The sequence below is a fragment of the Urocampus carinirostris genome, chromosome 3 (assembly GCF_059441175.1).
Source record: "Urocampus carinirostris isolate Australia breed hairy pipefish chromosome 3, RoL_Ucar_1.0, whole genome shotgun sequence".
Lineage (NCBI taxonomy): Eukaryota > Metazoa > Chordata > Actinopteri > Syngnathiformes > Syngnathidae > Urocampus > Urocampus carinirostris.
In genome coordinates, this window is record NC_142351.1 from 28,936,134 (window position 1) to 29,496,376 (window position 560,243).

General features: G+C 39.3%; 7 protein-coding genes, 2 long non-coding RNA genes and 1 pseudogene across 14 annotated transcripts; 6 read left to right on the forward strand and 4 right to left on the reverse strand.

Annotated features, from left to right (window-relative positions):
- Positions 1-95,543: 95,543 nt before the first annotated feature.
- Positions 95,544-165,376, reverse strand: LOC148369356 (uncharacterized). Its single transcript, XR_015850002.1, has 3 exons — positions 165,188-165,376; positions 108,914-109,023; positions 95,544-95,830 (listed from the first exon to the last, which is right to left on the reverse strand). It is a non-coding gene; the product is annotated as an uncharacterized LOC148369356 (long non-coding RNA).
- On the forward strand, positions 163,628-163,803 carry LOC148369357 (U2 spliceosomal RNA; annotated as a pseudogene).
- spry2 (sprouty RTK signaling antagonist 2) lies at positions 164,729-173,332 on the forward strand. The gene is made up of 3 exons (XM_088331328.1): positions 164,729-165,042; positions 168,714-169,659; positions 172,643-173,332. The coding sequence occupies exon 2, from the start codon at positions 168,762-168,764 to the stop codon at positions 169,635-169,637; it is 876 nt and encodes a 291-aa protein (XP_088187454.1). The 5' UTR covers positions 164,729-165,042; positions 168,714-168,761; the 3' UTR covers positions 169,638-169,659; positions 172,643-173,332.
- A 1,817-nt stretch (positions 173,333-175,149) lies between these two features.
- Positions 175,150-178,583, forward strand: LOC148369359 (uncharacterized). Its single transcript, XR_015850003.1, has 2 exons — positions 175,150-175,453; positions 175,547-178,583. It is a non-coding gene; the product is annotated as an uncharacterized LOC148369359 (long non-coding RNA).
- A 10,054-nt stretch (positions 178,584-188,637) lies between these two features.
- On the reverse strand, positions 188,638-200,457 carry ndfip2 (Nedd4 family interacting protein 2). 2 transcript variants are annotated; one of them, XM_088331330.1, is made up of 8 exons: positions 200,272-200,457; positions 198,160-198,361; positions 196,996-197,126; positions 196,812-196,899; positions 194,923-195,047; positions 191,723-191,789; positions 191,531-191,637; positions 188,638-190,195 (listed from the first exon to the last, which is right to left on the reverse strand). In XM_088331330.1, the coding sequence occupies exons 1-7, from the start codon at positions 200,296-200,298 to the stop codon at positions 191,534-191,536; spliced, it is 744 nt and encodes a 247-aa protein (XP_088187456.1). In that variant the 5' UTR covers positions 200,299-200,457; the 3' UTR covers positions 188,638-190,195; positions 191,531-191,533. The 2 variants fall into 2 exon arrangements, with proteins under 2 accessions (XP_088187456.1, XP_088187457.1); XM_088331331.1 differs by having other exon boundaries at positions 191,516-191,637.
- Positions 200,458-208,342: 7,885 nt separating this feature from the next.
- Positions 208,343-311,163, reverse strand: LOC148369361 (gamma-aminobutyric acid receptor subunit beta-3-like). Of its 4 annotated transcripts, XM_088331332.1 has the most exons (11): positions 310,689-311,163; positions 266,370-266,420; positions 263,081-263,172; positions 262,936-263,003; positions 238,801-239,021; positions 234,729-234,811; positions 234,234-234,371; positions 232,045-232,197; positions 219,033-219,280; positions 217,437-217,505; positions 208,343-213,068 (listed from the first exon to the last, which is right to left on the reverse strand). In XM_088331332.1, exons 1-11 carry the CDS (start codon positions 310,805-310,807, stop codon positions 212,700-212,702), a joined length of 1,611 nt encoding a protein of 536 aa, XP_088187458.1. In that variant the 5' UTR covers positions 310,808-311,163; the 3' UTR covers positions 208,343-212,699. The 4 variants fall into 4 exon arrangements, with proteins under 4 accessions (XP_088187458.1, XP_088187459.1, XP_088187460.1 ...); XM_088331333.1 differs by lacking the exon at positions 217,437-217,505; XM_088331334.1 differs by lacking the exons at positions 266,370-266,420; positions 310,689-311,163 and adding an exon at positions 263,268-263,831.
- On the forward strand, positions 263,569-273,815 carry LOC148369362 (uncharacterized). Of its 2 annotated transcripts, XM_088331337.1 has the most exons (4): positions 263,569-263,716; positions 271,989-272,064; positions 273,355-273,488; positions 273,589-273,815. In XM_088331337.1, the coding sequence occupies exons 1-4, from the start codon at positions 263,629-263,631 to the stop codon at positions 273,705-273,707; spliced, it is 417 nt and encodes a 138-aa protein (XP_088187463.1). In that variant the 5' UTR covers positions 263,569-263,628; the 3' UTR covers positions 273,708-273,815. The 2 variants fall into 2 exon arrangements, 1 of the variants encoding a protein (XP_088187463.1); XR_015850004.1 differs by lacking the exons at positions 263,569-263,716; positions 271,989-272,064 and adding an exon at positions 273,138-273,218.
- Positions 311,164-325,059: 13,896 nt separating the features above from the next.
- Positions 325,060-453,970, forward strand: LOC148369363 (gamma-aminobutyric acid receptor subunit gamma-3-like). Its single transcript, XM_088331336.1, has 10 exons — positions 325,060-325,130; positions 325,280-325,434; positions 378,538-378,605; positions 400,930-401,021; positions 401,925-402,056; positions 408,964-409,046; positions 417,624-417,761; positions 422,828-422,980; positions 445,475-445,671; positions 449,123-453,970. The coding sequence occupies exons 1-10, from the start codon at positions 325,075-325,077 to the stop codon at positions 449,405-449,407; spliced, it is 1,359 nt and encodes a 452-aa protein (XP_088187462.1). The 5' UTR covers positions 325,060-325,074; the 3' UTR covers positions 449,408-453,970.
- Positions 453,971-475,725: 21,755 nt separating this feature from the next.
- On the forward strand, positions 475,726-481,691 carry tuba8l2 (tubulin, alpha 8 like 2). The gene is made up of 6 exons (XM_088331338.1): positions 475,726-475,964; positions 477,921-477,976; positions 479,771-479,852; positions 479,941-480,163; positions 480,312-480,460; positions 480,531-481,691. The coding sequence occupies exons 3-6, from the start codon at positions 479,850-479,852 to the stop codon at positions 481,506-481,508; spliced, it is 1,353 nt and encodes a 450-aa protein (XP_088187464.1). The 5' UTR covers positions 475,726-475,964; positions 477,921-477,976; positions 479,771-479,849; the 3' UTR covers positions 481,509-481,691.
- Positions 481,692-517,067: 35,376 nt separating this feature from the next.
- cfap221 (cilia and flagella associated protein 221) lies at positions 517,068-548,367 on the reverse strand. Its single transcript, XM_088329935.1, has 26 exons — positions 548,180-548,367; positions 542,452-542,563; positions 540,936-541,090; positions 540,712-540,812; positions 540,372-540,458; positions 539,869-539,964; positions 539,699-539,799; positions 539,497-539,600; positions 537,652-537,811; positions 536,404-536,512; positions 536,078-536,201; positions 535,888-535,975; positions 532,514-532,601; positions 532,338-532,427; positions 531,180-531,275; positions 529,134-529,221; positions 528,918-529,009; positions 526,743-526,820; positions 525,291-525,398; positions 525,080-525,199; positions 524,877-524,962; positions 524,694-524,766; positions 524,503-524,600; positions 519,553-519,645; positions 519,375-519,460; positions 517,068-518,134 (listed from the first exon to the last, which is right to left on the reverse strand). The coding sequence occupies exons 3-25, from the start codon at positions 541,024-541,026 to the stop codon at positions 519,400-519,402; spliced, it is 2,232 nt and encodes a 743-aa protein (XP_088186061.1). The 5' UTR covers positions 541,027-541,090; positions 542,452-542,563; positions 548,180-548,367; the 3' UTR covers positions 517,068-518,134; positions 519,375-519,399.
- Between the last annotated feature and the right edge of the window lie 11,876 nt (positions 548,368-560,243).

A 560,243-nucleotide genomic window follows, 5' to 3' on the forward strand; every position in this document is an offset into this window, starting at 1 on the left:
TGTATTGAGTCTCACTGATTTTTGAAGCATACAGAAACACTACATTAATTACTAACACCTCCATTGACAAAACAAACCAAATTACTAACAAACATATTGACAAGCACACATAATAGTGGCGCAATGAGGTAGACGGCAGCAAGGAAAGTAGCTCTGACAAAAATCACTAAAGAGCAATGTAATACTTACTTGGAGAAAGACAGAAAAGGTATAAATTGTGACTCATATTAAAGATAAATTATTCAACAAAACATGGTCAAGAAGGGGAAACTTGTCGAGGAAAAGGGCGCTAAGGAGAAAAAGATCGAGGGAGCAGAAGGAATGGCGTCGATCGACGAGGGACGTGACTCGGCCATCCTCCACGAAATCCGTAAATTACGGCAAGAACACACTGAAGCAGCAAAGGAGAGCAAGATTACGATGACAAGACTGGAAAAGAGCATCGAAGAACTTCTGGAGCGCACTGTGTTGCTGGAGCGGAGGGTGGAAAGCATGGAGGAGCTACATGCTAACACGGAAGAGCGAACGTCAAAACTAGAGCAATTAACGGTCTCCTTGCTCCAACAAACCACCAAACTAGCAACAAAGTGTGAGGACTTGGAGTCGAGATCACGACGGAACAACATTAGGATACATGGGATTCCCGAGGGTGCCGAGAGAAAAGACACAATCGGCTTCATAACAAACTTTATTAAATCGAACATTCCGACAACCGAACATATGGATGTGCGCATTGAGAGGGCACACCGCTCACTGGGGAACAAGTTTCAAGGTAAAGCACTGCCACGGGCAATTATCGTACGTTTCACCGACTACATAGTGAAAGAATCCGTAATGAAAGAAGCATGGAAGCAGAAGACAACGTACGAAGGCAAGACCGTTTACTTCAACCAAGATTACACCACAGAAATCCAAAAAAAGAGGAAACAAGTAAGGGACGTGATCAAAAAGTTAAAGGAAAAGAACGTAAAGGCACAATCACCATATCCCGCCCAGCTGAAGATGTTTTTGGACTCAGGAATAAGAACATTCTCTACACTGATGGAGGCAGCAACATTGCTAAAAGAAATGGGGATCGAAGTGGAAGAGGACAACACGGAGACACTGCAAAAGATGTTGTCAAAGAACATTTGGACCACAGTGACCGGAATCGAGAGGAAGACAAGGGAACACCCCCATCATAGAAGGTGACTTACAAGCTCCTATGGAGCAAAACGAAGCCATATTCGGATTTGGGGAGAAAGAGTAAGGACCATATATGCCCTTTCTATTATAAATTCAATAAGTTAGAAGTAAGTAAAATACCAAGTAAAATTGTTATCTTTAAATTAAAACAATGTATGTATATATATTGGCATAGAGCTACTTTAAAATATTTAGTTAGTTATAACTATGGACGACGGTACAAAAGTTGTTCACGCACTGAGTGCATATTTCCAGGAGGGTAGCCACAACTCTCCAATTGGACTCTTGGAAGACATGGGTTTTTGTTTTTTGGGTGTGTTTTTTTTCTTTTTGGTGGGAAATTATGCATTGGGACATATTTAAAACTCCAAGTCCTTGTTTCTGTTCAACTTCTCTCAGCATTGTCTCGCGAGCCATGAGTTTGACACATGTGCTCTAGTTGGTTGTTGAATTACCACATTGCCTTCCACGTAATTGCACCTACGCTAAATTGATAATTGTCGGTCAGCACTATCAAAGAAGATGTGACTCGATGCACTCGTCTCCATCTGCCAAAGGATGTTTTCGCTCGGGAGAACACAAGGACATGGATTGCATCACAGATTCGGTAACAGCTGCCCTCCTGGATTAGCAAACAAAGTGGGAGGAAAAAAATAGATGCATGGCCGGTATCCAGCTTTTCCTTTCCAGTACCTGCTTTTTTGCTGCTTTGAACTTTACTCAGCAACTTTGAGGCTTTACCTCTTCAATGGCGCCAATCGCTGACCTTTAAATAAATCGCTTCATAAATGGGGTCATTTATTGGCCAATATAACTACTGCATTAGAGACGAGAACTCCGGTTCTTTTTAAACAACTGGGTCTTCTCGCTGGATTCCTGGAAAGAGTCTGATTTATTGGCTCTCAAATGGCTCTTTAGATCCTTGTTGTTGCTTGAATCAGTACATTACCGATACTAGTGTAACATAATGAAAAAAATTAATTAACGTTTTGTTTTTTTTTAATGTATTGAATAATAACTTTATATATTTTTTTACTATCGTCATGATTTGGTTCCTATTTTCCCCAAAATTTCGCAGGACGTGGCTTCGAGTTTGAGATGATATGATAATATAGATTGAATAATTTTAATGGTTATGTATGAGATCTCGATAATCTTAAACAGGTGGTGAATACGGCCAAACCGACGACTTGTCTGTTTGACCCGCTTCCGGGTTCGCTTATTAAAGGTCTTTTTGGGGTCCTTGAACATTCAGTTCTAAATATTATAAACATATCACTCTCCTCAGGTGTAGTTCAAACGGGTTTTAAGGCCGCTGTTATTAAACCTACACTGAAACGACCCAACCTTGATCAAGAAAGCTCATGTAATTATAGACCTGTGTCAAACCTACCGTTTCTTTCTAAAGTACTTGAAAAAAAGGTGGCACAGCAGCTGAATGATTTTATATCCGAGAACAATCTTTTTGAATCAATGCAATCAGGATTCAGGGGTAACCACTCTACTGAGACAGCTCTGATTAAGGTAACCAATGATCTTCTTCTGGCAATGAACTCCGGCGCTTCATCACTTTTGCTTCTGACAATGTGGACCATAATATCTTACTAGAACGGTTGGAAAAATGGATTGGTCTCTCAAGTACCGTCCTCTCATGGTTCAGGTCCTACCTCTCAGATAGAACGCACTGTGTTAAATATAGCGAAATGACATCTGAACCCTTTAGTGTTACCTGTGGTGTTTCGCAGGGTTCAGTGCTTGGCCCCCTTCTTTTCAGCATTTACATGGTTCCATTAGGTGATGGTATTCGCAAGTATAATATCAGTTTCCATTGCTACGCAGATGACACTCAACTATATCTTCTGTTGGAGGAATCTGCCACGCTAAATTGTGGAAATTTGGAGGCTTGTCTCACTGAGATAAGATTGGATGTCACTCAACTTCTTGCGCCTTAACTATATCACTTTCTGCATTATGTTTCGACTTATTACTGACGCTGAAGAATTCACGAATTTTGTGTTGATTTTCACCTAATACTAGCTGTTTTTTTTTCAGAGGCATACTTCTCTTTCACTCGACGACAAGCACCACAACAATGATGTAATCCCGAAGCAACGACATTTCGTTTGCCGAGATCGGCGTGCGGACGAAAACTCGAACCGCGAGACCAAAACAACAAGGGCGGATCTGCCTGACAAAAAGTTTAGAGTGCGATAAATCTTTGTTTGAAAAAAAAAGTAACCGGGTAATAATGACAATTTTGTGTCAAAAAGGTTGCGTCCCGGGGTTGCACGTTGATTTGAGACTATGCGTCCCCAGCGAAAATGATGCGTCTAGGACGCAGGGACGCGGGCAAATTAAAACACTGCAACCCATAAGTAGGTCCAGGACATATTTTCAGTGGGTCGCGGCATTTGCTTTGGAAAAATAATGCTAATAAGTAAAAAACAAAACAACTAAGAATCATGTGTGCTTGTTAACAGTATACAATTCCCAGCAAATTTGTGTTGACACCCGCCATTTTACACTGCAGAAAAGGCCCAATGAATTTGTTTACACATGTTAAGCTAGGACAATGCAGACACAGTAAAAAAAAGAGATGGATTCAATTATCTTAAAGAAAAAGGAGGACAAAAACCTCAGTATGTTGAGTCAGTTAAAAGTGGCTAAATATACTGAAGTAAAGAATTTTAGATTTTATTAAAATGGTGCTAATTGGGCATGGGAATATTGTTAATTCTTTATTTCAAAGGTGAATATTTTTTATTATCTCCAGTTTACTGAACAATACTTTCCTTAAACACTTTTTTTCTTGTTTTGTGTCACATTTTTTTTTATTTTGGTACAATGGTGGGTCCTGAAGTCGTACCAGTTGCGAAACATTGTTTTACACAACATATTCGTTAATTATTTTGAACATTTATTGCATTTTCAGATATTCTCAGTATTAGTGGGAGCCTTTCCAGATAAACATATGCATGAATCATTTGCATCAGAAAATATATGGCATTTTTTCTACTGGCTTCATGACTATGTGAGCTCCACCTACTTAAATTGTATTGCTTTTATGATATGTCTCTACAAATTTAAATTCAGAAACTAAACCAAATCCAGCTCATCTATATTTTTGTATCATATTAATTTCATCAAATCCACTCAGCCGTTGCATAATTCATTGAGCCCCTGTGACAAAATTCTCCTTCAGTCGGGAAACGAGCAGAGTGCAAATAACCTTGGAAACCCGGATAGGCCACAGTAGCTTAAACATGATGGCCAGATGTGCTCCGGTAAAGCATCATTCAAGTTTTGGAAATTCTGTTATTATTCAGTAATTGTGTGAAATCACATTGGGTGAACTGCGTCTCATTATGATAATTGTTTTAGTAGCCACCCATAAAAACTAAAATTAATTAAAAAAGGTATGAAACCACGGTCCAATCTTAACTGGACAATTCGGGAGATTCTCTGAAATAAACTTTATCTATTTTATGTTTGATTTATTCCATTATTTACATGCATAGTTTTTAAATTGGGAACGTGGCTCCTCTTTCAGCACCAATTCTGTTAATTATGCAGCCTCCATCCACATTATTGAGCTCTCTAATTAGCGCTTGTATTGGCTCTAAAGTGTCAGGCTTCGGATGTTCAGCACATTAGACAGTGCAGATAGTGTTCGTGATGACACATCCACTTAATGTCAATCTGTGTCATGTTGTAAACTCAATGCTCTTTAATTACTATTTCACGATATACGACCAAAGATAATGGACTTCCGTGACACCATGCAAGACATCATCGGATACAATTTACCAATTAATGCCTACAATTGGTCTTACACAGCTAACTCATGAATTGCATATGCAAAATTATTGTTTGGTTGATAGCTGTATTGTTTGATCCAAGTTCATATGTTAGTATCCAAACAAGATTTTCAGAGAGTTTTGAGGAGATACCCGCAAAATGTTCCCAACCTCCGTCAAATTTGAACATGTTTGCATTACACTGGTGTCATTCATATGTTTGCTAAAGAATAACCCTAAAGCTAGTTACTGTACTTTTAATCACAAAGTTGCATTTGTTACATTACATAATTTAGTACACAAAACATCGATGGAAGGAGCAAATTTATAATGACCATACTTCACATAACGCAGTAGACGCACACACAAGGATATAATATGGGCACCAACACTAGCAAAAAAGCAATACCCGGATTAATATTGCATTTGTGGAGCGAGAAATTAAATGGAATCGTTTATCTCTGTGCCAGCAGAATGATGTTGAGCCCAAAGGTCATCACCGGTTGAATGCTAGGGATTTTTAAATAACAGTAGGCCTGGTTTGTTAACAATAGATCAGTAGGATGTGTGTCTGTCTAAGGCTGTCAGCATCAAAGATAACTGCACAGCATCATTTTTACCTACGAAGCCGCCTTTGGAAGGGTAATCTGCCGGTTGCCATGAGCCCACAGGGTATTCCTCTCTAGGATCTAACTGAAAGCCCTTCACAGCTAAAGATTTCAGAATTATACAAATGCAATCAGTGGCATAATATTTATTAGTGATTAATCATTGTCTTTACCATACTAAAACAGTGATAAAAAAATTATATAGTAAAAACTGGCATCCTATGCAATCCCCTGTGCAAGTGTTGAATTTTCAAAACAGAAAAATAGAGAATTAATGTAACACCTTCATTGCTTTGAGGCACCACACACATTTTGATGTTAGGTAAATATTCTCCTTTCTTTTTTTGTATTATAGTATTTCCTTACTAAGCTATATGCAATGTTGTCTTGCCAAAACATTCTGCACAGGTTGTTGCCTGTGGGTTGCCTTATTGGTCCTTGTTGTTGCTAGTTGAAGGTTGCTCACTTTAATTATTTTCCGATCGCATTATCTCCTACGGCATCTGACTTTGGGTCCAAAACATTGAATGCCAAACTGCCCGTCCTCCAGCACTGTTGTCTGGATTGATACCTGCACCCTTTGATTTATTGGTCTGCTGTGTGACTTTAGTCAATGTGCTCATTTCCTATGCATCCCAGTAGCATGCCATGAAATATTTACAGTATATTATTTAAGAACATGTTTCTGAAAATACAAATAAAAAAAAATGTTCTGTATAAAAAAACAAAAACAAAAAAATTGCACTTTTGATCTTAAACATTGATTCTTTTTCCGACCACAAGAGTATGATGAATACATTCATTGGTCCATGTCAAGAAACCGAATTGCCTGAAGAAAACTAAAAGAACATGCAAACTACATACAGAAACAGAAACAAAACTAAAAGTACAGTAAACCCTCGTTCATCACAAGGGTTGTGTTCCAAAAATAACCTGTAAGCAAAATTTGTAAAGTACAGACCATATTTATTTTTATAATTTCTATACAATAAAATGCACTACTTTACATAAAATCCATAGAACAAAACATTTTTCAAGGCCCAAACAGTCAACAAACATATAGAATAACTGTATACTGGACCTGAAAACATGTATTTAACTTAAACTTTATTGCTGATCATGCTATATACACGATATACAGCACAGACTAAATTACTCCCGATTCCCAGCCTGCAAACATGCAATAAATCACACACAATGCAAATAATAAATAGCAGCAAGGTAAATAAAAGTGTGCATATACAAATATATGAAATTTAGAATATGAAATGTTCAAAGTATAGGCCGGAATATAAATAGAGAAATTTTGCATTGATTTGGCAAAAGCCAGGGGGGTACGGAGGGGGTAGGTTACGGAGAGTTTCTATAGCCCTTTGAGACTCTATGTGATTAAGGGCTATACAAATGAAAATTACTTGACTTGACTTGACTAGTCCTGACAGCCTGATGGGAAAAGCTGTCCTTGAGCCTGCGGGTGCTGGCTCCGAGACTGCGGTATTTTGCCTGATGCCAGCAGGTTGAAGGGGCTGTGAGATGCTTGGCTTGGGTGACCTGCAATACACTTGGTTTTGGGGTGAGGCGGGAGTTGTAGATGTCCAGGAGAGGTGTGGGGGGGCACTAAAGACCTTCCCTGCTGTTCTCATGAACAGTGTTGATCTTTTTTTTTTTTTTTTTTTTTTTAAATTAATACCTACAGTATTCGTTGAGGGACAGTTTTGCGAACCATAATGCAGAAAACATTTCATGATAAAAATAGGAAGGGATTATTGAAATACTAATAAACAGTAATAGAAATTACCCCTGCTGACCTGAAGTATAAACAGTATTCGAGTATGCTTCTGATTATATGTCATCTTTCTAAACAGAAGTTATGATAAGTTTATTACGTTTTATCAGATAATTATAATTAGTTTATTATACATATAGTGCCTAATTTAGAAGAATAGAAAAGAAAATGAGGAAAAACGGGTAAAGGATAACGTCATGCAACTAGTTTTCTTTACATGATTACAGATGGTCGGTATCCATGTCATGAATGAAGGGCTAATGCTAATTTTGTCATATTCATTTGTTGGCCTGTTTTCCTGTCGTGCTTGGTGTGCTCATAAAATGCAAATCCGGTTTTCACCCGGCAAACACGCAAGGTCCTTTCACTTTAAGAATGTGCTTCGCTACTAAATTGTTACATATTCAGTTATTATTCCCCATCCCATCCCATTAGCTGCACTGATTATCCTCTGTAGGGTCGTGGGGGTGCTGGAGCACATCCCAGCAATCATTGGGCAGTGGGCAGGGGACACCCTGAACTGGTTGCCAGCCAATTGCAGGGCACACAGGGACAGACAACTCGCTCGCTCATTCACACCTAGGGACAATTTGGACAGGCCAATCCACCTGAAATGCATGTCTTTGGAATGTGGGAGGAAACCGGAGTGCCCGGAGGAAACCCACGCAAGCACTGGGAGAACATACAAACTCCGCACAGGAAGTCCGGTAGATGGATTTGAACCCACACAGGAGATTCCCAAGAACTTAGAACTGTGCCTGCACACGCGCTATCCACTGCGCCGCCGTGCTGCTCAGTTATTATTTATTTCCATCATTTGATTAGTCAACAGAATGTTCATACCATCAGGTAGTTTGAACAATGAACATTTTCCATTTGCTAAAATTCAGTTTCTTGACAAACATTACCTAACCAGTCATAACTAAAAGTACCAGGCTTAGAATTTAAGGCAGATAGTAAGGAACTAATTGTTCCACCTTGAATTAACAGGCTATACTCCGATGACAAACATTTGGCACGTAAGGTTATGTTTTAATGTGAAATCCATGGTGGTTTTATTTTGTGAATATTTGAATATTGAAGCCTGTGTTTTTTGATGATAATTCCAATAGCAAATTCAGAGGCACTTCTAAAAAATGTGGAATACCTTCTGCTACTGGTCAGGAGGTTGTGCCATCTACCTCATTGGCTATACAGGACTCTTTTGAAAGTGTCTCGACCCTTGATGACAATTAACTATTATTTACAGTTACTACACACATATCTGTTTCTACTTTTCACCAGCATGATCCTTCAGGTAATATTTGCATTTATCTCTATGTTTGTGTAGAGTCTGTATGCTTTTACTTATATCTGTACATTCGAGGAAACTGTGCGGGTCAGATGTATCGACATTTCGTTCTGTATACACGTGTACTAGAATGACAATAAAGTAGATCTGAATCTGAATCTGAATCTGAATCTTAGGGTAAAAAGACTGCAATTTAACATAATTTTATTACACCATTTTTGATAATTTCGTAGGAGGCCTATGAGTCCAATGTTATGTGCTCTAACTAATGGGCTACTATGTTGAATAATAGGGGTGGACTATGGCATGTGGACCACATTCTGCCTGTCACCCTTTTACATATGGCTTGCCAAACAAAATGGTTAGATATAATGATAATATCTATGAAATGGTAAGATCAATGAAAAAGTGTTGATTTTCATGCCTGTAGCTAAACGCCCAGTCAGCCCCACTGCTGTGCATCTGTAAACCCACTCTGATAAGTGATCCTCACCTTTGACTGACGGGACTCAAACTGAGCTGGTTTGCAGAGGACCCACTGAGTTACTACCTGACTTTATTTTCTGTCAGAATAGTAGTGGGAGAAGTTGCCGCCACCAAAATTTTAAAAAGACATTAAGTAGTAATGAAACTATATCAAACAGTTGGCTGACATCTTCCATAAATAATAGCAGCCTATTTTTTCTCGAAGAATAACATTTTTTTTGCAAGTTCAGGAATGACAATTTAGAAACATGCGAGCACTTACCTCAACATCACACAAAACCTGTCCTGATCACCTCTATTGCATGAAAGCATGAGAGGAACTGGCAATGAGGTTAAGAGGTGGGAAAACTATTGATAAGCAGGAGATGTCATTTCTGGAGACTGAGACCGTTAGATGGAGAGCAGTGCTGACACATCTCATTGCAATTGTGCAGTCACTGAAGTTCTAAGGGGACACACAGAAACATTCTTCACACCATCAAAAAATAATTGTCTCAAAAAGGTTAAACTTATAGCCATGTTTGACCCAATTATGAAAAATAACCTTGACAGTGTTCGAAGAGGAACAGCAAGTCACATGAGCTATCTCCACATCATCACATGCAGAATGAGCTGATCAATTTGTTGAATAGCATATTGTTTTGATAATTCTGGACTGCACCCCAGATATAAACCGAACATAACAGATCTCATTGGTTAATAGAGTGGTATCACTGATGGAAAAAACCCATATCAATTCTATGGAATGTTTTTTGGAGGCAGATAAGTTCCCAGGCCAGCCCTTGGCCTCCATGATAATGACAAGAACTTAGGAGTTGTGAATGCTTTTTGAAGACTGCATGGGAGAGTCATATGACAATGGGGTAAACATAAGGGAGTTCAAGCTAGACTATTGGAAAAGAATCGCAGAACTCTGTCCCATATGGAGCAAATATATTGAATTTAGTTTTATGTGGTTCTGCCACGATGTCTTTTGATGCTATCAGGTATTTTGGTGGCCTGAAAAAGCTTTACACTTTATTTTCAGCCATACTGAAAAATCATGTGAGCATCACCTTAAATATGAGGCCAGAAACAAAGTGGGAGTACAAGATCAAGTGTCTTTCCCAGGAAGTAATTTAGTGTAGAACCTCCACTTATATTGTATCAGGCTATATTTTTCATTTTAATAGAAATACATTATTGTTAAGTAAAATGGGCAGATGAATTAATTTACTACACGAGCATATGGGCATCTAATATTGACTTTGTTTTTCATGTGATAGTGTTTCAATTTTGCACATGGTGTTTCTGTTTGCCTCAATGTGTCTCGTGCCAAGCGTCCCATTTGGGTTGTTTACAAACTGCAAGTCAAATCAAAATTACAGAAACACTCTGCAGGGTATAAAAAAGATGCTAAACAGGACAATCTGACAAGATTGTTTAGTAGACAGGCAGACAGAGCTCTATGTGCTTTAAACGTATTTTAAATATGGCCACAATTGCCAGCATTTCACAAACAAGTGCACCCCATATGCCATGTGTCGAGCTGGGCCAGAACAGTAAAAAGCTTTCCCCTCGTCATGAATTAAGGATGAAAATGCAAACATGGCCAGCTGGCCCAAAGTGATCATAGCACGCGGGTTGGCAAAACCTTGAGCAGCAGCCCTCACCCCACGACAAAAAGTGGCAGGACACAAGAGGGCTGTTCAAATTTCACTTACTGAATGTGGCAACCATGCCACCACTGCCATGCATGTGTAACTGTATAAAGGGGTGGACCAACAATGGCATGTGGACCACATTCCACCTGTCACCCTTTTACATATGGCTTGCCAAACAAAATAGTTAGATATAATGATAATATGTATGAAATGGTAAAATCAATGAAAAAGTGTTGATTTTATGCCACCTTTGTCCCCATCATTCAAATAACCGTCTGACTTAGTATCATGTTTTTATTTTATCATGATTTCTGTCAAATTAAAAACTTGATGAGGTAACCACTGCATTTAGAGTTCAAGGCATGTCAGCTTTAGTGTTTTCAAAATGAACAAACATGTTTACCTTATGTTCCACACTTATAAGGCACACCTAAAATATTGGGGGCACCCCCAAAAATAGTCCTTTGTCTTGTGCTTTTCATAGATAAGGAACACTGGAACATAAGGAATTACTACTACAGTTAAAGCTACTGTATAAGCGTTGCACAATTCATACACCTAAGATATATGTTAAAAAAAAAATGATTGTATGCAATAAGAATCAAACCCAGACTGCAGAGGTGGGTATGCTAAAACTTGACCACTGGTGATAGAGTTGACATGCAAAAAAAGCATTAGATCACTATCACACTATTTATACACACAGTGCCCAAAACAAATGTTGAAGAATTAAAAAAAGTTGTCCCAAAAGATAATAATAAACGCAGAAAAGCACTCTTTGGTTTGTCTGATTTCTCCATTCCCTAATGTTTGTTTCTTGAACCATAAATGTAATGTGATAATGAGATGAAATCGAATACCTTTTCAAACATTATCACTGTTGGTCTGGGGATAAAGTGACAGTGCGCTCACCGCTGCAACCAGGGCTGTATTCCTGTTGTACACAATGCTTTACGACAACTGTCACAATGTTATTCAATTGATCAATCATGGCACAAATACAGTAGTATATTGTAAAACCCGTGGGGCAATGCACACATATACAATAGAGACTGTTTGCATTTCAAACATTTTCCTCTGTATTATGCGGCATGTAAGCCGCACCGGGTTTTAACCCACTTTATTGGATTTATGGAAATTTGGGTTTTTTAGGTGCATGTAATTCTCCAGAGAATACTGTACTTTATTTTTATTTTGAGTGTTTTAAAACAAATCAGATTAAAGGATGTATTTATAGACATAAACGAAATATGCCATGTCTGCATTTTGGTCTATTCATAAAAGCTTATTGTCGTTGCTATTCTAAAATGACTTCTCTATTTTTAGTCATTTAATTTTTCAATTTTGCGACAAGTTGTTACTGTCATGATGAGATGAACCTGTGCCCGCTCATTTGCTGCCAACTGCCTCGAACTCTGATTGGCTGCCTGTCACTATTTAATCCAACGTCTATCTGTCTGTCAGCTAACCTCAGTTTACTCTAGGCAAGCCTTTTAGACCCTAACTCACTCCTGTTTTTGCTCCCGTCTGTTTCCCGGCTTTGAGGGTTATTTAATCCTGACCACGTTTACGCTCCTCTCCTGGCTTTAGACTTGTTTCCGATCCGGACCACGTTTTTTGCTCTCCTGTCTCCTGCTTCTGACCCTTTTTTTTTTTGTTCCCGACAGCGCCATCGCTCGCCATGGAAGTTCAACTTCCGCGTTCGGATCTACCTGCTCTCCGCGACCATTGATCACCGGATTGTGGGTGCAACCCTTTCCTTTCTTCCCAATAAAACTGATAGAAACGTAACATAAGTGGGTCCTGTCTCAGTTGTGGTCTTGACCGTTACTAACACTTTGTAACTGCCCTTACTACACAGTGTGTTACAGTGTGATTTTAGCTATTTATCTAATGCAGATCATGAATTACAGTGTTCTCCGATTGCTGAATACTCACATTGTCACATACATGCAGCAGATGGAGCAGGCAATTTTAAATTAACCCACAAAGTTCAACTACAGTTTTTGCGGTCCCATCACAAGTGCCTTCAACAAAAAGTATGGAATCACCAGTCTTGGTCAAACCCTAACTCAGACATTTTATCCTGTTAAAATAACTCATATCACAAACATGAAACAATCACAAGGTAATTCCAAAGTGCCGCATATTGGCATTCAGAAACACTAAAACAAATAAAGAAAAAACATTGCATTGGCCAGTAAATGTTACTTTTATTCGGCAAGTGCAGGGAAATAAATATGAAATCACTCAATTCTGAGGAAAAAAACTATGGAATCAGTGCAATTTGAGTAGAAAATAAGGAAACACCCAGTCAATTTCCTTTCCCTAATTGGGCACCTGTCTTAGATAAATCTGCAAAACTAAGTCTGAAAATCAGATTCTCCTTTGAATGTTTCCTACAGGGCTTCAACGAAACCTGGCAACCGTTTTCATCACAAAGACACCCGAAGTTTAATAAAGATGATCATTAGCTCTTAGTTGCACTGCCCCCTTTATTTTATTATACTGTTATTAATATATATTTTTTTATGTTTTTGTTTTTTTCTTGTATTCCTATTGTCATTATTAAATAATTGTTCATTATGTTTACTAATTCTTAAATTAATAGGAAACATTAATCATTTACATCTATCTCCCCTTTTCTTATTTTGTTTATTTATTAAAATCTGAAGTGATGTTTGGGTGGCAAATTGAATATGTACTTGTTGATTTTCAATGGACACACCTATGATTACGACCTGTTCAATGTAAGTATTCTGTCTCCCTAAATGTCTGTACCACCAATAAATGTAAAATGTAAATAAAATTATTTTTGAAAAAAAATATGTATTATACAATGATTTTTCATGTGTTATTGGCAGCTGATAACATTGCAAAGAGCCCCTAGTTTGGATAAACTGACTTGAGCTGTAATAGGTATTGACAGGTACTATTCAGGCATGTTAGTCATGAAAAGGTCAGTAACTTAATACCAATCGCTAGCGCCTGCCTCACAGTGGGAGAAGTAAGGTTTAGATTGTCTGCTGACACTTCCTTGAAGGAAAACATTTAAGCTGCAGGTGCTCGGCTGGAATTGATTCTCAATCATACCACTGGATGGAAATACCTTACATGTTTGTATGCATGAGCATGCAATCAATTCATTTCAGATGAAAGGAAATCCACAGGAAAGAATTTTGATCCCTAGTCCCTTCTGCACATTCGGTAATCCAACAAACAAACAGCCAATACGAATATCTACAGTGTACCCGGCATAATATGGGATGATTTGGCTATCTGGGTCATTACGATACAATCCCTATTAGGTATATGTAATCTTTATTTAACAGGGGGACACAGCCTGCCTGAAAATTGTTCTGCAATTTCTAGTTTAGCGTGCAGCTTGGAAGGACGAGCTCAGACTAACTGAGATCATAGACAACATCTTGCAGCAAACCTTTCCGTCGGGGTCGCCACGAGGCTGTGCATCATTCTCAAGCGAGGCTTGTTTACCCTTGTGCCCCCTGCTCTAATTCAGATTGCCCCTGTCAGGCTGGGGCCAACAAATGCAGGTCGAATCCCCGGCCTCAGAGATCCACTCTACCTTTGTAATCTCCGTCATCTCTACTTGGCAAGACATGCACGAATAACGGCAAAGGGAGCAACCACAGATAAACTCGGAAATATAATGTGGGCAAACACTATGATTATGCAAGCACACACAGACACATCTGTAAGTCTGCAGAGTGGCGCTCGATGGGGTAAAAACCTGCAGGGAGACTCAACTGAAGCATATCACAGTCTGTCTTGGATGGAGAACTCCTGCAGGAATCAATGCTAATATACAGCCGTTGAACTCTGCTGTGTTCCGCCACTCCAGGTGACGCCAGCGTGAAAGGCACCGTTATTAGCGTGTGTACGAGCTGTTAAGTGAAACCAATTAAAATGTTTGCTTCTGTGCATGTCTTGGGCAATTGGACTCTCCCTTGCAGGGAATTAAACTTTTGTTTGAATTTACACAGGATGTAAAACGTGTATTCAGTTTAAACACAAGCCTTGTGTAAAATTAAACATAGAGCCAAAAACAAATTATTTTTGATTAAATCATTCTTTTTATAGTCCACCCGCTGGCTTATGTCATTTAGGAGTTGGGGGATACTGGGAATTTAATTTTCAATCCAATTCAAGTAGATGCATAGTAGTATTGACCGATACTGATTTTTTTGCTTGGAAATGTCATGAACATTGATTAAATGACCCTCCCCTTTGAGTTAGTTTACATATTATTATTATTATTATTATTTATAATAAAAACAACGTAAACATTTTAGGCAGTAACAACTTTCATTTTTAATTCAAAAACTACAAAAACCTGGCATTGTCCTTTTCTATTGTTCATTTGCTTCTGTCAAATTTAGCTTTAGTCAATGGTGTGCGCCTGCACGGCGAGAGAGTGAATAGCGCATCTGCAGCACAGTTCTGGGGTCATGGGCTCAAGTCCAGATACCAGCCTTCCTGTGCTGAGTTTGCATGATCTCCCTGTGCTTGAGTGCGTTTTCTCCAGTTTCCTCCCACATTATAAAAACATGCATGTCAGGTTGATTGGACAGCCTGAATTCTCCCCAGGTGTGAATGAGCGAGTGGGTTGTTTGTCTCTGTTTGCCCTGCAACTGGCTGGCAACCGGGTAGTCCCCTGCCCGAATATAGAAATAAAATGAAATGATCTGCATTTATATAGCGCTTTTCAAGTCAATGACTTCCCAAAGCGCTTTACATTGTGCTTCACATTTCCCTATAGCGGCCGTGATCTGTGCAGCCATGTAAGGCGCTAACCTGCTTATTGGGGGTATTGGGGGTTCAGTGTCTTACCCAAGGACACTTCGGCATGTAACACGGACAAGCCGGGATTCGAACTGGGATCCCTTAATCCTAAAACGATCGCTCTACCTCCTGAGCTACTGCCGCCCCGGTAGACTGTTTTTGACTTTGTGAACTTTTTTTTAAACTATCCCAGAACAAAATCTGCTAAAAGGCGTAGATTTATCATGGATGGAGGTGACGTGTAACTACCAATATTGAGTAATGGTTTTGTCCCCAGAAATGCATCAAACTTTAGGACTTGCCTGCTCCATCGGTGGAAGAGTGTGTGGCTCTAAAATCAACCTCCATAGCCACATTAGGTGTCATAAATACTGACCTTAACAAATCATCCTCTGTTCGGAGCAAGCCTGGTCATTGGATAGGATAGACTGCTAGGAGTCATAAATGCATGCGAGGTTAAAGGTTAAAGATATCTAAATATTCAGAGACGGAATATTAATATGGATCATGCTCATGGCTGCTGCTAAACCTTATATTTTTACTTGAACGTGAAAAACTGGAAATAACTAGCGACACAGGCTCATTGGTCTTAGCCTGCATATCTTAGCCCATCTCATCCATATCTTCAAGTGCACGAAACATAAGCCAGCAGTGTCGCTGCAGGGTTTGCAGTAATAACGGGGTCCTCCACACTTCCAATTCCATCATGCCTTCCACCAACCTTTACACTGAGGCACTAATCAACAGTGGCACCCCACCAGCACTACCAAGTCCTGCTTTTTCTTTTGTTTATTTCCCTTAATAATGTCACAGTATCTGTTGCTTGCAGTGCAATAGGTTGTCACTTCATTCACAATACAGCTTACACATGTACGACCACTCTTTGGTTGTAAGTTGATAAGCCTCTTAGGTTCTTATGCCCCAACGGTGAAATTAGGTGCAAATGGAAATAATTTGACCTTATAGCATGAGGTTGGAAAAAATAAAAATTTAGCTGGCAACCTCTTTAGGATGTAATGCACTCCAAATTACCCAGGAATAAAACAGGCCTCAGCGAAAGTATTAACCGCTAAAGTGCACACAAAAGCACGCTGCACCAGTGCTCATGGACAGACATTGCCTTCAATTACAGGAAGTGACAAGAGTCTCCAGTTGTATAATAATAATTTGAACCCCAGAGTGTTCATTTGTCATCAAAGTATGTATTTCTTCCCTACATATGTTGACATGATTCATACCAGAGTTTTAATTTGTTGCTTATTTTGAGAAGCGTCAATAAGAAACTTTGACAGGTCACAGGACACGCCTCTGTTGACGGCTGACATAACCTGCATTCAAAGGGCAGGCGTGAAAACCACCTCTTTCCAAAACATCAAGGATAGGGGGTGCGCTGAGCCTGGACCAGCGTGGCCCCTAGGCAAGACATCCTGGAGCATACCAACCATGAGTCTAGGATTGCCCATGGTTCTCTCCCTCTCGATCGGCTGAAAGCATAAGACAAAGGAGTCTACATGGGAGAAATGTGCTAGTTTTCTTTCATGTGGTCAATGTGGTGCCACTTCCCCACATGATGCCTTCTCTGATCAAAGGTTAAACAAGAACAAGATGTTGCAAAAAAACATTTTGGTTCTGGGCATAAATAATTTCATTCTGACACGCAATAAAATAATTCCTGACCAGTAAAATGAGTTTATTATACTAAAATCTGGCTTTTTGGTCCGGACTTTCAATTACAATGTCTTTTGAGTAGAAGCACATGCATGTTTTTCTTGATACAATGTCCTGTGTTTTATTTCTATTTTTATTTTCTTAGCAGAATTTAGGCATATACTTGCATTTAAGATGGAATTAATACTGTAAAATGAAATACTGAAATCAGTGGTAAGCTTATTCATGCATATTTGGTTTTGTGTCACCATGTGGAGGGGATCTTATACAAGAACAACAATTCTTTGTGAACAAATCAGGCAAACAAAAGCACAGAGTAAAAGTGTGCCGAATTTTGGTCTTTTTATTTGTAAAATTAGTTTTGCAATACAGCATGCCTGGAGAAAAAAATGCCTGTCATATATTGCTGACCTAAATCTAAACCTAAACGTGATAAAGGTGGCTGAAGAAACAAGCAGTTTGGGAGCAGCATGGTATTTTGGTTTAGATGGAAATGTCAAGATGATGGAAAAATGAAACATCTGTGGAAATCACATTTAAGGCCAAAAGTGTGTACAGGGAACACAAATATGGAGAAGACATTTGAGTAGTTTGAAGCCCAGAGACAAAATGGATACAAAGTGTCCCGGCTAGATGTTTGTTTGCTAGCTCTCAAGATTGTCCAATCCAAGAAATAATGAAAGATTTACTGCGCCAGTTGGTGTACACACTCTGTTCTATGAATTATTATTTTTCCAAGTAGTTTTCGGGGATCAGTCTTTTGGGGAGTAAATACAGTATTTTTAACTAGACTTATACTTATATGAATTAACTATTAACTGTATCTAATTAGTGTTTTTTTTTGTGTTTTTTTTTTCAAAAACAAGCCAAAACACTGTATAAGACACTGAATGTGGAGATAAGTCTTAAAGATACTGCATTTTACTTTATTTGTGTGTATGGAATGTTTACATTCACCTATAAACTCTAACGAAAAAGTGAAAATAAATGTCTCAAACGCATCCAATTTTCTAATGTATTAAAAACATTCTATTGGTTGGGGTCCTCAAACTTGTTTGAAGCCAAGAGCTACATTGTTTCTGTTTAGTGTGAAGGACAAACAGTTCAATATGCACTTCCAAAAACAGCATGCACTACTATGTCCTGACTACGTTAGTACTATGTTGTTACCAGGTTGTAACTAGAGGTTAGAGGCTCAGTCAACCAGTCAAGTCAAGTTATGTTTATTTCTATAGGAGTCCCACAGGGCTTCACAGACCACAAATTATTGCAAACCACAGACTAAGGCTACGAGCGCAGGCAGATGGAGAAGGATCAAGCTATCTACATATAAAAGGCGCTTTGAGGAAATTGGTGGTGGGATGAAGAATCGATTCAAGGACAATAGTATCAAGCCAATCCAAGTACTTGCTTAGCATCTCGGCCCACCACTGAGTTGCAGGTTCATTTTCAGCTACAGGTCTCCTTGTGTGAAGTTTGTATGTTCGACTCGTGTCCTCAGGCACTCTTATTTCCTCCTACATTCCAAAACCATAGTTGAGATGGGCCCAGCACCCCAGCGACCCTAGTTATGGTCAGGGCGTTGTAAAAGGAAGTATGTGATTTTGGTGTGATGTTACAAGGACATCTAAATGTTTCACATGGCTAGACAGTGTATGAACGCTCATATTCATTATCAATGTTGTTATGATCATAAATGTTTAATAGTTGTTATTATAATCATTATGTTTATTTTAGAAAAATCTTAACGGACAATAAACTGTTTTCTGGTACAGTTGCCGACCACTGTTCTACAGCAGTTTGAGCTAAAAGTGGTGTTGTGAAAAGATCTATATAATTAAAATAAATGATTTAAACTCCTTTTCCTCTAATTGGCTGGTGACCAGACAAGGGTCTTGTCCCCCCCACTGCACAAAGTCAGCTGGGATGGATGATGAAGAAGTTGGTCAATGCATGAATCAATTAATAAATGTACTCCACATCAATCTGGCACCTAATTATTGAAATGAACATTGCAAAGCTATTCATTTGAACTATGTTTTGGGGTGACTTTTTTCTGTCTTAAAGATTCACTTCAAACTCAACTGGGAAAGAGAAGAAAGGAAGGAATGGAGAGTTTGGAAAATTTGACCAGACTGTACACTGTGGAATCACGAGACTGCCATCATTCAGGTAATTAAACAAACATTTAATTAATAAATTCAACTTTAAATTAACAAAAACTGACTAAAACAAGCATTCACTTCATAAAAATTGTCTTTTGAAAAAAGAAATACTTTTGCGGCTAAAATAGAATAAAAAATAAAATAATAATATAAAAGGTTTAGCCAAATATTTTGATTTAAATGTATTTATAATTGATTTTTACAGTTTTTACCTAAACTAAAAGGCTGTTTTATTAATTGAGTGTTATGTTTAGGGGCATTTTTATTAATTGATTGTTTGTTTTATGGCACTTTTGGGATTCTATAGAACACATCCAAGTCCAGTATAAAGGTTGATTTTGTCATGATTACTGATACGAGGCACCTGAGCCTGCCCCTTTGGAGCCAACTGCCTCGGACGTTGATTGGCTCCCTGTCACTTTTTAAACCCCCGTCTTCCTGTCACCAGTTGTCGGTCCGTCTGCGAACCACAGCTTATGGTAGGCAGCTTTTAGACCCTGACTCTCTCCTGTTTCCGTCCGTTTCCCGGCTCCGACCCCTTTTCTGATTTCGACCACGATTTTTGCTCCCCCGTCCTGGCTACTGATCTGTTTTTTCTGCTCTCAACATCGCAGCTGCTCGCCACAGAAATACCACTTCCGCATCTGAGCAACCTGCTCCCCGTTACGAGCAATCTACGGCACGTGTGTCCTATACTTTCCCTTCTTCCCAATAAAACTAAGAGAAACGCACGCAAGTGGGTCCTGCCTCCGTTCTGGTCTTGACAGATTTATCGATTTTCACTTCTTCCATGAAGCTCTTCACCATGTGTGAATTATTTTAGGTTAATCATGCTTGTAGTTTAGTGTACACTTTAATTTTCTAAACATTGAACTGGTTAAAGTAACAAAATGTTTTTTTTCAATCATTTTGTTGCAATTTCCAAGGTTATAATCACTCATGATATAATAACATAGCATTAACCGTTCAAGTTGTTTATTAAATGTGTTTTTTTCTCATTGTACTTGTTTAAATTTTAATTTCACGTCTTGAATTAGATATATTTCCCAAGGTGTTCCTATGTGAAAGATGTTCACACATTGAATTACTTATTCATGTTCTGTGTTAAATAACTGTATGGCCATGTATAATAAGTGAAAAAGAAGAAAGGGAAGGACCCTGGATGTAGGAAAAAGTAAGAACGTAAGAGGTACAATTGATTAGGAAATGTTGTACTCGTAATACTTAACCTTATTTATAATTATGAATATGATACATTCATATTAGCTACTGTTATAATTAAATAAAGAGGAAAGGAAAGAGAGGGTGCAGGAACATTTGCAAGAAGTGACCTGTTGGTTTTAAAATCTAGGCAGTGGTTGGCAGTCAGGGCCTGCAAGACCTTCTCTGCAGGCTTAAAAATGATCTGAAACATGTTATTTTAACTGTATTTTATCCATTAATAGTTAGTAAATAATTCCAAATTGTCTGTCAGCTTCCTTTCTTTGCTTTTCCCTGGTTGTGCTGCTTCCAGACGTGTTCTTTCATATGTAAGTATTTAACCAATCCTATTCCAGCCATTACTTGTTGCCAGGGAGTTTCGAAAACAGTTCTGCGTGCCCTGAGGCATCACATAAGTGTGGATAAGGGTGTTGGTTTAGCCAATTAGCTTTTAAGTTAGTGACACCTTGGCCTTCTAGCAGGCGTAAGTAAGTGTCACGAACTATGATTGGCTAAGAGGGGGTAATGGAATTTTTTTCACAAAAAGGGGGGAAAAAATCCAATAATCCTTTGGCCACTGTTTCGGTTGAACGGATATTTTCAGCCCTAACTTGACTAAAGACGAATGCCAGAAATATGACAAGACAGGCTCAACTTTCTGCATTGGCTTCGGTGGCGATAGATTATAACTTCTTGATGAATCTGAAACGCATGGAGAACAACAGAGTTATTGAAATCTTCTTGAATAAAGAAATGAGGATGGACTTTGTGCAGGTATAAAAATTTTTTTTAGTGAGTAAAATGTGGTTACTTTACTAAACTATTGATGCTTTTTATACCTGACGCAGTTGTACCTGCAGTAAATTCAGAACTCAAAGTGTTTATTGTCATATGCACAGTAAAGAACCACGTTTTCCTGCATAATGAAATTCTTAAATTGCTGTCTACAAAACTGCAAGCGAAAAAAATAAAAACTATAGTAAGAAACTATACTCATGTAAACATAAAATAATATTACAAGTATTCAAAAGATAAAATTTCAAGATTAATTCAAAATGAGTTAAGGCAATAAGATACAAATAAAGAAAAAACCCCTTAAAAAAAAACGGTCTGTGGAGGTTTTATATCCATACATTTATTGAGAGTTGGATTGCATCAGATGTTGCACTACTGAAGGCCTGGGTGTTAAATTCACCACTGTGTTTTTGAATACTATACATAAAGTTCGACATGACGGCAGCAGATAGAAAGCTTTGTTTTTACATGCCCGGGGTTACACCACCTCGTGTTCACGTAGATAGCCAGTCCCCCTCCTTTGCGCTTCCCACTGACTTTTGTCCCTCTGTCAGCCCGAACAGCGCAGAAGCCGTTTAGCGCGATGTTAGCGTCCGTGATGCTAGACGTAAGCCACGTTTCCGTAAAGCAAAGCAAGCTGCACTCCCTGTATGCTTTGATGTCTTTCACAAGCACAGCCAGTTCGTCGATCTTATTCGGTAGGGAGTTGACATTCCCCATGATTATGGACGGTACCGTGGGCTTATATCGCGACTTCGCCGCTAGCCGCTTAGCCTTTACCTTAGCACCGGCTCTGCAACCCCGGTAGGGTCGCCTCACCTCCGGCGCCGTCACGAATGGCAGCCACTCCAGCAGCTCCCGTGTTATTTTCGCTACTTTAGTGATTTATTTATTTATTTATTTATTTTTGCTTACTATATCAGTGCCTTGCAACACTTGGATTACTTTCTATCCTATGGATATGGGTTTCAACTCGCAAAAATACGTATATTCAAGAAACCTACTCCTCGACCTGAGGAATTCTCGAGCCGGCACAAGTTTGCCGACGACACTGCGATCGTAGGATGTATCAGAAACGGGCAGGAGGAGGAGTACAGGAAATTGATTCAGGACTTTGTCCGATGGAGCGACGCAAACCACCTGCACCTAAACACCACCAAGACCAGAGAGATGGTGGTGGACTTCAGGAGAACCAGAACTCACCCAGTTCCTGTAACCATCAAGGGAGAATGTGTAGAATTTGTCCAGACCTACAAATACCTGGGTGTGCAGCTGGACAACAAACTGGACTGGACTGCAAACACAGAAGCTCTATGTAGGAAAGGGCAAAGCCGACTTTACTTCTTTAGAAGGCTGGCCTCCTTCAACATCTGCAAAAAGCTCCTGAAAATATTCTATGAGACAGTAGTGGCAAGCGCCCTCTTCTATGCGGCAGCGTGTTGGGGAGGCAGCATCAAGAAGAAGGATGCCTCTCGTCTCAATAAACTGGCTAGGAAAGCGAGCTCTGTTGTGGGCAAAGAGCTGGACAGCCTAACAACAGTAGCTGAGAGACGAGCACTGAAAAAGCTGAGGTCAATCATGGACAATCCATCGCATCCACTACACAGCATTATCTCCAGACAGAAGAGCAGTTTCAGCGACAGACTGCTGTCACTGTCTTGTACTACGGACAGACTGAAGAGATCTTTTCTTCCTCATGCCATGAGGCTCTTTAACTACACCCGACAGAGTAAAGGCCCACATTAAACCACACCACCTACATTGGATATTACAGAATCTTACTGCAATATGTATTCTGTGTAGCACTATTTAGTTACTCTATATAACACGCTACAGTGGGCATTTGCACGTCACTGGGTATTTGTATATTGTATTCTTTTGGCTTTATTATTGTACTGTTCTCAGCTCAGGGATGCTGCTGGAAATGTGAATTTCCCTTCGGGGATGAATAAAGTATCTATCTATCTATCTATCTATCTATCTACTTTAAAATCAAACCACCAATAAGTTGGCTCTTTAATTAAGCAGATACATTATAGTTGCAATCAATGCTAATGTTTTTAAATGTTGCGATAAATAATATAATGGATCGACAATTCAAAGCAGACGATTTCCTCTTTTCTCCTCAAAGATATTGGGTAAAACAAGAGAAATAAAAAAGAGCCCACTTTATATACACCTCGACTTATTGGAACATAAAAGAAAGGTCCGTTAGTTGAGGTACCTCGATACAAACTTATTGTGTAGCATACAGTATGTGGTGTCGTTGTACAAGGTAAGGCAGTACGAGGTAAGAAGCGTCTGTATGACACTGGTAAATGGCAGCAAGAATAGGAAATACAAATAATAATGGAAATACATACCCCAAACAATGGTTGCATGCGCTTTAGCAATGTTGATTAATAAAGTTCTCAGCGTAGCTGTGCTATAACATACTAAATACATTTGCAAACGGATATACAGCTACCGGTATTTAATATAAAAAGATCAGTCAACGAGTATTGTAAATGTTTAGTTTTTAGAACACATCTATTTTTTCAGACTAATAATTGTCAGGACCAGAACGCAGACAGAACCCACTTGCGTTACTTTCTCTCAGTTTTATTGGAAAAAAAAAAAGGGTTTCCCCCACGATCCGGTGATTGCTGGACGCAGGAAGCAGGTCGCTCTAAACGCAGAAGTGAGTCTTCCGTGGCGAGCGATGGTGGTGTCAGGAACGGGAAAATGGGTCAGCAGCCGGGACAGGAGGGCAAAAGCACGGTCGGGGTCGTAAGCGAGTCGTAAGCCAGGAAAGGAGAGTAGACGTGGTCGGGGACAAAAAAAGGTCGAAATCCCAGACGGGAGAGTAGACGTGTTCAGGATAAAATGAAATGAAATGATCTGCATTTATAAAGCGCTTTTCAAGTCAATGACTTCCCAATGCGCTTTACAATGTGCTCCACATTTCCCAATAGCGGCCTTGCAGCCTAACCTGCTTATTGGGGGTATTAGAGGTTCAGTGTCTTACCCAAGGACACTTCGACATGTAACACGGACGAGCCGGGATTCGAACTGGGATCCCTTGATCCCAAGACGAGCGCTCTACCTCCCGAGCTACTGCCGCCCCATCAAAAATGGGTCGAAGCTGGCAGACAGACAGGAGCAAAAACAGGTTAGAGTCAGGGTCGAAAAAAGGTTTGCCTTGTGTAAACTGAGGTTCGCAGATGGACTGAACAACAGGGGACATATAAGAGTGGGTTTGAACAAGTATATATATATATATATATATATATATATATATATATATATATATATATATATATATATATATACAATATATATATATATATGGGGGGAAGAGAGACACCCTGTATATTTTAAGACAAAATTCAACAAACCTGCTGAACTCACTCTCCAGTCATAATATTATTCTTCAGCACATTTTATTTCACTGTGTGACGTTTAATGATTTGATAGAATATATGAAATAGAAATAATGCAAGAGTCTTTGTCCCATACAAATACCCCACTTATAGTGTTTCTCCCTCCCACAGTTAAGGCTCATTTATACCGTCATTTTTGTCATAATTGATGGTTTAAAGGTGCGAGCAAATTTATTTTGTAAAAATGTCACAAAATTCTTCAAATGACGATATTGACATAATTACCTTGGGCACAAACAGCACTGACTGAGAGACAAAAGGGAGTGCTTGCGCTCTGTGCATAGTTCACCCTATCCCTCACCCAATTGAATTTCTCATGGTAATATGCTGGAGTTTTAAGATATTTACAGTTTGTTCTGTGGGTTTTCAGTATAAAGTGTCTCAACATTGAAAATACATTGTTTAATGGCTTTCCATATAAAGGACACGTACAGCCAAAACTGGGTCTGTCGGTCTGACGCCTTGCCTGTAAACTGTAGTTATACTGTAAATGTGCCCTATATATACACTGCTTTGTACCACCAGTAATTGCAATGGTGTTTGGGCTTGGAGTCCACTTCATTAAGGTTCGCTCATGCTAGTATAACTTGACATGGAGAAAACATCCATGGTCTTTATTATGTCTCTGAGCCAGATGTAATCATGAAAAGTGACATATAGTACTAACCCCTGCTTTAGGGTTAAAAAAAAGATGGATCCAGTTCTTCACGTTTCTTTCCAATATAATGAAAAGTAGTTCACAGAGATGACTACCTTGATTATTTTTGTTTTCTCTAACAATTTAGATAGTGGCTCAAATGACAAATTCATATTTACAGTAGCTTACTTCACACATAAGTAAAACTTTAGTATAATTGACTTTCCTTGGCTTGCATCCACCTTAAATGTGTCATTGTTGTTTGTAGCATCAATAAGATAAATTCTATGAATCAATAATTATTACTGTTAACAACATAATGTATTATTTATTTTTTGAATAATAATGGAGAAGTTGGAAAATTGGCTTTGACAGCTCTTAAAAAGTGCTCGAATTTGGCCACAAAAAATGTATAAACATTGTAGCTCTAGATATGAGTTACAATGTTTAAAAACAAGTTGTGTTGTCGAACTCATAATTAAGAAATCAATATTTTAATATAATGTAAGAATTGCAGTACAGCAACTTCCAGCCTAATACAAACCATCACTTTTTTGAAAAAATTAAAATAAAAAGTGGTGCTCGGCAGTCAGATATCGTGACAGTGACAGCGTGTGATTGAAATAGAGCTCAGAGGAATCCTGACACATGTCGGCCTCGGGTCCAGTTGCAGATGACAGAATATGAGCCGACCAAAAAGAACTTGAGGGAGAAAGCAGCTGAACGGCACGCTAAGGCTGCTTCTCTTTACTTGTTGCTAATACTGTACATCGAAATGTTTTTTTTTTCCCGTAATGCTACATTCACTTTTCACTTTTACATGTTGCAGCTTTGCTTTGCTTTTAGAAGTCCACATGACTCCAAGCAACTGTTTCTGGATTAGCAATGTAAGCTGTCACGGTTGGCAGCTCAGCCAATGCGCTTTCCCCTCGCTAACCAGTTTATTATTGCTTTTCTTATTTGTGAACACTGCGCAGTAGCAGATATCATGCTTGTAGCTCTGAATTTGAATGCACATTTGCTCCTTTGATTTCATTGAAATCCTGTAATACTCCCATGATTACCCGTGGGAATAAATGAGGGAACGCTCCATAGATGACGGGTAAAAGAGTAAAAATAACTGTTTTCCTCCTATCCCAATCGCGTGATTCTGAGAACAGTACTTGCTAACTACTGTGTAGGTTCTAGCCAATAAAGCTTGCTTGGTAATTAATGTAGGGTTTGGTTATCTAGGAAGCCAAAACCTTCGGTTAGATTCCGGGTTGTTTGAGGAAAAGAAATAGATAGTGAAATGAATATTTTGTCAGGCAGGACGGAAGGAAAACTGAGATCACTTGCACTCGTTTCTTGGTTTTTATTGGAAGGAAGGAATGACAAGACGTGAATCATCGATCCGTTGTTTGACGGATTGTCGAGACTTGACAGGCGGGTGAAGGCTTGGCGGGAATGGTCGCGGACAGGCGTAGTCGTCGTGTTGTTGTTTGGGGCTGGAGAAGAAGGGCGTCGTTGTGTTCGGAAGAGAGATCAGGAGTCAGGCGGGCAGGGCAGGTCATAGGCAAATTCGGAAACGGGTCGGCAACGGAGATCAGGTAGAAAAACAGGAGGCAGGCAAAGAGTCGGAGGTACGGGCTTTCTGAGCAGATAGCAACAGATCACATAGTACAATCGGATAAAGTGTTACCGGAAGCTGGGGATTTAAATTTACAGGGTGCGCCAATCAGCTGTCATGGCTGTTGGCGCCAAATCCTGAACACAGGTGTTCCCGATCCGGGTGATTGTGACATATTTGTGTCTTGCTTCACCTGACGTCCTGTGTACCAAATGCTGCCTGGATAAAAGACCACTCACTATTGGCTGTACAAATTAGTGTTTCTGCACCCTGTGTTGGGTTCCTGACACTCCATGTAGCTGCATTATAATTATTGCATAAACGTTTTTTTTTTACCTCTAATTGATGCATTTGGTTTTACTCAACTGGTTGACTTGCCAACCCATAAAAATGGGAACACGCTGGACTTGATTCTGACTCGAGGAGTTTTAACCTCAAACATTATGGTGCTACCATGTACTACTGTTATCTCTGATCATTATTTAGTGACATTTGAGGTGCTAACTAAATGTAGAGTTAATAAAGCTGAGGGATTTAGCGGACGCAATATAAGCACTGGCACAGTTTCTGAGCTCTTTAAACTCCTTCCTGGAGCAGTTGCGTCCTTTCCTAAATACAATGGCTCGATTGACTCACTCATGAATGAGTTCAATACCACCCTGACTAGTGTGCTGGATTCAATAGCGCCCATAAAACTAAAATCACGTCCTAAAAGACGCACACCTTGGTTTACTGATGAAACTAGAACCCTTAAAAAAGAATGCAGGAAATGGGAGAGAAAATGGCGCGCTACCAAGCTTGAGGTTTTCCATCAAACCTGGAGTGACAGCTTGTTAAAGTATAAATCGGCCCTTGCCTCTGCAAAATCGGCCTACCTTTCGAAGGTGATTGCGTCTCAAAAGAACAACCCCAAAGCCCTTTTTGACACTGTAGCATCGCTTACAAGGCAACAGCCTATCGCAGACAGTTCGACACACTCTGCTCAGGAGTTAATGGTCTTCTTCACTAAGAAGATTCAATGCATACAGGAAGAAATTGCAAAAGATATTGTTAGTACCACACGTATTAAAGGACTGAAATTTACAGATGCACGACAGGGTGGCTGCCCTGGGAAAATGGCCGGTTTTAGTGAACTGTCACTTGATGATCTCAAACAAGTGGTGAATGCGGCCAAACCGACAACTTGCCAGTTCGACCTGCTCCCAGGTTCACTTATTAAAAGTCTTTTTAGCGTCCTTGGGCCTTCAGTTCTAAATATTATAAATACATCACTCTCCTCAGGTGTAGTTCCAGCAGCTTTTAAGTCCGCCGTTATTAAACCCACACTGAAACGACCCAACCTTGATCCAGAAATATTAAGTAATTACAGACCTGTGTCAAACCTACCTTTCCTCTCTAAAGTACTCGAAAGAGTAGTGGCACAGCAGCTGAGGTCTCTCAGGAGCTGTCCTGTCGTGGTTCAAATCCTACCTCTCAGATAGGACGCACTGTGTTAAATATGGTGAAACGACATCTGAGCCCTTTAATGTTACCTGCGGTGTTCCGCAGGGTTCAGTGCTCGGCCCCCTACTTTTCAACATTTACATGCTTCCATTAGGTGATATTGTTCGCAAGTACAATATCAGCTTCCATTGCTACGCAGACGACACTCAACTATATCTTCCGTTGGAGGAATCTTCCACACTAAACTGTGGAAATTTGGAGGCCTGTCTCACTGAGATAAAAGAGTGGATGTCACTCAATTTCTTGCGTCTTAACTCTGAAAAGACCGAAATGTTAGTCATTGGTCCTTCTAAATGCCGGGACTTATTCTCAAAAACTGCTGTGAACATTGACAAATGTCACATCACACAGAGTGACTCAGTTAAAAATTTAGGTGTCATATTTGACCCTGATCTATCCTTTGAGATGCATGTAAAGCAAATTACTAGAACTGCCTTCTTCCATCTTCGCAACATTGCTAAAATCCGTTCAATACTGTCTCAGTCTGATGCGGAAACAATAATTCATGCATTTGTTACCTCCCGTCTCGATTACTGCAATGCACTACTCTCCGGTCTCCCGAAGTCCAGAATCAAGTCTCTTCAGCTAGTACAAAATGCCGCAGCGAGGCTTTTAACCAGGACAAAAAAGTACGATCACATAACACCGATTTTGGCTAACCTGCATTGGCTCCCAGTTAGCCAAAGATGTGACTTCAAAGTTCTCTTAGTATTGTACAAAATCATACATGGACTTGCTCCCTCTTATCTTTCAGATCTGATCTGCCACTATGTCCCGGTCCGAAGCCTACGATCTGAGAGTGCTGGTCTTCTGATGATCCCGAGAGCAAAGAAGTCTTCTGCTGGTTCGAGAGCGTTCTCCATCCGGGCACCGGTGCTGTGGAATGCTCTTCCCCCTGAGATTCGATCTGCAACCTCAGTGGAAATGTTTAAATCTAAACTTAAAACCCACTTCTACTCCATTGCATACGAATAACCTACTCCTCTTGTCGGTTGAAAATAGTTTGTGTAATATAGTGTAACAATCTGTGAAGCCCTTTGAGACTCTTCGTGATTTAGGGCTATACAAATAAAAATGACTTGACTTGACTTGACTATTAAAAAGACAATAATATATCTTACTATGCTATCACTACAGGATTCTACCAATGTTCCATTCAATAAATATGTTAATAAAGGGATTTTAAAAATGCATATTGGAAAGAAAAGAATGAGTGCTAAGTATATTGCGATATTGACCTACCCCCTCCTTTAATGCAGATCTGCACTTGCTTGAGCGAAGCCGAACAGCAGCCCTGCAGGTCATCTTGATGAGCAAGCACTAGCGAGGTAGTCTGTCGCGCATCATAACACGGTCAAATATAATTAGCTATATAGCCCACAGAGCATTGTCTTTATCTGCATATTGCATACTAATAAGTAAGGTGTATCACACATATAGCATGCTAATAAGAAGGAGATCATATTTTTCACACGGAGCTGGAGGGAAAAACATTAAGTAGACATGTTGCAGGATCTTTTAAGGTTGAGAAATTGCCTGCATATTCAACAGAAATGAAGCTTTGGAGCTGAATATTTCTTTAAACACCAGCAGGTTGTTGGAAACATTTTAACAAAAATACAATTCAATTTCAATCTTTTTCTTGTACTTGTCTTTGATTTTATTTTTGAAGTCTTTTCACGAAGTAACTGTGAGGGTAAAAATGAAGAACCTGTGGTTTTCAAGCATTTAAAGACGCCACGGTCTCAATTAGAAGAACAGTCATAAATATTCAACTAAAAAGCTTGTTCAAATGTTATTTTGTAGGCAATATTCTACATGAATTGCCTTTCTTGTGAAAAAAATACAATTATTAACGCAAATTCTGAATGGTTTTATTTTGTGTGGCTTCTAGCGATTCAAAACCCTTAATCATGAACCTTTCGCCAATTGATGCCCCACTTTTAGCTGATAAATTCTAACCATGTATTATGCATCCCAGGGATACTTTTTTTTTTTTTTTTACTTTTTATTTCTCACACCAATTTTGACAGAGGTTTGATTCCTCCATCATACATCAACACAAAATATATACACTTGACACACTCATAAATAACAGAAGAAACAACAAAGAAGAAAAAAAATACTATTAATAGAAAGGAAGAGTAAATGTTCATACAATACATCCATACAAAAAGAAATATATATATATATATATATATATATATATATATATATATATATATATATATATATATACATACATATATATAAAATAATAAATCAAAATATACACCCAAAAAAAAAAAAAAAAAAAAAAAAAAAAAAAAAAAAACAACGGACATAATAAATAGGGGGAGGTGTTTAGACATCAAGTAAAATTTGTGTGATAGGCTTCCATCTTTTCTCAAATTGGTCAAGTTTCAGTTGAAGTCTTGCAGTGATTTTTTCCATAATGTACATTTGCTTTAATTTGTCTCTCCATTGTTTTATGTCAGGAGGTTGTGGTTTCAGCCAGGACACTGTGATCATTTTCTTTGCTACCAGAAGCATTACCCTTAGTATATATTTCTGTTGACCAGATAGTAATTCTTCTGGCAAAATTCCTATTACGTAAGCCTTTGGGTCCAACCGCAACTCCCAGCCCGTGATTAATTTTATTTCTCTCTGGATACTTCTCCAAAAATTTAATATTACAGGGCAATTCCAGAAAATATGCGTAAAGTCACCGACCCCCCCACAGTTACGCCAGCATAGATATGAGGTATTTTTATATTTTGAAGTGATAGAGGGTGTATAGAAGAATCGCATTTTTACTTTCCATTCAAACTCCCTCCATGTCGGGCTGTTGGTTATTTTGTGTCCCTCTTTCAATGTTTTTTCCCATTCGTTGTCTTTTATCGCTACATTAGTTTCTTGTTCCCATTTTTCCTTAACTGCCATGTCCTCATTACTGAGATCCATTCTCAGGGCTTTATATAGTTTTGATATAACCCCCTTTATTGATTGTCCTTTTGTATACGATATTAATAATTCCTCTACCTTAGTTGGCTCCTTACATATTTTCCCCCATTCCTCGTGTTTCTGGAGGTAATGCCTTAGTTGCAAATATTTGTAAAAATCATTTCTGGGTAGGTCAAACTCTTGTTGGAGTTGTTCGAATGATTTCATTGCCTGTGCTTCCAATACTTGGGTAATCAACATCAGTCCTTTTTGGGCCCATTTTTGAAACCCTACCTCCATACCCCCAGGTTTAAAGTCTGGATTTTTCGCTATTTTGGTAGCCCTATTCACAGATCTTGATATTTTTAATTTTTTTTGTATAGTTGACCAAGTTTTAATAGTTCCCTTAATCCATTCATTCTGGATTTTTAATTTCTTCCACCTCGTGACTGATATGTATGGTAACGATTCCACCAGCATATTTGGACAAGATCGTTGCTCCATGTCCACCCATATCGCATCTTTGTCTGTTGTAATCCACAAGATGAGTGCTTTAATTTGAGCTGCCCAATAGTAATATTTAATATTGGGTAGGTCTAGGCCCCCCTTTTCTTTAGGAGCTAACAGGGTTTTGTATTTTATTCTAGGTTTCTTGTTTTGCCAAAGGAATTTTGCTATTAACTTATTTAACATTTTAAATGTGGATGCCGGGATCAGAATTGGAAGGGATTGAAACAGAAATAATAGTCTTGGTAATATGTTCATTCTGATTGTTTCTATCCTGCCGATAAGACTTAAGGGCAAAATTTCCCATTTTTCCAAATCTTTCCTTATTTCTTTTATCAACATTCCATAATTTGCATCAAACAGCTGTGTGGAATGTGGTGTAATGGTCACCCCCAAATATTTAAACCCTTTATTTGTCCATTTAAAATCAAACCTTTCAATCACATCTGTTGGACATTTTCCTGATATCATCATTGCTATTGATTTGCTCTCGTTATTTGAATACCCAGCTACTTCTCCATATATTTTAAGGCTCTCCAACAGTGGTGGTATTGATAACGAAGGTTCCTTCAGCATTACCAACAGGTCGTCTGCAAACAATGATATTTTATGTTCTGTTCCTCCTTCATCCAATATCCCCCTTATTTGCTCATTTTGTCTAATTGATTCTGCGAGTGGTTCTATGCTTATTGCAAACAAGAGTGGGCTTAAGCAATCCCCTTGCCGGACTCCTCTTTTGATTTCAAAGAAATCTGAACAGTGACCATTTACTCTAAGACGAGATTTCGGATTTTTATAGATAATTTTCACCCATTCAACAAATATTGGAGGGAAGCCAAAAGCTATAAGTGATTGATGTAAGAAGCTCCATTTCACCCTATCGAAAGCTTTTTGTGCATCCAAGCTCAGTAACATCGAGGGTTGGGTCTTAGATTTTGTGCTCGTAATTATGTTTAGTATCCTCCTAATATTGTTTGCACCCTGCCTTCCCGGAATAAACCCTGTTTGATCATTTCTAATTAATTTCGCAATAAATTTCTGCATTCTTTTTGCCAGTATGCTTGTAAGAATTTTTAGATCATTACAAAGTAAACTAACTGGTCTATAGCTTTCACACAATATTGGGTCTTTTCCTTCTTTGTGCAGGACTGTTATGATGGCTTCCGACCATGATTTGGGGGGATCTCCTTTTGTTAGAGCATAGTTAAATACTTTCTGCAGTACTGGTGTTAATTCTTCCTTAAAGCTTTTGTAGAACACCCCCGGGAATCCATCCGTTCCTGGTGATTTATTTATTTTTAAGTTATTTATTGTATCTTGTATTTCCTGTTTTGTAATGGGGCGAATAATTTCTAATGTATCCCCCCCTGTTAGTGTTGGTAAATGTAGTTTTCCTAAAAAGTTTTGTGCCGTGTAGTTATCTAAGTCATTTTCTGAGTCCTTGTATAATTCTTTATAATAATCTGCAAATGCTTCTGCTATACCTTTGGGTTTTACTAAACATTGTTTAGAGATAGGATGTTTTATTTGTGATATAATTCTATCTGTTTGGGCCTTTTTAAGTTGGAAGGCTAGCAGTCGACTGGCTCTATTGCCCATTTCATAGTATCTCTGGTTCACAAAGCGCAGAGCCCCTTCTGCTTTATTTGTCAAAAGTTCATCTAATTTGCTTCTGGTTGTTTTTAATACCTGTAATCTGGATTCATTTGGTGTTTTTTTATGTTCTTCTTCTAGTTCCTTAATCTTATCCTCCAATTCCTTCTGATTCTTTAAGCGTATTCGTTTCAGCCGGGACGATATTTCTATTAATTTCCCCCTTATTACAGCTTTCCCTCCTTCCCATAATATTGTTGGAGGGATACTTTTTAAAAAGCTTTTAATCTGTTTTAGAACTACTGACATAGTGTTGATAATATTAATGTTCTTGCTTTGAAGAAAAAAAAATATATAGCAGGTTTAAATTAGAGTACAAATAAAAGTAATTGGATATTCAAGCCATAGCACATTAAATGGAATGTGGCTGTTACCAATACCAATGTAGCTGAATGTTACCCTAATTTGGTCACGAGGTCTTTTATTTAGCGAAATCCATCATATGTGATTTTACACTGCACCAAAATTAAATAATTTTCTTTGTTTTTCTTTTATTTAAAAATATACATATTATAAACTCGTATTTTTGTAGTTTAATGAGAAAAAAATCAGGCAAAAGTGACACTTTTATATGGTTGAGTGGTTTTATAATTTTATAATTTTATTGCTTCTTTTGGTTAAAAATACTTCTTAAAAGGAGAATACAATATCCACTGTCTGTTTCATCAGATGATTTAACTAATTTTGAAGAAACCCCTTAAATCAGATCTTACAATAAGAACATTCCACAAAATGTTGTGTCAGTGGGGTAAAAAATACCGTCCATGCCTGAAGTAAACTTTGGGAAACACAATGATTTATGTTTTTGTATCAGCGAGAATATATTGTACTAGGTTGTACTACCTTTTTAAATTGTCCAATGCATCCATTTGATAATTGAGAGAAAGGTTTCCAAAAGAAAGGCAGTACAAAGTGATGCTTTCTTTTGGATTGTTCTTCCTTTCAATCAAATTATGCTTAATAAAAATAAAGTAGACATTTCCCAGGCGTCATCAACTTCACTGTCAATGGTAGGGAGCACTTTTGCAAAGCGAAGAACACAATTCAAAATTAACTGGAGGAATGTCATTTGATGGTACAGAAACTCAGCAACATAAAGGTCATGATCTTTTAAATCAACATTGTGAAAAGGATTTATAGCAGGGATATTGCACCCTAGGTCTTTACTTTAGCAAAACACACAAATGTCGTAGCAAGCAGCCAGGAGAATTCTACTTGTCCTAAAACAGTAGGAATACCATTCAATTCACGTTTCTTCACTGTGACATTTCTGTAAAATCCAAGCAGAAGCAGCAATCTGCAAAAATTAGCTTCTGGTCATGCGCCAAAGCAGAAAGTGTGCACAAGGTTATGCACCGCTTATCCTCAGTAGGGTCGCGGGGGGTGCTGGAGCCCATCCCAGCAGTCATCGCGCAGTGGGCAGGGGACACCTTGAACAGGTTGCCAGCCAATCGCAGGGCACACAGGGACAGACAACTCGCTCGCTCATTCACACCTAGGGACAATTTGGACCGGCCAATTCACCTGAAATGCATGTTTTTAGAATGTGGGAGGAAACCGGAGTGCCCGGAGGAAACCCACGCAAGCACGGGGAGAACATACAAACTCCGCACAGGAAGTCTGGAGCTGGATTTGAACCCACGCAGGAGGTTCCCATGACATGAACTGTGCCGCACAAGCGCTAACCACTGCGCCGCCGTGCTGCCTATATTAATTTTGATTATCCAAAATTATTTTATGACTCTATCTTTATTTTTTATAATGTTTCCATAAGGGAATCTATTAACTTCATAGTTCATTTATAGTAATTTGGGATAGTTGCATAACAATACCTTTTTATATTTTTTTGATAAAGTAAAATAAATACAAATATTTTGTCATATACTATTTTACCTAAATTAAAATTGATATAATGGTTTATGTATTTTTGCCTAATGTTCAAATGAATGTTGCTATTCTATTTTCAATGAAACTTTTTGTAGCACTAGGAGGCACTAAATATTAAATACTGAATATATATTAATTCATGTCGTGTCCAGCATGGTCGCAGTGGCAACCGGCTGGCCCCGCCCCCTGGGCAACAGCTGAAGCAGATCGCCCAATTTGCGCGTTTGCCTCTTAAGGGGGGTTTTGGGTTTTGCGGGTGCTGGCTCATTGCATTTTCTGTTTTGCATTTTCTGTCAGCATCTCCCGCTCTGTTTTGCTCTGTCCTGTTTTGTTTGAGTCGGAAGAAACCTGTGTTTGCACGTTTTTAGTTAAAGCCTGTTTGTTCTGTCTTGTCCCTGAGTTTTAGACGACTTTTATTTTACTAAATAAAAGTTTTGATCGTCAACGCAATTGAGTTCTCCCTTCCTGTCTCCTGCCTCCGTTCTGGTCCGGTCTCCCTTGTGACAGAATGAGCCAGCCCAGAAATGAACTCAGCGGACGATCCCATCCGACTCCTGTGCCTGCCTGTCCTACCCCCCCTGCCGATGGCGCCTGCCTCTCCTCATTCCTACTTGTTCGGAGGAGGGAGCGGGGTTGCCCCAATCGAGAGCGTCGACCCATTCCGGGGTGCGAGGGGGGTTTTGGGTATTGCCCCGGGAAGATTTGACTCCTGCCTGTTCGACTCCCCTGCCTGCCTGTTCGACTCCCCTGCCTGCCTGTTCGACTCCCCTGCCTGCCTGTTCGACTCTCCTGCCTGCCTGTTCGACTCTCCTGCCTGCCTGTCCGACTCCCCTGCCTGCCTGTCCGACTCCGCTGCCTGCCAGTCCGACTCCGCTGCCTGCCAGTCCGACTCCGACTCCGCTGCCTGCCAGTCCGACTACGACTCCGCTGCCTGCCAGTCCGACTTCGACTCCGCTGCCTGCCAGTCCGACTCCGCTGCCTGCCAGTCCGACTCCGCTGCCTGCCAGTCCGACTCCGCTGCCTGCCTGTCCGACTCCGCTGCCTGCCTGTCTGACTCCCCTGCCTGCCTGTCCGACTCCCCTGCCTGCCTGTCCGACTACCCTGCCTGTCCTGATTCTGCCTGTCCTGATTCTGCCTGTTCTGATTGCCTGTTCTGATTCTGCCTGTCCTGATTCTGCCTGTCCTGATTCCGACTCTCCTGTTTTGCCTGTCCTGATTCCGACTCTCCTGTTTTGCCTGTCCTGATTCCGACTCTCCTGTTTTGCCTGTCCTGATTCCGACTCTCCTGTTTTGCCTGTCCTGATTCCAACTCTCCTGTTTTGCCGGTCCTGATTTCGACTCTCCTGTTTTGCTGATCCTGATTTCGACTCTCCTGTTTTGCCGGTTCTGATTCCGACTCTCCTGTTTGCCGGTTCTGATTCCGCCTGTCCTGTTTGCCGGTTCTGATTCTGCCTGTCCTGTTTGCCGGTTCTGATTCCGCCTGTCTTGTTTGCCTGTTCTGATTCCGCCTGTCCTGTTTGCCTGTTCTGATTCTGCTTGTCTGGTTTGCCTGTTCTGATTCTGTCCTGTCTTGCTTGTTCTGATTTCGCCTGTCGTGTCTGCCCACCGGACCCCCCCAGCCGAGCGCTGGATCCGGTCGTCCGACGCCGATGGCACCTGCCTCTCCCTGTTCCTGCGTGTTCGGAGGAGGGAGCGGGGTTGTCCCAATCGAGAGCGTCGAACCATTCCGGGGTGCGAGGTAATAATTTTTCTTTTTGGGACCTCAGGAGCTGTCCCTTAAAGGGGAGGACTCTGTCGTGTCCAGCATGGTCGCCGTGGCAACCGGCTGGCCCCCAGCAGATCGCCCAATTTGTGCATTTGCTTCTTATGGGGGGTTTTGGGTTTTGCGGGTTCTGGCTCATTGCATTTTCTGTTTTGCATTTTCTGTCTGCATTTTCCGTTCTGTTTTGCTCGGTCCTGTTTTGTTTGAGTCGGAAGAAACCTGTGTTTGCACATTTTTTTGTTAGAGCCTGTTTGTTCTGTCTTGTCCCTGAGTTTTGGACGACTTTTATTTTGGTAAATAAAAGTTTTGATCGTCAACGCAATTGAGTTCTCCCTTCCTGCCTCCTGCATCCGTTCTGGTCCGGTCTCCCTCGTGACAATTCATGCATTTTTATAAAATGATATTTGGGGATTCAAAGTTTGTTTTCTTCTTTTTTTTAAATAAACAGTACCAGTTATAGGGGTTTCTACTTGCCTTTTTTAAAATTGTCAATAATTATACAATTAAAAGCTATTGTCTGGGCAAAATGTTTTTTCAACGTCCCATGGTTTTGCTAAATTTTGCTCACACGTAATGGAATGGGCTGGGCACCTGTATGACCCGAGTGATATGATTGCTTTCTCGTTTCCCGTTTCATATGGAGGGACGGAGGCATGTCCAACTTGGGTGCCAAGATGCTTACCTTGTTTGGGTGTTTGGGCATTTGGGTTGTCCATGGTCCCAAAAAACGTTAGTGTGTTTTTTGCTACTTTTTCCCTGTTTTTATTTTTTTTGTTTTTTTATGTTTGTCTTGCTGTCGGTCACCCCACCCGAGGGATATGACCAAAGTAGATGGATAAATAAATAGTAAAAAAAATAAAAAACGGCCCGGTGAGGGATGGGTGCCGTCAGGCTGTACGTTCCCAAGACACACCACACAATGTGGTCCCCCGATATCCCAGGCAGTTGAGGGTTCTGTGAAACGACATTTCTGACAAACGCAGCCTAAATGACCGATGGACAATTTATTCATTACACACATTGGGAGAATAACAATAAACGCTCTCCATGATTGTCTAGTTACATTTATTTTGTCTTTTTTAAATTTTAACACTTCCCTTTTAATATTTTCTACTAATTGCAAGTCATTTTCAAGTAATAACTTACGACCTACACCTTACTGCAGATGACTAAAACTATTAAATAAAACACTACACAGTTGTTGGATTCAATTTGAAAAAAATATTGGACTAGGAAATATAAACTGATTGGATGTAATGTGCTGTTATTGCTTAACCTCAATATATAGGAGCATAAATGCACAGTAGCAATGTTATTTCTTCTTGTCGATAAAAACACATCATTGTATGCACTGTAAACATTTAATAAGCAAGAGAAATACAAAAACGATTGAGGGTAAATAATGAATGAGACAAACACATACAAAGTGCTAAAGTTACCTACTTGCACAAACTACCAATTATAGCGCCAGCATCTTGTGTTTTGTGGCTGTACCTTCCTGCTAACAAGAGTGCGATGTGTCTCTTTCACACACAAGCATCAGAGGGCCAACACAAAGAATCACCTTAAAAAGGGTTGAGTATTTATAAGGCTAGTTGGCTTTCAGATGAAAAAAAAGAAAAATAAAGGCTCCATGGTGCTCTCAGTCAGCAGCACTTTGGAGATTGCTATTGCAGATAACGCTTGATCAATGACTCAGTAAATGTATCGTTCATTGATTGAATGATTGATCGTTTGAGCTGCGGTTGTGGTAGAGTTGTGACGTATGAATGCTCCGATGTAGGAGATTTTTATTGTAAACTTTCCTGTATTTGAAAAAAAAAATACATTATCAATGATGTGTACGTAATATTTTATAAAAATAAACTTCTGCTTGTTCTGATGTTAAAGTCAACCACAAGTGAGACCTCAATCGATTGATTGTTTGACTGACTGACTGACTGCTTTGTTTGGTTGAATGATTGATTGGTTGATTGATTACTGACATTTTGCCATTTCTAATTCAGTTAAAAAAAAAGACTAACCAAGAACATGATCCAATCCTGAAGCAACGGATTTTGACAATTAGGAATACAAGGATGCTTAAGATAATTGAAATGACCAATGCACTAGCAAGAGCTGAAATATGTCACGTATTACTCTTGTGATTTTTTTTTAATCATCATCATTATATTCGTTTCATTTTTAGGGGGAGGAGGAAGAAGTCTTAATGCAGTTTACCTTCTCTGTCACCTTCTATATCAAATTTCTTCCATATCAAAATTTAGCAAATCTGTCTGAGACCATTTTTGTTCCTGTTCCCAACAATCTAATAAAAGAAAATAAATATTTTATTAAAGATGTTTAAGTCCACTGCACCCCAAGAAGATGTATAACCTTGGTTTTTAATTACAATTTTAATGAAAAGTCCAAACTTATTTTTATAATACTATATTTTGTGTTCCCCATAGGACAGTATTGTGAATTATATAGTATTTTGGAATTAATAGATTTTTATAAAAGTAGCAAATCCCCCTACTTTTATGCATCATTGCAAGCATCCAGTTTGCAGTTGGCAGTCCAATTAATAATTAATAACATCACTGGTGCTCAGGAAAGAGAGCAAATGACAAAATTATCTTCTGATATAGATTTTAATTTTCTTGTGTAGTATTTCTCATGTTTCATATTTAAAGACTGTTGGGGTCCACAAATAAAATACTTTCAAATTAAATGATTATTTCTTCTTTTTTTTTGTTGTATTAGCCTTTTTACAATAATTATTAATATTTTCTGACGATATTTTGCAGGATCAGATTCTGCTTATTAAATGAGTTACTCCTACATGTGAATATCAATATATTAGCTAACTTTATGAATAATCCACTTGTGTAATTACATTTCTATCTATATATTTAACCCCCTCCTTACCTGCATACCTCTCTAGTCATATTTATCAATATCCCTAAAATAGTCCTTCCCTTTTTCCCTCCTTACCTACTTACCTACCGACATACCTATCTACTTATCCTCCATCCCTACCTACCTACTACCCACCCTACCTGTCTATATCCCACCATACCTATTGCCCAACCTACCTACCTACCTACCCTCATCCCTACCTACTTACTACCTACCCGACCTATTTACGTCCCACCATATCTATGTCCCACCCTACTTACCTACCTACCTACATACCTACCTACACACCTAATTACACTGTCCTGAGAGAATTAGTCGAGAAAAATAGATCAATAAGTAAAAAAAAAAAAACATAAAATAGTAATTCAGCAAATACTCAATAAAGATATTGCATATATAAGTAGAAAATCTAATTTTTCAAATCAAGTGTGTATACAAACTGTTTTTCACCTTTAACTTTCTGAACAAGGGCAGTTCTGAACAAGTCTTCTTGCAAATTATTTATTGTAACATTAAATTGTATCTGCACGTCAGTGGCTGAAATCCAAAGCCATCACGCAAGTCAAACTAGTGAAGCAAGTATTGCAAAGTCTTGTTCAATAACCCTGGTAGATTGGATTTAACATGTTTAACACAATTGGTTGAAATGAACAAACTAACCAATACTTATGTGCAAAGTGTATCCAGTTCAACTGTGAATATGATCTCCTTGTAATGTTCCTTAGCAATTGCATGCCCAGAAACAACCATTTCTGGATCAGCAAAAGGCAAATACAAATATTAATGCTGCTTTTACATTTTGCAGACATCGTTTAGTAAAACAGACACTGCCACAAAGCAGCAATATCAGGGAAGGGAAAAATGTATTTTTTTAGAAAGAAATCAAAGGAACGATAGAGCAAAAATAGCTTTTCAATTCTGTAAATTTCGGCAGCAAGATTAAAGACAAACTGCTTAAGACTTGAGGACATGACAGTACTCAGTGGAATAATACAGAAACAAGTGGGTAAATGTTTATTTTAAAATCAACAGTTGGTCAGCTTTCCCCCTTAAAACATGAAATAAGCATTGTAGCATACTCACACGGATAAAATAAGCCAATTTTAAACGTGATGTGATAATCTTTTCAGTTTGTGCAAGGAAATGCAGCAAATCTGCAAAATGTGCGTCTGCTTTGGTTGCACAAAGTAATTTCTGCCATGCCCAATCGATTCTCATCAGTTTCTGACAACTAGTGATTTATTTGCATTGAGTGGAGGTTTTCGTCAATATGTTGGGCATGCATTTTTTAGGACAGAGGCCAGGAGCAGGGGTTAGGATTGTGAAATGGTATGAAAAATTCATAGCATGTGTGTGGAGCATACAATCTTTTTCAATTGGATTTGGGGTCCTCAGAACACAAGCACGTTATTTCTGGTCCAGTTTTTTTGCATTTTTTCAATAACGCCATCATTTTTTCCGGACTATGTCAGCACCAGGGGTCACCAACCTTTTTGAAGCTCAGAGCTACTTTTTGTTACTGATTGGTGAGAAGGGCTACCATTTTATATGCACTTTTCAATTAGAAACTTATAGTTATTTTTATGTGGCTATTACAGTATTGCTAGGTTGTACTCGCTGGAAGTTAAGTCGGCCACTAAAAGATGTCAGTTAGAATTCAAATTTACTAAAAAAATAGCAATGACCCACCACTGGTGAGTTATTTTCAAAACCTGTCGGCTATTCAGGTGTTCTGAAGGGACTAACTTGTTGGGAATCACGTTAGAGACCCCCGGTCTAGACAAACTGTATTGTAAAGTTTAGCCAAGTGTAATTGTTTATTCTTAAGAAGTTATTGATGTCACGGACGAGGAACGGAGACGGGACCCAATTGCGTTGGTTTCACTCAGTTTTATTTGGAAGGGGGAAAGGACTTGCACCCACGCTCCGGGGATCGTCTGTCACGGGTAGCAGATCGCTGGGAACGCGGAAGTGGCACTTCCGTGTCGAGCGCAGGCAATGTCGAAAGAGAAAAAACAGGTCGATGGTCGGGACGGAGGAGCAAAAACATAAATGGGTCCGGAAAAAAGGTCGGCAACAGGGATCAGACAGAACAGCCGGGGCAGGATAGAGTCAGGAGTCACAAAAGTTTGCCTGGCGTATAGCTTAGGTTCACAAACGATCCCAAGAGTGTTGTCAGGAAGGCGGGGATTTAAAAAAGAGGAAGCAGCCAATCAGCGTCCGCGGCTGTTGGTGCCAACGGAGCAGACTCAGGTGCCCCGCATCAGTAATCATGACAATTGAGTTAATTGAGAGAACAGCAATCCAATCACTGACAACATTGCAATATGCTGTATTATCTGAAAAAAATTTGCATTGTGAGAAGAGAGCCTGAAGTACACCCAAAAGAGTGTATCATCATTTATTTGGATTTTTCTCTTATCATGACTCTTCCTCATCACAGATTCAACACTGTCTCCTTCGCTCTGTGGTAGTTAGTTTTCTTCAATGTCCTATCCCAAGCACTCTTGTCTCAGCCTCTCTCTGTTCCAGTGTACCAAACCCTTGCCTGCCGTTTTGGATCACTCACCTTGTGAACTCTTGGAGTGTTGCCTTCGCTGTTTGCATTTACTGGATACAAATCCCTCGCCTGCATCTTTGACCATCATTTATGCCATATGCTACCTGACTACTTGTGTACTAAAGTCCGTCCCATAAAAAGTCTAGCATTTTCTGTAGTAATTAGTGTTCTTGCATTTTGCCTTTGAACCACCCCCAGTGAGTTCTTGACGGGATCCCTGCCTCTGGTCATTCGACTGAATTTTACAGCAACATCTTAGTCAAAGTTATCAATGTCATTTTGGTGTTCTTTCTGGTTAAAAACTGAAATAATACAGATTGTTACCAGTAATGTTTTTTTCTTACAACATTTTATTATGAAAAGAATCAATAGAAATTTGGTAATCATGATAACATTAAATAGTTTTCACTTGGTTAACATGTTGCCGATGGGGCCTTTAGAGTCCCCCTACTCTGTGTGTCAATACAGAGCTACTCCATGTTAGTTAGAATGCCCACTCAACCAGCACATTTCTTCCATTTTGAATCTTAGAGGCAACTGTAACTCAATGATTTATTATGTGGGTCTATTTTCCTGTTGACATATATTAATATTCAGTCTTGAGAAAAAAAAGAACTAACAATCAGTCAGCAGCTGCTCCTACTTCCCAATAGACATCAGGACACATGATTCCCCTACTTCCTTTCGTCTTTGTATGTAATAGGAATGTATGTAATTGTTTTTTTTTCTTCCCCTTTTTTCTGTCTTGTATCCAGTAATCTAATTTCAGTGAATTTGCTTTTCTCTGATTTGTTCTTTTGCTGGAAGAGAAATGTTACATTTACCTTCCAAGTTAGGCTTTCCCAAGTAACTGAGATTAGCTCATCAGTTGAGAATTGATTCTGTTTTTGTCATGTCCAGCATGGTCGCCGTGGATAAACGTAGGCAGCAGGGATACTGGTCACTAGCCGGGACGGGAGAGCAAGGGCGGTATCGAGTCCAGAAAAGAGGTCGCAACAGGTATCAGGCAGGAAACAGGGCAAAACAGGTCGGTGGTCAGGATGGCAGAGCAGGGCAGAAACGGGTCCAGAAACAGGTCGGCAACAGGTATCAGGCAGGAGAAAACAGGGCAGGAAAATGTTGTAAATATGAGCTTGCCTACCTGGGAGCATAGGTTCGCAAACGGTCTGAAGGCTTCCTCTTGGAAGCCGGGGGTTTAAAAAGAGTATTTGAAACAATCAGCGCTCAGGGCTGTTGGCGCCAATTGGGCAATCACAGGTGCCCTGAATCAGCAATCATAACATTAATTTAGATGGTAGAAGCAAAATTCACAAAAAATCAGATCACTGGATACAAGATATCATACTGGATAGAAGGCAGAAACCCTAACCCAAATCTCAGTTACATGGGAAAACTCACTGAAGTCATGTTACATGAATATTTGGGAATATTGCTAGGTAATAACAATAATGACGGTTTCCCAGGAAACTGGGATTGGCTCAGCAATAAAGTCTTTTAGGTAACCAGTGATAACAAAACATTTGAAGATGTTTCAGATAGAGCTCTGGTTGTCACACTACAGCTTGCAAACAAAATATGTAATAACAATAACAATAATAAAGCAATATTCCCTTGTTGATAGGAATCTCTTACGGAACAAATAGGACTGTCTGCTAACTGTACAAGACAAACAATCTGGGACTGCAAAGGAAATTAAACCGGATAGATGGTGCTGGTGGTAGTGGACAAGCGAAAAAAATGTGGGCAGCTGTAAAAGAGATAAGGGGAACATTGGCAGCACCCAGAAGATGATACTTCAGTAAAAAGGAATAGCGGGGACAAGAGTTCAAATGGGCTAAACGTTCAAGTAGGGACTTAATCACTCCCATCTCGCCACTGACTCTCTGGTTTTACAGGGAGGATAGTTCCAGAATGGACTACAGTATAGAACTATAAATTGGAGATCGAATCTATCAACTATCAGATCAATAAAGAAGGACGCAAGAGATAAGAGATCCAAATACATAAATATATTACTATTTATTTTCAACTATTTGTATCTTGGTAGTTGAGCGAGTAAACCATCCAAATGGCCTACTCTACCTATAAAGGTACATGCCAGCTGACTTGGGTTGGGCGTCGATTAATTCCCCTAACTGGTTACCAGAAAAAAATTGAAAATTTTCACACTTGAAAGTTTCAAGCTCAGGGGTCACCAACCTGTCTGAAGCTGAGAGAGCTTTTGTTATTTACTACGCACCACGTTGTTGACCAATTATCTAGTCAGTAGTAAAAGGGATATTCAGCAAACTACAAGGGTACAACCAGAATTTTTAAATACTGAACTGATACTGAATTATAAACTGTCATATTACCATACCTGTCAACCTGTACGTTTTTGCCGTACAAAGTACGTTTATTATGCATTTTAAGACCTGCACGACGTACAAGATAATCTCTACAGAAAAACGCAAATTTGTCAACTATGGGCACCATCCGGTAAACACCGACTATCACGAAATGGCAAATCAATCAAGTCAAACGAATTCGCAGAGGAAACCTCTATCTCGGTATCGTTTTTTTTTGTTGCAAACGAAGCGAGCGGTTTGATGCTACTGTCCGCATGCATCTTCTGCCTCTCATCATGCATCATTCCGAAAATAAAAAAATATGGTGTACGATTATTTTACGACAGTTTGTACGTGGAGGTTGACAGGTATGTATTCCAGTTTATGAATCATTTTTATTCCCCCATTTCTAAAATGTGTATCTTGGGAAACCATTCTGAATTCCATCCTTTTGGTTGGTAAACACATTTTCCATTGAAATACCTTTTAAGATGAATTCTACTTGACATTGGCTATTTAATGCATCGCTTTTGACTAAGACACGAAAACGATCGACTTATACAACTCAAAAGTAAAAAACAAAAAACAAATATTTGAATATTTCAAAGTGATTAGAAAAAACAACCTATCCATACAAACATCCTGAATGTATAAAGCAAAGTCTGACATAAGGAAAGACATAATGCAGGTACTAAGCAATTCTGGTGATATCTAGTAACAAGAAAAATGGCAGCAATAACTGGAAGCAAATACCTCCCACTCCAAAAAAAAATAACAAAAGGCAACTTGCAAGGCTTGCTCAGAACGCAGCAATACAAAACGAGAAGTGACAAGAGACAAGCGTATACGCAGACTATTATCTATAAAGGATGGTTCTTTGGTGGACTGATCAGCATGACAAACACCATGATAAGGAAAACAGACAAAAGGAAAGCTACCACAAAAAGAGTAGACAAAATGTCATAAAAAAGAGCCAAGGAAGCTGAAACTTAATTACTCGTACGACGAGGTAAGACACTACTCCTTCTATGGGAACATCTTGTGATTCTGTAATCCTCAAAAATGCTTACTAGGTTAATGCCAGTGAGAAACAATATTGCTTGGTTAATAGATCTTCGACACATAATTCTGTTAACCTACTCTAGTGCATATGTGTCAAACTCACGACCGGCGGGCTTGATCCGGCCTGGCGAATGACTATATCCGGCGCGTAGAATCATTTTATACACATTTACTATAATGGCCCGGCAGATAACTCTCAAACTACAGGTCCCAAAATGCAGCGCTCCATGTTTACTGACATTGCCGGTAAACCCATGTGCTAATTATGCAATATAATGTAAAACGGCACTCAGAGACAAAACTTCAGGTTCAGCTGAAAAAATCTGAAGATACCGACAGTTGGAGAGTTAAAGAAGAATATAAAGACAGAGGTTTTTCATGAAACAAAATCCCAAATTTTATTTAAAGTTCCCTTTTTTCATATATTGCAATTGTGTAGTTTTGACAGAAGACATTTTTATGGCGAGCAAATTATTTAAAGTTAATCATTGATTAATTTTGTGTATCATAGAATGATTTTTCTGTCTGTTTTTGAGGAAGGAAGCCAAAACGTTATCTTTCTTTCCCCTTTCTTTCTTTCATTTTGCTCTTTCTTTTGCTTGCTCTTTCTTTTGCTCTTTCTTTTTCTTTATTTTGCTCTTTCTTTCACTCTTTCTTTCTTTCTTTCGCTCTTTCCTTTTTTGTCTCTTTTGCTCTTTCTTTTTCTGTCTCTTTCGCCCTTTCTTTTTCTGATGCTCTTGCCCTTTTGCTTTCTTTTTCTGTCTCTTATCATTTGTCTGTCCCTCTTTCTCTTTCTTTTTTTCATTTTTTCTTTTCTTTTTTCACTCTACCTCTCCCTATTTTCATCTTATACATTTTTCTTTACTCTTTATTTTCTCTCTTTTTCTGTCTCCTTTTCTTCCTCTCTTCCTCTTTTCTTTGCTTATCTTACTAGTTTTCAGCTCTCGCTTTCCCCGTTTTATTGTATCTCTCTTCCTCTCTTGTTCTCCTTCTCTCACACTTGTTCTTTCTTTTCCTCTTCCTATCCCTTTATTTGTCTTTCCCATCCCTCTCCCTTTTCTTATTCTCTTTAATTTGTGATTTTTCATGTTGCTGTTCTTTCTGTTCCACACCTTTTAGGGCCATTAAGGTTTTTTAACCTAGATTTAAAAAACAAAATTGCTTAGGAGATTGCCGTGAGAGATGATCTGCATTTGTTATTGGAGCATTTGTCTCCCCTTGTTTTGTTTGCAAGTTCAAATTCCATTGATGTATTATCTCCTTTGTCGAGTCTACTAAACTTTACACCCATCAAACACATTTAGGACATTTCACTGTGTGAGCATCAATAAAAGTTGGTTCCAATCGAACTCAGTCAGGCAGTCACATAATGGTTAAGGTTGAAAATGTGAATTATATAACTAAAAATTAAAATAAAAATGTTATTTTATTCTAAATCTCAAAGCCAGAAGACGATCCTTCAGCCTCAATTTCAATCATTTCATGCCATTGCAATTTAGAGAAATTTTACTCTTAAGAGCAATCCAGAATGCGCAATGCATTAAGTGGCACCCCCAATATGGTGTGAGTTTTTTCAGGTTTATTAACGGAATATTGGGAATTATTTATGCCTGGGTATTCACGCAATGTATTCATGCATTGAATGAAAATATTCTCCCAGGACCGAGTTGCGAAGTGCATGTGTTTAGATATCAAACAGTGTTGGGATTTACATCAACACATTAACTTTTCTTGGATTTTTTTTCCACAAATTGGATGCCGGTTTCAGCAGCATCAGGGAATGCTCATCATATTTTCCAACACAGGATCAAAGCTCACTTAATTAGAAATAGTTTCACACAGAGTTGTATGCTTATCAAGTGCCAAGGCAGCAGTTATACTCGTTTATTGAATGCAGTAAATGCGAGGCCTCAAACATGCGGCCTGCAGGCTGTATTAGGCCCACCTAGGGTGTGAATCCGGCCCGCGAGACAACACTGAGAGAGAAGAGCAGGAGAAAAAAAATTGAGCTGCAGTTAGAAACATGACTTACTGTCGCTAAAGCATGGTGTTACTACAACTGTGGCTTATTCTTTCTTTCTTTCTTTTTATTTCTATGGTACTCATTCTCTTTCTTCATCTCTTAATGTCTTACTTTGTTTTTAATTTTTATCTTTTTCTTTCTCCTTTTTCTACATTTCCGTCTTTCTTAGTTCCTCGGTTTCTTTCTCTGACCCTTTCTCGGTTTCTTTCTCTGACGCTTTCTCCCTTTTATTTCTCCTTCTCTCCCTCTCTCATTCTCCTTCTCTTCCACTCTTTCTCTTTCGTTCCCCGTAAATCTTTTTTCATTCCTCTCTCTTGTTCTCAATCATTTTTAATCTATTAGCGCAGACCCATGAGAGTGGTTTACCTTCATCCGTCCCTCGGGGCGGCAGTAGCTCAGGAGGTAGAGAGATCGTTTTAGGATTAAGTTAAGTTATTAAGTTCGAATCCCGGCTTGTCCGTGTTACATGTCGAAGTGTTCTTGGGTAAGACACTGAACCCCCAATACCCCCAATAAGCAGGTTAGTGCCTTGCATGGCTGCACAGATCACGGCCGCTTTTGGGAAATGTGAAGCACAATGTAAAGCGCTTTGGGAAGTCATTGACTTGAAAAGCGCTATATAAATGCAGATCATTTCATTTCATTTCATGTTTGAAATTCCTGCAGTAAATGCATATAAATTTGTATAGATATATATATATATATATATATATATATATATATATATATATAAAATAAAATCTATCTGCACTGCCACAAAATAGCTCACAGCTTGAGACGAAAGACAGCTGAGCTGATAAGTGCCTCTCCTTGGGTTGGTGTCACACTCTCTTATCTCTTTACCTCTGTGTCTGCTTTGCTGCACCCTCGCCTCATCATTCACTTCCCAGGACCGACTATTTGCAGGCTCCACACAAACTATTGAATGATGCTATAAATCATCATTATTCTTTGGAAACGCGAAAAAGCAAGCGGGGGGTCAATGGCAATTGGGTATGACAAACTACGGTTACTAGGCAAACGTATGACCAGGGAACAGGCGATGAGTAATCGTGCTTCAGCAAAATTTCAATCCGCATTGATTAGCAGTGTGGCTGTAACCCACGCAAAGTGTTCCTTTTCAACAAAGGCATTCAAGTTTCTGTATTGGAATAATTCCTCTCTGGGCAATTTGGGACGGATGAATGTAGGACACCCTTGAAGCAGTCAGAACTAAAAAGAAAAAAAGAAAAAGAAAAAAAAGGCGGTGTCTAAAAAGCAATTAGCCGTGAAGTGAGTGTGTTGCACTTGTAAAATTGTGCAATGGCCACTTTCTATATGAGTCTCCCCAAGCAGCTTGGATCTTTGAGACAAATCTCTCTCTCTCTTTCTCTCTCTTTGTCTCTCTACCTCCAACAACCCCCCCCCCCTCTCTATCTCTGTCTTTCTCTCTCTAGGCATTTCAATCAACTCAGTTCTTCGAAAGCAAGCCAAGAAAACATAAATGGACGGTCGTCATTCAAGCATTATGATTAGAATAAGAAAATCCGTCACAATCCTGCATGCTGGTCCCATTTATTTTTAGGTTGTCTCTCTCTCTCTCTTTCGCTTTCTCGCTCTCTCTCAAAACATTTATATCAACTCAGTTGTTCGAAAGAAGCAAAGGAAACATAAATGTACATCTGCCATTCAGTCATTATTGTCAGACTTAGCAAATATGTCACAATCCTGTACTCTATATCCATTCCCCAGAACTGTGTAGAGACAGTATGGTTGAACCTAATCCGTAAATTCTACATTATATAAACTACACAAGTATACATAGCCTTAACTGAAAAATATACTGACAAACCCCGATAAATTCACTGGCCGTGTGATGGATTATCTACATTCAGACTAAAATAGTATATCTTGAAAGTATATTTAAAATAGATTTATCTTGGTAATGTCAGGACCAGAATGGAAACAGGACCCACCTGCGTGACGTTTACCACAAGTTTTATTGAAGGAAGAGGAAGGGCTGCGCCCACGATCTGGTGTTCGCTGGAGGTGAGAAGAAAATCGCTCTCGTACTCTGATTGGGATCCAAACACGGAAGTGGATCTTCCGTAGCGAGCGATGACGTTGTCAGAGACAGAAAACCGGGCGATTGCCGGGACAAGAGAGCAAAAATGTGGTTGGGATAAAAATGCATGTCGTAAGTTGGGACGGGAGAGCAGACGTGGTCAGGATCAAAACGGGTCGTAGCCGGAGACAAACGCAGAAAAACGGGACAGGCGGGAGTCAGGGGTCGAAAAAGGTTTGCGTTGAAAAACAGAGGTACGCAGGCGGACTGACACCATTGGATTGACAGGTGTGGGTTCAAATAGTGACAGGGAGCCAATCAGAACCCGCAGCGGGTGGCGCCAAATGAATTTGCACAGCAGAGTCACATCAGTAATCATGACAGGTAAAAGAAAAAAAGTGTCCTGCATATGTTGAATAGTATGGTGTTTTTAGCTCGAGGTTTACAATTAGGTAAATAAGAAGTCTATTGTAAAGTTGGCCGTTTTGGATGTACATTTCTCAGTCTAATGAAAATAACTTGTTTTTATATTCCTAAATATAAAAACAATCTTTCTCACATACACACACACACATAAAGTAACGTTTCAATAATGAGTGTAATTACATCTTTTGTGCGTTTATCAATCTTATATTCTTTTATTGTGAAGTCGTGCTCATGTGTGTTCCTTTTTCCTGTTTTCACTGACGTATAATAAACCACGCCTACTGTTTGGGAGGTTCTGTTTTGACCTACTGAGAGCCTCGTGAGTATGTACAGCTGCTATCACGATTTAATTTATAACTTAATATCTGTATTTTACCTATTTATTACAGCCACCTAAGAGTCTTCATGATGACTATCTTTAACATCTATCAAATACGTATCCGTACAACATAATTTTTATAAATGCATTAAGTACAATTTAGTTTAAACAAGTATTGAAATGGTATACTTAGGAGCAGGAGTCACCAACATTTTTGAGGCTACTATTTTGTTACTCATTAGGGCGAAGGGCTACCAGCTTGATTTACATTTCTAAAATAACAAGTATGTATGTTTTTTTTTCCAAATTGTACTTATCAGAGGTTATATTAGCATCAGTCAACTGCTCCTGCTGGCAAATGCTAGTCCACTTGTGACTCCAAGAGCCAAAAAGAAATCTGTCGGCTCTGGAGCGTTCTTCATCCGGGCCACAGTGTATTAGATTGCTCTGCCTCCGGAGATAGAATCTGTAATCTCAGTGGAAGTTTTTTAATCTATATTTAGTACACATTTTTATTTTATAACTTATGATTGATGCCAACCTCATATTTTTGTTTTGCTGTCCTTTCCGGCAGCCTGGTTTGTGGTGAAATGAGAGAGAAGGACGTATCAGCATGAATCAGCGAACCAGCACCTGGACCTGAAGAATATCATCATTTGCATCTACTGGCTGGCTGAGATGGGAATGTGTGTTTTTGCTGTCATGGATTGTTGGGACAATTTTACATTTTACCTATGTATTTTATTGATGATGACTAAGTTAGATGTGCAAATGCAACATGTATTGCTGCCAGGTCATCCTGGAAGGGGGATTACTACTTGTGTTTCCCCTTCTCAAATTTCCTTATTTTTCCCTTTTTTAAGTTTTGAGTTTTTCCTAGCCGACATGCTTGTTTCAGATTGGGGGGTGGTGTAATTGTGGCCTGTGCAGTGATTGGAGACATTTTGCGATTAAAGGCTATATAAATAAATGTGACTTGACATGTATATTTGCTGGACTATGCTTAATAAGGTTGTTATTTTTCTTTCTAAAGGCCCGGTCACACAGCCTTTCACGGGCGTATCGCAGATGAATCACGGCCAGATGTTTCTGCCCGTGAAGCAGACGCGGTGGAAAATGTGCAAAATTGGCTAAACCCGCTGTTTACCTGTGGTATGCCCGCGGAACAGACGCCGGCAAATGTATCGCGGGTAACCGCGGCTGCATCGCATTTGACCGTGCTTACACGCGGTACACACGCTAATGCACGTGATAACACCGCGATATAGGCGCAGAACAAACGTGCTATGACCGTGCTCCACCCGCGATAACCCGCTAAAATTTCGCGTCCTACCCGCGTGTAAACAAGTCTTGGCCGCAGCCGTAGCACGTCCTAGCACGTTCGTACCGCGTCTTTACCTCGTGTGTACCACGTGTGCCGCCCGCGGTTAGGGCCCGGTCACACAGCCTTCACGGGCGTATCGAGGCTGAACCACGGCCAGAAATTTCTGCTCGTGAAGCAGACGCGGTGGAAAATGTGCAAAATTGGCTAAACCCGCTGTTTACCCGTGGTATGCCCGCGAAACAGACGCCGGTGACTGTTCCGTGCCTTATCGCGGGCAACCGCGGCTGCATCGCGTTTGACCGTGCTTACACGCAGTACACACGCTATTGCACGTGATAACACCGCGATACAGGCGCAGAACAAACATGCTATGACCGTGCTCAACCGCAATTACCCGCTAAAATTTCGCGTCCTACCCTCGTGTAACCACGCCCTAGCCGCGGCCGTAGCACGTCCTAGCACGTTCGTACCGCGTCTTTACCTCGTGTGTACCACGTGTGCCGCCCGCGGTTACCCGTGGTCTAAAGTTTCGAGCAGCGCAAAACTTTTTCGCGCGGCTAACCGCGTGTGAATGTCTTACCGCGTGTAAAGCACGGCTGTATCTCGTCTGTATCACGATCTCAAAGCCTCCAACACAGTCTGCTTCACGGGCAGAAATTTATGGCCGTGATTCAGCCTCCATAACCCTTCCCAGACCCTTAATACAGGTACCCGTTTACTAAACGTGTCAATATCTAGTCATGATTGCATGGGTATTCCAATGATAATACTTTTATTATTTTATCAGCACATTATTACTGATATTCAGATTATTCATTTAGATGTAATGCACCTTATGCTTATCCACATACAGACGCTTCCCTACTTATGAACGGAGGATCGTTCGTCGATTTAATTTGTTGATTCAATGCTATATTTTGTATGGAATGTATGTTTGGAGTTTATATAATTATGTTTGAAGCTTATATTGTTTTGTACTGAAAAATAAATATTTAATGAAATAATGTGTTCTAAAAAGATGAACACAGTGAAGTTTAACTGGGCTTGAAGATTTTCTTCTCCTTTGTGATAAAAATGGCCAAAAAAAGCTATTTTCTCAACCACATCAAGCTTCCTTATTCCACTTTTATTTCAAATGAAACGGCTTGCCTCTTCTTTACATTTAACAACAACCATATTAAATGGATGCACGATATATTAAACAATAAAAATGTCAAAGTACTTAACGTGCTGGAGATACAGTACAGTGAGTTTACACAAGAACTGGGACTGTGACAGTAAGAGGAAGCCAATTTCTTCTTCGGGGTTGATGCTTAGTGAGCTCGCACAGCGCCACACACCAGTAGGGGCGGAAAGAAGCACTACAGTACCGTTCTTTACTCGGAAAAAGGTGCACAATGCAAAATCTAACTCAAAGCAATGTCTAAATATTTTTCAACATGCCAAAAAAAATGTTCATACATACTGTTGTTCTCAACTGGAATGTTCGAAAGAAGGGTAGCGTTTGTATTTGAACGATGCATTACTTTGATGTTTCAAAGTATGAATTAATTCAGTGGTTATACGTTTCCATCAACTATTCTAAATGGTGTTCTAATAAATCTTCCATAATCTTATCATTCCACCTTCAAAATCCAGTGAAATCCAGTCCGTTGTAAAGATATGACAAACTTACATCTCCTGGAAAATGCCATTGCCTTAACACAACTGCATTCCTCAGCGCTTGTTGATTTGTCGAAATATTCGGTTGGAATCCAGTAAGTTGAAGTCAACATGCGGCAGGACACCAATTTTCTTCCTCGACATGAATCAAACAATAGCAACACAATGCTTAAAGTTCTGTTGAATGTCGGCCGTGGGCACACAGGGAGATGTTTTATTTTGTTTTTGTTTTTTTTTTGGCCAACGCAATCTTCCGTTCTCCAAAGGTTTCACATTCCCCATGCTTGCCCTCACATTGTGAAAACTTGGTCTTTAAGTTGATTAAGGAAGACAAATTTCAGAAAATAGCTGAATGAATAGCTTTTACATGCATTTTTTTACCATAGTTATATTTGTATCCTTGCAATGAAAACGGGGATCCAAGTTAAGTCTGTTCCAAACTACAGCCTTAATGTCTTGACAGCTTCCCCAGCAAGGCTGGCTAACTAGCTCCCTTGTTGCTGCAACAGTTGGCGTAGCAATCTATAAAGCATGGACAGCTTTGGGACTTATCAGACAGATTCAGACCAATCAAAGAAGCTGGGATGACAGAACCTGTTGCAAAAATGATCACAAGGCTTGCAGACAGCCTAACGTATGCCACAAAACATGTACTGTGTACACACACACACACACACACACACACACACATATATACAGTTGTTTAGTCATGCAGTGGCCTCAAACATTACACGTATATGGTTAACAAAAAAAGACCCAAACATTTGCTAACTACACGTATAAAAGTGTTACCATAAAGAAAAATCTTAATTCAAATAAACTCATTACATTTCATATTTACAGACAATAATTGTCCAAAGCAAAAAAAAGGGGATTTCCTACAAGTAATTTAACTACATGAAAGTACTTTATAGGTTTCCCAAATACTATAAGGAGTAACTATGTCTCTTTTCAATCGTATCCATCGTACTCAAGTAAATGTACTGTTATTTCAGAAAAAAATATCGGTCAAGTGAAGTAAAAAGCAGTCATCTAAACAATTACTTCATTAGAAGTAAGTGCATGCTTTGCAGATCCTCCACTAAAGAAAAGAAAATGCAAGAGAGAAGCCCGGCTCGGCCCGACTTAATGATTGAAATTTTGAGCCAGGCCCAAGACCTTACCTCTATTGTGAAGGTTGTTACGTTGCACAGCGGTAGGCCGTCCCTCCAGCCTCGCCATCGCCTTCTCTCCTGACGCTGCCTCAGTCCCTTCCCAGACCCAACGACAATCCACGGAGCAGTCATTGCTGATGATCTTTACTTTGCTCTATTCTGAATTTATTGAGTCCGATTTAACCGATGATATTGTTTCCAATGTAACGAATGGCTAAAAGCTAGCAGTCGCTGTGCTTGGCAGTTTGTTTTGGTGGCCGCAAGCCTAGCTTTTCGACTGACAGCATACACCATCCTATCACAGTCAACCCACACAGACAATAACACCCACTGTCAGGTTCAAAACAAAGTTCAGATGAAATCAGAGACTTTTGACTTACAATAAAACTCGTTTATTAAAGAAAAGCAAGCACATTGAAACAAGGCAAAATTGCGTTCTTGGATTGCGATGAATTAATCCCACAGACTGAAGAGTGGGTCTCTTTCTTATACTGTTTCATAGATTTCGGATTGGAGGGAAGAATAAAACACGGGCACGTAAGCGCATTCTGAATGGTTTAGGCAGGAATCACATATTCAAATGCAGTGTATAATGTTGGTCGCTAGATGGAGAGCATAATAAATGATACATCACAGCAGTTTATTGTTCGCACATAGATAGGACTCATGGGAAAATTATCAGTGACCTCCAAGTTGTGGAGACAGTTTATTTGGCTTGGGAAAGTTATGCTCTCGTCCTTGGGTTGTATGGGTTAGCCGAAAGGAGTTCCGTGCACCTGTTTGATAACAGATAGGGAGCCTCCAGACCTGTAGAAACAAAGGTCATTTGGCCTGGGAAACCCACGCTCCTGACCCTGGAGGCACTCGCTCCGGAAAACAACTCGAAAACGCAACTTCACAATCATTGAAATGTATAAAAGTAAAAGTAATATAGTATAAAAGGCACACTTAAACCTGTAATTTCCCTTACAGCCACCCAACACACAAAGCCCTTCCTAACCTGCGCAGTGATAGCATTAGCTGTGTGCTTGCTGCTATAAACACTATGCACCATATCAATGACAGTTATGACAATACAATTAAATTTTTAAAAAACGTTGAACTAGCGATAACCGAAGCGCGAAATATCAAGTGATTACTTATAAGGCACCCTGGATTATAAGGTGCACTTTTAAATTTCTGTTCTATTTGGGGGTTTTTGGTGTGCCTTACAGTCAATACGGTAATACTACAAATTCTGACTAAATAAAATGAAATGAAATGAAAATGATTTTCATTTATATAGCGCTTTACAGTGTGCTTCACATTTCCCAAAAGCGGCCGTACAGCTATGTAAGGCGCTAACCTTGTAATGTGAATTTCCCTTTGGGGATGAATAAAGTATCTATCTATCTATCTATCTATCTATCTATCTATCTATCTATCTATCTATCTATCTATCTATCTATCTATCTATCTATCTATCTATCTATCTATCTATCTATCTATCTATCTATCTATCTATCTATCTATCTATCTATCTATCTATCTATCTATCTATCTATCTATCTATCTATCTATCTAACCTGCTTATTGAGGGCATTAGGGGTTCAGTGTCTTACCCAAGGACACTTCGACATGTAACACGGAGGAGCCGGGATTCGAACTGCGATCTCTTGATCCCAAGACGCTCTACCTCAGGAGGTAGCCACTGGTGCACCACATGCATTTGCATGCACTTTCTAGAAGAGCTGCAATTTCTTTCATTTCCATAGCAAGTAAAACCTTGGAGGGTTGGTGACAAATTACACATATGCAGTCTTAGCATATGTCTATCAACGCCCACCTCTAGACATACTGTCTTGCTGTTATCAATGTCTCTATCCCTTTATTTCTTTCCATTATCCTTTTCTTAGCTTCTCAAAGCAGGGTGCAAGAAGTCATTTGCTAATTGGTTTTTAGAGGAAACATTCGCTCGCCTCATTCTCCGCAATACCCCAGGGCTCTCTTCCTCTTAGATGATTCCCTCGTCTCTGGCTCCTGCCAACTCAGCCAAGCATTCACCCGAGCTTGTTATTCTTCTGCTTGCTGTAAATCTGCAAGGCTGCAGGGGCTTCAAAAAACACTTCCCCCAGATTTAGAATCCATTAAGTGTAGGGAGGGTCTTAGACCTGATATCATCAAGATTGTAAATTTGACAACTTTGTGCAACTTTTGCACCCAAAATATAAAAATGTGAAAAAAGCCATGTTCACATAGAGAACAGGGAGTGAATACATTGTCAAAGGGGGAAGGCTGAGTGCTTCATTAAATTAGAGCTACCACAACCACTCCTAATTAGTGATTACATTGGTTTATGCAAAGAATATCGACAGAAATAACAAAGGCAAGGTGGTTGGAACTTTTCAAAACACCATATGTTCCTTTTTTAGAAAAACTGTCTTGGAAAGGGTTAAAACAGGTTAACCCATAGATCTTATTCTATGGAAACACAGAAAGACTAACTGAAGTGATGGTGGACCCTGATCATTATACATTGAACTACTATTGTCCCCACATCCATGTTCAAATCCCTTTGGTCTGTTATCTTGAAAAAGAAAATTCAGTAATGCTTCAGTTATTGCAGTTAATGGGAGAAGAATCCCCCCCACGAACATGAAAATCTGCAAAGTAGAAATCTTTATTCATTTAATAATTATCTAAATATGTATGTAATACTCAATAATAAACACAATGTACAGGCTCAAATAAAACAACTGTACTTTGTAAATATTTTTTGTTTTACGTCCGTACTGTATAATTATTAGTTTTATTGAAAAACTTCATAAATTAAGTACCCAATCATTTTTATTTGATGTGATACTTTTGCCGCCATCATGTGGGCATGATGGAAAACTGCATTTAGTTTCCGGGTTTGTCCTACAGAAACCATATGCAAAGTATATTTTTATTAACAAATATTTTTGAAAATGTTCCAGCGAGCCAGTAACAAAATACCTGCGAGTTGCTCCTGAGCAGGTTTAGCAGGTGGAGAGTGCCAACTTTGTTGGCGATAAAAAGCATCTTTCTCTGTTTTATCAGAATGCAGAACACAATGCCCAACAGAAATCCACGAAGCAGTGAACCAGTGATAACCGAGGCACGAAGTAAAAGTTTCTGTACGACCATTCATTAGTTAAGAACAAATTCTACCATTTAAGTGACTTTTACCCACTGGGGTACAATACAACAACAAAAAATGATGCAATTTTGAGAGTAAAAGATAATGTGGCTATCATTATATTTCCTACGTGTTTAAATGTCAAATGATGAGTCACTCATATACGTTTTAAACCGGCCCTATGGACACAACATTAATTTTGTTCAGAGGCAGGGACTGTAAAGTGAAATTGCCATATGGCGAGGGATAGAAACCCATGGTAATTAGCTGATGCATTTCAGACCACCCCGTACCCCAGAAAATAATGTTTTTTGGGTGGGCACAACCCTCATATGGCCATCTAAGAGGACTCATTTCAAATTGAATAATTTACTTTACAGAAATACACTAAGTACAAGAGTTTAAAATAAAAATGTTAATCAAATTATACAGCACCCTTTTTGAAATATTGTGGCGATATAAAAATAGAGCAGATCTTTGGGATGTAAAAAGTAAAAAGCTTAAAAACGAGGCCAAAAATAGAAAATTCACAATGGACAGTTAAGGTCATCTCTTTCACTATTCATCTCTGGCATATATAAAGCAGTTATATTGCTGCTCACTGCAGCACTATCCAGCCTCAAACTGCTTTTTCAATAGAAACTAGAATATAGAATCAGACCTTCTTAGCTTTCACCACCTTCAGCAAAGTCTCGTCACTGGCAGTTTATCAAGCATACAGGCCATTGTCCCCTGACACTGTGCCAAATATTTCCCACAATGAAAACTGCTTACTTCACAGCAAATTGTTGTGTTTAGGGGGGAAAATATAAAGCCAGAGAAACATTTGCAAATTGGTGATCACGTGTGTAAAATAGATAATGTAATTTCGCAAATCTGAACGTCCGAACAGATGACAGTGCTGGGTTCAATAGTAATGAAACATCTAAATATCAAACACGGTAATATATTTTTTTTAAGTAAAGCACCGTTTTTGTTTTTGTTTTCCCTTTCAGGCATACAGTACATCATTTGCATTTGCACACTCTCTTTTTATTTAAAACTTCTTATAATCCCAAAATGTGTATCTATTAATTAATCACTTAAATATTGTTTTGCTTGTCTACATGTACAATTTCTCATGTTTTACAAATACAACAAAAATAACATATACATGTGTTGTAAAAAATATTTGGGTGAAGGTTTTTGTACTGATTCCTTTTGTTTTTAATACAAACAAAAATACGTAATTTGTCGGGAACAGGATCAGGACCCAATTGGTGACGTTCGCACACAAGCCTATTATTTTACGAGAAATGGGGAGTCATGCACGTTAGGCAGCGGTCTGGCGTGGAAAGACAGGAAGCCAGAGACAGACGAGATCGATTCCTATTGCCCGAGTTGATATCGGGCAGATGGGGTCGATACCGGACAGGACAAGATGGACGGGTTGGATAATGAATCAGGATATAAAAAATAAACAGGAGAAACTAGACGGGAATGAAAACTGGAGAAAATAATAAACAGGACAAAAATAGACAGAAACAAAACTGGAAACCGAAATTAAACAGGACAAAATAAACGGGAAAAATACCGGACAGGAAACACCAACAGGAACAAGACCGAGTCGAAACCCACGTCTTGTCTGACAAAGGAAGCGTGACAGCGCTTAGCTTAATATAGACAATAAGCCAATCTGTTAATGAGCCGTAGCTGGCGAAACAGGCAGGGACAATTGGGCGCCATGACAACCGTGACAATGATCAATCACTTTGTGGAAGGGATATTTATGGATGCATTTGTGCATGCATAAAATAACATTCTAAATTGTTTTAATCCAAAAAACTAATCAGGAAAGTGATAGATAGCGTAATTTCAGTTGTGCAATTTATTTAGTCCAATTTTTTACAACTCTCATAGGTACTATGCATAGATGGTTGTGTGCATTTATTGAGATTGAGCTAAAGGTTTAGATCTGTAGACATTCCCGATCAGTCCTTGAACAACAGCCTAGATGACCAATTTTAGTGTGTCTGGTTGATTCTCAGTGTCTCCCGTCAGTGGACTATGCTCATTCCATCACCACCAGGATTGTATCCAGGAGGCATCCGAACCCCATGATCAGGCAGCCTTAGTTAACTCCTCTCAACTGGGAATCCAACACAATCCTTAGGATGAATACAATTATCGAACAGACCCTTCCCTTGCCCGGACGCAGGTTACCGGGAACTTGTAAGAACAGTTTTCAGCAATATATGGAGATATCCTGGATGAAAACCTGCTCCAGAGCGCTCTTGACCTCAGGCTGGGGCGAAGGTTCATTTTTCAGCAGGACAACGACCCAAAGCACACAGCCAAGATCTCAAAAGATTGGCTTCAGAACCACTCCGTGAATGTCCTGGAGTGGCCCAGCCAGAGTCCAGACTTGAATCTGATCGAACATCTCTGGAGAGATCTGAAAATGGCTGTGCACAAATGTCTCCCATCCAACCTGATTGAGCTTGAGGCTTATTGCAAAAAAGAATGGGCAAAACTGCCTAAAGGTAGGTGTGCTAAACGTGTTGGATCATATTCAGAAAGACTTGAGGCTGTATTTGCTGCAAAAGGTGGATCAACAAAGTATTAAGCAAAGGCTGTGAATACTTATGTAAATGTGATTTCTTAGTTTTCTATTTTTAATAAATTCAAAAAAAGTAAAAAAAAAACTTTTTCACATTGTCATAATGGAGTATTTTGTGTAGCATTTTGAGATAAGAGATTAAATTAATACAATTTGGAATGAGGCTGTAACATAACAAAATGTGGAAAAAGTGAAGCGCTGTGAATACTTTCCGGATGCACTGTATATATATATATATATATATATATACACATACGCCTTAAATATTATATATATTTTATGATTTCATCATCCCAGACAAATACATTCACACATTAAATCAAAAGAAGGTATTTATGCAACAAAAATATTTTGCACTCTTAAATAAGTTAAATACTAGGTATTTTTGTTGTCTCAAAGTGTTCGACAAAGGCTCAAAAGAACTGACTCTAACCTGATACAAAACCAGGTATTGTAATCAAGGATGACCAAGAAGGGAAACACCATACATTTACTTACTTGTTGGTGAGCGCTGGCTTGTATGACTATTCGAGCAGGGTTCAGTACACAGGAAGTCAGGTAGCAAAGCAACAACTGTGGTCTAAGACGCAGTTGAGTGGTCCATCCAAACAGGTATAGCGAAAGTTCCTCACGCGGTACTTGCTATCTGCAAGGGCAAGCAAAGGTGAGGTACACTGGAAATATAGGATGCTGAGACAAGAGTGCTCGGTATGCAACCTGGGAAACAAAAAACTACCACAGACCCAAAAAGGCAGAGTGTTTAAATAGTGGGTAATCAAGACAATTGATCGTAGAAATGAGTTCGAAAATTGAACTCAGAAGTGACTGACCAAATCAGGTATGGTTGAGAAGGATGGGGAAAGAAAGAAAGAGAGAGAGAGAACCTAAAACGAAACGGGACCAGGGTGTAGGATTGTGACAATTCTGATCATAATTGCTGCTAGATGTAGTGCAGATGAGTCCCGAAACCATGCCAATGTTTGGCAGGGATCTGAAACACGTTTGTTCACCTCAAAGATGGTTAAGGATAATAAAATATTGATAACATTTAACCCAAGAGATACCGCTGTACACCCCTTTAGTTATTAGGACAAGGCTTTAAGCAAAACCAAACCACTGTAACATAAATGTTCAATATAAAACACATTAAATGTATGTCTAAATTTATGTGTGTAGTCTTGTAAACGGTTGTGTTTTAGTTGAAGTTTAAACAGCAGCAGTTTTTTTTTGTCAAACAAATGTCACATACTTTCACATTTAAGGACCTCACATAAATACTGCATGATGTGATGCAGTGCACATGCAGTAGTTCTGTCAAGGTACGGGTAGTAAAGATACAAGCTAACACTTGTATAATAGTATTAGCTTCAAAATTTGCACCAACAAAGCCCTATTTGCAAGCTTAAATATGTGTTCATTACACCAATTAAGTAGGACACGGATGCTCTATGCACTGACAAAACTAATCAGTCTTCAAACGTGTTGGCCCCAGTGTCAAACACAAACTGTGAGAAATAACAGTAATTTTGCAAGAAAAACAGCTGTTCATTTATGTTCTTGTATTATCTGAAGAGTCATTTAATTGTGTCAGTATGCAAGGATAACAAATGGATTTCCCAAGCCTATGGGGCCTGGAAATGGTGCTGATATGTAAGATTTATGTGTTCTAGTATAAATATTCATTTGAAAATCAATTTTGCGAGAAACACGCTTTTGTGTTAATCAGCTATAGTTGCTGCCACGGTGCAAAAAGTCATGAAGAAAAATATGACGAAACAATTGGGATTCAAATATTCTACAAGAAGTCAATAAAATGAAGTTTTCTTATGGTCCTTGGCACTTTTAAGATTATCCTAGGATTGCTTCAATATAGGCTGTTAAGAGAGAGGGGCGGCAGTGGCTCAGGATGTAGAGCGCTCGTCTTGGGATCAAGAGATCGCAGGTCGAATCCCGGCTCCTCCGTGTTACATGTTAAAGTGTCCTTGGGTAAGACACTGAACCCCTAATACCCCCAATAAGCAGGTTAGCGCCTTACATGGCTGCACGGCCGCTATTGGGAAATGTGAAGCACAATGTAAAGCGCTTTGGGAAGTCTTGACTTGAAAAGCGCTATATAAATGCAGATCATTTCATTTCATTTCAAAGAGCAGAAAGGCTGTGGCTAAATTAATTTTCAGTGCCTTGTGAAAGTATTGTAGCCCCCACCCACCCCACACTCCACACTTTCGCTAATCACTGTAAAAAAATATTCAAACTTTGTAAGTTACTGCACATAAACTCAAAACACAAAAAGGTGGGGAAAGCAAACAATTGTGCTGTGGAGTATGTCACATTTCATATTGATGAGGACTGATATGTTGGTTTTTGGTATCAGTGCCGATTCCAGCCTTTTCGTAGTACCAAGTTATGGCAGGTGCTGATGTGATGTAAGAGCCTAGTATGCTAGAAATTCATATCAAAAGGATACATGGTCCATCGTCACACCACTTCTCAAATAAACCACCTCTCAGATGCCCAGGCATCACCAGGGCATGAGATTCAAAACAACACCGCAGGGGGAACAAGCCGAACACCCTGTGTCGCAGTAAAGAACCTACCTGTCCCACAAAGCTCGACCCATCCATCCTCCTCCATCCCACAACAAGCCGCATCAGAGGTGTTATCATAAAAGGAAAAGATACGCTGGGCAAAAATGCACTGAAGACTAACCAGGGAGAGAGCACAACTCTGACCACCCAGGTCTCACCGAGAGAGACTCAGAGAATAGTGAATAAAAACTACTCCGTTCAAAGGCTCGTCACCTAACCCTACCTTACATGGTAAAGTTGCTCTAACTTAGATAACATTGTATGTGTAATGCTGATGAAAATGGGGGTAGGAGGGGTCTCAATTGGGTTATTTCAGCACCCAAGGTCTCCATATTATTGATTGTGTGTCGTGCATTAAAATTGCTCAGCATCCAAGAGGGCTAATGGAGGAGTATCAAACACGCAGCCCGGGAGCCATTTGCGACACTTGGAGAAGGGTTTTAGGCCCCCGCCTCAATAGGAAAATTAACGAGACAGTGTTTATTATTTCACCATTAGATTTGCTGTAGTATTCTGTCATGCAACAGAAAATGAGTGCTAAAAATCTCAAGTAAGAATGAAAACTACAGGGACTCAAAGTAACCAAGAAGCACCATTTTTATTCTATTTATTTTTTGCTTAGCCTGATTATGGCTTCATTTGCTACCGACTGATATATCTATGTTCAGATAAATTCTCATTTTTTTCCCCTAGGAAAAATATACATATATTCTATAAGAGTGGAATATTTTTATCCAAAAGTTTTTGTAGAAAACGTGATTGGGCCCAGCCTCACCCAGAACTTAGCTCTGGCGGCCCCTCGATAAATCGAGTTTGAGACCCTGTTGTGGCAAATACACTTGCATTTGCATTCGCACACATGTAGAAATTTAGGAGGACTTTGCTTGTGGGAAAAAGGTCGCGTAACCTTGAAGATACCGTTGCCAGACGGCGTGCAAGGAACAGTCACGTACTCATACGGCGTACACGGGACTGGTCACGTACTCATACGTGATACAGGACCGCCTTTTGGGGTGTATCCAGCGTAATCGTCACTACTGCTTAAAACCATTGTCATGTTCACCGTTCTCTGAGAGAACCTTCGTTGCAATAAAGGTCTCTTCCTCCAACGCTGGCTTCTGTTTATTTTCCCTTATCTTACTTATCTATCGAACCGACAAATTCTCCAATGTTGAATTCCTCAACAAATCAATGGCGCCCAACGTGATGATCTGGCAATTAAGATGGACAGAAAAGGGAAAAGACTTCTCAATGGAATGGTCTCGAACGGGCGACTGAGGTAAGGAAAGTTTTTTTTCTCTTCCTTATTTCAGTTTGCTCGTCCGGGATTCGTGGGAAGTACGGGAGCCACTGTTGGAGCTAAATTATGAGAAAACGTGCACGTGGACTTCCGTCTTAAAGTCTGGCCCCCAAGTTAGGACGGATGAGATATGTGAACTGAGTTGAGATTTTTTGTCCGAACGGGAATTATGAGCTCAGATAATCCTGTTTTTATGGGACTGGCTGCGTGAAAAACATAATAAGGCTAATTTTATCTGGATAAAAGATGGGCAGCGGCGTCAGGTTTTTTATATTTATGATTGTCTTGAGATCTGTGTAAAGCTGTGATAAGACGTCGTCATTGGCTAGTGACAGTTCAAAATAGACGATTTATATATTGTTAATACGGGAAATATTTATTTGTTTCCCTAGTGGATTTATGATTTGGGAGTCGGACATGTAACCTTGACTTAATAAGAAGTATGGTGCGTGGAAGACCGCCATTTTCTAAAATCTGATTTTGTTAGACCGACGCTAAAAAATGAGCAGTAATCGATGTTTTATTATTAAAATACTTTCGCATAGAACAGGCGATACAAAGAATGTGTGGGAATTGATGACATGTTTTGGTGTGGGAGATGTCTCATTCGGGAATGTTGGTGTGTGCCAGCTAGCGAGAACTGTGCGTGTGTGTTTCTGTCTGTGGATGTGTGTTCTCCCCCGCCCGGCTAGCTCAGTCGGTGGAGCATGAGATTCTTAATCTCAGGGTCGTGGGCTTCGCTGAGTGATTTTTATTTCAATGGCAGATAACATCGCTTGCTTAAATGTGATTTCTCTTTATTTAAATAATAACAGTCATTAAAAAAATGTTACCAATGAGCGAACGTTACTGCTTTTATATTTAATATTAAAAAGAGGTAATTATATAATAAAAATAAATACAAGTAAAAGTGTCCTAAACGTTTGTTAAAGACCCTTTTGAAATGTAATATTTATTTGACTGTTTATGCAAATTATATTCTGTATTTTTGTAAAAAAGGAAATAAAATATCTTATTTTGTACGCGGGTGATTTATAGTTAACTGTTTAAGGGCGAGGACGACGCTGTGCGGAGGAGAACCTTTGTGTTTTTGTCTTTTTTGTTTTTGTTTTGTTTGGCGTTGGGTGTGGAGTTATGGAGGCATGGATGAATGATGGAGTGACTGCTTCTTGGTTTTTGTGGGTTATTAGCGCAAACCGTTGGTTCTTTTTGTCTTTTTTGTTTTTTGTTTTTTACCCCCCCTTACCCCCACCACTCTGTCTTTCTCCGTGTGTAAGTTGAGCTCGACCGTGTGTATTGTTTTAAGGGCTAGGACGACGCTGCGCGGAGGAGAACCTTTGATGTTTTTGTCTTTTTTGTTTTTTCTTTTGTTTGGCGTTGGGTGTGGAGTTATGGATGCATGGATGAATGATGGAGTGACTGCTTCTTGGTTTTTGTGGGTTATTAGCGCAAACCGTTGGTTCTTTTTGTCTTTTTTGTTTTTTGTTTTTTACCCCCCCCCTTACCCCCACCACTCTGTCTTTCTCCGTGTGTAAGTTGAGCTCGACCGTGTGTATTGTTTTCCCTTTACTTTATGTAACGTTATGTTAAGTGGTGTCATAAAAATAAAAAAATGGAGGGATTACTTATTTCGTCAAGTCAAGTGCTCCGTTTGCGTGTGGCCTTTTGATTTGTGAGATCTTGTTCCGATAAACGTAATAGGTATAGTTTGGGTAAATTGAGGACAATTTGGCAAGCTTTTTCAAAATACAATGAAGAGCAGATTACTCAATCTTGAGGAAGACCATGAAAAATTTAAGAATTTAATTGCTAAGGTGATGTCTTCATTCATTCATTCAGTCATTTAACCTAGACTAAACATCCGAGTTTGTAAACATGACCGATTTAACAGGATTCAGAAGTCAGACGATCGTTGAAAAGGGCTGAGGATGGACAGAAAAACAAGCAAAGTCCTCCTAAATTTCTACATGTGTGCGAATGCAAATGCAAGTGTATTTGCCACAACATGAGTTGACTTAAACTAATTTTACATGGGATAGTTCAAAAATACATTGAAAATTGATGCTGTTGTTTTGTCTATTTCTTTGTCATCTGAATGCATTGAAAGTACTTTAAAAACACGGAAAACCCATGAGCTACGGGGGGGACTTCGCCCCACTTGTCCCCCCACCGGGGCACTGCCCTGGACCCAGTTGGGGGCCCGCGCCCCCAGACCCCCACCTAATTTTCAGGTAATTTCACTTTGGTCAAATCATATCCCTGTAACAGGCAGACCAGCACCGCATCTGGGCTACTTGAGCAACTACAAAACACTACAAACTGAACTGAGAGACTGAATGTGACAATTGACGGCTGTCATCTACTAGCTGGTTAAGAGACAGGAGTCCAAGGTCGAACAACCATTTGAAAAGACGTCCCAGGGGATCTCGTGTACATCAAGGTCGACGAAAGAGGAACCATCCGAGGCGTGAGGGACCGTACACCGTCGTGAGGGCAACGCTGGCCGCAGTCCAGGTCGAGGGCTCACGCTGCCACCCAGGGGTCATCATTAATTGATTTTTGGAAGAAAAATAATATTTAAGTGCGAAAAAATTAAAATTATTTTTTTTGCGGCAAGGCCAATTAATGGGTATTTATTGGATTTCTAGCCATTAATTGGTAATTTAATGGTATACTAGCCGTGTCAATGTGGTCGAACAAACTGGTCCTTTAATCTTTACTTTTAGTACAAAAAATATCTTCTGAGTTATTGGTGATCACATCAGCTACCGTCATGTTGGGGCTTGTTTTATAATTATAATTTGTCGATTCCTCCTAAATTAATATGCGAATTGTCGGAACACTAACTGATGTTAGATGAACAGTGAATGATAGAACATTCACGCCAACATTATCATGCGCAGTAAGACACCTTAGTAATAAGAGGTTTTGCTATTTATTACACATTCATTTATGAACAAAATGTGTACAACATAGAAATATCGGAGAGAGTGAAAATGTTAGAGATTTTCATTAGATGAAACGATGTGGGAAACAAATTCGCTGTCCCAGAAGCGGTTGTTAGAAAACAAAAAAAGTTGGGCTTCTAGGCAATTTGTTGACAAGGTTGAATTTCATTTCTCATAAAAAGCTGGGCCTTATAATGGGGGAAACACGGTAGCTTACGCGTATACATGCACTGTCCCGATTGTGCGTGTATGTGCCCTTGACCGCATACGAAATGCTCGCGCGGCGAGAAAATTTGCACGTTTGTTGACGCAATCGACTAACAAAAAACCCGAATAATTTCGCAATTAATGGGTCGCAAACTCGCAATAATTGCTAATTATTTAAATTTTGCAATAAATGGATTTATGAATTTAGGCAACCATTCCATTAATTTTTCGCAATTGATGGCATTAATTTTTCACCAATAATTTATTGCTGACCCCTGCTGCTACCGTCAACGAGACCAAGCAAGATCAACAGGACAGTAACGTTCAAATTAGGAAAACAAGATGTGGATAACAAAGCTGTGTGTGATAATAAATTGTCTGATATGATTGTTACTAGGAGCAGAGCTCGAGAAATCGCAGCGGCGAATGGAAATTGCGGTTCCGAAAGTGCAACCGGAGATCCGAAAAGCGACGCTGACGACCATGACGCATCCTAGAGACAGCGACCCGGTTAAGTGTGACACTACTGTATAACATGCCAAAACGGTTGGTGATTTGGAAAGTACAAGTACACTTTACCTCATGAAGGGCTCACTGGCCCTGAGGTAGATAAGCTCTAAAGTACCAAAATCAAAAACATTACAGGAAAAAACTCGCAGGAAAAAAGAAAAATGTGAGATGTGACGAAAATGTGTAAAATATAATTTTTAGAATATGGTTTCATAAAAAGCATGCACTCGAAATTTTTTAAAGGGACAGTGTGTATAAATTGACCGCAAGAAGTCTTTGCACTGTGGAGTGCAACCAAAATAAAAGTGCTTAACAGGATAATTAAGGGGGGTCACAGTACCCACATAAGCACTATTTTTCACTGCCTCTAGGTGATGCTCATGTTATGTTATGGAAAACTCCAGTAACTCCAGTTTACAATCGCGTAGTCACACCAGCAATCCCTGTTTTGGATATAAATTGCTAAAAATACTTTATAAAAAAGCTAATTAAACGATTTAGGTTCACTATCAAGACATTTCTAATAAAAACTCGCAGGATAAAACCTTAACCGACAACGAACGTTTTATCCAGAAGCTGTAGCAAAGAGACTCAAACGTTTAGATTGGGTAAGTGTAAAGAAATAAAGACATGACATGCGCATTTTGCTCCATTGCACAGCGCCCGTGCTAAAAGTAAATACGTAAGTATCTTCAGTTGTAGGAATTTTTGACATTTTCACAAGATAACTTGGCTTGCATCAGGATTTGGATCAATAATTTGAGATAAAATGACAGACAAAATGACCCTTAGCACTCATAAGTGACGGCAGGAGTCAGTCGAATTTTAAGTCACTTAACACTCAAAACGTTACACGGTAAAAATTAAAATCGCTGAAGGAGAGTACCGTGGAAATACTACGACAGTAATACGGTAATAGAGAAATGCCCCTAGAGGTATACTAAACAGTATCACGAAACTAACGATTCGATATAGTACTTTAAAACAAAGACATAGTACACTACATCAATTGAAAATAAATAACTACAGAACTAAAAACCAAATTAAGTGCAAGAAGGGCATTTGTGAGCTGGCTCTCTTCAATAAATTGAGGAAAAAGCCGTTTTGTCCAATGAAAAAGACGGACTTAACCAATTACCAACAACAATGACGTAATCTCGAAGCGACGAGATCCCGTTAGCTAAGATCGGCGTGCAGAAAAATAAAATCTCATGCAGCATCTTTGTTAAAGAGGAATTAAATGATAATGAAATTTACAGGAAAAGGTTGCGTCCCCAGCATAGATGATGCATCTGGGACACAGGATTGTAGGCGATGATGAAATAGGTTGGTAAATTCTCTATAGAGCGTGACGTCTCGTTTGGTTTCATGTTATAGTCGTCATAGTTCCATTCCACTCCTTGTAGTTATTAGTATCGATACGACGACACACACACACACACACACATACTGCTGTCGTCTTAATAAAACTGAATCGTCTCTGCGCGGCACAACACAGTAGCCACGATCACACTCTCAGTCCACTCTTGGCGCCCATTCTCAGTCATCCCTCTCCTCAAAGCGCCCTAAACCTTGCTTCCTTGATTGAGTAGAAGGACGTGTATAAATAGTGCAATTCGCGATAGAAGACAAGTTTGAATTACTGAAATTCCGAATATCATGGGATGAGTCAGGCGAAAGAGAAACGTGCAACCAGTCGGAGTGCCGACGGACTACCAGAAACCAAATATGTTAACGACAGTACAGACTAAAGTGACGGATAATAGGCTAAACCTTAATGTGACGATACAGGAAAGAAAGGTTCCGACGACCAAAGTCCAGAAAAACCTACACCCACGGCGACGGCACTAAAGAGTGAGGTTACAACGCCGACAGCCGAAAATGAGTGCACGGCCAGTACGTAAAATTCGGGAAATTGTGTAGAAGAGGAAAACCGTAACCCTAACTCGGTAGTTGTGTAGGCGCATGGTCTCAATGTGCACTGACTTAATTTGACTAAACAACTTAAATTTTTGTGGGCCATTTGTCTTGTCATATGTTTTATGTTTGTTCAATGTGTAAATGTTTGTATTCTGTCCTGTATTCTCTTTTTTCTTGTCTTATATGTTTGTTTGTACTAGCGTTTAAGCGGCCCACGTAACTGAAAAGGAAAAATAGAAAAATACGAAGGAAAATTGCCGCGGACAAGAGCGCGTGCGTTTTTAACAAAGAAGAAAAAGGATGCGAATTTAAGTGCACAATGCAACGACAGAAACGTTTTGTTATCAACAGTAAGACCGTTTAAAAAATGTTGTTTTTGGGTGGAACCGAGAGCACATCGCGTCAGGAATCGAAAATGTTCGTTTTTTGGGAAATCAGTGTTTGACGCTAAGGGTGTACAACATAACGCCTACGGGCCTAAGGGGTTCCAATAAATATTTTTCACGGTCCAAATTTTTTCTGTTTTTTCAATTGGAAAACGATAAATTCAGAAGTGGTAAGTTTGGAAAAGTTATGTTTGAGTTATTTCAGATTCATAGAGGTAATGCCAGAACCACACCATAGAAAGAGGGAATAGTGACGGAAAGTGAATAAAAATGTTTCGTTTTCAGTTAAAAATTGGAAAATAAATGGAATGTGAAGATGAGGAAAAATCCAATTGAGTGAATTAAATGGAGTAATTTGAAAATGAAAAGCATTGTTGTACGAGAATAGTGGAAAAGCGTGAGTAAATACTTTTTTTTCATTGAATATGGAGGAAATATTCATTGAATGGAATACAAATGAGTAAGATGAATCGTTGTAGATCAATGCACGTCGTTTTCAAATGAAGTAGGTGAAGCTAGGATAGTAGATTTAATTGGTTTGGAAAAATAAATAAATAAATTGAGGAATTGAAAGATTAAGTGAGTAATTATATGTCAATTTCCCATTAAACTAGTGGGCTAAAAAGCATGTGTTAGAGGGCGTAGGAGAAGGGAAAGTTATGTAGAAAATGGTTTGTTGGCAGAGCAAGTAAGGAAGTTACAAATACAGAAAGATAAGAGTTAGCAAAGGAAGAAGTAAAAAGGCGAAAAGAAAGTAGGCGTTGAGGAAAAGAGAAGAGAGGGATATACAAGTGGTAAAGGAAGAAGTGAAAAGGGGAAAAAGCAATTAAATGAAATATCTTTGTTGACAATTGGCCGGAGTAAAGAAAACATATGTATGTGGACGGGTATGGCTAAATAACATCGGACAACCGAGAGTAATTCCAGAGTAATTTATAGCTAGCAATGAAATTAAGTCTGGATTAGAATCGGTGTTTATCTGGATAACTCAGAATAAGAACGCAAAATGGATTAACTACATTTATTACAACCAACAACGTTTATTGATTACAACGTTTATTAAATACATTAACGAGGCCTTTAGTTCAGTAGGAGAGCAATTACATGAGACATCTAGTATCTCTTTTGATTGGTTCTCGTCTACATTCGGGTACTGGGGTAGTATGTTAGCGAAGGGGGAAATTTTCGTGCTAACTGTCGTAATAATTATGTGTTTGTTGTGTTTCTGCGCCATACCTATTCTTAAAAGAGTAATTCTTAAGACTTTTGGAGAACAAATGACAGTAGTGGCTAATACTAGGGTGGTAAGAAGCTAAATGAGCACAGTTAGTGATTAAATATCCAAGCCTATTCCTTAGTGAGGGAGAACAGATGACTCAACTGAATTCAGAACCTTGAATTTTATTTGGCAACGTTAATAGTCAGTCTAAATTACATTAAATAATGGAGCATCTGCTGAAAGAGACACATATGATGATCTGGTCTGAATACGATATCAATTGGCACTATTGTTAAACATGCAACACACTGTATAGCACTAGGAATAACAGCAACAAATATATTGGTTTCTAATTGTGATTCTTTTGTTGGTATGTCACACTGCCGGGGAACAAGCTGCTGCCTGGGATGGTCATCGTCGCTTCCGGGTTTTTGGCTGCATGGAAACTGAGCGTGATGCCTGCTGGGATAACACTCACTCCAACATCTGACTTCACGCCACCCGTTGACGAATACGACAGTGCATGGTCTTCAAATTATTCACAGGGGTCAGGCCAAAGGCCGATGTATATGCTGTATCACTATCCAGTCATGCACGCATCTTGAAATGTATCGACGACTGTTACCAAAATTTGTTATCACTTATCAGTTTAATTATTCATTTACCTTTATCACGTACCGATCAACCGTCGACGGTCCACGTGTATAATACAGTATGTACGGATAAAGATAAATGAAGGGGGGGTTAGTGCATAGGTCAGATGTTTGGAGTGTTAGGGGTTTTTTCTTTTTTATTTAATGAAACATGAATAATGAAAGTTAGAGTAATCACAGCAGGCTGACCGCCAGAATTTTATTTTATTTTTCGATTCGCGTAAACTCTGTCCTGTATTGATATCTACGATTGGTAATAATTTGCCACTACTCTGTTTTCCTTTTCAATTTTAATTTCCATTCAAAGGAAAAAAAAAAAAAAGGGGGGGATTATGTTGTGGCAAATACACTTGCATTTGCATTCGCACACATGTAGAAATTTAGGAGGACTTTGCTTGTGGGAAAAAGGTCGCGTAACCTTGAAGATACCGTTGCCAGACGGCGTGCAAGGAACAGTCACGTACTCATACGGCGTACACGGGACTGGTCACGTACTCATACGTGATACAGGACCGCCTTTTGGGGTGTATCCAGCGTAATCGTCACTACTGCTTAAAACCATTGTCATGTTCACCGTTCTCTGAGAGAACCTTCGTTGCAATAAAGGTCTCTTCCTCCAACGCTGGCTTCTGTTTATTTTCCCTTATCTTACTTATCTATCGAACCGACAAATTCTCCAATGTTGAATTCCTCAACAACCCCTCGTATAATGCATTACAATTAGGGGGCATACTAGCATCACCCTCCAAATGGTGTGTGTGTAGTGCCCTATGCGTGACTCACTAAAAAGTGAGCAAGTAAATTGGTGACTCAGAAAGAGGAGTGATACGTGGGGCCTCTCTCTGCCGGGCGGAGGGGATGGCAATAGAGGGTTTTAATCTATTCCAAGAGAAAAATTCAACATCTTTGGATGAAGATGTTTCCTTGGCAACATTGTACGCATCCACTGCTGTCTGTCTGCATTTTGTGCAAATCAAGTCAGCAAAGCGTAATGACGCTGAATATTCTTGTCGGATCAAATTGATGTGCTGGGTCTTAAAAGAAAAAAACATTGTAGGGTGTTTCTATCAGCCAGCTTGATTTATATTTTTTGTGTGTGTACTATTTATTCTAATAAGAAGATGTATAATAATAATAATAATAATAGTTGATGTTCTCATCATTATTCTAATTATTATTATTATTATTATTATTATTATTGATTGATTTTTATTGACAGACAGCTACAAATAGCACTTCTAATAATAAGGATTATTCAAATATTAATAATAATATTAATAATTAATATATAACATTAATATTAGTGTATATTATTATACAATTTTATACTAATATAGTTCATCATATGATATTATAATTCACAATATAATAGTATACAAACACGCACACACAGACATACATAAACACATTTTCTTTTTCTTTTTATGTTGGCTGCGGAACCGAAAGACCTTTCCACTTTTTCTTTTCAAAGACTGTCCGCCTACTGGATTATCGGACCTTCGTCCGGACCACATTTTCCACTTTTTTCGTTGTCACAGACAGAAATGAACATTCGCATTCCGCTCCAGTTCAAAGAAATCAGGCCTTTGGGATGGGTGGAATGGCTGTGCTCCCAAGAGAACAGATCCCTGAGACCACAAATCTGCAGCGGATTACAATAAAGCTTGATAACATGAAGTTTTGATTGTACCGTAAATTCCGGACTATAAGCCGCTACTTTTTTCCCAAATGTTCAGCCCTGCGGCTTATTCAGTGAAGCGGCCAATTTATGGAATTTTTCTTACGGCCACAAGCGGCGCTAGAGTATAAAAGGTAAGATTAAGAGCAGTAGAATATGGGCACCAAGAAAGACTGCAACCTCTAAATTTAAGCATACTTTGTCTGTAAAGTTAAAGTACGTTCCAATAATCAGGAAGACGCCCTTGATGGTGTTAGTTAGAGGAGGAAGTTGAGGACGATCTTCCGTGAATTTCACAATTAAGGGATGCTTTTTTTCGACCGGCACGTTTGATACATTGCGAGCGGGATCCTACTAGCGTGTTGGTACCTTTCAAAGGCACGGTTTGGGATGAAAGTTATATTATTATTATTAAAGCTTTGAAAACTCTCTCGGTGTACCGTCTTTCTTCGTAAATATGTGTAACCATGTATAATATGTATTTGCAACTATATATTTTTGTAATGTATTTATTTTAGAGATTTATTCTGTTATGTGTTCTACGGACGAATCAAAAAGAAGGAGCGGAGCACACGCGGGCTGACGGGAATTGGGGAAAAGCTGAGTTACCGGTAGATCTGACTGTTGTCGCAGCGGACAATAGTGGATATATATTTTTCCCATCATTAACTTTGGAAATATACATTTTGTTTCCTTGGATTACTTTCAACGGGACCCGGACTTTACAAGTCTGCATCATACGTTAATTACGGGTATCATTTCCCATTTATGATGCGAACCTTAACTCTAGAATTGTCTACCATTTATGCAGTTACAATCGTGGAGCTTACAGCTCGGTCTGGGTTAAACATGTGATTATTATATATATATATATATATATATATATATATATATATATATATATATATATATATATATATATATATATATATATATATATATATATATATATACACACACATACTTACACAAGCAGAAAGGCATGCCGGGCCTTCTATTTGGGCACTCTTGAATTCGATCTTAGATCAATATGATCTATTAGAATGTAAACCAATTCATTGACACCTTTCTGACACTTCGAGTGAGTATACTATTACCTTTTTCGAAGACGCAATTTTGTAAAATGCAATCTTACCTGGATGCTTAAGGGACTTTGGCTAGGTAGTCCATTATTTCCACTGCTGTAACAGCTAGAAATCATGCCCATGTGTATAAAAATGAGCCAATCCACCACAGCACTCTCTTATCAACCATACAAGTCCATGTAATGAAAAAGATTCATACTAAATACTTATTGCGCTCACATAAGGCATGAGATAATCACTGCTGCGACACATTTTCCTGCTTGATGTGCACGAATTTCCCACAGGCCACAAACTTCAAAGGAGTTTGATTCCAAAAAGCTGGGAGAATCTTATCTCAGAGTGTGCGGTTTGCACGTTTCTAACTTGTGTTGTGACAGGGCTGTCATATAAACTTTAGGATTTCAAACAACAATTCCAAACTTTTTTGTCTGAAAAGGATTCCAGTATGTCTCATTTTTTTTGACAGAGGAAGAGAGAAAAAAAATATTAAGAACACTGGAAGCGCACGAGTGTCATAAACATTATGGTGTCCAGTTTGGTCAAATTCCGGTGGACGTCTGCATGGGTCACAAAATGTGAATTATTTCTCAGCTCTTCCTTCCTCAGATGATTCATTCAGCAAAAGGTGCTGTCATTTTCCTCACTTATTGAACAGTCTATAGAGTCAAACTGCCAATAAATAAGATTATGTAAAACGTTTCAAGTATTTTCAATACCTTCTAATTTGGAGGGTTTGTGTGGAGTATGAGCTAAAACTAAACTCATAATAATAGACATTGATTTTAAAGTAGGATGCTGAACAGGAGTGTATGTGTAACACTTTGTTCCCACACAAACACCTCCCACCAGCTATTACGTTAAGTCTGTTGGTTGTGAAGTAAAACATGAGATTTGCTTCAGTTAACATGAAGAAATTAGCAGTAGCCTAGCTCAAAAAGCTCTCTTATACGACAGAGTAAAACCTATTTGTTCATTTAGGTCCTGCGATGTTTGGCTAAAATTCACGTGAGGTTTCTTACTTCCCATGTCATGTATTCAGCACATACTGGTCACAATTACTGAAAAACAGTAAGTAGTTACTTCAATTCACAAGTAGTTTGCAAATGAACAGTTTGCTTAGACCGTATCCATTTTTTCCCTGGCCTTCAAACCAAACAAAGCTCTCCTTCTTCATTGGTGGGTACTGTCCAATACATTTTTTTTCTCTAGGCATTGTGTAGTGCAAAATTAGTTTTGGAATAAAACAAGGAAAACTCTTTTAAAGTAAGGGGCCGGTCACACAGCCGTTTGCGGCTGAATCACGGCTAAAATTTTGTGGGGGTTTTTTTTTTGCCCGTGGTTGCCCGCGATGGAAAATGCGCAAAATTGGCCAACCCGCTGTTCATCGGTGGTATGCCCGCAAAACAGACGCCGGCGACTGTTCCGCTTCCTCATTGCGTCATTTCTGCGTCATTTTCTCGTGTAGACCACGGGTATAAAAGCTCCCGAGCCGGTGTTGTGCCCAAATCCGACTCCTACGCAACACCCCCACCCCCCACCCCCTCGCGTGAACGCGCATTCTGCTGCGATCGCTTTTGTTGTAAGCGTGCATTGACGTTGGTGACTTTTTCATCCGCGTTAACAAACGCATTTTGTAGAATACGATCGCACTTTATTGTTTAAATAAACGCGTTATATAGACTAGGATCTCCCAATTGTTATAATTAGCTCGCTTTATAGTTTTAATAAGCGTTTTATATAGAATACGATCGCTTTCGTTGGAAGCGCAGCAGAATGCGCGTTCACGCGAGGGGGGGAGGATTTACCTTTCGATTATGTTCACAACAAAAACAAAGACGGAATGGTTTAAGTTGTATTACATTTCCAACAAATGCCCCGTGAAGATCAAGATTTCAAGCTATGGCATCATTTTTATTTTATTATCTTGAAAAGAAATGTCAAAAAATAAAAATGGATTAAGACGAGGTCACTACGCTGACGGGGATCCATGTTCACCCCCTTGACGTCTCGAGCACAACTGACGTGTGCTCGGCAAATCGCGCTGTATATACGCGGAGAAAGGCGTTTGACTGTCACACGCGTAACACGCTAATTTCACGTAATAACACCGCGATACAGGCGCAGAACATGCTATTACCATGCTCCACCCACGATTACCCGCTGAAATTTCCCGTCCTACCCATGTGTAACCACGCCCTGGCCGCGGCCAGAGCACGTCGTTCCGCGTCATTACCTGGCCGTGGTTCAGCCTTGATACGCTCGTGAAAGGCTGTGTACCCGTGCTCCGAAGAATTGAGCGGCGCAAAACATTTTCGCGCTGCCACCCGCGCGCGAATTTCCGACCGCGTGTTAAGCACTGCTGTATCTCGTCTGCATTGCGATCTCAAAGCGTCCAATAGCGTCCGCCTCACAGGCAGAAATTTCTGGCCGTGATTCAGCCGCAAATGACTGTGTGACCGGCCCCTAAATGATGTGCTTACCTTAGCCCCCCTTGGTTGAGTTTGTTTGTTGTTCCTGTATCAGCTATGCCTCCTTCCCTATTCTCTGCTTGCCATTTGTGACTGGTGAAACACCCAAAATAAGCACATATAGGCTAATATGAGTATTTTATTTTATATTTCAAAATACCTAAACTTGTAAGGTAAATATAAACACGCTCACCGATTTTGCGGATGGACGGTTGTATGTGACCATATGTGTGATGCCTAATTAATCAGTAGTCGGGGAACGACACTGTTCACTGTCCGCATTTAATGTGTATAGAAGACCAAGAAGAGCATCCTGCAAACAGCACCAGCATGGCAGATGAGGGTAGACTTGGGAAGAAAATTACACTTTCCCCAGGTAGTCCAAACTTCCCTGAGGCCCAGTCATCGAGATTTGGTCAGAAGAAGCCAAAAAGATCATCCTGATTGAGGTAACTGTACCGTGGGATGATGGATGCAGCAAAGCTCATAAAGGAAAAACACCAAATATCAAGAACTGGTCCAACAGTGCAGGGACAAAGGATGGAAGACCTGGCTATTTGCAGTCGAGGTCAGGTGCTATCTGCAAGGGCAAGCAAAGGTGAGGTACACTGGAAATATAGGATGCTGAGACAAGAGTGCTCGGTATACAACATGGGAAACAACAAACTACCACAACAAACTATATATTTAAATTATTGGCAAAATGGATCAACCATCATACCAATAATATTTTTTTATAAATATTCATAGGTTGAGAAATTTGTATTTCTTTAACATAGGGGAACCCATACAGAGAAGTCACCACAATGTTTGTCTAGTATCTTACTGCCACACTGTTTATTTAGCTCTGGTTTTATTTGCATTCGACAATACAGTGCCATCTAGTGGACAAGTATTACTCAATGTATTTTTAAGCCATTGCAAAACCATGTATTGCAATCTTTCTCCAAATTATCCCATAGGCGCAGCGTTATCTATATCTGCACCATTTAATGCTGATTTGAGGTCACAGTAAATTACAGTTAAAGCTCTTGCTTACGATTTATTAGGATCTCTCATACATTGGTATATATATTTATTCATTATCTGCACCGCCAATCCCAGCCATCTTCATGCAGTGGACAGGGGACACCCTGAACCAATTGCCAACCAGTCGCAGGGCATACAGAGACAACCAACCCTTCACTCGCTCATTCGTGCCTAGGGACAATTCGGATCAGCCAATTCAACTGACATGCATGTTTTTGGGAATGTGGGAGGAAACTGGAGTGCCCGGAGGAAACCCACGCAAGCAAAGAGAGAACATGCTCCACACAGGAAAATTCGATCTCATGACCTCAGAACTGTGCCGCAGATGAACTAACCACTCAGCCGCCGTGATGCCCTACATCGATATATAATGTATACAACATAAATATTTTGTGTTTATACATGATAGAGTTCAGCACAGTAAAGTGAATGTACCTCACCAGCACCCCTAGCTGTCAATACTTAAGGAAGTGCCTATTCAGAACACGGTCTGTTTGAATGCTGCCCTGCTGTAAGTAATAAATCCTCAGCCGAAAAAGTAATTGTATGCCTCATCAATATATTGCAGTATCGTGCCTAACATTTGCCTCCAGCAAAAACACAGGATCAACCTGCCAAATTGCTTAATGCCTTTCTTGATCAATAAACAGATGCCTAAATTAAAAGTATTTCATCTTGGCCTGTTCAAGTTAAAACATGTTAAAACGTTGCCTGTCTGTGCTTCTGGACTTTCTACCTGACCTTCTGTCACATAGGTTGACAATTGATGCCTTAGCTAATTGTGTGTACATTTTTAAACCCCTGCTTGCTTGGACATCGTTTTGGGCAACAGCAAGCAAATGATTACCTAATGTCTATGGCGTTAGTCCATCACGGATTCTCTTGGATGCCAGGCCAGTTTGCCCTCTACATTGTTCATCTTCCACAATTGTAATATATTTAGAGAGGAAATAAGAGAGGAAACAGACGATAAGGGGGTGCAAAGCAAAAGAATGACCCAAAGAAAAGCTTGTCAAATTGTTTTTCATTTGCTGAGTGGAGATAAAACAGAGCTGACAAGAGTTTTCTGTCCACTGCGTGTTAGTGAGCCCTTCTCTTAACACAAGTGTCGAGGGAGTGAAAGTTTTGTGAGGGTAATTTATTCGAGTGCGCTCTAATTACCTCTCGTGGCAGCTGAAGCAAAGTTATTATTCTATGAGTTAAAACGTCTATGCAACCAATAGTTGGAATCATGGTCTCAGTTAGACGGATTCAACAGGGCCACGGACTTGTTCTTCAAACAGCATGACTTAGTGTGCCTATGATTCATCGTAGATCACCTTCATGACACCAAACGGGAGGGAAATCATTTCGACTTACATCCTCTGCCGCACCTTTGAAGCTCCACACTGTGTTAAACTCCATGGAGCGCATCCAAGCAGCATCATGACCTCAGATTGCCTCCAAAGTAAATAGAAGATGGGGTACAACTTGAGAAGTACAGCAACACTTGCTGAACAACTATATGAAGAAATATTCACTGATAGTAACACAAATGAGGGTTTATCATTCATCCCTACTATAATTCATGTGAGTAAAGGTGTGTGTTGATCAGGAAGACTCAAAAAGTATGTCCTTATTTCGTTTTTAACAAGCCACTTTTGAGAAATGTAGGTAAAGGGGTTAAATCCCATTGTTTGTATGAATGTCTCTATGTTTGTTTCTATGTTTGGATCGATGCATAGATGGATGGATGGACTGATGGACAAACATGTTTGGTCACACAGACTGACAGATGGAAGGTCAGATGGACACAATGGATGGATGGTTTGATGGACCCGGTGGCAAGGTCATTCCAACATGAACGGACGTGTCAATAGACTGCAAGATGGGTTAGATGAACAAATGAATGTACAGACAAATGGATAGACGGATATATTAATTTACAGATGAATTGACAGACCAAAGGTCAGATGGACAAATAAAAGGATGAATGACTAGATGGATTTCTTACAAACAGACTGATGGAACAGTAAAGCTGTTACTCTGTTGCTAAAACTATGTTTCTGAAGTTAAGTTATATAGATTCACACATGCAAGGGCGACACTACTGATGTTAATGTATAGCCCTGTTCTTGTGCCTGACACACAGCACTCGATAGGAGCAGTCGGGCTTTCAAGGGAATCAGCGACAGACTGACTAGAAGAAATGTAGAAATCAATAAACCGTTGTTGCCAAAAAACAATGCCCCAGCAAGACAAGGGAGGGTAAATGTAAATGTATTTAGCAAGAGGGACATTACCAATTTGGTGAAAGGATTTCTGTTCTGTTTTGTCACTGATCCCTACCTATCCATCCATATATACATACATTAATCTATCTGATATCCGAAAGGGTGATGTGCCTTTCACAACCCAGTGATTCTGTAACTGCTCCCATTAAGCTGGCACGCTATGCAAACACTGCTTACATTTGCACAGGAAAAAATGTGTGCAATAAACGATGAGGCCAGTCGACTAAAGTTCTCCACAACATGGTTCTAACCCCACCATTTGTCACACTCAGTTGCAGTTAACACTGTTGTGATCTGAGGCACTCCTGAACGCTCCTGTTGCTCTTGTATCAAACGGTAAAGTAAGGCAAGAGCAAATTCTAAAGGGATGGGAGCATAATGGAATAAGAGGAAAAAAACAAGAAGACTATGAATATGTGTGCGTATGTGTGTGTGTACGTACATATCTGACTTAATTTTTTAGGCACATGTGCACATGTGCTTGTCAATCATGCGTGTTTTGGGCAATGGCCGAGTGAACTGAGCAGTTGTGCAGCCCCGCTGATTCACCTTTTATCCTCCAGGTTTTCACCTGGTCACCCAGGCAGTGCCTAGATGCAACCTGACACCTGTCCGCTCGGATGGCTGGGAACAAGCCACACACATGTATAGATATGTACACTTGCACACACACGCACTCACATTCCTATCCATGAACAGTACACTACAGTTTTGTTTGGCCACTCACATCCACAGTGGAACACGTATTTGTAGCTGTGTGCACAAAGGGCACAGATAAGGATGTCGCTGTTCGACATGGTCTACACCCCAACAAAATGCGTAACCTCGAAAGTCTTGTGGAGATGTCTGTGTAGATTTCACAGTTTATTTAGCGCTGCTTTTTCGTGAGGCAACAAGATGCACTGATTCGCAGGCAGTTGCGTGCAACACCGCTCTTCACACGATCAAAACTCGCACCCCTCTTTTGACTGCCGACTTATTTCAAATACTTAGGGCTCATAAATATTCAAGCTTGTGTTGTTGCATTTGTGTGAAAATATAACAACCTTAGATTCTTTGGCCTCAAATAACCCCCAAATTGCACAAGGCTTTAATGTGAGAATTGTTGTTAGACCAGCAGCCGGTCGCACAGGGAGAAGGGCCAATAAAAAAGATAACACAAGGGTAACTACATAACAAAATATGGCACTATTAGGATGAGGGAGAACAATAGCAGTCGAGTCTCTTCTGGGTAATGAGTCATTGCTGCTAACTAAAAATAGATTGCTGGCATAAGACGACTTGGAATGTAGGCCATGTCAATAAATTACATTCACTGATGGTGGCTCAGACAGATCTGATCTTTTGTGATTGAAAGAATCCCGGGAATATTCTTCTCTATGTGTGAGCTTCCCCCCCTCACACTGTGCACATGATGAGGTCCCTTCAGGGATAAAAACTCCCTTTACATCTGCGAAAATGCGGTGAAGCGAGGCCATGGTTGCAATATACAGACACAACTATTACTCCTGTGCGATACCCGGGTACATCCTGAGCTGAACATAAGTTTGCGGTAATTGTGCTTCTTTTAAAGGTCACACATTTAGTTAGCTGTGCTCTAATGGAATGATTCAGAGCTTCTGCGGTGGCAGTTTCAAAAGCTGTGAGTATATTTGTTAATGTTCTATCTGGATGCCACTCGCCTGCATGCCGCCAGTGGCAAAGATGAGCTCTGACAGGGTGATGGCTTCCAAACTAGCCAGCCAGCAGTGCAGATGACGGTGGCCTCTGAGAGGAAAGCCCAAAGGACTATTCGGATAATAATTTGGTTAATGAGCAGATACGAATAAGCCATGAATGGATCTCGGGCTATTGCACCAGCAGAGCAAGAATGTCACATGTTCTGTCCGCTAAAATTGCTGCAACGTGTATTCCATCTGGCTTTATGTACTCCACATTCCTTCAATGGACCCACATGAGACCTACAGATATAAATGTAGCTGGAATGCCCTTTTTTTCAAGGCAACTGCAAAATTGTCACCTTTGGGACTAACGTGTTACAAAGAAACGCGTTCCAGAGACACAAATTTTTTCTTGGTTACGAGTACTGTAACATGTTATGAATAAAATGTAACTCAATTGTTGTTCCAACATTATGCTTTACTAAGCTACTTATTAAAAGCAGATAGTAAATTTCAACGTCAACTGATTGCTAACTGTTCCTCTTTGGATGAACATGCAACCCTAAATCCGCTGTTAAGGGTGGGCTTATTTATATTTAGCTACAGAGTACAACTGAATACAGTTACAATGGCGTACAAAGACACAGAATTTTCCTCAGTGATATAATCCCCTCACCATGTACAATCACATCAACCCATATTTTCAACTATAAACTAAAATACTAAAATCAGGGGGTCAGTTTAAATGTGGATATTTGGTTGTGATGAATGGTATGCAATGCGTGGGGTAGGGTTGTGGCATATAGAGGAACAACAAATCATCCGGAAATCAATGGAGAAAACTCGACTAAATAATTTACGGTAAAGTGTGCTGAATTTTGGTCTTCCTTTTTTTCAATTTTTTTTTGTAACACACACTGCATGAAGTAACATGTCTTGGACCATACCCAGAAATTCAAAAGGAAATCTTATGGTTTAAAGCCCAGAGACAAAATGGATATGGAGTGTCTCGGCTAGGTTTTCATTAGCAACCTCTAAAAAAAGAAATATATACGGCTTTCTTCTTCCAAAGGTTATCGATCCATCCATTATTTGCACCGCTTATGCTTAGCAGGGTCGCTGGGGTGCTGCAGCCCATCCCGGCTGTCTTCGGGCAGTGGGCAGGGGACAACCTGAAGTGGTTGCCAGCTAGTCGCGGGGCAGGCGAGACACAATTCACTCGCTTATTCACATCTAGGGACAATTTGGAGCGGCCAATTAACCTGCCATGCATGTTTTTGGAATGTGGCAGTGAACCGGAATGACCAAAGGAAACCCACACAGGCACGAGGAAAACTGGCAAACTCCCCACTGGAAGGCTCGAAGCTGGATTTGAACCCATGACCTCAGAACTGTGCCGCAGACTCACTAACCACGCAGCTGGCTTCCAAAGGTTACTTTAGATTAATGAGCGAGAAACGAAGTAATTGCTGTTTTCAGCAATACGGCCAACACTGACTATTGATGCCGGGCAAAAATCTTTAGTGTTGTCATCATAGATAATTTGTAGTATGGGGAATGCAGGAGAACTATGGAAAAATCCCTCGAGGTACAGTGCTGGATTATTTTTGATGAAACTTTGGTGACGAAAACACCACAGTCATAGCAGACCCCTCGTGCAATTCTCAAAGGCTCAAATCATTCCGGTACCAAAACTGGACCAGCCATCTGGAGTTGCAGACTTTCTACTCACCAAGCTGCGGAGTGAGCACCTGTGTGGAAGTAATTCTATTTTGGTCCCTCCATCTGCTATCCAATAAGTAACATTTCTGTTTTCACGTTTGAGGCCGTCTGAACATTTGAGACAAAAACTTCTGGCATTGCGCTCAGTCACTGCTCATCGAATGTCCTAACATGTGAAAGATTGCTGTGGCAGCTGCCAAGGCTAATCTGAGGCAATGTGGAGAGGCTTAGTACGTATGAACGCCAACATCGAAAAGTGTTTGGAATATGGTCTTGTGCTAATCTCCCCCTTCTGGGACCGTCATGGCTCAGTTCCTTGTTTGGAAGCATTGCCGGGGGTTTCTCTGCATCTCAATGAATATGCATGAATGTATTCTGCCCAAAGGTTTAGTATGGCTACGTTTCTAGCCAATCTTGAGCTCATAATTTTTCCAGAGAGGCTAATTGAAGTCCACCCTAATGCTAGAATTCCAAAGAATTGCACGCTGCTGTACTGGCCTCAGTGATGGCATGAGGGAAAAAATTGTGCAGTAGGTGAGCTGCCAGACAATGACAGTGAGCAGATTAGACAGGTTCAGCCTGCCTCCGCTCTCTTGACGACCAACCTGGATGGAGCCGGCAGCAACGGGAACAGTAATGGGCGAAATATGTGCCAGTGAGTATGTGCTGATCCTGAACTAAGTTTGTGCTTCTGCTGTACACACGTGGCACACGCACAAGAAAAATGAGATGTTCATTGCTATCCAAGCACTACCTATTTCCTCAAACTGTTTTTAGCAAGTTAAATTCTTATAGTAATTGGCTCATAAAGACAGTAAAAACTTAATTGCACAGACTAACTATAAAAAAAATTTCAAATGCCATTCAGGTTCTAGGCAAATTTATTTTACTTATTAAAGCAGTGCTTCTTAACAGGTCTGACTTCAGGACCCACCATTCCACGCCGCAACGCAGATTACACGCCGCAACGCAAATCAAGAAAATAAATTCCACTTTACAAAAGTATTGAGTAAAAACATTTTGCAGTTTTGAACAAAATATAGAATAGATATGGATGTAGAATTTACCTGTAGCCACATATTTTAAAAAGAGCAGTATCCTTTAAGAAATAATATTCAAAGGAACGGTGTATATTACTTATTGATCCTTGGTGGTAAATAAAAAAACTTGATTAATTGAAAAAAATCCTATATTGATGTAACTAATGACCAAAATACATACAATACATATAAGCATGCATTATCTGAAATAGTTGTAGGCGGAGAAATTTGCCTTTTTTTTGACACAACATGAACCCCGCCATAATTCTCAGCCATCTAGATGCAACAAGTACCCAATAAAATAGCTTGAGAAAGGCTCGACAAAAAAAAAATGAGGTAAAATTTGGTCACTTTAAGTGTCTGCAGTTTTTATTCCTTCTGGTGCTTTTTAATACTCATTTTCTGTTGCATGACACTGAGAATCTAGCGATAAAATAATACACCTTGTCCCTTTAATTCTTAAATAGCTGCATTTTTTATGAAATGGAATCATTTTTGTTATCTCTATTTGCATTTGGCCACGCTCAAAATGTTTGAACAAATTTCACCAGTCTTTTTGTGGCGTGAAATGGTATAGTTCTGTCCGTATTTTTTCTTTTTCAGTAATATTTTGCCTAGGCAAAGGTCCGCATCCCACTGATAACTGTCACGGTTGCCATGGCGCCCAGTTGGCCCCGCCAATGGACACCAGCTGAGACGCGTTGACTGATTGCTCCTTGGGAGTACTTAAACGCGGTCCTTTAGTTGTCTGAGCATCTGTGAGACTTCTTGAAGACTCCTGTTAAACTCTGTGTTAAATGCCTAGTTCTGTGAATCTGCCTGTGTTTGATCCCGTTTTATTTTTGCCCTGATCCGTTTGTTTTTGACAAATTTTCTTGTTCGGATATGAATGCATTCCTCCTCTCCCTAATAAATTGTGAGTATGTTACGCTATTGGATTCTAAATTCTGTTTCCTGCCCTGGTTCGCGACAGATAACAGGTACGCGATCCAACAATTTAGAAACATTGTATTGGAGAAGGCTAATCGTACGTCCGCGTTATCGTAATCTTCTCAGTTTTGGTAATGATATCGCCAGATTGGCAGGAAACGAACAGGAACTCCAAGATCTGGTCAATTGCCTGGAAGAAGCCAGTATGGGATGGAAATCAGCACGGAAAAAAAACCTAAAGTAACGAGCAACAATACCCAAACTACTAACATCACCATCAACCACAGATTACGGTACTTGAACCTGTCACCAAATTTAAATACCTTGAAGCTGCCATATGAGAAGAGGGGTCAGTACCAGAAATAACGGCCACACCATCAGAGGGCAATTGGACACTGCAAAGAACCGTTCTAACGTTGCACAGACGGTAACTTCAGTGGTATGACCAGTGAAAAAAAAATGTCAAAAAGGTCAATTAATCAAAATAACTGACTGGTATTCTATGCATTCTCTTTTGCAAGTGTCCAATATTATAATAAGAATAAACGTGTAAGGGGGTAGCAAAAGCATTGATTTTTTTTTTTTAAATGATGCTACCTAGGTTTCCAGATAAATTTCACAACCCCTGGAGTACTGGTCGCGTATTTGAGAATCTCTATTAATAGGGACACATTTTGTAGCAATCATAGTCATTGTCATCATTGCCAAAGTTCCTTCCCTCCCACAAGTAAAGCTAACACGTGGTAAAAATGGGAAAGATTCAGCATGCTTAAAAAGTCTCTGTGTCAAATATGAGTGGTGTGTCTGTTTTTGAATACACACATTCACAATACACTTTTGTACAGTATATGCATGACACGTGATAAGGTAAGAATTTATTTCTGCCTGAACGAGCAGTATCACAGTTGATATTACCTCGTAAATTTACCTGATGGCATTATTATCCCGACCAGTGGACTTGAAGCAGGTCCAGATAAATCATCAATAAGGACTGGAAGTGCATAGAACTCACAATTGCCATTTGATAGAAGACCACTGTCATTTTTGAGCAAAAATCAATTCAGTACACATAAATAATGTTGCAGTCTGTTGATGGACAAAATCCTAATTTTCTTTTACTCTCGTATACAGTCAAAACTAGTGTTGGGACTGACGTGATACAAAGGAACACACTATTTAATGTTTTTTTTACCCGGTAACGAGTACTGTATTGCGTTATTACCATTTTGTAACTTTACTGTCATGACTACATGTGCTTTAGGGGGTTATTCTGGTACTTGTTAAACATAGTTTGTTGAGTACTTGTTGAATCACCTTCGTTGTCCCATAAAGCCTTGATGCTTCGGCAATATTTGCATGTTTATATTTACCTACAAAGTACAACTGAATACAGTTATGTTGGTGCTGTTTAAGCAGAGATGCTGAATTTTTCCACATGGAGATATTCTCCCTAACGTATATACCTACATCAAGCTGAATTTACGCTTCTAAAATCAAATTCTGAAATTTGGGGGGTCAGCCTGTATGTGCACTGGTTGTATGTCACCAGAAGCAAAAGGTAGGCAATGCATGCGAAGGAAGGTGTGGCATTTACATGGACAACAAACCAATGGGAAATAATCAGAGCAAACGTGAGCACATAATTAATGATAAAAATGTGCTTAATTTTGATCTTTTTATAGTCTTATAGTTACAATACACCATTCCTGGAGAAAAAAAGAAAACGTCTTCAACAGTACCCAGAAATGGAGAAGGAGATCCTGTTTGCAGCCCAAACACAAAATGGATTAGGAGTGTCTGAAACAAGTGGCTGTTTGCAGGCTCTAAAGATTGCCCAAGCCACAAAATATTACGATATAATAGATGAATATGTGGCTATTGTAAAGCAGGTTTACAGTAATCCCTTGATGTATTGCAGTTTACCTATCGCGGTTTTGCTACCTCGCGAATTTTCCAACCAATTTGAACTTCTATACATGCTAATCTTGCTCTGGAGCCACATGTGGGTCCTTGGACATGCCCAGTAGCTCCGTGGTGCTTCTTCAAAAATATTTGATCATGGAAAATCAGATGGATCTGTCGGACAGAACCGGATGGTGAATGCAGTTTTTAAATAATGGCAGTAAGGTACCCATTAAAGTAAAGTGGAATATTTCCTTATTCCATTCAATTCTTCAATAGAACAGAAGGGTTATTTTTGAAATTAGAAATTGAAAGTACAGAAGTTATTTGAAGAAAAATGTATTTATATAGTATAGTATTTTAAATGTTTAAAAAAAACTTCAGCCTGTAATTTGGATTTTTTTAAGTAATAAATAAATAAATAAAGGTTTCTACTCTGCGGGTTTTGACTATCACGGGATGTTTTTTTAACAGAACTCCTGCGGAAAACGAGGTAGAGAAGTATAGGGTAATTTCTAACTAGGTAGTTACTTTCAGAGCAATGCATTACTTTTTGTGTTCGGTAATCTGGGGATAATTTATTCATAATTTACTTGAACTTTTCAAATAAAGTAACTTGTATGTGTAATTAAAACTGTGTTGGGCACATTACCTAAAAACGGGTAACGCTCCCAACACTGCACATGACCTTGTACACCATCCTCTATATGTACTGGAAAATATAACATTATAGAAAATTGAACAAGTATATCTGGATTAGAAAAAAAATAATGGGGACAGCTTCTATTTAACTAGACTCTTCTAGGAATCTTTATTTTCAGTGGAGGTCTAACAAAAAGGACAATGATAAATAACAAGACCACCACTTCAAATATTTTCACACCTACTTCTTACAAAATCCTCGCCGGCGTGAGGGGATGCAGCACCGCTGAGGTTGTTCAGCAGGCATGAGTAGGTGAGAGATTACAAGCTTGACATCACCACGTAAATGAACATTAATAACTCAGTTTGATTCCAAACGAAAGGAATAAACAAAATGTCCACATGTGCACCTGGCCCCATGAACAGATGGGCTCACTGCAGGCCAGTTGCCTCACAATCACAGCAACACAGAAAATCACATTCATCCTTTCGGGCCCAGGTGTCGGTCGAGGTAATGGCAGTGGCCAGAAAATGATGCACTGCAAAGCTGCCCAGCGGCCAGCTGCTTGCTTGACCTCTTCTTGGTTGTAATTCGGGCCAAAATTGAAATACTGTACAGTCAGACAATCAGGCTGTGCAGATTGATCCAAAACAAGAATGGAATTGATCATTTAATACAGAGGTCTCAAACTTGCAGCCCCCCAAAGGTTTGAGGTCCCTGCTTGTTATGAACGCTGAATGCAGCCCTTGTAAGTTTGACAGAGATACCTCTGTGCAAATTAGCTTGGCAGAGCTGAAAATTGGGAAACAATTCATTCAGAAAAACGGCCACAATAACAGTGCATCTGTGTAAAACAATTTCAAAAAAAATAAATAAATATATATATATATATATATATATATATATATATATATATATATATATATATATAGAGAGAGAGAGAGAGAGATATCTATATGTATGTATACACACACACTGGTACCTCTTCTTACAAGCTTAATTCGTTCCAGAATAGTGCTCGTAGCTCAACTAGCTGGTATATTGAGCACATTTTCCCAATGTGAAATATTTGAAAAACAATTAGTGCGCTCCCGCCCTCCCAAAAGCATACAAGTGAATTTTAAACATCTTAAAAAGCAATAAAACATATTTCTGAAGACTAAAATTACATTCAAATAGTAACTACACATAATAAAAACAGTATTGAGATAAATAAGAGCGACATAACGATTGTGTGTGCGTTCTGTGGAAGAAGGTGGGTGGCAATTGCAAGCAGGAGATTGCTTACCTTTTAACTTACAAGTTTTCCACGTATGTGATAGTTCATTTTTGTTTTTTGTTCTTTTTTTTTAATCATTTAACATTGTGCGCACAACATAACAATGTTTATGAGAGAGAAAATACAAATAAAAGACAGATTCTTGCCCATTCCGGCTCCATTCTGGACTGTCTCTGTCACTGGTACTAGACAACAACGTCATTGTAGATTGCTAATATTGTTGCGGAATTCTACAGAGTCTGTCTTGCTGTGTGTAAATAAGTTCTGCGTTGTGTTTGTAACATGCTTTATTGCCTAATAAGGAGGATTTGCAATCATTAATAAGGGGTGCAAAGTGGTGGACAGGTATGAGATGTTGTATTTATGTATGCACTTACTGTACATTTAAAATTTAAGTTACTCTAACTTTAAATGAACGTACACACTAAAAAGTCTTACAGCCCATTTTTTCTTAATTTTCATATAGTAACTTGCGTGCGCAAACTTGAAGAGTGGATGCTGTTAGTTAGCAGCCATGAACAGTGAGTTATCATGAGCAGTGAGAGGTCAAGAGCAGTGAGTTGTCACAAGCAGTGAGTGGTCTCTAGTGGGCGCCTCTGGAACTGCCCCTGGACTGGATTTTCTTACTTAAAATGAGAAAGATTTGTGTTTAGCAGCACTCATATTGAGATATTCTCATCTACGGAGGTGCTCATGTTAAGAGGTACCATTGTATTACCTTGAAAAATTTGAGTTCGATCTGGAGTGTGTTTTAAACATAGTTCTGTATTTGGAAGTAAATGTACATACAGTGCACACATCTACCCAGTACAGACTATAATTTTCAATACATTAGCCAATTCCATTATTCAACCCCCTTACATTTTGTCTTGAAACATATAACAAAGACATTTGAAGCCTTGTAATATTTTTATTGGAGATTTTCTTGTTGAAAACCCAATGCACTGAAACATCACCATGTCCCCTCGCTCCGACAGCCATCAAGTGAGTTTGAGATCCCTGCTTTATATGTACAAGTTCGGGTTTCTTGATTGATTTTCATAAAAATAAGTAAGTCGATGGAAGGTTATTGTATTTTTTGTATATACATTTTCACAGTAGTTATAGTTGAATCTATTTAATTCCATCCTATTCTATCCTATTCTGTCATGTCCAGCATGGTCGCCATGACAACCAACTGGTCCCACCCCTTGGCACCGGCTGTAACAGATTGTGTAAATTGCGTGTGTGCTTCTTAAGGGCGGATTTTGGGGACTGCCGGTTGCTGGATCATTGCATTAGTCTGTTCTGTTTTGCTCTGTTCTGTTTTGTTTGACTCAAGGAAGACCTGTCATGCCCGTTTGTCTGAGTTAGTAACTTTAAGCCTGTTTGTGAGTATTACCCAGTCAGAATTTCTGATTTCCTGTAAGTCTGTTTTTGTTTTGTTTTTGTCCCTGCGTGTTGGACAACTTTTATTTTCTAAGTAAAAGTAACTGATCGTTATGCAAATGAGTTCACCCTTCCTGCCTCCTGGTCCGGTCCTTGATAGAATGATCTCGCCGGTCCGGTCCTTGACACTATTCTATTCAGGCTTATCCAACTTCAGCAGTGATTGCGCATGTATTATCGGTTTCGACACAAATTACTTGAGTGATTGACATTTATATTTTAGTGTAGCAGATCAACAGGGGGTACTGTATGTATGTAAGTGGTGATTACTGCATCGCTACTTTCGATAACACTCCAGTTTTTTTTTTTTTCGTGAAGTAATGTGACATTTATAGTGGAATTCAACCCATGTTTTTTTACAATAGAAAGTTCTATGCCTGCCTGCTCACGTAAATTAGGCATTGTATTTCTTATTGCATTCAAAGTACATTATCAAAGTATTAACTATGTCAAGAATGTGTACACTCAAAGTTCAGTTGGGAAAAATCACAGTTGGGCAGGCCCCTGGTAAGGACTTTTTAGAAAACAGGTGTACTTTCATTGGTTGCTACCTAAGCCCTTGGCAACTTTGATTTAAAGTTAAGTGAAGAGCAAGTAGCAAAACAGCAATCACCTGGGATGGATAGAAACTGGTGAATATTTATTTATGTACATTCTATAAAAACAATATAATTCAAAACACTGTGTTTAGTAAAGAAAAGGAACATAAAGCATGATATTGTGGGAACCACCATAGTATTGTGTTAACCCAAAAGTACTTATAATTGGTTTGGGAGATGCTAACTCTAGTTACTAGAGAAATACTAGACTCTAGTATTTACTTGATACCAAATGTTGTTTACGACAATGTGTTCTATAACTGGCTGCTTGACAAATTGTGGCATTCTAGTTATTAAATATATAAGTTGAGTTTCAACATCAGAAATAGGCAGCAATTTGGACACAGCATAGTATTTGGTAAATGTAAAATCACATAGAGTTGGTATTGGTGATACGTATTTACTTAGTTTCGATTCACCTCAAATTCTTAAGCATTGGACTGCTCTCACATAAATATGTCTGCTTTTCCAATGTAAGGACAAGCACGACCAGACGCAAAGGACGGATTTTAATTGATTTTTGTTTTTGTTTGGGTTTTTTTTTTTTTGAGGAAAGGTAACAAATCAACAAAAAAATACTTTACAAATATGAGCAGAAGCATGCAAATGAGATATGGCCTAAAATATATCTTCAGGTAACAATTTTCGTCGTGAGCACAAATGTGCTTGAATTCACTGAGGACATGACAATACTTATGATGGATTCTGGTAGGGTAGATTTCCATTTTTTGCGACATGGACAACACTTTGCCTCCAGTTTCTTCAGAAAAAGGGTCAAGCAATGGCATATTTAACAGGTTCCATTTGCGGTGACATTTTTTGTCAGAGCAATTCTGCAGGACTCTTGCCCTAGCTGTGGTCACCTTTCAACACCTTTCTGCTGTTATAATGGATTTTATACAACAGAAAAAGAATTTTCCAATCTGAAAGTACCCGGTCGGTGTGCTGGGAAATGACCTTTCAAAAAGTGATACACATATTGTAAAAATGAAACACCTTTCTTTGAGTGTGTGTCTGCTTGGGTGTGCATTCACAAGTTTATCTAGATGCAACATTCCTAAACTTGCGTAGAAAAAAAGGTTCATTTTTAAAGACAGGACAAACGGAAAGAAACCAAGGTGAAACTCAGTTATTTTGGTATCTTACTTTTTAGATTCTAACCATGTATTGGTTTTGGACAACAAAAATAAGTTTGCATTAGCTAGTTTTACAACGAAACACTTGTTTTAAGCCAAGTCACAGTTTTCGTCATCCAGACAAAACATCAGGTCGAACATGTTCACGAAAAGACAAAGTTGTCAGATTGGTTTCAATAATAATAGCAGAAGAAATGTATAAATCTGCTTTGCTGTATTCAATTCTGCTCTGATATGTTTATGTCACGTGTTTCCGGATCATGTGACCATTTAAGATGGTGATTACAAAGGTGAGCACATGTTTAGTACTTCGCCCAAAAAAACGCAAATGGGGCTTGCATAACACAAAATGTGAGTGCCATATTTCTAGACCACAGTGCCAGGACAACCATACTGTGAAGAAGAGTGCTAGATTCCAACACAAACAAGTTAATTTTGTGTTGTTATCATTGGTGTTTGCCATGGTTATGTGTAACCGAGTGTTACATAAGTTATTAAATTATGGCAAAAGTGACGCACTGGTGCACGGTGTGTCAAGCACGGGGGTATGCTAACTTTCGGTTAGTTGCTTGATCACATGTGTTGTGGTGAGATCTCTGAGTGTTGAGTGAATTTATGTTGATTTTATTTGGTTTCTTATCCCTTTTCTTATCCCTTAAATTAATCTTTAGTTGTCATGCGCTCAATCTCTGTCCTTATTTTTGGTTAATTGACGTTTCATTAAACTTTGAGTCCGTGTGTTTCCAGGTAAAGCACCTTCATTGTTTCTACAATTTATTCACTGTGTACTGTACACGTCTTGTGGAATCGGCAACCTCACTTTTGCTTGAGTACCCTTTACAAGCGTGTGTTGCTGGGTGCATGCGGTGTGTTTGGGTCTCTAAATCTCATCTCATCTCATTTGCCGTACCGCTTATCCTCGCGGGGGGCTGGAGCCCATCCCAGCCATCTCCGGGCAGTGGGCAGGGGACACCCTGAACTGGTTGCCAGCCAATCGCAGGGCACACAGGGACAGGCAACTCACTCGCTCATTCACACCTAGGGACAATTTGGACCGGCCATTTCACCTGAAATGCATGATTTTGCAACGTGGGAGGAAACCGGAGTGCCCGGAGGAAACCCACGCAAGCACGGGGAGAACATACAAACTCCGCACAGGAAGTCTGGAGCTGGATTTGAACCCACGACAGGTTCCCATGACATGAACTGTGCCGCACAAGCGCTAACCACTGCGCCGCCGTGCTGCTGGGTCTCTAAATATGACTGCCTTTTAGTGTATTGTAAATGTTACGGCAAAAATTCCACTATATGATCACTATGTTGTGATGTTGTCGAATTGTTTCATTTATGTTATTTATTGCTGTATATGCAGTTGCTTGACCGCATGTGTTGTGATGAAACGGGCGACGAAGTAATCCAACGCTGCATGTTTTTCACACTGTGTTACCAGTGTTCCAGAAGTAAATAAAAAAGACAAACATCTGCATTACACCAGGCATTTGTCACCTATCCATAAAACCCAACAGCGTTGTGGTTCTGCAGTCGCCGTAGTTGGAGGCACAACCCATCGCAAATGGTCCAAATTGCATTCACATTCTATCGTTCCTCGAGGATTAAAGGAAATTTCAGCGACCTCACATTGGCGCTGAAGATACGGAAAGATAAGTGTATCTATTTTGATCAATAACTTCCACCGCTGTTCAATTCAAATCTATAAATTGAAGACTTGATTTGTCGGTGAAAAAGTCAAAATATCAAAAGTACTGTCCAACCTCCCATTTCGCTCTTGTTATGTATTACCACATAAGTATTTTTTGCAAAAACTTGCACTAATTGCTCACAAGGAGCATCATAAATGTATTTAGACCTCACGGGGGTGTTTTGCATTTAGAACGTATGCGTTGTAGAACAGAGCAGCTTGCCATTTTCCTCGATGCCGCCACCCCAAAAGAAAAGAAAAGAAGACGCACCGTATTTAAAGCTGCAGTGTTTAATATGTAGCAAAAAGGTAGCAGCTTGTAGTTTGGATTTTGGGGTATTATTTTGGGGGGGAATCTAAATCAGGCTTAAATAACTAATCTGCACATCCATTGTTAAGTTCGGTGTGTTTGCGTGATGCAGTTTAAGGGTTGAATGAAAATGCGCATTGAGGCGAGCTGGCGTCCTGGAATGATCTGCAAAGAAGCGTGCTGGATCGACGGAGACGGTTTCAGGTTGGGTTGTCGGCGCTGTGGCAAGCGTGACAACGCTGCAGGATCAGAATCCCTCACGCTGTCTGACTGGTGTGCTCTGTGTTAATTAGCTCCCTCTGCTCCTCGCTCGCTCCACTCTGAGCTTGAGCAGCAAGGTCTGTAAAGCTGCAAACAAATGTCAGACTCTTCTGGTGCCTCTCCTCCATCGCCCCTTCTTTCCTACTCATCCTCTTGTTTTTCCTCTCTGCATTTGATTCCTTCAAATGTCCCTGTCTGCCTTGACATGTCAGACCTCACTGCTGAGAGATGATTAAGACATCCATGCTATGTTTTGACGTGCTCACTCACAATTCCCATTCTGTTTGTGTGAGTTATGTTATACATTGGGGATTGAAGGTCAATTTGTAAAAGAAAATAATATAAAAACTCAAAAACAAAAACAAAAAATGATAAGTGAAATTGTCCAGGTTTCTCCTTTTTAAATTTTTTTTAAAAATTATTATCACCAGCAAAAAGAGCAAGGTTTAGGATCTTTTCACACGGCATCTAAGTTTTTTTTTTTTGTCTTTTTGTTTGTCAAGTCAAGTCATATTTATTTGTATAGTGGAGGCACTACAGGACTGCTTTGATTGCACTGATTGGGACATGTTTAAAGTCCTTAATCACAAGGTGTCTCAAACAGACCACAGATTATTGCAAACTACAGACTATTATTACACCATCCCCTGATCCAAACCCTACATGCAAGCAAGGAAAAACTCAAAAACCTCATCATGAGGAAAATGAAGAAACCTTGGGAAAGGACCGCACATGAGGTAATCCCCCATCCAGGATGACCATGCTGCGACGGTTGCTGCCATAACAAACAATACACAGTTATTGTCAATATGAAATATAGGTCATTCATAAGTTCTTGTTTTAAGCCTAGATTTAAACAGTTCCAATAAGGTTGCAGATTGAATCTCAGAGGGCAGAACATTCCACAGCACCAAGGCCTGAATGGAAAACGCTCTCAAACTTGCGGATCTTTTCTTTGCCCTTGGGATCCCTCGTAGACCAGCATTTTCACAGCGAAGGCTTCGGACCAGAACATAGGGGGAAATTAAATCTGAAAGATTTTCTGTTTGTGTGTGCGCTCATTCAAGAAAAGGGGAGAGGAGTTGAGATACTACCATATTTCAAAAGAACTCAAGTAGGTTACCTTAGATGTAAAAATACCACTAAAAAAGAGCTGACTCAGCACTTTAATTTTTTGACTTTACCAAAATGGACAGAAATCAATTTTAATAATTTGAGTTTTTTTATTCATTCTCAGAGCCTAAGTCTTGGTTCAAGCATTTATAAACTAAAATACTAGTCTCAAGTAAAGATTTGATGTTTAAATTTGGGGGAAAAAAATGTATATTTTTTTAAAACCAGGAGGTGTTTTTTAGGGGAGAAAAGTGCTAGCCAAATTCATAAAACAATAGTTTTCAAACCGCCATGTGCTCTTTATTACACATCATGTAATTCATGTAAAGACACTTAAGATTTCTTACTATTTGTTGGGATCAAATTAAGTGTTTTTGTAGTATGATCCTACAACACTTCAGCAAGACAATGACTCTGAACAGATAATAATAAGGCATTCATGGAGAGGAGCAGGCACAATGTTCAGAAATGGACATCTCAGTCCTGAGTAATATCGAAAATCTTGTGATTTATTTGGCCTGTCCATGCTTGGAAACCATTAAATCTGACTGAACATGAGATGTTTCATAAACAAGGAAGGTCAAAAATTCCATGAACAAAAACCCAGATCCTTATTAAAAATTGTAAGAAGTGTACAGGGACTTTATTTTCTTGATTCTTCTTGATGTGAATTTTCTGTCGAGGTGCCCAAATTTATGCACCTGCCTACTTTTGTTTGAGTAATTATTGGATACTTTCTGTAACTCTCTTGTACATCCATTTATTCCTCAAATATCACTGTGTTTGGCTGCTTTATGATATATTTAACTGAAATTGCTGATCCAAACAAGCAATGATTTATCAAGGATAATCTTAAATATGATTAGGGGAGCTATAACATTTTATTAGACTATGTGTCTGCATATCCACCATCTTGGCATGTTGCCGTACTTACAGGTTTTTTTTCATTATTGGAATCGGCAGCGCAGTGGTTAGCGCGTGTGCGGCACAGTTCTGAGGTCTTGAGATTGAACCTCCTGTGTGGCGTTTCCATGTTCTTCCCGTGCTTGCGTGGGTTTCCTCTGGGCACTCAGGTTTCCTCCCACATTCCAAAAACATGCAGGTTAGGTTCATTGGCTGGTCCAGATTATCCCTAGGTATGAATGAGCGAGCGAATTGTCTGTCCTTGTGTGCCCTGCGACTGGCTGGCAACCAGTTCAGGGTGTCCGCTGCCCGAAGATAGCTGGGATGAGCTCCAGTACCCCCGTGACGCTACTGAGGATAAGAGGTGCAGATAATGGATGGAATCGAGGAGCTACCGAAGAAGCTGAACATTATGCGCCAAGCCGAATTAAATTTAAATTATTGGAATTTGGCAGGCATCTTGTGTGAAAGAAGATAAACATTGAAAATATTGTAAAGTCAAATGATTTCCCTCATCTCCAGTTTAAAGCTTTAGAGTTTGACATGCTTTAATGCAAGAATGCCAAACGATAGTATTTCAAAATAAGGGTGTCGATCATATTTTATATTTACATGAAGTATAAAACCAAGGAACTCAAGGTGCCTGAGAACGTTTTACCCCTCTCAGAACCTCGTTGAAATCATTGAATCCGACAGTCATGGTTGTCACGCGTTTATAATCGGGTGAAACGATGTTCGCGTTATCCGCTAGCAAACGGAGAAGCCTTCACATTAATTCAGATTTAAATGAACCCGAGTTGCCATTTCATGTATTGACACTGCTGTGGTGGTGCACAGAAAGAAATAGATCTTGCACTGCCATGTTGATTAACTAATATAAAGGTTTAAGGACTCACAGTGTAAAGTGATTAGGATACAAAAAAATGTAACAGCACAAAATAATTAGTAATCAATATGCAGTCACATTCTAGTCAAAAACCCCAATCTTCGACTCAGTTTATGAGGGCGAACAAAGACAACTCTAACTGTAGATTAATATACGATCGCAGTTTTTTGCTGGATATGCGAACATCCAGAAATCCAGCGCAAATTTCGACGATCACTCTGGAGTGTTTACTTAGCCTCGGAGTGCTACGTCAACAGAACGCAGCGGCCGACAAAGCAGCGAGTAAAAGTGGCAAGCGGAAGCCCTGTGACCGGGGAAGGAAACGAGGTTGTCGGGCCGGGCTAACGGCTCGGATGAAGGCTAAACCCTTCAAAACGCCTCTACCATCCATTTTCCTATCCAACGTCCGCTCCCTGGACAACAAACTGGACCATTTACAAGTGGAATTTACATCGAACCGCGAATTGACGAACTGTTGTGCTTTAATTCTGACGGAGACATGGCTAAACTCATCTATCCCGAATGACGCTGTTAGCATTGTGGGGCTAACTGCTTTCCGCGCTGATAGAAGCGGCGAGCTCACCGGCAAAAGCAAGGGGGGCGGTCTATGCATTTATACCAACAACAACTGGTGTAAAAATGCGAAGATAATATCGAAACACTGCTCACGAGACATTGAACTTTTGACGGTGATCTGCAGACCCTTCTACCTACCGAGGGAGTTTAGCGCGACCATCATTACTGCCGTGTACGTGCCCCCCAGCGCTAATACGAAGGAGGCAATGGACGTTCTCTACCGAACTGTGAGTGAACTGCAGCATGCTTACTCCGAGTGCATTTTTATTGCGGCGGGGGACTTTAACCAGGCCAATATGAAAACAGTTCTCCCGCATTTCCATCAGCATGTAAACTTTGCTACAAGAGGTAGGAACACATTAGACCTGGCCTACACAAACATCAAAGGTGCATATAAAGCAGCCCCCCGCCCCCATCTTGGCTCATCAGATCACCTTTCTATTATGCTAATTCCAGCATACAAGCCCCTGCTGACCAGAGAAAAACCTACAGTGAAGCAGGTGAGGGTGTGGTCTGAGGGGGCAATGGAGGCACTACAGGACTGCTTTGATTGCACTGATTGGGACATGTTTAAATCGGCTGCCACTTACAACAACAAAATAAATATAGATAAGAACGCCATTTCTGTGTCAGCCTACATCAGTAAATGCGCAGAAGACGTCAGCAATAACAAAACTATATGCACCCGTGCCAATCAGAAGCCCTGGATGACTGCTGAAATACGAAAACAACTAAAAGTACGGAACCTTGCCTTTAGATCTGGTGACAAGGAGGCGCTGTTATCAGCGAGGGCTAACCTGAACCGGGCTATCAGACTAGCAAAGCGAACGCACAGTCAAAAAATCCAGGAACGTTTCCTCAGCACAACCAACACCAGGGATATGTGGAAAGGCATTCAGGCCATCACCAGTTACAAGCCAACCACCGCCCCAGTGCAGAACACTAGCATGGACTTTCTGAATGACCTCAACAAATTCTTTGGAAGGTTCGAGGCACAAAACGGCACCCCTGCAGCGAAAGCGGTTCCAAATCAGGACGAAAGAGCACTCCACCTGGACTCATCTGACGTGAGGAAGACCCTGAGAAGGGTCAACACAAGGAAGGCTCCAGGCCCGGACAACATTCCGGGGCGGGTACTTAGGGAGTGCGCCGATCAGCTGGCTTGTGTACTAACAGACATCTTCAACACCTCGCTAGACCAAGCCAAAGTACCATCATGCTTCAAATTTGCCAACATCATCCCAGTGCCAAAGAAACCCCAGATCTTATCACTCAATGATTACCGGCCCGTTGCACTGACTCCTATCATAATGAAGTGCTTTGAGAGACTGGTTAAAGAGCACATCACCTCCAGTCTCCCCTCCTCATTCGACCCCTTTCAGTTTGCCTACAGGACAAACCGCTCCACCAGGGATGCCATCTCCTCTGCGCTTCACCTGAGCCTGACACATCTAGAGGAGAAGAACACCCATGTGCGGATGCTGTTCCTGGACTTCAGTTCAGCATTCAACACCATCATCCCACAACATCTGGTAGACAAAATGAGACTCCTGGGTTTCAACACCCCCCTGCGGAACTGGCTGCTGGACTTCCTCTGTGACAGACCCCAATCAGTGCGGATAGGTCAGAACAGTTCAGATGTCATCTACCTCAGCACGGGCTCCCCCCAAGGCTGCGTCCTAAGCCCCTTGCTGTTCACCTTGATGACACACGACTGCGTCCCTAGGTCCGCCACAAACCACATCGTGAAGTATGCTGACGACACAACAGTGGTGGGCCTCATCAGGGATGACAACGACCTGGCCTACAGAGAGGAGGTGGAGCAGTTGGTGGGCTGGTGCAGGGACAACAGCCTGGTCCTGAATGTCGACAAAACTAAAGAGATCATTGTCGACTTTAGGAAAAACCAGCCCAACCATGCCCCACTTTGCATCAACAACAAGGCTGTGGAGGTTGTCAGCAGTATCAAGTTCCTAGGGGTGCACATTACAAACAAACTCACCTGGTCCGTAAACACTGCATCACTGGTTAAGAGGGCACAGCAGCGCCTGTACTTCCTGCGGAGGATGAGGAGAGCCCACCTGCCCCCACCCTCCCTCATTACATTCTACAGGGGCACCATAGAGAGTATCCTGACCAGCTGTATCTCTGTGTGGTGTGGAGGCTGCAGCGCTACCGACTGGGGTAGTGTGAGGAGGGTAACGAGGACAGCAGAGAAAATAATCGGGACTACACTTCCCTCCATTCAGGACATTGGCCAGAAGCACTGCCTATCCCATGCAAAAAACATTACCGGGGACCCCTCTCACCCCCATCATGGACTGTTCACTCTGCTAGCCTCTGGGAAGAGGTACTGCAGTGTGCGGTGCAGGACCACCAGGCTCCGCAATAGTCTAGTCCCCCTGGCCATTAGACTGTTAAATGGTCAATCTAACATATAGTTAACTTAAATCTAAACGGCTGCTAATCTGACTTTTGCACTACTGGCAGTTTTTTTTTTATAGCTTGCCACTCCTTGCACATTGCTCTCTGCACTATTGTAATTACAGCGTTATTGTTACAGTGTTAATGTTACTGTGTACCTGACTTGTTAACCTGACTGCCCATTTTGCACATCTGGTTAGCTACTCTTCTTGCACTATCGGCACTATGGTAAAATACTACACGTAGCCAAAATACAATACAACATTATTTATATCTGTACATTCAAGGAAACTGTGGGGGTCAGATGCATCGACATTTCGTTCTGTATACACGTGTACTAGAATGACAATAAAGTAGATCTGAATCTGAATCTGAATCTGAAGGTAATTAAAATAAGGATTACCTTGCAGGATTACAATTTTGGTATAAACTATGTTCATACATAATGCGACGATAGAAAGATTTTATCATAAATTAAATCACTGACACGAGACGAAGAAAGATTAAGGACACACACTATGTGCATGCATTAGAGTAATTTTGTACAGCCGGCAAACTCTTGTTAGACTATTTTGTAGGTAAAATCGCTTTTCTGTTTTTTTTCATTCAAGGTAGCATTAACTTTATTGAATTGGCGCAAGCCTGCATTTTTGTGACTGGGGCTGTTTTTGTGTGTGCGTATTAGCTCAGTTGCGTTCGAATGATGCACTAAGGAACATTTCGTAAATTTGATTGTCTTCTTTTGTTTTTTTTGCAGTTAATTGTTGTTCAAAATCCACTATACGATTTGATTGACCTTTTCATTTTATTCCACTGATCATCATTTTGACCCTTTGCGCGTAATGTCACGCTGCCTTCACCAGCAGAATGAGAGACATGACGGACAGCAAAAGGATCCTGGTGGTCAGCACTTGAATTAGAATTTGAGTTGAAACAGATTTCAATAACGACGACAGAAGAATATAAGCACCGTATTTTACTATGGTGATTTATTGCTTGAGGCGGGCAAGGATGTAAACCCGATTTGGAATTGTATCCATTTTGATGTAGACAGAAGACGTCAATGTTTATCTCCAAATCAACCGACACTGGCAGCCATGAAGTAGCGAACATTTGTCACAAGCTATGTTAGATGTATTTCAGAAAAATGCTAAGTAGGTACGAGCCACATCAAAGACACTGAATGTGATCGGCCAATATAACGGCAACAACAACAATATAATAAGTCAGCTCGTGCAAACTAGCTACGTTAGTGTCTCACCGGTTCTACTTCTTACTACGTGAATGAGCTGTTTTTATTGAAATTAACAAGTGATTTAAAACAGTAATTTTCCCAATATCACGTGTATCGAAAACTGTACTCTACCATGAAGCGTATTACGCCAAAACGAACTGTCGAATTATCAACGGATTAAACAGAAATCAAACGTTCAGAAGATGAAGTATTTTTAACAAGCTCAAAAGGGATTTCTATGCAAGGTTCAAATGCCCTGTGTTTCATTGTCATATCCCCCCCCAAAAAAATATTTGAGCAAGGGGGACATTCCATGCCAGGGGAGCATTTTTCCTTGGCATACCAGGTACAAAGACTTGTAAGTATCCAGATTTTTATATGCTTTTAGATCAGCACATGTGTATGGGGGTACTCCGTTTACAATATTGTGGTACAGATCGTGTCGACTGAAGTCAGGACGATATGGTTAGATGTGTAAGTATGTCAGGAGGAAGAAGGTGTGGGTCGGTCTTCAATTTCTCTAAAAAGCGCTTTTCATGCTTTCCAACAAAGTGAGCCACCTTATCCGACAGCTTCAATATTTGTTTAACTAGTCATGCCAATGATGATGAATAGTATAGCTTTTTTGTTGTTGTCTACTGTTTACTGGCCATACCCCCTGTTTAATATGGGTTATTACCGTCCGTCATGGTTTCGTCCCGTGATTAGGTCACGTGTGTGCAAAGGGTCAATAAAAGGTTTCAAAAAGTTGAAAATCTGAAAATCAACAGCTTTGATAAGCAATTGACAAAACAAAAGGAAAATAAGAGCAGAAAAGAAAAAGACAGCTTATCCTGGTCCTGTCCCCATGACAACCAAAACATTTTTCACATTGTTCTTGTCATGTCATCAGATTTTTAGCACAAGGCACTTTCAGTAACATAAATCACATCTTATCATCACACAAAATAAATCATATATAGAAAATCTGGAGTAGCATAAGAATGTTTAGCATAAAATGTCAATTTCATGTCTGCCTTGATATTTCCACCTCATTTTTTAACCATTGCTATTTGTATCATTTCTATGAGAAGAGCCAAAAGTCAATATGTATATGATGAATAAAGTCTAGCTGGTCAGTCAGTCAGAAATTCCATTTTGGTGTTGAGGACCTCAAACTCCGAGTTAGATTTGTCGTAGAAGCCCACTTTTAGCTTCTCCATAGCATTTCCGAGCGTGGTGGTCCGTTCATCGATTCTGTTGGCCAGGATGGCATCACGGCGTTGAAGTAAGACCTGACTTGCGCCAGTCTGGTCTTTGAGCAGTTGATCAGACATTTTTCTCAGCCAGTCCACAGACTCCACATAAAAATAACCGCACAAATCCCTCCAAAGAGAATGAAGAACAACAGGTACACGTCCTCAACATCATTTGAGGTCCAGTTGTGTTAAACACAATGATTTCCAATTATTCCAGGAATGTTGATTGAGATCAAGGTATTATTATGTTGTGAGAATGTTATTATTCATGATAGTTGTAATTAAGCATCAAATACACTCACATCAGACTAAGGAGGGCACCAGTCAATCTAAGATGAATGGACATCCTAGTAAATCTGAATATTGCCAAGTGCTTTGTCATCCCCACTTCAGACAAATAAATGTTTAACAGGGACAAAAGACATCCCAGAGTTTGTTGGAAATTTTGAAAAGTCAACATTTGGTGTGTTGAAAACAAGATTGGGGTTTCAGGTTTTTGATCAGGGGATGGTGTGATGATAGTCTGTAGTTTGTAATAGTCTGTGGTCTGTGCAGCCCTTTGAGACTTCTTGTGATAAAGGGCTATACAAAAAAACATGACTTGACTTAATTTTACTCTCCCCTGTGACCCTTGTGCGGCACAAAAAATTGAACTATTACAGAGCACACATATCATGTCTGCCATTTTAAAGAGATTGTTTTATTTTTTCTTGATAAACTATACTACTTGGTTTAAATTTGAGCATGCTTTTGTAAGATTAAAAGCAACAACCTTATCTTGCCTTCCTCTAATTCTTTTTCAATGTTACATTGTTCATTTATCTTCAACAGAATGTCATATTTTGGGGAAATTATGTTTATTTTTTTTACTTTCATTGGTATACTTGGGATTGTAATCCAAAAGTATGGTATCGAGATTACACTACTAACTACATTTTTCACCAGGTCACAAGTAACTGTATCAGATTACATTTTAAGCATTCCTCCCAACCCTGTGAATAAACAAATAGTTTAACCCTAGACACACATAATACCACCTACTCATTTGAATTTCCAGCTGAAAACGCATCAGCAGCATGAAAAACATATATGTGACAGCTGAGTAATTTTAAAATTAATCATTAATTGCATATCTGTTTTTATATTCACATTTTTTTGAATGTCTCTATCTTTAAATTTAATTTATTCTTTATTTATTGTTTATTTTATCTGAATTTAAATATATAATATCTGAATCAATATTTCATATACTTTTTTTCACTTGTATTAATATATTCATTCATTCATTATTTATTTTTAATTATGTCAGTTTTGGTCCTCCACATATATCATGCTGAATTAATAAAAGAGCCCAGATTAATGTTGACACCTGGTGGTATGACACAGTACTGTCAGTCTTGCTGCAAGGCAATGCAGTTTCGGGTGGCAATCTGTATGATTTTTTTCCATTTTTTCAATGTTTTTCCTCACATAAGTAGTCAATTGATAATGAATCCTTGCCTACTACCCCCTAATTCAACACACAAAAGCTTCACAAATACCAGTGTCACCAATTTCCCATTATTTTTGGAGAGCTTTTAACGTGAAAGGTTTTATAGAATTCAAAACAGTTGAAAAAATATGTACCTGTATATAGATTATAATTATAAATAATAACGTAATCATATCAGTTTAAAGGTTTGAATGCAAATTACACCATCAGGATTTCTGGCACCAAGCATAATTGTTAATCTCCGATCACACCTCGTTAAATATTATAGATAGCTATCAACAAAATACTTTAAAGGGACAGTGTGCATTATTTAACCGTTTGTTGTCACTGTATGGTAAGTGCCCCAGCTAGCCCCTAAAGACCACCTGAGTATAAAAAATATATCATGGATCTTTGATTTTTTGTGAAATTGGATTTACTGCCATGACGTTACGTTTTTGACTGAGCCTATTTTATCCTCCAATAAGTAAAACCTGGCAATAACGTTTTAATAACATCGTAACTACATAATAATAACATGTTATTTTCGAAATGAAACAAATTGGTAGCCCTTTTCAGTAACAAAAAAAAAGTAGCCCTCAGCTTTAAAATGGTTGGCGACCTCTTGTTAAGTGCAACCGAACACGAGTGCTAAAAAAGCACAAAGAATGCAAACTAGGGGAAACGCACTAATTTACATCTCTTTTTTTTCCTAGCCTTTTTTAGTTTTTTTTGTGGCAGCAAAATGGATAAATTATGGTAGCTCCCTTTAGATGAGGTATCTAAAAAATGCACATTTATATGATAGGTAATGTTTTTTTGCTTTTTATTCAAATCAATTGACTTTTTTAACCTCTAAGAGGTGCTTAATGATACACATTTGTCTCTATTTAGTTTTTTGTTTTTTAAAAGCACTTTTGAAACACCCATAAAGAAGATGTGTAGATAAAAATCAGTAATGACCTTGAAAAGGTGTTCAACCAGCTTGGCATAACGTATATACCGGGAAAAATACCGGAGAGGAAAAAAATCACATTCATGAATTATTCATTCATTTATTCATTAAATTCATTTCTCACAAGGGTCTCCGGGATGCTGAAGCCCATGCCAGCTGTGGGGACAACCCTGACTGGTTCCCAATTGCTTCACACATAACCATTAACATTAACTCATGGGACAATTTATGGAATTAAATTAAACACGTCTGCGAATTTAAGGTTGAACTTGTAAAGCTGGTTCTGGATTGTTCACGTAAAGCGGTAAGATATTAAGAAGGAACTGCTACGACAGAAAAGGGAACTATTATTGTAAAATGTCACTGTACACATCGTCTTAATTGTTCGAGTTTTCCCGATGTATCCTTTAGACTATTTAACTTTATATGGTTATAATGAATACATTTTATGACAGGGGTCTCCAATGTGGTGCCCGCAGGCACTAGATAGCCCCCTAAAGACAGCTGGTAGCCAGCAGCCTGATTCTGAAAAGCAGTCACTGTGATTTTCGAGTAAAATTATATATTTTTAGTGGTTAACTGAGTTTATTTAGCCCCACTTCCAAAAATGAACCTGGTAATAACATAGCAACAACATACTAATACCAAGTTCTAATACCATGCATATAAAGCTAGTAGCTCTTTTCGCTAATTATCAACAAAAGGTAGTTCTCAAAAAGGTTGGGGACCCCTGTGTTAGATTAAATCATCTGAAGATTAATCTAGTTGTAAACACTACACCTTATATATATTTATCCATAGATTTGAACATATACAGTAGCAGAGTTCAGTACACACAGTTTGGTTTGCTAAGGGGGGCGAACAACCGCCTGTTCCCTTACATGTTCCATATGTCTACCTGAAATCTTTAAAAATGCTTGAATTAACAACGTTGTGTTTGTAAAGAATAAAAAGGGTTTAAATTTTGGGTGAAGTGCTTGTAAAAATACTAGAAATTCAAACATTTAGCGGCGACGCCCACAATTCCCATTTTCGCAGCAATTTAACCCTGCTGCCCTCTGTCATGTTCGCCGAAAACAACGCGCGGTGTGATAGGGTGCGGCTCATATTTTGAATTACAGACGCTCCCTGACTTACGACCATTCAACTTACAAAAAAACGGTAGATACGAACATTTTTTTCAGGATGTTGAAAAATATCCGGACTTTGCTGTCAGTTAGTTTTTGTATGATGTGCACATTTTTCCGAGTACAGGACATTACTGTAATGCTTCTTTCCGCCGCTACCGGCGTGTGGCGCTTTGAGAGGTCACCCAGCATCCACCCCGAAGAAAAAAAATCAGCTTCCTCTTCCTAGTTTTTGTCTAAACATTCTATACTGTATCTCCAGCGCGCTAAGAACTTTGACGTTTTCATTGTTTAATATCTTGTGAATACATTCAATATGGTGATTGTAAAGTGTAAAGAAGAGGCCAGCTGCTTCCTTTGAAATTAAAATGGAATAACAAAAGTTTGATGCGGATGAGAAAATGGTTGGATCGCTTTTTTTCGGCACTCTCTAACACGGAGGAGGACCTCTTGAAGCTAGTATTCCGAAAGTAAGCTACACTTAACTTTATTTATCTTTATAGAGCATATTATTTTATGAAATGCTTATTTTTTTATTACAAAACAATACAGGTTACGTATACAAGCCTTGAAAATATTTACATAAACCTTAAACATACAAAAAAGAAGGACTGAATTTATGAACAAATTCAATTTACGAACGATTGTCCGGAACCTATCTCGTTCGTAATAGCGCAGCGTCTGTAGATTATTATGTGTGCCTTGGGCAAGAAAATACGGTACTTGTACTTTGTTATACTACACAATACAGCAACATCAAGTGGCCAAGTAATACACGCTGCCCCTTTACGTCCAAGTTAATACTGTATTTTAAAAAAACTTCTAAATGAATTGTTAAAACCGCTTTATTGATATAACAGACCTGTTAAAACAGTCTTAACTATGACAGCACTATTTTATCTCTGCTTTGAGTCCAGCACCCCCACAACAACTGTGGCAAGTGATAGACACAATCATACAAATTTGATACTAATTGCTTGCAATTGAAATAAGGGCTTAATCCCTAACTAACCATAAGGCTTTCATTATCTTCCTCAAGCTTCTTACGGGTTCACCTCGAAATCTTTTCAAGTTCCTATCTCATCTTTTAATAGAATTAGTCATTTACGGTCTGACATTTGAAGTTGGGGGTATCTGAGATCTCCTCACAAGAAAAAAAAAAGATGTCAACCAATAAACACGTGTTGACACTGGACACAGAATTTTCATGACAAATATTTCGAGAAAGCTTTCGATTACTCACAAGTCCCTTTGGTTCAGGTTGCCAAGCAACATTAGTGCAAAGAGCTCCTGCCTCCATTTTCTTGCACAGGGTCTGGGGTGATTTGTCTTGTGTTGTTTATGCACATTAGTCTGAAAGGAAAAGGGGGAGGAAACAACAAAATGGGTATGTGAGAATGGATTTCAGTCAAAGTAAAGCCAAAACCAGCATATGTGTACCAGCCCCATGATTCATTATATTTAATGTGTTTAGCTCTTCCCTTGTGTGCTTTTCTTTGTAATGATTCTAGAGGATAAATTGGTCATTGAATCTGACTCTCTTTCTCACATAGATGTACGCACACACACACATTATAATGATTATACATGTCTGTGTTTCCTGTAAATGTTGTTATCCAATACTGATGGAAGAGAGGAAAGGAAGCAATCAGCCTGTTTCTGTAAAGTATGGTGCTTGTGTTTAAGAAACGCCATTCTTTAGACAAGTAATGCTAAAGTGGCTCTAAAGCACTGTGTGTGTGCATGTTGGTTTTGTGTGTGCTGGAAAGGTTGGCTCAGACAGGCACCTTACATCATTCTCCAAATTCATCCGTCACCAGGGGACAGGCCACAAATGAACATGTACAGATGCCCATCCAAAGGTTAACAAGCACATGTTGGTGTGTGTGTTTACAGCTAAGTGGCGCTGGCATGTGATGTATATGTTGTAATTTGCGCCAGTGCCCGTCACCTTTCCTGCTCTCGGTAAAATATGATTGCTGTTTTTAAGCTCTTTTACCAGTCATGGGACTAACTTATTACAGAGGAACATGTTCAGGAACGCAATTACTTTTATTGATAAGAGATACAGTAGCACGTTATTAATAAGATCTTGTAACTCTGCTATCATTACACATGGTGCATTCCTCTGCTACTCATTAAATGCAGTCTGTGAATTACGGTATCCTCGTACATCATTCTATGAAGGGTGAGCATGTTTAACTACAAAGTACAAGTCAATACAGTAATGGCGGCACCGTCTCAAGCACAGAGTAGGAAGGCACTGAATGTCTCCCTTTTGGGAATATTCTCTCTACGGTATATACCGGCATATAAACCAAATGTACAACTATGAAATAATAAATTAGGGTTAAGGTTTTAGTTACCGCAATCACAGCACCCCGAGGCCGTTATGTTAATCTCTTGGGACTTCAATCACGTGACTCTAGATACAACACTGCCCTATTTCTTCCAGTATGTGGACTGCAAAACCAGGGGTTATAGGACTATTGACCTACTGTATGCAAACATTAAGGATGCATACAGTGCTATGCCACAACCTGCTCTCGGGAAAGGAGACCACAACCTCATTCTGCTTAAACCTCAATACAAACCAAAAGTGAGGAGGCTACCAACAACTACACGCTCATTCAGGAAATGGTCTACTGAGGCAGAGCAGGCTTTGAGAGACTGCTTTGGATGTACAAACTGGGATGTCCTGCTAGGGTTCAGCAGTGGGGACATTGAGGAGGTGGCAAACTGCACTACTGACTACATTAACTCAATGTTGTTCCTGTAAGAACTGTACGCTGCTATGTCAACAACAAGCCCTGGATCACGAGTGACATCAACTGCCTTCTGAACCAAAAGAAGAGGGCCATTAAGGATGGTGATCAGCAGGAGCTAAAACGAGTACAAAGGGAGCTCAGAGTCCAGCTCCGGGAAGCAAAGGAGCAGTACAGGAGGAAGTTGAAAAAGCTGCAGAACAACAGCATTAAAGAGGTGTGGGAAGGGATGAAGACCATCACCGGCTGCAGCACCAAGCGGCGTGTGGCCGTGGATGTAGATGTGGGGAGGGTTAACCAGTTAAACAACTTTTTTTACAGGTTTGACCACCCCAACTCGTCCTCACCCTAGAGTACTGCAGCTGTCCCTCTCCCTCTGGAAACGAGCATGGGCAGGACAAAGACTAGGTACCTTCCCATGGTGTCCTGCGAAGGGCTCTCTCCCGGGGGAGCCTTACGAATCCAACTCAATGCACTCAGACTCGCTCTCTCTTTCTTGGTCCTCTCTCCTTTTTTGTCTCTCCCTTTCTCTCTTCCCCATTTACATTCTTGTCTCTCATTTTTTCTATCCCTCTCTTTCCTACTCTCTCCCCACCTTTCTCACTCTCTTTTCCCAATTTTTGCGTTTTACTCTGTCTTTCTTTCTATCTGTCCCTCCCTTTCTCTTTCTTCTACTCTCCTCCCTCTGTTCTACAAAAGTCAATTCCATTGAAGTTGGGAAAAAGTTTAAAATGTCAGTAAAATTAGAATAGAATGACTTGCAAACCTTTTCTAACCCATATTTAAATGAATACACCACAAAGACAAGATTATCCATGTTCAAACTCATAAACTTTATTTCCATAAGCAAATAATGATAAACTTAGAATTTTATAATTGCAACAAGTGCCAAAGTAGTTGGGAAAGGGGCTTCTTCACCATTGTGTTACATCACCTTTCCTTTTAATAACACTCAATAAACGTTTAGGAAGTGAGGAGACTAGTTGTTGAATCGTTGATAGTGGAATCCTTTCCCATTCTTGCTTTATGTACAGCTTCAGCTGTTCAACAGTCCGGGGTCTCCTTTGTCTTATTCTGCGCTTTATAATGCGCCACACATTTTCAATGGGAGACAGGTCAGGACTGCAGGCAGGCCAGTCAAGCACCCGCACCCTCTTACTACGAAGCCACGCTGTCGTGAGACGTGCAGTGTGTGGCTTGGCATTATCCTGCTGGAAGAAGCAAGGGCGCCCATGGTAAAGATTCTGTTTGGATGGCAACATACTTTGTTCCAAAACCTGAATGTACTTTTCTGCATTAATGGTGCCTTCACAGATGTGCAGGTTACCCATTCCTTGGCCACTCATGCACCCCCATACCATCACAGATGCTGGCTTTTGCACTTTGCGTGCATAACAGTCTGGGTGGTTCTGTTCTTCTTTGGACCGGAGGACACGACGTCCACAATTTCCAAACACAATTTGGAAAACTGACTCATCAGACCACAGAACACTTTTCCACTTTGTATCAGTCCATTTTAGATGGGCTCGGGCCCAGAGAACCCTGCGGCGTTTCTGGATGTTGTTGATGAATGGCTTACGCTTTGCAACATAAAGTTTTAACCCACACTTACGGATATAGCGTCGAACTGTATTGACTGACAGTGGTTTTCCAAAGTGTTCCTGAGCCCATGTGGTGATGTCCTTTACACATTGATGTCGGTTCTTAATGCAGTACCGCTTGAGGGCTCGGAGGTCACGGGCATTCAATAATGGTTTACGGCCATGCCGTTTACGCACAGTGATTTCTCCAGATTCCCTGAACCTTTTCACAATATTATGGACTGTAGATGATGATATCCCTAAATTCCTTGCAATTGTACTTTGAGGAATGTTGTTTTTAAACTGTTCAACAATTTGCTCACGCAGTTGTTCACAAAGAGGTGAACCTCGCCCCATCCTTGCATGTGAATGACTTAGCTTGTTCGGGTCTCCCTTTTTTATACCCAGTAACAACTCTCACCTGTTGCTAATTCATCTGTTCACCTGCAAATAGTTGGTTGATTTCCATTCATCCACTTTCTGAGTAGTTATTGACACCTGTCCCAACTATTTTGGCACGTGTTGCTGTCATCAAATTACAGAGTTGATGATTTTCTCCCAAAACAATAAAGTTTATGAGTGAAGACAATAAATATGTTGTCTTTGCTGTGCATTCATTTAAATATGGGTTGAAAAGAATTTGCAATTTACTTGGATCAATTTTTATTTGCAATTAACACACTTTCCCAACTTCATTGGAATTGAGTTTTGTACTTAGGGCGGGCGACTTCGAGAGCAACCCTGGCCCCCAGTCCAAATGCTAGTGGTGCTTTCGAACCATTCGCTGCGACCACACCCCAATCACCTGTACTACCTGCCCACGGGGCTTCCATGAATCATGCACCGGCCTGTCCGAACGTACTAAGGACTTCAGAGGCTTCGTCTGCTTGGTTTACTTGGGTCACACCCCGTCAGGCCTGGCGGCACAGGACAGTTGCAGCCCCCTCTCCTTCGAAGAACTACGGAGCCCCCCACGAGCGAGTCTAGCGCTACTAAGGATTACCTTAGGCGCTTTGAGTGACTCAACAACAACAACACCAGCATGGAGGAGGACATGCCCCCACTAAAGATAACTGCAGTCCAGGTGTGTGGAGAGCTGAGGAGGCTGCGAACCAGCAAGGCAGCTGGTCCAGATGGAGTATCCCCCCGATTGCTGAAGGCCTGTGCCTTGGAGCTGGGAGACCCTCTACAGCTTGTTTTCAACCTGAGCCTGGAACAGGAGAGGGTCCCCCAGATGTAGAAAACATCCTGCATCATCCCAGTCCCAAAGAAATCAAGACATGAGGAACTCAACGGCTTCAGGCCGGTCCCCCTGACATTACATGTGATGAAAACCATGGAGCGGTTGCTGCTGCACCACCTGAAGCCACAGGTCCGCCACGACATCGGAGAAGGTGGAAGTGGAGCATGCTATAGTCTACATGCTACACCGATCCCTCTCTCACTTGGACAGGGGCAGGGGTGCTGTGAGGATTACATTTTTGGACTTCTCCAGTGCCTTCAACACCTTACAGCCTCTGCTACTTAGTAGTAAACTGACAGAGATAGGAGTAAGCTCACACCTTGTAGCATGGATTACGGACTACCTGACACTAGTATGATAAACAGGGGGCTGCACATCGAACACTGTGGTCAGCAGCACAGGATCGCCGCAGGGGACCGTGCTCTCTCCGTTCCTATTCACCCTTAATACGTTGGACTTTCAGTACAACTCTGAGTCCCGACACGTGCAGAAGTTTGCTGATGACACTGCTATCGTGGGATTTATCAGAATTGGGCAGAAGGAGTACAGGAAATTTATTCTGGACTTTGTCCGATGGAGCGGCGCTAACCACCTGCACCTGAACACCACCAAGACCAGGGAGATGGTGGTGGACTTCAGGACAACTACAACTCACCCGGTTCCTGTAACTATCAAAGGAGAATGTGTAGAATTTGTCCAGACCTACAAATACCTAGGTGTGCAGCTGGACAATAACCTGGACTGGACTGCCAACACAGAAGCTCTATGGAGGAAAGGTCAAAGCCGACTGTACTTCCTCAGAAGGCTGGCGTCCTTCAACATCTGCAAAACGATCCTACAAATGTTCTATGAGACGGTTGTGGCAAGCGCCCTCTTCTATGCGGCAGCGTGTTGTAGAGGCAGCGCCAAGAAGAAGGATGCCTCTCGTCTTAATAAATTAGTGAGGAAAGCGAGCTCTGTTGTGGGCACAGAGCTGGACAGCCTGACAACTGTAGCTGAGACGGGCACTGAAAAAGCTGCGGTCAATCATGGACAATTCATCACATCCACTACACAACATCATCTCCAAACGGATGAGTAGCTTCAGTGACAGACTGCTGTCACAGTCTTGTTCCACGGACAGACCCAGGAGATCATTTCTTCCTCATGCTCATGCTCTTTAATACCACCCGGGGGAGTAAAAGCCCACATTAAGCCGCACCCCCACATTGCAAATTACTCTATTTTTATTACAGTGTGTATTTTATGTAGCACTATTTGAATACTATTTATCAACACGTTACATTGAGTATTTATATATTATATTCCTTTTACTTATTATAGTTTTATTTTCAACACAAGGATACTGCTGGAAGTGTGAATTTTCCTACAGGGATGAATAAAGTATCTGTCTTTCTATCTATCTATCTACCACGCCGCGCAAGACACAAAACCTGTCTTTTGTAACAAAATCTAAATTAAACAAGACTGCATAAAATGAAGAACAATGACAGGTGGATAATTTAAAACATTAAAATAAAAGTCAATGAGAAAGAAGTTCAACCCGACCCCAACGTACCGACCCGGCCTAATATTTGGTTTGAATCGGGCTTGGGCTCACATTTGAGATCTTACCTCATAGCTAAAAGTGGTGAACAAAATGTGTTGTCATATTACTGCTGTCATGTTTGGTTTCCCCTATTTCTATTTCCCTTTCGCCTGCCCTTATCATATTTGGTCACTCACTTTACTGATTCCATTTTCCACCCCACACCTTGTGTCACTTGTTCTTGATTACTCTCAAATCACACTATTCACCAACTAAATACTCCCTATTCTGGGCTCGGTGCTAGTTCGCCATCTCCTTCGTCACGTTTCAACCTTGTTGTTACAAATCGTTTGTACACAGTGTATCAACCCCTCACCCGGAACTACAGATCACGAGCAATGCTGGCTGGGTGACAGAACCCTTATGTGCCGCTCGGACTTCGATTGCTGCTTAAGTGTTCTGGATATGGATACTGGTGCCCGGATAGTTAATGCCCGGTTTGCCAAACTCTGCCTGAACTTAAAACCACTGTTCTAATCTGTGATTCTGCATTGTGCCTTTACACAACACTTAGTGGCCCTGACAGAACGAAGATGGAAGCAGCAGAAACAACAATTTACACCACAACCTCCTGGCCAAGAGACTGTCGAGACAGAAACAATCACCGACTTCTCTGAGATGGTTTTAACACCAGAACACTGTTTGGTCGGCCTAGAGGGACCAACTTTAGGATATCAAGAAGGAACAAAGGGGAATTTCCATCCCCATGGCGGTTCCGGCAATCCCTATTCTGGTGGGGACACCAGAACACCCTCAAGTTGACTTGTCATCCAGGGGTCAAGATGCCTGCCGTTGTCATCGGGTAAAATTTTGGTGACCTTACCTGATGGGAAACGTTGCAGGATATGTTCAGGCATGTGAGTGTGTGCCAGGAATAAGAGCCATTCCAGGCCCCAAGTCGAGGAACTACCTCGAGAGGTTCCTAAGAGGGCACGGTCACACATTTCTGTTGACTTTGTTTCAGGTACATCCGTGTCATTTTTACTTGGGCTGACCTCTTCTCCAAAACAGTTCATCACATTCCTCTAGCAAAACCCAAAAGGAGGTCTTTTGCATTTATGGTTTCCCTGATGACATCGTTTCTGACAGGGGACCACAGTTCATCTGCAGGTGCTAACTCTGGGAGATCAAGGAGGAACCAGCGGTAATTTCCATTTCCAGGAACGTTGGTAAATTTGTTGTCAGGGTTTCACCCCTAATCCACTGGGCAGATTGAACGATTAAACCAAGAGCATGAGAAAGGTCTGAGAATGTTAGCAGCAAAGAACCCAGAATGAGATGGCGCACAACACACTCCCCTAGGCCTCTTCAGGTATTTCGACCTGCCATAATGTGTTTGGCCGCCTATTTTATCTTTTTCCGCAGTATTCTGACTAAGTTCTTGTAGCTTCTGCTTTTAGAACTGGTTCAGAGGTGCAGGATACAAATTCAGCTTGCGTCCATTTGCAAAAGGTCGGCCAATAAACAAAGATAGGCGGCAAAAAGGTACGACTGTCCACAAGGAACCTGCTGCTCAGAGTGGGGTCCCGCAAGCTTGTTGGACCGTTCCCTGCTTCCAAGGTAATCAATTCCCTGACAGTCCGCTGTTTGACATTTTAGGCCCGACCCAGACCAAGGGCTTAAGAGCTTACCTCTAACCAAAACCTAATACCTAGGTAGCTATTATGTAGGTATTTTGTTACATTTATTAAAATCTTTCTAAAACCACAAAACAGCTTTCGTATTAAACATATGAGAAGTAAAAATACATTAATCCTTCTAAGATGATAGGTTGAAACTAATCTAATACGATGCAATTTGTTATTCCACATGAGTGCCATTATTTTAAAAGTGGCCATGCATAGTAAAAACCCCGAAGCATCATCGCCACGTTTGTTTCAGTCCGTAAAATTCGAGCCCATAAAATCGGCTTCGCTATCTTCGCAGACATATAAGCATTTGGGTCAATTAGAAAAAGGTTACGGGCAAGCACAAGATTCCCTGATAGGGTAATTATTAGGGAGGAGCACAAATGTCAAAGCCCTTGTTAATCCTTTTTGGTGCCAGTGTGTCCAGTATCAATCCAAATGGCCTCCATTCCGAGTAAAAGGACATTGATGTCATTCTTCTATTAGGCTGCACTTAACCCTTCCTATTTCCATAATATATTAGAGAGGTCAATAATTTAAGTACAACAAGGTAGCCATTATTGGAAAGTACTGAGCAGCTCTTTTATCACGTTATCTCTAAACATCCACCAAACTATCCTCCAAACTTAGTATCGATCGAAGTAAATACATGGTAGTATCAATTGATACCGATCCGATACCGATACGTATTGCTTGGAAATGTCAAGATCATTGTATCATTGAACCCTCCCCTTTAAATTAGTTTATCATGACATAAAATACAGCACAAAGATTTTAGGCCCTAAAATGTGTGATGGTGATAATGTGTGATGACCCGACAAATGAAGATATCGGTGTAACCATTCTATACTGGGTCATTAATGAGAGTCAGGTAAGGTGGATGGGAGACAGGTGTGAGGATTATCCAATCCTATTTTCCATTGGCGCCCTCTGGCAAATGGTGGCATGCTGGATAGTCAAGTCAAGTCAAGTCATTTTTATTTGTATAGCCCTTAATCACAAAGAGTCTAAAAGGGCTTCACAGGTTATTACACGGACTATTTTTTTCAGACTATTATTACACCATCCCCTGATTTGGAACCAATATGAGGGGAAGGAAAAACTCAAAAAAACCTCAACATGAGGGAAATGAAGAAACCTTGAGAAGGGGCCGCACATGTGGTATCCCCCTTTCAGGATTACCAGACAGCAAAGGATGTTGCAATCACAGATAATACAGAGATATTGTCCAAGAAAAGTATAGGTTATTCATATGCTGTAGAGTAGAAGAGTGTTTTAAGCTTAGATTTAAACATTTCCACTGAGGTTGCAGAACGGATCTCAGCGGGAAGAGCATTCCACAACACCGGTGCCCGGATGGAGAACCCTCTCGAACCAGCGGAACACTTCTTGGCTCTTGGGATCACCAGAAGACTAGGGCTCTGAGAACGAAGGCTTCGGGCTGGAACATGGGGGAAATCAGATCTGAAATATATGAGGGAGCAAGTCCATGTACGATTTTGTATAATACTAAGAGAACCTTGAAATCACATCTTATGCTAACAGGGAGCCAATGCAGGTTAGCCAAAATTGGCGTGATGTGATCGGACTTTTTTGTCTTAGTTAAAAGCCTCGCTGCAGCATTTTGTATCAGCTGAAGACCGGGGAGTAGTGCATTACAGTAATCGAGATGGGAAGTAACAAACGCGTGAATTATAATCTCCGCATCTGACTGAGACAGTATAGGACGAATTTTAGCAATGTTGCGAAGATGGAAGAAAGCGGTTCTAGTAATTTTCTTCACAAGTGTTTGAAAGGACAGATCGTGGTCAAATATGACACCTAATTTTTTAACTGAGTCACTCTGTGTGATGTGACATTTTTCAATGTTCGCAGCAGTTTTTGAGAGTAAGTCACTGCATTTAGATGGACCAATAACTAACATTTCGGTCTTTTTAGAGTCAAGACGCAAGAAATTGAGTGACATCCACTCTTTTATCTCAGTGAGGCAGGCCTCCAAATTTCCACAATTTAGTGTGGCAGATTCCTCCAACGGAAGATATCGTTGACAAGAATTGTATTATTTTGTGAAACAAAGGATGAACTTCTTGAGAAAAAGAAACACGACACCTTGAGTGAAGTAAAGAGGTAGCATGTGTATGCTTTTTCGCCATTTTCCATCCATTCAGCTGTCATTAGTTTTATTTGGGATGGAAGAAATTATGAGTGGTTTGAAATACTGTCAATATCTTCAAGCTTTTTCCCCAGAAGGCAAACATGTTGGAAGATCTGATGGTTTTAGGGGAAAAATCGTTTGCACTCAAAATGAATAAATTAAAAATGCAAACTAGCAAAGTTTTGATCAGGTAATTTTCGATGAACACTGTCACATACCAGGTTGAAGGTTAAGCACATTTTCTAAATTTTAATTCTCCACTCTATTTAGTTCTACAGATTATAATGCTGGTCAATCTACGGTAAAAAGAAAGAAAATGCTTTGATTTTTATTGTATTCATTTTCTTACCCCCCTACAAACGTGACATTTGAATCAAGGTCTGTGAAGTTTTTATATTTGAAGTACATATTTTAAACTATGTGAGCATGTAAGAAGTCAACAAAAGCAGAGAATAATATCAAAGGTTCAAGTCAGCGCAAGCATCCTTTGATGTGTTAAACAATTTCTTTTGTGTTTTTAAAAACGCTCACATGTTGTAGGCATGTTTTGGAGCATGTACCTGACAGTGAAAAAAAATCAAGTCTTTATGTTGTGACCATTGGGTTGCTATGTGCATCCAAACTGTCTAAAGCCTTTGAAAATGCTCTGATGGCTTAGGATCAGTTAATAAGTTGTGAGAGGTGTCTGCATAACAAATAGAATTCCATGTGTTTTAATGGGCTTTCATCTGCTGGTTGTTTAACTTACAAAGCAGGTTTGTACTTAATATTTGATTGAAATGCACACATTTCTGAAGAGAGAAAATATGCAGATAAAAAGAATATTACAGTCTTTTGAGTCACAGAAAAATGATTGAAGTGGACTATCGCTTTTTTACTGGGATCTTTGTTGATATACATAAAAACAGCAAATAATTGAGGGCCATTACTTTGCATTGAACAAAACCTATTTGCGTTACAGCTCATTTATTTACTGGGAATTAGGTGTTCATTAGTACATTTTTCCGAATGGTATCCCGGTATAATTTTAGAAGGTCTGAAGTTACCCAATTAAAAATATTTAACACGGTTGGGGAGACAAGCTAATAGAGATGGGGTAAAGAGCAAACATAAGTCTCCTCCCATACCACTTCACTGCAAACTTGGAGTGCTTGTCATGTTACAAATGTTGGCAGCGGACTGCACGAAGCCAAATAAATTAACCCACCACTTAAAGACATTATAACCCAATCACTCTCATAAGACGAGTTTTTCTCAAATGTGCCAAAATGTGCCAAAAGGCGAATATGTGCGAAAAGGCGTAGATTTGGCATGGACAGAGGTGACGTGTCACTGTCAATATCTTATCCATTCATCCATCTAGTATCTGCACGGATTATCTTCAGTAGGGGCACTGGGAGCTGGAGCCCATCCAAGCTATCTATGGACAGGGGACATCCTGAACTGGTTGCCAGCCAGTCGCAGGGCACACAGAGACATACAAGTCACTCGCTCGTAAAATACTTAGGGAAAATTGGGACTGGTGACTTAACCTGACATACATGGGTTTTTTTTGGAATGTGGGAGGAAACTGCAGTGCCCGAGTAAAACTCATGCAGGCACGGGGAAAACATGCAAACTCCGCACGGAAAGCCTGGTAGCCGGATTTGTTCCCATAACCTCCGAACTGCGGCCACTCAGCCGCCTTGCTGCCCCACCAAGATTATGTGATCTATGAAAAAAATAAAGAAAAAGGATCAATGTTGGGGGCGCGAGTGCAAGAGGATTTCTTCCTTTAAGGGCATGTGACAGAATATAATTGAGAAGCACTGCAGTAAAATAACAATTGTTTAAAAAAAAATGAAAAACATAATTTTCTTTTCGAACGGCCCGGTACCGGTACGCAGCCCCGTGGTTGCCGACCACTGTGTTAAAGGATGTGTTGCCGCACGGCGAAATGTACAACCTTTTAACGAAATGTTCCTATTCATCCACCCACATTTTGTCTTTTTATCAAGTCATGTCTAATCTCATGGTAAAAAATGTGCGATACATTGTTGACAAAAAGACGATTCTAATTTCATTTCTAATGTCTCACAAAAATATGAATATTCATATTCATCTTTACCATTACTGTACTCATAAATTAATCAAGGGCAAAAAGAATGTGGAGATTATGAATAGGCTCAAATATTAAAATGAAAATATAATATTGCCTGAGGTTTGTTTAAATTATCCGTTCATCTGAGCTAGCTCATTGGTTTCAGAAAGTAAGATGATAGAGTGCAAAAAGAGAAAAAGAGAGAGAATATACGTGGATGGGATCATAAGCTGCAGCAGGAAGCTGAGTGAACCCAGAAGGCAGTGAGAAGTAAATTCATCAGGGAGATGCACACCAGGATGGAAGTTTAAATGAGCCTTAGTTAAACTTGAGGTCAGAAGCAGCTCAGTGTTGGCCCACTTCTAGCCCAATTGTGTTGGTGAACACATCATCCTGATTGAAAAAATGGTATCCAGTAATCCATTGTCTTGCAATAGTCAAAACCCACAAAGTATAAATATGTATTTATTTTTTGGATATCAGTCACATATAACATACACAACCGTATCAAAACAAAAACTATGGATCTACGAATAATAAGACAGAACACAGAATTGCAAATAAATGAATGAATAGTCTTTATCGTCAGTATACAGTAGTAGAACAAAATTGGAAGGCTTCTATTTTCAGTGTAAAAAAGCGATGTAGAGTGGTCATCAGCGATACTTAGGTTGAACCAGGTCTCCATGATGTTTAAAATACAAGAGTCATGAATCTAACGAGTTTTAGCATCAAGGGATCTGTTTCATGGGTAACGGATCTGCCGTTGATAAGATACACGCTTGGAAGAGTTTTTGCGGAGCGGTAGCAGTAGGCCGAATTTGCAGCACTGATATTGCTTTCACTTGCGACGCCACCTCTGTCTCTTCCCGGACTTGAAAACCAACCACGGAGCACCAGGTGGTGATCAGAATTTCTTTGCCCTCTTTATATTTTCCTCAGAGTTTGATTCACTTAATTAATTTTTAATGTAACAAGCCGCTAAAACACAAGCTGTAGCTGTGCTTCGCTGGTTTGTTATGATCTGGTTAACCCAGGCGTCGGCCACCCGCAGCTCAAGAAACGCATGCAGCTTTTTAGAGCAGCCAAGTGGCTCCCTGGTACTTTTCCAAAAAATATTGACGAAATTAAAAAGATTTGGAAGGTAATATATTTTCCTATTAATATGGTTTCTGTAGGAGAACAAACATGATACAAACACTTAACGTTTTCCTATTCTGTTTCCTGTATCGATCCCCGATCCAAGCTCTGTTCTCTGTCCCGGCTACCCGTATTCTGCCCGATTCTGTTTCCTGTCTTGATCCCCGATCCAAGCTCTGTTCTCCTGTCACGGCTACCCGTATCCTGCCTGATTCCATTTCCTGTATCAATCCCCGATCCCTGGCTTCCCGCTCGTCCCGGCTAACAGACTTGTTCCAATCCCCGACCACGCTCCATCTCCCGTCCCGGCTGCCCGATTTGTTCCGATCTCTGATCTCGCTTCGTTCACGAGGGTGTCCCGCTCATAATCTCCAGCGAGTACCAGATCGCGGTCTTTTTCCTCTTGCCCTGACTTCCCCGATTCTTAAGCATTGTGTGAAACGTTACGTATTTGGGTCCCCTGCTTGTAGTAATAAAGTAGCTTTTTTATTAAGTGATTTCTGATTTTTGTCAGTATATATTTTGAATTACACTTAGAGGTATTCATTGTGTTAAGTTGCTCAGGCCCCAAGATGGGTGCGTTGATTTGGTAACAAAAGAGAGAGAACAGGATGCTGCTGCGTTTTACCCGTGCACTGATATTACACAGAAATCAAACTTAGATTGCATTAATTTGATTGTTTTGAGCGTTTTGAGCAATTTTATTTTTATGCAGCATTTTATAGCACTCTTTGTTGTCCGGATAAGTTACACATTATGAATGCTTACTTTGGTTGTTTTATCTTTCGAATCCTCAAAATAAATATAGCATAAAAAATTGGATTCGAGTTTTGCATTTCATCAGGGCAATGAAACATACTGCGAGGCATGGCGGATGGGTGTTGATTGCGCAGGTCCAGGGTCCAAATCCCGCTGCCACATCCTCCCCGTGGGGAGTTTGCATGTTCTCCTTGTTTACTTTGGGCACTCCTGTTTCCCCCCCACATTCCAAAAACATGCATGTCAGGTTAACTGGCCGGTCAAGATTGTCCCAAAGTGGGAACGAATGTGTCAATGGTTGTATGTCTCTGATAAGATCTCTGGGGTGGGCTCCAGCACCTCCACGACTGTAGTGAGGATAAGCAGGATAGGAAATATATGGATGGATGGGTGAAACATACTGTAATTTGTTAATATTGTAATGAAGTTAAACTTGAGGTGGTACTCTACAACAGAGTAGTCACTTGGTGCATAATTTTCCACAGGATGCACAGTATCTAACTGAGTCATCAAGATAATAAGCCATTATAGCTAATATAGATACATACAGTATATAATAATATAATAATAATAATTTCCTTTGTATTGTCATTCTTTGTAACAATGTACACAGAACGAAATGTCGATACACCTGACCCGTTGTAGCGTATGATGTATTGCATGCATTGTAAGGCTCATATAAGGCTTTTATATTTCTGCGGCTCCAGACAATTTTTTTGGGGTGCTTTTTTGATCCAATATGGGTCTTTCAAAATTTTGGATTGCTGACCCCTTGTGCGCCCGCCTGCTCCAGCTGACACCATACACTAGCCTATTACAGTCGCGCCCACCTAACCTGTAGCAGCAAGATGGCGGACAATGTATGTCATATCCCTCTCAGTACGCCTCGTGTTATGGAAAGCAGAGATTTTTCAACCTATAAGTATTTTTAAAAAGCACATTTTTATGATAGTTCATATATTTTTTTAAATAATTGTTAAAAAAAAAGAGTATTTCTTTTCTATAATGAATGACATTTATTCTTGCACTAGGAGCCACTGAATAATACAGACTATCCCTTTGAGTGCAGCCCTGGCAGATTATGGTTTCATATATTAGTGATTTATTTATTTTCATATTGATTTTTTCACGTTTTATGTATTTAAGTCTTATTTCTTTGTATTTTTTGTGTGCTACAATAATTGAGAAGAGTGAAATGCTTTTATCCGAATGTCTTTGTGAAAAACCTCACCCAGACCCTTGATCCGGCAGCCCCCAAGCCAAATGAGTTTGAGACCCCTGGTGTACAAAGTCTCTTTTTGTTCCCCATGGCTGAATGTTGCATTTAAGCATAAAAGTTATGTTACTGTCTTCCCTTTGACTTGAAACCAATTTTATTACATTTGAATAATAACATTTTTCATTTCTTTTTTTTTTTACTCTAACTCACACCCAGACATTCTTTAATGTATGCTCTCGTCACCTACTGTGTGAGCTGGCCCTGATTACTGTCATATGGTATTGTGAAAATATGTCTGGTCCGAATTACAATAAACTTTGAAGACTTTCCCCATAAGAAAGGTAGAGCATGAGTGTAATGAAAATGATACCACTATTGGGAACAGTATCCTTAAAATTCTTTGCTCTAATGGAAATCTTGATGACTAATAGGACCAGCGGGAGCAACGTTGTCAGTTGTGGAATTCAGACGGGATTTTAGTGCCTTTTAAATATTTCAATTGCTGTAGGAGAAGTATAAGGGCAAAGTAACACACTCGCTTGTTGTGGATTTTATTCCTTTTTTTATTATGTAAATTTAGACAAGGGCAGGAGACTTTCCCAGGACAATTTGCAGAATAGATTGAAATCTATGGGTATGATTTGTAATCACGTGCCAGTAAATCTAAATGGCAAAGCCAAACACTGTGGATCCAATATTTACTGGTACTTGTATTTTTCTGTATAAAAGGGACTTATGTGGACACAGTACAAGAAAAAAGCCAACGTAAGACGTCGTGAGTTACCTTGGCATCGAAACGCTCGTGTGACAGGCTCGATCAGTGTTCGGCAACCACCGAGCCGCGGACGGGTACCGGGCTGTGGGTCATTCAATACCGGGCCACACATAAATAAATTAAAGTTGCCTTATTTTTTTGCTTGCACCGTATTCACTCGTGTTTGCATGCATTTTTTCTAATCTGCCATAATGGAGGGTTTTCTAGCATCAACTGGTGTTTAAGGTTACGCAACAGCATCTTCTAAGGCAGTAACTCAGGAGATGTGCTCTCATCTTGAGATTAAGAGGTTGCAGGTTTGTTTCCCAGCCTCTCTGTGTTATATGTCAAAATGTCCTTGGGCAAGACACCGAACCCCTAATGCTCCCAATAAGCAGGTAGTTGCCTTTCATGGATGACGCTGCTATCAGTGTGTTTTTTTACAATGAGGAGACACTAAATAATTGAGAAATGAGTCCATGTTTATGCTAACATTATTAATATAAAACATAACAGAAACGGGATGTTTGACAATACTTCATTAAAGTTACAACATAGTCACTATTATTCTACTGTTTCACCCACAAGTTTGCAATTTATACATCCAAATTAGAAACGCTCCACTTCTATTTCCGGAGCGTCAGCATTAATATGTTGCGGAAATTTCCTTTTATCATCAAGGAACTATAACATGCAAATGCAATTTGGTCCATTACCGCAAAACCCATCAATGATAAGAGCACAAAAAGAAACGTCTGTGTTGCAATCTGGCACTATTTTTCACAGTATGGTTGTTTGGCAGTAGTGTAGTCCTATCTTTCATGTTTTCCAGCCTCCATTTGTGTTTTCTTTCAGCACTCTCGTAAATATGTGCTTGTCTTTGTAATCGCGACCTTGAATGGTCACATGACCTGAAAACACATAACAACAATGTGAATAATTCGGAGCATAACTGAAAATGATGCATCTAAAAACAGTGTCAGTGATGCGGGGGCATGGCGCAGTTGGCTTAGAATTTAAGAACTGGAGATTAATTAGTTCCCTTTCAGGGCTGTTTAGCAGGTGGCTAAAAATCTGGTGCGTCTAATACAAGAACAAAATTAACTTCATTATTAAATGTATATGTGGCTTTTAAACAAGTGGATTCTGTATTCCCAAACTTATGGTTAGGGTTAGAGCAAGTCGGACTCTTGAGCCCTGCACATGGAGGTATCTACTGCTGCAAGAATATTAGGTGGAATGTTGTCAGTTTCAGATTTGTAATGTCGCTACAGTATGCCATGCAAATTTGAGCAAATGTATCAGGTAATCTTCCTGCACGGCTCATTAGAAAGACGTTAATTAATGTAATGTATTTTTGACATAAGTGTTCAAAGGAACAATGTTTAATTATTTAGTGTCTCCTCATTGTAAAAAAAATAAAATAATACTCATTGAAAACAATAGTAATTGAAATAATACCCCAAAACTTGAACCACCTTATAAACATGCAGGTCAAATATTTGCATTTGTTTTACATTACATTGTTTTACATTTATTTCTTTTTATGCCATCTTGCTACTACAGGGACCAAAAATCTTCAAAATGGCAAAGCTATGCATCAATCCCAAAGCTGTATTTTCTAACTACTATTAATCAACCAGAGAACATTAAGGAGACCCATTCTGTTGTTGTTGTTTTTTTACTTAAAAGTGCAATTGCACTTTATTTTTTACTCAAAGTCAAGTCAAGTCATTTTTATTTGTATAGCCCTTAATCACAAAGAGTCTCAAAGGGCTTCACAGGTTATTACACAGACTATTTTTTCAGACTATTACACCATCCCCTGATCTGGAAACAACATGAGGGCAAGGAAAAACTCAAAAACCTCAACATGAGGAAAATGAAGAAACCTTGAGAAGGGACCGCACATGTGGTATCCCCCTTTCAGGATTACCAGGCAAAGGATGTTGCAAAACAAATAATATAGAGATATTGTCCACAAAAAGTATAGGTTATAAATCAAATCAAGGAGATGCTGCCTATGTCAGGCACCAGAAACGAACCCAATTGCGTTCGTTTCTTAGGGGCCGGTCACACAGCCGTTTGCGGCTGAATCACGGCTAAAATTTTGCGTTTTTTTTTTGCCCGTGGTTGCCCGCGATGGAAAATGCGCAAAATTGGCCAACCCGCTGTTCATCGGTGGTATGCCCGCAAGCCAGACGCCGGCGACTGTTCCGCTTCCTCATCGCGTCATTTCCGCGTCATTTCCGCGTGTGGACCACTGGTATAAAAGCTGCCGAGCCGGGCTGTAGAAATCATAACCGCTCAAGACACAGTCCCGTGAAGATAAAGATTTCAAGCTATGGCACCGAAGAAGCCAATATGTTAGTATTGTAATAGTTTTTCATTTTTATTTTATTATCTTGTTATGAAATGAAAAGAAATGTCAAGAAATAAAAATGGATTAAGACAAGGTCACTACGGTGACGGGGATCCATTTCCACCCCTTGACGTCTCGAGCACAACTGACGTGTGCTCGGCAAATCGCGCTGTATATACGCGGAGAAAGGCGTTTGACAGTCACACGCGTAACACGCTAATTTCACGTAATAACACCGCGATACAGGCGCAGAACATGCTATTACCATGCTCCACCCACGATTACCCGCTGAAATTTCCCGTCCTACCCATGTGTAACCACGCCCTGGCCGCCCGCGGCCGTGTAACCTCGTGTGCCGCCCGCGGTTAACACGTGCTCAAAGTTTTGAGCAGTTTTGACCGCGAGTAAAGCACTGCTGTATCTCGTCTATATGGCGGTCTCAAAGCGTCCAACAGCGCCCAACAGCGTCTGCTTCACGGCCAGAAATTTCTGGCCGTGGTTCAGCCTCGATACGCCCGTGAAAGGCTGTGTACCCGCGCACTAAAGAATTGAGCAGCGCAAAACTTATTCGCGCTGCCACCCGTGCGCGAATTTCCGACCGCGTGTTAAGCACTGCTGTATCCTGTCTGTATGGCGATCTCAAAGCGTCCAATAGCGTCCGCCTCACAGGTAGAAATTTCTGTCCGTGATTCAGCCGCAAACGGCTGTGTGACCGGCCCCTTAGTTTTATTGTGAAGAAGACAAAGGCTGGCACCCACAATCCAGTGATCTTAGTTTTAGGTGCCTCGCATCAGTAATCATGACAGCCTAAGGCAATACTCAAAATACAAAATTAAGAAAATACTACGTGGTGTCCCTGCAGAAGTTTAATGAAGCTTTGGTTCCTTTCTATAATAGAGATAGAATATGTATGTAATGTCAGTGTCGTTATCATATTCAGGTAAATGTTTTCGTAAAGAAATAAAAGGCAGAAAGACCTTTGATTCAGTAAATCAATCATTTAAGTTATTGTTTGTGTGCTATTGTTGTCCAGTTTGCATGACTTTCCTTAGTCAAAATAACAAAAATACATTAACTTGTGTTTTACCAATGCACAGTTGATATACACTACAAAAGATTAAATCTTAGTAAAGTAAAAACGTATGAGGGAAAAAGAAAACTCAAAAATCGCTTAATAATCACATCTTTCATCCCTGAATCATTATTTGATTGTGAGCCTCCAAAAATACCCTCAGCCAGCCCCGAATCTAAAGCACACTTGGTCCACCCCATGTAAGAAAGTTTTCTTCTACGCTGTGCCCCTGAGCTACACCAGTTTGACACTACACCATACAGCAACATGTAGTGATCAATTAATACACACTGTCCCTTTGAACACACCTATATAGCTTATTGTAATAGCAGGACAGTATAGTATTTGAAGTTCCAGTAGGAGGGAAATTTTATGCAAAACTTTGTATTCGTGGGACAAAGCCTTGTAAAAAGAAATTGAGGTTTATGCTTATATTGTTGGGCCTCCTTAACCGATTTCACTTTAGCTTTATTACCTTATTTCAAAAGTGCCTGCAGCATGAAAGACACTGGAGGACTTCATGGCATATTAAACTCTTGGGACACAAAATGATATACATTTTTTTCTTGGAGGGTCTGTTTTGTCAAGCGTGGTTATAATGTGAATATTATGTTTTATAAGATATAAGAAAAACCATAACCTCGAATGTAAATGGCCCTCATATAAGAATAGAATGTTTTGATCATGATCAGTTTTATCATGTGCGATATTAGCATGACTTAAAAATGTGTCTTAAACATGATTTTCTTTTTTGCAAAAATCCACTTGAGTTTTTGTCAAAGAGGCTCTTGGTCTTCATTAGTCATTTATATTATCGTTTGGAAACAAAATAAAACTTTTTTTTCTTTGAGATATAAAATTTGGTACAATAATTGTTAATAGGTGTACATATTTTGTGTACAAATTATGTGGAAAACGTGTAAGATTAAGTCAAGTCAAGTCATGTTTATTTGTATAGCCCCTTAATCACAAAGAGTCTCAAAGGGCTGCATAGACTACAGACCATTATTACACCATCCCCTGATCTAAAACTAACATGAGGGCAAGGAAAAACTCAAAAACCTCAACATGAGGAAAATGAAGAAACCTTCAGAAGGACGTACATGAGGTAATCCCCCTTCCAGGATGACCAGGCTGCAAGGGATGTTGCAATAACAAACAATACACTGATGTTGTCAACATGAAATAAAGGTAATTCATAAGCTACCGTATTTTCCGCACTATAGGGCGCACCGGGTTATAGGGCGCACCCCCAAAAAATAGTTTTTGGTCCTATATCTTCCATAGATAAGGCGCACCGGATTATAAGGCGCTACAATGGAAACGTCGACAAAACAGTCAGATGATTCAGTCAAACTGATTACCCCCTTAAAATTCCCAAAGCTTGCAAAGAAGCAAATACGTGTCGTAGACACGTGCGGATCGGGGTAATGTATCTTTCGTGTCTTGGTGAAAAGCCTCGCTGCAGCATTTCGTACCAGCTGCAGGCTCTTGATTTTGGACTTCGGGAGACCAGCGAGTAGTACACTACAGTTATCGAGGCGGGAGGTAACAAACGCATGAGATTGTCCAAATTATTGTTTGAACAATGAATTCTGGATCAGTGCAATTGTTTTTTCTATATTACACTGTATAGCTTGGATCAACACATAAGTATTTTCAGTACCTGCTAACCCGTTTACTAAGGCCCCATAGAGTTGTCAAAGATAAAGTGAATTGATTTCCAAACCTCAAGTGCAGCTATACAAATAAATTTGAAAACAGATTGCCAAAACAATGCTTTTGTCCAGCACAATCTTATATATCGAAGAAAATGTGTCTGATTTAAATGGGAAATGACTACAACAGTTGCCCTGTACTTCAATCTGTTGACACTTTTCAACAGCTTTAATTAGCATGAGCAATGAGGTGCACTTGAGCCCAGAAAATCTGTTGAATAGAGAGAGTTTCCTAAAATATGTTCTGATCTCCTACTTCTGAGCTTAATTTCCCAACAATGGAGAAAAAAACTTGTTCGTAAAAGGCTGCATTTCTACGTAACCCCCCATCAGTTGTCTCCAGGCTGAAACACATCAACACAAGTTCTCCTCGCCCGTGTTGCTCATAAATAGGGTTATACTTTTATTAAGAAATGTTTTACATATTTGTGTGGGTTAATTTGAATTCCTACATAAAAAAAATTTAGTGAGATATTTCAACTTTTGGGTAGTGTTGTCAAAATGAAGCCCCAAGAAGCAGTGAAGCCCTGTAGGGAGATACTTCACACACACAGAGGCTTCAAGATGATTCATTTACTCAACCACGCCATAATGTGAACAGAACATGTTTAAGATTCTCATTGCATGCAATAAAATGGTGGGATGTAAATCATGCTCTGAATCCCCCAAAAATATGTGTTTGAAGAGAGTTTTAACATGAATCATGCTTAAGCAACAAGTGAGAGTTAAAAATAAAGGGCCTTTTCATTTTTATTTAAAAACAAAAATAAAAATTCCAACGTTTGTGTACTCAAGCGTTTTTTGATTTTTTTTCAAATAATTTAACCTGCATTTGAAAAAACTCATTTCACATGTTAATGATAAAGCAGGCTTGCGTAGATATTGGATAGCAAGTTCGATAGAATTTGAAGGCTATATTTCCTTGATATATTTGCTATATTTCCAGTGAATGGGGAAATCCATAGCCTTGCTTTGCCGCTTTTATTTCAAACTGCACTCAAACCTGGTGAATCATTTTCTGAATCAGTCACGTGGTATAACTGCTTTGCGGGGCTTCAGAAGTCATGGTCGTCATCAAGACTTGCATCGACTCGCTGTTCATGAACCACAAATCCGATTACTCAGTACTGGCTTAAACCCTAGAGCAGGGGTGGCGAACCAGTTTGACACAAAAGGCCGACATTTTTAACTGTGAGAGTCGAAGAGCCACACCATGCACTGAGCTGCCATGACAGACAGACACACACAAACACACAATTAAAAACATGTTATTTCCCATAACACACTCCTCTCCTTACAATACAACAAGTATTGTTCTTGTGTTGATTTCAAGAAAAGTGTCCACCCTCAATACACAAAAAAAAACCTAAACATGAAACAAGGCAAAGAGCCACAGTATATAGAAAATTTGATGAGGCAAAGAGCCGCATGCGACTCTAGAGCCGCGTGTTCGCCACCCCTGCCCTAGAGGGACATTACTACTTCCGGGTTCCCACGCTACCTACGGTTTCGGGTCCCTCACAGTAAACAAAGGACTCACGCTATGGATGACTTAATGGGTGCATGAGAAATTGATTTCCATCCACGATGAAAGATTCACAAGGCAATGGCGTAAGTTTCTTAAAGTGCTTATTTGATGTTAAACAACTGTATTTTCTATAAGTTTAGAGAAATGCAAAGTTCATGCACTTTATTTTTCCGGACGTATTGGCACATGTTCTCAACACACTGAATTGCATTGTTGCAGTTTTCACCATCCAAAGAAGGAAATTAAAGCTTTGATAGCATGTCCCCTGTTGTTCCTGTCCTTCTTTAACTTATATTGATGACGCCACACAAGGCTTTTTTCGGTATTTGTTTTCCCTGTTAATAGGTTGGCTGCTGTATGTCAAAACCAAGGAAAGATCGTCATCAGGTTTGTGCAAATGTTGGCAAGAGAGAATGGGGACAGATAAGCATGAAAAATGAAGCTTGACAGAGAGAAAGAGGGTGAGAGAAATAAAAGACAAGAGGACTAATGCAGCATAGAAAGCCAATTTCCTAAACCTTTGAACCCCCTCTTGTTTGGGAACAATTACGATAAATGGGTAGATTGTTATGACTACACATGCCTGAAAGTGGAGATAAATTTTGGGGAGCAAGCTAACTGTGTGCCCTGTTTGTCACACATAATGACAGACTCTCCATTAGTTAGCCACTGCCTGAAGAAGACAAATAATCAGAAGCAATGAAATAACTCACAGTACATTTTTTACACAGCGTACACCAGTTATCAGACCATCTCAGAATGGTTACGCACAGAGAAAAATGGCATAAACATCTTAAAAAATCCGAAAATAAATACCTTAGTAGATATAAACAATGTAGTATACAGACTTGTATCATTTGCGTCTGCATGCTTTTGTTACGGGGTCTTGCAGAGATTGTCTCTCAACGTTTTACTTACGTCTGCCCTATTCGGCCTAAATTAAACTGCACCTTCTATGATAAAATAGTCCACTCCACACTTCCTCTTTTGTTAAACACCCTGGAGTGTTCAACCCCCAGAATAACGAGAAGAGCCTTCGTTGTATTCCCAGTTGCCTTGGAGGAGCTGGCAAAACCCGGCAATCTCAGTGCTACCATTATCAAACAAAGCGTGTTTTCCTTTTTTTTTTTTTTTGCAAGAAAAATATGGAATAGGGGTAGGCACTTGCTGCCATTGGCCACAAACATATATGCACATTATATTGTTGTATTGTAAAGCTGTTTTAGTGCGAATATTTTGTTGATTCTTTTTGTTAAATAGTAGGTAATGTTTTTTTTCTTTTATGCTGTACCGGAATGCAAAGCCACAAACATACAAATAAAAACATAAAATCTGTTGCTGCAGTGTTGTCAGTTCTTCCAGCTGTTGGACTAAGATTTATGGCTAAAAGGCATTAAACCTAGGTTAGGGTAAGGGTTAGGGTTAGGGTTATAGATAAGGCTCTGGCTGGGTTAGGGTTAAGGTCAAATGTTAAATTAAAATGAATAAATAAATAAATAGATGAATGAATGAATGAATAAATAAATAGTAAAATAAAAAATATAGAAATAAAAAATTAACAAATAAAAAAATATATATTAAAAAAAATCATAAAAAAGGGTTAGGGTTAGGGTGAGAGTAAGGGTTATGGTTAAAGTTAGGGTTACGGTTAGGGTTAGGGTTAGGCATATGGTTAGGGTAAGGGTTGTGTTTAGGTTTAGGGTTAGGGATAGGGTTAGGTTAGGGAGCAATCTTACTTTCTCAAGGTCCCCCCAAAAAATTTTTGGGAGGTCCTTGGGAAACTAAGTCTCTGCACTGTCCATCCAGGAAGCTGGAGCGTTTCTCACCTGCGTTCGTTTAGTCCCTCTGGGAAAAGAGTGTTAAGTCTTTCTATCCAGTGTCTTTCTGCCCTGCGTCTTTCCCTTTGATTCCAATTGCTATTTGTTTGCAGGCCCCATATTTCTAAAGCCTGTAGTCCATGTTAAATGAAGTGGGCGACAAGATGTGTATTATTTTGTCTAATATTCCTAATGTTGTAAATGTGTTGTGCTAATCTACATCTGATAGAATTTCCTGTCTCTCCTATATATTTAATGTCACAGTGTTTACACTTTATGACATATATACAGTTTTCCGTAGTAGGTGTGATTGTTTGTTTAATTAGGTAGTTTGTGTTGGTGACGGTGTTCCTAACTGTGGTGGCTTGTTTGTAGAATGTGGGGCCCTGCGTTTGTGTTATGTTGATTTCTGGTAATTAAATTTTTACTAAGTAGTCTTTTAGGTTTTTGTTTCTTTTAAAGGCTGAGATGATTTTGTAATCTTGGATTATGTCTGTGTTCTGTAGTGTCTGGTTTATATTTTGTCTAATTTTTCTATTAGCATTTTGGCTAAATTCTGAGTAGGTACTTATTAGGGGGATAATTTTCTGTGTGTCCCGTTGCCCTGTGGTTAAAAATGTTTTACGGACTTGCCTGAGGAAAGATCTAGAGTATCCTCTCGGTCTCAGTGCCTTGAACAGGGTTTGAGTAGCCTTTACAAAGTCCGTATTTTGTGAGGAGATTCTGTGGAATCTGAGCAACTGTGATTTTATTAAGCCCCTATAGGTGTGTTTTGGATGTAGGCTGTTTTTGTGTAAGAGTGCATGTGTGTCTGTGTCTTTGAAGAAGGCCTTAGTGTCTAAAGTTTGTGTTTGGGTGAATGAGGGTCCTTTGTAAGTGGTTGTGTCTAGAAAATCTATCTGATGGTCATTTGTGGAATGTTTGACTTTAATTGTATTATGGTGTGTGTTGAGGATTTGTAGGAATCGGTGGAATTCCTTTATATTATGTGTCCATGTTCCCCAAATGTCATCCAAGTATCTAAAGTAATTGGTGGGTAGTTTGTCGCATTTTTCAAAAGCTGTCTCCTCCCAATGTGCCATGTAGATGTTAGCATAGGCAGGTGCAAATTTTTTGCCCATGGCTGTACCACTGATCTGTAAGTAGAATTCCTTGTTGAATTCAAAGTCGTTCCTAGTGAGGTTAATTTCTAGGAGTTGTATTAGTTCTGTGTCTGGGCGTTTGTCGTCCGGGTATTTTTCCATCCAGCGCTTTACTGCTGTTAACCCTGCGACCGTGTTTATGTTTGTGTAGAGGCTATCTATGTCTATGGTAAATAAGATTGTTTCCTGCGTTATTTTAATCTGTTTTATTTTGTTTACGAAATCATATGTATCTTTAATGTAGCTATTATGTTTTGTGGATAGTGGAGTGAGGAAGTGGTCTATGTATTCCGCGATCCTGTAGGATTCACTGCCGCAATCTGAGACAATTGGTCTTCCTGTCGGCACTTCATACGGAATAGTCCACGTTAGTGGTGATTTGTGTATTTTAGGTAGCAGGTAAAATCTACGGGGTCTGGCTTCCTCTTCCCCTATTAGGTAGCGTTTTTGTTTTTTAGTTATATATTCATTTTCTAGAAGTGTTTGTAGGATATCTTCTATTTTCTGGGCTGTTTCTGGGTATATTGGTTTTGTTAATTTCTTATAATGTGACGTATTGTTTAATTGCCTGTGTGCTTCATATATATATTGTGTTCTGTCTAGGATAACTATTGCACTACCCTTGTCCGCTGGTTTAATAACTATCTGTTTGTTGTTAGCTAATTGAAAGAGGGCTTCACATTCTCCTCTGCTAAGGTTATCTTTGTCTCTGTGAGACTGCGGGTTTAATGTGTTAATTAGGCTTTGGTTATCCTCAATCACTTGTGTTATTATGTTAGGGATTTGGTTGTTTCTTGGTTCCCAATCAGATTTTGGTATGAAATGTTTTTGTTCCGAATCTTCTGACCTGTCGAAGAAGGCCGCTAATTTAAGCTTTCGGTGGAAATCTTGGATTTCTCCTCTCAGAATTTCCTTTTGTTTCTTACGAATATTTACCGTGGGGACAAACGATAAGCCTTTTTCTAGTAGACTAATCTGATTTTGTGTAGGTGTGAAGTTCTGAGCTAGTAGAATGATGTTCTTATACCCCTCCCTATTTGGGTTTGTGGGGGTGTTTAGTTTAAATTGTGTAGCCAGTGTTTTAACATCTTGTCTGCTGTCTTACCTGTCCAGTGGATCCCGTCCTCGGTGGTGTGGAAGTCCCGTTCTGGGAGTTTTGGTAGGCATGGCATGTTCCTGGAGATGTGGTCATTGATTTCCTCCAGATTGAGTTTATGGGGGTCTTCTAGTTGCTGTGAGTAGTTGATCAGCGGTATCCAGATTTCAGCTGCTGGGAAGGTGGCCTTGGTGTTTTTCACCATCATCTGGAGTTGTTTCACCGCTGTCTTCTTTGGTTGTTGCTCACTGTTGTTTATTCCAACCGACAGAATGACCCTCTGTACCTTGTAATTTCGTGGAGTTTTTTCTAGAAGATGTGCCATGTGGTAAAACGTTGCTCCGGGGTAGCTGTCGATCTGGAAGTCCTCTCTGGAGTAAGACTCTATCCTCGAGAGATTGGAATCTCCCAAGATTATATTTGGTTTGACCGCTGTAAGTGTCCATTGTTGAATTTTCCGGGGTGTTCTGGGATGTCTGTTTGGGTGAAAGGGGCTGTGGCTGGGGTTGGGTGTAGGGTTTGGGCCTAGGGTTGTAGGGTTTGGGTTAGGGTTAGGGTTAGGGTTTGGGATAGGGTTAGGGTTAAGGTTAGGGTTAAGGTCAAATGTTAAATTACAATAAATAAATAAATAAGGGCAGCCCGGCGGCGCAGTGGTTAGCGTGTGTTCTTAGGTCATGGGTTCAAATCCAGCTACCAGCCTTCCTGTGCAGAGTTTGCATGTTCTCCCCGTGCATGCGTGGGTTTCCTCTGGGCACTCCGGTTTCATCCCACATTCAAAAAACATGCATGTCAGGTTGATTGGCCGGTCAAAATTGTCCCTAGGTGTGAATGAGCGAGCGAATTGTCTGTCCCTGTGTGCTCTGCGACTGGCTGGCAACCAGTTCAGTGTGTTCTCTGCCCACTGCCCGAAGATGGTTGGGATGGGCTCCAGCACCCCCGCGACCCTACTGAGGATGAGCGGTGCAGATGATGGATGGATGGATGGATAAATAAATAAATAAATAAATAAATAAATAATATAGAAATAGAAAAAAAAAACATTAAACAAGGGTGAGGGTTAGAGTAAGGGTTATGGCTAAGGGTTAGGGTTAGGGTTAGGGTTAGGGTTAGGCAGGGCTTAGGGGGGTTAGGGTTAGGGTTAGGGTTAGGGTTAGGGTTACGGTTAGGGGTTAGGGTTAGGGGTTTTTTAGGGTTAGGGTTAGTGTAGGGCAGTGATTTTCAAACACTGTCACGGCACACTAGTGTCTTCAGGTGCGCAGTGAGAAATTATCCAATGTCACTTTTTAAAATGTTAAATTTTATAGAACATTTATGAATTATTTTCTGAAAATATTTTGTCATTGTTAAGTGTCCGTGCTGTAAAAACTGGGGGTATTTTACAGTTTTTGTCACGAGGGAGACCAGACCAGAACGAAGGCAGGAAGGGAGAACTCAATTGAGTTGACGATCAAAACTTGTATTTAGTAAAATAAAAGTAGTCCAAAACTCAGGGACAAGACAGACCAAACAGGCTTTAACTAAAAACGTGCAAACACCCCTAAGTAGCACACACGCAAATTAGCTGATCTACTGCAGCCGTGCCCAGGGTGCGGGGCCAGCCGGTCGCCACGGCGACCATGCTGGACACGACAGAGCCCCCCCTTTAAGGGACAGCTCCTGAGGTCCCAAAAAGAAAAATTACTACCCCGCACCCCGGAATGGTTCGACGCTCTCGATTGGGGCAACCCCGCTCCCTCCTCCGAACACGCAGGGACGGGGAGAGGCAAGCGCCATCGGCGTCGGAAAGATCGGACTCGGCGCTCGGCAGGGGGGGTTCGGACAGGCGATCGGCAGCGGAGTCGGAATGGGTCGACGCTCTCGATTGGGGCAACCCCACTCCCGCCTCCGAACACGCAGGAATGGGGAGAGGCAGGCGCCATCGGCGTCGGACGACCGGACTCGGTGCTCGGCAGGGGGGGTCCGGCGGGCAAACTGGACAGGCGAAATCCGAACCGGCATAACAGGACAGGCGAGATTCAGAACCGGCAAAACAGGACAGAATCAGAACCGGCAAACAGGACAGGCGGAATCAGAACCGGCAAACAGGACAGGCGGAATCAGAACAGGCAATCAGGACAGGCGGAATCAGAACAGGACAGAATCAGAACCGGCAAACAGGACAGAATCAGAACCGGCAAACAGGACAGAATCAGAACAGGCGGAATCAGGAGAGTCGGAATCAGGACAGGCAAAACAGGAGAGTCAGAATCAGGACAGGCAAAACAGGAGAGTCGGAATCAGAACAGGCAGAATCAGAACAGGCAGCAGAGTCGGACTGGCAGGCAGGCGAGTCGGACAGGCAGGCAGGCGAGTCGGACAGGCAGGCAGGCGAGTCGGACAGGCAGGCAGGCGAGTCGGACAGGCAGGCAGGCGAGTCGGACAGGCAGGCAGGGGAGTCGAACAGGCAGGCAAGGGAGTCAAACAGGCAGGCAGGGGAGTCGAACAGGCAGGCAGGGGAGTCAAACAGGCAGGCAAGGGCATCGAACAGGCAGGCAGGGGTGCAGGCAGGGGAGTCGAACAGGCAGGCAGGGGAGTCAAACAGGCAGGCAAGGGCATCGAACAGGCAGGCAGGGGTGTCGAACAGGCCGGCAGAGGAGTCAAACAGGCAGGTGGGGGAGTCGAACAGGCAGGCAGGAGAGTCGAACAGGCAGGCGTCAAATCTTCCCGGGGCAATACCCAAAACACCCCTCGTACCCCGGAATGGGTTGACGCTCTCGATTGGGGCAACCCCGCTCCCTCCTCCGAACAAGCAGGAACGAGTAGAGGCAGGCGCCATCGGCATCGGATGGATCGGACTCGGGGCTCGGCAGGAGGGGTTGGACAGGCAGGCACGCGAGTCGGATGGGATCGTCCGCTGAGTTCATTTCTTGCCTGGCTCATTCTGTCACGAGGGAGACCGGACCAGAACGGAGGCAGGAGGCAGGAAGGGAGAACTCAATTGCGTTGACGATCAAAACTTTTATTTAGTAAAATTAAAGTCGTCCAAAACTCAGGGACAAGACAGAACAAACAGGCTTTAACTAAAAACGTGCATACACAGGTTTCTTCCGACTCAAACAAAACAGGACAGAGCAAAACAGAACGGGAGATGCAAACAGAAAATGCAAAACAGAAAATGCAATGAGCCAGCACCCGCAAAACCCACAACCCACCCTTAAGTAGCACACACGCAAATTAGCTGATCTACTGCAGCCGTGCCCAGGGGGCGGGGCCAGCCGGTCGCAGCAGCGACCATGCTGGACACGACATTTTTTTGTAATTAAACTTACTGTTCTATGTCATTTTATAACATTTTTCGTTAGTGGTGTGCCGCAAATTTTTTCCAATGTAAAAAACGTGCCGTGGCTCCAAAAAGGTTGAAAAACACTGGGTTATGAAGCTGACATTTTTCACCGACTTGTAATTTTTTTTGGGCATAGCCTGCCATGTTTTGTCCTCTCTGCTACATTAATGTGGGCCATTTTGAAAATGCACTTGTTAAAATATGAAGGCCGTGTTCTTTACTCACAGACCCAGAATATTCTGTTTTTACGGTGATAAAAACCTTAACAGTGTGAGGTCACCAATACACACTTTTTACCAACACATTTCTTAAGGACGGAGACGACAGAAGAAATTGTTGCCATGTTAACATCCTGCCTGGTGCTGTTGCCTGACTCCCGGACGCCTGTCTCTAATCAACCTAGGACTTATTGTATTTTGTGAATTTTATTCAGACAGTGGTTTTAGTTTCTAACTTTTTTCTTCCCTGCACTTTTTGTTCATTCTCGTTGTCCCCATTAAACAGGTGAAATCTATTGAAGCTAAGTCTTGATACTTTAAGAATTTTTTTTTACGCGGATAAAGCTTTATCATTGGTTTGACTATATATATATATATATATATATATATATATATATATATATATATATATATATATATATATATAGCTGAACATGTTAAAAAGTTTTATTTCACCATTTGTATTTGTACAAAACAGCTGAGCGGTCTGTTCGCTTTGCCGAGGTAAAACAAATACAATCCACCTGCATGCAGCCTATTCCCCCAAATTCACTACCCTTTTTTATCATTATTATATCCTGGCAGCAGAAGACGTGCACTAGCATTCAAGATTTCACCTCTACTCTGATAAAGGTTATCTTGGCAATTTAGTTCCAGTGATATCGCATTATGGAGAGAGTTATGAGGCGGAAATCAAATTTTGCTCATACAGACTTGGAGGAGAGGAGATGAAAGCTGTGTGGGACTGCAGAGTAATGATATGATGGGGGCTTGTTCAGGTTTGCATGCTCTTGCGTGTGTATGTGTGAATGTGTATTCGTGTGTGTGCCATTCTGCACAAGTACACTGTCAGAACCAACTTTCTTACCATAGTCCATTTTCAAAATTGCCCCTTACTCATTGCAAAGGAATAAGAATAATGTGGTGTTTTGACTTCAAACATGCAGTTCCACTTACCATATTTTCTGGACAATAAGACGCACCCAAAAAAAAACCACGTTGACCAGAAAATGTGTTCCTGTGCCTTCTAATCCGGTGTGCCTTATATACGGAAATAATTGGAAGTGCATACTGGTGTATCGTCGTAGTTGCGCAATTATTGATCAGTTGCTATTTATCGCTCACCGCTATTGCATGACATTGGTGGCGATGGGGAACAAACTCAGATAGCAGTGGTGGGAACTACAAACCCCAGCCACCAGGCCACTAGGGACATAGATGACGTAGGCAAAGGCAATAGGTCTTATCTAATTATCACACAATTTTTGCTCACAGTACCCGGTTCAAATTTTAGCGAAATGAGAAAACAAAAAGTCATAAAAAATGTGTATGAAATTTTGTTTTCCTTTTTCTTTGCTCAAACTAACAACAGAATCGTTTCCCACAATGCCTTTTCTCGATATTCAGTTCAGAATCTTACTTTGTTAATTGGTGATACGATAACACCATTTATTCCACTATTGATGGAATACAAACAGTACTTCAGGCGTCCCCTTTTCTGTACCACAGACCGATTTAATTCCTGACAATATTCTTGCCCATCCCAATAATAACATAAATAGGAAAACATTACAGGGAGTAATGAACACAGCCTGAAAGATCACTGGCTCCTCTCTGCCCAGTCTAGAGGATATTGCCGCTTGTGATATAGTATCAACATTTAAAAAAAAAAAATCCCACTCCGTTTGACCTGTTGTCGTCTAGTAGGCGCAACAGGTCCCTAAAAACACGGACAAGCAGACTCAAAGACAGCTTCATTTACCACCCACAAAACTGTGAAAATATATATTGCGCCTTATTTTATGTGTTTCTTTTTTGTTTCTGCTAATTAAACAATAAAAATATATACTATTGCACAAAACTGTGAAAATAAATCCCTTTTTTACTTATTTAGTTATTTTTTGTTGCTGCTAAATGCACTTCTTTTCATTGCATTGTACTATTATTTTTCATTACATCAGGCCAATTTCCAAGCACTACATTGTGTTTTTTTTCCTATGCATCCTGATGGTCTGTTAACTTTTCTTTTCTCTTTAAAGTGTTTATTACATGTTTACCCCGGAGTGCCATGTCTAATCTCATAGCATACAATGTTTTACTACGTTTATATCAAGGAAAATAAAGACAACTCAATTTAATTAAAGAACGGAGTACTGTGACTTAAAACCTATTGCTATTTCATATGTAATGTGTATTTCTTGAAGTCTACTGAAGGGTTTCCTAACTGGTGGGAGGGGACCCAGAAGTTTGTTGCGGACCCGAATTCAGTGGGTCGCGGGCCTTTGCTTTGGTAAAATAATCTTAAGAAGAAAAAAACTGAGCATCAATTACCCTCCTTAACAGTAGATGGCGATGATGCCCTGCTTTATCCCATCTTTCTGTTTAGTCATCCGGCACAGTGCCAATTGTGTTTGAGAGGTTTTATTTCCTTTATCTGCCCATAGTATTGGGTCTTAAGAGAGTTAGTAAGAAAGGAAAAGTGGAAAACGGTTGCAACAACGATCGAAGAGGGAAAAGTGTCTGGCATTGAAACACCCCCAGGAAGTACAGTGAATGGTTTAAAAATGTTATATTCCAAGCATTTTATTTGTGTGTTGATATTTATTTTCGACATTATTGGAAATCATCATTGTTTAGGTACATGCTTAATTAATATTGTGAATTTCTTTGAGGAGTTGGCAATTTTGAAGGAGCTTTAGGGTTTGATGTAGGCTCATTTTAGTGTATGCACGATCCTTTTAAGTCATATTAACATTGCAGGTTATTTTGTTTTTTTAAAAAAGGGTGAATAGATCCTTCTTTCTCTACTATAAACTGCGCAATCCTTTAATTTGAAACGTTTGAGAGCTGTACTTTTTTATATGGGTAGCGGCTTGTCGTATGGTTGCTATGGTGGACCCTAAAGTCAGACCAGTAAAGAACCATTGGTCAATTGGATATGAACCAGCACTCTCCCTGGTGGAATTCGAGTTCGATTGCCTCTGTATTAATGTTTTGCAATTATGATGAGCAATATTTTTCAACTGATCAATCACTGCGCAAATATGGTACTTACTTATTTTTAATGCGAACCTAACCCTTAATATGGTTTAAAATCTATGCGCCTTATGATCTGGTCACCTTGTAGTGCGGAAAATACGGTAGTCCTATACGATAAAATAAGAAACCTTTTTGGACCCTAACTGCCCAGAGTGAGTTTTCAGAATCTACAATGCAACATGTACTCAGTTTTACTCATCCCAAGAAGGTTTTTTAATCATCCCATATTGCTTGTGTTTTGACTGTGAATTTATGGCACACAAGTGTTTCTCATACAAATATTTACTGAAGTTAAAACTTAACTATGTTGTTTATTTTTCGTTTTTTTATGTGAGGGATTTACAATAGTCCTTGACTTGAGCCACAAAATGGAACAAGTTTTTTCAAGTGACAAGCCGATAGCCTCCTGCCGACAACAATTTATCATGCAGTTAATATGTCTTTTCAAACTAGGATTTCCCTATCTACATCCTTTTTTTAAGAAGAATATTATTTGGGAGCATAGGTGCCGAGAAGGGCGGTAGGGTGCTATGAAATTTCTCAGTTTGGCACCGGGGCCGGGTTTAGACCTTCTGTTCTCAGACGGACCAGATCAGTAAAAAAAATGTCAACTCAATTTTTTTAGCTTTGTTTTTCAGTATCACACTTTACAATTTAGCTTGCATTAATAAAATAATAATAAAGTTCAAATTATAGGAACTTTAGGCGAAAGAACATAGTTCAGCCTGATGTCAAGAAATCTCGTGACCAACGCTTACAAAAAAGGTAACTGGAACTTTTAGAATTTGCTGATAACACAAAAATGTGCAAACGGTGGCAAGCAGAAAACTGAAGTTGTGGTTTCTTGTTGACCTATACAACGCCCCAAAAAGGTATAAAGATCTTGCTTCAATATGTCATCGGGAGACTACTGCAAAGATTGTCCCATTGAAGACTTGCATTGCAGTGGTCTCCATAATATATTATGCCAATGATAATTTCCAGCTAATTTGCCCACGTTCTTCTCAGCTGAAATTCAACGAACACGCGAAGGATAAGATCAGAATCAATGATTTTTCCTCAATACTCGTAAATGTATGGCAGGCCAGATCCAAGGGGCTGTATCCAGCCCGTGGGCAGCATGTTTGACATTCCTGATTTACACGGAGGCCATGTATTAGAAGCAAGTTTTGACATGTACACAAATCTAGCAGACCAAATAATGGATGGATAACAAGTGGGGCATGACCCCTTTGAATGCAGTCTCTAAGTTTAATTCACAACACCAAAGTGGTCCCTCCAAAGTTAACCAACAAGACGATGCATAACTCTATTGCTCATCCTTCAATTGCATTTGCCAATGCGCCAACAAAGAGACAAATTGAAAGGCATAAGAGTCATATTAAATCATTTTCTGCAAATGCACTCATTTGAATATGAAGCACACGATAATTAATTAATTGTCATTTAGCGACAGGGGTCACCCCAATGAATAGCCACGTTCTCCCTACTCAGACAAAAGAGAAGCCTGGAAGAGGCTCACTCAGTACCCATATCACGACTGCAGCGCATTAGCAACTATTATGTGGCTCCCTTTTTTCCTCTCCGGTTCTGACCCAGCAGACCGAGCCACTGAGTGCTGCGTGGTTTTTGTGTGGTGCAAGGGAGGGCCTCCCACCAAAAGGGTGCATTTCATGTTCAAAGGTGTCATCTCCAACAACCCACCTCCAAAAAAATCGCACACTCCGTTTTGGTATATTTAGATCCAGAAACTTAAAACAGAATATATGCATATGAAAAGAAAATGCTAATGGGTTTTCCTCTACAGTATACCCCACTACAATTGATCTGAAATTAATGAGCATGAATGTGAGCAAGGTTTTGACTTTCATGCTTCTTTTCACCAGAATGAGCAGCTGAACTCGCACCTCAGGGGAGGTGCCTTCGACCATCCACCAGAGAGCAAAGAAGATGGAGGTCTGCCTTTTGTTAACTCCTTTGATGCTCAATCATATAATTGCCAGGATCAGGGGCTTTATCAGAGGGGGGCAGGGTTTGGTCAGTGCCCACCCACAGATACACTCCGCCCACTCAAATAAAAGTGGATGTATGAAAAATAAAACAAAAGAAGAAAAAAAGGAAAAAGAAATGAAAATGAAAGGTGAAAAAAAGCTGTAAAAAAATAAGTCAAAGGCGAGAAAAAATAGAAACAAAGAGAAGAAAAAAAAAGAAATGAAAAAGAACAGAAAAAAGGAAAGATTTTGGCGGGTCCCTTTGATCAGTGTATCGTCAACAACAATGTAATATGGACAACATTAATTTTTTTTATAATTTAAAAAAAATCTATTATTCTACTAAATTATAGTAGCATTTATTTTTCACTCTCCTGTGCACTTTTAACTCAACTTAGATCTTTTTTATACTAAGCAACTTTAAAGTCAAGCAACTGGAATCCGTGTGTGAAACAACAAAATGTCAATTTAGAATACGTATTGATTTTTCAGTGCAACAACAAATTAACAACAAAACACGAGAATAAACTAAACATTTTTGGGGTTTTTTAAGTACCGTATTTTCCGCACTATAAGGCGCACCTAAAAGCCTGTATTTTTTTCAAAAGCTGACCATGCGCCTTATAATACAGTGCGCCTTATTTATGGATCAATATTAAGTCGCAAAGTCTTGCAACTAATCCAAGCAGCCGCCGACTAGATTTTCCCCCGAACGCGAGTAGTATGTTGGGATTTATATACCAGCGTTTCATTGGCTAACCAATGTGTCAATCATCATTTGAATCGATCAGTATTGGCTAAAGTTATTCGGAGGTAAAGGGGGCGGATCCTTTTTATCATTTACAGGCTCGCATAGGCTAAGGGGCAAAACAAAGCCTGCAATTGGCCGAAAAAGATGTGTCAATCATCAGTTGAATCGATCACTATTGGCTAAAGTTATTCGGAGGTCAAGGGGGGCGGATCCTTTTTATCATTTACAGGCTTGTATAGGCTAAAGGGGCAAAACAAAGCCTGCAATTGGCCGGAAAAGATGAATGTGAATAGCAAGTGTGGTTGTCTACGGCATAGAGGAAACATGTTTTACCATTCTGTATTTGTAAATATTTTACTCTCCTGGATATAAGAGGACCATGGTTGCACATTATTATTGAACACAACGACTTCGGTGAGTATCTTGTTTCAGACTGAACTCGATGTTTCTGTGATAAGCGGTGCAGATGATGGATGGAATGGAGTGTTTATTTTTAAATTAAACTCAATTCCAAGTGTTTATTGTCATATGCACAGTAAAGTTGCGAGAGAAAAAGAAAATAGAAACTAAGGAATGGTTGGCATTTCTTGAATCCCAAGACTTTAACCTTCCAAATGATATTTGGAACGATGCATTTGAGTGACATCGTACGGACACCGCATCCGCACGTGTCTACGACACGTATTTGCTTCTTTGCAACCTTTCGGAATGTTAAGGGGGTAATAAGTTTGACTGAACTATCTGACTGTTTTGTCGACGTTCCCATTGTAGCGCCTTATAATCCGCTGCGCCTTATGTATGTCAAATATAGGACCAAAAACTATTTTTTGGGGGTGCGCCCTATGACCCGGTGGGCCTTATAGTGCAGAAAATACGGTAAATCGTAAAGGACAACCCTGAAATCACTGTTAAAAAAATAAAATATTGAAAATCTAAAAAATAAAGAATACAAAACATTTTTAACCTTTTTCTAGAAGTGAGTGCTATCTGTCTATTGTTTTAAATAATGAAACCTGAGGTAAACTGCTGATGCATGGTGTTGTTTAACGTGCATTAGTGCTTTTAAAAAAAGTTAGGGTAATAATAGTTGTGCGACCCCATGCATTTGTTATCCCCCCTGAAACTCACGCTTGAATAAAAATTGAAGGACATTATAAAGGTACTTTTCTTTGCTCTTTGTTAGGAATTTCAGATCTTTTTAGTGAACCAGCTATTTCGACTATGCTCACTAAAGGCTGACTAACGGCTATACTGGTTGTTTTTGTTGCTTTAATTTATATATTACCGATTACTATGTACTGTGGGGAAATCAATTTTAAAAAGACACAAGAAAATAAACAAAATAACAAAAACAAAATAATAAAGGAAAATTAGAGGAGAAAAAAGCAAGAAAAGGGTAAAAAGCAAGGAAAAGCAAACAAAAGAAGGAAAACAGAAAAAGAGAGAAAAAAGAAAGAAAGAGAAAAAGGCAAAAAGGAGTATTGGAGGTCCCTTAATCAGTATACTGTATTTCCAATAATAATGTAACATTGTGCACAAAATGAATCATTTAAAAGCATATATCTATCATTAATTCTACCTAATTATAATTGCATCATTTTTTCACACCACAATTAATTTTTAACTCATTCAAACTTTAATCTCAAGCAACTCAGAATATATTAAACACACCACACAAAAAATGTAAATTACAGAAATTCTCAGTGCGACAACAAACAAAATATGAAAAACAATCATAAACGTTCAATGTTTTAAATAAAACTAATTGTGAAAAAACATTATCCTTGAGATAATTACAAACATTGACAGATCTACAAAAAATCTATCTATATATATATATATATATATATATATATATATATATATATATATATATATACAAAACTTTTAGAAATATGCAATCAATATCAAGTCAACAACACAGAATTCCCAAAGAAAAATGAATTTTGATCAATCACAAAAGAAAAAAAGTGTCTCACATTGAATTTATGTTGTACTTTTGATTCATTCTTTTAACTAATAAAGAATTAGAAGACATAAGAGATGGCGAGTGAAGTAATTCAATATATGTTCGTGCAATAGTTTGGTACACTGCAGACTGAGTATAACTATAACAACTAATATTTAGATCATCTTACTTGTTAAACTCAGCACTTGTTCTTTTCCTTCTTTTCCTTTCCTTGTTCTTTCTTCAAATATTCTGGCCTCTCATCGCTTTGCCAAATAATATTTCAGTAAACGTGTTAGCGGAAATGTTTTTTGTTAATTGGATGGCAAGCAGTTGAGGATGTAGCTTGCCTAAAGACTGCTGGGAAAAGGGCCAGCACTTCCCACTTGAGAATGAGAAGATGCGGTTCTGAAATTGAAAAGAATAAAAAAAAGCTTTTGTTTTGTTTAGTTTTTTTTTTTTGTTCAGGGGTAATGAAGAATATTTCAAGTCAACAAACTTTACTAAAAATGCTAGGGGTGAAAAATTCTAATATCTTGAAAGAAATATAGCAAAACGATTACCATTAAATTGTTATATTACTGTCAACTCCAATCCCTAATATTGCAGTTGAATGAAGAAAATGGCCGAATAATTTGGACTTGTCTGCAGTCATTCAGACAGATCGGCTTCATTGTAAGTCATCCACTGACGATTTCATACAAAGATGACAACATATTATTTGTGCGGTTTGTGTCCTGACGGATCGTGACAGCTGCTTGGTGGATAATGGCTCTAAATGGTGACGCTAGATATGGGAAGCACGGCTATAGCTTTATTGCATGAACTTTTCATGTTTTCACGGGATTCTCTGGCTTCCCCAGAATTTACAAAATATGCCATCCATTACGTTGCCTGGTATTGTTGCGGCTCACTTAGGACCCTAATGGGGCAAAGTGTGACAGAAAATGGATGGATGGATGGATGGATAGATAAATGGATGGCTGGATGGATGGATAGATGATTTATCTGGTACATTTTTTCATGAACTATACACGCAGTTTTTAGGCCAGAACAATACGATGTCTGCTTGAATTTTCAATTTCATCAGGTTCTGTAGTTTGTAAGGAATTTGTAAATGACTATATTGTTAAATAAATAAACTTTAGAAAGCCAGAAATCCTTGTCTCCTCACGCTTTCGATGTTTTTCTATAGGCGGTGCGAGTCATAAGTTTAAAGTTTTAGTTGATATTCGATTAGTGTCAAAAAAGGGTATTGGTAGCATGGTGGATAATGGCTCAAATGTCTGACATAAGGGATAACTGTAGCGGGTACAGCTTTATTGCTTAATGTTTTCATGTTTTATTGGGATACTCTGGCTTCTCCACATTTGATAAAACATGCCATAATTTATGCTGTATGGCATTAGAGATACTTGGGATTGTTGCGGCTCACCTAGGACCATAATGGTGTGAGGTGCAAAAGAAAATGGATGGATAGATGGATGGAGGCAGCAAAACTTGGCACATTATTAAAATGATCTGTTCCCATTTTTTCATGAATTATCCATGCAGTTTTTAGGCCAGCACAATATAATGACTGCTTGAATTTTCAATGTTGTCAGGTAGTTTGGTAAGGATTTCTGTGGGTGGGATTTATTGTAGGCAGTTAGGTAGGTAGGAATGTAGGAAAGTAGGTAGCTCGGTAGGTAGGTCGGTCGGTAGGTAGGCAGGTCGGTAGACAGACAGACAGACAGACAGACAGACAGATACGTTTTTGCCTGCTTTTCTATGAGCCAGAGGAGGAACATGGTACAATTTATATGCTTAAAATAATTGTACCATTGAATAAAATTATTCGATTCGTGTCCAAAAATGTTATCATTCTGCATTAACATTTCATTTGGACATCAGATTTAACTGTGCCTAAAGAGATCATGACGCTATGAGGAGCTTATTTGCATTTGCACTTTTCTCGGTTCATTGTGACTGTTTTTAGACACAAACAAGGGGTTAGTTAAGCTGTAATGAATTGTGCTTCAGTTAATACCAATCACAAACTTGTGTTCTCCTGTTTGTTTAAATCATTTGTATTGACATAATGTATTAGACTTAACTGTGGGTGATCAATTACAATATTGGTGCAGGCAGTTAGGATAGAAAGGGGGAAAATAAATTGTGTAAAGCGGCAGATGGCATCTATATTTGATCATTAGATGCAATTAAGTAGCGGGTGCCAAATTGCAAAAGATAATTTATTGTGACCTCCTATTGTTCATCCAAGGATATGAATAATTCTCATTTCTTGCTGCTGTGCTGCTAGATCAGGGGTGGGTAAACTTTGGTTGGAAAATTTAGCCATGGGGCTGGGCCGGGAGGAAAAAAAAATAACTGATTGGATTTTTTGTATCTGCCGATTCAATACCGTAAGTTCAATACTTCTGCAATGCATGAGGAAAATTTCTGTCATGTGCATTTATGAATACATCCAAATACAGACATCTACATGTAATATTTCTTCTTATTTTATTTATGAATAGATCATGTAATAAAAATTGTATATAAAACATCAGAATTATGGCAATATTTACTGTAAATTACAGACTACAAGCTGCAACTTTTTTTGCTACATTTTAAACACTAAAGCCTTAGGTACCATCCATCCATTATCTGCACCGCTTATCCTCAGTAGGGTCGCGGGGGTGCTGGAGCCCATCCCAGCTATCTTTGGGCAGTGGACACTCTGAACTGGTTGCCAGCCAGTCCCAGGGCCAACAGGGACAGAAAATTTGCTCGCTCATTCACACCTAGGGACATTTGGACCGGCCAACTAACCTGACATGCATGTTTTTGGAAATGTGGGTGGAAACCGGAGTGCCCGGAGGAAACCCACGCAAGCACGGGGGGAACATGCAAACTACACACAGGAAGGTTGGTAGCTGGATTTGATCCCATAAACTCAGAACTGTGCTGCACACGTGCTAACCGCCGTGCTGCCCGCCTTAGGTACCGTGCGGCTTATTCTTCAATTTTCATGGCGGTACCGAAGGGGACGGTGAGCTCCTCTTTAACCAAGACGCATGCACTCTAAATATAAAACAGCGCATTGATGCATGTGTAGTGAGATATTTTCAATGCAACCATGATATTATTCATAAAATCTGAGTTATTTTAAAAGAGGAAGCAGTTACATTTATTTTACATACCAATTACAGTACATTTAGTTACATTTATAAGCTAGATAAAGCCCTTAGAGGATAGCCAATACACTGATGTGGCCCGGTCTTAGGTAATAAATGTTTGCTCTTTGTTGTAACTTAACTTGAGGTATGTCAGCTGGTCAAATAAGCTAAACCTTCATAGAAATTGGGATGTATTTCACAGAGAGCGGCCTTTTACAATCCAACTGACCTCTCTCTTAAACAGGTTAACAGCTAAGAAGGAGCAGAACGCTATATAATTTTAACTTGTCAATGACAGACGGTAGAAACGTGTCAATGAATCCACATGAGCGAAGCGTTCAAGATTGCTGCTTTTTTTTGTCTAGTAACCCAACAACAGAGTTTACCAGAAGTCAAAGCCCTCCTTGACACCAAAGTTCCTGTAAGCAACAACAATCCTATGTGTGGCAACCAAATCATTATGAAACATGTCCAAAACCTGAGCTCACATCAACTTGTATTTTGCTGAGTTTCCAGCAATGAATAATTATTTTTTTTCACATTCTGACAAGTTGACTAGTGTACTATAGGAAAGGTTGGACAGCCCACAAATGTCGTTTGTTTTTACAACTTTTACCTGAGATTTCCTTCTTTTTTTAAAGTATTTATTATTACAAAATTCTAAAATTTTGTGGATTTATCAGTTGGTTGCAGAATATAGAGCTGTGTTTAATCACATTGTTTAACTGGAAATAGAATGTTGCCAAAAAGATTGACTTGATATATTTGCAAATTATTAGAATGAACTGATCAAATAGCGCTTTTTCACTACATGTTTCAAGCCTGCCTCGCCTCGCCACGTACTTCTCCGAGTCTCCTTTTCCATTAAAGGTCGTACTCATGGTAGTGTGGCTTGACGTCATCTCCATGCACTGGGGACTCCCTCTTGTGGTTAAAAACCCGACCTACACTACATCAAAATTTTATTCACACAGATTTAGGATACTGAACATAAATTTGTGTACAGAAGATTCTTTGGCTGGGTCTACAGGCGCATCCCACTAAGGTAAGGTTGCAAAAGTGAACGTCCCTTCTTGAGTCTGTGGAGTTTAAGCCCTGGAACGATGACGATGATTTTGATTTTAAATGCATTTTTAAATCTTGGTTTTATTAGACTGATCTTGTGTTGCCCATTTCTCCGCTAATCAATTTAGTCTTGGTCACTGGTAGGAGACAACTCTTGGAGATGCTATATTGCACTGTTTTACAGCCATTGAGCCAGGCACACTAGTGTGTTGTGAGACTTTGTCTAGTGTACCTCGGAAAATGTCCATCTTTCATCTTTGCAAAAAAACGTGCCATTGTTTTGTTTTCCTCAAATGACCACCCAAAAAAGTGACAGCAGATTACTATTTTTGTTTACTAATAATAACATGCTCAAGGAGCAGTGCAACACTAATAATTTATATTGTTTGATGACATTTTTTTAAGATTACAATGCAAATAATAATAATAAAATAAATCAATCAACAATAACATTTTGCACATCATTTTACTGATTTCAAAAATGTTCTCTACTAAAAAATAAAAAACAAAAATAGAATGTTGTTAAAAAATAACGAAAAATGTTCCACTGGCAGATCATTTTGCTCATTTTAATTATTATGTTGATTATTTTTGTAGAAACTCGAGATAAAAAAACTATAACAGGGTAAAATTCCACTGTAAGAAAATGATCAAATCAAAAAGATCTTGCACATAATTTTGCTAATGTAGTTATTCTTTCTTTACTAAAAAATTCAGAATAAAGTAAAAAAAAAGTTTATTTACAGGCAGATTTTTTATTTATTCATGTTGGTTGTTGTTGTTATTTTTCTAGAAAAACAAGATCAAATTTTGTGAAACAGAAACAGGAATACAGTATAGTAAAATGCAAATTACAGTAAAATGTTGAACCAAAATGAAATGATGAAAAACGTCATTTCATTTTAGGTGACCGTCTAATTCAACCCAGCCCGAAAGAAGAACAGTCTTGAACCTTTGGATTTCTTCTTGGCTCTTGGGATCACTAGTAGACCAGCGTTTTCCGAGCAAAGGCTCCGAGCAGAGCCATAGAAAAAAATTATTTCATAAGGGTATGAGGGGGAAAGTCCATTCAAACTATCTTCCAATACCAACAAAACCTTAAACTCTCATTTCAAACTGATAGGGAGCCAGATCAGGTCAGCCAAAATTGGGCTAATGTAATCAAACATTCTCGCTTTAGTTAAAAGCCTCGCTACAGCGTTTTGTACCAGCAGCAGGCTTTTAATGCTAGACTTTGGGAGACCGTAGAGTGAGTGGTACATTACAGTAATCGAGACGGGAGGTAACAAAGTTTAGGGATCATAAAGTAATTAAGTCGAACATCATTGGTCAATGCATAGAAAAAAAAATAAGATGAGAAAGGTAAATTTACACTCACCAAGAGGTTCATCTCAGGAAGAGGCAAAGGTGCACGAGTCAGTGAAAGATGCCCTGTTAGATAATGTCCTCTGTTTCACAATAGAGATGCAGTTCATCTTCTAAAGCAGCAGGGGTCTTCGTCTTCATATCAATTTGAACTCTTTATTTTTTTCGTTGCCCGTGTAAGCAGGTGGCCTTCTCCAGGCAGGACTCAGCAAGAGTATGATTGCTTGTACAGCTCACTATTGGTGGGCAAAACTGGGAATTTCGGTATTGAATGGGTCCTAGTCAATACTTAGTAATATCGATTGATACTGATCTGATACTGATGTTTTTTGTAGAAATGTCATGATCATTGATTAGTTGTACCCTCCCTTGAGTTAATATATAATTACAGATTAAGATTTTAGGCAATAAAAAGGTTTCTTTCTTTCTTAAATGACTACATTTTCAATACAAAAGCCAAGAGAGTCAAACCGAAAAAGGAGCAATGTAACGCGAATGCAAATAGTGTCTAACAATTTAAACTAGAGAAATACCTTTTATTGCACAATATTTTGAAAATAAAGTCAGTAATGCAAATAAAATGCCAGTGGTCTCTCATTGACTCTGTTGCCATAGTGACAACGGATTCAAGGATTTTTATATATCATGTTTGCATTTTGGTTGCAGCCTGTTGCTCTCTGCAGGGTGAGCGTTATCCATGTTTTCATGTAAATTTGTGGTGTTGTCACAGTAGCGGGCCACTTTACCACACAAAATACATCTCAAACTGTCCTTTTTTGAAGTCAACACCGCACTGCACAACCTGTTTGCCCCTGTCCTCTTTAGGTTCTGGTAAGGGTCCCTCTTTTCTAGGTGAAAGAGAGAAGAGCTGCGCCACCTTAACATAGTAGCAGTGCTTTTAGGAAAATTCGTAGCGCAAATACACATCATGACGTTTGTGATCATTTCTATAATATTAGACTTAAAAGTTAATTTGTATTAATTTTCTATATACATATTCAGTTGGGTCGCTGGTGCCCACCCTGGCTGACTTCAGGCAGCGGGAACTCTGAACTGGATGCTAGCCAATCGAAGGCACACAGAGCCATACAATTCATTCCCTCATTCACACCTAGGGACAATTGGGACTAGATAATGCATGATTTTGGAGCGTGGCACTGGGAGAACATGCAAACTGGTAGCTGGATTTGAACCCATGACCTCAGAACTGTGACGCGCCAACTACTTAGCCGCTGTGCCGACATATGAGTCAGTCCAGAAACAGTGTGAATTGTCTCTCATTGCTCTGCTCTGTTGCCATAGTGGTTTGCAGGTTTTTGTTTTGCAACAGTGACATGTTTACAACTTTGGTTGCAAATTGTTGCTCTCTACAGGGTGACTATTTACCATGTTTATATGTAATTTTGTGGTGTTGCCAGAGTAGCAGACCACTTTACCACACAAATTACATCATATTTAGTTTCTGACAAGGGTGAGCACGTTGATTTAGCTCACTCTTCTGCCTAGCAGGTAAGATGCAGCAGGCCAGGTAGGGAGAGGCGCCAAAAGTGTGCCTGTCAGTCACACAAACTGGCATAAGCTAAATTGGCCGAGGGCACAGGGTGAGAGGGAAAAAAGGACTTTGATATGTACATACAGAAGGGGAGCTTTGATGAAAGGAGTACAGGGGTACAAGTATTAATCCTAGGACAATAGTATCGATACGATCCTAGTACATGCTGACTATCGATAATATTGATATTTGGATTCATCCTTCAACCCCTAAAGATCACTGGAAGATAATAAGGGAGGTCGTAGCTAGAGGCAGATAATAAAAGCTTGTGGAGATGATGTAACACTCTCTTCAAAGATACATGCGAGATCTGAACTACAGAGCAGTTTAACTCATTTATTGCTATAACATATATATACGTTTTCAGAAGCATTGTCCCTGAGTGCCAAAATGTAAATTTACTTTTTTTACCTTTTATTTAAAAAAAAAAACTATTATAAAGGCTTTGGTGCAGCTCATCAGTAAGAATCACGCCTCTGAGAATGGTTTCAGTATCAAAAATCAGCATTATATGGCAAGAGTGGCTCTGAACATATCTTTGTTCGCGCATCGAAGAAGCCCCAATTTATCTGTGTTGCTTCCTGTATCAAGCGAATAAGTGTGGGTAGGCTGCTCATATGCCGAGGAAGGAACGTGAAGCAGTTTCGGTAGAAAGGGGAAGATATAAGTACAAGCAACACTTCAAAGCTTTTTTACTTTCTTAAAAAGATGACAGAGTCCTTTTTTCATCGACAGGACGGAGAGGGATGATGTTTCGTCCACGTCCGCGACAGCCATGGTGACCAAAATAGTTTGATCACATCGCCGATAATACCGGGTGCTTGTTTCAAAGTTCATGCATCTATATAGTTCAGTGTTCTGACAATAAAATTTGACTCTCCAAGCAAAGTGCCTTTGTGTAAACAGAAATAATTGTTTAGATATTGGAAAGTATCAGAAATGCACAAAAACAAGCACTGAAGTGAAATTTCTGCTTGAAAAAGTCTTTTTACCAGCTGTTTTAATTTTTCTCTGACACAAGTATTTTCAAGACACTTAGCAAAGTTGATCTGATGTAATGAAAGATGAAGGTTAAAGCTTTCTTTTGATATGTTCGATAAAGCTACAAACTAATTTTCTGTAGGCCTTCAAAAATGAGTCAAAATGGCAAAAATTGTCTGGCACTGGCCATCTCTTCCTATTTTAAAAAAACTTCTGGCATTGAATGAGTTCATGAATCTAATATCTGCTGTGCAATCAGGTGCTTTGTCAGACAGCTATTACCATACCTGTCAACCTGTATGTTTTTGCCGTACAAAGTATGTTTTTTATGCATTTTAAGACCTGTACAACGTACAAGAAAATCTGTACGGAAAAACGCAAATTGGTCAATTATGGGTACCATCCGGTATACACTGACTATCAAGAAAAGGCAAATCAATCAAGTCAAATGATTTCGCAAGTCATTCTGATCTGAGAACAACAGGCAGGGTTGATTGAGTAAATTTGAAATACATGTGGTCTCAAAAAACATCGGATTTCATGTCGTCGGTGTGTAGTGTAGTGAAAGGAAGTCCGTCTCGTTTTAAAGAAACAAATTTTTCGGCTCAACTCATTAAAGAGAGCCGGCTCTCAAACGGCTCACTTGCTTTCATGCATTACATTACGAATTATTATGTTGTATAAAGAAGTTAAGAAAAAAAGGAAACATAAAAGGAGAAAATGAAAAAAGACAGGTTTGTGGTTATCCCTTTAATAAGTATGTTACCAACAATAATTTAATGCAGAAAACGAATTAATAAATTGCATAAGAAAATGTATTATTCTACTTAAATATATTTGCATGTATTTTTTCCTTCTACAGTGAACGTCCAAGCTACTTAATTTTTGAACATTTTATAATAAACCTCATTCATGTCGAGCAACTCAGTATCCCACAACAAAATGTTAATTAACAATATATACGATATAACGAAACACATGTACAATATAACATGTTAAACTACATAAATAAACACGTTTGGAAAAAAGTATGGAGATAATTTTCTATTTTGTAAGGGAACATACGACAGTTTGTAAGGGCATGGAGCCCTGGAGCTTGACAGGTATGTATTACAATGATTACTTGAGTTAACCTTGAAGTTTCATTAACTGTTTTAGGTCATATATTTTGGGGGGATATATTTTTGTTGAATAGCTTAAAAGTGTCACTTTTGAAACGAGTTTCATGTCCCCGCCAGACGTCACGTAAAATGGAATAAGCCAATAGACAAAACTTGTATCCTTGAGTCTGGGAAGGACATTGCTGGGATTTGGCAGGGGAGCCCCCAAAACAACAGAGCACAGCATCTGTTCTGGCAGATAACATTCAGCATTTACTGCTTTGGAAAGAAGCACCGCGGAGACATACCACAAATGTATACTTTGCAGCCTTATTGAGGGCTTCAAACCATACAGCAAATATCATCATTTCACAAGAGAGAAACATACAAAAAGGCACCAGTGGTCCCTAGTGGCCGAAACGGAAATGGCAGCTCAGCAAAATGCCCATACAAAAGATTGCAGTGTTTGTGAAAATGTCTTTGATGGGCAAGTTCGTTGATAGGTTTAACCTTAGGATGACACTAATCAAATTTCAAAGTGCTCAAACAAATAATAAGGTGTCTGGAGAAAAAACATTGATTGTTCTTCCCCAGTAAAAGTTAATGCACCTTAATATTTTTCAGTCATTCATATTAGTAAACAGTGATTTTAGTGTCACAAAAATGTAGCATATATTTTGTTAGGCGAAGGAAAGAAAAGCTACTGGAATATTTCTAGGTTTGATGAGTGGTAAAATTATTGAAGGAAACACCAAAAGCCTGGAAACTTAATTAACAATGGACAATACCGTATTCAACAAAAAACATTCTAAAAGAACACTGTCTAAGGTGTCGGATGAGAATCCTTAATTTGGTTGATATTAGTTTACTAACCGAGCAGCATGGCGGATGAGTGGTTAGCGCATCTGCAGCACAGTTCTGAGATCATGAGTTCAAATCCAGCTACCAGCCTTCCTTTTTGGAATTTGCATGTTCTCCCAGTGCCTGTGTAGATTTCTTTCAGGCGCTACGGTTTCCTCCCACATTCCAAAAACATGCATGTCAGGTTAATTGGCCGGTCTAAATTGTCCCTAGGTGTGAATGAGCGAGTGAGCTGTCTGTCTCTGTGTGCCCAGCGACTGTCTGGCAACCAGTTCAGGGTGTCCCCACTGCCCGAAGAAGGCTGGGATAGGGTCCAGCACCCCCGCGACGTACTGAAGATAAGCGGTTAATGGATGGATGATTAACTAACCCTGTATTTTTATATTTCAGTTTAATGACCGGTCATCGATTAATTTGTGTTGACAAATCTATTATTAGTTGCAAAATGTATTTTAGACACATCAATAGGATTTTAACATCAACCTTAATCTGTTTTAGTGTCAGAATTCAAAGTCACACAATAATGTGATTCAAATTCAATGACACTTCAATGACAATTCAGATGAATGACAAGATAGTTCATCATGTGAGCAAAAAACAACAGAACTTTGATGTTCTCCAATTCAGGGAATCCCAAATCAATGCGTATTGCTGGTTTATCAAAGTTCAGCAGTCAACAGTCAAGATCAAAAGAATAATCTAACTAATACCGCAACCTTGATGTGGAGCCTTATGATAAATTGGGCCCATTTCTGGGGAGCTCACCACTCGTATTTCCAACCGTCCAAGGAACAGAGGAAACCCGGCCAAAACTCGTCTACATTGGGTTTGTCATCCATCGTGAATCACACCGTCACTGAGTGGAGTCAATATGAAAAAAGGAGAAATTTAGTTAGCTATGTCTAACTTACAATTGCTATTGATAATTGCAGGTCCTGTTTGTCATCTATGCTGGCATGTCCTTACTGTCCGCAGCGAGAAATAACAAAAGACGTGCTATCGGTTCTTGCTGTGATGTCACTGATGTCTTTTTTTTATAAAACTTTATTTAAGCAGACAATAAGGAGTCGTTGTTCTCTAATTAGATTATCCATACATCCATTATCTGCACTGCTTATCCTCTCTAGGCGCGCGGGGGTGCCATCTTCAGGCAGTAGGCAGGGGACACCCTGAACTGTTGCCAGTCAGTCGCAGGATATACAACTCACTCGCTCATTCACACCTAGGGACATGCATGTTTTTGGAATGTGGGAGGAAACCAGAGTGCCCGGAGGAAACTCATGCAGGCACGGGCAGAACATGCAAACTCCACACGGGGAGCTGGCATCGTGGGGCTTCGTGCTAGCCACCCATCCACCGTGCTGTCGCTAATTAGAACAAAAAATTGAATTACCGTAAATTCCGGACTATAAGCCACTACTTTTTCCCCAAACTGTCAACCCTGCGGCTTATTCAGCAGCGCTCGAGTACCAAAGGTAAGATTTAGACCGGTGGAATATATGCGCCGAGGAAGACTGCAACTTCTTGGCTTGACTAACGGCGAGAAATCTTTCACTAAAACTGTCCGTATGTGAAAGGCAACTTTTTCGCAAGTCTGCCAGTGGATCCTGACAGCGTGGCGCAGCATCAAAAAATTCACCATCACCAACGGGTTCCGAAAAGCCGTGACAGTGCGAGTGAGGCTGCGGGAGCGTGGGACGACGTCTGTATGACACTGTTTCTTTCCAACACTGAGGAAGACAACTTTGATGGCTTCAGTTCTAAGGAGGAAGATGAGGACGGTTTACCGTGATTTTTACAAGTACGGTATGTTTTTTTTAACAGACCCGTTTACTGTGTTGCGAGCGTGTTGCTAGCGTATTGCTACCTGTCACGGGCACTGTTTGGGATGAAAGTTATATTCTTATTATTAAAGCTTTGAAAACTCTCTCGGTGTAACGTCTTTTTTTTGTAAATATGTGTAACCATGTATAATATGTATTTGCAACTGTATATTTTTGTAATGTATTAATTTGTATTTATTTTGGACACTTATTCTGATATGTTATGGACCGGCGAATTAAAAAGAAGGGGCATAACAACGCGGGCTGACAGGAAGTGGGGACCGTTAAAAGTTGAGTGTTTGTGGACACAGCGGACAATAGTGGATATATATTTTTCCCACTCTTACCTTTGGAAATATACACTTTTTTCTTGGGATTACTTTCAACGGGACCCGGAATCTACCGGTCTGCATCAAACCTTAAGTACCGGTATCATTTTACGTTCATTTAGCCGGTTGTAAATTTTGGACTGCATATTTTAATGAAGGATATTCAGTTTCAATCGCGAGACTTAAAGTCGGGTCTGGGTTAATTATGTGTTACATTTTTTTGATGTGGGCGCATGCGGCTTTTATACAGGTGCGGCTTGTGTAAGTACAAAATCGGTTATCTTCCTGAAATGTGGTGGGTGCAGCTTATAATCAGGTGCGCTCTATAGTCCGGAATTTAAGGTAAATAATGTAGTTATTTGATTTAATATTCACTACAATGTGTTTTCTATAAAATGTGGATATTTTATTTAAATTTGACTTATTTATTTCTAACTCAGGCAGCAGGGCAACGCAGTGGTCAGCACATGTGCAGCACAGTTCTGAGGTCAGGAGATCGAACCTTCCTGTGTGGAGTTTGCATGTTCTCCCTGTGCTTGTGTGGGTTTCCAGTTACCTCCCACATTCCAAAAATATGGCCGGTCCAAATTGTCCCTAGGTGTGAATGAGCGAGTAAGCTGTCTGTCTCTGTGTGCCCTGCGACTGGCTGGCAACCAGTTCAGTGTGTCCCCTGCCCACAGCTGGGATAGGCTCCAGCACCCCCGCGACCCTACGGAGGATAAGCGGTACAGATAATGGATGGATGGACATTTCTAACTCGCCTCTTAGTATTGGTTACAAAAAAAACTACTTTTCTTTTGAATCAAGTCAAACTTGCCAATAAATACAATGCATCTGAAAACAAAGCAAAGCAGACTATATTCCCAATGCAATATAATATATTGAAATTTAGCAAACACAATGCCATGTAGTACTATTGCGTCAAAGCTCAACGGTGTATCAAATATTGACCTTAAGAAATACACTTTATGGAACAATGCATTTGTATCTGAGTTCAAGCAGCATGCGTTTAGAAAACAAAATTCAGATGAGGACCAGGCCATAAAGAAACAAGATAACAAGGAAAAGTTGGCAATCGGGCTATGAAAAATAATATGAAATGAAATGAAATGATCTGCATTTATATAGCGCTTTTCAAGTCAATGACTTCCCAAAGCGTTTTACAACGTGCTCCACATTTCCCAATAGCGGCCTTGCAGCCATGTAAGGCGCTAACCTGCTTATTGGGGGTATTAGGGGTTCAGTGTCTTACCCAAGGACACTTCGACATGTAACACGGACGAGCCGGGATTCGAACTGGGATCCCTTGATCCCAAGACGAGCGCTCTACCTCCTGAGCTACTGCCGCCCCATAGGGAAATAGAGAGATGCTTACCTCTCACCGGTTCAATTTCAAATTAAATAAAGTCACCCTGCAAGAGAACTAAACCGAGAACAAAGAATTACTCTAGAACACTTTAAAATACAATAAGCAGGATTGATCAAACTCCATGAGGTAAATAATCAGATTACAAAAAGCTAGATATTCAAAACATTTTACGAATTCGGTAAAAAATATTTTGGGAGTATTATTTGATGACTTTTAAAAAAAAAAAAAATCTCCTGATAATTGGGTTTATCTACAGGAGCGCACTTTTTCATGCCAAGTTACAGTAACCAGGACTTGGTAGGTATTGATTTTCTCATGTATCTAATTAACTGCTGAAGACGTGGGTCAGAGAAATGCTACTTATGCTGAAAAAAAATATATTTTCAATATACATAATTAGATTTCATCAAATGGCTTGTACGAAATAAAATAATTTTTTTCCAGATAGAATTTTAAGTGGACAATGAACACTTCAAAAAGCTATTTAGATCTCTAAAGATTATTTCATACCCATCAATTTATACATTTTCGTCGTTTTTATACGTCTTCGATCAATTGGAATTGTGTACTGCATACCTGTCAACCTCCATGCCCTTACAAACTGTCGCGTTTTCCCTTAAAAAATACAAAATAATCTTACACCATATTTTTTTTTCAAACGTGTTTATTTATGTAGTTTAACATGTTATATTGTATGTGTGTTTCGTCATATCGTATATATTGTTAATTAACATTTTGTTGTGAGATACTGAGTTGCTCGACATGAATGAGGCTTATTATTAAGAAAAGTTCAAAAATTAAGTAGCTTGGACGTTCACTGTAGAAGGAAAAAATACGTGCAAATATAATTCAGTGGAATGATACATTTTCTTATTCAAATTATTAATTCATTTTCTGCATTAAATTATTGTTGGTAATATACTGATTAAAGGGATAACCACAAACCTGTCTTTTTTAATTTTCTCCTTTTATACTTCCTTTTTTTCTTAACTTCTTTATACAACATAATAATTCGTAATATAATGCATCAAAGCAAGTGAGACGTTTGAGAGCCGGCTCTCTTTAATGAGTTGAGCCGAAAAAGCCGGTTCTCTAAAAAGAGATGGACTTCTTTTCACTACGCAACTACCACATGAAATCCGATGTGTTTTAAGACCACGCTCGCTTAGTTTGCAACGGAAAAAAACGATACCGAGATAGAGGCTACCGCGGCGAACTCGTTTGACTTAATTGATTTGCCGTTTCGTGATAGTGGGTGTACACGGGATGGTACCCATGATTGACAGATTTGCGTTTTTCCGTACAGATTTTCTTGTATGTCGTACACATCATAAAATGCATAATAAATGTACTTTGTACGGCAAAAACGTACAGGTTGACAGGTATGGTACTGTATGCTGAATAGCTTCTCAAGGTTTCTTCATTTTCTTCATGGTGAGGTTTTTGAGTTTTTCCTTGCCCTCATGTAGGTTTTAGATCAGGGGATGGTGTAATAATAGTCTGTAATTTGCAATACTCTGTGGTCTGTGCAGCCCTTTGAGACTCTTTGTGATAAAGGGCTATCCAAATTAACATGACTTGACCTGACTATAACATTTATTTTGTTTACGGGAAACCCATTTTTTTGTTTATCAGATCCGATCCTTTCCATTTTGGTTCCAAAATCTTATCTGCTACATACAGCAAGAAAAACTACATTTCCTGGAAGGGGAAAAAGAAGATGCTAAAAAGGTTTGTGTTATCTATTTGGTAAATAAAATAAACTTGTTTAAACAAATTATCTTTGCTTTTATTCTACATAGTTTGTCTTGCTGTGAGTAGATAGGTGCTGTACTGTGTTTGTAAAGTTTATTATCGCTTAACAAGTGGAATTGCAATCATTAATACATTGGTAAAATGGCGGCGCCCTCTGTTGGCTGCGGCTGCATCGGCTCGCTACAACGGGTCAGGTGTATCGACATTTCGTTCTTACAAAGAATGACAATACAAAGGAAATTATTATTATTATTATTATTATTAATAAGGGGAGAAATTGGCAGAGGTTGACAGGTATGTTATTTAATTCCATAGTGTTCAACCACTTGACAAAATGAACTTAAACATACTCAATAGCCCAAACATAACAAAAATATTTTCTTTATTAAGTGTGAAACAAACTAAGAAAAATGTGGTATTTATTTGCTCGTCCACTTTGGCTTTCCCTCACACTCCGTCAATTTAAATCAACATCACAGTGCCTGAGGTCTGAGGCATACTTGCCAACGCTACCACTCTATGCAATAGATTAGTGCATTTCCCGCTGTAAATCAACCATTTTTTTACATTCGAACAACCACAAAATCTTGACTAGTAGGAAGACCAGTTCAACAAAAGTGGCAAGAAATTCAATTTAATTTGCTTTAAATCTTGCATATATGAGAAAGGGGGTGGGATTTTATTTGTCCTACTCCCATTCAGGTAGAATTTAGGTTTTCCGTACATGTGTAGACAAAGAATATAATTGTTTAAAAATGACTAAATAAATGAAACAACAGTAAAACGTTGAAATGGACGGTTAAGCAGCTGCACGTTACATCTTGGCCCTGACCAACTGACCAGTAGTCATGGCCTCTAAATGAGGCTGTGAGTCGCCAGCCAATCAGCGAGCACCGGATGCGAGATATCCGCTGAAACAACAGGGGCCTTGTCCGGCCCGCAACCCTTCCCGCCTCCTTCCAACTACAACCACCCGCTCACCTCCCCCACCACATTGACGCCATTTACCAGAGATGGGAATTCCGGCTCATTTTGGAGAAAAGGATTTTTTGGCTCAGCTCAGTGAAAAGAGACAGCTCCTTCGGCTCCTATACGGCTTTTAGGATTTTTGCGGTTTGAATGATACTGTATTACCAAGAATAATGACACATTAGGCACCAAAGGAATGCAGTTGTTTTTTGCAACTACATTGTGATGGCATTTATTGTTTCAATGCACAGTGAAAATGGACTTAATTTAAACTTTTAAGTTGTTTATAATAAACAAGCAACACAGAGATGATGCCACTCACATACAGTGGAACCTCGGTTCTCGACCATAATCCATTCCAGAGCCCTGTTCGAAAACCGATTCGGTCGATCACCGAAAATCGTTTTTCCCATTAAAAGTAATGTAAAATCGTTTTAATCCGTTCCAACACCCTAAATGTTTAACATGAACGTAAACATGAAGCTAACCCAGGCTAATCGTACGTTCGCGTTAGCATGAACATGAACGTGTAAACATAAAAAAAGGATTATGAATAGGATTTCTTACCTTTGTGGTGGACGGTGGGGAGAGAAAAATCCTCAAAAGTTTTTCAACCTCTTCCAAAACTTGCGGCAGTTGCTTGCTTATAGCGCTAACTTCCTTAGCCGCATCACTCGATTTCACAGCCTCCTTATTCTTTACTATCGTACTGATAGCTTAGCCTTTTGGTGACTTTGATGTGCTAGGTCCTTAGCTTGGCCCTTTTGTGTACTTTCTATGAAGTCACCATCTTTGATTTTTGCATTTCGGAGATGGAATATGAGCTTGCTCTGTCCACTCCACGCATCGGCCCGGTATTGCAGTACCTCCGGGAACGGTGCATTCGCAATGATCGCAGCATGGCTTTAGGACTAGGACCTTAGCTTGGCCTTTTGGCTGAGAGTAAGTGTCCCGGCTCCTAGGCTTTGTAGCGTATTATGAACTGACCGATAACGGATAATGGATAATGAATAACGAAGATAGATCAATAACCCTTAAAAACCCCAAAACCCCCCCCTGCTGATAGTAGATTTAGCCATGCTGTGTTCACTAGCAAGATCGGAATTTCTTACACCTCTTTCATATTTAGCTATTATGTCTTTCTTAAAGGCAATAGTTGGACGAACAACTTGTCTTTTTTCACCTGTCCTGCTTGCTCCGACCTTCTTCGGAGGCATAATTAGGGGTTGAAACACCCGTACGCCGCTCAGCATCGCACCCTAGCGTACCGGCGTTCGAACTCCGATTTTTTGACCGAACAGCGAGGCAAGAATTTCTCGAAATTTTTGGTCGAACACCGATTTGTCCAAACTGAGAGGCGTTCGAAAATCGAGGTTCCACTGTACTCACAAATACCCGTGGCGCCTCATAGAGAGAGAGAGAGAGAGAGAGAGAGAGAGAGAGAGAGAGAGAGAGAGAGAGAGAGAGAAAGAGAGAGAGAGAGAGAGGAAGTAACAAAAGAAAAAAGAGAGAGGCAGAAAGAGCAGAAAAGAGAAAGAAAAAGACAGAAAAAGAGAGAGAGAGAGAGAGAATGATATATACTGTAAAGGTAGAAAATAAGAAAAATAAATGAGAAAGAAAAAAGAGAGAATATAAAGAGAAAGAGATGGAGGAAAAGAAAGAAAGAAACAGGGAAAGCAAGAAAGTGAAAGAAAGAAAGAGAGAGCGAGAGAATTTCGAAGGGAGGCAACTTTCTATCGACGGGGAGCCGGCTCTCCTCGATCACTTCAAATTGCCGGTTCATAAAGCCGTTTCGTTCGCGAACAACCCAGCATTACCATTTACAGCCCCAATCCTCAACCTCATCTCCGGGTTGCGCGAGGGCAAAGGAAAATCACGCTGGAGAACAACACACAACTTATTGGATTGACTTAAAGAAACTTTTCGGAACTTGTTATTGACCTGTGTCTACTTCTTCTGCCCTCCCCTAAACAAAGTCAACTGTGTTTTGTTTTTCCACGCAATTTCTGAAAATTGTCTTTCCGGCTCGTACCCAATGCGCACCCGCCAAACATGGACTAAACACTGATTGGTTTCATGGACAAACTTCTTTACAACTTAAAGGAAGATTAAAGTGTACAGATACCGGTAAGTTCAAACATGCTTTTTTATTAAGATGATTTGAGGTGTGCGTTTCTTAACATAATGCGGATAGCCGAAGCCATTGCGTTGACTGATTTCGGCCGCGTCACTAGACCTGCGCTTGTGTTCGCTATTTGTATTTGCAACTCACACTTCCCCGTGTAACGCCGTCACCAAGGCGTTTTTGTTAAATAGATGGCGGCACGAAGACCCAAGACGCACGCTCTCCGTGAACTTGAAACAAGAGAAACGCTCAACATGTTCGAAGGTTGTACACGTATCTCTCGACTGTGCCATCTGTTTAGCCAGTCATGTCACTTGCAAGTTTGGAGGAGAATGGTGGCAGTTCGAAGCTCCGCCCACATCCTGTACCTCCGTCAGGGAACGAGTGGGCCTCTTTCCCAGGCTCCCTCATCAAAGACACACTCTTTTATTTGCCAGTTACAGTGGGACCTCGGTTCTCGACCATAATCCGTTCCAGAACCCTGTTCGAAAACCGATTTGTTCGATCACCGAAATCATTTTTCCCATGAAAAATAATGTTAATCGTTTTAATCCGTTCCAACACCCTGTTTAACATAAAGCAAACCCAGGCTAATCGTACGTTCGCGTTATCGTAATCTTCTGTACGAAAGATTACGCTAACATGAACGTGTAAAAATAAAAAAAGGATAAAGAAAAGAATTATGAATAGGATTTCTTATCTTTGTGGTGGTCAGCAGAAGGTGCAGGTGGACGGTGGGGAGAGGAAAATCAGCAAAAGTTTTTCAACCTCTTCCAAAACTTGCGGCCGTTGCTTGCTTATAGCACTCACTCCCTTAGCCACATCACTAGATTTCACAGCCTCCTTATTCTTTAGTATCGTACTGATCGTAGATTTAGCCATGCTGTATTCCCTAGCAAGATCAGACACTCGCACACCTCCTTCATATTTTGCTATAATTTCTTTCCTAAATGCAATAGTTGTTCGCACTACTTTTCTTTTTTCACCTGTAGCAACTTTGCTGCTTGCACGGACTTTCTTCAGAGGTATAATAAGGGGCTAAAACACCCGTACGCCGCATAGCATCGCACCCGAGCGTACGCACTCACGCATTACCCGCGTTCGAACTCTGATTTTTTGACCGAACAGCGGAGCAAGAATTTCTCGAAATTTTTGGTCGGACTCCGATTTGTTCGAACTGAGAGGCGTTCGAAAACCGAGGTTCCACTGTACTTAAAAACATGATTATTTGATAAGTTTCGGCAATAGTGGGAATTTTAGTATCGATCTTATCCAAGTCAATACATGGTAGTCTTAATCGATACATATCCAATAACCTTGCTTTCAACCCTCCCCCTTCTTGTTAGATGATATTTATGATAAACATCAATGAAGCATTTTAGGTAAATGGTCTGCATTTATATAGCGCTTTTAAAGTCAATAAAGACCTCCCAAAGCGCTTTACAATGTGCTTCACACTCACCCATCCACACACACACTCACACGCCAATAGTGGCCATGCAGGCATGCAAGGCACCGACCTGCTTATTGGGGGCATTAGGGATTCAGTGTCTTGCCCAAGGACACTTCGAAGGAAAAATGTTTCATTTTTGTAAAAGAACTTCAACCCAAACTTTAAATCTTTCCATTACAACTGTTTCAGTACAAATACCAAGAGAATCAAATACAAAAAGCGGCAATGTAGCAAAAATACAACAATGTCGACTTGTCAACTATACCTTCCATTGGACAATATTTTAAGATGAAGTCAGAAAGTGTAAATAATATAATCTAAACACTTAAAACAGTATAAAAAATAATTATACTACAACAACCTTTACAGAGCAAAAGTCAAGAGAGTCAATAAAACAAATCATGAAATTAGCAAAATAACACACCTTCTTGACTCTGTTCCCATAGTGACAACGGATTTACAGGTTTTGTTCAGGAACAGTAACAGGTTTCAATTTTTTGGTTGGTTTCTCTGTAGGGTGAACTTTTTTATGTGTTTATGTAGATTTGCCACAGTAGTGGACCACTTTACCCCACAAATGACAGCTGGCATTGTCATTTTCCGCATTTGAAAAAAACAACTCCAAAATGTGCTGCGCTTCTTGTTTGACTCCTATTAAGCTTCTGATATTGGTGTAGATTTGACCATCTCTTCTGCCTGGGAGGCAAGACATAGCAGCAGGTCAGGCAGGGAGAGATGCTAAAACAGGATTCCTTTGGATCCTTGAAAAGTCTTAAAAGGCTTGGATTTATTATTCTAAAGATAAGCCCTTAATTGGCATTAAAACGTCTTAAATCCGATTTTTGAAAGTCTTAGAATGGGAAGACATTGATTTAAGATTTGTATTTGCTTAAACTAAAAAGATTTACTAATCAATTGTTTTCACCGATTTACTTTTGTGGCAACATAGCGTGACCACAATAACAAATGGTCTGCATTTATGTAGCGATTTTCAAGTCAATGCAGACCTCCTAAAGCGCTCTACAATGTGCTTCACACTTTCTCTTTTAAATACACTAACTAACTAACCGATAGAAGCGTCAGCAACTACCTGCTTATCGGGCGCATTAGGGATTCAGTGTCTTGCCCAAGGACACTTTGACATATAACACGGAGGAGCCGGGAATCAAACCTCTTGATCCCAAAACGAGCACTTTACCTCCTGAGCTACTGCTGCTCCAATAACTGAACTATCAAAACGGGGATGTGGTTTCAGTCAGGCCTTTCGGAGCAGATGCATAGGTCTTAGGTCTACCCTCAATGCACATAGCATTTTTTATATTTTTTTGTTTCTTTCGATTATGTTTTCTTTTTTTGTCTATTTGGTCTTAAATTTAATTTCGAAAGAATTTCAAAATCTTAAAAAATATTTAATTTAACTTACCTTAAGCTGTAGGAACCCTGTAAAAGTGTAACTGACAGCCAGACAAAAAGGCACAAACTTGGAGAGTGTCCGAGAGCGTCGGGTAAGAGAGCGAAAAACTTAGCTATCTACATATAAAAGTTGCACTTTGAGGAAATTGGTGGAGGGGTGACGTATCGATCCTTGAACAATAGTATCAATACAGTCCAGGTACTTGGTTCGTGTCGATAAAATCAATATTCAGATTGATCCGTCTAATCCTTCCCTCCACAATGTCACTTTAATATGCTAGTTTTACGCTGTTGCTTAAAACATGATTGTTTGCGCGACTGCGTGTTACCCCCTCTGTAAGTAAAACATCTTGTGTCAGAGAGAAATATTATTTACAATGCTATCAAGTACTGCCATATTTTACTACGCTTATTTATAACAAATTACGAAATACACATTTTTCTATAAAAGCTACAAAAACAAGCAATGTTCATTTTTACCCGTCTAGATGGCTTATACAATAGATACACAGGCTAGTTCAATACATTTCCAGTTCACCTTGAGTGTCATTTAGGTCATTTAGTACCGGACTGACAGAAATAAGTAAAAGTTGCATCATTTTAAAAGAGAAAAATTGCTTTATTTTTAGATTTTATCATATATATAACCAGGGTTGGGTAGGGTTACTTTAACTTGATTACTTTCAATTATTTTTGAAATACTCCAATACCAAATATGCTAATACAAGACAAAAGAAACTAAATATGAATCATTAGCATGTTAGACTTGTATGAATGTTTATTCTGAACTGTCCATCCTTCTTGCAGGATTTCAAATGTGTCCCATGGTAGCTCAAGTGGTCCTTCATTCCCACCATGGATCGCAGAGATACAAGTTTCAGCGACGGGGGCGGACACAGCGGGCCATCATCGCCGGACGGTGGGAGGCCCCGACCGAGGCCTCATGACGGCATGCTCGCATTGGATCGGATGAGGATAACTGGGAACCGCAACGAGTACACAGATGGACCTACCAACACCCAAAGGACTACGACCTCACAGAACGGTGACCCGGTCACATCACAATTGTCCGGTGTTCGACGGGACGCCCAAGAAGAGAGGCCGTGTGATGCAAACTCAAACATGATGCCGTTTAGCTCAGAAGACTCTCAGACTAGCACGGGTCCAAGCACAGTGAGTGCCGGTTTAGGTCAAAGTGTCCTTGGCTTCACGAGAAGTGCAGACCTAATAATCGGTGGCCAGCCATCACTAACAAATGAAAAGACTGTTGAGGAAGAGCCGAAGTTGTCAGTGGCTGCGTCCTGCGGCGACGGCTGTAAAAGCGTCAGTGCACACCCAGAGTGTGAGCGCTGCGGTCGCTGTTGCTGCTCCGAATGCAGGCGCCCTCGGGAACTGCCTTCCTGCTGGATGTGCGGGAGGCGATGCGTGTGCTCCCTGCAACGTTCTGCTGAGTATTGCACGTGCGTGTGCTGCATCAAGGGCCTGTTCTACCATTGTTCCTCAGACGACGAAGACACGTGCGCTGACAAGCCCTTCTCTTGCACGCAGGCGCACTGCTGCGTGCGCTGGACTGCCATTTCCCTCATAGCGGTGGTCTTCCCGTGCCTTATATGCTACATTCCCGCCAGAGGATGCGTCGCTGCCTGCCAGAAATGCTACGACCAAGCCACGCGGCCTGGCTGTCGATGCAAGGATGCATCGAAGCACGGCGATCTGCAGAAGCCCACGTAAAACATTTGCGGAGTGTGCGCAGGTGTGGATGACTGACTAGTTTTACGCGCAAAAATCTATTAGGGCTAAAAACACTAAGTAGACTTACATGCAAGAAATCATACAAAACACTGCGATTCCGCTCCAGAGAATAAATGTGTCCTGTTATTTGCCAGCATTATTCATACAATACTCAATGGGAACATTGCTGGATGTTCCATGTTACTTTATTCAATACTTGGGTTCTCACAATATTTAAACTTTTTCACATACAAAAACGAGAAAAGTCCTCACGGTTTACATCCGCATTCAATAGTAGTGGAAATAATCTAAAAAACTCTACGCTTTCTGTATCAACAGTCATTGTCTGGTCACTGGACTTTTTTGTAATCCTCAAGGAACGATGACAAGCGAAAGCAATATGGTCCGTTACCGCGACAACCACCTATGATAACAACCTCGTCGTCTAAAACTATAGGGCACACATTTTACCCGCAGCCCCAGTTCACTTTCTTTCGTCGCAGTAGTAAATGGGTGCTTGTTTTTTTAATCACTATCCGACCCTTTGGTAGTCGCTATTTTGAAAGGTCACATGATTCTAAAAGATGTGCCGTAAACACTAAACAACTTGGCGTAGAGCTGAAAATGCCTTCAGGTGTTCAGCACTGACGTGCTTCAGCCGAAGGCGTCGACGCCAAATTCCTCACGCAGTTGGCCAGGTGTGTGCCAGGCTTTACGTTCCCATATATCTACTCACTTTGTCTTGTTCATTTCCATCATCTCCCTTCTAATTCATTGGTGAGGGCAAGGGAACGATTCCTTTAGGAATTAATAATGTACCTCCTGTATACCGCATTATCCTTCAGAGTTTGGGTAGCTGTGACGTAACATACAAACATCTGTTTCTCTCTTTATTGATTTTTTTCTATTTGGATTTTACTCAACAGCATCATTGAAACTTGTTGAAGCAGCGAAGTGTAAATTCTAACTTGCAAAAGAAATTAGTGTGCTGGTAGACGGAATACTCTGCTATTACTCTGTCGCAACCTCCTCTCACTCCTTTTCCCTGGAATGTAGCGCCCTCTTTAGGAATTTAAGTTCCACAACACAACATAAAACTATTTCCATGTGTCAAGTCATGTTTTTTTTTATAGTCCTTAAAAATGAGAAGTCTCAAAGGGCCGCACAGACCACATATTATTGTACACGACAGACTATTATTACAGCATTCTGATCTAAAACCTACATGAGGGCAAGGAAAAAGTCAAAACCTCAACATGAGGAAAACGAAAAAAAAACCCTCAGAAGAGACCGCACATGAGGTAAAACCTTTCCAGGATGGTGCGTAGTTTGAGGTTTTCTTATAACGTTGAAAATTAAATATTGTCTCTATTAGGTATGTGTTAACAATGTCCAACTGAGTGAAAAAAAACCCTTATGTTCTATCTACTTTTATTGGGCCTGTTTTGGGAGGAACAAACCTCCAAAAAGAGGAAAAATGAAGACTTAATTCGAGCATGTATTAGAAATGTACACAAATCATGTGTTACTCTGCTGCCATCTCCTGGCTCAAATTCATGATTGCGGCCTTAGGTTTTCAAATGCTGCACCCCACCATAGAAGATTCCAAAAGAATGATTCTCCTACAATTGCTTCTAACTGGTCAGTAATTCCCTAGGAGGCTTCTTTAGTGCCTATCATTACTCCGTTTTGCAGAGAAATTGGACTGATTTCATCTTCTCGTGAATGCGTATTTGCGAGAGAAAATTAGCAAAATGGGAGAGAAAGCTGAGTAAAGGGATTGAACTGTACACCAGAAATGTAAAATTACAGTTTGGGAAATCACGTTCTAGAGAAAGAAAATTACATTAAAATGTCACAGAGCAATCAGCCAACTCACAGGAGACCTTTTTTAATGACTTAGCCAGAGTTAGCGAATATAATTGGATTCTGTGCTACAAGCCCAAAGAATTGAACATGCTTAGCAACGCATACAAGGAGTCAAACTAGTTGAAATGTTATTGAGTGAACCCTAGCTATAACATGGTTCACTTTTCACGGCTACTACACTGGTTTGCATCTTATACTATGTTCTGCTTTCTGATAGGCTAGACCAGGGGTGGCGAACACGCGGCTCTAGAGCCGCATGCGGCTCTTGGCCAATAAGAATGCGGCTCTTTGCCTCCTCTTACTTTCTATATACTGTGGCTCTTTGGATTGTTTCATGTTTAGGTTTTGTTTGCGTGTATTGAGGGTGGACACTTTCTTTGTTTTCAACACAAGAACAATACTTGTTGTATTGTAAGGAGAGGAGTGTGTTATGGTAATTTTTTTTAATTGTGTGTGTTTGTGTGTGTCTGTCTGTCATGGCAGGTCAGTGCGTGGTGTAGCTCTTTGACTCTCACAGTTAAAAATGTCGGCTCTTTGTCTCAAACTTGTTCGCCACCCCTGGGCTAAACAGTTTTCTGCTTTTAGTTCTTGTTGATGGTTCAAATGATATTAAATACGTTAATCCCTTGTTTTTCGCAGAGGATGCAAAATGGTCCTGCGATAGTCAAAACCCACAAAGAAGAGACATGTATTTATGTTTTTATCAAATACTCCGTTACTATTTTATTGGCCCTTTGCACACACGACCATATCGACGTAACGTACAGTACCGACGTCATGGCGGATGGCAGTAAACCGTACTAAACAGTACTCCCCGTGGGTGAGGGCAGTAAACACTTAAAAAAGTGATCTACTGCCACCTAGTGTTATGGATATATGTTAGTTACTAAGCTGAAAGCAAATATAAACAAAGGCATGCTTTTTTGCCAATTTCTTGCTGCAAACTAAACGAGGTCATCAAGGCACACTGGTTAAAAAGTTTTACAGATTCCACATTTAAAATGACAGAAAAGGCCTTCAAATTTGATTTTTTTTTTGAATCCACCATTTGATAACAATCCCCGAGTTTGCATGTAAATGTGTTAACTGAGGATAGGATTATGAGACTGGTTAAAGTTGTGTTTTTGTTTTTACAGTCGAAGTTGGAGAAGATTGCCTCCAAGCATGGTTCTATGACGGCATGTCAAGTCATACTTGAAGGTGAAACCAGAACAAGCACTCCACTCTTCCTTAAGACCAACCGACCACGTTCGTGCCTTGCAAAACTTGTTTTCTTTCTCACATGTCGTTTCCAACGATGTTTGTTGTTAAACGAAGCAAATGGATAGAGGGGCAGGGCACAGCTAATTCTGCTGTAGTGCGGGTTCAGATCAGATTTAGGATCCAGAACTTTTTTCCTGACATTATTATGGAGGTTTGCACTCATCTCATGGATACTGTAGTTTGAATTGACCATAATTGACTTCATTCTGTAATAGAATTCTAACAACTAACTTTGTGTGCTTAAAGTGAGATGCTCTATTTTTGTAGATAGAACATTATCAACTGTGACAACTGTGTTTACTTTCACTATAGTATAGAGTTCAACTCCTGCCATTTTGTGTTTTTTGATTGCTGCAGAAGAATTATGTCTGTACATTTGCGTTTGGAGCTATATAACCATATTTTCTAATTTCATAGTGCGACTTTAAAAGGTATATATTTATATGAAGGTTTATTATTTTATAATACAAAGTATTTATTTGTGTCGGTGCCAGAGACTAGCCGAGTTTCGATGAAAATGCAAATATTAACGTTTTGAAATAAAAAAACTTTGATGTCTGAAAGGCTGTCTTTTTTTCTTATTGGTTTCATTCTAATGGCATTTTGACTGCTACTGAAAAAGTATGTTGCTTTGTTGTTTTCGGTATTGCGGTAAGTTGTTTGTTGGTGGCTTATTTAAGCAGATTACAAAAAACATCAGGGCAGCACGGCGGCGCAGTGGTTAGCGCATGTGCGGCACAGTTCATGTCTTGGGAACCTCCTGCGTGGGTTCAAATCCAGCTCCAGACTTCCTGTGCGGAGTTTGTATGTTCTCCCCGTGCTTGCGTGGGTTTCCTCCGGGCACTCCGGTTTCCTCCCACATTCCAAAAACATGCATGTCAGGTGAATTGGCCGGTCCAAATTGTCCCTAGTTGTGAATGAGCGAGTGAGTTGTCTGTCCCTGTGTGCCCTGCGATTGGCTGGCAACCAGTTTAGGATGTCCCCTGCCCACTGCCCGATGATTGCTGGGATGGGCTCCAGCAACCCCGCGACCCTACTGAGGATAAGCGGTGTAGCTAATGAGATGAGACAAAAAACATCAAACACTTCTTAACAAATGGAAACAACAAAATATTTGCACAAAAGACGCTGTACAATACCTGTACATCGAAATTATACATAAACATGTGCCCAAAGCGAGTAGCCTGAAGCTGGAGCTTTTATCTGCCTACGCTATTCCGTTTTTCTTGCAGGAAGAATATATTAAAATCAAAACAAGAAAACAGAAGGCAAAAGGGAAATTGAGGAAAAAGAAAAAAAACTTCTGTTGAGTGTTAGTTGGAAATTGAAGCTTACTAATAGAGATTTGAGTTTAACTATATTAAGTTTTAACATATTTGATTTAAAAACAGTTTGTATGTTTTCAGCCAGCGTTATGCACAATCCTGCATGTAAATCCTTCTGTATTTTCCCAAAGCTTTATACAATAACTTGAATTAGGCAAAATTATTAAACTGTACATTAAATAAAGGATTTTTTTACAGTCATATATATGTATATATATATATATATATATATATATATATCCATCCAGCCATTATCTGCACCGCTTATCCTCAGTAGGGTCGCGGGGGTGCTGGAGCCCATCCCAGCTGTCCTCGGGCTGAACTGGTTGCCAGCCAGTCGCAGGGCACACAGAAACGGACAACCTTCTCGCTCATTCACTCCTAGGGACAATTTGGACCGCCAAATTCACTTGACATGCATGTTTTTGGAATGTGGGAGGAAACCGGAGTGCCCGGAGGAAACCCATGCAAGCACAGGGAGAACATGCAAACTCCACACAGGAGGTTCGAGCTCATGACCTCAGAACTGTGCCGACACGCGTTAACCACTGCGCTGCCGTGCTGCATGCATATATATATATATATATATATATATATATATATATATATATATATATATCACTAAAGTCATTTGCTAATTTGAATTATACACAATTTGTATGGGGTATCCAGCTAATATCATGGCTAAGAATTACTCATAGAAACATTCTAACTTTTTTTATTTGAACATTGCCCATATTTATTTGTATTTCAATTTATTTTTGGGATTTCCCATATATGATTAATTTTGTTTTTGATACGTTTTTACGATTTTTTTAAGCAGGACGAAGCAACTCTGCCTCTAATCAACTATATGATGCCAACTACACCTGCTGGATTCCAGTTGTAGAAGTCACAAAGCGGGATGATTGTTGGCAATATTCAACACCAAAGACATAGGCTTGGGGTTAGCATTAGTGAGGATCAAATCATAATACTGTAAAACAGAATACATTGTTCCATGTGAAATAGTCACTAACATATTTGTCCTATGTAGATCCTGGGTAGATCCAACATGGCGGCGCATGGATACATGCTTGCGGCTCGTTGCTCTCCAGCTAATCTTCTATTTATTGCCGTTCTCTTGTCTTTTTTGCTTTCACTTTTGACACATGTGTGGCCAAAAATACTTACAGTAGGGACGAACTTATTCGGTTGGGTGGGCGTCTAAATTTCGACTTTTCGGGCACTTTTTATACCGCCTATGATATACCGAGCGAACTTCAAAGAGACCCAGCATCCTTGTGGACGGCTATTCCGCTTAATGACGAAGGGAACGGCGCCGTAAGGACAGAAAACAGAAGCGTGGTTGCCGTGCAGGTAGATGTGTGAAGCGTGCGAAGTCTAAGCAGCAAGATGGACGCGAGGAAGGACGCGAGGATGTAACTAATTCCACCATTCATCCCTCGCCAGACAACCCACACGAAAAGCCACAAGAGCGGCAGCTTTTGAAGATTTCGACAAAGACTACAAAGAGTTCAGCTAAGTCAAATGATTCAGCAAAGCTGAAATTTGGTCTGTTAAATATTAGACCGCTTGCTCCAAAAGCTTTACTTGTTGATAACATTATTCGTGATTATAAACTTAACTTTATGGGTCTTTGTGAAACTTGGTTGCGCCCGGATGAGTACTTAGCGCTAAATTATGCTTCTCCCCCAGACTACGAGAGTAGTCATTTAGCGCGCACGTTGAAAAGGGGTGGTGCTGTTGCGCTAATCTCTGAAAAATCGCTCAAATTTAATCCACGTACCTCTAATAATTACAAAATGTTTGAGGCTCTTGTGATGCGGTCCTCTCTATTGTCAATTTATGTAATAACCATCTATCGCGCACCTGGGCCATACACAACTTTCTTAGACGAATTTGCTGAACTTTTGTCTGAACTAGTAACCTATGCAGACAAAATTATAATTATGGGAGACTTTAACATTCATATGAACTCCCCACTCAATTCACTTACTATTGCGTTTAGGTCTCTAATTGATGCATTTGGCTATAATCAACTGGTTGATTTGCCAACCCATAAAAATGGGAACACGCTAGACTTGATTCTGACTCGAGGAGTTTTAACCTCAAACATTATGGTGTTACCGTGTACTACCGTTATCTCGGATCATTATTTAGTTACATTTGAGGTGCTAGCTAAGTGTAGTGTTAAAAAAGCTGAAGTATTTAGCGGACGCAATATAAGCACTGGCACAGTTTCTGAGCTCTTTGAACTCCTTCCTGGAGCAGTTGCGTCCTTTCCTACATACAATGGCTCGATTGACTCACTCATGAATGAGTTCAATACCACCCTGACTAGTGTGCTGGATTCAATAGCGCCCATAAAACTAAAATCACGTCCTAAAAGACGCACGCCTTGGTTTACTGATGAAACTAGAACCCTTAAACAAGAATGCAGGAAATTGGAAAGAAAATGGCGCGCTACCAAGCTTGAGGTTTTCCATCAAACCTGGTGTGACAGCTTGTTAAAGTATAAAGCGGCCCTTGCCTCTGCAAAATCGGCCTACCTTTCGAAGGTGATTGCGGCTCAAAAGAACAACCCCAAAGCCCTTTTTGACAATGTAGCATCGCTTACAAGGCAACAGACTATCGCAGATAGTTCGACACACTCTGCTCAGGACTTAATGGTCTTCTTTACTAAGAAGATTCAATGCATACAGGAAGAAATTGCTAAAGAAATTATTAATACCACACATATTAAAGGACTGAAATTTACAGATGCACGACAGGGTGGCTGCCTTGGGAAAATGGCCGGTTTTAGTGAACTGTCACTTGATGATCTCAAACAGGTGGTAAATGCGGCCAAACCGACAACTTGCCAGTTAGACCCGCTCCCAGGTTCACTTATTAAAAGTCTTTTTGGCGTCCTTGGACCTTCAGTTCTAAATATTATAAATACATCACTCTCCTCAGGTGTAGTTCCAGCAGCTTTTAAGTCCGCCGTTATTAAACCCACACTGAAACGACCCAACCTTGATCCAGAAATATTAAGTAATTACAGACCTGTGTCAAACCTACAATTCCTCTCTAAAGTACTCGAAAAAGTAGTGGCACAGCAGCTGAATGCTTTCATATCCGAGAATAACCTTTTTGAATCCATGCAATCAGGATTCAGGGCTAACCACTCTACTGAGACAGTTCTGATCAAGGTAACAAATGATCTCCTAATGTCAATGGATTCTGGCACTTCATCACCTTTGCTGCTGCTGGATCTTAGTGCTGCTTTTGACACAGTGCACCACAATATCCTACTAGAACGGTTGGAAAAATGGATTGGTCTCTCAGGAACCGTCCTCTCGTGGTTCAGATCCTACCTCTCAGATAGGACACACTGTGTTAAATATGGTGAAATGACATCTGAGCCCTTTAATGTTACCTGCGGTGTTCCGCAGGGTTCAGTGCTTGGCCCCCTTCTATTCAACATTTACATGCTTCCATTAGGTGACATTATTCGCAAGTACAATATCAGCTTCCACTGCTACGCAGACGACACTCAACTCTATCTTCCGTTGGAGGAATCTTCCACACTAAACTGTGGAAATTTGGAGGCCTGCCTCACTGAGATAAAAGAGTGGATGTCACTCAATTTCTTGCGTCTTAACTCTGAAAAGACCGAAATGTTAGTCATTGGTCCATCTAAATGCCGTGACTTATTCTCAAAAACTGCTGTGAACATTGACAAATGTCACATCACACAGAGTGACTCAGTTAAAAATTTAGGTGTCATATTTGACCCTGATCTAACCTTTGAGATGCATGTAAAGAAAATTACTAGAACCGCTTTCTTCCATCTTCGTAACATTGCCAAAATCCGTTCAATACTGTCTCAGTCTGATGCGGAAACTATAATTCATGCATTTGTTACCTCCCGTCTCGATTACTGTAATGCACTACTCTCCGGTCTCCCGAAGTCCAGAATCAAGTCTCTTCAGCTAGTACAAAATGCCGCAGCGAGGCTTTTAACTAGGACAAAAAAGTACGATCACATAACACCGATTTTGGCTAACCTGCATTGGCTCCTAGTTAGCCATAGATGTGATTTCAAGGTTCTCTTAGTATTGTACAAAATCATACACGGACTAGCTCCCTCTTATCTTTCAGATCTGATTTGCCCCTACGTCCCGGTCCGAAGCCTACGATCTGAGAGTGCCGGTCTTCTGGTGATCCCAAGAGCAAAGAAGTGTTCTGCTGGTTCGAGAGCGTTCTCCATCCGGGCACCGGTGCTGTGGAATGCTCTTCCCCCTGAGATCCGATCTGCAACCTCAGTGGAAATGTTTAAATCTAAACTTAAAACTCACTCCTACTCCATTGCATATGAATAATAACCTACTCTTCTTGTCGGCTGAAAAATAGTCAGTGTAACATAGTGTACTAATCTGTGAAGCACTTAGAGACTTATTGTGATTAAGGGCTATACAAATAAAAATGACTTGACTTGACTTGACTATGTGTCAGCCTTTCAAGATAGAAAGTGATTTTACCCTTTCTGTGATCCTTTGATTGATGTATCTTTTTTTAATGTGATCACCTAATATTAGTGGGGACAAAACCGCGATAGCTTGATATTGCTGGTAAAACATCACTTCCGACTGCCGACTCTCTGCCTTCCGGGCACGTTTTAAATGAAAAAAAGTCAAGCGTTATATCAACGTGATTTGGGTGCAATGTTTTTTAAGTGACAGCTTAATTTGTTTGGCTTCATGTTGTCTGCGGCCAACATTTTTAACATAGCAATCACACCAGTCTTTCCTTGTCTACCTCAATGGCCACAGTAAAGCGGTTTGTCAAACTTCCTTAATGTTCGTTTTTCCCTTATCTCCATGTCCCTCCACTTGTCTCCTCATCTAGGTAAATCTTTTTCATGGGGTCACTTGAGGGTCCGCTCCACTTGGTGTCAACGCTTAATACTTGATGCTGTGTGCTATATGTACTGCATCAAGGCTAAACATATGCAAAACACTCTGCCAATGAGAGCGCCACTACTCCCTAGTGTACTATTTGAGAACCACTGCATTAGAAAGAGAAAAGGAAGGTATTTTCCTTGTGTTTATCTACAGGCCTCTCTACAACCATGGCAGCTTCTTTGAATAAGAATTGGCTGATGTTAGGAAGGCGGACTACAATTAGTTAACAGACTCACTTTGAATGACAAACTTAACTGTTGTGTTTCACTTCTAGCAGACCATGGATCCATACTGGTTCCCTGTGTGGCTCTTTCAAGCTGCTGTTGGATGTTTCCCTCTTTCAGAATGTTTAAAGATGCCAAAACCTCATTTGATCAGGAAAGAACTGAGTTTGCAATCGCTCCGCAACTGCTTGAATGCAAAACTCAAATCTGCCCCATAAAACTAAACCAGCCAAACAACCAAGTAGGGGGGTATTGTACACAAGTGTAATAAAGAAAGCAAGGCCAACCATATTAGCACAGCTTGCTCGTCTGACAGGCACATTTTATGCACGTTCACGGCATCCTCAAATAGCGATTGATTCCAGAAGCACAGATCGGAAAATGGAAAATTGTCGCCCATGGTCGTTTACGTCTGCTGAACAACAGCTCTTTATAGAGTTTTATGGAGATGTAAAAGAAAAGTTGCATGGAAGCAGGTTATATTTAGCTTGGCTCAGCTACTATGGTAATTAGTTATCTACAGCTAGGCTGCTCCGACCGGGCCAACAATCAGGCTAAGATTATCCCCAGTGGTAAATCTGGCACTTTCACTGTAAACTGTGGGAAAAATGAAGTGACATTTCCATAGAATTTATTGATATGTTGCATTACCCTGCATGAAAAATTACAAATAGGTTATATTGTCAGTTCATTACCACTTTAGGCTCAATGCTGACAAGTCATTTTGAAATTATGTTTTTGCTACAGAGGCGTAATAAGGTACATTTAAGTGTCAGTCGTTGCCATAATGACCAATAGCAAACCAGCCAGGACATTAGGTATGAAAATGAAGATAGTTGAGCTTGTATTTGGACAGCGAGTTCAGAATTCATGGAATAAAAAGACAAGGAACTAGAATGGTTGTGCCCCAACCGCAGGTTAGAGAGCGTTCTCAATTCAGGCCCCGATGTTGTGGAATGCTCTGCCCTCAAGGATTCGATTTGCAACCTCAGTGGAACAGTTGAAATCTAGGCTTAAAACACACTTCTATTCTATATCTTTCGAATGACCCATATTTCACGTTGACAATATCCGTGTATTAATTGTTATTGCAACATCCGTTGCAGCCTGGTCATCCTGGAAGGGGGATTACCTCATGTACAGTCCCACCTCAAAGTTTTTTAACTCTCCTCACGTTGAGGTTTTTGAGTTTTTCCTTTCCCTTATGTAGGTTTTAGATCAGGGGATTGTGTAATAATAGTCTGTGGTCTGTGCAGCCTTTAGAGACTCCTTGTGATTAAGGGCTATACAAATAAACATGACTTGACTTAAACTCTGTTGACTGCATAATTTACCCTGTACTTCCTATCTTTCCAACACAGCTTGCTCTGTCATTCCCAATATCATGTCAAGTCAAGTCAAGTCATCTTTATTTGTATAGCCCTAAATCACGAAGAGTCTCAAAGGGCTTCACAGATTATTACACTATATTACACAGACTATTTTTCAGCCGACGAGAAGAGTAGGTTATTCATATGCTATGGAGTAGAAGTGAGTTTTAAGTTTAGATTTAAACATTTCCACTGAGGTTGCAGATCGGATCTCAGGGGGAAGAGCATTCCACAGCACCGGTGCCCGGATGGAGAACGCTCTCGAACCAGCAGAACACTTCTTTGCTCTTGGGATCACCAGAAGACCGACACTCTCAGATCGTAGGCTTCGGACCGGGACATAGGGGCAAATCAGATCTGAAAGATAAGAGGGAGCAAGTCCATGTATGATTTTGTACAATACTAAGAGAACCTTGAAGTCACATCTATGGCTAACTGGGAGCCAATCCCTGAATTTCCCTTACAATATGTTGTTATAATATTAGAGAAAATCCTCTAAACTGGCATAAAAAGGGAAGGAACTCCGAATGAAAGCTGAAAAACATCAACCCTAAACAAGAACCAATATTTCTTCCAAAACGTTCTAGGTGAATGAGGGCCACAATAAGAGGTCATCTGTTGAGGTGAAACAGCAGATGAAGAATCTTAAAGAGGGTAGAGAGCAGAAGACGGCTTGTGGTTGGGAATGTAAATCCGGAATCAGGCCGGGACCTTGCTGAGGTAAATGAATGGCTCATTGTTATCGCAAGCAGACAGCGAGGAAAAACAATGTGGGCCCTGTGTACACCAGCAGCCACATTACCATTCATTCTTATTTTCATTAAATACAACTTTGTGATGCAACTGTTTGAAAATGTACATCATAAAAACAAATATGCCTCGTATGAAATTATGTTCAAACGGTGTCATCCATTGTGAAATGGAGACGAACCTTCCCATTTCTAGATCTTTACGGCCTGTGGGGGCGCGTTTGTCTCACTATAGTTGGGAATTACAACGCCTGGTTTATTAAACGGCATGGAAGCGAACATTTGGTCCGGGCCTCTTCCAAGAAAACAGATAAATATAATCACACAATCTAATTAAATCGATCATAAAATGTGCTTACAAATGCTGAAGCATTCATTTAATAAGGACAATGAAAATAAAGGTTGCCCTATTTAAAGTAGTTGGTGTGAGATTTGTGATTGTTTCCTCTGTGTTGCGGCTCTTAAGTGGAGGCCTATGTATTTGCTCTTATCATGCAGTTAGCATAAACATAGAATACACGAATCAGTCAGCCTGTACTCTTTTTCGAGAAAGTACTCAAGTTTCACTCCTTTATATAATTTTTTTTTTTAGCTGGCCATTTAATGTAAAAAAATCTTAGGTAAAAATGTCATTTTACAAGTACAGATTTAGGGTTGAGAGCAATGTTCCCTCTAATTTTCCACGGGTCTGAGCGTTCACACAAAGTCGGTGAGCAACGCTTGAAACAACAGTGAGCAACCATAATCCCAAGTGTGGCAAGATCATTAATTATCAAACATGTCCAAAACTTGACATCAAGTTACATTTTGCTGAGTTTCCGGCAATGCAAAATTATTTTTCTCTTTTGAATGAATTGACTTGTGTACTATTGCAAAGGTTGCAGGGCCTACAAACGTCATTTGCATTTACAATTCTTTCACAAGATTTCCATTTCTTTTATTCCTGGTATCTTTTGTTGCATAATACTAACATTTTTGGGGGCTTATTTAGTCGGTTGCAAGATATAGAACTGTACTTAATCACATTTCTTAGTGGAAGTACAATGTTGGCAACAAGATTCACTTAATATAATTGGAAATTATTTGAATGCAACACAAACTTTTTCTTTTTTTTCCCGTGTTTTTATTTCTACCTTTTTAAAAATTCCTTTAATTTATTTTTTCCGAGCTGTTACTTTTTTCTTTTTGTTCTCTATTTACTTTTTTCCTATGTTTCTTTCTTTTCTTTTTTTCTGGCTTTTTTCTAAATGTTTCCTTCTTTTTTTCTCTTCCTTTTGTTTATTTTTTTCTCAGCTTTTCGCTACTTTTTGGTATTTTTTTCTTTTTTGTTCTATTTCCCCCTTCCTCTAAGTCATTTTGTGCAGGATTTTACATAATATTTGGCCATGTTCGGATTAAAGAAGCAAAAACAACCTGAAGAGCCGTTTAGGACCCGAAAGAGCCGGTTCCTTTTAGTGAGTCGAGCCGAAGAAGCCGGTTCTCGACAAACTCTACTAACTTTACTCAACTTCGTTCTACTTCGACTCGTCTTCAAAATACCGCATTTAGGACACAACGTCAGGGGAACCCGTGTATTTTTACCTTCATGCACTGTAACTTTGACTTAAGTTGCTTCTTAATTAGTAATTTTGAGCCCTCATTTTTGTGCGCTAACTAGATTTTCTTGTTCGCTGAGAATGTGCGAGCAGTGCGCAATTGCGCACGCGCGCACCTTAGAGGGAACACTGGTTGAGAGTGAATAGTATTCTTTCAGTGGCGTGGCATGGATTTTACAACTATGCCTTCAGCTCTAATCTGAATTAGTCATTCAAGAGCCAGCTCATAGAGCTGGTTTGTTTGTGAAGTGAAATTTATCCGTGGGGACTCTGGTGGGGAGTTGTGATTTTGGCCGCCTGGCCCCCACCACACGCCCGCTTCTCTAGGTCCGACTGCAGTGCCGTCAGGTTCGGGCTTGTGTCCGGGCTTGATGTCTTACCTCCATGCTGAAAGTGGCAGGCAAAACCTTTTGCCGCTTGCGAAAGGCTTTCTCGCTTCGAATTAGTCCGACCTTTTGCTATTAAATCAACACAACAGTATTAAAAAATGAACAAGTTTTAAATCCCTTCCTGAATACTGTGTTTTGTTGAATATTTATCATTCACAAAGGTTTTAGATCAACAACCCAAGGAAAATAAAAACTGTAGTTTTTTTTAATTTAATTCAATTTATTAAGGCACTCAAAAATATCGAGGCCTATCTATCAAATCACAAAGTACTCACAGTTTTGGAAAAGCTAGGTTCAATTTCTCAGGCCACACTCAAAATTTATTGCCACTACCTGTGTTGAATCGAGAAATTACTGAAATTGAATCTGTTAGACAAAGTAGATTGGGCTACAAAATCTCAAGAACACAACTGACATGCCACGATCCAAAGAAATTCCAGAAGAAATGAGAAAAAAAATGGTTAAAATTCATCAGTCCGGAAAAGGTCACAAAGCCATTTCCAAGGCTGCAGGGCTCGAGCAAACTACTGTCAGAGCCATTATCCACAAATTGAGAAAACTGGGAACAATGGCAAACTTTCCCAGGAGTGGTTGACCAACTAAGAAAATCTCCAAGAGTGCGAACAACAGCCTATCCAGCAGGTTACAAAAACACCTTGAAAAACATCCGAGGAACTGCAGGACTCGCTGGGCTCAGTTAAGGCCAGTGTTCATGAATCCACTATAAGGGAGACATTGGCCAAAAATGGCAACCATGGGAGAGTTCCCAAGTGAAAACCACTACTGTCACAAAAGAGTCGTCTCACCTTTGCCAAAAGCATCTTCATTATCCTCAAGACTTCTAGAGAAACATTATGTAGACTTATAGGCAAAAATTGAAATTACTAGGTGTGCAGATTGTTGCATCTGGCTGAAAAATGGAGCAGCATTTGTCAAAAAGAAGATGATGCGAAAGAGTTAATGCATTACAAAGGAATAAGTTCCCTGGAATGCAATTAAGGCTTCTCTGTAATAAGTACTGAAACGCTTTATAGAATGTTGTCACTCAACTGTCATTACAACATGATGCTGCTTATTAAAAGCAGATCATGAATCATAGCTTCCTCTGATCTCCAACTGTTCTTCCAAAAGTAATTGAAAGTAATCCAGTTAATGTAACCCTACCCAACCCTGCTCATACAGGAACAACAAAATTAATGGCACAGAGCACATGATCTACAATGTAAGTGTGCTGAACTTTGGTTGTTTTATTTTTGAAGTTATTTTCCAGTATACCATGCCTGGATGAAAAAGAACAGAAGGACAGTACCCAGAATGGAGTAGATTCAGATTCAGATTCAGATTCAGATTCAGATTTACTTTATTGTCATTCTAGTACACGTGTATACAGAACGAAATGTCAATACATCTGACCCGCACAGTTTCCTTGAATGTACAGATATAAATAAAATGTTGTATTGAGTTGTAGTATTGAGTGCTATTAATATACTAAATAATTATGGCTATGTATAGTATTTTACAGTAGCGCAAATAGTGCAAGAGGAGTAGCCAACCAGATGTGCAAGATGGGCAATCAGGTAAACAAGTCAGGTAAACAGAACAATAACACTGTAACAATAACACTGTAAGTACGATAGTGCAGAGAAACAGATGTGCAAGGAGTGGCTAGCTATACAGAACTGCCAGTAGTGCAAAAAGTCAAACAGAACCCACAGATGTACAGATTAGCAGCAGTTTAGATTTACTATGTGTTTGAGTGACCATTTAACAGTCTAATGGCCAGGGGGACAAGACTATTGTGGAACCTGGTGGTCCTGCACCGCATAAACAGAGGCTAGCAGAGTGAACAGTCCATGATGGGGGTGAGAGGGGTCCCTGATAATGTTCTTAGCTTGGGATAGGCAGCGTTTCTGGCCAATGTCCTGAATGGAGGGAAGAGAAGTCCCGATGATTTTCTCTGCTGTCCTCGTCACCCTCCTCACACTACCCCAGTCGGTAGCGCTGCAGCCTCCACACCACACAGAGATACAGCTGGTCAGGATACTCTCTATGGTGCCCCTGTAGAATGTGATGCGGGAGGGTGGGGGCAGGCGGGCTCTCCTCATCCTCCGCAGGAAGTACAGGCGCTGCTGTGCCCTCTTAACCAGTGATGCAGTGTTCACGGACCAGGTGAGTTTGTTTGTGATGTGCACCCCTAGGAACTTGATGCTGCTGACAACCTCCACAGCCTTGTTGTTGATGAAAAGTGGGGCATGGTTGGGCTGTTTTTTTCTGAAGTCGACAATGATCTCTTTAGTTTTGTCAACATTCAGGACCAGGCTGATGTCCCTGGATGGTTGAATAGTTTGAAGCCCATAGACAAAATGAATGTGGAGTATCTCTGGTAAGTGTCATTTGCACAAGCCAAATAATACGAAGGGTTCACTGCTTCCAAAGGTTGGTGTACAAATTGTCTTCAATTTCTTTTACGATGCGGCTACTTTAAGCCAGTTTTAGAAGGTTGGTTTCAATGTGAATACTGTTTATGTAGTCATTTGTAACTTTATAGTAATTCACTTCTTGAACACACTTTTTATTGGGTGTAAGTTATCTGGGGTGTAACGGAATTACGTTTTAAATGAAGTAACTAGTAACTGTAAATCAGTAACGCACAGAACACTCCCATCACGGTGTCTCTAAAGACATGAATGAATATGTCGATGATTTGTTGAACACTGACAGTTGAAACAAGACCGGCCGGCAGCTATTATTCTGTTCTGTAATTGGGAACACAAGTTAATTTAGGCTTCAGCCATCAAATGGAAAGCCTTTGAATTGCTCTGCATGTCAGTGTACGCAAGAAGATGCTTCCAATAGCAGTAAATAAATCACAATTTGCAATCCAATTAGGTGAAATTGGATCTTATTCTGGGCCGTACCTGATGGCACGGCACTGTGATTTAGATTGGAAAATACTCTCCTGAAGAATGAGTCTGGCGTGATAGCGTCCTCTTGTGGCTCAGAGAAACTACGACACATATCATTTTAGAGTTCGTTTTCCGATTAACATAGTTGGTCTTCCACTATAAATTTCGAATATTTCTAAAACAGAGTATTCAGGGTCAACCTCCACTGCAAAAACTCAAATTGTAAAAATTGTAATATGAGAATGAAATATCATAATTTACTTTTTGGAGAGATTGTTCTTTATGTAGGACTATTTTTACATTCTGGGGGGTTCTCATAGTCCCATTGTCCTTTTTCCATCTTGCAACATTGCAAAAATTCCCCCTATGCTGTTTCAGTCGGACACGGAGATTAGGATTCATGCATTCGTTACCTCCCATCTCGATTACTGTAATGCACTACTCTCCAGTCTCCCGAAGTCTAAAATCAAGAGCCTTCGGCTGGTACAAAATGCTGCAGCGAGGCTTTAAACTAAGACAAGAAAGTCTGATCACATTACCCCAATTTTAGCTAACAGGCATTGGCTCCCTGTTAGCTTAAGATGTGATTTTGAGGTTCTGTTGGTGTTATATAAAATCATGCTTGGACATGATCATTCATATCCTTCAGATTTAATTTCCCCCCATGTCCCGGTCCGGAGCCTTCGCTCTGAAAATGCTGGTCTACTAGTGATCCCAAGAGCCAAGAAGAGATCCGCAGGTTTGAGAGCGTTCTCCATTTGGGCCCCGTTGCTGTGGAATGCTCTTCCCCTTGAGATTCAATCTGCAACCTCACTCAAACTGTTTAAATCTAGGCTTAAAACACACTTCTATTCTATGGCATATGAATAATTTATATTTTATGTTGACAATATTTGTGTATTATTTGTTATAGCATTAATTGCAGCCTGGTCATCCTGGAAGGGGGATTACCTCAAGTGCATTCCTTTCTCAAATTTTCTCGATTTTCCTGATGTTGAGGTTTTGGAGTTTTTCCTTTCCCTCATGTAGGTTTAAGATTAGGGAATGGTGTAATAATAGTCTGTAGTTTGGAATAATATGTGGTCTGTGCAGCCCTTTGAGACTCTTTGTGATTAAGGGCTATACAAATAAACATGACTTGACTACAATATTTGCAGTTCCATCCTACAAGGTTGTTAAAAAAGATCAGGCTAAATAACATACAGTAAATAAACATTATTGTCAAAAAACATTAATAATAATAATAATAATTTCCTTTGTATTGTCATTCTTTGTAACAATGTACACAGAACAAAATGTCGATACACCTGACCCGTTGTAGCGAGTCGATGCAGCCGCAGCCAACAGAGGGCGCCGCCATTTTACCAATTAGGTATGACTCGGCCGAGGCGCGAACCAGCGACCTCCCAGTCTCAAAACACCAGAAGTAAGCTCAAAGAGAAAGTGATTAGGTTGTTTGTTCCTCTCCATGGATGTGTCCTGCGATTGGCTAGAAGTAATGTTTCAAGACCAGCTTCATATCAAATACACGAGGGAAAATATTTTCAATGACTCGGTCTTTCTTTGTGTCTCTCAATAGACGATTAGCGTGTTAAAGGTCGCTGAAAAGTCCATTATGTGATTTAATAATCTTTTTTGCATGAGGTCTACCACCCTTACTCAGAAAGCTAATTAAATAAACAAGGGCACCTGTAGAATGGTGGTTCTGTCCTACTCAGATTTAAATGGAAATAAATCTGCAAAGACAAAACACTGAAATCACTGAAGCAGTGTTGCCTTATTTTGGACACCCCGGAGGGCCAAACCATCAAGATTTAGTGCCATAGCAGTGAAAATGGAGTTAGCTGCCTGATGAAATGTGTACTCATAAATATTGTGGAACTCGAAAAAAAAGTTGCCAATGTCCTCTCATCCAAAAGTTCCACTGTCGCATTGGAAGTTGAGCTGTTTAAGTTGGCCTAAGAGATGACAAGGGGTTTATGAATAGAAAAATGTTTGAAATTTGATTCTCACAAAGAAGGCATTATTCCAGAGGTGAAGACATTGGCAAATACTCATTTTGGGTTGCACTACACAATACAGCAACATCTAATGGTCGAATATTAAACACTGTCCCTTCAATGTAACTGCAGCCCTCAAAAATTATGGATTGAGTTAATACTGATTGTTTCATTTTCATGGTAATTATTACTATGTTTGGATTACATTTATATTGTTTTAAAATATATTTGAGAACAGTGGAACGTTTCTATCACAGCTTTTTTTTTGGAAAAAATAATTTGGCCCAACCTCGACCAGACACTTGCTCAAGTCAACCGAGTTTGAGACCCCTGCTCTACAACATCCAACAATGGCAGAAACTTTGCAATTTTTTAACTTTATTAGCATTTTCCATACAACAATTATTCCAGTTACAATAAATGACAAGTTACATTTGCCAGAGTAAAATCAAGAATGACTGCCATTTTGTTCTAGTTCATGGCTTTTGTAAATAAATTGTGGCCTCTCGATATCCCTGCTAATCATTCAAAAACAAATCATGCAACAAATTCGAATATCATTGACAAATGTTGCTGGGGGGAAGACGATTAAGATTGGCAATACTAAAACAGTCACAGTTGAGATGACCAAAAAAAAAAGGAAAAAAAACGTGCTAGCTAAAAAGTGCAAAAGATAATGAACAAAAAACCCCAACAGTATCTCACATAATTAAAATTTCAAGTTGAAAAACATGGAAAGCGGTTGATGTTTTCCAACCGCTCCACCACCACATTGTTACGGAGACCTAAATTCTACTGTACACAAGTTCAAAGTGCAAATAAGAATTGGTACTAAGCTGTATACACATTTCATTTTTAGGTTGCTCTCGACTTTAAACCAGGCTCATCTCTCAATACACTGAAGATACCTTGCATTTCTGCCAGTCTCATGTTGCTTTCTATTCATTTGCGTTCTCCATTTTTTTTTAAATACAACGTTAGCAAATGTTGGTTATTTGTCATTTGGCTTATACCATTGTTGCATAACACTTCCGGTTAAAACAAAGGACGGACATTTTATTAAGTGATAAATCCCCAGAACAATATCTGTTAAATGAGGGGCCAGTCAAGCTTTTTGTCCATCACTATCCTTTTATATATAGTTATCATCGATTTTCAACAGTTATTGTTGTTAACTAAAAAACGGCATTGCATAGGACTTGCTTTCTTTCTGGCCATGCCAGCCTTGTCCTTCTAGAGCACAATATGGCTCAGAAGGTCTTTTTATCACCTCAATTCCTGTTCACCTGTAAAACACTCATGATCAAGGCTAATAGACAGATAGTGTACTGTATACAAATGGGGAGAGAGTAGCTCTTCTTCAGTATAATTGCCTGTCTGATTCTGACTGCATAGGTCAGGAATAAAATCCTGAAATTTATCCTGTTGACCATTAGGCTCAGACAAGCTTTAAAAGCTATTTGTTCATTTGAAATGAAAAAGGTTGGATCGTAATTCAACAGGCTGCTGCCTAAAATTGACTACCAATCAGCCCTCTGATGTTGAGCCATCCCAGGATACGTCCGTCACCTGGTCTGACATGCACATTTATAATTTCCTAGAATTCATCAATATGAAAATGATGATAGCATTAAGGATGGAGGCAGTACTATTTGACATGGATGTACCACATCCTGGATGGATAAGATATGATTAAAATAGTTTATTGGCTGGCCGGCAAAAGTTATTAGGTGTATGTGGGGAACATCTACATCTAATTGCTTGCATTCCATTAAACCGCTCTCCCTTAGAACTACTTTGCTGCCCTCCTCCCTCTTCACTGCAGCAATGTCCTGGCAGCTCATTTGAGGGTTGGACTGGGTGGGGGTTGCAGGGCATCTCAATAAAGCTGAATGGCACGGGGAAAGGGAGTTGTTACCCTGCAAAACGAGTGAAAACCGATTGGAAACGTCAAACCATACAGCATATTTTCAAGTGTCCGTAAATCCCAGACTACAGAGTGCACCTGACAAAAAGCCGCATGCTCAAAAATAGAAGCGAAACTCAATTTTGTCTTGGTGCGAACCGCATCAGACTTAGAGCCGCAGGCTTAAAAAGCAATGAAAATGAATTATATTACAATATTTATCATTAGTGTATAATGACCATCACCACATTTTCTTTAATAGATATTGATATGATTTTTTTCCCACTTTTTCTCAGCTCAACCTTTCGAACTAACCTCTGGACCACCAGTGATAAATACAGAGATCAATGGTCGTCAATCACCGGGCAGCGGAGTAGTACCAAATAAATGATGAAATCAAACTTTGAGAGCGCGTTACACCTTACCTGACATTGCTGATGACATTTGCACAGCAACTGACAACGCCAACATCTTTTGCTCAGTTATGCATGCTGTGAGGATCAAACGCAAATCTGCAGCACTGGTGGAATCCAGTCAGTAATGTGGGTGTCATGACAAAAGGCTTCATCACACTATTTTGACTCACAGTGCCACTATGAGCACCTTTGTTTTTGCTTAAATCTTTCCCATTAGGCTGAACTGTGTTGTAATTACCTTATAATTATGAACACATAGTCAGACACTAAACCAGTCAATAGCATAGAAAAGGTTCCCAACCAATCAATATTCATGACATATGAAAACATGTAAGATTTAAATCCAATTGACAAAAAAAGGTATGTCAAAATTTGTTCACAAGTCTGTGAAAGACTAGCAATTATCGTAAATGTTTGATTTCTGTTATAGCTGCCAAAGCTGGCCCAACATGCCATTAGGTTCAGGGGGCATTACTTTTTCACATAGGGCCGGATAGGTTCATTTTTTTTGTACAGTACTATAATTAATGGAATAAACATTTCAAAACTGCATTTTGCAATTTAATTTACATATATCAGGAACGGGGAAAATACTTTTTTCCCGACACTGTGTGTAATATATTACTAATATTAAGCCCCCCACCCCCCAAAAAACAAAACACAATCTAGCAACTTCCTCTCCAAGAAGGTGTCGAAAATGTTTGCAGACACCACTGCGGTAATTTATATTTAGAGCACATGCATTGTGGGAAAGAGAAGCTCGTTGTTTTTCTTGGTGCAGGCACGGAAACGAAAAGAGGATGAAACGCACAGAATTTAAAGCCATAGTGTTTAAGATGTAGCACAAAAGTAGCGGATTTTAAGGATGTAGCACAAAAGTAGCGGATTTTGTAGTTTGGAATTTACGGTATACTGACAAGATTTTCTGTTACTTGTTAATAGAGAAAGAAGAGACGTGTTCGATGTGCGGAGGCCATGTTCTCTGTCATGTTTCGGACCTTCAGATAGTTGACAAAACCCCTGAAGAACAACAAGAGACCTGCAGAAAACAAGCGGGAGGATATCCAGTTGTCAATTAACCTTGCATAAACAAAGTCAATGCATAATCACTGGCCAAAACTCACCAAGCAACAGAAAGATCCACCACAGCCAGTACTGACCGTTGAAGTATCCAGTGAAGTAGTCAGAAAACTGAAGAGAAAAAAAAGGGGGGGGATTATACAGTGGTACTTCTATCTTTATACGAGCAGCTTAGCATAAAAGAATTTCAATACACTAATTTCTTCTCAACATAAATCTTTCTCCCATTACAAAAGAAAATCTAGTTCAAGAGCAGTCCCAGGGTCATCCACTAGAGACCGCTGACGACCACTCACTGCCATCAGCTCAAAAGCACTTTCTTTTAGTGCCAAAAGGTAAAAATATGATTTTCTTTATTTATATGAAAGATTATAGAAAAGGGTATAGCGCTGCTCATTGATAAATGTCAAGCCTCTGGGAATTATTTCAGTATATCAGTAGATGGCAAGAGTGGTTTTGATCAGATCTTTGTGCACACTATGAAGAAGCCCAACTTCCTAGTGTTGCTTACTTTTTACAGCAAATGAGTGTATTAGGCGGCCCCATATGGAGAGTGGGCGTAGTAAATAAGTGTGGTGAGACTCACATAATATGGACAAGTAGTACTAGGCAGTTAACTCCTTAACTGAGCTTACTCTTTTCAAAAGAGATGACAACATTGTAAACGTCTGTAGAAACGTCTGTCGCCTGAGGTAACGCCATCGCCATTTTGACCGAAATTTTTTGATCTCCTTACCAGAAACATCAGGCGCTGAAAAGTTCTTCCAAAGTTCCTGCATTAGTTAAGTGTTGTTGCAATAAAATGTTATTTTGCAAAGTGCCTTTGTGTTTATGGAAAGCGTTTACATATTGGAGGTAACACGAATCCAAAAAGAAGCACCACGTGAAACTTCTGCTTGAAATGCATCCTTTCACAAAATGCTGTTTTTCTCAGAGTTTTTTTTTTTTTTTTTTTTAGAAATTAGTATTTTTAAGAAACTACACAATGTTCAACTGTTATTTACAAAACAATGGCAAATAATGGTTCAAGCTTTATTTTGATAGATCCTATATATTTATAACCTATGTACAAGGTTTGTACACCGTTTTCATGCCCGAATTCAAGCACTTTCAAGGGCAATTTTCCAGTTTCTCCAGAACCACAACAAGAGGTAATCCGGTGTGAATTAATCCATAGCCCCGTTCAAGGTGACCTAGCGCTGCCTGCATGAAAAAGAACCAGGAAACGTGACAAATCCTAAGCCAAATATTATACCAGCAGCTGAATGGGGCATATATAATGAGTTTCTGCTATGCCCCATTTCATTAGTGTTTGCTGTTGTCTCTTTTTGGTTCATGTTGTATCAAAAATTCCCGTTATCTTTACCACGGACAGCACTCAAGTACGCCAAACCACAGAGCTTTTGATCGATTCACGCCGGACTTCCCCCTGTAAATTGCATAATGTGATATCAATTCAGACACACTCAAAATAACATTTTACATTTTTAGTTAAATGGAGTTCTTCCCATTAAAATTTACCACTGGTAAACGCTATCGATACACATTTCACAGTGCCCTGTGCAACCTGCCTGCATCTTGGTCTGATGCACCTTTCCTTATGCACCTGAAGGGGGTGATGACACTCCACATGACAAACTACGGCAATCGCAGCTGCTGTGTCGGCCTCATTTTTAAGCCTGCTTTGTCAATACAGCGGTACCTCGACTTACGAATGTCTCTACATACAAAAGTTTCCGGTTACCTTAACAGGGAAATATTCCCTTTTCGGCATGCTTTTTGGGCTCCCTTCCCACTTTGTAAACGGTCAACTGAATGGTACTGCTTCGAAGAGCCATCATTCACAACAGATGTTATTTTGCAAAGTGCCTTTGTGTTTATGAAAAACACGCAGAAACGTGGACAAGGAGAGAAAAGAAAGAGACTTTCTGAAAATCGAAACAAAGCAAGAGATAATAGAAAGGAACGAAAACATATTGCCGTGCTGGAGGAGTTCAGAGATGACAAGGAATAGGATGTAGCAATCTTCCCATCAGCCCAAATTAAAACATTTTAGTAAAATTTCATGAAGTCGCTGAACGTGTGAAAAGAAATCACCCAGAAAAAGTGATGACAGGTCAGGCTATTGCTTATGATGCCTGTCTTGTGCATTTCCGACAGTTTGGCAAAACTGGCAAAAGCAGACATCATTGGATCAGTTTTTCAACAGATGCCAGGGAAAATCACTGCTGAAGATCAGTAATCAAGGAGGCCAGTTAAAACGTAAATGGATATTTTTCTTATTTCCTTTTTTCTTTTTTTTACATTATGCGCCTCGTGTTTTATGTTTATTGTGCTGTAATCCAATTTTAACTTGTATTTGTTTCATGCTCTGATGCTCTTGAGATTTATGAAATAATCTCATAATTTTGCGGGGCTAGGAACAGATAAGCACATTTATATTCACAAGGCGTCTCTACTTATAAATGTTTCAGGTTAGAGAGCTACTCCCAGAACAAATTAAAGTTGTAGGTAGAGGTACCACTGAATTTGTTTTTCTTTGATTAATGCGTGGTCTCTTGAGTCAAACTGCCAGGAAACATGGCAAGAACTTCAAATATTTTTAAGGACTTCACCCAAAATTCAAGCATTTTCCAGACTATGAAAACGCGACATCAAAATTCAAGCATTTTCCAAGATTTACAGCACCTGTACAAACTATGTCTATAGCTACAAAATTTTCTGTATACCTTCAAAAATAAGTCAAAATGGTAAAAATTGACTGGCACCGGCTCTCACAATTTAAAAAATAAAAAACGCCAGGCATTGAATGAGTTAATCATATTTTATAGCATCTCTTTTTGTGACCTTGGAAAAGGAAAACGGAAAGGTTTCTGAGGAAAAGGAAAATGATGACATTTAAAACACTGCAAGAAATAATAGAAAAACACAAGCAAGGTGTTTGTGTGAGTGACCAAGCCAAGTAGTACACTGATGTTTAATGTATAATTACTATTTGAATGTATTTTAGTGATCAGAAAGATTTTATAGATATTTAAAGTACACTTTGATCTTTTTTTTTGAGGTCCAGAAGGGCCAATAAGTTTTTAATTAGTATTTTTTTATTATTTCAAATCGGGAAGATTTGCTCATTACAGGAGCAGTTTGAGCTAAGAGCACAATCTTGGAAAAAATTAAGCTCGAATGAAGAGGTATCACTGTATTTCTAAAAACATTATCAAGTTGTGGCAACAACATCACCTACCCTGACAATTAGAATCCACTTAATGAGTGAGAGGCCAAAGCCGCAGATGGCGCCGTAGCGGCCTGCAATAGTGTTGGTCAGGCAGAAAGACAGGCAGAAGCCAATCCAGTTAAACAGGAAGGCCACTAAAGGAAGAGAAAAATTAAAAGAGCTGAGTTAAGCAAAAGAAAAACTTAAAATATAAAATTTCATTCCATAAATTTGAGTCGAGCGTAGACACTAAAAGCTCAACAGACACATAAATTCCCCATGTAAAACTAACACAAGATAATATAATTTTCAATCTTTGCAACAGGGAATTATTTTTGTCAATTTTATTGCACGCTTGGTTTCCATGGTGATAGTTTTCTACCTGTGTCATTGTTCGATTAATGTGGCATAAATTTGTGTTTCAGTAGCTGCTATTGAAGTGAACAGTCAGGTTTTGATTGACTCATATTTCTCCCTTTGTTCATCCAAATCCAAGGTCACTGATACAAAGTCAACAGCTTCATAAGACATTGGAAAATGGTGGGAATCGCATTCCAATGAAAATCTGAAAGACTGCATGGTTTGGGTAAATAATAATAATAATAATAATAATTTCCTTGTATTGTCATTCTGTGTAACAATGTACACAGAACGAAATGTCGATTGCACCTGACCCGGATTTGATTGTAATTTTATGTACTCAGAAACACTGTCATTTTGGTCCGGATCAAACTCAATACTCATCTAGTAAATTTGATCTAGCCATGTCTACTTATCTCATGAAATCAAATAAAAATAACAATAGAGTGAATCTGCCACAAAATAGCGAGTGTCTACTGCATTTTATCGAGACTCCCTAATAGGTTTTTGTTGAAGTTTCATTCTGTCATATAGGTATAATCGAAACACTAGATAAGTTGGGTGCAACAAAAATGCTCCAAAGTAGGTTTTTTATTTTAGTCAGATAGATATAATTATCAACTAAATATGATTTAAAAGACAATTGAGAAAAACAAAGAAAGAGCAGCTGGCAACCAAAAGTAGGCGCTTATCTTGGTCCAGTCTCCATGATCATCTAAAGCAGTGGTGGCCAACTTTTTGTTAACCTAAGAGCTACTTTTTTGTAACTGATTAGCACGTAGGGCAACCAGTGAAATGCATTTCGAAAATAGCAACTTATGATGTTACTATGTTGTTACAATGTTATTATCTTATTACCAGGTTATAATTATTAGGAGTAGGGTTCAAATTAAGTATTGACTGATGTGGGTTTTTCAGGGCCGATACCGATTTTAGTATTAAGAGGAGGCCTATGTTGAGCTACCCCGGCTTTTTTGTTTTCGGGTATCATGTATATATTTAAATGGTCCTTATATCTTGAATCCTAACAGTTTAAGCTTTTTAATGATATGTAGCGCTACATATTTCAGTGAGTGGTGACATTGTACAGACACGTATATAATACTCAACAGTCCCGACCACCCGCCGCCGGCCCTCAAAACGTTAAGGGGTTAAAATAAGCACAGTCAACCACTAAATATTGTTTTTTTAAGACACTAATCATGCCAAAGATTTCTCATGCCAGTTAGAAATGTTCCTAGAAAATCACTATGAACCATCTCAGATGAGCTATTTTCAGAACCAGTCGGCTGACAACCCAGGTGCTTTTAGGGGGTTACCTGGTGTCCACGGCCACCATTTTGGAGACCCCTGGTCTGTAGTAAAAACTTTTCACGATAAGATATTTAATTAAACTTGCAATACATTTCTAAATATCAAGTTAAATTTTAAAACATTTTAAAACGTGAATTGGATTATTTTCTTCTTTATCGTTACACCAGACAGATGGCAAATATATTTATTATTTCTACTTCAATGCATAAGTTATTAACACATTGCTCCTCCACTCTTGTACTTACTAAAAAAGGCCAGCATAAAGATCCCGTCATTCCCAACACGCAGTTGATCGGCATCACTGAAATCATCTCTGGGAAGAAATTCATCCTCCTGATAATTATAAATGCACATATAATTGTGAGTGATTCACAAAAAATGCAAATAAGCATTATTAGAAATACAACAAACAGCAAAAGGGATTCGCACCCTCGAAATGGCCTCCACAGTGGAAGCAGCCATAGCAGCAGCTTTGGCTTTTTCTGCTTCGTCATATGTTGGCAACGATGTGGCCACACTGTAAGGTGGTGGCACTGGGAAATCACTTTGAAAACTGGTCTCTGTCATCAAAAAAAATCAAAAAATAAAAACACACGGCCAGATTGTGCAGGCAGTGTCATGAAAGCCAGAAGTTAATAAACATGGATTTCAACTAGAGCTGCAAGTAACGACCGTTTTACTAGTGTACTAATTGAAACAAGTCTTATAATCAGATAAATCTTTTTTTTTTCTTCCTTAAAATTTAGCATAAAGTTAATTTTTTATATGGAAAATAAACACGATTTGGTGCAGTTAAATTATGTAATTTAGTGAATAAACTGCATATTTGAACCAAAAAATAAATCAAAATGCCCTGTCTAAAACCAATTGAGCACATTGCTCGGTCACTACAAACAAATCTATGAATAAACCTGTTCCTTTTTTTAGGGACAGACAAATATACGATAAATTAAAATAAAGTAAACATGTTTTTCATCCCTGTTAGGAACAGGAAAACAGTAAATAAAATCCATTCATTCATTTAAATAGAACAAACATTAAGAGTATTTGCAAAGCCTGTAAAAAAAATTGAATGATTCTGTATAGTTTGAAATCAAATGGTTTTAACAAAGTATGTTTGTTATTTGGACTGAATGCATCCAATATAAAATATGTTTGTCAGGCACAGCCTTGAAAGCTCATGCTCTCTTTTATAGCGACACATAAGCATATAACATGTACAATGTACATATTCAAAACGGTATTGGCTTTAATGTTACCTGAAGCTTACAGAGGCGAGCCAGACTCCATTTTGTTCAAATGTCTGCCGTGCTTTCTTAAAAAATTCATTTATCACCAAAGTACGGGCATGATACGCAAGGTCTGCTTTTTATATTGAATGTATGCAGGCTAAAATGCTCCCAAATAAATTTTAGTACGCGTAGTTGATGTTAACGCAAATAAATGAGTGACTCTCAGCAGAGACCATATTTATTAACAGATGCCTCATTTTGTTGGGAAATCTTGTCTGGTGACATTAGTCGACAATGACTTTCAAAGTATATCTATTATTGATTTTTGTCAACAACAAAACACAACTAGGTAAATACAAACCAGGCACAGCTGCTGTTGCACCCAGGTCAATAGAAGCATAAGGGGGCGGAGGTGCTTCTGCCCCTCTAGCCTCAGTTGGGGAAGTGGCCTGTAACGTAGTGCTTTGAGTCTGGTTTAGGTCTTGTGACGTTCCAGGTTGGGGAGTGGAACAGGACTGCTCCATGCTGTCTGAGGCCTCGGAGGAGTCATCTTCGTTATGCAGCTGAAACGAGAAGACGAGACCATGAGGACACCATTCATCCACAAGGGTATCCTTGAGCCTCCAGCTCTTACACAAGAGCGAAATCAAAGGGAGAAACCATTGCATTTATCACCTACCCAAAACAATCAATACTTGCACTGGTGTGGGATCTAACGAAGTAATTTGTTTCTATATTTAAATAAAATTTACATTAGAATACATTTATGAAGGGATACTTTAACTTCACTGGATTTGAGAGAAAGCATCAGTTCTTATTGCTGTAATCCCTCGCTGTATTGCGATTTATTTTTTGTGGTTTCGCTACTTCGCGGACTTTATCGAGCATCGTGTTTGTATGTAGTCTGTACAGCCCCTGAGACTTCAAGGTGGGGTATACAAACATGACCTGACCTAATACCGGTAAATTCAAATGACAAAAACTGGTTTGTTTGGATTATGTTATCTATTTGTCGTCAAGTTCTACAGAGGTGTCGGATTTAAGACTTATCAGCATATACAGTGGAACCTCGGTTCTCGACCAAAATCCGTTCCAGAACCCTGTTCAAAAAGCGATTTGTTCAAACACCGAAATCATTTTTCCCATTACAAATAATGTAAATCGTTTTAATCTGTTCCAACACCCTGAATGTTTACCTTTGTTTACCTTTAAGACACAAATAACGAACATAAATGTAACCCAGGCTAATCGTACGTTTGCGTTATGGTAATCTTCCGTATGAAAGATTACGCTAACATGAACGTGTGAAAATAAAAAAAAGGATAAAGAAAAGAATTATGAATAGGATTTTTTGCCTTTGTGGTGGTCAGCAGAAGGCGCAGGTGGACGGTGGAGTGGGATGGAGGAGGAAGGAAAATTATTGTTTGGAAGGAGAGTCCCCTTCCATAAAAACTTCGGGGAGCTCTTCTGTCTGAGGGGTGCTCACATGTTCAAATCTCTTCGCCTCGGATGACTTGGCTACAGGATATTCTTTTCTCTTAAAATATCTATCCAATGACACTTGCTTCTGCCTTCTTTTTAGCACTTTTCGGGAGTGGTTCATGACAGTGTCGTTAAAGTCATTGATGACTCTGGTGGCTGCAGCTTCATCGGGGTGGTGGAGTTCGACGAAATTCTGTAACTGGGCCCATTAGCTACACATTCGTTTAATCTCGGACGTCCCCTAGTGTAGTGCAGGTGCAATTGCACCTGAGAAAATTGAAAGGAGTAAATAAAATGTGATATGAAACATCCACCCCTAGACAATACCACTGCACTATAGTTAGCCATAGCTGTATCGCGGAATACTTAACGTGGTTTTGCGACTTCTCGTATTTTCATCACCGTACGCCGCTCAGCATCCCACCCTCGCGTACGCACTCACGCGTCGTACAGGCGTTCGAACTCCGATTTTTGTTCGAACTACGAAGCAAGAATTTTCGAATTTTTTGTTCGGACTCCGATTTGTTCAAACTGTGAGTCGTTCGAAAACCGAGGTTCCACTATAATTGGTTGGGGATCCTTAACCACACGGGTCGTATGGGCATCTTTCCTGTGGTGTGTCTTGGGCAAGTACAGCCCTCGACAGGCTATCATCAATCTGACTTTTGTTCTTTTCTGGCCGGGCCCCAGTGCAAATTATTTCCAAAAATGCAGCCCGCGACTCAAAAAGTTTGCTCACCGTTTTACACTAGCCTCTTTTAACAGAACCACTTCCACATTTAGCTTGGCGTAACGCGGAAGTATATGCCTGTTAAACTGTCGCAACTGGATTTTGGCAACCTTGCCATTTTAAAAGCGCCATAGGACAGTAGTTAGCGTAATGTTCAAAATATTATACATTTTGCAAAAACTAGAATTGAGCCACTGGCCACTTGGGTGGCTGTTTACATGATTAGGCCAAATGGGTTAACAGTAACAGTAAACTACTTACCACTTGATATCGACTTGTTGGGTCCATTCTGGTGAAATTCAACCGGCAATTAAGCCAGTCAAGAACGCCAGGATCTGTTGTTTTTTGGTGCCTTAATAAAAAATAGCTCGAAAAAAAACAAACCTTAAATTGTTAACTTGAAAAATGGCCGCAGCTCTAGAAAGGGTCGATCCGTTGTTGATTCGAGGGGGGGGGGGGGGGGAGAAACGCGTCATTGAGTCAAGTTGACATAATAGTAATGCATTTCCCTTAAATTGTTTCAAAGTAAAATGAGGTTTGATGCATTTTCTCGGGCAGTATTGAATACTCCACCAAGACAATAATGACTGAAGTGAATCTGTGTACAAAATAAATTTTATGTTGCTTGTGTGTCAAATAGTCAAATATATTTTTAAACAACCCTACCTTCATTTTACTACTATTGTGTTTTATGCTGCAATCTCAAAACTTAATTTCCAAAGCAATCTATTTCCTTCCGTTTACCAAAGAGTGGCTGATTGGACGAAATCAATGACGCAATTCACATCGAAATGTTTAACAACATTCAGCTTGCAGCTAATGATTTTTTGACAAAGTTCTTAAGGAGTTCACAAATGAACAGATCTTTAAAATATTGATTTAAAATGTACTGTAGCAACTCTGTAGATGTAAATGTGTGATGTTGAAATGTTGTGTACATTCCTACTGCTCGTGTTACCAGTGAATGCATCTATAAGGCTGTGTGGATGGCTGAGAGAAGATAGGTGCCGAGGGCTGTTGTGCAGGAGAAGGGGGAATGCGTTTTGAAAGTTGTAAAGTGCAGCCGATTGTAGCAATGTTTTTTTAATGCGTGGTGTTGCCTACAGTAGCCAGTTAACGGAATCAGTGATCTGCTACTAAAACTTCGCCTTTCTTTCTGACCTCCTCCGGATGCTACAGTACATTTTGCTTGACACGTCCATAAATTGTCAGACATCTATTTTGCCACTGATTTAAATCGGGTTTTACCCCGATTTTTTGCCATTATTTTAAGGAAACGTCCAACTGCGGAATATCCATCCATACATCAATTTTATGTGTTGCTTATCTTCAATAGGGTCGCAGGGGTGATGGAGCCCATACCAGCTATCTTCGGGCAGTTGGCATGGGACACCCTTAACCGGTTGCCAGCCAGTCGCAGGGCACCCAGAGACAGACAACTGACTAGCTCAATTCACACTTAAGCACAATTTGGACCAATTAACCTAACACACGTTTTTGGGGAATGTGGGAGTAAACCGGAGTGTCCAGAGGAAACCGACGTTGGCACAGGGAGAACATGCAAATACTGCAGGGGAGGCTGAGATTCATCTTCCCATAAACTGAAGATCTTACCAGTCTCTTTTGAAGAAACACAAGGCCATTCCTTATTTAATATATGTTAATTTTTATATATATATATATATATATATATATATATATATATATATATATATATATATATATATATATATATATATATATATATTTAAGAATATTCCGTCTAAGCTCTATATAATACTTTAAATTGGGATATTTGAGTGCCCACTGAAAAAATGAATTAAATTGTATGTGTCAATGTTCTCACTACACTAAAGATAAGTATTTTTAGATACATAACAAAATCAGACTAATAGAATTGGATATCAACACTTTTTGCGATATATTTTAATTACTTCACAACATTTCTCTTTTATTTTCTAACAGACTTTTTGTGACATCCCACTTTATCTCAAATGATTATTTTTGTCATACATAATAAAGCAGCAAAGTCTGATTAACCACGTAAAATATATCTCTAAAATTATAATTTTTTGGTGGTGGTCCAACCTCAAAACGTGTTCCAATGTACTCAGTACTGCATGATATACTCTTCACATAACTACAGTATACGCAGTATACTTTATAACACTACACTGTATTTACACCACCCATTCATCGTGGTTTATCAAGTTGAAAATACATTAAAAAAGACACAAAGGTTTCTTTTAAAAGTCATTTGGTGAATGTTGAAAAATGAAAGAGGGATGTTTCTTAATGGTAATAAATGTGGACCGTTTAAGAATCGAAATATACACTAAAAATGCGAAAATGACTACTCATGGATTTAATTTGGGACCGATTGGATCGACTAAGGTGCAGGGTTGGGTAGGGTTACTTTAACTTGATTACTTTCAATTACTTCTGGATTACTCCAATACCAAATATGCTAATAAAAGACAAAAGAAACCAAATATGAATAAAATTATGACTCACAACACGTGGTAAGCTTTCTCTCCTGGCTCTGATCTCTTTGGTCTCCGGCAAAAATAACATTAGATGCGACAGAAACAAAATGAAAATTAATCTAAACAGCTTGCCAACATCATTTTTGCCATTCCATGTATTCCGTTACTCCCCAAGCCTGCACAAAATTTAGTCATTTTATACCCAACCCTGCTATGGTGCATACATTGTATCACTGGAAATTATACTTTGAAAACGTAAAAAAAATTATGCCAGTACAAATAAATTACTAACGTTAAATGTAGCTACTCGTAAATAACAAAAGTGTGCTGGTGGAAAATAATCTGCTGGAAAACATAAAATAAATCCATATTTGTGGTGAAATCGTAGTCAAGGAAGTCGCCACTAGGTGTCATGAGTGTGTTTTTGTTGCAATATCGACGTGTGATATATGCACTTATAGAGGTTTTTTTTTATAAAGATACTTTTTTTTATCGCCTAAATCCCTTAACCACAATTTTGGTTTCAGATACTTTAAAACGAAAACCTCGGCATTTCTTCGTGTAAAGAATGATCCAACTGTTATTTATAACATAGCTCAAAAGTAATATATAGACGTAACGTAATATGTGTGATGGATTTTTTTTTTCATTTTCATTTCATTAAAAATAACTGTCACGTACCTGGACATTTCTGCTCTGTACTTTAGCAAAGTCTTGTATTACTTTTTTGTGTGTTTTTGTGACATTGTGTTTTAGTTCATGCCTTCTTGTGGTAAAAAAAAGTATTTTCATAAAAAATATGGCTCTGAATAAGCAAAAATACATGAGCTATCATAAAAAGTCATATTTTTTCCAATACTACATTTGAATTCATTTTACATAAAATGAGGCTCACGACTCACATGATGACTGTGTCCATTTAGCTGCCAATGGTTACCCCAAAAAAACCTCATGAAAGGCAAAAAAAAAAAAGGGAGAAAAAAACTGTGCAGTTTGGTCATTTTGCGTTTCTGTAGTTTGCATTCTCCCTTGTGCTTTATAACACTCGTTTTTGTTTGAACTACGCAATAGCACGAGATATTGTGGCCAGTGTTCCCCCTAAGCTGGGCGCGTGTGCAATTGCGCACTGCTCGCACAGTCTCAGCGCACAGAAAATCTGTCCAGCGCAATGTTCCCTCTAAACTGCGTGTGTGAGTTTTTAAAGTTTTTTGAGAACCGGCTTCTTCGGCTAGGCTCACTAAAAGGAATCGGCGCTTTTGGGTCCTAAAACGGCTCTTCAGGTTGTTTTTGCTTCTTTCATCTCTATATGACCAAATATTATGTAAAATTATGCACAAAATGACTTAAAAGAAGGGGGAATAGAACAACAAAGAACAAAATACCAAAATGAAAAAGTAGTGTAAAGCTGAGAAAAAAAAAAACAAAAGGAAGAGAAAAAAGAAGGAAACATTCAGAAAAAAGTCAGAAAAAAGAAAAGAAAGAAACAAAGGAAAAAAGTAAATAGAGAATAAAAAGAAAAAGTAACAGCTAAGAAAAAAAACACAATAAGATTTTTTTAAAAAGGGATTAAAACATTGAAGAAAAAAACCAGGGAAAAAGAAGAAAAAGTTCGTGTTGTATTCAAATAATTTCCAATTATACCAAGTCAATCGTGTTGCCAACATTGTACTTCCACTAAAAAAATGTGATTAAATACAGTTCTGTATCATGCAACTGACTAGATAAGCCCCCAAAAATGTTAGTAGTATCCGACAAAAGATACCAGGAAAAAAAAAAGAAATGAAAGTCTTGTGAAAGAATTGTTGTAAAAACAAATGACGTTTGTAGGCCGTACAACCTTTGCAATAATACATTGGTCAATTCATTCAAAGGTGAATTATTTTTTTTTTGCATTGCCGGAAACTCAGCAAAATGTAACTTGATGTAAAGTTTTGGACATGTTTGATAATGACTCAGTTGCCACACTTGGGATTGCTGTCGCTCACTGTTGTTTCAAGCGTTGCTCACCGACTTTGTGTGAACGCTCAGACCAGTGGAAAATTAGAGGGAACATTGATTGTGGCCAAATACTACACCATGGCCCTTTAGTGTTCACAATGGGTTATTTCAGGGTTATTATTATTATCATTATTATTATTACTATTATTATTACTTTTATTATCCATCCATTATCTGCACCGCTTATCCTCAGTAAGGACGCGGGGGTGCTGGAGCGCATCCCAACCTTCCTCAGGCAGTGGGCAGGGGACACCCTCAACTGGTTGCCAGCAAGTTGCAGGACACACAGAGACATACAACTAACACACTCATTCCCACCAAGGGACAATTTGGACCGGCCAATTAACCTGACATGCACGTTTTGGGGAATTTGGGTGGAAACCAGAGTGGCCGGAGGAACGCAAGCACGGGGAGAACATACAAACTCCACACAGGAGGATTGGTACTTTTATTATTATCATTGTTATAATGACTATTATTAATATCTTATTTCCAGTGAGGAATTTTGCTCTTAACCAACTTTTGTAAATGGATACTCCAGACAATGTGTCCTCCCTACCAATAAAAAGAAATATTCTGAATCTGCAAAACCCTTCAACTCCTTTTGCCTATTTTTGCTGGTGATTTGTATAAGTAATGTACGAGTGTGAGCTAAAATTATGTTATATGTTAAATAATAATATTATCTGCTTTAATAAATGAGGTGCTACAGCAACAGAGAAAATGAGTAAAAACAACTTCCAGTTGAAGGCTAACAATATTAATTTGTAATTTGAATACAATCCCTCTCTGAATTTTTAAACTCGGATTTGGCGTAAATATTATGGTTGTGATACATATCTAGGATTTCCAGCTAGGGTTTGGGCTTGAAATTAGGGTTTTAAAACCTTCCTATGGTTTGCAGGTAGGATTTCTGCAGGAATGATTATCAGAATATTAACATTCAGGATGAAACGTGCATGAAATATCTCATTGAACCTGTCAGTTTCCACCTCGGGGGTGGGCCTGATATTAGGGTTGTAAAGCCTTCTAAGGGTTTCCAATTAGGGTTTGGCTTAATATTAGTGTTTTAAAGCCTTTCCAAGGTTTACGGATAGGGTTTCCAGCCTGGGTTTGGAATTGATATTAGGGCTTTAAAGCCTTTTGATGGGCTCTAATTAGGGTTTCCAACTATGGTTTGGTCTTGGTATTGGGGTTTTAAGCATTTATAGGGTTTCCAAATAAGATTTTCAACTAGGGTTTGGCCTTGATATTGGGGTTTTAACACCTGTTTAGGGTTTACGGCTAGGATTTCCAACTAGGGGTTGATACTGAGGTTTTAAAGCCTTTTTGGGTTTTCCAGCTAGAGTTTATGCGTGATATAAGGATTTTAAAGCCTCTCTTTGGTTACAGCTATTGTTTGGGGTGGATGTTAGGGTTTAAAGCCTTTTTAATGTTTCCAGCTAGGGTTTTCAACTAGGGTTTGACATTGATATTAAGGTTTTGAAAACTTTCTAGGGTTTTCAGTCAGGGTTTTCAGCTAGAATTTGGCCTTTTTATTGGGGTTTTAACGCCATTTTGGGGTTTCCAGCTGACGGTTGGGCTCAATATTTGTGATTTAAAGCCTTTCTATGGTTTCCATGTAGGGTTTGGGGTTGATGTTAGGGTTTTTTCTAGGGTTTCCAGCTATGGTTTCCAGCCAAAGTCCATTTGTCCAACCATCCATCCTTCCATCCTTCCATCCATCCGTCCGTCCGTCCGTCCGTCCCTCCGTCCGTCCGTCCGTCCATCCGTCCATCCATCCATCCATCCATCCATCCATCCACCCAAAGCTGTTACAGTTACAACATAGTAACTGTAAGTGTAGCAGTTAGGGGTGCTGGACCCCATCTTAGGTCTCTTCGAGCAGTGGGCAGGAGACACCCTGAACTGGTTGGCAGGCAAGGCACATCGATAAGGAAAATTTAAGACTGTAAGCTAAATCCTCTTAAATATTTAATTATTATATCTGGTTTCACAAATGAGCTACTCCACCAACAGAGAACACCTGTAAATACAATTCCCAGTTGAATGCCAACAATGTTAATTTGTGATTGGAATAAAAATATTCGAGCGATCCCTTTGTCAAGCGACAGCTGCACTGACGCTTTGGTGCGTGATTTCTTCTTACTTGGCTGCTCTGATTTGTTTTAATCAATCTTTTGTTCTCTCTAAAGACCTAGACAGCTGCGTGCCATGCACGTGGAAAGATGCTGTCATGTTCACTTCAACATAACGCTAATCATCTATAGCATGTGGTTAGTTATCTGGCTACAAACATGTTCGTCGATCTTCCGGGTACTCTTTTTGTACAATCACAATAAGAAGTTATTTCCAGGTCAAACATGGCAGGCCGGATAAGAAATACACACCGCCCAGTTTAAATATTTAATGATGGCTTCTAAAAGAAAAACGAATCATCTGCCAGTGAAAATGATTGATTTCATGCCATGAAGTTCAAACTGAAATACAACATAAATTAGTGATAATAAAACTGAGGAGTTAACGAGTATTTTGAACATTGATGCTTTTGTATACCTCGTGAAAGCTCATCGAAACAGAAAAACAGAATGAAAAAGTGTACAGAAAAGTCAAGTTAATCCCTGTAGTATGTGAGACTGGCTGTTTGATGCTGAAACGTTGTTGTTGTTTTTTCCTCTTCACCATCCCGCTTCTCTCCCACGCTTCCACCATCACTTGCTGTGCTACTGATGAATTAAAAGAAAGTATGTCATTTGGCAGCCTGGCAGGGAGGAAGTAGGAAGACATCAGAAAGAATTCATTCTGTGAGTTTCCCCAACATGGACCCCATCTCCGCTGCTTTATGGGTTTTCGTCATGCGTTTATTTGGGTCAGTTATTGGTGCCAGCTCTCTTCACTGAGTGTTTTCAACCTGGCTAGACAAGCACAACGTTTGCTTTCATATTTCAAATATCTGAATGTTAGGTGTTTTGCGTTTAACAAGATGCTCGACACTTCTGCTGCAAGCAGGCTGCTGTTGCTATGCGACTCCACTCTAAGTGAGACATCACTAAACCCTAATGGTAAAACAGGTCTTTCAGCAGGCAGCAGAGTTTTTAGACTGGAATATGGGGCATAAGACCTTTAGCTTTTTTTTGCTTTTCACAATAAAAACTGCTTTCTTTTTATCTGTGGTATTAAAAAAAAAAAAGGGGGGGGGGTGATAAATAAATCCCTTATTCTGTTTTTATTATTTGACACCTGCAAAGAAGTTTGATTTTGTCCATTATTATTGCCCACAGTTGTTCATTTTTTGGGCTCAATGTTTGTTATTTCGACTTGTATGCGCTATTTACAACATTGTTACCATTACAATGTGCATTATGGTATATTTTGCCTAATTGGCCCAAACTGGAGGGACCCTATTCTGTGTGTCACCTTTTTTTGCTGTTCTGCCTTGTCAGGTTCTGCACGGTTGCCATGGCGCCCAGCTGGCACCCCCCCTTGACACCGGCTGACTCGCATTTTCTGATTACTTCTGTGGGTACTTAAACGCGCTCTTTTGAACTGTGGTTTGCCAGATCGTTGTTGAAAACTTGTTTATGCTTGGTTATATTTGTTGTGCTTGTTGGACTTTGTTGCACTTCGGTGTAACATTCTGAGAGATTCCTACGAGTTCTGTTTAATTCTGGAAATACCTAGTTTGTAGTTTTGCCTGTGTTTGACCCGTTTTGTTTTTTGGTCTGGTCCGTTTGTGTTTTGGACAACTTTTCTTTCTCAATTAAAGTGTGAGGACGTCTACGCAAATGAGTTCCTACTTCCTGCTTCGCGATCCGTTTCATGACATGCCCAGTTAATCAAATGAAGAATAAGCTGTTGGTTCATTTATTTATAAATCACCGTGGATACATATTTTATTTGTCAACTTTCTGAAGTTTCACACACTCTCACATTTACAATGTATATCCTTTATTTGATGGTTTAACAACCACCCTTTACAAAAGGAAGAGAAACATACAGAAATGTACAATATAAATCTAAGCCTAGATACATTTGTGGCAGCACAGAACATTTCACATTCCATTATGGGACCAAGGCCATACATCACCATTTTAATTTTTTTTTTTCATTTTTTTTAAGTCAGCTACAAAGCAGTGTCGAATAAGTAAGCACTCCAATGGAGCCAGGGGGAAAAATTCTGTCCTTTAGTTCAAGTATTTCTAAATGTATTGTTGCATGCACAGTACACAATAACTCAAATGTAAGGACATTGTATGCATTTTTTTAAACATCAGCCCATGAGTATGAGCCTTCATCCATTGTTTTCATACAATAATGTACAAATATTGTTATATTTTTTTATTCCCAGAACTTGAGGATTCCATAAAACAACCTCACATGTATGTGAAGCCTTGTCTACACAGTAGAAAAACAGGACCAGTTTGGGGACAGCATCGCCCCGTCTGGCCACCCTATCACATTTGCAGTGGTGGGCCGTAGGGGCCAGCAACACCTTCTCTGTTGGCCTAATAAAATCTGAATGGTGTAGTTTGAATTATATGTTGTCCTTCAGTACTTATAAATAATTCCAAATCATCTGTCACCTTCATTGCATTGCTTTTCCTTGGTTGCGCTGCATCCAGATGTGTGCTTTCGTATTTATTCATTTAACCAATCACACTTCAGCCATTAGTCGTTGCTAGGCTTAGAAATCTTCCTGGAGGCCTTCCCCAAAAAAATCCTGCAGGATGTGTCCTGTAATATCAATCTTTGAGAAAGCTTTCAGTTTTGCCAATGATATACCGAGTTGGCATCTGAACACCAACTAGCTGGTGTTGAGAAACATCGCTTTCACAAACTATTATTGGCTAGGGCGCGTTGATCCATCAAAGCAATTGTGCCAACAGCTGTTCAACTCGAAGAGAAGAGCTGTACAAGGAAATACAGCATATTGTGTTAATATAATAGCCAAAGGTCGGACAACGCAGAAGCAAGCAAGTGGAAGGTTTTGTCTGCCACTTTCAGCCTAGAAGTGAGATCCTAAATCTGAGCGCAGGCCGATCTGACTTTTGGGCCGGGTCGGTACATCGGACCGAGCTTCTCTCTCTCTCTCTCTCTCTCTCTCTCTCTCTCTCGCTGATTTTTTTGTCTTATTATCCACCCATTATTGATCATTGTTTCTGTCTTTTTTTAACTTAGATTGCCTCACAAAAGACACGCTTTCTGCGCTGCATCTGCCAACAGACCGAGAGAACTGGGCTCGCAACGCTGGCCGGGGTCAGTCGATTCAACCAAGATAAATTTCACTTCAAGAGCCGGCTCGTTTGTGAATCCCACTGTTTCAGATTGGATCTGAAGGCCCAAGTGTAAAATCCACGGCCCGCCACTGCATATTTGATTCAAAAATAATCTGCTGCCAGACCGCAACAATCCAAGAACAATACATTCAGTTATTTTAAGACTGTCACAAGTTGTACTCTTAAGTATCTCTTAGTATTCCTATTTAATACTTCTTCATGCACAAAGCTATGCGAGTGCTTGTTTGGGTGGGGTGCAGGTGGTTTACCGATGATCATGAAAAGGAATGTTTCAAATTGATCATTCATGAGCTGGAGTGGTAGATTATTCTAAGCCACAATCATGTATTACATGCAGCAATCAAGTAATATACGGCAATAGCTGCTCGCAACCTGTCCGCCCTCATTCATGTGCGACGTTACGAGGGCTTACATTCAGATGGAAAGAAACTATGACCATGGCTCAATATCCTCTACCTGAAGAACATTTGTTCTGTTACATTCAAAGCCAGCATTCGCTCATCATTTGAGAAATCCATTGAAATCCATTTGCATCAATTAATACGTCGGCATGGTCACGTTTTGGAGAAAAAAAGTGCCTTTTTTTTCTAAATTGTAATTGTAACGATGGCAACTATCAAACGCAATGCTTTATGATCATCCTTTTTTCATTAATGGTTGTGCACACATTATTTTATATATATTATATACAATTTTAAATATACATAGAATTTTTCCTGTGTCTCAGTTTCTAACCAGACAAGGTGGTAAATCAAATGAACATTTCAAGGACGGAACACGTAGTAACGTGACAGGAATGGCTGAGTATTCATATAAAAAAAAAAGAGAGTAACAGTCATGAAGATTAACTAAAAGCTTATGAATGACAAAATGTCATGTTTGATACTTTTGAGAGATTTCTTTATCCGATTAATACAAAACATACCTCACAAGTACCCATTTGATATATTAAGTTACTGTATTTTCCGGACTATAATGCACACCTTAAACCCCCAAATTGGCAAGACATTTGAACGTACGCTTAACGATCCGGTGCACCTTATACAGTAATCTTTTTTCCCTGTAGGGGTTGCGTTCAAAAACATCCTGCGAAGTAGAAACGTTTATTTATTCATTAAATTATTCATTACTCAAAAACAAACCACATTTATATTTGTTTTACTAACAGAAGTAATGTACTTTATAATTTTTTTTGTACTATCAAAACAATCTTGCTGTTTTATTGCACTGTATGGATTAAGGACTCCATCCACTCTACGTGATACTTTGCCGCTCTCATGTGGATGTTAAGGAAAACTGCATTTATTTTAAGGTTCTGTTCCACCCAAAAATATATATTTTTTCATTATCAAACATTTTTGAAAAATCGCCAAGGAGCACGAAAGACCCGCTGTGGATCACCAAAGTCCTGCACGACACTCCAGATTAAGTTTAGCGGGTTGAAAGATCCACATATGTTGGGAATTGAAAGCGTCTTCCTCTGTTTAGCCAATCAAAATGCAAAACACAATGCACAATGAAGATCCGCGAAGTAAACGGTTATACAGCAACGGAATACTGTACGTGGATACAATTGGAAATGTTTATCTGTATATTACCATATTTGTGCAATTATCAGTCGAACAATATAGCTGACCACATTTGCACAGCAATGGTGGCAACGGGGATTAAACCCTCTGTGGCGACTATGACAGGACCACTAGGCACATGAAGGCTAATGAAAAGGCATTAGGTCTTATCTCATAATCACATAATTTTTAGTCACAATACTAGATACGATTGTTAGATAATGGAAAAAACACCAATTGATTAATAATTGGTATTCCATTTTGTTTAACTCTTTATTAGCTTCGACTAAACATTGTAGGTTACAAACATTGAATATCTGCAGCCATGATTAAAATCGTTTATTGACAATGTGAACTATGAAAAGTATGCCAACATAACATGTACAATGTATTTATTCAATGTCCTCTAAAGTCAGATTCATCATCAGATAGACCAGAGTTGTTTCCCTCATCTTGTTTTTTTTTCCATTTCTCCATTCTCTAACATGGTATTGACTAAAATGAGTGTGATAATAAGATTAAAGCTAATGCCTTATCATGTATTCTCTGTATTCCAAGTAGTCTAGTAGATAGGATGCCACACTCTCCCTGCTGCGATCCAGAGTTTGATTAGAGTTGCATCCAATGCAATGCAATTAGGTTCAGCAAATATGGTATTTTTTTTGTTCAACCCTAGCCCTTATTGTTGCTTTCATTCTTTTTAGGCTGGTGCACCATTGTTTGGCATGCGTCTTGTAATCCGGTACGCCTTATAGTGCGGAAAATATGGTAAGTCATGTTTGCTTCAGGAGTCATTTAACAGTAAACTGGGAACAAAATGGCAGTGCTGTACATTCTTGTGCTCTTTTGTCGTTCCTCTCCCCGACCAAAAAGTATGCCAAGAATATCAAAAACCTGTAAGCCTGAGAGTCATGATAATCTTCCAGTGCATAGTGTACCAATAAAACTTCATGTTTAATGGATTTTTAGGAATTCTTTGCATTTTTTCTGATGAAGTATGTGGTAAAATAGTCTCTTGTTGTCATTAGCATACTGCTTTTTCCGTTTTCGGACCCATTTTTGGAAAGATTATGTCATGAACTGCTGGCATTTTGTTTCTTAAGTTCTACGGGAAATAGTAAAAGTTGCTGTAACGTTACATAGTACAGAGAATGAAAACAAATTTGAAAATGGAAAATATAAAAGGATATTAGATGAAAACTTGGTCTGAAACTCGATCAGTCTTTCAGTCTGTTGTCTGACGTCAATATATTAAATGCATGTATAAAAGCACAAACAAAAAGGAAGTGAACCAAAACAAACGGGGACAAAGAAAAAGGATAACAGATACAACCGTCCATTCAGACATAATAGAGCCAGTAGATAAGATTGAAAAACGAAAAAACAGAGGGGAAGATGATCCTTGACCAACGGTCAATGGCGTTGACGTCGGTCAGGTCGGGGATTTTGATTTTTAGCTGCGAGGACCGTCTCCTCAGCCGGCTACGTTTCATCTGAGCCGAGCGGTCCAGCGAGTGCCGGCTGGCGGAACGCGGACCAATACCGCCGCTCTGCTTGCGATACTGAATGTGCGAAGATGCCGTGCTGTCCAGCTGCAACATAGATTGAGAGTTCCTAATGTCTGCCACGCTGGTAGTGATCTCCCCTCCTGCCACCTCATTATGGATTTCCAAAGTGGTCAGCAGAATGTTCCCATGTCCCGGTTCAGCCTGAATGAGAGAAGTAATCAACATTAGTTGGGTCCAAGTGGTCAGAGTTTAAACACTTTACCTGAGGATCAAGTGTCGTGAATTTTGAGGTAAGATCTTAAGCCCAAGCCAGAGTCCGACCCAAACTTCAGCCCGAGTCAGGCCTGAAGTGTCAATCATTACATTCAGAGAAGAGTTTCCCATATATTATATAGGAAGTTCCTGGCAGGCTGCTAGGGTCTAATTATTCTCACCAGGGTCTCTTACACTTGTATTTTTGTATTAACCATAATGATATCTTTAAATGTATATAAATGCGAAGTTAAAATAAAATAAGGTTTAGATCTCTCATTAAAAAAAGATCACAAACACAATGGGGTGCTCGCTTACACATTTTTTTCTCCGGAAAAATCTGTTAGTGATTTGCATAGTGCATTCTGATAGGTTAATCAGTCCCTCCACTTCTTCAACAGTAAACGTTAGAGAATGGAGAAAGCAAAGTCTTCAACAAAATACTATACAAGCTCTTTTAGTTACGCATACATATTAAACCGAGAGGTTTAAATGGTGAAATTTCGGGTTTGCTTCAGGTTCTGCCCTGCAAAACAAGTCGGTCGGGTTTGGGCTGGATTGGGCTTGAATACCTGCGGGCCTTGGTCAGGCTGGATGTTTTTGTTCCGATCTTACCTCTACATGAAATGCGTTATGTCGTGACTGAAATGCAGTGATGGCTCATAATGATTTCAGAGCCTAGGCATTCTCATATAAAATCAATGAGTCAAGGAGGAAGAAGATCCAAGCAAGCATGCACAACAAAGACATACATTGCTGGCTGGTTTTCTGAGTAAAGTACCAATTTCATTGAAAACACAGCAGTTGCAACACACTGCATGCCCATGATGATAGGAACCGAATTTGTAGCAATGCACAATGGGTTTCATGCAAACGTATCAACTGAACAGGTCCAACATCTATTTGCTTGGTTCATTTTGCATGTAACATCTGCCTAGCAGGTTGTGATTCCTAGTCGGGTCTTGTTTTTGTTTGCGTGTTATGCTTTTACAACAGAGGTCACCAACCTATTTGAAGCTGAGAGCTTATTTTGGTTTAATGATTAAAGCAAGGGTCCTAAACTCAATTTTCTTAGGGGTTGCCTAAAATATGGTCTTCTTGAGGTGATTTTACAAAATAAAAGCTGTTAAAAGACATTCGCTTTTTCTTTTCCATATGAAAAGCTCGGATAAAAACATCATCAAACACGTGGCCCGCAGGCCAATTGCAGCACGATTGGCCTGCGGGCCACGTGTTGGAGACCCCTGTATAAGGGCGAAGGGCTATCAGTTTGATATTCCTCAAGTAATAGCTTTATCATGTTATTACTATGCTGTTACTAGGTTATTAAGTTATTAAAAAGAGCAAATTTAGGCTCAGTAAACTACATTGGAAAAAAACACATAGCAATCGTAAAAAGATGTATTCAGACGTACAGTTATGAATGAATCAGGTATGTTTATAAACTGATCCTGTTCCAGATTTATTTTACCAGTTTGAAGATTACTTTAGAGCATTTTCTGTAAATACTTTACACATTTTTACATTTTTAAATGCCCTTAAAAATAACAATGATCCATCACATTGGGTTACCCAAAAGTATTTCAGGGGCTAACTTGTGCCAGTGGAAACCACCTTGGTGAACCCCTGATCTACAATAAAAGAACAAACCAAAATAACAACAACAACAACTGGAATATTATAAGTCATTACTTTTTACTGGCTCCAGTTTGGAAACATTTAGTTTTAGGTCAAAAACTAAATATGAGATAAGATGCCCAGCCTTTGGTACCTGCCTGCCGAGCAAGTGTGAAATTAAACAACTGTGTACATCTCTTTTAATTTGGCAATTCGGACAATAATTTATTCAATATTTGCTTGGCGCTCACGATATTTCAACTTTTTGTCATTAAGTCCTCAATTTATACATCCGAATTGAACAGCAGATGAAGTTAGCAGAAAAGCTATAGTTCTCCTTCCGTATCATCTGCATCATTGGAGTTTCCTTTAATCCTCAAGGAATAGAGACTAGCCAGGGAAATGTTGTCTGTTACTGTGGCAACCGACAACGACAACAACACAAATAGATAACTTTACACGTCTTTGTTCCAATCTGGCTCTATTCTCCACAGTATGCTTGCCCTGGTGCTGTCATCAAGAAATATGGAACCAACATTTTATGTGACGGCGTCCGAATTATTAACTGCATTTGCATCTAATTTAATCCTCGAGTCAATATCTCTGCACGATTTACGAGGAACTAAGCATGTTAAATCAATGCAAATAAGTGAACTAAATTTCGTTGAGAAGTTGGAGAAGTGTACCACTTTTGTCCGGCAAAGGGTGCCTTGAGACCGTTTTTATTAAAAAAAAAAAATCAAGTCAAGTCATGTTTATTTGGACAGCCCTTAACAAAGTCTTAAATGGCTGTACAGACTACTGTAATACTATCCACGATCTGAAAATAGCTTAGATTTTTTTTTTTAAATCATGTTTTATTGAACATTACATCATTAAAAACTGACATGTAACAGTCAAACCCTACCAAGTTAATAATTTTCAAGGGAAGAGAAAGTGCCGCAGAAAATAAATTGAGTAAAACATAAATAATAATGATAACTCAAAACAAGTGGCAGATCCTTAAGCATATTCTATATAATTTGCATATTGGGAGTGATTATCATATTCAAAGATTTAACACAAAAATGTTGAGAACAAGTGAGTCAACATTATTGATACTTTTGTAGTGGATAAAACATTTTGCTACACATAAAATGAAACTTACTGCTTTTTCTTTGTTTTTTGTTTTGTATGACAAGACCCAATGTAATATGATTTTTGGATTAGGTAGAAGGAAAACAGTATCTTTCATATTTGCAGGTCTATAGCATTGATATACATTCAAATGCGTTTTTAAAAATTTGATTAATCAATTCATCGAAATAATATTAGACCAATTTATCTATTATTACAGTAATCGTCAATTGCAGCCCTAATATCCTGGCCCTAGAAATAGCGCCAGTGTGCAGAACAGAGGTCAGAAAAGTTCCTCAATCAGCAAGCCTGGAAAAAGTTCCAAAGAAAATTTATAACTTTGAGGTAGTGGAAAAAGAATCCATCTTAATGAAATAATGGTGTCTATGTCTTAAGATTTTTGAATCACGGGGTAGCAATAGTAGTAGTAGTAACGAGAGTAGTGTTGTGTTCATGGTAATGGGAAATATTTTAGTTTTAGTTCTTTATTTACAGACTATAGTGACAATATAGTTATGTGTTTGCTCGTTGGATTTTTGAATTGAGAATAGAGATTTATCTGCATGCTGAACTCTTTATATAAGTGTATGATAAAAAAACGCACTCTCCAGTACAGACGCTCCCCTACTTACGACCATTCGACGATAGACGGTAGATACAAATCTTTTTTTTTCGGGATGTCAAAAAATATCTGGACATTGCTGTAAGTTACATTTTGTTATTTGTGCAACTTTTTTCGAGTACATCACAGAACTGCAGTGCGTTTTTCCATGTGGCGCTGTGAGAGGTCACCAAGCATCCACCCCGAAGAAGAAATGGGCTTCCTCTTCCTAGTTCGTGTGTAAAAATTCTATACTGTATCTCCAGTGCGCTAATAAATTTGTTTAATATCTCGTGTAACCATTTAATATGGTTGGTGTAAAGTCTACAGAAGTGAAAAGTCTACAGAAGAGACAAGCCGTTTCTTTTGAAACGAAAGTGAAAAGAGAAAGTTTGATGAGGTTGAGAAAATATTTAGATCACTTTTTTTGGCCACTCTCTAACACGGAGGAGGACCTTTTGAAGCTTATCTTCCAAATGAAAGTTACACTTAACTTCATTTATATTTATAGAGCATATTATTTTTCGAAATTTTTATGATTTTTTTTTTAGTACAAAATAATACGGGTTACTTATACAAGCCTTAAACATAAAAAATGTTGCACTGAAGCAACTTACGAACAAATTCAACTTACGAACGATCATCAGTAAGTAGGGCAGCGACTGTAATTACCCAATTATGAATCTGCAAAATAGCAGGGGAATACTGCATCTCATTGACAAAGCTGTTGGCTAACATTTTGAATGCCTTATTCGTAAAAATGTATTCCATTTGAGATATTTGGCATTTTTCGACTATGTATTTTCACAAAAGCATTATTCCTTTCCAGGAGGAAAGAATAATGCAACACAAATGTCCAAAAGAATGTGATATCTTCATGCTGAGCTGCATTGAATCCATGGATGATGGCGAATATGTTTGGTTTAAGGTAAAAAAAAAAGAAGAAGGATCCATCTTCTCGAACTTGACTTGAGTCAACTCACCGATCGTGAGTGGCGAAGGCCTCTAATCTGATTGGACCGTTTTAGGGATGCAGCCCTACTACCTGCCTCCTGAGAAAATGACAAAGTTGAAACTGCTTTTGGCATATTCTGACACCTTAGTCATACATAAAGTATGTTTAAAGAAGCCCATAAATGATTGTATACGATGCGGTTATGAAAAACAGGTTCTCGTTACAGTTTCTGTGAAAAAAAGGTTAATTTGAAGTTTTGGCTAAATACAGAGACCACTCACTACTTTGCACTTTAGTTATCGCTGGTTAACTCCTTTGTACAAAAAAAAAAAAAAATCAATTGAAAAATTCAAAGGGATGCTTCCCGCACCACCAAGTAATGTTTCAGGCAGCCAAGATTTAATTTGATTGGCCGTTCAATTAAAAACAAAAAACAACAACGAATACGTTCCGCACCACCGAGAAACCTTCCGGGCGGCCAAGCTTTACGCCGATTTGCCAGCATCGCTTGACTTGAGAAATGTGATGCCGATTGGCCAATTCATAGCATCGCGTCTTTCAAACTGTCATACTGTACCGTCTCCGTAGACCTGCCCTGCCTTCCGCTGCATCTCGCTGACAAGTTTGTATCCCGCTCCTTTGTCTTGCCGCCTCAATGATGCATCTGCTGAACCCTTTGTTTTCTCTCTCTCTCTCTCTCTCTCTCTCTCTCTCTCTCTCTCTCTCTCTCTCTCTCTCTCTCTACTGTTTACGCGTAAAATTAAAATGTCTATTATTTGCTCTCTCTTTCTCCTTCTTTCTATCTGTCCCTGTCTCTCTCTTGCTCTCTCTGTCACGAAGTCCGCTGTGATAAAGGCTGCCCCCCCCCAAAAAAAAGAACCAAAGAAAGGGCTACCCTACTAACCGAAACAAAATCGATGGTGCGATGTGACGTAGAGGGATTGTGTTATCGCAGCACGCTGCGGTTTGAGGCCTGTGTGAGCAGACAGAGCATCGCGAGGGCGCTGTTTTCTTAATAAAGCATGTCAATATGATTAACGTAACCCTTGTGTTGTCTTCATTTTAGGACCATTTTTGTATTTTTTTTTAAACAACTTACATGGAAATGTGAATCAAAACAAAATTTTATGTTTCTGCCATTGGGACCAATCTTGGAAAAGAACGTTTAGAATTAAATAAAATATAATTCAAGAGGATTTTTCTTGGTTTTTAACAACACAATGGCAGGTCATTTTCACCCAAGGACAACAGGAGGGTTAAGCACGACAAAACTAGCACAACAAAGCACTTTTCTTTTAAAATCCGAGTTTACAACGAAATTGCAATACTTGTCGGAAAAATCAAAATTTGTATTTTTTTCCAAAATCGTGCTGCCCTCGACACTACTTGGCGGATTTTCACTTTTGGTGGCTTGTTCTGGTCCTCATGAATTACAAAAACTGAGGGATCTCTGTACCAAAGTAGCTATATGATTTGACACCTTGAAGGGGGAAAAGTATGAACTTCTTTACATTTGTGAGGTATCTGAATCGTTCTGCAGCCTGTTTCCTCGGTCAAAATGTGTAGTTGTTGTTAGAAATACGCATTGACTGATTTTATTTCCGAGCAATCCTGCCAAGCTTACCCTTGCAGCGTCGTACTTGGCAGCCCTCTCATTGTTGGCTTTCTCTGCCTTCTCCGCCAACTTTTTTTGCATCTGGGGTCCTCTTCCAAAGAAGATGTAGTTTACAAAGGCATACTCCAGAAGGGCAAGGAAGACCATGACAAAGCAGCCCATCAGGTACATGTCGATGGCCTTCACGTAGGGGATCTTGGGCAGTGTCTCCCTCAAGTGTGTGTTGATCGTAGTCATGGTTAGCACAGTGGTGATTCCTTTGGTGGAACACAAGAGAACGGTGTCCATTAGAATAGTACTAACATATTTATTGGTTTTGTGCACATTCTCTTTTGCCTTCTTATGGCAGTAAAAGGAGCATGAGTGAAAGAAGATGAGAGGAGGGTAGTTACAAAGAATTTGAAAGCAGACATTTGGTGGCGCCCGCACCGAGACTGGTATGAGCCTCAACTCAGTCATACCTAAGACTTACAACACTGGTACCCGTTGAAAGATATAATGGCAAAATGTTCAGCTCAACACAAGGAGGAAAACTCTGAAGCATATTACATATCATTTGCACACTGGGATTTTTTTTAACATATTGAAAGATTTAACCCAAAATTACATTTTGTGACAACACTTTGAAAAGTGGGTTTACTTTTTTTTGTGTATAAAAATGTTATTGCTATTTCTTCAAGCTTGTTTTCTCCAAAAGTAATATGATCATTTGATAAGGTGGTAGGAAATGGTTATCTTACATATTTGCATGTGTATATCAAATGATTGTATATATTTTTGTTTATTGTTAAGTTATTTGACTATCACTAGGATACTTTTAATTGTTTTATATTATAGAATATTCTGTTGTTTTGTGCACTATTTTTTCCACCCAAACAAAACTACGACAGTATATGTGAATGAAGAGGAGGAAATTAAAAAACTATTTTTGAAGAATCCGATTCATTGATTCATTGAAAAAAATAATCAACCGATTCATTGATTATTAAAAGCGTTAATTGCAGCTCCAAATGCTATTTCAATGCAAAACCTTGCAGGGCCTTCACACTCAGATTCATAGGTCCATAGAACTAAAATAAGGCTACTTTTCTCCCACAGTATTTTTGAATTTAGACCTCACAAGTGGAATACACATAATGTAAAAGCAGCATGTGTGTATACAATGGGTCACTATTGTAACACCCACCCTGCAATATATGGCTTGATTCTGGTAAATCTGGCAATTTAACTACTTAATAAGATTAAGGCTGTCTCAACTTGTACAGTGCTAACTTTATAATGCACTATAGAGATTGTTTTTTGTGTATTTGGGTCACATTTAGGGGTACATTTTGCCCATGTCCGTCCCTCATACATTTTGGTATCTGGGTAGCACAATACACTAACTCTATCTCCCAAAGATGTCTTAGGTGTTGCTATAGAAACAAGAAATCTTTCGTGGAAAAAAAATAGTTTATTCAGAGGCTGCTTTCCTTACCTCGTTTAGAGGCAGAACCACATATTTTCTTGTGCAATGGAGAGTACCAAGAGATACAATTTTCTCTTTTCTGGAGGGTTTTTTTTAGCAAGCTAATTTTACACACATGAACAAACACATACCATCCATCAAAGAGCTTCATTTAAATTCCAAAGTCTACCTTTAAAACCCGCAGCCGCCCTTTGCTCATCATGTAGAAATAACACATTGGAATATTATCCCGCCACTAGTGTTGTATAACCTTAACTACGAAGATCATCAATGGACAGAAGTCTCCGTCACCTAAAAAATATTATGCATACAGTTGTACCTGAGCTGAATCCCTGAATGTGTGACCACATGGAATGAAAAAAAAACCAAAAACATTTTGCTTCAATAGAGATGAACTCAGACCATGCGTCTACAACACAAACTGTGCCTAACAACACTCAGGCCTGGCGCAGACATTGTAAAACAGTGGTTGGCGAACACTAAGCCATGGATCATTACTGGGCTGTGGGTAGTGTGGTAACGGCTGCAAAGAAAGAGAAATTAGTTACATTGTTTTTTTTTACTTATTGTAGTTTGACTGACACTGCTACGTTTCAGACTGAACTTGAACCGGGGCTTTGAGGTGGTACGTTAAACTAAGTATGGGTCGCATGGGCAGGCACAGTTACCTGTTGGGTGGTGCAAATATCACGCAGGAAACAAGGATTCCCGCCCGCGGTATGAATAGTGAAAGATGAATCAAATCAAACGTATGCGCTTATAGCCAATCAGGGTTGAAAATGGTCAACCGTGTCAGGAAAAAAACAATTGTAAACACTCTTGCCGCTATGGTAAAAAAATTTGCAATGGAGTTGAAGGATGTCACGAACACAACACAGCGACCACATAACACCAACAAGCTTTTTGCAGGGTTGGTTCATTGTGTGAGCTTGTATTTTTTATTACGTGACGTTTTGCATTCAATATTTCAATAGCGACCAGAGTGTGTCGCTATTAGCACTTCTGCCTCACCAATAGAGGTCATGTCATCCATTGGCCTCCTTGTGTGGGGTTTGCATGTTCTCCCCGTGCCGTCAGGCACTCCAGTTTCCTTCCACATTCAAAAAACATGGCTGGGTTGGGTCCAGCACCCCAGGGACCTTCGTTTGCGTAAGCGGTTCAGAAACTTAATGAATGCGATTTTGGTGAGATGTTAAGACTACACTGACTATACAGTGAATTTATAATGAATATTATAATCGTGATACTATTATTATTGTTATTATTATTATAGAAAAAGAACAAACATGATTAATGCCAACCTTGGGCCGGGCCAGGAAGATAGCATCGGACAATGAAGCGGTCCATGGTACAGGGAGATTTGCCAATTACTGTTGTAAAATACAGCAAAAAAGCAGGTAACGGTAGGTGGGTTGGGGCGAAGAACAACTAAGGTCAATCCAGCTTTTTATTTGATTTATTGACACACTTCCAAGGCTGGCGAGATGAGCACGCACAAAGTGTGCGAAGGGCTGATGAGCTTGCCTGCAAATCCTCTCCACATTTGCACATTTGGGTGTTGCTCTTCTTTGCCATAGCTCTCCTTTCCGTCCTACTGTTCCCCACACCATCCATTTATCTACTTCCCAACCTGTTTGGACAATATAATCAACAGGCCGTGGACGAGACGACGGGCCTTCCCTCTCTTTCATCGCACCATTAGAGTCCCCTGGGGAAAATATAGTTTTATAAGCCTTCTCTATGCATTTTTTTCTATCCCTCTATGATGCATCCCTTTGTGATTCCACCAAATTGGTGCTCTCATCCCATCTATCTCTTATGTCACTACCTTCCCCATCCCCTCTTTATTTATCTGTATCTCCCCACATCTTGCAGCCATTTAGTGGTGGTTCATGTGTATCCCTCCCCAGAACCCTTTTTTATTGTTTTTTCTTTTTTTATGTTACAGCGCACGTCTTTGAGTCTTTCTTTAGCATTGAAAGCTGAAAACAAAGGGACACCATAACCAAATCTCTTTTATTCAGGAGTGGTTATGTGCAATTAGAAGCCAAGCTAACACGATCAAAAAATAAAAGGTATCAGACGAAGGCTAGAATATAAATTTTCAAAATGCATGGGAAGTCTTGCAGACATCTTTCAAAAGGCATTTTCAAAGGTACCCAGGAGATCAGCTTGAGGTGTGCGTTAAAGTTAAGTGTGTCTAACATTACACTAAAAGCAGAGCTATTGCCAACTGCAGGTAATGCACACACTTAAACGTGATTACGAATGAAGGGCCTGACTGCAGAAAAATGAATTTAAAAATAATCCAGCAAATGTAGCATTGCAAAGCTTGACAGGTGCTTGTACTGTCAGATTGTCTGTTCAAAGAATAGTTCCAATTTTCTCCCTAGATCCATTCATTATTTTTCTCATCCAGGCAATCAATTTACTTTGATAAGAAGCCATCAGGATTCTCGGTTGGACCCAACGGCAACTGTAGGTCACACACCTCTCCCAAAAATGAAATTAAATCTAAAGTGGTGGTAATTTGTGTGCTTTTGCATGCCTTAATATAAGGGTTGGAAGTATATGGCTGTTATTATCCCAAACTCATATACTTTGCACTTGTTGAGGTTACTTGGCCATAAAAAAAAAAACTAAAAAAAATAACATTTTCACAGCACGACAGATCAATGAGAGAAGTCCAATAACTACTATAATATGCAGTATGACTGGTTATTGTCTGCTTTCAATATTAAAGGGACAGTGCGTGGTATTTTGTTCCTCCTAGTGGAACAAATATTTTTCATTCAGTAAAAAAATGGATTTGAATACTATTACATTAACTAGCCTACCAATGATCATTTTTATTTAAAAGAAAAATCTAGGTCGAGAAATTTTCTATTCCAAGAGGGCGCTGTTTTGATACACATTATAAAATATGGTGCCATCTAAAGATCAAGTATTACACACTGATGCTTTATTTATTCCCAAATATTTAAAATGTCTTACATAAATAATGAACAATATGTGAGTACAGCAGCCACTTTACATACGAGCTACTCTAGTTATGAAAAATGTGAGATATGAGATGTATTTCGAGAAAATAGCGAGAACGGACTTGCTGACTGACTGACTCTTAATTGAATGTCCAATCAGCTTGAATCTTGGCTGCCTAAAACGTTTCTCGGTGGCGTGGGAAGCATCAGTTAGATTTTATTTTTATTAAATGTTTTTTTTTAAATTGAATAAATATTTTCTCACAAAGGAGTGAAGCAGCGATAAGTCTGCAGGGGAAAACATGTTTGCACTAGGCGAGTGAGAAGTTTATTTTGCCTGTTTTCTGTTTTCAATATTGGAGATCTGCGAAGGAGACAACATAGGATTGTCACGGTCGCCTTGGTGACCAGTCTGCCCCGCCCCCTGGGCAACAGCTGAAAGCAGTTCCACTAATGGTGGGTCTGTATTTAAGGCTGCATGGTGGGCTCTGCGGTTGGGGGTTCATTACTACTCATTCTTCACAATCCCGGTCTGTTATGCCTTGTCCTGTTTTAGTCTGTTATGCCTTGTCCTGTTGAGTTCGTGCCGGAGGAACTCTGTATTGTTCTGTTTTGCCCCGGAGTATTGGGCGACTTTTATTTTATTAAATAAAACTTATGGATCGTCAACGCATTTGAGTTCTCCCTTCATGCCTCCTGCCTCCGTTCTGGTCCGGTCACCTTCCACGCCACCACGCCTTGTGACAGAATGAACCCCCCAACAATTGAACTCAGCGAACGATCCCAGCGCGACTTGGGGAGAGCTGGAGTGCGCAGTTTGGCAGGCGCCTACTGAGTTGGCTTTCCCTGCCCGTTCGAACCACGGCCCCGCCCGTCGTGGCCCTTGCTGTGCCTCGAATGGGGTCCCAGGAAGAATTGACGCCTGCCTGCCCGACTCCCGTGCCGATTGCCTGCTATTCCCTTTCCCCTGCGTGCAAGTCCGACTCCGACTCCGCTGCCCGTCGGGCCAACTCCTACTCCGCTGCCCGTCGGGCCAACTCCGACTCCGCTGCCCGTCGGGCCGACTCCGACTCCCAAGCCTGCCTGTTCGACTCCCAAGCCTGCCTGTTCGACTCCCATGCCTGCCTGTTCGACTCCCATGCCTGCCTGTTCGACTCCCATGCCTGCCTGTTCGACTCCCATGCCTGCCTGTTCGACTCCCATGCCTGCCTGTTCGACTCTCATGCCTGCCTGTTCGACTCCCATGCCTGCCTGTTCGACTCCCATGCCTGCCTGTTCGACTCCCATGCCTGCCTGTTCGACTCCCATGCCTGCCTGTTCGACTCCCATGCCTGCCTGTTCGACTCCCATGCCTGCCTGTTCGACTCCCATGCCTGCCTGTTCGACTCCCATGCCTGCCTGTTCGACTCCCATGCCTGCCTGTTGGACTCCCTGTACTGATTTTGTTCAGTCTTTCCTGTCCTGTCTTGTCTGTTCTGAATCTGTTCCCCCCCCTGAGTCTGACTCTTCTGAATCTGATCCCCCCTGAGTCTGACTCTTCTGAATCTGATCCCCCCCTGAGTCTGACTCTTCTGAATCTGATCCCCCCCTGAGTCTGACTCTTCTGAATCTGATCCCCCCCTGAGTCTGACTCTTCTGAATCTGATCGCCCCCTGAGTCTGACTCTTCTGAACCTGAATCCCCTGAGTCCGACTCTTCTGCATCTGAACCCCCTGAGTGCGACTCTTCTGCATCTGAACCCCCTGAGTGCGACTCTTCTGCATCTGAACCCCCTGAGTGCGACTCTTCTGCATCTGAACCCCCTGAGTGCGACTCTTCTGCATCTGAACCCCCTGAGTGCGACTCCTCTGCATCGGCCTGACCTGAGTGCGACTCCTCTGCATCGGCCTGACCTGAGTGCGACTCCTCTGCATCGGCCTGACCTGAGTGCGACTCCTCTGCATCGGCCTGACCTGAGTGTGACTCTTCTGTAGAGGCCTGTCCTGTTTACCTGTTCTGATTCTGCCCTGATTTTGCCTGTCCAGCTTGCCCGCCGGACCCCCCCCTGCCGAGCGCCAATTCCGATCCGCCCGACGCAGATGGCGCCTGCCTCTCCCCGTTCCTGCGTGTTCGGAGGAGGGAGCGGGGTTGCCCCAATCGTGAGCGTCGAACCATTCCGGGGCGTGAGGTTGTAATTTTTTCTTTTTTGGGACCTCGGGAGCTGTCCCTTAAGAGGGGGGCTCTGTCACGGTCGCCTTGGTGACCAGTCTGCCCCGCCCCCTGGGCAACAGCTGAAAGCAGTTCCACTAATGGTGGGTCTGTATTTAAGGCTGCATGGTGGGCTCTGCGGTTGGGGGTTCATTACTACTCATTCTTCACAATCCCGGTCTGTTATGCCTTGTCCTGTTTTAGTCTGTTATGCCTTGTCCTGTTGAGTTCGTGCTGGAGGAACTCTGTATTGTTCTGTTTTGCCCCGGAGTATTGGGCGACTTTTATTTTATTAAATAAAACTTATGGATCGTCAACGCATTTGAGTTCTCCCTTCATGCCTCCTGCCTCCGTTCTGGTCCGGTCACCTTCCACGCCACCACGCCTCGTGACAAGGATGCCCATGTTGTCTGTTATTTTATCTATTATGCACTATTTACAACATTGCAACAGGGCAGATTTGATTTTTGGAACCTGGAAGATGTATTAAGAAAAAAGGGCGCAGTGGAGGATTTTTAGAATAGACTTGGAATTATGCATCATGAGGTTTTTTTTGTACATTTGTTTGATTGTCTACTAAACTATAAACTTAAAAACGCAAATATTTTTGATTGCTCTATACCAGGCAAGAACACTCATAAGCTAATGAGCTTTAGCATTAAAATGTGGAACTTTTTTACTTACGCCAACCACGTATGACTTTTGTCCTCATTGCAGCCTCTGTTAAGCTCCTTCATGTTGGTCGTGCGTGCATTCATGTGTATTATTTAGAACCCTTCGAACAAACACTTATTTTTCATATCTTTCTAGGGGTTTGGGTTGGCATTTGGACTTTACTGTACATGAAGGAGGCATTTTCTTACTTTCAGCATTTTTATGGTACACTAACAAATGGAAACAAAAAAGATTGCATGGAAAAGCGTGATTTCACTCCCCACCATTCAATCCTCCAGGGCCTCGTCTGTTCTACATCATGTTTTCCGCCCTGAACAGCTTTGCTAAAAGTAAGATAAAAGCATGTAAGTGCAGCGAAAAAAACACAAGAGTTCTTTGAACTCAATTAGCCATTGTTAACACATACTTAAAAGAGAAAATAGTTCATTTTCATTTTTTTTAGGACACCTCAAACAATATACCCCACTTTCCACGAAAAAAAATAGTAGGAGACCATCCCGTGAAGATTACACAATGCAGGGATGCATGTTACACAGACAGTCGTTAGCAATATTGAGGTAGAGTAATCCGTTGCTGTATCATGGTTTTGCTACTATGCGGATTTAGATCGTGAATTGTGTTCTGCAATATGATTGGCAAAACAGAGGAAGATGCTTTCTATCGCCAACAAAGTTAGACCTTTCCACCCGCTAAACTTGCTCTGGGGCCACATGGTCCATGGCACTCCCTAATGGCACTATTTAAAAATGTTTTATAATGGACAAATATATGGTTACTGTAGGACACAACCGGAAAGTAAACTCAGTTTTCTGTAATGTCCACATGACGACGGCAAATTATCATGTAAAGTAAACTGATTGAGTTCATAATCCATATAGTTGTGCAAGATAATTTTTAAAATTATAAATAGACAGAACATATTTTACTTGTAAAAGTACAGTACTTTGATTTATTAAACAAATACTTAAGCCTGTAAATTAGGTGCGTTCTTGAGTAATAAATAATAAATTGAAATAAAAAATAAATACATAAAAAGCTTTTACTCCACGGGTTTTGACTATCGCGCGATGTTTTTGGAACACAACCTGCGCAAAAATGAGGGATTACTGTACTTTGACTCACAAACTGTGTTTCCGAAGTAGCCACCATAACTTGCATCACCATATCAAATTGATTCACTAGTATTCTGTAGGAACATGAAACACAACTAGGACTCACCAGATAATGAAACGAAGAATGTAAAACACACACTTTACTCGCTTGATAACCAAATTCACACAGCAAACATCTACCCGTTATAGAGCATTCATTAATAATGAAAGAGGATATGATTTACATCTTCAATCGTGAGACATTATGGAAGAAGGTCAGTTATTCCTCCCATGTGACATACAGACATCACATACGCTTCAGGCCATGTTAGAAGCACGGAGTCAGCTCACACACTGCATAACACCCACCGATTTTTAGTATCGGGCTGGCATGATCAATAATCCACCCAAGCAGGCTAGAGGATTTTTTTTTGCTTTATGACATTTCATTCTATTCCTGCCAACAGATGCATGCAGGAAGAACAACTAAACAAACAAAAAAAGCAATTGACATGGGTGGCTCTCAGGGGACAAGACCTGTGGGTCAATTCTCCTGCTTGGTAAGTCAGCCTTGTCAACGAGTAAGTCGCTCTTGTTTTGACAGGCTTTTCAAGAATGTACCGAGGTTCTGCAGAAGATCATTTTTAGTAGCATCTATTTCATTTCATTAAATCTGACATCCCTCATGTTTATTAATTTCCTTCTGCCTACTCTGCAATTTGTCATGAATTGAAAATTAAACAACCAGTAAAGCATTTGAAAACAATACAGTCCATTTCACCATGATCATGTAAGTTCAAGGGACAGTGTGTATTATTGAACACCTCTTACAGGTTAAAACCTTCACTTCATTAAAATATATTAAAATTAATTTAAATCAGTGGTTTTGGACTGGTCTGACGATGGAACCGACAATTCCACCCTATTTGTCAGAACCCGAACAGACGGTAGACCCAAATGCGTAACGTTTTCACACCAAGCTTTATTTTACGGAAGCGGGGCAGTCATACGCGGGAAGAAAAAACCCCAGGGATTTGGCGATTGCTGGGCAGAAGACGTGGGGCAGAGAAGTCAGGCGCGGGAAAACAGGAAGCCAGGACAGACGAGATCGATACCAGACACTGGCTACACGAGCAGGATACCGGACAGGACAGACAGGATCGATACCGGATACTGGATACACGGGCAGGATACCGGACAGGACGGGAGAGATGGGATCGATACCGGATACTGGATACACGAGCAGGATACTGGACAGGCCAGGACAGACGGGATCGATACAGGATACTGGATACACGAGCAGGATACCGGACAGGACGGGACAGATGGGACTGATACCGGATACTCGATACACGAGCCGGATACCGGACAGGACGGGACTGTCGGGATCGATACCGGATACTGGATACACGAGCAGGTCAAGATGCTTGCCTTGAAAGTGCAGAAGACTGACCAGGAGTGAATGAGAGCACTGAGTTTAAATAGGAGGAGAACCAATCAGGCAACAAGCAGCAGCTGGCGCCAAACAAGCGGGCAAAGGTGAGGGCAATGGGCAATCGTCAGACTATTGACAAGCTTTAACCCAAGAAAAAAAATCCACTTGTCCAATTTATCGAATGAAAAGATTGCACACTTAAAAGTAGAGATACTAGAAAAGGATAACCTATTTTTTAAATTAACAAAATGACCAGAAAAAAAACTATGAGCCTGCATTGCATAAGCCTACAGCGTATATTAGTGACCCCCAAAAATGCTTTTAAATAGCCACATATTAAAGAAAATTCAGAACATTAAAAATATGTATACCCAAACAATAATAATAATTAAACCACATAGATAATAAAGATTCGTGTACTGGTAAAAAGCTAAAACTTTAATATGTTTAACAATTTACGGGACCTTCCATGGGCGCTTAAATGGCACTTGTACACCATTTTCAATTTTTTCATTGCTTTCCTTCTTCGACTTGAATGAGGGTCACTTTTTCCCAATTTTCCTTCACCTTATCGCTGACCCTCTTAGGGCCCATTATTATGGGCAGAAAAAGACAACAAAACCAACAAAATCACAATAAAACAAGATGTGTTTCCGCTCAAACACAATTGAGACGGTGCCGATTAACTAAACAGGAGGAAGAGATCGGGCAGGGCATTATAACCATCTACTGTTAAAAAGTATAACTCTTTTTAGCGTTATTTTGCCAATCTAAAAGCACGCAAACCACTTAGAATGGGTCCTTAACACACTTTTAGATCCCGTTCTACCAGTTGAGAAATACTGATTTAAATGAAAATTGAAATGGATGAACTATGATATTAACGTGATTTCAAATAAAAGGCTCATAGACCAAGATATTAGCAACTATTTTACATAACAAGAGCCTCTCGTACAGGAAGCTGACATAATTGTCCGCCATCTTGCTGGTACAGGTATCCAAAAACCTCAAAATGAAAAAAAAAATCAGATTTAGAACATACTGCTCATTTTAAAGGGACATTGTGTATTATTTAGTGCCCTCTAATGGTAAGAAAACATAATTCATTGAAAAAACTATGTTTCCAAATAATAGGGAAAAACATATGAATTATCATATAAACACGATTTTTTTTTAGAAGTAGGTCATGAAATTTCCTTTTTTATTATTTATTTTACATAACACGAGGGGCACCTTAAGTGACATGATGGCAGACATGATTGTCTGCCATCTTGCTGCTTGGGGTACCCCTAAAAATTAAAAACCTTTTTGGAAGGTCGGACAAAAGATGATAACAAATTTGTGTGGTTGCGTCACGTTGAGTTTGAGTCCCGTTCTCAGTTGCACTAAACTAGGGGTCTCCAACCCTTCACAATCTAAGAGCTACTTTTGTATCTAACTAGCGCAAAGGGCACCCAGTTTGATATGCATTTCTAAAATAACAACTTATCATGTTATTATTATGTCGTTACTGGTGTGATGCCCTCGATATGACACTCCGCTAAACCCCCAAAAAGGAACCTTAAACACAGCGGATGCATAACTGAAGTTTAATTTCTTACCGGATTGGTGAAAACGGCAAGTACAGTAAAATCCATTTATGGCAAATAAACTCACAAAAATTAAGTACATAAACTTCACATTGGACCTAATTACTGAAAAATATAATTGCCTATACATCATATAAAAACCCCTATAACTTATGGCTTTGCCATGTAAACTCATCGACAAGGATGGAGAACATCTACTTTTCTTCTGGGCCCATGTGTAGCTACTGACGACGACCGGAACAAACCAGGAAGTGACACAAAAAAACCGGAAGTAGAATATGACAAAAGAAACATGTAGAACACTTCTTAGTGAACCCAAATTCTTATTCCACCATTGTATTACGTTTTAAACACAAAAACTTGTTAAACAAAAACAGCAAGGACAACACAACTATGTTATTACCTATTAACTATGTTATAACCTTACCTCATTTGAGGTTAAATAGACTAAGTCAAATCCTACAAAATAAATTGTATGAGAAAATTACATGACCAAGCACTGGCAGGGTATTTTTAGGGAACAGGGACTACGTTAGAGAACCCTGCACTATACAATACAGCGACATCTAGTGGTCCATCATTACACAGTGTCCCTTCAAGTATAACTTGGCCAGACTTTTTTGATGCAATATAACAGAGTAAAATAAATAAAATGAAATGTATGGACAAAAGCTGCCACAAAGGAAAAGAACAACTTTGTATTGTTAACGTTTTGTCGTCTTTTCACAACATTTTAGCTTGTCTTATCAGTTTAAGGGTGCTGTATGGAATTTGTAACTTTCTTACTCGCTGCAGCCATCTTCTGGCTTGTGCCATAGTTGCAGCCTTTGTCAAAGTCTTCTTGTTGCGCGTAAATTTCTTAGATGCACTCGCATAAACTCTTTGTTTTGGTGTGTGAGTGTGTGTGTGAATGGGTAAGTGTGAAGCACATTGTAAAGCGCTTTGGAAGGTCTTCATTGACTTAAAAAGCGCTATACAAATGCAGACCATTTGCCATTTACAGACCATTTTCGTTTTTCATCTTTTTTGGGGTTTGGGATGGTGTTTGGAATGTCATTGAAACAGGCCTTTTCTACTTTCACCATTTTCATGCTACACTAACAAAAACATGGGGTCACGCATGATATCACTTGCCATCCTCTTTTTTCTGCTTTCTAATGTGTTTCGCCCTGAACAGCTTAGCTGGAAGTAAGATAAAAGAAGATAAACATGGTAGGGATAAAAACTTAAGGGCTCTTTCAAATTTGTTGGGCATTGTGAAAACATGCATAATAGAGAAAATATTCTATTTTCAACATTTTTAAGACACCTCAAACGACTCAACTTACATTTAAACGAGAAAAAAAACGAGACTGGGGAAAGGAATTCATCTTTTTGACATATGACAGGTGGTATATTCCTCAAGACTTTTTTCATGGTACGAATTGTGCCTCGGTTGAAAAACAAAGTCAAACTCACAAAAACACATCATTTTGTCTTGATTAGAGAGGATTTTGTATTTGAATCTCTTCTGCTTTATGGTTCCAAAATGTCTCCCGACCTCATGCGAGTGAGGTAGATGGCATCACAAAATCATAACCACTCGCGGTTCTTACCTAGAGCCACCCTGGCTGCCGAGGCGTCGTAATTTATCCAGAAGGATACCCAGGAGAGGATGGTAATCAGGATCGATGGCATGTAGGTCTGTAGAATAAAATAACCAATGTTTCTCTTAAGCTTAAAGCTCAGAGAAAGCCGAGGGTAGGCACCTGTGTGGAATGGAAAGAGAAAGCATACTTCAATACCTAAGCAATAACTGGGAAATATCCTACTGTTGCAATGAGCAAGTAGAAACACACTGCCTCTATGTGTTTCCATAACCATAGTTGGATGGATTGCCATGGTAACAACACAGAATTTACAAACAAAAAGCAGCATCCTTTTTTTGTTTAGGTATTTAAAAAGTAAAACTTTACACAAAGTGTTATTAATTTGAATCTAGTTGTCATTGCACAAAACTTGCCTGGCAACAATAGCATGAGATGTTTTTTATTTTCCACCATTTATTTTGGTCTTTCAATATACCTCATTGACTCCTGCTTGTGCACCTTTGACGGTCGCTTCTACTGCCTATAAACTGTGCACCTCGGCATGCTGCTGGGTGTGCGTGTAGGTGTATATATGTGAGTCGGCGCATGTGGGTGCGTGTGGGCGTTGAGCTGTTCTAACTGTAAGTGCAAAACCAAGCAGTGTCTGTGAGTGGGCGGAACAAGCATCTGTGGAGGTCGGCACACAAAGTGACTCAAAGTTAAACTGGAGTTGACAACAAAAGTAAGGGGTGGAGGATCAGTTAACTTGCACCTTAGGAAGCTGTTAATTACCATTTGAAACAAACCATGTTTACCAATATACATGTTTAAAGGTCAATGTATTCGGTTCCACATTTCACCATTACAGTTTTCTTTAAACAGAGTTATATTGCAAAGGATGAGTCCGAAGTGAAAAAGTGAATCTGTATATCACATGAGTTAGAATTCATCGTGCATTGTGTCCTGTTTTTGAATTGGCTAAACAGTTCGCCTCTTCTCTACCTGTACGTCAACAACATTGCAGTTGAATGAGCCCGAGTACATAAAAGAGTTTACGGAATTTAGATTATTTATGAGCAGATTGTCGTGCAATTTTGAGTTTTGTGAACTTCAGCGAGTAGCTTAAAAATGGGACCCTTTGATCAGCTGTTATCACAGTACTCCAACGTAATCAGTATCACGTCGGCAAGGGTATCAATTTAGCATGGACGGAGGTGACATGTTCCCACCAATTTCATGCAATCATTATTTTGTGATCACCCTCCCACCCCGAATTAAAAAAAACAAAAAACAAACAAAAACAAAAACGAGAGACGTTGCTGCCAATCACTTTCTTGTTCCCCAGAAAAAAAGACCTGCACGTGGATTTCGGAGAACAAAACGATGCACACTCAGAAGAGTCACTATTTGTTTGACTGTATTATTACTTTTAATTTTCTCCCTTTTAGTCCTATGACTCCATTAAAGATTGACATTGTAATTTGGCAGTACTTTTATTTAAAAAAAAAAAAAACACGTTTAATAAGAACAGTACATTTTGTTGTATGGAATGTTCTTTTAACGCTCACATTTTTGTTTTCCAATAAAGTCCACATGATGGCGATCAAATATCATCTGAAGTAAAAAGTGGACAGTGGCCTGATATAATTTTAAATGCTGTCTGGAATCAGTCGTACAAATATAACAGTAAGATTTTTTTTAAATTATAATTCGACCGTCATTTGCAAAAAAAACATACTTATAAAGTATAGTATTGTTTGTTAAACAAATGCTTGAGCCGGTAAATAGGGTTTCTTCTTTGTTTTAATGTATGATAAAGTATTAAATAAATAAATAAATACATGTTTCCACTTAGCGGATTTTGTTTGTTTATGGAATAAAATCCCCTCAAACAAATGAGGGATGGCTGTAATCAGTTCCACATTTCTCCATTACAGGCATAGTATGTTTTAAACGGAGGTTAATTGCAAAGTCATGCTGTCGTTAATCACCACTGAAGGAGAAATGCAATGGCTAAGCTACTAGAGAGCAGTGTAGGTGTAATTTGTAGCAAGCGTGTTGAGAAACATGGCAACAATATCAAGTATTTACCTGTACTTCACCAAAAGTTCGATTATTTTTCAATCCTTGAAAACACAACATAATAATTCCAGCATTTTAAAAGATTTCACGCACCCGTACGGTACCCATATTTATAATTATGTGTCCACATGTACCTGTGGAAAACACAACGTTCCTGGAAACCAACTTGTAGTCAACTATGGAAAACTGCGGCAGCTCGATGCGCGTCACCCCCGTGACAGCTGACTCTCCCCCTTTCCAGTAGAACTCGATGTCGTCTGTGGTGTAGCCATCTGCACAAGAGGAGACATGCACACCATCACCAAGGTGTAACCATCTGCCTAAGAATCACTGGAGAGCAAAACGCTCAGGCCAGGCTGCTCCTCGGAAAAAAGAGAAACACGTTTGAAGTTCATTTTGGGAACTAGACTTTACTTTGAGAACTCATCCAAGTTAACTCATATAGTATTATTAATCAGTACCTAAATATGAATGTAATCTTCATTTGTGTGCAGGTTACATTCATTTTGGCTTCAGATTTCTTTTTTTTCTAAACCAAGAGCTTTTGTGGCCCAGTAAAAAGCGCTGCACTTAGAATGCCTGTGCAGCAAAATGACAGCTTGAGCAAGAAGTGAAGTCTCTTGACTCACAGCTCTCGATCTCCAGAGTGCAGTTCTGTTCATCCAGGGGATACCTCCTGAGATCCATCATGCATGCTGCTGTCGTTGTGATCCTGCCAGAAAAAGAAATGGACGGGGACAGAGAACACGGGACAATAAATTAAAAAAAATTAAAGCGTTTGTGATGTTTGTATAGAAGAAAATTGTTTGTGGAGAAAAATCAATTGTTAAGGCACTTATACTGGAGAAGTGCATTTTTCTGAGACAGTACTGCCCAAAAACCCCGAATTTCAAAAAATTGTATTTGGATTGAAAATGATCTATGGCCTATACCAGAGCCTGGGAACCTTGACCCAAAGAGCCATAAAGCAAAAATAATTTGATTGACACAGTCACATCTTATATTTTAGGACACAATTCAACAAAACAGTCAAACCCGCTCTCCAGACAAACGCTTTGCAATAGTGATATTGGACAAATTCTTCAGCACAATTTATTTCACTGTGTGATGTTTGATGATTTGATACAATCTATGAAATAACAGTAATGCCAGAGCCTGTGTCCCATTTCAAAATATATAGACCAATTAAAATAATGCCCCTACCGCAGTTAATTAAGAGAGTTGAGGCTCATTTTTTATGCCCAGCCTTTCACAAGGTTTTTGGTTTTCAGGTTTACCCTTAGCAGCAAAATAGCAAAAAATCATGTCAGCTCACTCTAGGTGAGAACCATGTCACGTAAAATGAATACACATATCTCGACCTAAGAGTATTTGAAAACAGTTATAATAATTAATGTATAATTTCTTATTATTCCAATCAATATTGTTTTTTGGAGCGACACTCGTTTTTTTTAACCCTACGAGGCGCTTGAAAATACACAATGATCCTTTGAGAAATGTTGCTAGGTTAGTGGTGAAATGTGACAGTTGTTGTCAGATATTCTATGGACCCACTTTAGGAAGAACATTGAAGTCCTGCATATTTTTTGTCAATGTTGGTCAGTTAGACTCTGTCCATGTACAAATTATTGTCCAAATAATTTCTAAATCTCCAAGCAAACTTTGAGAGACATGGTTCCTATGTAAATATATGATAATTATTGCTTCATTGTTTCACAATTATTGGATGCACAGTATTCCAATTTTACCTAATTAAATTGTGTTTTACATGCACTTTAAAAAAAAAAAAGACTTTTTGGTTCACAATTTCTAAACTCAAGCCAATCATTGTAAGTCACAAACGTTGTTGAAAACATGCGGCCATGTAAAAATTCATTATTTAACAACATAAACTACGAACACAATATAAACATAAAATTTACTATGGATTTGTTGTTATGTCGTTCAAAGTCAGATTCATCTTTAGATACACCTAACATTAGTTTACCTTATCAGGCTTTTTTGTGTTTAGTTATATCTTTCAGGACAATTTTCTTTCTTCTTCATTCTCCAACATTCGTCTCTGGTACCGTGAATAAAAATAGTGTGATAATGAGATAAAATTGAACGCCTTTTTGGAGTGGGTAGGATTTGGCGCTTTCACTGGTGCGACTGGGGTTCGATTCCTGGTACTTCTAATGATTTGATGTATTTTTGACTGCTCAATTGTTGCAAAAGTGCGGGAATACACTACAACCTAGTGTATAATGTGTACCTAAACTTCGAGTGTTTGTTATACACGAATAAATACGGTACATTTCAGGGTTATACTCCCTCACGGATTTGCATCATTTATTGTGTCCTGCTTTCTGATTTGCTAAACAGTCTCCATGCATTTTTTGACAGTAGAGAAGTTATTTGTAAAAATAATAGTAATATTAGTAAATGTTTATACACCACTTTTATTTTATTAAACATCTATATAAGCCTGTGAAAAGGCTGTTTACTTGTTTTAGTGTATGAAAGAGTCTTTAATGTATAACAATCGTAGGAAAAATAAAAGATATCACCTTTAACACTGCAATAAACGAAAGATCACTGTATTTTATATAAACTAAAGACCAAGATGACAATTTTTATTCAAAATTACATTGCTTAAAATAGTATCAAACCGTATTGAAGTACAATTCATTGTGCTATGTGTATTGAGATTTGAATCATATCACAAGGTCCAAAAAGATAATCAGCACTAAATAAAGTTGTGCTGCATTCGAAAATAATGAGCAACGCCTTGAAAGTGAATACATTCTTTCTGCACAAAAAGCCTTTCCTGCCCCGAAACAGCCACAGTTGACAAATGGTAAAACTGAAAATTGGATTAAGGCAAAAGCTTGGCTGAGATTTCACAACATTTGGGTCATGATGAGGTGTTGTGTTGGTTGTCAGATATACAACCTCAAACGGCAGATAAAAAGACAGCAGATATAAAATAAACAGCAAAGTGAATTGCAAATTTACAATGCTTTTTGAGGCCAGCTCTACCCCAACAAAAAGCTGGCAGCCTGGCAGCTTGCCACCATCTTTATTGCATTAAGACTTCAGTGAAGCTTTGAATGCCATTCTGTGATAAAGATATTATTTCAGTAACCATACGCTACTGACAGCAACAGCATGTTGTTATTGTTATTCGCATTTCACCATCTTTAATTTTGTATGCCATTATTTGATTTTATTATGTTAAACTACTTTCTCATATCAATGTATAGGTCTTTGCAATAGTTCTTGAATTTGTGAGCAATTCTTTACTTATACTGGATTTTTATTCAAAAAGCCATGACACAAAGTCATTAATTCATTCACACACTCATTCAGCCCATTGTCCATTTGCTCACTACTGACACACTTTGCACCGTGCCATTGAACATTTAATTATTCTTGGCTTTGTAAACAAAATTTCCATAGCTAAACACTTCAGGGCTTGGTCCATTTATGGAGACTCTCAAGCAGGCAGCAAGGTGTTCTCCTTGCAGTCCGTTCCTGAGGTCTGATTTGACCTATAAGATAACTACAATTAGTCTAAAGAAATTAAAGTGGGAGGTGCCTTTGGAGCACACATTTGTACTCTCCTTTACTTGACAATTATGCACCTTACATTCACACCAAATGTTATACATATTTGGTACACCTGTCTGCAACTCTAGTCATGCCCTTATCCTGATAATTGTGGAGAAGTCCCCCTCGCAGTTGACGCTGGAGACTGGAATGACCAGAGCAAGTCCTGCCAAGTGGCTCAGCAAACCATTTCCATACTTTGCGATTATTTCCTTTTTCAGTCCAATACTTTTCCTCTTATCTTTCCCTTTAACGATGATGCTTTTGGGACTCATGTTCAAATGCAATGTAAAAGTACAAACTAGAAAAAAAATAACTTTGAAAATGACATACCTCTTCACTTATTGATGGTCCGGATAGGAGTGGTGCTAAAGCTAGGCTAACTCGCGCCGCCGAGTGCATTTCGGCTCTAAAAGTTACGCGCTAAATCTCGTTCGATTCGACTATTTTCTGCCATTTTCGGTTATTTTGACTTGGCTATTTTTAGTTGGGCACGGAATTCCGTGTCGAGCATCGACATTTTTTGCACACATGTTTTGGTCAAACACCGATTTGTTTGATCATTGAGGCGTTTGAGGCACCACAGTCCCGTTCATTGGTGGGAAATCTCCACTAAGAACCACAAATGTCGGGAGATAAACCAGTTTTGTGTTTCTCTATCATTTGCATTCCATTTTATTGAACGCTTTAAATCATATTCATTGGCAGCTCAGCTTCTTTTGAAAATCGAACATATATAGAAATCTGACATGAGAGCTCTATTAATCAATTCAAGAAAAGCAATTAGACAAACTTGACGCTAATACAAATTTCAACCTGCTGTTACATCTGCTTTCTTTCTCACTGCTCCGCCTTTACACTCCAATTGAATGTCAAAGTGCCCTTGAACATGTCACATCATCATTTACTGGGAAAGAGTGGTGCACAACGACACCACAAGAAACACAATTTATTAACTTGACTATGCTACTTGAACTAATTTTACCCTAAAATTACTACTGAAACCATTGTGAGTGAGGATTTGTCATTTGATACGCCCTTCTTTCCCTCATCTGCAACTATCTTAGCCTCGGGATAAAAATGCCAATAAAGTATGAAAGAATACCTCACCTAAGGCCGTAAAGAACGGTTCCATCTGGATGAAGACGGATCATGCGGTTCTTGACGGTGACACCGTGAACAAATGACTTCTTGTCATTGAGGAAATAAGTGTCTGGCACCCACAGTTGGTCCGCTACTCGATTATCCAAGGTCAAGTTGAGGGGGATTCCCACGTAGGCAAGACGTTTGTCTCTCCAGTACTGCTGGAAATACATCGTCAAGGTGTAGTCCTGCGAGCGTAAACAAAGAAGAGCATCATGTTAGTCAGGGAAGGTAAGCAATTTTTGGTTTCATACACAAAAAGCAGAACGTGCACTTTTCCTGAAGCTGTATACAGAAAATGATGAGTAACAAGAAGTATGAGCATGGATGTTAAGAGAAGACTGTAGGAGAGTGTGATTGTGCCGACTGCGTTGTATGGTGCAGAGACTTGGAACCTGAATGCAGATTTGAGAACAAAATTAATTTTTTTTTGAGATGAAGCGTTTGAGGAGTATGTTAGGAGTGACTCGATTGGATGGATTGAGAAATGAACTTGTGAGAGACAGAACTGGAGTAGTAGCGGAACTGAGCCATCGTGTGGATGACAGAGTACTTGGTTGGTTTGGAGAGGATCTACACAGCAGAAGTAAATAGAAGGAGACTAAGAGAAAGCCCGCGATTGACGTGGATGGATGGTGTTATGAGTGCACTGCACGAAAGAGGTCTAAATGTAGTGGAAACTAGAGCTCTTGTTGGTGATACGAATAAGTCGAAAGGTGTTGTGAAAGGATAGTGGGATGTTTGGACGCGTTCTAAGAATTGGACTGTGCACCTGTATGATGCGGCAGGGATAATCCAGTGAAAGCTGTCGGGCCCTGCTGTTGAACAGAAGAGTGTTGTGTTACCCTGACCTGAGCGACATGAAAGCTTTCTTCCAGATCAACTTTGTTTTTTTTCTACTTTTTTCCTTTCTTCTTTTCTTTGTCATTGTGTATGTGTTTGTCTTGCTGTCAGTCACCCCTCTCGAGGGATATGACCAGGGTAGATAGATAGATAGATAGATAGATAGATAGATAGATAGATAGATAGATAGATAGATAGATAGATAGATAGATAGATAGATAGATAGATAGATAGATAGATAGACAAAAAATCTAAAGGCCTATTTAAAGCACACCAAAACTTTGTTTTGTTAAAGACTTTTCAATAGAAACCCACTTTTGTAACTTTCCAAACATTAAATAGTTCATTTGTATCTCATTTCTTATGTTTTGTGTTTCTTTGTTTTGTGCTCTGTGTTTAGCCTGAGATTGGGAATTTTCAGGGTCATTGAGGGTATTGCACAAAACTAGTAAACTGGGATATGTTTGTTATTCTGGCTGAATTTAGCCTCTAGTCTGATGCATAAAAGCAGGTTAAATTTGGCTCGGCAAAGTTACTATTTTAATCTATTCTGTACAGCTAGATTGCCCCGGACAAACAACAAGGCTACTATTCACAGAGATACATCTGTCACTTCTACTATCAATCGTGTGCAAGATTAATAGGTTTTATAGCATTTAATGGTCTTTCTTGATATGGTGCTTTATTTTAATTATTCGCCATCAATATTTTACATATACTGTAGGCTATATTGTCATTTTTGTAGACTGCATTTTATTGTCATGTGGTATATTTATGACTGTCAGGCCATGTGTTTTATTGCAGTGCCATTTAAGAAAGTTTGTTAAAAATTGCCAACAGAACATTGATAATTATGTGTTTTGGCCTCCAAGGCCTTCTCTGCTGGGCCTAAAAAATATCGAAATTATGTTATGTTAATTATATTCTGTCCATGAATACTAAATAATTCAAAATTTTCTTTAAGCTTCCCTTTTCTGCTCTTCCCCTGGTTGCGCTGATTCTAGCTAGATGTGCGCTTTCATAGTTAAGCAATTAATCAATCACATTTTAGCCATTACTTATGCCATGGTAGCAAATCTAACCGAAGCTTCAAAATCAATTTTGCAGGCTCTTCGACATAACTAATAAGTAACGATAAAGCCAATCAGATATTGAATTGATAAGACAACTATGTTTGGCTAAGGGGCTATAATGGAAGCCTCAGATGTCATGGTTGCGATGGCGCCCAATTGGTCCCCACCGTGTCGCGCCAGCTTCTGTCACGGTTGCCACGGTGCCCAATTGGCCCCGCTCACTCACACCAGCTGAAATGCGGCAGATTGCGGCAGGACTACTTAAACGCGCTCTTGCGAGTTGCCTGGTGTTAGAGTGTCTGCGAAACTCCTGTTAGACTCTGTGTGATATGCCAAGTCCTGTGAATCTCTGTTTTTGCCTGTGTTTTGACCCTGTTTTATTTTCGTCCCGATCTGTTTGATTTTGACCACTCCTTAGTTCTGATTCTAATTTACTTCCACGACCATCGATCCCCGGATCGAGTGTGCGCTCATTCTTCCTCTCCCCAATAAACTGTGAGTAACGTTACGCGATTGGGTTCTCATTAGTGTTTCCTGTCCTGGTTCGTAAAATCAGAACGTAAAGGGGATGAAAATGATCCCCGTCTCCTTCTGCCGAACAATTATTTTTAGCTCTAAATTAAATACAAACTTATGCCAGAAATACGACAGGACAGGCTAAAATATCTGCATTGGCTTTGATGGAGAGGGAAAGGAACATCTTAATAGACTAAAAAGCACGAATTGAATTCTTCTGAAAAGAAAAGATGATGGATTTTGTGCACAAATACATTTCTTTGGGTGAGTAATTTGTAGCTACATTCCCAAATAATAAAACAACTTTATGAGGCTATATATAGGTCCAACTCCTATTCAATAGTTCCCTTCTCAAAATTACCTGCCCTTTTTTGAAGGATTTTCTGAATGAAGAAGATCACATCATTAAAATATTATTAAAACATGAGAGTCTTCCGGTACAGGGTGGACCCATTGGCCTTTGGAGATCACCATCTCATTGAGAGGAATAGATTTTTCAGGCGACCTTGGATATTTATGGAGGCTGCTTGGGGCAAAAATACAACATCAGACAATGGAATGGAATCCCTTACATCGCTGGTCTCCTTTAATTCAGGTGCAGGTCCATTTCCTCTATCCCGCATTCTTGCAACCAACTTAAGGCTAAATTCAGACAAAATATAGAACCTATTTCTTTGTCCCTTATTTTGGTTTTGTGAAATACATTTGAGTAGGGTCCATGCGCCTCTTTTTTGCACTCATATTTGTTATTTTGCTACTTGTGTTTATGTTGTTCCAGTGACTTTTGTTGGTTATTTTGTGCCCTGCTTTTGGGAATTCAACTAAATTTTATTTGATTTCATCTTTGCCTTCCTGCCCCGCTTAATTGCAACGTTGGGCCTTTCTTTCTTTATTTAATTCATTTGCCCGGATAAAAAAATCCGCAACCAGAAATAAAAAAAAAATGAACAGGGGCATAAAGAAGAGAAATCAAATTTTCTCTGTCCTATTTCTTTCAATACCTCAATTACAAAATAATATTCATAAACAACAAAAAAAATACTTAAAACCGATTTACAAATCAGACACAATTTCTTTGATTTGGGTGTGTCTGTAATAAGCAGATCTTTATTCCAAAAATATCACTGATACAATTTTAAATTATTTTGGAAAGAGATATTGTACTACTTGTGCCAATCAAACATCGATGGGTCAATCAGCAGATATTTCTTTAATATTTTGCATTAAAAACTAGGGCTGCAACTAATGATTATTTTAATAATCGATGAATTGGTCGATCATTTTTTTCGCTTAATCAATGAATCAGATTGTTATAGAATACATTTCTATTGTCCCCTCTGTTCAAATATTGAAGCTTTAGACCGATGAAAAAGGTGCACAAAACAACAGAATAATCTACATTATGGAACAATATTAAAATCCATGTGTTTGTCAAATACATTAACGATAAACAAAAAAGACCTACAAATGTATTATATATGCCTGCAAAGATGTGAAATACTATTTTCCAACCACCTAATACAGATTTCATACTACATTTGGATTGATAAAACAGAACAAAAACGAAGAAAGAGCAATACTTTGATTTTATGAGTAGCAAAATTTTTATCCGCCGAAAAATAACAAAATGTAAACCCACTTCTGAAAATGTTGTCAACTCATGTGTTTTGTTTTTTTTGGGGTTAGCAATTCCAATGTGCAAATGATATGTAATATCTGCCCCTCGTGTTGAGTTAAACATCTATCCATCCGTTATGTGCACCGCTTATCCTCAGTAGGGTTGGGGGTGCTGGAGCCCATCCAAGCTCTCTTCGGGCAGTGGGCAGAGGACACCCAGAACTGGTTGCCAGCCAGTTGCAGGGCAAACAGAGACAAACAACTCACTCGCTCATTCACACTTAGGGACATTTTGGACCAGCCAATTAACCTGAAATGCATGTTTTTAGAATGTGGGAAGAAACCGGAGTGCCCAGAGGAAACCCACGCAAGCACGGGGAGAACATGCAAACCCCACACAAGACGGTTTGATCCCATGATCTCAGAACTGTGCTGCACATGCTCTAACCACTGCGCTGCCGTGCAACCCCTTGGGTTAAACATGTCATCATTATTATTTTTATGTTATTGTTTTCATTTATTTTCTGATTTTTGTCTCTGTATTCGAGCAGCGCTTTTTGTTCCCTTGAAAAGTGTTACATTGGTTGTGTTTGACTGGTTCATGCCAATTTTGTTAGTAATGATACGATGTTTGATAAAAAAGGACTTAAAGAAAATGTAAGATTATTTTGTAAAAACGGTCGTAGGGTCCCGTCTGGTGGACCAAAGTGGTACTACTACACCATAACTTCACAGAAAAAAATCGCTGAGGAAATAAGAAATCGATTTCATTGATTCGTTGTTGCAGCCCTAATAAAAATACCGGAAAGGTATGCAGTGCACTACTCATTTTTAGATATCTAAATGATAAGTTTATATTGTTTTTAGTATGGACACTTGCAATGGAGATTGCATTGGATGCCAGTTTGTTATTTTGACTACTATTGTGCACTGTTGGCTATTATGAAGTGCTAACATCATAGTCACTATCGGACAATAATATTGCTGTACGTTAATGTAACTTAGAGTGGTCCTGTTTCTTTGTAACTTAGAAATTTGATAAAAAGATAGGGGAAGGCTTTAAGGACAGGTTAGAATCTCTTACCTAGGTTTTGGGCTCTATCCCCTGAAGATTTAAAATATATTATGTATTCTCTACTTATTTTGACTGTCACTAAAACTTGTCACTGAAATAAAAGGTTCTACACTCTATTTTCAGGAGTAAATATCTGAAAAATGGTTGCTGAACCAAATGGCCCCTAGGCTGTGTTTTAAACCCTCCTATAGATGTGCGGACCAACATGTCTTTGTCAATACTGGCTCTTTTTTCTGCATCCTGTGGGGTTTTTCTTTCTCCCAGCCGGGGGCAGTTCACATGTTAACTCGATTATAAACGAGGAAACCAAAGACATCCAAGCAAAAACACCCTCACCCACACTCTGAACTTCTTATCAAATGGAATATTTATCATCCCTTTGGGAGATACATCAATAGAACTCCTAGCATTGACATCTTTGAAATATTGTGCTGATAATTCCTATGCGCTATGACACAGCCCCCTCCTGAGATGAATACCCTCATTGCTAATGTGTTGGTGTGTTGACTCATTGAACAGGGATTCTGGAAGTAATTTTTCTCCTTCTACAAAATTAAAAAGAAATGGGGATTGTGATTGACCAAGGACATTGAAAGTAGTTATCTGACATGGATGTTTCCTTTTATTTTTAATCAGCTAAACCAGAAGTCTCCAACGTGATGCCCGCGGGCAACAGAGTGCACCCTAAGAGCAGTACAGGTGCCCGTGGACCTGTTGTGAAAATAGCTCACAAGTGCCGGGTCATTGTGATTTTCCAGTAATATGATGTTTTTATTGTTTGGCTGAGTCCATTTAACTTTATTTTTAATAATTAACCTGGTAATAACATTGTAACAAGATAGTAATAACATTAGTTGATAGTTTAGCTTCAAAAATGAATTCTTCTTCCAGCGCTTAATGGACAAAAAATATATATTGATAAGTATTGATGATTATCTTTTAGCAATTAATGAAAAGAATAGGATGATAATCTATTCATGTATTAAATACCGGTACATGTATTTATTAATTTTTATTTATTTATTTTACAGAAAGAAAAACCAAATAAATTCCAATTTGGGTTTTTTAACGGGATAATGTGGATTTATTTTTAGCTAGCTATCTGGCTACCTCTTTAGGTTTGTAGTTAGCTAACTTCCTAACTTATTTGCAACTGAGCAAGCTACCTAGGGAGCTTTTCACATTTTTTACCGTGATATCTAGCTAACATTATATCATTTTTGCTAGTTATGAAGTTACTATTTTCGCCTCCTTTCTAACTAGCTTGCTAACCTTTTAAAAATCTTTCTATCCGGCTATTTAGCTGGAATTTTACTCTTTTAGCTATCTAACTAGCTCTCTTTTGTTTTTTTGTACATGCCTACCTTTACAGCTAAATATCAAGCTATTTGGCAAGCCATCTTACTAAGTACCTATTTTAAAAAATAATATCAAACTGGGTGCCCTTTGTGCTAATTAGTAACAAAGAGTTACTCCCAGCTTGAAAAAGGTTAGAAACACTTTAGCTAGACACCGATATTTTGGATGAAAAAAAACACTGAAACGCTAGTTCCAAATGTTACCCTTCAAATGCCACCAGCCAAATACAGTGGAACCTCGGTTCTTGACCATAATCCGTTCCAGAACCCTGTTCGAAAACCGATTTGTTCGATCACCGAAAATCGTTTTTCCCATTAAAAGTAATGTAAAATCACCCTGAATGTTTACCATGAACGTAAACATGAAGCTAACCCAGGCTAATCGTACGTTCGCGTTAGGGTAATCTTACGTACGAAAGATTACGCGAACATGAACTTGTAAAAATAAAAAAATCAGGCCGTTTACACGTCATTTAGCACCCAGGTCTCCACAAAAAGTGGATTAAAAAAAAGAATTATGAATAGGATTTCTTACCTTTGTAGTGCTCAGCAGAAGCCATGCTGTATGTATAGCAAGATCGGAAACTCGCACACCTTCTTCATTTTGCTATTATTTCTTTCTTAAATGCAATAGTTGTGCGCACTACTCTTCTTTTTTCACCTGTAGCAACTTTGCTGCTTGCACCGACCTTCTTCGGAGGCATAATTAGGGGCTAAAACACTCCGTTCACCGATATTAAAAGCGAAAGCGAAAAGAAGTGCGCGCGCACGTCATAACAGTTCTTCACGAGGGGTGGGGGCAATCTACACGATCTACACCCGTACGCCGCTCAGCATCGCACCCTAGCGTACCGGCGTTCAAACTGCGATTTTTTGAACAAAAAGCGAAGCAAGAATTTCTCGAAATTTTTGGTCGAGTACCGATTTGTTCGAACTGAGAGGCGTACGAAAACCGAGGTTCCACTGTACTTGCATTTCATTTGGGCACTTGTGCAAAGAAATAGTAGTGTAGGTTAGGGCTGCAACTCATGATTATTTTAATTGTAAACTAGTCACCAAATACTAATTTTATTAATTATTTTTTAAATTAAACATGAGATTGATTTAATTGTGAGGCAAATTATTACAAACACGAGACCAAAAAAAATACATTTTATATTTTTCATACTAAAATCTAAAACCTATTAGGCCCAGTGCTTGATCAGTAAAGGCATAAATCCACAAATAAACCTATGTCAATTTTTTGGGGACAGGCAAATGAAAAAATAAAATAAGGTAAATATTTGTATCCCTGTAAACCAATACCAGCCTTATTTGCAGCATTATAACTGTAAACAAAACAAATATTTGCATTTTGTAAAGTACATTCAATGGTCAATTACAAAGTCTACAACATAAGTACTTAACGAATCTCAACAGTATGAAATCAAACCGTTGGAACAACAGATTGTTTTGTTTTTTTACATTTTAGCAACTGCTTGCAATGAATTAAATTTAAAATTATTTTGTCAGGCACAGTCTGGCAGTCAATTTCTTTTATAGCAAAGTATATGCGTACAAAATATACAATGCATGTCATCAAAACCATAGTTTGATATGGATACCTCTAAGCTAACTAGTTGGACAGAGCTCCAAATTGACTATTTTCATTCGACGTGCCGGATGTGGCCCGTGGGCCGTAGTTTGCCTACGCCCTGATCTGGCGCTTTAATGTCCAATCTTTTGTTCAGATGGGCAATCAGAACACAGATTTTTAGCAACCCTTTTTTTGCCGGTGATTTTAGGAGCTCTTTTCCACCGTATGGGATACACAAGTCTCATCCCCCATTCTCTTTCTGCCTCTCTGCACCCCCTGTCCCTCCTGTATTTGTTTCCCCTCCCTCTTGATCCAACGCCATGTTTTCTTCTCTGCCCGCTGTGAATCTGAAATGAAAGCAGACTGCACCAACCTGGTGCTGGCAAGGCAAGCGCACCTGCTGGTGCCGTAGCACTCTTGTTGAAACGCAGCAACCGAGCAAGAGACACATTCAAGCACACCTTGCTTGTTACATAACAGCAGCTATCACCCTCATTTTGCACATTTCCTGTGTGAAAGAGCCCTACACTTAAAACAACACAAAACCAAAATATGTATAACAAAAAATAAATACTGTATTATCTGAATCATAAGGTACATCTGAAAACGCCAAATTGACCAGAAATTTGAAAATGCGCCATATAATTACAGACCGCAAAATACAGTGGATATAATTGGAAATACATACAGTATTTATGCGTATGCGTTACTACACGGGCATTTGTGAAATAATTGGTTAATTGATCAACATTGATGACCACAATTGCATAATATTAAATGCAACGGTAATCCAACCCAATTCGCATGCGTGAGAGTGCCGACACTTACCACTAGACTGCCCGTGATCACAAGTCAAGGTTGTACCATAGCAACTCATTACATTGAAAAAAATTCATCAGTTATATTAGACTTTGGGGAAAGTCAGAACAGTGCAAAGAAATTGTTATCACTAGCAGGTGCTCTGTGGATTGTTAACGGGTCTGGGAAGAGACTGAGGCGGCGTCGGGAGAGAGAGCAATATAGGGGCTGCAGGTCTGACCTACTGTGGATAAGCTGCGTAACATCTCTCTCAAGACACCTCCGTGTATCTCAGTGTCACCAGATCCATTACCCATAACACAGGCTTTAATTCGTGCAAAGCTAGATTTTTTTTAGGCCCGACCTGACCTCTGCCTGGCGCCAATCGCGTACTAACTTGGCCGTGACGCTTTTGGCTGCAGAACAAAGGTGAGGTTCACCTGACGCCAATTTCAGCTGCACCATTTTCAGTTCTGCACTGAGTTTTTTATGCCAAATGTTTTTGAAACATGTGATCATTCAAAATGGCAAAATATTTACTACTGCCCGAAAGAAAACGCGAATAAGGGTTGCCTTGCATAACATGTGAGCCTTATATTTCGAGATGACAGCGCTCGGGCAACGATATTTATTTAACGGGCTTCTACAGCGCGACTTTTTGGACAATTCTATAAGTTTGGGGCGTCATTGTTGCACTTTCTGGACAAATTAAGTCACATTGCCATCTGATTTGCATGTGCCCCACATTATGGCGGCAGCTCATGCAAACAGATGAAATACTCCTTTCTAAGCTGAAGTGTATTCATCAATTCCAAACAGTTTGCTACAGCGTGCATAAACAAATGATAAGTGCTTAAAGCAAGATGTTTATTAGTTGAAGAGACATTGTATTCTTTTTGTTTAAGTAGACAATGTGGATTATTTGACCACTAAATGTCGCTGTATTTTGTCGTGCAACCAAATACAAGTGGTTAATGCTCAAGAAAGAATACAAATGACAAAGACTCAACGTTTTGAAATTCATAACAAAGAAATACAAAATAAAAATTTTAGGAGTGCATTGACAATACCTTCTATTTCTTGACCTACAAGCGTTTTTTTTTTCTTCAAAAAAGCATGTTTGTATGATAGTTCATGTATTTTTGCTTATTATTTAAATACGCATTGTTTTATTTTTAATAAAAAAGGTTTTTTACTAATAGGAGGTGCTAATTAATACATACAGTCCCTCAAACAACATAAAATATGTAATGGTCATTGGAAATGGTCTATCAATTAAGTTACCCATACAAATTTCTTTGAATTAATTGGGCTTCCAAACCAGAGCTCCGATTTGATTTTTATACGTTTTAGTATAGGGTTAGAGGCAACAAGGCTTGACACCAGAAACTCCTGAAAGACCGCTGATCTCAAGTCCTAATTAAGATCTATGATTTGTACTTTTATCAGTTCATTATCTTCAGTTGTTCTGGATGTAATCCATCAGAATCTCAGAGGCTTTGGAGGGTGCTAAAATTAGCACATTACTGGGCGTTAGCCATGATCCTATCATTAATCTACGTTGTTGTTGTTTTTATCTTAATGGCTCCAGAAGGAACATTATAAAAAAATTTCCTTCGTCAATCAAGTCAAATAACCCTGCCCATGCCCAAACCTCTGAGAAGGATCATTCACCAGGTTGGCAAAACCAACTCCCTAATGACAGCAAACAGACAGTGAGGTAAGCTCAAGGATGCCTAGACATAAATAAGTGAAGTAAAGCGTGTATCATGTACAAACACATGGTCATCATCAATTTTGCATGCTTACGATTAAAATGAATTTGTGATGAAGACCGGCTTGGCTTTTAACTACCTGTCCAGTGTGGTGGGGTCTGATCTTCTATGAAGAGGAAAGATTTGTGGTGCTAATTGTGGCTGCAACTAATAACAATTTTAATCGTCGCCTAGTCACCCACTAACAAAATGCTTAGTCGAATATTCAATTTTTTTTCCTTCTTAAATTTAGCATGAGCTCGATTTAATTATGTAGTAGATGACAATGAACTCAAGGGAATTTGGCACATTGAAGAATACATATTTTATTTTTAAAATGCGGATTCGTGCAAATATCAATATAATACACAATTAGGAGCAGTTGGGACCTAAATTAATAAATCAACCTCTGTCCAATAATTTGGGGACAGGCAAATAAATTATTAATTAAAACCAAGTTTCAAAAAAAGTATCCCTGTTAAGAATAGGCTCATTAGCAGCACTAAAACAGTAAATAAAACTAATATGTGTATTTTGTGAAGTGAATTCAATGGTCAAGTGCAAAGTTTGTAACAGAAGAACTTGACGATTGTCGTTTTAAAATCTAAAATTAAAATTTGCATTTAAAATTTCAGAGACAATTTTCAAATAAATTTGTCAGGCACAGTCTGACATGACGCTCAAGCTTTCTTTTATGGCGAAATATATGAGTATAAAATAAATGTCAAAAAACTGTATTGGCTTGAATATTACTCGAAATGCAATGAGGCGAGTTGTACTCCATTCCGCTCAACTACCCTACATACTCATTAAATGTCAATCCAATGCGTCACCGAGCTATTGCCACGATACGCAAGATCTTCTTTGCAAACTTTGAGAGTACCGGTTTGTCAAGAAGCGTGGTGGGGGGAAGGAGGTGACCGGACCAGAACGGAGGCAGGAGGCAGGAAGGGAGAACTCATATGCGTTGACGATCATAAGTTTTATTTAACAAAATAAAAGTCGCCCAATACTCCGGGACCAAAACAGAACAATACAGAGTTCCTCCGGCACGAACTCAACAGGACAAGGCATAACAGATGGAAAATGTTTAAACCTAAAACAGGACAAGGCATAACAGACCTGGGATTGTGTAATGAGCCAGCCCCCGCCAAACCCAAAAACCAGCCTTAAATAGCAGACCAGCAATCAGCTGATCTGCTCCAGCTGAGTTCGGGGGCGCGGCAGACTGGTAGCCATGGCGACCGTGGCACCGGTAGTCTTTTTGTAAGCGAATCCAGGGTACAATACTCCCAAACTTAAGAGGATTTGGTATACATACATGTTGTAGACACCGCCATTTCTGTATGTTTATGTTAGCGCTCGAGGCAGACACTAATGCGCATGAGCGACTTTCAGCAGATATTAAATTAATGTGGAGATGCCCCACTCTTTTGGAAAAACGTGCCCTGCGACAATAGTTGACAATGTTAGCTTGAGTTAAGATTGTAATATGTTTTAAACACCGAATTTGAAAGGCCGTATACTTGGATTGCCAATCCTTTAAAAGGACAAGGGAGAGCAAAATAAAGAATAAAAAAGATGTTTTCTTCTGCTTAACAATCTGATAGTAATTAACTGTCGTTGGGTTTATGTATACTGTAGATTGCTGATTATATTAATCATGTATTTTGGAGAAGGAAAAAGGCCACAGGAGTGCATCAGGGACTGGTATTGGTAGACTTTATGATTACTTTAGGACTGGATAAAAAGAAACTTGTGCAAAACCTTGTAGTTATTTTTTTATTAGTAAGATAATATTTACATAAAAGACACTAATATTTCGACTGATTTCTCACCATAGGAAAAACCTGAAAGTAATGTCGCTTGCTTCAAAAGAGCTGAGACCCAGGTGAGGCCAACCAAATTAAAGAAGGGATAGACAGTGTTTCTTGATTTTTCTAATGGCACTTGATGCAAGTTGAGATCAACTAAAAGCTTTATCTGATTTTTAAATATCCACAGCCATCACTTTATCCCGCAGTATGCGGCCTAATGAGGCCAATTACATTCCGTCTCAAGTAGGATGTTGTATAAAAGACATGCAAGTATATAATGCTCCTCTACAGAGAAAAAGAACAGTGAGCCCTATATACAGTAAGATAATGATGGTGACACACTTAGAGGTCTACACTGGTGCTCACTCAACAATTACCTTGCTGACTGAGTGAGATTATTTATAATGGGATGGTGTATAGAAAAATAGTATAGAAAAATCTAGCAACATGAATATTCGGAAAAAGATAATTTTTTTAGCGCTCGACAATGAATTTACTCTCTCTTTCGCCCACATACAGCCTTGGCCGTGGGATGACTCGCTTATTCAGCCTGTTAGTGAAAATCACAGCTGACCGTTTGCCCACGTGAGGACCCGAAAATTAATTCCCCCTAAAACAGGGGCGGTGTGTGATGGGATCAGAGCCTTTCAGAAATGCTTGCAACAGCAAATCCTGCCTGTTCACTGAAGACTTTATATTTGGAGTGTGTGCAGTTAAGTGTCACAACAGCAAGCGATTGTAAAAACAGGGAGAATGAAATTTATGTTTCAATCTTAAAGATAGACCAGCTTAAAAACGGGGGTCAGTTATAAAAGTAAAAACACAACAGAATAATAATTAACTAAGTGTAGTAACTAAGGATCTTCAAAATCGTGTATTTATTAACAGTATTGAAATTTAAAAATCACGTTTCTCAGTAACGAGTATTCTAAAGCAGTAGTTAAGCTATTTTCTTCTATGAAGATCATGCATCACTTACGTTGTCACATACAACCTCGATCCACCAGCTACAAGCCCGGGTGGGAGTATTGATGTTTACCAATACCCAGAATTGAAGAGATTTTCTACTGGTTTAAAGCCCAGAAAGTAAATGGATATGTATAGTGTCTGTTTGCAAGCTTTCAAGAATGCACAGGCCAAGAAATGTGAAAAGTGTTCACTGCTTCCACAGATTGGAGTACACGTTTTCTTGTATTTATTTTAATATGTGGCTATTTTGAAGCAGGTCTAGGGCAGGGGTTGGCCACCTGGTCCTCAAGAATCGCATGTCCTGCATGTTTTGGAGGTTTTCCTTCCCCAACTCGGGTGATGCAAGTTCAAAGCTTGTTAGCAAGCTGTGTGGGAGCTTGATAATGACCAAGGTGATTGGACTCACCTGTAATTGAGCAGAGAAACTCCAAAAACATGCAGGACATGCGGCCCTTTGAGGACTAGGTTGCCCACCCCTGGTCTAGGGGGTCGGCGTCTATGCAAGTAGATATGGTCAGTTAGTTAGTTAGTTACTTTCAGAGTATTACACAAGTTTTTGGTGTTAGTAATCTTGCGCATAAATAAATAGCTTTTTAAATGATGTAATGATTAACTGTAAGTAATACGTCTTTTTTATTTCGGTAACGCACCAAACACTGGTCATTGCCACTTCACCAGCTCTCCAAAAATTCCTGCATTTTTTAATTTTGGGCCTTAGTAGGTCCAAGTTGGCATTTGTGGCTTCAATGTCATCAACACACTTCTAAACACAGCACTAGTTTTAACATGATGCAAATCCTTGATTATGCAAGTTCACTAACACGTTCATAGGTACACATTTACATGAGTATGTATAAGAAAAACGCAAAACGGTGAGAAATTATTTTCAGGGTATTTTCATTTGTGTACAGCAATAATCTAGCCTCAGCAAGTTTCTGTAATAATTTTTGTCTGTCTCTGATCTTGTCCCTTATGTGGCTACAGTGCAGTCTAAACAGATTTTGGGAGGTAATTAGTCTCATACCGGCCCTTTTCGCATCTGCTGAATGAGGCGTCGGTGCCCTCGTAAGGGTTGAGGGGGCAATGAGAAATACACACCAGCGTCCCTGCTGTGCCAGATGCATTCGCTGTCTTGTTTTCACTCTCAATACAATTTACATTTCACAGATTCCCATTTCGTCTCCTCTATTTCTCCCCTACTTGCTTACTGGCTGACTTCTTGATTTGCTGCCAGACTTGATTCGATCCGCGGTTCATTTAATCAACGCAGGACAGAATTGCAAATAAGGGAAATGTCTGCAGAATATATATTCACTAGTCATGCTCTTCAACAGGTCCACTCAATAAGATTTAAAATAACTGTATCCAAAGCTGCCTTACTTTGATAATATATATATATATATATATATATATATATATATATATATATATATATATATATATATATATATATATATATATATATATATATATTACTGTGTGCGCAACTGTGCTAGACTGGTATATGCTGTCAGTCAAACAGCTGGACGGGCTCCATCCAAAACAAACTGCATACCGCAGTGAAGGCTAGTTTTTTAGCAGTGTGTTACATTGAAAAGTAGTTCATCAATAAATCTGACTCTTAGCTGAGGAAAGTCAAAACAGTGAAAAGAAATTCTGATCACCAACAGGTGCTCCGTGGATTGTTAGTGGTTTCACAAGGAGACTGAGGCAGAGTCAGGATAGAAAGCGATAGCGGTGCTGCAGGTTGATGCTGGAATGCAGCTAGCCGGCCACTCTCTACATCACTCTCTTACCCCGAAGGAGAAGACCTCAAATTTCATAGTACTTTTTTATAATGACAATAAACATTAATTCAACTACAATTCTATTTTCTGTGTTTTTATTTGTAGATCTATAGTTGTTATTTTGTTAAATTCCTTTATATTATATTTTACTGATATCTAAAAAAATAAATACATGTTTCTACTTAGCAGATATTTACTACCGCAGGACGTTTTGGGAACGCAAAACCCCCCAAAAACAAGGGATAACTAGATTTGAAAAAAGAAAAACACCCATATAAAAACATTATAAAATTGATACTCATTCACGCTTTTTGAAATGTAATCATTAAAAAAAAGCAATGTTTGCAAATGGCAAAGGTAGTCAGAAATATCTTTTAACTATTTGTACATACTGTTTAATTAACAGTATCAGAAAATAGCGAGTTCCTGAAAACGAGATCGGAAATAAAAGATGATCAGGAAAACACCTTTTAAAGGGATGTTGTGTAATATTTAGCGCCACTTGTTTCATTAAAAAAAAACAAGAGTAATTATGATAATAAGTAACAAATACACAAAATGTCATTCAAATGTTCATGTTATAAAATACTACAGGTCAAGAAACATTGATTTTACATGACATGAGTCTCATTTAAAGGGAGATGAAATGATTGTCCGCTATTTTGCAGATACGTTTACCTTACCAAAACAAAAAACTTTGTGTAAGGCTGGGCAAAGAATCAGAGGAAATTGTGCGCTTTGGCTATTTTGATTCTCAAACTTTGCATTTTTTGTTGGTGCAGCGTATACTTCGGAGCTACTTATACTCCGATTTGGTGACAAGCAAGCTTTACTCTATTCATGGCGTTCACATGCTCATGACTCAATTGTTCTGTTTTGGATAATAAAATCGCGCATGTCCACAGCAACTATCTACCTAGCTTTTCAGCATCTGACTGTGTCATCCCATTGGTTTTACAAATCAAATGCTCTCAAACCGATTTGTATAATTGCATGGTAAAGCAAGGGTCATCATCCTTTTCTGGACCACCGGCTGCTTAATTTCTGACAATATTTTCACGGTCAATTATGTATGATGATGATACGGCATGGTCATTACATACGATCTACACACCAATACTTTGCTCTCCAGCCCTTGACCCTTTATTGATGTCATGGTGTCCTTTACTAAGATTGTGCCCTTTAATATTCACGTTATGTCAACAACATACAAACAAGTGTGCAGAGTTCATAAGTTTATAGTGTTTTTAATATTGGACAACTGCAAATGAGATTCCATAGGATGCCAGTTCATTGTTTTTACTAGTATTGTGCCCTGTTGTTCATTGTTTTGAGTATCTAGACTTTTTGCATCGTTGTCACTATCGGCCAATCATGTTGCTGTTATTTGATTTCCACACCCTTCAGGGCGGCTCTGCTATCTTAACCTAGGAAATGTAATCAAATGCTGGGGTTTAGGGGAAGGCCTTCAGAGCAGGTCAGAATATCTTATCGAGGTTCCACTTTTCTCCCTGTTCTCCCAGCACCAGGGTCAGCAACCCGCGGCTCAGGAGCAAGATACGGCTCTCGAGCGCTGCTGAGTGGCTCCCTGGCACTATTCCAAAAATGTTTACAAATTGAAAAAGAATTGAGGAGGGAAATTTATTTTTCTTTTGCAGGAGAAAACAGAACACAAACTAACTTTTTTCAATGCTGTAAAATGTGTAGAATAAATGTTACATTTTATCTCTTGTCGTTACTAGGTAAAGATGAGACAAGAGAAAAATCAGCCCCTTGGCTTGTATTCCTACCATTCCGTTTTTCCTATGAGAGACGAGCGGAGTTAAAACACAATGTAACGCTGCACTCTTAATTTCAACACAGAAGTTCCATTAAAAGCACAATGCAGGCTAATATAGCTAATATAGAAACTGTGCACACAGCATGTGCTGCATTCAGTATAATGCTTATAGAAACCTTTTAATTCTTTGTTGCTCCAAACAATATTTATTTTCCTTTTAGTCCAATATGGCTCTTTCAATATTTTGGGGTGCTAAGCCTGTCCTAGCAAGTTCCAAATCCATTAATATTTAATCTTCTTATTTTGAGTGTTTACTGAATTTTAAACAAATCATTAATACTGTTCGTTACTTTGTACCCTGCTTTTGATCATTGAAACCAGACTTCATTTGAGTTTATCTTTGCACCCTCTATCCAGTTTACCTTCACTTGGGTCTGCCACTGATCCGTTGAAAAGCTTAAATAAATCTTAAAACAAAATATGGTGCCAATATTTCCCTACAATATCTGCTGAGACACAGGTCTGAGGTAATGGGTTCAAATCCAGCTACCAGTCTTCCTGCGCGCAGTTTGCATGTTCACCCCCTGCCTGTGTGGGTTTCTCTAGTTTCCTACCACATTCCAAAAACATGCATGTCAGGTTAATTGGCCGGTCTAAATTGCCTTTAGGTGTTAATGAGCGAGTGACTTGTCTGCCTCTGTGTGCCCTGCCCCTGGCTGTCAACCAGATCAGGGTGTCCCCTGCCCACTGGCCGAAGATAGCTGGAATGGGATCCAGCTCCCCCGCGACCCTTCTGAGGATAAACAGTGCAGGAAAACAAATATGCTGAGCAGGTAATTTTGTATCAGGATAACCTAAAGGGCAATGTGATAAAATTGTCTATCATGGCACATAATTTAGCTTATTTTATTTTATTTTTTAGACACTGTGGTTTTCAACCACTACCATAAGCAGGCAATACATTTGTGAGGCTTTCTTTGCTGATCAGTAGTCAAGATGGTACTTGACCAAACTTTCATAAATCTGAAGCCATAACAGGCTTATGTTGTCTTTGGACCCCAGGGAGATCTAGTGATGTATCGACTGAGTCTGATCTGCTCATAAATCCCAAGAAAAGTGATTCATCAAAACAAGTTAGTGGCACATAAATGTAATCTCACTGGATAAAGAGGTTGCATCGGAGTGACTGGTTGAAAGGTCCAAGCAGGCAATCACCTTGTGAAGTAATCATCTAGTCATTAGTATTGATCAGTGGCTAGCCACACGTTTGTCCCTCTGCGGTCCAGAACAGAACAAAGCTACATTCCTTTAATCCGCATTAGTGATTCCATCGTTTGCTGCTTCCACCAACTGTACACATGCAATGGCCCTTGTAATGTTCCCTGCGGACACGTTAAAGCTGGACCTGAATCAAATATGGATGCAACTATTGACTATTTTAATGGTCGACTAATCACTGACAATTAAAACGATTAATCGAATAATCTGATAACTATTTATGTTTTTTGAAGTTCGTAAAGGTAATTCAATGATGTGAAAAATGATATTAAAACGAGAAAAATGGGTATAATTAAATATACATCTTTGATTGAACATACTGCGGTTACGTACGAATATTAAATAAAAATGCAAAAAATAAATAAATAAAACTAATTAGTGCTTGGTCAGTAGAAACATAAATCCATGCATAAGCTTCTGTTCATTTTTTAGGTCATAAATAACAATATAAAGTCAAGTAAACATTTTCCAACCCTGTGAACCAGGGGTCTTAAATTCAATTAATTTGGGGGCCGCTGAAACTAGGATCCGGTTGAGGTTGGGCCAAATTGGACTTTCCACAAAAACGGCGCCGATAAAAAACATTCTTCTGTTCTTAAAGGGACGGTGTTTTATATCTTTCCGCTAGATGTCGCTGTCATGTAGTGAAGTAAAAATGAGACCAAAGAAGACTGAGAACTAGGGACACTGAAAGTGCGAAAAAGGCACCATTTTTCTTTTAATTTTTGTACCCAGCCTTTCTGATAGAAAGATAAAAAGAAGGAAAATATATTTTTAAAGGAATAAAAAATAGGGCAGAAAGAAAAAAGGGCAAAAATAGTCACAGCCAAACAGCATTGCATTGCCTCATTAGTGCAGACGCTCGCAATTGTCTAATAGCTGTCAGGTGAAGCCTCCTGAGAGGATGCTGCTGTACGTTGTTAACGCTGGCTCTCGAGGTTAACAAGCAGCACCGACAAAGTACTGTCGGGTCCTGCTCCATCGGATTACAAAGGTTCATTTAAATGCCCAATGTGGCACTACTTTGCTATTTTAAAACTGTAAATCAAGGCCCCACCTTGGAAAAATAGGAATGTCCCCAAGCTGTAATACTGAAGTGTGTGTCAACAGGCATCATAAACCCGTCACTATTCTGTGTCCACACCTTAAAGCTTGGGTCTCTAACTAGTGATCAGGGGCTCAGGATGATAATAGTTTGAGGCCTCCGCCTTAATAAGAAGGTTACAGGGACAGTGGGAATGATTGGACCGAAAAATGTTGCAGTATTCTGTCGTGTAACTGTTTCAGGTTTTTGGGGTACCTGTTGTCGCAAAATGGCATACATTTATGTCATCTTCTTAGGTGATGTAAAATTGATAAAGATTTCTCGACCTACAAATATTTTAAAAAGTGCACATCTGTATGATAGGAGGCACTGAATAACATGAAAGTGCACGGAAAACCATTTACTGATGGGGAATATTTTAAAGAAGCATGTGCGCGCGCGTACCTTCTGCATTGTTGCTGTTATTTCAAGTTTTGATATTTTCTGCAACAAGATATCATTGATGAATGGTAAAGTAGCTGACCATATTACTTGTTTTTTGATTGTAGTTTATAGTTGATGAAGAATGGTTGATTCTAGTTCATTCTTGTGGTAAAAAGTTGAAGTCAGAATGGGTACAGGCCTTTCCACATGTTGTTCACATTAATATTTTAGTTAATTGATGAACAAGAATAGTGGAAGATAAATAGGTCAGTTATACCAGTGTGCCGCTGGAATTGTATCTTTTCAAAAATGTATTCAGTATTTTTGCACTCTTCAGACGAGGAACTGTAATAGTCATCCATATCAGTAGGTGGCAGTAGATTTTTTAATACTTTTTTATGTACTAATTATCTGCTCTTGAGGTCGCACAGTACATTTAATACCATAATTTGTTTTACAAAGCGGTTTAAGATTCTACTGTAAAAAAGAAAAACATAAAGCAGATCATTCTTTTTTATATCAAGTATTATTTTCTTCTTTTTATATCCCAATTATCTGCTTATGAGGTAGTACAGTGAATATTTGACATAACTTAATTTTCAAACATTTTCGACGGACGGTGTGCCACGGAACTATTTTATAAATAAAAGTGTACCGTGGTTCAAAAAGGGTTGAAAAACACTGAGTCGTAAGAGTAAAATGTCTATCCATGTTGTATATTTGGACTGATGTAAAATGACAGCTCTGTTGGATATTAAAAAAATGTTGTGCGAGTCATTAATCTTGGTCTGGTACACTGATTTACAAGGACATTTGAAAGTGGCACGTCGCACCAAAAAGGTTGCTGACCCCTGGACCATACTGATGTGGTTTCGGTCACAGAATCGAGGCTCTTCAACTTTTTTCACTGTGCACGCAGTCAACAAGGTAAATAATTTGTCTTTTCATTCTGTTCGTTTTTTTGAGTTACATGTTAGTTTTATGACTGGCGATTTTAAAACAGTGTAATGTGTGTTTAATTTTCACGTTTTGAAAACGGTTTTGCCAAAGATTAAACCCGTTACAGAATACCACTTCTTCGTGCTTTGGGAGGGAATTACACTGTACCATCGACTCCAGATCTAGCTGACTACAGATCAGTTACTGATTGATTGATTGATTGCTTTTCTTATGAATTTTCAATACTTTTTTAAATTTTTAGATATTTTTTGTTCAGGGAAATAAAAATATATTCATTAACAGTTGCATGTTTTTTTCCCTTGCTCTCATGTAGGTATTTAATCAGGGGATAGTGTAATAATAGCCTGTAGTTTGTGGTCTGTGTAGCCCTTTGAGACTCCTTGTGATAAAGGGCTATATAAATAAACATGACTTGACTTGAAATCTGAACTTTTTTTGTGGAAAACAGGTTAGTGATAACAAATTTTTAAATCTATGAATCTTTAAACAAATGTTTTAAGAGGTCGTATGTTTGTTTTTAGTAATTATAATCATCACAGAAACATCATGATCAGTCTGAAACAAGATACCGGGAAACTATAAAAACGGGATGGCTCACCCAAAACTGCTGGGAAGTACTACTCATGACACAATTCCCAGCAAATATGGTCTGGTTACATTCACAAAAATCCTGTGAATTAAACCGTGTTTTATATTTGTCGTTATAAATGGTGGCGTGCGCCGTTTGAGGTTCCCTTAAGATGTTGAAAGTTTATTATTCTCTTTTAAGTATAAAGTTACAATGCCCAAATGAGTTCAGATATTCTTTATGCTTCATTTTCTGCTGCGTCTATAAACTTTTGTTTTCTTTTTAGAGTTGTTCGGCGGAACACATTAGGTTATAACAAGGGTCGGGAACCTATGGCTCACAAGCCAAATATGGCTCTTTTCATAAGTACTGGCTCAGAGAAAAAATTAGACACTTGCTATTTCCCTGACATGTGAATGTGAAAAGGGAAAAGTCATCTCAAAATGAGGGCAGTATATATAGGCCACAGTCTCAACTACAGTTTAGAATCACGGTGTTGCACCAACATACCCCGTTTTGGCTGTACATCACTAAGGAATCCTTTATATGGAAGCTCATTAAACCAGTGTTTTTCAACCCTTTTTGAACCAAGGTACTTTCATTTATAAAAAAGTCCAAGTCACAACGTCCGTTGAAAATGTATGAAAAGAAAAGTTATGTCAAATATTTCACCGTACTACCTCATAGGTAGCTAATTAATACATAAAAAGAAGAAAATAATACTTAAAGTAAAAAAGAATTTTGTGCTTTCTGTTTTTTTTTTATAGCACAATCTTAAACCGCTTTGTTAAACAAATTAAGTTATCAAATGTACTGTGCTACATCATAAACAGGTAATTAGTATATAAAAAGTATATAAAAATCTACTGCCACCTACTAATATGGATGAAAATTACAGTTTCTTGTCTGAAAATAGCAAAAATACTGAAAAATGGCCTGATTTTTTTTAGAAAGTTAAAATTGGGCAAATTCCAGCGGCACACTAGACAAGGTCTCACGGCACACTAGTGTGCCCCGGCACACTGTTTGAAACAATATGCTCACTGTTGAGAAATTTTACGGTGTAAAACCACATATCAAAATGTAAACACCCATACCTATAAACACCTGCAAAGGACCCAGAGCAATTTGATTGGGTGAGAGGTAGAGATGGGTGGATGTATGCACACATAGCGTTAGCACTCACTTCCCTCTAAATACGTCGGTATCCTTCTCATTTTCAGTATTTCGTGACATTTTTACAGTACAACTTCGCTAGTACCTTGTTTCGAACTACTATTTAAGACAAAAATGACTGTCAAAATTAGCCTCAACAGTCTTAAGTCATTGCAGAAGAGAGACATCTTTTACATACTATATTTATATTGATATGGGACAAAAGCTCTGGCATAATTATCATTTCATAGATTTTATCAAAACATCAAACACAGTAATATAAAATGTGCTGAAGAATTTTGTATAAAAACCAGGTTTGTCAGTTCTGTTGAAATGTGTGGCTCTCTCAAAAAGAAAATTTGAAATATTTCACTTTTCTGGCTATTTGGGTCAAAAGGGTTCCCGATCCCTGGGTTAGAGGAAAGCGGGCTGGGTGAGTGCTAGAGAATGATGCCATGCTTGTGCCTGCAGTTTTTTTGTTTATATTTCTTAGTAGAGCAAAAATAATGTGAAGGTAAGAAAAGGTCTGTTTAAACGCCAATCGAAACCCCAAGGAAAATGAAAAAAGAGTTTATTCAAGTGCGTACAGACGTTGCCCGACCTACGAACGAGTTAGGTTCCAGACAATCGTTTGTAAAGTTGTCAGTGCTATATTTTGTATGTTTAAGGTTTGTATAAGTAACCTGTACTGTTTAGTACTAAAAAACAAACATTTAATAAAATAATATGCTCTATGAAGATAGACAAAGTGAGGTTTTACTTAATTTTGGGACTTGCTCTTCAAGAGGTCCTCCTCCGTGGTAAAAAGTGGCCGAAAAAAAGCGTTTCCACCATTTTCTCAACCGCATCAAGCTTTCTTATTCCACTTTCGCTTCAAAAGAAAGGGCTCGCCTCTTCCTTACACTTTACACCAACTATATTGAATGGATGCACGAGGTATTAAACAATAAAAACGTCAAAGTTCTTAGCGCGCTAGCGATACAGCACACGATTACACGAACCAGGAAGTAGAGGCCGGATTTCTTCTTCGGTGTGGATGCTGGGTGACCTCTCACAGCGCCACGCGGCGGGAGGAAGCACTACGGTAATGTCCTCTACTCAGAAAAAGGTGCACACAATACAAAATCTGACTTACAGCAATTTTCGGATATTTTTCCCGAAAAAAAATGATTGTATCTGCCGGAATCTGTAAGTCGAATGGACATAAGTCGGGAGGCGTCTGTACTTGCAAGAGCATCATGAATGAGCTGACTGAGGCTGCAATGATGACACAAGTCAGGAGATGGCGGCAGAGAGTAATCAATTTACACAATTCGTACAGCTCATATAAATCAGAATATGCCCCAACAACATTTACATTAAAATTCCTGTGCTTGAAAAACAATTTCTTACCATACAGTAATTAAATTATCGCCAGAATACGCCGACAGGACATAAGTTTGAACCCATTATCCCGGATCCTTTAAAGTGGGGGGCAGTGATCTACTGCACATGCACATATTCAATTTTCCTGTGCCAAGAAAGCTATCCAATCTGCTACACGTCAAACGTTAAATTGTCTAAAAGGCAAAGCTTGATTTACACACTGGAACCCGTCGCCACTATTGTCTACATTTGTAATTATACACGAGCGCCAATATGAGACAACGAGAGAAGCATCGTTTTATGACAACATAAAACGGGCTGCGTTTATTATTTGAATCCACTTACCATGTTGACTTCAGACACCATATCTATGCTGGCCACATCTATGCTCATTCCAACCGCTACCGGAGCTCCTGGAAGAGGTTAAATAGCTTGTTATTATGCATGTAGGCCTAAACCTCCAAACGTCACTTTGCTTAATTGTGGTTACCTCCGAAGTCTGGCCTCAGTCGAATGTCGTAACCTTCCAGGAGTTTATCCACCGTCTCCTTCACGAATGACATGTTGCCTGGCTCGTTGACGCTGAAACGGGGAAAAAATGTATCAATAATTGCTCGCCGTGCATTGTAGCAACCTGGCGGATAACCTTGACTTAACGACACCGCAGCCGAGCTCACCTTTTGACGCAACACACTATGGAGCCCACCACCAGTGCGGACAAGACGCGCAATTGGCGTGCCTTGCGCAAAGTCAACATGTTTTGCTAGCGCATAGACAGCGAAGGCAACGGCGGCGATAGAAAAACCAGAGTCTCCTCGATCAACAGCTTTTCAAATCCATTGATTATCCACAAGAAAAGTCAGGTGGAGAAAGGGGAGCGGCGGTGCAAATATGGGGCGCTTTGAGTTAAGAGCTCTGATGTAAAATGTTGGCCGACATCCTCCAGCGCTGCTTTTCTCACGTCTGACTGCGCGGGAGTGCGGTGCGTTCAGGAGCGCATATTGATGAGGAGGATGGACGAGGCAGCCGTTAGCGCCGATGCTGGCGTATAGAAGGCACTCGGATCGTCTCGTTCGAATGAGCGACCGAGACGACTGCAAGAAATGTCCAAAGGTGGCGCCAAGAGGTGCGTCCCATTTTTTTGTTGCGTTGCCCGTTTCCTAATGAAAGTTATTTTTCTTTGCCGTTTGGTATTTTTCAAATATTCACTTTAAAATATATGATGTAAACCAGCGGTGTCAATTTCATGTTTGCTCGGGGGCCACATGGTAGAAGAAAACTCATGGGGATTGCCGTAATACAGTAATAGAAGAGAGAGAGAGAGAGAGAGAGAGAGAGAGAGAGAGAGAGAGAGAGAGAGAGAGAGAGAGAGAGAGAGAGAGAGAGAGAGAGAGAGAGAGAGAGAGAGAGAGAGAGAGAGAGAGAGAAAGGTTAGCAGGGAGAGAGAGAGAGAGAGAGAGAGAGAGGGAAAAGAGGGGGGAGAGAGAAAAAAAATAACTGGAGAGAGAGAAAGAAAGAGAAGGAGGGATGGAGAAAGACAGAGAGATAATAAGATGGAGGAGAGAAAGAAAGAGAAGAGGAGTAAGAGAAAGTGACAAAGAGAAAAGAAAAAATAGAGGAGAGAAAGAAAGAGAAAGATAAAGAACATAATCCCTAATGCCCCCAATAAGCAGGTAGGAGCCTTGCATGGCTGACTCCCTATTGGTGTGTGTGTGTATGTGTGTGTGTGTGTGTGTGAATGGATAAGTGTGAAGCACATTGTAAAGTGCTTTGGGAGGTCTTCATTGACTTTAAAAGCGCTTTATAAATGCAGACCGTTTACCATTTTGTGAGTGGCACTTTGCTTTGGTGACAGCCAGTGGACATTCTGTATTTAAAACTGCAGCTCATTTTCAAATATCAATATTATCGATATTGAGAGGGCAGATTCGATTGATACTAGTGTCTTGGGATCGATACAGTCTTCCCGTTTTATCCACCTCTAGAATAATGATGTTATTGGGATAATATTGTGGACATATTTAAAACTGCAGCTCATTTTCTAATATCAATATTATTGATATTGAGAAAGTATATTCGATTGATACTGATGTCGTTACAGTCTTCCCGTTTTATGCACCTCTAGAATAATGATGTTATTGGGATAATATTATAAATACATTAGAACTTTTAAATTTGATCCAATTGTGTTTACACTATATTTTCGGTACTGACTTTAAAATTGTGCAATAGAAGGTATTTCAATTGTCTTGTTGACTTAATGCAGTATTTGTATTTTTTGTAACATTGTTATATTTTTGGTTTAGCTCGCTTGACTTTTGTTCTGTTGTTTCGTAGAATAATTTTATTTTTCAGACTGTTAATATTCAATGGAAGGTATTAGAGTTGTCATATTGACATTGCTCTATTGGTATTTTTAGTTAATTGCTGTTGGTTTTACATGATAAAATATTTGTGCTGTGTTTATCATAATCACTAAGACAAGACAATCGGAACATTTCTAAGCAAATAACATTGGATTGGTATCGATTGATACTGTCTTGTATTTAATTGGATCAATACATAAATTCCAAGTATTGCCCACCCTGAAATGACGCTCAATCGTCTCGTTTCAATGAGTGACAAGCAACACTTGGACGCTACAAAAATTGTACACGGTGTACACAAAAAACATAAGATACAGGGAAAATATATAAGTTGGCAGGTATGGTAAATTTTGAAATCATCCCTTAGCCACCCCACCCCTGATATTTTCTGACACTTCTGACATTCTTTTAAAACACCATAAGCAATACCCGACCCCTTCATTTCCTCTAAAAAAATGTAGGATTTCAGCAAAATCTGGTCTTGGGGGCTAGGGTCTGCCTAAAAACGTTTAAAGGGACACCGAGTGATATTTGACCACTAGGTGGCGCTGTATTGTTTCCTGCAACCGAGAAAAAAAACACAAGGAATAATCCAAAATCAGAGACTCAAAGTGACCCAAACCCAATGTTATTCTAATTTTTCCTACCAAGCCGTTTTTTGGGTGTTTCTGGTAGCTGTAGCAGTAAGATGGCGGACAACCATATTGGTGAGGCTCATGCTATGTCAAATAAATGCAGGATTCTCGATCCACAGGTATTTTCAAAATGCACGCCTGTATCATAGTTGATGTACTTCTTTTTCTTTTAATCATTTTTGTTTTAAATGAGTGAACTTTTTTCACCAATAGGAGGCGCTAAATGAAACACAGTGTCTTTTTAACCTCATTGACCAGGGCTTGTGATGCTTTGGAACGTGTAGTTGTTTCACAATCCGCCTCAGTCTATGCCACGCCTTATAGGTACAGTGTGTATTATTTAACCGTTAGATGTCACTGCATAGTGTAGTGCAACCAAACATGAGTACTGAAAAGCACAATACAAACTCTGGAGACCAAAACTTCCAATTCTACTTGTCTTTTTTTTTTTTTTGCCCAGCCTTCTTGAAGTCTTTGGGTACCTGTAGCAGCAAAATGAGCAATAAATAACTCAGATTCCTTTAGGTGAGGGTCAATGCTAATTCCTTGACCTGCGCGTATTTAAAAAAAAATCGTGTTTATATGATAGTTCATGTATTTTTTCTTATTGTTTAAATCAGTGTATGTATATATATTTTTTTTTAATGAATTATTTCTTTTACTACTGTAATGTGCTAAACGATACACACTGTCCCTTTAATCATGGAAATGTGAGTTCCCTATGACAGCCGGCAGTGGTTGGAGAGAAGGCTAGTGGGTGTTGTTTGGGTCTCCTTACCTGCTTGTGTCATAGATGGCAAACAACTTCTTATTTGAATCAACGGCGTTCCTGAAAAACAGTTCAAGGACACCCATTAATGCGATCTATGGTAACCTTTTTCAATATATAATCGATTACATTTTAGCCTTTATATTGGGAGAAATGACCACGTTTTCATTTTGTTATGTAGTGTTTTTTTGTTTTTACAATGGAAACATGAAAGTCAAACTGAAGTAGCTTATTCTTTTATACATAATGAAAATATAATGAGGAAAGTTTAAACTATGTTCCAAAGGAATCACATTTACATAATGATGTCTTTCTTACTGCCACGAAATCAAAATAAAGAACAAATTAAAAAAATAAACAAACAACGTTAGGTCGAGAGAGATAGGAGATATAGAGAGACATGAGCCTCAGTTTACAGGTCGTGACAGCTGACTGCGTTTTGGGTGAATTTCAACTGATTGTAGGAGTGTAACCAAATGGATACAACACATCATGAAAAATACAAAATATGGATAATAATTATAAACATGTATACACTTTAGAAACATATATTTAAAATGAAATTTACATATTGCAGCCCTGGTCATCCGGGAAAGGGGATTACCCCTTGTGCAGTCCCTTATCAAGGTTTCTTAATTTTCCTAATGCTGAGGTTTTTAAGTTTTTCCTTGCCATCATGTAGGTTTTAGATACGGGCTTGGTGTAATACTAGTCTGTAGTCTGTAATAGTCGGTGGTCTGTGCAGCCCTTTGAGACTCTTTGTGATTACAGGCTATACAAATAAACATGACTTGACTTGATTTGAATTGACATACACACTGAATATGAAAAATATAGACAACTATGGTATCCATTCATCTCCCTCCTTCCCTTTAATGTTTAGTCCACGAGAGCCGAGACTGTTTTGTTTTATTTATTTTGGCAAAAAAAGAGTATTTTGATGTGCATTTCTAAAATAACAATTTATGTGATTACCATGGTGAGTCAAGTCAAGTCATGCGAGTCTCAAAGGGCTGCAAAGACCACATATTGCAAACTCCAGACTATTGTTATCCCCTGATCTAAAACCTACATGAGGGCAAGGAAAAACTCAAAAACCTCAATATGTGGAAAATGAAGAAACCTTAAAACTGAGTCAATCACCTTAAAACTGAGTCAATCACTAAAACATCATGTCAATTAGAAAACAAATTTACTAGAACATCTAATTGACCCACCACAAGTGAGCTTTTTTCAGAAACTGCCTGCTGGCTACTGCCTCCGAGCAGCACGTTGCCAACCCCTGCTCTAGATTATATCAATGAAGGTAATCGAAAGGATATACCTGTCAATTCATATGTTTTCCCTTTATTTTTTTGATCATTTCAAATTGTGAACGCTGTATAAAAACTTGTGTACTGGGAATGTCTTGTTTAAATACTTTATTCTGCTAGACAGTGGGTGTGTGATGTCGCCATGGCTGTTTAATGTGTGCATGAATGGTGTGGCGAAAGAGGTGAATACAAGAATATGTGGCAGAGGTGTAGAGATGATGGATAACAGTGGAACGGTGTGGCAGGTAAGTCAGTTGTTGTTTGCAGATGACACAGCGCTTGTGGCTGATACTGATGACACATTGAGAAGTTTGTTAATGGAGTTTGGAAGAGTGTGTGTTCGGACTAAGTTAAGGTGATTAAGTTTTCACGTGATGGAGTGGGCATGGTGTTGGAAATAAGGTTGCATGGACAGGTGCTGGAAGAAGTTGAAAGCTTTAGGCACTTGGGTTGAGATGTGGCTGCAGTTGGTGGAATGGAGTGCAAGGTATTGCACAGAGTGAATTATGGAAGCACGATTTATTGTGGGTGCTTTGAGGAGAGTGATGAGCAACAAGAGTATGAGTATGAATGTTAGGAGAGGACTGTATGAGAGTGGGACAGTGTTGTATGGTGCAGAGACTTAGAGCCTGAACACAGATTTGAGAAGGAAATTAAATGTTTTTGAGATGAAGTGGTTGAGGAGTATGTTAGGAGTGACAAGATTGGATTGATTGAGAAATGAAATTGTGAGAGACAGAACTACAGTAGTAGTGGAACTGAGAAAGCGTGTGGAGAAGAGTACTCAGTTGGTTTGGACACATGGAGAGGATGGATAAGGATCAAATGTTGAAAAGGATCTACTGAGCAAAAGTAAATGTCAGTCACCCCTCTCGATGGATATGACCAGGGTAAATAAATAGAATTCTGCCACGTATAATAAGGACACTAAATGTACAGCAAATTGGGAATGAACTAGGAAAGATGCTGAAATGATTGTTTGTTTTGTTTATTTGGTAAATAAAATCAACCTGTTTACACAAAGTAACTTTGTGTTTATTCTACAAAGTATGTCTTGCTGTGAATAAAAAGGTACCACGATGTGTTTTTGAGGATTATTATCGCATAATAAGGGTAATCGCAATCATTATTAACAGGAGGAATTGGTTGACAGCTATGAAATGAGAATCCATTTCAAACTACGGAATGTGTTCAATGAATCATGGAACTCGGGGATCCTCGCATGGCAGCCATCAGGACCAATTTATTTGGAGATATACAGAAAAAAGGTGTCGGGACTAAAGATTTTACAACAATTAGCTTTAATTAGACTGTGCGAAATTAAGCGTTTTTACCAGGGGTGTCAAACTCATTTGAACTCAGGGGCCGCATAGTAGAAAAAGCACTATCGCCAGGCCGGACCAATAGATTAGAGAGAGAAAGAGAAATATAGAGATAGAGAGGCAGAGAGGGAGGAAGTGAGAAGGAGAGAAAAACAGATAGACAGAAAGAAGTAATGAGGAAAAAATGAGAGACAATATAAAAAGAGAAAAAAAAGAAGCTATTGAGAGAGAAAAGAGAGAGAGCAAGATCAAAAGAGAGAGAGGAAAGAAGATAAGAAAAAGAGAGGGAAAAACAGCTAGATAAAGAGGGATAAAAAGAGAAGAAAATGAGAGCGTGAGATCAAAGGAGAGGTAAGAGAAGAGAAGAGAAGAGAAGAGAAGAGAAGAGAAGAGAAGAGAAGAGAAGAGAAGAGAAGAGAAGAGAAGAGAAGAGAAAAGAAGAAAAAACAAGGAAGACAGAGAAAAAGAAATTCAAAGAGAGAGAGACAAATATAAAGATAAAGAGAGAAAGATAGAAAAGAGGAGATGAATAGAGAAAAAAGAGAAAGTGAGAAAGAAAGTTTGAATAAGAGAAAGAGAAAAATAGTGAAAGAGAAAGAGAGCTGGAGAAATTATATAGCTAGGGTTAATTTGTGAGTGGAACCTGGCTTTGGAGACATCAACTGGAAATATTTCAAACTGCAGTTCATTTTTACTCTTGCGCTTCTCTCAGTGCTGTCTCGCGGGCAGGATACAAACCCTTGGCAGGCTGATCCGGCCCTGGTTCTGCATGTTTGAAACCCCTGCTTAATGCCAATGAACAGATAAAATGTTTAGGACATATGCTCAGAGAAAATATTATGCTTATAGACTTTCTGAACCTCAAGACCCCCCAGTGCTTCGCCTCACTATAGACAGCCATGGTCACTAAGGTGAAACATTAGTGGTGTGGAATGGACCACTAGTTTCAGATCCGAAGCATTAGCCAGAAAGCTTTATTTCAAATGATGATAATCATACACCTTTGATCACTTCAAGGACCCAAGAGACTTCAAAGGATAAAAAAGAATTCTTCTTTGACGAAAAAAGAATATGTTTCACGCGCTCCTCATCAGACACTCATGTCACTAAGGACTCTAAAGCTGCTAAAGAGGATGGCAGGGAGTGAGAAAGTCCAAACGAACCAGTAGAAACAACTTGCACAACCGTGTACAATCCAGTTAATGACCACAAGGAAACAGTCGGCTCAGACAAGACAGGAATACTTGTAAATGGCAGCCAGTCTTCAAAGCCGCAACAGCCACACTATGTGCGCGCCGAAAAAAACCTAATGGATCAAACATCTCGCTCACCCAAACCAACTCAACTATCAAAGACATCTTGGCTCACTGCACCTATCTTTACTTGTCATCCAGTCACAGAAACAAAGAAAGAAAGCAAAATGCTTGAGTTAGTGGTATCAAAGAAAGATAGAAAGCTCACAATGGAAATCAAAACCAGTGCTACTCATCTCCAAGTACACAGCATTCAAGTTTTTAATTATACCAGTAACATTCCTCATTCACTTCGCAAAGTCAAGCATGTAAAAGACATGCAGAAACTACCAATGTCGCAAAGTGAATTCAACCCATCTTACATGCCATTCTCCTGGGAGCAAACGATCAGAATACTAAACTCTCTGCTGCTTCAAAAAAGACAAAAATTGACTCTTCCTAAAAATAATCTTTTTGTTGGTGACGTTGTTTTGCTGAAAGTCAAGCAAGTCCTTGCAAGAGCTAGCCAATGGCTAGGGTCAGTAGGACATTTCTTGGTGAGGAAAAATTCAAGTTAAGGCAAGTCAACAAGGCAGTCAAAAAAAAATATGCGGCCAATCACTGAAATTATACGTCTACCATCGGAAACTTTGGCAATGTTTAGTTACAGTGGCCTACGAGGCCAGGCTGAGCATGCGTTGTCCTTATGACAACTATTTTTGTTGAACAAATACAGATAAAAACCACTTGACTTGACTGTTTTTAAGTTGAAAAACATAGTGAAATAATTCTACTTTCAGGTAATACTACATCCAGGTTTTCCTTGCCGCTTCCTGCTCTTTGATCTAAGTGTCTTCAGTAGTTACACACAGGCTGTCAAGACAAGAACACGTTCTAATCTGTCTCCATCCATTTTGAAGTATTAACAATGCCGTAAGTTTCTAAAAGTGTTTATATAATGTATAAACAACTATGTCTTGTTAGCATTTTTGACAGATGTCAAGGTTATGTTTTTCATGTCAACTAATTGGCACATGGACTCAATGCGTTCTCATGTACTTTGCAGTTTTCACCATTTGGAGAAAGAATTAAATCTACAGTCACACGTCCACTGAGGTCACAGTCCTTTTTTGATGGTTTAGCTCTGTGTCATATTAATGACACTATAGGGAATTTGTGTGTTATTTTTCAAATGGAAAATATTTACATGGATAACAAAACGTTGTGACCAGAAAATCTTAGTTTTTTGTTTTTGTTTAGGTTTTTTTTTTCCTCAAGTTCCCCATCTTTTTGTTTTTTTTTCACAAATACTTATTTGTGAGCAAATCATTGAACCCCATTTCGGCATTTTCAGTTTCACTTCTCCACCACCACCAGTCCAGGTCCCAGGGAACCAGTGTTCCCGGAGCTCGAAAGTACTCAAATGGACTTCCGGTCATGCGTTATCTGGACGCGCCACGAACTTCTTTAAACGAAAAAAAAAGGAGTTAAGAAAAAGTAAGAGTCATTTTGGGAATGAGATTAGGTGAAAACGGTAGAAGAGGACACCATCAGCGACCAGTACGGAAATAACAAGAAAGTGCTCTCTTCAACAGTGCAAAATGATAGTCGCCTATTGATGAGTACATGTGTGCTTGTTTATGTATTTTGTGTGAGTCTTCAAGAGTCTCACTTAAGTTTACAAGCAGAGCTCACAACTTTTAACATGATGATTTTAGAAATGCCCTGTGATGAGTTGTTTTCTTTCACTTTTTCCGGCAGCTAAGAAAGTCAGCAGCATGTCGGATCGCACGGTGGGGTTTCTCTCTGCCTTTCTCTTGTTGGGATATCAAACTAGGTACTGTCAACGACACTAACTCTACTATAGAGACATCTTGACAGCCTCTTTCAAAATTCTAAGGCAGAGGTGGGAAACCTGGTGTTGTGCCAAAACTTGCTACTCTGTTGAGACCTCCTACCGTAACCTGATCCGACAGCAATTTTGTTTTCTTTCTAATCAAGTAAAACCAATATTTCTGAATTATTGCAAACATTGATTTTTACTGAGGTTATAAAACAAGAGCTGGCATCCATACATACATTGTGTGATTATTGAAGTCAACAAACACCATGCTCAGAAGTTACCACATAAAGGTTACGTCAGAAAACCGAATATTGCAGCAGTCAGAGTCAAATAAGACTAAATAAAAACAAAAATTGTATGTACTCAACTGAATGTATCATTACTTTCATAGGCACATATTGTTGCAGACCAGAAACGGATACGGGACCCAATTGCGTTTTTATTGCAGTTTTTATTAAGAAGGAGAACAGGACTTGCATCATCGATCCGATGATCGTCGGTCACGGGTGGCATATAGCAGGAACGGGGAAGTGGCACTTCCGTGTTGAGCGAAGGTAGTTGTTGACAGCGAGAACAAACACGTCGATGGCCGGGGCGGAGGAGCAAAAACATAAACAGGTCCAGAAAAGAGGCCGGCAACAGGTATCAGGAAGGAAACGGGGCAGGATAGAGTCAGGAGTCACAAAAGTTTGCCTAGCGTGTAGCGTAGGTTGACAAAACGATCCGACGAGTTTTTTCAGGAAGGCGGGGTTTAAAAAAGAGGAAGCAGCCAATCAGCGTCCACGGGTGCTGGCGTCAACAAAGTAGACTCAGGTGCCCCGCATCAGTAATCATGACACATATGATAGGTAGGACGAAAACTTGCTCATATCCTGGAACATAACTCTGTGAGCACTGGACATTGGTAGGATGTCTCCACTGATAGGACGGAATTTCAGAACATCTGTCACCTGTTCTAAAGGGCCGCATGTCCTGCATGTTTTTGGAGGTTTTTTTTCTTCAACTCAGGTAATTCCAATCACCGGGATCGTTAATAAGCTACTGCCAGCTTGCTGACAAAGTGATCATTTGTATCACCTGAGTAGAGAAAGAGAAACATCCAAAAACTAGCAGACATCTGGAACCAGGTTGCCCACCTCAGTTCTAAGGTGACATCTTCAGATTTCAAAATATTCCAACAAATGAGCGAATAGATTTCAGTGCCGCTTCTGTTTTGGCTTTTGCTGTGCTTTTCTTTCAGCTGTGCTTCCTTCTTATTGATTGATACAATTTCCCCTTCTGCAGCGTTACAACCTGGCTTGAGTGCCCAAGAAACCTTGAGGAGACCCTCAGTAAATCACCAGAACAGCCCAATCTCATCAGCGGCCTGCCGAACACGCTCACATCTCACTCAGAACCGTACACTAAATTCCAAACAGGTTCTGCATTCTTCTTCACGGACAGAAACAGAAAAGAGTCACCACATAAAAAACAACATCTAGGTTAATTTGAATAGAGCATTTGACTTTGACTTTCCAGGGGCTGTCAGTCCTCCAGGAGGCTTGAAAGGATCCGAGAACAACCATGTCTTCACCAGGACCCTGGATGGGCTCTTGATGACAATGGGCTGCGACATGTTCTTGGAAGTTGGACCATAATCAGTCCGTTCAATTAACAATATAGACCTACAATTAACCACCCAGACTTGCACCCTTATTAGGCCTTCCTCCTATTCTTCCTTACACACAATTTTTAGTCAAGGTACCAGAGACTAATATTAATTTTGATGCGTGTTTTACATGTTACAATGACAATAGATTTGTTTCTATTTTTCAGGTCAATTCTAAGCATTGTAACATGTTTATTGTAATTAAACCATGTGAAATGCACAATGAAATTAATTGACCTGTGAGTATGCCCCGCCTCCTTTACTCCCTCAGAGAAACATTCTGTGAAGAGCGCTATGGCAAGTGTCATAGTAGGAGACATTTTGGTGGAGGCAATCGATGCTTTTTGGGCCCAGAAAGATCAAATATCATTTAAGAGTCATCAAAGGGCCTGAACTATACATTGGAGGGTTACATTTATGATTTCACTGTTGAGAAGGTCGATGAAAAGCTTCAGCTTCAGGCTAAAATGTAGACAACAGGTTACAATTTAAACGTGATAAACCGCATCTTGTTTTCATCACCATTTAAAACAAGAAGATAGAGAATCACCATTGTTCATGCACTGCACCGTAAGAAATGTGATTGTAAAATAGGGTTTGATATTGGTACTAGATTTTATTAATCTTAAATCTCTGTGTTAGCCGATCTATATTTATTTCTGCTAAAGCAGGGTTTAATGGTATACTAAGATTTAACAAATATCTCTTTATATGCACTAACAAGTTTGATTTAATTGATCTAACACATCAATGGGATTAAATCCATAGGGAACCGAGTTACTGTTCCAGAATAAGGACCAGTTGCGGCTGAAGCGAAGCTAAGCTCCAAAAGTTAACGCTCCTGTGACTAGAGCCGTTTGGACAACAGCTAACAATTGTGTATGATTACCAAAGTAAAAAACTAATTAACTAATTAACAGGACTCTGAACTGCCATTAAACAAAGTGACGTGATGGACAACACAGCCTAGCGTTTACGTCAGCCTAAAGTTAGCGATGCAAACGTTATAAATAACCTTATATTTCTCTCCAGCGAAGTGACCTTGTGTTGCCTAGAATACTACATTGACAATATTAGAACAGATGTAGACATCCTTATTAATGTTATCCACGTTGAGTTGGTGCTGTGGTTGACTGCATGATTTTATCCAACTTGTCTCAATGTAGATGTGATTGAGAGAGGGTAAAAAATACACCTCATCGCCAAGCCTTTCAGGATACAGTGCATCCGGAAAGTATTCACAGCGCTTCACTTTTCCACATTTTGTTATGTTACAGCGTCATTCCAAATTGTATTAATTTAATCTCTTATCTCAAAATTCTACACAAAATACTCCATTATGACAATGTGAAAAAGTTTTTTTTTTTTTACTTTTTCTGAATTTATTAAAAATAGAAAACTAAGTAATCACATTTATATAAGTATTCACAGCCTTTGCTTAATACTTTGTTGATCCACCTTTGGCAGCAAATACAGCCTCAAGTATTTTTGAATATGATCCCACAAGTTTAGCACACCTATATTTAGGCAGTTTTGCCCATTCTTCTTTGCAATAAGTCTCAAGCTCAATCAGGTTGGATGGGATACGTTTGTGCACAGCCATTTACAGATCTCTCCAGAGATGTTCGATCGGATTCAAGTCTGGACTCTGTTTGGGCCACTCCAGGACATTCAAGGAGTGGTTATGAATCCAATTTTTTGAAATCTTGGCTGTGTGCTTTGGGTCGTTGTCCTGCTGAAAAATGAACCTTCGCCCCAGCCTGAGGTCAAGAGCGCTCTGGAGCAGGTTTTCACCCAGGATATCTCTATATATTGCTGCATTCATTTTTCCTTCTATCCTGACTAGTCTGCCAGTTCCTGCTGCTGAAAAACATCCCCACAGCATGATGGTATTGGCCTGGTGATGAGTGGTGCCTGGTTTCCTCCAAACATGGCGCCTGGCATTCACACCAAAGAGTTCAATCTTTGTCTCATCAGACCAGAGAATTTTGTTTCTCATGGTCTGAGAGTCATTCAGGTGCTTTTTGGCAAATTCCAGACGGGCTTCCATGTTCCTTTTACTAAGGAGTGGCTTTCGTTTGGCCACTCTACCATACAGGCCTGATTGGTGGGTTGCTGCAGAGATGGTTGTCCTTCTCGAAGGCTCTCCTCTCTCCACAGAGGAACGCTGGAGCTCTGACAGAATGACCATCGGGTTCTTGGTCACCTCCCTGAGTAAGGCCCTTCTTCCCCGATCGCTCAGTTTAGAAAGCCGGCTAGTTCTAGGAAGAGTCCTGGTGGTTCCAAATGTCTTCCATTTACGAATAATGGAGGCCACTGTGCTCATTGGGACCTTCAAAGCAGCAGGAATTTTTCTGTATCCTTCCCCAAATTTGTGCCTCAAGACAATCCTGTCTCGCAGGTCTACAGACAGTTCTTTTGACTTCATGTTTGGTGTTTGTGCTCTGACATGCACACTCAACTGTGGTACCTTATATAGACAGGTGTGTGCCTTTCCAAATCATGTCCAGTCAACTGAATTTATTGGAGGTGGACTCCAATTAAGCTGTAGAAAGATCTCAAGGATGGAAAAAAGAAAAAAGATGCACCTGAGCTTAATTTTGAGCTTCATGGCAAAGGCTGTGAATACTTATGTAAATGTGATTTCTTAGTTTTCTATTATTAATAAATTCAAAAAAAGTAAAAAAAAAAAGTTTTCACATTGTCATAATTGAGTATTTTGCGTAGAATTTTGAGATAAGAGATTAAATGAATACAATTTGGAATGAGGCTGTAACATAACAAAATGTGGAAAAAGTGAAGCGCTGTGAATACTTTCCGGATGCACTGTACTTCGTATAAGATTTGCATGTGCCCTATGCACACCGTTTGATTATTTTAACTTTTAAAATGCAAGAAAAAAAAAAACTCAATATAATGAAAACTGACGTGGGACCAGAGAATGTCCAAGTGTAGTGAGTTGGCTATGCGCACTGATTGGCTCATTGCGTTTGAGGACGAGACTAAGCCATAGATCAATTAAATGAAACCGAATGTCTTTTCATATGTCAGCATTATCAGTGTGTGTATATATATATATATATATATATATATATATATATATATATATTACCATCACAATCAAAATCACTCATCCATACTTTTCTTGTAGGTAAAAAAACAAAGTGTATCAAAATGCTTTCTAATATTGTTAGGGGGCTCGACCAAATGTGGGGCCTGGCTGTAGTTTAGGGACCACTGACGTATAGGTTGATCAATGTGTGCACCGATCAACTTAAATACCTTTCTTTAACACTAACAGAGTTGGGTAGGGTTACTTTAACTTGATTACTTTCAATTACTTTTGGATTGCTCCAATACCAAATGTGCTAATAATGTTGTGGAAAATAGACTCGCATTTGTAGAATAGAGTTGCATACATTAGAAATGTAGAAAAACCTGCTTACGTTGCTTACAGTAGTGAGGGAATGTTGACATCATTCGAGAAGATCCTTGACAAGATAGTCGAGTTTACCAAAATGGGCATGAGACCTACAAGGCCTTTCTTCAAGGACTCTCTGAGCAAACTGAGGCAACAACATGTCCTAATAAGGGTACGAACAACATGTCCGGGTTGATTACTGAGGACTAGGGCCGCCTTTTGGGCTGAAGCTATAAAAGCATTGTTATTTTTGGAGTTCTCTGAGTTCTTTTGGGATGACGAAATAAAAGGCTCCCCCTCATGGCTGGTTCCCGATGTACTTAATTCAATCACGAAAGAAGACTTAAAAGATTATCGAACCTACAATTTCTCCTACAAATGGCGCCCAGACGTGTTTTTTTTGGCTCAAATTGACTTCTCGTCGTGAACGCTGCCCCGAGAAGCGGTTGAGGTAAGGACAAGGTTTTTCTTTCCTTATTTCGGTTGGCTTGTCGGGGTAAGTGAAGTACATTGGGGCCTGTGACGTGAGGGCTAAATTATGAAAATGCGTGCACGTGGGTAATCCGTCTGTAGTCCGGCAACAAGTTGGACGGATTGTATGAGTTGATATGAGGTTTATGTCCGGAGACAATCTTGTGCTCAGGGACTGTTGTGATGTTTTTGGTCGGGCTCCGGGGAGTCTAGATGAAGTAACAGTGAACTAAGTGTCGGTGTTTGTGCATTTGGTGACGGTTCGGTTCTCCGTGGTGATGTTGAAGGAGATCGGTCTAGAAGGCAATGATGAGGAGTCATCGGTTGCTGATATTTTCTGTGACAGAGAGTAGACGATCTGTTAATGGTCATACGGGGGTGTGTGTTTTTTTTATGTGAAGAATTATACCGGCAGAGGTTAATGAGCAGATGTTCAGATGTTGTATTATTGAGATGACCTTGCGTATAAACAGCGTCTGAGGAGCTGTGTGTGTACTGACGTTTTTTTTTTCCGTTCTGAGCGATATCTCGCTCGGGAAGTTTCTTGTGATAAATCTGCCGCTCCGTGGCGATGTTAGGGGAGATCAGTCTAGAAGGCGATGATGACACGTCATCAGTTGCTGATATTTTCAGTGACGGAAAGTAGACGATCTATTAATGGTCCTACGGAGGTGTGTTTTTTATGTGAAGAGTTATACCGGCAGAGGTTAATGAGCAGATGTTTAGATGTTGTATTATTGAGATGACTTCGCGTATAAACAGCGTCTGAGGAGCTGTGTGTGTACTGACGTTTTTTTTTCGTTCTGAGCGACATCTCGCTCAGGAATTTTCTTGTGATAATCTGCCGCTCCGTGGCGATGTTAAGGGAGGTCAGTCTAGAGGGCGATGATAACACGTCATCAGTTGCTGATGTTTTCAGTGACGGAAAGTAGACGATCTATTAATGGTCCTACGGGGATGTGTTTTTTTATGTGAAGAGTTATACCGGCAGAGGTTAATGAGCAGATGTTTAGATGTTGTATTATGGAGATGACTTCGCGTATAGACAGCTTTGGAGGAGCTGTGTGTGTACTGACGTTTTTTTTTTTCTCGCTCTGAGCGTTATCTCGCTCGGGAATGTTGGCTGTTGATGTGTGCGTGAGTTGTTTGGTGTGCGTCTTTGCCTTTTGCGGTCTTGTGTGTATCTTTCGCGCGTCTGAATGCGTGTTAGGGATGGGAGTGTGTTTGAGACAGTTGTAATCGAACTTTGTGTGTGGGGGTGTGTGCCAGCTGGCGATAATTGTGCGTGTCTCTCTCTGTATGTGGATGTGTGTTCTGTTCGGTTCGGTTTCTCCTCCGCTCGCTCGACCCCGCCCGCCGGAGTGAGTGTGTGCGGATGATTTCTTAACTGTTTAAGGGCTGGGACGACGTTGTGCGGAGGAGAACCTTTGTTTCTTTTTGTCTGTTTTGTTTTTCGGTTTGTTTGGCGTTGGGAGGGGAGTTAAGGACGTCTGGATGAAAGATGGAGTGACTGCTTATTCTCGCGGGCGAGGACACAGTGGTAGTAGAGAGTGGTTTAACGGCATGAGGGGTTTTGGAAAGCAGTGAAACCGGGATGAGAAAATATCGCGCGATTGGTGTGTGAGATAAGTGTAAGATACTTACGTTACTGGGGAATACATTGGGATGAATGATTCGTCCAGCGCTTCGTCTGCGTGTGGCCTCTGATTTGTGAGATCTTGTTCCGTTAAAGGTATAGTTTGGGTAAATTAAGAAAACGATTTGTCAAGCATTTTCAAAAGACAATAAGGAGCAGATTACTCGATCTTGAGGAAGACCATGAAAAATTTAAGAATTTAATTGCTAAGGTGATGTCTTCATGGTCATTTAACCTAGACTAAACATCCGAGTTTGTAAACATGACCGATTTAACAGGATTCTGAAGTCAAACGGACTGTTGAAAAGGGCTGAAGATGGACAGAAAAACAAACAAAGAACAAACAAAGACGTTCACTCATCCGTTGTCTGCGCCGCTTGTCTACAGCAGGGTCGTGGGGACACTGGAGCACATCCAGGCTGTCCTCAAACAGTGAGCAGGGGGCAATCTGAACTGATTGCAGCCAGTTTCGAGGAGAAAGAGGAGGAAAACTGGGCACGACCAAGGTCAGTGATAAGGCTCATGGACACATTCCTGCTGCAGATTGCGGTGGAACGTCACAATGGACTGAGCCAGACAGCCAAGGCCGTCGACGAGGCGGTGATAACGAACAACACGAGTCTGCATTGAATCACGTTAGGATCTTGTTGATTGACGTGGTGTTTACAAATCTGAGGAATATTGATACGTTTGGATTGTAAATTATTTTATTTTTAACACAGGAATACTGCTAAAATTGTATTTTGAATCTGCTTTCCAGGAAAACGGTGATGTGTCTCCAGATGCAGGAGCATCAGGAGGATTATTAAGGAGAATAGGTAACAGGGGAATACCTTTGTAAAATAGCTGGAGAAATAAGGTTACAGGTCTCCGTATTTACAGGCCACGGTAGACGGAGTGCTCAACCAGTATATGAAATCTGTGCAGAGAACAATATCAGGAGCAGTTCCATCAAAAGATCTAGGTGCGGAAACAGTAATAAAGTTTTTGATCAGAGAAGTTATTCCGCGATTTGGTATACCGTCTGAAATAAGCTCAGATGGTCGTAATAAGCATTAGTTCAAAAGGTCGTGGAAAGAGTAAATGGAATATTAAAATCAAAGATAAACAAGATCTGTGTGAGTACTAGGCTCAACTGAGGGGATGCGCTACAGTTAGCGCTGATGAGTTATCGCATGCAAACTCATTGGATCACGCATTTAACACCGCATGAAATGCTAACAGGCAGACCAGCGCCGCACCTAGGGGGTCCCTACAAGGGACCGCCACTTGAGCAACTACAAACTGAACTGAGAGACTGTATGAGACAATTGACGGCTGTCAACTACCGGCTGGTTAAGAGACGAGGGTCCAAGGTCGAACAACCATTGGAGAAGAAGGTGGTCCCAGGGGATTTCGTCTACATCAAGGTTTCGACGAGAGTGGAACAAACCGAGGCGTAAGGGACCGTACACCGTCGTGAGGGCAACGCCGACCGCAGTCCAGGTCGAGGGCAGCTCAACCTGGTACCATCTGAACCACTGTACCAAGGCTCACGCTGCCACCGTCAATGGGATCAACCAAGATCAACAGGGCAGTAATGTTAAATTAGGAAAACAAGATGTGTATGATAAAGTGGTGTGTGGTAATAAGTTGTTTGATATGGTTGTTACTAGGAGCAGAGCTCGAGAAATCACAACGGCGAATGGAAATCGCGGGTCCGGAAGTGCAGACCTTGACGCATCAAAAAGACAGCAGCCCGGTTAAGTGTGACACTACTGTACAACATGCCAAAACGGTTGAGAATTTGGAAAGTACAAGTACATTTTACCTCATGAAGGGCTCATTGGCCCTGAGGTATGGAAACTCGAAAGTACAAAAATTAAATTATTACGGAAAAAAAAATAAAAATAAAAAAAAAAAAAAAAAATTGAGATAAGACGAAAACGTGTAAAATATAATTTGTAAAATATGGTGTCATGAGAAACATGCACTCAAAACCGTTTAAAGGGACAGTGTGTATAAATTGACCCCAAGATGTCTCTGCATTGTGTAGTGCAACCGAAATAAAAGTGCTTAACAGGATAAAAGAGGAGAGTCACAGTGCCCAAAGAAGCACTATTTTCTTCTAATTATTGTGTCATATCCACTGCCCCTAGGTGATGCTCATGTTATGGAAACTCTAGTAACTCCAGTTTACAGTCACGTTGTCACACCAGCAGTCCCTGTTTTGGATGTAAATTACTAAAAATACTTTATAAGAAAGCTGATTAAACGACTTAGGTTCACTATCGAGACATTTTTGATAGAAACTCACAGGAAAAAACTTTAACCCAAAACTCAAACAATTTTGATTGGGTGGGTGTTAGGAACTATAAACAGGACATGCGCATTTTACTCCATTGCCCAGCGCCTGTGCTAAAAGTAAATACTAAATATCTTCAGTTTTAGGAATTTTTGACATTTTCACAAAATTAACTTTGAGACAAAACGACAGACAAAATGAGCCTCAGCACTCATAAGTGACGGCGGGAGGGAGTCGAATTTTAAGTCCTACACCTCTATTGATATGGAACACTCAAACGTCACACAGTGAAATTAAATTCGCTGAAAGAAAAACACCGTAGAAATACTACGACAGTAATACGGTAATGCAGAAATGCCACTAGTGATATACTACATAGTTACTGAACGGGTTAACATATCTTAACTGACAATTAAATTTGGCATGACGCTCCATCATCAAAGTGAGGTAAAGGAACGGAAAAGATAAGGTTTAATACAGTATTTACAAAAAACAAAAAAACAGAAATACATACCACACAATACATAAAAATGGTATTATAAAAAGAAATGTGCTGAGCACGGGGGTAAACAAGTTAATCGAACACATTTTTCTACAATTGGGTCAGAATTAAACCTCTAGGGTTTAATCCAGCTATTCGTTTGCAGTTAACCAAAATGGAACAAGAAATGAGATGGCAAAGTATTACAATAATATAAATGGAATTACTAGGAAAAGAAATATGGAGCTTACAAACAGGGACATAGTATATGGTGTTGCTATAATTCTAAAAAGACCAACTACAGAAGTTCTGCAGGAATACTGCTACAAAACTAAAACAGCATTAATACTAGCACTACTAAAGAAATCCTTCAAACATAAAGCCTCAGGTGTACTACAACCTACTTCGAAAATATTACAGAATCTTATTTTGTAAATATTATAAGATTACACTGCAGGAATGGTTGAGTTAAGTGCAGACCGGACCAGAATTCAATCGCGTAACGACCAGTTACTTTATTTAGCAAAATTGTCCAACACCCAGGGACAAAACAAAACAAAAACAGGCTTACAGGCAAACAGGAACTCAGACTAGGAATTCTCACAAAACTGGCTTTTACTCAGAACGGGCAAGCCCTTAAGAAGGACACACGCAAATTAGATGGTCGCCACGGCGACCATGCTGGACATGACAGGGATACTACATACGTGCACAACTTCAATAACACAGTTGTACCTCTACTTATACGTTTAATTGGTTCTAGCAGTTAATATGGAATAATGAAATTGTTGTAAATCAAAACACATTATCAATTTGAAATTGATTGAAACGGGATTAGTCCGTTCCGAAAGCAAACGAACCTTGTTGAATCAACTGCAATTGCCCTGAAGGTATGCTGGTGTTCAGTAAGGGTTCATACATATACACAAAATAAATAAACATGAATTAATATAATGAAATATAACATCATAATTGTAAATGAGGAAAACTGGATGTGTCCCCAGGCCGTGACGACAAAAGTTTGCCCACCCGTGACCTAGAACCATTGTTTTTGGGACGATGGACTGGTGGTTAATTGCACTTTTAATGACAGATTTTTTTTTAGGTTCTTTCTAAAAAGCAGAATGGAAGCAAAGTTTTGAGCTGTTTATAGGTGATGATGAAATAAGTCAATATATTCTCTGTAGAGCGTGCCGTCTCGTTTGGTCTCATGTTATAGTCGTCATAGTTCCATTCCACTCCATTTAGTTATTAATATCGATACGACGAAACACACACACGCACACTGCCGTCGTCTTAATAAAACTGAATCGTCTCCGAGTCTGCACCACACAACACAGTCGGCACAATCCCACTCTCAGTCCACTCTTGGCGTCCATACTCATTCTCTTGTTGTTCATCACTCTCCTCAGAGCACCCAAAGCCTTGCTTCCTTGATTGAATAGAAGGACGTGTATAAATAGTGCAATTCGCAATAAAAGACAAATTTGAATTACTGAAATTCCGAGTATTATGGGATGAGTCAGACAAAAGAGAGACGTGCAACCAGTCGGAGTGCCGACTGACTACCAGAAACCAAATATGTTAACGACAGTACGGACTAAAGTGACGGATAATAGGCCAAACCTTAACGGCTGGTGGACCACTCCAGCACCTACAGTGACGATACAGACGAGAGTGGTAATGACACACCAAAGATCAGAGAAACCTACACCCACGGCGACAACCCTGAAGAGTGAGGTTACAACGCCGACGGCCAAAAATGAGTGCACTGCCAGTACGTAAAATTCAGGAAAATTGTGTAGAAAAGGAAAACCATAACCAAAACTCGGTAGTTGTGTAGGCGCATGGCTTCAATGTGCACTGACTTAATTAAACTAAGTAAAGTAAATTTTGTGGGCCATCTGTCTTGTCTTATGTTTTATGTTTGTTCAATGTTGTAAGTGTTTGTATTCTTTCCTGTATTCTTATCTTTCTTGTCTTATATGGTTGTCCAGCGCTGGCGTTTAATCGGCCCACGTAACTGAAAGAAATAACAGAAAACTATCGAAGGAAAAAGGAAAAGGAAGAAATACAGTGCTCATTGTAACGAGAAAAACGTTTTTTGAAGAGTATGACGGTTTGAAATGTATTGTTTTGGATGGAAACGATAGCGCATCTCGTTAGGAATCTAAAACGTTCGTTGTTTGGGAAATCGTTTTGACGCTAAGGGTGTGCAACGTAACGTCCGAGAGCCTATGGAGTTCCCGGAAAATAAATGTTTTTCGGTTGGAAAACGATGAATTTAGGGGTGAAAAGTTTAGAAAAATTATGTTGAGTTATTTTAGATGCATTAAGTTAATGCCAGAACCACACCATGAAAAGATGGAATAGTGACAGAAAATGAATAAAAATGTTTCGTTTTATAGTTAAGAATTGGAGAATTAAGTAATGAAAAGACGAGGAAAAAATCCAATTGAGTGAATTGGGATAGATTAATGTGGGATGAAGGCATGGTTATAAGATCAATGCACGTCAATTTCACATTAAGTAGGCGAAGCTAAAATAGTAGATTTAGTTGGTTTGGTAAAGAAATAAAATGAGAATAAGGTAAAATTAATTGGGATGGTTATATGTCAATTTCCCATTTGGACTAGTGGGCTAAAAAGCAAGTGCTAATATTCAATATTCAATATTTATCTGGATAACTCCGGATGAGACCGCAGACTGGATTAATTACATTTATTAGTTTATTACAACCAACGACGTTTTATTTATTACACTAACAAGGCCTTTAGTAAAATAGGAGAACGTCATGATTTTTATCTGGTGGCATTAACAGTCGGGAAAACCTACACTAGATGATGGAGCATCTGAGGGAATGGACACATACAATGATCTGGACTAAATGAAATATCTAATAGTAATTTCGGTTGACACACAACACACAAAAGCGCTAGGAATAAAAGCTACAAATATGTTGTTTTCTAATTGTGATTCTCTTGTTGGTATGTCACACTGCCGGGGAGTATGCTGCTGTCTAGGATGGTCAGGATGCATCGTCGCTTCCGGGTTTTGGGCTGCATGGAAACTGCGCGTGATGCCTGCTGGGATGAACACTCACTCCAACATCTGACTTCACGACACCCGTTGACGAATACGACAATGCATGGTCTTCAAATTGTTCACGGGGGTCAGGCCAAAGGCCAATGTGTATACTGTATCATTATCCAGTCATGCACTCATCTTGAAATGTATCAACGACTGTTACCAAAATTTGTTATCACTTATCAGTTCAATTATTCATTTACCTTTATCACGTACCGATCAACCGTCGACGGTCTACGTGTATAATCCAGTATGTACGGATAAAGATAAATGAAGGGGGGGTTAGTGCATGGGTCAGATGTTTGGAGTGTTGGGGTTTTTATCGAAACATGAATAACAAGAGTTGGGATAATCGCAGCAGGCTGACCGCCAGGATCTTATTTTCATTTTTATTTTTTCCGATAATTCTGTGTAGCTATGATTTAAGATACTTTACCAATACCCTGTATTGATTTTTCAATTTTAATTTCCATTCAAAATGGGAGTATAAACTCCCAAAGGGGGGATATGTTGTGGAAAATAGACTCGCATTTGTAGAATAGAGTTGCATACATTAGAAATGTAGAAAAACCTGCTTACGTTGCTTACAGTAGTGAGGGAATGTTGACATCATTCGAGAAGATCCTTGACAAGATAGTCGAGTTTACCAAAATGGGCATGAGACCTACAAGGCCTTTCTTCAAGGACTCTCTGAGCAAACTGAGGCAACAACATGTCCTAATAAGGGTACGAACAACATGTCCGGGTTGATTACTGAGGACTAGGGCCGCCTTTTGGGCTGAAGCTATAAAAGCATTGTTATTTTTGGAGTTCTCTGAGTTCTTTTGGGATGACGAAATAAAAGGCTCCCCCCCATGGCTGGTTCCCGATGTACTTAATTCAATCACGAAAGAAGACTTAAAAGATTATCGAACCTACAATTTCTCCTACAATAAAAGACAAAAAAACTAAATATGAATAAAATGATGACTCATAACACGTGGTAAGCTTTCTCTCCTGGCTTTGATCTCTTTGATCTCCGGCAAAACTATCATAAAATGCGACAGAAACAAAATCCAATCAGCTTGCCAACATCATTTTGCCGTTTGTGAAAACGAAGCTCAATCAAGCTGCTGCTGCATTTGAATGAGTTTGTTGTGACTAAATGCATAACAAAATTTAACAAAAAATGCACGGCAAAATAAATAGAGGACAAAATACATGACAAAAAAATGACAAAATGCATGGATAAAATTAATACAATGCGGTTATAGCATATATTTGGGTGTGTTTTAAAGGGCCCATGAAAAATGTGTCCTTAAACAATCTGCTTGCTAGTAAAATTCGGACTGTGACACGTTCTTCCTCAATGGCAAGAAGTCTGTTTCTCACCACATTAACACTCCAAACAAGCTGACGATGGCACTCTGCTTTACACCACGAGGTGAGCATTTAAACAAAAAATCTTCAAGTATTGATAAAATGTTAAAGCAACAACATAACCGCAACTGAAACCAAGAGTTAGAGTTTTAGGAAAATGTGCCTGCAGATATTGTTTAAATAATCCAACGGTGACATCTTGTGGTTTTTTTGTGGGCATGCACTTGACACATTGAATTTAACGGCCTATTAGTATCAACGTTGTAAAACATTAAAATCAACGAGATTAAACGTGGCACTTCAGGGTAAACTTGAAATGAAGACTTAAACGAAAAAAAAGATAAAAAAACTGTAGGGTTGAATAGGCAAAGCATGTTTGCAGCGTAGTGCTTAGAGACTGGCAGTTATTACAATAGTGCAATATTTATGACTGAAAAATAATCGTGCTTCATAACAATACTGCAATGAGAAGAAAGGCAGTAAAATTTACCAGCAACACACATTCCCCAAATAAGTTGCAAGGTATGTATTCTTTTGAAATGCATTTTTTTGGAACAACGCACCATTACAAATAAAATACATTGGAGGGTTAAATTTATGATTTCATAACATCTCGGATAAGATAGGTTTGAAACTGGTCTGAAAGTCAAAATGTGTTATATGTGGGAATGTATAATTGTTTTGTACCTGAGAGTATTGTTACCCAATGCTAAATCTATTGGTTAGATATGGTTATCCTGCAAGGGGGGTTACGACATGTGAGGCCCCTTCTCAAGTTTTCTTATTTTCCTCATGCTGAAGTTTTTGAGTTTTTCCCTGCCTGCATGTTGGTTTAAGATAAGGGCATGGTGCAAATGTAACCTGTGCAGTCATTTGATACGTTTTGTGATTTAGGGCTATGCAAATAAATGTGAATTGACTTGACAATCAGAAGTAAGTCATTCATTAAGCTTATTTCAATAAAATTTGCCAATCTTGCTCTAGTGTAGAATGCAGTGGTCTATTTTACAGCATGTTTAATTCAGTCTTGAGAATCAAGAGGCCTTATGTCGTGGTGATGCACAGACAGGATGCTTTGGAACATGGAAAACAACTTATCCCAACGGTTTTCAGCTTGACTTGGTCACACTGTTGTCTAGAAAATTGAAATCTCCTGGGATAAAATTGATTTTCTTTAATGAATGGTTCGTGAACTACTGAACAGATACAATTCCCTTACCTTTGCACATATTATTACTGAAATTGAATACTTTATTATTACATAAGGCTTTCACGGGGGGATTTCATTCTGTACTCATTAAATTCTAAAACAGCCTTAACAACTAAATGATTGGATACATCAAAAAGTCAATAATTATATCAAAATAAATACGCATAAACAAATGAATAATCTCATCTCATCTCATCAGCCGTACCGCTTATCCTCATTAGGGTCGCGGGGGGGCTGGAGCCCATCCCAGCCATCTCCGGGCAGTGGGCAGGGGACACTCTGAACTGGTTGCCAGCCAATCGCAGCAAATGAATAATAATGAATTGAATTTATTTTGACTACATAATAGATGGACTTAAAAAAATGTAAATAATCTGCATTTATATAGCGATTTTCAAGTCAATGGAGACCTCCCAAAGCGCTTTACAATGTGCTTCACACTTTTCCCTTTTACATACTGACCAATGGATAGCACGGTCAGCCATGCAAAGCAACTACCTGCTCATTGGAGGATTCAGTGTCTTGCTCAAGGACACTTTGACATATAACTTGGAGGAGCTGGGAATCGAACCTGCGACCTCTTGATCCCAAGACGAGCACTTTACCGCCCCAAAAAAGCGGTTCACACTTTCCCCTTTTACACACTAACTAACCGATAACAACGTCTGCCATGCAAGGCAACTATTTGCTATCGGGGACATTAGGGATTCAATGACTTGCCCAAGGACACTTTGACATAAAACATGGAGGAAGCAGGAATCCAACCTACGACCTCTTGATCCCAAGATGAGCGCTCTTCCTCCTGAGCCAATACCGGCCATAAAAAAGTAGCCACCAGGTGGTTGTCTTTTCATATATAATACATGTGACTGAATGACTGAATGATTTATCAGTCAAGTTTTTACTTGTTTTCCATTTTTGCTTCAGACTAACAATATCAGCGGAATGTCCCATGCAACTGTAACATTTCGCCATGGATGCCTGTCCTCTTTTTTTAGCAGTTGTGAATAGGCCTAATGGGTTACGTTTACTTTTCGATATTGTCACATTTGTGTAACATAAGCTAGTTACGTGGTCAACTTCGACTTTGGAAAACTTCATTTATTGACTTTCAAGTAAATATTTTGTGCCCTATTGGTGACACATACATGCCCGTAGCACGGCGGATAAGTGATTAGCGCGTCTTTGGCATAGTTCTGAGGTCATGGGATCAAATCCAGCTACCAGCCTTCCTGTGCAGAGTTTGCATGTTCTCCTTGTGCCTGCGGCTCTCCGGTTTCCTCCCACATTCCCAAAAACATGCATGTCAGGTTAATTCGCTGGTCCAAATTGTCCCTAGGAGCGAATGAGCGAGTGAGTTGTCTGTCTCTGTGTGCCCTGCGACTGGCACCCAGATCTGGGTGTACCCTGCCCACTCCCCGAAGATAGCTGGCATGGGCTCCAGCACCCCTTGCTGAGGATAAGCGGTGCAGTTAATGAATGGATGGATGGAGTACATGCCCAAAATGAAGACACAACTTGTGACAGTGTGTACAATTTGGCGCTTTGGAGTGGAATGTTAATGCATTTATTTAAGAAACTCTTAAGCATCCGAATGTCTTGTGACTATTCCCCTTCAATGGCCCTTTTTGGCAGGGCACAAGCATAATAATATTGATAAAACCAGAGTGTATCCGTCAAGACTTAATAAAAAGAAATATTCACACCCAATGACAAAACGGGCCTGGTGATAGTAATAAGTGAATGTCGATGGAATTTGTTCCTGACTTAGTTGGCATTGTTATACATTTGTACAAGCCACATATACTTGTAGTTAATTTTACACAATTCTTGTCTGGCACTACGGCCATGTATGCCGTCCAGAAAAGTTTATTTTGCAACTGGTGGTCAGTTTTAAAAATTAGATTCAACTGTGAAAATTTAACCTAACCATTTGAAAACTATCAAGATTATTGGAGATAATCACCACCAATCAGCGACATAAAAATAACACAAACTAACAGAAACACACCATCTGCTCAGTGATCCAATCCAATAAACGAGGAATATGTTTATTCAAAGCAGCTGATGATAAGACATCAATTTGTCATTGGTTAAATGCTCTTTTGTCATGGCCTGGAGGATGTTGAATTTTATTGGCTATTGGCGCTGATACAAATTGTGATGAATGGCTTTTATTTATATGGATCAAAATAAAAATGTTCGTAAAGTTAACATATAAAATACGTCACTTGCTATTGAAAAGCAACACATGAACCCTAAACTGAATTAACTCACTCACTGGTCACTGCAAATATCCGGGTGAGTCTGCCTTCATAGACACTGAGGTGTCATATTGTGTAAAAATAATAAGGTTATTCATCAGAATTTGGAGCTGAAGAAGCAAATCATCAGTTTGATAGATTGTTGTCTTGTGTTGACAATGACTGTCTTGTAACCAGGGTTCATGCGGGTGTTCGAAATGTATAAATGCTTACATTTTGCAGAGTTTTTAAGAATTAAAGTGTTTTAATTTTGGGTGAAGTGCTTGTAAATGCTTGGAATTTATGCCACATTTCTCAACCGGTGGGCTTAAAAATTATACTGACACTGGTCTCTATTGGCTTCTTTGCCAATGAATTTCTTCTTCCCTCGTACTCTGCAGCTGGCATTTGTTTGCACAGCATTGTCCTATAAAGCCTCGACGCCCCCTACAGGTTGTACCTATTAGTGCAAGAAATATCAACATTGGTTTTGGGCTATGCAAAAAAATTAAGGTAGCGTTTACTTGTGGTAAATTGTAATGGAAAGAACTTCCAGCAACTGAAAATGTAAGCTATATATTACCCAACACCTATATTGGCAGATATTTGTCTAGAAAATAAATATCCATGATTTACTCAATATCTAAAAAAATATGACTTGATCAATGCACACAGAAGATTAAAATTTACATAAGTAGATTGCATATTTTTCCTTTCAATGGTAGATGAGAAATTGGAAAATTGGCTTTTAAAGTCCTTAGAAAAAGGTGCACGAACCCTGTGCAAACCCAGTTCTTTCTGCTCTCATTTTGACCAAGATTATAGGAAATGATTACTACTACTGATAATAATGATGATATAAACAATAATAATATTAATGATAATAATAATATTCATAATATAATGCATTATATTTATGTTGCAAACGTTATTTTTAGGCACAAATTTACATGGTTTAGTGGCAGTACGGCACATACTGTACGTCGCCATAGCTGTCGGCCCTTCCAACCACCACCACCAAGCATTCATACCTTTTCATGCACCAGGGCCAATTAGACTGGGAATGGAATGTTTTCCCATGTCCACAACAAATTAATTTGTGCTGGGATATAATCAGAATTCTTCCAGTTACTGCGATTGGCCAAAGCATACACAAGCTCGTTGATGTTGTACCTCATTCGCCAAAGAAAATACACTGTGTCATCATGAAACTTTTTATTACCTACTGTAAAAGATATAAATAAGGGGATTTTGGAAATCAAAATCTTTGGGCTCAAGAAAACGACAATCGATATCCAGTTTAGTCTGTAGTAAATTTGTGCAAAACTATCCAAACATACTATTGGAGTGGTATTTATACTGGAGAGTAAGTATTCATCCCTTTCCATTTCTCTAGTAGATACCATTGCAATCTACCCACAGTAAGAGTGTATAAATATTCACAAATATTCACACTTTCAATATTTATCAATCTGTTGTCAGATAAAATTTGACACTTCCCTGGGGCACATTTAACACCGTCTCATATCACACGGAATTATGTCACACGAGTGTGAAAAAATTATGTTTGAAATGCTTTAACCAAGAAACAAACCCTATTTGTCAGAATGAGTTTCTCTGAAACAATTTTTAACATCTATTTACTAAAGAATGGCCCAATGAATAAATGTATTAACTTTTCTAATGAAAGATGAAAGGTCTAGTCTTCTGTTAGATTCCATGTTTTAATATCAGGACTTTAAGAATCAGTCAAAAATGTCTCACTGTAAAGAATTTTTTTTGAGCTGAACACAAAGGAGCTTCTTAACAAAAAGTGATGAGCAACACTAGGAATTTAAGAGACCATGTGACCTCATTTAAGTATTGGGCACCTGAAAATGAGATTGCATAGGAGGCTAGTTCATTGTTTTAACCATGAGCTGTTTACGTCATTATCGGCCAATAATATTGCTGTTCTTTTCATACCCACACCCTTTAGGGCGGATCTGCTTTTTTAACCTAGGAGGTTCAATAAAAAAAAAAAGGCCTCAGGGGAAGGCTTTTAGACTGGTTGAATTTCTTATTGGTTTGGGCTCTCTCCCCAGTTCAAAATCCATTGATGTCTACTCTCCCTTTTTTGAGTGTCTACTAAAATATAAATCTTGCACCGTGTTTTTTCCAACACAAAATCGCTATCTTGGTTTGATAACTGTCGGGAGGTCTAGGCATTTATTTATATAGCGCCTCAATCGTTTTTTGCTTTTCAACTGTTATTGGAAGCTGCCTGTGTTTGTTTGTTGCTGCTTGTTTTTCCTCCAGTAGGTATTTCTCATACTTATACTTAATTTAATTAAATTTAAATAAATCCTGTTGCAATCATAACTTAACTTAACATTAAATATGATTGTGATTTATCTCGTGTTTTTATCTGGATGCACACCCTTGTGCACACACATCTGCGTAATATCTGATTGCTTCGACAATGCACTTCAAGACTAAAAATAGGTGAGCTTGAGTGCTCACTTATACAGTAGCAGAGAGGAGCACAGAACAATGTTTTTATGGTGTCATTGATCGATCATGCTAATTACGGAATCACTGATAATCACTCTGAGAGGCCGTTTTAGACGCATCTCATAGATGCTTTTACATTTAACATTGTACTCTCGCACATGCACAACTAAACTCTAAAACAGACACAGTCATACCCATGCAAAATACTAATATAGTCTTACATATATACTACTATACTCTCTCACACATACTGGGATTCTCTCATACACATGCACTACTATGTGTTCACAGACATACTACTATACTACTGCAAACACTATACTATCTGCTCTCGCACTTTATTAAACTCTTCCACACACCACTATAGACTATTATACTCTTGCACACACTACTATTTTTTTCTCTCACATTGTTACAATTGCTATTACCATCGGGGTTTTAACACTAAGTGTAATGATGACATCACCTCTCAGTGTTGTTTTATGAAGGGTATTTTTAGCAACCATGATGATGCACACTGCCCTTCTTGTTAGACAAAACTAACTTCCTGTTGAATACTGCACATTATAAAAAAACATGCATTAGATTATAATCATATGTGTGTGTGTGAGAATATAGTCGTGTGTGTATGAGTATAATAGTATGTGTGAGAAAGTATAGTAGTATGTGCATGTGATTATAGTAGTAATTGTGAGAGTCTAGTAGTATGTGTGTAACAGAATACTAGTGTGTGTATGAGAGTATAGTAGTAAGTGTGTGAAGAGTATAATAGTGTGCAAATGTGCGTATAGTAAGAGGAGTAAGAGTAGAGTAGTATGGGTATGAAAGCCTAGTAATATGTGTGAGAGTAGTGTTGGTATGAAAGCATGGTAATATGTGTGACAGAGTATCGCAGTGTGTGTATATGAGTATAGTAGTACCGTTTGTGTGAATAAGAGTATAGAAGTATGGATCAGCGTGTATGTTCATGTCAGTTTATGGGTATGGCTGTGTCTGAATGAGATTGTAGTTGTGGATGTGTGAGAGTATGATGTTGTCAGTCTGACCAATTATGCATAAAACTCAAAATGTGTGACAAGTAAATGTGATAGGCCTTTATTGTTGGACTTGACTCTCAAGCAGTATTGGAAAGTCAGTAAAGCAATAAGGATTACTGAATGTTAATTAACAAAATTAGGCCACCCATCAGTAGGGCTTGCCCATAATTAGGTAACCTGTGTGCCTGTCTTGCGCATCAAGGCGTGTATAACAAGCCGGTGACCCTTTGAGGGTTTATAAAAACGGATCAGGCCAAATGATGTTGCACCTTGTGAGCTTCTTGGCCTAAAAGGATGAGACTCTTTTCTCCAGATTCCTTAAGGTCGCAGTTCACCCTCTGTCACTGTATTGCATATGAGAAGCACATTTGACTGCAATCCAATTACGATCTAAGGGCCCACTTAAGATTCCCAAGGCAAACTCGTACCTAATCGCCTTAGTGGCATGCCCTGCAGGTGAGAGGTGGGTAAAGTATAGCAATAATCTGTTTTTTTTCTGACCAAACTTCAAAAAAATTGCCAAGAACATTATAACCCTCTGGCTGTAAACTATTCAGTGCAATGCTATAAATTATTTTTGACCTGTAAAAAAGGTTCCTCAACCTAATGTTCAGATATGAGCAGTACGCTATTTTCAAGCTATTTTAATGATTTAGAAATAATTAGTTTTTTTTCTGAATTGTCAAATCACCGATTAAGAACTTGAGCTTATTTTTTTGACGGGATGTCATCTGTTTCACGTGGCACTGAAAGCAGCATTTCTGTGATTTGTTTGGTCCACTGATTGGAATCTTGAGAGATTTGCACATATTGGTTCTCATGAAATTCATTGTACTATCCATGGACACAGCAAGCGTTTATTCCAGCAAAAACTTTTCCAAACACATGGAGATTCTTGATAAGCTTGTGGCCACCAAGAAAGTGGACCTGAATGCACTTTAAAATGTATATTTCACAGCTCATCATCTGTGCACACTGCACAAACACATCTCCATTATGTCTCTACATATTTGATATCTGGGACCTAACACTAATCACGCACCTAACTCCACAGCTTGCAAGGAAATTATTGTTGAAGTTATCAGTGACAGCACTAGGCCAAAGTCTTCTCTCATTAGTCTATTTAAAGCTGTAATGAAAAATGTATAGAATTCGTAACTGACAGATTTTCATGTCCAGGCATCTAAGGAATGTGGTTTTATCATTCAGTGCATTGAGTTAAAAGGTATATTAATTCACAGTTGTTAGCCTCCTCCTTTTAAGATATTGTTCTGGAATACTTATGTAAAAGTATTGCATCCCATTCCAGCATACATTCAAAATTTCATCGCAATTGTAGCACCTATGCTGATAGGTTACTGGACTAGTTCTAGTATAGTTCTATACGTAATAAAATTAAACGAGGAAAACCTAAAATCCATATGCATTCGAACAAAATCAACAATGGACAAGACAATAGATAGCATTTAAAATATCCATCCATCCATCCATCCACCTTCTGCGCAGTGGGCAGGAAAACCAGTGTGCCAAGAAGAAACCCACACAGGCACGAGGAGAACATGCAAATTCTGCATGGGGAAGCTGTGGTAGCGGGTATTGAACCCTGAAGCTCTGCACTGTGGGGGCTGCGCGTTAACCACCCATCCGCTGTGCCACCCACATGATAAAATTATATATATATATATATATATATATATATATATATATATATATATATATATATATATATATATATATATATATATATATATATATATATATATATATATATATATATATATATATATATATATATACAATTACAGTGCCTGAAATAATGTCTGCCCGTGACGTGCATCTTTTACGTCGGGCGTTCAACTTACTCAAAGTCTCTGCCTGGGTGGCCGACAACTCTTTCAAGAAAGAAAAAGAAAAAAAAAAGTTTTTATTTTTTATTTTTTTCAAATCAAACGTTTGCTTTATTCAGATTTTGAAATCTACGTTTGGTTTGGAAATTTCGGAATTTCGGTTCGTATGGCAGTTTGCATACTCAGCAGCCAATGAGAAGCCTGTATTGACTAACTTCGTGCTTCCTGACTTTCCCGAGCCTTATAAGGTCGTGCATTTGGATATCGTTTTCTAAAGGAGATGCACAGAGAACACAAGGAAAATGGATAAGTGGTTAGGAATCAAGCCAAAACCTCAGCCCCAGAAGACAGATTCGAAAGAAGCTAAAAAAATGTATGACGCTACAAAACGTAAACGTACATTAAATCATCATGGAAAGAGGAGTTCACATGGCTTGTAGCAGACGACGCAACGCAAACATTGCATGAATGAAGATGAGTAAATACAGGTACATCTTGATGGCAGATGGAAAACAGCAATGTCATATACAGTACATGCAATGAATATTATACGTAGATTTATAATAAACTTAATTTTAAAGTGCTGTTCTGTTCAATATTCTGATTATCAATCCTTAATACATTCCAACAATGGTTTTTTTCTGCGATTAGTCATCTTATTGTGTTTCAAGTTGTGAAAAATGGGGCAGGCAACTTTATGACTGGGCAGACAACTCTGAAAAGTTGTCCGGTAACTTTTTCTCATGAGTTTCAGACACTGATATATATTAAAATAACACTTTTAATTCATTCATTAAGCTGTTGAATTAAGTTCTAAATTTTGTGAATCTTTGTTTAATAACCCTGTTTGATTATTATTTCAGCATAATTTACTACTCAAATTTCAGTTGATGGACCCGTTATTAGTCGCCACATTTATTTTTACGTGCACCGATAGATTGTACTGATAGAATCAACTTAAATCTTTTTTCGTGTCGGAATTTAAAGACCCGCAATAAAACACTGACAATGACAATTCAAATGAAGGACAAGAAGGTTCAAATACTGTAATCAAAGAAAACACTCTTCTGATGTTTTCCAATTCAGGGAATCCCAAATCCAGTGGTATTCCTGGTTTCTCAAAGTTCATTAGTCCACAGTCAAGATCAACGGAATAATCAATTTCTACTGTAACCTTGATGTATAGCTCTACAATGAATCAGATCCATGTTGGATTCATAGTCTGGGATAGTTCACCACTCGGATCACTGGGATTAACAATCATTCAAGGGATCGAGGGATTTTCCCTGAGGGAAAAGGCCTGTCCTTTGAAAAAGGCCGAGAAAAGATATTTTTAAAGAAGAAACTTTGACAACGCCAAGCAGTCTGCAGCTACGTGTCAAAAAACATGAAAGGTGCCTCTACTCGTAGCCCGTAATGTGTAGCTTGCAATATGTTTCCTATCAAATTGTAATATTTTATTTAAATGTGGTATTATCACTTTATTTATTTCTGATATTCTTACACAATACATATCAATTAATTGATGCAAATTTAAATATTTATGATTTGTTTTGTCAAAAAATGATGTTAAAACAACAACACATTAAAGTTTGCCATGTACAGTTAGGATATATTTATCAAAGCTTGTGCAAATTACCAAAGCAAGCAAAGAGCCACTCTAAATTTGGCTCAGGTTAATTTAATTTATCTGTTACTCCCTCCTGCAGAACCTACATTCTAATTTGGTTCTCAGCCTTCCAACAGGCAGTTCTGAGTCATGCATGGATGAGTCGCTTTATTTTGCACAATGTCTTGTTCACAGTTGACTTTTTTTCACTGGATGCACAGCTGAGGTGTTTGGTGTGAGGTTGGAATCTTTCAGCTGAACAAGATGTTATACGGTCACATTTGTTTTGAGAGAAAAATAATCTCGATGAAAATCATTAAAGTTAACGACATAATTTGTGTGCTTAGTATTCAGACGGACAATGATGATTTGATGAAAAGACTGTCAATCTTTCTGGCACACAGTGTTCAGCGGTTAGCATGAATGGTTGGGAATATGGCTCTAGTTCGACTTGACACTCACCAAAATCATTAAGTACTCTTGGGGTAATGGAAGTTAGTCAAAGTATCTTACTCCAATCCAACTCTTGGCCGATTGATGCAAACATTTGTTCACATTCTTTAACCCTCTAAGTTGTATTTGTTGTAATTTATTCTGAATAAACATTACAAGTAGTGTGAAGCTTCCTGATTGTTGTAAAACAATTTCTCAAAACATAATCATGTACAAAAAGTAAACAAATAAGATGCTACAAAAACCAGAAATCAAAGGAAGATAAAACAACATTGGGTTTTCATTGTTGAAATTTTGGTTTGTTTCATCAAAAGTCCCAACGGCTTTTACTTGACCGGATGTTAAAACCACGTTGGCTACATTTTGCTGCACTAAATGGCTAGTGCCATAATGTTGGAACTAAAAACAGAATCGTACACAATAAAAGCCATTAGCTTATTTTATATGCACTTTGATAACTTGAAACTGTGCAGAGGACATTGAAGAATAAACGTGTTACAAACAACAAAATACAATAAGTCAATAAAAATAGACGCAGTTCATTAAATGGGGTTTAATGGGACAGTGTGCAATATTTAAGGCCTGGTCACACAGCCTTTCACGGCGTATTGAGGCTGAATCACGGCCAGAAATTTCTGCCCGTGAAGCAGACGCTGTTGGACGCTTTGAGATCGCGATACAGACGAGATACAGCAGTGCTTTACACGCGGTAAGAAATTCACACGCGGTAGGCCGCGCGAAAAAGTTTTGCGCTGCTCAAAACTTTAGACCACGGGTAACCGCGGGCGGCACACGTGGTACACACGAGGTAAAGACGCGGCACGAACGTGCTAGGACGTGCTACGGCCGCGGCCAAGACGTGGTTACACGCGGGTAGGACGCGAAATTTTAGCGGGTAATCGCGGGTGGAGCACGGTTATAGCACGTTTGTTCTGCGCCTGTATCGCGGTGTTATCACGTGCATTAGCGTGTGTACTGCGTGTAAGCACGGTCAAACGCGATGCAGCCGCAGTTACCCGCGATAGGGACGCGGAACAGTCGCCGGCGTCTGTTTCGCGGGCATACCACGGTAAACAGCGGGTTTAGCCAATTTTGCACATTTTCCACCGCGTCTGCTTCACGGGCAGAAACTTCTGGCGGTGATTCAGCTGCGATACGCCCGTGAAAGGCTGTGTGACCATGCCTTTAGTGACTTCTAGAGGTACAAACAAACCTTCATTCAGTAAACAAAACAAACATATATTTGAATAATAGACAAAAATACATGAACTATCTTACCAATTTGATTTTTTATAAATATTCATAGGTCGAAAAATGTGTGTTTCTTTTACATCGCGTGATCGATACTTAACAGTTTGTTTGGCATCCTGCTGCTATGCTGTGCTCTGTGGCAATGGTTCCCGTTCACATTAGACAATACAATACAGACATTATTAGTGGTCAAATATAACACAGTGCACCTTTAAATAAACTTGGATTTTGAGGCAAGCATATTAATATCTACTACACTCTGAAACAGTAAGGTCACAAATAATCCGATATGGACTAACCCATTTATTACCCAGGTAAATTTGACCCAACCCCGCAGATAGTATAATGAGTTCCAAAAAAAAATATTTTTCTAAATAAGGAAATCACCTGTAGAATAGTAAGCCTTGCTGCTTGAACATACAATCCCCCCCCCCCCCCCCCCCCCATTCCTCTCTAAGGTTCCCCTATATATTACGTCAATTTGTGTAAAACTAACTAACGTTTTAAAGACCAATCTGAAATACATTAGTTCTGAAGAGAAAAACTCAAAGATTGTGTGGTTTCAGACAAAGCAACCCGCATATTTGGATTAAATTGATCCGGTCCATTTTTGACCCCATTTTGACTTCTGTAACCAATGTGTTTTTAGAGTTTAGTTAGCATCAGTTGGCTACCTGAGGCTTTTTTTTAGCACATTTCAGAGTTGTCATTTAACCTGTAAAATCCAAATACAGAGAAAATAAAAAAATATATTTTCAACCGTTCTTGTGGTGTTTTGCGAGGTCTTTGGAGATGATCCAGTTCAACGTGACAAAGTGTTATTGCTCAGACAAAGTTTTGCACAAATGAGCTGGCTTTTATACGAATTTTTCACCTGAATAGTTGTGAGTACAAATAATAGAACCTAAATACTATGCTAATGTAAAGAAAGTCAACAACAAAAAAAAGAAACATTTCCACTTTTTGGAAATAGTATTTTTTGGGGGTAATTTTACAACATTGGGTTGAGGGAACTACACAAGTACAGTTCCCATTAAGTCATGCTACGATGCTAAGCTAACGTGAGAGAGACATGTAATTAAGGGTGATTGTTCAGGCTACATTACAGTAATTTTTATCACATTATTCAACTTTGAAAGGGAATGAATTGACTTTTACCATATTATAGGCCAGGGCCAACCCAGTCCCCGAGTCGCATGTCCTGCATGTTTTGGAGGTTTCTCTTTTAAAAATCAGATGATGCAAATGTTGTCAGCTTGTGAGCAAGCTTTGTTGGGGCTTGACGATGATTAAGGTGATTGGAATCACCAGAATTGAAGCAGAGAAACTCCCAGAACATGCAGGACATACGGCTCTCAAAACCGGTATGGATACCCTCTGTTATATAAGTATGTGAGTCAGAAGCTATGACCGAAATTAAGTATGAGAGTGAATTAAAATAGTGTTTTATTGTACTCAATATGTTGACTGTTGTTTGGTTGTATTTCTTATTTTACAATGGAATCCCGAGTGAAAACGCTACAATTTGGGTCTGATGTTTCAGGTGAGAGTAAAAAAGTAACCACAACAACCACATCGGTCTTCTAACCTGAAGGGAAAATGAATTATGTATAAGAAGTTCAACATAGTTTTAGAATTATTGTCTATGGTTATAGTTTGACCTATCTAACTTTCTTTGAAATACCCTTAAAGTACTCAAAATGTATTGAGCAAAATTCCATCAGAATTTTGCTTTACGTAGTGAAATACTAGAAACATTGAAGGTGCAGATGACTTAATTTGCTTTTTCAAAATAAAATCACAGAGAAAGCTTTTCCTCACAAGACTAGTGCAACAATATTAAGGTTAATCTGACTTGGTCACGGTCTGCCACCCCTGACCCAGAGGAGGACTCAAAACAAGAAACCCGCCTCAAGTGTATTGTTCAGTAGCTTTTTTTACAGTCTGCAGATTTGCACGAAGTGTTTTTTTTTCCCCATAGATGCCTATCCAGTTTCTAAAATTGGTTTACACAGGGGTTCAGGATGAAGCTAAATCGGTGGCGAAAGATTGTTCAAGACTCAAACGATACTTCCTGATTAGACTAACCCCCAGCACATAAGACATTCACACAAGCAGAGGTTGATGATTCAAATTAATGCAAAAATGTATTTTGGTCAAACATCAAAACGATTATTTTGATTGAAATTATGTCACAATGGATTTTGTTTTTTTTTTCTAATTGGATTATTATTATTATTTCTTATGGATTATTATTGAAATATTATTTTCTTAAAAAGACAGTGTGTATTATATATGTATACAAAGTTCATAAAAAAAAAAACGCCGTCTCTCTTGCAGAGCAGCAGACATTGACCGGCTTGTTGGCCTTAGGGTTTGGGGTCACGGGTTCGAGCCTTGGCTGAATTAAGACTTACAAGATTTATTGGTAAAATCAGAGGTTTTTGTAAACTTCCTCACATTTCCAACTAAATGTGACTTCTATGCATCTCCTGTGACTTTTAAACGTCTCTCGTTTGATTGCCATCATATCAAGCTTGAGCAGAAGAGGATGCTGTCGCGTTATTGTGCTACCGGAGGCTAAAGAGAGGTGTCCACCCCAAATATGATTTAAATCCAAAACCTCACTTTCCTGTCATTGAAGGCTCTCCGTGTTTCCGTCCACAATTGTGTGTTGAGTTCTACGCTACCCGGGATAACATGGAAATTAGGCAGCCTTCAAAGAATTGAAGATCAATGAAACAAAGGTAATTGTCCACCATCTTGCTGCTATGGGTACCCAAAAACCTCAACAAGACTAGGCAGAAAATTGAGCAGTAAAGGGGTGTGTTTTGCTTATTTTCTGTCTTTATACTTTGTATTCTTCCTTGTGCTTTGTAGCTTTTGTTGTCAATCGCTCTGCAATGTAGCAACATTAATATCTTAATCTGAATAAATATTTGTAACCATTTAATATCAAGTGGACTTTTTGCAGTAGCACAAGTAACCATAAGTATAAAAAAAAATGCAGTGAAATCAGATTTTTTGCTCAAGAAAAAAAAATACACTTGAAATGAGCAATATTATGAATGTCTGCCTTACCAGATCAATTTTCCGGATTTAAGGGGACAGTGAGTATTATTACACGTCTCCCAGTGATAAAAAAAACCTTATAAAGAAAATATATATTTTTTTTAAAATAGCAAAAAATACATGAACTATCATATAAACATGCATTTTGTAAAAATACCTAGGTCAAGATATTTGCATTTATTTTACATACCATAAGCCTCCCCTTGAAAGAGCTGACATTATTGTCTCGCATATTTGCTTCTATGGTATGCCCCAAAGCAAAAAACATTCTGAAATGCTGATTTAAAGGGGCAATTTATTATATAGCGCCTCCTAGTGATGAAGAAAACACCATTAAATAAATAAAAAAACCTAATAAAATATTTATTTAAAAATAAGCAAAACTACATAAACTATCATAGAAACCTGCATTTATTTAAGAACTACTCATTCATCAATACATGTGTGTTTATTATAACATGAGGCTCACTTAGAGGGAGCTGACATGACTGTTCAGCATCTTGCTGCTAAGGGTATTTTACTGGTAAATAATTATTATTTTCTCAATATCCCCCCGCTCATTTCTACTTGAGTTGATTAATCTACTTGCCATTTGTATGCATGTCCATCAGACAAAATCCTCTACACAGCCAGTAATGGGGTCAAAAGGCAGTGATAGAGAGTCGTTTCTCAGTACACAAACCAGCCACCGGACTCCCTTTGCTTGTAGTCTTTACCTCGGCGGTCAGCAACCACCGGGCCGTGGGTATTTTGATACTGGGACGCACAAGAAGAAAATTGAACCGGGGCTTGGAGGTGGTACGTTTGAGTTCAAATCAGTATGGTCCGCAAGGTCTGGCTCAGTTAACTGTCGGGCGATGTAACTGTCACGTTAAAAACAAGGATTCTGGCTTGCCGAAGACACAGTGACGGCTGAATCAACCCAAGCGTTAGCGCTTATAGCCAATCAGCGTGGTGAATGTTCAACTACGTCATGCTAGAATGATTGTAAACAACTTGCCGTTATGGAAAAACTTTTGGCAATGGATTCGGAGGATGCGTAGATCCCAAGGTCAAGAACACGACACCAAGACCTATCTTAGTATCAATATTATTAATACAAATCAAGTACTTGGATTGTATTGATCAGACATGGGGACTTGAGACTTAGTGACTTGGACTCGAGTCGACTCGAGTCGCTGTTTTTATGACTTGTGACTTGACTTGGACTTGGCAATCTAAGACTCGGGACTTGACTTGTGACTTGACTTGCCCAAGAAAAAAATACTTGGGACTTACTTGGGACTTGAAGGTGAAGACTTGAGACTTACTTGAGACTTGCACATGTGTGACTTGGTCCCATGTCTGGTATTGATACTCTTATATTAATAATTATAAACCAACTCAATGGGGAAGGGGTTCCATTTTTCAATGATCATGACATTTCAGTATTAATCAATACTACCGTGTATTTGTTTGGATCCGATCGATAACAAAATTACCTGAATTGCCCACCCCTAACGACCACTGCTTTACCTGATGAAGCATACTTGTAACGCCTGATAAAGTGATGTCACTAATTCTAGATTGGAAGAAGGAGAAATGAGCGTGTGAGTCCACTAGTAAATATGGGAGACACTATCTGGGATCAGCGTGGGCGAGTATATGAGAGTGGCCTATCCCTCACACAACCAGCTGGACAGCCTTGTAAAACAACACTTATCCCTGGCGTGAGGCCCCTTGCACTCACACACACCAAACAAGCAGAGAGAAGCCGGCCATTAATCCTCAAGCAGCACCCGCCACCATCCAACACAACCACACGTTTGCATAAGAAGATGATGTCACAGCTCAGTGAGGGATTGCTTGCTGTGTCCCATGCGTGTAGGCAGCAGTCTAACTGTTTGTCTTAATGAGTGACCCGACTGGGACATCTGCGTAGTGAGGGAAGCAGCCTGGTAACGTCTGAGTTACTTCTGGCATATGAGAGATTTAATTATCTGATAAGTGCAGTAGTTGTTTATCTTGTTTAAAAAACACGAACCTGTGCGGTTGTTGGATGGGATTGGACAGCCAGCTGTGACACGCGAAGGGAGGGTTGGTGCTCGGGGTGGGATAGGAGGGTTGGGGTTATTGAAAGGCATCTGCTTAATACTCTTATGTAAAACTCAACTGTAATACAAGCCCACCCAGTTTGGAGAAGAGTCGTTGCCTTCGGACTGCTTTTTTAAATGTAAACACCAAACTCAAAATTCCTTACTGATGCTTTGCGTCGCTTTGACATTGAGAAATTTCAACTATCAGTGTTTGCCTTGTCACGCTGCTAAAACACAAAACAGTAGAGCAGAGGGATACACACAACCATTTACACGCTCACTCATACCTAGGGACAATTTGGTGTCACCAATTGACCTGCCATGCATGTCTTTGGAATGTAGGAGGAAACCAGAGGAAACCTATGCAGGCATGGACTGACCATGCAAATGTCCAAACAAGGAGGCTGACAGCTGGATTTGAACCCAAAACCTCTGAACAATCGTGCCGAAGCGCCAACCTTGCACCCAGAGTGCCGCCTTTTAAATGCTTTATAGTGATGAAATATGTGATTTAAAGTTAAAGCATTAACAATTTCAAGATGGTCTTTGACTAAATCAATTAACCAATATCTGGCACATGAAGTGAAACAAAAAACTGATCTGTTAGGGGTATGCAATACTCCCAATTTTGGTGTCGATCTGTATATATCATACAGGATAACATGAGCCGATAATTATATGATACTGATACTTTCTGCTTAGAAATGTCATGTTCATTGAAACATTTGATCTCCCCTTCCCTGAGTTTGTTAATTCTAATTATGATCAACACAGCACAGAGATTTTAGGCAATGTAATGTTTTCTTATCATTAAATAACTACAATGCAAACTTTAGCAGTATAAAAAAAAAATTGCTCTTATGACAACAACTGTTTCAGGACAAAAGTCAAGAGAGTCTATCCTAAAAAAAACAGCAATGTAACTAAAATACAAATATTTCAACTATAACACCATCACACAATATTTTGAAAATAAAGTCAGTAGTCCAAATAAAATGTAAACACAATTGAATCGAATTTGAAAGTTAAAATGTGTGTATAATTTTACCACCCAGTAACAGTTGTATTACCATTGTAGTTTAAATGAGAAGACAGTGTCACACCCAAAAAACATCATCGATTTTTATCAAAGCTCCTTCTAGATAACGATAATGTCGATATTTGGACCGATCTTTGCACCTTTATCATGTATACCTCAATGCAATTAGGCAGATCACATGGAAAAAAAGAAATATATATATACATATATATACATATATATATATATATATATATATGTATATATATATATAGCGCAGTGGTTAGCGCTTGTGCGGCACAGTTCATGTCATGGGAACCTGTCGTGGGTTCAAATCCAGCTCCAGACTTCCTGTGCGGAGTTTGTATGTTCTCCCTGTACTTGCATGGGTTTCCTCCTGGCACTCCGGCTTCTCCCACGTTCCAAAAACATGCATTTCAGGTGAATTGGCCGGTCCAAATTGTCCCGAGGAGCGAATGAGTTCACCTTTAAAACTAGATTAGTTTACTTATATTACAGTCTATAAACGTGTGCCTCTATCTGGTGTATTTTTTTATTTTTATCAGGGTAACTTTGAGTGGGAAACTTAAGAAGTTATGCACATACTCCCTGATTTTAAGGTAAATCACCCCCTCAAAATAAACCTGAACATAGGTAGATGTTTTATTTAGTATAAAGTCAATAACGGGATCACAATAACAAATAATGAGCCGCCCTGGTAACTTCCGATGCCTTCTTCGCAGTTGTCTGATAGAAAAACAGGATAAAAGGCTGAATTCATTAGCAGCACCGAAACAATGAAACATACAACAATTTACTTAACAGCATCAGATTGATAGTAATTATAGCCCGGAATTCATTTAAAAAAAATGTCGGCTACTCATTAATGTATAGATCAATATTTTTCATTATATGGAGTTGAAGAATCAGTTTGGTATTTATATTTAATTTTTAGGAGCGTCATTTTAAACTGATCCTTACCAAAAACTCTGACCACATAGTCATTGGATTTTACTTGTATAGCATTTTTTTTTAACACATAGTCACATTCACACACATATCCAATCAACATCAGTGGTTAGCATGACCAAGCAAATATCCCACCCAGAGCAAAGTAAGGTGCAATGTGAGGTTCAAGGACACTTGACTTCGACATCTAAAGTGGATGAGTACCAAAGCTTCCAGTATTGTTTGGTCCTGAGACCCCAGACAGGTACGGATGCTTGGAGGAGCTCAGTAACGGAAAATGTTTTGAACACATTTAAAAATTCCCCCAAACTGAATGCAGTTTGAAAAATGCAAAGAAACCTTTGAAATTCACCCACATGGATTTACTTGAGTAAGGGGTGGCTGACTCCAAAATAAAATGCACGTTGTTTTTGCTTTTCCATATGACTTCAATGTGCTCCATTTCATTGGACATCTTGAGAAATGTTATTATTATCTGCACCGCTTATCCTCAGTAGGGTGGCGGGGGTGCTGGAGCCTGAACTGGTTGCCAGCCAGTCGCAGGGCACACAGGGACAGACAACTCACTCTCTCATTCACACCTAGGGACAATTTGGACTGGCCAATTCACCTGACACGCATGTTTTTGGAATGTGGGAGGAAACCCGAGTGCCCGGAGGAAACCCACACAGGCACAGGGAGAACATGCAAACTCCACACAGGAGGTTCGATCTCATGACCTCAGAATTGTGTCGCACACGCGCCAACCACTGCGCCGCCCTGCTGCCCTGAGAAATGTTATACAGAGCCTAATTGTAAACAAAACACTCTGTCAAGAGGATGCCACTGCTCCCCTAGTAGCGGAGGTGAGTTAAAATAAGTTAAAAAAAAGTTCCATGACCTGTAATGCGCCACCCTTGACACTACCATACAGTGTGCTCCATAGTGCATCACACGTGTTCATGAGTTTTTGGGCTGGAGCCCTGACAAAAGTCAGGCCAGTCAAGCACTCACATTCTTAGCTATTTGTAAATAAAAATATAAAACTCCTCCAAAATGAGACAAAATATATATATGAAAAAAAAGGTTTTGTATAACTCATATGACCATTACATATTCCTTTTTACACAATCCTACGCAGACAAATTAAGAAAAACTAAATAAATTAAAAAATAAATGTAATGTAGGAAGAAAATAAGGAAGTGAGGAGAAGAGGAAGGAGGGACGGTGGAAGGAATGAGGGATGGAGTGATGGGATGAGGAAGGAATGAGGATATAGAAAGAGAGAAGGAGGAGGGAGGGATGGAAGGGAATGGATGATGGAAGGATAGAGGGAGAGAGGGAAGGGAAATGGGAGGAAGGAAGAAAAAGATGAATGAGGAATGGAGAAAGAAAGAAAGTAAGGAGGGAGGAAGAGAAAAAGGAAGGAAGGAACATTTTATCCAATAATTTTAGCCTGTTTTTATTTACACTCGACACAATGCCCCCACTTTATAGCAATTTAAAAAGTTTAGTGATGCCAATAAATAGTCAACTCTTTGCCAAACATATATTCCAAACATTCGTCTCACGGGGTACTAGCACAAGATTTATCATAGACACTCTTTAAATAGCAACAAAAATACTTTAAATGAGGCCAGGATTTTAAAGAAACACATCAAACAAGATTTACTTTAACGGTATTCGTTAATCCATAATAGTAGAATCACAGGACATCTAGTGATTCTTTTGATGATATCGCTGTTTAAGAAGGTTTGCAATTGAGGTCTGTATTATGCCGAAGTACGTTTAAAACAAATGTGCAATCAGATAAGTGGCTAAAAATTACAGGACAGGCGTTCTTTATTGGTCTTGTTAGTCCCCATTTCTATTTCAGCGTCTGGAGCCGGAGATTAGTGAGCAGCTTCTTTAAGGACATCTCAGCTTGTGTCTCAGATGTTCCTTAAAATAACCCTCTCTAAAAATAGATGACGAGTGAAAGGCAACAATTGTGTCGAATTCAAACCCTAGTTTCAAACTCATGGCCCGTGGGCGAAAGTGGCCTGCCACAACAACTCATGTGATCCATGAGAGCTTAAAATAGCTGAGTGTATAAAAATAAAGGGGTCAAAAGAGCGCTTTTACCAAAAACTACATTTTCTACAATATGTAGACTATGATATCTGCGAGGAGACAATTCAGCGCCACCACACTGAAGTATTCCCATATTGATGCTAATGAGTTGAATTGACAAATACAGTAAATGATCCTAGATATGCCCAAGAATATTTTGTTATACTGTAATATATCTGCATTCGAGATGACTTCCTTCCCAGATCGTGCTTCTTTCCAGAATCGATTGCCGATACAAAATAACTGAAACCCAATTAAACTGTTAACTGTCCTCCTAAAGGCATCAAGGCAAACCCTAAATAGGTATGAAATACACCTTCCGGGTGACTAACAACACTTTAACTGGTACCTTTATTGAAGAATACAGGAACAAGATTATGAAGATGATGATAAAATGAATTTAAAGCCCCGGTCTCAAGTGGTAACCTCTGTTATTTTTCGTACCTTGTATCTTCCTTTGTGAATCTGGGCAAATATTTGCTCGAAAGACATCTCATACCTTAAATTTGTTGTCACACGTATGTAAAGTTATCACTGTATTTAATTTATAACATATTATACTGTATATGTTTGTGACAAATACATTCAAAGTTACTTTACATGAAGTAGTCGTGCATTTTTTAAAATTTACCAGTTTAATTAAGTTACTTTTATGATTTTTAGGGCTTTACACTGAGGGTGGGCGGGTCGATGCAAATATTGATATTATCGATACTGAAAGAGTCCTTGGATTGTATTGATTGTATTGATTCTTATTGAGTGCAACGAAGATTTTCACCGAGTAGGCTATAGTTCAATGACAGGTCACGCCGTTCCAAATGCAAAATATTTTGACTGGGGAATTTTGATAACAGGACTCTGACGGAGGACAGCAGGTATTGTTTTGATAAACGCTCTGTTGATTTGGTTAATTCCAGACATCGCGACGCTCTTCTCTGAGACAGTGGAGCCCAGGGGGCTTCATTGGCACGCCCATGGGAGGAGCCGGCACACCATCTTGCGGAGAGGCGTGGGCCGAGAGGAGAAAGGCCAGAAGACTTCAGAAAAGGCTTCCCAGAGACTCCGACAACACTAATTAGACTAATTCGTCCATTTTCGATGGAGTACACTTAGTTAAATAGTTAAAGAAATTAAATCTGCCGCCGTGTGGAAATGCCGGTCCCTTGTCCATCTTTTCTATCAAGAAACGAGCGCGCATTGTTAGTTGAATGTAGGTTGTGTTTGGTTAATGGAGTCAGATCACTAATTTGAACAATTTGGTAAACGGTACATTTTAATATTTAATTCCTAACACTACCAATGTTATTTACATTTTCAATGTATCCATATATATCTATATATACACAGTGAAGAAAATTATTATTTGTACACCCTGCTATTTTGCTATTTCTCCCACTTAGAAATCATGGAGGGGTCTGATATTGTCATCGTAGGTGCATGTCCACTGTGAGAGAGATAAACTAAAGGGAAAAATCCAGAAATCACAATGCATGATTTTTTATTTGTGTGCTATAGCTGTAAATAAGCATTTGAACACCTGAGAAAATGAATATTAATATTCCGTACACTAGCCTTTGTTTGCTGTTAAAGAGGTCAAACGTTTCCTGTAGTTTTTTACCAGGTTTGCACACACTGCAGGAGGTACTAGACTTTAAGCACCATGAAATTAATTGTTTTGTAAGAGCTAGGGTTGCATAAAAAAATAAAATAAATAGATCAAAGATATTAGGGAACCTGGTTTTACAACTAAAATGAATCAATTCATTCATAACCATTTTTTATTGTATGTAAAAGCATCTTGTTGTAATTATGCATTTCAAAATATATTCACTGTATTACTGGCTCCATAAAGGCACATTGTATTTTAAGGCCCACTTTAAAATCTTTGGCAATTTTTGGGTTTTTTAATGCGGCTTATATTCCCGAAAATTTGTTATGTTAGTTGTTGACATCGTTATGCAGTATTCTATTTTTGTTTACACTGCTGCCTTTTTGGTTTGACTCTTTTTTAGTTCTGAAACAGTTGTTGTTGTGGAAGTATCTCATTTTTTATACACTATTTGCACTTTGAATTCATTCATTCATTATCTGCACCGCTTATCCCCGGTAGGGTTGCGGGGGTGCTGGAGCCCATCCGAGCTATTTTCGGGCAGGGGGCAGGGGCCACCCTGAATAGGTTACTGGCCAGTCGCAGGGCACATAGAGACAGACAACTCACTCGCTCATTCATATCTAGGGAAAATTTGGACCGGCCAATTAACCTGACATGCATGTTTTTGGAATGTGGGAGGAAAACGGAGTGCCCGGAGGAAACCCACGCAAGCACGAGGATAACATGCAAACTTGACACAGGAAGGTTCGATCTCATAACCTCAGAACTGTGCTGCATATGCGCTAACCGCTGCGCTGCCGTGCTGCCCGCACTTTGACTTAATTTACAAAATATTGTTCAATAGTTGTCACATTGACTTTGTTATATTAGTATTTTAGTTACATTGCTGCTTATTTGTTTGACTTGCTTGACTTCTGTTCTGGAATAATTCTAATAGAAATGTTGATATATATTCTTTTTATGCTGTAAAAGTTTACATTGTAGTTATTTAATTGTAAGGTTTTTTTTTATCGTAACCATGCACTAACTCAAGGGGCAAGTGTTTCAATTTTTCAATAATCATGAAATCTCCAACCAAAAAGTATTTGTATCAGATCAGTATTGATCAATACTACCCTGTGGTTACTTGGATCGGTTCAATACCACCAATTCCAGTCACGCAAATACGTATTTGACAACCCTGATCTAAATTATTGTACCAAGCACCACTTCGCTTCATGTACATCAACGATTAAAAACCTTCATACTCACCAGTTGACCAACATTGCGGCGTTGTTCCCCGATATAAAAGGAAGTTCTCCTTGTATTTGCCATATAAAGCAATGGTATAAAAGTGCTAAGATCCACCAATGGAACATGTTCTTCTTCATTCCTCAGCTCCCAGTCCAGCTGTGTGCCTTGCATCAAAGGTGTGTCCCAGGTCTGTAGGGTCTGGTGTCCAATCTCCTCCAGCAAAACGAATTGAAGGGCCTGCTGCCTGGCAGGCGGTTTGGAGTCATGTAGGTGTCACAAGCTGCTCGTGGAGGAGTCAAAGCACCAGAACTTTTGGGGGTTTCCAGAACGGGTCATGGCGGGATAAAATAATAAAATTGAAAAAAACTTCCATATTCCGATCTTTGGATTCAATACTGCATTTTCATTGATCTTCTTTGAAATTCCACAAAATCCTACATATGATTTCAAATTATAAATGCCGTCCCCTGCCCCACCCACCTAGCCCCCTTCCATCCCAGCAGCAATCAATTGAAGCAATTGACGTCTGCTGAATCTGCCGAGGTGTGCACCCCTGCAGTCAGCACTAAGAGATCATGCCTCATGTAGATTGGCATGGCCAAGTGGGTGTGGCTTGCAGCTCTGCAAAGGTCCTAGGACAGGAAAGCACCCTTGCCACCCTCCCCCTCTCCGCCACTCTTAGTCTTACTGACGGCAGGATGCAGATTGTGACCAGGGATTAGGGTGCTTCAAAAATCCGATTTTGCCCAGAGAAAGCCTTGCGTATTAATGTGTGTGAGTATTTGTGTGTGCTAGAAAGGGAAGAGAGAACTTGTGAGTGGGCTGTATGTGTTTGTTTGGAGCAGTGTAGTCGCAGAATCTTTCATAGTTTACTAGTGCCTGCAATCGGAAACTCCTTTTAGCGAGTTTTTTTAAGCCTCAAATGCAATCTTCACTTGTTTAAATGAAAATTGCAAATCCCCCCTCCATACATACACACCCACCGAATCCAGCTCTCTCTGTTTTTTTGGTTTATGTGCCTTGCGTTGTTGTTGCACTTAAAACAATCGAATCATATTGTCAAAAATATCAATGTTTGTCATTTTGTCAGATAAAATACATTATCTCCCTTATTGGATGTCATTTTATCCTTAACCTGACCTAAATTTTTCTATTCCCACACCTACAAATTATTAGTGTAAGCCATTGTTGGGCACATTACTGGAAAAATAAATTATTTACCGTTACTATATACTTCATTTAAAAAGAAATTCCGTTACCCCCCGCATTACTGACACCCAAAAGTAGTGCGTTACTCTGAAAGTAACTATATTGTTACAAATTACTGTACGGTCTATAGTTTGCAATAGTCTCTGGTCTGTGCAGCCCTTTAAGACTCCTTTTGATTAAGGGCTTTACAAAAAAACATGACTAGACTTGACTATATACTCGCATTTCAGCCGACCACCTAAAACTGCATGAAAGTAGCCACATAATGAAACAAATAGAGGAAAATGTGTTCGGCAACCTGCGGAAGTGGTGAAGCCTTTATTTTTCTTGTGTAAATTTAAAAGCTTTCAAACAAACTCTTAGCCAAGACGTTCCATAACGCTTTAGTCTATGGGCTTCAAACCACTTGAATATTTCCTTCTTCAATGCTGAGTATTGTCCAAGATGTTTTTTTCAGGCATGTAGGATTGCAAAAATAATTTTACGAATAAATAGGGCAAAATTCAGAACATATTTACTGTAACCTATGTGCCTATGTTCACCCTATTGATTTACAGTTGGTTTGTTGTTCCTGTATAAGCAACAACGCCCTCCCTACACGCTGCCTACCATTCATACTGGTGTCACACAACCAAATTTAATGCATTTAATTTACATTCTTTGTTTCCCCACAGGTCAGTACACAGTGATGATGTCTCACTTCTACCTGAAAAGGAAGATTAGCTGTTCCGTCATCCAGACGTAGATGCTGTGTTTCATGACAGTAATCCTGTCCCAGGTATCATTTTGGCTGAATAGAGAATATGTTCCTGTAAGGAGTGTTTTTGTTTTTTTTAAGTGCACTTCACTTTTCATATTTTGCTAAATTTCAATTTCAAAATGTGATTTAGCTTGCAGGGGTGTATACAGTTCTGATGATGACCACCCTTAGTATCAGCGCCAGAAACTCTCTCCCTTTGGGAGCCTACGCTACAGCAATGGACCGGTTCATTGCGGTCTGTTACACTTTTGTCTTTTTGGCACTTATTGAATTTGCCACAGACAACTACTTCTCCAAGCGGAGTTTCTTTGTAGAACATTTTAGTTTTTTTTTCCTAAAGTTCGTCAAAAAAGAAAAATAACTCAGATTTTTTTTTGAAAAGTCACTTAAAAACTATAACAGGTCATTTCTTCTTGCTACTGCGGCCTGCATGACACATTTACGAACATAATGGATATTTCCTGTCACAGCTCACAACGTTTCCAATACTGATTAATGGTATTTGCAACTGAGCATCACATTATCGTTATTTGATTTCATAAAATGCTCTGCTGGGAAACTGTGGAACATCTTGCATTTTGATTTGACGCGCAGCACGGCGGGGCAGTGGTTAGCGCGTGTGCGGCACAGTTCTGAGGTCATGAGATCAAACCTCCTGTGTGGAATTTGCAGGTTGCTTGCGTGGGTTTCCTCCGGGCACTCCGGTTTGCTCCCACATTCCAAAAACATGCATATCAGGTTGATTGGCCAGTTCAAATTGTCCCTATATGTGAATGAACAAGCAAATTATCTGTCCCTGTGTGACCTGCGATTGGCTGTCAACCAGTTCAGGGTGTCCCCTGCCCACTGCCCACAGATAGCTGGGATGGGCTCCAGCGCCCCCGTGACCCTACTGAGGATAAGCGGTGCAGATAATGGCTGGATGGATGAATGGATTCGATGCATATTTGTCTGCATTTAAAGTAAACTTTTTAGTTTACATACTAGATGAATTGTGATTTAAGTAGATGTAGTTATGCAATGGAAGATGGAAGATGGGGGGAATGCATTATTGCAGTCTTGGTCATGTTACTAAAAACAGCAATTAGTTAAATTTACTTTATTTATAAAGTAATTTAGTTACCCCCAGATTACTGACAGCAAAAGTATTCCACTACTCTGAAAGTAACTATCTGGTAATAACTTACCATACAAACAGTTTGAAAATAGCCACATGATAAAAGAAATAGAAGAAATTGTGCCAACTTGTGGTTGCAGTGAACACTTTTCATATTTATTGTATGGTAAAATCCTGAGATATTGCAAATGAACACTGGGCCGAGACACTCCAGATCCATTCTGTCTCAGAGCTACAAACCTATCCAGTCAAATTATTCTCCTCCATTTCTATGTACTGTCTTTTTTCTCCATAATCTAACTAATAAAAAGACCAAAATTTAGCATACTTTTACCGTAAATTCTGTGCTCATGTTTGCCCCAAGGCCAATCCCATCTCTGTCCCTACTACCTAATCACTGTCTTGTTTATCCTCTCCCTTCCAATTCTTTGGTGAAGGCAAGGGTATGATTCCTTTGGGAATTCCGAAAATACTGCTCACCACGTGCTTGTTACCCACGCTAGTTATGATGTTACATACTTTTTTTCCTCTACTTTCTTAAGTAAGCTTGGAAAATGTTACATCATAACATGTAATGTTTATCTTGCAAAATAATAATGCCGTCAGACGAATACTGCGCTTAACTTTTGTTTATTCTTCTCCCAACCACCTCTTATTCCTGCCTATGTCTTTTTTCTTTCTTTGCAGTGCCCACTGTAGGAATTTAAGCTCCAAAACATGACAGATGATAAGCACTTAAAAATAAGTCAATATTTTTCCCTCCCCAATTCACATCAAAATGTAATTGCACTTTCCCGACAACTCAAAGTGCTATATAAAAACAGACAATGTCAACAATAAAAATCCTTCCTATTCTCTGCATCCAACATCCCAGAACATCAAATACAGAGGCACACACACACACACAATGTTTGAAAAACAATCAAAACAAACACGATGGCACAAGGCAAAAACACAGACTATCTGTATCAGCCAGAAAAACCAGACCCTACTCTTGAGAAAGTCCCCTGTGTGAGGAAACACTTAAATTTGAATAACTTACAAGAAATGCCGGAGTGTAAAACAGCTAGAAAGCCGAAATAGCTTCTAGCTGGTTGTTAATGCTTAGAAGACGTAACTTAGAGAATAATAAGGGACACCTGACCTATCTTTGTGAAAGGAGGCTTATGTCCCTTACCCTTCCGCCTCTCCCTACGATTTGCAGAGCAATAAGTCAGTCTTCGTCTCCATGTGAACGTGCAAATTGGAGGGTAGTAGGGAGTAATGGGATTGAGGATTAAATTTAACATTTCAAGTTTTGGAACCGCTCCAAAAAGCAGAAACAAGTGAAGTCACAAAACACCAAGAAAGAAGCTCTGCAAGGCAGGACAGAAGAAAATCGCCAGCTGGGCCTTGTCTTAAAATGTATTTTTTATTTTTTTAATTAATCGTGTAAAAATATTTGCTTTGAATCTTTGAGTTTGATGTTTTTGTTTATGTTTGGTCAACAATACTTTTGTCGTCTTCACAAACTTGGAAAATAAAGCTGTCGCGGGATCGAGGTGGAGGGAAGGGGGCTGTCACGAGGCGTGGTGGCGAGGAAGGGGTGACCGGACCAGAACGGAGGCAGGAAGGGAGAACTCATATGCGTTGACGATCATAAGTTTTATTTAACAAAATAAAAGTTGCCCAATACTCCGGGACCAAAACAGAACAATACAGAGTTCCTCCGGCACAAACTCAACAGGACAAGGCATAACAGACGGAAAATGTTTAAACCTAAAACAGGACAAGGCATAACAGACCTGGGATTGTGTAATGAGCCAGCCCGCGCCAAACTCCAAATCCAGCCTTAAATAGCAGACCAGCAATCAGCTGATCTGCTGCAGCTGAGTTCGGGGGCGCGGCAGACTGGTAGCCATGGCGACCGTGACAAAAGCATCCTTCCCACGTAGAGTCTAAGGTAAAGGCACACTACAACCGTTTTTGGCCATCAGGGGATCAACCCGATGACATCTACCACTGATTTAATCAATGAGAGAATTGATTTTGGTTGGCTGTCAAAGGAACATTTGCTCTGATGGAAACATGCTGGCCCGCTACGCTGTGTCAATGAAAATTAGGCTAGCGGTGCTGTTCTCACCTGTCTGTCACTCTTACCACAGGTGTCTTTATATCATTTTTGCCTGTGTCGGGCAAACCTGGCTTTTACGAAACACTTTGTCAGATCATTACCACCTGCTGCTCATCTGACTGAACAAAGTTGACTGGAATGGGATTTAAAGCTTCAAAGCCAAACCATTCCCTAGACTTCTCTTTCAATTATTCAAAATAGATATCCTGCGTTACCCACCTTAGCATGCTGTTGAGTGTTATTAACAATTGGTGTGAATGTATGTGAGAGTAAGACCAGTTGCCACCATTTGTGACTTGTCCCGATCAACAAGGGATATTAGGTTTAAAGGGTATATGTCAATTATAGTTACAGTACATGACTATAACTACAAATATCACGACCATTAGTGGCACACAGACATTTTGTGCTCATGTGGTGTACATTTTTACAACATATGTACAGTTTACAATGTCAATTATAGTTACAATACATGACTATAAGTACAAATATCACGACCATTAGTTTGTGCTCAGATGGAGTACATTTTTATTTGTACAGTTTACACTTTTTTGGTATGAACACATTTTGAATGCAATCAGATGTCCATCCATCCATTATCTGTACCGCTTATTCTCAGTAGGGTCACAGGGGTGCTGGAGCCCATCCCAGCTATCTTCGGGCAATGGGCAGGGAACACCCTAAACTGGTTGCCAGCCAGTCGCAGGGAGCACAGAGACAGACTCACCCGCTCATTCACACCTAGGGACAATTTGGACCGGCCAATTAACCTGACATGCATGTTTTTGGAATGTGGAAAACGGAGTGCCCGGAGCAAACCCACGCAAGCATGTGGAGAATATGCAAACGCCACACAGGAAGGTTCGATCTCATGACGCTGCTGTGCTGCCCACAATCGGATGTTTATTTGTGAAATTTTCCAAACAGGTTTTTCAAGATCAGCACATCAGATATCACAGTTTACAGATCCCTCAACCGCCTGGGTTGTCATTGCATCAATGAGGACATAACTCTCAACAGCTTTATTCACTGTTGGCGGTTCCTGGCCTGTTTGTGGGTCGTGGCAAATTTGCCACGAGTCCATTTCTTGTTGTTGGCCTAAATCTTTTTAAATCTTCCTCTTCTCCTAACCCCTTTGGACTGTGCCCTGGAGTATTATCTTAGTCCTGGTGATCTTGTGGTGTTACAATACCACTGCAGTTTTTGTCTGCGCACGTTTGACAATAGTCAATGGGCCATCTGATTTAGTTGCACACTATTTCGTTTGTCACATTGGCTAACCAGCTGATTCTTATAAGTGTCCTATAGCATCGCAACTCCATGGCCTGTATTATTTTCTCCAGTTGTGCTGTAAAAATCCACGTCTTGCATGCATAAAGGAAGATGGAAGTAACCAGCGCTTGCATGAGTCTTATCTTTGATTTAACTGTGATGTTCTTGTCCCTCCAAATGGGTTTAAGTCTGGCACGTACGGCAGTGGTTTGGGCCATGATTTCTGGTTCTGACCTCTCTTCTGATATTACAGCTCCAATATATTCAAATCTGGTAACAGGCTTGAGCTCTTGGCGGTGGATGGTGATGTTTGAGGTAATACATTGGGGTTTTCTGGTTATTGCTTTTTTTCATTGGTGATTTTTATCCCACACTGGGATTGACCAGATCTTTTAGTTTCTGTTCTCCTGCAATCAGGCAATATCAACGTCAAAATGAAGGTTAGTGTTGCCGCGTCCCCCAATGCTCACTGTACCTTCATGTTGCTTCAGAGCTTTGGACTATGTCAAATGCCTACCTGAAATCTAAAATCCAAAAATGTGGTGGAGGTTCCTCTGGTGTTTTTGAACCATTTTGCATTGTATGCCCAAAATAAAACTGTTCTGTGGTGCTTCTTTCATCCCTGAAACCTCCCTGTTCTTCAGCCAGGAAGTATTCTGCCTGTGGTTTCAACCTCCTTAGTATGACCATTAGCATAACTTTACTCACATGGCTGATTAGACTAATGGTTTTGGAGTCAGACACTTCAGTATTGTGATCCTGCACAAGATTTTCATTTCATTATCAGGACTAGCCAAGATAATTTCTAGTGCACAGTCCAAGAGGGCAGGAGGAGAGAAAGACTGAAAACGATCTGGGCCGATTACATTAAAGAGTGGACTGGAGCCAACTTTGCCATGACCCCAAAACAGGCCAGAAACTGTCAACAGTGAAGAAAGCTGTCCAGAGTTGCTGTCCACCTAATTGGTGCCCCAAAGACCTATGCGGTTAAGGGATCCGTGAACCGTGAACCATGAGTTGGAGCATTGTTGGGAGTTTCATTTACACAATGAATTAAAAATTGGAGTTACAAAAGAAGTCCAAAAATAAATTTCCTATGCTGTGACAATAACAAACTGCTACCAGCTTCAACAGTTTAGAAAGGACATAATGGTGTAATTTGACCTTTAACACTCCTTACAAAACCATGGAAAATATCAGTTTTTATGTTCTCTGTTATTTTATTATTATTTTAATTTTGAAAAAAAAAAAAAGAAAATACAGACATTCCGTACAAGACTAACGTAGCAATTTATTTTCCCCCTAGTGAAAAAATGGTCAGTCATTACTAACTTCAATGAACTGTATCATAACTATCCATCCATCCATTAATTATCTGCACCGCTTATCCTCAGTAGGGTCGCCCATCCCAGCCTCCGGGCAGTGGGCAGGGGACACCCTGAACTGGTTGCCAACCAGTCGCAGGGCACACAGGGACAGACAAAATTGCTCGCTCATTTACACCTAGGGACAATTTGGACCGGCCAATTAACCTGACATGCATGTTTTTGTAATGTGGGAGGGAACCGGAGTGCCCAGAGGAAACCCACGCAAGCATCGGGAGAACATGCAAACTCCGCACAGGAAGGTTAGTAGCTGGATTTGACCTCAGAACTGTGCACGCGCTAACCACTGCGCTGCCATGTTGCACTAAAACTATCCAATTGAATGTTTGAATACAAATGTTTAAAAAAAAGCACTTTTTTGAGAGCAGGACATTTTGCCCATTTGTGCATGCAAATTTCACCAGCATTAAAAAAAGATAGATGGATACTTTATTCATCCCCGCAGGGAAATTCACATTTCCAGCAGCATCCCTTCGCTGAGAACAATACAATAATAAAGCAAAAGGAATACAATATACAAATACCTAATGTGACATGCTAATACCCACTGTAGCGAGTATTTAGATAGTGCTACATAAAATACACACTGCAATAAAAGTACGATAATAAGCAATGTAGGGGGTGGGGTTTAATGTGGGTCTTTACTCCGCCGGGTGAAGTTAAAGAGCCTCATGGCATAAGGAAGAAAAGATCTCTTCAGATGAGATTGCTGGTATTGAATCCACCAAAAACACATGTTTTTTTTCTTTATCCAATATCCCATGTCAATGTCGACTGAAAAACAAAGTCACAGGTATTGTGTTCAAAAAGTATGAAATGCTCACATTAACTGTGAGAAGAAAGGGACCAAAGGTAGGCTCATACAAAGCACCATTCAGTGGGACATTGTGTATTATTTAGCGCCTTCTAGTGGTAAAAAAGACTCCATGCATAAAAAAAAACTATTGTTTTGAATAATAATACAAAATACATGAACTATCTTATTAATGTGCATTTAAAAAATATACAAGATTTTTTTTATTACAGTAACTCTACACCTAGAGGGAATTGAGATGTTTGTCTACCATTTTGTTTTCTCTCAACTTACATTTTGCCATTTCCCCCCCAAAAAACAAAAAGGTGGTGAAGAAAATGAAAAGAAATTTGTAGGTTGGTCACTTTGAGTCTCTGTAGTTTGTATCCTTCCTTGTGCTTTCCAGCATTTGTTCTATGTTGCACCACACAATACAGCGACATCTAGTGGTCAATTTCACACAGTGTCTCTTTAAAGGTAGAATTGAATGAAAAAAAAAATGTGACCAAAAGGTCTCACGTGTCAAATTTAAATGAAACATGGTGGAAAGATTTTGAAAATATCCCAAGTTAAAGCAATTTAATATTTTTCCTGTTGGAATACTTTGATTTGGCACATAGTGGTTGCCGTTGTAACAATAGTGTATAATTATACAACACTTGGACTAGAATTTGATATTGAGGAGGTAGGAAATTAAATCAGAAATGTTAGGGAGGAGGAAGTCTCAAGATTGACATTTTTGAACTCTTCTTCTATTTCGATCAATGATGTAAATTGTTAGTGTAAGGTTCAGTCTATACCTCAGCCCGGTTCTTTTATTTTAAATGTTTCCTATGCAGGGTTGGGTAGCGTTACTTTAACTTGATTACTTTCAATTACATTTGGATTACTCCAAAACCAAATATGCTAATAAAAGACAAAAGAAACTAAATATGAATAAAATTACTAAATTTTGTGCAGGCTTGGGGAGTAACAGAATACATGGAACGGCAAAAATGATGTTGGCAAGCTGTTTGGATTTAGTTTCTTTTTGTTTCTGTCGCATTTTATGTTAGTTTTGCCGGAGATCAAAGCCAGGGGAGAAAGCTTACCACGTGTTGTGAGTCATAATTTTATTCATGTTTAGTTTCTTTTGTCTTTTATTAGCATATTTGGTGTTGGAGTAATCCAAAAGTAATTGAAAGTAATCAAGTTAAAGTAACCCTACCCAACCCTGTTCCTATGCTGGCAAATAGTCCCATGATACGGCACGTTCTCATTTAACTATTTAGTCGATTCCAGAAAGATTTTATTTCAAATCTGTGGAGCCTTCATGACGCAGAAGGAGTTTGTCTTACCTAAATTAGTCTCTAGTCTTATACTGCCTTTCACACTCACCCAATGCTTTTAACGGGTTTGAACTGGATAATGTGTGATCGAGTGCTATTGGTTAGGTAGGACCAAGAAAGGACACAGGTCAAGGCCACCTAGTGGGTCAGCTCACGAACTTTACATATCTGTCCACTTGTACTTTTGCATCATATTTTTTACGTTTCTTGCTCATTGCAAATTGTATACACTGTATAACTATTTCAAAACTCGTTTTTATGTTAGACCTATCTTGTCTTGCCAATGTACGTTCTAATCCAGATTGCCTCGGGCGCTGGTACAGTGGCTTGCGAAACTATTTGGCCCCCTTGAACTTTGTGACCTTTTGCCACATTTCAGACTTCAAACATAAAGATATAGAACTGTAATTTATTGTGAAGAATCAACAACAAGTTGGACACAATCATGAAGTAGAACATACTTTATCGGATATTTTAAACTTTTTGAACAAATAAAAAAAACATTGAGTTAATACTTTGTAGCGCCACCTTTTGCTGCGATTACAGCTGCAAGTTGATTGGGGTATGTCTGTATCAGTTTTGCACATCGAGAAACTGATATTTTTGCTCATTCCTCCTTGCAAAACAGCTTGAGCTCAGTGAGGTTGGATGGAAAGCGTTTGTGAACAGCAGTTTTCAGTTCTTTCCACAGATTCTCAATTGAATTGAGGTCTGGACTTTGACTTGGCCATTCTAAAACCTTGATATGTTTTTTGGTGAACCATTCTTTTGTAGCTTTTACTTTATGTTTTGGATCATTGTCTTTTGGAAGACAAATCTCCGTCCCAGTCTCAGGTCTTTTGCGGACTCCATCAGGTTTTCTTCCAGAATTGTCCTGTATTTGGCTCCATCCATCTTCCCATCAATTTTAACCATCTTCCCTGTTTCTGCTGAAGAAAAGCAGGCCCAAACCATGATGCTATCACCACCATGTTTGACTGTGGAGGTGGTGTGTTGAGGGTAATGAGTTGGGCTGCTTTTGAGCCAAACATCGTCTTGCATTGTTGCCAAAAAGTATGATTTTGGTCTCATCTGACCTGAGCGCCTTCTTCCACATGTTTGGTGCGTCTCCCAGGTGGCTTGTGGCAAACGTTAAATGACAATTTTTATGGATATCTTTAAGAAATGGCCTCCTTCTTGCCACTCTTCCATAAAGGCCAGATTTGTGCAGTATACAACTGATTGATGTCCAATGGACAGATTCTCCCACCTCAGCTGTAGACCTCTGCAGTTCATCCAGAGTGATCATGGGGCTCATGGCTGCATCTCTGATCAGTTTTCTCCTTGTATGAGTTGAAAGTTTAGGGGAACGGCCCGATCTATGTAAATTTGCAGTGGTCTGATACTCCTTCCATTTCAATATTATTGCTTATACATTGCTCCTTGGGATGTTTAAAGCTTGGGAAATCTTTTTATATCCAAATCCAGCTTTAAACTTCTCCAAACAGTATCTCGAACCTACCTGGTGTGTTCCTCGTTCTTCATGATGCTCTCTGCGCTTTAAACAGACCTCTGAGACTATCACAGTGCAGGTGAATTTACACACAGGTGGATTCCATTTATCATCATTAGTCATTTAGATCAACATTGAATCATTCAGAGATCCTCATTGAACTTCTGGACAGACTTTGCTCCACTGAAAGTAAAGGGGCTGAATAATCTAGCACACCCACTTTCTCGTTAATTTTTTTTTTTTTTAATTTAAAATATCCAATAAAGTGTGTTTTAATTCATCATTGTCTCCCATTTGTATCTTTGTGTTTGAAGTCTGAAATTTGGCAAAAGGTCACAAAGTTCAAGGGGGTAAAATAGTTTCGCAAGCCAATGTAGCAGACACCAACGTCATCGCAGATTGTTAATATTGGCGCTGTATTCTCCATAGTCTGTTTTGCTGTGAGAAAATAGATACTGCGTTCTGTTTGTAATGTTTGTAATCGCAAAATAAGGACAATTGCAATCATTGATAAAGAGGGTAATTGGTTCAGGTTCACAGGAATGCTTCTATCTAATATCTGAGAGGCCTAATCTAACATTGCTTTTCGACATGAGGACCCTTCTTTCAGAGCAAGTCACATATGTAATCACCTCCATCCACAATTCAATCTTACAATGTAATTGATGTTTTTTTTTTCCAGAAAGACGGACAAATTATACCCTGCAGTGTACCTAAGACCACAGAATGAAACTGCCATTTCCATGCCACTTTCATCCTGCTGTCTATGACCATGTCATGTTCCTTCTTTTGCTTCTGGTTTCTTTGTTACTTTACTCCTTGCATTTCTCCAGTTTCGGGTTTTTGTTTTTGTTTCTGGTTTTGTGTCTGAGCATTCTTGTTAGTTGCTTTTTTCCCCTCTTGTTCTTTGGTATTTTGATCCTAGATTTGTTAATAAATTCTGTCCTCGTTTTGAGTACACCTGACTCCAGTTCCAGTTCTTTCACATTGCAGACAAGATATGCTCTGTTTTAGTTTACACTCAGAGGATTTGAGGAAAACAATACTTTGTTAAATACGTGTTTGATGTGGGGATGCCAAACCTCTTGAAACATTCAGATTTACAACTCTCTCGTGTTGGTGATGGAAAGTATAACACAATTCCGCGCATTATGTGTAGGAAATATAGTCTTAAATAAGATCGTAAGACTACAAGGTATTCCTTGTTTAAACTAACCTGTAATTTGATTACATATTTGTTTTTATGTTACTGTAACAGAACACAAATATATTTTTTTTCGTATCTAATTACATAACACTGTTATATATATTCTGTTATTCCCTAACCCTGAACAACACCTAATATTCTCAATTAATTTCCAGTTTTAATAAACAATGGTTTTACCTCTAAATGTAAGCGTGCCACTTTTCATTGCATTATTTGAAGAAAAGGAAAGTGCACTTAGAACTTAAGCCACTCTCCAAGCACTACCTTGTAAATATTTTTGCCTATCTTATTATTCTTTTTTCGGTCTTTTTTATGTGCTTATGTTGTTTATCCTGGAGTACCATGTCTAATCTGGTTGCAAACAATGTTCACTATGTTGTTGTCAGATTATTCTATTATGTTCGATTTTATTCTTTGAAATCCAGATTGATATTTATTTACTCTTTCTGAATGTTTTTATGAGGAATAAAACACATGTTTTTTTCTAATAAACACGTCTAATCTCATATCAAACAAATTACACTATAATCCAGATTGATATTTATTTTTTTACAAATATTCCAAAATGGAATTGTTAAGGTTTTTTTAAAGATACCATTTTTGTTATTAATGACAATAAAAAACTATTGTATTCAATGTTTTGAAATCCAGATTTATATTTATTAAATTAGTTACAAATATTAAAAAGAGTCATGTTTTATTTTATAATATGCATGTCTAATCTTTTATTTTGTTCTAATCTTTGATATGGAGATTGATATTTATTCACAAATATTCTTAAAAGGAGTAAGAACCGTGTTTTTTTTTAATATACACGCCTAATCTCGTTGCAAACAATGTTAATGACGTTGTTATCAACGACAAAAAAAATCGATTCTATTCTAGACTAGTTTTTAAAATTCCGATCGATATTGATTTATGTTTTACTCATTTTAATAGGAAAAAGACGCATGTTTTTTTTCTCTACATGACGATTATTTGATGTATATTTTTGATGAGTACAAATCGATACGAATTTGTTGGGGGTTAAACGACGAGTTTGTCCACTAGATGTCAGTAAAGTATTTAAACTGCTTGAAAGAATCCACTTGCCAAGGTTTGTTGAAAATATGACATACAAAAAGAACCACAATCATATTTGTCATGTAAAAAGTAAGCAGCGTTCCTGTTACATTCGGTGAAGTCATTTGCACGTTTTTAGGATCGGAACATTTCATATACCCCTGGGTACTAATTGCTGATTACGTTCGGGTGGAAAATGGTTTATTGAAATAAAGTGCGAAAAGATGCTGTCGAAAGTTGTGTGTTGGATGTGTGCGTGTGTCTGTTATGAGTCACACAAGGCGCTCGTCTCCTTCCAGATGTGGAGGCGCAGCTGGAGCGAGCACATCTGAATGGAAGACACCCTACTCCGCTTGACTGATCGTCGATCGATTGTCTGACGAGCAGAAGACCCCTATCGCCCCCTCCCTTTCTTCCCATCCACCAACACAAAGACCTCCCTCCACCCTGGCAGAAGAGGTCCGCGAGCCCAGCTGCAGTCGCGCGCTCACGACCAGCTGTGAGGGGGAAAAGCGCGTAGGCGGATGTGGAAGTTGAGCGCTCAGGTTGATGGCCACACACCCATCGGAGTGACTACTTTTTTCGCCTATGATTGGTGCAACGGCGGGGATCTCCATTCAACGGGAGACAAAACACAAAAGCGCACTTGTTTTCGTGTGGCAAAAAATGACAATCAAGTTGGGGGTCATCATTTTCTTACTTCTTGTGTTCCACGATGCTCGGTGAGTCACATGTTTTTTTCTGAGGGTGCTTCACACCTTATAAAAGTTGATTCATGGCAATTGGAATAAATTGGAATTTTACGATGTGCCGAGTTAATTACCTACGGTTTCAAGAAGGCTAAAGTTTTTTTATTTTTTATTTTTCCCAGTCCTAATATGTTGCCGCACGGCGACGACGAGGAAGATATCCACGATGCAAATGTCAATCAAATGCTGGTGCCCAGGTCGCACCAGGAAGATGCCACGCGCATTCTCAACAATCTCCTCAAGGAATATGATAGGACACTTCGGCCAGACATTGGGGGTAGGACGCCACACACGTCAAGTCATGTCATGCATAGCCATTAAATCACCAAAAACAGTCTCAAAGGGCTGCACAGACCACCATTGCAACAGGCCCTGATCTGAAACATATATGAGGAAAAAGAAAATCTCAAAAACCTTAGCGTAAAGAAAAACAATAGAAAAATGTTCCTATACTTTTGGCGGATAATTTAGCTCATTTTTTCCTTTTTTTTCTTGTCCATCCACCCGCCCGTCATACCATCCATCCATCCATCCATCTATCCATGTAAGAGGTCACCAACCTTTTTGAAACTGAGAGCAACAATTTTGTTATTGATTAGCGCAAAGGGCTACCAGTTTTCTATGCACTAAAGTAACATGTTATTACTATGTTGTTGCTGTTTTGTTACCAGGTTGTAATTGTCAAAGGTTTGAAATAGTCTTGGTCAACCACTAACCAATGCCCTAATTACAAACGAGATTTTTCGTAAGTTGCTTCAGTGCTATATTTTGTATGTTTAAGGTTTATATAATTATGTATAAGGCATATATAAGTAACCTGTATTGTTTTGTACTAAAAAAATAAACATTTTATAAAATAATATGCTCTATAAAGATAAATAAAGTTCAGTTTAACTTACTATTGGAAGAGTTAGGCGACTTACTCCTTTATGGTAAAAAGTGGCCGAAAAAAAGTGTTCCGACCATTTTCTCAACCACATCGAGCTTTCTTATTCCACTTTCGTTTCTAAAGAAACGGCTCGCCTCTTCTTTACACTTTACACCAACCATATTGAATGGCTGCATGAAATATTAAACACTAAAAACGTTAAAGTTCTTAGCGCGCTAGCGATACAGTAAACATTGTTGTGGTTACACTAACCAGAAAGTAGAAGCCGGATCGCTTCTTCGGGTTGGATGCTAGGTGACCTCACACAGCGGCACGCGGCGGAAAGAAACACTACTGTACTGTCCTCTACTCGGAAAAAGATGCACACAAGACATAATGTAATTTACAGCAATGTCCGGATATTTTTTGACATCCCGAAAAAAATATTCGTATATACCATTGTTCTTAACTCGGATTTTTGTAAGTGGGGGAGCGTCTGTAAACATCTCACCAGTTAAAACATTAATTTCCTGGAAATTCACAATGACCCGTTATATATTTCAGAACCAGTCTGCGCGGTACCCAGGTGGTTTTAGAGGACTACCGTGTGCCCATAGGCACAACATTGGAGACCCCTGGTTTACAGTATAGTAGGCTTAGGTAACATTGCAGACCCCTGCTCCATGTACTGTTTATACAGTGAATCCTTGTCCATTGCAGAGGTTACGTTTAAAACAGATAATCAGTATTGGGCGAAATCCGTGGAGTATAAAACCTAAATATTTTTACAAACGCTATCCAATTAAATGCTCTATTGAACATAGTGCAAACCATTTTGAAGGCCCAAGCATTACTGAATACCAGGGGTTAGGAATCTTTTACACTTAAAGTACCATACAAGCAAAATATTTAGATTTGATTATGGGAAAGAACCACACCTTTTAATCTGATGCAAATTCAACACAAACGCTAAACACGCTTTCCAGAAAAAAGCATATTCTTCAGCACATTTTAATTTACTGTGTGGCATTTAATGAGTTGGTAAAATGTATTAAAATAAGAACAATGCCAGAGCATTTGTCCCAAATATCAATACATATACCACTTTAAAGTTGTCCCACTCCCGCAATTGCTTCGTTGAAGCTTACTTTGACCTTCATTTTTTTAACAAATAATGGTTTTAGAAGAAGATGCAAACAGTTATTTTTGAAAAATGTCACAAAATTCTGCCAACGAGGTTCCCGATGTATTTACTTTCGGCGCAGACGGCGCAGGGTGAGAGACTAGTGGGATTGCTTGCACTCTTTGCATGGCTCCACCCAACCCTACCGCTAACCCAATAAAATTGATCTCAGTGCTCTTCTGGTATTTTGGTGAATTTACAGTTTGTTCTCATCATTAAGTGCCTCAACAGTGAGCAAGGATTATTTGACGGGTTTCCTTATTAAGGATTCCTTAGTGATGTACAAAACGTTTTTTTGTGTGTGACATATTGATCGTAAATTTTGGGTATCCATGTGCTCTATATATACTGGACAGTACTGCAACTAATCCCAGTGTTGGTTCGGTTTTGCGTGCCCTACAAAAGGCTTTTTGCTTTGTCCGATTTGAAACGACATGGAGAAATCTTGGAATCAATTTTATCTCAAGCCATAAATACCCAATAAAAAGCTATAAGTTCCCGACCCCTGCTGTATACAGTACATGTATTATTTTTTTACAAATACCTATTGAAGTATCTGGGGGAATATTGATGGAGACTGGTGATTCCATAAACTCCATTTTGAAAATACATGAATTTGAAAGGCTTTAATTGTCTCCTTTTTGTCCATTTTTATCCATCCATCCATCCATCCATTTTCTGCACTGCTTGGAGCCCATACGAGCGGTCTTTGGGCAGTGGGCAGTGGACATGCTGGAATGGTAGCCACAGTTTCATGGCACATAGAGATAGACTACCATTCACCCGCGTTCTGATACCTATGGACAATTTGGACTCGCGAATAAACCTGCCAACGCATTTTGGAGGAACAGAGTGCCCACGCAAAAACAGGGAGAACATGCAAACTCAACCTGTAGAGGCCGGTAGCTGGAATCGAATAGTTTACCTCCGCACAGTGGGTTGATGCGCTAACACACTATGTGTGTACATAAAGAATTTGTGAGGATAACATTTGCATGTGCAGATAAGTTTGCATGTTCTTCCTGTGCCTGCGCGCGGTTTTCTCCCACATACCAAACACATGCAAGGCAGATCATTAGTGACTCCAAAATTTCCCCTAGGTATGAATGAGTGTGTTAATGTTTGTATGTCTGCGTGTACTTTGTACCTAAATTACAATCTTCAGGTTGTCCCCTGCCCACTGCTCGAAGACAGCTGGGATGGACACCAGCACCCCCGCGACCCTACTGAGGATAAGTGATAAATAAAATGCATGGATGGATGAATGAAAATGGGCAAAAAAGAAGACAAATCAAAGCTTTCGACTGAAATTTTCTAAATGGAGCTTACGGATGATCAGTCTTTATCAATATTTATGCAAAAACTCTTGTCAACTTCAATTGCTGAAAATGTGAGAATGAGCAACCCATTATGCATATTAACGTGCTCCTCTCTATTGGCGCTCTCTTCAGCTTAATGTCATTTGACTGCCCAGGGAAAAGCTTATCATAAATAAAATCTAAACTACTGAGGCACTTTCTTTCCTAATTTCACAGGTTGAAGTAGTCATAAGTATAAAGATGGCTTAATTAAGTTTAGTGACAAATAAGTCAGTTTTTTGCGATGTTATGCTCAGATAACATCCACAAGGAGGGAAATGATTGGTAGCCAAAAATTCTAAATAGAGCGGAAATTGTTCAAATATTTGAAATGATAGTGATGACTGGTTCCAGATTTATGACAGCCCACAGTGTGTTTTCCAATCAGAGTTTTAAAGGTTGTTATTTACGGGTCGCCATTGTGGTTCCCAAAGGCTCAAAGGTACCAGGTGTCCCCCCAAGAACTCACGAGTAGCCCGCAAGTCTGGTCTAAAAAATAACTCACAGTTATAGGTCATTGGATTTCTAACTTCCATCAGAAATCATTTACATGATCGATGTCTTTAAGTACATGATAAAGTCTTTTAAATGTCTTTTTAGTGGTTGACTCCGCCTATTCTAATCCTGCTTCTTAAATTTACAGCCAGGTATAAGATAATAAAACCAAAACACTAACATAATGAGTTGATGATTTGACATAATCAGTTTCTTAAATTATATAGTCCACTCTTCCCAAATTCTCCTCATAAGTAGACAATATTCAATATATATAAATAACTCGGTGCCTTCATACAAGCTGCAGTAGATTTCTTTGTGTTTGACTGAGCCTAATACTCACAACCTTGTAATAACATAATAATAACATGGTAATAACATGATTTTATTGTTTTAATTTTTTTTTTAAAAGTGATTACATATGTACTATGTCATTGTATTGCACAGCTGTTTGCATGCAAATATTTTTTTGCTTCCTTTTGTTAATTTTTGGTGATGTTGTTTTTGTGATGTACCCAGATAAAGGGCCACAAAAAACAAACTTAAAAAACGTGGTAGCTCTTTGTGCTACTTGCTAAAAAAGTAGATCTCAGATTAAAAACGGCGCCTGTTGCAGTTTACATTTTCTTTTGTATTCTGGGGATGACATAATTCAGATTTATATGTAGCATAGTCAAATCAAGTCAATTTGTGTTGACATTGTTGATCTTAAGTAGTGTCACGTTTGCAGGAGGTCCCAATTTTAGGACATTAAACAATGTCCCGTGTACAGAGTATTTTATATGGTTGTATGGACAAACAGTACGAAACAGCCAAAACTTTGGATAAGAAAAAAAAATGAGTCAAATTTGTGGTACGATTATAGTGCAAAATGTTGTGTGGTACTGAGGGCTAATCTTGTGTTACGAACCCTATAATGGTAACTAAACAAGTTGAATCATATTAGCTGTTCAAACATGCACACTCCCTGGCTTTAGAGTAAAAAAAATGTCTAAGTGTTCATATTTTGGTTCCTACATTGTTTTAAAGATAGTACTCTGATGTCATTTAAAAACAATTCCATTGGCTAGCAAAAATTGGTCCAAAATTGCCATAAAATAGATCGGAAATTGATGATGTCACACAAATTTTATATAACCGAAACAGAGTTGCCAGATTCACATTTATATCTATATAAATATTATATTTTTTCACCACATTGGGTGAACAGTGATTATATATCAGCACATTTTGCCTGGACATTGAGGCAAACTGTTGGAGTTAAAGTATTCTTTTGATTGCAACCACATGAAGTCCTCCTCGGTGGCAAAAGTTTCTCTCCTCAGCGGTAGGAAAGGCGCACGCTAATCATAGAAATCTTTCCCCGGTGTATTTTTTGAGGCGTGAAGGCATGGTTGTGAGTGGCAACCGCGGTGAAGTCAGTCTCTCGGGTTAAAAGTGGGGGCGCCATGCTACACATGACGGAGATGACTAAAATGGCACACGTTCATGCTTTTCCTGTGTCAGTTCACTGCACTGTGGTTTCTGGATTGTTGATTTTTGTGATGAAACACATTTGCAATACAGAGCATTTGGGTTTATGGAGACTTAACCCCATTAAGATCTACCTAACCTGACCGATCTGCAAGTGATTTATCTATACTAAAATTGAGGTGAGGTTCCTTTGTAACCAATTCACTAGCACTTTTTGCATCAATGTGAAAAATATTTAGCCTTTTCCCCATATGCTTTCATTTTTAAGCCTAATTTGACCACTTCAAATGGTTAATATCAACAAAAACTACCATGACAGATAGGTAAGTTAAAATCAATGTCCATGACTTCACAGTTAGTAAATGACCGGCCTTGAATGACATTTGTGGCAAGTTCCAGGGCAAAACCCACCGTTGACTAAAAATTATAAGAGTTTGTTTTTCTTATAAATGAATAAATGAATAAGACAAAAAGATATATACAAGGGTGCAAATGTTTCCACTAAAAGCGATTTGTTACTTTTTCTCTTTTTTGGTGCGTAATGATTCAAGGACTTTTAGATTTGTCAGAGGAATTAACTCAATGAGCTGAGATTGAACGCACTTTGTTCATAAGACATTGATGCAGCACATTTTCTTGATGTTACATATTGTAAATAGGCCATAGTACTATATTTTAAGATATCACTCCAATTGACTGCCATTTAGACTCGGCCTTACCAGAGGCCTGGGAGTCTGAGTGTTCTGTGCAGGATCTTAGCTGTTCTCAGCAGTGTGCCCTTTTGGACAGTTACAGTATTTCTCCTGTTGTTATAGCCACCCTGATCCAAACCGGCACTTCTGTGGCCTTCATTACGCACTTTTGTAAGTCCCACAGGATCTTGGCCTGTTTGTTCTATATTACCTTCGGGAGTTTGTCCCATCTGAACCCTTTGACTTCCATTTTAAACTCACTCCAGATGTTCTTTTAGACTATGCCCGCTACCTGGTTATGCCGTTCCATTTACGCCTTGCCTGCTTGCATCTTGCACCCTTCTATGATGTGGTGGGCTGTCTCAGGGGCTTGTACCTGGTGTGTCGCAAGATATACACCCTGGTCTATTGCTCCAGTATTCATGGCCCGTTCCTGTGTGCCAAAGAGCATTGCCTCTTTGCTGTTTTTCAGTCGAACCTTTTTCAGCCACTGATATTATCTTTCAATATCAGCCAATTTCTTAATTTGTGATTGGTTCAAGTCGCGGAAGGGCTTATCCTTCCATGTCAGGCCTTGCAGTTCCTCATCCTTAGTGAGCTTGTGTTGTCTGTAGAAGTTTGTCTCTGGGTGCCATACGCTTGATATTTTCTCAGGATTTAGCGTTTCATCCTGGACTGTAGTTTGGACACTCAGAGGTCCTCAACTTCCCTCCTTTCTCTTTCTGTTTAATCTCAGGGTTCTGGACGTATGGTAGACTCATCCATGCATGGTAATAAGTTTCCTTGTCTTGATATTGTTTGTTTGTATCTGAAGAGATGCTGGAAAAGTTGCCAGGTTACTATACAAGCAGGTTATCAGTAAGGTAAAGCTGACTTAAAGTTCTTTTTGTGGCTTACTTTTGTGCTGCCTCTCATGGTTAACATTTACTTGTGGTGTTCCTAAGTATTTGTAGCTGTTCTGGACTTTAGCTATGTTAATATACTGTATACCTCATTTGATACACTTCTGTGCAATTGGCTTTGAGTGGTTCCTAGAGTTGTGCTTCACAATGGTACTGAGTTATGGATGAAATGTCTTGTTTATGTTGTCCAGATTTAGACACTTCAGTATCAATGCGGGTGACAGAGAAAAATGGCTTTTATTGTTGTAAATCCACAGAGGGGACAGGTTGGTATTCCTTTCAGTCTCTGGTGACCACCCTGTCCTTGAGCAGCTGGTGATGTTGCTTATTCTTTTCTAAGCACTGCTCAGGTATTACTACATGTGCCTGCTCACCTTTGCATGTGGTACTGATCTAGGTTACAGGCGAATAGTTGGATGGTTTTATTCCCTTCTGAGGTTCTCCATCATGAGCAGTGCCCAGCCCTGTGGGTGGATTTTTGATATTAGTGTATCTGTGCTGCTTGGCGTACATGGAGTGCAGTCAGCTTCTTAAGCTAGGAAAAGTAGATTTTGTCAGGCCCTGGTGCTCATCAGCTCTAGACACTCATGTTTGGATGGCTGCTGGGGTGATGAATATTGGATTATGTTCTGGAAGTTGGCTCTAAGTCTGTCTTATGCATTGCCTTTTCCCACCCAGATGACCTCTTGGTATTGGTCAGTCTCAATCCTGGGCGTGTCACCCTGATACCTTGTGATTGAGAGTAGACCTTATGTGAGCCATTCTGTTTTTTTTACAAATAATCTGAAATATTGCAAGTCTTTTATTGTTTACATGCTGCTGCTTTTGGCGAAAACTCAAATATCCAATCTCAAAATATTAGAATACAGTATCATGAACAAAGTATAATAATGGGCTGTAAGCTATAATCAGCAATATTTTAAAAAGTCAAGCTTTTTCTCTCCAACATAGCATTTTGGAGATACATTTCCTGGAGCTGTATGATGTAATTGTAAACAAGAATGATGACACTCATACGAATAATTCGATTTTTATGTGTGTTTTTGTTTTTCTAAGGGTAGCATGCAGTCCACAAAACGTTATGTTGTCCATATGTATACTGTATCAAATTGGAGTGATATGATTCAGACTGAAGTTTTTGGATGCATTACAAAACACAACAAACAAGTCAAATAAGGTGATGTGAATAACGCTGATGGACTAGGTATGCTTTTAAAATTCAGAACCTGGGTGACTTACTGTGGTTGAGGAACAACTATGGATTCTGCTTTCTGCCCAAAAAAATCCAAATATATATTCAGGGTAAATATATTTTTGTTCATCTGCTTCTGATTCTAGCTACCGAATGGTTGAAAAGAAAAGTTAAATGGAAGTCTTGACTTCTTTTTTTTTTCGGAAGTCCTGACTTAAATCTGATTGAAATGCTGTGGTATGACCTTGTTCAAAAACCCTGCAGGCTCACGGAAGTAAAACAATTCCATTCAATACAGAAAAGAGTAGGCCAAGAATATCTCAAAGGAGATTTGAAAGACTCATTGCCAATTATAGGAAAGAACTGAGTTCACTTGTTGCTGTTCGAGGCATATCCGACCCATCTTAATAAGCAACCAAGTATATTTAAGACAAATAAAAGCAGCATTGAAAAATTGTGGTTTACATAGCGTACAATTCTCTGCCCCATATTTTCTGTTCATTAACTACAACAATAAGTTGAAGAAACTATGAAAACAAGAACAAATTGGAGAAGGCTAATATTTTTTTGCACCTCTGTATATTGTGTTTACATATATTGACCCAGAAGGATCTATGGAATTCTATTAAGGCCAACTTTTCTTTCGTACCCCAGCCCCAAGTGAAATGATATGCGGAACTGTGGACATTGCTGGGGAACTCGCTCCACTCTGCATTTTGGGGTAAACATGAAGGTGGTTTTTGATGCTGTTTTGTTTACTGCAGCCCGATGGGAGTCTTGCTTTCCACCTGACACACATCTACATTTGTGCATGCTGATGAAAACATTTATTTTGCAGGCAAGACAAACAAGTACAGACCCCCAAATAATTAGAAACAAGCAGTCCTCTCACTTTGGAAACCCAGACTGTAAATTGGGTTTAAAACTTCCATCAGAAACGCTAAAAAAATGTGTCTTGTATGGATCTCTGGATAAATCTTATTTATTAAACTATGATTGTATGACTCCTGACTATTGGGAGGTGAAAATGGGGAAAAGGAAATAAAAAGAAAACTACTTTTCAGCTACAACTGTTCTGAGGAGTTTCGATATTTGTACTTGCATACAAGCATGTGCAGACTTGCCTTCAACACACTGGATGTGTTGTCCGCCATATCACATGTACAAGAAGTGAAAATGGAGAAACCATTATGCAGAAAGAATATTCTATTCCAGTGAAGCAATGTTTGGGCTCTCTTGGTAAATTAGGAATAAACCTTTTCAATGTGTGTTTAGCTGAGTCCCGAGCAATTGCACCAGCAATGTTGGGCGTGTTACTGAAAAATGATAGTTACCGTGTTTACACGACAAAAAGTCTCAGAATTTCCTCAAATTGTGCGGCTCTCTCTACCATGCAGTGAGCCCTGCCTCTCCTGTTACTTTTAAGCGTCTCTTGTTTGAATGCCATCATATCCTGCTTGCGCTGAAAGGGACTCGTGACATCAATCACACTAAATGCATTGTTAGCGGAAGTGCTCATGGATGCTAATGCTGTAGCATATCTAGCAATTTAAAAGTTATCGTGCTACCGGAGGCTGAACAGAGTTGTCCCCCCACATATGAATTAAATCCCAAACTTTACTTTCCCTCCATTGAATGCTTACCGTCGATTGGGGTGTTGCTTTCTACGCTATACGGAAGAACATGGAACCGAGCGGCCGTCCAGAGACATGTGAATATTGATTAATTGAAGGTTTGCAATTGGAGAACGCTGAAAAACAAACTCCATAAAGTTTTTATCCGTGTATTTTACTTTGTAATCAATAGATAAATTAACCACGACCAAACTCAGTTTTGCTACCGCTGTTCCTTTTCATGTGCACACTTGTTTGCCCGTGTTGTGCCCCAAAAAATCCCCCCCCCCCCTCGCGCAAACGTTACTTAAGTGACATTTGTTCTGCCAGTGGTGTTAAAATCAGAAATAGAACCAGCTTCGGAGACTTGGCCCTTTCACACGATGCGCCATTTGGTCATTAAAAATATGGTAGCTAGTTACTTTACTTAAAAATCAACTCATTTACTTCCCAGATAACTGACAACAAAAAGTAGCGCCCCACTCCGAAAGTAACTATCCACCCATCCATTATCTGCTCTGCTCATCCTCAGTGAAAAGTAAGTATCTAGGTATAAATTACCGTATATACTCACATAGAGAATATCTCTATCAAGATGAATTCAGCTTTTTTTTACTCTGTGCTTCAGACGGCATCAACATAACTACTTTCAGATGTACTTTCATGGTACAAACATGCCCACTCATCAGATAATATTGTGGGCGGATCGAGGGTTGTATCTAACAATGTGACTGATGCAAGAGTGTTCAGCAGTCTGAGGATATGACATTTGTGGATTGCCTTTAATGAGTTAGGGAATAATGCAATAATTGACCATGTAGTAACGACTCTACAGTTACAATATGTTGACGCTAATGCGCTACAGTACTTGTAACCATGAAAAGTAATTAAGTCAATTTAAGTCAAGTCATGTTTATTTCTTTGGTCCTCAATTAAAATGTTTCTCAAAGGGCTGCACAGACCACAGATTATTACAAACCACGGACTATTATTATATTCCAGGAACGCGTTCCTTTGTAAGGTGTTAATCCCAACATTGCACAGTAAAGGTGCAATAAAGCATTGAATGGATAAACATCTAATCATCCTGAGTACCAAGGAAAATACAAGTCAGGTCTGAGAAAAATGGTTGAAGAGATTTAATGCGCAATTTGGATTTTCTTTTTTTTTTAAAATTCAAACATTTTAAGAACCACAGTGCAACTAATCATAATCAGGGTTGGGTAGGGTTACTTTAACTTGAATACTTTCAATTACTTTTGGATTACTCCAATACCAAATATGCTAATAAAAGAGAAAATAAACTAAATATGAATGAAAGTATGACTCACAACACGTGGTAAGCTTTCTCTCCTGGCTTTGATCTCTTCGATCTCCGGCAAAACTAACATAAAATGCGACAGAAACCAAATGAAAATCAATCCAAACAGCTTGCCAACATCATTTTTGCCATTCCATGTATTCCGTTACTCCCCAAGCCTGCACAAAATTTAGTCATTTTATTCATATTAAGTTTCTTTTATTAGCATATTTGGTATTGGAGTAATCCAAAAGTAATTGAAAGTAATCAAGTTAAAGTAACCCTACCCAACCCTGATCACAATGAAATGAAGGGATATCTGACCACTGCAAACATACCAAGACCTAGATGCCCATGGCCCAAGTGGAGAGTGAATATTTATGTTGGACAACAATCAGTCGAACACTGCACAAATATGGCCTTTATGGAAGAATGGCAAGAAGATAGCCATTTCTCATAGATATCCATAAAAAAGTCTCGTTTAAAGGTTGCCACAAGCCACGAGGGAAAAGATATCATAAATTGAACTTTTGGGCCACAATGCAAACCAATATTTTTGGCGTAAAATCAACACAGCTCATCACACTAAAAACACCAGGAATATACATAAATGAAGACTGGGCTCCGTTGATATGAACATTAAAGTAATGCCCAACTTTCCCGGGTCCTTAACAAAATGAGATTTTTTTAAAACAACATCACAATTAATTCCATATTATTATGTTTATCCTATACGCACTTGCAATCTTTCAACAACATATATTGCAAATTTAATTGAAGTATTTTATTCAAAAAAAGGTGGCATGTACAAAAATGTAAATAATTATAGTTGTAAGGAACAATACCTATGATTCATTTTCATCTTCCTAATTCAATCGATTCATCTTGGGCGACTGGTGCTGCAGTATTTTAAAATTCATCAATACAGTATGGTACAAGTTTACATAGTTTATGAAGCAGTCACCCCTTTTAAGTACAATTAGATCATATCCATACACCACATATGCCCTTCTTTGTTTGCTTTTCAGCACTTTGGGCCATTCCAAAACTGTTGACATATTCAAATTATTACATGAGCTTATATTTTGCATAAAATTGCCACATTGTAGATGCATTTCTGCATTTTAATTTTGCAGAACCTCTAAGCATGCTTTTAATTTTGCAATCTAGTATGTTTTATAACAAAAATAATTTGGAAAGGCAAAATTTTGATGATTGAATAGTTTCGTAGATACTCAAAAGAAGGAGAGAAGATATCAATGGATTTTGAACTTGCAAGGAGAGCAGGAAAGAAAGCTCAAACTTCAGAAAAAAAAATCCCAACATATTTTAAAGGCCCTTCCCTGAGTACTTTATTGTTATTAAATTCCTTAGGTTAAACAACAAATCCTCCCTAAAGGGTGTGAGTATCAATGAACAGCAACATTATTGGCCAATAGTTACAATGATGTAAACAACATCGTCAACAAAGATGTGAGGCTACACATGGTTGTAATTTGTCACAACCTCCAAAATAATTTGCAATGGTTTAGATACTTTAGAATTGCTCCAAACAATAGAAGATGACTTGTTTTTTGACACTCAATCTTCTTTGCACCCTCAATAACGTCTGCTGTCTTTATAGAGGCCCTGCTGGGTACGAACACATTATCTTTATATGCAGTTAGGAGCTTTAGAAATAAATCTTTTTGATTTCACGATATGAACGCAATGTTTTGGAGTGGCAGCAAATGACAGGAGACCCAAACTTCTTTTTGCAAAAGTGACTCTCCTGCATATAATTCACATTATTAAAGGCATCCTTTAAATACATTATATATATACCACAGCCATATCCCCCTAGTGGGAGGTGGCTAGAGTCATTTCTGACTCTTTTCGAGAGATTGATTCAGAGGAGGGGATTCCCAGCCCCCTCGCTCAGTCATTAGGTGACCAAACCCTCTATTTCCAACCCCTAATGCTGAACGCCAAGCAGGGAGGCAACGGTTTCCAATGTTTAAGTCTTAGATATGACTCAGCCGAGGCTTAAACCACAACCTCCTCAGTCTCGGGGCGGGCGCCATACCCACAAGGCCACAGAGCTTTAAATACATAATCGAATGAAAGGAAAACGTGTCACGTCAGTGTCTTATCACGCTTGGTTAAAATCTGGAAGTAGCACACGAGATCTGCTGGGAATTGTTGCCCAGGTTAAACCTGGAAGCCAACCTTTGGAAGGATGGGACCTCTCCCTAAAGCCAGGCTTGCATAATAAGGGATGAATGTTTGATGAGATCCAGTTGACAAACCTCTGTGTCGCCCATGAATAGTTAATGCCCAGGCGCAATCCTATGCGGCGCTCGTCCAATTACTCAAAAGTTCTCCATTCTGAAAAGACCTTTTCTATTGATGAACCTCACACAAGTCTTACTCCTTTGCATGGAAAAGCTTGCGCAAAGGTCAGACTTTGCCCTTTTGTTTGATGTTTGTGTTGTTGCCAGGTAAAGCAACTGCGTGCCATTGAGATGATTAACAGCATTCCTTCCACACATTTGCGCTTGATTTAGGGCTATACTTAACGAGACTCCACCATATCTCAGATTTTTATGGGATTTCACCTTGCTGTCAAACCTGTCTTCATCGTCAGTCTTTATTGTTGTAAAGGTTGCCATTGCCTTTTCATGATGTGATTATTCTTAGTTATTTATTAGAGGAGAGTCTTTTTCTTTGTATTATAAACATGGTCCCAGCATGGCAAGCCGAAGCAAACAGACAGTTCACGTCCAGCAGGGTTATAAGCTCTGTAGTCCTATGCTTGCACCAGTGAAGTCTAATCTTCACATAAATGGGTGACTAGTAGGCCATCACGGGGAACTGAGCCTTGCCTTGTAACATGCAGTTTGCCCCAGATTAGATGGCGATTTTTGTCCCTATTGTGTCACTTTTCCATTGGGGGCCGACCATGATGTGTAGATGACCCACTCACATGGGAGTGGACATGGTTTTGTGTGTGTTTGTTTGTGTTTGGGGAGCAAACACTAGAAATAGTGATGCCCAAGGTTGGTTCTGAATTGATATGAATGGGGAAAACTACGTGTTTCTTTATCTGCTTCAAGGATCCATCTTTTTTTATTGAGTCTTTATCTTTTAAAGGGAAAGTGAACGTAAAAAAAATATTTACAATAATACGGGGTGTGTCAAAAAATAACTGTTCATTAAATTTGCACAATATTTTTGTCTCAATGGGCAGCAATCAACAAATTGTTTTCTAGTGAAAATGACAATACTGTTGTTAGCCAATCGTCTGCAACCTTTTCTAGACTGTAATGCCCCATGAAAAATGCACTCAGTCGCTGATTGTCCCGTCGCCAATTCAATAACAAAATAACTGGCGGTATAACCATTAACATAAGAGCTGCTGTTGGGTGTAATGTGCACACAAAGACTGACTTTACACAAAACACAAATCACAAAACTTCTGCATCCGTCCCCTCCCCTCTCCCTCATGTTATGTCCTATCTTAAAGGGTCCATGTGTGAATACAAACAACAGTAACAAAAGTAACAGACATTACACTGCCTTCCACTTTCAATGCCCCTTGCCCTGAGGGGTAAACATCTCGGGCGAGCGAACTCTGCCCATTCTATCGTCGAGAAATGTGGGGTGGGGTGTGGCACTACCTGCTTATGCTGAGTCTGTCCTGGGCGAGCAAACTGTACCTGATATTCCGTTGATCGCTGTAGATTCATTACTAGCTCTTCCCACTGCAGACTTGCCGCTTCTAAATTTGCAGAGTTCACCGCTGAGAGGCCAAATTCAGCTTCACTGACCTCTTGGCAGGCTGGGCACCCCAGCTTCCATGTTCACCACATTATTTGCAGCTATTAAAAAGTCTTCCAATAATATACAAGAGTCACACATACTGTATAAGCCTCACAGGCTGAATGAGTTTTTAAGTCTCCCAGGACGAACACATATGTCCCTCTTCCTTTCATCCAAGATGTCACGGTCCTCAGTTCTGTGAGGGCCGGCCTTAAGAACGACGTAAGGCCTCACGATTGTGGCTGAAGACCCAGTGTCCACCAGGCCTACGCAGGAAACGTCCCCCGTCTGCAAGCAAACAAGGCTGGGGTTCCCCAAGTCCAAACTTTGGGGGGGGGGAAAAAACAGGTGTATACACAAATAAATGCGTTTTTTTCCGGTCCACGGCCTGGTTGTTGACGATCACTGGCTTATATGTATACTTACCAATCATGATTAAGCTTTATAAAAATCTTAGCTGTGGTTGGTTGTCAGTGTCATTTCAAATGGCGAATGAATTCAAAACTTCATACTCCATAAAAACAATGTTAAATGCTTTGTTTGGAAGACAGTGGGGACACCGAACATAAAGCTGAAAGTTACGCTTGTGGGTTGGCTTTCTATTTATGTACTAATGTGAATATTCCATTAAGTGTTGAAAAGGAACAAGATTTAACCTCAACCTATTGCTCCCTTTATTAATGATTGCAATTCCCCTGTTACTCACAGCAAGACAGACGATGTAGAATACCACAATATTAGCAATCTGCGATGACATTGTTTTCTGCTACCAGTGATTGAGACGATCCAGATTAGAGCCAAAAATGGGCAAGAAAAAATTGTTTTGAAATAAAAGGAAATCCCATACAATTTTCTTTAAACGTTGTACACAGTTTGAAATGGTCAAAACGTATAAATATGGGGAAAACATAAGATGATAGGTACGGACTTTCCTTTCTTTGTCTGGACAGAGTCTTGCAGGTAATCAATGCAATTCTATTGCAATTCTTTGTTTTAGCCCCTAAAGATATATGACAAAGGCAGTGGACGTAATTACACTCCCTCACTAAATTCAGTCAATGTTAAAATGTATATGAACACATTATTGAATTGTTTATGTTTTGAAGTCAAGAGCTGATAAGTAGTCAAAGCAAGCACCTCTTCTTCACAAATGATTACCTTTAAAATAAATACTTGTAGTGAGACAAAAGAGAGGACAGCTCCATCACCACACACTACCTTTTCCTGCACAATCTCCCTCCTAGACTTTAGTCAGAGTCGCTAAGCCTTCTATCTCTATTGAGCAGCCCTGCATGAGCAAAACTGCAGCTGACAGGGCTCCTACCACATCAGCCGGCAAAGCAGAAGGAAAGTAACTGAATTACAGTTTGACCATATGGAAAACCAGAGTGCGCTGTAAAAACTTCTAAGCCCAACTTAGAGGTCATGTTTGATCTAATCACTCCAGGGTGGTTGTTGGAGAAGCCTCAAACATCTCTCTGATTAACTGCTAAATTGCAAACAATACAGCAGCAGTCCCAATTTACTCCCTCTGTTGGTTTGAAGAAAAAAAGTAATCATCTTTTTAATATTATATTTGTGTGATTCATAATTCATCTCCACATCACTCACTCTACACATCCGACGCAAACATCTAATTTCAAAGGGATTTAACCTTTTAGGCTCATTTACATCTAACAGAGCATATATTGACAAGAAGGCCGTCTTCCACTCATCACTTTCTCGTGTCCAGACAAGACAGTAGGGATAGCGAAGGTCCAACTTAGTGAAGATTTGTGCGTGGGTTAATGCCTCAAAAGTGGGACTAAAGTGGTTGTTGAGTAAGCAATAATCAACACAAGGCCTCAGACGCAAAATAGAAGCCTTCCCTGACGAGGGATGACAATGGTCTTATTATATCAGAGGCCAGGAACTCAGTGATTTAGATTCACATAACCTCCTTCTTTCAAAGGGAGATCTTTTGAGCCATCCCTTGGGAATGACAGCACCTGAAAGGAGCTCAATGGGCCATATATCCAGTGAGGAGGGAGTGAAAGGGCTTTGTCCTTACTAAACACCTTGGCTAGGTCGTGATAAACTGAGGGAACACTAGTCATGTCAGGAGGTGAGGGCAAAGGCCTGGGTATGCTGGGTTGGATTATAGGAGAACGTAGACAATTCGCATGATAGAATAGGCTCCAACTTAAAACCTGGCCAGAGGCCCAAGCAATATGGGGTTCGTGTCCCTCCAACCATGGTCTACCCAACACAGGGGTTGCTGTATGAGCATCCACAAATACTAAATGGATGGGCTCAGAATTATGTAATGTGAAATGGAACCCAAACGACACCCATCTATGGCACCGGGAGACAGATATTTTCAAGGAGAGCTATGGGAATCAATGCCTGGCGAGTTACTGAAATATCCATCAGGCTCTTGTTGCCACTCAATTCAGTGGGGGCACTGATGATCAGGGACAGCATGCAAGAGTATAGGGGAAAAGGCAAATGGAGTTAGGTAGATGGACTGGGCTTGACTTGAAAAAAAGATGAACAGATGGAGTGGGAAAACTGGTTCTTTCTGCTGGTGGTCTGAATAGAAAGAAAGTCCAGAGACTGCTGGTTGGTGGCAATAGTTGCTGACATACCTACCACCTGGGTTGAAAGACGACTGTTCAGGGAGTTTGCACTTATCTGTAAAGAAGCCTCAGGGGTTCTGATCTTTGATTGTACTGCAGGGAAGTTAATTGCCAGCTCCAGCTGGAACTTGGACAGGTCAGAAGGCTGTTTATTTACTGCACTATGTAGCACCCCCTGGCTTATGGGTTCTGCTCTCTGGGACCTGGCTTGGCTCATTTTTGGCTGGAACTTTCTGTTAGGGTTTGCTAAGAATAATTATCCAAAAGTGCCAGGTACCCAAGGAACAGACAAAAAGACCATGATTTCACAGGACAGGATTCATTGAAACTTGCCGAAACGTGGGTGTGGGAGAATCAGACGGAAGTCTTGATGAATCTGACTAGAAAGCGGGGCAAGTGGGGAGCTGGGGACACTGGCTTCTGAAGTGGAGGTAGTCTTAAAACAAAAAGAGAAGCAGTGATTTAACATAAGTCACAGACATCAATTAAGAAAATACTTTAAAATAATTGAAGTTCCAAATGTGAGTAAGACAGGGATCGGCTTCTGTGAGCCGCAACAATATACGTTCCAGCAACGGTTGCTTGTCTCAAGACGCTTTTAAAGGCTGCCGTCTTGATTGAAAGCAGCTGCAACTGTGCTGAATGGGAATCACCCCACCTGTGCTGGTCGAGGTAGGCTGGCCCAGGAATAAAGAATTGGGACAGGGATCTTGGAAGGGGTGTGGAATAACAATGATCATTGATTTATCAAACCCTCCTCACTTGACCTAGTTTATAATTACGATAAACACAGAACAAAGATTTTAGCCACTAAAATCTTTCATTTCATTTCAAATTACCACTCTTCATTGCATACCTACACAATATAATATACAAAAATAATTGTAAATATTTCCAGTACAACTGTTTCAGAAGAAGAGCCAAGAGGGTCAAAAGAAAAGGCAACAATTTGACAAAAGTACAAATACTGTATAATAATGTCAACTAAAATACTTTACATTGCACAATATTTTGAAAATCAAGTCAGTAATGCAAATAAAGTGTTAATTGTATTTTACTGGCTTGATTCGTTTTAATAATATTGATATTTGAATCAATCCCCCACCTATAGCCGGTAGCTCAATTTGAACCAAGTACTTCTGGACTGTGGGCAGACGTGCAGACAAAAGCAAGAAGAAAATGTCACCAAAGCATATTTTACATTTTCACGTTGTTTCATGTCCAGGGCATCCAAGACATAAGATTTTTTAAAACTGTGATCTCAATGGGTTTGGTGCAGCATGCCCATGCTTATGGGAGGCAGTTTGAGAAGTAAATCATGTTTGCTCTCACATTTAACATCATACTCTCACACTTGCACAAATATACTCTCATACAGATACAGTTTTACCCAGGCAAACACTACTGTACTCTCTTATTTATACTACCATACCATCATACACACTATTATTCTCTGTCAGACATACTACCATGCCCTCACACACACAATACTATATAGGGCAATATGCCAAAAAAAATGTATCACAATAAAACATTTCCTGTCATACAGCAAGATAATTGTCAGGTATTTTTTCCTTTCGCATTTTAAGTCTAATTTTTGCCCCAATACTACCCTCACCAATCTAATGTCAGAACAAAGAGGCATGGTGACAAACTATTACACAGCATTTCACAAATATGAGGAATATTAAACAAGTGGATACCTTCTCAGAGAGGGAGCTGGTTTTAGGGATACACAGGTAGCACCTTGCTAGTTTGTGAACTTGTAGAAAGTATTGTTCATGGGCAATGTTCCCTCTAATTTTCCACGGGTCTGAGCGTTCCCTCAAAGTCGGTGAGCAATGCTTGAAACAACAGTGAGCAACCATAATCCCAAGTATGGCAAGATAATTAATTATCAAACATGTTCAAAACTTGACATCAAGTTACATTTTGCTGAGTTTCCAGCAATGCAAAATTATTTTTCTCTTTTGAATGAATTGACTCATGTACTATTGCAAAGGTTGTACGGCCTACAAACGTCGTTTGTACTTACAATTCTTTCACAAGATATTCATTTCTTTTTATTTCCAGATATATTTTGTCGCATAATATTAAAATCTTTGGGGGCTTATTTATTCGGTTGTGAGATACAGAACTGTACTTAATCACATTTTTTAGTGGAAGTACAATGTTGGCAACAAGATTCAGTTGATAAAATTGGAAATTATTTGAATGCAACACAAACTTTTTCTTCTTTTTTTCGTGTTTTTTTTTTTTTTTTTATACTTTTTTAAAAATTCCTTTAAAAAATCTCATTGTGTTTATTTTTTCCGAGCTGTTACTTTTTTCTTTTAGTTCTCTATTTACCTTTTTCCGACATTTCTTTCTTTTCTTTTTTTCTGGCTTTTTTCTAAATTTTTCCTTCTTTTTTTCTCTTCCTTTCGTTTTTCACTACTTTTTCATTTTGGTATTTTTTTCTTTTTTGATCTATTCCCCCCTTCCTTTAAGTCATTTTGTGCATAATTTTACATAATATTTGGTCATGTTGGGATTAAAGAAGCGAAAACAACTTGAAGAGCCGTTTAGGACCCGAAAGAGCCGGTTCCTTTTAGTGAGCCGAGCCGCAGAAGCCGGTTCTCGACAAACTCTACAAACTTTACTCAACTTCGTTCTACTTCGACTCGACTTCAAAATACCGCATTTAGGACACAACGTCAGGGGAACCCGTGTATTTTTACCTTTATGCACTGTAACTTTGACTTCTTAATTAGTAATTTTGAGCCCTCATTTTTGTGCGCTGGCTAGATTTTCTTGTGCGCTGAGAATGTGCTTAGAGGGAACACTGCTTATGGGCCCTGATGGTTGTTGAACAACCGCTAGCACTTGTTTAGGGGTGAATCATTTTCCCTTCAGCGTATTGTAGCGGGCAATACTGTTTTAAATGGTGGAATAAGTTTGTAGTGTTGCCCGTCGTAGTCGGAAATGTTTGCAGTGCATATCGCCGCTGTTTTCTATTCGACCATACTAAGCCAAAATAACTCCTACCAAGTGAAGATGAGGGGCCTCTCCTGTCTACAACTCTTTCAGTATGTTTTGAGTGGGTATGCTAGCTGTTATCTTTGGTCTCTTTATCGCTTATTACACAACACAACACAGCGTGATGTAGACCTTTGATTTCACTCTCTGTGAGCCGCTGTGGCTCTACCGCTATTCCTGCAAAATGATTGGCTGATCCTCTACACCTTCTTCGTCTCCTAAACAATGTGAGGTTTGAGCAATTTTTCTAACAATAGAAAATGATAAAACGAAATTGTGAATATGCTTAATTGCTGTTAAAAGTGTCGAGAAAAATTGCTCAAACCTCACATTGTTTATTTGCTGTTAAAAGTGTCAATAAAATTGGTCAAACTAAAAAAATATTAGTCTGGAACTTGAGTTTTCATTGCATTCACTTCCCCATTTTCTCCAGGGGTCGCTTTGTATTTACAGTTTAAATTATCGTCTTTTGTTAAACATTTTTATTATTTATGTGACAAACATGATATGAGGACAATTATTGTTATTGTTTTTTCCCCAAGGCCTACATGTTGTAGTTTATATTATTTATTAAACCAAGTAATCAGTAAAAATATTGAGTTACCTTTAAAAGAGGGCAATTATTGAATGTAACTTAGTTACTATGTCAAGGTAACTTTGGCAACACTGCGTTCTTAGTTTTGATATATGCTGTCTAAACATAAAAAAAATGGATGACTGGCTTTGCATGGAAAATTTAGATTAAAATTTTCAGAAGATATTGTGCGTAACAAGTTGTAGTAGCCCAGTTGGTTGTATTTGTATTTTTCACAAGAGAGAAGACTTGCTTACTCCATTAGGTTTTAGTACTTTCTCAACTCATAGGACTGGAAAACCCGTTTGCAGGAAAATATAATCAAGTTTAAAGAAAATCTATGCATTGAAATCACAGTGACCACAAGACGCCATGTCAGTCGGCTTTTGTAAAACTAAAACAAAACTACGCACACATATGTTGTCCAGTAATCCCTATTTTTTTGCTCTCCAAAAAGTCCCCGTGATAGTCAAAATATGCAAAGTTGAAACCTTAATTTCTTAACTTATTAAATACTTTTTTATCCTTTGAAACAAAAGAAAAACCCCTATTTAGAGGCAATAAAGTACTGTACTTTATGAACAGTGTTTTTATATGACGTCAACTGTCAAATTATAGTTTTAGAAATAATCTTCCTGCTATATTGCATTTTTCGTTCCAACCAGGGTTGAAAATGATTTCAGGACATGATCCAGTTTTTATTATAGATGATAATTTATCACTATTGTATAGACGTTATTGGAAAACCAAAATGTAGCGTGAAAGTGCTTTTACCTTTCTTGAGCATGTCTAACTTTGTCGGCGATGATAACCAGCTCCCTCTGCCTTTTTGGGTCTGGCCTCAGGCACCTTTGTCAGTGTTATGTTGACCAGATATCTTTGTGAGAAACTTTCGATTTAAAAATATTTGGGAGTACGTGATGTAGATTCTTCAAGTTGTTTTACACATGTACAATTGATAATACAATGTTATTGAAACACAGGTAGACACAGGACTGTGTCACCAATCAGAATGCAGGAAAGGTGAGCATGAAATGGCATATTAAAGTAGCAAGAATTGTATAAGGCAGGGGTGGGCAAACCTTTTGTGTTGCAGGTCGCGTTGGTTAGAAAAAAAGTTGCAATGGAGGCGGGCCAGTGGAAAAAAAAACGTGATTGATGTATTGATTGTTTGTATCGTCTTAAATCTGACACCTGTGCAATTCATGAAATAAATAGGTGACACAAGCAAATATTTTTTTCTTGTTTGCATTTACTGACACATGTTATGTTTGATTGTCTCTTTATTTATAATAGGATAATTTCCTCCTATTGGTTTTGAAACACACACAATATACAAATAAATATATTCATTTACAAAGAAAAACTTAAATTAGGAGTAATAACAAAGTAATGTTTCACTTTTTAAGCAATAAATCTGATCATTTACATTAAATAACTCAATGCAATACGGCTACTTCAGAAGTGTGTTATTGCATGAAATTCAAAAACTTGATAACTCTAATTATTTTTGTTGAAAAGCATACACAGAAAAATGTCAGCTGTTTGAATTATTTACACAAGGTCACAGGTACACAAAAGCCAAGAAATCCAGGTGAATGCAGGCATACTGCCTTACACAAAGACTACTATTTTGAATATAATAACATAGTGACGGACATTTCAACAAGTATTATCTGTTTGATAAATGGTTGTCAGCATATACAGCTACAGTTGGTGGTTTTGAGTGGCACATGGCTTTGGCGACATCCAGTGAACATATTTAAAACAGAAGGTCATTGTTTGAAGTGGCTCAATTTTTTTTCTGTTGCTTCTCTCAGCATCCTCTCGCGGGCCTGACTAAATCTGTTGGCGGGCCTGATACGGGCCTCGAGCTGTAATTTGGTGACCCCTGGTGTACAGAAAGATCTTTACTGAGCATGGAATCGAAGTCCTATTATTCAGATGGTAGATGAAGTTAATTATAGACAAACAGGCCGAGATCACGTAGTTGTGGACAAACGTTAGAAGACAGCAGTTGTTATGGATGTAGCAGTCCCCAGTGATAGCAAAATTGAAAATAAAGAACATGTGAAATAAGAATGAACTGCTAGGAACAGCTAAGATCCTCTGCAGAACACTCAGACTCTCTGGAACCTAATAGAAAACCCAAGTATGAAGGAGACAGTTTTTTTTTATAGTTGTATGTTTGATGATGGTCATGGTTTCAGATATTTTCGACCAACTTGAGGTGGAAAATTCTAAATGACAGATGGAATTAATTGGACGACCGTTTATGACTGAGCAAAGGTTAACTTTGATTTAATTGCCTAAATCAAGGTGCTGTGTTGAAGTATCATATATCTCTGGCCTTCTGCCCTTGCTGTTTCCAGATAGAGGGATCAGGCAGATAAATCAGCAATGCCTCGCTCAGCGCGGGGGGAACTTGGCCACTCGATTTATCTGACGTAGATGTTTTGTGACATCTCATTAGAGGAAGAGGAGATTTGGATTCCTTGCAACTGTCTATAACTGCCAGGTTCACAGGCCAGGCACCTATTGGCTGGACGTGTTGACACATCACACAAGCACACAAAAGGGTAAGCACGGACGTCCCAGAATTATCACGGCTCCGTAAACCTGTCAGGCCTTCAGTCTGTTGATCAGCAATGTCGTGTCTTCAAGATGTCACCAGTCACTAAAACACATCATGACACATATCATTAGAAAGCTAAACCCTTGGGATTCAAGCTATGATGACCACTTCAAAATGTATTTATCATCGAAACTTAACGATCAGTCTGAAACAAGATACCCCAAAACTGAAAAAAATCAACATAGCTCACCCCCAAAAAGTGCTCTTGTTGTCAGCTGATTATAGGATTCTCCGCAAATATGGAGTAGTGACGTCCAAGACTGTACAGTGACTCCAACAGTGTAAAATATTTACTCCAAAACACACGTGAATGCCTACAGATAACAAAAAAGCCTAAAAGCATTCCTGCTTTGTTAGACGATCCCTCTAGTCAGTTCATCTCGCTCGATAACTTGTCAGAGGATTTTCAGATAGTCATTTGCCAAAATATTAAACATTTTTAGTGCCCATATCATATCAATTATAACCTAGCTGAAAGGGGGGACAGTTCAATTATTCAAGAATCATGACATTTACAAATAAAACGTATCGGTATTGAATCAATACCGGATTTACTTGGATTGGGTCAATATCAAAATTCCCAGTATCGCCCACCCCAGCTATTCAGACAAATGCACAAATTAATGTTAGTCCTACACTTACCCGTCAACATATCTCCTTGTTGCCAGCTATTCATTAAAATTCAAACTCCAGCATTGAATTTTGTGCATTTATGTCATGTGCCATCTTTTGTTAAGTAGAGGGATATGATATGTTCCCAGGGTAATCTCTATTCCTCTCTATCATCCAGTTGAATGATTTCATGGAAACCTAGCCATAGTTTCATCATTTTTGGTCATAATAATAGTTCAGCATTCTTCCCTGTTCCTCAAACATTTTCCAGTTTAAGCAGGAATATGTTTGCAGTTGCAATTGCAATCTGTTTTCTTTTGTAGCGGTAACAGCATGCAAAGGGTTGTCTTTTTCAAAAGCCTTTGAATTATTTTTTTGGCAATATAAAGACAAAAAAGGAAAGATCTGGATGATAATGGAGCATCTTAATGCCAAGTCTGTCCAGAAAGTTCAATGTGTGGTACATGCTGTTAAATGCAGGTTAATACTGAATAAAAGCTGATATTTTCCTTCTAAACCTTTGTAAAGTCCAACCACTTAATTGATTTCAGCAGCCCTGTGTTGCTTCTTCTACCAGAGCAGTGGTCAGCCAACTCTGCACTTGCTGCAGGCACACTGTGCCGTTTCTTCCAAAAGACTAAAAATATCTACAGACAGTATCGACCACATAAAAGCACACATGAATCCTTGCTTTGCGACTCTCACTTTTGAAAGTGAAATGACATTACATTTATGAAACCTCCTCAGTGTGGTGTACTCTTGACACTAGCATTTCTTTGTCCCCGGTGTGCATATCCCTAATGGCGTTTAATAAACAGCGAGTGCATTCTGTTGCTTTTTCATTGCACCTTCCATTCTTTGATATCTTTGAAAAGTACCACCTGAATACTTTCTGACGCTGGTACATCAGGTTCTTCCTCATTCACTCACACAGACACTGCACACTCTGCAAAATAGGCAGATAGTCATGCTTGTTTCAATTTCATTTGGCTTTGTATTTTTATTATATGCTTCTACACATTGAAGAAGAATGCCCACTGACAGTTAGGCATTTATTGATTTCAGCTGATTTACTTCCAAAATTCAAGATTGTCTTTCTTGTCATTAACATAAAATAGCAAATAAATGTTCTTTGCAACCCAGCAAATAAAATCAAATATATATATATATATATATATATATCCATCCATCCTGCACTGCCTATCCTCAGTCGGGTCGTGAGGGTGCTGGAGCCCATCCTAGCTATCGTTGGGCAGTGGGCAGGGGACACCCTGAATTCACACCTAGGGACAGTTTTGACTGGCAAATTAAACTGCCATGCATGGTTTTGGAATGTGGGAGGAAACCGCAGTGCCAAGAGGAAACCCACGCATGCACGGGGAGAACATGTAAATTCCACAGAGGAAGGTTCGATCTCATGACTTCAGAACTGTGCCGCACACACGCTAACCACTGCTCTGCCGTGCCTATATATATATATATATATATATATATATATATATATATATATATATATATATATATATATGCGAAACTATTTGGCCCCTTTGAACTTTGTGACCTTCTGCCACATTTCAGACTTCAGACATCAAAATATAAAACTGTAATTTCTTGTGAAGCATCAACAATAAGTGGGACACAATCATGAAGTGGAACACACTTTATTGGATATTTTAAACTTTCTTAACAAATAAAAAACGAAAAACTGGCTGTGCAAAATTATTTAGCTCCATTGAGTTAATACTTTGTAGTGCCATCCTTTGCTGCGATGACCGCTGCAAGTCGCTTGGGGTACATCTCTATCAGTTTTGCACATCGAGAAAATGGAAAGCGTTTGTGAACAGCAGTTTTCAGTTCTTTCCACAGATTCTCAATTGGACTGAGGCCTGGACTTTGACTTGGCCATTCTAAAACCTTGATATGTTTTTTTGGTGAACCATTCACTTGTAGCTTTTGCTTTATGTTTTGATAATCATTGTCTTGTTGGAAGACAAATCTCCGTCCCAGTCTTAGGTCTTTTGCATACTCCATCAGGTTTTCTTCCAGAATGGTCCTGTGTTTGTCCATCCAGCTTCCCATCAATTTTAACCATCTTCCCTGTCCCTGCTGAAGAAAAGCAGGCCCAAACCATGATGCTGCCACCACCATGTTTGACTGTGGGGATAGTGGGTTGAGGGTGATGAGCTGGGCTGCTTTTACGCCAAACACAACGTCTTGCATTGCTGCCAAAAAGTTCGATTTTGGTCTCATCTAACCAGAGCACCTTCTTCCACATGTTTGATGTGTCTCCCAGGTGGCTTGTGGCATACTTTAAACAACACCTTTTATGGATATCTTATTTGAAATGGCTTCCTTCTTGCCACTCTTCCATAAAGGCCAGATTTGTGCAGTATACGACTGATTGTTGTCCTATGGACAGATTCTCCCACCTCAGGCATAGACCTCTGCAGTTCATCCAGAGATATCTTGGACCTCTTGGCTGCATCTCTGATCAGTTTTCTCCTTGTAGAGCTGAAAGTTTAGGGGTACGGCCTGATCTTGGGAGATTTGCAGTGGTCTGATACTCCTTCAATTTCAGTATTATTGCTTGCACTGTGCTCCTTGGGATGTTTAAAGCTTGGGGAATGTTTTTGTATCCAAATCCAGCTTTAAACTTCTCCACAACAGTATCTCGGACCTGCCTGGTGTGTTCCTCGCTCTTCATGATTCTATGCGCTTTAAACAGACATCTGAGACTATCAAAGTGTAGGTGCATTTATACAGAGAGTTGATAACACACAGGTAGATTCCATTTATCATTGTTAGTCATTTAGATCAACAATGAATCATTGAGAGATCCTCACTGAACTTCTGGACAGAGTTTGCTGCCCTGAAAGTAAAGGGGCTGAATAATTTTGCACACCCACTTTTTTGTTTTTTCTTTGTTAAAAAAGTTTAAAATATCAAAAAAGTGTGTTCGACTTCATGATTGTGTCCCACTTAATGTTGATGCTTCATAAGAAATTACAATTTTTTTTATCTTTATGTTTGAAGTCTGAAATGTGCCAAAAGGTCACAATTTTCAAGGGGGCTAAATAGTTTCGCAAGCCAGTGTATATGAGCAAAGTTAATTGCCATGGGCCACATCGCATAGTTGAGCTAATTTTGGGGTTTTATTTTTCTTGGAAGATAAAATGTTGTCTTAAAATACTGTAAAGTAATGATTAAGATATGTTGTCTAATTATTTGCACCACAAAACAGCAGACATTTCATTTTTACTGTTGTTGCGCAAGTAATTGGCGGCAATTAGGAAGTCAGCTTAAATGAATGCGGGTTTTTCTGGCAAGCATCATTGGAATACAAGCACAGTATACTCTACCTCTTCAAGATACTGATAATGTGTTCGTCATGTCAGACCAAGTACTGTCTACGGACCGTATTAAGAGGGACCACTGTTCTTTTATAGAGGCCGAAAAGGAAAGTTGCTCGCATGACAGAACCTGAATCTCACCAACAACAAAAATATCCAATCTACTGCTGGATGAGTTGGATTTACACTTGTTTATCTTGCCCAATTTCTTTTCATTGAGAACCGGCATGTATGAAAAAATGGTTCTCCATACTGGCCATGTTTAAAATTTGCACACGGTGTCATGTCCAGCATGGTCGCCATGGCGACCGGCTGGCCCAGCCCCCTTGGCACCGGCTGTAGCAGATTTTCTAATTTGCGTGTGTGCTTCTTAAAGGCGGATTTTGGGGATTGCCGGTTGCGGGTTCATTGCATTACTTTGCATTATTCTGTTCTGTTTGACGTGAGGAAACCTGTACTTGCCCGTTCTGAGTAAAAGCCTGTTTTGTGAGTATTCCTAGTCTGAGTTCCTGTTTGCCTGTAAGCCTGTTTTTGTTTTTGTCCCTGAGTGTTGGACGACTTTTATTTCCTTAATAAAAGTAACTGATCGTTAACGCGAATGAGGTCACCCTTCTTGCCTCCTGCCTCCGATCTGGTCCGGTCTCTCGTGACAAAATGAACCCGCCAAGATGTTAACTCAGCGAACGATCCCAACACAATTTGGGGAGAGCTGGAGGACGCCGTTTGGCAAGCGCCCAGTGAGGTCACCTTCCCTGCCCATTCGAACCACGGCCCCACCCGTCGTGGCCATTGCTGTGCCTCGAATGGGGTCCCTGGGAAGATTTGACGCCGACCTGTCCGACTCTCCTGCCTGCCTGTCCGACTCTCCTGCCTGCCTGTCCGACTCTCCTGCCTGCCAGTCCGACTCCCTTGCTTGCCAGTCCGGCTCCCTTGCTTGCCAGTCCGACTCTCTTGCTTGCCAGTCCGACTCTCTTGCTTGCCAGTCTGACTCCCTTGCTTGCCAGTCCGACTCTCCTGCTGTTCGCCTGTCTGACTCTCCTGCTGTTCGCCTGTCTGACTCTCCTGCTGTTCGCCTGTCTGACTCTCCTGCTGTTCGCCTGTCTGATTCTCCTGTTGTTCGCCTGTCTGATTTCCCCTGCTGCTTGCCTGTCTGACTCTCCTGTTTGCCTGTCTGATTCCCTTTCTTCCGGTCTGATTCCCTTGCTTTCCTATCCGACTCCTGCTTACCTGTCTGACTCTCCTGATGATTGCCTGTCTGATTCCCCCTGATGATCGCCTGTCTGATTCCCCCTGATGATCGCCTGTCCAACTCTCCTGATGATCGCCTGTCCAACTCCGCTGCCGATCGCCTGTCCGACCCCCCCTGCCGAGCGCCAAGTCCGACTCGTCCGATGCAGACGGCACCTGCCTCTCCCCGTTCCTGCGTGTTCGGAGGAGGGAGCGGGGTTGCCCTTATCAGGAGCGTCGACCCATTCCGGGGTGCGAGGTATTTATTTTCTTTTTTTTTGGGACCTGAGGAGCTGTCCCTTAAAGGGGGACTGTGTCATGTCCAGCATGGTCGCCGTGGCGACCGGCTGGCCCAGCCCCCTTGGCACCGGCTGTAGCAGATTTTCTAATTTGCGTGTGTGCTTCTTAAAGGCGGATTTTGGGGATTGCCGGTTGAGGGTTCATTGCATTACTTTGCATTATTCTGTTCTGTTTGACGTGAGGAAACCTGTACTTGCCCGTTCTGAGTAAAAGCCTGTTTTGTGAGTATTCCTAGTCTGAGTTCCTGTTTGCCTGTAAGCCTGTTTTTGTTTTTGTCCCTGAGTGTTGGACGACTTTTATTTCCTTAATAAAAGTAACTGATCGTTAACGCGAATGAGGTCACCCTTCCTGCCTCCTGCCTCCGATCTGGTCCGGTCTCTCGTGACAGAATGAACCCGCCAAGATGTTAACTCAGCGAACGATCCCAACACAATTTGGGGAGAGCTGGAGGACGCCGTTTGGCAAGCGCCCAGTGAGGTCACCTTCCCTGCCCATTCGAACCACGGCCCCACCCGTCGTGGCCATTGCTGTGCCTCGAATGGGGTCCCTGGGAAGATTTGACGCCGACCTGTCCGACTCTCCTGCCTGCCAGTCCGACTCCCTTGCTTGCCAGTCCGGCTCCCTTGCTTGCCAGTCCGACTCTTGCTTGCCAGTCCGACTCCCTTGCTTGCCAGTCTGACTCCCTTGCTTGCCAGTCCGACTCTCCTGCTGTTCGCCTGTCTGACTCTCCTGCTGTTCGCCTGTCTGATTCTCCTGTTGTTCGCCTGTCTGATTTCCCCTGCTGCTTGCCTGTCTGACTCTCCTGTTTGCCTGTCTGATTCCCTTTCTTCCGGTCTGATTCCCTTGCTTTCCTATCCGACTCCTGCTTACCTGTCTGACTCTCCTGATGATTGCCTGTCTGATTCCCCCTGATGATCGCCTGTCTGATTCCCCCTGATGATCGCCTGTCCAACTCTCCTGATGATCGCCTGTCCAACTCCGCTGCCGATCGCCTGTCCGACCCCCCCTGCGCCAAGTCCGACTCGTCCGATGCAGACGGCACCTGCCTCTCCCCGTTCCTGCGTGTTCGGAGGAGGGAGCGGGGTTGCCCTTATCAGGAGCGTCGACCCATTCCGGGGTGCGAGGTATTTATTTTCTTTTTTTTTGGGACCTGAGGAGCTGTCCCTTAAAGGGGGACTGTGTCATGTCCAGCATGGTCGCCGTGGCGACCGGCTGGCCCCGCCCCCTGGGCACCAGCTGTAGCAGATTTTCTAATTTGCGTGTGTGCTTCTTAAAGGCGGGTTTTGGGGATTGCCGGTTGAGGGTTCATTGCATTACTTTGTATTATTCTGTTCTGTTTGACTTGAGGAAACCTGTACTTGCCCGTTCTGAGTAAAAGCCTGTTTTGTGAGTATTCCTAGTCTGAGTTCCTGTTTGCCTGTAAGCCTGTTTTTGTTTTTGTCCCTGAGTGTTGGACGACTTTTATTTTCTTAATAAAAGTAACTGATCGTTAACGCGAATGAGTTCACCCTTCCTGCTTCCTGCCTCCGAGCTGGTGCGGTCTCTCGTGACACATGGAAAATAATTAATTGGATTAGAAGGTAAAACTTTGAAATATGGAACTAAGGCTGCCATGTTCCTTGGTATTTAGCTTAAATGTTAAGCAAATTAATCCTTTACTTTGCAAATGCTTGCGATCAATGCCAATTATAATCATTTTAAATAGCTTTTCATCCCAAAAGCCAAATTTGTTTAGATCAGATAGCTTGCCAAATGCTTTTTGCATTTTTAATGAAGTATTTTGTTGAAAGGGAAACTGACATCATTTAACTGTGCACTGACAAAATATCAAAACACACTCATGGCTTTGTTGTAATTGCCAGCGTCAGGGTGACCTCAACTATTTGTAATGACAAGCATGACTGCGGATGATGACAGAAAATTATATTTTAAAAATTGATCCATGGCCCAAAATAATTATTGTTGTTGATTGTTGTTGCCATTTTTGAAGTGGATTCCAAATTGAACTTCTTTCTAGTCATCTTTGTTCAACAAGTACATTTGGTGTAACTGGTCTTTGAAGTTTCATTGTAGCTCATTCATTGTCAACTTTTTAAAGATTTGCAGCGCCAAATGACCATCTGAGTCCATTCAGACTTACTAAACTTTGCTTTATGGGACACACCCGTAACGCATTGCCTTTTTCAGCGGGAAGTTGGATATTATACCATGAGCCACTAAGTTAGATTCTGATAAGATCCTTCACCTAAACCCGAGCCCGAACCTGACCAATGTTCATCCGAATATGTCAATCATTACGTTCAGGTCGGGCTTCTCTCTTGCTGACTTCTTTTTAGATAAATAGATAAGTTTATGTTTATAAAAATGTATATAAAACAACATCTGAATACTAAACAAAAACAAAAAAACAGACAGCTCATCAAATTAGGTACTTTACTTAACTCTTGCAATGTCAATGTAAAGAATTTATTCCTGTATGTCTCTTATCCACCCGAGATTTTTCTTCTTTGTCTCTCTACCTCTCTCAAAGTGCAGCGCTAGATCTTATCTCTGATAACAGTGGGATCTGAACAATATCGGTGTCTAGTAATTCTTATCGTTTGAGTTGGATTTAGGCAGCACGGCAGCTGCCTAATTAGCGCAGCCCCTCGGTGCAGAGTTTGCATGTTCTCCCTGTGCCTTAAAAAACATGCATGTCAGGTTGATTGGCCAGTCCAAATTGTCCCTAGTTGTAAACAAGCTAGTGAGCTGTTTGTCAATGCAAAAAATGGACGGATGGATGGAGTTGGACTGACCCATCCTGAAAAGATGAGCTCTATGTTCCAAAGCTGTCCTTAGTGTGGTGAACACAGCAAGTCCTAGGACTTAACCGAGCAGAACAAATTCACAGCTACAAGTATGATCCCTTTGGTGTTTTCAAAACGTTGTTTTTGCATACATTCAAAATGCCAAGCAGCAGAACAATATTTTTATATTTTGATGTGACGTTGTGTGAACGAGAAGGGCATTAACATACAGTATATTACCAATACAGTTGAGCAGTCACACATGGAATAGAGCACAGGTTGGGTGTGCTTGTACAGAGCCAAGGATTAGTGTTTACAAACCATTCTCCTTCGTACTTGAACTCCATGAACCATAAATAGGATTTTAATTGACAGGGGGATTGAGGTTCCATGTATGAATTGTTCCCAGTGGAATAATCCAAATGGAAAATTTTAGAGAGACACGGTAACTATGCAGAAAGTGAGAATGCACCCAGAAGAAAAAAGTTGTCATGATTTTTAGAAGTTAACTAAGTTTTTTCTGCATTTCCCACAACACTGTGTGCTGAACGAGTGAGATTTATCCGTCTCTTCCTTGCATGTTTAATTCTACATCGGTTAAAGCAGAGCAGTTTGACTGCTGTTATTATAATATGACAAAAAAAAAAAAAAAAAAAAAAAAGACCGAATTTAATCTTGGCATTGTGTTATATCCAGACCAAGCTGGTTTTGTGTCTTACAAAAAAGGAAATCAACAAAATCATGACCAGAGAGAGACAGATATCCAAGCGAGGGACCAGCTTCGGATATAAAGCCAAACTTTTCGCCCCCCTTGAAATAACTATCAAGGTGTTCCTTGATAGCACACCAAGAAGTAAATAGTTCGTCCAAATGTAGGGATAATCATAAGGTGTGTCAAAAACAAGTAAATTAACGATCTGATGATCAAATTGCTTGCACAGAAAACAACAAGATGATCACATTTTAAGCCTGTGGTAATGTAGTTAAACAATGAAACAAGATAAAGCCATTGATTACAAACAACATTCTCCAAGAGTACGACATGAGGCGAGAACTAAAGAACTAAAAAAGACAATAAACAGCCATAGTGCAGCAGCAAAGTATAGAGTAGCCAACAATAAATTTAGAAAAAGTTTGGGAGAGGCAAGGGAAAAATGGATAGAGGACCAATGCTCTGAGTTAGGAGTTCTTCAACAAGAACAATTCAAAGAAAGCCTTCCAGATTGTTAAAGACCTCACACAAACAAAATTGGCAAAAGTTTGCAGCATTCAGGATGAGACATGGAATAAGCTGACTGATGAAAAATAAATCATGAATAGATGGACAATATACCACACTCTACACCCAGCCGACACAAGGAAACCCTAAGGTCCTTAAGAATTTAGGCCCAAGGGAAAGTGAGGCCTTCCCTATCCTCAGAGAAGAAGTAAAGTCAGTAATTAACTCGCCGAAGAATGGAAAATCCCCTGGAATTGAGAAAATCCCATCAGAACTCATACTAAATGGTTCTGAGCAAACCCTAACCCTAACCCAGACAGTGGCCATTTGCAAAAAACACTACTAAACATCCTGGCGAAAAACACAGGCACGTTTCAGGGAGGGAAGGAGCACCACAGTACAGATGTTTAATCTGTGCATCCTATGTGAAAGAGAAAATGTTTGTACACCAGAGAAAACCCTATTACGTTTTTGTAGAATGCAAGAAGGCGTTTGGGAGAGTATGTCAAGCCGCTTTAGAGCCCACCATGCGGAGGTACAACATGGGCCGGAAACTAGTTATACTGTTGAAAAACTCTATGCCAATGTCAACAGTGCAGCACTAATCAATAGTACCATTGGAGCGTTGTTTCAAACTACAGTCGGTGTGAGACGAAGCTGCATGCTCTCTCCAACTTTATTTAACATCTTCCTGGAGACTATCATGTCTGAGGCTCTGGAGAAATATTAAGGTACTGTCAGGATTGGCGGACACAACACCATCACCAACGTCCTTCTCCTGATGATTTGTCAGGAGACAAACAGGAACTCAGAGATCTGTTCAAAAGCCTGGACAAAGTATTAAGCCAGTATGGAATGGAAATCAGCACAGAAAAAAACACAAGTGATGACCAACAATCCTCAAGGTATCACCACAAACATTACGATCAACCACAGAGAGCTAGAACCTGTCACAAAATTTAAATATCTTCGAGCTGTTATAATAGAAAAGGGATCAGAACCAGAAATCATTGCCAGGATAGCTCAAACCACAGCCGCACTTTCCAGAATTAACCAAAGTGGAGGGACAAGAACATTGCAGTGAAATCAAAGATCAGACTCACGCAAGCGCTGGTTACTTCTGTCTTTCTCTAGGCTTTCGAGACATCGACTCTCGCCACAAAACTGGAAAAGAAAATCCAGGCCATAGAGATGCGATGCTACAGGAAACATTTAGGCATCAGCTATTTAGCCCATGTGACAGATGAAACAATGTGCAACACCATCAGAGGGCACATTGGACCCCCGGAAGAACTGTTGTCAACCGTACGCAGACAAAAACTACATTGGTATAGTTACATAACAAGATCATCAGGACAGGCCAAGATAATTCTCCAGGGCACAGTCCAAGGGGGCAGGAGGATAGGAAGACCGAAAAAGAACTGGGTCGACAACATGAAGGCATGGACTGGTGCCATCTTTGCCTCGACCTAAGAATAGGGCAGGGACCATCAACAGTTGAGAAAGCTGTGCAGAGTTACGTCTTAATTGGTGTCGACGAACCCAGGCGGTTAGAGGACATTCAATGTATTTGAAAGAATTAAAACATAAAAGACAACTAACATAAAATAGTTGTAGCAAATGTGCATGGCAAAATTGGGATACCTACAAAACTCAGTGACGGAGCATGCTATTGCTGTGACTTGTTTTTATGGGTCTCTGCAGTTATTTTTCCCAGTGTGGTCTTACCCTGATGGAAATGTAAAGTAATGTAGTTTTCCTCTTTTGTCTCCACGTCTTCAATGAATTTCAGGTGGTGAGAATGTTAGTAGAATCATAGGTTACAAATGAACTACTTCTCGAGATGTTTTTTTTTTTTTAATGGCAGAATGCTCTGGACACCATTGTGCTATAAACAAAGTCTACATTTTGGTAATCGTTTACAAGTAACATTTGAAGCAGGGTTGTTTTTTTTTTTGGTAGCATTGCAAAACCGTTGCTAAACTCCTGGGTTGTTTATCATCCTTTGATAAAATTCCGCTACCAGCCATTTTGACAGCTGTATTTTTTTTTCCATCACTCATCAATATCCTTCTACAGGCCTTTTTGATAGCTCACTTCTGTGCCACTGTGATCTTTTAGTCGTTGGACTTGTTGACATAAGCGTCTCGTGAGGTTTACACAATTATTTCAATGTAGGGCTAAAGTCGATGCATTTCTTTGTACGGTCCAGTCTTCAAAACACTGCAAGGTGAACTATACTTTCCCAGATTTGGCTGGTGAAGTATTGCAATCGCTTTTAAAATTTAACAATGATGAAAAACATGGTTAGCATTTAAATTGACAGCGCGTAACAATCCACCACCAGTGGTTGCCGTAGCAGCTGGAGCATTGTCATAATAATAAGTAAGACTACAAAAGCCTAATGGATACCTCATTTCTTTCAAATCATTTGAGTGATCAAAACTGCCTTTTTGCAATCAAGCCAGTGTTAATCCTGGAACGGACAAGTGTGAGCTGAATTTATTCAAAGGGCGTATTCAAGTGGCTAACTTAAGCAGCTAGAAGAAGATACTAGTAAAAAGTCAATAACAACTTGCAAGGGCAAATTAGATATTGCCAACTGGCGAGGCCCTAGATGACAAAACTCTGAGATGATAACATGCACCAGCGTGATGTGGAACGTAAGTAACAATTAAATTGTGATAAATGCCCCATCATGACACTGTCACCAACACGAAGACAAACATGGTTCAGTTGAAGAAAAAAAAACAGTCAGAAGAATAGAGTCCTCATTGTAGTGAACTTTGTAGGATCAAGCGTTGTGATATGTTAAAATAGGGAGTTAACATTTGCAACAATTGTTTTGTTTGGATCATCGGTCTAGAATCCACAGCCCGGGTGCCATGGGATGGTACAATAAGGGCATGGCTCTAAAGTTAAAAGGACCATTGTGTATTTATAAGCTCCTCCTCGCAGGAAAAAACACATTACTTTAAAAACAATATTGATTTAAAACTAAACACTATGATGTAAATGTGCATGTTTTAAAATACTTGTAGTTTGAGAAATTTGCATTTATGAAACATAACATAAGCCTTACCTAGAGGAAACTGACATGATTTTCTACCATTCTACTGTCATGGTTTGGTGCCTTCAGTCACTCTTTACCCTAAAAGATGGCAGCTTTACCCCATTTACCAGTGCTCTTCACTTTTCCTCTCCCAGGTTTTTCCAATTTGACAAACAGGCACCTCTGCTATAAATACCCCAGGCCCCCCACCCTTGACCCTTTGCTTAACTGTTTGGATTCATCTGACTTTCACTCACCCAAACGACCTCCTTCTTCAATTCCGTCCACGTTTCAGTCCCACCACACCAATCATCGTCCACCAAAGCCATCTTCCTCAAAGGTAGTTCCAAATCTTCCCTTCAAGATCTTTCTTCAGCCCAAGACCCAGTCTCTTGTTTCCCTCCCACGCCTCCCTCTAAAGATCTTCCTAGTCCCACACCCATTTTTCGCCAGTAAAGTATTTGATTGTTGCTGTTTAAATAACCGTCCCCCCTTTGGGTCTATCTGATACTTCGTGACACTTCCTGGTATGGGTACCTGGAAAAATACAAAAACATTTCTAAATGCTGGCCAAAAAAAACGGGAAGAAAGATGGGGCAGTTTAAATACTTTGTTCTTCCTTGTGCTTTTTAGCACTCGTTTTCGGTTGCACTTCACAATACAGCGACATTTAGCGGTCAAATAAAAACAAACTGTTCCTTTAGTGTAAGTGCAGACGACGCAAATTATGAATTCATTTGTTACTGCTTGACTTCCATATTAATTCTTGATGGGAGGGGGTTTGATTGTTGGATCTTATTTTGTGTAGAAAAATATTTGAGAGCAGTTGAATGTTTTTATTTTAGTTTTCTTGTGGAAAACCGGATACAGCCAACCCTCACACAGACCCTGACCCAAAGTACACTGAGTTTGAGAACCCTGTTTTAGACACAGCTTGAAAAATAGTGAAAACCTTAGTTTTGCGGTGTAAAGATGGAATCCCCTCTCACTTAACACAAATTGTAGGGAATAACCTTGTAAAATGTGAGGGAAATGCAGTCATTTGTTTTAATTTGGGTGTCTGCTACAGGTTTATTAACATTCAGAACTAATAATCACTAGTAAGTAAAATTGTCCCATCCTGCCATTTTGAGGCATGTGATCGTCTTTTCGTCTCCGTAGTATTCATTGTGCTTTGTTTTTACTAGTTTTCGGTAGCACTACCCAACACAGCGACATCTAGTCACCCAGTCTTACCAAAGACATTTAACTAGACTATAGTCGTTTGAAGCCAATTAGAGCCATTCTCCCGTCATGAATGATGGATCTACTCTAGGACAGAACTGCTTGAGCTGTAACACCCGCAATTTTCTCGTACTCATACTCCGTTCAAAGACGGTGTTAGCAGCGGTAATGTACTCACAAAATCGGATAGCAGGAGTGTCTCCATGCATGACTGTTACTGCACTTTTCTGGCAGATGGAGACATCCTTCTTTAAAATACACTGCTTGAGTCAGCCAAATTGGAATCCTTGGAGTAACCACACAGATGTATGCCTGTCACAGAAATAAAGCCCTTCAGCTTTTAAGTAACGCTCAATCACAATTAGGTTTCATTTTGTTATGACATGATCAAAGGTCAGCCTGAGGCCAAGGGGATGCCTTGTGCCCTAGAGTACATAGTAATTAATTGACACCTTTAAGTCACTGCCACTTTTGACTGGTTGCTTTAATTTCATTTTCAAATGCCAACTCACCTCATGTTTTAATGACACAAACCTTTTCTCATCTTATATTAAACCAGCAAAATAAGGTAGACCATTCATTCAACATAGAATTAAGATGAAAGTAGACGTGTCGATACATTTTGAGCGTCTGTTAATTGCAATTGTTAACAGTCACTTATTATCACTGGCTGTGCGATTGTTGTGATCTATTCTTATTGTGACACCGTGACTACACATGTACATCTGAAATAATTATTTGTGACATCTCTCTGTTGTACGTAATGAATGTAAGCTTGTGCTTCTACATACATAAATTAAAATGACATTATTTTTTCCTTTCTCCAAGCATGCCAACATATTGGTGGAGTTCATGATATTTGGATTGATTCAATCACCAATTACTTTTGAATGCGCCATGCAGAAAGTGTATTGTAATTTGTTCTTAATTAGACAAATGATGATTGACTATCATGGTTTCTTAATTTTTCTAATACTAAGTTTTTTTTCCTGGCCCTCATTTTTTTTTAGAACAGGTGATGATGTAATTGTGGCCTGTGCAGCCCTCAGATACGTTTTGTGATTAAAGACTATACATTTTATTGTTACCTGACCATCACGTTTAGGGTAAAAAAAAAAATTCAGTTCTTGATCATTCGTTTAATTCGTCAATGGAATAAATAATTTTATTCATGATTAGTTGTCAAAGTTACGTACTGTGTTACCGAGCTGTCTACCTGCCCGATAACTTCTGGAACATAATGTAAACCAGAATGAGTGATAATCCATACCCACCGCCACAAACTGTTCTACCAAATCTGTCGTTCCGAGAAGAATTTTCACTTTGATGTGTGCCATTTGCAAAAGCCACCTTGCACTTGGCAAGATTGAATGCACAAGAATGTTTTTGTGCCCTCTGGCTTAACTTCTGTAAAACACAGAGGAGTTCAGCTCCTGGTTCCATTTTCCCTGCTGAACCAGTCTGGACCCTGTGGCTCCGTTTATATAACCATCCCAGGCTTGAGACTAATGACGCAGTCAGGTAGAAGAAGTCAAAGCTGCAGGTTTCCTCTCAAATGAAAAAAAAAAAATACTGTTGGGTATCACAATTACAGTAGAGTATTCAACTTATTGTGTGTGTATGTTGTTATGAACCTACTCTCGCTCTCTCAGGCCACTTCAAAGGTCATTGAGCTCAGTTTGGTAATATCAAGTGGCCAAACTCTAAACAAGCTCAAAAGTTTAACTGATGTATTGCTATTGACAGCCATGGGTTTCCACTATTCATTAAAACCAGGTTAGTACATAATTAGCTCACCAGATAGCAGATTGCTGCCAAATAATAATTCCATGATAAGTGATTCAGATGAACCAATGAGAAGGAACTGAGACATGGCTTCTCAAAATAAGAATGGTATTTAATAACCAAAACAGGAGCAAAGTAACAAACAAACAAATGTCACAAAACAAATAACATGTTCATACAAAATAACCTGACAACGTGCAAATCATAAACATAGACCAAAACTGCATATGGAAAATGCAAGAAACACAGTGAAAAGCTAACAAAAGAGCACTAATTAATTTACTAACAAAATGTCCAATAGTAAACCATAAACAAAAGAAAAAGGGAACAAAAACCTGGAGTAGCAGTGGAAATACAATAAAACTCAACATGTGCTGTCCAAAATGTTGTTGTAAAGGTTCAGGATAATTAGGGGCAGGTGTGTGGTAATTGGACAGACCTGTCCCCAGTTTCAGACCCAGTTGGCGACTTGTGGTGGAAGGAGGCGTAACAGATCTTACCATTCTGTTGTGCACCATTTATACTTAAATGAAAGTTGACACCTAATGTCACGACTCTATCATGATTGAAATGTTTTGTTTATTTGTTTGTACCTTTTTTAAAAAACATTTTAAGCAAAGCACAAAAACGATATCAACACTCATTAACAAACTACAAAATAATTGCACAAAACAGCTAAACATTACAATTACATACATAAACATGTGCCCAAAGAGAGTAGGGTGAAGCTCTAAAATCCTTAAACACCCTATTTCCATTATTATCACTCAAAAAACTTAATTCCATTCTCCTTCACCTTAACCATGTAGCTTCCCATGCTTTAAATGTGATAAAATTCAGAGGTCCTGCATGATTGAGAAATACGATAAACTGTTGCCCTTACAACAAATAAGTTTGTCTTAAGTGTAGTCTATTAAATCTACTGAAGTTCAGTACCCCAAGTGTACTTTAATGTACCATTAATGTACTTGATAGTGTTCTAATCTATTCATTTTCCAGCCATTTGTCTTGACAAGGGTCGCAAGGGTGCTGGGAATATCACAGCTGACTTCAGGTTTTAGGCACATGTTGCCAGCCAGTCGCAGTGCAGACGGAGACATACAACCAATCACCGATACGTAGGGAGAATTTGTGCCTGGCAATCAGTCAAGTCAAGTAAATTTTATTTGTATAGCGCTTAATCACAAAGAGTCTCAAAGGTCTGCACAGGTTCTTGTAAACCACAGACTATTATTACAGACTATTATTACACCATCCCCTGAACTAAAACCCACATGAGGGCAAGGAATAACTCAAAAACCTCAACATGAGGAAAAAGAAGAAACCTTGAGAAAGGACCGCACATGGGGTAATCCCCTTTCCAGGATGATCAGGCTGCAATGGATGTTGCAATAACAAATAATACACAGATATCGCCATGCATTCTTTAGGGACACGCAATGGAACCAGAGTAACCTTAGAAATGCCATTCACACACAGGGAGAGCATGCAAATTTCACACAGGGAGGCAGGCACCTGGAATTAAACGCTCATGTTAGGTAAACACATCTGAAAGTTCGATTGTTGGTTAGCTGAGAGACGAAAGGGGGCGGGGCAAGGGACCTAGAGAGACTTGCTGTGTGAGAGTGAAGCGAGAGAGCATTGAGTTGTCGCGTTGTGTTACTGTTTTATTGTTTTGTGGCGTTGCCTACGGCCCACAGTAGCGTTTTGATTGATACAGCGATCCATTGGTAAATTTTTGCTTTTCTTTTCACCATCTCTCTGACCCCTACAATACTAAGACTTTTAATATTTTTGTTTCCTAACTACATACTAAAATCAAGTCTGTCAGATCATTTTTATATAAGCCATGGCACACAGATCTTCAGAGCAAATACGATTGAGTTCCCCAAAGATGGTTGAAAATCATGTTGCTCTATATTTTACAGAATATATCCATCCATCCCAGCTATCTATGGGCAGGGGACACCCTGAACTGGTTGCCAGACAGTCACAGGGCACACAGAAACAGATAACTCACTCAATCATTTACACCTATTGGGACTGGCCAATTAACTTGACATGCATGTTTTTGGTATTTGGGAGGAAACGTGAGTGCCCGGGGGAAACCCACGCAAACACAGGGAAAACATGCAAACTCCGCACAGGATTGCTGGTAGGTAGATTTGATTACATGACCTCAGGACTGTGCCGAGGACTTGCTAACCACTCAGCCGACGTGACTTCCTTTTACGGAATTTAACTCATTTGAAACACTCACACACATTTTGAGTAAAAAAAAAAATATATATATATAAATGTCTATCTATAATGCCAGGTAGCTTGCTCAAAATGGCAACATTATCCAGGGAGGGAATGTTACATTTAAATTAATTTAGCAGTATAAATCAGCTATAAATTGTGAAGTGGTTGCACAAATTTAATTTCTTTTAAACAACATTTTGAGAGTAATGGAAACCCACAAATATAAGCCAAACAAAACTATTAGAAAAGAAGAATATCTTACACTTCTGAGTAAGATAACAATTCAGTTAGCTTAATCCCTCGATGCATGACCTACTAGTACATACACTCTTCCATGAGTGGGATTGAAGAATACCAACTCATGGGGTAGTTTTGACCCCATTTATGAATCCAACAATTAAATTATAAATAATACTAGTCTACTATTGGACGCCTGCCAGTACTGTGCAATTTATTTAGCTTTCCAATAGTCCGCATGCGGCTTTCCGGAAATATAGAATGCTTGCAGAGCGCCATGATAGTAGCCAACTTAGTCATTTTGATAGTAAGCTTATAGTTATGGTACATAGTATAATATAATAGTTAGTATAGTTTTGACCTGACTCATCTTCCCCTGGGATGAGTTCGAGCATGGTAAAGTCATCAGTTGATGTAAAATCAACTTTTGTTAAATGCCATCTTGTTATTTAAGTAATGCTTTTGGGGAATGTGCTTGGGAAGTACTAGAGTTGAATAGCATGAACAATTTCAATGGGTTAGTATAGACTCACATTATTGGCACATCTGGATACATGTAGCTTTTCCTGAGTGTAGTTTCGTGGTCAGCTGGGATGCATGCTCACAAAGCGTAATGCATTTGTCTTGGGCTGAGTTGGCATGAAGGCTGCTACTTCGTAATGGAGGAGCACTGGGAAATTGTGAAATACAGATGGGGCCAGCTTCTTTTCTTCTCCAACGCAAAAGAAAGATGAGACATTTTAAGAGGAGGGGCACAAATTCACCTGGCCTCCAAGGATCCTTTGCTCCCATTAGTGGAAGTTCTTTGATCCATGCAGCTTGGATCATGTTTGTAGTTTTTTTCTTCTCTTATACTCAGCTGAATGAGACGTCAAAGAAGCGCTCCAAAGAGACAGGTTTCAAAATCAGTCTTTAGTCTTCCTTCTCTTTCACTTTGTAAAAGGACTTCACGTGCTATTCAGATGGCATCGTGTTTAGGCGGTTATTACCACAATCTTCCACTGGCTAGGAGTAATAAATAGAATTTAAGTGTGATTGTGCCAGTTGGAAATGATGATGATGTATTCTGTCACCTTTAGGAGCCAAAGTTGAAAAATCAAGATTTGATTGTTCGTCTGAATGGAAACCTGATGCCCAGTGAATGTGCTTACAAAAGGGTTTAAATGTGTAGGAGAGGCCAACGCATTTTCAACAGAATGGCCCATGATGTGTGAATAATGTAAATTATTAGGCGTATTAAGATATTCTGTCCATCACCTGAAAATGTGTTGCGCAGCCTTGCTTCTGTTTGGTGCGTCTAGGCAGACTAAAAAAATGATTGATTCTGCTTTTTTCACAAGTTCAAGTCATTGCAAGAAACATTCATGCGTATGAGTGTGCAGTGTTGGGACTAACGCGTTACAAAGAAGCTCGTTCCTGGAACATAATCACTTTTCTCAGTAACAAGTGCTCTTAAGCATTATTAATCAATTTAATTATCGATTGTCATTGCTACTTAGTGTTTTACGGCGTTTTTTTAGTTATTATTTTATGCAGATCATTAACCGTTGTGTACTCCCAAATACCCATCACTCACATTGTCATATAGAACCCTGATCCCCCAGCCACATGCTGTGTGGGGTGGGCGTGTTTATGTTTACCCACACTGTACAACTGAAATAATTATGGTGTCATGATTACCCAAGTGGAGCCACCTGGGGTAATCATGGGGTGCGCTGGAATGTGCTTCCTGATTGGTCAATGCTCCCTATTTAAACGCGTTACGCTGAGAACTCTGTGTCGGAGGATTAATTCTGTACCCCGTAAGACTCTCCCGATTACCTGCTTTCTTGTTTACCTGATTCTGCCTGCCTGCCTCCGATCCGACCTGCTTCCGTCCCAAGCTACGATCTCCTCCTCAGTCCAGGCGGTAAACTCGACCTGCTTCCGTCCACGCTACGATCGTCTCTTCAGTCCCGGTAAACTCGACCTGCTTCCGTCCCACGCTACGATTGGCTACGTCGTCCGAAGTTGTCTTCACGACGTTGCTGCTGAGTTCGACGGTCATCGTGTTTCCCGCTAACCCTTACGCTTCCACAAATAAAAGACTTGTAACGAACGCTCTGGGGTCCCCTGCTCTGTTCTGGTAATCCGCGTGACATATGGTGGCGCTGACTCATGTCCGGAATACGAGCAATCTGAGTTTATCCTAATATGGATATTCTAACTTCTGTAAATATTTGCAAATAATTCGACTTTAAACCAATAAAATGAAATGCCTAAATCAAGGGGTAATTTTATACAGTGATCTCTCGATTATCGCATTAAATGAAGACCGGAACCCGACCGCAATAAGTGAAAATCTGTAAAGGAGCCTAACACCCTCGTATAAGCCCCAAAGGTCAAACTTACCTCATGATGACATCTTTACCGACCGAGAGTATACGACTAACAAAATAATAACTACATTTTTACAAATAAAAACATGGAAATCAGAATTGCAGTTTAATGAATGGTCTTTATGTGTATTATACAAAAGTACCTGTCGAGCAAAATTGGAGAGTTTCTTCTTACAGTACAAGAAAGTGATTTAAGGAGCGTCTGGCTAGCCACATGCTAGCATTGGGAATCCTCAAATTGAGACACGTTTCCCCAGTGAGTAAAATACAACCGTCAAAATGTGGCGATTTACCATAAGTTATAGCACCAGGTCATCTGTTAGGTGGGTGATGAATCTGTGGTTTGTGAGATACAGGCAGGTGTTGGTAACTTGACAGAGTTTCAACGTAGCCTAGTTTTAGTAGGCAGGGACCTGCAGCCTCCCTATTTCCTTTTCCACCGGCGCTGTATTCCCTTCCTGAACCCAATAACAATCCACAGAGCACCCGCAGGTGATCACCATTTTTTTACGCTCTTCTGACTTTCCTGAGAGTCTGCTTTAATTGATGATTTTCTTTCCAATCTAATGAGAAGCTTAAAGCTAGCTGTCGCTGTTTGTTTTGGGTGAACCCATTGACTTGTGCGCCCGCCCCCCTGTTTGACTGACAGCATACACCAGCCTATCAAGGTCACGCACACGCAACACACATAGCCCTCCCTAACCAACCTCCGTGATAGTAATTTCTGTGAGCTGTCTGCTACTTATGTCATGAATACCGATTTGGAGCACCTGCGGCGGCTTGATTGGCGCCAACAGCCCGGACAGCTGATTGGTGGACACTCCATTTTTAAACCCTCGGCTTCCTCTGGGAGGCTGTCATATTGTTGCAAACTGTTGCCTTCTGCTCAGTTAGCCTTCTGGCCGGACGCCATTTTTGCTAAAGCCTTTTCCTGCCGGATCTTTTTTACTGACCTGTTTCTGGACCTGATTACGCCCGTTCTGTCTGCCTCCTGTTACCGACCTTGATTAGTCGATATCGTCTTTAATGTCCAGTCCCGGCCATTGACTTGCTATTCCCGCCTGTCTCCGTTCCTCCTCGTCCGACACGAAAATGTCACTCCCGCCTCACTCGCTCCTGTTGTCCGTCAGCCCTCGGATCAAGCAAGCAAGCCTTACTCTCCCTCTCTTGTCAAATAAAACCTGAGAAAGTGAGCGCTATTGAGTCCTGTGTCAGTTTCTGGTCTGTGACAACTTTGATATCAATGACAAGGAAGACAATTCAATTCAAAATCTGTGAAACAGTGAACCGGCGATAACGGAAGCGCAAAATAGCAAGGTATTACTCACTGTGTACACATATTTGGTTCTGTGTCACCAGTATTGATCCGTCAGCAGCGCATGGGAAGGAAGGGGGTGGCCTTATAGAGCAATTGTCAGAAAACCAGAACAGACCAGTGGACCCCAGAGCATTAGTTTATTTTATTAAGGAAGCGTTCAGGGCTTGCTGGAGATGTAATGGTCGTCAGACGTCAGCAGCGGCGCCAGGGAGATAACTTCGGAACGAGTCGTCAATCGTACCTCAGCACGGGCTCCCCCCAATGCTGTGTCCTGAGCCCCTTGCTGTTCACCTTGATGACACATGACTGCGTCCCTAGGTCCGCCACAAACCACATCCTGAAGTATGCTGACGACACAACAGTGGTGGGCCTCATCATTGGCCAGAAGCGCTGCCTATCCCATGCTAAGAACATTATCGGGGACCCCTCTCACCCCCATCATGGACTGTTCACTCTGCTAGCCTCTGGGAAGAGGTACTGCAGTGTGCGGTGCAGGACCACCAGGTTCCGCAGTAGTCTCGTCCCCCTGGCCATTAGACTGTTAAATGGTCAATCTAACATATAGTTAACCTAAATCTAAACGGCTGCTAATCTGACTTTTTGCACTACTGGCAGTTCTTTATAGCTTGCCACTCCTTGCACATTTGCTCTCTGCACTATTGTACTTACAGCGTTATTGTTACAGTGTTAATGTTACTGTTTACCTGACTTGTTAACCTGACTGCCCATTTTGCACATCTGGTTAGCTACTCCTCTGGTTAGCTACTCCTTGGCACTATGGTAAAATACTATACGTAGCCATAATACAATACAACTTTTACTTATATCTGTACATTCAAGGAAACTGGGCGGGTCAGATGTATCGACATTTCGTTCTGTATACACGTGTACTAGAATGACAATAAAGTAGATCTGAATCTGAATCTGAATCTGAATCGTAGTGCGGAAATCAGGCAGGCCGTGTTTACCGGGCCTGGAAACAGGTCAGATCGGAGGCAGGCAGAATCGGGTAAGCAGTGTTCTAAACGAACGGGATATCGGGAGAAACACACAGAGTTACAAGAATGTACGCTCTGACACTCCCCTCTGGGCGCAGGGCGCTTAAGAGAGGAGTGCCAGCCAATCAGAAGGTGCCCACCCAGGCGCCACATGATTGCTCCAGGTGATCTGAGTTAGTAATCATGACAGCAATAAAAAATTAACAGGAAGCTAATGGGGGAAACGTGAGCACACAACCACAGAATTTACGGTAAAAGTGCTTTATTTTGATAATTTTATTTGTAACATTATCATTGCAATATATCATAACTTGAGAACATAAGAAAACAATTGTCCTCCACAAGCTAAAATTTATGAAGTTCACGAAAGAAGCAAGTTCTGTGAAAGCAGCATGGAAGTTTGGAGTAGATGAAAACTACGTCAAACGTTTGAAAAAAGATCACTCACTGGAAATTGCACCTAAGACCAAACATGCAAACATAGGATCCAAAACATGGACAGAACCCAGAAATGGAGGATATTTTTGATTGGTTTGAAGCCCAGAGAAAAACTGGATCCGAAGAGTCTCATCTAAATGTTTGTTTGTAAGCTCTGGAGATTATACAAGCCAAGATATATGAAAAGTGTTCCAAAGGTCGGTTTAGACATTTTTGTTTTTTCATTTCTTTTAGAATGTGGCTATTTTAAAGCAGTTTTGGGGGTTGGCACAGTAGGCTTTTGTCAAGTATAAACGGTAATTTGCAACTAGTTTCTTTCAGAGTATTGCACTACTTTTTGGTTTCAGTATTTAGGGGGGGAAACTGAATTACTTTTTAAATGAAGTAACTTATGACTGATACAAATTACCTGTCCTGTTATTCAACACTGTGTGCATGATGGCCAATGTGGCCAAACATCAGGTATGTTATTTCTGACAGCAGACCTTCAGATTTTATTCACTAGAGAGAAGTCTAGGGCTTAACACAAAGTGATAGGTAGACGTGTCGTAAAATCCCTTTGCAAGAAAATTCCCTTAATTGTCGGTTGGTAGAATGTGACACGTTCCCGGAGCGAAGCCAAATCTCCCTGCAGTCATCCACCAAGACACCAAACAGCAGGTCCTGAGGGACGCAATGCAATGATCCACACACATATAAACACACCTTTATGCCTCCAGTTCCTCTTATGTAGCGTGAAATCTTGCAAAGGATCAGATTTTTTAAAATTATTTTTTTAATTAAACCAAGCACCAAAGTAAAATACTGAAATGCAAAAATAATTCCTGTCATTAAGATAACACAAGTCATGGATTGATTTAATTTTCATGGCACAACAACTCACCAATTAGATTACATGTAGAGTGTTTGGTTTACTTAATTGAGTCGGCCACAGTGTCAAAGAATCCGAGAGGTACTAATTGCTGTCTTCCTCTTTGAGCTGGCACGCATCTTCATTTATACCTGCACAGCATCGCTAAGCTTAATCTCTATTCTGATGTGATTTGTAATCATGCCCAAAGGGAAATTCCTATCTTGGTGCCACACAACCAGGCAGGCAGGAGAAACAACCCTTTTTTTTCTCGCTCTCCATAGCACGTGAATGGCTAATCGAAAAAGACGTTTGACAAGATGTTTGGTTTTGATTTAATTTTGTTCCCAGTTTAGACTCCGACATGAAAGAGTTTTGGTCACACAAGGAACAACTCGTTCTTTTTCTCTTCTTTGTTTTTTGTTGAAGTTTGAGGTTGATGAAGGGGTTCCTTGTTACAGTTGTAGAGGTCGTGGTCATGGATTGTGTACAGTGGGGAACAGATGCCAATAATTATCAGGTTGAAAACCAGTTGCGTTTGACCTTCAAACTGAGTATCTTAATATTCCCATTCATATTTATATTCTTTATATTTATGACCAAACAATTTGCTTGCTTTGTCTTCAGTGAACATGTTGGTTTGAAGCCAATTTGGCTGTCTTCGGGAAGTTGCCGTTATCTGACAGGAAGTTGGAAACTTTTTGTTTACTAATTTTACTAAAGAATTGGAAGACGGCCAGGGAATGAATAAATGAGGTACGCCGGCTTTATAGTTTTCAGGTATCTTGTTTCAGACTGATCGTAATGTTTTTCTGCTAAATATATTTTGAAATAGTTTTGAATCCCAAAAGTTTAATCTTTCCAATGAGATGTGGCATGACGTATTTCAGTGACTGGTGATACAGCGCAGACACATATTTCACGTAAGTCCAGGCGCCGGAGGGCTGTTAGAACGTTAAGGGGGTTAAAGACAGTGTAAAAATATACACACCTTTTGGTTTATAATACAATAATGTCTCAAGATCATCTCAGCGGCTCTAGAAAACCTTTTTATGGCCCACATCTGGGCTACGGGCCTTGACATTGACATAGGTGGTCGATTTTGTATTTAATATGTGTAAAAAAATTTGGGGTAGCCATGAAAATAAGGTCTTAGTCCACAGTAGATTCAAGGAATTGCCTTGATGCAGTCAGCATGTGGCAGTGCTCTACTCTATTTTTGCAGTGCATTTGAGAAATGTGGGAAGTCGAAATTATCTTTTTGTTTCCCTTTTTTTTAAAGTTCTATTTAATCAAAGTTGGACATGTCCCTGTTCTGAGCAAAAGAGGCAAATGTAAACATAACAAGATTCATGGCTAGTTCCAATATATTATTTGTTGTTGGGTGAGCAGTCGTCATTACAAATCAGATTTTTTCAGTCTAACAATTTGATACGTTTATTCAGCTTTTATTACTGGACACCTGAAAGGAGAATGCATAGGATGTTGGTTTGTTCTTTTGATTATTTTTCACTTACATTGTCACTTTTGGCCAAAACGATTGCTGTTCTTCGATTTCCATACCCTTTAGGGCGAATCTGCTTTTCTAACCTAAGAGATTTGATCAAATAAAATGCCCAGGATGGGACTTTTTGGAATGTGGCATTTTGTTTGTGTTATACAGTCCTCCCCTGGTCTTTATGCAAGTTCAAAATTCAGTATACATCTCCTATTATGACCACATTCCCATGGTTAGGGGTTAATCTATTCAGATGTAAATGATTGTAAATGGAATGAACATGCTTCATCTAAAGACCTCAATATTTGTGAAAATGTTGAATTCTAATGGAACTTTATTCAGTACCACAGATTAGCACAGACAGTATTTTCCTTTCGTCACTCAAGGTCTTTTAAAGTATACAGTAATGGAATGGCCAGACTTTAATGTTAATGCAAGTGCTGTGGAAGTCATCTAAAACTGGCCATTTTTTCTCAAATGAAAAGATGATTGAGTCAACATGATTATTTTATTCAACAGCAAAGGTTACAGTAAACCCCTTAACATTGATAAGCAAATACGTGTCTGACATATGTCACCAGTCACTAAAATACGGCATGCCACATATTCATTGGAATGCTTGAACTACTTAGCTGACCATTACAAAATGTACCCATCATGGAAACATTCCGATCAGTCCGAAACAATATACCCGAAAACTATAAAGCTGGCATAGTTCACCAATAATTCCCTTAGTAGTCAGCTCAGCAGATGATTCTGTGCAAACATGGACCATCCAGGACCATCTAGTGTATCCAACTGTGTAAAATATTTACTCCGAAATACATGATAATGAAGACAAATGAGAAAAAAATCAGCCAAAAAGCAATTCTGCATCGTTAAACGTTCCTTGTTGAAATCCGTCTGTTTCGCCACATAATTGCCGTTTCCAAATAAATAGACTTTGAAAATTATTTTCAATATAGCAGCTAGCCTCTCTGCCAAATTGCAGGCTTTTTTTCACAGCCTCCTTTGGCTTTGAATATCTTTAGCCAGTCGAAATGAATCATGTGATGATTGAAACATTGGTTAGCCATTGATAATCTAAAATGAAGGCTACGCAGATGAGTGTATTGAAATTAGACCCCAAAATTACCGTGCGGAACTCCACTCATTATTCATTTTCAAGCACCATTATTACGTGCAAGTGTGCACAATAGTGATAGAGACACACAAAGAGAAGTCAAATATTTACAACTCAAAACGGCAAAAAAAAACCAAAACTGTCCATATTTTCCAAACAGCATTCAATTTATTTTGGGTACATTTTGGATCAGGATTTTAGGTGAACTTTATTGGAAAGTTAAGTGATGTTCTGTGAGGTTTGTGTCAGGTAAGATCAGATTTACAAATAAAGGAATCTACATCTTATTCATCATCTGCTTGGCAGAGCACAAAAGCAATATATAAACTGCAGCAAAGAAAATAAATTATTGTCTTACTTAAACATCTAAATTAAGAATATTCGCCGCTCCTTTTGAATAAATACTGTATTATGAAAAAAAGACCAGTTAGTAAACAATTACTGGGTTGCTTAACTTGTTGTTACCTTGCTAATACTGTCACACAACGTTTATTGGTTGGATTTTAGGTGTGCGCCAAGTCAGAATCCGTGGTCTCACTTTTGCCCTCTGCCATGAGACAAGAGAATTACGTGCCTCACTCTTCATCTGCAATTTCCCAGCAGAGTAATGTTATATGTTCATTGTAATAATAATATTCGTAATATAATGTTAACAACCAGCGATTTAGAAAAATATAACACACAACTTGGAGTTAAATGAGAAAGAACCTTAACACAGGAGAAAACATTTTATATTTCCATGATGAAAGGTGAATAACAGCCTGTAAATATTTAAAAGGTAATCAATAATGAGGGAATAACTATAGGAAAAAAAAATGCCGTAGGACTGCCTGAAGGCAGAGAAAAGATATACGCTTACATTAACTTGATGCTCCCACCATTCATATACCATATTTATTTCCACCAAGTTGTTATTATTCCTACACATTTCACTTGATTTGGATGCAGACACCCATAAATTAAACTAGACAATTTGTAGTCCGCGCATATCTTGTCTGCTATCAAATCTAGTGTGGGATTTTTTGAGCTACATGTCACAATATTTAAGGACCAGACTATATTTCTTTTACCTCCCCGTGACACCTGTTGTTTGGAAACTTGAAATTGCCTCAGTCCAAAAGAAACGTTCTCAGTCAAGCATACAGTGTTGGGAGTAATTATGTTAAGTCTACTTTAGAGTAAATGGGTTCATATGGCAGAGAAAGACTTCAAGTTTTAACATGATATTCACTAGTCTTTTATTAAGTGTGTTTAATTTATTCCATTAGTGTTACATTTACACCATTGTTTACAAGCTCTTGTCTTAATTAAATGTTCAATGACTCAATGGATGGGCACTTTGTGCTCTTCTTTTTTCATTTGTAATCACTATTGACCTGATGCATCTAGCTGGGAACAAGCTTGGTTACCACAAAATAATCACCAACTGTTTGACTTTAAATAGGTAGCCTGTTTAAACGGAACAGTAAAAACAGTTTTCAAAAATCATTCTGGAAACAGAATTTGTATCCATCTAATAGTTTTTTTTTTAAATAAAAATTTGGTTCCCGGATTGAATTCTTGCGAAGTGTTTCGATTGTCAAGGGGATGGGACCAAAATAAGCTCGTGCTTTTCCCCCTCAGCACTTAATTTCTTTCCTTTTTCTCATTTGTTTAAAAAAAGTTGTTGATTTTTGAATTGAATCTACACTTACATTTGCCTATGCGGAGGTGAAAAAAACATAAAAGGCCAATCGACCAAAACAACATTACGCATATGGGAAGAAATTTCTTAAGACAATGTTAATACATCACATATTAAAGGTCTGAAATCTATAGATGCACAACACGGTGGCTGTCCAGGGATTTTTTTTCCCGATTTAGTGATCTGTCACTTGATAATCTTAAACAGATGGTGAATACGGCCAAACCGACTACTGTTTGACCCGCTTCTGGGTTCGCTTAAAGGTCTTTTTGGGGTCCTTGCACCTTCAGTTCTCAATATTATGTACATATCACTCTCCTCAGGTGTAGTTCCAGAGCCTTTTAAGTCCGCTGTTATTAAACCTACACTGAAATGACCCAACCTTGAACAAGAAAGCTTATGTTATAATAGACCTATGTCAAACCTACCGTTTCTTTCTAAAGTACTTGAAAAAGTAGTGGCACAGCAACTGAATGATTTCATATCCGAGAACAATCTTTTTGAATCAATGCAATCAGGATTCAGGGCTAAGCACTCTACTGAGACAGCTCTGATTAAGGTAACCAATGATCTTCTACTGGAAATGGACTCCTGCACTTCAAGAGCGTTCTCCATTCGGGCCCCGGTGCTGTGGAGTGCTCTTCCCTCTAAAATTCGATCCGCAACCACAGTGGAAATGTTTAAATCTAAACTTAAAACACACTTCTATTCTATAGCATATGGATAACCTCAATTTATGTTGACAATGTCCGTGTATTATTTGCCCTTATGTAGATTTTAGAACAGGAGATGGTGTCATAATAGTCTGTGGTATGCAATAATCTGTGGTCTGTGCAGCCCGTTGAGACTCTTTGTGATTAAGGCCTATACAAATAAACATGACTTGACTAGACTTAATGTATTTAGCCATATTGGATGTTCTCATTGTCTGGTCCTCGCTAGCATATTTTAGAGATAGCTTCGTTTTGACAGCACATGTCAACATATGGTGCATACAAAAACATTTAATAAATAGTACCCGGATGATGAATTAAACCAGGGAGAAGGAACTTATTGTCCAGAATGTGGATAAGGTGTTCATACAGCAAAATATCCTTTTATGCAAGTATTGATAATAATTCGCCCCTCGCACAAATTTTCCCTTTTTCCCCCGTTTTTCCATGTGTGTGTTTCTGTGGAGGAGTACACATTTTTTTTTGTGATGTATAGTTGTGTTAAGCAGGTTTCGTTCCAAAACGTTAATTGTTCTCAGAAGACCGATTCTACATATTGGAAATGCATGCTAAATATTTATTGCAATTTGAACTAACTTGATATTACGTTTGACTCTTTCAGTGAAGCCAACTGTCGTTGATGTGGGAATATATGTCAACAGCATTGGCCCTGTGTCATCCATTGATATGGTAAGTTCCAGTACCACCATATTTTTGGTGTCCATTGCCCTCTACCCTCTTATGTCTCACAAAATGATCATATGTGAAAGATATGGTGTTGTGTATTCCTTTTGTATTATTCATCTACATTCCCTCAGACATTGCTTTAACATTTACAGGATTCTAAGGTTTCTAAATTAAGTGAAAATATTCAGTCTGCAAATTCCTGATCCATCCGACAAAAACGCTCATTCACATTTTTAAAAATCTTCTTCTTCCTCTGTAAGCAGAGACCATTGATTCATTTACTGTTCACTTGGTCACTATAACTTAAATTGGTCCTAAACACATTTGCCGAACAAGGATACCATTTCCCCTGTTAAGCAACATGCTGTAATTTGCATTACAGTAGATTAATGGTTTGCTGACTGGCTAGTATTCCAAGGTGGTTCAGCAATTAATGTGACAACTTGCTGTGGCCATTAAAAGATGAGGTAAAATATATAAATTAGACACCTTCAGGTCCAGATGTTTCCAAAGTACAGGGGTTAGCACATTTGCCTAACGTCCCTTGTTTGAGCCCGGCTGAAAAAGTTTGTTTGTTGGCTTGAAAATGGATGGGCACAACCAGGCTGTACTTACCTAATAAACCCCATAAAAATGGTTACCCTTGCGACCCTCTTGGTTAAGGGATCAATCCATCCACCCACCAGTAATGAACTGCAGTTGGCATTAGTTTGAACAGCATTTTGATACTAAGCGTCATCGCCCCCTGAACACCCAAACAGGGCACTATGAAAGGTATATTAGTGCAAGGATGATGTATCAATGATGGATATTTATTATGACCAGGCAAAAAAAATCAAGGTAGCTATTAAGTTTAAACTAGTAGACACTGAAAATATGGCAAGATGGTATCAATGTATTTTGACCTTACAAGGAGGAACAAAAGCTCTCAGATAAGAAAATGCCATCGCCTCCACAAGTTCAGCTTTGACCCCCCTCTATTTATTACATTTTTAAGTTTACAAAAAAACAATCAGCCCGAAATGTTGTGAAAATCAAAAAACAGAAACATCATTGACCAATAGCGACAATGATGCAGTAGTCAAAACAATGAGTTCAAATAAGGAACTAACATCCCATTAAGTCTCCTTAGACTCCTCCTTAGTAGTGTTTCCACGCGGTAAATGTAAAGGGAAGAACTTCTTGCACGGGAAATTGTAAGCTGCATATGATGGAAGGTTATCGTTTTACCCAACACCTTTGTAAGGAGAATTGCTTTAAATTATATTTATTTGGTTCCGAATCTAATTCGGCGGTTACTGAATCGGCCAACCATTAGTGTTCAAGATTCCCCTCCAGAATTAGAATAATTAAAATACATAATATTTAATAATAAAAAATATTTCAGTTAATTAAAATTAATAATAATTGATCAATCCAAAGGGGGAAGAAGGTAGAATATATCAAGGTGGTTTGATTCTAAAAAAACTAGGACTTATTTCCATGGCAAGAAAATCAAATCAGAAATAAACAAAGGACATCGTGGACAAGAGAACTCGCGCTAATCTCTTGAAAGAAAGAGCGGCGAAAGAAAGGTGGTAGGTGCTAATAAAGGTCATCGGTCACTTGTTCACCAATTGACATATTGATTAGTATGCGAGATTTCATTCGGACACACAATGAAATACATCCCTGGTATGAATCTTGATGACATACATAGGCACCTAATTGATATTTTGATGCCAAATAAACACTTTTGGGGTTCAAATATTTATTTCAAAGCTGGAGAGTCTGGTCACTTCTTGTTGATGAAGGGGCACTGGTTTTCCCTGTTCGTGTGTGACGGATTGTGAGTCTCATGTTGGCAGAGTCAGTGGTCAAAAAAAGTTAGGGGCAGTGTAGTCTCCATCAACTACAGTACATAGGGAGAGATTTGTCTCAAAAAACAATATATTTGCTATTTACAAAAGATCCCAAAATAATATGTCCTGATAAATGCACACACAAATATAAAGATTGCATATGAAAATCGCAGATATATTTGTGGCTCTGCAAAATAGACGATTATCACCAATTTGTTTCTTTCTGTCAGAACCAGAACAGGAGGAGGACCCAGATGCGTAACGTTTTCACACAAGCTTTATTTTTATGGGAATGGGGCAGTCATGCGCATGAACACAAACGTCCGTGATTCGGCGATCGCTGGGCAGAAGAAGTAAGACGGAAGTCCGACGTGGAAAAAACAGGAAGCCAGAGGGCGACGAGATCGATACCAGATACACGAGCAGATACCGGACAGACGGATTTGATACCGATCAGGACGGGACAGACAGGATCGATACCAGATACCGGTAGGACTGGATCGATACCGGACAGGACGGGACAGACAGGATCGATACCAGATACTGGGGACTGGAGTCAGATATCAGACAGGACGAGACAGACAGGATTGATACCAGACACTAGACTTGAGTCAGATATCAAACAGGACGAGACAGACGGGATCGATACCCTATACTGGAGACTGGTTTAAGATCAGGTAATTGTGTAATTTTGTAACTGTAATCCTGTGCAGTCCTTTGAGACATTTTTGTGATTAAGGGCTATATAAATAAATTTGACTTGACTTGACTTGGAGTCCGATATCGGAAAGACAAGACTGACGGGATAGATACCAGACACTGGGGACTGGAGTCAAATATCAAACAGGATGAGATAGACAGGATCGATACCGGACATGATTCAGAAGCAGGATACCGGACAGAGTCAAAACACACGTCTTGCGGGTGCAGAGGTTCGTTGACGGACTGACCCGGGGTGACTGAGAGCACTGAGCTTGAATAGGAACAAGCCACAGCTGGTGCCAAATGGGCGGGGCCAACTGAGGGCAATGGGCAACCGTGACACTTTCAATTATAATTGAACAATTGAAAAATTGGCTTTCAAAATCCCCAAAAAGTGCATTAATATGGCAATGAAAAAAGTGTCCGAAATATACTCAAGCGTGAGGAGCCAAAAACGTCAGACAATAGTGTCAATGACGAAACATCTGTTGTGGTATTTTTGCTGGATTCCTTTGTATTCATTGATTGATGATGGGACTGTTCAGAAAAGCTCCATTATGCATTTGGGCTATGTGTGCTCATAATCAGCCAAATTATTCAAAACTCTCAGAATAGTTCTTCAAAGTACAAACAATAAAAGCACTATGTCACATATACTACCATAGACCTAAACTTATACATAAATCCTGATTTGTTCGTTTGTTCGTGTGTGTGTGTCGCCTGAACCGATTTCCGTGAAAATTTACACAGTTGTACTTTAGATCTCTGGGTGTGTTTTTAGCTAGGTTTCAAGGCATCCCCAATAAAAAAACCTAAATGGATAAATATGTGGCTTCGTTGTGGAAACCCAAGGTCTCACCCTACAAGGCAGGCGGTATTGGGTGGGCTGACATGAACTTCAACTTTGATGTCAAATATGCTCTATGCACAACATACAGCACAAGTGAAATTACTTCCTCTTCTCCGCGTGTAAACATGCAATCGATATTTCACAATACAAATATGATAACGTTGTTGTCTGCTTCCAGTAACTGGGACCATCGGGGAAAGAGTCGAAATGGGCAGGACCACATCGGTCCAAAATTACCGGGCAGTAGGCAAGGGGCACCTTAGACATTTTGCCTTGGCTTGTTTATTTTTCTTAATCACGAGTTCCTTTGGGAATGTTTAGCCTTAGTCATTAGGCCTATGGGCTTGTCAATAGTGGGCCCAAACTTTTTCAGTCACGGCTAATCTTCACCATTTTAACCCTGTCAGGGTTAGCGAACAATAGGAACCATGATGCAAATCCCCTGCTGTCAAGGGAGTTTTTTGGACTGGATTTATCTCTAACTCTCACGCTCTTTGTGCGCTTCAGCAAGTCTTTCACTTTTTGCTCATTTTATTCTTTTTTGGACGCTCTCTCCTCACTGCACATGCCAACCTGAATGCATTCACCTTCACATCTTAGTCAAATTGATCAAGTCTATAAAACCCAAAATCTTTAGAATAACTCTCATTTTCATGCCAATTACTTATTACTGAGAAGGCAAGCTGCATTATATACTGCGTCTTATACTTCTTAAACAATTCTACGTATTACCAATGTTTAATGTTAATATTGACTATACTGTGTATTGTTACCCAATACAACATTTATTGCAGCCAGGTCATTCTAGAAGTGGGGTTACCTCTTGTGTGCCCCCTTCTCAAGGTTACTTATTTTTTTTAATCATCCTGAAGTTTATTTTTTTATTTTTCCTTACAAACAAAAATACAATATCCTTAAGCCCCCCCACAAAAAACTCATGTGAGTCCCATAATCCCTATGGCTTACCTGAAAATAAAACATATACAATATTAAACACAAATTGATACTGTCAATTTGTGTGTTAATAAGAAAGTTTAGGGACCTTATCGAATGAATCAAATAAGTTTGCTTCTGCCTATAGATAGTATTCAGATGTTATCACGAAACCAATGTGTTGGGCAAAACGTTTGACGAAACATAAGGCAACACATTAGCCAACAGCTTGTAGTTTATTTTAATAGTGTCCTTTTTTTACTCTTACACACTTTTTTAACAAACCACATTTCCACAATGGACATATGTGCTGTCTACAGTTGCACTAATGAATGATGTGAAAGGGTCTTTTTAGGTTAAAAAAAAAATGTTCTGAGTGTGCACAAAGGAAGAAACTCAGACCGTGAAAGAAAAACGTGGAGTACAAAGTTGAAATGGAACAATTTCTATTCGGCAAGGGACACAAAAAGGTTGTTGCTTTCATTAAGTTGAAGGTAAAGGTTATTGTGCATTTGTTAAACGTTTTTCTTCTCCAATGATCTCCATGTGTCTCCCTCGAGCTCAAAGTAGACTGAGGGTTCTAATCTTTGTGAATATCCTCTTTTAGGGCTCATATTTTTGCCAGCACATTTATTCATTCATTCATTTTCCAATCACTTGTCCTCACAAGATTTGATGAGGCCCTATAGACCATACCATGCTTACTGATAGCCATTTCTATTTCTTTTTAAAAAACAGGAAAACAACGATCTTGCAATTGTTGTCAACTGCTCAGTTACCGCAAACATAGTTAGCATTGCTGTATTCTTCAAAAGCGCAAAGTTAGACAAAAGTCGACAGCATATTGAAGAAGAGAAAGCTATTTCGGGTTTAATAACATCTCTGTTTTGGGCCTGTATTGCATATCAATGATCACATTCATAACCAAAAGAATCAAACAGGAATGTGAAAACATGGCTTGTATCAATGGTGGAAGGTTTAGACATCTTACTTCAGAGCAAATGTGAATATCATTATAAAATCCAGTAAAGCTCACGTTTGTATTCCAATTGATTCTGTTAATGAAATGTATTTTTACCGTGCATGACTCCATATAATTCTAATTTGAATCATCCACATTCAATGCAGTCCACTTAAGTAACAAAACCGATTGTAAATGTTAACTTTTTTTTTAATTTTAAGTGCAACATGTAATTATTAATTCATTCATTAATTTATTAATTTCCCACCCACTCAAGACGGTTGTGGGGCAGTATATAAACTAATATAAAACATAATTGAAAAACACAATTTAACAATGAACAAGCAATTGTCTCTATTCCATTTGTAGACTAAAACTCGGGACACTGTGTGGCCAGTTTGATAACAATGAACACTGATCCCCGGGGAGTCTTTCAAATACTGTATGCTTTTATAAAATAGCAGGAGGTATCACACACAATCACACACTCAATGCAGTACAGAAAATTGAAGCAACTAAAATACAAGAGAAACAATTTATTTCTTAATAGTTACAATTACATAATTTAGTTCACTTGGAGACAGAAACGGCAGTAATTTGGAGCGGTACTAGTCTGCATTAGATTGTTGTAGCTATACGTTTATGCTTATTTGAGTTTAAGGTTGTCATATGTGATTTTTTTACAAAAGTATTTTTTCAACTTTTAAAGCAACAACAAAAATAACTAATTTCTAAGCCAACCCTACACACCCTCTAAAAACAGTTAGAAATCGACCAAACTGGGTCAGGAACGGACACATACGCTGACTAGTTACCTTTAAAGTATTTTATTTGGCACACATAACTTTATGAATTGGAATATGGTAAATACATTTTATGAAAAAATATTAGTTTGCTCTGAAAGTACCCTAACAAAAATTTGGTTGATTTGGTTAAAAAAGTGGTCATTTTTTTAAAAAAGAACACAAGGTGGCTGTAACTGTAAAATAAATAATCTATAAATGTGTATTGTTGTTTCCAAATTGAAACTGTGTTTCGTTATTCGACACAACCCCAAAATGAGGTTCAGTTTATGTGTTTTCTTTTTGTAAACTCAGTAATTGGGTCAATTTTTCATAATAAATTAATTTGAATGAGGAACTGTATACGGCCATTATTTTACTCAATTTGGGTACATTTGGACCAAAGTGTTTAATTCTATAAATAGATCTGTATTTCTGTTTTAAAAAAACAAAAAATGTTGATACTTTACAGTATACCATGTTTTCTGTACTATTATGGTGCACCTAATAACCAAAAAGTTGCCAAAAATTCCAAAGTGCACCTTATGATCTGGTGTCTTATAGCCCGGAAATACTGTAAATACAATTTTGAAATTGCAGAATGAAAATGAAAGGTGTCTACATATGGTAAATATGTAAGAAAAAAAAAACAAGTTTATTTATTACAAACCTGGATTTGCTAATATGTATGTTCAATGATATGACTTTTCTCCCCCCCCCCCAAAAAACCAAAAAACAAAAACACTTTTACTGACAGGATCTGGTATACTACCCTCCCGTAGAGGGCGCCAACAGGTTTTAGAACTGGACACATCCAAGCCCAATCTCCACACACCTGTCCCCAATTTTTCAATCACTTTATATTGACTGCTTGGACAGCAAACTGTGCTGGGTCATTGCCTTTCTTCTTGCGACTTTCTATCTTCTGTAGCCATGTCCGCTTTGTTTCTTGTTTATAGTTTGGACACTTAGCTAGTTGTTTTAAGACATGGTTTGTTTTCATTCATTGTTCCTGTTTTTTTTTTTTTTTTTTTGACTAATGAATACAGTATTTTGTAGAGCACGCCTACCTCCATTCTGGCTTCCCTACTTTTGGGTCTACCTCAGCAATCTTGACACTTAATGTACTTTTAATTTTGTGCGCCTTATATATGAAAACTGATTTCAGGATCCACCATCCCAGCTTCATTATAATCTGTGACCGAAATCAAGAAAAAAAAATAATGAAAGGATTGCAGTCTAAATCAGAGAAAGTAGAATATATTAATGTTTAAACTAATAATATCCACTTGAATGCCTACTTAGCTGCATTTAAACACTATACGGCTGTGTCTTTACGATAATAAAGTCCATCTCATATATTCTCCACTGCATCTTCTTTTGGCCATCCTCAAGATGTGTAAACAAACTTTATCGGCCCTTGTTTTGGGTTGAAATGGCAGGTGTCAACTCGCATTTGCAGGGAATTATTGCAATCCACTATCAAGGAGTTTAAATGACCATCAAATATTTTGTTTCTTTTTTTTAACATTATTTTGCCAAGGAAAAAGCCTGTGACCCACTGATAAATGGGTCCTTAACCCACAAATTGTGAAACACTGTCATAAAGGAATATTTGGAAAGTGCGACTTATAGTCTAGAAAAGGGGTGTCAAACTCATTTTAACTCGGGCGCCACACGATAGAACAAACATTCTGTCAGGGGCCGGACTAGTAGATTAAAGAAAGAGAAAGAGGGAGGGAAAAGGAGAAAGGGCGGGATAAGAAGTAAATAGATAGGGAGAGAGCGAAACAAAAGATAACAAGTCGTGAGAGAGGGGGAAAAGAAAGAGTGAGGAAGAAAGAAATCCAAAGAGAAACAGAAAGACAGAAGGAGAGAAAAGAGAAAAGGAAAAAAGGAACTTAGAGCAAAAGAGGTTAAAAGACCGAGCGAGAAAAAGAGAAAGAGCAACAAAGGAAGAGAAAAACAGAGACACAGAAAGTGGGAGAAAAAGGGTGGGAAAGAAAGAGAGAGAAAAATAAATACAAGTACAGTGTCTTTGTGAGAGGCACCTGGCTTTGGCAACATCAAGTTGACATATTTCAACCTGCACCTTGTTTTTCCCTTGCGCTTCTCTAAGTGTTGTCTCGCGGGCCGGATTCAATCCCTTAGCGGGCCTGATCTGGCCCGCGGGCCGCCTGTTTGACACTCATGGTCTAGAAAATACAGCAAATAAAATGGAATTGGCCCTTGGATCCTCCACTTTCTTTGATTCTTTGTGTGAGAAAAATGTTTAGACACCTTTGGCCTCCAGTGTATGCTCCATGTGCGCTAATCAATGATGCAATAACCACGTTTCCTAAAGGCATGGCTGTCTGTAATTGGTGTGGTTATCGGAAAGGTCTTGAATCCGTGTATTGTGCACATGCTACTACTTTCTTCTTGTGACAAAAGCACATTGTGACTCCGGCACCTTTTTTAGACTTTTGCTGCACCTTGATAACTGTCTTCATAATTGTTCTGTGAGCTGCTGTCAGAAGGAGCCCAAAGCTTACTGAATGAGATAAATATATATTTCGTGTAACAATTAGCTTTGAGATAAAGGACATCCTCAGAAAAAGTAAAAAATAATAAAAAAATAAGAATAAAAGTGGGTTACAAACGCTGCCCTACTTATGAACGAAATAGGTTCCTAGACAATCGTTCCTAAGTTGAATTTGTATGTAAGTTGCTTCAGTGCTACATTTCCTATGTTTAAGGTTTATATGAATATGTTGAAGGTTTGTATAAGTTACTTAAATTTCATGAACTAATATGCTCTGTAAAGAGAAATAAATTTGAGTTTAACTTTACTTTTGAAAGATGCACTTCAAGATGTCCTCCTACGTGTTAGAGTGGCTGAAAAACAGCGATCCAACCACTTTCTCAACCGCATCAAGCTTTCTTATTCCACTTTCGTTTAAAAGGAAATGGCTCGCATCTCCTTTACACCAACCATATTGAATGGATGCACGAGATATAATTAATAAAAACATCAAAGATCTTAGTGCGCTAGCAATACGGTACACGAACATTCGTTTTGCGTTAGTCGAATGGTCGTAAGTAGGGAAGTGTCTGTACTTACATTTGGATTTAGCTAAATGTGTCTAATTTATCATTCCACAATTCGAAGAAAGAGGGACAGTCGAAGATGAAGACAATGACTTGTTATTCTAGACCACAAGCGCAGCTCAAACTTAAACCGCCTCGTGTGAAGATCCAGCATCTGCCATTTTGAAGATATAATCAGTGACCCGGAGGCAAGCTTGTCACTTGAAGCGATGTGCAGCTCAGACTTTGTTTTAATATGCTGCAATGGATTGACGTTTGCTTTTAATTATTGCGCTTGTAGCGTTCTCTTAAGCTTGTGTGTTTGGTGCACTTGGTGGACGTTGTGTATTATTTCGCACAGCCCAGTGGTAAAATAAGAAACAAACTTCATTTAAAGAAAAAATGATTTGATTAATAAGAAAAATACATGACTTATCCTATAAACATGCATTTTTTAAAATACTTGTAAGTCTAGACACCATTATATAGCATAACATGAAGCTTACAGAGAGGGACCTGACAAAATTGTGTCACGTTTTGTGGATAGACCCAAACACAGGGAAGCCAGGACATAGGCCGGTGTGCCCAAAGAGAGAGATGGTATTTAATAACAAAAGAAGGTACTGTACAAAGTAACAAATAGTGATCACAAAACGAGGAAATGTCCAAACAATCAAAACCGGACATGGTCGTTAAAGACAGCAGAAATGACATAGCTATGGCGACCAGGATGACAAATGAGAAAGATTCGACATGGTGAGCTGTCTCTGAAGTCAATATAAAGTATTGGGATAATTAACAGGTGTGGGGACATAAGACACAGGTGTGTCCAGTTCCACAACTGGTTAGTGCCCTCGGGGGGGAAGGTAGAGTGCCAGATCCTGACAGATTGTCCGCCATCTTGCTTCCAAAAGTACCTTTAAAAAAACAAAAACCCTGTGAAGGTTTGAGTAAATGAGAAGGTTCCATAGTTTTAATATTCCCTGTGCTTGGTAGCACTTGTTTTCTGCTACACTGAATAATACAGCAACAGTAGCAGATTTAGTCTATATTATTTTACCGTATGAACGGAACCCACGCAAGCACGGGGCGAACATGCAAGCTCCGCACAGGAAGGCGGGTAGCTGGATTTGATCCAATGAGCTCAGAACTGTGCCACGGACGCGCTAACCACTCAGTCACTGTGCCGCCCTGATTACTTTCAATTTTGAAAAAAAAAATAATCACTCCATAAAAATGTCATAATTATGCACTAATTCATTCATTGTTTTCGAGGGTCTGGCGTTTATCCCATCTAACAAGCAGTGGGACTGGGAAATCCCTGCAATGGGTACTGGCCAATCAAAATGCCTTTGGAATTTCCATTTGCAATCATTTTAAAAAAACAAATAAGAAAACATACATGTTTTTCTTCCAGGGATGTCAGACTCAGTTTGGGTCTTTTGCCGGCGGCAGACTATTTGTTCTCAGGTGGGCCGGATCAGTAAAAGAATCGCAAGTCAGAATATTTAGCTTTGTTTTTCAGTTCTACGCTTATATTAATCAGATTAAATCATGAAATAGGCTGGGTCCAGCCCACAGGCTGTATGTCTGACATACTTGCTTTAAACCTATATTTTCAAAGTTGAGTTAATGACTCTCCAAAATCAGTCCACAGTACACATTTTATGTCACTATGAAGAAAATGAATTTTCCTGAACAAAATAGTGGGTTTTCACATGCCGGCTATCTTGTATTGAAAGTGAATATAGACTCACCTGACAATTTTGTATTCAATCCCCACCTTGCCTTCATGTTTTTATGATAGCTTTCAAAATGCCCGTATGAGCGTAAACCTAAAATAACAGGTGACAAAGAGCCTTTTGTCAGCAGTACCTCACATTTCAAACCCAAAAAAGCCTTTTATTGACAAAATAACTATATTTCAAGCAGCCTGTTGGATTTTTTCTAGCTACTTTTATAGAAGAAAATCAAGTGCAATTATCCTCAAGTAAGATGTAAGCATCAATCATGAAATAAACTTGTGCCATTATTTTGGTCCAGGCCTAGTCAATTTCTTTTACATATGTTTGTGCTTTTAAGTTTTTATTGTACTAAACAGCGTAATCAAATATTCCTTTTGAACAGCAATTCAAAAGAATGCCATTTGGGTGTCTACCACCATACACACATTTCTGTCCACTTAAAACTCTGACATCTGACTGCAAATGCTAAAATCCACCAAATTAGCCTTCTCAAACTTTTGCAAGTTTGCTTTCCATATGGTATCTGCCTATATAAGAGGACGGTGTGCTAAAAAAGTCTGCTATGTAACAATTGAAAATTGTGCTCCAGGGAGTTCTCCTCAATATCAATAAGGGACCGCTATTTGTGTGAATTCGATTAGAAAACTGTGACATTCTATGCAATTCTTTGAGTTGATTGGATGATGCAGCAACTAGAAGGGGTGGGGACAATACTGTGATATTGGGTATTGATCAGATCCAAGTAAATACATGGCAGATACGTGACAGAAATAATTGAGAAGCACTGCAACAGTGTATTGAATAATTGCGCATCCTAACAAGGGTGCAATGAAAAACAATCACAAGGAAATAACACTTGGTAATTTGGTATGGACAAGCAACATCGGGCAACATTTTAATAATCCACATATTTAACTGTCTAATCCTGGGGAGAGCAAACTTGATTATTAATGGCTGCATGTATTTCATGTTTTAGAGCACATATGTCAGAGTCAAGGCCCGCGGGCCACATTAGGCCCGCGAGAGGGTTTTACCTGGCCCGCGTGACGATATCAATATATTATTAGATCCGGCCCGCAGGCCGCTGCAAGCCAGCGGCCCGCAGTACGCATGAATACTACATTTCCCACAATGCAACGGGGACGCGCCGAGCGGGAGCAAAGCGGGAGGCGGTTTGATTTATTCAGCAGTCGATCAGCAGCAGTCATTAGCATAACAGCAAATATTAGCCCACAGATACCCATCAACAATGGCTAAACGGAAGGTGGACACTGAAAACCGGGGCTTTCAAACAAGGTGGGAGTTGGAGTACATGTTCACGGAGGTAGCTGGAAAAGTATCAGCGTCAGCCTCAAACAAGTAATGTAGAGTTGTAGTAATACAGTACTGTATATAAATGTATGTAAATACAGTAATAATACAGTAATGTTTCCTGTGCAATTACACATTTGAAGTTTTTACTCCGTTCAAGTTTAAAAGTATAATATGCACATAAAGAAGGTCTTGTTTTTTGTTGTTCCCCTCAGGAATTTTAAAGCTTTATTGTCTATGTTGACTATGTTGTTTTTGTTTGCCGACTCTGTCCTGGGAGTGTTTCTTGTTTTTCGGCTTTTCATGGAAAATAGATCTTGATGTGGACAACAGTCTTTTGATAAAATTGTCTCCTATTTAGCAGAGAAAATGACTTTTGATTGTTATTATTTGTTAATCAGTAATTCCTTTTTTTCACACTAACCCAGAGAAAGCCCAGAAAGGAAAGTCAATGTACATTTGAGCAGGACAGATGAGGTCCAGTGTGTTGATTGCTATTGGTTTTAAGTAACAAGAGATTTTTGCACTTTATTTTATTGTATTTCGAGGCAATATTTCTTTTTAATAATTTCAGATGATTGAATGATAGAAAATGGTTATGAGTTGTTGTTATGAGATATGTTATGAGTTTTTTATATAAAGGACATTTGTATTTTGTGCCTGCTGAAATTAAAAATGACTGACAGAGTCATAAGAAAATATTGCTTTATTTATACAATCATATTGTAATATATTTTTTGTGTTTTCAGTAGGTTAAATCTTGGTTTCAGTAAAGATTGGACAGTCCGGCCCTCGGCTTCTAGCCAAATGTTTTATTTGGCCCTCCGTCCATTTGACTTTGACACCCCTGTTTTAGAGGGTTCTCTTCTCAAACTCAGACGATTTAAATGAGTTCCTCAGTGAATTCCGCTGAAGCTTGATAACAATCTTGGTCATTTGATTTACCTGTCTTGGAGCAAAGAAACTTCCAAAACACGGACTGTGGCCCCTCAAGAACCAATGCCCACTTCTGGTCTAACTGTTTGTACATAAATGGCTACCTCTTCATGTGAGCTTTATTCAGTTCAGCTCTTTGCTCAAATGCTTGTGGAACAAGCACATTTTCCTATGATTAAATAATTGAAAAATAAATAGCCTGTTCCGAACCTCCCAAAAGCAGTGGACCCAAAATAGCTCTACAACACACCTATTGATGACCTAAAACATTCAATAAGTGATTTGATGTAAACAAAATACATTAATGAGATAAATAAGATGATGTTAACAAATAAAATGCAGGTTGATTATGAGCCTTTACCCCAAACGCAATTGCGCCAAAGAGGGTTCAGGGGCGCGAGGCAGGGGGTGTCATTTCCAAGGAAGGGTGACAGAAATTGTATACCTGTCAATGTATATCTGTTCCTTGTATTTTTTTTTTAATTATTATTTCGCCATATAAAAGTATACAGAAAAAACTAAATTAAAAAATACCCTAATTGTCTTGCCCTTTTCTTCTCTATTTTGGATGGTCTTGGTCCCCGGTAGCGGACAACGTCATCGTAGATCTCTAAAACTGCTGCGGTATTTATTCTACAGAGTCTGGCTTGCTGTGAGTAAACAGGTGCTGCATTGTGTTTGTAAGGTTTATTATTGCTTAGTAGGAAACATTTCCGATCATTGATAAATGGACCAATTCACGAAGGTATGAGATCGAGAGACTGAAACTTAAGCACTTACTGTACTCTGAAGAATTAAGTTGCTGTAACTTTAAATGAACGTACACATTAAATATTTTTAAAGCACTTTTTCATGGCCTGTAACTGTTTGCATGCGCAAACTGGACAAGCTGATGCTGACAGTGAGCAGTTTCGAGCTGTCTCTACTGGTAGCATCTGGGACTGCTCCTGAACTACATTTTCAGACGTATGACAGGGAAGATTTTAGTTGCAAAATTCCAGTGTTTGGAGATGCTCATATCAAGAAGTACAACTGAATTGTATTTTTAAATTAGTATGTTAATGCACTCAACATATTATTTTTTGTGGAAGCACAGCATATATACATTTGGATGAGTAGGGCTGAATACAACAAATGGAAAAAAATCGGGGTTGGTCTACTCTGTTCGTTGTACTTCATCCTTACTTGCTGTCAAAGACAAAGCCGAGTTATATCAATAACAAAATTAAACATGATGAAGAATGCACAATAAAGACGGGAAGAGTGGAGATTGACAGCAAAATGACCAGCCGTTGTTAGATAACTGTTATTATCTGAATGTTAGCAACAATAAATTATATGATTGCGAGGATGGTTTCAAAAAAAAGAAAAAACTTTGACAACCATTAAATGGGAGCCCTTCGTCACCGTAGAGACCAGGGACGAGGGCCTATTTTAAATAATGCTAAACACAATTAGTCTATCGGCACATTATATATACAGAATGTAGTTCTTGATTAACCTGTGATCCTGCAAAGTAATCCTTATATTAACTAAATGTGCCCATAATTTGAATATATTTTTATTTTATTACTGTAACGGAACATATATATTTTTTTGTATCCTGATTACGTAACGCCGTTACATCTATAACGTTAAACCCCAACCCTGCCCACTTGTGATCAGCATTTCGAGTCATTCCTAAGACTTAAAAAGTGGTCGGCCGCGCCCTCTGTTGGCTGCGGCTGCATCGGCTCGCTACAACGGGTCAGGTGCAATCGACATTTCGTTCTGTGTACATTGTTACACAGAATGACAATACAAGGAAATTATTAATTATTATTGCGCTCTTTAAACTTTCCTCAGAGTCTGATTGAATTTATCCTTTTTTTTGTTTCAGTGTCACGATCCGCTAACATATTTGCTATTGCCCTGCTTCACACATTTTGTTTTGAGTGGACACATTGACTTGTGTCATGCACATGTTTGACTGAAAGCATACACAAGCCTATCAAGGTCACGCACAGAAAGTCACTGCCCCATGATAGCATTTGCTGTGTGTTGTCTGCTGTAGAACACCGTGCACTGTGAAAATCCCCAAAGTATCGAAACCGCGAAAAGTAAACTGCGATACAGCGAGGGATTACTGTAATTGGAAATTGATGGATCAGATCAATTTTAAGCAGTGTCTTGGTACAATGGGTATTTTATCTATAATGGGATTTAAAGAAACAATGTATTAAATTCTGAACAATGGTGTGCAAGCTCAAATGTAATGCGTCCTCTGGAAATTACAGGGTGCTTTGCGAAAAGGTTGAATAGTAAAAATGGCTTTGTTCAGTCAACTAGAAAACAGTAACTGAGCAATAATTAAAATTTAAGGATTTTGAGCCTTCACCTTGTAAACATGCTGATGCTGGATAAGGGGGAAGCTGTCCCCCGCCCCCAAGTCAAATTAATTAGTTCCAGTCACATGCACAATGCTGTCAAAATAATCTTTCATTATTATCACACTGGTATTTGCATCCCATGCGAGGCCTTTCATTTTTTGTCTAAAAACAAGTCTATTGTCCTAGTTTTCTCGGAGAAATAAGTCAGTAAAAAATTGACAAGAATGAGACTTTTCTTTCTCATACTATATTGTACCGAATGTCTTCCTCCCAATGCCTTTCTCTTCATTCAGTACAGAACATCCGAATTATTTTACTATAAAAGCTGGGTTGAGTAGTCATTGATACCAATACCAGATACCAATAGCATTCATTCGTAAGCCACTACCCATTCCCCTATAATGTTTAAGATTAATACATGACATGTTAATCCCAAAATATTTTCAATTATTCTTTAATCTTTATGCAATTGATGCCAATATAATATTATTGTACTTCAGCGGCAGCCCATCTATTTCCCAGTCCCTAACATTTATATACACTTCTGTTCAAAAGCTTTGGGTCGTTTTGAAATAACCTTCTTTTTTAAGGAAAAGCACTGTTTTTTTCCAATGGCGATAATCTTAAACCCCAATTAGAAATATGAAGCATACATTGTTAATGTGGTAAATGACCGTTTTAGCTGCAAATGTATAGTGTTTGATCTAGATACAGTACGGAAGCCAATTTCCAGCAACCAGTACTAAAGTGTTCTAATAGTACATTGTGTTCACTAATTGCGGTAAAAAGCTAATGGGTGATTTGAAAACCCTTGTGAAATGTTGTTTGCACAGTTAAAAAACAGTGTACCTTACTTTAAATGCGACCCTCTTTTGACTTCTCGAGTATTAGGATCATCATAACTGTGGTTATGATTAAACCTTTAGAATGGCCAGAAAAAGAGAAATTTCTTGTGAAACTCGACAGTTTATTCTTTTTCTAAGAAATGAAAGAAATTGTCAAGAAACCGAAAATCTCCTACAACAGTGTGTACTACTCCCTTCAGAGAACAGTACATAGTAGAAAAGTGAAGTGGGAGGCCCCATTACACAAAAGTACAGAAGCTCCCCTACCTACGAACGTTCGAATTATGAAAAACGGTATCTACGAACATTTTGTTCGGGATGTCAAAAAATAACCGGACATTGCTGTAAATTGGATTTTGTATTGTGCACCTTTTTCCGAGTACAGGACAGTACTCTAGTGCTTCTTTCCACCGCTACCAGCGTGTGGCGCTGTGAGAGCTCACCGAGCATCTGTCCCGAAGAAGAAATACGGCTTCCTCTTCCGAGTTTGTGTGTAAACAAACTATACTGTATCTCCAGCGTGCTCAGAACTTTGACATTTTTATTACTTAATATCACGCTCGTCTATTCAATATGGTTGGTTTAAAGTGGAAAGAAGAAGCAAGCCGTTTCTTTTAAAATGAAAGTGGAATAAGAAAGCTTGATGCGGCTGAAAATAAGGTTGCACTGCTTTCTTTTCGGCCACTTTTTTGAAGTGCATCTTTCAAAAGTAGGTTAAACTCAACTTTATTTATCTTTGTAGAGCATATTATTTTATAATTTTTTTATGTTTTAGTACACACAATACAGGTTACTTATACAAGCCTTCAACATACTTACATACTATAAACTTTAAACATACATTCCACTCAAAATACAGCACTGAAGCACTTTACGAACAAAAATAACCGATGAACGATCGTCCGGAGCGTATCTCATTTGTAAGTAGGGCAGCGTATGTATATTAGAGTGTCTGGTTTGAAAAATAGACTACTACATGTCCTCAACCCGCAGCATTGGTAAATAATACCCCCAAAACATTAGTGGCAACCTCCACACTGATGAGGCGACTCCAAGATGCTGGCCTTAAAGGCAGTGTGGCCGGTCTCTTGGTGATCCCAAGAAGTGTTCCGCTGGTTCGAGAGCGTTCTCCATCCGGGCACCGGTGTTGTGGAATGCTCTTCCCCCTGAGATCCGATCTGCAACCTCGGTGGAAATGTTTAAATCTAGGCTTAAAACTCACTTCTACTCTATAGCATACGAGTAACCTAATCTTATATGTAATAACTTGTGAAGCCCTTAGAGACTAATTGTGATTAAGGGCTATACAAATAAAAATGACTTGACTTGACTTGACAAAGAAAACACCATGTCTGAAACAGGGGGAAAAAAAGGAAGACATTAATTTGGGCAAAAGAACAGTCATTGAACTTCTTAGACGATAAATAAGAGTGACCTTTTCCTGAAAAACACAAACCTCTCTATTTGACACCACACTTCTGAACAGTAGTGTATGTCAGAGGGATTTAGTTCATCATATTACGAATATTTTAGGTTCACCATCAAATATTCATGTCCCAGATATTAAGCTTGCTGCTTTCTGTTTAATTTCCCAGCAGAGAATACACAGCACTGCTCACCTTTGTGTCAGCCTCTTGCCAAATTAGTCTTTGTCTTATTGTTGTCCCGTCATGAGTAATGGACTCACTCAAACAGCCTAGCTTTTGCATCGTATCTCTTTCTGTTTACTTTAAAATGTATCCTTGGGATAATTATGTCTGCGTCCCCACCTGATTTCACTTTGATAAAGCTAAGCACTGAGCTTGATTGTTTTGCATAATGGCCATGAATAATTCACTTGATGAAATAGTCTGTCTTGTTGGGACTCTCCCTGCCAGTACATTCGTTCAGTGTGCATAAAAATCCCCTTCAGTAAAATTAGCCATGCTCGTGTGTGCACCATTGATCATTGGTGTGAAACCTGTTGGGATGATGTGGTAGCCAATCATTGTTTCATATAAAAATTTATATTGTAAGTACAGTATTTTCCAGATTATAAGGCACACCAAAAACCCCCAAATTAGCCAGAAATTTGAATGTGTTCCTTACAATCCAGTGCGCCTTACATGAGGACAAAATAGGAAATGCGTTACCATATTTGCTCAACTATTGATCAGACCAGAAAACAATGGTAAGAGCACCAATCTTAATCATCAGGCTGCTAGGATCACGGATGGTAGTTCACAGTTGCATAACATTAAGTGCAATGGGAATCGAGCCCGGTTACAGAAAGGGAGGGTACTCAATCATAATCATTGAACCACTAGGGATACAGAAGACACTAGAACAGGCATCGAGTCTTATTTAATTTTCACACTGTTCTTAGTCACTGTACCAATTATGTAAGAGATTATTTTGTTTTACCTTTACTTAGCTAAAACTAAGCATTGTAACAAATGCTTTGAATATGTGCAGACATGTGTTTTACATATATTTCAGATTAACCAAATCATTTTCCCCAAAGCATTTCTCTTTATTCAATTCAGAATGACCGAATTACTTCCCACAATGCCCTTCTCTTCATCAATTCAGAAACTCGTAAACTTCGCAAAGACTGCAGGTAGGGGATATAAAATGGGCCGTTATAATGTCGTAAAATATTTTCGTGATATGGCCCAATAATAATATCCACAATAGAGAGTGATAAGATAAAAGGTAAGGCATTCTTATGTGTCTTCTGTATCCCCAGTGGTCTAGTGGATAGAAACTGATGCACCCCACGCTGCAATCTGGGTTGGATTCCCGGTGCATTCGATTTCACTCCGAACGGCCTCGCGGGGACTCGTCGTCAGGGCAACCCAGACTTTTCCTTTGTCTCACACATACAAGATCATAAATCTTACACCCAGGTGTTGTCAGATAACTCAGTCACTGCGAATAATTGAATTAAAGCATAGTATCCGACGCACATGTTTTTTCATCACATTTTTTTGACATAGCAAAACGGAATTCTGACCCAACGTTGAATGCACGACATCAGAGATATTTTTTGACTGCTCTATCAATGCACATAAAATGTATTTTTTTGTGCAACGCTAGCCCTTACAGTAGTTTTAACTACATGTACCTTATAGGCTGGTGAGCCTAATATATGAAAAAAATATCGCAAAGACTAATTTATTGGGGATGTGCCTTACATTATGGTGCTCCACTGCGGAAAACATGGTGTATAAGCACAAGGGTTTTTCTTTTATTTCTCTAAGTGCCTTGAGAAAATTACACTTTGTGCAGGTATCCTCTTACTTGATGGGAGCTTTATCGAAACAGAACAAATCCATCGTGGTCAAATGCATTTTTAATTTTAACCTACTGCAAGCTTTGATTATTCAATCAGTCCTTAGTATTGAGAGAGATGATTAATAAAATTCAAGTGGCCTTTTGAAGTACAGCCATAACCCATCCTCAGCTCGGACCGAATCCACCTTGAACATGTTTTTTGTGTGTGTGTGTGTGTGTGTGTGTGTGTGTGTTCGTGTACGTGTGTGTGTGTGCACGCGTGTGGATGTGTCTAGGCCATGAGTGGGCAAACTACTACTGAACGAAAATGTTAAAAATATAGAATATACATGTAATAAAAAATGATTTAAAAAAACAAGAACTCCAAATTAATAATGTTGAATTGGTCTTAGCCTTGTCCCTAGTGTCCCTTCGTGTTTCTTTCCCTCATGGAAAAAAAAGAAATCATGAAGTAGTAATGTACTAGAGATCTGAAACACAAGTATTTGGTACACTGGAATAACAAGACACCGTTTTTGGGATGTGACATCGAACAAATAACGAACAATTAAACAGAGAGTTTACATAGTGACTAGGTGGAGTCGTGATAGGGGGGGAAAGCAGACAAGTGACGCAGCTGTTAGGAGGAAAATTTAACTTTTAAGTAAGTGATCAACCAAGGTATGGTCGAAAAAGATAGGAGAATAATAGAGAGAGTGATAGATAGGCAGGAAACCTACAAAGAAATGGAAACCTGAGTGCAAGACTGTGACAGTGTATTTATTCATAAAATGAATGATATAAATTTGATAGGTCTAGATTAATTTTCTCCTCAAGTATTGCCGAGGTATCAGATTCTAGCTTGTATCGGAGGATACCAAAAAAATCAAATCAATCTATCTTTTTTTTCTCCTGGCCTGGCCCTGATGCCGAATTTTTAAACCCAATGCTGCTCGTAATGAATAAAGCTTGCCCACTCCTGGAGTAGCGAATACGTTACTTCGCACTCACGATGTTTTTCTACGTAAAAGGGACAATTACTAAGAAGTCTATTTAGTGTTTACCTGGGGACATGAAGTGAAAGGACTATATACGCCTTTCAATTGTCATTGTGATGCCACAAAATAGCACCCAAGATCCACTAGCATCCTTCGTAACCAGCAAACCTGAGGTCAGTTTGAGCAGATGATTAAAGTAAGCAGGTCTGAGAAGAGAATGGAGTGAACAGGGTTCAAAAAGTAATGTTTGAGAACTGCGAAAAATGAGCTTGAACTTGAACGAGTGTGAACATAATAAGAAAACCCACTGAACACAGAGGAAAAAAATAATATAATCAGAGCATGTGAGTACAGAGCAAAGCTGTATTGTTTCACAAAATGTGTAGTCAAAATAGCTGACATTCACTTATATCCCAAGAGGTTGGGCTACCACAAATATGTGACATTAGTAGAAAAACCCTAACTAACACCATCCCTATGTCCAGACTGGGTCTGGCAAGTATTTATGAAATTCAAGGCCTTTTTCCAACAGCAAAATAAAACATATTTTGGAACAATGTAGAAGAGGGGTCACCAACTTTCTTTAAGATGAGTTACTTTTGTTACTGATTGCCGCAAAGAAGGTACTATTTTGATATATATATTACTAAAATAAATACTTATATTATTACTATGTTGTCAGCTTTATCGAGATTGCGACAACTTCCAGATTCAGATTCAGATTTACTTTATTGTCATTCGTGTACACGTGTATACTTGTCACTATGTTATTAACAGATTTTAATTAGATGTTAAATCATTCACAAAAACATTATGCCTGTTAGAAATCAAATCTACTAGAAAATCTGAATGACATATTTTAGGGCGGCAGTGGCTCAGGAGGTAGAGCACTCGTCTTGGGATCAAGAGATCGCAGTTCGAATCCCAGCTCCTCGGGTTACATGTCGAAGTGTCCTTGGGTAAGACACTGAACCCCTAATACCCCCAATAAGCAGGTTAGCGCCTTACATGGCTGCACGGCCGCTATTGGGAAATGTGAAGCACGCTGTAAAGCGCTTTGGGAAGTCTTGACTTGAAAAGCGCTATATAAATGCAGATCATTTCATTTCATTTCATTTCATTTCATATCACTGGTTCACGGGCTACTCAGGTGTTCATGGGGGCATACCTGGGGCATTGCGTTGGAGAACCTTGATATAGCGACTGTATAATAACTTAATGAATGGACATATTGAGAAGTCAAAAGATTACAAAGAGAAATAAGTGATCATAACTACACTCAAATATATGAATAAAAATAAGGTGGATTCATTGTGACTAAACACATGAAGGAGATATAAATTATTGAAGTAATAAAAAGGTAATAGCTCAAAACTCATAGAATCATAAAAACAAGACACTGAATCCTTAATGCTCCCAATCAGGTAGGCGCCTTGCATGGCTAACTCCCTATTGGTGTGTGAGTGTCTGTGTGAATGGGTAAGTGTGAAGCAACTTGTAAAGCGCTTTGGGGGAGGTCTTCATTGACTTGAAAAGCACTATATAAATGTAGACTATTTGCCATTTACCATTGAGTCCAATGTCAATACAACAAAACCCAGCAATTGACCCAACTGTTTGCATGATGGCACACGGACTGGCTTATAGTAAGGGATGGAATAATTGATTACCAATTACTGTTTTTTCAAGAAAATGGCACGGCTGACAATTCACCCTTTTACCTTGTACAGGAGTACCAGATCGATATCATCTTCGCGCAAACCTGGGTGGACACGCGCCTACGTTACAACAGCAGCAGCATGCGGATTCTTACGCTTAACAGGTATCTAAAAGAGTTGTTCTCAACCCTTTTGTTTGTGATCTACACTGGAGGATTTGTTTCTAGCCAAGTGGCTCTTAACAAAGGAGTTGCTTTTTTGTATTTTGGGGTAGTAGGGTTGAGCGTAATTTACATTATTTTTTATTAGGGTTATTGTCATCCCTTCACGTCAGAAAATTACATTTATTTACGTACATATTCAAGGGAAAGTGTGTTTTATCTAGTACTTCCTGATGGTAATGACCATCCTAAGTGAGAAAAGTAATACATCAATTATGCCAACAGAATTAAATGTCTCACGTACCGAACAGAGCAGGGGTCTCTAACGTAGCTTTAGCCCCATTCTAAGTGAGCCCCATGTTATGTAAAATAAACGTTTAATACATTTCTCTACCAAAGATTTTTTTCTATAAAATGTAAGTTTGTATAATAGTTAATGTATTTTTGCTTATGATTTAAACAAGGGGTCCCCAATGTGCCCCCCCCAAGAACCCCTGAGTAGCCCATGGACAAAAAATATCTCACCAGTGATAAGGCATTGCCATTTCCAAGGAAATTTGATTTCTAAATGATATATTTTCGTGGTTGACTAAAACATTCTAATAATTACAACCTGGTGATAACATAGGAACCGCATAGTAATAACATGATAAGTTGTCATTTCAGAGATGCAAATCAAACTCATGGCCCTTCGGCCGGTCAGTAACAAAAAGTAGCTGTCAGCTTACAAAAGTCAGGTGACCCCCCTGCAGCAGATTAACATGACGTAACCAACTCATGAAAGACTGCGCTTAGAATAAACAGGTAGTCTGTTTCCCCTCGTTGTTCAAAAAAACACATTTCGGAAGTGCTGTTTTTTCAAACATTATGTAAAAGCATCTCAAATGTCCTTTTTTTGTGTCCCAGCAACATGGTGGGCTTGATCTGGCTGCCCGACACTATCTTCAGGAATTCCAAGACAGCAGACTCTCACTGGATAACAACACCCAATCAGCTGCTCCGGATCCGTAGCAATGGCAAAATTCTTTACACGCTAAGGTGAGATCCGCTCTGCAAATGACGGCGTACGTGTTTTGAAATCCTTTAATGAATGGGCACGTCTGACCGAAGGATGTGGCTTTCATCCACTTTGTGGATTTCAATTCAAAAGTTGTGCAAACAGCAAACACAAGTGTCAATGGCTGAAATCTGTTTTCATCCGTTTAATGAAGACAACAGTTAATCCAACACTCCATTTTCCAAAGACACTCTGCTGAGAGTGTCTGCTTTCAAACAGGCAAATATTGCAAATTGTGTAAGTGGCAGGGTTTGATGGGTCCAGATTCTGATTCTGCTCACATTCTGATAAATTAGAAATTGATGACACTCATCATGAGTTTGCAAACCGGATCGCTAAAACTTCAATTCACCCGAGCAGGTAGATAGTTTGGACTTTTACTCAACCCATACAATCAAGCTATTAAAACAAGGTGTTTGCAATTGTTGAATGATGATGAATGAAAATAAACTCATAACTTCCAAAACTCTGAGGAATGAAGGGTTCCATAATTCAAGTAATAAAACAAATATTCAAATGACTAACATGGCCTTTTAAAATACAAAGCTTTTAGCTAACTACTTTAACTGAGGTTTATTTTAATTAAATTTAACATACTTGCCATTGTTGAAAAAAACAAATCAAAACACATGGTTTAATAAAATACATTTTTGTATAAAAAGGTAGTTTTGGCCAATGCCCTTTAGTATTTTTTAATGTTGGTTTGCCAAAATTGTCTTTTGATATTTCTTGTACCTACAAAGGAGCAAAATGCACAGTTAGTTACATTGAAAACACGAAATAAAGTGAGCCATTTTGCTCTCATTTATTAAGCATATACAGATGACATAAGACATTTTAGCTTGTAATAAATGTAAAGTAATCCTCTTTGTGGTCAAATAATTAATAGCGCCTCGTTCGTAAATGCAAGGCTTCATGTTTCGAGAAAAAGTCACAACTTTCAAAGTCACTACTGTTACTAAATAGAACTTTGAAGATCATCCGTCTCTTTGACCCCCGTTTTGTTAAAAAAAAAGGAAATATCGAACCTCGGTCGCATTTCTCTGTTTAAGAAAAAAAAGCCCTTTATAAAATATGAGATGTAATTTACCTAAACATTGGGACGTGGTGTCTTTTTAGGGGTAACGTCACTGTACGCCATGATTTTTGCCACATAGCAGGCTTATTTTTCATATATTGTGTATTTTGTGTGGACGTGAATGCCTGCCTCAAGTCTTTCAGTTTTTATTTGGTTGAGAGTAAAACCGCAATCGGTTTTTTAACTTGATTGTTGTCAGCCTAATGAGACTCTTTGTGATTAAGGGCTATACAAATAAAAATGACTTGACTTGACTTGACTCAAAATACATTACGTGTTCATGTCAACTGAAGAGGAGAAAAATACAATAACAATTAATTGAATGTCCGTTTTAAAGCGATTTCAAATTTTCTAGTTTTCGTTTTATTAATTTTATTATGGTACTCCTCCATACAAAACCACAGTTAGTCCCAATAATGCAAAATTTGGATTGATGCCGTCCCTCAGGTGTCATGATTACTAATGCGAGGCACCTGAGTTTGCTCCTTTGGCGCCAACTGCCTCGGACGATGATTGGCTGCTTATCTCTTTTTTAAACCCCCGTCTTCCTGTCACCCGTTGTCAGTCCGTCTGCAAACCTCAGCTCCCCTAGGCAAGCCTTTTCAACCCTGACTTTCTCGAGTCCTGTTTCCTGTTTGATTCCCGGCTTCGACCCCTTTTCTGAATTCGATTACCGTATTTTCCGCACTATAAGGCGCACCGGGTTATAGGGCGCACCCCCAAAAAATAGTTTTTGGTCCTATATTTTCCATACATAAGGCGCACCGGATTATAAGACGCTACAATGGGAACGTCAACAAAACAGTCAGATAATTCAGTCAAACTTATTACCCCCTTAACATTCCGAAAGCTTGCAAAGAAGCAAATACGTGTCTCAGACATGTACAGAAACAGTGTCTGTACGATGTCACCAATCACTCAAATGCATCGTTCCAAATATCATTCGGAAGGTTAAAGTCTTGGGATTCAAGAAATGCCAAACATTTCTTAGTTTCCATTTTATTTTTTGCTGGCAATGTGTGGACAGCAAAGTAAGATTTTTATTGTGCAGGGAAACGGAGTTCTTTACTGTGCATGTGACAATAAACACTTTGAATTGAATCTAGTTTAAAAATAGACTCATCACAGAAACATCAAGATTGTTCTAAAACAAGATACCGGGAAAATATAAAGCCGCATAGCTCACCTAAGTTCTCTTGCAGCCATCATCATTGACTTGAAAAGCGCTATATAAATGCAGATCATATCATTTCATTTCAATAATGATACGTAACCATGGTTTTCTTACAATTGTGAGTGTTGTAAATCCAGGAGAGTAAAAAATTTACAAATACAGAATAGTAAAAAATGTTTTCTCTATGCCGTAATGCAACCCAACGTGTGATTCACATTCATCTTTTTCGTCCAATTGCAGGCTTTGTTTCGCCCCTTTAGCCTATGTGAGCCTGTAAATGATAAAAAGGATCCGCCCCCTTTACCTCCGAATAACTTTAGCCAATAGTGACTGATTCAAATGATGATTGACACATTGGTTAGAAAATGAAACGCCGGTATATAAATCCCAGCATACACTGCGGACTACTTTTTCTTCAGGGGAAAATCTAGTCGGCGGCTGCTTGCCTTAGTTGCAAGACTTTGCGACTTAATATTGATCCATATATAAGGCGCACTGTATTATAAGGCGCATGGTCAGCTTTTGAAAAAAAATAAAGGCTTTTAGGTGCGCCTTATAGTGCAGAAAATACGGTACATTTTTGCTCCACCTTCCCGGCCATCGATTTGTTTTTCCCCCGCTCTCGACACTGCCTTCGCTCGCCATTAAAGTGCCACTTCCGCCTCTCAGTAACCTGCTCCCCATGATCAACGATCTACGGATCCTGTATTTTACCCTTTCCCTTCTTCCTAATAAAACTCAAAGAAACGCACGCAAGTGGGTCCTGTCTTTGTTCCGGTCCTGACATCAGGTGGTAATTTAAATGCATGTTTATTCGTGTCACTGCAGTTATGCAAACATTGATTTCTTCATGTAGAAAAGAAAACATAGAGTTTTTCCAGACCTGTTCAGTGTTTGAAAACAAGTGTATCATAGCCAAATTGCACGATCATTGTTTATACCAGCCAATTGACCGAAAAAGATTGTAGAGGTAAAATCTCTAATAAGCACAAGGTATGCGCAAGAGCAAAATTGCCACTTTGTTTTAATGATCAAAGTATACCAAAAAAAACAAAAAAGCTTTAGTGCTACATGGTGGTACCTGTTCTCTACATACCCTTTGTGTTAAAAAAATTTAACTCTCACATCTGCAGTTAAGTCAGACCTACTAAAATGGAATCCCGTGCCACTCTCAACTGTCGGATAGGGTACAGACCATAAAAATGAACACGTTACCTGAGTACTTATATCTATCCAATCGCTCCCAGTATCTCTTCCCAGATCTTTTTTTCGATTCTATTGATAGCATGGTTTCAACATTTGTTCTGGCTGGCAAACTAGCCAGAGCAAGCAAAACTTTACAACAAAGAACCAGGTCAGGGGGCGGGCTGGGTTTTTCCTTACTATTGGGCCGCTAATACACATTAAATAACACTGTGGTTCACCGGATCGCGGACAGATTGTGACTGGGTTCGGTGGGAGGCTGGTTCTCCATATCTGTCCCTGATTCCAAGTTTACAACTGATACAGTGGTCGTGCATACATTAAAAATATGGTCTCAAACCCGACGACTCCTCGGGTGTCTGACACTGCTACGGTGTCGCCTTTCTGCAATTATTACCTTTTTAAGCCAGCTATCAAGACTTTGCTGTCCCTTCAAATTATATTTGGAGAATATATTTTCAAATTTCGATCAGTTATGCACTGTATTTGGTCTGAATTGCTTTGATTTTTTACAGTTATTTCAGCTATGGGACTTTGCACACACAGAGCCCAAATCCCTCAGGGACTGACTTGGCCATTGAGGCAACTCTTTCACCCAACAGTCCGGTTTCTATTCGCCATAACCTTATGCGTGAGAACATAAAATGTACCTTAATGAAAACAAAAACTGACTGGGAGCACTAATCACAAGTGAACTTATCTTACAAGTTTTGGAAAAGGGCCATCCTATTAATTAATTCCTCCACTAGCTGTGCAAAGCTGGTTCTTCAATTCAAGGTGCTCCACAGACTTCATTATAGGAAAATAGACAGGGTTGGGTAGGGTTACTTTAACTGGATTACTTTCAATTACTTTTGGATTACTCCAATACCAAATATGCTAATAAAAGACAAAATAAACTAAATATGAATACAATTATGACTCACAACACGTGGTAAGCTTTCTCTCCTGGCTTTGATCTCTTTGATCTCCGGCAAAACTAACACAAAATGCGACAGAAACAAAATGAAAATAAATCCAAACAGCTTGCCAACATCATTTTTGCCGTTCCATGTATTCCGTTACTCCCCAAGCCTGCACAAAATTTAGTAATTTTATTCAGATTTAGTTTGTTTAGCATATTTGGTATTGGAGTAATCCAAAAGTAATTGAAAGTAAGCAAGTTTAAGTAACCCTACCCAACCCTGAAAATAGACTACACAAGATTTTTCTAGGTTCAAACAATGAACGCTGCAGAAGATACCCTTAAAGTCCTTGTCACTTAACTCATGTATAATATTAGAGATTTTTTTTGGATGCATTTCCGATATTTTAAAATTTGAGTAAAGCAATTCTACTTAAATTGGTGTGAATTTAAATGTATACAAGTTTAAAAGACTGTGAAAACAATATAGTAAGTAGAATGGGCAATTTTAAAATCAAAACTGCACAAATGGGCATATCAAGATACATCATGTTAAAAACACTTTACAGATGAAGCATGTTTTTAACTGTATGCAATTTTTCCTGACGTATGTTCTAGCTTGATTAAAAAACTATTCCAACAGCCTGTCATACCCCAAAGCAGGAGTACTCATCCTTTTCCGTATCATGGACCATTTTAGTGTTTGACAATATTTTCAAGGCCCAGCCCAAGATCACCATTAAACGTTTGAACGTTAAAATGTTTCAAAACAGCGATGTCATATACATGCAATGAATGTTATAGGTAGATTTATAATAAACTTAATTTTAAAGTGTTGTTCTGTCTTATATATTGATTATCAATCCAACAATGTTTTTTTTTTTTTTCGATGAGTCGTCTTATTGTGTTTCAAGTTGTGAAAAAGTTGCCTGCCCTGGTGTCCGGTAACTTTTTGTCATGAGTTACAGACACTGCTAGAAGGTTTCAATCGCATTGCTTTTCCATGACCTGGATTTTTTTCCAGTTTTGCTGTGAGAGTCTGGGTCTCACAAGCGAATAAGAAGATGGGACTAACCAGCGCTTGCATGAATTTGATCACCCCTGATTTAGATCATGACTTCAATAATGCCCCTAATTTATATAAATTCACAAAAAATGTACTACTATACACATTTTCAGGAAATGTTCTAACGATGATTAATGTATCAAGAATTGTATTGCAGGTCTGAAATGTAATTTATTTTTTTTAATTTTCCTTTTGTGGGGTAGGGTTCTGTTTTCTTGTTTTGATTTTAACTATGCGTTTCCTGCAAGCAGAGATGGAATATGAGTATGTCACGGTTGCCATGGCGCCCAATTGGCCCCGCCCATGTGGCGCCAGCTACGGCTTGTTGACAGATTGGCTTTCCTTCTATTTAAGCTCAGTGCTTTCACTCACCGTTTGTCAGTCCGTCAACGAACCTCTGTCCCGGAAGACGTGGGTTCTGACTCGTTCCTGTTTTCCTGTTGGTAATTACTGTCCGGTATTGTTCCCGTTTATGTCATCCTGTTTAATAACGGTTTCAAGTTTCGTCCCCGTCTATTTTTGTCTAATTTGTTATTCTCTCCAGTTTTCGTTCCTGTCTTGTTTGGCTTGTTTGATTTCGATATCCTGTTTCATTATCAATCCTGTCTGTCGCGTCCTTTCCGGTATTGACCTTATCTGTCCGATATCTACTCGCGCTATTGGTATCGTTCTCGTCGGTCTCTGGCTTTCTGTTTTCCCACGCCAGACCGCTGCCTAACGTGCATGTCTCCCCATTTCCCATAGAATAAAAGGCTTGTGTGAGATACGTCACGCGTTTGGGTCCTGATCCTGTTGTGGTTCATGACAGAGTAGGCAGTTAAAAGCATCTGCTTTAGCCTACTCTTTTAGGCAGATGTATGATATCTTTGTATTTTACAGCTGTTGTAATGTAAATATTTTGTCCTTTCCTTTTGTCAATCAGTGGTTGATGTCATTTTTCATACTTTGCCTGAATACAAAGCGACAAAAAATAATGGAACACTGAAACTGATTTTATATATTGGTAAAGTAGTATTTTTTTGTGTTTTGTCTTGGTAAGTATCCCGTGTGTGCGTGAATACCCAAAATGTGACCTGGCTTTGCCCTATATTCCCCCAATATCCTACAGCAAAGTTTACGGATTATGCTAATTAGCACATTGGTTAAAATGTCAACACTTCACAGTTTTTTTTTCTGATGTCGGGTAAAATATGCTTGCTGTTCTCACTTCACTTGCCAACTTGCTGATTGTGTGAAGACAGAAACTGAACCGGCAAGTTGGAAAGTCAGCAATGTGCACCTGCCTCACAGAAAAGGTTGGAGGAGTGCTGCTCTGTGCTCCGATTGAGGCAGCACTTTTGTGCATATTTAACACGGCAAGAAGCTGTCGGCCAAAAATTCCTCTTGCAGAAAGTTAAATTCAGTCAATTGATGGGATGTGATTTGAGGACGAAGTATTTTATGAGTTTTCTCTGTTTCTTTAGGATGACCATCAATGCTGAATGTCAGCTGCAGCTTCATAATTTCCCAATGGATGAGCACTCGTGTCCTCTGATCTTTTCCAGCTGTGAGTACTGACAGTTGCAAGCCAACATACATAAAAAAAGCAAACATTTTTGTGTATGTATGGAAGAAAACAAAGAGGCAAATGTAACTTAATATTTTCATTCATCTTTTCAGAGTTGGGGCAGCACGGTGGCGGGCGGGCCGTGCATTTCACACGCAGGCCTTAAGAAGGCTGAATTAATCCAACCCTCAAAGACTATTTTATGGTTGTAAACATTCACTGCAGCTACAGCGATGAAACATATGAAAAAGTATCAATAACAACCTCATAAAAATGCAACATTATTAAGAAATAAAGCCACGTAGAAAATCCGTGCGTTTCAGTTCCGTCAAGAAGTTATTTTCGCCATAAAAGCTAATGCTGAAAGAGCCGGTCCTTTTGTTTATCTGGCATAAGTTTTGATTCTATTTAGGGCTGAAAAGGTCCCTTCAGCAGTAATAGTGGACACAGGAATTATTTTCTTCACATTTTTGTTGTGATACTTCTGTCACCGCCCCCTAGCCAATGATGGTTTGTGAAACTGGTGACGTTTCCCAACGCGCACAAGTAAGCGCTGACTCGCCAACTTGAAATCTAATTGGCCAAACGAAAAGCTTTATCGAACAATGATGTTATGTCTCAAGACCTTCAGAAATTTTTGTGGAGGCCCCAGGGCAGATTACTGACCCTGGCAACAAATAATAGCTCAAATGTGATTGATTAAACTTTAATATGCAAGCACACCTGGATGCACAGTGCAACAACAGGGAAAGCAATGAAATGAAGTATAAAGACAAGTTTGATTTATTTAATAAGTACCCATGGACAAGATACTTTTTAGGCCAACACAGAAGGCCTTGAAAGCCCTGACAGCCCGCCACTGAGGCATCAGTGTATTTGTAGTAGATCCAAGGACGGGAGATCCCAGGGAAAGTTCCTGCCCCCCTGTGGCGTGCAAAAGTTACTAGACCCATTAAAAGATGCAGATGATGTTGCTAACCGGGATTAAGAGCGCAGCTGCTCTACATCCAAATCCATAAATGAGTAATAACATGCCTGATGCCAAATGCTTGCACAGCTATTTACTTAGGTGTGCGGCTATAGAGGCATTTGGTCACCACCGAATCAAATATTATCAAATACATTCCAAGTAAACATTTGAAACAGCAACAGCTGTGCTAAATGCAATCACATTTATGCAGCAAGTGTGCCCATATTTGATTTCTTTTTCTAATTCACTTAAATTATTCCACTGTAAAAAAAGAACATTTATGTTATGATCAATATAATCTAATTTCAATGTTTGCATTTGAGATCAATTAGATGACTCATTTTCATTAGAGCCTTTCCCCAATCAGTACCAAGCTGAACGTTTATATCTATCCTTCTCAGAAAACTCATAACTCTTCTGAACATAGGACTTTCAAATCAGGATGATCTTCTTTGTAATTAAAAACCAACGGAAATTGAATTTGAACAAGCTGGGCTGCCTCTGAGATTCTTTTTATAGCCAAACAGAGCCTTCTCCAGGAATAACCCAAAACACTTTAAACACGAACAAAGGTGTGCTCAAAAAACACGCACAACAAAGATAGCCACTTACATACTGTCTCTGATCTACGAGTAAGTAAAAAACTGCATGAAAATCCCCATCACTAATTCCAAATCCCCTATGTAGGTCTTCAAATAACAGGAGTGACTGCATAGTCTTCCTTTACTGACCTCTTATTTACATACAACTCTCAGATGTAATTAGTCGGGATGTTTGATAATTGATATCACTATCTTTCAGATAGGTACAAATAATGACGACAATACTGTTTATCTTGTCCCGGATTTCTTTTTGAGGAGGTTTTCAACCATTTTAAAGTTAAAATCTCAAGAAAAAGTTAATATACTTAAAAAAACTATTTAACAACAGTCGACCCCTGTGATATGGCACCTACGACGTTTTCATTTTTGAAAAAGAAAAAAAAAATTGTTTAGTCACTAATACTTATACCATTCATGAAATCGCTTGTATTGGTACTTTAAATACACAACAAACATTTTGGAAGAGAGGCCCAATTATTTTATTTCCCTAAAAGTTGAACTAATACAATGTTCCATTCTTTTATATTCATTGTCATTGATTACAACATAATGAGCATTAGACATGGCACTCCAGGCTAGACTCGTGATAAAGACTTAAAAACGAGAAATGAGATAAAAAGGAATAAATGTTAGAATAAATAGGTAATTATATATACAAGGTAGTGCTTGGAGTCTGACTTCAGTTGTAAACGCATCAGGACAATAGTGCAATAAAAATACTGCAATGACATTAAGCAGCAACATAATTAAAAATGTGTCAACAAATAAGATTTGAAAACCTAATTGCCACTTTATAGGAAAGATATAGATTCATTTTTACAGTCTTGTGCGCTTGTTTAGTGTGGTCATAGCCCTGGTGAAGAAACTTCTCTGAGCCTGTTAGTTATTGTATTATTTAAGGGACCTGTAGCACATACCAGAGGGCAGCAGGTCATTGTAAAGGCAAAAGAAGTAATTTACAATGCTGTTGGCTCTGCTTCAACATTGCAAGATGGCAATGTCCTACAGACTGGGCATAAAGCAGCCAATTGTTTTCTGGTCTGTGTTGATGACTCTCTACAAGGTCTGTTGCCATGCTCCCAGCATACCACACAGTGACGCTGAATGCCAAAAAATTAAAATGGCAACAGGAGGAAAGTGGTGATGCCTTGAAATAAAGACAGGGTGTCAATCATATGCTAAAATTGATTTGTGATACTTGCCCAGACTTGAGGTGTATTCAGACAAGGAATGTCCTTTGGTCTGCGTGTTTGGTCTTGACCAAAGCCAATTTTATCTATTTTTTGTTTGGTGTGATCCGTATTCAAAGTGCACTCTTTGCAAGCAAACTCAATTGTATCTCAATATGTGTTGGCCCCTGTTGGTCAGAATAAGGTTTGGACCGGTGGAAAATATTACTCCTACGTGCTTCAGTTCTGATCCACATACTAGTGCTGATGATGCGAATACTTACAGTATATTTGAACTCATTTGGTTTCCATGACTTTTTTTTTCAAATTTAGGAATCTTTTACCATGTCAATTTGCACAGCAACCACACAGTAATTGAACGGAGAAAATGTGTCATTCTGTCACGTTTCAATACTTTGTTTTGCCAGTGAAAAGCTAAGGTCATGAATTATAAATTCATGAATTATAAATTTGACAGGTTAGATACTGTCCTTATACTTGTGCTTTCCAACTTTTATTAGGTCAAAGATGTACTAGTTTACAAAGAAAATGACATGGTACTTTCACAAACACAAAAAGTGTATTCACAAATACATTATTTTACAACAATGAATAAAACACACTGTTTAAATAACTGGTAGTTGGATCTTTTCACCTACAAGACAAGCTCCAAGTGGAAAGAAAATGGAACATGAAATCATCTGTAAGACATTGGATACACCAGAGTCTTTTCCAGCACTGCACAATCTGTCTATGATCCAAGAATCTAGGTTTTAACCTGTAATGGTCAAAGGATGGGAAAGTGGCTGTTGAAAGATGATTTAATTAACAACTCATGCGAAGAACACTCTCAACATATTCACATATGTTACATTGCAACCAAATCAAATTGAATATCTTATAACCAAGAGTCCCATAACATAAAGATGCAGGCACATCTAACCCTACTGTCCCTATGGTCCGAGATCCCATCAGGTGCCGAAAGATCAACAAAGCCACTTATTTATATTGGATACCCTCTGACATCCAACAGGGGGCTCTTTAAGTGTCTTGTAGTATCTCAGGGCCCTTCTTCCAAAGGACTGGAAAAGGAAGAAGTCTCCACTGAGAAAAAACATTGAGAATCCCTATCTGGCACAGAACTAATGATTAGCTTGTAAAGTGTAAAGACCTAGGAAGAAGTCCATCAGCGTGTTCACTTTACCTGAACTGACGCATAAAAAGCCGGATCCAACTCATTCAACATGAAGAACACCCTGACATTACACCTATCAATCAGGCATTTATACCAACTGTCACATTACTGGATAGCCTCTCCAAAATACTGAATAAATCCTTTCCTTTACCAGTGTTCTCTCCTGAAAAGTGTCACTTGTTTGTTGATACACTGTTTGTATCAACGGAGCAAATGTCTGGCTCGGAATGAGGGTGTTTAAAAATTCTAATCTCAGGATCGATATCAATATATTGATCCCCAAATTTGTGGTTCTCCCTTGCCAGGAAATGTATGCATAACATGATTCGTAGATTTACCGTTTTACAGAAACAAAAGAAATCCCGGTAAAGAATGATGGAAAGTCAAATAGCACTACCACAGCCCAGCACTACCGTTCCATGTGAAAATTGAAGCAATGATAAAAGGTTTAAGGAACGGCCATAACCAAGAAGATCTAAAGATTAGGATCCCATTATATAACTACTCTTTTCACACATAAACACGCACTCACACTGGTGCATTCCACTGTCCAGATAAAGAGCATTGCTGACCAGATTTGAGTGCTACATATGAACACCTTGGAAAATGGCAGAATCAAAACTAATTTAAAGCTGATGAGTACGATAAACTCACAGTAAGTGTTGACTTTTCCCATTTTATTTATATCCCCGTTAAAACACTGGCTAATCCTAAACCCCTTTCATAAAAGAGAGCAAAACAACTGAAGATAGTGGACGTAACCTAGTAGGTACTAGTAAACACTTACAAAACATAGTGACCAGCTTCTCAAAATAAAAACTGCAACACAAACACATTTTCCCAATTAAAAAAGACAATAACATTTCACAGGGAATTATTCTAAGTAAAATGAATTATAAGTCAATGAAGTGTAGTTAGTTCAATAATTTTAGCTTTAGCAGCCTTTAGCAGTGTAGTTGGGGTACCCAAGAATAAAATCTGTACTTTTCATACAAATATCGTTGTCTGTGGTTGTTATGATTTGGCTTTTGCCGGAGGAAATATGCTGACAAAAATTATGATGAAATAAAACCTAATGCCTTTTCACATGTTATATGTATCCCTAGTAGTTTGGTTGATAGGAGTGGACACGCACTTTGATGCAATCCGGGTTGAATTCTCGTTGAATCCTCTCTTATGCAATGGGGATCAGTAAGATATGCTGACTGATCAAGCAATACACAAAGGAGTACTTTATTTTTACAGTTTTTTGTGCAATTCTACCCCTTACCTGCGTTTTAATTCCCTGCACCATATATGTAAAGAAATCACAAAAGACCACCTTTGTGTGATGCCTCTTACATTGCGAAAAACACAGCAGTAATGGTTTTGCTATTGTGTGTTTGTTGTTGACATATACAAGACCTAAACAATTTCGCAAATTTAGATTAGGAAAAAAAACATCACAAAGGAAATACAAGGCAGAAATAGGACCGGCATAGTAATTTGTCAAAAGAGCAGGACTGGGAAATTTTGCTTATTGGTAGATCCGGATCAAAATCGTGACGTTCCTGCAGACAAAAACGTCTGGTACTTACTTGCTTTAATGAGATTATTCCTAAGATTAGTGCAGAATCCAACAAGTTCTCCAGCGAGGGTTTCTCCTCGAGCTCATCATTGCTGTCAATCATTTCCTCATAAACAACTGATCTCACAAGCTTAAAGAAGCCTCTCTGTCACTTGCAGATACATTTTGACTTAATTCTGTGGTGTGCATGAGGCCGACCTCTCATTTGAAGCTTAAGTACGGTAATTGGATCGTTTGGACAAACAATAGTGAATAGGCTGTCTGTCTTGATGCTTTTAAAAAGGTGTAAAAACTAAATAACAACTATAACATGAATTAAGCACAAAAAGGTAGGGTTTATGCATTTGTGTCTTGGTAATACAGTTAGCACAATCACTATGCTACAAAAAATAGCATTACAAGTAATACAAACTATGTCCAAGGTAACTGCTAATATGTGATGCTAATAGAATATACAGAGACCCCTCGCTACATCGTGCTTCGATTTATGCTGATAATGACTTAGCGGAAGTTGAGTCTAATTGGCTTTATTGTCATTGATGCCAAGGAACTGTGCATTGCGTTCTGAGCAGACAGCACACAGCAAATGCCATCACAGGGGCATGTTAGGGAGGACTTCGTCTGTTGGGTAGGCGTGACTGTCTGTGTATGCTGTCAGTCAAACAGTGGAGTGGTTGCACTAGGGGCCACCAAAACAAACTGTGGAGCATGGCGCCAGATCGTGTTTAGTGGCTCGTTACATAAAAAAATAAAAATAAATAAATAAATAAATAAAACCGGACTCTGAGGAAAGTCAAAAGAGTGCAACGGATTGGCGATCACCATTGAGTGCTCCATGGAGCGTTATCGAGTTGGGAAGCAACTGAGGTGACGATGGGAAAGAAGGAATTAGCAAAGTTGCAGGTCCCGCCTCCTACTCCCGCTAGGCGAACCATTTTTTTTACGCCACCCCTGGCAAGCCTGTATCTCACCACGCTATATCCGTTATCCATGAAAAGGATGACCTGGAGCTTCAACTTGTTTGAAACTGCTACGTTCGGGACAGTTGTATTTTAATCATCACAGGGACCTGGCTTAATCCGAGGATACCCGATGATAGTGTGCAGCTAGCCAACTGCTCTTTAAATCGCTCTCTTATTCTGAAAGGGGAAGCCCTTCAATTTATTGTACTTTTGTATGACGGTAAAGACCAAGTGTTCTGTGTTTTATAAAGGGGAGTGGTTACTTTAAGGATTTTATCTTTGCGCAGGGAGTTCTGGCTCCTGTTAACCGCAATAACCGAGGGATTACTGTAGTTCTGCCTAATCTGTTTACTTTAGAGATTTTTTTTTAACTTTACAATTTGCTTTTGCATGAAACAAATGGTTTATTTGCAAGTAGACTACAATGCCCAAACAATGCCGACCCCATGTCTACAATAAAAGAGCATGGACGGCAGCCATCTGGGGTGTCAATACAAAAGTCGTGGGAAAACTACAGCCCGTCGGCCACATGCAACCCATCAGGCTTTTTGATCCACTCACCAAATGTTCCAAAAATATATGTATCAAATGGTTAAAATACGAATACAAATAAGTTGATTTGGTGCTACTCTTGTCCCCAGTTTTCCCAATATTCAAATAGCTGGCTACATTTTTATTTGCTTTATCGTTTTGTTTATTGTATATTTTATTTATTCAGAGATATATATCAAATCTACTGGGGAAAAAGTTCTGAGCTGGCCGAATATTATTTTTTCAATGCATTTGACCAAATTTTGTGCCTAATAAAGGGATGTATTTAATTACTCTGCTTTAATTCTGAGTGTTTCAAAACCCATCCGCTTATCCTCAGTCGGGTTGCGGGGGTGCTTGAGCCTATTCCAGCTATCTTCAGGCAAAGGGCATCCCAAACTATTTGCCAGCCAGTTGTTTCAAAACCTCATCTCATCTCATCACATTAGCTGCACCGCTTATCCTCAGTAGGGTCGCGGGGGTGCTGGAGCCCATCCCAGCAATCATCGGGCAGTGAGCAGGTCACACCCTGAACTGGTTGCCAGCCAATCGCAGGGCACACAGGGACAGACAACTCGCTCGCTCATTCACACCTAGGGACAATTTGGACAGGCCAATCCACCTGAAATGCATGTCTTTGGAATGTGGGAGGAAACTGGAGTGCCCAGAGGAAACCCACGCAAGCACGGGGAGAACATACAAACGCCGCACAGGAAGTCTGGTAGCTGGATTTGAACCCACACAGGAGGTTCCCAAGACCTTAGAACTGTGCCGCACACGCGTTAACCACTGCCCCGCCGTGCTGCCTGTTTCAAAATCATTTTGATTAAATGGTCTATTTACAAGCGGCACGGCAGTTGAGTGGTTAGCACGTCCGGGGCACATTTCTGAGGTCATGGGATCAAGTCCAGCTACCAGGTTTCTTGTGCGGGGTTCGTATTTTCTTCTGTGCTTGCGTGGGTTTCGTCCGGGTACTCCGGTTTCCTCCCACATTCCAAAAACATGCATGTCAAGTTAATTGGCTGGTCCAAATTGTCCCTAGGTGTGAATGAGTGAGTGAGTTGTCTGTCTCTGTGTGTCCTGCAACTTGCTGGCAACCAGTTGAGGATGGATGCATCGGTCTATTTAGAGATAAAAATACTGAATTTTGAAATGTATATGTAGATGTCTGTACATGTATTTATTGGAGGTATTATATAAAGACTTAACTCTATTTTTGTTCATTTATGATTTTTACATGACCAAAAAAGGCCAACAATAAGATACCGATTTGTTTAAATACCAACGAGGATATGAAAAAATGTGTATCTGCCTACATTATCTTTTTTCATCATTAATTGCCAACATACCGGATTGCAGACTGTATTGGTAGATACAAAAAAATTAAATCCTCTTTTCTCCTCTTAGCCCTTCTGCCAATTTTTGTTTAACCCAATGTTTGCTTGCACCCGTATAAAGGGGGTAAAAAAGCTCTTTAGATGTAGTTCTGAGGTCACCATATCACTAGTACAGATCGTTTCTGTCTCTGTGTCTTTCTCTCTCTCTTTTCAGCAAGCTAAAGAGCAAATTTGTTGTTTCTAGATGGCTACCCACGAGATGAAATTGTCTACAAGTGGAAGCAAAATTCAGTGGAGACATCAGACCAGAAATACTGGCGGCTCTACCAGTTTGACTTCATGGGGCTCCGAAACACAACTGACATATTGACCACGACTGCAGGTACATAAAGGCCCAAACAATGCCGACCCCATGTCTTATATTAGCGTTCTTGGCCAGCCAGCAGCAGGTTATTAATCGAGCATCTTCAAATCTGCACTAACAAGTCATGAACGCATGTCATGGCTTCAAGCTTGAAGGGAGAAGGGATATTAAACACCAATATCAAATATTAAGTAGAAAGTTGAATTATTCACACCCCTTCACTTTACACACTCTATTTGATTTTTGGTTTCTGCTTGTTGTTTGGGGGTGGCCAGTGTAATGTTGTCACTCCAATAGGTACCTCTAATTACACCCTTGACTGGTTTCACGTGGGCCTGCGTCTAATTCATTTTTAATGGTGGTTTTATTGGCTGATTATGCCAAGCATTATAAAATTAGGGGGGACGGGTCTGAAACATGACTCATGTTGGGCGTGTTACTGAAAGATATTATTTAGTTACAGTTACTAACTACGTCATCTAAAATGTAATCCACTTCACCCCCAGATTACTGACACCAAAAAGTAGCACGTTGCTCCGAAAGTAACTATCTTGTTACAAATTATTATGTATACTCTCGTAAAAATAAACCTGCCTAAACTGCTTTAACATGACCCATAATAAAATAAATAGACAAAAAGTGTACACCAACTTGTGGAAGTAATGCAATCTTAAGAACACTTAGCTAGGATGCTCCATGTCCCTTTTGTCTCTGGGTTTCAAACCACTTGAAAATCTTCTCCATTTCTGGATACTGTCCAAAACATTTTCTAGTTTTTACGGGCATGGTGTATTTCAAAAATAATTTTACCAATAAAAGGACCAAGATTCAATCAATCATTCAGTATGTGATTGGTGTTTTGCCACCTTTATTTGCGTTTGTTTTTTTTGTTCATGTTTTAGCACCCAACACTGGCCAAAACGCACAGATCCTTACTTTTACTTTCCAAGAGCTTTGTTTTGTATTAACTGAAAAGTCACTCAAGGGAAATCATTTTTAATCGATTCCAAACCCGTTTATTCTCTTGATTGAGTTTGAAAACAAAAAAAAAAAGACGGCATCCTCCAACATCAGCACATGAAGTTTGACAGGCACCTGATGAAAGTGTCAATACATGTATGTTAAATCTTGGGAATCAAATTGGCATCTATCCTTTTTATGTTTGGAAAACATTCTAGGTTGATGGCTTATAAAATATGTGTACAGCTAGTTGCAATCTTGCAGATAAGTCCTCCCTGTTTCCCACATGACCTCATTCATGGGGACTAACTAAATGATGATAGATGAGCGCTGTCATATTTATGGCAGCCTGTAATACTGCAACAGATTTGCTAACATTGTCCTTAGGAGATGTAAACAAGCCCTGTAGCATCCTCAAGGGAATATGTTACTTTCTGATTTATTACTGTTTACTGTTCCCTTATGACTTGCCAGAGCGCTGTCCTCCAGCGTATGATAATTACATTATGTGTTTGAAAATACATGTGATTAATTTATCGTGGGACAAACGTGCTAATTGTTGGTTTTCTCTTTGATTTTCCTTCCAGGTAACTTCTTGCTCTCTGTTGATTATGTTGCTCCAATGTGGCCAGTGCTATTATGTAAAACAGAGGTCTCAAACTCAATTTACTTAGGGGCTGCCGGCGCTAAGGGTGAGGTTGTCCCAAATTGGGTTTTCCACAAAAACATGATAACATCATTCCACTGCACTCAGATATTGTTTTTTTAGAAAGCCCTACTCAAAAAGGGAACCAAAAATAAAATAACAAACATTGATTGAAACATTGAATTTTTTTCATTGTTTGTTAGAGCTGCTTTTAAAGGGACAGTGTGTATTATTCATTGTCTCCTTATTTGAAACAATGTCATGAATCCAAAAAATAATGTTGATTTCAATAATTAGTAAAAACAAATGAACTATCATACAAATGTGCCTTTTTAAAAATACTTGAAGGTTGATAAATTTGTATTTATTTGAGGAAACATGAGCCTCACCAAGAGCGGACATCATTGACAACCATCTTGCTGCTACTGGTACCCAAAAACAAAAAAAAACATGGCCACCGGAAGTGCAACAAAATAGAACAAAAATTGTGCTTTATGGTCACTTTTTAGTTTCTATTTATACTCGTTATTTTTAGAAATCGTTTTTGGTTGCACGACACGGCACAGTGATATCTGGTGGTAAAATAATACACAACTGTCCCTTTTGAATAAGAATTGTATTCTTTGTCATTAATATTAACATTGTGAAACGTTGTATGCAACAAGATTAGACATGGCACTCCAGGGTACAACATGTAAATACAAATACTTTAAAGCGAAAAAAGACTATAAAGAAGAACTGGTGAAAAACTTATAATTACAACATAGTGCTCGGAAACACTGGCCTAGATTGTAATAGTAATTACGTTGGCTTGTGAAACTATTTGGTCCCCTTGTGAATGTTTGCCACATTTCAGACTTTAAACATCAAGATATAAAACTGTAATTTCTTGTGAAGCCTCAACAATAAGTGGGACACAATCATGAAGTGGAACACACTTTATTGGATATTTAAAACTTTTTTAACAAATAATAAAACTAAAAAGTGGGTGTGCAAAATGATTCAGCCCCATTGAGTTAATACTAGCGCCACCTTTTGCTGCGATTACAGCTGCAAGTTGCTTGGGGTATGTCTCTATCAATTTTGCACATCGAAAAGCTGACATTTTTGGCCATTCCTCCTTGCAAAACAGCTCGAGCTCAGTGATGTTGGATGGAAAGAGTTTGTGAACAGCAGTTTTCAGTTCTTGACTTTGGACTTTGACTTGGCCATTCTAATACCTTGATATGTTTTTTGGTGAACCATTCCATTATAGCTTTTGCTTTATGTTTTGGATCATTGTCTTATTGGAAGACAAATCTCCGTCCCAGTCTTAGGTCTTTTGCGGACTCCATCAGGTTTTCTTCCAGAATGGTCCTGTGTTTGGCTCCATCCATCTTCTCATCAATTTTAACAAACTTCCCTGTCCCTGCTGAAGAAAAGCAGGCCCAAACCATGATGCTGCTACCACCGTGTTTGACTCTGGGGATGTTGTGTTGAGGGTGATGAGCTGTGCTGCTTTTACGCCAAACATAACGTTTTGCATTGTTGCCAGATAATTTGATTTTGGTCTCATCTGACCACAGCACCTTCTTCCACATGTTTGGTGTGGTTTCCAGGTGGCTTTTGGCAAACTTTAAACAACACTTTTTATGGATATCTTTAAGAAATGGCCTCCCGCTTTCCACTCTCCCATTAAGGCCAGATTTGTGCAGCTTACGACTGATTGTTGTCCAACGGACAGATTCCCCCACCTCAGCTGTAGACCTCTGCAGTTAATCCAGAGTGATCATGGGCCTCTTAGCTGCATCTCAAATCAGTTTTCTCTTTGTATGAGCTGAACGTTTAGGGGGACGGTTCGATCTTTGTAGATTTGCAGTGGTCTGATACTCCTTCCATTTCAATATTATTGCTTGCACAGTGCACAGTGGGATGTTTAAAGCTTGGGAAATATTTTTGTATCCAAATCCAGCATTAAACTTCTCCACAACAGTATTTCGGACCTGCCTGATGTGTTCCTCGTTTCTTCATGATGCTCTCTGTGCTTTAAACAGTCCTCTGAGACTAACACAGTGCAGGTGCAATTATACAGAGACTCAATTACACACTGGTGGATTCCATTTATCATCGTTAGTCATTTAGATCAACATTGAATCATTCGAAGATTCTCACTGAACCTCTGGATAAAGTTTGCTGCACTGAAAGTCAAGGGGCTGAACAATTTTGCACACCCACTTTTTCATTTTTTATTTATTAATAAAGTTTAAAATATCCAAAAAAGTGTGTTCCACTTCATTATTGTGTCTCACTTATTGTTGATTCTTCACAAGAAATTACAGTTTTACATCTTGAGGTCTGACATGTGGCAAAAGGTCAAAGTTCAAGGGGTAAAATAATTCCGCAAGACACTGTGCAACCTGGTGGCGCCCATCCCCCTCCAGGCCGTTTATTGGGGGGTTCGGGTTTGTTCCCCCCAAATCAAACACAAAGTACTGGTTTCCTAGACAAGTTCTTAAGTCTGTAGGCATGTCATTGTCTCCAATATTTTTGGTGAACCCAATGACTACAATAGCCACATTTTTGCTCAATTAAGGGTTTGTACGGGCGCTTAAAAACCTTGAAAATTCTTGCATTTTAGTTTTTGTTTTCAAGGATTCTAAAGTGCTTGAATTTTGGGTGAACTGCTTGTGAATGAAAAATTGTTGCCATGTTTCTCAACAAGTCTGCTTGAAAAGGACACCTATACCACTCTCTAGGGCTTTGCTTTGCCATTTCATTTGCTGTTCCCTTGTGATTAAGGGCAGCTGGCATTGTTCTATGAAACGTCATCGCCCCCTAAGGGTCACACCCCAGAGGACAAGGAGCATGCTTAGCCTAAACAGAGCACAATCAAATGCGTAATCATTCCATATTATTTATGGACGTTTCATGGACGAGGCGAAAAAAATAGAGTGGCATTTCCCAGTGGTAAATTGTCACTTTTACTTAAAATGTAAATGGGGAGAGATTTGTCTTATATATTTTTACATATAAATTATTCAGATCCATGAATATTTTACCAATTTACTCAAGATAAAAGAAATCATAGATCTTGATAAATGCTCACGAAAGATTCACATTTTCATATTTATATGCAAATACATGATTCACACAAGATTTCTTCTTTTAATAGTACTGGAGAAATTGGAAGATTGGCGTTGAAAGTCCTCGATAAGTGACTGAATTTGGCTATTAAAAAGTTGTGTGGACCCTGTCAATTGTTTTCATTCACATTGCTTCAAAAATGGGATTCACTTCAGCTGAAACACTGTGGTGAAACGGTCCACAAACGAAAATGACGTGGGATGATTCACTCATGTGACTAGTGTTTTGTTGCATCTGTTGGTGTAAGACATACATTAGGACATAAAATACATATCATGAATGTGTTGGGAATGTACTCAAAATGATAGTTTTGAGGGGGATAATCTACAGCTTACTGCCCACTTCCTTCCAACAGGAGACTACGTGTTGATGACAGTACATTTTGACCTCAGTCGACGGATGGGCTACTTCACCATCCAGACTTATATCCCGTGTATCCTCACTGTGGTCCTTTCGTGGGTCTCCTTTTGGATCAAGAGTGACGCTACGCCGGCGAGGACAGCTTTGGGTAATTTGTGGTGTAGCTCTACATGCTTGCAACGTCACTTCTTATTGTGCTTCTGTCCCGTGGACCATTTAGTTTTTTATTTTGAAAACATGCATCCCATTAGGATAACACCCAAAAGCATTAATAATCATTTTGTTTGCATGATGAAGTATCCTGCATGCCCATCCCTTGGTTGGTTTACTCTGTTGGATGATTTCAGCTTGGAACTCTTTTTGAGGTGAGTGACTTGTTAGCATGCCTGCCTGCATGTTAGTGAGTATCCACATTTTCTTTTTGTTCAACAACAAACGTGTAGCATGCAATGAAGATTTTTGGAAGAGATTTACCTGTTTAACCTGGTGACAATATGTGTAAAACTCATAAATTTATTTTATTTTATTTTTTATTTCATTTTATTTATTTATTTGTAATGTATTTTATTTGTATTTATTTATTTGTTGGGGGTTATATAAATAATTGTGAAAACAAAGTTCTAACCTTTAAAGGGACACTGTGGAATATTTGGCCACTGACTACAGTGTAGTGCAAAATGAAAAAGAATGACGCAAGGCGCAAGGAAATATAGAAAACTACGTAGACCCAAAGTGACCAAAAAGCAATATTCATATTTTTCCTTTCTTTCCCAGCCCTTTGCAAGGTTTTGTTTTTGGGGGGTACCCATAGCAGCAAGATGGCAGACAATATGTAGGTTCCCTCTAGATGAGCAACATGTTCTGTAATCCAAACTAGACGGGAACGCCACCAGACAGTGTAGATCAATATCAAACAGAACAGAATAGCCGGGAACAAAACTGGAGAACAATATTAAACAGGACAAAATAGACGGGAACGATACCGGACAGGAAACACAAGCAGGAAACCGGACAGAGTCAAAAGCTATGTCTTGCGGGTGCAGAAGTTCGTTGACGGACTGACAAAGGGTGAATGAGAGCACTGAGCTTAAATAGAAGGGAAGCCAATCTGTCAACGAGCCGCAGCTGGCGTCACATCTTATTGCCTTAACTGATGAGTTAACATTGTTTTTTCTTTATATTTTTAATATTTGTAATATCCTTTTATCTATACATGTATATAGTTTCTTAGTTTTATTATGCTGGCGACTGTGTGGACAGCAAAGTAAGACTTCCATTGTGCAGGGAATCTTGGTTCTTTACTGTGCATATGACAATAAACACTTTGAATCTTGAATCTTGAAGAACCCTCTTGGGGTGGTGTCAAAGCCAAGTCCAGAAACATAGATTAGTACAGCAAATTGTGTACTTTCATTCAGGCAGGGTTAGGTACATTAGAGGTAAGATCGGGCCAAAAAAAAGCACCCGAGCCCGACGCAGGCCCGAGGGGTATTAAACCCGACCCGGACCGAGCCCGACTAATTAACTGGATTTGCTGGCCCGGCCCGAAAGGGGCCCGAAATTACATATTTTATTTATAAGGAGGGGTGATTTATGTTAACAAATTAAACTCTGCCTTTTGTTACAACATCTAGGCCTAAGATAAATAAAACTGTATAAACATTTACATCTTTTATATTTCTGTGTCTGCACTGCAGATGTTACATTAAGCGACAATCTGTCATTGACGTTTTTTTTTTTTGAGGTAGCGAAAACATTTAAGGGCGTCCGTCATTTTGACGACTTGATCATTGGGCCATAATCCACAGCAGCAGTAGTAGTACGTCCTTAAGATTTTAGCGCAGCACTTTCATTGAGGGGGTGTTGACGTGTTGTGCCCTTTTCCGACTCCTATGCAAATTCCCCCCCCTCCTGATCGTATTCTATATAAAACGCTTATTAAAACAATAAAGCGAGCTAATTATAATAATTGGGAGATCCTAGTCTATATAACGCGTTTATTTAAACAATAAAGCGTGATTTTATTCTGCAAATTGCAGCATGCTCTGGCTCCGTTAAAAGCAATTACAGCTCCTTCTCCGTTTTATCCAAATTATTTATTTTATAACAAGTATTCCTTGGTCTAGTATCCATACATAGTTTAAGTATATATTTTTAATGAACATATATTTATAATTATTAATTAATTTAAAAAAAAAAAAAAAGAAAAAAAAAAAAGCAGGACCAAACCCGACCCGACCGTATGACTGACATTTCAGGCCCGACCCGGCCCGAAATTGCCTTGGGTTCGGGTTTGGGTTCGGGCTCGGGCCATAAATCTTAGGTCTAAGGTACATACGAAGCCAGGTAGCGGGAGAACAATTGTGGTCCGAGACTTAGGCATGGATTTGTTCTTCCAGTAAGTTCAAACACAGTCCAATACTTTATCAGGCGGTACCGGTGATCGGCAAGGGCAGGCAAGGATTATTTCCAATGGAATAACAAGAGGCAGAGACAAGAGTGCTTGGGACATTGAAAAGAAGGAAACAAACTAGCACAGAGCCAAGTAAACAGAGTGATTAAATAGTGAGGAGGGACGGTCCTGATAGGAGGGAACTCAAGACAGGAGATGGCAGCTTCAAATAGAAAAATTTAACCCAGAAGTGACCAAATAACTTAAGGTCGAGAAAGATAGGAGAAAGGAGAGAGAGGGTGATAGAGAGGGAACATGAGTGCAGGAGTTTGACAACTGTAACCTTTGTTGAGGTCATTGAAATGTAGGATTTTGGAAAATCTGGCCCTAACTTTGCCAAACATACAGTTAGTGTATTTATTCGTGTATTACACTTGTTTGACCTTAAAAAAGAACTCAAAGTTTGGGTGCATGGTATATACAAGGATTTGCAATGGTAAATTACCACATCTGTGCAATAATTGATAAGTCAAAAAATATTACTGACCACAATCTTATGCAACAGGAATCGAATCCAGTCGCAGCTTTGAGAGCGCCAAATCCAAACCATTATTCCACAGCGTTTTTTACTCACAATGCTTAGTTCATGCGGAGAAAAAGTGAAACAATATTTTATACTGAGTTGCGCGCGTTGTACACAACTGCATGTTAAAACCATATTTTGTCAGTCTTCTCAGCTTTCAAGCACATTAAATTGCAGCAGGTTTTCCCAGTGTGCCAGTGGTACTGTGATCCATGGCCACCTGAGGTAAAAGCCTTGTGATCTCTTCTGGAGAACACAGAAAACAGGCAGCACCAGAAAGAGAGTGTCCTACTCCTGATAAACATCCCCATTCAACTCAGCGACACAAAGTCATTTAGCCTGTCTTCCGTGGTTCATCGCCTCTACTCTCAAATAATGTCTGAGAGAAGATCTCTAGGCCAGAGGGCAAGACGAGGAGAGATAAGAGGAAGAAAAGGCAGCCATAAAAACAAGGATGGGAAACAAAGCGGGAACCAAAATGTCGGCAAGAAAGGGAAGCCGTCTCGTACAAGGGGCCAACATCGCCGAATCCCGCCCCTCCGAGCACCTAACCTCAACACGCTACTGCCGCCAGGTGGCATTTGCAAAGAGCTGTCACTCAGCCACGACTCATCCGGGCAGGACATTTCAGGAGCAGCAGGCTGAGAGTAGGAGAGCCCAGCTTGAGTTGATTCCCATTAGACCTCAATCTGTGCAGCTCAGATGGAGCTTAGTGATACAGGCTCGCTGATGGGAAATCACCCAGATCGTGACATCCGTGGAGAACGGAAAGCTTATAGAACTGTGGAGAGGATTCCAAAAGGTTGATGGTGAGATGAAGCATAAGTCATCCAACACTTCAGCTAAATTGTTTGAGAAAGGATTTTTTTTTTGCAACGTTACCTGCTGGCCAGGTGGATAATGACAGGCCGTGGCGCAAACACATTAGACCAGAGATGGGCAAACTGTTTGAGTTGCAAACTGCGGTGGGTTAGATATATTTGCAAATGGGCCTGGAGGAAACAATTATTTTATTTTTCCTATCCACCAATACAGTCTGGAATCTGATACCTCGGCAATACATACAGAAGAAAGATATACTAGTCATCAGATTTTTCTCATAGCGTCGCTGCCGTTTAGAAATCACTCGTCTCTATTTTTGGGGCATTCTTTAAAACTTATTTTGGGCGTTTATATCATTCAAGCGAAAAATTAAAAAAATGGCAAAAGAATGGAGCCAAGTCTTTTTAAAAGACCAGGAAAGATATGCATTCGTAAATAAACAAACAGGCATTTATGTCAAAGTAAATGTTATATATTGTCAATAAATGAACCATTTAATCAACTTGGGTTTTAAATGCTGGGAATTAAAACAAAGTTATAAACGGTGTCCTTTTTAAAGCTAAAAATGTGATAATATGCATTGAAAAACTCAGAATGCAGTACAGATAGCTCAAAGGTTTTTTTTTATAAAATTAATATATATCTTGATAAATTAAATAAATACATTATTAAAAAACTGAAGAAAAAAAAAATGTAGCCAGCTATCTAGATATTTGTGACACTGAGGACAAGAGTGGCAAATAATCAACACATTTTCATTAGAAGTTCACAGTTCACAGATCCCTTAACCGGATTGGTTGTCAGGGCACCAATGAGGACGCAACTCTGGACAGCCTTCTCCATTACTGACGGTCCCTGGCCCGATCTTGTGTCAAGGCAAAGTTGGCATCAGTCCACGACTTAATGTTGTCGGCCCAGTTCATTATGGTCTTCCTCTCTTCATAATACCTTTGAATTGTGCCCTGGAAAATTATTTGGCCAGTGCTGATGCTCTTGTGACGTGGCCACACCACTGGAATTTCTGTCTGCGCACAGATAACAACAGTTGCCCTCAGATGGTGTTGCGCCCCTTTCCTGTAGCATCGCATCTCCATGGCCTGGATTTTCTCTTCCAGTTGGCTGCGAGAGTCCAGATTGAAGTAACCAGCGCTTGCGTGAGTCTGATCTTTGTTTTCACTGCTATGTTATTGTCCCTCCAGATTGGTTTAAGTCTGACAAGTGTGGTTGTGGTTTGAGCTATCCTGGCCATGATTTCTGGTTCTGACCCCTGTTCTGATATGACAGCTCCAAGATATTTAAATTTGTTGACAGCTCTCTGTAGTTGATGACGATGTTTGTGGGAAAACCTTGGGAATTGTTGGTCATTTATTTTTTTCTGTGCTGATTTTCTTCGCATACTGGCTTGATGCTTGGTTCAAGCAATCGAACAGATCTCCCGTTTGTCTCCTGCCAATCCGGCAATATCTTCAGTAAAACGGAGGTTGTGATGTTGTGACCCACAATATTGACCGCACCTTCATGTTGCTCCAGAGCTTCGGACATGATCCTCTACAGGAAGATGTTGGATAAAGTTAGAGACTGTCGTTCCAAACCATGCTCCAATGGTACCTTTGATCAGTACCGCACTGTTGGCATTGGCATATATTCATTCAATGGTCTGAACCAGTTTCTGGCCCATGTTGTACTTCCGCATGGTGGCCCAAAAAGTAGCTTGCAAACTCTGTCAAACACCTTCTTAAAATCAACAGAAACATAATAGAGGTTTTTCTGGTGTTGTTGTTGAAACTTCTGATTTACGGATTAAGCATCTGTTCTGTGGTGCTCCTTTCCTCCCTGTAACCTGCCTGTTCTTCGGCTAGGATGTTTTCAGCTTTAGTTTCCAGTCTGTTCAGTAGGTCCTTCAGTATAACTTTACTTACATGACTGATGAGACTGATGGTTCTGTAGTTGGAGCATAATGGAAGGTTTTTCTTTCTTTGGTAGCTAATTACCAACAATTTTATGAAAAAAAAAACACTGTCTGGTTTGCCACCATTTTGTATGAGTTCTCATGGGATGTTGTCGATTCTTGAAGAATTTTAGTTCTTCTGTGAATTTCCTTTCTGCCTCTACCTCTTCTCTGTGGATTGGGAAGTAATCACTTGACCCTGGACCGCAATTCTTATAGACCTCGGGGTCTCCCTGCGTGGGGTGGTTGTAGAGTTTTGGAGCAGTATTCTGTCCCACTATTCATGATTTCTCCAGTTAGCTTACTCCATGCCTCATCCTGAATGCTGCTAAATTTAGCTTGTTTTGTCAGTGTGAGGTATTTTACAATCCGGAAGGTTTTCTTTGAATTGCTCTTGTTGAGGCTCTCTGAGATTTTCTTTGCTGTAAATGGTCTTACTGCTTTTGTTATAGTCCGACCTGTTTTCTGGAATGTTTCTTGTGCGTACAAGTCAGTAGGTAAATGTAATGTATGCTTCAAGGTTGTTAAACATTTGTGCGATATCAATACAAATTGTGCTGCTTTATAGATTTCGCCAATATGCTAACAAGGGCAATGGTGATTCTCACGTCAGTTGGTTGTTTTATGTTGTATGTTTAATTTAATTGCATTTTCTTCATTGTCATTAATAAATTCTAGTGAGCATTGTTTGCTACGTGATTAGAAACACCACTCCAGGTTAGAAACGTAATGGAAAATTAATAGTGAAAGATAAAATATAATTGTCAGGATGAATAGGCAAAATATATACAATGTAGTGCTTGGAGACTGGCCCAAGTTGTAATAATAAAGCAATGAAAAATATTGCATCGTAGCAATAGTTCAATGAATAGTAGTGAAATAATATTTAGCAACAACAAAATTCCTAAATAATTTGATGAATAGGGTATGAATACCCATTTTTCAATGCAACTGGAAAACATATTTGTCTCTGTCTTGCACACTTGTTTGGGGTGGTGATGGCCCTGGGAAAGAAACTGTCCCTGAGCCTGTTTGTCCTTGTTTTATGGTTCTGTAGCGCCTACTAGAGGGCAACAATTCAGAGTTGGCGATTAGGAGTCCTTTGTAATGTTGTTGGCTTTGTTTTTGTATTGAAAGCTGTCAATGTCCTCCAGACTGGGCAGAGAGCAAACAATGAATTTCTGTGTTGATTCTTTTTATATATTTTTTCTGTCCGCCGCCATGCTCCCGGTATACCACATGATGTGTTTGGCGTGGCTGTCAGTTGGTTGTTTTATTTTTAGATGTTTAACGAGGGAATGAATTGACACTATAATGATGTGACTGTCATTTGAAAACATGAAGTTTTTGAATGTTGCAAATGTTTAAGCAGAGCTCTACATTCCATGTTTTATGAATCACGGACCCAAATAAAAATCCACGACAGAGTGAGTACCCAATAAGTAAACCACAAAGTTTTTTACTAAAATTTTTACTTCCTTAATGTAATGTTCTGCTCTTGATTTTCTTGGGACGTACGTTTTGCTAGAAATAAAGATAAACGGATTATCCTTTGATTATAATAGTAGTTCAAAATAAAATGAGACAGAATTTTAAAGCACTTTTTGGACACTCAAATATGCTCCAAAGTGAATACATTATTCATGCTTACACATTCAAACTGCAGTGGTGGTATACTACCTGAGCAGCGACCGCTGCACTCAACGAACTATACGCATTGAAAGAGAATTCACCACCATATTGAAGTGCAAGGTTATTACCCAAACGTATTGGCGCATTGGGATTAAAGCTGTTTTTTTCCACCGCTTTGCTGAATGTCGGTTTTGCTTTGCCGGTTACAGACACCAAAGGACTTTTTACTAGGATTCCCAAACGACCAAACATCTGCACAGCGCCAGATGATGCTCACTTTCTGTATAATCTCCAAGACATAAGTATAAAGCCACTGGTACTGTTTCACTAGATAGCTCCATCTTCAGATGCTGCCCCACTTACAAACGAGTTTAATTTATTCGTTAGTTGCTTCAGTGCTATATTTTTTATGTTTAAGGTTTATATAAGTATGTTTAAGGCTTATATATGTAATCTTTATTTTTTTTGTATGAAAAAATAAACATTTAGTAAAATATTTTGTTTTATAAAGATAAATAAAGTTGAGTTTAACTTACTTTTGGAAGATTAGCTTCAAGAGGTCCTTCTCCGTGTTAAAGAGTGGCCGACAAAAAGTGTTCCCACCATTTTCTCAAATGCATCAAGTTGTCTTATCCCACTTTCATGATAAAAGAAACGGCCTGCCTCTTCTGCATGAGATATTAAACAATAAAAACATCCTTACAATGGCTTGCGAAATTATTTGGTCTCCTTGAACTTTGTGACCTTTTGGTACACTTCAGACTTCAAACATCAAGATATAAAACAAATTTATTGTGAAGAAACAAAAATAAGTGGGACACAATCATGAAGTGGAACACACTTTATTAGATATTTTAAACTTATTTAACAAATAAAAAGCAAAAAAGTGGGTGTGCAAGATATTCAGCTCCTTTGCTTTCAGTGCAGCAAACTCTGTTCAGAAGTTCAGTGAGGATCTCTGAATGATTCAACGTTGACCTAAATGACTAACGATGATAAATAGAATCCACTTGTGTGTAATCAAGTCTCTGTATAAATGCACTTGCACTGTGGTCTCAGAGGCCTGTTTAAAGCACAAAGGGCATCAGGAAGAACGAACAGGCAGAGATATTGTTTGGAGAAGTTTAAAGCTGGATTTGGATACAAAAATATTTCCCAAGCTTTAAAAAAAAAGCTGACTATGCGCCTTATAATCCGGTGCGCCTTATATATGGATCAATATTGAATTGCAAGGTCTCCCAACTAAGAGAAGCAGCCACCGACTCCATTTTTCACGTAGAAGAAGTGCGCTGTGCATACTGGGAAATATTAAAAAACAATTCTCTTTTATTTGTGCGTTTGTATAAAGACCTTGAAATGGCTCCTATTAAGAGACACGCTTATAACGCAGAGTTTAAACTCAAGGCGATCAGTCACGCAGTAGAACACCGAAGTAGAGCAGCAGCAAGAGAGTTTAACATTAATGAATCGATATTGCGGAATTGGAAGAAGCATGAATAATAATAATAATAATAATAATTTCCTTTGTATTGTCATTCTTTGTAACAATGTACACAGAACGAAATGTCGATACACCTGACCCGTTGTAGCGAGTCGATGCAGCCGCAGCCAACAGAGGGCGCCGCCATTATACCAATTAGGTATGACTCGGCCGAGGCGCGAACCAGCGACCTCCCAGTCTCAAAGCGGGCACACTAGATGAGCTGTTTACGTTTTACATTTTACAGTTACTATGTTATTGCTTTATTGTTATTGTTTTGCACTTGTTATTGGTTTTGCACATTACGAGTGTCACTATATTGCGATTGCACTAAAGTTTAATTTACCATAACAGTATCAGACGGTTTTCAGCGTGTTGACTAAACGGAGGAAAAGTAAAATGTTATGCCTTGCTGTTGTTCAAAGATGTTAAAGATGTGTCACGAAAATGCTTTCCCTCAGAGAAAATAATAAAACAGCTGTTTATTCATTTTGGGAGTGAATGGAGTTGTGGAAAGCTTGTTTGTTATCTATTAATAAAGTTTGACTGACCTATCTGACAGTTTTGTAGACATTCCCTTTAGCACGGCACCATCTAATGGTTGCATAATGTAACTACAGCCTCTACTGTAGCCAAGTCAAGTCACATTTATTTATATAGCCCTTAATCACAAAAATGAAGGACTGCACAGGATTACAATTCCAAAATTGCACAATTACCTGATCTTAAACCAGCATGCATTTATAGCGCCTTGTAATGCGGTGCACCTTATGTATGGTAAAAGTTTTAAAATATATCATTCATCGAAGGCAGCAGATTACTTTTTTGTTTTTAATTTTTTGTACTAATTATGTGCTTATGAGTACAGTTTTTTTACTAACTTATTTTGTTGGATGAAGCTGTTTAAGATTGCACAGCAAAACATCATAAAAGATATCAATTAAAGTCATAATCTTGAACATCATTTTGCTGATTTTAACAATTATTTAATGAAATAAATTGCTTTAAGGTAGTAAAAACAATATCCACTCAGAGATTATTTTGCCTATTCTAAGTGCACGTAAGTTTCCAGAGAAGCAAGAAAAATATAGATACAAATTAAAAAATAGGTTGAAAAGTAAAAAAAAAAAAAAAAGGTAAATAAAAAATTCCATTATAAATATACCAACATGAATAACCTGTACCTCCTGACCATTGTGACAACAGATTATAAGAAAACCTTTATACTATGATCATTTTAGCTTTAAAAAACACACATAAATCTGGTAAACAAAACAAAAAAATCAACACTTTTGATATTTTTCATTGAAAAAAGTGTGTTTTAGCTGCAAAAAGGTTGGGGAACACTGTAATATGATACATAAACATGGGAGGAGGCTGAAGCCAAAGCTTTTAAGTTTCTGCCCCTATTCTATGTTTTTCTTGCAGGGAAGACATATTCAAAATCAAAACAAGAGAACAGAACCTTACTTCACAAGGGAAATTAATAGAAAAAATGTTACAATTCAAACCTAGAATAGTATCGCTAGCGGCTCCTATAAAGTATAATACCCAAAGAAACTCGGAGTCATGTTCCTTAGCATATAAATCTAAAATACACGTAGCGTTCATATAGTTTCTAAATCTATATGGATATTAGAATATATATAATAATAAATGAATAAATATTATCATTATATGTAATTTTTGTTTGTCAGTCCGCACGTGGCCTGCAGGAAATAATTTGTTGACACCTGTTCTAACACACAAATTAAAAAAAAAAAAAATTAAAATCATATTTACAGTACATTGCTTCCTTTTTGAGGCTTTTTAAAAATTGAAATAGAACTAGGTATAATTTGTAACAGACATTTACTAATTATTATTCAATATGTAAATGTACAGTGCTTCCCTTGACTCTCTGATGTCTTAATGTAACGTGGCAAAGTGCTTTGCTGTAATTTGTAACCAGCACTATGTGTGAATATTGTGGCTTCCTCTTGGATGTTGGCTCAGTTCGAATTCTACGGGCTAGAATTTTGCTTTGTCTGGCACATTTCCTGGAGGATGGCAACCTAAGCTGCTACACATGCTACAAATGCATTTCTGGCTTTTGAGAAACGCAGTCTCACATAAACACACATTAGTCTCAGTACTCTCTAGTGGCTGCAATGGTGAAACAGGATTTATTTATTTTCTACTCTGACTACAGTGTCAGTGAGGACCAACTGTAAACGGTTCAGTGTGTGCTGTGCTCAGTACCTTGATGACACAAAAATGCTGCAAATTGTCACCGAAGTCTCTAAAATTATTAAACAATTACGTCTTTGTTTTGGAATTTATGGGCATTACAGGTTTTTCCACACCATTCAGTTATGATTACTCCAAGCAAAACTCGGCTCAGCCCGGAAAGACAATTTCTCCCTCGATGGTGACACTAGATGACCTCGCTGCTACCATGCCAGGGGGTAATGAGCTCTGCAGCATGAACAAAAACCTTGAGCCGGTGCTAGATGTACACCAGGATTAAAATAACTATTAAAAAAATACATAGAATCTTAATTTTTTCAGGATCGTGCTTGTAGCTTGGTTTGCTCGTGTAACAAGCAAATGTTTCCTGCTATGAGATCATTAAAATCTAATTGGCCTGTTCCCGACCTCCCAAAAGCATCAAATTTAACCCTAGCCTGCGATAAAACACATCATCCTTATCACTAAAAATGCATTCAAATAGTAATGAACCATAATGGTGCTTTTACTGAAAAACTTCAAGTAGTTAAACTTACTAGTTACTTCATTAAAAGAGTAATCCAGTAACCGCACAGAATACTGACACCATAAAATAGTAATAGGTAAAATGGAAGCAAAACATGAGTGATTTATTATAAAACTTTGTTGTTTCTTTGACGTCAAAACCAGTGTTAGGCGCAATACGGAAATACAGTAATTACACTTACTGGTTACTTCATTAAAAAGTAACTCATTTACCCCCAGATTAGTGACACCAAACATGTGTGAGTTAGTTTGCTAGTGACTATCTATTTACAAATTACCCTACATACTTGCAGATGCACTCCATGTCTCTAGGCTTCAAACTACTCAAAGATCTCCATTTCTGGGTACTTTCCATGTTTTGATCCGTTGTCCGCACGTTTGGCCTTACGTGCAATTTTCACAGATGTATCCTTTTTCCATCGTCTGACATTGTTTTCATCTACACCAAACTTACTTGTTTCGTCCATGTCTCTTGTTTCTTCAGTCATCTTATCACTTTGGTTCCAGATCAGGGGATGGTGTAATAATAGTCGGAAAAAATAGTCTGTGTAATGACCTGTGAAGCCCTTTGAGACTCTTTGTGATTAAGGGCTATACAAATAAAAATGACTTGACTTGATTTTAGGCTTGAAGTGAGCGGTATAGTACAGATGTTTTCATTTTTCTTCAGGCATGACTTATTGCAAAAATAATGTTACAAATAAAAAGACCAAAATTCAGCACACTTTTATGTTAAGTTATGTGCTCAAGCTTACCCCATTGGTTTGTTGTTGGTTTGTTGTTCCTGTGTAAGCTAAGCCCCCTTCCTCATGCACTGCCTACCATTTTCTACTGGTGACACACAACCAAATAGGTGCAAATAAACTGACCCCCTGATTTCAATAGTTTAATTTCATAGTTCTATTTTGGCTTACATTTGAGTACAGTAAAACTTGGTTAAAAAATCCTAATCATTTTGATCCATTCCTATGAATTTTGCCATGTCTCTTCCAGAGTCATATTCCATGTCGACGTGCCATCTTTGACCTCTTCTTCCCAGAAAAGGCTGGATGATGCAACTTTCCCGGAAAGTGTATGCCATTCCTTTTGTCCATGGACAAAAGAATTTCTCTGGGTTTGTCTTTGTGGGATGTCTACCCGGTTATCATCGACTTACTCCATCTCATTGTGCTTCGATTCAAGTTGTCATCTATTCATGCAAAACGAGACTAAAGAAGACTGCGCTGAGTGTCAAATCATGGTGTCAGTGAAGAAGCGAAGTCTACAGGCCATTAGAAGAAAAATTAAAGATCATACAATACTGTAACGATCACACTGGCATTTAGAAGAAAGATATCGCGGCTTATTTTCACATGAAACCTCAAACATTGTCGGATAATCTGAAAAAAGCGGTATGTATATTTCATTAATATTCTGTAGTGGGTTCACATATTTCACCTAGGGAACACTGTTGTTGAACAGAGAGTTCCAGTGGGACAGGTTAGGAAGTTGCGCTGTCCGTGCTTCCGGTTAGAGAGATAGAAATGTGCTATTGTTGTTCCCTGTTTTGAAGAGCTTTGTCAATAAAGCCCTCGTTTGTTCCAACATTTATTACTTCGCATCAGACTCGCATTCTTACATACTACAATTCTCGTTTTGTCTGTGTAAATATAAACGTGTGAATTCATGTTCAATTGCAACCAGATGAGTTATTCATGTATTTTCTACTAAACATCATTTTGAGGTCAGGGGTTCTGAGAATACCAGATATCGACTAATCCTGATTCTCGGATAATCCGGATATTTTCCTGGTCCATTTGAATCTGGATTAACTGAGTTTTACTGTATATATGGTATGGAGAATATCTCCATTGGGAGAAACTCAGCATACTTGTACTGTGCTTGAGGCAGGGCTGCCATAACTGTTTCAGTTGTACCTTGCAAAGTAAATTAAAATAATGCTGTAAACTTTCAATAACATCAGTAGTGTTCACGAAAGTGTATTTGAGTACTTGTTACAGAGAAAGGTGGAACGCGGAAGGTTTGTCATGCGTCAGTCCCGAACACCACTGGGCAGTTGGAATGATCCTAAAATGATTAGTCATTATCAATGATTTTGCCTTCAAAAGGATTTAATTCAAATTGCAACTTTTGAATTGAAACCAGTCCACGTCAGAATGATTATGACGGAATGCCTATTTCAATGCAATCAATATTTATTAAAAAAAAAAAAACTGAAAAAAAAAAAACATTTCCTATTGATCCGCCATTCTTGGAAACTTTTCCCACCACACTTTTAAATGGTCAAACAAACTTGATTTCACAAGCGTATTTGTCAATAAATCTACTTTGCCGCAATCAATTTGTTTTTACTGCAGTGGCATAAAAGTCAACTACCTAACTAAGCGGTATTCCTGGGGCATAAAAACAACAATAACAAATCCATTTTTTTTCAGCCAAGGTTTCCCAAGAAGAGCTATCATTCACACGAACGCTTGTCAAAGGCAGCATGTCAAATCGAGTTGAAGCGCTGACACTTGTTCCTCCAGGGGAGAGCTAGCAGACAGACCAACTTTGGTCCTATCGCGCCTTAAAGCTGAACTGTAAGAGGGCAGCTTTTTTTTTTGTTTTGTTTTCCTTCCTGCACACGCCATCGCTCACTTCACTCCTAAATAAAGTGTACTACAACCAATAAAGTACTGGGGTACTTCTTTACGTGAGTAACTCTCAACACAAGACTTTTGATATACAGTATTATCTTGGTTATTACGGTCAATGGGGGGGCAGAACCTCACTTGAAACGTAAAAGTCCACGAAGTAGTGACGCTCCTTCGTAAAAGCCCCAAAGGGGAAAGATTACCTCGAGATGGCGTGCATACGGACTGAGAGTATACAAATCTAACAAGACAACATCTATGGATCTGCAAATAAAAACGCAGAATTGCAAAAAAATGAATGGTCTTTATTGTCATCATACAATAGTACAACGAAAGTGGACGGCTTCTCCTTTTAATGTGAAAAAAGGGATTTAGAGAGCTGCTGGCTAGCTGCTGGCTAGCATCGTGTATCCTAAGATTGAGCCAGGCTTCCCTAATGATTGAAATACAACCGTCACAAAATTAGCAATTTCCCAAAAGTTGGAGCTCCATCTTATCCATTTCAGTGGTATTGAATCTGGCATTGATGAAATACAGTTATGGCAGAGGAAGCTTGTGAGAGTTTTTAAGTACCCCAACGCCCTTAGGCCATTCTTGTAGTGCTGCTTTTGCCTTCTCTACGGACACCACCGCGATCTCTTTCTGAACCTGATTACAATCCACAGAGCACCTGCCAGTTATCAGCATTTATTTGTACTATTTTGGCTTTCCTTTAGAATAGAATATACCTTTATTGTCATTGTTACAAAATGGGTTAACATATTGTGACAACGAAATTGGGCATGACACTGCAGTTTCACACATTTACAGTGAGGTAAAAAAGCCAAGAAGATAAAGGAACAGAGAAGATAAGGTTATAAAACAAGGAGGATAAAGTTATACTTATAATTTACACAATATTTACACAAGAAATGTCGGCATGTAGGATGTAACATACAGTTTGGTATCGTAATACAGTTTGGTATCGTAAGGGTTTGTGCAATTATACATTTGGTGCAAAAATAGTCATCATAGTGCAAAAAATAGTCAACATATGCATTTGGTGCAAAAAATAGTCATCGTAGTGCAAAAAAATAGTCAACATTGTGCGAGTTGAGCAGTTAACGTAGTGCAGTCAACATATGCAAGAAACATAGACATGAGTACCATTTTACGTTTGTATGAGGTAGTTTTTTGTTTGTTTTGTTTTTTTAAGAGTTTTTCATTTTTTTTGTGCGGTGTCTGTTTACGGTGGTAATGGCTCTGGTGAAGAAACTGTCTCTGAGTCTGTTTGTTCTTGTTTTGTGTGACCTGTAGCGCTTGCCGGAAGGCAGCAGGTCGAAGAGGTGGTGGCCGGGGTGAGAAAAGTCCTTGATGATGTTTTCTGCTCTGATGAGGTTGCGAGAGCAGGCAATGTCCTCCAGACTGGGCAGAGAGCAACAGACGATTTCCTGGGATGTTTTGATGACCCTCTGGAGCGTTTTCCTGTCTGCTGCTGTGCACCCAGCATACCACACCGTAATGCAGTGAATTAGAATGCTCTCCACTGTGGCTTTGTAAAAGGACACCTGCAGCTGCTGTTTTAGATGATTTTTCCTGAGCACTCTCAGGAAATGCAGTCGCTGCTGGGCCTTCCCTACCACCGCTTTGGTGTTTGCAGGCCAGGAGAGGTCGTCGGAGATGTGCACACCCAGAAATTTGAAGGAGTGGACTCTCTCAACACAGTCTCCTTTTATGATGAGTGGTGCTGGATTCCTGCCATTCCTTCTGAAGTCCAGTATCAGTTCTTTTGTTGTTATGGTGTTCAGTATGAGGTGGTTTTCCAAACACCACGTTGACAGTGACTCCACCTCATCCCTGTACGCCGCCTCGTCCCCTTTAGAGATGAGGCCGATCAAGGTGGTACCGTCGGTGAACTTAAAGATTGTGTTTGTGGGGTGGGTCGGTTAGCAGTCGGAGGTGTAGAGGGTAAAAAGCAGGGGGCTCAGTGCACAACCTTGGGGGGAGCCAGTGTTCAGTGTAAGGGTGGGAGGGACGTGGTTACAGAGTTTCACGGACTGTGGGCGATTTGAGAGGAAGTCCATTTTCCAGTGGCATATGGAAGGAGAGAGTCCTGGGTGTGTGAGTTTCTCCACCAGGATCTCCGGGATAATGGTGTTGAAGGCTGAGCTGAAGTCCAGAAAGAGCATTCTGACGTAGCTCCCCCGGTGGTCCAGGTGTTTCAGCACGGTGTGAAGTTAGGGCAAGATCCAATCGTGAGTTTCTTGTCAATGTAACGAGCCGCTAAAAGCTTGCTGTGTTTATTCAATGCAATTTTTTTGGTGGCCACATTGACTTGTGCACCCTCCCTGCATTTTGACTGACATACACCAGCCTATCATACAGACATTCATGTCCACCAAATACACACACATATATACAATCTCCTCTGTGATAGCATTCGCTGTGTTCTTTCTGCTGTAGAACACAATGCAAGAAACAATTATATCAATGACAATAAAGACATTTCAGTTTAATTTAAAATCCGCAAAGCAGTGAACTAGAGATAACCAAAGCACAAACTAGCGAGGTGTCTCTTCACGTGTTTTATTTGGAACAAAAACCTTTCTCCACAAATGACGGAAAATCCAGGTCATGAGCATTCCCAGAGGCTACCACTAGAGACTGCCCAACTCCAGCACCAGTTTGTCCCAGTTTTCTGCGGCTTTCTTTTTTTGTGGCAAGATAAACATTTTCCCCAGCACCAGACCAATGAATGAGTAGTTCACAGCCGCCAATTAATTTGTATGATTAATCAGAACTTGCGTTATTGTAAATCAGTCACAAATTCCTCAAGTGTGCACAACACTAAGGAAAACGGCAAGCTGCTCTTTTACGCAATATTTCTAAACATTTATGACGCCCTTTAAGAGAAAATAGTTCATGTTTTTGCCAAAATTGTTTGTATAATACAGGGGTGGCCAACCCGGTCCTCAAGAGCCGCATGTCGTGCATGTTTTGGAGGTTTCTCAGTTGATGCAAATTTTAAGATTGTTTGCAAGCTGTGCGGGAGCTTGATAATGACCCAGGTGATTGGGATCACCTGTATTTGAACAGAGAAACTCCAAAAACATGCAGGACATGCGGCTCTTGAGGACCGGGTTGGCCACCCCTGGACTATAATACATATGTATAATACATAACCAAAGTAAAACGGGAGATTTATTAGTACTTTATTCAATATTTCATTTTTTTCATACACAAATTAAGTCCTCGATTCTAACATCTTAATTGAACCGGAATGGAAGTAATCTATCATACGCATCAATGTCAGATCGCTGAAGTTTTCTCTAACCCTCGAGGAACGACAACAAGTGAATGCAATCTAGTATATTACCTGAGGCAACTACCAATGACAACAACTCAAAAAGACATGTCTTTGTTGCAATCTGGCACTTTACTCCATAGTATGTTTATGTTGGCATCGTCGTCTAGAAATTTAGGTTCACATTTTGCTCTACTCAGACCTCTTTCACAAATACTTCTAGCGCAGAAGTCAAAATGTGATCGTCTTTGTAATTGCTATCTTGAACAAGATCAGAAAACACGTGACGTAAAAAAAACTCCACAGAACAGAAAGACCAGCCTGGTTTAAAGCAGATGTGGCTTTAAATCACCTCTGATCTGATTAAACTGTCGTTAACGAGTGAAACTATAATCTTGGTCACTTCCGTAGTGTAAACACAATTAGTGTAAACAAGTCTCTGTATAAAGTGTCTACGTCAAGGTGTTTTAGTGGCAGGCTGCATTCAGTTAAAAATCATATTGATTGATTAATTGCTTGATTGTGATTGATTGATTCATTCATTCATTCATTCATTCTATATTTCCAATACCTCGGTAATGCATGGCGAAAAATATCTGCTATTTTTCTCATACTTATCTATGAATAAACATACAGGTCGACATCAACATAACAATGAGTTCATTAATAGACAATGTTATCAAATTAGGTCATATATTCTGCCACTTTCTAAGCACTAAACTTAATAACATGCATTAAAAAAAGTTTCTTTGCATATTTGATAAATAAGTCAGAGAAATACAATAAATATATAAGAAAAAAATGCAAATGCATCAAATAATAGATTATTTGAACGTTGGCGCAGTACACATGAATTATATGACTTTAAACTTGCGGCCTGGGGGCCAATACAGTCTTCTGAAGGAGCGTTTTAGGTACAATCATTACATTATATTCCTACTCGTAAACAACATTAATCGAAATATGTCAGATTTTTGCAATCACGAAATAAATGTTTTTCAACAGTTGTTGCAAGTGAAGTATTACTAATTGGCGTGTTGCTGCCATTTGTCCTGTCACAAACAAGCAAAAAATTGCTTGTAAGTGACGTCCCCCAATGCAAAAAGGTTTTGAAAGCCTACGAAAATAAATCGATAAATTCACTTGGGGTTCTCTAATGAGCATGACAGATTGCTGTTTAGTACTCTGTCTTTTCCCCACCAACATCCTCCCCCCCAACATCATCGTTGAAAAACGAGACATACAGCACAGTGAAATATCAAAGCATATAAACCCATTAAAGCAAACATTCTTGTTTTCTGTATGTGTTCTGTAGCGCTCTTTTCCAAATGTGGATTTTTGAAGGCACTGTATAGCAAAATATGACATTATATCTTGACCCAGTTTATTTGTAAAGAGACAGTGTGAATAGATTTAACTCTATACGTTCTGTATGGTGTAGTACTACAGAAAACAAATGCTAAAAAAGAAGAATACAGACTAAGGTAACTTAAAATGATCAAAAAAAAACTCTTTTTTTTGCCTAGACTTTTTGAGGTTTTTGTGTAGCCTTAAGAGCAATATCCCAGATAATTATGACAGCTTTCTCTAGGTGAGGCTCATGTTATATAAAATAATGCTAATTTCTTGTCCTGCAAGTATTTTATAAATACACGGTTAGATGATAATTCATGGATTTTTGCTTATCATTTAAAGCAGTATTGTTTTTTTCTAATGATTAACATTTTTAATGACCACTAAGAGGCATTTAATAAAACACACTGTCCCTTTAATATGTACAGAAAAACGTTTTGCATGTTCCAATAATAGATAAACTGTAATGAGCTGTTATAAAGATTTATTTTTTGAATAACAGTAAAGGTATGGACATGCTTTGCCTCTCAGCTCTTAAGATGATATGAGCTCAGGAAAAATACCACAGACAAGCATTAAGCTGTCAAATTGAAATTTATATCTGTTATGCAGATCTGTGTCAGATAATTAAAATATTGAAACAGTTATTTATGTTCTGTCATGCAAAAAGTACAGATATTAATACAATATAAACTTAACAAATCAGCTGAAACATTGCAAGCCTTTTTTAATCCTGCTTTAATAATTCTTAATATTGCTGACTATATGTTATCAGTATACTTTCCATGACATTCAAACAAATTATAAAACATCAGTTGCTTTGTATTTAAACCAGAATGTATGACATTTTAGTTTTTAAATTTGTATTACAGAAAATAAATAAAATCATCCCAATTTTCGGCTGTATTTTAAAATAAAGCCCTTTGCTGAATAACTTAAATGCACAGCTTGATATTCATGGGACATTTACAAGACAAAAAAAAAACTTTCATAGGATAAACATCCATCCTTCCATTATCTGCACCGCTTATCCTCAGTGGGGTTGCGGGGGTGCTGGAGCCCATCCCAGCAGTCTTCAGGCAGTGGGCAGGGGACACCCTGAACTGGTTGCCAGACAACTGACTCGCTCATTCACACCTAGGGACAATTTGGACCGGCCAATTAACCTGACATGCATGTTTTTGGGAATGTGGGAGGAAACCGGAGTGCTCAGAGGAAACCCACACAGGCACGGGGAGAACATGCAAACTCGACACAGGGAGGCTGGGATAATTGGACTTGAACCCTGAACTTCCGCATCTATCCGAATCTACGCATGCAAAATAAATTTCTAAACCCAAACCTTGCTTAAAGATAATAGAACTCCCATAATCTGTATCCGTGAACAATTAGAAATCTATTGTTGACAATTAAGTTACAGGTAGCGTGAACCACCAGGTCCTTTTTTTAAACTGGCCCAAACTAAACAAACAAATTGAGATAAATTCAACCCAGGAATTAGTATCTCTACAAAAATACACAAAAGGTCATACAAACGGTTCCGATTAAGTTCCTGTCTGTGTTTTTGTTATTTTCCATATTTTTGTGGCTATCAAATGTTATTGCGCTGCTTTTCATTGCACTTTTACAACGTAGGCCAGTCTCCAAGCACTACCTTGTGACTATTTTTGACCATTCATCTTAACATTGATCACTTGTCTTAGTTTTCATTACGTGTTTATCCTTGAGTGCCATGTCTAAACTCTTTCCAATAAATGTTCACTATGTATTTATCAATGACAATAAAAAAATAATAATTCCATAGAGAAATTAGGTCCTTGAATAATGCATTTGGTGCCCCACCAACTCTTCACTTTGGTAGCCGTTGCAGACAAGGCATCACCTGGGTTGCCATGGCATCACAGTGGAGACAATTCCCAAAGAGTGAATGAAACAGTAAAAACAAGATTAGGAAGTTAATTTGATGTCTGCAGGCAACGCTGCGTGAGACGCCGTTTCTCGCACGTGCTTACATCTGAGAGAAAAGCGTGCCACAGTCGTTCCCGTACCTCGAAATCTAACGAGTGAGGGGGAAAAGCCTAAGACGAGTATTCGACCAGTAGGTAGCTCAAAATAGAAAGGAGCAACTCGTCTCTATGGAAACGGTGGGTGAAAACAGCACCATGAAAGACATGTAGAAAAGGAGATCAGGAGGAAAAAGACTATGAGCAAAAGAAAGGACTAGACCTGTGCGAAAAGCTACAGATGGTTGCGTGCTGGGCTGCATTTTTTTTTTCACCATTGATAAAACGTTTTTTGCTGGACTCACACAACCATTTTCATGAGCTTTTTTTCAATTGTAAGTTATTTAAGAGATTAGTTAAGTCCCTTAATGTATGACAACAACATTGATATCTCTTGATTAGTGTAATAATGTAGGTCCTACAGGGTTTGGTACACGGAAAGCCACGTTGTGAGGTAACAATAATGGTCTAGATTGAAGATTAAAAAATATAGATACAGTCATTGTGTTTGGTATAATGAAAGAATGACAAGCTTCTAGGATGACAATGTTTTCAAGGCAAATAATCATGTCATGTCAAAGGCAAAAGCGCATGCAGTTAATGGAAGATCGAACATATCACAGGGCACTCTTTAGGCTTCGTTTTAAACTACCTGCACTGAACAAACGAAAATACTTAGGGGGGTGTGGAAGCAAAGCACAGAAACACTGACTATAGCAGTGATCCTATATGGTGCTATTATATTCCAGCAGGGGTCAATGCACAAGAGGTCAGGTAGCGAGGCAACAATTGTGGTCTAAGATGCAGGTGAGGTATCAGTGTTCCAATAAATGTAATCATTAAAGGTGACTGTCCAAAACTTTGTCAGGCGGCACTTGTGATCCGAATGTCCGAAGTTTTTGGCACATTGGATTGAGGAAAAGGCTCAGACAAGAGTGTTCAGGTTATGGGAAGTAAGGCAATAAACTAGCACAGAGCCAAGGAGTTAGAGTGTTTAACTAGTGACTAAAGAGAGTCGTGATAGGATGGAAATCGTGACAAGTCAACGCAGCAGTAAAGAAAAAAAATCAGTAAGTGAGTGGCCAAATAAGGTAAGGTCGATAGTCATAGAGAGGAGACAGAGGAAGAGACACAGAACCAGAGTGCTGGGACGTTATGAATGCTGCCATGGCATCATATTGATAGAAAAATGTTATATTTGTTTTTTTGTTTTTTTTTGGCAATGTGAAAGCATTTCTTAGTATATGAATTTCTTAAAGCGGCAGTGTATATTATTTGACCAGTTGATGTCACCGGATTTTGTAGTTCTAGGCTCTCAAACTTGGTGCCCGCAGGCACCTAAGAAAACTTGAGTAGCCTGCGATAGCATGGGTCATTGTCATTTTGATTTCTACCTTTACTCATGTTTAGTGGTTGACATGAGCCTGTTTTAACCTCTAACAATTACAACCTGGTTAGAACATACATTATACAACATATCAATAACATATGAATAACATGTTATTTTAAACATCATGTTAAAATCTGTAGCCCTTTGCACTAATAATTGACAATAAAGTAGCTTTCTGTTTTAAAAAGTTTGGATCTTTTTTGTTTTACTACTTGGAGTCGCTAAATAAGAATGTCTCATTCAAGTGCTAATAAAGTCACAAATATGCATCACTATACATATAAATCAGTATAAATTAACTTATTAGACGAGCATTGGCTTCAATATTCTTGCAGCTTTCCTCATCCCTTACTTCGATCTTTTCAGGCATTACCACTGTGCTAACCATGACCACACTGAGCACAGTGGCCCGGAATTCCTTGCCCAGAGTTTCATACGTGACAGCGATGGACCTCTTTGTCACCGTCTGTTTCCTGTTCGTCTTTGCCGCCATGATTGAGTACGCCATGCTCAACTACTGCTCCTATAGTCTACGCAGACCACCAGCAAGGATGCAAAAAATGGTAAGCCGCTTACTTATTCGTTTCAGGCCAAAGACGAGCTTCCTTTTAGGGTTCATACAGTATTCATGACAACAAATATACTTTGTTAAAGTATATCGAGTGAATCTATTTAGGGAGATAAACGATGCTTCAAGCAGTTTTGACTTTTCTGAAGAATTGGACCCATCTGTCTGATCAAAACGGGTCAAGTGCTTGATTATGTATTCATGCTTGCCTGATCAAATATTCAAAATGTGTATGTGATTCATTTAATCTGTGGCATTTTCTGCAAAATATCAGCTCTCTGAATGTCTATGGAGTGCGCGTTATATATCGTTTCTTCAAAAGTGCATGCTGCTATGAGCGAAAGAGTGCCGCTTGAGAACCTTTCTCGTCGTCACCGAGAGCAATAGAAGCTTTGCGTGGGAGTCGTCAAGGCTGCTGCACCTGTCACCATTGATTCAGTGGCAGCAGCCCACATCTACTTGTCAAGCTGTTGTTGCAGTTCCAATAGGGGCGTCGGAGGCTCACAGTTAATGGATACCTTTATTTTTCACTAAACACGCCCAACAAAGATAGAGCAACACTTGAGCTAAACCTGTAGCTGTCAGCCACAGTGCCTGCATCAGAACATGCACTGTAATATCGACACAAGGGGTGGACCATACTGGGGATTTTAGTATCGGTCCAATCCAAGTGAATACTGGGTAGTATCACTCAAATACAAACCAATATCCATACTTTGTTCTTAGAGAAATAATAATTGAACCCCTCTTCCTTGAGTTGGTTTATAATTACGCTAAACACAGCACAAAGATTTTAGGCACTAAAAATGCTTCATTTTTTTAATAATATAACTACATTGCAAACTTTTACAGTATACACAACTAATACAATTTTTTCTATTAGAATTGTTTAAGAACAAAAGTCAAGAGAGTCAGCACAAAAAAAGCAGATGCAGTGCCGTGAAAAAGTATTTGCCTCCTTCCTGATTTCTGTGTTATGCATTACTCACAATGGTTTCAGATAATCAAACCAATTTTAGACCACACAAAGACAACCGAAGGAAATACAAAAGGCAGTTTTGAAGTGTTGCTGCCTCAGGACCTGGACTACTTTCTGTGGTTGACGGAATAGTCATTACCGGTGTTTACCAGATCTTGAAGGAGAATGTTCGGCCATTAGTTTGTGCCCTCAAACTTAAATGCATTTGGATCATGCAGCAAGACAACGATCCGACACAAACCAGAAAGTCTACCCCGGAATGGCTTAATAAAAACAAAATGAAGGTTCTGGTTTGGCCAAGTCACAGTCTAGGTTTAAATCCAATCAAGATGTTGTGGTGCGATCTTAAACAGGCAGTTAATGCTACAAACCCTCCAATTATGGCATGTTTGAAACAATTGGTCAGAATGCCTCCACAGCATTGAGAAAGACTCATTACTAATCATTGTAAACACTTCATTTGGGTTATCGCTGCCAAAGGTGGCCCAACTCCCTATTAGTTTCAGAGGGGCAAATTTTTTTCACATAAGGCCAGATAGGTTTTAATTTTTTTGTGATTTAATAAATGGAATCAACATTTCAAAACTGCATCTTGTATTTCCTTGGGTTGTCTCTTTGTTATAATAAAATGCTTTGGTGATCTGAAACCTTTGAGCCTGCTAAAAAGGCAAACTCAAAGACATTAGGAAAGAGGCAAATGTTTTTTCAAGGCAATGTATGGAGCGGAAATACAAATACTATATAACAATTTAAACTGTTGAACTAAAATACCTTCCATAGCACAATATTTTGGAAAATTAGTCAGTAATGCAAGTAAAGTTTCAATCTCATTGGCTCTGTTGCCATAGTGACAATGGATTTACAGGTAACTAATCACAAACAGACTCATTGCTTTCTGCAGGGTGAGCTTTTTCTATATGTTTATGAAAATGTGTGGTGTTGTCATGGTAACAAACACTTTTACCACACAAATGACCCCTGGCATTGTCATTTTCTGTAGTTATAAAAAAATAGTCAACTGTATGTTTCGTATTTGTTTTTTTTAGCTTCTGGTATGAGTAGGAGTGTAGATTTGGCCCTCTCTTCTACCTGGCAGGCAGGATGCAGCAGCAGGCCAGGTAGGTAGAGGTGCTTAAAGTGTGCCTATCAGTCATGACTAAGGCATACATTGAAGAGAGTGGCCGAAGGCGCTGGGTGAGGGGGAAAACGGCTGCTACATAGAGAAACAGAGCTTAAAAGAAATTGGTGGCGTAACAAAGTATCAATCCCGGGACAATAAAATTGATCCAATCCAAGTACTTGATTTGTATCGTAAATATCCATCATTTGATCAATCCACCCACCCATAATCGATAACCAGATGACTCCATTTTACAAAGAGCATGAAATCAAAGTGCAGAAACAATGATAAGTAGAGCAAACGGTCTTTTATTCAGGCAGGGGTCAGTGCACAGGAAGTCAGGTAGCAAGGAAATTGTAGTACAAGTAGCAAGTCGGTGTTTCTGTAAGTCCAAACAGTGAGAAGGACAGTTCAAGAGTTTGTCAGGCGGTACTCGATCAGGAAGATCCCGCAAGAGTTAGGTAAACTGGAACATCAAGAGGCAAATACAAGAGTGCTTGGGAAGTGACATGAAACTCAACGGACGAGCACAGAGCCAAGGAGACAGAGTCATAAGGGAAATCGGGACAAGTGACCGCAGCCGTGAAAAAACAAAATGAAACCAGGAACCGAGTGACCAAATAAGGTAGGGTCAAAAAACATCGAGAGGAGAAAGAGAGCGAGCGAGAGACAATGCTTGGTTGGAGGATATACAACAATTCTATATCGATTTCCATAAAAAAAGGTGTGGTTTATGCAGTATACCCTCATTTTTAGCCGGGGTTGCGTTCCAAAAATATCTCACTATAGTTAAAATCAGCAAATTCAAAACCTAGATTTGATTATTTTCTTATTTTATTATTTATTGATTACTCAGGGAAAAAAAATAATTTGATTAACAAAATTACTTTATTTTATCAACATTGTTTTTCTAATAATTTCTGTACTGTTAAATTATAATTTCAAAAGTAATCTTGCTGTTGTATTGCACAACTAAAATTAAAGTAAAAGTAAAACTGCATTTAGCTTCAGGTTCTGTCCTCCAGAAACCATATGTTTTATTACCAAACATTTTGGAAAAAGCGCCAGTGAGCCACTAGTGGCTCCAGAGCAAGTTTAATGGGTGGAAGGGGTCCAACTTTGTTGGCGATAGGAAAGCATCTCCCTCTGTTTAGCCAAACAGAATGCAGAACGCAATGCCCAATGAAAATCCGAAAACATAGAGAAATCGCGATACAGTAAGAGATTCCTGTACACGAGTATGCGTTGTATTCTCAAAGAATACATTTAGTTTGTGGCGCTTGCGAACCAACACTCTTGTGTAAAATTGACACATCCGATTCTATGTCTCTCTCTCTTTTTCTGCAGCCGTATTCGTCATTCAGCATGGGTCGTCCCCCTCACCGACACATGATGCCCACCGGCAACGCTCTTTTCTGGCAGGACTACGACGATGACTGCCTGGACCAGTGCCTGGATGGGAAAGACTGCAAGAGTTTCTTCTGCTGTTACGACGAATGTAAAGAGGGCGGCTGGAAAAAAGGACGCATCCATGTCAACATAAGTGAATTGGATTCCTACTCTCGGGTGTTCTTCCCGACTTCTTTCTTGCTCTTTAACATTGTTTACTGGGTTAGCTACCTCTACCTTTAGTCACACTCTTGAGTATCGGAGCATTGGATTTGTCATCATGCCTCTGGATTGGAGGAAAGACCTATTGTTCTTTTTGGACTTGAGGGGAAGGAGGAACAGGAACTGGAATGGGACCAGTCCTTTTCAGGATTCAATGCGAACCGCTGAGATCTGGTTTTCACTGATGACTTTTGGCCCTTAACGTGGCAGAGCACCCATTGTGCCTTCTTTAGAAAGGGTGCACTAAACCCGTACAGCTTAGTTGTTTTTATTAGCTCATCCGTCATGCCGCCGCATGCGATTTTTTTGGGGGTTTGTTTGTTTCTCTTAATCCTGGATCAGGGATGGGCAAACTAAGACTTGGGGGCCATTTGCGGATTGTCAATCTTATTAATATCTCCCTCTGGATTAGAATGGTGGATATATGAGAATACATAATATGGTATACAGTAATCCATCCGTTCTCACGGGTGTTGCGTTCCAAAATGGTCCCGCAATAGTCAAAACCTGGCGAAGAAGAAAACTTTATTGATTGATTTATTGAATACTTTATTAAACATTGAAACCAAAGGACAAATCGTATTTACAGCCTCAAACATTTAACAAAAAAAATACAAATAACTTTTTAACATCAAAACTTTAATTTTAAAAATCTTGCTGCATGAAGGAGTGGAAATTGTTTCAGGACACCACATTTTACTTCACCAAATACTTTGTCGTCATCATGAGGACGTTATGAAGACTGCATTGACTTAGTTTAGAGGGTCAAGAAGTCCAATTAGAAAGCAGGCCTGACCGCAATCGGTCTGAGCGTGATGTTGACCTGATGGCTTTTAGAGAAACTTGAAATTGAAAAACAGTTACGTGTACCTGGTGAAGAGCTTAGACCGCAAGGTGTTTGAGGCAAAGGCAGACGCAGACCGAAAAAGGACAGGCTGAGGCAATGAGAAGGCAGAATACAATGAATTATAAAAAGTAGCAAAACCACTGTAAGTTAACCGCGATACAGAGAGGGATTAGTGTATACTGTACTACAAATACAATTTTGTCATTGTTTTGTCGCCACTCATGAAGTGTTGTTGTTTTCTTATGTATTGCCCAAGTATTGGATTCAAAACACCGTATCGGTAGATACAAAAAAATATATATATTTTTTTACCCTCTTGGCCCAGCCCATCTGCCAAAACTCAAACGACGACCCAGAACTCAAAGATTTTGCCCACCCCTGTCCTAGATGAGACTGTCTTGGTTCTCGCTGTGAAAAATTCCGTAGTACCTTACAAGTACAGCAGTTCCTAATATTAACGAAGCACCACCACTATTATTGCTAAAGTTTTTGAAAACCTCAGAAGAAAAGTAATGCACTTGAACTGCATACATACGAAAAAGCATTTAACCAATAGTTTTGTTTCATAGTACTACTAGTAGTACGAATTTCATCTATTTGGGTTATCTAGCTTAAGAATATATATATAAGTAACATCCAACTTATGACCTGGATCGGTTAGTTGGTCATTAATGAAATTGGACATAAGACAAAATCCATTACAATGGCACCATCTGTTGCCAAGATGGTATCCAGTTACTGAGTGTAGTCATAGTTTGCCCTATAAGAATGAGATGCTGGCATGCCAGCGAGCTGCCAAAATTGTCGTATGGCTGTCCGGGCTGCTTTGTATTGTTGGCACGCTACGCACTGTGGTCCCAGACAGTAAAAAAATGAGAATCTTCTGGGAAAGAAAAGTAGCATCTGCTGGTCTATGTTTTTAAGTACAGCTGGAAGTACATCAAGCAGGTCTTGGGTTTGATGCAATCGGAATATGCGATTTTTTTTCATCCTAAGGAAAAACAAGGTGAATTTTGGAATTCCTGCCATTTACGGCACCCTAAGCTGTATTTTTCACCGGGGCCAGCAACAGCAAAAGTGCTGTAAAAAGAAATATAAATCGTGGTCCAATGTAGGCCAAGAAAGAGAAAGAAAAAAGTGTTCAAAAATGGATGAGGTGGATGGTTGTGAATGGATTCCCTCGAATAGTAGCGACAATGAAAAATTGATGCTGCATATGGAAGATATATGAAGACACATGAAACCCAGTCTTAACTCTACCGTTGTGCTTTTAGAAGTGATTTGGTTTTGTACAACGCAAACACACAAAGGTGAGCTTCTCTCAGTGTGTTTGGTGAAAGAAAGGCGTTGCTGTACGTGTTAATTGATTCCATTTTTATTTGCGCATATGGAATGTATGTATGCCACTAATGAGTTTCCATATATGGTCTTAATATGTATTCATTAGGCCTCTGAACAAGTGTGTGTGCAACCCACAGTATCTATATGTAGTTTTTAGAAAGGCCCATTTGATGGCAGGTGTTGATTTTGTGTGCTGACCTCAAAACTCTCCCACTTCTGATATTTCTACTACACTTTATAAGTGTTTGGGTTCATTGAGATAGTAAAAGTAAACCAAACAATATTTTTATCCTAATCTGTGTTTATAAAGTCGGTTTGAGATCTGACTACTGAACCATGGGAAGCATTGGCAACATCCGCCCACCCTCCCACGTCTATGAGATGACATTGAGGATATTATTTATAATACAATGCCTGGCAAAAGTATTGCCCACACCTAAGAGAACCTTTTGTCATATTGCCACGTTTCAGGCTTCAATCTTAAAGCTAAAAAAATATGTTTTTTTCTAATAAACAGCAACATGTGAGACAAAACTGTGAAGTAAAACCAGTTTCTTTTCAATATTCTATATTTATTTTAAAAAAAAATCTCACAGCCAGAAGTTGATTTCTGTATGATCCAATGTCGACCTAAAGGGTGGACCTGTGTGTCTCAGTTAAAATGCACCTGCTGTTTGATGGGTTAATAGGTCTGTGGAAGGAGACACGAGCATTAGGAAGACCAAATAACACACCAGGCAGTTCCGGGATGAAGTTGCGGAAAAGTTCAAAGGAGAAATTGGATATAAGATTTTATAACGTTCTCCATCCTTCATTCGGGCCCCGATGCTGTGCTCTTCCCCCTGAGATTCGATCTGCAACCTCAGTGGAAATGTTTAAATATAAGCTTAAAACACACTTCTATTCTATAGCATATGAATAACCTATATTTTATGTTGACAATATAAGGGGATGGTGTCATAATAGTCCATAGTTTGTGATTAAGGGCTATACAAATAAACATTTAGACATCTCCCGGAGCCTTGTGGGAGCAATGATGTCAAAATGAAGAGTGCACAAAACTATGGCAGACATAGCAAGACCTGGCCACCCCTCTAAATTTTCTGTCCAAACAAGGAGAAAACTAATTACAGAAGCAAACAAGAAGCACACAATGGATGACCTACAGGCATACGCAGCTGAAATGAGACAATCTGTGCATTAGACTACTACTTGTCGTACTCTGCATTAATCTGCCCTTAATGGAAGAATGAAAAAGTATTTTCAAGTCAAGTCATTTTTATTTGTATAGCGTATAGAGTCTCAAAGGGCTTCACAGGTTATTACACAGACTATTTTTTCAGACTATTATTACACCATCCCCTGATCTGGGACCAACATGAGGGCAAGGACAAACTCAAAAACCTCAGTATGAGGAAAATGAAGAAACCTTGAGAAGGGACCGCACATGTAGCATCCCCCTTTCAGGATTACCAGACAGCAAAGGATGTTGCAATCACAAATAATACAGAGATATTGTCCAAGAAAAGTATAGGTTATTCATATGCTATAGAGTAGAAGTGTGTTTTAAGCTTAGATTTAAACATTTCCACTGAGGTTGTAGAACGGATCTCAGGGGGAAGAGCATTCCACAGCACCGGTGCCCGGATGGAGAACGCTCTCGAACCAGCGGAACACTTCTCGGCTCTTGGGATCACCAGAAGACCGGCGCTCTCAGAACAAAGGCTTCGGACCGGAACATAGGGGGAAATTCGCGTTCACAAAAAGCCACATGGGAGAACACATAACATGGAGAACAAGGTGCTTTGGTAAGATGAGACCAAAATTAAACTTTTTGGGCTAAATGCCAAGCTTTACGTTTGCCGTAAGAGTAACAGTGCACCTCACCCTGAAAACACACCCTCACTGTCGAACACTGTGGTGGCAGCATCATGCCCAGGGGTTGCTTTTCTTCAGCAGGGAAAGGGAAGATCGTTAGAGTTGATAGGTCTCAACATTATAATGGCCAAGATAAAGTCAAGACCTCAATCCTATTGAGTATGTGGAAATATCTGAAAAATGCTGTGCACAAACGACCACGACTAAACCTTAAGGAACTTAAGCAGTTTTGTAAGGTAAAATGGGTAAATATTTCAGTTTAAGATGTAAAAGACGTAAACACATAACCAACAAGTACAAATTCTTAGTGGGCCAAAGTTTTGTTTTGCCTACTTCATCACAATACTTTATATAAATGTTGAATAGATTAGCTTTTGTTTCACAATTGTGTTTCCCATTTTTTAGATCTTGGAAACTATTTTAAGTTTTGTTTTTTCTACAAGTTTGAAGCCTGAAATACCGAGATATGTTATAAAAAGTCCTTTTCGTGGGAGGGGGGGTGGGGGCGTGACAATACTTCTGCAAGGCTCCCTATATTCTGGCTTCTTACTTTAAGCAACAGTAATTTAGAGGGGGGAGGAGCCAAGCTGATCATGGATCAGTAGGATCAGAGGGACTCTTATCTGGAAAGAAAAGTATGTTTTTCTAGTGTGTGGTACATTGCTTGTATAAATAAATACAGTTTTGATGAAATACTACTGTCATGTGTCGTGATGCAAGTGACGCAATATTTCACCTCAAAAAGTCATCCTGAAACTTATTCATATGAGCACGGATAAAAACGGTGTGGTGCTGATTAAAAAATGAGTATGTGACCTTGCACGAAAATGAGGACAAAGATGTGTGGTATCCTGATTGAAGAGGTAAAATTGAGGATCAAAAATGAAATGCAGTAATTTATGCATGGTATGACAGCTTCTGTGTAAACCAAGACACGTTTAAATACATTTCTCATGCTACATTAGGTACTAAATGTCAGGAACCAGAAACGGAGTCAGGACCCAATTGCGTTCGTTTCTCTTAGTTTTATTGAGAAGGAGGCAAATGCTGGTACCCACGATACGGTGGTCGTAGGTCGCGGGGAGCAGATCGCTCGGAACACAGAAGTGGCACTTCTGTGGCGAGCGATTGCGGGGGTCGAAGGCGGGGAATATAGGTCGGTTGCTGAGACGGAGGAGCAGAGACGTGGTCAAACAGAAACGGGTCGAAGCCGGGAAAAATACGAGAGCCAAAAACAGGAGGGAGTCAGAGTCGGAGGGCTGGCCTAGCAGGAGCTGAGGGTCGCAGACGGTCTGACGCTGGTAACTGGGAACCGGGGGGTTTGAAAAGTAGCAGGGAGCCAATCAGCGCCCAGGGCTGTTGGCGCCAAGGAACGGACACAGGTGCCTCGCATCAGTAATCATGACACAAAATCCAAACCCCCTAAAAAATGAATTATTTTATCAATTGCCTACTTTTGTGTTTACTAAGTTGCAAAAATAGACAAAAAAATCCATCCAAAATGTGCGAATTTAAAAGATGATCGAATGAATTCATACAAAAAAAAATCTATAATCTATCTAATCTTGGGGGTCAACATTTCTTGAAATGAGATTAAAAAACTTACCATCTGAGAAATAGGATCATTTTGTACAATTAAGGATTTTTTTTATCAAAGAAACAGGATAACACATCTTAAAATAATTTTAAAAAAGTATACGTAAATGGTTGAATTATAAATGGGTCTATCGGCCTGCTAGAAGAGCTTTGCAGTGCTGTGACATTAACAATAAGCGGTAAATTCTACAGTAAAATTACAGCTTGTTGTTCTATTTCACAGAATGCATCCATTATTTCCATCCATTATCTGCACCGCTTATCCTCAGTAGGGTTGCGGGGGTGCTGGAGAATATCCCAGCTATTTTCAGGCAGTGGGCAGGGGACACCCTAAACTGGTTTCCAGCCAGTGGCAGGGCGCATAGAGACATACAACCAGTCACCCATTCACACAGGCCAATTACCTGCCATGCATCAGCTTGGAATGTGGGAGGAAACCAGAGTGCCCGCAGGAAACCCACGCATGCACGGGGAGAACATGCAAACTCCACACGGGGAGGCTGGACTTTAACCCCGAACATCCGCACCATAGGGCTGCGCACTAACCACCCAGCTGCCGTGCCGCCCGCATGTCTTCATATTTCACTAAATACACTGTGGATTATAACAGATTAAACTAACCTGCTTTATTTATTTAAAAAATGGCTTCAGAGATTTTACAGGTAGATTATGTGCATGACCAATGAGTAATGTAAATAAGGACACATTTAGTTGGTTACTACTTATGAATAAGAAGAAGCCATTGGTGCAACCAGTGAAGTCACAGGATCTTTTCAGGTTTGATAAATTGTCCATAATTTTTATAAAACGCATGTAGCCTTTAAATAGAAATATGACATTTTAAGCAGGGATTTCAAATTTGTGACCAATTGCGGCCTACAGGATAATATTTGAGGCCCCTAATATGAAAGTAAAGGGGCAGTGTGTGTAAAGTGTGTGACAGAGGCTTCGTCAAACATGTTTATTTTCAACAGGCATAAAATACAAATTCCCTTTACTGTATATAAAAATCCAGATAACTTGAACAATAAAGTGATAGTGTGTAATATTTGACCTCTAGATGTTGCTGTATATTGTCATGCAACTGAAAACGAGTGCTAAAACTAAAGGTAAGAATAAAAACTATGGACTAGAGATAAGTTAGGGAATAAAAAAATTCAGCCCGACCCGACCCTAGTCGCGGGTATATGAACCCGACGTTCTATTTGATTTGACAAAAGAGCCTGAAATACACCAAAAGCTTTGTTTTGCTGCCAAAGTAAACACAAAGCTTTACTCCGGCCGTGTGTACTTCAGCGCCGGACTGTGCGTTTCAGCTGAACTACGCACCTTGGGGATTACTTGGGGCCGAGTCTCTCAAATCAAGGGTGCACTGCAAGTTCAGCGCCTAAGTGAACGGTTTGGCACCAAAGTGCGTATCTCGGAAACACGCAGCGAACCAAAGTGAAACTGAACAAAATCAAATTCTGCAGATTACTAGTTGCAAATAGTGAAAGATTTGGCCAAAAAGCAGAAAGAAAGTTTGTGAAGCTTGTAAACTATTGGCAAGAGGCCAAAATGACGTCTGACGTGAGGGAGGCGGAGGGAGGAAGCCACGCGTCAGATTAATGACAATTTCTCAATTTAGGAGTATTTATATACATTTATATGATAGTTTGTGTATTCTTCGCAAATATTTAAATCAATACTCCTTTTCCAAATTAATGAATGTTGTTTCACCACAAGGAGGCACGGAATAATGCACACTGCTCCCTTGGAATTCATTTGTTACTGATAACTGATTTATTTTGATAGTATTACCATTGCTTCTGTTTTGTGGAGATTCTTTTGTGTTTAGGTAATTTTGAAAAACAATATTTGAGAAAAATTGAATGTTTCCTCCGGGCACCACGGTTTCCTACCACATTCTAAAACCATGCATGTCAGGTTAATTGAATGGTCCAAATCGTCCGTCCCTAGGTGTGAATACGCGAGTGAGTTGTCTATTTCTGTGTCCCCTGCGACTGGCTGGCAACCAGTTCAGGTTGTCCCCTGCCTACTGGGATGGGCTCCAGCACCCCCACAACCCTAGTGAGGAGAAGTGGTGCAAATGGATGGATGATGTTTTAGAGTCAAGGTTGCTCAGTATGGACTGTGCTTCTTTCTACAAATTGTTCATAGATGGGTGGGTTCCAATTGACATCCGTACCATAAAAGTGATTGATTAGCTGCTTCCTCCAAAAAGGCAAACACACCATCTTGTTCGTTGAATGGTCACATTGTGACATCTTGCACCTGCTCAGCTTTTTTTTCAGCTCTCTTGCATACTTACCAATACTACCGTTTTATGCAATAGGTTAAAAAGTGAAAATTTGCAAATTACCTTAATAAAAACCACCAAGGGTCAAAATTATCTCAATATGACGTCTTTGCCAACTGAGAGAATACAAGTGTAACAAAATACCAACTATAAATCATCAGATGAAAACACAATAAACAGAATTGCCGTTTAATGGTGTTTACTGTCATGATACAAAAGCGCAACATAATTGGAGAGCTTTTCTTTTCAGAGCTAGCTAACTGCACACTAGGATCTGGTCTCCTCAAATTTAGCCAGGTCACCGCAATTGTTAAAATACAACCATTCTGAATATAGCGTTTTACCACGAGTTATAGCTCCAGGCCATCCATTTCCTGGGTGATGGATCTGCCGTTGGTGGAATACAGGCAAGGCAACGGTGGCTAAAGATAGATATTAGCAGAGCCATAGTAGTAGGCCGGCCCTACAGCCTCACCATTGCCTTCTGTCCAAAAGCTGCCTCAGTCACTTCCCAGACTCATATAAAAATCCACGGAGCACCTGGTGGTGAGCATCATATCGCAGTAAAGACAATTAAAAATCTGCAAACCAGTGAACCAGAAATAACCGCAGCAGCAAGTGGTCTCTGTATCTTTAAAAAAGACAGTCTGACTATAAACTTCTCCCCTTCTTTACAGTATTTATAGTATATATTTTAATATTCTCCAATAAAAAATGTAGAAGATGTAAGATCTTGTTAGCTGAGCAGACTGTTTAGAAAATTTCTAGCTCCTTTCTGGAGACAGATGAAATATTTAGGCCTTAGACGCAATCTCTGAAGCCATTCCGGATGATTTTTTTTTTGGGTGAAAGTGCACTGCCTTTCTCTGTCTCTTTATATCTTTGTCACAGGCGTGCGCTGGAAAGATGCACTGTTTGTCTGCATACTATGCACTGCAGCTAATCTGTGGAACCCAGACACCCCACAGACTGTATTTATATCCCAATCAGATAGCTATTCAGCTTTTTTCGTCTTTCCACTGTTTCGGCTCTTGTTTCCGGGGGAGTGCTACATGAATCACTGTGAGATCTGAATTGTAGCGCAAGCTAGCAGGTGATGAATCTCCACACAAGTGATTATTCAGAAGGATGCTTCCAGCTTTCACCTGAGCGAAATTATCTTTTTTTTTTAAATTTGATTTATTGGGACAGTGCACTGTGTATACCATGTGTATTATCTCCTAGTGGTAAAAAAAATAATAGAAAATGTTATTGATTTGAATTATAAGAGGAAAAGACAAAAACTATCATATAAATGAGCATTTTTTTTAAATACTCGTAGGTGGAGGAATTTGTATTCATTTGACATGAGATGAGGATAATCTACAGGGAGATGACCTATTTGTTGGCTATATTTTACTGATACCCTTAGCAGAAACAAAATCCAGATTTTTTTGTTTTGACTTCTATAACGTTTTCCTTTCATTTTTCTGACTTTTTTTTCTATTCCTTATCTTTTCATTCTTTTTGTTCTTGATTTTTCTTTTTTTCTTCTCTATGCTCTTTTTTGTCCTCTTTTCTTACTTTTTCTTTGATTTGCTATCTTTTTTCTGTTTTTCATGTTTATTCTTCTATCATTTTTATGATGCTCTTTCTTCCTTTTTTATTTCTGTTTTCCTCCACTTTCCTTCTTTTCCTATTTCCTTTTTTTCTTTTTTCTGTTTTTCTGATCGCTCCTTTTCATTTTTTCCCATTATTTATTGTCAAACGTAAATGTAAATGGTCTGTATCTGGGACGGAGATTTGTCTTCCAACAAGACAATGATCCAAAACAAAAAGCAAAAGCTACAATCGAATGTAAAACAGATCAAGGTATTAAAATGGCCAAGTCAAAGTCCAGACCTCAATCCAATTTAGAATCTGTGGAAAGAACTGAAAACTGCCGTTCACAAACGCTTTCCATCCAACCTCACTGAGCTAGAGCTGTTTTGCAGGGAAGAATGGGCAAAAAAATCAGTTTCTCGACGTGCACAACTGATAGAGACATACCCCGAGCGACTTGCAGCTGTAATCGCAGCAAAATGTGGCGCTACAAAGTATTAACTCAATGGGGCTAAATAATTTTGCATACCCACTTTTTCGTTTTTATTTGTTAAAAAAGTTTAAAATATCATATCATGTGTGTTCCACTTCAAGATTGTGTCCCACTCATTGTTGATGCTTCACAATAAATTACAGTTTTATATCTTGATGTTTGAAATCTGAAATGTGCCAAAAGGTCACAAAGTTCAAGGGGGCCAAATAGTTTCGCAGGCCACTTTATATAGCGCTTTTCAAGTCAATGAAGACCTCCCAAAGCGCTTTACAATGTGCTTCAGACTTACCCATTCACACACACTCACACACCGAGAGCAGCGTCAGCCATGCAAGGTAACTACCTGCTTATCGGGGGCATTTGGGATTCAGTGTCTTGCCCAAGGAGAATTCGCCTTATAACACGTAGGAGCGGGTCATCGCACCTACGACCTCTTGATCCCAAGACGAGCGCTTTACGTCATTTTGTTTCTTCTCTTTTTTTACCTTTCATTCACAAAATGCTGGTAATCTAAAAAAAGAACGAAAAACGGTGCACTTTGGGCACTTTGAGTCTCCGTAGTTTGTATTTTTCGTTGTGATTTATGGCACACATTTTTGGTTTCACAAAACGATGCAGTGCCATCTAGTGGTCAAATTTTACAAACAGTCCCTTCAATGATCCAGTTGAACCATACATATACAAAGAAATTTAGAGCATCGTCAGGAAATGGTTTGTTGTAGTCAAGGTAACTGAAACCTCTATTTTTAATGGTCTCTTTGACACCTGTGGCAAAGTGTCTGACAAGTAACAGCTGAACTGATGGAACAAGAGGTGCTGGCCCCATGATTGTCAGACTTGAGTTTAATTGCTGCCATTCACATGTAGGAAAAACACTATTCATATACCAGGGATTGGCAACCGGAAATCCTGAAAAAGCTGTATTGGACAGAAAAAAAAAATGTTTGGAGCCGCAAAAATGAAGGGCTTTACATAAGTCCTACAGGGAAGGCTACAAGTAATCTATTTACCTACATTTACAGTATTAGAAAACATTAAGAACGTTTGCATCATGTTTGTCCCCTACAGATAATAATAACAATACAAATAATAATTCAGATGTTTTTTAGGCCAGCAGTCAAGGCCTTGCGGGCACTGCAATACCATGATAAAGTGCTAGTTTAGAATTGCAAATAAAAGGTTGCAGACCCCTAATATATTCACATTAAAGCAGATGTAGGAAAACCATACGGCAGTCTTTTTAAAGTTTTAATATATGTATATACCGTATATATGTATATACCATGTATATGTATATACAGTAAATATATATATTACAGTGTCCCTTCAACGAGGAAAGGTAGGAAGTTAAAATAGCATACCTGCCATTGGTCCCCTAATTAATGTCAATTCTCCTTATTATGCGATGATAAACTTTATAAACAAAACGTGGCACCTATTCACTCACACCAAGCCAAACATGTAAACTAAAACCAAAGATCATTTTTGTTAACAAGTTTATTTACCAAGTAAACAACACAAAAATGTATTTCGGCATCATTTTTCCTTATTACGTAGATACTAAAAAATACTACAGTACTGCAGAAATACTACAATAAAACCATTGAACTACTACAAAAAATCCTACTGTGGAAATACTGCAAAAATACTCCAAGAATACTAAAAACACTACTACAGAAATACTAAATGAATACTACAGAAATACAACAAAAATTCTACTATGGCAAAGAATACAAAAATACTGCAAAAATCGTATTCTATCTTCTAAATACAGATGGGAGGTGGCTAGAGTCAAGAACACACTTACATTCACCAAACATTCATTCTACTTTGCTCTTCCAAACCTGACACCGGACATTAGGCCCACAGCACAACAAGGTGTGAGTTGCTGTGCCATGAAACTCTTCATTAGAAGAGAGGCCCAACAGCATACGCTGGTTTACCCCCTCAGCATCATATGGTTTGATTTAACCTTATTTCAACCAGTTAAATTTATTTACCAAATAAGTGCTTGCTCAATGAAAAATGTGGCTAGAATATTGCGACAACAAAGCAATCTACGTTGCTAACAGTGATCGAGACCATCTGGTCTAAAGCCCAAATAGACAAAGCAATGAGTACTTATGCTAGGCACTTGTACAATTTCTGATTAAAATATCTCAAGCTTAAATCACAAATGTCAAAATAAATATGTATTCACAGTTGCACAAAGCGAAATAATAAAGAAAAATGAGAACAATGATGTGTTTTTATAACAGTATGATATTGTGTCAGGTTCAAAATGATGTCCAGATTAAATAAGATACTTTTGAGTTACAATCAAACTCGTTTATGAAAGAAAAGCAAGCACATTGAAACAAGGCAAAATTGTGTTCTTGGATTGCTATGAAATAATCCCACTCACTGAAGCGTGAGCCTCTTTCTTATACCATTTCATAGATTTCTGATTGGTGGATAGGATAAAACGTGTGCACGTAAGCGCATTCTGATTGGTTTAGGCGGGAATCACATATTTGAGTGCAGTGTATAATGTTGGTCGCTGCTAGATGTGGTGCGAGTATAATAATTAATACATCACAGCAGTTTATTGTTTGCACATAGATATCTTGGGAAAATTACCAGTGGCCTCCAAATTCTAGAGACAAAGTTCCTTTCGCTTGGGAAGCTCATGCTCCTGTCCTTGGCTTGTATGGATTAGCCAAAAGGAATTCCGTGCACCAATTTGATAACAGATAGGGAGCCAACCAGTGGCCTCGAGGCTTTACAGACAAAGTTCCTTTGGCTTGGGAAGCTCATGCTCCTGTCCTTGGAGGGGCTTGCTCCAGAAAACAACTCGAAAATGCAACTGCACAATTATTGAGTAAATATGAATGTATGAAAAGTAAAAGTATAGAATATACTATAAAAGGCTCACTTAGACCATAATTTCTCTTACATATTGTTTCCATTGCCTCAAGTTGACAGGTATGAAATAGCATTACCATAATTGGATTTAGTTCAGGCCCACATATGAGACATGTGCTGGTGACCTTTTTTAGTGAGGCGTTTCCTGAAACTCAAGCTCACGCTTATAACAAAAAGCTACTCTGCCTTACCTGATTTTGCCAATTCGGGAGCTTGGGCTTCTATATTTATGATTACATCAATCACTTGAAATGGGCTTTTAATCTCATCCATATCCCCCATGACGAATCTCAGCGACAAAATCAAATGTACTGAACCTTTTCCTAAGAATCATATTCCTTACTATGAAAAAAAGAAGACATGTAGAAATGGAACCATCTTTTCCCCCATTTTCACAGTTGTCCTTGGGCCGTTCATTTCTCATCTATTCTTATCTCCTATTAGATCATTACCTGCTGCGGCAGTCAAGCAAATTTAAAAACCTGCAGGTAAAGTTGTAACCTGCCTTTTATTTGCCCACCCAAATGACTTGTCCTGTTTGGGTGTCTGCTTGCGATAGATATCTAAACGGTTTAAGGACATCCTCTTTTTTTCTCGCTATCACTTCAGTAAATATCCCGAGGGCGAGGAACTTGTGTGAAGCGTCTCTGATTTTCTTTCAGCTTCATATAATAAGACGCTAGTGTACAACATTTCCCACCATTTTGTCGTTATTTGCGAGGTAACGGAAATGTTTTCTCTCATATTCTTTATTTGCAGAGAGTGCTAATGTGATTGCACAGACGGTGAACAAAGAAAAAAAATCAACTTAGGGATGTTAGCTCAATCTTTTCATGTAAGACAAAGTAATCTTGTGCGATTTGGATTGATAGCGATAAGCGTAAACTACACCGGATTATTGAAAATGTTACACTGTTTACTGTCTTTCTGTTGCGGTCCATTTCAAAAAGGAAGTTCAACAAGCAGGAAAGAAAAAAAAGAGAAGAAGAAATTATATTGAGGGAGGAGGGAAGAAACGTACGTGGTAAGAAAGAAAGAAAGGTGGAAAGAAAGGTGGAAAGAAAACAAGGTGGAAAGAAAGAAAGAAAGAATAAAAGAAAGAACAAAAGAAAGACAGACAGAAAGACAGAAAAAAGAAAGAAATTGCTTTAAATTGACACCCGGGCAGAAGAAAATTATTTTTCTCTCTTTGTTGACCCCTTCGACGATCAAGAGAGAGAGAGAGAGAGGGCACTATGGGCAATCCCAGCCCAGTGGGAACACTGGGCCAGGCCTCCTCGTCCAGGGAAAACAACCACCCATGGCGTTCCTGGTAACCGAGCCCCCCTTTGGGCTCCTATTTACAGAAAAAAAGAGATTTGGAGTAAAAAGAGTATCGGAGCAGGATGTTGCCGCGCTCCTTTTAAATGCCAAGTATTTAAAAGTAATGTCATCGACCACTGGGGAGTGTCATGTGACCTGTGGGAGGTTCCAGCTCAAAATAAAGTTCTATGGATTGTTTGATAAGCGGATTTCATCTGGAAACACTATCAAATACATCTGTAGCATGGATCATGACGACACAAATAGAAAAATCATCACTCGTTTGATTTCAAATGAACACCGTGGGGATTCAAATCTTTATCATACAGCTGGAAAGTTTGGTCACTTCCTGTAAATAGAGAAAACTTAGCTTGCCCCTGTGAGCACTTGAAAGGAAGGGGAAAAGGAAAGGTCTTGTCGAATGAATCGTGAATCGTTCGAGGTACCGTCTTTTTTGGCAGTCTGTGCATGAAAAAGGTTAAAGGGAAAGAAGCAATGAATTAGAAAAGAAAAGGAAAGAAAAGAAAAGACTAATAAATAAGAACCTTAAACCACAGTTGCGGTAATGTCCCTTCCAGGAAAACCAGGGTGACATGAATGTTGAGTGGGCACCATTTAACAACACATGTAACATGGAAATATGATTATATATATATATCATCTCATCAGCTACACCACTTATCCTCAGTAGGGTCACTGGGGTGCTGGAGCCCATCCCTGCAATCATCGGGCAGTGGGCAGGGGACACCCTGAACTGGTTGCCAGCCAATCGCAGGGCACACGGGGACAGACAACTCACTCGCTCATTCACACCTAGGGACAATTTGGACCGGCCAATTGAACTGAAATGCATGTTTTTGGAACGTGGGAGGAAACCGGAGTGCCCGGAGGAAACCCACGCAAGCATGGGAAAAACATACAAACTCCGCACAGGAAGTCTGGAGCTGGATTTGAACCCAGGCAGGAGGTTCCCAAGACATGAACTGTGCCGCACATGTGCTAACCACTGCGCCGCCGTGCTGATATATATAGATATATATCAAAATAAATGAGATATCCATATAAACATGCAATTTTTTAGATACTCAATTGTCAAAGTTTGTATTTAGATGATGTAACCTGGGGCTCACCCATAGGGAACTGAAGCAATCGTCTGCCCTCTTGCTGCTGATGGTATTTCCAAAAAACAAAAACCGTGTAAAAGGCAGGGCAAAGAAAAAGAAGAACGTGTGGTTTGGACACTTTGAGTCTCCAAATGTGTATTCTTCCTTTTGCTCTGTAGCACTTGTTCTCACAATACAGCAACATCAAGTCGTCAAATATTACACAATGTCCCTTACACATAAATGTTACTGAAATTGTTTGATAATTCGGTATTATTTAGCACCTCCTAGTGATAAAGCACATTAAAGTGACAATTGATTTGAATACTATGTAAGATTACATAAAATCGATCTATATACAAATGTTTTCTTTAAAACCCTCCTGAAACAAGATTTTTTTTATTATCTTTTAATTTATTTATGTGTATATATATATTTTTTTGCCTAAGATAAGGCTCACCTCCCGATCTGATACAGAAGTCTGCAATTAACGGCTCCTTCGTGTTGGCATGCATTCGATTCCGATCCTAGTCTACTGCCTTGGTTAACATGCAGTTTGGCAGCATGAAAGCTCATCTTTCTCCCAAACCCCAGCCAATAACAGGGGGGCAGAACAAGACAAGAGAAGAAAACATTAGAAAGAAGGCAACATCAATTATACAATAGAGAATATAAATATATGATAGGTTCGGATTTCAACACTTCCAGTGAGATCGCAACTCAGATCTATGAAGGCGGGCATTTCACGGCACAAGTTAAATAACAGTTACACGCAGGGAATAGTCCAACTGGGATCAGAATTCAGATTTCTGGAATAATCCAGAAGGAATCGTCGACAAGACTAGTGACAACCAAATGTTCTAGTATTTATGGCCTTTGCAAGTCCTCTGATTACGAGGGCTAATCAGTAGCGACGTGTCATTACATGAATAGCTAACTCATTGATGGCACTCACCAAAATTTGAAAAATATCATGCTCGTTTCCTCCTTTCTTCAAAAGTGTGCTCCATTGCTTCAGTCCATGTGTTGCTTGCCAGAAGCATGGACTTACACTATATATGGACGGAGACTACTCCGGTATTTTTGCCGTCTGGGCACAAAATAAAATGAAAATGTCCAAAAGAAATGAAGCATTACTTGAGACCTTATTACAAGTAAGCCAGAGTTTGTGTGTCTCATTTGTCTCTGTATTAGAAGGCCGATAGAAGATTAGATCTGGTTGCCTGGAGTAGTTGGTTGTCAGAAACTGCAGTACCCAATTTGGCCACCGAAGGGCTTTATGGAGCCCACAAAAGCAGATCACACGAAAGCAGATGTTTATAATAATAATAATAATAATAATAATTTCCTTTGTATTGTCATTCTCTTGTAAGAACGAAATGTCGATACACCTGACCCGTTGTAGCGAGCCGATGCAGCCGCAGCCAACAGAGGGCGCCGCCATTTTACCAATGTTATAAGTCTTAGGTATGACTTTTATCAATTTTGTTGGTATTTATTGGGGGTGCTGGACAGAAAGCTAAGCTAAAGACACTCATGGAGGCATAAACTGCAATCGTGTAAATTTTCACGAAAAGTGGTTCTCAAATATACTCAATCATGACATAATTTTTTTCAAAAGATAAGATTGGGCATTTCCTGCGGCACGCTAGACAAGGTCTCACGGTACATTAGTGTACCCCTGCACATTGGTAGAAAAATACTGGTGTATATGTTACTTTCTTACAATTCTTTTCTCCTGTTATGTCTCCTTAGCCGGAGGCAATTATGTTTCTAACTCCCAGTTAATGGCAATGCACTGAAAATTGACATGGAACAAGGAATTCTGGAACACATTTCCAAAACTCTTACATTAAAGCCTAAATATATGACCAGGTTTCGTGACTGCAAGTGAGAATGAAGGATTTATGAGCTCAGTGCGCATAATCACCTCGATTACTCTTATTACGATTTGGCCTTGTAGTCAGGATACAAGATAGCTTTTGCAATGAAACGTAGACATTAATAGTAACAGAGAACGGATTGCACACTTACAAAGAGTGACATAGAAAGAGAGAGAGAGAGAGAGAGAGAGAGAGAGAGAGAGAGGACACACCATGTTTTATGATGTCAGGAATTTACTTTTCACACATTTGTGTTTTGAAGAAAAGCAAAAAGACATTTAGAATGAAAATCGCCTGGGTCACTAATTATGAACTGAGTAGATAATGATTGTTTTGAGGTGATAATTGACAATAAAGCAGTCATGAATAATTAATCCAGTTGATTCCGACAGAGGAGTTCAGTGTTTGGCCCGACTGGTACAAGTAGCCGAACATGCCAGGCACCCTGAGAACAGATTCACTATAGCATCCGAGTTGTCCCAATAGAAATCCTCCTACTGGAACCATATAATTTCCCATTATCAAACATTTTTTTAAAAATCGCCAGTTAGCCACCTGGGAGGGGCCTACAGGTGCTTAAAATCCCAGACTGTGAATTGAGCATAAAAATGTGTTTCGGCTGTAAATTATTTATGGTTGAATATTTTCAAATTAAAAAAAAATAACTGTTACTGTAATATATCAGGGCAGCTGAGTGGTTAGCGCGTCCGCGGCACAGTTCTGAGGTCATGAGATCATATCCAGCTACAAGCCTTCCTGTATGGAGTTTGTAGGTTCCTTCTGTGCTTGCGTGGGTTTCCTCCGGGCACTCCGGTTTCCTTCCACATTCCAAAAAAACATGCATGTCAGGTTAATTGTCCAGGCTAAATTTTCCCTTTGTGTGAACAAGCAAGTGAGTTGTCTGTCACTGTGTGGCCTGTGACTGGCTGGCAACCAGTTCAGGCTGTCCCCTGCCTACTGCCAGAAGATAGCTGGGATAGGCTCCAGCATCCCCGCAACCGTACTGAGGATAAGCGGTGCAGATAATGGATGGATGGATGTAATATATCAGTTGCACCATGCTGTGCCGTTTTTTGAAGTGCAGCCTTTATCCACCGAATAATTGATTTTTTGTTTTTCTTTTGTAATGGTTCATTAACTGTATGTTGACTTCTCTGGAATTCTATATTGATTAGTGTTCCCTTGGCAATTAATGTTGACTTTGTATTCATTTTCTCAACCGCATCAAGCGCTCTAATTCGACTTTCATTTCAAAAGAAACTGCTTGTCTCTTCTTTACACTTTAGACCAACCCTATTGAATGGATGCACAAGATATTGAACAATAAAAATGTTAGCGCGCTAGAGATACAGTATAGAATGTTTACAGACGAACTAGGAAGAGGAAGCTGATTTTTTTTCTTCCGGGTGGATGCTGGGTGACCTCTCACAGCAACACACGCCGGTTGCGGCGGAAAGAAGCACTGGAGTTCTGTCATGTCCTCGGTAAAAGATGCAAATAATACAAAATATAACTTACAGCAATGTCCGGATATTTTTCGACATCCCGAAATTTTTTTTTCCATATCTACCATTTTACGCAAGTCGGGGAGCGTCTGTATACTTGTTCAACAAAGCTCTGTTGGCCATCTAACAAATAAAAATGTTTAATGCAGTACAAGCAAAATAATGGAACATATCGAGAAAGTACACAGAAATGCTCTAGAACCCATTTATTTTGACATGATTGAGAGTAGAAGTGCCAGACGTATCTCTGGGAATAAGCTTAGCCAGGTTGTGAGCCTGATCTGGAGCGGGCTAGCTGTAGAGAATTAACTGTAGTAATTGAGCCGAGCTAAATTTATGCTACTTTCATGCAACCAACTTGTGAATAAATTCAGTCAAAATCACAAACATATCCAGGCTTAATACCTTATCTTGGTTTCGTGCATTAACCACAACGTGTATGTGTCTGTTTGGTCCCTCCTGCTAAAGACTGAAACGCATTGTGGGTCGACAGCCCAATATTTTGTGGGCTTGTACAATGTACCAGAACATATCTCCTATAAGCCCTTCCCAGCTTTATTATCCCCTGGCCTATTGTCATGCCTGTATATTGATAATCCACCATTCTTTGTCAATTTTGTTTCTATTGCTGCAATGGTAACCTTCTCAAGATTGAGTTCCTTTGATATCAGAATGTGTTATGAGCCAACACCCGCAATACCCACAACCCGACCTTAATTAGCACACATGCAATTAGCTGATCTGCTTCAGCTGGTGCCCAGGGGGCGGGGCCAGCCGGTTGCCACGGCGACTATGCTGGACATGACAGAGCCCCCCCTTTAAGGGACAGCTCCTGAGGTCCCAAAAAGAAAAAATTTTACCTCGCACCCCGGAATGGTTCGACGCTCTTGATTGGGACAACCCCGCTCCCTCCTCCGAACACGCAGGAACGGGGAGAGGCAGGCGCCATCGGCGTCGGACGGATCGGACTTGGCGCTCGGCAGGGCGGGTCGGACAGGCGATCGGCAGCGGAGTCGGAATGGGTCGACGCTCTCGATTGGGGGCAACCCCGCTCCCTCCTCCGAACACGCAGGAACGGGGAGAGGCAGGCGCCATCGGACGACCGGACTCGGCGCTCGGCAGGGGGGGTCCGGCGGGCAAACTGGACAGGCGAAAACAGAACCGGCAAACAGGACAGGACAGAATCAGAACCGGCAAGACAGGACAGGCAGAATCAGAACCGACAAACAGGACAGGTAAACAAGGGAGTCGGACAGGCGCAATCAGGACAGGCGGAATCAGGACAAGCGGAATCAGGACAGGCAGAATCAGGACAGACAGAATCAGGGGGGTCGAACAGGCAGGCTGGAGAGTCGAACAGGCAGGCTGGAGAGTCGGACAGGCAGGCTGGTGTTAGGATTGTATAATTATATTTATCCTACAGTTGATATTTAAAATGTTATATGTGTTCTCAGCCATTTTGAAGAGTTCTCAGCCTGTAAACTACGCTCCAAGGCCATGAGTTGTGTTTTGATATACAGACTGTGTTTTGTTCTCACATACCAACGGATGTACCCTGACCTGGAATGACCTCTTCCTGCCATAACTCAAGATTGTTTTTCACTAAACAGCCGTGAGAAGAAGGAAATGAAGTCTCTCCCAAAACAAAAGGAAACCTTCCATCATCCCGGAAACCAGGCTTTCCAAAGAAGACTGATTAACTCTACGTAGCAAAAGTTAGAATACAGTCTCCTTTGTTAGATAGAATCCCCGCCCCTCAGTAAAGAGACTCATGTATTACAGGGCAAAAAACATAATAAAAAGAAGGAGATTCGGAGATTTCTTCAGAGCCCAGCTAGCGAGCAAGCGAGGCGGAGATTCGTAACAGCTCGATCTCCGGGGCTCTCAATATGATGATTAATAAAGTAACTAATTATAAAGAACCGATTCTCTTTGTCCTATATTGCAGAGCGTTTTATTATAAATGTTGGAAACGTGAACCTAACAGCTGGAGAGTCGGACAGGCAGGCTGGAGAGTCGGACAGGCAGGCGTCAAATCCTCCCTGGGCAATACCCAAAACCCTCCCTCGCACCCCGGAATGGGTCGACGCTCTCGATTGGGGCAACCCCGCTTCCTCCTCCAAACAAGCAGGAACGAGGAGAGGCAGGCGCCATCGGCGTCGGACGGATCGGACTCGGCGCTCGGCATGGGGGGTCGGACAGGCAGGCACGGGAGTCGGATGGGATCGTCGGCTGAGTTCATTTCTTGGTTGGCTTATTCTGTCACGAGGTGGAACCGGACCAGAACGGAGGCAGGAGGCAAGAAGGGAGAACTCATTTGCGTTGACGATCATAACTTTTATTTAACAAAATAAAAGTCGTCCAAAACTCCAGGACAAAACAGAACAAAAACATTCTTACACTCAGAATGGGCAAGTACAGGTTTACTCCGACTCAAACTAAACAGAACAGGGCATAACAGAACTGAAAATGTGTTATGCGCCAACACCCACAATACCCACAACCCAACCTTAAGTAGCACACATGCAATTAGCTGATCTGCTTCAGCTGGTGCCCAGGGGGCGGGGCCAGCCGGTTGCCACGGCGACTATGCTGGACATGACAGCATAACCCTCTATATAGTGCACTCCCAAAGTAACACACCGTGTCATAGGTGTGACCCAGGGCCAATTGCACCCAGAAGGGAAATAGTTTGCGTACCCTGCCTTACTATGAAATTTTAAAGGGACAATGTGTACTACTTGTTCAAACCTCACATTGTGCTTGCTGTTAAAAAAGTCATATTGAAATATAATATTGTGAATGTGCTTAATTGCTGTTGAGATTGTCATGATTGTTTTCTGTTATTAGTGTCAATAAATTTGTTCAAACCAAAAACTTAGATCTTAATAGAAGTATAAATATTCAGTAATTGATTCAAAAGACATTTTATTTTAAAAATAAGCAAAAATAAGCATATATATTGTAAACATGTATGTTTTAAAAAACTCATAGGTCCAAAGATTTGCATTTATTTGACATAACAAGATATATTCATTGAGAGGGGGGCTGACATAGTTGTTGGCAATCTTGTTCCTATGGGTACCCAAAAAACAAAAACTTTGCTAAAATATAGCCAAGGAAATTAAAAGAAAAATTGAACGGTTCGGTATTAGTTTGTATTTTTGTGCTTTTTGGCACCCGTTTTCGGTTGCACTACACAATACAGTGACATTTAGTGGTCAAAAAATACACTCCTATGCATTCATTTATCAATGATTGATTGGTGTATTTCCATAGCAATTATTATTTTATTCAATTTGTTTCTTATTTTGTGAAGGGAATTTAAAAAAAAAAGATATTTGAAACAAACTTTTTTGTCGAGCACCGGTTTTGGCCCAGTCCAACCGAGACCCTTACTCCAAGTTTGTCTGTTGTAGAGTGAACGATTTATAGTTTAGCACACATTTACAATAAAGAGAGGACAGTAATGCATTTTCAGTTTTTAAACAAAACAGGATTGGACCCCAAAAATCCGACCTATTCTATAGGTCCGCCCCCGAGCACTTTCTTTTTATCATATCTCCTAGGTTACAAAAAAACAGATATGTCCGAAAGAGTGTGGATATCAAAGAACAGTACATCCTTTTCCAATAGTGACAATGATGTAAGCAGTGCGTTAAAATAATAAACAATGTGCAATAATAGTCAAAATAATGAACAATCCAGGCATCCTAAGTAATTTACTTTGCAGGTGTCCAATAGCAGAATGAATTTACACACACACATTATATATATATATATATATATATATATATATATATATATATATATATATATATATATATATATATATATATATATATATATATATATATATATATATATATATATATATATATATATATGTAAAACACCCAAACAAAATAAAAGGCTGTCATCTAAAGACACAACTTGCCAATGTGGTCTTTATCTGACATTTGTGATTGATAGAAGTGCCATTTCAAATGTTTCAGTTCTATATTTATTATTTACCAGTGCATTGCCCTTTTTCATTCAGTATATAAGGCCAAGTGATCAATACCTGTTGTGGAGCTTTTCAAAATAAAATAATACAATATTCCTTTTAAAAAAGACATACGCAGGCTATATTCTTATTTCTACTTTAAAGATTTCCAACGGTTACATCTTTGTGAGTTTTTGAGAAAAAAAAATCATGAATTTAAATTTACTTTACAAATTCGTCCCATGAAGCTTTGCCTGGTTCATCTGAGTCCATCAACATCATAAATCATCATCGCCTTCAACTTTTGGATGTGTCAATTGCAGACATTCTGAGCCCTTCAAAATTAAAGCATTTTTGTCTGTGAAGATAATTTTACCTATTTGAATAATCGACTCTCTAAAAGTAACGAAAAACAATTCTAACTAGCCAACACTCTGAGTGCTCAGCATTCCCAAAGCTCTAAACCTAAAATTGCCCCTGGTTGTCTTAGTAAGAAAGTGATAAAAGCTGGCAATGAGAAGTCAGCGGGGGAGGAACACATCTTCACATTTGGATAAATTGCTCCTGGTAAATAAAGTTATATCTTAAAAAGCAGACAAAAAAACCTGTCTCATTTAGTTAAATGTGCTTGTGGAAACGACTACGTGCTGTGTATATATGTCCACACGAAGCATTCACCCTTGATTAAGAATAATGAAGATTTAGGATAGCTTGAAGAATAAAAATCTATTATTTGTTCTGGGTGACAGAGAAGGTTGAATAAGGAGCATTTAGGATGGAAACAGTCATCATGCAGCAGGGCAATAAAACATAATTTCTATTCCCAAGTGTCAATTTACTAAGCACACCTCGAGAGAACCCATGCCACATAATTAAAGGTGAATTAGGGATTTATCCGGACAAAATTGCTCAGTAAATGTTGTATTTGGTGTTTCCTTTTGTTTCCCTGAGGTAGGCCACTTTAATTGAACCATGCATGGCTTCTGACACGGAACACAGTTCTTGGCAAACACAGTGAAGCTGCAGCAGGCAGTAGAGGAATGATGTAAAAAGCTTTTGCATCTTATTTTTAGGGGAGGTAGCTGGACTTTTAAAAGAGGAGTGGTATTTGGAGGCATACTTTTCTTTGGGTGTTGCTCCCACATGCATGGGGGGTTTTAATAAATCATGTCCCCTCTTAGAGGCCGGCTACTGTTAAAGCAAACCATTCGGAAAAGGGAACGAAACCTTTGGTGGTGCAAACATGTGTGCCGAGTCACTATGGATACGAAACGATGTCACTGAGCAGTGTTTTGATATCTGAAGTTACATGACAACACTATGTATTAATATAATTTGAATTGTCTTCATATATATATATATATATATATATATATATATATATATATATATATATATATATATATATATATATATATATATATATATATATATATATATATATGTACTGAACAGCTTTGTTTTTTTGCTTTTTAATTCCTGTTAAATGCTACTGCACAAAACTGTGACTTAATTTTGGGATTTTGTTGCAGCTAAATGTTATTGTACTTCTTTTCATTGCACTATTGTTACGATCCACTATACTTTTTTCTTTTACAAACATTGCACTATTATTATAACTTTGGCCGGTCCCTAAGCACTACGTTGTAAATATTTGTTTCTGACTTACTATTCTAATTGTTTACGATTCAATTCAACGTTGTTTTCAAGGGAATTATAAATGGCACTCCAGGAAGAGCACATAATAATGACTTAAAAGAGAAAAATAACAGAAATGAAAGTCAGGATTAATAGGAAACATTACAAGGTAGTGCTTGGAGTCTTTCATAGTGCAATGGACATTTACTGCTATGAGCATTTGATCATCATGTTCTTAGAATGTCTTATTTTGATGATTTTAATGCATGAACAGCAATAACTCTAATACAGGGGCCCCCAAGTTATTTTGAAGCTGGTTGCTACTTTTTGTTACAGAATGGCGCAAAAGGTCTACCAGTTTGATAAACGATTTTAAAAATAACAACAAAGCTGAGTTTCTTCCTTATATTTGCACATGTAGCTTTAAATCAGGTGCGCTCAGTATTCAGGAATTCGATTTAATTTTATTATGAACAAGACAGGTTGGTTAATTTTATTGCTAAATGTCTCAATCAAGTACGATAGAACAAATAACGCCATGTTCTTCCCAAGATGGCATTGGCAACTGTTAAGCAGCAGTTTTGAAAGAGTGTCAAACTAATTAGAGATCTGCTGGTTATAAATTTGGTTGGTTGGTGTGTTGGATTCCTTAACCATTAGGGTCGTAGGGGTACCATTTCTTATGGTGTGTCTTGGGCTAGTGCAGCCTGGTGCCGCCCATCCCTCTCTGCTTAATTCTGTTTTTAATATTGGACACCTACAAAGGAGATTACATGGGATGCAAGTTTGACTGTTATTCCTCACTGTAGTTTGTTATTTTGACTATTATGCACTGTTTACATCAGCCGTTACAAAAAAAAATTGTAGCTGAAACCATTTTTTATATGAATTTAAAATAACAAATGGTATTATTCTATTGTTATCTGGTTGTAATGATTAGAAGTTAAGTCAACCACTAAGGCATTGTGTCATTTAGGAATAAGGTTTAACTGAAAATCACAATGACCCTTCACTGGTGAGCTATTATCAGAACCTGTCCGCCACGGCTACTCAACTGTTTTTAGGGTCCTACCTGGTGCCCGTGGGGACTATGTTGAAGACACCTGGTCCAATAGTTAGCAATAGCCTCTTCCATATCCATATTTTAAAATGAATTATTTGATTTATTTACGCAAGGCAGCCTGGTGTACTGGTCTCACGCACAACACAGGATTTAAATCATCAGTAAAGTTTACATGTTAGTCCTTTTTAGTGAGTTTTATCCCCAAACCCCTTAACCTTTCTCGTTAGGTTCATTGAAGACACAGAATCCGAGAGTTAAACGGTGTTCTTCATCAATATGCTGCCGGAAATACATGTTCCCCCCTTTTTATGTCGGTAGCCTAGATGGTCGGGCGCCCGCTCTGAGACTGGGAGGTCGCTGGATCAAGCCTTACAACATTGGTACTCATTGCCTCCCTGCTTGGCGTTCAGCATTAGGGGTTGGAATTGGAGGGTTTGGTCACCTAATGACTCCCAACACCTTAGTTGGGTTGAGCGAGGGGGCTGGGAATCCCCTCCTCTGAATCAATCTCCCAAAAAGAGTCAGAAATGACTCTAGCCACCTCCCACTAGGGGGATATTGCTGTGGTATATATATATATATATATATATATATATATATATATATATATATATATATATATATATATATATATATATATGTGTGTGTGTCGTGGAATAATTCAATACAAATAATCACATTGACATTTGGGGGGGGTTAAACATATTTTTTTAAATAACTTCTGTGGTGGTTTTATTTTGAAGGGTCAAACGTATAGCGAGTTAAGAGTTGTTGCGATGGCGTAACGACAGTGCCGTCATTCGCGAAAACGTTAAGGAATTACGTCGCACGGTACGCGATGATGACTGCTTCTCATCTTACGTAATCGATTAAACGTTTCTCCTGTGTTGATGATCTCTGGTGAGCTCAGTCTCAGGTTACGTCACTTTTCTCCACGCAACTAGTGTGTTACGTGAGACGTTTTTGACGTCCTGGTGGCATGAAGGACCTCGATTTCTCTCTTACAGAGGAAGTTTGTTCACAAAATCCTTGTTAAAATAGCTCCGGCTAGGTGGTTGTGCACCAAAGAGATGGATACAAACAGCCGCTAAACCCCGAACAAGAAGACTCTCCAAGATTACTTCTGACAAGACTTTCAACTCGCCTGCGTAAAAACTTGAGTAAGTATGTTTTTTAACGGCACTTTAATAACTAGTTTGGAATAAAGATCAAATGGAAATATGTTTATTATTTTGTTTAACTTCATTTTTTTTATCAAGAACCACATAAATTAAATAAGGGATGAATGATTTCAGATTTCCAACCCCGTGTACGGTCTTTTAACGTCACTTATTTTAAAGCAAAACTCTAATTATTATGAAAAATGAAACATTTAATTATTTTACTGCAAAACGGCATCTACTTAAGTGCGCAAAAATAAAAGTAAATGCATTTTAAAGACAAGTGTGTATTATTTTGCACCTCCCAGTGGTAAAACATTTCATTCATTAAAAAAATATTGATTTGAAAAATAAGCAAAAAAAAATGAGTTATCTTATCTTAACTAATAATTCAAGAAATTTGCGTTTATTTTGTACAACATGAGCGCCTTCTACAAGGAGCTAACGCAATTGTACGCCACTACGTGTAACCCTCCAAAACACAAAACCTTGTGAAGGTCTCAGCTAAAGAGAACTTGTGCAGTTGGGTCTCCTTCCTAGTGATTGTTCTAGCACCAATTTTCGTTAGCACTAAACAAACATCTAGTTGTTGAATAATGCACACTATCCCTTTAAGTTTGAAAATATATTTTTCGATATTTTGCACTACAGCTGTTCTGAACCCAACCCACCCAATGTAAAAGTATAATGATTATACACACACATGTATATGAATTATATAATGGTAAAAAATTACTATTAAGAAAATGTGTTGCTTTTGTGCCACCTATATTTTGAGTTTTTCAATGCAAATCATCAAATTTAGCGCTTAAAAATGATGCATTAAATGACTTTGAATTATTTCAGTGTCTAAAAATGTGTTGGTCTATTTATAGACGAAACATTTTATATTAAATGTAATATATATATATATATATATATATATATATATATATATACACATGTCTACATGTTTATTTATGAAAGCATTATGCTGCTGCTATTAAAAAAATGGTCTCAATTTTTTTGCATGATGGAATGTGAAAAAATGAGATTTTTTAGGCCTCCATGTCTCCATGTCTTTAACAATTCAGGGTACAACAACGTGACTGAGCAAGATCACTATTATTACCATTTCCTTTTTTTGCACTATGATGTCTATGCTTGCACCAATGTATATGCGGACTATTTTTGCACCATGATGACTTTGCACCAAATGCAATATTGCACAACCGTTACGATACAACGTTATCACGACAACCCTGTATGTAACATCCCACATGCTGACATTGTTGTGTAAATACCATGTAAATTATAACTATAGCCTTATTCCCCTTGTTTTATAACATTATCTTCTCTGTTCCTTTATCTTCTTGCTCATACCCTCACTATGTGTAAAACTGGAGTGTCATGCCCAATTTCGTTGTCACAATATGTTAGCCCATTTGTAACAATGACAATAAAGGTATATTCTATTCTATTCTATTATATGTTAAAAATTGTGAATTCTTAGACTTTCTGTCTACCATCATTCTGGAGGTAATGTTTCTTACTAAGATCACTAATATAAGATAAAAACCTTCACAATTTGTTTACCATTATTTTGGGAAATCTCACTGAATAAATGAGATTTCTCTTTTTAAGCCCACTTACCTTTCTCATCACTTAATCATAAAGTATACTTTTACTAGTTCTATCAACTTATCAAATCAAGGCTACTTTTTATAAGGAAACAGATTTAGTATTATGCAGAATGGAGTTCATTGTTTTGGTATGGCCCTCTGCAATATTTTCCGTTTCTTATACGGCCCCTTTGGATAAAATAATTGCACACCACTGCATTACAAGGGGAATTTTACCCCATTTGTATCTTTTACATAAAACTGCATGTTCAGTTCACCACCAGTCTTAATTTGATATTCTGAAGAACACTGAGGAATATGATTTGAGCACCACACCACCTTTTTTTCTTCTCAGGCGGACAGCTATTTTGCCATTTCACTTCACATCACAGCTGCAAAGAATTTATTCAGGTAATAACCAATCAGGGCTTTCCTGGCATCTGAAGCTAAGCCATGATTAGTTTGTTGTATTCTGCAAGAATTTGCTGGAATTTTCAGACAGGGGATTGTAGCAAACGGCATGTTTATTTGTTTTTAGCTCGGAATCAATCATTTAGATGGGCAAAAAACTCGATGTCTCTTTTAAAAATGTAAAGAAATGACATCTGGTATTTTTGCACTTCAATTATCAGACACTTTCTTCATTTTATATAAGGAAGGTGTGACTTGCAACCTGTTACGTAAACTTTTGACACCTCTTTCCCTTATGGAAAATTCATCCAACAAAGTGTGAAGGATCAAAAATAACTTTGAATTTTAATTGGTCCAAAACCATTCCTGGGGCTTGTATAGATGATCCAAAGTTCTTCTGAGTATCGAGAGAAATCAGACACAATTGTTAATGTTTATCTTGGATATCAGCGATAAAACTTGCAAACACTCTGCTTTCAAGTAACAATGTTCTCATTTTAATAATTTGAAAGAAGTTTTGCTCGTTATTTGCTATGCGCCCAGCGTGTAGAGAGTCACAGGGTTTTGGCGGCTCTTTGAATAGTTTTAAAAGGCATTGAATTCTTTATTGTGAAATAAGGCCTTAATCGGCATTAAAAATCCAAATTCTGAACATCTTAAAAATGTGAACACGATGATAAGATTTTTATTCGTTTGAACTAAAAAGATTTAGTAACGTTTATGTCTTTTTTAAGTTGACTGGTTTACTCTGGTGGCAACATGGCATCAACACAATAACCAAACTATCAAAGTGGTGATGTGCTTTCAGTCAGACCCATATTTCACGTCTACCCCCAGTGCATATATAGCAACTTCGGAATTAAGATTTTTTTTAGACCAATATTGGAAATTTGATGTGGTTTCGATTTTAAAATAAAAGTGAATTTTCTGTGCTAGCTTTGTTTGTGAGTAGGTCAAAATGACTAAAAACAGCAAAATCCTCTTGAATGATTTATTTAACTATTATGAATTTTCGCAGATTGGTCCAAATAGTAGAAAAATCGATTTGGTCTTAAATTTCATTTTGAAAGGCACTGAAAAGTCTTAAAAAGTCTTATTTTCAAGCTTGCCTTAAGCTAGAAAATTAGATGTTATAAATTGCTAATAGATACTTTTGCATGGATTTTAAAACGACGGGCAAACGTTTTTACCTATTTTCCCCGGGTCAAAAAATGAGTATTGGTGAACTTTTCTGGGATTTGGGTAATTTTTTGTATTTTGCAATAGCAGAACTTAAAAAGATCAATCTTTTTCTCCAGTGAGGGTTGCAATGAGGCCTTTTCCCAGTCAACTGTAGGTGCATCCGTGATTTGCATTCCAACCAGGGATGGGAGAACTTGTTTAAAAAAAAAAGCTGCATCATTTTGTAGGCAGCCGTGCATGTGACAGGGGAATTGCTGCTCATGTATTGTGTGTGTTCGTGGACCCCGTTACTACCGGCAACAACTGTGACACACGATACAGGTGTATGATCAGAGCTCTACAAATATTTTGAATGATACAAATCGATTCAATTATTTAATTCGTTCAAGTGCAAATGCTTTAGGTGTGAAATAAAAATAATGTTCAATGATCCTGCTACCATTTAGATCTGCGGAGTCTGAGAAGGTGTATGTACATTTTTCGGATGAGCTGGATGTTTTAGCATTTAACCCAAATGAGAGCATGGCAAAGCACTTAGACATGCTAAATTAGAATACTAAGTACAAAAATTACCTTTATACACCAACTGAGCCCTAATTTTTACTTCTCTAGGCTGTGACAGTACTTTCTGCTGTTTGCTACTTCATAGATTTAACTTCATATCTTTTAGACCTCTCAAACCTAAGGAATCATGGTGAGTGTAGCAATATGAACAAAACCATAGCCTGACCACTTCTGCTAACATATATCCCTGTGTTTTGTCTATTTCTAAACTCACACAGCGTGAGTGTATCTCTGTGCACATTGGTCAAGCTGGAGTGCAGATTGGCAACGCCTGCTGGGAGCTTTATTGCCTGGAACATGGAATCCAACCTGACGGCCAGATGCCAAGTGACAAGACAATTGGTGGTGGGGATGACTCTTTCAACACCTTCTTTAGTGAGACGGGAGCAGGAAAACATGTGCCCAGAGCTGTGTTTGTTGACTTGGAGCCCACAGTCATAGGTAAACATCAATTCTTTGTTGTTACTCTTTTTGGTTAATGCTGGCAAATTTTCTTTCATAGATGAGGTGCGCACTGGCACATATCGCCAGTTGTTCCACCCAGAGCAGCTCCTCTTTTTGGTTAATGCTGGAAATTTTTCTTTCATAGATGAGGTGCGCACTGGCACATATCGCCAGTTGTTCCACCCAGAGCAGCTAATCACAGGCAAGGAAGACGCCGCCAATAACTACGCCAGAGGACATTACACCATTGGCAAAGAGATCATTGACCTGGTGTTGGACAGGATCCGCAAGTTGGTAAGAAATCTCACATTGAGTGGCACATCTGGGTGGCTCCGGTTTAAATGTGCTCCCTTTCTTTCACCAGGCGGATCAGTGCACCGGCCTTCAGGGGTTCCTGGTGTTCCACAGTTTTGGCGGAGGCACAGGCTCTGGATTTACTTCACTTCTAATGGAGCGTCTGTCTGTAGACTATGGAAAAAAGTCCAAGCTAGAGTTTTCTGTCTACCCAGCTCCCCAAATATCTACTGCTGTCGTTGAGCCCTACAACTCAATCCTGACCACACATACCACCCTGGAGCACTCTGACTGTGCTTTCATGGTAGATAATGAAGCTAGCTATGATATCTGCCGCAGGAACCTTGACATTGAGCGCCCAACTTACACTAACCTAAACAGGCTTATCGGTCAAATTGTCTCCTCCATTACAGCTTCCCTACGTTTTGACGGTGCCCTCAATGTTGATTTGTCTGAGTTCCAGACTAATTTGGTGCCATACCCCCGCATCCACTTCCCTCTGGCCACGTACGCCCCTATCATCTCTGCTGAAAAGGCCTACCATGAGCAACTCACCGTAGCTGAAATCACCAATGCCTGTTTTGAGCCCGCCAATCAGATGGTGAAATGTGACCCCCGTCACGGAAAGTACATGGCCTGCTGTCTTTTATACCGTGGTGATGTGGTTCCCAAAGACGTGAATGCGGCTATTGGCACCATCAAAAGCAAGCGCACCATTCAGTTTGTGGATTGGTGCCCCACTGGTTTCAAGGTGGGCATCAACTACCAGCCTCCTACTGTAGTTCCCGGTGGAGACTTGGCTAAAGTCCAGAGGGCTGTGTGCATGCTGAGCAACACCACTGCGGTCGCAGAGGCCTGGGCTCGGCTCGATCATAAGTTTGACCTGATGTATGCCAAGCGAGCCTTTGTCCACTGGTATGTGGGGGAGGGGATGGAGGAGGGAGAGTTTTCCGAAGCTAGGGAGGACATGGCGGCCATGGAGAAAGATTATGAGGAGGTTGGTGCTGACTCCATTGATGACCAAGGAGAGGAAGGGGAAGAATACTAGAGGAAGCACACACATTTGTTGCTTATTTCGTTAGAGTTCATATATTATGGACGAGATTATTGTTCTGTTTATTTACAAACAATGTTTTATGCTATTTGTATTTATAGTGTACTGCCAAGTACTACTAGTATGACAAATCTGTAATCCAATAGCATAAAATTCATTAAAGTATATTTAAACATGTTTTGTTTCGATTATTTTTGAATGCTGCATTGGACAATATTATAAAATTCATTCAGATTTTCAAAGCTCATTGAACAATAGTTTTGTCTGGTTTTTACACCAGCACAGAAGTTTTTCAGGAAAAACACAGACATTAAAAATGAAATGCGTGTGGACAGTTTCCTTCGGCTGTTTCTTCATTACAAATTGTGATCAATCTTTTGGGAAATAAAGGACTTTTTCTTTTTATCCGGAGTGTGCGCGCAGTTAAAACACAACGTGGTTTCAGACGAGGGCTCCTGAACTAATTAATATGCGCTCTTAGAAAATTCAGTGTTGATGATTTACTGAGATCAATTTCAGCAATCCTTTAACCACATGGATCTTTGTGGCCTCCCTGGACGTTTTTCGGTAGGGGCGCCATGCCAGGATGAAACATTGTACTGGTTTCTATGATTAGTAGTAGCAGGTGAGGCCTCCAGATCGCCACCTACGTCTAGTCCCTATTACTGACATCAAATCAATTTGAAGTATATATGTACTCAAAAAATTGCAGTTTGCACTTAAGACACTTGCCCACAAAATGTTCGTACAAGCCACTGAATGTCTAATGTAGTGAAAACCTTACTTGATTGATCAGTTTCACTATACCTATTAACCAGCTCGGTTGGGCCAAAACAAGTGACAATATTGGGCAACGACAACACGACTTGGATTGAAATCAGACTTTTGCGGGGTTGTAAAGCCATGTAAAATAAACAGTGTATCTTAGTTCGATTGTGAGTAGTCAGATTGAAATGGTTCGGTCAGTCATATATATTTCTGATTACACTCGTACATGCCTATCAAAATAATCGTTTTACTTGTGTGCATTAATACATGCACAATTTTCTTCATACGGTATATTTTGGTTCCACAATGAACTGTGGAGTTGAAGTATATGGATGACTGATAGTCATCCCCTGTTTCCTTGGGTTTGTGTTCTAAAAAGGTGCAAAACTATAGAAATCCTTATTAAATGCTTTATTATACATTGAAAAGAGAAGAAACCCTATGTAGTGGCTAAGCATTTGCTTAAAAAACAAATCTTTGTACTTTAAGTGTTTATTTTCACAAACCACACTTTGACTCGGAACCCCGATGTAATTATAGGCCATTGTAAAATTTACCATTTTTTGCAAAATTACTTGAAAAGGTTGTTGCACTGAAGCCAAATGACTTTGTGTCTTAAAATAATCTCTTTGAATCTGATCAATCAGCAGAGTATATCATTCTACTGAGACAGCCTTGGCTATCGTATCCATGATCTCTTAGCAATTGATTCCCGGCGCCTTGTTAATGCGACTGGATCTCTGCTACTTTTGATACTCTAGATCCCAATATATTGATTGTTGGTCTAGAAAAATTGATTGGTATCTCAGGAACCGTACTCTCGTGGTTTAGGTCCTATCTGTCAGACAGGACGCAATGTGTTAACTACGGCAATCTGACTTCTAAACATTTTGATGTCCCCTGTGGCCTTTCACAGGGCTCTGTACTTGGTCCCCTTTTTAGTATGTATATGCTTCCGCTTGGTGATATTATCCACAAGTATAATATTAAGTTTCCATTGCTAAGCAGATGACACTCAACTGCAACAACCGCTCTGTTAAGTTGTGGAAATTTGGAGGCCTGTCCTACTGAGATACAAAAGATTTGTATTTGTAATCGTTTGCTCTTTTAGCCAGTTAAAAACAATATGTTGATAGTTGGTCCAGCTTATAGTCGTAATTTGTTCTCAAACAGTGCCCTGAACCTCGACAATGGTAATGTCACTCAAAGGGACTCAGTCAAAAATCTATGTGTTGTATTTGATCCTAATCTGTCATTTGAGTTACACGTGAAAAATATTGCTAGAATAGCTTTCTTCCACCTCCGTAATATTGCGAAGATTTGCCCGATGTTGTTTCAATCAAATGCTGAGATTATAATTCATGCGTTATTACTTTTTGGCTTGATGACTGTAATGTATTGCTTTCTGGTCTCCCGATGTCTAGCATCAAAAGTTTGACCGTATCACACCTTTATACGCTAGCTTGCAATGGGTCCCAGTCCTCTTAAGATGTGACTTTACGGTTTTCTTACTAACATATAAATGTTTGCACGGACTTGCCCCCTCTCATCTCTATGACTTGATTTCTCCTTATATTCCTACACGGAGACAGCTCGGAAAATGCTGCTCTACTTGTGACTCAAAGAGCCAAGAAGAAGTTTGCACAAGTTTGCTCAAGAGCGTTCTTCATCCCCCAGTGCTGTGGAATGCTCTGCCTCCGGAGATAAATTTTGCAACCTGAGGGGACCTTTTTAAATCTAGACTTAAGACCCACTTCTATTCAACAGCCTATGATTGATGCCCACCTCATACTTTTATTTTCCTGTTCTTTCCGGCAGCCTGGCTGGTGGTGATACTAGAATAATGACAAATCGAGATAAGTCAGGTTTGGACCTGAAGCATGTCAACATCTGCATCGACCAGCCGGCAGAGATTGGAAGCTGCGTCGTTGCTTTTATGAACTTTTTAAACACATTTTTACATATTACCTATTATTTTTTTCTCAAGTCAATGTTCGCTATGTTTTGCACATTGTTACCCAATCCTAAATCTATTGACCCTGGTCATGCTGGATGGGTGATTACCACTTGTGAGGCCCCTTCTCAAGGTTTCTTATTTTCCTCATGCTGAGCTTGAGTTTTTCCTTGCCTGCATGTTGGTTTAAGATCTGGGGATGGGGTAATTGCTGCATATGAAGTCCTTTGAGACATTTTGTGCTTAAGGGCTTGACCAATAAATGTGACTTGACTTGCTACTATATTTCTGTTTTGATTCAGGGCATAATCCACTTTACTTTAGAACACATTTTGTCACCATCATATGGGCGTTATTGGAAAAGAAAAATGTGGCTTGAAAAGAATAGTCCATACAAAAAATAAAAGTACCATACAAAAGTAAACAGCAATAGAGATTACACGCTTCCATTTCACTGACCTAACAAGCTTGATGTGTTTTGGTTGACAAAGAAATGCTACAGTTGTATCTATCTACATATTGCGTAAATCCATGTTTCTGGCAAGCCAGGTACAAGCACAACTTTTAAATAGATGGGTAGTTTATTTTCGTGAGTGATATGAATGGAATCATCCTTCATTAAGTATCAAAAGTTAAATGTAAAAACTATACCTGTTTGCATACTTATGTTGCTAATACCTCCCCTCTACGCCTGATCGGATTGCCTGTGAACGACATGTTGACGGGGTATTAGTCAACGATAAATGTTACAATGTTAATCATTCGTTCTGATTGGTCTTGTTGAAGGACAGTAGTTTTCCTCTTTTGTCCTCCACATGTTTGTTGAATTACGGGTATTCAGAATGTCGGTAGAACGCTGGACATGAACTACTTCTTGAGAAGTTTTTTTCAATGGCGGAATATTCTGGACAACATTGTGATATAGACAAAGTAGGCATTCTTGCAATAGTGTGCAAGTGTCGTTTGCTTTAGTTGTCCATGCAACTCTGTGCAGAGCTGGGCCAAAACTCTGAATTGGGCCGTTGTTTTCTCTCCTCTGCAAGACAGCTGTTTGTTTACCGCTTGAGTATTACTTGAGAAGAATCCGCTTCTTTGGGTGTCTCACAATATCAGGCCCATTTTTCATACCAAAGTAGCAAGGCAGATATTGTATCTATACATAATATGAGCCACATTTTCTGTAAGGTTGATTCTGATAAGAGGATATTACAGTCAACATGAGGGTGTCTGGTCGACAAACGCTGCCTTGATGCAGACAAGGCCACATAGGATGACAAGGATGAATAATTGAATTGGGTCACCTGTGTTGGAAAATCCTATAGAATAACAACATATGCATATATATACAGTATATCACAAACTCATGTCATCAGTTCGGCGATACAAAAATGTATTTTTGTACTGCATTTGTTCGATAAGGGTCCCAAGTCGGCAGGGCCGTGGATGAGTGTTTAGTACGTCGGCCCAATAGCTCTGAGATCCTGGGTTCAAATACAGCTACTGGGCTTCCTGTGCAGAGTTTGCATGTTCTCCCTGAGTTTGCGACCCTACTTGCATACAAATGATGGATGGTTCCCAAGCCTTGCAATGATGCTGAAGGAGGTGGGCAAAGGCACGGTACGCATGGAAATGAAGATTGCCATTATGAAGAAATAAAAAAAGCACAAGAGTCACCAACAAATGAATGTGATTAAAGCAAGGAAAATTTCTATGGTAATGATAATTCTTGCAAGTGCAAAATTTTCCTTGTGGTTTTTAGCACTTGTTTGGTTGCACTACGCAATACAATGACATCATGTGGTCAAAAATACACACTTTACTCAATTAGCTCTACTTTCAATGACAAAAACGCTTCAATTCAGTAGCGTTTGTCTTTAATATAATCATATCCATACTTTCTAGATTCTCTGTGTCTGGCCATGGTCAGCATGCGTGAAAAAATGGTACCAATCTTTTTCTGTGGTGTGAAATGGAGGGTGTAAACTTCCATTTGCAGGGTATTATTGCCATCTACTGTTAAGGAGTGAAACTTACCCTTGGTTATTTCTTGAGCATTGTTTTGTCAAGCCAAATGCCCGCAACACACTAAAAACGTGTCTGCGACCCACTTTTTAGGTTGTCACCCACCAATTGAGAAACACTGGTATAACTGATGCAGTGTTACAGTTCCTACATTCTATATAATGGTTGTCTCTTGCCTTCATCTAAAACCGGATTACAAATGCCACTGGCCTTGTGACTGGTACACAGTCATCCGTCTCGAGGCATTGGTTCATTTAGGACTTGAGGCATTATGGATATAGTGCACACAAGTTTCTTGTTCATAATGTGTATTCTACTCAAGACTTTTAGGAATCTGCAAATTCACCCACTCTGAAACTCTTTGAAAATATAACCGTCCCTCCCGGTTCCGGGCATTTAAAAATATATAACCTATTTTTCAATCACCTTAAGCCTTCCTGGAGCAATGTGCACTGGGCTGACTTTGTTTTTAACAAGAGTGTAATTTAGCAGAGGGTGTGAAAGAATAGCTGCAGGGTAAACGAGTCTGCGTTTGGAACGCTTCCTTCCTTGTAAGCCGTCCTCTCATTCGATTGTCACGTGCCACTGATAGGCATTCTGTTTAACCATGTCTACTCGGGGTGAGCAATAGATCCAAATATTGATAATGAATATGCAAGTACTTTGATCAGATGGATACTATTGTCCTGGGATCGATACTTCAGTCCGCTACCAATTTTCCCAAAGCGCTGCTTCCCTCTATAGATAGCGCAGCCCTTCTTTTCTCTCCCCCAGCACCCTCAGCCTCTCACATAGAATATGCCTGAAAGGGTGCACCGTTTTAGCATCTCTCCCTACCTGGCCTGGATCAGTATCCTGCCTGCCAGAAAAAGGGGACAAATCTATGCGACCACCTTTACCAGAAGCTAGGTATTAAAGGCGACAAGCGCAGGACTTTTTTTAACTACTGAAAAAGCCAATTCCAAGTGTAATATGTGTGCTAAAGTGGTCTGCTATTGTGGTACGGGGGTCGAATATTTACATGAACACATGAAAATCACTTTACAGAAAGTGACCAACTGCAACAAAAATGCAAGCGTGTTGATGTTCCCGAACAAAAACCTGGATATTAGTTGTCAGTTTGGCAACAGAACCAATGAGAGATAATTGGCAGGGGTGGGGGACTATGCGCTCCAATAACAGCCGCATTATTGACATACACTGCTCACTCGATATAGAGTTTCTAGCAGTATCGTGTCGACCCTTCTACCCACAAGAGAGCTAACTGTGGTCATTGTGGTTGCTGTTTACGTTTCACCAGATGCTAACGTTCCACCGGATGCTATCGTTAGCATAGCGCTAAATCTCCTGCCCGCTGCTATCAATAAACAGCAGCTCGCACACCCCGACGGAGCTTTTATCGTCGCCGGCAACTTTAATCGGGCATGCTTAAGGACTGTACTTCCCAAATTCATTCAATACGTGGACTGAGCAATTAGGAGAAAAAAACACTGGACCATTTGTACAGTAAGATCAAACATCTAGTTGGATCCGGCTATCTCTGTCTGTCCCTCACCCCCTCCTACACCCCCCTCTGGAGGAAAACAAAGCCTATGCAATCAAGGACAGTACAAACATCTTCTTTGTTCCTTTATATCTTTGTTTTCTTTATCCTCACTGTAAAATGTGGTCCTGGAGGGCCACGTCCAATTTCGTTGTCACAATATATTCAACCCATGTTGTAACAATGACAATAAAGGTAGATTCTATTCTATTCTATTCTATTCTATTCTTGACATTCTGACAACATAGATTGTCAGCATAGTCCATTTATACAAAGCCCTTGATGAGTCACAGGTGTGGATAATGGGCAGCAGATGTGATGATTCTCTTGCGACCCCTGATGGGCGATGGCACGCTGGATCACGACAACAATGCTTCTTATTGGCTTGACTCTTTTCTCTGAAACAGTTTAAATAGAAATATTTCAGTTCATTATTTTTACTATTCAAGTTTGCAATGTACTTATCTAATGAAAAAGCGTATTTTTTGGTGTCTAAATCTTTGTGTGAACAGTAACACTATCTCAAGGGGAGTGTTCGGATTAGGTCATGAAATATCAAAGGAAAATGTATCTATTAGTTTAGTATGAAATTATGTTACCATGTATCTTCTTGATCGGATCAATATTAAAATCGTTAGTATCGCCAACCCCTAACATCTACCTACAGACGACACGTGACCCTGCAAACAACCAAATCCCCTCCCCTAACCGTCCCGCAGTGCATCAGATCCCATCGAGCCTTGAGCGATTTTCACGTTTTATTTCAAGATAACGGCGAGTCTTACTAAGAGAGCTTCATCTCGGCAGCCTCAGGCGGGGGTCGACCAGCTACAAATACGGCCAACCAGCCGACAACTCGATTTAACCCTGACACTCAAATTCACTATTGTCTGATCTGTTGAGCCTGTTGGCAACAGGAAGCAGCATGTGGCCAAACAACGGCCTCATTGGTGCGTTGACACCAGTGTTTGGAGTAACGCGTTACAAAGGAACGCATTACTGGAATGCAATTACTTTTCTCGATAATGAGTACTCTAACGCTCTATTATTAAAATTTAGGAACTCAACTATCATTACAACATGGTTACTCTGCTATTTTATACAAGCAGACAATGAATTACAAAATCTTCGCTCAGCAAGTAATACACAATCCTGTGTACCGACAAAATACACCTGAATATCCTTCTACCTACTGATATTCTGATATTCTCCCTACTGTATATACTCACATCCAAGCCGTATTCACAAGTATAAAATATAATACTGAAATCAGGGTGTCAATGTACCTGTGCATATTTGGTTGTTTGTCACCAGGAGCAAATGCAAGTCTTTGTGCATACTGCTCGAACAATTGCATTAGATTTCATTTAAAAAAAAAAAAAGAATGAATAAACATCTTTGTCCCCGTGACCCTATTGAGGATAAGCGGTACAGATAATGAATGAATGAATGAATGAATAAACACATTTGTGTTCAAGTTGAGTGACTAGGTGCTCGTCGACAGGACCATGGGTAAAAGGGAAGTCAGATCAAAGTTACAACGGCAAAAAATCATGCAGCTTGAGGCCAACCCATTCGGGATCGTAACAAGAACATGTTTTTTTTTTATATATATATATTCTGGAGATGGATTATGTTTTGCGCCTGAAAATAGAATTCATGAAAAAAATTCTTTTTTTTTAATATCAGGTTTGCATGTATGTTATAGAAAGGTGCTAAAGTGTCTTAAACACTGAGGTGTTATTTTTTAATGTGTTTTTTTTTTTTCAAACAGCATGGCCGTGACTTCTATTTAAGTAAAAAAAAACATAGTGATGGTTCCTTTCCCGAAATGTTTTCTGTTTTCTGGTTGATAAATGGTAGTCATTCCAAGGGAAATTATGGTTTAAATGTGCCTTTACTCTTATATCTTTATATACTCTTATACTTTTGTACTCATATATGTTTATATTTTTATAGTATACTAAATAAGTGTGTGGTTTTATTATTTCGAGTTGTGTTCAGAGGCAAGCACCTTCCAGGTCAAAATAATAGGTTTCCAGGCACCAAAAACTGTCTCTAATAAAAAAAGCTAAAACTTGAAAGGCCACTAACAGTTTCTCAGGCTACTCCTCATGCCTCTTGGAGCCTGCTAACTATTCATCAAGATGGCCTTTTGGTGCCGGGAAGCGCGGTCGAGAGCTTGCCTCCCACATCCCAAGCATGCTAGAGAGCTTCGCTTCCTACATTACAGAGACACACTGTGTGGCAAAGTTTTACGAACCTTATTGCTCATTGATTATACTTGCGACCAACGTTATACACGGCATTTAAACATGTTATTCCTGTCCAAACCAATCAAATTATTTTCCTGTGTTAATATAATCTTGTTTAAACCAATCGGATGTGTTGTTTCATTCATTTTTTATTTTTTTTTATTTTTTTATTTTTTCAAAAATGAGCATAACTCCTTCCTGAATTGATGTTAAAACAACGCGCCTCTGATGAAAGGGCTATCAAAAACCTAAATCTCTGACTCAGCGTGTGTTCTTTTCTTCATTCTACGACAATCTCAATTTGTATACTTGACAGTCTGCTTATACAGCTTCAGTGGGTTTGCTCCGTGAGTGGCGTCTGTCTTTGGTGACAACCAGTGGACATATTTAAAAACTACAGTTCATTGTACGGCATGATGACACTTTTTTCTCAAGCGCTTTTATCAAGCCCGCCAAACGGATTCAATCATTCGGTGGGCTTGATTTGGCCCACAGGTTGCAGTTTGCCTATCCCTGGTGAGGTGTGTATCTGAAAATTTCCTCTGGTTTCTCCAGGAAAAAGCTGCAAAAACAGTTTGACACAAGGTTCGTTTTTTTTTTTTTTTTTCATTCCAAGATCAAGTTGTGCTGGCATTCTACTTGTAGAGCAGCTATAATGTGGGATATCAGATTTCAATTAGAGTCTGTGCAGTAGAGCTGCCTGAGAGGGATCCTTGTCACTCGACTGCAAACGTGTGTACATTATGTCTCTGCAAGTTCGGAAAGATTAAGGCCTGTTGCACCGTTTTGATCTTGGATGCAGATTATCATGCGGTTTTCCGCAAAACACGGCACGACTGCTTTCAATTATCCTTTGCGGTCTTTATTCCTGGACAGTGAAAGGTGAAGGATAAAACTCAATGTAAATGTAATATTCAAATTGCTCCAACAACAAACAGTAGGTAACAATTACAATTATAATAACAATACAATAATCAAACCAATGTTAATTGGACAGATATTTATTCGCTAAACAAATAATTCCGCAACCGTCGGTCTTATAACTCCGGCAATTAACTGACAGTTGGTCAATCCGATCCACAATTTCATATTTGAGGCAACACAACATTCAGTCTTCTGGATCTTGGAAATGTTGCAGTTTAAGGTACAGAGTGTATTATTCGATCGGTAAATTTGGCTGTATAGTGTAGTGCAATCAAGAGAGAGTGCTAGAAAACACAAGAATAATTACAAACTACAGAGACTCAAAGTTACTAGAACGCACCATTTTACTTTTCATAATTGTGTCCAGGTTTGCTAAGGTTTTTGGGTACCTGTAGCAGCAAAAGGACAGACAATTAGGTCAGCTCCCTTTAGCTGAGGCTCATGTTATGTGAGTTAATGCTAATTTCTCGACCAATGGCTAGTTTTTAAAATGCATATGTTCTGCATGTTCTGCATTTACAGGTATATAGCGCTTTTCAAGTCAAGACTTCCCAAAGCGCTTTACAGTGTGCTTTACATTTCCCAATAGCGGCTGTGTAGCCATGTAAGGCGCTAACCTGCTTATTGGAGGTATTAGGGGTTCAGTGTCTTACCCAAGGACACTTCGACATGTAACACGCAGGAGCCAGGATTCGAACTGAGATCTCTTGATCCCAAGACAAGCACTCTACCTCCTGAGCCACTGCTGCCCCGCCCCGTATCTACTGTATATGATAGAGCATGTATTTTGCTTATTACTTCAATTATGAATATTATTATTACTATTTATATTCTTTAACAAATTAATTTTTCACCAATAGGAGGTGCGAACTAATACACCCGGTCTCTTTTTGAGCCTAATGTAGTTAAGATGGGAGACAATTAAGTCCACTCACTTTTTATCAGTTTTTCCTTGCCCTCATGTAGGTTTTAGATCAGGGGATGGTGTATTAATAGTCTGTGGTTTGCAATAATCTGTGGTATGTGCAGAAATTTGAGAGAATAAACATGACTTGGCAGTGTCTTACTTTGTAACGTATTAGTACCAACTAGAAGTAAGATCTTAAGCCCAAACCGTAACCCGACCCACAATTCGTAAATAATATCCTGCTGTTAAACCTACCATTTTAATTATTGTCTGAGGCTTTATTATTTCCATTATTTCAACGATATAATGACCTGGTGGTCAGGAACCAGAACAGGATCAGGACCCAAACGTGTGACGTTCTCACACAAGCCTTTTATTTTAGGGGATATTGGGAGTCATGCACGTTAGGCAACGGTCTGGCATGGAAAGACCGGAAGCCAGAGGCCGACAAGATCGATTCCAATTGCCCGAGTTGATATCGGACAGATGGGGCCGATATCGGACAGGACGGACGGACAGGATAGATAATGAAACAGGATATAGAAAAATAAACAGGCCAAACTAGACGGTAACGAAAACTGGAGAGAATAATAAACAGGACACAAATAGATGAGAACGAACTGGAAACCGATATTAAACAGGACAAAAATAAACGGGCACAATACCGGACAGGAAATACCAACAGGAAAACAGGACCGAGTGAAAACCCACGTCTTAAGGGGCAGAGGTTCGTTGACGGACTGACTAAGTAAGAGACAGTGCACTGAGTTTAAAAAGACGGAAAGCCAATCTGTTAATGAGCCGCAGCTGGTGCCACACGAGCGGGTCCAATTGGGCGCCATGGCAACTCTGACACTGGAAATGAGGCCGCAATTCACAAATCATTGACAAGGCCAGGCAGCAGATTCCCCGTTTTTATTCTATCTATGTTTTACACAATTTGTAACAGATATTTGTTTGTTCATGTTTGACATCTGTTGTATTTATGGCGAGCTTTTGCTTCTTATTTAAACATGATAGAGTTTTTCTTGGTTTTGGTTTTTTGTAATACTGGTAGCCTTATTTTTAACTTTGTTCTGTCATTTTTTGATAGTGGTCTTAATTCGTTATTCTTGTTCTTATTTATTTAAATTAGTAATGATGGTTTCTATCTAGCTTTTTTTTTTATATCTCATCTCATCTCATCAGCCGTACCGCTTATCCTCATTAGGGTCGCGGGGGGGCTGGAGCCCATCCCAGCCATCTCCGGGCAGTGGGCAGGGGACTGAACTGGTTGCCAGCCAATCGCAGGGCACACAGGGACAGACAACTCATTCGCTCATTCACACCTAGGGACAATTTGGACCGGCCAATTCACCTGAAATGCATGTTTTTGGAATGTGGGAGGAAACCGGAGTGCCCGGAGGAAACCCACGCAAGCACGGGGAGAACATACAAACTCCGCACAGGATGTCTGGATTTGAACCCACGACAGGTTCCCATGACATGAACTGTGCCGCACAAGCGCTAACCACTGCGCCGCCGTGCTGCCCCTCTTTTTTATATATTATGTTAAATTACTCTTACAGCAGGCCTTTTTTTAGTTAGTAAGTGTCATTTCCTTATTTTTAAAACTTGCTCCTGAAAATGTTCTTATTTAATTCGTTTCAAAGCTCCTTAAAGTAGGTTATTTTTGTGTATGTTTTGATGCATATAATTCTATTTATGTACCCAAAGCCATATCCTCCTAGTGGTAGGTGGCTAGAGTCAAGAACACTCTCAGCTCACCAAACATTCATTCCACTTTGCTCTTCCTAACCTCACATCGAACATTAAACCCACAGCACAACAAGGGGTAAGTTGCTGTGCCATGTAACCCTTTATCAGCAAATAAATTTAAAACAATGTTTTAATGTTTTATTCATTATCAAGTTTGTACTTTTGGTCTTCGATCATTCCTTAGCTATTCCATTTTCAGAAATAATAATTTCATACGTTTTTTTTCTCATTTTTCTAGTTGCATTAATCTATTCAAAGCTTGATTGGTCAAAGCTTGATTGGTAGCAGGTTTTTTTACGCGTAATTAAACAAGTGCGCATAAAGATCTCTCTTTTGTTCTCGTTGTCTGGCCTCTTATTCTGTGTCCCAGCGTTATTTAATTGTTGAAATGCATTTATCATGTTCATTAAAATATTTACATTATTTAAACCTCGGGAAACCTTACAACAGGATGAAGTGACACTAAAAAATTGCTTTCGAAATTTTTACATCCCGAGTCCTCACAAATAAATTTCGGGGGGGTTCGGCTCCTGTCAATCAAATAATTAGTCGGGTTAGGGTTGGGATTTAATTCTTGCGGGCCGGGTTGGTCTGCTTTTTTTAGGCCCGATCTTACCTCTAGTCCCTGGAAACAACAAACTTGACTCGGTAGAAATAAACAGCGTGCATCATTAAGTGCGATGCTACCATATTTCCCGCATTGCTGTTGATGAATTTGTTCCTGTGATGATTAAGCGCATCAGGCCTCTGACCGGCAGCTATCAGGTCACAAGCAGTTTTGCCCCCTTACCCCTGACTCAGTTTACTGAACGCTAACAGAGATTTGCTGCTGGGATACGAAGTGTACTCTTAAATCTTTGAGTGCAGCCTGACCCACTGGGTTCTTCTGCATATACACAAAGCTTAGCTAATGGTCCATTTGCTGAGCTGCAGCTCGGAAGGCCTGTTAAGTGACTCCCGTGTATCCAAAATAAGTTGCAAGTGCACAGCAGCGCTTTTTCACAAGAAGTCAAATGACAATGCTACAAAGGCGAGCTACGAGGTCGCGACACTGATCTCCAAGCACTGCAAACATTTCACAGAGGGTGAATTTATTCAAGACTGTTCAAAGGCTGAATACTTAGCCCTCACACATTTTCATGTGTGAGGGCTAAGTATTCAGCCAAATCTTTATCTTTATGAAAAGTTTGGGCACTCCTGATTTAAGGCCTATATAGGACTTTTAATGTTTACTATAACATCCACCTGGTGGTGACAAAGTATCATGTGAAGTCAAAACGTAGAAAGATTATTTGTATAATCAAAATTAGGATAACAAGGACAAGAAGATATATATATATATATATATATATATATATATATATATATATATATATATATATATATATATATATATATATATACATATATATACACTCTTCAATAATAATTAAGTATTCTGATTTCATTACTGATAACATTTTTCAACAGGTAACTAGTAATTGTATTACATATTTAAAATACCCACCTACCCTGATAATCATGAAGTGTATTACCTACAACCAAAGGAACAATATGATGATTTAGATAGTTAAACGGAAAAAGCAGCCAAATCTGAAAATTCAACAATCATTACTAAGCCTGGTCCAATGCTTTAGGCTCAGACCCAACACTTCAAGATTTGTTTCTTTTTTGGCTCGAGGAGGATGAGAAAACCATCGTGTGAATATATCACCTTTTCTCACAGTGCCAATAAAAGAAACTGCTTTTCAGTTGCTTCAAAACCCGTGCAGGCAAAGTCATCTTGTTAAATTGGATTGTAATCCATGTTATCTAATTTCTATCATGTTTGTGATTATTTTGCAAATGAGTGCTTATCCACCTGCACATAAAATTTACAGAGTGTGACAAAAGACTAATGTTTTTCTCTTAACCTTTCCTCGTAGATCTTCTAATGTAAACACACAAAGAAAGACTTCTTAAAGGTAGTGCCAAATGTTGAGCAAATAGTAAATAGATTTTGCATTATATATATAATATATATAATATATATAATATATAATATAAACATATAAACTGCCCATTATATATATATATATATATATATATATATATATATATATATATATATATATATATATATATAATGGGCAGCACGGCGGCGCGGTGGTAAGCGCGTGTGCGGCACAGTTCTGAGGTCATGGGTTCAAATCCAACTACCAACCTTCCTGTGCAGGGTTTGCATGTTCCCCCCGCGCTTGCGTGGGTTTCCTCCGGGCACTCTGGTTTCCTCCCACATTCCAAAAGCATGCATGTCAGGTTAATTGGCCGGTCCAAATTGTCCCTAAGTATGCTTGTATGTCTCTGTGTGCCCTGCGATTGGCTGGCAACCAGTTCCCTGCCCACTGCCCGAAGATGGCCAGGATGGGCTCCTGCACCCCCGCAACCCCACTGAGGATAAGCGGTGCAGATAATGGATGGATATATATATATATATATATATATATATATAATATATAATAATATATATATATATATATATATATATATATATATATATGAGCTATTTTCCGAGAGCAGTTCTTGTCCTTGTTATCCTGAGCGGTGACATCATCAGAGGAACTCCAGCACTCTAGAAAGCCAGTTGCCGTATTTTTCTACATGTTAAATAATTGAAAAGGTCTCAAGTCATTTAGGCAGAGTTTTTCTTGTTTTTATTGAGAATGTATTATGTTGTGTTGCAGGTGGATGCAGTAATGATAATATTAAGGGTGATCAGCCAAAAAGGGGATAACTAGCAAAAAACACAGGGAGCAGTCAACGGTTACCAACCGTGATCGATCAACATGAGGCGGCCACATCCTTGGTGAAAAAAGGCAAGATCAATTGAAAAACACACAGTGCACAGAAAGGCTAACCGGGAAACAACAACGAAAAGTGGCAACGAATACGGCGACAAACGCAAAGAATAAGCTGACCAATGAACAAGGCAAAACTGATGCTAAAGCCATTCTAGCCAATTCAAAACATGTGTTGCCAGACAGGAATAAACCAAGGGAAACAAGGCAAAACTGGCACACAGTGGGTGGGCAGACAACAAGCACCAATTGGGTGCAGACAAAACAGGTAAACCCTGGGCAGCCCCAAAACTAACAGGGAACTAGCTGGACAGAATTATACCAAAAGTGACACGCTGCAAAAGACACAAACTAACGGCGACAATCGGCTACCTCCAAGCAGAAATAAGCACAAGGCAATCGCTGTTCACTACGATTGCTGTCTCTTTTTGAGCTAGCTTTTCACGTTGTGTTACGGGGATTTGCCAATTTGAAAGTATTGTGTTAATCCAATGACGTCACAGCTCTAGAGCAGTGTTTCTCAACTAGTGGGTTGGAACCCAAAAATTTTCAATGGGTCTCTGGCCTTTACCCTGGTAATCTAATGCTAAGAAGAAAAAATCGGATGGTCAATTACACAGTAGATCAGAGGTGTCAAGAGGCGGCCCGCAGGCCAGATCAGGCCTGCTAGGGGAGTGAATCCGGCCCGCGAGACAACACTGAGAGAAGTGCAAGAGAAAAACAAGCTGCAGGTTGAAATATGTCACCTAGATGTTGCCAAAGCCAGGTGCCTCTCACAAAGACACTGTACTTGTATTTATTTCTCTCTCTCTCTCTATTTCTCTCTCTCTCTCTCTCTCTCTCTCTCTCTCTCTCTCTCTCTCTCTCTCTCTCTCTCTTTCTTTTCCACCCCTTTTCTCCCACTCTGTCACTTTCACTCTCTGTGTATCTCTTTTTCTCTTCCTTTGTTGCTCTTTGTCTCTTTCTCTCTCTGTGTGTCTTTTAACCTCTTTTGCTCTAACTTCCTTTTTTCCTTTTCTCTCTTTTCTCTTTCTCTCTTCATACCTTTCACGCTTTCTTCTCTATTATTCTTCTTCTTTTCTCTTTTCTCTCGTTCTTTCTATTTCTCTTTGGATTTTTTTTCTTCCTCTCCCTTTTTTTTTTCCCCCCGTCTCTCATGACTTTTTATCTTTTGTTTCTCACGCTATCTCCCTCTCTCTCTTTTTCTTTCTTTGTCCCACCCTCTCTCTTTTTCCCTCCCTCTTTCTCATCTCATCTCATCTCATCTGCTGCACCGCTTATCCTCAGTAGGGTTGCGGGGGGGCAGCAGTCAGTGGGCAGTGGGCAGGGAACACCCTGAACTGGTTGCTAGCTAATCGCAGGGCACACGGGGACAGACAACTCATTCGCTCATTCACACCTAGGGACAATTTGGACCGGCCAATTCACCTGAAATGCATGTCTTTGGAATGTGGGAGGAAACCGGAGTGCCCGGAAGCACGGGGAGAACATACAAACTCCACACAGTAAGGCCGGGAGCTGGATTTGAACCCACGCAGGAGGTTCCCACGACCTCAGAACTGTGCCGCACACGCGCTAACCACTGCGCCGCCGTGCTGCCTCCCTCTTTCTCTTATTTTTTTATCTCTTTTTCTTTCTCTTTAATCGACTAGTCCGGCACCCGACAGAGTGTTTGTTCTATCATGTGGCCCCTGAGTTAAAATGAGTTTGACACCCCTGCAGTAGATGGTGATAATGCGCTGCTCAATCGCTTTTTCCTGTTCAATCTATCGGCGCAGTCTCAATTGTTAAAAAAGACCACAACTCATTTTACTGTGATTTTGTTGGTTTCATTTCCTTTTTCTGCCTATTATAATAGGTCCTAAGAACGTTGGTGATATGGGCGGGAAAAGTGGAAAACGGTGACAAAAACCATCAAGTGAAAGAAGGAAACAATTGTAAAATATGAAAATATTGTGCAAATGTCTGCCATTAAGGCACTGCTTGAAGATAGAGTCAATGGTTTCAAGATGCTATATTTACTAGCTTTTTGTTTACCTGTATGTTGATTTTTTTTATTTTATCAATACAATTATGTAATCATAATCATTAATATTTAGAATAAAAACTTTTTTTTGTATGTGGCTATTTCAAAGCAGTTTTAGGGTGTCGCTTTTATGGGACATTGTCATGATTACCGATGCAATTCTCCTGTGCCCACTCATTTGGTGCCAACCGCCACGGGTTCTGATTGGCTTCCTGTCACTATCTGAACCCTGTCCTGTCAATCCCCTGTGGTCAGTCTGTCTGCGAATATGTCCATCTACTACGCAAGCCTTTTTTTACCCTGACTCACGCCTGTCCCGTTTTTTGCTCCTGTTTGTCTCCCGCTACGACCTGTTTTGATCCCGACCACGTCTGCTCTCCCGTCCCGACTTACGACCCGTTTTTGATCCCGACCACGTCTTGCTCTCCCAGTCTCGGCTACCGACCAGTTTTCCGCCCCTGACCCTGCCATCACTCGCTACGGAAGATCCAGTTCCGCGTTCGGATTAGAATCCGAGTACGAGACCGACTTGCTTCCCGCGCCCAGCAAACACCGGATCGTGGGCGCAGCCCTTCCTCTCTCTTTCAACAAAACTTGAGGTACACGTCAGGCAAGTGGGTCCTGTTTCCGTTCTGGTCCTGACAGACATAGGCTTATCTGCAAGTATAAACGCTATGTGAAGTTGTTTTGATTTTCTTGGTCTTTTTTTTGTTATTTAAAAGGTGACTATATAAAATATGCACAATCCTTTAATGTGATAGATTAGAGAAGTGGATTTTTTTTCTTGATTTGGGTTGAAGCTTGTCATTAGGGTGGAATGGTGGATCCCTTAATTCAGACCAGTTGAAAACCCCTGCACTACAGGCCAGATGGGTCAACTTGACTTAGCATCTCGAGTATCCCGGCTCGTGGAATATTTTGTAACATATTTGGTTAATTGTGGGGAAGAACACTAATTGAAACAAAAATATGATTGGGAATATTTTCTCATGATAACACATGCATCAGGACGGTTCATCTATTATCAGCCTATAAATGAGCATACACATGTTTGCCCTTTTCCACTCAGAATTCAATCTTGAAAGCTTAAACATGTTTGAGTTAGCGTGTACCAGTCCACGTGTGTGCACCCAACAATGTATCCATCAGTGGTATTTATTGCGTGGCCCTACTGGTAAAAACCCTGTGAGATGAAATATTGATTTCCCAACCACACCATTACTCTCACACTCTGCGTCCTCTCTTCTAATAAAACTCCAACCTCCCATTCTATGTCATTGTGCTCTGTGTCCTTTAGTGTTCCCTATCAAAAAGAACCGATTCTCAAGTTACTTTCATTGACCGCAGACCTCCTTACCAAGCCACCTGTGATTGTGAGCGATGCACTACATCACTGGTGTGAGAAGCCCTCTCACATCTTAGTAAATGTTGCGTTTTGTATTTTCCTGGGAGAACACTAAGGAGATCACTCTCACTGTCGAGGTTATCTAACAGTCTCAGTTTAATGCGTCCTTAGATTACTTAATACACTGCGGGTGATTTATAAAGTTTGCTGCAAAGCAAATTAATTTCATATAGGGGCAGTTCATCAAAAGTGGACAGGATTAGAAATACATGTTTTATTTCAAGAAGGAATACTAATATGTTTGTTCTGCTTGTTTCTGTTCTTAATATTGGACACCTGAGGAGATTGCCTTGGATGCCATTTTTGTCAGGAACCGGAACAGGACCATGACCCAAATGCGTGACGTTTCTCACACAAGCCTTTGGTTTTACGGGAAATGGGGAGTCAGGCACATTAAGCAGGAGTCTGGCGCGGAATGACAGGGAGCCAGAGTCCGACAAGATGGATACCAATTGTCCGAGAAGATATCGGACAGACGGGGTCGATACCGGACAGGACGGGACAGACAGGATTGATATTAAAACAGGATATCGAAATTAAACAGGATAAATTAGACAGGAACGAAACTGGAAACTGATATCAAACAGGAAAAAATAAACGGGTACCATACCGGACAGGAAATACCAACAGGAAACAGGACCGAGTCAAAACCCACGTCTCGCGGGGCAGAGGTTTGTTGACGGACTGACAAAAGGAAAGTGAGAGCACTGAGCTTAAATAGAAGGAGAGCCTATCTGTAAACGAGCCGCAGCTGGCGCCACACGGGCGAGGCCAATTGCACGCCATGGCAACCGTGACAATTCTGTTATTTTGAGTATTATTCAGTGCTATGGTTTGTTATTCTGTTAATACATACTTAATATAGAAACTATTTAACTTTCAACTTTTTCAGGGACACCTTAAACAATGTTCCCCACCTTTAGCTTCCCTGAGCGCCCCATCTTTGTTGTCTTATGCTAAAGAGCGTAAGTGGACAGATGTATCATCATCCAAGCTTGTTAAGATTGAAATTATCCATTATTACTATACACAAAGAAATTGTCGCTTAAAAGACAACTCATGATTTCACCTTTTTAGTTTTGGGAATTTGTTAATATGAATTCTGAATTCTCATTTCAGTTGGTTTATTGGACTTCCATTACTGTTTTTACACAGGACATTGTGAGATATTTACTCATGGATATATGAGGCTCCACAGGAATGCACCGCCTGCTAAAATGAGCTGTCACTTCCGTGTTGTTCACTGGCTTCAGATCCACAGCATGTAAAAGGCCTGTGGGATTTGGTGGGCGACAAAATCTCAGCAGCAGATGAATCCATGATGCAATTCGGGCATAAAATTGGAAACCAAATCCGTTCAGTGCACATATTTATTTACAGTGTCGTTCAGCTTGTGGGTATAGAATTATACCTATCAGTGATTTTGTTGTTATTTTATTAGCGGCTGAAATTTGTGCTTATGCTTAAACAAGTTCCCCTAAAGTCTTCTATTAAATGCTCTAAGCGTGGGAAATATCTTCAGCAACACTAGTTAGGGGGGTGGTCACCTAAGTGGTGTGCAGTAAGGGTGGGCAGATCGAGTATTTTATCGATACTGAGCGAGTACTTCGATTGGCTTGATGCTATTGTCTAAAGATCGATCCTGTCTTCACATTTTTAACTATCACTTTTATAATTTTGTTAGTGTGCTGTTAGGTTGTACATACATTATGACTTTTAGTTTTGGCCAAATTGTGGGTAAACTTTTTTTGCACTAATTTTATCTTCAAAATATTGTGCAAAGAAAGGTACCGTATTTTCTGGACTGTAAAGTGCACCTGATTATACGAAACACCTTCACTAATGCCCCCTTGTGAAAGATTTTCTTTTACTGTTCATACAAAGCCCATCAAACTAGAAGGTGCATGAGATTAAAACAGAAGATAAACAATTTCATAGGGAATTCAGTTTCACAACTAAAATGAATAGTCATTCATAAATGGTTACCTTATGTAGAAGCGTTTTGGTTGTATATATGCATTGCCAAATTCATTTACTGTTTTTCCAACTCTATAAAGGTGCACTGGATCATAATGCATACTTTCGAAACTCTTTCATTTCTTATACTTTTAGGGCGGCATTAGCTCAGGAGGTAGAGCGCTTGTCTTGGGATCAAGAGATCGTAGGTTCGATTGCCGGCTTCTCCGTGTTATATGTCGAAGTGTCCTTGGGCAAGACACTGAATCCTAATGTCCCCAATAAGCAGGTCGGCGCCTTGCATGGCTGCATGGCCGCTTTTGGTGTGTGAGTGCGTGTGTGAATGGGTAAGTGCGAAGCACATTGTAAAGAGCTTTGGGAAGTCTTCATTGACTTGAAAAGCGCTATATAAATGCAGACCATTTACCATTTATACTGTTAAAGGTTTTTACGTCATATTGTTTACGCTATTTGCAATTCAGGACACCTAAGTACAATGGTGACCAAGAAGGCCAAAAGCCAAACCCCCTCAACCCCTCAACCCCTCAACCCCGCAACGTGCTGCCTTGTCTGACCCAAAGTTAGGCAAGAAAAAATTTCACAACAGACTGTTTTGGTGCAAGGTCAAATAATATTTCATATCGGAGATGCTATGAAAGTTATTCCTGATCATTTAAATAGGTTGAATGGTTTAATTCTGTTTATGGATCAATGACTTCATAATTGCTACCGAATTTCTTTCCCTGTCTTGTAAGACTGCGATGGCTTCTGTTAACAATGACCTTTTATGCTTTTGTGTGATGCAATTCTCAATTGTCATGTAAATAAATGTAGATGGTTAGTTATAAACACGTGCATTATTTGTTCATGTGTCTCAACTATTTTCCTTCTGGATTGATCAATTGTTTTTTGTCATTTGTCATTTGTCATTTATTTATTCTGAATATGCATCACAAGCAGTGCAAGGCTTCCTGATCATTGTCAACAAATTTCGGGAAATGAAAACATGTAAATATCAAAAAAAGAAAAATGAGGAAGCTACATAAACCACAAAGTAAAATAATTATCCATATCAATGAACTGGAAAATCAGTCTTTTAAAGCTAAAATTAAAACATGTTTAGAGTATTGCTACCTTTGTGTTAAATGCTTGAGACAATTTGAGGTTATGTCAAATTAATTCGCTTGAGAAACCTTTAGCATTACCTGCTGGTAGATAAGGTAACCACCAAATTAGATTTGAGATTAAATAAAAAAAAAATATTTGACAACAGTAAATTATGATCGTTTGTTTGGGGAGGGTACACTAGAAGTCAGGTAGCAAGGATCTTGTGAACACTAGGAGCAACAATTGTGATTCAAGAGGCAGGCGAGGGGTTGGTGTTCCAGTAAACCCAAGCAGCAAAAGCTACAGTCCAAGTCTTCCCCAAGCGGCACTCGTGATCCAGAAAGCGGACAAGAATTTGATACACTTAAATAACAAGGAGCTGAGATAAGGGTGCTTGGGACGAGACGAGAAAGACAATGAACTATCACAAAACCAAGGGGCTAGAGTACCAAAAAAGAGGACGGGTTGTGATAGGAGGTACAACCGAGACAACAAGACAAATGACCACAGCTGTGAGGTGAAAAATTGAACCCGGAAATCGGTAGGCAAATAAGGCAAGTTTGAGAAAGATATGGGAGGAGAGGGAGAGAGAGAGAGAGAGAGACAGAAAGATAAAGAGGAAACAGTGCAATAACACCATTATCATAAATAACTAGATAACAAAACATAGCTAAAAAATGTCTGCGGTTCGTCATTTTTTAGTTGTACTGTGCTTTATTTTCATAGTTTTTTTTAAAAGTGTCGTGATTACCTAACTGGAGCCACCTGAGGTAATCAGCTGGCGTGCTGGATTGTGCTTCCTGATTGGTGGAAGCTTTCTACTTAAGCTGTCAGCGTCCAGAGATGGACGTTCGAGTGTACTCCTCGTTTCCATGAGTGAGCCTCCAACATTCAAGGTACCCACGATCCCTTTGTCTATTCCAAGCCTGCTTCTCGTTGCCTGACCCTTTTCTGTTACAAGTTTACGATCTACTCTCCCGCCCCGGCCACCGACTTACCTGCTACGTTGCTCGTCACGCGTTTCACCACGGAGCTGCCATTCCGTCCAAAGAGGCTTTCTGCTACCAAGACCCGACGTCTCAAGCCTGCTCCACCGAACCTTGTCCAAATAAACTATAAAACTGACGCTATTGGATCTGAGTGCTTGTTCTGGTCCATGACAAAAAGTGCATTTATATTTTTAACTATTTATTTTTTTATTTTTTGCAGTTTGCCGTACAACATATTATTCAGGGTTGCTCATGCTATATGGATTTTCAATCTCAATTCTTGCCATAAAAAAAAAAACATCTGCAAAATATGGTTCCAATATGGACCAATTACTGTACAAATTGAAATCGTGAATGTAGGTTATTTACAAACCACCCTGTTTGTATCTTCACAGGGATATGACCAAGCAGGAAAAATTGAGTTTATCAGAGGTTATGTCACGTGGGGTTGTCAAGTAAATGATTATGCAGGGAAACATTGTTGACAGAATAAGATTGTTGTTTTTTTACTGTTGATGGAGAGAGTGACGAGAGTAAACTTTGTTTTCTGCGTGTTAGTTAATTACTCATTTGATCTGCATATCATTTAAATGCTGCGCTGCGGAATGAGAAACATGTATACAAGCAATCCAAATGAGGAGACTGTATTTTTAGTAAGAGCGCTGACTCAGATCTATAAATGGAAATATCATCACTTTGATGGGCCTTTCAAGTTTTGTAATTGGAATCATCTTAGAACCTGCAACTTGGCTCTGTTTGTGCAAGGCCCCAGTTATCCAATTAGCCCTGAACCAAATCCCCGTGCATCTGATTGTGTAATGTCATTTTCACATTCACACCGCACTTGATTTTGTTTGAAAGTGTAACCCACCTCGAAAAGGTGGGTAGCAAAAGCTTTTCATATATTTGGTATGATTATTCATTTGTATTTTGCTCTCTGGTGAAACATTTTACTTTGGAGGGCAATCGGAAATTGTGGTTGCATTTAGGGTTGCGCAATACTGGGAATTATACCAAACCCATATGTATACATTTTGCTTGGAAAAGTCATGATCATTGAATAACAGAACCCTCCCACCCTTGAGTTGGTTTATAATTGCAATTGCAATAAACACAACACAATAAAACTTAGGCACTAAAATGATTTCATTTTTATTTATTTTTTAAAATAACTATATAATAGGGCGGCACGGCAGCTGTTTGGTTAGCGCATCGGCGGCACAGTTCTGAGGAGTTTGCATATTCTCACCGTGCCTTTGTGGGTTTCCTCCGGCACTCCCCACATTCCCATCACTTGCATGGCATTGGCCTATTCAATTTGTCCTTAGGTGTGATTGTGCGAGTGTGTTGTCTCTCTGTATGTGTTTGCCTCTGTTATTTTTAGCTACTGGTATAGGTGGGCACCCCAATTTGGCCCACTCTACTGCCTAGCAGGCAGGATGCAGCAGCAGACTAGGTAGTGAGAGGTGGTTGAGATTGTGGTTGTCAGTCATGACTCAGGCAAGAACTTGGGGAGTGGCCGAGGGCACTGGTTGAGGGGAACAGGGCCCACACTATCTCAAGGGAAATTGGTAAAAGAGCTAAGTATTGAACCCAGGACAATAGTATAAATCTGCTCCAAGTACTTGCTTTGTATTGATAACATCGATATATGGATCAACCTGCCTACCCGTAGTTGTGATACTCACTCGTGCTTAACCTTGCTTGATAAATCGTCTTTTTTTGGGGATCAGATTGAAAGGGAAGCAAACCTCATAATTTTTATTAGCACTTATTTTTTATTTCTTTGAGAATCTAAAACGATAAATTGTTCTTTAAGAGGTCCACCAAATCACAGGGATGCAGTGATGTCGCACTTTCCAAATGGGAAAGAGTTCCTAGCTTGCTAAGCTAAATTCTAGAATGTTCTTTTCATGCTTGTTTGGAAAAATCAAAAAATTCCTGTAAGCTGAGCTTGCGGGCTTCGTAAGTATTGCATATGTTTGTATTAGTTCTTGAAGATTTGACTTCACGATAGATATGTCTGTTAAATAAATGTATGAAAACGAACTTGGATTATTTCTACATATTGCCTGAAAAACGAATGTGTTGTTATAAAAATGTCATTTATATAAATAAAATATTTATTCATTTATATAATAAAATATGATCATTTTCAGGAAATGTATTTTTACAAAAAGTAAAATACTATTTTGTAAGCGTGAACTGCAACTTCTTACACACACATATTGTCAACTCCCTAATTAGATGTAACCATAATTTTAAACTGTTCTGTGCTATTATTTCACTATAAGCCTGTTCCTTTTACAAGTCAGGTTTTATGAAACCTTAGGAAACTGTGCAGCTCTTATTGCCTATAACGTACACTTTGGAAGCTCCAGTCTTCTTCTATGAAAGATGATCCTTGGACTATGTTCAAGTTGACTGCAAGTGAAACACATTAAAGGAACCCTAACATCCATCACTACCAGCAGTCTCATGGTAGAAGTAACTTTTTTTTCCTGGATAAGATCCCCTGACTGACTTTGACTGAAGCCTAACTGGACTTTTCCATAAACCATTTAAACAAAAGGATCATCCATTTTTATTTTTTTCACTTTGGTCCCAATGTTATGTGTAAATATTGAGTGTTGTTGTAAAATTTCAAAGTTGTTGTCATGTGAGCTAAGGTGTTTTTAGATAATTTATGAAGGGATTTGTCTAGCTTTAGTTTTGAATTAAAACAAGGATTAAAACAAACTATTCTTTACTCTAATCAGTAAACATGTTTGCCTCTAACAACGGATTGTTGTCCCACGGCCAGGTGTTGCTTGTGCTCCACCATGAATTATTTTTTCTCTGAAGGATGCTAAAATTTCCTACACTGATAAAAATTAAATTACGTTATTACTTTGAGTTCTGATATAAATTACTGATCCCCAGAAAATGGATTCAATGAAACAGGCCGATTAAAATTGCACAGAGAATGTATGATAGGAAAGAAAGAAAAGAAAAGGGGGAGGGGAAATTGTCGGAGATTATGGTAGTTTTCGACCGCTGACAGTCTAAAAGTTACTTAATGCTAGCCACGGCCGATGCCTAACGAGTGAGCCAGGTAGGAGAAAAAGACAACGGCTATCGCTTAGCCAATTATTTTTATATAGACCAGTGATGCTCGACCAGATCATGCCCCTATGGACGTGGTCTTAGACATCTGATACTCGCAGTATCGGGTGACAGTGTTACAAATTGCTAAACTAAAAGCCAGAGAAGTGAGAAATTTGCGTAATGTTCTGTACTTGAGAATGTCTTTCTAATCGACATGATTACGTATGGTGGGAACATTATTTTATCAATACATTGCCTTAGATGTTTTGATTACATTCGTTTTGGTACATGGTAAATTAATACGGGCCGGAACTGTACAAAAGAGGACACAGTCATTTTATTTATTCCAAAGTGAGTTATTTGAAACAAAAAAGGTGGAGGTCATTTTGTGCTGGGCTTATTTGTTCTACATTTAATGGGTCAGTGGCATTGTTTTCCAGCTATATTTGTTTTATCATTTAATGCTCACATCATTATTTTGATCATTACACTATTCGTTTAGTTGTAACAAATGCACCTTATGCTTATCTGTCGAATTCAAAACGATGACAAGATAAAATAAGAGAATCTAGTTGAGTGACAAACTTTTTTATTAAAAAGCTTAGGACAAGGCTAATACTACTCTTAGATTGCTATGAAATATTCCCAACGAAATTAAGCATGAGCGTCTTATACTGTTTTGTGAATACTGATTGGAGGATAGAATAAACTGCGTGCACGTAAAATGATTCAGATTGGACAATTTATTTGGTTACATGGTGTGATATAAGCTACTGGCCACTAAAGGGCACTCTAACCTAACAATAAACATGGAAAGAAGAATAAGTCATGTTTATTTGTATATCACTTAATCACAAAGAGTCTCAAAGGGCTGCACAGATTATTGCGAACCACTATTATGAGACCATCCGCTGATCTAAAACCTACATGAGGGCAAAAAATACACAGATATCGTCAACATAAAATATAGGTTATTCATATGCTATAGAGTAGAAGTGTGTTTTAAGCTTAGATTTAAACATTTCCACTGAGGTTGCAAATCGAAACTCAGTGGGAAGAGCATTCCACAGCACCGGGGCCTGGATGGAGAACGCTCTCGAACCTGCAGATCTCTTCTTGGCTCTGGGATCACTAGTAGACCAGCATTTTCAGAGCAAAGGCTCCAGACCAGAACATAAGGAGAAATTAAATATGAAAAATATGAGGAAGAAAATCCATGCATGATTTTGTATACTACCAACAGATCCTAAAAATCGCATCTTAAGCTAACAGGGAGCCAATGCAGGTTAGCTAAAATCGGGGTAATGTGAACAAACTTTCGTGTCTTAGTTAAAAGCCTCGCTGCAGAATTTTGTACCAGCTGAAGGCTCTTGATTTTGAACTTCGGGAGACCGGAGAGTAGTGCATTACATTAGTACACTCTCCCACTGGAGGGCAAGTTAACATCAGGGTTGTGTAGGGTTACTTTAACTTGATTACTTTCAAATACTTTTGGATTACTCCAATACCAAATATGCTAATAAAAGACAAAAGAAACTAAATATGAATAAAATTATGACTCACAACATGTGGTAAGCTTTCTCTCCTGGCTTTGATCTCTTTGATTTCCGGCAAAACTAACACAAAATGCGACAGAAACAAAATGAAAATAAATCCTAACAGGTTGCCAACATCATTTTTGCCGTTCCATGTATTCCGTTACTCCCCAAGCCTGCACAAAATTTAGTAATTTTATTCATATTTAGTTTATTTTGTCTTTTATCAGCATATTTGGTATTGGAGTAATCCAAAAATAATTGAAAGTAATCAAGTTAAAGTAACCCTACCCAACCCTGGTTAACATAACAATATACTTGAAGGCTGTACCTTTTTCAGACAAATTCCTTTGAATGATTCATGTGATACATTACATCAGTTCATTGTTAGAAAATAGACAGGAGTCTTGAGAAAATTTCCAGTGGCCTTCAAGTTGTTGATGGGTTCGCAAAAGGAGTTCCAAGAACCTGTCTGATAACAGATAGGAGTCTTCCAGTGAGTTTCTGAATTGTAGCTTTTAATTAGAGACAAATTATTTTGGCTTGGTGACTTTTTTGTCCTGACCTTGAAGGTGCTTGCTCCTGAAAATAACTTGAAAACTTAACTAGTTTTGAGTACAATATAGAAAAATATAAACACATAAAGATATATAAGATGTATAACGTATATATTGGGTGCAAAATATAGAATATAGTAAAAAGGGCATACTTGGACCATAATTTCCCTCACATTATCCATATATTTCAATGAAGCCGCTGCCTGTCAATGCCAACGTCCAGCTCATCTCTGAAGAGCGAGATGATGCTTTTCACTGAAAAAGAATGGTGACCAAATGATGAAGGTGATGTATCTAAATCAGATCAGGTTACCCCTGCTTTTGGTAACCATGGAAACCAATACTATCTGTTTCATGTGGGGGTCCAAACTAGAGCTAAGATTTATGGCCCGAGCCCGAACCCGAACCCGAGGCAATTTCGGGCCGGGTCGGGCCTGAAATGTCAGTCATACGGTCGGGTCGGGTCGGGTTCGGTCCTGCTTTTTTTTTTTTTTTTTTTTTTTTTTTTTTTAAATTAATTAATAATGTGTTAAATGTTCATTAAAAATATATACTTAAACTATGTATGGATACTAGACCAATGAATACTTGTTATAAAATAAATAATTTGGATAAAACGGAGAAGGAGCTATAATTGCTTTTAACGGAGCCAGAGCATGCTCTGTGCACGTGACGTGACGTGAATGCTGTCCTCTTAATAATCTTCCCCTCCGCAAATTCGCGTGATTTTGGCCTGGTATCCCCGATATGGAGTCGGACCAACAAGAAGTTAAGGATAAACTCAAAAGAGGAGAACTGATGAGGAAAACGCACTCTGGTAAGAGTCAAGTGTGGAGCAATTTCAAATTGATAGTAGAAAATGATACACAGACTTGCGTTGGCTTCGCTGAGTGTCAATGTGGCAATTTGCTCGCATACGATAGCAAAAAGACTGGGACCTCGACGCTGATCAGACATTTAAAAAGCTGTCCTGGCAAAAGTAATGAACGTCAGACATCTATATTATCATTCGTCCCAAAGACAGTTATTATAATTAGCTCGCTTTGTTTTAATAAGCGTTTTATATAGAATACGATCGGGGGGGGGGGGGGAGGGGGATTTTCATAGGTGTCGGAAAAGGGCACAACACGTCGTCAACACCCCCTCAATGAAAGTGCGCTAAAATCTTAAGGACGTACTACTACTGCTGCTGTGGATTATGGCCCAATGATCAAGTCGTCAAAATGACGGACGCCCTTAAATGTTTTCGCTACCTCGAAAAAAAAACCGTTAATGACAGATTGTCGCTTAATGTGACATCTGCAGTGCAGACACAGAAATATAAAAGATGTAAATGTTTATACAGTTTTATTTAACTTAGGCCTAGATGTTGTAACAAAAGGCAGAGTTTAATTTGTTATCATAAATCACCCCTCCTTATAAATAAAATATGTAATTTCGGGCCCCTCGGGCCGGGCCAGCAAATCCAGTTAATTAGTCGGGCTCGGTCCGGGTCGGGTTTATTACCCCTCGGGCCTGCGTCGGGCTCGGGTGCTTTTTTTGGGCCCGATCTTACCTCTAGTCCAAACCCCTACTCAAAAATAAAACTACTTAAAGAGGGATGGTTGATACCAGGCTAAAGTTGCCCAAGACACACTATAGGAAGTGGTGCTTGAACCTGGTTCCTGAACTGTAATTTGCTTCTTGTTACCCTCAGTGCATCCGTTCTGTGATAGTTAAACTTTCTAAACATTTGTCTTAAGTGGTGTTCTGATTTACTGTTGACGGGTAAGCCTTGAGTCTGCCCTAAGCTTATCTTACCACCTGAAAAATCTAGTTTGACCCAGTCTTAACAAATGTCAGTTTTGAAGCTGGAAAATCCCATTTCTGTTCAGTTTTGTTCTTGTAGAACCACGCCTCTTTCCTACAAGATCATTGGTCAACCATGTTGCATGTTTCTAGGTCCAAAATTCGGATGTTGAATTGAGCAGGCAGCAGGAGACAAAGCAGCATCCGCCTACAGTGTACATACCTTGAAGTGGGTTACAAAAGCTACAACAGCTCTATTTTCGAGTCTTCTCACGATATACCAAGGTATCAGTGTGTGTCTGTCAAGAGAGGGGATTACAGACATTTGGCCAATCATTTGTTGTGTTCACAGCGTTTGACAGTGTGTTCACGGTCCACGTCCCTGTCAGGCTGTGTCACGTCCATTGTTGTATGTATGTGGCCGCCAGGAGCGGCATGTAAACATATAGCTTTGCAGTTAAAAAAAAAAAGTCAAAATAAAGTCACGTAGCTCCGAGTCCCTTACGGCAGGAGTCCTTCAACCGTCAGAACGACTTTTCCCGTTAAACGTCGGTGTGCATGACAGGCGAAATTTCCGCTACTCATCTGTCTTCTCACATACTTTTATCCTCAAGCCCACTCACGTCAGACGTGCTCATATCTGATGAAATGTTTTAAGTACAGCAGATATATTTTGCTTTAAAGGCGGCATATCCTGTCTAACAATATACTATTGCCATTAAATTTCTTTCCTAATAAAAAAAAAATCATGAAAATTAAACTTCTCCAAAGCAAATCAGCCTTTGGCAATATGTGCTCGACTGGCGGTGCATTTAAAGACCAGACTCATGGTTGGATCTTTGAAAAATTCAAAGAAAAATCTTTCGCATTTGATTGTTACTATTTTTGTTTTTATCATTGTAGATGTCCTACGTCGACATACTTCTTTAAAGGGACAGTGTGTATTGTTAGGCGCCTCCTACTGGTAAAGAAACAAAATTCATTTAAAAAAAAACTATTCATCGAATAATGAGCAAAAATACATGAACTTTCGTATAAGCATGAATTTTCTAAATACTCGCAGGTCATGAAAGTTTTGTTTATTTTAAATTAAATGAATGGCCTAGACATAGCTGACATGATTGTCCGCCATCTTGCTACTAAGGGTACCCAAAAAAGAAAATCAAAAACCTTGTGAAAGAACGGGTAAAACAATGGGAAAAAAATGGAGCAGTTAGGTCACGTTGAGTCTCTATAGTTTGTATTCTTCCTTGTCCTTTGCGGCATTTATTTTTAATTGCACAACACAATACAACATCTAGTGGTCAAATTTTACACAGTGTTCGTTAAAAATCGTGTTTTTCAAATTAGTTTCAATTGACAAACACTATTTTTTTAATACAAGCATGACTGAGAAACGCAGTGATGTTGTACAGGTTGTACAAAATATGAACACAGCCTTTTTTGGACAAATTATTTGGCTGGAATTCTCGTAGACCAGTAATGATGGGAATTCCAACTCTTTTCAGAGAACCATCTCTTTCGACTCGTCACACTAATCCTAATCTTATATTAATACTTAGAATACTTATACTAACATTAGTCCATCTATGAAATGAATCTGCTTTTATATAGCGCTTTTCAAGTCAATGAAGACTTCCCAAAGCGCTTTTCTATATGTCAATTTCCTTTCGCGGGTCGCAGGGGCAGCAGCGTCAGCATGGAAGCCCTGACTTCCTATCCCCAGTCACTTCATCCAGCTCATCCGACAGGATCCCGAGGCATTCCCAGGCCAGCCTAGAGACATAGTCTCTCCAGCGTGCCCTGGGTAGTCCTTGGGGCCTCGTGATGGTAGGAAATCCCCATAACACCTCCCGGGGGAGGCATCTCGGAGGCATCCTTATAAGATGCCCGAGCCACCTCAGCTAACTGCCAACAACATGGAAGAGAAGCTGCTCTACAATGAGTCTCTCCCAGATGACCGAGCTTCTCATTCTATCTCTAAGAGAGAGCCCAGCCACCCTGAAGAGCAAACTCACTTTAGGCGGTTGAATCCGTGATCTTGTTCCCTTGGTCATGACCCACTGTTCATGACCATAGGTGAGGGTAGGAACGCAATTCGACCGGTAGATTGAAATCTTTGCCTTTTGGCTCAGCCCTTTCTTCGCCATGACAGACTGGTACAGGGTCCGCATGACAGCAGATGCTGCACCGATCAGTCTGTCAATAGCCCATTCCATCCTACACTCACTTGTGAACAAGACCTAAAGATACTTGAACTCCTCAACTTAGGGCAGGATTTTTTTCCCCAACCCGGAAGCAGCACGTCACCCTTTTCCGGCTGAGAATCATGGTTTCTGACTTTGAGGATCTGATTTTCATTCTGGCAGCTTCACACTCGGCTGCGAACTGCTCCAGTGACAGCTGAAGATCACGCCTTGAGGAAGCCAGCAGCACCACATTATCTTAAAAAAGGAGAGATGCAATGCTGAGGCTTCCGAACTGGACCCCTTCCCCGCCAAGGCTGCGCTAAGAAATTCTGTCCATAAAAGAACCGATGACAAATGGCAGCCTAGGTGGAGTCCAACTCTACTGAAAACGAATCCAACCTACTGCCGGCAATGCAGACCAAAATTTGGCACCAGGCATACAGGGACCGGCGTTAACCCATACTACCAAAGCACCCCCACATGGCTCCTTGAGGAACAAGGTCAATTGCCATCCCCACTTCCCCAAAACACATGTAGACCGTATAGACAAACTCCCATGCAACCTCGAAGACCCTGCAGTTGGTAAAGCTGGTCCACTGCTTTTGCATGCTTGTTGTGAATTGGGCTTTACCCATAACGCCGCTTTTAATCTTTACCTTAAAAAGAAAATAAGCAGGGAGGGAGGACATAAAAAGCAAAACACCTCAAAATAGATGCAATATCTCCCTCAGAAGGGATTTTGTTAAAGATGCGCATGCGAGATCAAATAAGCAGATGGCTTTATAAATGCTGTCTTATCTCCTAACTGCAGGGCAAACAACAATGAGCATTGGGGTCCACTAGTCCCTTTCAGGAGTTTGTCTCCAATATGGTGGAATCTTTTGATAACAATGGGCTAAAGAATAAATTCCCTTACTGCTTCTGTTGTGTCTGTGAAGTAAGGTTGGGCGATACTGAGAATTTTAGTATCGATCTGATTCAAGTAAATGCATGGTATTATCAACGTTACCAATCTGATGGCAATACTTTTTGCTTGAAAATATTATGATCATTGAATAGTTGAACCCTTACGTTTAAGTAAGTCGATATATATATTTATTTATTTTCAACACTAAAAACGTTTCATTTTTATCAAAAAACTACAATTTTATCTTAAACAGGATACTAAAAATATATACATATTTCTATTTCATCTGTTTAAAAAAACAAGAGAGTCAAATGAAAAAGCAGCAATGTAATGAAGATACAAATAAAGCAATGTCGACATGTCAACTCTGCCTTCCCTTTTAAAATATTTTGAAACTTAAGTCAGAAAGTTCAAATAGTGTAAACAATACAATCTAAATAACTTTAAAGTTACCAGGTGTAACATTCGACCACTAGGCATCATTTTATTGTATAGTGGAAAACACATCAGACACATACAAACAAACATATATAAAATAATTTCAATCATTAATAAAGCCATGCTTGTTTTAAACAAAATTGCATTGTATTTATTATATTGTTCTCTAATTTTGCTTTTTTTTCTGGGGAAATGCTTACAAAACTCCACTTCATACCCCTTTTATACTCCAAAAATTTGCAATGAGAGTAATACACAAGGCCGGATACTGTGATCACACCAATATTTTATTTCTGCAGTTCAAATGATTAAAACTGTTTGATCTAGTGGAGTTTTCCACTTCACAACTATGATTTAAAGTGAACCAAGATGTACAGTCAGAGAACATCCAAAAATTATTTATGCAAAAAGAAGGAAGCTGTAACTTGAAGGGATGTAGGAACATCAAGTTCCAAATGGAGAGAACCACCAGGAAAGGTATGTGTGTGTCTGTATGTGGAGAGAAAATTTGGAACAAATTACCGGATGAGCTAAAAATAAAATGACCCAATATTCAAATTCAGAAACAGAGAAACAAAATTGTCAAAATACAGAGGAAAAAAATAGGTTCTGAATGATACTTGGAGATAAGAACCATTATATAGCAAATGAATGGTTTAGGACCATATTTAACCTTGCTATTACTATCACTATCATTATAATTACTATTATGATAACTGTTATTAACTGTTATTATTGATATTATTATTATTGTCATTATTATTGGTTTCTGAATGCTATTTAGAAATAAGTAGCATTAAATAATCAATAGATGAGTAAAACTAATAATTAATCTGGTATTGTGACGATGATGATTGAGTATTATATCTGCCATGTGAATATTATTGTGATTATTATTAACAGAATTTGGACCACCTAGGTCCTCAGTGACTTATGACCTGTGGCTCTCACCTCCCTGGTGATGAAGGCCATGGAGAGGATCATAAAAGGTCACATCCCCAAAGCAACTGACCTGTTAATGGATACTCTTCAGTTCGCATATCGGGGTGGTAGAGGGGTTGATGACGCTAAGATTTTCATCTGCGATACCATCCACAGGCATTTGGATACCCCCAACACGACAGCCAGACTCCTGTATGCAGACTTCTCTTTCACATTCAACACCAGGCAACTTCACTTCCTCGCCGAGAAACACATCACCTGCTTCCACCTGAACCACAAGCTCACTCTGTGGATCATTTATTTCCTCACCAACAGGTTACAGAGAGTAATGGTCAACAAAACCTTCTCAGACGTCTTTACTTCCTCTGGCTCTCCGCAAGGCTGCTTCCTCTCTCCTCTCCTATTTATTCTCTTCACTGATGACTGCAGGTCCTCCTTGCTGACGACACATTCCTCCTATCTCTGCTGTCAGGTCAAACACGCCATCGAAGTTCAGCTCTACAGGAGTTTGTAGAATGGTGCGAGAGCTCCTCTCGAGCTGAAGGTTGACAAAACCAAGGAGATAATAACCTTCTCCCCCAAGCAGAGGATGCTGGCGGAGGCATTCACCACCAACATCCAAGGGAAAGTAGTGGAGATTATGAATACATACAAATACCTGGGCACTACATCTGACAGCGTGCTGAAGTTCTCTTCGAATGTTGAAGAGATCCTCAAGAAATGCCAACAAAGACTATATCTGCTCAGGAAACGAAAATCTTTCGTGGTCAGTATTAACATCCTCACCACCTTCTACTACTCCTTCATTGAGAGTGTGATTACCTTCACCTTCTTGGTTCCACTCCATCAGTATGCAGAATAGAAACCGCCTGTTGAACATTGCAAAAGTCTGCTCCAGAATAATAGGCCAGCCTCTAAGAGATGCCTGAACTCACAGCCCCCCGCCCCCTAGTGTTCAGTAGTGTTCTGCCCATGCATCATTCACGGCAGTGCACGAACTAATTTTTATTAGTACTTTTTGTACTTTTTATACATATTATTCACTTTTAAACATTTTATTCAGTCCTATTTATTGTATGGACTTCAGCACTTTATGGCTGAACATTGGATTATTGTATGTATGTGGGTGGGTGTTGTATGCTAATCTGTGTGCCTTTTAATTGCCCCTTGGGGACAAATAAAGTGTTTTGATTGATTGATTGATTAATTGATTGTGTCAAAATAATGTTGGAGCAGAAGCCTTATGCAGTCATTAGATGGGTCAAGCTAATAATTAAGCTTGTTATTTTTATAGCTTACATCATGACTGTTTTTGTTGTTGTTATTGCTAATATTAGTATCATTATCAGCTATATAACTATTCTTATTGATATTGTAGAACGTTGTTATTGTTATTCTATTGCAGTCACCATTATATTATGCATATTCATCACAATCTAAATCTGTATTTATAAACAAAACAATAAGGTGAATAAATGTGCTATGGTTTTTGTGAAAACTAAAAAACTAAATACATCGAGATACAATCACATAGAGATAACTTTTAATCAGAAAACAAAATAGACATATGCGCACAACTCATAGTTCGGGCAGACAAGTGGAATTTTGATGCTGGAGGTTTCTCGTCTTTTTAATGCACAGATCAGGACACTTAGCAATGGGTGGCCACACACACTACAGTCAGTTTTCACAATAAGCATGAACATTAGTGTTATTATCATAGATACTCTTATTATACAATATACTGAAAATATACGGAGACAGCAATAGTGATGAACAAAATGCTCAGTCCAAAAATGTAAACGTTAGGTATATTGGAGATTACTTTTTTCCCTCTTTCAATAAGTATGAATAATGTGTCTTCAAGTGTCTGCACTGTGACTGACAAATTGGTGGAAATTAACTAGAATATACTCCAATTTCCCTGCGGAACTGAACCAAAAAAATGTACTTAGAAAATGGTTGCATTCTAGCATTTTTATAATATTATTTACAATAAGCATGAATGTTGTACCTGTTTTCAATCCCATGTTGTAACAATGACAATGAAGGCATATTCTATTCTATTCTATTCTATGGGAAAAAAGTATTGTTCCAGATCACAGCAATGCTGTATGCTGTCATCTGATGGTGCTAATCTACTGTATAAAAGACATTGTTTGCGATTGAAGATGACAGCAAAAAGTCCTGAAATATTGACTATTACTTGATGCTAAATTAATTATACCGACTGACTATTATTGTCTCTCTCTTTAGCTTTTTTTGGTATGACTTGAGTAAATGTCATTGCTGTAGTTTTCATGAAATATTCAGATAAACGTACTTGTCTCAGATCACACATGCCAGTGGCAACTTTACAGCTGCCACCGGCAGTTGAGCTACCGTAAGGGACTCTTTGCAAAATGATTTAACATTTAGATATAAGTAAATGTCAAAGCAATTAATGCCTAAACTTGCTCCTTTTTGGGGTCTCCAACCCAATTGAATATCCCCTGGGAGTGGTAAAAGGTACATAATGAAATGGCAAATCATCACATGCGTAAATAAAAGCAAACCTGCAAGCATTTAAAGGAATTAGGATAATAATTAAACTCTCATTGCAACAAGAGTATATTTTTACTTGCTCTATAAGTGTACAAAAAATTGTGTGCGAGATGATCTTGGTTTCTTCGTGCAAATCCAGTTTGCTTATATGAATTTTTCCTCAAAATAGATTCCGCTAGTGCCTGCAACAGAGGAGCCAAACATAAATAATAAAGCGTTAGCAATGTATATGGAAGCTGTGTAAAATGTGGCTGAAATGAGTGGACCTATCAATTACATATTGAAATACAATAATATTGTACACAACTGTTTTGCAGGTGTACAGTCATACCTCTATATACGAGCACGTCTAGACAAGATAATTTTGATAAACGTGATTTATCTGGAACAAAAACTTGCTGGACATACAAGGGAAAATCCAAGTTACGAGAATTTCCAGAGGCTACCACTAGAGTCCGCTCACGGCCAGCATCAGCTCGTCCCAGTTAGCACATGTGCCTTGTACTATCAGACGCCCAATGCCGCGCACTTCGGTATATTCTGCAGCAAGTCCGTTTTTATCACATTGCATCCCTTTTTGTGACCATAGCTATGAGTTCTGGAAAGGAAAGCGGTGAAGTGTTTCCGAGGAAAATAAGAATGATAGCAAGTATAGATAACAAAACCACAGAAAGGTTTGTGCAGTGTTTCGCTTCATTAAAATAAAATAAAAAATTTGCTGTAAAAAAATGCGTGTACGTTCATTTACAACTACAGCAACTTTAATTTTAACTGTACAGTAAGTGCTCTTCCAGCATAAACCTAACTTACGTTAGCAACCGCCGACTCCCCTACAAGGGAAGTACTAGTAATAAACTTTTTTTTCATTTCATTTCATTAATATCAACTTATCTTTCTTATTACTGTATGTTTACGATCAATTACTATCATTAAATGTGTTTTTAGTCGTCAGGAATGTGTTTTATAGGTATTTAGGGTAAACTTGGATGCTTTTGGAGGCTGGGAACGGATCAGTTTTCAATTATTTAGTTACGGCAAAATTTGCTTACTACACGAGCAATTAGAGATACGAACACGATCCTGGAAAAAAATAGGCTCATATATAAAGGTATCACTGTATTTTTAAAGCAAAAACCACAATAGATACCATATGATAACGAGCAACATTACATAGTCTGGTTCAAATCATATGAATCTGAAGATTCTCACTAGCAGTAAGTCCACTTGTGTTATCGATGTTTAGTTTGTAAAAATAAGACTTATCTGCAATTGCTGGAAGTATTTGCAAAACCAATGCCAATGCTTTAGATTCCAAACTATTTATAGTACAGAAGGTAAAACTGCTGTTTAAATAAACATTACCGTGTCTAAAAACTCATTTATTTTATGTGCAAGCCATTATTATAAGGCTAGCAGACTCACCAGCTGCTCAACCTTTGAAAGGTTGTCATTGGAAACCAGAAAGGAAATCTTTCTTGATCATCTCTGGTGTTAAGGTCACATCACACCTGCATGCAGATAGTTATGTTAAGATTACAGTTGGTTTAAAAATCAACGACTGATTTCACAAATTTCCCGAATCGATCGTTAGTGTGCTTACCTTTTATCCATACATCCGGAGAGATAATCAGGGGGTTGGGTGAAAGCAGCAGGTGATGTGACTGGAAAGATGTCTTTATTATAGTCTGCTGAACTGGAGGACATACACAAATACATACAGTTATTGATACAGCACAGCTGGACCATATGTTTTTGAACAGATGTTTCCAATCGATCTCCTTTATCTGAAAGGACATCTGAAAGCAGTGGTTGTAGGGAAGAATATACTACTATCACCAGAGAGCACTTTGATCAATGTCTCATCTCAATAAGAGTGTTTTCCTGTCTGCTTCTTTAAAAACTTGTCGACTAAGAAGCTAAGTTCTTTCAGTTCAGTTAATTTTGGTTTTGTTTTTTGAGAGGGGGAGACTATTTTTTTCTAAATTTCTTTTTTTAAGTAGCAGAAAATTAAGACCGTATGTTTACTGTAACGTATTGTGGTGAAGATAGGTCAGTATCTATTTAGTCCGGTTGTCAAACTTGTTTTAGTTCATGGGCCACATGATAGAAAACCATGGGAGCAGGACTATTCAATCAATGGCATAGAAAGTGTGCTTTAGGTTTAGGCCTGGGATCTTTTGGAAGCTCACGATTAAATTACAATTATTATTATTAATATTAAAACCATTAGAGAGGGTTTTTTTTCCCCGCAGTATTTTTCCTTCAGTAAACTGTAATCTCTTTGAGTGATTATCAATTGTATATTTGTAAAAAAAAAACAAGCACATTTGGAATTGTTTACAAAACGGTTTATTTAACTCAGGGATCATGATAGACTGAAAAGTTTGTTAAATAGCTCAAAAAATAAATTCAAGGGCAAATAATTTGAATGACTCATTTAATGATTTAAAAGTCCTTTTCCATTTTTTTACTGAAAATGTTAACCTTATATTGGGAACTTTGCTGTTATATTTGATATGGTCATGGAAAGGAGCCACAGCTTTTTTAAACTTTTACAAAGACACACAGGTTCTCTGTTTTAATTTTGTGTTTTTTAATCGAGGTGTTACCTGATGATTTTCAATCACTGTAGATAAAATGGAGGTTTTGTAGCAAATGCTGCAGGTAAGAGACATACAGGCACCAGAAGTGAGTGCAATCAAGGTAAGCCATGTTTATTTAGCTTAAACAGCAAATCCGACTTCTATTTTAGGAAAACTAACATCAGGATAGGTGTTCTCTGATCAATGGTAGTCAGCAAAAACAGCTACAGTAGGGGGTTTGCCTTTGGAGTGGTGGCTAGCTTTTGCGACATCCGATGGACTTTATTTTTGCTGCAGGTATGTGTTTGACGTGATGAGGCTTGTTTTCCTATCGAGCTTCTCTTTGCAATGTAACGTGGACCAGAATAAATCAGTTGGTGGGTCTGATCCTGGCCCCTAAGCCGTATGTTTGACACCTTGATCTAATGCATTCATCTCTACAGGAATAAAAACTGAAATGAATGTTGCTTTACATGCAGTATTTGAAATTTTACCAGTAGCATTAAGACAGTGTAGTTCCAAAAGGTTAAAAATAGAAGCTGGCCGCCACCCTTACATTGTTTTACCGTTTACTTTGAATGTAAACGAAATTATTTGAAGTACAGTAAGCTATGTCTACTTGACCAGTTGTTTACTGCTGATTGTAATTTTACGATATTGTTTACTGTTTATTTTTGATGCACTTCAAGTGTAGGATAAATCTGTTGCAATAAATATTACCAGGTTCTATAACACAACTACTTGTCTGTTCTTTATTCAACTGACTCGTTCAATGCTCATAACATTTGTAATTTTTGGGTCATACAACAACTTTTTTTTAAAGTAATGGAAATAGTTACTTTCTCAGGTAACTAGTGACTTTTGCCATGAAGTAATTCAGTTACTAGCTCAGTTACTTTTTGAAAGAAGTAGTGAATAACTACAACTGACTAAATTTTGAGGGTAATACGTCCAACATTGATCATCGTACACTGCTCAAAGTGCTTCACAAAGACTTACATTCAGCCATTCAATCTTTCTTTCTGTCATGCAAAGTCTACCAGTTCCCTGTAGCTCTAGTCTTTTCCTCAAAGACACTTTGCACTTAGAACCCTAGGCTTGAAAGACAAACACTTAACAACTAATCCACACTGCCCTTCAGCCGAGTGGTTCATTCCAAAGCCAATAATTCCAGGAGCGGTTAATTATTTGCCTAATGTGACTATAATCGCTGTTGAGCACTTGTGTTTAGGCTTGGCATATTAAGAGCAGAAAAGGTGGAATTTGTCTTTCAAAATTCTAATGTCATGATTTCAAAGACAAATATTATCAGCACAACCTTAAAAAAAAGTTTCTCTTTACTTATGCAGTGATCCCTCAAAAAAATGTGTTTTCACGGCTTTGCTACTTCCCAAATTTCCATGGTGTTCTGCATTCTGATTGACTACACAGTAGTTATTGGTCATAAATTAATAAATATTTACAGTATACAGTATTTTTATTAGTTAAACGCTTGGGCCTTTAAGAAAAAAAATGTTCTTTGATTTCAATGCATTGTAGAGTATTTATCTGTATAACAATCATGAAAAAAATATGTTTCTGGGGCCGGATCTAGACTTTATGTTCTGAGGGGGGCCAAAACAGTAAAAGAATGTTAATTCCAAACTTTTAGCTTGGTTTTTCTGTATTCCGCTTTATCATTCAGTAACCTACTTTACATATTATAATCACAAATGACAAGGGATATTTTCTGAACTCAACACATTTATTCACAAACAATGGGGAAACAAAGATTTTCATGTTTGGCATTGAATGCGTCAACTGGTTTATTTTAACTTTGAAGTGCACACCTGAACCAACTCACCACGCTGTACAAACTTAACACCTTCCTCTAGCAGGCGGATAGAGCTTTTGGTTTGCATTGACTTAAACGAAAATCATAACTTTCAATAGAAACAACTTGGAGACTCTCTTTGTTTTTTAACTTACTCATGAAATTCAAGGCAGGGCGAATTAAGACATCCAACGGGCCAGATTTGGCCCGTGGGCTGTATGTTCAGAATAAATACTGTACACCGAATGGTTTACAAATTTGTTGGCATACAAAAAGTGAAAAAATGCCAAATGATCCCCGTTGTAAGACGTACGCTACTGACGAGTTTGACAGTGTCATCATAGATGGCGAAACACCATCTTTAACTGTCTTTTGACAAGACAACACACACTTGAGAATTTCCAGACTCTTCCAAGTGGGGGACAAGTCACAAAGTGCTGCCACAACAAGCTTATTCCATAGGTTACACCAAAATGTGTTGTTTACTTTTTTTCTTAATCAGAAAAATAAACTGAAATATATTTCTGTATGTTTGTTAAACGTGTCAAAACTATAAAGTTTGCCACTTTATCCAATTGAATTGTGTGAACTTAGTATAACATGAACTAAATTTTCTACGAGAAATGTAGCTGAGTATTTGTAATGTTTAGCGTTATGAAACGTTAATACTCAATTCAGCCTTAATTGAAAGTGAAACATATTTGAAATAATTTGTCTTTAGGATCTTAACTCTGGTGTCAGGGATGGATGAAGTTACAAAAAGTAGTAGAAAAACTGTACATAATGGTAGTGAGGGCTTGGGAAGTTGTATGAGGTCAGATGCATTGTTCTAAAAACATCCTTACAGTTTGCGTTTGTCAATTTTCTGCAAGCTCTTTTGTACAATTATTTTGAAAAGTGCTTCTTACGCTTTTCCATGTGACACCATTGGTAATGTAAAAGGATGAAGTGCCCAAAACAGAGAAGAGGGAATGAGCTTAATAGAAATATCAAAATGTTCTCTAGAATATTTTTCAATGTTTTAAGATAATTAATTCACATAAATATTTACTAAAACATAGGTTGTTATGTATTTCACAGATTTTTTTTTAGGGGTTAGTTTGCAGCATCCCGCATGATGACAAAAACCAAGAGCAAAAACGATTTAAATCAAATATCATGGATGTTGGTTATAAGAGGAACGCTTGCTTAGGAAAAATGCAAAAAGCTCTTTCTGTCCAGACGACAGAGCCCCATACAAAACAATGTTTTGGTAAAACCTTGTTTATAGCCATTTACTTTAAAATTAAGTGTTAAATTAACTCTTAGCGTGATTTTTGGTAAGACGCTTGCATCATTTCTCTTGCCGCTGAAGAGAGAGTTGAAAACAAGGAATTGTATCACAGAAATCATATTAAATACTACACAAAGATCTTAAAGGACGAACATGGAAGTGAACAAGAAGTTGCCAAAAATTGATTTGGGGAACATATATATTGGTCCCAAGATCCATGTGGGTATTACCAGAATGCCCAAATGTATTCTATGTTATATCAATAGTATGTGACAATGCTTTTGTTTTTACCTGAAAACTATGTACCGCGTTCCCTCGCCATATTGCAGTTAAGCTTTTGTGTCCTTCTTGAATTACAGATTATGTTCTGTTAATTAGTTTTAAATGCAATGCAGAATTTCAGAACACTCAAAACCAATTGGATAACAGACATCTCATTTCTTAGTTCTGATTGAAATTATCTCAATGAATTGTTTACATTGTTTACAACTGTTGCATCCACTATATATGACTAGCATTTTTTTTCATGGCGCAGTGAGTTAAACTTAAATGTCCTGGAGAAATCAACCGATACAATAGAGGCGTTTTTGAGCAAGTAGAGTGGGGCGTCAGTCTATGATTCTTCTTTGTACTACAACTCCACATTTCTTTGCGGCATAAAAATATCCCTGATGAGGAAAACTGCACATGTGCAGTACAGCGCACAAGTTATCTATTTCCTTGTGCCCCCTCCCCTCTTGTTTTTATTTATTTTTTTATATTAGTTTAATGGCATGGTCCTGTCAATTTGGCTAAATTACAGCAATAGAACAATGCTATATTTTGAAAATGATGCTTGTGAATCTTGTATTATTCAACCCTGTTAGAGGCTGAGTTACCTACCCATGCAGGATGTTGCTGGTCAGAGCAGCTTGTCGTGACACGCATGTTGCAGTCACCAAATCAAAATTGTCCCATGTCTTCAATCCTGTGGTCGCTCCCTAGCTCAAAGAAAGGAAGCTTAGCGGTGATATATTCAAGATGGTCTCACTAAATTGGCTTAAGAAAGAAAAACATATAAGCGATCCACTTACTTTTGAGCCTTGAGTCTGCATCTGTGCGGTTTGCGACGCCATAGGAGTTGTGTTGCCCTCAGGGGATGAATAACTGCACATTGAGTGCAAAAATAACACAATATGCAAAAAAAAAAAATCAATAGGAAGGTCCATATCACGAAAGATTGATATTGTAATGGCAGTCTAGAAGAAATTGTTTACCGTGGCACAGGGCAGAGATGAAAGTCAGCATCACTTTCGAGGTACTTGGGGGTTGGCTTGTAGGCTTGGAGGCCAGGAGCTGGGTTCTACACCACATAGAGGAAAAGTATTTTAAAAGATTTCAATACATATGAACTCACCAAAACAACCAAACACCAAACACCAGCCATCAATAATCAAAGATTAACAAAAAAAGCCCTTACAAAGATTCTGAGTGGATGTGCCTGAATGGGTCGAAGGAGAGTGCTTGGAAAAGTAAAGTTTAGATCACTTGCATCTTGTTCATCTTCCTCCCCTGATATCGGTGACTGGGAGCCCGTTTCCTGGGTTGGGAGAAGGAATATGAATTAACAATACATTGTCAATGCAATAATCATGGGTGAGAGAGACTGAATTTTTTGTGCACAACTTTACCGGATCTCCAGTACGAAGCGGTCGAGCTAAAGTAGTTGGAATGAAGGCATTAAAGGCTTCCCAGGCTGACATGGGCTGGTAGTCCATCAGCTTGTAGTACTGAGGAACCTAAATAACAGATGATAATAATGATGATGATGATGATGATGATAATCATAAGTTTAGGTACCACCTTCATTTTCAAGATTTTCCCTTATAGGTCATTGGTTGTTTGGATCAGAAATTTTAGTTGAATATATCATATAACAGAAAAAAACAGTGATATTTGTGAAGTGAAATGAAGCTTATAGAGTGGCTGGCTTAGAAAAATCTCAGATAAGCAGTGGCAAAGGTTGGTGAGAACTGTTAAACTCAACCCACAGACCAGCTCCAAAGACCTACAATGTGAAATTTCTGCTGATGGTGTCGTAGTGCATCATTCAACTATTCAACACACATTGAGCAAGGATATGTTTTATAAGAGAGTAAAGCGACGGAAGCATTTTCTGACCACATGCCACAAACAGAATCACATGAAGTGCGATGGAGCATTATTGGACAGGCCAGCAATTTGGAAGGTGAACTGGACTGATGATACTAAAATTGATTTATTTGGACACAAACCCTGGGCAGTATGCATGACAGAAGAAGAACACAACACTCCCAAAACAAACACTTGCTACCCACAGTAACACTTTTTGGTGGTTCCATCATGCTTTGGGATTGTGTACTGGTCATTGTGTTAAAGTTGTAGGTCATATGATTCCTGTCGATATCAGCAGATACTTATGAGAATGTTAAAGAATCAGTGACAAAGTTAAATTTAAGACGGGGCTGGATACTTCAACAAGACAACAAGCCTAAACACTGCTCAAATAGTCACCGATTTAATAGGCATGCAGGCAGAGGAACAAGTACAACATTCTGAAATGGCCATCTCAGTTCCCAGTCTTGAATATTATTGAAAATCTGTGGCGTGCGAAAAAGCACGCAGTCCATGATCAGAAGCCATCAAGCCTGACTGAACTGAAGATCATTTGTAAAAGTCAAAAAATACCTTCAAACAGAAGCCAAACCCTTATTGGAAGCTATAGAGAGCATTTAAAGGCTTTTATTTCTGCAAAAGGTGGATTTATTAAATATTGATGTAATTTTTCTGTCGGAGTACCCAAGCTTATGCACCTGGCCAGTTTTTTTGAGTAATTATTGCAATTTCTGTCAACCCTATAAACTTAATTTCACTTTCAAATATCACCATGCTTTTCTGCCAAATTATATATTTAGATGAAATTGATTAACCGAACAACCAATGATTTACAAAGGAACATCTTGAAAATGATCAGGGGTGCCAAAACTTTTTCATACGACTGTAAATTACAGTAAAAAATATACACATTTATTTACAATTTCAGTGAGAACATATATGGTCATGCAGATGTGAGAGATACTTAGATAAGCAGTAACAGAACATACTTGGAGCTTGAAGGTGGGGACATGTGTTGTTACCCTCACATCGACGGCATCCACAGGCAAAGCAGAAAAGTCAAGAGCCTGTAAACGCAAAGTGGACATATTTTGCACAAAATAATGCAAAGCACTTTCCTATCTCTGTAGGGTATTAAAGTTGGGTCTTCCAAAAGATTTGGTGAATTTATAGAAAGAGAGAGATAGAGTGACCTGCAACCAAAAATAATTAGCCACAGCCTCTACCCCAAACATCGAGGGACATTTTTTGTGTGTACAATACAGTATCTGAAACATACACCTTCATCTTATCTGGTAACGGTCCTTTTAATGGTACTCACGTACATGCTGTCTGCACTATGTTTGTTAACTGCTCAAACAGACACCGCACAAAAAAAAAAAAAAAAAAAAAAAAAAAAAAACTTAAAACTCGTGCCAACACTACCTCATACGAATATAATGTTACTCATGTCTTGTTCTTGCACATGTCGACTGCACTACGTTTAATGCTCAAATTGCACAATGTCTGACCATTTCCTGTTTCATGCTGACTATTTTTGCACTATGATGACTTTGCACCAAATGCAATATTGCACAACCGTTACGATACCAACGTTATCACGACAACCCTGTATGTAACATCCCACATGCCGACATTTCTTGTGTAAATACCATGTAAATTATAACTATAGCCTTATCCCCCTTGTCTTATAACATTATCTTCTCTGTTCCTTTATCTTCTTGCTCATACCTCACTATGAATGTGTAAAACTGGAGTGTCATGCCCAATTTCGTTGTCACAATATGTTAGCCCATTTGTAACAATGACAATAAAGGTATATTCTATTCTATTCTATTCTATTTTAAGAATTTGACATAAAGTACGTCATTACACAACATTGGGAGTCATTTGAAAGAATGTCTGGAGACAATAGCCCTCTTTTACCAATTTAAATAAGTCATAAAACATTCAATAGAAAAGTTTACCCTAACTAAGATCAGTAAAAGTATGGAGTGTAAATCAAAGGGAACTAATCATCTGAAAAATAAGAAATGACCAGTTTGAGTTTGATGTAAAAAATACTTTGATGATTTTGTTTTGTATTAGTTTTTCTATTATACTGCTAAATCAACTTAAGATAAGTGTATTTATATACAGTGGGGCAAATAAGTATTTAGTCAACTTCATTTTGCAAGTTATCCTACTTCTAAAGATTGGAGATACTTGTATTTGTCAACATGGGTAAACCTAAACTGTGAGAGACGCAATGCGAAAAAATAAAATTTTAAATAATTTATTTCCAAATTCAGATGGGAAATACGCATTTGATCAACAAAAAACAAGCAAAATTTCTGGCAGTCAAGGAGGTCTAACTTATTCTAACAAGGTCTAACGAGGCTCCACCTGTTTTAATTGCACCTATTTTATCTTATGAATGGTATAAAATAAATAAGTAAAATTTCTCTTATTTTGAGTCTACTTATCAACTGACATGAAAGAAATTACTACATGAAGACACATCTGCAAACAGAGGACGTGAAACACAAAACTAAATCTATTTTAAGAAATATTGGATAAAATAAGATTGTTTAGTACAACTGCAACTGGCTGGCAACCAGTTCAGGGTGTCCCCGGCCCACTGCCTGAAGATACCTGGGATGGGCTCCAGCACCCCTGCAACCCGACTGCGGTGTAGATAATGGAGGAACGTTTAGTACAAAATGAACAATATGAATAAAAGAAATCCTCAAAAGTTCACTTTTATCTTGTGAAATGTATTTAAAAGAGAGTGTCAAAAGCAAAATGCTTCAACAGACGTGCACCATTTTGCAGGGTAAGAATATCCCCCAAAAATTACATGCCATCCCAATTAAAACCAGCACTAAATTTTACACCTGTTTAGATACCCCTATGTTGCATGTATGTGTTTTGTCTGAGTCATTGTATTCCCCACAAATAAGTAAGAAGTTTATTTCAAATGCAAAGAAAAAACTTAATAATATTTCTTGGGGCCAATAAATTCCTTGGAACAGTTGCTAAAGAATGTAAAATAGTATTCATTTATGATTTTATGTAAATGTATTTTATTATGTAACACCATTTTTCCTTCAGGGGAAAAAATCAGCTGATTATTCAAGGATTGTATGGCTAATGATGTGGCTGTTGCGTTAAAAAGTACCAACCAGCGGATCAGCTTCATCTGAGAAAAGGGGGAAAGACGACGCAAAGATTTTTTCCGGGGAAATCTTCATAATACATGCCTCCTCCTCTTCGACTGAAACAGATATAAAATGACAGATGTTAACTTCGCATCATGAAGCAATGTACGCAGCGCCTCAGAGACATGTTTGCGGTGCTTGGACGTTTGCTTCAAGGGAGCACTGAAGGGTTATAAGGACCTTTATTGGCCGAGAGCAAGCCTGCCGCAGCGTCTGGCAGGTTCCTCCAAAGGACAAGGGTGCGCTTCATTCGACACTGCATCACAACCTGTGAGGGAAACATAATGTAAGTTTAATCAAGCTAGTTGATACATTGGAGAGTTCCTTTACACACGACTTGTGGTTTAGAATAACTCGATGTTGTTTCAGCAGCCACGGGTACATTTTAAAGCAGGCGTGTCAAACATATGGCCCGCAGGCTGGATCCCGCCCATGAAACACGTATAATTCGCTGACACTTATCTTACACTAACTAAGGCATTCAGCATTCAAGTAAATCTTAACCAGACTGCTTCGATAACTTACAGTGGCATGGAAAAGTATTCGCCCTTCCCCCTTGCCACCTTAAATGGGCAGTTCATGCTAGAAAACCTTCCAACGTAGCAGATTTAAAACAATTTTGCAAAGAAAAGTAGGCCAAAATTTCTCCACAGCATTATAAAAGTATCATTACCATTATTAGGTTCAGGGGTAATTAGTTTATTACATAGGGCCAGATAGATTTTAATTTTTTAGTGCCTTAATAAATGGCATCAACATTTCAAAACTGCATTTTGTATTTCCTTGGGTTGTCTCTGTGTGATATTAAAATTGGCTTGATGATCTGAACCTTTGTGAGTTATAAATATGCAAAATCACAGAAATCCGGAAGGGGGCAAATACTTTTTCAAAGCACTGTAAATTTCTAAGTATGTCAAAAAAGAATGGAATTTCTTGGTTATTTCTATCAAAAGTTATGATATTTTTTTAAAATAAATGCGAAGCAAATACTCTCCAGTCGCAAGAGGGCAGTGTTGAGTTTGAATAGTGTGGTGAGTTGGTTCAGGTGTAAAACTGCATTCATTCAACTGTAAACAGAAGGAGCCATGAAAGCAAAATATTTTAAATCTTTGGGGTTTTTGAGAAAGCCACACCCCATTTTAAGACAAGATTCAACTAAACCCACAAACCTGCTCTACAGAAAAAAGCAAGTTCTGTAGCAGATTTTATTTCACAGTGTGGTGTTTGATGAATTGATTACATCTAAGAAATTATAATAATGCCAGAGCCCAGTGTCCCATATCAACATATAAACCACTTAAAATTTGTCACCCTCCCTCAGTTACTTAAGATTGTTGAGGCTCATTTTGACCGACATTTTTTTTCTTAAATAATGGTTTCAAAACAAGGTGCAAGCAGAGTTCTGTCGTAAAAATGTCACAAAGTACTGCAAGCAAGAAAGTTAAAGACGTATTTCCCTTTGGTGGGGAGGGAGCTGGGCAAAAGAGAGAAGGGAATGCACTGTGTGTGCAGATCTCCGCCCGTTTCTACCACTAACCCTATCAAATTCCTCTGGGTGCTTGGCTGGTATTTTTAGGTGTTTGCAGTTTTTTCTGTGGTTTTCAACAGTGAAGATGGTTTTTTAAATGAGTTTCCACATACAGGATTTTATAAAAACAGCCAAAACAGTGTCTGTTCGTGTAACACAGTGACGTAAACTACAGTTTGAACTATGCCCTATATATTCTGGATCAAGTGTTTAAAGCGCCATTTTGGCTTTGCATACACTTTCAACAAAAAGCTAGAGAGAAGGTTAGCTTAGCCCTCATTTAATCTCCAAGCCAGATGTACTCATGTAAAGAGCCATACGTTCCTGACCCCTGAATTAACACATTCAGTGCCAAACATAAAACATGTTTTTTCCCAATTGTTTGTGAATAAATGTGTTGTATTTAGAAAAGATCATTTGTTATCCATGATTATAATACGTAGGATAGGTTACACATATAGGCTGAACGATAACGCATTATATACTGAAAAACAAAGCCAAAAAGTTGTAGTTGACATTCTTTTTCTGATCTGGCGAACTGATTCTAAGAACTGAATGTTTAGATCCGGCCCCAGAGCCAAACTGAGTTTGACATACCTGTTTTAAAGAGTTTAAAGGCATCGCTGTGTGTTAAAAATGCATGCGTAAAGTCAGTAGGTGTATTGTAAATGCGTGTGTGAGTGTATGTGTGTGCATACCCTGCGCGCTGCCTGCTGGAAGAGTTTTAGGGCCCTCTGTTTCAGCGCCCACTGAAAACTGGGATGAAATTGGAATGATGGGGCTCCTTTGGGGACCTAGAGGAGGATCCAAAGATACACTTTAGGTCAAATGTTTAAATGGTGAACCATTAAATCTTGAGTTTTATTGAGACTGTTAAGTCACACAGAACGTGAAGCTGGCGTTTGAGACTGTGCATTTAAATTTAGGTCAGTACGGTCTACACGAGCGGGCGCAGTTGCCTATCAAGTGGTGCGGTGCAACTGTCACATTGGAACCACACATATTTTTATATTTACTTGCAGAATAGGAAAACAAATTAGAAAAAGATATTGGTGAATAAAATGTATGTGGGTATACAAATTTAGTTAAGAGCCTGTGTTGTGCACGTAAAAGTAAAATTTGAGAAATAATTCAAAGCGACCTTGTGTTTTATCTAGTGCCTCCTAGTGGTAGAAAAAAAACACTTTCATTCACTAAATGAACAACATTTATTTGATTGATAACATACCTGTCAACCACAGCCAAGTACTCCTCTTTTATTGATTGTAAGGTATATTATCGCTTAATAAGGCAAATTGCAAACACAATGCGGCACCCATTTACTTCGAGAACTCAGACAATCTTAGCAATCTATAATGACAATGACGTCTTCAACCAAGTGACCGAGACAATCTGGAGTAAAGCAGAAATGGGCAAGACAAGATAAGTGTAACTAAAACGAGTTTTTATTTTTTAATTCCCCGAACAGAAATTGTTGTAAAGCGTTACCAATTGGAAATGCTCAAACAAGTTATAAAATACAAGGAAAACATAAGTTGACAGGTAAGCAAAATGCATGAAATACTAACACATAATCTCGTTTTTTAAAATACCTGTCGGTTGAGAAATTTGTATTTATTTTAAATAACATGAAGCTCGCCTAGAGGGAGCTGCTACGAGTACCCACCCAGAAAAAAAACCTCAGGAAAAGCTGGGCAAAGAGATCGAGAAGTAATATAGTGCATTTTGGTCAATTTGACTTTCCATAGTATGTATTCCTCCTTTTGCCATGTGTTTCACAGTACAGTGACATAAAGTGTTTAAAAGTCAATTCCACAGACATTACTTCTTTCTTCAGGCTTATTAGAGACGTTTACCTGCCCTGCGTCGCAAACTAGTCGTATGGAGTAGAGTTTGGGTGGTCCACTGGTAAAATCTTTCTCCTGCTTTACATCTCCCTTCCTGACCTACAAATAGTCGCATTAATGTTTTGTCCAACTCAGAGTCTTTGGTGAAACTTTTGGGAATATGAGGTGAAATGAGCTCACCATACCTTGTACTGTTGTAATGCAACCAGTCGGTCCTCAAGAACCTGGCTCCTGGTTGACCCCGACACTGGATCTTTACCTAGATGGACTTGCCTAGAAGAGATATTCCATTCATGACATGTAAATATGTATTGGGACAACAGGTTATTGCACAAACAGGACATAAAAATGGAATAAGATAAGACATGTAATATATTAGACCATTAAAGAGAGGCGCAGAAAGAAAAACAAGGCATAGCTGTCCAACTACAACGAAAAATTGTTTGCCTCTTTATTACAATACCGTACCTTGCCATGTCGCTAGGCCAACTATGGTTTTCCCCCCGTATATAACAGATGTTCAAAAGGAAGTGAAAAAAATCCTTATTATTTTCTTTTTCATTTATTCTTGTTGTTTTTTTTTCTTTTCAATCATGTTACAACAAACATTGCATCACTAAATGAACAAATCACCTGCAAAACAAATAGGGATGACAGGTTGAAGCCAAAAGCATAAAAGAGACCGTCCCCAAAATAACATAGGAAGCTTCTTTCATCAATCATACAAGCAAATCATTATATCTTACATCATTATAACATTTATGAACTCATTCAAAAATAATTTCGTAGCAAGTGTGAGAACTGTCCTTTCTTGTAAGACTTCGGAAGAGGTAACAACATACTGAACATTGTTTGCAATGACATTGCACTCCAGGATAAACTCGTAATAAAAACTTAAAAGTACTGCAACTATAACATCAAATAAATCCAAACATGAGTGGTGTACAATGTTTAGCCAATGTGTATGTTTGTTTATTTACATTAAAGGAGATCAGGTATTGTTATTTATTCAATTGATTTCTCCGTGACTGAGTGTGAGAGGGAAAGAGAAAGAGGTTTATTCAAGCTAGCTCAAAGGCGTGAGGGGAAGGAGCTGTGATGGTTACACATTTATTCTGCATGACTCCTTCAAGCTGCTGCTGGATTTGGTTCTCTTCTGGAAAGTTAAAGAATTCCCAAATTCTTTTTACTATGGTATAATAGCTGAGATTGCTATTACACTGGAATTGCTAAATACAAAACTCAAATCTCTGCTCTTGCACCTAAAGCAGAACAGCCAATTTTTAACTCTCTCCTGATTTCTGTGTTTTTTTGTATGTTCATCACTTACAAATATTTCAGATCATCAAAACCAGTTTAGATATTGAACCCAATGAAATTAAAAATGTATATTCCCTTTACTAAGGCACAAAAAACATCTTTAACATATAGACTGATTGGTAATAAGTCTTTTACAACGCTGTGGATTGATTTTACCCACTCTTCTTTGCAACATTGTTTCGAATCTGCCATAATTGGAGTTGTCCAGCAATAACTGTCCGTTTAAGGTCAAATCAAAGCCACACAATTAGATTAAAACCCAGACTTTGCCTTTGCCACTCCAGAACCTTCATTTTGTTTTCTTTTTTAGCCATTCAGAGGTGCACTTGCTGGTGTGGTTTGAATCATTGGCCTGCTGCATGATCCAAGACCGCTTGAGTTTAGGTCTTGAACTGATGTTCCAGACGTTCTCCTTTAGGATCTTTTGGTTAACACCAGAATTCATTATTTCGTCAATCATAGCAAGTTGTCCTGGTCATGGGAAAAAAACAACCCTAGACTGTCACACTGCCACCACCATGCTTTACTATTGGCATCATGTTCTTTTTGTCAAATGCTGCACCATTTTTATGCTAGATGTCATGGGCTGCACACCCTAGTTCTATTTTTGAGTCATCAGACCACAGAATGTTTTTCCAAAAGTCTTGAGGATAATTGAAACGCTTTTTGGCAAATGTAAGATAACTCTGTGTTCTTTTGTGACAGAAGTGATTTTGCCTGGGAACTCTCCCATGAAACCCATTTTTGGCAAGTGTCTTTCTTGTAGTGGAGCCATGAACACTGACCTTGACTGAGGTCAGCGAGGTCTGCAGTTCCTTGGATCTTTTTCAAGGTTCTTTTATAACCACCTGGATGAGCCGTCGTCGCACTCTTGGAGTTATCTTAGTTGGCCTATCACTCCTGGGAAGGTTTGCTACTGTTCACAGTTTTCTACATTTGTGGATAATGGCTCTGATACTGGTTTGCTGGAACCCAACAGTCACAAAAAAAGGCTTTGTGACCTTTCCCAGACTGATATTTTTCAATCACTTTTTTTGTAATTATTTTGCAATTTATTTGGATCGTGGCATGACATTAGTGTTTTGAGGTTTTTTTGGCATACTTCAATGTGTCTTAAGAAATTCAGTTTAAGTGATTTCTTGATTCAACACAGATGGTGGCAATCAATTCTGGGTGTGGCTTGTGGATTTGGATTCAGTTTTTCCAAAATTGTGATTAGTCTCAGTTACTTTGTGATTTAACCAGGGGAGCAAATACTTTTTTTTAAGTAGGGCCGGATAGATTTTGATTTTTTTGTGCCTTGATAAATGGAATCAACATTTCAAAAGTCCATTTTGTATTTCTCTGGGTTGTCTCTGGGTGATAAAAAAATTGGTTTGATGATCTGAAACCTTGGTGAGTGATAAATATGCAAAAAAACACAGAAATCAGAAAAGAGGCCACCATGGACTGGTTTCCACCCAGTTGCAAGGCACAAATAAGACACCCATTCACACGTGCAGGCATTCAGAGTGACAAACTTATGAATAGACCCTTGGTGGCGGCAGTAGCTCAGGAGGTAGAGCGCTCATCTTGGGATCAAGGGATCCTAGTTCGAATCCCGGCTTGTCCGTGTTACATGTCGAAGTTTCCTTGGGTAAGATACTGAACCCCTAATACCCCCGATAAGCAGGTTAGTGTCTTACATGGCTGCAATACAAGGCCGCTATTGGGAAATGTGAAGCACACCGTAAAGCGCTTTGGGAAGTCATTGACTTGAAAAGTGCTATATAAATGCAGATCATTTAATTTCATTTCACCCTCTAGGCATTTGTTGTGGAGCGTGGAAGAAAACCGCAATGCCTAGTGAAAATTCACTGGACACAGCGAGGGTGGGCAAACGTCACACGAAGGTTGGTAGTTGGAATTGAAACTAGTACTTATTCCGCTGAAATGTATACAAAGAAGGAATGAAAGCTGATTAGAAAGCATATCTGCCTCACAGTTCAGGATTATCGGTTCAATTCCAACTACCAAACCTCCTTTTGTGCCATTTGCATGTTCTCCCAATACGCAAGGTTTTCTTAGGACACTCAGATTTCCTCCCACAATGCGAAATGCCTATAGGTTAATTGGCAAGTCAAAATTGTTTCTAGTCATGAATAGGTGAGTGAATGATTGTCTCAACCAGTCCAGGGTGTATCCTTCTTACTCCTTGACAACAGATAAATGAAAACAAAAGGGTTATGATTCAACTTACAATTTAAGGCGGTTGATTTGCTCTTCTTTGACATTTTGTTGAACTCTTTTTAGGAAAAGAGCCTCTTTCTTCTGTCTGTTCTGCAAACCTAAAAAGAAATTTAACAAGGACATAAAAGGCTTTAGGCAGACAATGAATCCAACATTCCACACAGCAGCGGGATTAGTTAATGTAGGTGGGATTCACCTACCCTCACTCTGGTTTTCTACACCAAGTTTGCTGCTGTCCTTTTGCAACATCTTTGCCACCCCAGCGTGGGTGGAAGCATCCACAAGTGGCTTTGGCTTGCACGCAATTGGGCCTACTAAGGCACCCTGCAAGATACGTCAAGTAGTAGCACCAGCAGCATGAAGTGAGGATAAATGTGTGTCGAGCAACGGAGTGGAAATTACATTTGCTCCTTAGACGTTATGGTCGTGTGTTGTAAAATGCATAAATCCTTAGCTTGGCTATTACTCCTCTAAATCACTATGCATAGAAAGTCCCCGAACAGATGAAAATCTTCTCATGCAGTACCTTGGGTTTGACGACATCCTTGGCAAACTTTTGTTTGATTGTGCTTTGTTCTTGGATTGCTGGTAAAGTCCCTCTCGTTTTGGCAAGTGAATCTTCAAGATCAAGCTCCCTATATGACGTAGGTAAGATCAACCTTAATAATATCAACAGCTGAACATCTTCTAAAATGTTGATGTACACATTATATATACATAAATATATATACCTTAAAAATATAGGTTCATTGGTTGTTAATTATATTTTATCCGTAAATACTTAAGTAATTCTAAGTTGTCTGTCGGCTTTCTTTCATTGCCTTTCCCCTGATTGAGCTTCTTCCAGATGTGTGCTTTAACATTTAAGCATTTAACCTGTCTTTTTCCGACTGCCTGCCTGGTGGTGATACGAAAGAGAAGGACGATGTGAGATGAGTCAGCGGACCAGCGTTTGACCTGAAGCATGTGAACGCCTGCATGGACCAGCTGGCAGAGATGGGAAGCTGCGTCGTGGCCGTCATAGACATTCTGGACTAGTTTACAGGCTGGGGGCGTCACTGCTGTCATGCACTTTCCGGACAAATGTTCAACATGTTACCTAGTGTTTACCATGTTTGTGTACTGTAATGCTAAATGTTATTCAGCCTGGTCATCCTGGAAGGGGGATACGACTTGTGAGGTCCCTTCTCAAGGTTTCTCTTTTTCCTCACGCTGAGATTTTGAGTTGTTCCTTGCCCGCATGTTGATTTAAGATCAGGTAATTGTGTCATTGTAATCCTGTGCAGTCCTTTGAGACATTTTTGTGATTAAGGGCTATATAAATAAATTTGACTTGAACCGATCACATTTCAGCAAATACTTGTTGCCAGGGTCAAAAATCTATCCTGAGGCCTTCGCAATCAGTTCTGCAGGCCTCGAGGCATAAAATAAGTGTCAATAAAGCTGTTGGTTTATCCAATCAGGCTCGACTTTCATCATTAGCTCTAATGGTGATAGAAAATAGCTTTTTGATGGAACTGAAAAGCACAGAATCTGTACGACAGAGTAACTGAAATGATCTTCAGGAAAGAAAGGAGGAAGGATTTTGTGCTCAAATAAAAATGATTTTTGGTGAGTTAAATGTGGCTGGATTTCTAAATAATATTGCAATTTCAGGGGTTATTATTGATGCTTGGGTTTTGCAGCTGTAGCTACAGTAACTGTTTTATCTACTGAAGGCCTATATTAAAATACAACTGCCAGAATGAAACACTGTAACTCATTCTGCAAATACCTGAATGCAAGAAGAGGGGTAGAACTTCCAGTGACTGTACATAGGTAAGATTTGGTGTTGAATTGTGAAACAAGCACCCGAACGGTAACCTGACAGGTCTCATATCGGAAGGGTCTGAAGGTAATTGTGATTTTTGATTTGCCATTGGATGGGATCACACCTGAAAAACAAAGAAAAGGTCAAACATATTGAAGAAGATGATGATGAGATCATAGAATACAATTACTCAAATACTTACAGAGGACGACTAGTGACCAAAGCAAAATAACATCATGCTATAACACTGCTTCCCAATCATGCAACTTAAACGACGCAATTTATGCTTGGAAACTACTAAGGTAATTGTGTCATTGTAATCCTGTGCAGTCCTTTGAGACATTTTTGTGATTAAGGGCTATATAAATAAATTTGACTTGACTTGACTAAGTGTACCTTCCTTGACTATGATTGTGTGTGGCTTCTTTTTTGTGGATTTTGTTTTGGGAACAACGCAATTATTAACAAAAACAAAGTATTTGTACTCAATAAGATGTACAATACAATAATACAATACACAAATAAACAGAAGCCCAATGGGAGTAGGCTGGAGCAGAAGTTTTTAAGTGTCTACCTCTAATAACTGTTATCTCGCAGGCAAAATATATTCATTCTGTGTACATTGTTACAAAGAATGACAATACAAAGGAAATTATTATTATTATTATAAAAACAAGTTAAATAAAACCCCACCCAAAAAAGTGGCATTTCAGGCCTGCAATTATACCGCTGGCACACCTTTTAACGTTTAACACTCTAAAACTCCTGATATATTAGTTTACTTTAGCATATTTATCAAAACAATTCTTATTGTATATAATGTTTTGAATAATATAAATTAGGGACACTTTTATGACCATCATCTAAATCATTCTATAAATAATACCTCCTCAAACAATATGGATTCCCCTTAGAAAGGGGGTCTAAAACTTGCAGCTTGTGGGCCATTTGCAGGCCGCATGACAATAGTTGAGGCTCACTCCCTCAATATGAAAGATAAACGTTGGTCTCTGGTAGGGGACACCCTGTACTGGTGGCCAACCAGTTGCAGGGCACAAAGAGACCAACAACTTACTTGCTCATTCACAACAAGGGACAAGTCGACACGGCCATTTAACCTGACATGCATGGTTTGGAATGTGAGAGGAGACCAGAGTACCCGTAGGGAACCAGCACAGGCATGGGAGGAACATGCAAACTAAGCACAGAGAGGCTGCAGTAGCTGGATTTAAACCCCCGACCTGCGCACCGTGGGGCTGAGCGCTAACCACCCAGCCGTCATGCCGCCCATGTGCAATGATTAATCGGTCAAAAAATATCGCTAACCACAATCGCAAAATATTAGTTGAGACGGGGATCAAACCTGGATTCCAGCGGTAAGAGCACCAAATCTTAACCACTGGGACACCAGTGATACAGAATACAGGTGAAAATGCATTAGACTTTATCCCATTTTCACACCATTTTTACGGATGCCTTTTCACGTGCCATATACATCAAGGGATAGGATTTAGCGCACTCATTGCGGGGACCCGGGTTCAATTCCCATTGCATCCAACTGCAAAGTTTGAGATGAGAAAAAGGAAAATATTTTTTTTTACAGATTTGTAATCAAAAATTAGAGTGCACATTATACTCGAGTGCAAGTTATGATTGAATAAATACTGTAGTTAAAAACACAACCGAAAACCAAGAATTTTGCAGAAAACTGCAAAGCTATTAGCTGCAATCTAAAAAGGTTGTTTCACTCTGCGGTGCCGGAAAAAAGCAGCAGGGCCGGTTACACTAATGTTATCATGTTATTGCTACCTGTGAGTGGGTAGATGGAAAAGGCCTCGTGTGGCTGAATGAGGTCCACTTCAAACTCCAGATCAGCTGGAGATCTGCAGCTCAACGGGATGATGTGGCTAACACTAAGACAGGTCACATATTAAAACATTGCATTATTTTTGCTCAAATGTAATACGTCCATTAGAATGAAAAATACTCACACACAAAAACACACACACACCTCTGTCCCAGTGGTGCAGCGGGTAGGTCAATGCGTGCTGGGATATGCACGTGAGCTGTAGCGGGGTAAGCGTGAACTGGAATTAAAAGGTTCTCATCATCCTAAAAATGGTCGCATAGCACATCCAATGAAAACAGGTCAGAGGACTAAATGAGGGCTTGCAAGCTTACCTCACAGTGAACGCGAATGCAGTCCGAGACACGGGTCCATTCGTGGGGACAGAATTTGACTTTGACGGTGTAGGCGAGGCCGGGAATGAGACGACACTTGAAAAAGATCAGTCAGAATGGAAATACGTGACTCGTTGAGATAAGGGTGTCAAATTCAAATGGACGCAGGGCTGGATTAAAAAATGTGACTACTAAATGAAGGTGGGACTAATAAAATGTTAAAAAAGAAAGACCCCTCTAATGCTAGTTGCTTATATTGTCCTAGTCATAGCTAGCAACCCCAAAGCAGTGGACATCAGGGAACGTTTTGGAAACCAAAACAAAACTTTCTTCAAGGAGAATTAATGTATCGTAAAAATACAAAACTACTCAATGGTGTAGGATACAATATGTCTCAGGATCATCTCAGAGGCCGTAGAAAACCTTATCTTAGGCCACATCCGGCCCGTAGGCCTTGACTTTGATATAAAGTATGTGCTCTAAGACATTGAGGTCAAGCTTACTTTTTTAGCGTAGTTTGTCCGGAAATGCTTGCTTTGGGTGGGGATAATGTGAATATTGAGCACTCTGGATGAGATGTTGATGAGTTTCTGAAGAGAAGGGAAAAGGATTTCATTTGAAATTCATCATTTGCACTCCAGAGAATCATTTTAAACACTACATTGCTCAAATCCGCATTCATTAAGAACATATGATGAAAAATCATGTCTTCATTCATTTGTCAACCCAAATGAGTCTATTTTGTAATAAAAGCTATTTTTTCCAAAAGAGTTATTAATAAAGAATATTATAAAAAAGCAAAAGGGTAAAAGAAGAAGAAATTTAAATAAATAATATTTTTACCACACTCTTCACATAGTCCTTCTCGAGCTTGAAACCACTAAAATGAAGTTCAGAAGGATCCACTTGGATCAGGCCATTGCTCTTCTCTTTGACATAGATTTCTAAAGAGGGGACATGACTTTGAATGACAAATCAAGTGAAGGTTCTTTTCTTTTTCAAAGCACCTATAGTGGAATAAATTTATATAAGAAGTAGTGGATTATATTAGCAGTAATGCTCCTCACTGGACTCCAGCAGATGGTTTGGCACGCTACTTCTTCCTTCATCCACCAACTGCTTCAGAGGAATTGGCGTCAAGGGAGCAGAGATGGCCATCCTCTTGGGAATAACAGCTTCGTGGAAGCTTTGCAAGACAGACGACCAGCAAGAAGTTGGAGAACTGTAAATGACAAACGAAAGCACTTCAATTAGAATATAAAACAGGTAGCCATTTTATACGACACCATATAATTGGCTACTGATGATGTAGTTTAGCGGTCAGGAAAGTATGGCTAGCAAACCAGGTATGGCTCTTTACATTATTACATCTGGCTTGGAGATATAATAGTAAAGGCCAATGCAGGCCATGATAATTTTCTCTATATTGTTTGGCACATGCAAAGCCAAAGCATGCAGTAAGTGAATGGTTTGGTCCAGAATATGCAGTACACGGCAAAGTCTAAACTACAGTTCACAGTCACGGTGGTACGCCAACAGACTCCGTTTTGGCTGTACGTCTCAATAGAATTCTGTAAACGGGAGCTAATTCAACATTGTATGTACACTGCTGAGATATGAAAACCGACAGAACAAGACTGTAAAGACCCCAAAACACCAGCCAAGCACCCAGAGTAATTCATTTGAGTGAGCTGATTTCTGCACACATAGCGCACTCCCCTATCGTTCTCACCCAGTCCCCTCTCTACCAGTTATGAGGGATGGCTCTTTTCATAAGTACATCTGGCTTGGAGACGAAATTCACTATTTTAAAGCACTGAGGCCGGGAGTGCAACATCATGTTTCTACCACTCGCGGCAGGAGCTCTGTAGCGCTTTTCTACCTTTAAGGCTGGTAAAAAGGAATTCCATTATGATTGTTTTCCCATGTCTCTGGGTCAATGTGATGCATAAGAATACACATGCAAGGTTGAAGTCTACCTTCTACAATTTCACAGGTATGCCAGCGTAGTTTGTGCAAGTTGTGAAAAAATCTAGAATGATAAATGAGGCACTTGAGGACCTCTTTAGACAAATACTTGTAGATATCAATGATTTGCATCCATAAAATGGAATGTAGGACGACTGATGACCACTCGATTCCCAAGCTTACAGCTGTGACCACGTCACATAGCTGAAGGTAAATACATCCGAACACTTTTCGTTTGCAGTATTTTGTGACACTTTTACAAAAAATCTCTGCTCACACCTTGTTTTGAAACCATTATTTATGACAAAACTAATGGTCAAAATGAGGCTCAACCATCTTGAGTAACTGCAGCAGGAAGATAAATTTAAAGTGGGATATTTGTTAATATGGAACACAGGCCGTGGCATTATTATTAATTTATTGATTTTATCAAATTCTCAAACACAGTGAACTGAAATGGTCTGAAGAATCGGCTCTTATCTGGACAGTGGGTTTGGTGGTTTTGTTGACTTTTTTTTCTTTAAAAATATAGTGTAAAAACAATCCAAATATATTGCTTACATGGCTCTTTAAGTCAAAAAAAGTTCCCGAGCCTTGGTGTCGTGGTTCACTTACCTGAAGGCCTGGACTCAGTTCCCACTCGGTGAGTTTTTGGCGTGTCCAGTGACTGACTGTTGAGCAGTCTTGGGTGTAGTCTGCATGGGATAAACTCCAAATCCCTGCGGACCTGATTAATTGAATGTGTGGGGGGAAATAGATAAGAATCAAGTGGATGTAAACATTCAAAATCATGAGTATGGAACATGTACACCTACAGTTTAAAAGTTTGGGGTCATCCAGAAAATGTTGTTTTCGATGAAAAAATCTTGTCCATTGTCTGTTTTTTTACCCATATATATATCTCATCTCATCTCTCATCTCATTAACTGCACCGCTTGTCCTCAGTAGGGTTGCGGGGGTGGAGCCCATCCCAGCAATCATCGGGCAGTGGGCAGGGGACACTCTGAACTGGTTGCCAGCCAATCACAGGGCACACAGGGACAGACAACTCGCTCGCTCATTCACACCTAGGGACAATTTTTGAACCGGCCAATCCACCTGAAATGCATGTCTTTGGAATGTGGGAGGAAACCGGAGTGCCCGGAGGAAACTTGTATGTTCTCCCCCACGCAAGCACGGGGAGAACATACAAACTCCACACAGTAAGTCCAGTAGCTGGATTTGAACCCACACAGGAGGTGCTGCCCCCATATATATATATATATATATATATATATATATATATATATATATATATATATATATACTGGACTTGCTCAGAAAATTAGAATATTGTGATAAAGTTCTTTATTTTCTGTAATGCAATTAAAAAAACAAAAATGTCATACATTCTGGATTCATTACACATCAACTGAACTATTTCAAGCCTTTTATTATTTGAATATTGCTGATTTTGGCTTACAGCTGAAAAAAGCCAGTCACGTATTGTTTAAGTATTGTGGTTGTGATGATACTTTCAGAATGGCCAGAAAAAGAGAACTTTTGTATGAAACTCGTTCTAAGAAATGAAAGTTATTCCATCAAAGAAATTGTCAAGAAGTAGAAAGAAGTGAGAGGCACAACCAAGCAAGACACGTAAAATATAGTGTTTAGTTTGAGAAAGGGACAGCTTACAGGTCTTCAACAAGCAGCTTGGTTGAATAGTATCCTCAAAACACAGGAGTCAACAGCTACAGTGAAGAGGCGACTCTGAGATGCTGGCCTTCAATGGCAAATAGGCCTTCACAGCAACCACTACTCACTTTTTTCAATGTTTACCCTTTTTGTTTCCCTTCCTGTTGGTTGTGCCGGTTTTTGTACAACTACAGACAGACTGCGCCCCTGATGGAGCAGTGTACCTTGCGGCGATATACAAACAGCTAATACCAAGACCGGGTGAAAACATATGTTGTCCTGGAGAGGTATGGGCGCCGCCAGGCTGTACTTGCCCAAGTCACACTATAAGAAATGGTGCCCCTACAACATGTGTGGTTAAGGGGAACCAACCAACCGACTATATATATATATATATATATATATATATATATATATATATATATACTGGACTGTCTCAGAAAATTAGAATATTGTGATAAAGTTCTTTATTTTCTGTAATGCAATTAAAAAAACAAAAATGTCATACATTCTGGATTCATTACACATCAACTGAACTATTTCAAGCCTTTTATTATTTGAATATTGCTGATTTTGGCTTACAGCTGAAAAAAACTCAAAAATCCTATCTCAAAATATTAGAATACTTCCTCAGACCAAGTAAAAAAATAATTTTATAACAGCAAAACTAAATCAAACATTTGAAAATGTCCATTGATGCACTCAGTACTTGGTTGGGAATCCTTTTGCACGGATTACTGCATCAATCCGGCGTGGCATGGAGGCAATCAGCCTGTGGCATTGCTGAGGTGTAATTGATGCCCAGGATGCTTCGATAGCGGCCTTCAGCTCATTTGCATTTGTAGGTCTGGTGTCTTTCATCTTCTTCTTAACTATACCCCACAAATTCTCAATGGGGTTCAGGTCAGGGGAATTAGCAGGCCAATCAAGGACAGTGATGCCATGGTCAGTGCACCAGTTACTGGTGGTTTTGGCACTGTGGGCAGGTGCCAGATCATGCTGGAAAATGAAATCCTCATCTCTATAGAGCTTTTCAGCAGATGGAAGCATTTAGTGCTCTAAAATCTCTTGGTACACAGTTGCATTTACTCTGGACTTGATGAAACACAGCGGACCAACACCAGCAGCTGACATGGCTCCCCAAACCATTGCTGACTGTGGGAACTTCACACTGGATTTCAAGCAACTTGGATTTTGCTCCTCTCCAGCCTTTCTCCAGACTCTGGCGCCTTGACTTCCAAATGAAATGCAAAACTTGCTTTCGTCTGAAAAGAGGACTTTGGACCACTCTGCAACTGTCCAGTGCTTCTTCTCCATAGCCCAAGTCAGACGCTTCTTCCGTTGTCTTGAGTTCAGAAGTGGCTTGACCATGGGAATACGGCTATTGTAGCCCATTTCCCGGACACGTCTGTGAACTGTGGCTTTTGATACCTGGACTCCAGCTTCAGCCCACTGTCTTTGAAGCTCCCCCAAATTCTGGAAGCGGCTCTTCTTCACAATTTTGTTAAGGCTGCGGTCATCTCTCTTGGTTGTGCAGCGTTTCCGGCCACATTTTTCCCTTCCAACAGACTTTTTGTGGATATGCTTTGAAACTGCACTCTGTGAACAGCCTGCTCTTTGAGAAATTTCTTTTTGTGTCTTACCCTCCTGATGGAGGGTATCAATGATGGTCCTCTGGACAGCAGTCAGATCAGCAGTCTTCCCTATACTTGTGATTTAGTTTACTGAACCAAGCTGAGTGTTTTTAAGGCTCAGGAAACCCTCGCAAGGTGTTTCGAGTTAATTGGATGATTCAGGTGATTAGTTGAATAGCCTACTTGTATACTTTTTCATGATATTCTAATATTTTGAGATAGGATTTTTGAGTTTTCTTAAGCTGTAAGCCAAATTCAGCAATATTCAAATAATAAAAGGCTTGAAATAGTTCAGTTGATGTGTAATGAATGCAGAATGTATGACATTTTTGTTTTTTTAATTGCATTACAGAAAATAAAGAACTTTATCACAATATTCTAATTTTCTGAGACAGTCCAGTATATATATATATATATATATATATATATATATATATAGTCGGTTGGTTGGTTCCCCTTAACCACACATGTTGTAGGGGCACCATTTCTTATAGTGTGACTTGGGCAAGTACAGCCTGGCGGCGCCCATACCTCTCCAGGACAACATATGTTTTCACCCGGTCTTGGTATTAGCTGTTTGTATATCGCCGCAAGGTACACTGCTCCATCAGGGGCGCAGTCTGTCTGTAGTTGTACAAAAACCGGCACAACCAACAGGAAGGGAAACAAAAAGGGTAAACATTGAAAAAAGTGAGTAGTGGTTGCTGTGAAGGCCTATTTGCCATTGAAGGCCAGCATCTCAGAGTCGCCTCTTCACTGTAGCTGTTGACTCCTGTGTTTTGAGGATACTATTCAACCAAGCTGCTTGTTGAAGACCTGTAAGCTGTCCCTTTCTCAAACTAAACACTATATTTTACGTGTCTTGCTTGGTTGTGCCTCTCACTTCTTTCTACTTCTTGACAATTTCTTTGATGGAATAACTTTCATTTCTTAGAACGAGTTTCATACAAAAGTTCTCTTTTTCTGGCCATTCTGAAAGTATCATCACAACCACAATACTTAAACAATACGTGACTGGCTCAAAGAAAATATGTTTTATGGCTTCTCGAACCAGCTATACTGTTTTCAGCTGTACTAACATTTTTGCACAAGGGTTTTCTAATCATCCATTAGCCTTCTAATGAAATTAGCAAACACATTTTATTTTAGGAACACAGGAAGGCTGCTTGCTGGAATTACCCCTATTGAACCTTTGCACACATGTGACCTAACCACATGAAGACACCATGACGGACGGTAATAAACCATAGTAAACTGTGGACGAGGCCAGCAAACAATAGACAACAAACACAAAAACAGCTAAACTAGTCAACACAATTTGCAATGACTGGTCAAATGATTATTGTGCAGCTGTCAGATGAGGTGGCTCACATTGTCAGAAAGCACAAATGGTGCTATTTAGAGGAACTGAGGGTAGCATTAGCAATGCTAGCTGACGGGCCATACAGTCTTCCTCTTGACATATTCACATATCTAGACAAATTATCCAGTCTGCCTGACTTCAGTCTACACAATCTGTACCAGTAGAGTGTAAATGGAGTATCTCCATACACTGATGCGGATCTAAAAGCTTACAAGAGTTTGGATGATTACCGATTCTAAACGGTGTTGTGCCAAATGTTGTGGATCACTGGTTGTTCGAATAGCGATGCAGGTTCGGTAAAGTTCGGATTTTACCAAATACCAGTCATAAGACTCCACGAGTGAGAGAAGACAAATCTTTTTGCCCGAACAATGGAGGAAGCTATGGCTAGCAATGATAAACAGAAAAGAAGCTCCTTCAAAATACGCAAGATTTTGCTCAGAGCACTTCGTGTTAGGTAAGTATCTTAAAATTTGATGACATACGTTATATATTTAGTGTTGTGTGTAGGGGATCTGCCGTCATATGCGGGTTGAGATCAGGTGCTTTCCAGTTGCCAAGTAAAAGTTAAAAATGCTTTTGTGCTCACTTTACACTGTACAAGTAGCATTAGCTAAACAAGTAAAAGCATACAAAAATATTCTGTACAGATGCTGTACAGCTGTCAATAAAACTGTCCGTGTTAAACATAAGCACGTCTTTACTCAAATAACGATGCAAACTATTACATGAAGTTACGCAACCTGAAAGGCATAAAAACTCGTCAATTGACCATTAATAAGACACCACAAGAAGGCATCAAGATTTTAGCACGGCATTACAAGTTATTAATTAAGCTAAAATAAAGGCTTTTAAAATAATTACCTTAATGAACTTGCAAAATTATTGTTTGAATTATTACTTTTTTGTACAAGTTCACCAAATATGCACACAAAGCTAAAACCCGTGGAGCATGTGGAAAAACTTTTGGCCAGAACGAGATAATGGTACACATGATAGTACTATATTGGAGGCAAATCTGCATAATCTCTGCTGACTGTTTCTTTCCTTAATTCAAATGGGTCCACCCCGTAATAACTGAAATTTTTCTTGTCATATATGTCTGTGTGTTTTTGTGTGAGTATCTTTATAATATGGTTTACCTTGTCTTCTCTTTAAAAGTATTGGACAATGGATGAAATTTGCATGTAAAGTGATGTAAACACCTCTTTTGCCATCGAAGATGGCCGCCCCGAATGGGGTCACGTGGTCTGTGGGAACTATATATAGATATTGCATTAAAGAGCAGACATGTGGAGCTACCAAGTTAGCAATATAGAGGGTTTACTTCTGATTAGTTTCATGTTATCTTCATCGCAAAATCAACGATTCTCCTTCAAAAATAGGTACAGTGACCCCAAACGTTTAAACGACAGTTCGTAAAAATTACATTAAAAACGTAATCACTTAAGCAAACAACCCACAATGTATTTGTGCTCGTACCAACCAAAGTTGCCATTTGATCACGGTAAGATGAAAGTCACATGTCTAAACATAACTTGGTTGAAACAATCATAAAATGGCATTTAATACGAAAAATGTCGGTTTTGGACTTGTTCGCTGCCACCACTTTCTAACAACGTCAGACGTGTTACAATTTAGTTAAGGAAATATTTTGACATGCTTTGCTCACATTTTACGTTGAATGTTGCGCAGGGAGAGGGGGGGCACAACCATCTACGAGGGTTCCATCTTGACTCGAACATTTGTTGTCTTCGACGAAGAATTCAATTTCACACTTTTTCTTTTTTTATATTGGCAGGGTTTCTAGTTTGGCACCATTTTTTTCTGGCACACAGCAAACACTGCCGTTGCCAAGGAGACCTTCTGTCGTCGTGACGTGTCGTTCATGAACAAACGGCTTCCCAAGCCGACTCACGAGAGGGAGCGACAGGGACGCCCTGAAACAGCGGTCAGGGATCCTGTGACTCAAAAGCAAAATATTTAGATTTTTGGGGGGGAAATCAAAATTCAACAGAACTGCCAATCCTGGTCTCTAGACAAAAACTAATTATTCAGCCCATTTTATTTCACGGTCTGACAATTTGATCAAATTCATGAAATAAGAAAAATGACAGAGCCTTTGGTTCAATATCAAATATAGTGTCTTTCTGGCCTAGGAGAGTTGAATGTGTTTCTGGGAAAAATGCTGAGACAATAACCAAAAGTACTCAGTCAGCTTTCTTGGGGCCTTTTTCACATCTAGGGTAAATACATAACTGCTTGTGAAAGCTGGTTGTGATATTTCAACTCCTTCCCCCTTCTCTTGGGTGGATGGACAGACAAATGAATAGACCAAAAGGTTTAGAAACATGCTTGTGGATGTAGTTGAATTTTGAGGATTAATAGAATACTACAACATCAAAGGACCTGTACGTAATTCGGAACTGTATTACTCCCTGTAGTTTTTACAGCCCTTTGCAACTTCTTGTGATGAAGGGCTGTACAAATAAACATGACTTGACTCGACGTAAAACGTTGTCTTTCTCCTGCAGTAGCTAAAGAGTCCATCCATCCATTTTCTGCACCACTTATACTCAGTAGGGTCTTGGGGCCGCTGGAAGCTATCCCAGGTATCTTTGGGCAGTGCGCAAGGGACACCCTGAACTGGTTGCCAGCCAGTCACAGGGCACACAGAGACAGACAACTCACTCGCTCATTCACGCCTAGGGACAATTTGAACCGGCCAATTAACCTGACATGCATGTTTTTGGAATGTGGGAGGAAACCAGATTGCCCGGAGGAAACCCACACAAGCACGGGGAGAACATGCAAACTCTGCACAGTGAGGCTGCGGTAGCTGGAATCGAATCCTGGACTTCCACACCGCGGTCCTTCGTAAGATAACTCTTTCCATTACTTGCAAGAACAGTTGCTGTATTACAAAGGATTTGAAATTTCCTGAGCTGTATTCGAGTCAGTTAGAGCAGACAGGTGGTAGTAGTGTTATAGAAGAGATTTATCTTACATTTGAAGTGTAACAAATATAAACAGAAAATAAAATCATAAAATAACAATCAGCAGGAAAAAATATAAAGTGAATTTAATAGATAAATATTAATAAAATGTGGGGGGAAAATAAATACAAAAGGAAAAGGGAAAAAAGAGAGTTGGAATTAAAAAAAAAACTTTACGTATACAAATAAAATATTTAATAATTCTACAAAAAAAAGATACAATACCCCACAATGTTAACCTTTTTTTAATCAACAAATCTAAAGTCAACAACAGCATATTGACCAAGCAAAAGAAAACAGCTGTTGATTGGTGGGGAGCCAGCTTGCTTCATTCTCTTCCAAGAGCCAGCTCACAGAGACGTTTCGTTTGCAAACGACGCACGCCAGTTGCCGCCGCGAGACTTGGAGCCTAAACGCAGATTTGAGAAGGAAATTAAATGTTTTTGAGATGAACTGTTTCAGGAGTATGTTAGGAGTGACAAGATATGATAGATTGAGAAATGAAATTGTGATAGACAGAACTGGAGTAGTAGTGGAACTGAGCAAGCGTGTGGATAAGAGTGCTCTCGGTTGGTTTGGACACATGGAGAGGATGGATGAGGAGCAAATGTCGAAGAGGATCTACAGAGCAGAGGTAAATGTAAGGAGACCAAGAGGAAAGCCGCGATTGACGTGGATGAATGGTGTTATGAGTGCACTGCAGGAAAGAGGCCTAAATATATTGGAAGCTGGAGCTCTTGTTGGTGATACGAATGAGTGGAAAGGTGCTGTGAAAGGATAGTGGGATGTTTAGACGTGTTCTAAGGGATGGGCAGGGCACCTGTATGATGCAGTAGGGGTAAACCAGTGAAAGCTGTCAGGCCCTGCTGTTGAACCGAAAAGTGTGTTGTGTCACCCTGAGCCGAGTGACATGGCCGCTTTCTTGTGTCCCTTTTAATCTGGAGGGACGAAAGCATGACCAACTTGGGTGCCGAGGTGCTTCACTTGTTTGGGTGTTTGGGTATTTGGGTTGGCCGTGGTCCAAACAAATTTTGTGTGTGCTTTTTGATACTTTTTCCTTTTTCTTTTCTTTCTTTTTGTGTATAAGTTTGTCTTGCTGTCGGTCACCCCTCTCGAGGGATATGACCAGGGTAGATAGATAGTAAAGACTATTAGTTATCACTATCTAACTGTAGGATAATCGCTATTTTTAATGGTGACATGATTTGATTTACGTGACGTAAACAATTCGGCGTAAAGCAGAAAACAGGTGTGCTATGTGTGCCAAGGCGGCACACCTTCGTTGGCGTTCCGCAGCCAAAGTAACTTACCACTTTTGACCGTCAGTAACTTTAACGTTGTTGTAATGGCGGAAAAAGTAAGTAGTTAAATGGCCCCGTTCCTGAAAAAATAACGCCGTTACGTAATGCTTTATTCTCAACGCTGGTCCACAATAATGGTTTCAGAAAAAGGTGCAGGCAAAGTTATTTTTGTAAAAATGTCACAAAATCCTGCAAACAAGAAGCATACTGACATATTTAGAGAGAAGGGAGTGCTTGCGCTATGTGTGCATAGCCTTGCCCAACTCAACCACTCAATTAAATTGCTCTGGGTGCTTTGCCGGTATTTATTGTTCTGGGTGTTTACATTTTGTTCTGTAGTTTATATGATAAAATGTCTCAACATTTTACACATATTGTTTAACAAGCTTCCATAATGAGCTTTAGCGATGTGCTTTATATATACTGAACCGAACCAGTTGTGCTTTTAGTGTTTAGCTCTGTGGTTGTCATTGCCCAGTCCACATTTGGAACAAATTAGGACAGTAGCGAAGGTCTCAGTTTACCTCCAAGCCAAATATACTCAAGTCAAGTCATGTTAATTTGTTTAGCCCTTAATCCCAAAGAGTCTCAAAGGGCTGCACAGACCACAGATTATTCCAAACCACCTGCTATTATGACGCCATCCCCTGATCTAAAAACTACATGAGGGCAAATGATCCACAGATATTGTCAACATAAAATATAGGTTATTCATATGCTATAGAATATAAGTGTGTTTTAAGCTTAGATTTAAACATTTCCACTGAGGTTGCAGATCGGATCTCAGGGGGAAGAGCATTCCACAGCACCGGGGCCCGAATGGAGAACGCTCTCGAACCTGCGGATCTCTTCTTGGCTCTTGGGATCACTGATAAACCAACATTTTCAGAGCGAAGGCTCTGGACTCATTAAAAGAGCCATATCTGACTCGCCCTAAAACCTGTCTTTTTCAAAGGTTTTTTTCTTCTTGTTAGCTAGCTTTTCCGACTTTTTTTCTTGATTTGTATTTTTTCCTTTTTCTCTTTTTTTTTCACCTTTCCCCTCTTTAAAAGCGTTTCATGCACATTTTTACATTGGTAATGATAATTGGTAATATATTAATCAATGATAAAAATCAATGATTTTAAAAAACAAAACTGAGGAGCCTTTTGAGAGACGAAAGAGTTGATCTTGGTTCAGTGAGCCGAACCAAAAAAGCCGTTTCTATAAAATATGCGAGAATTCCCATCACTGTTCTTTACAGGCGGGCTTTAAAAGTCATGATGACCAATGGCATTTTCGCATGTTTTAGCAATGGCGAAATGTTTTAGGACACAATATCAAAAATAAAACGGGGTAACTTGAATTTATTTATTTTTCTTTCAGAATTATTAATGAAGTGTTTCACTAGTTTGACTTTAATACTTGTTTGTGAAATGTAAAATTTGAAAACAATAATCGATAATGTCAATACTATAAAACAAGGAGTAGAAAATAGTGGTCTACTTGGCAGTTGTTTTCGGCAATTAGACATATATATATATATATATATTTATTTATTTTTTTTAAATTTTTAAGTACTAATTAATTGCAAGTTGTGTTGTGACTTTTAAGTGCATTGCAGGGTTGGGTAGGGTTACTTTAACTGGATTACTTTCAATTACTTTTGGATTGCTCCAATACCAAATATTCTAATAAAAGACAAAAGAAACTAAATATGAATAAAATTACAAAATTTTGTGCAGGCTTGGGAAGTAACGGAATACATGGAACGGCAAAAATGATGTTGGCAAGCTGTTTGGATTTATTTTCATTCTGTTTCTGTCGCATTTTATGTTAGTTTTGCCGGAGATCAAAGAGATTAAAGCCAGGAGAGAAATCTTACCACGTGCTGTGAGTCATAATTTTACTCATATTTAGTTTATTTTGTCTTTTATTAGCATATTTGATATTGGAGTAATCCAAAAGTAATTGAAAGTAATCCAGTTAAAGTAACACTACCCAACCCTGGTGCATTGTACATCGCTAAAATGGCACACAAATTCAAACGAGTCTCCTCCTTAAACAATGGTCGAGTGAGTTAAAGTCGTTTAGGTCCTTTAATATATGCCCGTCATCATTCTCTTTATTGGAGGGATGCATTTAAAGGCGAAGCTGGACTCGTTGTCGCGTCAATAGAATTTAATGCTGTGTTTTACCGACACCTAGTGGTCACAACTCCCCAATGTCTTTAAATAATTAAATTTTGTTCTTTATAAAGCATCACAAGTCTCATATAAAATAGAATGTGAGATGACTTCAACTGCTGCCCCCCGCCTTTCTTGGGAGTTTTAAATGCTGAAAACAATCCACTGTGTGGGTCCCACATAAAAAAAAAAAAAAAACGATGAATATAAATTACCAGCAGTACAATAAAAGTATTATCAAAGATACAAGTGCTTTGCGATTAGTGAACCATTTCCCCCCGGAAAAAAACAACAAAACTATCCTTGTTATTTCTAAGGTAAAGTGTATCACTAATGCGCCTCCAGGAGAGCGATACTGGGATTTTTTGTTTGATCCAATACAAGTAAATTCATGGTAGTATCGATAATACCGATCCCATACCGAAACATTTTGCTTATAAATGCCATGATCATTGAATAATTGAACCTTCCCCCCTTGATTTAGTTTATAATATCGATAAACACAGCACAATGATTTTAGGCACTAAAATGTTTCATCAAATAACTACATTGCAAACTTTTTGACAGTGTAAAAATAATAAATAAATACACATATTTATTTCACAACTGTTTCTCAACAAATCAAGAGAGTCAAACCAAAAAAAGCAGCAATGTAACAAAAATACAAACACGGTATAATAATGTCACTTAGAGGACTAAAATGCCTTACTTTGCACAATATTTTGAAAAAAAAGTCAGTAATGTAAACAAGGTGTCAATTGTCTCTCATTGGCTCTGTTGCCATAGTGACAAGGGATTTACAACTCTATTGTTTAGGGATAGTAAGATGTTTGCTGTTATGGTTGCAGCGCCTTGCTTTTTGTAGGGTGAGGGTTTGTAGTGGTTTTGCCACAGTAGCAAACCACTTTATCAGATAAATGAAACCTGACATTGTCTTTTTCTGAAGCAGAAATAAAAATCCACACCGTGCTGTGCTTCTCGTTTACATTGATCATCTTTTGCTTCTGGTACATAATTTAGGCCCACTCTTCTGCCTGGCAGGCGAGATGCAGCAGCAGGCCAAGGTAAAGAGAGTTGCTAAGAGTGTGCCTGTCAGTTGCATACTCAGATATAATCTTACAGAGTGCCAAGGGTGCTGAGTGAGAGAAAGAAAGGCTGCACAATCTACATTAAGAAGCCACGCTTTTTGGAAATTGTTGGAGGACCTCGATCGTATCGATCCGATCCAAGTACATGATTAGTATCGGTAATATCTACATTTTGTCATGATTGCCAATCTGGAGCACCTGCTTCGGCTTGATTGGCGCCAACAGCCGGACAGCTGATTGATGGACACTCCCTTTTTTAACCCTCATTTCAGTCATAGTCAGATCGTTGCGAGCTGTTGCATTCCACTCAGTGAGCATTCCCGTCCGACTCCGTTTCTGCTAAACCTTTCTCCTGCCTGATCTTCGTTTTTGACCCGTTTCTGGACCTGATTACGCCCGTTCTGCCTGCCCCCGTTTCCTGACCCGTTTTGCCTCGTTACCTGCCTGCCTCCTCCCTACGACCCCGATTACGAATTCGACATAGCCTCTGATCTCCAGCCCCGGCCAAACGACTTACTATTCCCGCCTGTCTTCGTCCGACACGGAAGTGTCACTCCCGTCTCGCTCGCTCCTGTTTTCCGTCAGTCCTCGGATCAAGCAAGCAAGCCTTACTCTCCCTCTCTTTTCAATAAAAACTGAGGAACGTTTGCTATTGAGTCCTGTGTCCGTTCTGGTCTGTGACACATTTGGATCGATCCGACCATCTCATTCCACATGGAGACGAATGTTGTTATGCAGTACTTTCAACGAGATACCTCATTTTGGCATATAAGTTTACTGTCACTCCTACCACATGGTGAATGGTTTCACAATTAACTTCTCTTCCTCTTTCATTCTCGCCGCAATTCCCATTTATATGTCTCCTATGTGAAGAGGATGTGTATAGCCGGTTGCGCGCTCTCGATAATATCTGTAATCCTAGCAATCATTTTGTTCTGTCTCTTTAGGTGAGAAATATGAGCCAGCCTCTCAAAATGTTGTAAAAAGACTATTAACTGTGCATGTCTGCTCAGGAAGTTGCACTGCACCAGGAAAGACATTCAGCTCCTCACTTCCTCCATCCTGAAAGCAGTCTTTGTCTCCCTGAGAGACTTGCCGATTCTTACAAATAAAGAGTGGCACCACTGTGTGTATGATTTCACCCCTGTGTGTATACTATGTGAAATGACCTGGAATACATAAGGTTTGTAATAAAACATGCATGAAGAAAATATCTTCTATCCAACAAAATCATATTAGCATCACTTGTTTTCAGATTCAGATTCAGATTCAGATCTACTTTATTGTCATTCTAGTACACGTGTATACAGAACGAAATGTCGATGCATCTGACCCCCACAGTTTCCTTGAATGTACAGATATAAATAATGTTGTATTGTATTTTGGCTACGTGTAGTATTTTACCATAGTGCCGATAGTGCAAGAAGAGTAGCTAACCAGATGTGCAATATGGGCAGTCAGGTTAACAAGTCAGGTACACAGTAACATTAACACTGTAACAATAACGCTGTAATTACAATAGTGCAGAGAGCAATGTGCAAGGAGTGGCAAGCTATAAAAAAAACTGCCAGTAGTGCAAAAGTCAGATTAGCAGCCGTTTAGATTTAAGTTAACTATATGTTAGATTGACCATTTAACAGTCTAATGGCCAGGGGGACTAGACTATTGCGGAGCCTGGTGGTCCTGCACCGCACACTGCAGTACCTCTTCCCAGAGGCTAGCAGAGTGAACAGTCCATGATGGGGGTGAGAGGGGTCCCCGGTAATGTTTTTTGCATGGGATAGGCAGTGCTTCTGGCCAATGTCCTGAATGGAGGGAAGTGTAGTCCCGATTATTTTCTCTGCTGTCCTCGTTACCCTCCTCACACTACCCCAGTCGGTAGCGCTGCAGCCTCCACACCACACAGAGATACAGCTGGTCAGGATACTCTCTATGGTGCCCCTGTAGAATGTAATGAGGGAGGGTGGGGGCAGGTGGGCTCTCCTCATCCTCCGCAGGAAGTACAGGCGCTGCTGTGCCCTCTTAACCAGTGATGCAGTGTTTACGGACCAGGTGAGTTTGTTTGTAATGTGCACCCCTAGGAACTTGATACTGCTGACAACCTCCACAGCCTTGTTGTTGATGCAAAGTGGGGCATGGTTGGGCTGGTTTTTCCTAAAGTCGACAATGATCTCTTTAGTTTTGTCGACATTCAGGACCAGGCTGTTGTCCCTGCACCAGCCCACCAACTGCTCCACCTCCTCTCTGTAGGCCAGGTCGTTGTCATCCCTGATGAGGCCCACCACTGTTGTGTCGTCAGCATACTTCACGATGTGGTTTGTGGCGGACCTAGGGACGCAGTCGTGTGTCATCAAGGTGAACAGCAAGGGGCTTAGGACGCAGCCTTGGGGGGAGCCCGTGCTGAGGTAGATGACATCTGAACTGTTCTGACCTATCCGCACTGATTGGGGTCTGTCACAGAGGAAGTCCAGCAGCCAGTTCCGCAGGGGGGTGTTGAAACCCAGGAGTCTCATCTTGTCTACCAGATGTTGTGGGATGATGGTGTTGAATGCTGAACTGAAGTCCAGGAACAGCATCCGCACATGGGTGTTCTTCTCCTCTAGATGTGTCAGGCTCAGGTGAAGCGCAGAGGAGATGGCATCCCTGGTGGAGCGGTTTGTCCTGTAGGCAAACTGAAAGGGGTCGAATGAGGAGGGGAGACTGGAGGTGATGTGCTCTTTAACCAGTCTCTCAAAGCACTTCATTATGATAGGAGTCAGTGCAACGGGCCGGTAATCGTTGAGTGATAAGATCTGGGGTTTCTTTGGCACTGGGATGATGTTGGCAAATTTGAAGCATGATGGTACTTTGGCTTGGTCTAGCGAGGTGTTGAAAATGTCTGTTAGTACACAAGCCAGCTGATCGGCGCACTCCCTAAGTACCCGCCCCGGAATGTTGTCCGGGCCTGGAGCCTTCCTTGTGTTGACCCTTCTCAGGGTCTTCCTCACGTCAGATGAGTCCAGGTGGAGTGCTCTTTCGTCCTGATTTGGAACCGCTTTCGCTGCAGGGGTGCCGTTTTGTGCCTCGAACCTTCCAAAGAATTTGTTGAGGTCATTCAGAAAGTCCATGCTAGTGTTCTGCACTGGGGCGGTGGTTGACTTGTAACTGGTGATGGCCTGAATGCCTTTCCACATATCCCTGGTGTTGGTTGTGCTGAGGAAACGTTCCTGGATTTTTTGACTGTGCGTTCGCTTTGCTAGTCTGATAGCCCGGTTCAGGTTAGCCCTCGCTGATAACAGCGCCTCCTTGTCACCAGATCTAAAGGCAAGGTTCCGTACTTTTAGTTGTTTTCGTATTTCAGCAGTCATCCAGGGCTTCTGATTGGCACGGGTGCATATAGTTTTGTTATTGCTGACGTCTTCTGCGCATTTACTGATGTAGGCTGACACAGAAATGGCGTACTCATCTATATTTATTTTGTTGTTGTAAGTGGCAGCCGATTTAAACATGTCCCAATCAGTGCAATCAAAGCAGTCCTGTAGTGCCTCCATTGCCCCCTCAGACCACACCCTCACCTGCTTCACTGTAGGTTTTTCTCTGGTCAGCAGGGGCTTGTATGCTGGAATTAGCATAATAGAAAGGTGATCTGATGAGCCAAGATGGGGGCGGGGGGCTGCTTTATATGCACCTTTGATGTTTGTGTAGGCCAGGTCTAATGTGTTCCTACCTCTTGTAGCAAAGTTTACATGCTGATGGAAATGCGGGAGAACTGTTTTCATATTGGCCTGGTTAAAGTCCCCCGCCGCAATAAAAATGCACTCGGAGTAAGCATGCTGCAGTTCACTCACAGTTTGAATTTTTTGACCTAAAAACGATGTAAGAGATTCAAAACGAGTCTTGCTGCAGGAAGATCTTTTTTCCCACAATACCAGTATATTCACCTGAAGTGGATGTCTCAGAACAATGTTTCTTAGCCCGTGTGCTAGGGCACAAGCTCGCTGTGATATCTTATTTGGTGTGCCGCAGTAAACTGCCCAATTTTATCATTAAATGAAAGGGGTAAACCAGTGTATGCTGTTGGGCCTCTCTGCTAATGAAAAGTGGCATGGTACAGCAATTCAGCCCTTGTGCTGTGGGCTTAATGTTCGGTGTGAGGCTAGGAAGAGCGAAGTGGAATGAATGTTTGATGAATGTGATAGGTAGTTAGGTAGGTAGGTGAAAGCATGCCACTGGTCAGGATCTTTTTGTTTTTCCGGTGATCAGCTGAGTAACTGTCACATTCATCCTCATCAATAGGTGGCAGCAAATTACTATACAGTGGCAACTCTACTTATGAGTGTGTTTCAGGTTATGAAGTACCTGAACGAAAAAATATTGTTACTAAGATTGCCTCGAGTTACTGAGTCAAAAATACCGTATAGTACGCGCTATTTGCCTCTCCCAGAATTTCCTGGGCATAAATAAACTGGTGATCACTTTATATCTGCCTGGCAACCCAGTGAGCATGCGTGGTCTCAGCATGCTCTTCGTGTCACCGTCAGATTTCAAAGACGAGGAGGATTTCCGGCAATAGCGGGGAGGAAGACGCAGCCATCATTCGATCAGCCCAAATTTAAAAAAAGAATCATAAAATTTGTAAAAAAATAAATAAATGTAATAATAATAAAAATAGTTTAAAATATAATACAATACAAAATATTGCACATGATTTTGCTGATTTTAATCATTATTTTCTTATCTTGGTGAAAAAAACCCTGAAAATGTATTAATACATTTTTATTCCACAGGTAGCCAATATTTGCTAATTTCAGCATTTTTGGGGTTATTTTTCCTGGAAAAATAAGATACAAAATTGATAGAACTTGAAAAACAGGTTAAAATATAATAAAATCCCAAATTCATAAAAAAACATGCCAATGTTCCACAGGAGGGCAACAACACTGAACTAAACCTAGAACCAGACTTTTGAATTTGAGCAAATGTGTTTTTTAAAAGAGACAATATACTCATTTAGATCAGCACTGAATCTTACGCCTTATAGTTTGGTCCTAGTTAACATATTTTAAGACATTAGCCGCCCAAAACATTCAAACAACTTGTATGTGAACTCAAATGAAAATTTCATTTAAAAAGAAAAGACAATATTTTTATTTTCCTTATTTCTTAGGATTTATTTGAACATTTATATTTAAATTAAAAACATTAATATGATAGTTTAACTAAATTCAGGGATGTGATTTTTCCGCTAATTCGCGGAATTCCGCTTTTTTTATCTCCAAAAATAAAATTTTAAAATTTCCGGTGTTTTAATTGGTAAAAAAAAACGATTTCGTCTCGACAGCATGCCATTTGAGTGTTTCCGTAACTGAAATGAAACGTACTTGCGATTGGTTGAAGTCTCGTGTTGACCAATAAACGCGCTTGTTATAGGAGTGTGCCATTGTTCATTTCTCACACGTTTTTGCCGGGTGTTTAAAGAAAGATGTCCGTGATCGAACGCAAAGATGCTCCGCGAGCTAAAGAAATTGATAAGATTGTAAAAAACAAGTTTCGATGGGACTGGTTGGAGAAGGAATTATCTACGAATGTTGGAAAGAAGACTGTGACGAATTTGTTCAATGACTTTATTCGGAAGATCGATCGTGCCGGGAAAGCACTTTGCATTTGGTGTCATGATACCATCGACTATGGTGGGAGAGGTTTCAAAGCTCTTGAAAGTCACGCAAAGAGCAAAAAACACGTGAAAGAACTCCAGTCAAGAACGACAAATTATTCCATCGCTGGAAGTTTCGGTGCCCAAACGAAAACTCCAAAACTTTACGGCCTCCATCCCTTATTGACATCACAATCGGAAGCGGTAATAAAGAGACGTGATCCACCCCAACAACCTGTACCAGTTGCTGATAGAGTCGTGAATTTTGAGGTAGGTGGTAAACTTTTCAAATTTATTTGACAGTTTTCCCATTTTTTTCGAAAATATTATAACGTAATAAAAATGGCCATAAATATTTAACAATTACAATAATAGATTTTCATGTGTACATTACACCAACACTTTACTGTAGGGCCTATACTTATTGTACTTTCATTTATGGGATAGTTCAATATACATTGAAAATTTATGCTGTTGTCTTGGTATTTCTTTGTCATCTGAGTGCATTGAAAGTACTTAAAAAAACCCATGAGCTCCGGGGGGGGGCTTCGCCC

Bases quoted from the DNA above. Each gene is read 5' to 3' on its own strand.
- spry2 (XM_088331328.1), top strand. From the start codon at position 168,762: ATGGATCGCAGAGATACAAGTTTCAGCGACGGGGGCGGACACAGCGGG.
- ndfip2 (XM_088331330.1), bottom strand. From the start codon at position 200,298: ATGGACCCAACAAGTCGATATCAAGTG. The intron at 198,362-200,271 runs GTAAGTAGTTTA...TTCTCGTTTCAG, and splicing joins CAACAAGTCGATATCAAGTG to CTGCATAACGAAGATGACTC. The intron at 195,048-196,811 runs GTAAGTACAAGA...CTCTTCCTTTAG, and splicing joins CTTTATGCTGGCCTTTTTTA to TGGCCTTCCTGTTTAACTGG.
- LOC148369362 (XM_088331337.1), top strand. From the start codon at position 263,629: ATGCTGGCGTATAGAAGGCACTCGGATCGTCTCGTTCGAATGAGCGAC. The intron at 263,717-271,988 runs GTGCGTCCCATT...TTTTTCCGGCAG, and splicing joins TCCAAAGGTGGCGCCAAGAG to CTAAGAAAGTCAGCAGCATG. The intron at 272,065-273,354 runs GTACTGTCAACG...CCCCTTCTGCAG, and splicing joins TTGTTGGGATATCAAACTAG to CGTTACAACCTGGCTTGAGT.
- LOC148369361 (XM_088331332.1), bottom strand. From the start codon at position 310,807: ATGAAGAAGAACATGTTCCATTGGTGGATCTTAGCACTTTTATACCAT. The intron at 263,173-266,369 runs GTAAGGAGACCC...TCCCCGTTTCAG, and splicing joins GCCATCTATGACACAAGCAG to CGTCAACGAGCCAGGCAACA. The intron at 234,812-238,800 runs GTGAGGTATTCT...TTTTTCTGGCAG, and splicing joins ACCGTTCTTTACGGCCTTAG to GATCACAACGACAGCAGCAT.
- LOC148369363 (XM_088331336.1), top strand. From the start codon at position 325,075: ATGACAATCAAGTTGGGGGTCATCATTTTCTTACTTCTTGTGTTCCAC. The intron at 401,022-401,924 runs GTATCTAAAAGA...TTTGTGTCCCAG, and splicing joins CGGATTCTTACGCTTAACAG to CAACATGGTGGGCTTGATCT. The intron at 445,672-449,122 runs GTAAGCCGCTTA...CTTTTTCTGCAG, and splicing joins CAGCAAGGATGCAAAAAATG to CCGTATTCGTCATTCAGCAT.
- tuba8l2 (XM_088331338.1), top strand. The intron at 480,164-480,311 runs GTAAACATCAAT...TTTCTTTCATAG, and splicing joins CTTGGAGCCCACAGTCATAG to ATGAGGTGCGCACTGGCACA. The intron at 480,461-480,530 runs GTAAGAAATCTC...TTCTTTCACCAG, and splicing joins TGGACAGGATCCGCAAGTTG to GCGGATCAGTGCACCGGCCT.
- cfap221 (XM_088329935.1), bottom strand. From the start codon at position 541,026: ATGGCCATCTCTGCTCCCTTGACGCCAATTCCTCTGAAGCAGTTGGTG. The intron at 536,202-536,403 runs GTACTGCATGAG...CGTATCTTGCAG, and splicing joins AGGATGTCGTCAAACCCAAG to GGTGCCTTAGTAGGCCCAAT. The intron at 535,976-536,077 runs GTAGGTGAATCC...ATTTCTTTTTAG, and splicing joins TGTAGAAAACCAGAGTGAGG to GTTTGCAGAACAGACAGAAG.